This window comes from Neofelis nebulosa, chromosome 1, assembly GCF_028018385.1.
Source record: "Neofelis nebulosa isolate mNeoNeb1 chromosome 1, mNeoNeb1.pri, whole genome shotgun sequence".
NCBI lineage: Eukaryota > Metazoa > Chordata > Mammalia > Carnivora > Felidae > Neofelis > Neofelis nebulosa.
The window spans coordinates 81,189,563-81,766,278 of NC_080782.1; the positions used below are offsets into that span (position 1 = coordinate 81,189,563).

Consider the following 576,716-nt stretch of genomic DNA (forward strand, 5'->3'; position numbering starts at 1 on the left):
CTCCTATGTGGCGTGTTTAATTAATCATACTCTGTGACTTCACCTGTAAGTTTTCAACGTGCAGGCAGCTACAAGCCCTCTCCCTTTTATTGAACTGTGGTGTAATCGAAACCCTGATTTAGAAGTCTATCTTGAAACACTCTCCTTGTTCTCGCCGGGCTACCCTGAGCAACTCAGACAAGGAAGCATTCTCACAACGTAGGCTGAGGTGAGCCAAGCTCATTTATTGCTAATTAGAACTTAAGGGAAACCTGGAGTGAAACTGAAACAGGCAATTAACTTCCGGCCTCTTGTCATTCACTTGGAACACCCTCAGGAATGAATACCTGTGTGGTTCCTCAGTGCGAATCAAGTGTCTTTGGTTCCCAATCAGTGACATGAGGCGGGACGTGTGGGCACTCATGCAGCATCTGGGGAGAGGCCTCCGTTTTTCACATTGCACCACACACCCACAGGAGCGGAGGGGGAATTCTGGCTGGGGAGCCAGTGTCCCCACCCCCATCCCCACCCCCTTCCACTCCAGGCGCTTGCTGTTTCTGAGGTGGCTGCAGAACTACCTACATCGTAGCTTAAAACCTCCCAGGGGACACCCTTCACTTCTGTTCCTCATGAACCCAACTGCCCTCAACTATTTACCACCCACCACGCAGCCAGTGTTTATAAAGTCCAGGTGGCATTCTCCCAGCTGCAGCCAGCTGCTCACATTAGAGTCAGGCATCATGTACCCACCTAGCACAAGGCCTGGTGCATAGTGGATGATTACAAATATTTATTGAGTGAATGGGCCATAAAAAACATTTGAGAAACATGGCCTGGCTTCCTTCTTCTACCGGTTCAACTTATGGCTGCTTTCTCTCACCCAAAGTCAGGACGTGCTCAGATATTATAAGCCGATTTTCATATTAGCTTACAAAAACAGGAAGAAATTGGTTGCCAGTCAAAAGAGAGAGATAAAGTTTCTTTTTATGAGAACAATGTGCTTGTTTGAAATAAAGAGTTGATAAGCTGCTTTGAGTGAGGGATAAGATTCCAAGGAGTATGTCCAAATAGCAAAAAGCCGTCTGTACGGGTCCACTAAATCAAGGGACCAGCTGCTAACTGCAGGCCATTAGTTTCCTTGAGCTCCTGACACACTTGGCCATGTGCATCTGGGTGAGGCGGCCAAAGTGCAATGCCACGGAGGAGAGACATTTCAAGTTCAAGGAGATGTCTAGGAGTAAGAGTGAGCAGTCAGCAAGGTGCACGTGTGTGTATCTGTGTGGCTGTGTGCATGCATGTTTTGGATGATTACAGGAAGTGAAAAGATCCCACAGAAACAACAGGGTAAAGGAGAGGCTCTGGAGAAGAGAAATATCAAGTGATGATGAAGCTGTTTGTTGTGGCATGTGAGAGATTCACCCCTATAGAATCCTAGGGAAAATCTGCATTGTTCAGTAATGCTTTGGCTATAGTGAGTTTGTGGGAAGGAATCTTAAAGAGGTATTAGGTTCTAAGCCCAGGTTTGCTCAAGGCAGAAAAGAGACCATGGGCATGGATGCAGGGCAGAAGAAGGTCAACTGACATCCAGGTTATTTCCCCCTACCCAATTCCCAATAAAGACTAAATATGTCAAATGGATGGTTTTAAAACTGTGTTTTAATATTGTCTCTTCCCACGACTGTAAACTTCCTTAAGTTCCTGACCTTCTGGCAACAGGGAGTCTGTAGAAACATAAGAAAGACAGCAGTCAGCACCCACAGTCAAGGATTCTACAGCCCACTCAAGGACAAAAGGCCCATCTCAGGCTGACTTCAAACTACTTTAGGAAAATGGTTCATCCTCATCTTCTACCTGTAGTTGGTGAAGCTATCAACCATTACAGCACTTGGCACCTCATCACTGTTTTAACCACCCCTTCCTCTTCCCTGATATTTCCCTTGGCGGGGAGAGAAGTCTTTCTGAACCTCCCTGACATTAGCATCTTCCACCCGAGAGAGGTTACTTTCTTGTACCCACTTAGTTCAAACAGACAAAAAAGGGCATATGATAATATACCATATATCTACTCTTTCGAAATCATGGTAGATTGTTCACATTATTGAGTTTAAAGTTAAAATATCAGGATAGTTTTAGCTCCACACTCTATGTTAAAATGAAACATCTCTTTCAACAGTAAATTCTAATATTCTTATTTCCAAGGAAATAGTATCCTGTAGGCATTTGCACATCCTTTGTCTCAAAGGTGACACAAACTTTTTCTAATACAAACACATATACAACATATATTTAACACATAATTACACATATTTAACATATAATGTTATATTTGGGGGTCATAGCTAAGGCAGAGCTTCTGAGTTCCTTTACATTATCAGTAAAATTAGGGAATTAGACTTTATCATATGGAAAGTTCTTTCTAGCACTAACAGAGATCTTAACACATTTGGCCAATTTCTCTGCCATGCCCAAAGTTGTACACAATATTTTCTAGGTAGAATGGACACTCGTACATGCTTGATTGTTTTGCATACTGAAGGCAAATAAATTATTGAAAGGAAAAAAAGGAGTATTTACGAGCATATATGAAGTACCAGATCTATTTCCTATATACCTGTACCTGATGTTATTACTGCAAAATAGGTGTCATTACCACCATTGCATTAGGCAATAATCAAGATTTTATTTCATACTTATTTATAATTAACCAAATTCAGTGAAATCTATATAACTTCATGCTTTTCTAATGTACTACAATAACTCTCAAATTAAATCTGCATATTTAAGGCTTAAATTTACAAAGAGGATTAGACTGAAAGTATTTCCCTAATTTCCTAACTGGCAAGTTATATAACCATATTCAATTAAAAAACTCATTTCCATCTGTAACTGATGGTGTTAACATCCATACACCCCAGAAAACAGCAGGCAGTTTTAACAATGGCAGTGGTATTTACCATGTCACTGTGATATTTACAGGCATTGTACTAGGTAATTCATAGATATTTTATTTATTTATTTTTTTAAGTTTATTTATTTATTTATTTTGAGAGAGAGAAATCACAAGCAAGGAAGGGGCAGAGAGAGAGAGAGAGAGAGAGAGAGAGAGAGAGAATCTCTCAGCACGGACCGTGACACAGGGCTCGAACTCCAGAACTATAAGGTCGTGACCTGAGCCAAAACCAAGAGTTGGACGCTTAACCCACTGAGCCACCGGGACACCCTATAGATATTTTATTTAATGCTAACAACTTCACAAGGTAGGCAGTATCTCTGTTTTATTAATGGAGACAACTGAGGCTAATAGGAATTAAGAGACAAGTGGAAAATCACTGTACCAGGAACCAGTTCCAGTCCTGATTGATGCCAGTCTATGTTCCACAGCATTTCAAATATTTAAATTTCTAGAAATCATTGCCTTTTGCTACCATGTAAAAATACTAACATTCCAAGAATTTGGTCAAGTTAAAAATCACAAAAGGCTAGGAGGCAAAGTAAATGAAGATATACTCAGCCATAAATACCAGGGCAGCCAATGTACAATCCTGATGAAGCAACCAAGGATCACATGGGCTATGTTCACATAGATGAGCAGCATGAGAAAACATGGAACAAAAGGGCTTCTTGTTTCCCACACTTGGCTTCTATACAAATGGCATGTGAATAAGCAACACGCCGAGTCCCCTTTATAAATAAGCCTTTCCTAAGCTGACATGGCTTCTTGTCTGTCCCTGACTTCTTTGAATCTATTGCCTCCTGGTGCGGCCTGCTCAACAGTTCAACTATGGCAACGTCATCTACTTTAACCACTCTATTTGGTTATTTTACTATGTTACATTACATTCTTCCCTCAAAAAAAATGAGCGGCATAGTAAGAATAAAAGTTTTTAGATGTATAAGCAAAAGTCCTGATTATAATTCAGCTCACCCAACAATAGAAATCACAATCACATAATCGATTGGATGGCCATCCATAAGAAAAGTAGTAAAAATGAACAAGCAGGAAGCATTGGAAACATATCACTAATTATTGACTATAGAAGGTAGGCTGTGATGATGATTTTAAAGTATGTTTTTGCTCTCTGGTAATAACACTCCTGTATAGAATGTAAGTCAAATGTTCAACTCACAAGTTTTAGGAAGCACTAGATGCTTGAGTGTGTGTGTGTGTGTGTGTGTGTGTGTGTGTGTGTGTGTGTGTTGCAGGAGGTGTGTAGGGCTTTATGGTATGAATTGAAGTAAAGCAAAAAGAAAATATAATCAAATCAAACTCTCCTGTGCATGGATTCTAAAAATGATTTTGAAAAATAATTTTTTTTTTAATGTGTATTTATTTTTGAGAGAGAAAGAGAGTGAGTGGGCGAGGGGCAGAGAGAGAGGGAGACAGAGAATCCGAAGCAGTCTCCAGGCTCTGAGTTCTTAGCACAGAGCCCAACACAGGACCCAATTCCACAAACAGCAAGATCATGATCTAAACCAAAGTCAGACGCTCAACCGACTGAGCCACTCAGTCGCCCCTCTTCTCTACATTTATAATGGGTTTTAGTTCAACTGTTTACTACAGATATCCATGAATAAAAAAGTATAAAAAATGTAACCAGAAGATTTTGATCAAAATCAAAATTCCTAAGCACATTACCCCAGTACATTACTATTACCTATTGAAGTTTAGTTGACAACACAATACTACATTAGTTTCTGGTGTACAACATAGTGATTGAACCGCTCCATACATATGCTCACAAGTTTAGCTACCACCTGTCACCCTACAACATTATTACAATACCATTTACTGTATTCTTTATGCTATATCGCTCACCCCCATGACTTATTCATTCTGTAACTGAAAACCTGTACTTCCCACTCCTCTTCACCCATTTTGCCCATGCCCCTACCTCTCTCCCCTCTGGCAACCACCAACCAGTTTGTTCTCTGTGTTTATGGGTGTGTTTTTGCTTTGTTTTCTAGACTCCACCTATAAGCAAAATCACATGGTATTTCTCAGTCTTATTTCACTTAGCACAATAACCTCTAGGTTATTGTGTTACAAATGGCAAGATCTCATTCTTTTTTTATGCCTGAATAACATTCATACCACAGCTTTATCCATTCATCTATCAAAGGGATACTTTGGTTCCTTCCATGTCTTGGCTGTTGCAAATAATGCTGCAATAGAGATAGGGATGTGTATATCTTTTCAAATTAGTGTTTTCATTGTCTTTGGATAAATATCCAGTAGTGGAATTGCTGGATCATACGGTAATTCTATTTTTCATTTTGTGAGGAACCTCCATACTGTTTTCCATAGTGGCTGTATTAATTTACATCCCCAACAGTGCATGAGGGTTCCTTTTTCTCCACATCCTTGTCAACGCTTGGTATTTCCTGTTTTTTTTGATATTAGCCATTCTGACAGGTGTAAGGTGATATCTCATTGTGGTTTTTATTTGCATTTCTCTGATGATGAGTGACGTTGATCATCTTTTCATGTATCTGTTGGCTAGCTATCGGGTCTTCTTTAGAAAAACGTCTATTCAGGTCTCCTGCCCATTTTAATCAGATTATTTGGTTTTCTAGTGTAGAGTTGTAGAAGTTATTCATATATTTTGGATATTAACCTCTAAACAGATCACTTGCAAATATCTTCTCCATTCAGTGGGTTGCCTTCACTTTGTTGATTCTCCAATATATTAATGATCACCATAGGAGATTGTAAGAAGGTATGGCTTCAAGGTTTCTTTGTGTCCCCAGAAACAGGTTTTTGGGTAAAGGGATTAAGAGACACTGTATTTGCTCTAAAATGCCCAACTTTAAGCCCTAACAATTACTGGAAGAGAATATTGGTTCTAGTTCTCATATCTGGAAGCCTAAGAAATTCTCAATTCTCAAGATTACTCATGGGGTTAGAACAGAGAAACTCCTTTTGTAGACATGACCAGGAACATAACTATCGCAGTGTCCCTTGATAACAGCTGTGCACTCCCACTCCAATTACATGCGAATCAAAGCAAGGGGTGTCCTTTGATAACATTTAGTGTCCTTTCACCTTCAGATAGTAAGTGTTCCTTGGTTTCACTGGCATAAGTAGTTACATGTCTCATTCTGATTTAGGAACTGAATTATTACTGTATCAACTGGTACTGGGTGTTTATAGGAAGCAATTCAGTCTAAAAAGTAAATAATTGCCCTACAGTTCATATAACTATTACTGAGCCCCCTTCTCCATGCATCCACTGAAAGTTTTAATCCCCACCCCACCCCATCACAGGAGAAATTTGGCAATGTCTTAAGACATTTTTCGTTGTCACACTGGGGGTGGGGGAAGTTCCATTAGCCCATATTTGCTACTTGCATTAGAGGCCAAGGATGCTGCTAGTCATCACAGAATGCACGGGAGAGCCCCAGATATCAAACAGTGTGAGCCTGAGAAACCTTGAGTTACAGGCAGTAGAGATACTGGGGTACTAGTGGGGTAAAAAACAAATAATGCAATACAGTGAATACAGTCATTACCCTTGTAGAGTATATAATCTGAGAAGATGTACCACTTTATATATACAATTTATTTATCCAAATAGTCCACACAGTATTTATATTTAAATACTTTATTTTCATTTCACAAAAAAGAAAAAGCAACAGTGTTTGCAATTACACATGCCTTTCAGTCAGTGCTGGTCATATGCAAAACAAGTTATCAGAAGTATAAAGAAAAATAAGCCTTTTCCCTTTACAAGTGACACAACACAATTTGCATATATATTATATTACACATACTGTTTTCAAAATTTTCCACAAAAGACAGGTTATGATACAAATTTAGAATTCCACCCACAAGCTCAGATTCAAAGAAGTGAAGATCCGTATAGGTGTCTAAATACAAAAACGTAATAGTTTTACAAGTTTCCAAATAATTACTTTTCAAAGTGTTTGAAAGAGACTACTACTCTTCATAGCAACGTGGAACACTTGGGTTTAATCAAGACGGCTAGGAGACTAAGTTTGTCTCAGCGTGAGTTTGCTCATTAATGCAAATGCTCCAATTATGCTGTAATTCTCATTTCATATATATATATATATATATATATATATATATATATATGCACACACACACACATACATACATACACAAGTGTATTATTGTACTGATGGTTTATACAGCGCAACTTCTGGAGCATTTCATTCAGCTAATCCATGACCTTTACTTCTTTGAAGTATTTCAAATTAAGAACTGCTCAGAGATATCACTAATGACTACCATGACTAATTTCAAAAAGGTGTCCCTTTCTCTCTTATTTATGATCATAATTACATGTGTCATGAACAAACTTTTGTTTTTTCTACAGCAGCAGGTATAAATAAGCAAAGTACAGGCTAATATTTCAATACTAGGACCTGAGAGTTTGATATGGTAAATGACATCTCTTCGCAAATGTTCTAGGAGTCCTATCTAGTAACGTTTCTAAAATATATATATAATAGAACAAAATAATATAGCAAACCTTCAGCATTAGAAACAAAGATTGCTCAGAAGCTTGAAGGAAAAAAAACAAGGAGGAAAGAAAGAGAGGTAGGGAGGGAGTGAGGGATTTTACACATGCATTTTCTTTGATACAGACAAATGTGGAGTCCTAACATTTACCATGTGGTGGATGAAGAGTCAATATGATTCAAGAAAGCGAACACACACATCTGGATATATGAAATGCATGCAAAAACATAGAGCTGATGAGGTAACACTGGCTTACATGTTTAAGTGTACTTGAGTATAACATCTAATACTGCAGGTGAAGAAGAAGAAGAAAGAAGAAAGAAGAAAGAAGAAAGAAGAAAGAAGAAAGAAGAAGAAGAAGAAGAAGAAGAAGAAGAAGAAGAAGAAGAAGAAGAAAGAAGAAAGAAGAAAGAAGAAAGAAGAAAGAAGAAAGAAGAAAGAAGAAAGAAGAAAGAAGAAAGAAGAAAGAAGAAGAAGAAGAAGAAGAAGAAGAATGGTCCAGCTAATGGAGAATGGAAGGGAGAGATGCAGCCACACAGAAGAGCTCTGGGTAAGAAAGGACCAACTTGCCCTCCCATAGATGGGTGTTGAAAGACAGGAGGGCTAGCCCCCCAATTCTTAAGGGAATGATTTTTGGGCCCATGTTGTTATTCACTAGAACCATGGCAATAACTCAAAAAGTTCATTCCAAAAGTCAAAATAATTTTTATTGGCTACACGAGAATATGCTATCTATAGAACTGCAAGAGACTTATGTAGATAAATCAGAATTCCAGCCCCCAAAAGAAGCTACTCTCAAGGGTCTTCAAATGAGTTCTAGGCAGCACTTTTACTGGCTTACCAGTTACTAAAAGATTAATCAGCAATGAACGTTAAACACACTTTTTACTTAGTATGATCCTCTTGCCTTTCTGGAATTTCCACAGTACAGGTCCCATCTCACTCTTTCCTTCAGTTTGAATCAATGTAAGAAATGCTGACCCTGATTAGCTTTCACAACTCAACCATGTCCAAGTGTCTGCTCCCATCTTATTTGCTGTACATTTGTTAGCCATTAGTTACACCACCCCAATGCCTCTCAAGTCACAGGACAGGGATCTGGTGGGACTTTATTTTTGTTAGATCCATGCACAGCCCTGCAAGGGACTAAGTATTAACAAAAAATAATGAAAAAAAAAAGAGGGAAGCAGATTAGATATGCGCATAAATATATTTATACTTTTAAAGGCATATTTCCTAGAGAATAAAACAAAATAAGCACAGAACAACAACTATAGTAGTCACTGATAAATGAGGAAATATGTGGGGAAGGAAGAAGTGAACTGTCAATTTATGAAACTCAATTTCCTTTAGGTCCCTACATAGATAGCCATGCGAAGAACTAAATACAAAATGAAAGGAAATATATTCATATGTATTAAGAATATTCCCCTACCAAAAATAGAAACCCCTCCAAAAAAAAAAAAAAAGCCAAGTAAATAAACAATACACAACTATTCTACTCACTATTGCCAACACAGGCAATAAGGGAAAGGGGAGAAGGGGAGATTTGTCATACACTGATCCTCGATTTTCATTCAGTACCTATACATCCATGCTAAGAGTAGGTACAAAATCAATTAATACAAAAACATTTATATACATTTTTTAAAAGTTTGTACGCTATCCTTATCCTTTCCCCACTACCCACCCAAATTATCTCTCCCCCTAAAAAAAAACACCCCAAATTATAAAACTATTGCCAATGCAGGCAGTGAGGGAAGGGAAGCAGAGGAGATTTATCATACGTATGGACCTCCGTGTTTCATTATGTACTTACAAGTCCCAGCAAAGGACTGGTTACTAAGTGAAATAACACAAAAAATGTAGCAAACATTTATATACATTAAAAAATTCACACACACACACACACACACACACACACACACACACACACACACACTTCCCCCACCCCCCACCCCTCCAAAAAAAAGAAACGAAACATCTATTCTTCTACCACTGCCCACCAGGCAATGAGGGAAGGGGAGTAGGGGAGATTGTTCATAGAATCAATCGCAACTTTCATGAAGTACCTAAATAGTCATGAGAAGCACTAGATTCAAAACGAAATGAACACCAAAAAGAGGCAGAAACATTTATATACATTTAAAAAAACCACCTATCTTATCTAATAAGTCCATTTCCCATTAATAACCTCTAAAACAAAAAACAGAAACCAAGTCCTACAATTGTGCACAGGCTATAAGGGAAGGGAGAAAAGGTTTATCATGTCTCCGGATCTGGGCCTCTGCACTACATTTGAGATCTACAAATCCAAACAAACAAACAAACAAACCAACAAACAAACCTGGTTGAAGTAAAACAGCAAGCCACAAAAACAAAAAAGCAAACAAAAAACGTGCAGCAGACATTTATATACATTTTTAAAACCGTAAACCCAGAAATCCCCCACCACCCTGCCAAAAAAAAAAAAAAACCATCTAAACAACTACACCACTAGTCATTGCCCAGATAGGCAACAAGGGAAGGGGCCAAGAGGAGATTTTCTTCATAGAATGAACCTTAATTTTCATCATGTACCTAAATATCCATGGAGACCTAGGTACAAAATGAAGTAACAGAAAAAAGGAACAAAAACATTCATATACATTGAAAAGAGTATATATCCCCACCCTCTCAAGGGAGGGAGCGGTAGAGTAAAAAATTAATCTAAAACTACTCTAAACTATTGCCCACAGAGGCAATAAGGAAAGGGGACAAGAGGAGATTTTCATACAACCGGACCTCCACGTCTCATTAGGTACCCACACGTCCAAGTAAGGGACGCGGTACAAAATGGAATAACAGAATATAGTAACAAACACTGTATATACAGTTTTCAAAAGTATATATTCTGCCCTTTGTCCCTTCCCACACACCAAAACTTCAAAAAAACCGAACTACTTTAAAATTATTGCCTATGTAGATAAAAAGGGACAGGGAGAAGAGGAGATTGCTATCCATCTAGAACTCCACGGTTCATTAGGAACCTACGGGTCCAAGTGAAGGACTGGGTACCCAGTGAAATACCGTAATAAGGAAGTAAAAATGTGTGTGTGTGTGCACACACACACATATATATATATATACATGTATATATATATTTAAAAGTATTTACCCCCGAGCCCACAAAAGAACCCCTGAAACTAACTACTCTACTAGCCATTGCCCATGCAGGCAATAAGGGAAGGGGAGAAGAGGAGATTGTTATACATCCGGACCTCCATGGTTCATTGGGTACCTTCCAGTGTGGGCACCCAATGAAATAATACAACTTGGTAGTAAAAACAGGTATATACAACATGTACACATCCCTGTCCCCACCCCCACCCTCCCCCCAAACCCCACTCCAACAACTATTCTACTAGCTATTGCCCACATGGGCAATAAGGGAAGGGTATAAGAGGAGATTGTCATACATCCGGACCTCCACGTCTCATTAGGTACTTTAATGTCCTCTGAGAAGGGCAAAGTACGAAATGAATTAAGTAATACAAAGTAGTAGCAAACTTATTTATATACATTAAGTACATACCCTACTTCCCATCCCCCCTCAAAAACAAAACAAAACAAAACAAAGTATTAGCTACTGCCCAAGGAGGCAATAAGGAAAAGAGAAAAGAGGAAATCTGTCATACTCTGAACTTCAATTTTCATTAAGTATATATGCATACATGCAAAGGGACATATAAAAATGAAATGTAAAAAAGTAGCATAACATATACACACACACACACGCACACACCTGAAAGAACGATATACAAGCCCGAGCCCCCAAGACTAGATCAAGACAAGAGCACCCACAGCTACTCTATTAGCTACTGTCCATGCAGGCAATATGGAGAGGGGTAAGTGGGACATGTGTCCTACTTCTGGACCTCCACAGTTCATTAGATATTTACATATCCATGGGAAAGATGAATTAAGTGCAAAATGAAATGACACCCACAAGATAGCAGCAAAAACATCTTGTACACATTTTTAAAAAGAACATACTCTGCTCTCCCCTCAATATCACCATCAACTTCCAAAAAAGAAACATCACATAACTACTCTGTACCTATTGCCCACACAGGCAATTATGGGCAGGTGGAAGAGATTTTTCACAGGACAGAATTTCACTATCAGAAAAAGTTTACAAAGTGAAAGAAAATAAAAACATCAAAACCACATATGGGGGCACCTGGGTGGCGCAGTCGGTTAAGCGTCCGACTTCAGCCAGGTCACGATCTCGCGGTCCGTGAGTTCGAGCCCCGCGTCAGGCTCTGGGCTGATGGCTCGGAGCCTGGAGCCTGTTTCTGATTCTGTGTCTCCCTCTCTCTCTGCCCCTCCCCGTTCATGCTCTGTCTCTCTCTGTCCCAAAAATAAATAAAAAACGTTGAAAAAAAAATTAAAAAAAAAAAAAAAAAACAACCACATATGCACATTAAAAAAAAAAGTATATACCCCCAAAAAGCCACTCAAAGAAATCAATCAACTATTTTATTAGCTATTGAACATGTAGGCAATAAGGAAAGGGAGAAGAAGAACCTTATCATACTTTTGGACTGCCACTTTTAATTTAGTACTTACTAATGCAGAGAATGAAGTGCAAAATAAAAGAATGCAAAAAAAAAAAAAGACAAAGAACCCAAAAAATAAAAAACAAAACAGTACAAATGGGAGTGTCAGAGGGGGGAGAGAAGAAGCTCTTTACAAAAGAGTTAATTCCAATAAAAACAAAATGACAAAGGCAAAGGGGAGAAAAAGAGTTGCATCTTATGTATGAAATTCAGATTTGCAGAGAATTTGAAATTCTTGTTTTGCAGACTCAGCTGAGAAAATGCTGTCCTCGGTGATGGTATGTGTCCTGAGCTGCACAATCCCATGAAACGAATCGGGGTTACGTGAATTCAGCAGTCCAACTGCAGATTATGGGTCCAGGTGCTTTAGTTTGCATAGACTCTTAAAATACAACTCAGTAACAGGCTACCAATAATCCAACAAACTCAGCACGTAACTTTCATTCCTTATTTTGCTATGCTCAGAAGGGACTCTGCTCTGTACCCAGTGAGACTGATGCAGCACAATATCCTCTATGTACCCAGAACTCTGCTGACAGCTCTTGTTCAATGAAATGAAAACATGAATGGCAAAGAGTATTAACATTTAAGTGGAAGCTGTGCTGGTAAGAAGTTCACAAATAACAGCAACACTTAACTTAAAGAGATCTCTATGTAAAACAAGAAGATGCAGGAAGGCACAAGCCTGGGGTGGAAGCTGACCCCACCTGTAGTTTAATGTATCCAATCTCTTGCTATTAAGGGAACAAACTAGACTCCTTGGATTTCTATTTCCAGATCTCCAAAGCATACGTTTTTCTTCTACAATTCCAGATTTCCAATTTTACCTTTCCTAATAACCTAGTATGATGTGCCCCTTCCATTACATTCATGTAGATCGTCTCTCTGCAATGAACATAATACTTGAAAACCAGCACTTAACTGTCATGGATCTATGTGCTTACATAAACAAGCGTGCTGTGACTGCTGTGCGTCCATCTATTTGAGCTCTACAAGATGCAGGGGCAAAGATAAGGTTTGGGGTGATACAATCTTCAAAAGCTAGTTATACTTACTATGTAACATGTTCTACTGGTTACTTAACCTTATATTCCTGACTTAGAGATAGTTTTTAGAAGTGCCATACAGAGATGGGTTAGCTTAACATTACAAATTATGGAATCCTGTGGGAAAATGTGAGGGGAGGGCTGCTAAAACTACAAACAACTGAGGTGAGGCCTATAAATAACACTACAACCAGTATAGATCCAGTATCATGGGAATGAACAGCTTTTGAATACAAAGATAGCAATGGATTACAAGTTACCTCTTTTTTAGCTCATGTTTTGATAAGTATTTAAACATCACCCTCTTCCTTCACACACACACACACACACACACACACACACACACACACACACACACACACGCACGCACTCAGGAAAGATGCTATAATTCGATACAGGATTTGCCATATGCAGAGTTAACATACATTACAGTAGCCATGTAAAGATGGGCAGGTAAAACTGAAAAGTCTTAACTGATTTTGAGAAGTAGCAAAATTTAAATTCTGTATCAAAGTGGAATTTAGTAATATAACATATGGTAAAAAACCAGCAACCAAAAAACCCCTCAAAGTTTAGTATGTTTCCCCACTCTAAAAATATAAAAACACACCAACTTCCCATATCAACTAAACTATCATTCATTTCCGGAAGCACAAGACAAATAAAAACCTACAATCACCCCAGTTTCAATAAGACATCTTTAGAGGATTCTGTGATTCTCAGGATATAAGATTTTGTATTCTAAACCAGAGGTAAATGTTTAGAAAAGACTAAATTGGGGGAAAACACACTAGGATTAAAGAAAGCTAGCTTTTAGCTTGCTAGCATTTTAAATCTTGTTATATAAAAATATTTTCATAAAGTAAAATATAATTTTATACACAATCCCACATATTTTTTGCTTTATACCTGCTAAAATAAAAAAAAAGGTGTCCTTTCCCATTGATTCTGTGGAGTGTTTTAAGTGCTTGAAAATGGGTATCCACTCTTTTTACGTACATACAAGATGTTTTCAAACAAAATATAAAGTACTCAAAAATTATTAGGAAGAAAGTCTTTCCCGTAAGAATCAAAGAAACTCCACAATCTAAGTATGAAGTCTGCATAGCTCAAAAAATTCAAGTACAGTATTTCTCCTTTGCAAGGAGTGAAAATACCACACAGCTGTGGACATCTTCCCTTTTCTTTCTTTCTTTTCTCAGCCGTTCCTTTTAATCAGTTAGTATGGCCATGATAAAGACAAAACAAAACAAAACCACTGATTTTTCAACTAAAAAAAGGTACTGTTTTTGACAGTAGAAAAAATTCAAAGCCCACCATATTAAATCTGAATCAAATTACTCCTATCCCACATTCTCTTTATTCCTTTAAGGTACTATGGTGAACTTCAAATAAAAATGCTCAATTTCTCAAAGGCCCTATTTTAAAATATGCTTCTACTATGCTTCTAATATACCCTACCATATAACATGAAAATCTACATGAGTATGATTCACAGAGAAAGTGTCTATGATCAGGTAATGTCAAAGGTAACTTAAACAAATTATTTTTAGTAATAGTGATAAAGTCAGGATAAAAGACACCAGTATTAACAAAATGCTTGCCATGTATGTAGACATACTTATTTATAACATAAGGTATATCTATGGCAGGGAGTGGTAAAGGTGTACAGATTTGGAGAATTCATAAATAAAATAATTATAATTAAAGCTAACTCAGTTTGAAACATTTTCCTAAAAGATGAAAAAATAATTATTAAATATTTGGAAATTTTAATCTTTTGCCCTTATTACTTAGTTTTTCAATACAACAAAAATTTAAAAATTCTGTAGCACCTGGCTGTTCTGCAGAAAAAAAAATATAAGTTATAGATCTTATTTAAACTTTTTTTCAGAAAATAAAGAGTTAATCAAAACCTCAAATCAAAGTAGGTCTGCACACCTGAGATCAGTTTTCTAACAGTTATATGATTCATCGACTTCATTACCATAGTATTTGAAGCCAAGTGTTGTACCACATTCAAGTAACATCTATCAATAAGAAGCAACAAATGGCTGACAAACCAGCAGCCTGCAAAGATGATGGCTCCCATGGTAGATCTTTGCTTGTTTCACCATGTCAGTATTTTCCGGATACTGAGAAACAGAACAGAAGGCCAAAACAGATTTTTCCCCCCTATTTCTTTATCTTCAAAGTAGAAAAATTACTTACTGTTTTTGTAGATGTTGGTGCATGTAGGCGAATATAATTTTATAATAAATAACTACATACTTCCCAAAGACAATTCGAAAAAGACAGATGAAAAGTACAGACGGGCCCTGAGCTAACTAGAACTCCTAAGAGTGCAAACAACTTGGCAGCGGTTCTGGCTTCACCTTGGCTTTTTGCAAAAGCAGCGGAGCCCAAGTTAACAAGCTCTCTGAATGGGCAACAAGATGAGGTGCAGGTGTGCATGCTACAGCCACCACGTCAGAGTTTTAAGGTTCTTCTCCATCCATCGGATATTCAACTGAATGACTTCCAAGGCCTCCTGGACACAACGAAGCTGAAAGGTTGCCTCTGACTGATTTTCGAAGAACGCCTGGACCTGTAAGTTGCATGCAGAAGTATTTCAAAAGAAGAAAAGAAGAGTAAATAGTAAATCAGAGGTAACTCTGAATATCCTTTTCAAATAAGCTTTAACTTAGTCATGGCTATACTGATGTCTTGAAAGGAGTAGAAACAAAAAGTACTTTAATATTCAAAGTATTTACACCAAGTTTCTGATCAAGTATGGTGAAATCTGAAGTAATGTTAGAAATGAATTCCTCTTACTCCCACAAGGATGAATTTTTCCAATTCAAAATAGGGGAAAAAAAAGCCAAGTAATAGTAAATGAAGTAGTCTAAAGTTGGAATTAATGTCCAGTTTTACCCTTGTAATGAAATTTTTTAAAACAATTTTATTACCACTTAAAAAGAAACTTTGTATATGCTGGTTAATTAAAAAAAAATTATTTGTGGGGTGCCTGAGTAGCTCAGTCAGTTAAGCGTCTAACTCGGTTTCGGCTCAGGTCATGACCTCATGGTTGGTGAGACTGAGCCCTGCTTCCGGCTGGGCGCTGACAATGTGGAGCCTGCTTGGTATTCTCTCTCTCCTCTCTCTGCTCCTCCCTTGCTCGTGCACTCTCTCTTTCTCTCAAAATAAATTAAAAAAAAACTTTATAAAAATTATAAACAATTATTTGTATCAGGAAGAGAAGGGAATATTGTTGAGAATGGAATCCAAATTCTTTCTCATCAGAATTTTTCCTCATTGTTGAATATTCACCTTTTGAAAGTAATCCCAATGCAGAATCACGAGCACTGACCACAGTAGACAAAGAGGAGGGACAGGAATTGGCATGAGAAGGTACCACCTAACTTAAACCAAGTAGCCTAAGAGGAAAGGATTACCCAATCTCCCTAACATTTTATACAACCAACCTCAGACAAATGTGCCTTTGTTGAAAACAGGTGTGTTGACCCGGCAACAATACTTTGTATGGTATAGGACCCCAGATGAAACCTGAAGAAACACAAATACAAGAGCAAAAAGAGAGAAAAAAAAATGAGGCAGCTGTTGGGAAACAAAGTTCTTGAGTGCAAAGGAAATACTTTACTATAAATTACACAGGCCAAAGGCAAAGTGAAATCCTGCTCCAGGGTAATGAAGCTCAGTGTATTAGGAGTAATCCTACATACACTCAATGTCAGTAGGAGGAAAAGCTGGGCAGAAAAAGGCAGGAGTTAAGGATACCCAGATAAATTATTAATCCATTTAATCTATTATTACTTTAAAAGAAATTAAATGCTCCATGTGCTACTGAGGTGGGTGTGAATTCTTAACTGATTCTTTGGCAATGAAGTGGTACTTTTCAAAACACATAACCCAAGAGCTATTCTCAAATAGTCCGTGGCCATGTGAAGCTAAGTGACATAAGTGTCAAGCCTGGTTGGGCTTAATTAGCATTCGAATGGAGCACCACCGTTAATGCCTCACATTATGGAATGACATTTACAAGGGTGGAAATTTCTGGGTGCTTCAGTTCAACTGTCAGTGAAGCATTTTTCCTCTCACAGCAAATCTTAAATCTTGTGAATCAATACAACACTGAGAACATTTTTAAATGCAGAACTGGAGAATACTAAAAATTAGTAGTTATCTGAGACACTTACTTCTGCACAAGCTTATTCCAGTTCTCTTTGACAAAATCCCATGCCAGCAAGTGCCCAGGAAAATGTCGGCCAGCTGTTCTAATGATAAATGACAGCTTCTGCGTTCGGATGATATCTCCACTGAGGCTCTTTTTCATTAACCTGGAGAGCAAAGCAGATTTGGTTTCCAAAATAATTATTCATCATGAAGTGATCACTGAACTTAAAATTAGTACCATTCTCCTAATGAAGGTTCTGAAGCAGTTTAAAGGATGTAAGTTTTGGGTCAGTCTAAGGTTGATCAATAGACTGAAAATTTGTCATTTTTTTTAAATAAAGGGAGAACTCACCAATGAGATAAGGACTTAAATATACTGTCACATAATAATAAACAGTTCTTGATGTAGTAAGCTCATTTATGAAATAAATTCAAATAGAATTTATTACAACTCTGAAGATTGGATTTTTTTCTGTTAAAAACCTTATTTGATATGAGTAGATAGGTATATTACTACTTTTTTAAAGTTTATTTTTTGAGAGAGAGAGAGATTGAGAGCACAAGTGGGAAAGGGGAAGAAAGAGAGTGAAAATATCCCAAGCAGGCTCCACACTGTCAGTGCAGAGCCTAATGTGGGACTCAGACTCATGAACCGTAAGATCATGACATGAGCCAAAATCAAGAGTTGGGCGCTTAACCAACTAAGCCACCCAGGCACCTACTCTTAAAAAATTGGGCTGTTTGATGTAAAAAGCAAGATACATTGCAGAATACACCCTTAATATTAATAGCTAACATTTATTGATACTCTATAAGTACTATATTATGTTCTAAATACTTGACACAAGGCTTGAAATAGGTAATTATTACCTATCTCCATTTTATAGTAAGAAACTGAGGTTATGTAAAATTGTCATAGTACCGTAGCTAATAAATTCTAAAGCTTGGTACTTAAATGAATGCAGTTCTCATGTATCATGCTGTAATACCTGCTTATAGTGGGAAAACACATACTCCCAAGAGAATGCATAATGATTACTTTTTGAATTTTTTTAAATGTTTATTTAGTTTTGAGAGAGAGAGAGAGAGAGAGAGAGAGAGAGAGAGAGAGACGAGAGACAGAGAGAGAGAAAGTGCGAGCTGGGGAGGGGCAGAGAGAGAGGAAGACACAGAATCCGAAGCAGGCTCTAGGCTCTGAGCTGTCAGAAAAGAGCCCGACACGGGGCTCGAACTCACGAACTGTGAGATCATGACCTGAGCCAAAGTCGGACCCTTAACTGACTAAGCTACCCAGGTGCCCCTGCAGAATTATTTTTAATAGGAGGAAAAACCCAAATGCCCCTCAACATGTGATGGATTAAATACATTATGACAGAGCCATACTATTGAATACCGTGTAGTCATAAAAACAAATGAAATAAACTTTATGAACTCACATGGCAAATCTCAAAGACTGTCAAAGAATTAAAAAGAATGTTACAGAGCACTGGGTATAGTATAAACCTATGTTTAAATATGTAAATACCCAGACCAGGACTGACACTGTTAACAGAGAAGAGAGAATAAGGATGTAAGCGAAGGGTCAGATGAGAGACACTTTCACATTTTATTCCATGTTCTTAAGTATTGTTTAAATACTTTATAATGGAAATTTATTAGTAAAACACTACTATTTTAAAACAAAATTACTAATTTATACACAACTTTTCTCTGCTTTCTTGAGTCAGAGGCTGGCTACTACTTTAAAGAAAATGATTATTTACAGTGTATCCTATGGAAAGTGGATCTGGGCAGCTGCTAAGAATATCTCTGGAACACTATTAGGATTTCTCTGAGCAAAGTTATACAAGAGAAGCAATGAGACCCACATGCTTTTCCTTTCCTTCCTGCTGATGACTTTCAAGATACCTTCCTGTTTCTCTCAGTTATTTACAGTGCCTCTACCCTGACACTGATTGCTCTTCCTCCCAGGAAGCCCTACTTATTGCCCTTCTTTCCCCCACGTGAAACAACCATCGCTAGCTTTTCATCAGCTGAATGTTAAAAAGGAAAGGTCTGACAAATCCACATGAATGTATAACCTATAAGCTTTCACATGTCACCTTTTACTGAAGTGTCTGCATTTTCAAAATGATGGCTTGGACAGAGCAATGCCTTGACAAAAAATAATAATAATAATAAAATAAATAAATAAAAAGAAGCACTAATTGTGGAATCAAAGACAACATGTCAGGCAGATCAAAAAGTTTTTAAGCAGAAAGCAGAAGGGGACTGTGATTTCTGGCATCTCCCAATCTCTTTCAGGCGAAGCACTTTCTATCCATCTGTACAGGTCCAATCCCTGAGATGAAGCCCAACACACGCGGGCTCCTCCCCACACCTTCTAAGTCAGGTCTGGCCCACAAGTAAAGGTAGAAAACGGGAGATCCCAGAGAAAATGAGCTCCTCAACCTAGAAGCACAATGCTTTTATGCTTTTAGTTTCTATATATCATATTCCTTGGGTGGTTTCATACCAGTAAAGTTTCCGTACATCCTCGGAGCTGGCAAGAGCCTCAAGTATTTTATTCTTTTCTGCTTCAGAGCCTATAGAGACATACTTGCTTAGTAGGAATGACCAGCCTTTCTCAGTTTGTGCTCCGACCTTGAACACAGTAGTCATGACATCAGTAGGTAGGCTGTAAGAGAGGTACATAAATATGAAAAAAACAAGAGGAAAAAATCCTGAATACAAAGGCAAGGAATTGACTAGTGGTGCTTTTGGAGTCAGAGCAGGTAAAAGAAGAGTCTTTACAACTAATAGTCAAGAAAATATTTAATTCAGTTGGCTGCTACTTTCCTGGCAGTGTGATTATAGGGAATATCAATCTAATTTAATGCAATAATTATTCACTAAGCATCCACAAAAACCAGGCAGGCAACTGGCTGGATACTGGGGACGGGAAGAAGAATGAGACCCACTCTCTGCCCTGCAGCAACACAGGGACTATTGCAACGTACAGAATGAATAAATGTATTGCGATATAGTGTGGTAAGTTCCATGGTGGAAATACAGCAGCAAGTGTGGGAAGAGTGGTGAGAAGAGGGGAAGAAACACAGTTTTCTGCCTTTATTAAGATCTCAGAGCTGGAAAGGTCATCTAAATCCCCCACCCCAACTTTCATCTGATGCTTGAATCTATTTCCATAGTGCAAAATAAGGAACATGGAGAAAACCAGTCATCATCAAAAACGTTTCTTCTGTTATGTTATATTCCTAAATTAAAACAGACTTGTTTGACAGCTCACACCTATTTGGATGGGTGCTATCAAAAAACAGAAAACAAGTGTTGGTGAGGTTGTGAACAAATTGGAACTCTTATGCCCTATTTGTGGGAATGTAAACTGGAGTAACCACTATGGAAAACAATACAGCAGTATCTCAAAAAACTAAAAATAGAACTACCATATGATGTAGCAACATCACTTCTAGGTATACATCTCAAAGGACTAAAAGAGTCTTAAAGAGGTATTTATATACCTATGATCATAGCAGCATTATTTGTAAAAGCCAAAAGGTGGAAGCAACTCATGTGTCTATCAATGGAGGAAACAAAATGTGGTATATACACATAAAGGATTACTCAGCCTTAAAAAAGAAGGAAATTCTAACATGTGCTACAACATAGATGAAACTTGAGGGCATCATGTTAAGTGAAACAAGCCAGTCACAAAAAGACAAATACTGTACATTTCACTTACATAAGGTATTTACAAGAGAAAATAGAATGGTGGCTGCCAGGGATTGGGGGTTGGAGAAAATGGAGATTTGTTTTGGTAAAGAGTTCTATTTTGCAAGATGAAAAGTTCTGGAGATTCACTGCTCAGCAATGTGAATATACTTACACTACGGAACTGCACACTTAGAATATGTTGATAGTAAATGGTATGTTTTATGTATTTTAATACAATTTGAAAAAAAAATTTTGTTTGACAATACAAGTGCATAGAAATCACCTACATTAACACTTGGTTTTATAACATTTATACTTCAGGATGAAAAGATCCTGGTTTCAGTCTATGATATTAAGAAAGAGTAGAGAGTTCATTGGAGTAGAAGCACATGTCACCTTTGAGTTCCATTAGATGCCACCCAATCATCAAAGAGCTTCATGGCAACAGTGCTGCAGTTCTCTAGGCCGTGGGTGCAAGCAAATTCTAACAGGACTGACCGAAGTTCTCGAGTAGATGGGGTGCCTTCATCAGTCCAAGTTTGCTGTTGGATTTGACTTTGAAGTAACTTAAATACCCTGGCCTAGAGAGAAAAAATGTTAATAATAATTAGGACAACCAGAAAAAATCAGGACAGCAAGATCTTTTTTCCCCAACATTTACCCAAGGAGAAAAAGGGGGGCATAGTTATTACCCAATAAATATCAAATGACACATGAAGCCTAAGTACAACTGGGGCAAAACCATTCAATAAGAAAGGCTATTCATAGGCTGCTATAGCCAACGGGGACTCTTAATTATATAACATTAAAAAAAAAAAAAAAAGAATTACTTCTATGCAGTAAGGAGAATTTCTTCTGTGTGTACTCAGTGAGATTTTTCCTGCCAAAAAGTATCACCTATAGCCACTGCTAGAAGCCAGTTGAAACTTTCTGACCTCGTGACTTTAAATCCATAAACCCATAAAGCAATGTGAGAAAAATGTGCTTCTTTACTGATAGGTACATGTCTAAATGCTTCTGAATCCAATATTAAAGGAATACTTAAAATATCAACTAGCTTGATGATCTAACAAATTAATCTAAACAAAGAGGCAAGAAAATGAGGCCTGCAGGAAAGAAGAGTTGTTTATAGTTATTTCCCCAACCCCCCTCAACTTTTTCTTTAAAAAATTTTCAGAGCTATAGTAAAGCAACAAGAATAGTATGGTGAACACCTGGTATGTTAGATTCATTGGTTTTTAACACTCTTACAGCCCAGAAAATAAGTTCAAGTTCTTCACAGAGCATCATATTCTTCCAGAGTACCAGTGTTAATACCTAAAATGAATCCTACTTGGAGAGTTTTAAACTGCTGAGGCCATTTTCTTAGCAGACCTTCCATAAGTAAGTCTCTTGTGGAGCTATGAGAATGAAAAGAAGAATCTGTGCAAGAAGGACTCCACATTTGTGATAACATGTCAACTTACTTTTGCTTGCTTCAAAAGCAATGAAATAGAGAACAGACACCTTGTGGAATGTGTGAGTAACAAAGCCTGTGAATCATTGCGAGGACATGAAGTGGAAAAATACTTGCCATGCTGACTGATAATCCAAGGAACATAAAAGCAACGCAGGAGATCCTATTGTATACACATGGCTGCATTGGACATGCTGTCTCCCAGTGGCCTTTCTCAATGGCTTGATAGCAAACCATCCCAAATGAATAAAGAATACAAGAAAATTAAAAACTGCTCCTAACTGTCAAGTAGATACAAAGGAAGAATCAGAGGGGGGAAAAAAAGTTACATGCTTGAAATACTATTAAAAAAACTCAGTGGAGAAAAATGTCAATGTTAATAAGAGTTTACTAAAACATAAAGAAACCAGTAGGGGAAAAAAGGTACTTTAAAGCACTGGAAGCAAGGGAACCCTGACTCTAGAAGATGCTAAGGCCAGTTCCTAAGCAGTTACTCCACTGGAATTATAGGGTACAATTTTACTAATTATTTCTGATACCAAATAGTTAAGATGAATTTCTCAAATAGTTGACTTTACATATATTTCAAATGATAACATAATAGAGCAAAAGATTTTATTTTAGAAATAATTCTGTGTTCAGAAAATTCCTGCTGTTTTAGTTTTATAAGTAATCCAGGTTATATTTTTAATATTAATAAACCATATCGCAAGTACTTCAAACCTAGAATCTGTTTTTCCATGGTTCTAAATTATCTTTTTTTTAATTTAAACTCATTAAACAATAGAATCCAATCCCCTGATTTCATAAAATGAAAATGGCAAGTGGGAAGAGAACAAACCAGATGGGTTAGACAAGCTACAAACACAGAGTATGCAATAAAATGCAAGAACAGTAACACAAAATGATTTTAAAAATAAAAAAGACAGGAAAGATGGCGGCGGCCCTTATACTATGTATTACATTGTGATTTACTGCTTTAATTTTATACTGATATGCCCAGGGAGTTCTTTCTTGGGTCAAGTGAGCTTCTTAAATGTGAAGTGTCAGCTTTTATTGCAAAAGGTTTATCCCAACAATCCCTCATATGTAAAAGAATGACAGACTTGTAAGCGATGAAACAGGAATATGGCTGGGATCATATGTTAACATCAGATGTGAACAATTTGACACAATTGAAAAGTGCCTCCAGACTCTATGCACCACCATACCACAGCATACATCACTAAATGTGATTCAGAGGTGTGTGTTATGTAGGCATGTGCAGTCTAAATAACAAAATGACCAATATATTTATACAATGCTCTGCTGACAACATAAAAAATTAATTAGACACCAGTATTAATTACAAATACTATCTGAGGATTGGATCCAAGAACTCAGAAATGCCCGCCATTCTAATCTCCAACTATAGTGTCAGATTTCATATTTTGAGAGTGTTGATGGCATCAGAATGTCCTAAGAATGGAATAACAATTTCAGAGACAGTTTCTCCCTCTTGATGACCTAAAGCTAACCTGACCTTTAATTAACAGTCAAGTGTACGAGACCTACAGCAGTAAAAGGGCCCACAGGCTCACACATATACACTAAGGCTGCTCTTGCCCTCTAAGCATCAGTCCTCTGGACCCCACCCTGAAGTATGTTCTTCATAAACACACGCCTGCCCAGCAAACAGGAAACTATCATCTAGGATGAAGACGCAGAGTTACTCAAGCATGACAGTAAGAAAATATTCAAAATGTCTAACTTCTTAGATTGAGTTTAGCACCTATGTTCACAGCATAGAGATAGCTTGAGGTAAGTATCAAGTGCTTTCTGACACTAGGCTCTCAACAGAGTGACTGGAGAGAGGCAGGTGTAAGAATGGCTTCTGCCAACATGAAATTTAACTAGCTGGGCAGCTTCAAGAATATTCTGCTAACTCTTATGGTATATTCACTACCAAACACTATCTTTTAATAGTAAAAAAAAAAAAAAAAAACAACAAAAAACACGAGTGGTATGTAGTTATTTATTGCTACCTATAGTGGGTTGAATAGTGTGCCCTCCCCCGCCCCCCAAAATTCAGGTCTGCCTAGAATCTTTGAATGTAAACTTATCTGGGAATAGGTTTTTGCAGACTTAGCCAATTTAAGGTAAGGTCATACTGAATTATGGTAGGCTTTAATCTAATGACTGGTGCCCTTATAAGAACAGGGAAATTTGGACCCGGAAACAAAGGGAGAATGCCATGTAAAGACAGAGGCGGAAATTACAGTGATGCATCTATAAGCTAAAGAGTGCCAAGGATTGCTGGCAACCACCTGAAGCTAGGAGACAGGCATGGAAGAGATTCTCCCTCAGAAGGAACCAATCTGCTCTCCCAGCACCTCAATTTTAGCCTTCTAGCTTCCAGAACTGTGGGAGAATATGTTTTTATTGTTTTAAGACAACAGGTTTTACTAATTTATTATGGCAGCCCTAGGAAACTAAAAAAAACTACCCCAAATGGTGTTGATTTGATATGGCACTAATAACCTCAAAAGTAGTTATAAAAACTCAATAAGAGAAAAATCTCTGTATACAGTGAAGCACACTGGTGCTGGACCAACTGGATAGCTGTATCAAAAACATGAATCTTTGTGTCTCATTCACAGCATACACGAAAATCAATTCCAGGTGGATCATAGATCTAAATGTGTAAGGTAAAATAATAAAGTCTCCAGAAGAGAACAAAGGAGAATATCCTTGGGTTGGCAGATTTCATACACTAAAATTAAGAATTTACGCTAATCAAAAAGCATAATTAAGAGATTGAAAAAGCAAGCCAGAGGGGGAGAAGATACTTGTAAATGTACAAGAGCAACAAAGGACTCATCTCTTGAATATATAAAGAGCTGTACAAATGGATCAGAAAAAGACAGAATATCCAATGGAAAAAACATCAGAGACTTGGGCATTTAACAAAAGTGTACCTCCAATGGTCATTAAACAAATCAAAAGGAATTCATCTTCACTAGTCATTAGGGAAATACAAACTAAAGCCAAAATTGCAATACCACTATGCTCCCAACCAAATGGCTAAAGGGAGTAAGATTTACTATTAATACGAAGTGTTGGCAAGGATATAGAGCCAGAACAGAACTCAAATTCTCATGCATTGCTGACGGAGCACAAAGTGCTATAATGTCGAACAACGATTTGATAGTACAGTATTAACTACGAATATGTTATGACTCAGCAATTTCACTTCCAGACACAGCCCATAGAAATGCATACAGATATTCACAACAGATATGTATAAGAATATTCATAGTATTGTGATTCATAATAGCTGCAAACTGTGAACAATGCACATGTCCAGCTATGGTTGCTGAAGTGGCTAACAAACGGCCAATTTCTTTGATACACTAACAGGAGAAAGTTGGTGTTGGAGCCCTAAAGAGATCAATATGTTATTTGCATACTTCTTGAAAATTCGTACAAATACTATTAAAAAAGTCATTAACATTTTGCATATAAAAGAAATCTCAAATAGTAAGTTGACAACTTTATTTTCAAGGAACTAGATGTAAGTCCGTCATTTTAAACCTTAAACACATGGTCTACAAGTTTTTCAAACTGTTTTAATTTAAAATCTCAATTAAAAAAATGATAGGAAAGAAACAGCGTTGATCTTTCCAACAAAAAGGTATCTTTTGAAAGAGACATTGCTAGAATACAAATTAATTTAAAATACAGCAATATAATACAAATGGTGGGTTTGAGAGTGGAACTAATCTGGGTTTGAAGCTCAGCTTTAAAATTTACTTGGTAAATGACTTTGGGGAAGTTAAGTAGTCTCCTCATCCGTATAACAGGGGTAGAAATATCTATCTGGCAGGGTGCCTGGGTGGTTCAGTCAGTTAAGCGTCCAACTTCAGCTCAGGTCATGATCTCGTGGCTCATGAGTTCGAGCCCAGCGTCAGGCTCTGTGCTGACAGCTTGGACCCTGGAGCCTGCTTGGGATTCTGTGTCTCCCTCTCTCTCTCTGCCCCTCCCCCATTCATGCTGTCTCTCTCAAAAATAAACATTAAAAAATAAAAGAAGTATCTATCTGGCATTGTGTGAAGATTATACAAGGTTATCTACATTAAGCACTAAGCATGGTGTGCAGAATAAAACAAGCACTGAAATGTACCAGTTTCTGGTGTATTTCACTCATTTGCTCAGTATTTATTGAGTAACACTATGAGCTGAGTCACATTCTGAAGACTCTGGTTTTTATTAACGATGGTGATAGATAGCCTTATGATATAGAAGAATGATAAAAATCCTAACAGTTTGAAAAAACCTCAGAAATCATCTAACTTACATATTACAGTTATGGGTAAGGATAGTCATGGCTCTTGTAGGGTCAGATCAGAGACTTGGGAAGAAGGGTACTTTTCAAGCTCCATATGGCCCACCAGCCATGTACTGCCTCCCGTCACTGTGATGAGAGAACTCATAACAGGGGAAGTGCAGAACGGTAAGAGGCAGAAAGGAGGTTGTTTCTTTTTTAATAATAAAAAAAAAAAAAAGAGAGAGAGAAAAATAGAAAGAGACAGAGACACAGAGAGAGAGAGAGATGTAATCTAACCCATTCCTTTGACCAGTAAGAACATCAAAACCCTAAAAGAAATTCTCATTTCTATTCTAATACTTTCTTCCTTTTTCTGAGAGATTCCTTTTGTCTGGGCCCTGGCAAACCTGACTGATTCATAAAGCAAACCTTATTGTCAGAATGTGCTGATTCAGAGAGCAAGATGAAACAAAGAATTCATCTCTCCTTCCCAAGCTTTTAAAGACTCTGTCAACAGTTTAATATTTAAAGTGTCTAAACTAACAACTGTTAAGATCAAGAAACTAGTTTTAAAAAAGTAAAGCAGTCACCACTACCAAGATTCCTTTAGTGCTCTGCAGATAAATCTATCCACCAGCATCATCATCCATAAGACAGTTATCAGTAAGGACTCCTAAAACAGAATATTCTTCAATACAAACATAACTGTCATTTCATAATGACCACTAGGAAATCAGTGGGGAACACCACATTGCAAAAGGACCCATTTTGAGCATTTATTATATAGAAATAAACTGAGATTTGAAGAGAGTTTTCTTTTCATGTGATCTCATTTTGGCAGCAGTGTCAGAAGGCTGTATTTTGATAGTCAAACAATACCATGTCACGCTAAGCCTTTATCAATTCTTCCTGGTAAGCAATGCCATTTTGATTCAAAGTAAAGATTTCACCACTAGTAGAGTGAAGAAAAGGGAACGTGACCGGCTGCCTTTACAGCCTAGAACTGTGAATGACACATTAAAGGCAAGCAACAAAGACAAGTTGGCAATAAGGTAGACTCACCACTACTCTTGAGGCCAGATCCATGTGTCCCAGCTTTTCAAGGAGGTTATAGATGAGGCCTGTCTGGAACAGAGCTTCAGTGATGGGGGCGGTATAGGTCTCATTTCCAAGGTAATCAATCAAATCAAAGGCCCTTTGAAGAGACACCTTGCCTAGGCTAAAGGGTAAAAGAACAGAAAAGTCAATATGCTGAGAGAAGCAGATGAACTTTATACACATGCTGAGAAACTTCAGGAATAGATGGTGAGTCTTCAAGAACTAAAATGTAAGCTTAAAGTGGCATTCTGTAAAGTTAGACTAAATATTATTATCTTTGATTAAGTTCATGTGTGTGACCCAAGGTTAAAGATACATTTCATGAGAAAGATAAACAATAGCTCAGGTTTTATTCCCTAAGTTACCTATAAATTGCTACTGAGTCATGCTACTGAGACATAAGTCAGTGTCTTAGATGAGAAAAGATGAAGAGTACTAATTTTATTTAATTAATTAATTAATTTATTTATTTATTTCATATATTTACCAGGTGAGAGCAAGTGGCATAAAGAGGATCTGAATCAAAAAGAAAATATTTTGTTATTTGTATGGAAATTTGTCAAACTCGTTAAGTCAAGGTCCACTGTGAATTTATGGTGAGTGCATTTTAAAAATTAACCACATAAGAGAAATCATAACAATGATGGCTGAGATGATATATAGTTACTTCATAAAAAACGAACCAAAAGAAGGTCAAGAGCAGTCCAAAATAATACTTTTGAATATTCTGTGTGTCTCTAGACCCATTAACCACCTAAGCTGGTACTCTTATTATCTGGAGGATATCTAACACATACGGTCACGACCACACTTGGTTTTGGGATTCTGTAATGCACAGAGTAGTTGGGAGGCAAGCTGTAACCAAATAAGAAGGCCCCAACTCTCAGAGACATCACTCAAACCAGTGGATAAGAACTAACCAAGCTGCTTGAAAAGAATTCTCTCATGAAATAAAGCAAATCCTGAACTCCTAGATCAATATATTCAGCAAACATGTGTCCTGGTTGTTAATATTGTAATCTTAACTGTTACTTAACTGTTCGATATGTTTGTAGCTGACATTTCTATACAGATTGTAACACCAATGAAGGCAAGGATTGTATTTTATATCTTCCCAATCATCCAAAATGAATTATACCTAACAGGCAATATATGCCAGTTCTTTTGAACTGTTTTTCTAAAGTTTTTTTTTCCCCCCACAATAACACTTGTTTAAAAATGAACAAACCCAAACCAAGCACACTCTACCCTGCAAGTTCAAAGATGTTGTTGATGAGGTTGGCTCGGTCTTTGTCACTCAGGACATAAGGATTTGTTTTCAACTGTTTGATTAGCGCTTCCCAGTCATCATCTGCATAGTGTACAATGTAATAGCCATTCATGTTTGTATTGACTTTGATCCACTGCACTTCTTCTGTAAGATTGATGACACCTAATACAGACCAAAGAATGAGAGAGAGAGAGAGAGAGAGAGAGAGAGAGAGAGAGAGAGAGAACAGGGGAAGAAAAAGTATTAAATGGACATTTTGTTTGTTTCAAAGTTAATATAGGATGTTTTTACATTTAATTATTCTACTAAGAAACTAAATGTCTGCCTCCCAGTGCAGTTATTTTAATGTTAGCAAAGATCACCATTCATTAACAATTATTTATTTAATGATGAACTGGACAGATATATCCCTTCTGTCAAAAATCTTACAATTTAATATAGTCAGGCAAGTAGAATATCATATAAATGTTACTGCTAGAAAAAGAAAATATGGTGATATGCACTTTTGGGGCCCCTACCATTACATATATAAATGTTGAGAGAATTCATAGAAATTTATATAGAATGATTTCAATTAATAAGGAGCTATAAAATACAAGATGACAAAAATATATTACTATAAAACCTGACTACAAAATCTATGTAGGAATTTTTAACATCCTTTAAGTTACTAATCAAGAAATGTCCTTTAAAGTTGGCAACAAGGCTTGGATTTAATATAATAGTTAAGGGTATGCTTCTAAGCATCTTAAGATTTACTATTTATTAGAATATAGGTCCATTACCTTACCATTCTGTTTAATGCTAATCCCTCAGTGCCCAGAACACTGCTCTTAGCAGGTACTCAAAAAATACTTGGTGAGTTACTAAATAAGTGAACAAGATAACTATGCCATGGCAAATGCTTTCAAAAGAAATCTACATAGGGTTTGAAAGATGTTTATAAGTTTTCCTTCCAATGTTTTTAAAATTTTATTTAAAGCCAAATTAGTTACCATGTAGGCTAATAATGGTTTCAGGAGTAGTCCTCTTAAAGTAAAGAGTATTAGGGGTGCCTGGGTGGCTCAGCTTGTTGAGCGTCTGACTCTTGATTTCAGCTTAGGTCATGATCCCAGGGGTTGTGGATTTGAGCCCTACATGAGACTCTGTGCTGAGCTCATAGCCTGCTTAAGATTCTCTCTCTGTCCCTCTGCTCCTCCCACCACCTGCATGGTCTCTCTCAAATAAATAAATGAGTACTAATTTTTAAAAATTATATAAGAGGAGTAGAGATAAGGAAAATAATCTACAGTCTGCCAGTGATAGCATTGTGGGGTATATTTCCTGCCAAGACCTTTCCTATACACATCTTAAATGATGTAATATTTCATATAGTGGATAGATGTGCATTTATTTTTGTACTGCTTTTTTACCTACCAGATTTCAACCACAGCCATTTTTCCATTATCTTCATAAGCAATATTCAAATAACTTCATAAAATTCCATTTAAAAAACCTACCACAGTTTAACCAACCTCCTCTTCGGAAATATTTAGGCTGTCTTAAAATTTTTACTGTCAAAACAACTCTGTATGATGGTTTTTGCACATAAAATGCTTTAGAAATACATTTAAACCCTTTGGTACCTGAAGTCTCAGGGTTTATCAACTTCAAAAGCAAGAATTATTAAAATTTATCAAATTCTCTTAATATTTTAGTACTCCAATTCTACTGAAACTACAAAGGATGTTTATGATGGAAAAGACTTACATTCTGATCATGTATTAATATGAAATATCAGATAATCAGTCTTGTTCACTAAAAAATTTCCCATATTGCTGACACAGCAGCAGATGGGAAAGATAGATTACGTTAATAGGATTGATTCCTTTTTGTGGAGCAGAAGGAAGTTCTAAGGAATAATTGTGATGACAAAGTAGCTGCTCCAGGTTGGAGCTATTTTAACAAAATGATGACTAATGAAATTAACTTTATCATTAAGTATGGCAAAAATATTGACATTCTCCAGGTTATAAACACAATTTCCTGTCGAGCTTTTATCAAGAAAGGCCCTTGGGAAGAAGGACTAAAGAGCTCCAAATCTCCCTTTCCCAAAAAATGGAGGCAAGAAATGATAAATATGGCAATTCTTCCACTGGATGGATGTAGGACAATACTGAAATACAGTGTATTTTGGCTGATAAGCAATTTGCCATGTTATAAACTTAGCCAACTCCAGACAGTAGAGAGGAGAGGGGCAGCTAGGAGTGTACTTGAAATTGTTACTGTCATCTCGATGACAGAATATAAAGCAGTGCAGCCAACAGCATGGAGAGATGAGCTATCATTTAAAGAATCAACATACTAGTCTCTTTCAGGACTTCTGAATGATCCAGAATGAAGGACCTTAAAACCACAGGTATCAAAAAATAATAGCTTTGCACACAAGGGAGGTAACTACATCCTGCAGCTCAAAAGTGGATGAGGCTACCCTCATATGTTTTTAATTCATTATAATCATTAACAGATTAAGAGTTCAATTTTCACAGTCCACTGAGTATTAAAAAAGAGTAACTCCAATCTTATATGGCAGAAGCAGATGAAGTAATTTAGTAGTGATTTTAAAAACCATTTGTCAATGAGTTTTGAAAATCAACTACTGTTTTAAACAGAAACATTGAAGCACAGAAACAGAAAACAAGCTTTTACAACAAAGTTGAAAATTTTCCTGTGTAGCTTGCTCCAGAGGGTTAGCATGATACATGCATTTAAACTGCATCCTCTCTTGTTCAAAAGCATTCCTTTCTCCAATACCCTTTTATTCTCCTTTATTTTACTAGGGGGAAACAGGCAAGCTCAAAGGATGGCACATGATAAATACCTTAATTATATGCCCTTCCTTATTATTTTTTTTTTTTCCAAATGCCTTTCATTCAAAGACAATGGCATGTCTTTTAGTTTCAGATAAACATTTCTGGCACAGTGATATCATGTTTCAAGTTAGATGTAATATAAAGATTTCCTATAGTTAAAGAGCTTAGGTCTGAGTAAGATATGGATGAGGGAGGGGATAGAGAGGGAAAAGGGGAGAGGGAAAAAGGAAGGGAAGGGAGAAAAAGACACTATTTTAGTGTAATTTCCTCAATATGTGGCGTGAAAAAATGGCCCCTTTCAGACTTTCTTATGCACAACAACTGTTAATCATTCCAAATTCATGTATGTGGGGAAGAGTGACAAAAATCTTGATTAAATATAAATTCCTATATTTGACTGAATGCTTTGTACTAAGCCAGCAACCCTGGCCTTACAACACATGGAAATATACTACAGATTTAACAAACCATCACGTTAACACAATGTACTAAAGTCAAAAAATTAGCCTCTATAGTCACTGTCTCTGCTACATTTCTTTTGAGAATAGAAAACAATTAAGATGCAATTAAAATAAGAGTGCTTCTCACTTGAGCATTAAGAACCAAGAAGACTCAACTGTCCTCAGGGTCAACACAATTTTTTGTGAGGACAGAACATTTTCAGTGTGGACACTCAAAACTGGAACTGCCAGGAATTAAAACAGCAGCAGCAAGGGAAGTAACAGTTGAGAAGAGAAAGTAACAGACACTGCTTTCATCATCTATTGGCTCAGTTCCAGCTCCAGATTAAACCAATTATAGTACATTTTGTATATTCCCCTTTATTAAGAATATTTCCAAATGAAGGGAAAAGAAGATATCATTTCATCAGGCTCTAAATGTTCTTTTCCTAAAACTTTTTACAGTGAGATTTGATATTGAGTGACTTAATTACAAACTAAAATTTATTCATTCAAAAAAATTTTGTGTGCCTATTGGGTGCTAAAGTCACAAAAGTGATTCATATAGCCATGATCTCTGCCTTTCTGGAGCTTCCTGGAGCAAGCAATGGGCACATTGAGACCTGAAGGATGAATAGCAATAAATCGAGGAGGTGGAAAGGCAAGAGTGTTCTTCCAGTCAAGAAAACAGCATCTGCAAAGGCCCAGAGACAAGAGGCAGTATAGCACGTTTGACTTGCCGAAACCACTTTTGGACAGCAGAAGCACAGAGTGCCAGGTACAGGCTTAGGGAGAAAAGGCTATAGCATGAAAACATGAGCTAGGCTTTGGGGTGTGAATCTCAAAAAGAATTTAAGAAACACACACAAACTGAGCTAAAAATTATGGGCACATAAAAGCAGATTTCTCATTGTCCTATTATTTCTAATACTACCAAAAAACTTATATACTACTGGGAGGTTTGAAAATTTTCCTTATCGGTCCAAAAATGGAGATGGGATTATTTGTTGTCTCTTAAGTCAGGGTCTATCCTTCCAAGGCCACTTGGAAGTTTTGTTTTCATCAAAGAAGGCTGCCCTTCCTTACACTTCTGGCTGTGATATTAATCAAAGATACAACATTATGAAATGTTCTTAGCATTTCAAATAATGAGACTGTTTTAACACTCCACTCTAGTGAAAATGCAGTTCAACTGGCACGCACCTGTATTTCAACTGGCATTACAAATTATTACCACATAACTGAAGGGCAATTTAGAAATGTGTACTAAATCATAAAAGATAACAGTCTTCATTTCTGAGAAGCATTCTTATGAAGAAGTTCATACAATAACAAAACATTTAAGACCCTAAATTTCTACTGAGACATTTTTTTTAAGAGACAAATGGTGAGTCAAGAGTCTAGCAGTAAAGATCAAGTCAAATATCATATGTGTTAAGTTTTTTGTTTTAAAAAAAGGCAAGATATAAAAATCACTTATACACAATGGTATCAACTAAGTAAAAAATATTTTAAAAATGACTCAAAAGAGGGGCGCCTGGGTGGCTCAGTCGGTTAAGCATCCAACTTCAGCTCAGGTCACGATCTCACGGTCTGTGAGTTCGAGCCCCACGTCGGGCTCTGGGCTGATGGCTCAGAGCCTGGAGCCTGCTTCCAATTCTGTGTCTCCCTCTCTCTCTGCCCCTCCCCCGTTCATGCTCTGTCTCTCTCTGTCTCAAAAATAAAATAAACGTTAAAAAAAAAATTAAAAAAAAAAAATGACTCAAAAGAAGTAATCATGATAATAGTTGTGGCAAGGTGATTTGTTCTCCATTTTCTAGATTTCATGTAATATGGATAATACTGTGTGTGAAGATTTTCTTTTCAATAATAACAATAACAAAATGCCAGACATTATTCTAGGTACTTCACATAAATTAACCCCATCCTCACGATAACACTATAAGTACGATCACTGTCTCCACTCAGTAGCTGAGGGAATGAGGCTCAGGAAGTCACATGACCACCTACAATCATACCAGTGCACCAGATAACCTGGCTCCAAAGTATAGCCCGTTAACTACTAGGCTACATTCCTCCCTCAAAAACAGAGGCTTGACCACCAGATACAAATTCAAACAAGAAATTTTCCCTTTCCATAAATCTAGAGTATCACTAATGGTTCCTGCAGAGCCCAAGGTCTTCATATTGTTTCAGGACATGGATTAAGAGGACACATGGTGTGGGATTCATAGTGGTATTTAACAAATGGTCAGAAACTACATTTCAATTGTTTTTTATAGGCTCCTTGTGGGTCAACATACATCATCTTTACATTTTCCTATCTGCTTCCTTACAAACATAATTTCTTGCCCATTTTCTTACTACCAAAAATGTGTATTATGTTCACAGGACATTTTGTAATGCTTACTTACTATAAATCTGGATCATGATCAACCTTTATTATGCGCAAGAATCATCTACGATGCTTGTGTAATGCAGTTGCCCAAGCTCACCCCTAAAGAGTGAACAGCAGAGCATATACTTCAAGAGACTGCTCTACCCGTACTACTTCTTTGTAACAACAAATATTTATCTAGGATATAAAAACACAGTGCAACTTTTTGTACTTTATTTCACATGAATAAGAATGACTGACTTGATACGTGAGACATGGAATCAGTGTCACTTTAGTCACATCTTGTATAGATGACTCATAAAACCAGTTCAAAGAGTATGCACTTTGCAAAGTAAAATCTCCTTCTGCTGCTTGGTCAGATTTCTAAAAAATATACTGTTTTCAATTTCTTCTCAGAAAAGAGTTAATTATAGTCAAACCTGATTTCTTGTCCAGTAAAAATACCAATGGATATTTTGAGTAATTTCTTCCCTCAGTGACATAGGATAGTGGAATATGCCAGAGATAGCTGTAAAAAGAAAATATTGGAAGATTAATCTTTCCAGTAGTTCAGTCAGTGCTCAGTCATTTACACATAATTTGTTGGGTCTTCCCCCCCCCCCCCCCGGCTTTGGCAGGAAGGAGAATTTTTCAAGCTATTTCCAGAAAAAGATAATCTTCTTAGGTTTCTTAAGAGATTGTTATTACAAAATACTTTAACCCAAGGATACAAAAGAGATAGATAACAGGAAGAAAAAGCAGGAACACACCTTGCATCTGAAGGCTGAATTTCAGGCTTCACATTTAAAAAGTATCTTTCTTGTTGTACATGAAGTTCCTTTCCTTTTCTTTGGACAGTCACTAAAGGAAATCCTTTTTGCAGGGTCCAGGTTTTCATCATTTTCTTTACATCTAGTGTTTTGTTTGTGACCTATATGTGTGTGTATACATATATATATATATATATATATATATATATATATATATATATATAAAGGAATTATTTTTGCTTAAAAACAAAACCTTTCCCTCTCTGCCTACCACATTCTATGAAGACTACATGTAATGTTAACATAAAAACAGAAGCATGAATATGGAGTTAAACTTTTGTAAATGTTGACATTCACCTTTGGAAGAACTAATTCTGTGCGAGTGCCAGAAAGCAGCAGCAGAATAAGATATAAACACATCAGCTGCCTCAACTTTAAGTTTCTCCAGAGAACAGTGGTTAACTGTTTTGACAGTCACAGACCCTTTCTCCCAGAAATTACATCAACTTATCTGCAAAATCTAGAATCCAGTGTCGGGTTCATAGACCCTCTAAAGCCCACCATCCCCTAAAGACATCTGGTATCAATGATTAAGAAGACATTTTAGAAAAACTATCTCTTTAAAGCAGGTGAGGTAACCTTATCATTCAAATCATTCTTCTAGACTACATATGGATGTGAATTGCAAGCAACTAAAATCATTAAGTACTTTGTTTGGTAACAGTACCACTCTACTATGGCAGCCTTAACCTCAGTCTCCATATGCCCATTTATTTAAAGCAGAAAAGGATGGATCAAATATATCCAAACTCATTGCAATATTAATATTACATTTCTCATGGCTCTAATCTATTCATTTCTGGATAAGGGACTGGGAAGAAAACAAGCTTTCCCAAAAGCAAGGCACCTTTGGGTCTTCAAAACAGAACAGAAATGAAGAGGCCAGTGCATATGATGTGGAGGCTGACAAACCTGAGGATAATGTTAAGAACGAGGTTGGGATAGGAAAACACTATGGGTGCAGAAGCTGAAGTCAGTCAGAAAGGAAGAAATATATTCTAAATGTCAGGAGATAATATGGGTATAAAGTAAATAATGTGGCTTTCAACTGAAATGTTACCATACGATAAGAGAAAAAAACAACAGTGATTTGGAAGCAACTCTTTTTTTTTAAATTTTTTTTTCAACGTTTTTTATTTATTTTTGGGACAGAGAGAGACAGAGCATGAACGGGGGAGGGGCAGAGAGAGAGGGAGACACAGAATCGGAAACAGGCTCCAGGCTCCGAGCCATCAGCCCAGAGCCTGACGCGGGGCTCGAACTCACGGACCGCGAGATCGTGACCTGGCTGATGTCGGACGCTTAACCGACTGCGCCACCCAGGCGCCCCTAGAAGCAACTCTTAAGTATCAAGGAATAATCCACCTTTTCAAAGAGAGAAGGAAAGGTGTATCTTCTGAGCACCAGGGTTAGCGGCTAGAAAACACAAGGTTTGAGATAAGACAAGGAAGGAGAAAGGGTATATGGAAAAGATTTAGAGTAGGAGTTCTTAATTTCAGAGCCCCTAAAACTTTGAAACTTTGTGTGATATTGTGAATATGTGGTTTTACTGGGGAATATGTCCAGAATTTTTATCACGGTTTCAAATATGTCTATGATCTTCCAAAACATTAAGAACCATTGATCTGGATCAGGGAAACGACAAACCTAAACGCTTGTAAGGACTATGCCGTCGGCATACATGCACCATGGAGGATGGGTTCACGCACTGCTCTAAAGCCTAACTGGCACCTAATTACACTGCTTGTTAGAACATTTGCAGGCACAACAAAATCCAAACAGCAAAATGATCCAAGGGCAATATTCAGCTCATGGCAGCCAGCTTGTGATAGATTCTCTACAAACATGGGCTTCTAGGAAAGAGTATGGCCACAAATGAGAGGAGGCTTTATAGGGCAGAGTGTAGGGAAAAAATCATGAATGGGAGGAAAATGCAAAAGCCTGAGAAAAGGAAAATAGATTTTTGAAAAAAATCAAATAATGAATATAGTAATATATATTAATTCAGAAAAGACAACTTTCCTACTAAATAGGAATGGAGACTAAGGTATAGAACAAAAATGGTTATACAAGGCTACACACAATAATTTCAAGGCTAGTATTTCCGTTTCTTGACCTTTAATTCTGTGTTCCATCCGCCTCTGTCTTAAATATCCTTGGTACTATAGCTTATTTATATACTTGATAAGAATATAAATAGAAGAACTCTTCTCTTTCTTAAGAACTAAATAAAATATCCAGGTCACTTACCTCATTAAAACTATCCCACAGATCATCACTTTTAATGGATGCATAGCTATGACTATGCAGGTAAAAGACAACAGCATTTTGGAATACATCCTCACTAAGATAAGTTTTCAGCATCAACAAGAGAGAGGCTCCCTGTTTAATTAAAAAAAAAATAGTGAGAAGGGGGTGGAAAATAATGGACTACAATCGGTTTATAGAATTGACAATCTAAAATTCAAAATACAATCATGCTAAGTATAAACTTGCACTGTAGAACATAGTTATAATACACTGTTATTTAGTGTCATATAATCTGATGTGAACTATGTTCAAATTGTCTTTAAAAATTATTTTAAAGGATTTGACAAAAGAATAATGGAGCAGATTCCCATGTGCACTAATTCTACTATGAGCCATTTTTATGTGGTTTATCAGTTACTGTTTCAGTGTTATGTTAAAAAGCTAAGTGTTTGGGAATATATCTTTAATAGAAAAACATGCCAAATTTTCTGTTGAATCCCTATCCCTGTCCCCAATGCTTAAAGTACCAGTTGAAGGGAATTAAAAGCAAAAATGAATTACTGGGACCTTATGAAGATAAAAAGCTTCTGCACAGCAAAGGAAACAACCAACAAAACTAAAAGGCAACCAACGGAATGGGAAAAGATATTTGCAAATGATATATCGGACAAAGGGCTAGTATCCAAAATCTATAAAGAGCTCACCAAACTCCACACCCGAAAAACAAATAACCCAGTGAAGAAATGGGCAGAAAATATGAATAGACACTTCTCTAAAGAAGACATCCGGATGGCCAACAGGCACATGAAAAGATGCTCAATGTCGCTCCTCATCAGGGAAATACAAATCAAAACCACACTCAGATATCACCTCACGCCAGTCAGAGTGGCGAAAATGAACAAATCAGGAGACTATAGATGCTGGAGAGGATGTGGAGAAACGGGAACCCTCTTGCACTGTTGGTGGGAATGCAAATTGGTGCAGCCACTCTGGAAAACAGTGTGGAGGTTCCTCAGAAAATTAAAAATAGACCTACCCTATGACCCAGCAATAGCGCTGCTAGGAATTTACCCAAGGGATACAGGAGTGCTGACGCATAGGGACACTTGTACCCCAATGTTTATAGCAGCACTCTCAACAATAGCCAAATTATGGAAAGAGCCTAAATGTCCATCAACTGATGAATGGATAAAGAAATTATGGTTTATATACACAATGGAGTACTACAGGGCAATGAGAAAGAACGAAATATGGCCCTTTGTAGCAACGTGGATGGAACTGGAGAGTGTGATGCTAAGTGAAATAAGCCATACAGAGAAAGACAGATACTATATGTTTTCACTCTTATGTGGATCCTGAGAAACTTAACAGAAACCCATGGGGGAGGGGAAGGAAAAAAAAAAAAAAGAGGTTAGAGTGGGAGAGAGCCAAAGCATAAGAGACTCTTAAAAACTGAGAACAAACTGAGGGTTGATGGGGGGTTGGGAGGGAGGGGAGGGTGGGTGATGGGTATTGAGGAGGGCACCTTTTGGGATGAGCACTGGGTGTTGTATGGAAACCAATTTGACAATAAATTTCATATATTGAAAAAAAAAAAAGTACCAGTTGAATTCATGGGTTCACTGCAGGAGACAATAAACAAGCAGAACTCTCAAAAGCCTCTCTACTTGGGAGTGCATCAATTTCCAATTTTAATATATCATGTTGCTAAAATAACCAAGATCTCTCTTCTTCCTGCAGAGTTACTTCAAATATGTTTGGAACTAATGAATGTATAGGGCAATAAGCATACACTAATAATTCAGAATCCAGCATACAACTATTAAGGCCATGCTATATAGTCATTGAAGTGCATGCCATCATTTCCAAAAACACCTTTGTGAAGCCTTTCCTGATTTAAGATAGAAATATTTCTCCATCTTCAAGGGCAATTTGTATCACTTCCTTCATCTGCTACAGATATATATTTAATATATATTTAGATAGATATATCTTTATTTCCTCTTCTAGAGTGTATGATAATTGAGGGCAACACTGCAAAGCTCAATTTCAGTGACTAAAACAACACCTAGTACACAAAAGGAATTCAAATAGTCTTTGAATTTCACTTCTGGTAAAAATGTAGCAATATTAGGTCAAGATTATCAGATACACGTAACTGAATTTAATAGCTATTACTCTCTTATTTCTGTATCATGCTTCATGGTGTTACTTGTTCTATAAATTTAAGTACTCATTCTTGTTCCCAACAGATCCCTTTCACTCCTGCATGACCAACTTTCCCTACTATTACATTCCCATTAACAAAATTATGCAACATTCATTCCTCCTTTAAAACAAATAAAAGATGGCCTTCCTTTTATTAACTCCATGTCTCTTCTAGTTATCACCCTATTTCTTATTTCCCTCTTTGTAGTAAACTCCTCAAAGAGCTGTCTGCAGCTGCCATCTCCATTTTCTCTAAGGCAATCTTCCAACCATCACTCTGCTAGAAGTGGTTTTTTTTTAAATTTTTTAATGTTTTATTTTATTTTTGAGACACAGAGAGACAGAGCATGAACGGGGGAGGGTCAGAGAGAGAGGGAGACACAGAATCTGAAACAGGCTCCAGGCTCTGAGCTGTCAGCACAGAGCCCGACGCGGGGCTGGAACTCACGGACTGCGAGATCATGACCTGAGCCGAAGTCGGCCGCTTAACCGACTGAGCCACTCAGGTGCCCCCAGAAGTGGTTTTATCAAGGTCACTGATGAACTTCATGCTGTCTTGAAACCAACATCAATTCCCAGGCTCATCTTAACCTGCTAGTGGCATATGAATGACTGATCACTCACTCATCCTTTGAAGTCTTTCTGCACTGAGCCTTGGGAGGCACTCTTCATCCTCCCCCTATTCACTGGCCATCACTCTCACTCTCTCCCTGGATCCTCATCTTGCACGGAGCCACCTCATTTTGGTGGCCCCTGGCATTTACATTTCAGACCTTTTTTTTTTTTTCCTTTTCTTTCTAAGTTTACTTCCTACTTGATCTCCTCAAGAGACAATCTACATGAGAATTAGGCTTGGAGATTAAAAAACCCAAATAGAATATATCTGTCAAACACATTTCCGTAGTGACACTTGTTCTTGTACATAACATTGGTAAAATATCCTACTTTTCTCAGTTATGTGGGGTATTTGCCAGATTTCCAATCATGAAATAAGTAGTTACCATATTGACAGGGGTTAGGTATGCTGTGGAGACCACATGATAAGACAATGAATTTGGGGTTTAGGGGATGGCGGTCAGAGGATGACAGAGCTCTGTAAGAACAAATCTCGAAGCGACAGTTCTGTATAAGAACAGAACCACAAGTTTTAAAATTTTATCGACAGATCCCATATAGGCTTTAAAAATCATAGCAGTATCTCCAACTGGAATATATTTAATACAGCTAATTAAACTCCTTATTTCTTATTTGTTAACAGTACTACCATTTTCCATGTCAGTCAGGTGTGAACCTGGAAAACATGTCTCCCTTTCTTTTTTTTTTTTTTTTTTTCATGTCTCCCTTTCTTTACCTGTCTTACCCTATCACTAAATCCTTCAAGAACTTCCCTCCAGCCCATGTTTTTTTACACTCATCATTTTTCTTCCACTTTCACTACCACTCCTAATTTCATCCTTTACCACGTCATGCTTGGACGTTAGCAGCAATTTCCTGACTTTAGTTCTCTCTCCACTTAAATCTACAAGCTGGAACAAATTAGTTTTCATAAATAGTAACTTTAATCAAGTAATTCCTCTGAAAAATCTTCTAAAGCTTCCCAATGCTTACAGAAAAAGTCCAGATTCCTGATGGTGTTTAGAACCTTCTACAACTGCCCCAAGCTCCTTTTCTATCTTTCCCCTACTCCATTTATGGCTTCCACCACAATCAAGCATTTATTCCCTAAAAAAAAATGTCCTGCCCATCAGTATTCCTGAACTGTCTCTTTGTAGACCTTATTGTCCCATTCCTGCCATACTCAACACTTACCATTCCTCTTTATCCATATCTTTTTATTATTTAATTCCCTTCCATTTCCATTTTCCTACAAAAAAGTTCTCTTCATAAACCTAGGTAAAAAAAATCTGGGGGCGCCTGGGTGGCGCAGTCGGTTAGGCGTCCGACTTCAGCCAGGTCACGATCTCGCGGTCTGTGAGTTCGAGCCCCGCGTCAGGCTCTGGGCTGATGGCTCGGAGCCTGGAGCCTGTTTCCGATTCTGTGTCTCCCTCTCTCTCTGCCCCTCCCCCGTTCATGCTCTGTCTCTCTCTGTCCCAAAAATAAATTAAAAACGTTGAAAAAAAAAAAAAAAAAAAAATCTGTACCATTCATTCAGCACATATCATCTCTTAGTGCTTCACAAGTACCTACCACCTAAACTTTGAGTTTCTTGAAGATATGGTTTGTATCTCAGGTGTTTTGTGTGTTTTCTCTGTCCAGTGGAGGAATTCATTTATTAATCAATTAATTTGGCAGCCAGAGTAAGGAGGTAAGTAAGTCCTAACATTCACACCTCCCACCACAACTGTGAGAGGCATTGTTCTGTTCTCTGACCTATGGCAATCCTAATCAGGTTTCCAGTTTTCTGTTTTTGCTTCACTCCCAAACCTGGAGTCTGTGCTTCTGATCCTGCAATCTAGTTCTCAATTCTTAAATACTCTTTTTGTTTTTGAGTTTTGGCAACTGTGACTTTGAACATCTTTCAATCCTCAATAACACAGCTAAGGGCTTGCTTAGGACCTTCCCTGGACATATTCTACCTATAGATCCAGAGACTGAACCAACTTTAAAAGATATGTTGCTATATTATCTGATTACCCACTCACTACACCAGTCAGAAGAACTTAAATCAGAGAAAGAAAGACCCATAAAAAGTTAAAACCAAGATTTAAATAGAAGCAAACATCTTACAGTTTAAACGTATACCTGAAAATAATCTTAAAGTAATCTCTAATCTTTAAAATAATCTAGTTTTAATGCTTAAAATAATTTAAATCATGAAGCTTGCTCACATATGAAATTAATTTGAAACCCACTCCAGGTAGTTGATGTGTAGAGTGGTACCTTAAAATAGGAAAGAGAATCAAACATTTCTTCGATCTGTTCTGAAGACTGAACAGATGATGATGATATTGGATGAGATGAATTCAAGGAATCTTTCTTCATGGTTTTAAATCGAGCATCTAAGAAATCTTCATACTAGCAAAAACATCAAACAGATTATGAAACCATGAACATTATCAAAGGCAAAGGAAAATATAGTAATTATTTATATGAATTAGACTAATTACCTGTTTAAGGTCATTATTAAAAAATACCCATCTTTACTAAACTTCAGAAAATAGGCTTTTGAAAGTGTAAGAATAGAGAGACTTTCATTCATATTCCTTAAATTTAAAAATAAAATGATAACATCCTGACCATATGAAAAACATTATTATTTCCTAACCCACAGCATAAGGATTAATTAAGAATCTACTATTAAAGCGACCAAATGTGCCAAATCCAGGTATTCGAAGTAAATATTCTAAGATGGTTAGTGTGTACTTTTAAAATAACATTTACAATTAAAAAGCAAAAATAAAAACTGGTCCTTAAGCTCATTTCTCATATGTAGTCCAGGTTTCTATTAAGATAATATACATTTCCCTTCACTGAGGTTCATTTGAAGTAAAATATAATACTTAAATAGAATTCTTCGATAGCTCAGCAGATGAGCTCCCCCAGAATATACATTAGAAGGTTTTAAACATTCTGGGCACCACCCAGTGGTGAAACTGTGTATCTGGTTGCTTAATTAAGTCACATACATAGATTTAGAATACTTTGCTTAGTATTCTAGCTAAAAATAAGTTCCTTCTACTTACCTGAAGTTTTTGAACTGGACTTACACAAAAATTTCAAATTGAAAGCTCTTAAGAGTATCCCTGTTTTGAAGCAGTCTTGGATCGTATATTCAGGAAGTTTAATAGAATGTCACAGGATTTTAAGGGTGAATGGGATCTTTATACTTTCCCACCTATTGCTTGGATTATTTGGCAACACCTGTCATACCATTGCCTTTCCCCAGGAAGTCTAGGAACACAGTAACAACAGTATTACACTCCCTATGACAGAACGATGTCCCAAGTCATTGAAAAGGGCACAAATATGGTTGGTACCTTAACAGGGCAAATTATTTGTCTGTATGAACGTATGTTATCACTGTTACAAGAATGATCACAGTGATAACAGGGAGAGAGTATTGCTACAAAATGTCTTATTTTTTTTCTATCTTTATACAAAGGATAAAAAGTTTTGTTTTGCTAAAAAGGCTTTTCAACTTAATTTAAATTCCTTCAAGAAGAGCCACATCTATTGGAAATAAAATGTAGTAAAGCGATTTTAAATGTTCATCTTAACAAAGTGTGAAATAATTGCACATAATTTCAGCTTTCAATGAAATATATCAATAAGTAAAAGCTTAATTTTCACTGTCAAATCTCAAGAGGTATAAGCTATCAGTAACAAGTGTCAATTTTATTGTATCTTTCTAGAAACATTTTCAGCACTCTAAATGACTATAAAATACGGGGCAAATATGATTTATAGCACGTCTAATAAACGGTATACTTACACTAGAAAGCTCTTTGAATATTTTTTCCAAGGAGAAATACTCCATGAAAGTAGCAAACCCTTCATTTAGCCATAGATCGTTCCACCACTCCATTGTTACTAGATTACCAAACCACTGTGGGGAAAACAAAGCAAAAAATCCTACTAACCAACACAATATTTATACTGTCAAGAATTTTCTAATAATTAAATTGTCAGCTTCATCCCCTTTAGCCAGATTATAATTACTTAAAAATGCAGTTATTAGGTAAAACAAACTATATTCAAATTAAAGACTTACAAAAAATTTGTGTAAATTAACTCTAAAATGAAAATTTTAACATTTTACCTTGTTGAATGGGAAAACAAGCAAAAACCACAATTAGTTAGTATATTTATCAAATTAACATACAAACCGTGTTTACTAGGTAAACAAAAACAGTTTTTTGCTACTTCATTAAAAGTGGTATTTCCTAGATAATGAAATTCTTCTACCTACTACTATCAAGTTGGTAAGATTATTTCTATTCTATATCTTCAGCCATCCATTACAACTTAAAAATAAATTTCTGAGAGATTTTCCTACAGAGAGCCTATATTTCATGTTTCTCCTCAGTTACCCAAGTTGAGGACAGTATTTACATGATTGAAAAGAGAATTCAAACAATATTCTTTAAGAAAGCTGGCATGCATATAAATAAATGAAATAAGAAATATCATTAAATGTCTTCATCTATAAAATAATAATAAGAAGGAAAACAATGAAAGGAGACTCTCCAAAAAAAAAAATGTATCTCAAAAATCTCTGCAATGGAGAGTGGTAGGTTATAGGGTGTGCGATTTAGTGACATCTGGGGCTCATCTCAAATCAGCAGCAAAATAATAAGGTTACTGGGTATGGAAACAAAACACTTTTGAGAATTACAATAACATGTTTTTCAAAGATATTATTTTAAGACCTGCTTCCGAGGAATATACGTCTTAAAGAAGAAGTAACTGAGAAGTGGTGATGGGGAGGCCCCAGAAATAACAGACCTAGAGAAGATCCCCTAAAGGACAACTTGTCTACATGCCTAAAATCATAATTATCACTAAGTATGTGCTTCATATGCAAGCCCATTACGAAGTCTTCACAAGACCTCTAGAATCTCACACATATAGGCGTTTGAGACAGGGACCAAACTGACCAGAGTGCATGATACTCTTCTTCCACGTTGTCCCTCAATCATGATGCCCCCAAACTACACCCAACACTGCTATGCACCTCATCAAGGGACAAAAGAAAGACAAGGTGTTGAGAAAGAAAGAGGGGGGTCCACGTACCCATATAATTTTCTTTCTTTTTCTCCTTGTCATACAAAGAGTACCCTCCCTCTCTCAAATTAACAAAGAACCCAGTTTGAGCAAGAGAAGAAAATATAAATCTAGTCTTGACAACTACAGTCCAAGAGATGCCAGAATAGAATGCAATTTAGGGGAAGGGTTTCTCTGCCACAAAGTTATACTGAGGGGCTGGCAATTGTCAGAGGTGAAACAGCTGTGTATTATTGGGGGCAAAAAAGGAGAAACATCTTGAGGAGACAGTGGTTCTTCAAGGGCCAGTGCTGCTAATTATTAGCTCTGTGACTTTGGGTAAGTCATTTACTTACACTCTCAATTTCCACATCTATAAAATGGGATCATCACCTACCTCACAGCCGTTATGAAAAGTAAATGAGATATGGATGTGAAAATGCTTTATAAACTGTAAAATCCTATACAAACATTAGATAGCAATTTCTTTTAAGTATGTATGTATGTATGTATGTATGTATGTATGTATGTATTTACGTATTTGAGTAATCTCTGCACACCATGTGGAGCTCGAACTCATGACCCTGAGATCAAGAATTGCGTACTCCTCCAAATGAGCCAGCCAGGCACCCCTAGATAGCATTTTCACTTGATGATCATGTTTGTGTTAAAAAAAACCAAAAAACAAAAAACAAAAACAAACGAAAAAACCCACCATTTTATTATGAAAGGCAATACTACAATAAAAGGCCGAATTTCTTATTAGCTTATTCCAATTTCTTATCCTAAAATTCTTACTTATTTTCTTATTCTAAAATACTATAAGTATTAAATATAATAGTCATGGCTATTAATACCTGATGGGAGAGCTCATGAGCAATGATTTTAGTCACCAGTTTTCTATCCGCCACTGAAGAAGTATTATTGTCATACAGAAGTGTCTCTTCACGGAAGGTGAGCAAACCCCAATTTTCCATTGCTCCCGCTTCAAAGTCAGGAATAGCCACCAAATCTGAACATGTGAAGAAAGAAGTGATCAAATTTCGCTCATCTAAGGCACTCCCCCCAAAAAATATTTTACCCATTGGTTTATCACTGTGAATCAAAAGACAGGGAGTTCATTTTATATTCTTGGCAAATCGAACCTTACTCTAGTCTTGTATGTTCCCCACCTATCGGTCAGTTGAGAAAGACCTGACCAATTCCTGTGGAATCACCATTGCTCTGTCCCTTGACAAAGAAAGAGATATATAATTCTTTCACAATGAATCAACTTCCTAGAGCAAGAAAGACAAAGTACAGGCCCAACGTTCTTCTATCCAGGACCAGCTCTTGCTTTCCTCAGCATCTATTACTCAGTTTTCCTCCTGTGAAACAGAATTTCTTAGGAAGTTAGAGTCTGACTGCAGACAAAGCCCTAAGCAAATTGCCACTTACACAGAACCTGTATAAGCCCTTGGAACAGCTCCATAAACTTCTAAATGTTTTAAGCTCCACATTCAGCTACTTTTAGGGAATGTAAATAATCTTAACAAATGTAAACAATTTTTAAAGCTTTAGGTGTTTATTAGTTTTCTCTTTAAATAATTTTAAAAAAGTGCTTTCTACAAAACATTTGCCAAATGAATCTAGGTTATAATGCTAATGAAAACCAGAGGCACTGTTTGATTCTTACCCAATTTCTTAAGTGGGTATTGAATTTCAAAGTAGTTTTGATAGAATTCAAGAAGCTTCACAGTTGTTTCCAAGGCATGGTGAACTTGACCAATCTTTTCTGGTACAGCATATATAGAAACCTAAAAGAAAACATACATAAATGTATATATATCATATAACATAAAGACAGGTACAACTAAAATGGTATGATATTTAGATAAATACCATGACACATATATGAGAACTGCAAAGAGCTTTATGAGATTTTACAGGACAGGAACTCTTGCTTCTAATTCTTTTCTCCCCTGGAGAATTTAGCTAGTTACTTCCACACATAGAACAATGTTCAAAAACTTACTGGTTTTGTTTTTTATTTGTTTAGGTTAACAGAACATTCTCAACAGAACATTCTCAAACTATTAATTTTATACTTATCTTCTCCATTACCTCATGTTGTCCTTCCTTACCTATGAGCCATCAGACCAAATTATTTGAAGGACAAAACAAATTCTCATCTTTCTAGCACCTATTACAGAACCTGGCATCAAACAGACACCCATACAAAGGAGTCACATAAAGGAGTTAGTTCTAAAGTAAACACACAAGGCAGAAATTGCGCATTTGTTGAAATTACCCTGGAAAAAACCTATTACAGACCAATGCATTCTCTTTTAGTAAGTATGACACAGCCAGATTTTCTTCCAACCTTGGGACTGCTTCCTTTTTTCCAGTTGTTGGCTTGTTTTCATGGATCATGTTGTATAAAAAAAATAATCATACCCACAGAATCATTCAGTGAGTGGTACACAGTAACTAAAACCAACTTAGGGATAATAGATTCATATTCACATTGCCCATTCATTCCAGGATACATGCTCACTAAAGGGGAAGGCAGAGACAATCCCCAACATTATTTAAATTTTTATTCTTGCTTTCCTTTTCTGACTAAATGCATGTTAAACACATAAGCTGCAACTAACTGTAAACATCTTGTTCAGTAAGTATCAAAAGGCAAAATTTAAGCAATTATGTTAAAAGCAATGGGTTTTAAAAAGCAATATATATTGTTTTTCGATTGAAAAAATCTCCATACTCACCTGGGAATATGATATATGGACAAGACATAGCAGAAAATAAAAATTTCAAAAAAAAATCTGAAAAGGTGGGAAATGGAGACTTACTGAACAATTCATCACTTGGACAAAAATGCACTGATGAACTCTAACTCCAAATTAAATTTACTTCTTTCATTAAAGGACTGAAAAAATGTCAATAATTCTAAAAGGTGAACTAGATATCAATCATAATTGTCTTAATGTAGGGCTTTAGTCTATAGAACATATCATTAATCACAAAAACATGAAGGAGCGCCTGGGTGGCGCAGTCGGTTGGGCGTCCGACTTCAGCCAGGTCACGATCTCGCGGTCCGTGAGTTCGAGCCCCGTGTCAGGCTCTGGGCTGATGGCTCGGAGCCTGGAGCCTGTTTCCGATTCTGTGTCTCCCTCTCTCTCTGCCCCTCCCCCGTTCATGCTCTGTCTCTCTCTGTCCCAAAAACAAAAAACGTTGAAAAAAAAAAATTTAAAAAACATGGAGGTAACATGGCATAAAAATTAAATGTAACACAAAAAATTTTTTAAGTAAACAAAAAACAAAATTAAGGGTAAAGGCTCTGTAGTTAGAGTGCTGGGTTCAAATCTCTGCTAGTTGTGTTACCTTGAGCAGGTTGGTTAACCTCAATTTCCTTATCTGTAAAAAGGTAATAAAAGTAGCTCCTTACCCTCCCTGGGTTCATGTGAAAATTAAATGAGCTAAATAATATAAAGAACTTAGACTAGTGCATGGCATGATATAAATGTTCAGTACATGCTAATTACTATCAGTCTTGGGGTGCCTGGGTATCTCAGTTGATCAAGCGTCTGCCTCTTGATTTCAGCTCAGGTCATAATCTCACAGATCATGAGTTCGAGCCCCATATTGGGCTCTGTACTGACAGTGCAGAGCCTGCTTGGGACTCTCTCTCTTTCCCTCTCTCTCTGCATTTCTCCTGCACATGCTCTCTCTCTCAATAATAAATAAATTTAAAAAAAAGTATATATATATATATATATATATATATATATATATATATTTTTTTTTTTTTTTTTTTTTTTTTGCCCAAAAGAAATTGGGCAAAATACGTGTGAGTAGAGCATTTGTGGCAATAGTTACTAGAAGATAAAGCATCTAGGACTGAAGTTAGTAAATTAAAACTATGTTGCTTTCTAAGTAACTATGAAGAAATTTAATTCTCCCATATCATGAGGCCACCATACCACCTGCATCCCTTGGCCTGCCAAAGGAACTACCAGCTTCTCCTGGTGATGTGGGTACTTCCTGCATCTTTCCCCCTCTGAAGTTAATGTTACAGGGCAGGGGGAGGGGAGGAAGCCTGACATATTCTTTTTATACTCTCTACCACTGTAAATAACTATACCAAGATCACTAGGAATTTGAGACAAATCCTTATTATCTCTGCCATTCTTTCCAAACATATGTATTTTTATGTTATAGTTAATTCAAACACCTAGGAGATGCTATCCCAATAGAAACACCACTCATAATCCCCCAGATTCCCTCCTTCAACATCTTTCTGCCATATATACCATTTGGCCACTCCCAAATGTGTGTGAAAGCACCTTCCCTTAGAGGAAAAGTAAAGAAAGAGCAAAAGTTCACATGAAAATGGAACCTGACCTATGGATTCCATTTCTGGAATACAATGACTAGGAAAAAAGTCATTGTATTTGCTCTTTCCTTCTACTTCTTCTTCTTCCCTCCACCCCTCAAAAGAAGACATACTATGAGTTCTCACTAGAGATAAATAATCTGGTCATTATAATTATTGTCCAGCTTGTTGTAAGAGCAACAGAAGCATTAAGAAACAGAGAAAACAACCTAGTTCAACAAAAAATCAAGTGTATTGACCAGTATTCTGGGCTTGATAAGAGAACCCTAAACACTGTTAAATAGAAGTCAACTGGCACTCAGACTGTAACACTTACAAGTTAAAACTTTCCTTGCAAGATTTCTTGCTAAGACCTTTGGGAGATTTCTAAAAGACACAACTGTAAAGATTCTTGACCAAATATCAAAGAAAAGGGTTAAGACTGAAGATTTATTAAGTTTAACTTAATCTATTTCTTAATTTAGTAAAAAGAAAAACCTAGATAAAAGAAGAAAATAGAATAAAACCTCACCCCCAAAAAAGGACAACATGGCCTGCAAGACTTATAAATACAGAAAATACTAGAATTTTGATATTAAGCTTCCTGAAAAAATGAGCTTTCCTAAACAGAAAGCTTCACACACAAAAGTATAAATTCCTAAAAGAAAACAAAATGAAATAAAACAAAACAAAAACACAAAAAAACCCACACACACATACCAGTCTCAAGTCTATTCAGAATAAATAATGAGATGGGACTTTAGGAGAATAATGTGAATTACATACAACGTCCTTGCCTGGTGAAGAGATACTTGAGGTAGATGTTGTTCGTGGTGACTCATAACTAGGTCATGTTCCTGACTGAATATGAATAAATCGAAATTGTAACTTCACCTGGATAATACCATTGAAGGTTCTGTTTGAATGATAGGCATGGTATCCACATCCAACTAACCACCACTACACTCTGATTCTACAGATTAGACCTGTCTATGGTGAAAAACAACATCAGGCAATGGCAAAAACAAAAAAACCTCAAGATAAACAAAGCAGTGTCTTTTAAAACCAGCCTAGAAATTTTTAGGTAATTCTGGCATTACTGAACACAGCGGGTAAGGAACACTGAAGAATAGACATAAATGATAAAAACAAATGTTCCTCTTTTTTGAAAAAACTTCAACAACATAGTAGTCTTTATCACTAAAGAGGGCATGTTTAATAATCTACAGTCAACTGTGACATTTTTAGTTGTTTGGTGAGACGGACATTAGTAAAGCCCTACTGCCTTATTCCTGAATCTTGTGAAATAGGCCTTGTGAATCTTATGAAATGTCAAATACTACAAAACAGCATCCATCCTAAAGATTACAACATTTTAGTGTGACACAAATCTTGTGTTAGATTTCAAGCCTAAATTTCTGGTCACCATGTATACAGAAGTTATTTATGTCATTTGGTGTGAGCAACAGCATATTGCAGTGGACAGTACAATCCTGACTATCACTTACTACGTAATCTTGGGCCAATTACTTAACCTCTCTGACACACTATTTCTTCATCAACAATATGGGATTAACGCATATATTAACGCATAGCTCCATGCATGTTAGATTCTTCCCTCATCCTAATAAAGAGAAAATTAATAAAACGATTGTTTATTTGTATAACATTAATTTTTCCAAAATGCATTTTGAAATATGTGGGTGTTGGGTAGCATTAAAAGTTATATTTTAGGGGCGCCTGGGTGGCTCAGACAGTTAAGCGTCCAACTTCAGCTCAGGTCATGATCTCGCGGTTTGTGAGTCCGAGTCCCGAGTTGGGCTCTGTGCTGACAGCTTGGAGCCTGGAGCCTGCTTCGGATTCTGTGTCTCCCTCTCTCTCTGCCCCTCCCCCACTTGTGCTCTGCCTCTATCAAAAATAAATAAAATGTAAAAAAAAAATTTTTTTTAGGTTATATTTTATATTTACAGACATGAAAGAAAGTTCACAATATGTTTGCAAATGGATAAAAAAGAGTGTAATTTGTATGTGTATGTGTGTGTGTGTGTGTGTGTGTGTGTGTATTACTATCTACCAGGTACTAAATGCTTTACAAAAAGTTTACAATTGAATCCTTGAGAGGGCAGGCTAATATAGGCGAGACAGTACTAGATTTGTAGAAGGTAAGGTTTAGACAGGATTACAGAGTAATCTGCCCAAGAGTACATTCTAGTAAGCTGTAGAAGTGGGACTCCAGAGTCCATGTTTAACCATGCTGCTTCCTAATACATGTAAATTAAAAGAAAAAGAAAAAAACAGCCACCCCAAATTCCTCTCTCTCAATCTCAGTCTCAATCAATCTCTTTCCCTCTCTCTCCCTTTTCCCCATCCTCCTCTCTCTATGTGAGAATAAGTTATAAACCTGAGCATTTGAGCAGTGAATAATTCAGCTTGGCTATCTGGAAGAATCCATACTGGAGCAATTAGAAATACAGATGGATTTATAAGGGCATCCCGAATATCACACTGATGAACTTGAATGTAATCCTATAGGCAGGAAGAAGGAGGGAGAGCGGGAGGGACACAGGGGAAAGAAAAAGCCAAGACTGCATACATTTTGGGATACAATAAAAAGTGCTGGGGGTTTTATATCAAAGAGTGTGATAACTACAACAGAGATGTAATTCAAGTGCTATGAAAGATCACAGAGGGAATGATTAATCCCAGCTGGGGAAAGAATGAGCTGCTTCAAGGAGAGGACGGTAGTCAGCTGGGTCTTGAAGCAAATCTGACTCTCCTAGATTGAGCCTTTTAGATTTATCCAGGCTGCAACATGTGAATCAATGCCTAAATCTGTGGTGCAACACTTGAAGAAAATTAATTGAATTTTATCAGATTTAAACCACTCTCAATATCCTTTTCAACTGACTCTGAAAAATTTTTTGGTTTAGACCTGAAAAAAACCTCTTTCAAGCCAAAGGTAAGTAAATTATTTGAGCACTTAGTCACTATGTAGACTACACTTACCCTTGGACATTTAAACCTCGTCAATAGTTGTCCATTCTTTACTGTTGGGCATAATGGCATATAGTATTATTGTTGGTGAAAAGCCAGATAATCCTTATCTCTGCCTTTGCCTCTAAGCATTATGGAGGAGACATGATAATCTTTTGTAACAAAATGAGTATAGCCTTTTTAATTAGCAATATCTAAATATACCGTGATCAAAATAAAGCTCTTCAGTCTAGAAAGGTAAACCAAATCCTACTGAACCTGTTCAATGGGTATAAAATATTCCCTGGGGTGATCGAAATAAGGAAAAATAAATAATTCTATTTCTATCGTGAAGAATAATCCCTTTTAGCTTCTTGAAAAAGACTCTTTTCTCCTTCTATATTGTTCACTATATGAAAATATTTGCTAACTAGGTCTTTATTGTGAAATCCAAGCATAAAATCTAAACAAATAATCACTTATATACATGGACTAATGACAAAGAAAAGCAGAGGAGCATAATTAGAATAAATTTTTATGAATTACAGATACACAAGACCCTTAAACAATCTCACTCAATAAGATGAAGAAAACTCAATCTAGACTTGCTTTTTAAAAAAGGAAGACTAAATTAATTCTAAAACATGGAATTTTTCTTCTAACTACATTTTTACACTATCTCTTTAGTATTCATAATGTTTTAGATTTAGTGTGGCCCAATAAAATTTTCTGAATTGATGGGAATATTCAGTATCTGTAAAATCCAATATGGTAACCACTAGCTGTAAGAACACCAAAAATGGTTACTGGGACTGAGAAAGTGAATTTAAATTTGAATTAATTTTTTTGCAGCTTTAATAATATAATTAATGTAACACTGTGAAAGTTTAGGGTGTGCAATGTGTTGCTTTGATACATTTATATGTTGTGAAATGATTACCACAGTAATATTAGTTAACACATCTATCATCTCACATAACTATCATTTCTTTTTTGTAGTGAGAACTTCCAAGATCCAGTCTTTTAGCAGCTTTCAAACATATAATACAGTATTATTAACTACAATCACCATGCTATCCACCAGATTCCCAAACTTCTCTTAAAATTCCAAGTTTACACCCTTTGACCAACATTTCCCTATTTCCCCCAACCCTCAGATCCTGGCAACCACCATTCTAGTGTCTAAGAGTTCAGCTTTCTTAGATTCCTCATCTAAGTGAGATAATATATATAGTCTTTGTCTTTCTCTGACTTAGTCATTTCACATAATGCCCTCAAGGTCCATCCATGTTGTTGCAAGTGGCAGGATTTCCTTCTTTCTCATGGCTGAATAATAATCCACAGTAATTTATACCACACCTTCTTTATCCATTCATCTTCAGACAGACACTTAGGCTGTTTCCATGTTTTGACTATTATGAATAATCCTACAACTGACATGGGAGTCAGATATCTCTTTGAGATCTGGATTACACTTCCTTCAGCTATATATCTATAAGTGGGATTGCTGGATCATATGGTAGTTCTATTTTTATTTTTTTGAGGAAACTTCATACTGTTTTCCACAGTGGCTTTATCAGTTTACATCCCACCAAGAGTGCACAAGGTTCCCTTTTCTCCACATCTTCACCAACACTTGTTAACTCTAGCCTTTTTAATGACAGTCATTCTAACAGGTGTAGGATATCTCATTGAGGTTTTTATTTTTATTTTTATTTCCCTTGTGATTGGTGATGTTGAGTACCTTTTCACGTACTTGTATAGCCACTTGTATGTCTTCTTTGGGGAAATGTCTGTTCAGTTCCTCTATTTTTAAATCAGACTGCTTATATATCTTTTTGCTAATGAGTCATATGAGTTCCTTATATATATTGTGGATATTAATCCCTTAATAGATATATGATTTGCAAATACTTGCTCCCATTCTTTAGGTTGCCTTTGCATTTTTTGATTTTTTTCTGTGCAGAAGCTCTTTAGTTTGATGTAGTCCCACTAACTAATTTTTGCATTTGTTGCTTGTACTTTTGGTGTCATATACAAGAAATCATTACCAAGACCAATGTCAAGGAGCTCCTTTCCTATCTTTTCTTCTTGGAGCCTTACAGTTTCAGAACTTACATTAAAGTGTTTAAAATGTTTAGTTAATTTTTGTGAGTGGTGTAAGATAAGCGTCCAATTTATTCTTATACATATGATTATCCAATTTTCCCAGCACCATTATAATGAAGATAATCCTTTCTCCACCACATATTCCTGGCTATCTTGTCAAATATTAGTTGCCTATTCATGCATTTTTTTCCTCTGGGCTCATAATTCTGTTCCTTGGTCTAGTGTCTATTTTTATTCTAGCATCATACTCTCTTAATTAGTATACATACTGTTTTGATTACTATAGCTTTGTAGTACAGTTTGAAATTTGGAAATGTCATATCTCTAGCTTTGTTGTTTCTCAAGATTGCTCTGGTTATTCAATGTCTTCTGTAGTTCCACACAAATTTTAGTAATTTTTTTTTCTGTTTCTGTGAAAAATACCATTGAAATTTTTATAGGAATAGCATTGAATCTACAAATGGCTTTTAGTATGGACATTTTAATAATATTAATATTTCTGATCCATGAACATCAGATACCTTTCCATTTATGTGTGTCTTCTTCAATTTTGTTCATCAAAATCTTACAGTTTTTACTATACGGATCTTTCACCTCCTTGGTTAAATTTATTCCTAAGCATTTTATTGTTTTTGATGCTATTGAGAATGAGATAACTTTATTTCTTTTTCAGATATTTCATTGTTAGTGCATAGTAATGCAACTGGCTTCTGTATGCTGATTTTGTATCCTGCAACTTTACTAAATTCACTGATTAGTTTTAAAAGTTTTTTGGTGGAGTCTTTAGGATTTTGTATACATAAGATCATATCATTTGCAAACAAAGACAATTTCACTTCTTCCATTCCGATTTGGATGTCTTCTATTTCTTTTTACTTGCCTAAGTGCACAAGCTGAGATTTCAAGTACTATTTTAATTAAGAGTGGTGAAAGTAGGCCCCTTTTCTTGTTCCTGATCTTAAGAGAAAGGCTTTCAATCTTTCACTGTTGAGTATGATGTTAACTGTGGACTTGTCATATATGACCTTTATTTTGTTGAAGTATGCCCTTCTATACCTAATTTGTTAGAGGGTTTTTTTTTTTATGTTTATTCATTTGGTGGGGGGGGGGGAGAGGGGAGGGAGGAAGACAGAGAGAGAGAGAGAGAGAGAGAGAGAATATGAATCCTAAACAGGCTCTGAGCTGTCAGTCAGCACAGAACACAATGTGGGGCTCAAATTCATGACCCATGAGATAATGACCTGAGCCAAAGTCAGACGCTTAATTGACTGAACCACCTAGGGGCCCCTGTTTACAGTTTTTATCAGGAAAGTAAGTTATACTTTGTCAAATGCTTTTTTCTGTAGCTATTGAGATGATCATGTGCTATTTATCTTTCATTCTATTAATATGATGTATCACATTTACTGATTTGCATATGTTGAACCATCTTTGTATCCCAGTGATAAAGCCCTCTTGATCATGGTGTATGATCTTTTTAATGTGCTGTTGAATTCAACTTGTTAACATTTTTTAAAGGATTTTATGCAGAGACATCTACTGCATCTATATTCATCAGGGACACTGGCCTATAGTTTTCTTTTCTGGTAATGTCCTTATCTGGCTTTAATAGGAGGGGAATGTGAACCTCATAAAACAAATCTGGCAGTATTCCCTCCTTTTCAATTTTTCAGAGTGCTTGAGGATTGGAATTAATTTTTCTTTAATGTTTGGTAGAATTCACCAGAGAAATCAGCTGATCCTGGGCTTTCTTTGTTGGGAGGTTTTTGATTACTGATTCAATCTCTTTACTCAATATTGATCAGATTTTTTAATGTCTTCATGATTCATTCTTGCTAGGTTGTATGTTTCTAGGAATTTATCAATTTCTTCTAGGTTACCCAATTTGTTGGCCTATAATTGTTCATAGTAGTCTCTTGTGTTCCTTTATATTTCTGTGCAACAGAATTGTCTCTTTCATTTCTGATTTGACTCTTACTTTTTCTTAGTCCAGCTAAAGGTCTGTTATCGTTGTTTATCTTTCAAAACAAAACAAAACCCAGCTCTAGTTTCATTGATATTTTCTATTGTTTTTCCTGGTATCTTTTATTTTTTTTTAAATTTTTCAAGTTTATTTTGGAGAGAGGGGGGCACGAATGAAGGCGGGGTAGAGAGGGAGAGAGAATTCCAAGCAGAATCTGAGCTGTCAGTGCAGTACCCAGCACGGGCTCAAACTCAAAAACTATGACCTCATGACTTGAAATAAAACCAAGAGTTGGAGGCTTAACTCACTGAGCCACCCAGGCGTTCCTCTCTTTTACTTATTTCTGCTCTCATCTTTGTTATTTCCTTCCTTCTGCTAACTTTGGGTTTAGTTTGTTCTTTTTTGATTTCCTTGAGGTATAAGGTCGGGTTGTTTATTTGAGATCTTTCTTTTTTCTTAATATAGGCATTTACTGCTTTAAACATCACTCTTGGAACTGCTTTTTATGCATTCTACAGGATGCATACACCACCATATTAGAGTATTAAGAGTATTCTGAATTTGGCTATATACTTACCTTTACCACTGTGTTGTGTATTTTCACATATTTCATATTACTAATTAGTGTCCTTTCATTTCACCTGGAAGCACTCGTTTCAGCATTTTTTAAGGGGGTAAAGAACTCCCTCAACTTTTGTCTAGGAAAGTCTTTATCTCTCCTTCATTTCTGTAGGAAAACCTTGTCAGGCAAGAGTATTTTTTGATTGGCAGTTGTTTCTTTCAGCACTTTAATTCATCTGACTCCCTTCTGGTTGCTAAGGTTTCTGCTGAGGAATCCACAGACAGACTTATCCCTTGTAAGTTACAATCTTCTTTCCTTTTGCTGCTTTGAAGATTCTCTGATTTTTGACAGTTTTACTATAACATGTCTCAGAAGAAACCTCTGCAAGCCGTTTGTTCAGTAACTTGTGAGTTTCATGAACTTGATTATTCAAATTTCTCCCCACATTTGGGTAGCTGTCAGCCATTACTTCTTTGAATAAGCTTTCTGCCCCCTTCTTCCTCTGTTCTTCTTCTGGAACTCCAGTAATTCACAAATTGTTTCTTTAATGGTGTCCCATAAATCACATAGGCTTGCTTCATTCTTTTCTTACATTTTTATTTGTTCTCTGGATGGATAATACCAACTTTCCTGTCTTCTAACTCACAAATTCTTCGTCTGCTTGATCCATTCTGATGTTAATGTTCTTTAGTGCTCTTTTTTTTTCATTCCATTCATTGTATTTTTCAGCCCCTGAATTTCTTTAGTTTCTTTTTATGATTTCTTTGTTAAAACTTCTCATTTTGTTCATGTATTGCTTCTTGATTCCACTGAATTGTCTTTTTGTGTTTTCTTGTAGTTCATTAAGTTTCCTTAAAACAGTTATTTTGAGTTCTTTAATGGGAATATTGCAGATCTCCATGTCTTTGAGATTGTTTACTGGAAGATGTTTGTGATCCTTTGGTGTTGTCATATTTTCTGGACTTTTCATGTTCTTTGAAGTTTTGTGTTAATGTCTTCACATTTGACATGGCAGTCACCTCCTCCAGTCTTATCTAACTGCCCTCACCAATGCATCCAAACTTGTATTTCTTTTTTTCTCCAACGGAGTGCTGAACTTTTTGGCTAGAAATGTGGACTTCCACAAAGGCTATTTTCTCCAGGTGTTACTGTCTAAGACAGTATTTTCAGGTGCTCCCACACCATAGCCAAGAGGGCTAAGAGATGTTTCACAGGGCCCACAGCCAGGACCAAGGTCTGTATGCCTAGTACCTGATGCATAGGTGCAAAAGAGGCCTCCCAGGTCATTTGGCATTCAGTGCTGGATCCCACAGCTTCCACAAAGGCATTTTTGTCCATTGGCTGGATGTCAAATTATTGTTGCTGGCATGGGAGGACATGAATAAGGGATACCTTATTCAACCATGATGCTGTCATCTAATTTTAATTAATTTAAATGTTAAAAACCACATAAAGCCAATAACCACCATATTGTACAGCACAGTTATAGAATCTTTGTTATACATATATTGTCTTACTGGAATTCTCTTTTAGAAACATAATTAAAGAAAACTTGAATATTATTGACTTTTAGGTATTCAATTAACAAAACTAAATATAAGCAAAAAGTAACATTTCTGGCATAAAATGTCAGAGTTGTGATCCAAAAGCTTGTTTTCCATTTCCAGAAATCATCAAAGAATTCCTTTTAACCTCTTGTGAAACAGGCTTTTGAGACAATTACCAGAACAACATACCAGGGTTCCATTTACATCCTGACTCAGGTTCTTCATCTCCCCAACAATGAATGCAACCAGGTAAGTGCTCATTTTCACACTCTCAGAAAACTCATCCTGAACAAGTCCATCTTCCATAATGATTGATGAATTCTACAAGCAATGGGAAATGATAACAGTTCTGTAATTATGGTAATAAATGACTTAATAAACTAAGAAATTAAAAATTCAAATACGAAATGAGTAGTGAAGATGTTGACATATTTTAATTTCTCAGCATAAGAGAACATGACTCTTTCTCCAAACAGAGAATGACCCTTCCTCTCATTCTGTTCTGTCATCGCTTATCATGAAAATATACTGAGTAGGGGTGCCTGGGTAGTTCAGTTGGTTGAGCATCCAACTCTTGATCTCACCTCAGGTCATGACCTTAGGGTTGTGGGATAGAGCCCTGTGTCAGGCTTGGCAGTAAGCGTGGAGCCTGCTTAAGATTCTCTCTCTCCCTCTCTCTCTCCCTCCCTCTCTCTGGCTCTCTCCCCTGCTTGCTCTCTCTCTCTCTCTAAAAGAAAAAAGAAAAAATACACTGAATACAGTGAAAATCTTTAAGGAATTTTTAGTTTCAAAAGACGGTTTTAAATAAACATAACTTAGAGAAGGTAAATAACAGTGGTTCTGTTTCTTCCTTTTAAAATACCATCAAAACCAAAATCCTTCCTTATGACATAGGAGCGTTCCACTCTACTGCTACAAACACAGAAGAAGGAGCTACAGTTAGAATATTCCTCTGAAAGATCTGAAACAGCTTTTAAAGTACCATGTTGGGGTGCCCTGGGTGGCTCAGTCGGTTAAGCGTCCAACTTTGGCTCAGGTCATGATCTCACGGTTTGTGAGATCATGACCTGATTGGGATCTGTGCTGGCGGCTCAGAGACTGGAGCCTGCTTCGGATTCTGTGTCTCCCTCTCTCTCTCTGCCCCTCCCCCACTCATGCTCTGTCTCTGTCTCAAAAATAAACATTAAAAAAAAAAATTAAAGTACCATGGTGATGACCCCAAGAAGGCTTAGTGGGATCAAAGGTGGTAAGTCACTATGCAGTATGTAGTAGACACAAGATTAGAGAAGCCTTCCAAGATTTTCTGACCATGAATTAAGATATGTTTGGGGATACTAGGCAAGTAGGCATCTCACCTCTTTTAGAGGAAGATTAAGGTGAAGAGTAGGGCTAGGACTGGAGCTGCTGAAGTGATGTCCCTATTGAAGGACAGATCACATCCTCGCCTGCCTACAAAGGTTGACTCCACAGTCTGTTAGACGTGGCTACTCCTCTCCCCTAGCCACATGGGTTCTGAGAGGCTCCCATCAGATTCCACATGGCCACTCAGGTGTCATGAAAAAAAAAAAACAACCCTAAGTTCTGTCTAGCATAAAAACAATTCTGCTTGGTTTTGTCCCCATTGCCTCCCACACAGAATTTACATCCAAGAAAGAGGTTCACGTTCTTGTTAAGCCTTCACATTAGAATACTGATTTTTCAATAACCAATAAAACACCAAGGTCAATCATGATTCAACATTATCATGCACCACTATTTAGAATAGCAAATTCATCAAGTCTCAGAAAACATCACTGTGATTTTTAGTACTAGTTCATATAGTATTAGTATTTGCATACCTTTCATATACAGCACATACTTCATATTTCCTGCCCACATATTGCATATTGAGCAGGCCTTACTCTTTCTTCAAGTGCTCCTTGAGCTGACTTCTCAATTAATTCTAACATATATTTTAACTTCTATTTAAGTATTTTAAGAAAGGATAAGAATATACATGATTTTACTCATTCTCAACAGTATCACAAAGAGGAATTCAAATATTTATAACAAAGAAAGAGACCCACTCAAGGATTTTACATTAAGGAACAGAACAGTACCTTAGGCATATTTGATAAAGCAGTATATTGCTCATCCCTTATGATCCTGATGATAAATGTGGCTTTAAATCCTGGTTCATCAAAACAAGGAAAAGCAGATCTTGCTGCCAGGGGTTCAAACTGAGTTGCTGCAAAGTACCTAAAACAAATGCAAATTCATCCAATAGTTATTGAGCACCTACTATTCAAGGTATCCTGCCAAGTACTAGTGATACTAAGATAAACATGGTATAATCCCAGTCATCAAAGGATCTGCAATCAACTGGGAGAGACCTAGGTTATATGATGAACAGAAACCTGCAGGCTGCAAATCATGTCATTAATATTGAAAACAAAGCAGTGGAAATAAAGGATAGGAAACAAATTCTGACTGGCAGTTGAGATACTATATGGAAACTGGTGAAAACTTTTGAAGAGAATTTTAAAAAATGAAGAATATTTGAAAAGGTAAAGGGAAGAAAGTATACTCTAGAAAGAGTGGAAAGCACAAGGAAAGACAGTGATGGATACTCAGGGACAGGAGGTGGCTGTCCAAGATGGCTGGAGATGAAGCCACAAAGGTAGCCTACAACTGGTCTTAAAAAGGTTTCAGATGGATGATCACTATGAAGGGTGGTCATTAATTGCCATTAATCACCTGTACAGACCCTGGCTTCACAACATTAAACCTTAAACTTACTACTTAAACTTTCATGAAGACTAAAAAAACTAGCTACTCTATAGTATGTTTGTTTCCCTCAAGCTTTTCAGAAATGAATAAAAAAAACTTCCTCCCTCTCCTACAAAACAGCAATAACATTCGAGAATTTAACTCATATGGAAGTCTTACATTAAAAGTTGGGAGAGGGGGGCGCCTGGGTGGCGCAGTCGGTTAAGCGTCCGACTTCAGCCAGGTCACGATCTCGCGGTCCGTGAGTTCGAGCCCCGCATCAGGCTCTGGGCCGATGGCTTGGAGCCTGGAGCCTTTTTCCGATTCTGTGTCTCCCTCTCTCTCTGCCCTTCCCCCGTTCATGCTCTGTCTCTCTCTGTCCCAAAAAAATAAATAAAAAACGTTGGAAAAAAAAATTTAAAAAAATAAATAAATAAATAAAAGTTGGGAGAGGGTGCCTGGGTGGCTCAGTCAGGTAAGCGTCTGACTCTTGATTTAGGCTCAGGTCATAATCTCACTGTTAGTGAACTTGAGTCCCACATCTGGCTCTGCGCTGAAAGTGCAGAGTCTGCTTGGGATTCTCTCTCTCCCTCTCTCTCTGCCCCTACCCCACTTACACATGCTCTCTTTCTCTCTCAAAATAAATACACAAATAAACTTTTTAAAAAACTGAGAGAAAAGCATAAAAAAAGAGGAGAAAATCAGATTTCTAATTAAACAGAGGAATAAAACAGATCTGCATTGGGGAAATCATCCAAACATGGCCATAGAATAATCAGGGCAAGTGTGGCCCTGTTGTGCATATTTCAGGTACTGGTCAATATGGCACATATACAACCACCACCCTGGACAAGATGGCCTAGCTTGCTTAGGGCTTAGTTTCCACTTTTAAAAGACAGATAGAAAAGAGTGTGGGATTTGAAGTAAGAAGACCCAAATCCTGCACTTTACCAGCCATAGGAGTTCAGGCAAATCAGTAATACACACCTCAATTTCCTTATTTAAAAAAAATATTTTTGACATTTAGTCATTTCTGAGAGACAGAGACAGAGTGTGAGTGAGGGAGGGAGGGAGAGAGAGAGGGAGACACAGAATCCAAAGCAGGCTCCAGGCTCTGAGCTGTCAGCACAGAGCCCGATGGAAGGCTCAAACTCACAGACCGCAAGATCATGATGACCTGAGCTGAAGTTGGACCCTTAACCTACTAAGCCACCCCGCGCCCTCCTTATTTATTAAATTAGGACTGAGTAGGATCCTCTGCCAAACACCTAGGGGTCTTGTTAGAATCAAATAAGACTATTCAAAATAAAAACTACTTGTATGCCACAATTGCCAACATAGATGTTTATTATAAATGCTAGACAGTCATAACTCCTCATCCACACTCAATATTGTGTTTTCCTGATAAGAATTTGCCAAAATAACTGTTTCTATCGAGTAAACTACATGAAAGATAGCAATCAACATATATGAAACAATTTAAACATGCTATGTTGCTAATATTCAATTTCTTCACTCCATTCCCCAATTCTTACCTAGTTAATAGAAAATTGTGAAAGAGGGCCACAAGGGACCAGGGGATAAAGTTTAATGATATCTATACCATTCATATAAAAAGTCTATTTAGACGATCACTTTGGATAAAAACTGGATCATAATGTTCTGAGGCAAAGACAATCTTAAGTTATTGAAAGAGATGCACTATTAACTATTTTACATAAGTCTCTTTGAGAAGGCTGCTGCTTGAGGATACTTATAATCTATCTTATCTATGCTGAATACCTTGAAGCTTATTCTTTCATTAGTGACTTCCTTTGCTTTCAGAAATATTAGCTGCAGTTTGAGCACTACCTCCAGTAGTGCTGAAGACAATCATGAATTAGCCAGGCTTCACATAAGAGAATTCTAACCACTGGGAATAACAATAGGTAAATAAATGAACAATGGGTAGTGTGAACTAGGGAGGCAGTACATCATAGTGGGGTTAAGAATGGGGTTAAAATGAGTTTGAGTTTGAGTTCCCCCCTCCTACCTGATAACCATATTATTTATGCTCTGCTTTTTTATCTGTAAAATGAATAAAATATTAATATCCACCTCTTAATGGGTTTGACAGGATAAAAGATTAAACATATAAAATGCTTCAAACAGTTTCTAGCACTTGAGTTCTCAGTAAATATGGGCTATTATTATCACTGGAATTCAGGAAAGTGCACATGAAGCTTATTGTAGCAGGTGAGGGCTATGAGATAAAACAAGGGCCAGAGCTGGAAGAATCTTGAACTAAATCTTATCAGAAAAGAGGAAGTGTGAAGGCTCTCAAACCAAAGACCAATATGGTTAGATCTGTACTCTAGAAGTATGAGTCTAGCAGCAGTGTGGAAGATGGTGGCAAGAGGAGGGGAAAGCAGTGACAAGATTAGAAGCCAGTTAAGAAGATGCTTGAAGTGTTCAAAAAAAGGCATTGAGAGACTGAAGGACAAAGAAAACACATCCCTATCCTAAATTGTTTACTAGTTCTTTCAGCATCAGTTTATTATCTAGAATCTTAAGTATATCATCAACAACTTCTAGACTAAACTCCAAGGTCACTGGCCATTTCCCCTCTTAAATAACGTAGGTAAAGTTCCCTTACCACAAATGCATGGTTGATATTTACATATACTCTGATTTCCCTATCAATAAGGAATATATCCCTAATTCTTTTATCTACTTATTTAATTATTCTTATTATACTTGGTGGAGGGGGTACAAAAAATTTCTCTAACAGAACTATGCAAAACTATGCAAAATTTGGAGAAAGGCAAAAAATTGTTTTGAATTCAAGTTTTCAGACACCTTGAAAGGCATAAATAATCTTCTCAAGTTTATCTTCCATGAAGATATATAATTATGTGGGACACTCATTTGGCTGAAGCAGTCAGGTTAACAGATTTATATACTTTCTGTAACAGCAGAGTTTTACAAACTAATTTGTTTTAATAGATTTAAAAACACTTGCTGGGGCACCTGGGTGGCTCCGTCAGTTAAGTATCCAACTCTTGATTTCAGCTCTGGTCATGATCTCATGGTTTGTGAGACAGAGTCCCATGTCGGGCTCTACAATGACAGTGTGGGGCATGTTTGGGATTCTCTCTCTCCCTCTCTCTGCCCCTCCCCAGCTCACACTTTCTCTCTCTCTCCTCTGTCTCAAAAATAAATAAATAAACATTTTAAAAACACTTGTTAAAAGCATTCTATTTTTTATTTTTAAGGGACTGTCTTCTCTATTTTTCTAGCATTTTCCACAACTCAATCTAGCCCATGGCAAGAGTCAACAAGTGACCATACCCAAAATCAGCTTTCTTTGTGATACATTTATTCCTTCCATTATACAGTAGGAGTAGACTCAAGGGACTCCAAGAGCAATAATGATTCAAAGAGGTGACTACTGGATTTGTCTTAAAGGTGTGTTTGCATTGTTTTTACGTATATCCTCTAATTCTTAGAGCTGATGAAGATTATAAAAGGAGAAGTAAAGCCAAGAAGCCATGGGCTGCCAGTATAATTACAAATTTGCTTTTAACGTTAGATCTCATGCAAGAGCCAGCATGCCATTTTTTAAGTAAAGGCAAAGAGAAAAAAATTATTATTTTTTAAAATTTGTTTTTAATGTTTATTTTTGTTTTTTAGACACAGAGAGAGAGCATGAACAGGGGAGGGTCAGAGAGAGAGGGAGACACAGAATCCGAAGCAGGCTCCAGGCTCTGAGCTGTCAGCACAGAGCCCAATGCAGGGCTCAAACTCACGAACTGTGAGATCATGACCTGAGCTGAAGTCGGTCACTTAACCGACTGAGCCACCCAGGCACCCTGAGAAAAAAATTATTTATCTGAATAGCTGTACAGATCTTGTTTTTTCTTTCTTCATTTAAGAAGGATCAAACAAGTTCCTTTAGATTTAAAATATTCATTTCTATTTTTCTCAATACATAAACATACATTTGCCAAATGGCCAGCTTCAGTAATTCACAAACTGGTATACAAAGTAATATGAGGGAATGCGCCAGCAAAATTAAGCACATCTATTAAGGACTTTGTGTACACCAGAGAAATGGTATTATTGCTACTTATGAATAACCTGTATACAGTGCGCACTGCATCTTTCCAGAAACTCAAATTCCAGAAACATTCTATGAATACTAAGATTAAAGTGTAAAATACACAAATAGCGAGAATACTTTTAAGTCACTTTTTTTAAACTAAATTAAGTCTGTCCTAGATTTTTTTAAATTCCATCAGAAATCCAAAATAGAGTGACTTTTTTTAATGAACAGCAAATATTAAGGACACTAAAAATGATATATGTAAGCATACAACAGTTCTTCCTGCCCTCTTTCTCCATCTCAATAAGCACCCCCTAAAAGTTCTGCACATTAGGAAAATAGATCTTAAAGAATTATCCATATTCTTCTTTTCTTCTTTGATTCCCATTGAGATATTGTTAAGGGACTGAAAACTACATTCATCTAAGATACGAAAAGCTCAAAATAACTTAAGTTGTGGTGATAGAGAATGTAACTGATAAAAATCTTTATCAATTTCCTTCCATCAGCATATCCCACTCCTAACATAATATATGACATATATGAGCATGATAGGTGCTCAAGGCTTTGACTAAAAAAGAAATAGTAGATGCTTCCAAATCACCATTCTATTTTGCACATAACCTCCTAAATTAAAAAAAAAAATTCCAGTTAACATATCTGGTACGGGCAAAGGAATCCACATTAAAGAAGTCTTCACAGAGCAAAGAAGTAGAACCATTTAAGAGGGCTACATACTTTTTCTCATTACTTTCATCTGTATAGGAGATTCCATAGAACCCACAGTAAGAAGTAGATATATTTGCCGAATACTCTATCTTCAAGGTATAATTGTGTCCTTCAAGAAGAGCTTCAGGGGCAACAATTGCAATTTGTTCATGAAATGGGTATTCCAAGACCTCAACTTGTTTTTCTTGGCTTGAAACTGCTGACATAAAGGTCACTCTTGAAATATTATGGCCTGTACTGTGAAGAACGATATTCCACGTGGCCTGAAGAGCCTGAAGTGAAATTGTCACAGAACCCCTGAATGTCATCGAGGTTAGGTTTGGGTGTAGGTTAAGTTCATAGCGTAGTGGCATAATGGTGGTGGGAAGCCTGACTTGTGCCCACGGAAACAACTTTCCATTTGTCGCAACTGGCTGAATTAGTCCCATTGATTGGTTTTTTTTATGGCAGCCTTCTTTGGTAAAAGTACATCTGGGTAGTAAATAAATCACCATGATTATAGAAACGGCAACCACAATAAGAAAAACACAGATCGCCATGGTCCTCGCAGAGGGTACCGAACAAGTCCCATCTGGGCTCGGCCTGTAGCCAGTTGCACTGTTCCGAAGGCCTGAGCTTCTGTTCATGAAGGACATGCCCAGCAGTTTTGCAGATGACTCATAATCCTCTTCGTCCTCATCCATCTCATGCTCACCAAGACCCCGCACCAGCAGTCTTGAACCCCGGGGCTCATATTCCACCTCATCAGGCTCTAGAGGATGTAAACAGGGCTCTTTGGCTAAATCCACCACATCTGGTTCTTCCTCAAACATGCTGTTTTCAATCATATTCCTGGGGAGCTGAAGCAGATCTAAACAACCAAAACACAAGGACAAGGCAGAGTTAGAAAAAAAAAAATCTCATAATAAAATGCCTACAAGCAAAACCACATTTAATCTAAGAATTCTTTTAACACTAAGGCTTATTTCCATCATGGAGCTACTGAATTAAATAAGATGCTTATAATTTTCTTTTATCATCCATTAGAAACTTAAAGGCAAGCATAAATAAAAGTATACCACAGTCATGAAATAAGAAAGCTAAATAAGCAGGCTAGTAACAAAAAGAGGCAGCTGAGACTAAATACTAATTTCCCGGGGCACCTGGGTGGGTCAGTTGGTTAAGCGCCTAACTCTTGATTTCAGCTCATGGTCCCTGAGGTCAAGTCCTATGTCCAGCTGTGTGCTGACAGTGTGGAGCCACTTGGGATTCCCACACCCCCCCCGCCCCCCCCCCCCCCGCCCCTCTCTCTGCCCCTGCCCCATTCACGCCCATGCTCTCTCTCTCAAAATAAATAAACTTTAAAAAAAATTTTCTTTGAATAAAACTTTTGGTTACATTCTAGGTGTGGGTTTAGCAAGCTGCCATTTTTCCACCTCCTGTGAATGACCTAGAAATGGAAGAAGAGTGATTATATAACATACCGCTTTAGGAATTTAATCTCTTAAACGTCAGATAGTGCCCCTACTTCTCATGACAAAGTTTTGTTTTGTTCTGATGGTTGTGTTTGGGCGTCATCTACTTCATTATCAGAGCAAATATTGCTATAATTGAACTTAATTCTTTTTAACTCTTAATGAACTCGTAATGGTTAGAAATTTTCTGTGGTAGTTTTTAGTCCTGGCATATGCTGAAGAGTAGTTGCTTAATTTGTTTTTTCAAGATGTCTAAAAGGCTTTTACTTTTTTTTTTTTTTAACCTCATAAGAGAAAAGTATGTTGTCTTAACATTTGCCCATGTGTTTTGTTCTGTGTGAGATGTGATGTAGACAACAACGAGGTCTGCACAGTATGGTTTTATTTAATGAATTTCTAAACTAATTCTAGGTATAATCTCAGTTATATTTAGAGCACACCCATTCCTGAATCCATACCCCCTTAGGACTTTGTTTTTTATGTGTTTTGATTCCTCAGCAAAGCCTTGTTTAAAGCCCAGGGGTATTCTACTGTGTAACCATTTTAGCATCTCCTGTTTGCATTTCATTTACTTCAAATCTTTTGATAGGGATTGTCAGACATCTGCCAAATCCAAATAAGTTACTTTTATTATTTATCACCCATGAAGATTAATACTTGTGTAGAATTTTAATCTTTTAGAAATGGAATACATCACCTCCTCTGGTATAATTTACTGCACATTGGTGGCAGACTTTTGCATATGTGTACAGGATCAAGTTAAATACACCAAACCAGGGGAAATCACTCTTGTTAATAGGTAACCCATGAAGATTGTACTTCAAGCCCATTTAAGAAAATGTTGCTTTGGATTCTTTCCTCAGTACTTCGATCTTAACCTTAAATTGTATACAATGTAACATGATTACTCATTGCTCTAATGGGATGTTATTTGTATAGGAAGAAGGAATCCTATAGAAACAGGAAATTTTCTAAAACCTCTTAAATCCACATATACTTGCTATCTATAAGCAAAAAACAAAGAATGTCCTAGTTGAAATTTTTCAGTTTTAAACAATGTAGGCCCATGTGGTAATAATCTAAGAAAACTGAAGACATTTCTTTTCATTAGATACCATGAACTGGTGCTCTCCTATGTTGTCTGTGAATCAGTGTCAATCCACAAACTGTTATCTACCTGTGACAGGATACATGTGGACAACTAATATTTAAAAAGTTTTATAGCAATCTGGGGCGCCTGGGTCGTTCAGTCGGTTGAGCGTCCGACTTTGGCTCAGGTCATGATCTTGTGGTTTGTGAGTTCAAGCCCCGTGTCGGGCTCTGTGCTGACAGCTCAGAGCCTGGAGCCTACTTCAGATTTTGTGTCTCCCTCTCTCTCTGCCCCTCCCCTCCCTCTCCTCTCCTCCTCTGTCTCTCTATATCAAAAATAAATAAATGTTAAAAAAAAAAGTTTTATAGCAATCTGTCAATAATTTTATGTCTGCCAAATTTAATCATTTAAAAAATGAAGCTTATAATTTGCATGTCTTTTTTAATGATGTCTTTCATCATTAAAAAATGATTCATTTTTTAAATGCTACAAAATTTATGCTACAGGCTAAAAATTAAAAAACAACCTTGATTCTTCGGCTCACATAACTTGGGAAGCAATGGCTTGACAATGGGAAGCAATGTAACTGTAATAGCAATCCAGGTCGATATGAAGTTCTCAATTATGACAGCAGCAGAAGTAAAAAGGAGGGAATGATTACAAGTCATGTTAAAAAAAAAGAGAATACCAAGGAATTGATGCTCCCTTGGGCCAGACAGTTGTGTAAGATGGACTGACAGGAGGAAGTCTATGTCAATTCCCAATATACATTCTGGCTTGGATAACTGGAAAAAAGAATGCCATTCACGGAGATTGATAATATAGGTTTCCAAATTCTCTCTCTTGGTGTTCTTTTTTTTGGGGGGGGGGTGGGGGGCGGTGTAGTGAGAACAGTTATAGGATGGCATTTGGTATGGGATACGATGTATTTAATACATCTGTCAGCCGGGTGGAGATGTTTGATTAATGGCATATTATAAACACCTAATTTTAGAAAGAACTTCAAGTCCTGCCTCTTCCACTGACTGCTTGATCTCAAATGGGTTACAAATATCCCTTAGCTTCAATTTCCTCACCCATAAATGTGAAAAACATTACTATTTTCTAGGCCTGTTTTGAGGACTATGTTATATGGATCTGGTCTCAAAACAGGGATTTATGGGGCAGATTCAGATTTCAGAATCACCTCCGTATACATAATGAAAACCGTGCAGATGAGTGAGACTACTGAGAGGGAGGGAGGTAAGAGTCAGAGAGTATGAGCATTGAAGAGGTGGGCAGAGGAAGAGGGGCAAAAGAGGAGAGTAAGAAGGAATTTACTAGAGGTAAGAAAATTAGGACAGTATCCCAAAAAACAAAGGAAGTTTTCATGAAGGAAGTGGTCAGCATTAACTGTCTTTGAAACATCAAGTAAAATGAGGCCTAGAGAGGTTATGAGATTTGGCAACTAGGGAACCAGTGACTTTCATAAAGCACCTTCAATGGAATAGTGGACATGGAAGCCTAACAGCCCAAAGAATGGAAAATCTACACGGGAAGGCAAGGGCTGCAGACTATTCTTTCAAGGTACACAGTTGTGTATCAAGAAAAAAAACATAGGGTCAAACTAAAAAGGAGAAAAGTCCTTTTGTTTTTTTGTTTGTTCGTTTGTCTGTGTTTAAGATGGGAATAACTTAAGCATGAAGGAAAAGTAAAGAATGACAAAACGTGCAGGTGGAGGAGTAGATGAGAGGAAATGTTAGAATAACATCCCACAGGGATGGGAAGATACCACAAAAACTCCGGGAGAGAGATTAACCTGGGTGAGAACTAGGCACTTCTCCTCTGAACCTGGGAGACAGAAGGTGAAGACAGAGAAGAAGCATGTACAAAAGCATGGAAAACTGAGGATGTGAACAGCAGAGAGCCTCCATGTTCTCTGTGACAGAAGAATCAAGGCCATCTGCCCGAAGGCAGTTGTGGGGAAGGATAGGTGGCTTACGGAGGAAAATAAAGTACAAAAGCTTAGGCAGAGGACCAGGGAAAGTTGACCCAAGGACAAGCTATGGCTGAGAAGGTCAGTAAGTACAGTAGAACTTCTCATACTACCAGTCTCCATAAATGCCTTTTAGCAGTACTCACCAGCCCAAGTCGAAAAGAAAAGAAAAAAAAAAAAAATGTATGTGTATTTTACCACAGTTTAAAATGGAAAATATAAATGGAAAATATTTTTAAAGAGTAGAGACAGCAGATGGGTTAATCCAGGGTTAAATATGTAGAGAGGATGTGGTAAGAAGCTACAAGGAAAATGCATAGAAGGTGCTGGCAAGAGAGAAAATGATTAAATGAGGGGTTCAATTTAGAAAACACCAGAAAAAGTAAAGCTATGGCAAACAACATGGTGAGCAACTTGAATTAAAACAAGAAAACTTCCCACAAACTTTAATCCCTTTAAACTACCATCACATTTTCTGAGAAAATGAAATGAAATGGGGTATATTTTGAAATCAACAAGCCAAAACAAATTTAAAAGAATAGGCCTAATTTCAATAAGGCTTTTTGGGAAGATGCAAGATTGCTATATTCAATTAGGTATTATAGCAACTTGCTATATTCAAGTTGGGCCTTAACAATAAAGAATTATGCTTCTTCTGAGGCCTCTCAGACATATTTAAACAGAGCTGAAAGCTCCAAGCATGAGACAACATTTATATTTTCTAGATCACTTCCAAAGGGAAACGTCATTAAATTTCTGAAGTGACGACTAATTATCAAATAACATAACTATTTCCCCAATAAGCAATCCTCGACTATCAAAAAGATATTTTATTTTTTTAAAGTTTAATACTAAAAAGGCAAGAAAACAACTAGAATTCAGAACAAGAACAGTGATTTTTCTGTATGGATCTAATCTGACAAAACATTACCTAATCCCCTGACCCCCGCCACAGATGCACTCAAAGAAAACTTCTTCCTATTAATCACAATGCTCATGTTAAGTTACAAATCTAGATATATCATCTTCTCACCAGAATCTGAAGAGTAGACACTAAGAGACAAATTTTAAAGATGTTCTCAGTAGCTCCTTTCCCTGATACATCCTGTTTGCTTACACTTCAATGTATGAGCAGTGTCATAAAATATTAACAGAGAAAGTCCTATATGCATTTCTACTTTTACATAGTACTGCTTCAAAACCACATTTAATTTTCCATTTGACAGGCCCAAGGTCACAACCTAGGACGCATAGTCTATGTAAGGTCTTTCTTCTGTTCCCCTCTCCCTCCTTGTGTCTCTTGTGAATAGAGAAGACAGCAGTGACTGGGAGACTAGGGGTGGGAGGCAGAAAGATCAGAGAGAAATGGTCAGTTCATAAGCAACATAAGCTCACTTTATTTAGTTCTAAGAGAGACTAAGATTTAATTTTCCCTTTCAAGCTATCTCTAAAGTTCATTTTAACACATATAAAAATGCTGTGGGAGATTTCCACTTCCAATATGACACAGTAATTGGTACCAGACTTTTCTTCCTCTCATAAATGACTATTAAACTGGACAAAATAATGCAACTATTTTTAGCTACTGGATAAATGAGCAATACTGCGAGGCTACATTTGCTTGGCTCTCTGCCTTGGGACAATTTTCTAATTGTAGTATAGTGAGCTGGAGTCCAAGCAGAGCAGGGCTAGTGGCAGAGACAGGACACTAGAGAGGATAGAAATGCACAGAGTGAGGACCACAGAAGTTTGTACAGGGGTTCCCTGAGAATCCTCAACCAATGCTGAGTGTAAGTAACTACATAAGGCTTACAAAAGAGTATCTGTAATGAGGTTAATATGGAATAGAAATACTAGAGGTCAAGCAGCATAGGCAAACATGGCCAGTTTAACCCAACCTGAAGAAAGAGAACTCATTAACATTCTGCACATCAATTTGAAATGCCAGAAAGGCTTCACTTTAAGGGGAAAAGCACACCATAGAATAAGACCAACTCTAGATCCACATTAAAACAGTCTAAAACCAAGCCCTAAAGACCTAATAAAAACCATGAGGAAAAAACAATCTGGGGGAAGAGTTGTGCTAACTTAGAGGGGCCTGAGAAAAAAAACTTGAAAAAAAAGCTTTCCACAGATCTTCCCTAGCAAACCTATACAAGGTGATCAGCCAGCAACTAAACTGCCACTAAAACAAACAACACTGCAGAGAAATTAAAAAGAAAAAAAAAATTCAACATCTCTACAATGTATCAATCCTGTCCAATACATAATAAAAACATTTCTAGGCATTCAACAAAAATGTGACCCATAAGAAAAAATAAGTCATTAGAGACTGACTTTAAGTTGGCCCAAATACTGCATTTAGTAAAAACTTCAGAGCTGTTGTTTGAAAAATCTCTTAAATAAAGGAAAATATTTTTGAACAATAACAACAACAACAACAACAACAAGGGAGAATATATGAACAGATGAGAATCTCAGCAGAGAAACTAAAACTGCAAAAAAGGATCAATCGGAGAAAAAAAGGAAATTCTAGGACTAGAACTTTCAAAAATTAAAATGAAAAACTCACTGAATGGACTTAATAGTAGATTGGAGATAGCAGAAAAAAGAATTCATGAACTTGACAGATTACTAACAATTACCAATTTGATAAACAAAGGAAAAAAAGACAAGAAAAATGAACACAACATCAGAAATTTGTGGGACAATATCAGATTGTCTAACATATGTAATAGGAGTCCCAGAAGACTCTGAAAATAAAGCAGAAAAAACATTTGAAGACATAATAGTTAACATTTTATTACGTTTGGTGAAAAACACTATTTACCAGGTCAGAAAAGCTCATCAAACTCCAAAGACAATAAATACAAAGAAAATCATATCTAGCTACATCATGGTCAAACTGCTAAAAAGCAAAGATCAAATCTTTAAAGAAGCCTAAAAACAATATGTTACATACAAGAGAAAAATAAGAGTACTAACTTTTCACCAAAATAATGGAGGCCAGAAGATGTGAGAATGTTTTTAAGGGGCTGAAAGGCGGAAAAAAAAAAAAAAAAAAAAAAAAAAAGTTGCCAATTCAGATTTCTATATCCAGAGAAAATATCTCTCAAAAATAAGACAAAGATCTTTCAAATAAATTAAAGCTGATAAAATTAATCTCAAGCAGATGTGCACTACAAGATACTATAAAGCTTTGAGGGAAGTGATACCAGACAGAAACTCAGATCTGCAGGAAGAAAAGAATACCAGAAAAGATGAGTAAGTTGTTAAAAATAAAAAAATTATATATTTTATTCTTCTTCAAATTTCCTTAAAACACTATATATTAAAACTATTTGCTTAAATCAATAATATGTGGGAAGTTTTTAATATATATAAAAATAAAAAAATATGACAACAAGAGCACAAAGAAGAGAAGGGGTGAATAAAAGGAATTATATTAAATTATATTTGTGAATTGAGAAGGGGAAATGCTAAGTGTCCAGTGAAAAGTAGGAAGTATAAAGTAAGAAGAGAGAATGGTCAGGTGTAAAATGTTAGATGGATATTTTTTTAATATTAAATTTATTGTCAAATTGGTTTCCATACAACACTCAGTGCTCATCCCAACAGATGCCCTCCTCAATGCCCATCACCCACCATCCCCTCCCTCCCACTCCCCATCAACCCTAAGTTTATTCTCAGTTTTTAAGAGTCTCTTATGATTTCAACAATAGCCAAATTATGGAAAAAGCCTAAATGTGCATCAACCGATGAATAGATAAATGACATAATTTTGACAATAAACACACTTTAATAAGTTAAGGATGCATTTATTAGCCCTAGAATAATCAATAAAAAAGTAATTTAAAAGATGTATAGCTAAAAAGCCAATGAGGAAAATAAAATAAAATATTAAAAAATACCCAATTAACCCAAAAGGGGGCATCAAAAAAGACACAAAAACAATAATAAAAGGGACAAATAAAAATGATGGCAAAATCATAGATTTAAACACAACCGCATAAAAAATTTCATTAACTGTAAGTGGATTAAACATTTCAACTAAAGGACAGAGATTGTCACAATGGATTAAAAAAAGCAAGACTCCACTACACACTGTCTATAAAAGACACCTTTTAAATTTAAGGATACTATTAGGTTAACAAAGCAGAACAAAATTTTATAATGATAAAAGGAGAAATTCATCAGGATAAGATACCAAGCTTAAATATGTATGTATCTAATAAGAGAGCTTTAAAATTCAAAACAGAAAATGGCAAAACTCAAGAAACAGAAATATCCACAACCATAATTGGAGATTCTGTCATGTCTCTCTTTGTAATTGACAGAACAAGTAGACAACAAGTAGGTCCATAGACTATCTAAATACTACCAACTGATTTGGCCTAAAAGACATTTGTAGAATATTACACCAAACAACTGCAGAATACATATGTAACATTTACTAAGGTAGACCATACACTGAGCCATAAAATAAATCTCAATAAACTTTAAAAGACTGAGTTTTTTTGAGACTGTGTTCTCTGACCACAGTAGAAATAATTTGAAAACCCAAAAATAATGAATTAGACAATGTGTAGATATTTGGAAAACAGAAAATGAACTTCTAAATAATTCAAAAATCAAAGAATAAACAATAACAGATTTAGAAAATACTTAAATAATTTTTTTAATGAGAGAAATTTACTGCTTTAAATGCCTATATTAGAAAGACGTCTAAAATCAATGATATAAGTTTTCACCCTAAGAAACTAAAAAGAATAGTATAGTAAACCTAAGCAGAAAAAATAATAAAGAGCAGAAACCAATAAAGTAGAAAACAGAAAAGAAAATTAATAAAGCAAAAAATGCTGGAGGGCAGAAAAATAGTATTACTGGCTGTTAATCATATTTTCCTAGAAATTGGTCTTATTTTTTTTTTTTTTTTTTTTAATTTTTTTTTTTTTCAACGTTTTTTATTTATTTTTGGGACAGAGAGAGACATAGCATGAACGGGGGAGGGGCAGAGAGAGAGGGAGACACAGAATCGGAAACAGGCTCCAGGCTCTGAGCCATCAGCCCAGAGCCTGACGCGGGGCTCGAACTCACGGACCGCGAGATCGTGACCTGGCTGAAGTCGGACGCTTAACCGACTGCGCCACCCAGGCGCCCCTGAAATTGGTCTTAAAATCAACATTATATCAGGTCCTCGTAGATCTCCAAGACCCATTTTTCACTTCTCAAAAGTCTGGTTAGGTTAATGTAACAAAGGAATCAGAATTGGGTCCTGGACTACAGACAGAGATCCTCTTTCACAAGCCCCATCGCCTTGTATCTGTCCCTCCTCCAAGAGTATCTGGTTAAAAAAAAAAAAAAAAAATCATTTAGCCAGTGTTAATGCTAGCTCTACCCAAATTTAGAAAAATCCATGTTCTCCCCCTCTTCTTTAAAATAAAAAGCTAGATTTTTTTTGTAAATCCAAGTATTTAAAAGGAATTGGAGAGCTATTATATTTTTAATTTTTTTTAATGTTTATTTATTTTGATAGAGAGAGAAAGAGAGTGCAAATGGGAGAGTGGCAGAGAGAGAGGGAGACACAGAATCCCAAGCAGGTTCCAGGCTCTGAATTGTCTGCACAGAGGACACGGGGCTCAAAGTCAGACACTTAACCAACTGAGCCACCCAGGAGCCCCAGGAGCTATTATTTAAAGGACACTTCTTAGAATCTCTTCAAAGTAGAAAGTATTCTTTTACAAAAAAAAAAAAAAAAAAAAAAAATCAAAAACAAACAAGAAAAACTGTGCTTAACTCATCTATTTCTGTATTTAGATTTTTGTATATTTTTTCTTAAAAAGAAAAATCAGTCCTCTTCTAAACCCTTTAAGAGAAATTATACATTTAAAAGCAGAGTTAAGATCACATGTGTAAACAAATTAATATAAAAGGATAAACTCTTACTTTATGCAGCTCCTACACCAACAATATTCAAATTAAAATTCAAGGGCAGGAAAAGGCTGCAAAGCTTCCACCGTTTTTAACACCACGTTCACTAGTTTCCAAAAGTGAATTGGCAACACAAAGGCTACCAGAAAAATCTCTTTTTAAGTGTCCATTTGAAATTTAACTGAAATTAACTCAATAAGAAAAAGAAAAAGCAAAAAAAAGGGGGGGGGGAGGGTCTCATTTTTAAGCATTTGCTTTCAAGTGCTTACTTTATTTAGAGTAAATCACAACTCAGGTTCATTCTGCAGAAATACAACCATCCCTACAGGGTCCTGAAACCAATCTCCATAGCCTTTGTTCTGAAACTCAGGAACCCAAGGGCCAAACCTATATTTAAACTAACTAAATCATTCCTCAGCTCTCAGCCATGCTTCAACAAATCCCTAAGCACATACAAACATGCACAGTGCCTGCTCTGTCTCAGACGAGTATGTGAGACCACACACGTGTAACATGCGTCTCAGTTTCTCTCAAACTTGCATGGCTGTTGTGGCCACTTCCCTTTTGTATTCTTAGCGCACCCTCTTCACTCTCCTCAGCTCACGGGTCTCTCTTTTCCTGCTCTTTATTACACTACTCCAATGTAATCTTTCCAAATCCCTAGTTTCTTTCACCTTTTAAAAATCAATTCAACTATTACTAGAACAAATGTCCTCCTGTGACCCATTCCCCTACTCTCCCTAAAATAGTACACCATAAAAATTAAAATGCCTAGCTGTTCTCTTAGGATGAAAAGGTTAGAAAGACTGCAATAAAGAAATGCTTAAAATGAGCCCTTAAAAAAATAACCCAGCGAGACTTTCACAGATAATACTTTTTTTCCCCTATGGTAGCTCCTGAGACAATCTAGGAAAAGCAAGTTGATTTATAGTAAACTTGACATTATCTAGTCATCATTCTAAAGTAATCCTGCCAACTTGATTGTTTATCCAGGACGTGCTTTCTTCTTTAGTAGCCACTGTCCACAGAGTTGTGTTTATAATTAGACTGTGCGGTGTTAATTATGCTGGCCGCCCTGCCAATGTTCTACAGCAACTACAGGGAGAGATCAAAACAATCATTCCAAATCATGAGTCACCTCACTCTTTCCATACTACAAACCCCTGGCAGTCTCTCAAACTTGGAAAATGGAAGTTGTGCACACTATATGCTTATACGGCCTTTCACATTTAGGATGAAATACTAAGTTCCAAAACCTGCTCCATACTTTTTTCTAGAATAACATACATTTTAATCCTGTAACTTTTTGCTTATTACAGAATTACAGGTTGAAGATGAGAAGGTTTAGAAAAATTTCAAGGCTTAGTTTACCCTACAGAGAAGGGAATTTCTGCAGAAGTAAACTATAATTATAGATTTTGCTTCACATTTAAACAGTTCCTCCAAGGGAGGGGCTCTTATCTCATTCATCTTTATATCCCTGGAGCCCTGCAGGAAAAAAAGCCTGTAATAAATGTTGAAATGAAAGTACCAACACTCAACACATTAAAATTAAGTATTAATTAACAAAAATTACCTCCAAGGCCACTCATAAATTCTCTGAAGGCTGAACCGAAGCTTGGAATAAGACAGAATTAATATGTTAGCCACGAGGTTAAGAAGGTCCTCTAACACCTGCTGTGGGGCTGGGTCCTAAGTCAGCAGGGCCTAGTACTACTTCAGTGATTATGGGCTCTGAGTCACTGCCTTTCTTTTCTACTAGACCCGGATTCTTCAGACTTATTACATTTTCTCCTCTTTCTTCAAAGCTAGGACATAATTTAAATCAATTATGGTTTAGGAGACATAAAGTGTAATGCTGAGGAACCTGTGGATTCTAGTTCTGGCTCCAGAACTTAGTTGGGATCTCAGTGTTCTTATCTGGTAAAACGGAGATAACTGCCCTGTCTACTTAGACTATCATAGGGATTACATGAAATAAGTGGGTCATAACACTCTGCAAACTATGAAGAGCCACATTCATAGTTTGTTGCTACTATATTAAATAGCCACAGTAGGAACTTCAAAATCTCAAGCCAGTAAACACATCCTTTTTTAGCCAAGCACTCTAGCATTTCTCTTTAAGATGCATCAGTACAATTTTCCCCCTCACACCTTTTACTATACAAGATGATTCTTAAATGCCACTCACAGCACATGTCATTAGATAAATTCATAAAATAAGTAAAGTCCAGAAACTCCATTTTGTCTTACTTCCATAAATACCAAATGATAACATAAGCAACAATTCTGGCCTCTTGACGTCTTGTAAGATCAGCATCAGCAATATCTATAGAGGCTTTCAGCCAGTGTAAAACAGGATAACTTGAGATAATTCTGTATCACAGAGATTTTAGTACACAGGTTTTATGTTTTAAGTCATTTGACTTCTAATATATTTGCAAATGGCTGTCTTGATTGTAAAGACACTACAACCTTTCCCAAAATATCCCTAGGGATTAAGTGCATCTAAAGGCCATGCTCATTTACTGTAATTACATTTACACAATAAAACTCAGATAACCAATGACAGCTACAATTTATAAGAAGGCAATTTAAATCATGTAATGGTCACATTGTGACTGAAATAACCAAAAGGGCATTACACAGACATGAATTTCACTTTACCAAACTAAAACACTCAGTCAATAAATTTATCACCATCTTCAAATTGTACACCACATTATATTTATTCAGTCTAATCACAGCTGTTACTTTCTGTGCAGTTGTGTAGTCCTATAAGCAAAAATCAACACTTCAGTGCAGGATGGCAGCAACAAAGAAGATGAGTTTGCTAGTTTAATGTTGCAGCTACGAAGCACATTATTTTAAATATCTATCAAGTAGGGTGCCCGGGTGGCTCAATCAGTTAAACAAACATCGAACTTCAGCTCAGGTCATGATCTCGCCATTCCAGAGTTTCAGCCCCCCATGTCGGGCTTTGTGCTGACAGCTCAGAACCTGAAGCCTGTTTCAGATTCTGTGTCTTCCTCTCTCTCTGCCCCTTCTCTTCTCATGCTCTATCTCTGTCTCTGTCTCTCTCTCTCACACACAAAAATAAACATTAAAAAAAAAACCTTTAAATATCTATCAAGGAGAACACTGAACATGAAAAGGAGGCATTCTACTAGAGAATGCCAAAGACCAAAAAGTATCAAATACAAACATGAGCTATAGCACATAAAGAATCCTGCCACAAAATGCTTCAGATACAGGATTCAATGTAAAGGATCAAGGAGAGGGACAAATAAACACCTGTAGTTTAATTCAAACCTTAACTGTAAAACAAGAATTAAGAAGAGTAATTTCCTTCAGTAAATAAAGAAAATTTTCTTTTTTTTTTTTTTTTTTTTTAATTTTTTTTTTTCAACGTTTTTTATTTATTTTTGGGACAGAGAGAGACAGAGCATGAACGGGGGAGGGGCAGAGAGAGAGGGAGACACAGAATCGGAAACAGGCTCCAGGCTCCGAGCCATCAGCCCAGAGCCTGACGCGGGGCTCGAACTCACGGACCGCGAGATCGTGACCTGGCTGAAGTCGGACGCTTAACCGACTGCGCCACCCAGGCGCCCCAATAAAGAAAATTTTCTACCTCAACAAAGTAGATGTTCTTTTAACTTATGTCCACTTAAACCTCCACATTAACAAATGCTGTTCATTCCCCCCTGAAAGACATTTTCTGATGCCAAGTGTCCACTGAATGTCTAAAGGGCTACTCTCTAGAAGATTCAAGCACTTATGTCCCCACCAGGGCAGTTGTATTCTTGCCAAGAATTAGTTGTTCTCCAATCAATTTATGCTAGTTAAAATTATAACTGTAGTTATGTAAATAAGTACTGCATTAAAGGAAAAAAAAAGAATGAAAACTGCTTCTACGAAAGCTGAGTATGCAGCAGAAAGACCCCACAAAAATGAGTCCCCAAAATAACACAGCTGCCAGATTAGGTATTAGCAAGTAAAACAAAAAGATTAGGGGAGGAGGGCCCTACAGAAGAATTTTGCTCCCAGCCTTCAAAGTGTCTTAAGTTCTCAAACCAGTTTTAAAATAATGAAGACCTATAAATTACAGTTGCGTCACAAACAGCACATATCATATACAAGATGAAATATTGTAGAACTCTAATCAGTGGACCTGTATGCAAAATAAAAGCTTTAGTCAATAAGATAATACTAGTAACTAAATTAACACATTTTGATTTGAAATGCTAAAGCAATGTTATTTTTTTATGATTGCCATTTTCATCTAGGTTTTCAAAGTTATTCATTATATTTGAGATCATGTTAAAGGGAAAGTGATCTAAATTTAAGGTTCACCCTAACAGTTCATCCCAACAATCCCCACACACACATCTAAGTTCCCCCAAACACAAATCATAATGGGTACATACACTTGTGAATGTCTAAAGAATAATCTTTCTATAACACCTAAGAACTTTGCTCTGCAGTTATACTTACTGATAAGTTTAAACTATAGAATGTTTAAAATCATGTCTCATCAATACATGTCAAAACCTAAAATAAGTTACTTGACCAAATAACTCTATAAGAGAAATGCATCCTAAGAGTAACTGCAGAAAAATATATGTGTAAGAATGTTTACAGCAGTCTTGTTTACAGAGCAACAGAAAGGAAATAATCGAAGTATGTGACAACGGTATATTCATACCTAATAAAGTATTATACAGACATAAAAATTATTTACATCATAAAACTTATTTACATCTATTTTAAACATGGAAAGGTATTCAAAATATAGTATTAAGAGGCAGGTTATGGAATTTTAAATAAATAAATATTCATCCAGTTGGAAACACTGTAAATAAAAATGTAAATACTGGTTATTTCTGGGAGTTATGAGTATGTTGGGTGTTTTTAGTATCTATATTTTCTACTTTTTAAATGTATAAAAATAGGAGAACCCCCTTGAACATGTACAGATCATGTTTTAATCTATGAAGATTTAAAGTTAATAAAATGATGAAAAATTATCAACACTGTTGAGGTGTCTTAAAAATGGCCCTGGGGGCACCTGGGTGGCTCAGGTGGTTAAGCGTCTGACTTTGGCTCAGGTCATGATCTCGTGGTTCATGGGTTCAAGCCCCACATCCGGTTCTGTACTGGTAGTGCAGAGCTTACTTGGGATTCTCTCTCTCCCTCTCTCTCTCAAAATAAATAAATAAACTTAGAAATGGCCCTGGATGGTGAAATCAGGAAACCTGGACACCAGGTAGAATGTACCATTAATCTCTGATGGAACCTCCTATTCAGAGGTGGAGTCTGCATCCACCTTGAATCTAATGGCCTTATAACTTGTTTCAATCAATGGAATGCAGACGTGACACTGTACAATTTCCAATCCTAGTTTTAAAGGGCCTTGTTGCTTTCATTATTTCTCTTTTGCTGACCTGAGAGCCCCATGAGAATAAATCTGAGCTAATGTCCTTATGGATGAGGAACCACATGGAAAGACAAGTCCAGCCAACAGGCAGCACCAACTGCCAGATATGCCAGTTAAGCTATTTTAAATCTTCCAGTTCCAAATTAAGCTGCCAAATGATGGCTGCTACAAGTGACCCCAGGCAAGATCAGTGGAAGAAACATCCAGCTGAGCCCAGTACAAATTGTTGACCTACAAAATAGTGGGCAAATAAAATTGGTTATTATTTTAAGCCATTAAGTATTGTCATTTGTTACACAGCAACAGATGAATGATTTATCCATCCTCTACACAATATACTATTAATATTGTGGTGTACATTTCTTACACAATCCCCTAAGATCACACTACACATACTAGTTCTACGATTCTGTGACATCTTGGAAATGGGAACAGAAGCAGGGCCTCATGGTTAGACTCCAACTCAGACACATAAGAATAGAACATCCGGTATTCAGAACACTCAGCATTCTTTATACAAAACTGTGTGCAACTGTGAGCTTTCCCTCCAAGGGCTTTGAGGAAAACTTGAAGTACATGACTTCATTGTTTCTTACTGCCTTATCAATAGATGTGGGGATGCTATGCCTGGGGCCCTAGTACAGGACCAGGGCAAACAATGAAAAAAGTAAGACCAAGTTCGTTATCAAAACCATCATCTTAACACCACCACAAATAGTGATAAAAACCAACATTCACTAAGGGCTTTAGCATGTGCTAACAATGCACTGGGCACAGCAGAGTAGTTAGGAATGTCTCTGAAACTACACTGCTATGTCATTCCCGTGTAACCTTGATTGAGCAAGTTAGTTCATCTTTCCAAGTTCAGTTTGCTCATTTGTAAGATGGAGATAATAACAGTACCTATCTCACTGAGTTTTGAGAATTAAATGAGATATGTATAAAACATTTAGAACAGAGCCTAGCACATATTAAAATGCTAAATAATTATTAGCTTTCGGTATTATTAATCAGGATTTTACATATGTCAACTCATTTAATTTAATCCCCACAACATTTTATAGATGAAGAAGTGGGAATTGGAGAGTTAGATAACTTGCTAGTGAGTGGCATGGCCAAATTTCAAACCCATATTTTTCTATGGTAGCTAAACCCTTCAAGACCATGTGCCATGACTTAAAATAGGCCAGGAAAGTCAAACCAGGTCCCATGTACAGAGAAATGCCTCATGTCTTAGCAGCCTCTGGATCTGGGCTGGGTGGTCACAGAGCCATCCCCACATCAGAGCTGAAGAGCTGCGAAGAGGGTTAGGATGGTGTCAGAGATCCACAAAACTACTGCCATGTGTCAAACAACGGCACTATAGTTTCTACAACTCTTTCAGCCAGGCATTTAGTGGGTACTGAAAAAGTACTGCTTGATTTTGCCCAATTTACATTCCCTGTTACAACTCCATCCTGGGCAGTAAATCGAACTTGATCCCTCTTTCATTAGGATTCTGAAATTATCCAAATACAACACAGTTACCCATTTCACTGAAACTTTATTTTTTGCTAGTTCACAAAACTAGAAGCTTTTTATGAGACACTCTAAGCCCGTTATATTTTACAGATTATTAACTTTTGTTCAAAATTATTCAGCTACTTAGTTAAAACGAATGAAAACAAGATTTTTTGAATTTTTAGATTTTAATTTTTCTACAAGGAAGATGGAAGTGAAACAACGACTGAGTTTAACCCACACAACTGCACAGCTAAGTTTAGATCAACCCAAGTTCAGCTCAATGATTTTGAAAACAACCACTTTCTCAGACTTACAGGAAATGGTTAAGCAACCACAGAGAAGTCATTTGTTCTTGCACCACAGCAGACACATTTTTTTTTAATGAGTCCTTTTCAGATAATAGAACTTTATAACATTGTACAAGCACTCATCAACCTAAAGAGCAAGTCTACAAGATGCTACGGTTATTACTTTATTCTAGATACTCCATTTCCTTTGAAAAGAGCAAAGAACTATGAAATGCTTTTTTTAAATGAGTTTTTACATTTCATAATAAAATGAATTCTCAAGACTTTAAGACCAAACCAGAAAAATAAAAATCATTGCAGGGGAACAGACAAGCTGACATTTCAAGACTGAGCAACATGGTTCCATGCTGTTCTCAGACAAAACAGAGGCTAGATATGATAGAAAAAAATTATATTCCTAGAGAAATTTCTCATGTTCTACTATAGAACATTTTTTGAGAAAATCTATTTGCTGTCTCCTTTTACCCTATAGTACTAGTTGAATCATGATACAGGAAAATGTGACACTTGGGATGACGGAATCTGCATAATTGTAAATAAAGTAGTTTTCTGGCTAAAAGATAAAGCCTGACTAATTTTTAAAATTTGTGGGTTTTTAAGAAAATTTTTAATGTTTGTTTATTTTTGAGAAAGAGAAAGAGAGACACAGCATGAGCTCAGGAGAGGGAGGCACAGAATCTCAAGTAGGCTCCAGGCTCAGAGCTGTCAGCACAGAGCCCAACATGAACTGTGAGGTCATAACCTGAGCCAAAGTCAGACACTTAACCTATTGAGCCACCTCGGTGCCCCTTAAAATTTGTTTTTTAATGCAAATATTTCTAACACATTTTATTATTTTCCTATCTTCTTACAAAGACTGATCTCAACATATAGTCATCATTGGGAAAAAATAACTGCAATGCTATTTGTTGGGACACAGAACTCACTGTCCCAACTGATAAAAGAATACTAATATAGGAAATGATGCTCCCATACCCCAAACACCAAAGTGGCCAATTTGTTTAAAAATACATTTCAATTAGCAACTTAAAATTTTACAGCAAATTTGGGACACCTGGATGGCTCAGTAAGTGTCCCACTTTTGATTTCGGCTCTGGTCATGATCTCAACGGTTTGTGAGATTAGACCCGTTGTCAGTCTCTGTGCTGACAGTATAGAGCCTGCTTGGGATTCTCTTTCCCTCCCTCTCTGTTCTCCCCTGCTCGCTTGCTCATTCTCTCAAAAATAAACTTAAAAAAAAGTTTACAGCCGATCATATCGTGTGAGATTTTTTTTTTTTTAATTATACTTTAGATTGTATTCACTGAACCAAGTTTCACTGCAGCTCTTTCTTTACCGCAGTTATTTTTCAGGGGATTTATAAGCGAAACTGAAGATCAATTTTGATTATGATTCACATACCAGACAGTAAATATTTCTTGAAGACAAATTACTCTGTTTGAAGAACCCGGAGAAAAGAAAGATTGAGAAAAAAAAAAAAATGAGCAGTGCCACAGGGATCTGTAAGAAGGTATCAAAAGGACTAACATATATGTAATTGGGAGTCCCAAAATGACAGGATAAAAACATTGAGACAGAAAAATTATTAAGAAATAATGGCCCCAAACTTTGCAAATATAGTGAAAGACACACATTTATAAATTCAAGAAGTTCAATGAACCTTAAAAATAAAAGGACCAAAGACAACCAAACCAAGACACAATCAAACTTCTAAAAACCAAAAGTAAAAAAAAAAAAAAAAAAAAAAAAAAAACACACTTGCAACTAAATGGGAAAAGAGTGATATGTTACATATAGGGTAACACCGGTACAAATACCATGAGTTTTTTGCTTTTGTTTTTGTTTTTTTTAGGTAAACTCTACCCCAATGTGGGGCTCAAACTCACAACCCAGAGATCAAAAGTCGCATGCTCCACAGACTAAGCCAGCCAGGTACCCCTCCGTGAGTTTCTTAACAGAAAACCATGAAAGCCAGAAAATGATAGAGCAACATCTTTATTGCTTTTACATATATGGAACTGTTATTATATATGTTTGTGTAATATACATAATACATGTTCTATATTACACAGATATATTTATACCTTTGTGTAAACATGTCTCCAGAATACATAAACAACTTCTATAATCCCTAACCAACTCTTGAACAGCCATTTCACAAAAAAAAAAAAAAAAAAACAAAGATGAACTACCGCCAAAAAAAAAAAAAATACATTCAATATCAGTAGTCATCAGGGAAATGCTATTAAAACCACACTGCGATACACACACTGGATTGGCTAACATTTTTAAAATTAATCATAACAAATTTTGGTAAGGATGTAGAGAATAAGCACTCTCAAACACCACTGATGGAAATGTAAAATGGTAAAACCCATTTGGAAAACAGTTGCCAGTTTCTTAAGTTAAAACAAACAGCTCCTAGGTAATCCAACCAATCAACTCCAAGGCATTTACCTAGAAGAAACTAAAACAAATGTCTACACAAAGACTTGTATTTGAGTCTTCACAACAGTTTTATCTGTAATAACTCAAAGCTGGAACCAAATGCCCAGTAAAAGGTAAATGGATAAACAAAGAATGGCATATCAATACAATAGAATACTATTCAGCAATTTAAAAAGAAAAAAGAGAAAAAGGAACTACTGATAGAACATGGATATTTCAAAATAAATTATGCTAACTGTAAGAAGCCAGGCGAAAAAAGACAGTCTATGATTCCATTTATACAAAATCTATATAATTCCATTTATATAAAATTCTACAGAATTAGAAAGTAAACCAATCTATGGTAACAGAAAGCAGGTCAGTGATTGCCTAAGAATGGGAATGGAGGGAGGAATAAATTATAAAGCTTTCTGGTTTTGCTTTGACTTTAAATTTTAAAAAGGTAACACCAAGAATAAGGAATATGCAACACTTCAGTACTCTGATTTTAATTATAAAAAGGCCAATCTGAGAGGTTTATTTGAACAATAACTACTCATTGGCAGACACCAGACTTTAGACCTTTGTTCCAAAATGGCTTTTTTTCCGCTCACAAAAAAGGAAGCATAAAAAGTCTCCTGTTTAAACGTATTCCTGACACTTAAACACCAAGAGACATAAGGCTAATTCTCTATAATAAGTATTTCAAAGTACTTCGAATGACTGCATTAGGATGAGTGGGTATATCACCTATTTTTGTAGAATTCTCACTCAGTTGGCTGAACTTATGTGTACATGGCAGGGTGTACATGTTTATACTTAATCAGTTTACCATATGTCTTAATTTGGGGGCAAGACAGTTTTAAGCAGATCAGTCCTAGTTCTTAATGGCCCCAAAGAGCCCCAAGAAAAAAAAAAAAAGACAGTTGATTCTAGTTCTCTTAAAGATCCAGATCATTCCATGGCAGGGCAAGTATGGGACAAAGGGTTTTATAACATTCTGGACAAGCAGAAAACAAAAATAACTGAACTTTGTAGACCTTTAATTCATTATAATTAAGATAAGTCTAAGACATCACTCAAGGGCTGAGAAGTTAAATGATGCATCCATATTAAGTGTTATGTTGGAGGGAGGGGGTATTGGGAAAGAGGGGCAGCTTGTTGAAATCCCTTCAAATATAAACAGAATATAGATAAAAATCCATTTTATAAAGGACAATTGAATACTTTTTTTAAAATCTGTGTCCTCCCTAGAACTATCCAGGGCTGAAATGAAATGACAGTAGAGTCTTCAATTAACCAAGGCGTCTGAGGTGTGGCTTGTCAGATATTCCTGGTTAGTACATTTCCTTCTATGACCTAGATCTATCTTAAACTCGCTGCCCAATTCCATCAGCTCCACTTTCTACCCATTGTAGACTCCTAAGGTGTTCGTCTCCAGCCCCTGTAAAAGGCAAGTTTAATGCTTAGAGTGACTGTTCTCAAAGTGCAGTATGGGTACCCTGGAATCCCTCATATTTTTTTAGCGGTCTTCAAGGCCAAAACTGTCTTCACGCTGAGATGTTATCTGCCATTTTCACTCCCATTCTCTCGTAGGTATAGGGGAGTTCTCCATAGGCTACACGCACGACATGAGATACAACAGACTGAATGCAAATCTGAAAATCCAGTTGTGTTCTATTAAGCCAGACATTAAAGAGACTTGCAACAATGTAAGATAATTCCTCCCCTAATTTGTTTTGGAGGATAGCTATTTTTCATTTAAAAATGTCATTTTTTTATTGTCACTATGAAATTTACTAATTTTTATTTTTAAAAAAATTTTCAGTGCTAATTTCTAGTACAGTAAATATCTAGACATATAAACAAAATCTCCTAGAGATTCACAATAATTTGTAAGAGTATAAAAGGGGTCCTGAGACCAAAATACTTAAGAAGCATAACTCTTGCTTTTAAAGATAAATAAAAAATTCCCAAACTCTCCAGATACCATAATTCAAGCACTGAAGTTTCATTATACTGTTTGAAAAAGCATATAGAGTAAATACATGAAGAAAAATAAATACAGATGGTCTGTATAACTTTATACAAGGGCACAAGGGGTTTTGAATCATCCTGGATTCCTGAGTTCAGAAAAAAAGAACTGAACCATTTGTGTTTCTTTCAGCATCCTTAGGAAGAAGGAATGTAGACTCCAACCATTTGTTCCTATGGAAAAATATAATCTTCTTTACCTTGAGATAAACAAACGGTCCAAAATATGGCTGCCTATGTTCCCGAAAATTCACGTGCTGAAATGCATGTGTAACCCCAATGCAACTGTATTTGGAGACAGGGCCTTTAAAGAGATAATTAAGGTTAAATGAAGTCATGGGGGTGGAGCTGGTAAGACGGGTGTTCCTGTAAGAAGAGGAAGAGCCTCAAGAGCTCTGTGCAGAGGAAAAGCCATGTGAGGACACAGCAAGAAGGTGGCCATCTGCAAGCCAGGAAGGGGACTTTCACCAGAAACCAACCATGCTGTCACCTTTACCTTGGACTCCCAACCTCCATAACTGTAAGAAAATAACATTTCTTTGGTTTAAGCCACCCAATCCTGTAGTATTTTGTTATGGTAGCCTGAGCTAATACACTGCCTATACCATTTCTGTATAACTCCATAAATATACTGAGATGGGGAGGGATATTTTTAAAAGGGAAGGAGATGTTGAATAAATATCTTCACAGTTTACATATCATAATTTATGTTACTTGGCCACTAAGGAGTTGTTTCAGGTTTTTTCTCAAAATGTCATTTAATTTTTATCCTTTGATTAACCTCGGGACAGAAACCCACATTTTCTTCCTCCTGGTTAGTGTCATGTCTAATATTCACACTTTCATATCTCAGCTCATGCTGTAATACACTTCGACCATTAGTTATTCTTTTGTGTCGACTAATAACCCCTGCCTCTCAATGGTTTTGCCTGATTGACAGCCATGACGTAGTTTCACCTACTCTATTCTACCCATAAGGCCACACGAATGCTTATACATGGCCAATTCATGCCTTCTTCCCAATTCTGGGATAGTAGGAAATTCCTTTTTAAAAGTCTCATTTAATTGGCTTGGGATTTGTCTTTGTGGCTCACTAATGAAGGGCAAAGTCCCCAAGAGTAGGCCAGCCAGAAGGCCCCACAGGACTGCAGGAAAAGAAACTGATTTAACTGCATCACTTTGGTCTCAAATGCAAACCTGCTAACTTTCATCTTGCTTCCCCTCAAACACTACGACCATTTCTTATTTAGCACTATCTTCCCAGTACAAAGCACAGGGTCTGAAAAAGCAGGTGCTGGAAAGGCGTTTCAGTGGAAAAGAAAGCTGAATGAGCACTGATAAGAATATTCAAAAAAAACTGATTTGGAATTACTCTACTTGTCTTAGAGAAATTTAAAGAAAAATGAAAAGAGCACTGAAATTCAACTTTACTTGGGAAAAAAAAATTGAAAAAGTAAAAATGAAACACAACTGTTACTTAAAGTTTGTTCTGGAGTTGCATGAAGTAATATTAGTCTCAGATAACATTTAATGAGCATCTAATATGTGTATCTAATGTGTGGAGCACTATGTTGGGCACCAACTCTATTAGGAACTAAATATAGGACAACTGTGTGCTTTCTGTCATATGTAATTGATGGTTCCTGGCTGAACAAGCATGTACATTTATACAGAACAGGAAATGTGGTTTTCACCATTCAGAAAATGGAGTCCTAAACAAATGGTACCTCTGCTTTCATAATATACCATTTATGCCTCTTTGAACATTCTTGGGAAGAAACATGAACTCCAATAACTTATTCCTGTGAGAAAACACTATTTTCTGAACACTGAGGCTTCCTAGGAAAAATTGTGTCTCAAGGAGAGGAATGCCTCTACTATGTTCCCATGCAACCCAGCCATACAGCCACTTAAAGGATTATTTCTTACTTCCTTCACCTTGCTGTTGTTCAAAATCACTACCTTATATGATTCAGAAGTTCAGGATATTATCTTAGCGAGGAAAAAAAAACAACAACAACAGGCAACAGGCCTAGAGACTTCTGGCAGGGTGGATGGAGGTAGGGAGGTAAATTGCCATAAATCACAACAGATTCTCAGAGCCAAAGAGGGGCTGCCAAGTTACATTCCTTTAGCAAAAATAATAACAAAATACAGTGTCACAGGTACTAGCACAACTATGAATTCACTAGTAAAACTAGTTTCTTATTAAGCTTCTGTGAGGACACAAACAAAACAGGTAAGAATTTAAACACATTATATTAGAGACATGTTTGTTTGCATTCCCGACGTCTGAAATACAGGCCTTGTTACCAGTTAAAGAAGTACCTTTATTCTATACCTTCATGTTAACACTACCCCTTTTAGTCTTGAATTCCTGTTTCAACCCCACCCAAGAGACAAAATATATTTAATACCTGATTTAACACCGAAACAAGTTCTACTTGTATGAAGTGTGTATGAAGCGAGGTGTGCTTATTCCATTTGCTTGACAGAAAAAGAACTAAACTGGATGTAGAAATGAATAGTTCCTCTACTCTTAGGCAACACTTCCCTCCAAGTGTTACAAATGCATAATTGTTAATAAATATGAAATGGAAAGAATCCTATACTGACCTAAAGCCTTTAGTAAACAAGATACAAGAAATATCATTTGTGGCCCAACTTTCAAAATCTCACTATGGCAGGAATGTGTCATATCACCATGTCTCCTAGACCTCAGTGATATCAGAAAAAGTTTTGAGCTTCTGTGCACATTTTAGTTTTTTAACTAAACATATTAAAACATCTTGATATTATCTTTTTTTAAATTTTTTAATGTTTATTAATTTTGAGACAGAGACAGAGTGTGAGCAGGGGAGAGGCAGAGAGCGAGAGGGAGACACAGAAACTGAAACAGGCTCCAGACTCTGAACTGTCAGCACAGAGCCCGACGCCAGGCTCGAACCCACGAACTGGGAGATCATGACCTGAGCCAAAGTCAGATTCTTAACCGACTGAGCACCCAGGCGCACTGATATTATCTTTAAATAAGAGTCACAGAGCCAGTGAGTAAGGAGCCAGGATTTGAAGGCCGGCAGTATGAATTACTTTGCACTATTATGCTACACGATAGTAGTCTTACAAAAGGAGGTAGATTCATGGGTAGATCTCCAAATGAAAAAATAAAAGTATAAAACCAAAACTATTTAAGGAAAGCAGTGTGGGATAGGACCAGTGCTCCTCCAAACCTGACCGTTTTCAAAGAGAGGATACTAAATTGTGTGTTCATATACCTTTCTTCAAAATTTATTCTGCTGGATGTAAGCTTTCCAAGGACAAACAGAGACAATACTGCACTCTTACTTGACTCCAGCTTTAAGAATAAAGCTTAGGGGGCACCTGGGTGGTTCAGTCGGTTAAGCATGCAACTTCAGCTCAGGTTATGTTCTTGTGGTTCATGGGTTTGATCCCCTTGTCGGGCTCTGTGCTGACAGCTCAGAACCTGGAACCTGCTTCGGATTCTGTGTCTCCCTCTATCTGCCCCTTCCCCACTTGCACTCTTTCTGTCTCTCAAAAATGAATAAACGTTAAAAAAAATTTTAAATTAAAAAAAAAAGAATAAAGCTTGGAACAAGTTAGCACATAGTGAAGGTATATTTTAATATATTTATTTGAGAAAGGTATCTTTTTAAAAACTATTATTTTTTTAAAAGAAGAGATAAGTAAGGACCTGTCAAAAACAAATTTAAAAAATACTTGTTAACTGATGCAGTTTAAAATGGTATGCAAGAAGAATCTGTATTAAAATAATCCCTCTGGGCTTCTTCTCTGACCCCCAGTGCTGATTCCCCAAAAGAAGAATGGACCAAGGAGACATGGAACACTAATTTTGGTTTGTAATATTTTTAGTCTTGATAAAAATAAGAAATGAAGAAAAGCATTAGCAAGATGTAAAAAGGAAGAAATTCAAAATGAAAAAAGCAAATAAAGAACAACAAAAATACATTTGAATCCCGGTATTACCTGGTTTCTATAAAATAGACTTAAGACCAAGCATTCATCTAAAAAAATTTTTCTACAAAAAATTCTGTGTGTGTGTGTGTGTGTGTGTGTGTATTCATTTCTGTATTTATTTTCTCCAGTTGTTATAATGGAATAAAGAACCAAGAAAATATAAAATTTACAATAATGTACAAAGTCCTAGCTATAACCATTTAATTCTATTGAACAACCACCATTCAAAAACACTGTCAATTCCACAGAGGAAATACTCTACTTAAAATTCTGGCCAGAGGGCACCTAAAACACATCAATTTAACAAGTGCAACAAGATATCCCATGGACTAAAGAATACAGACAAACAGTACAGAGTATTGTCATAAGGATCAGAATTCACAAAAAGACATGCCATTTTATTCACTTAAAAGTTAGCTAATATTCTTATGGGGAAAAATTAAAATTATTGTAGCTTAGTTTTCAATTTTCTTTTCTTTTCTAGGCTACATTATTTACCATAATGTTTATATTTATATTGAACTTATCCTCCAATCAAATTTATAATCTTTATCACATATAGTAATTTTTAAAATATTTCCTTATAACATAAGTCCCACAGTCCTTGACAATCCTCAGGGCACCTCTGAGAAAGATTTAGCCATAAAAAGTAATTGAAATTGTCAATGCATCCTAAATACTTATGCTCATCAATCTTTCAGGTAAATCTGCATAACTACAAATACTTTGTAAAGATTTAAAGCTAAAAGGTTTATTTTTAATTCCATCAAATATTTGGATATAGTTCCAAAAGAATCTTAACATATTCATATACATATAACGTATTCATTATATAAAATGAAAAATGGCATTAGGCATAAAAAATACCTGTGAGTGATTTAAAGAGAAAGCCTATCACCGAATGAGATCTGCAAAGAAAATTTATGAGGACTCTTCAGTGTATGCAGAATGCTTTTGAGCTAGAAAATACTTCAATTGGTGAATAAATTTGCTAGACCTGATGTCAGAGGGATTTGAAAAAGAACTATTTTGCTGATAATTCTGAAATACTTTTCCATCTGACTCATCAGACTGATAAAATTCAAGGTAAATGATAATCTTAAATCTTCATAGTAAAAACTTTGCCATCAATTTACAACTTGCTGAGGGTTAATTTGACTATCATTAACCCATTGAAAAATATAGTGGTGATTATCCAAAAGTCTGGGATTATAACTACATTTTTGTCCACCAATAGTCACTGTCATTTCATTATCTGCCAAGAAAAGCTTCTATGTGTGAATTCAAGTTTTTATCTCAACAATGTTTCCTGAATTGGCAGTTAATTAAACTACAACCATGTACCGAACTGCAATGAACTGCACTAGAGCAAAGTTAGCCACACTGTAGTGAACATGTGCTTATTTCTACCTACTTCAAAACACTATCATCTAATCCCCAAGTCAGACTGGACCCTCCTTCTACGTTCAAGTATTTTTCTGTGTGCTTCCTCCAAATGAAAACTTACAAGCTTCTCACAGTAACCTGTACTAAGGAAGATGGATGTGAGGCTGCTGTTGTAAACAGCAAAGCATTTCTTATTCCTACTAATACTCACTACATCCATGCTGAGTTGGTTTCTTAATCTAGCCAGCCAATCTAGATACTGAAACGACAATGTCAGTGGCCCAAAGGGCTTAGGTACTTGGCACTTAGTTTAAAGGGCAGAGAAAATACTGCTAATAAGTATAAAAAGGAAGCAGCCCAAGCTGATGGACATTATTTTGATAAATCTTGGACATACTCATTCCTTCCACCAGGCTCTAAGGTCCACAGCAGCCCCCCTAAATCACTGAGGGCATTCTGACAATTATGGAACAAGAAGAAACCAGACAAGGATCAAACAACTTCTGCCTTCGAATCCCACTACCAATACCAAGTTAAAGAAAGATCTTTAAAACAGTTAGCTCTCTTCAATCACTCCCACTAATCACCATGCATTTTTCCTCTGAAGAAAACCCTGGAGTGGTGCAATGCTGTTGAGATGATGACTGTTCTAACAGCTATTTTAAATCTTAGGAAATAAGTTTCAGCTGTGAGAAATACCATAACACCCCCCCCCCCAACCCCGCAAAGCTTCCCTGCCCACCTGAAAGTTGGTCTAGGACAGTGAATGCCTAAGACAGTTGTTTACGAAACACTACCACAGAGCCCTGGCCATTATTTGCTGCTGCAAGATCTAGGAAGGAAAGGAGCACACCCAACCCACAAAAATACCCATTCTCTCACTGTAGTTGTCATTCTCCTTTAGCCCAGTTTATGAAATTCTCCCCAGAGAAGCATAAAGAAGCCTTTAACTCCCTTCATCCCAGATCACTGGTTTGGCCTCCCTGACAGCACCAGGGGGCTAGAGAAAACTCTGGTCTGTCCAATCCCCAATCCACAAAAGTCCAGACAACTGGCTTAAATTTTGTTTTGGTGACTGCATTCTTGACATATGTGGAAGGAATGCCCAGGAGACCTTCATTAAGCAGTAATACACACTAAAGGAAAAGACTTCAAAGAGCCTTGTACAACTGAACTTACTTCTCCATTGTTTTTTCAAACTCCCTTAGAAGCCTGAATTTTCTTTATTTGGTCAATGAACTGGTTTCCTCCAAGTTTAGATGCAAGGGTTGAAATTTTTAAAAAATAAATTGGTTCATAGGGCACCTGGGTGGCTCAGTGGGTTAAGCATCCGACTTCGGCTCAGGTCATGATCTCACAGTTCATGGGTTTGTGTCCCGGATCCAGCCCTGTGCTGACAGCTCAGTTCAGAATCTGTCTCCCTCTCTGCCCCTCCCCCACTAGCACTCACTTTCTCTCAAAAATAAATAAACATTAAAAAAGACTTTAAAAAAGTAGGGGCGCCTGGGTGGCTCAGTCGGTTAAGCATCCGACTTCAGCTCAGGTCACGATCTCGCAGTCCGTGAGTTCGAGCCCCGCGTCGGGCTCTGGGCTGATGGCTCAGAGCCTGGAGCCTGCTTCCGATTCTGTGTCTTCCTCTCTCTCTGCCCCTCCCCTGTTCATGCTCTGTCTCTCTCTGTCCCAAAAATAAATAAACGTTAAAAAAAAAAAAAGTAAAAAAAAAAAAAAGTAGGGGCGCCTGGGTGGCTCAGTCGGTTAAGCATCTGACTTCAGCTTAGGTCATGATCTCACAGTCTGTGAGTTCAAGCCCTGCATCGGGCTCTGTGCTGACAGCTCAGAGCCTGGAGCCTGCTTCGGATTCTGTATCTCCGTATCTCTCTGCCCCTCCCCTGCTCATGCTCTGTCTCTCTCTGTCTCAAAAGTAAATAAAAATATTAAAAAAAATTTTAAAAATATAAATTGGTTCATTGTTCACTCATAAGCATCTGTACAAAAGTGGAGCAAAAACAGGTAATAAAAAACAGTGACTACTATCATGATAGTCCTACAGAGTCAATGGCTCTAGGGGCACGTGGGTGGCTCAGTAGGTTAAACATCTGACTCTTGATTTCAGCTGAGGTCATGATCTCACGGTTCATGAGACTGAGCCCCACCTCAGGCTCCATGCTGATAGTGTGGAGCCTGCTTGGGATTCTCTCTCATGCCCGTCTCTCTTTTTCTCTCAAAATAAATAAATAAACTTTAAAAAAAGAAGTCAATGGCTCTATATTCTTCACATTCAGTAGAGAGAACAGTCTTAACTCACAAGTGACTGCATTTTTCTGACTATGATAGAGAGAGATATGTAGCATGATTAAACTTGTGTCAAATGTTTTCTATCTCCTTCCAAGGTTTCCAAATGCCATTCTTAACTCACTCATCCCCTTACTCCTCAATTCCTTTTGTCTAATCAGTCTTTTTGTCTACTTGCCCCTTCCAAACCCAACTCCTCCATCTTTTGACCTCATACATCAGTGTCCTGCTCCCCAAACTAAACTAACCTCTCAAAGATTTGCAAGGCTCAAGGTATGACCATTTTGGAAATCTCTGCCTTATCAGTTTCCCCCTTTACCTTAAATCTCTACATTTCTCTCATCTTCATCACTAATTCTCTTAAGTCTCAATTTTCCCTAAAGATCTTTGGTTTCAAAGTCCTACAGGTGCTACCAGGACAATCACGAATGGATTACAACAACAAATAAGGCTGCAAGGGAATCCTGACCATCCTTCCATAGATTCAGGAACAAGAACTATTTTGTTTCTGTCATATTTACTGCACAGAAACACCAGGGCAATGAGCAGCTTTTTTCACAAAGGCCACCAGATATACAAGGAGCTGAACCACCACAAAGCCTCCAAAATTTCCCTCCATTCTCATTCCTGGTTTCCTGTGAATGCTCAGAAAAGGTATATAGCTAGAGACTCAAATTAAAAAAGAAAAAAAAAGAAAAGAAAGGAAAGAAAAGAAAAAAGAAAAGAGAAAGGAAAAGAAAAGAAAAAAGAAAAGAAAAGAAAAGAAAAGAAAAGAAAAGAAAAGAAAAGAAAAGAAAAGAAAAGAAAAAAGACATTCTCTGGTTGCTCCAATAATATTATGGAAAGATCTACTGGTATTATTAGCTCCAGCTCCGACTTCCTACAGTTTTCAAGACATGAGGTAACTACCTGACAGAACATGGCTACACTGTCCTCATCTCTACTGCCAAAAGCCATGGGCCCAATGTAGCTCCATCACAACTTCAAGGGTAACCTTGGATAAATTCCTTCATATCTCAATTTCCTAACGCTTTCACAGAAAGCGTTGAAAATGTTTTCATTCCTTAACAGGAGTATCATACCGCATCATTAGAAATGTGAACTTATTGGTGGCAAATGTTCTATGAACAGGTTTTAATACAATTCTGTACATTTATTTCATAATTAGAAAACTATCTTAACATTTTATTGTTTTGTTTGTTTCTTCTAGATTTCTTAGTTTTATATTAGCATGAAAGCAAAACTAGATTCTTCCATTTCATTTCTCTCATTGAGGTCAGCATTACCTGATAACAGGTTTGTGGGTTTCTTGCAACTGTGCCCAGCAGAAAATCTACTTGTAAGTGGGTGTTCAAAAAACAGTGTTTGAATGAACTCCTGAAGAGGAAATCACCCCTGGCTTATTTTCTATATGGTAATTTCCTTATAACCAATCTCTCTAGTTATATATCTTTCAATTCTCAAGTATCATCTGTAGACAAGCTTATTTTAATTGCTCCTAAAATATGCTGTTTGTCTCAAGACACTCCTTTTTTGGAAATTGTTACAAAGCAAAAGACTATGCCCCCGCCTCCACTGTTTTCCTTAAAAACTGGATAGTTTCTAGTTATAGCCTCAACCCTAGAATATTAAATCATGTTAATACTTGATTCCTATACAGTCTTATTTCACTTAAATGAAACAGAACATTCAAGACAGAGGATAAAAACATATTTTAACTTCAATCACATAGAGAAACTATGATCTTCCATTTTTTAAGGATTTTCTTTCAACATGGTTATTTATCACAAAAGAAATAGTGTGTGTGCATATATATATATATATATATATATATATATATGCACATACATATGGTAAGCTCATATTTTTGACAGATGATGCTAATTTTTTTTAAAGAAATGCATAACTATAGGACAAGTGTTATTTGTAAGATAAAAAGATGGGGGTGTCTGGGTGGTTCAGTCCTTTAAGCGGCCAACTTTGGCTCAGGTCATGATCCAACTTCCTTTGGCTCAGGTCATGATCTCATGGTTCATGGGTTCGAGCCCCTCATTGCGCTCTCTGATGTCAGCGTGGAACCCGCTTCAGATCCTCTGTCCCCCCCCGCCCTCTCTGCCCCTCCCCATTCACGCTCTCTCTCAAAAATAAACATTTTAAAAAAAGATGAAATCACAATTTTATACTACAACCTATGAATATCTTTTTTTTTTAAATTTTTTTTTTTAACATTTATTTATTTTTGAGAGAGAGAGAGACAGACCATGAACGGGGGAGGGTCAGAGAGAGAGGGAGGTACAGAATCTGAAACAGGCTCCAGGCTCTGAGCAGCCAGCACAGAGCCCGACGCGGGGCTCGAACTCACATACTGCGAGATCGTGACCTGAGCCCAAGTCGGACGCTCAACCGACTGAGCCACCCAGGTGCCCCTTACAACCTATGAATATCTAATTTGTTGTCCAACTTCTCATTTTGGAAGTTGGGTAATATTTTTGATTGGATGCCAATCTAAAAACAAAAACAAAACCATTTCTAAGACAGGTAAATCCCCCTTGTTTGATCATATACCAGGTTGTAGTACCAAAGTGATTCCTTGGGGCTTTGTTCATAAGAAAAAAAGACAAACTGTTTAACTTATGTTTTCAGTTCTGGGACTTCAAAATATCAATGCTTCTCCATCCTCTAGATACCACAAACTAGAAAGCAAAGGGGAAAAATATATAAATACATATACACAAAAACATATACATATATGTGTATGTTTATATATATGTTTATATATAAACATGTGTGTGTGTGTATGTATATATATATATATGTATATATATATATATATATATATATATATACATATATATATATATATGGCAGGAAAAGAAGTCCTTTTCGATCAGTACACATCTAAATCCTGAATTTGCCTACCTAATAAAGTTCTCAAAAGCTCCCTTCTGGTGAATATTTCTAGTATCCTCAAAATTAAGTTGTACATTTCTAGGCCCAACCTCAGACCTCCTTAATCATATTCTAAGAGTGAGCTTTGGCATTTACATTCCTTAACATGAATTTAAATTATTTTGAAATACCCAAATCCTACATGTAAATGAGAATAAAGAAATAAAGAGAAATAAAGCTACACAGTCACCAAATAATCACTTGCCCTAATCTAGTACATCTATCAAAAGACCTAGAGAATTGCCAGCAATTTTTTGTTTTGTTTTTGGTAATATATAAATTACTACTTCTTAAGAGTTTCACCTCTAACTGCCTAACAGGACATAATAGCTACTGCCAAATAATCTTTAGTACTGGTCCAGTGCATCTTTCTCCCCATAAAAAGTCACCAAAAATCCAAAACCAAACTGGATATCCAGTCTTCAATGTAATTGTCAGCAGTCCCTTCCGAGGGCAAGATCAAAAATATCTCCTGAGTCTAATGGCACTAGGATTCCTTCTTATAAGCCCTTTCTGTAGGTAAGCATATTAAATAGATTACAGCAGTATGTTAGCTGGACAGGTTAACATAGGATACTCATCAAATGAACCCATTATCAGCAGGCAGAGAGCAGTGCCCAAGAAAAATGAACCACACACACAGCAAGTTTTGACAGAAAACTGGGAAAGCAGAGAAAGTCGTATTGGAATCGATGCGTACTGACAGTCAAAATGACAAAACAAACTAAATGTGCCTCCTTTACAAATTTCTAGGTCAGAGGGTGAAACCATTGACAAGATTTTAATTGGAAGCTATGTGGTTCTGAACTGCTGAAAATGGTTTTGTTAAGCTCTCACACCTCTCTATATATGTAGGGATATATCAAAAAGTGGTGAAGATTTTATTAAAAGAGGATGAATGTGCAATAAAAGCCAGTATCAAGCTCAGTAAATCCTGTGATTATAAATTCAATGGATAATGAAATACTCTACACCAAGACACCCAGACCTAGGGGAGAAGAATTAGATGTACCTATCCTTTGTACTCAACAGGATTAAGTACAAAGATAAACATACTTTCCACTATACCAAGTCCTGTTTAAAGACACTAGAAAATTGTACAGCTATCCTTCAAAAGTTCTGAAATAAATAACCAGTCCAGTGCTTAAACCTGAAAAGCACTTTAAATTGCTAGGAGCTAATTTTTTTTACTTTAGATATTGTAGTTTCTATTTCTTTGTAAAGGACACTAGATAAGCTTCCAAGGAGTGATTAACATATTAAAATGATGCACTGTCAAACTGTCTCCAACAGATTCTGGAAATCTGGAAGACTGATAGGAAAAGGATTAAAAATCCAATTTCCTACATAAAAGTTAAAGCACTGCTTCCTTTTTGTTCTTCTCTCTGGGACTTTCCATTCACCTCTCAAATGTGACAATTGGCAAATATTCACATCTAGAGGAACATGTTTTAAGAGGAGAAAAGGCCCTAGTTCAAAGACTTGAGAATGTACTTTAATTCTGGAGGCACAGGTCCACCACATCAGCTAGCAATAATCTTAACCAAATGGGTGACTCAGCCTTGTTGTGGGGAATTTTTTTAAGTGAAAGTTCACATTTAAAATCCTACAAACATGAACGCTCCAAGTATTCTAACCAGGACAAAGAAAAATCCTTGGAATAGTCATTTGAAAGGATTTAATGATTTGTATCAAACATATTTTACACTAAAATACTAGATGGTCTCAAAGTTTACTTTTAGCTCAAATTTTCCTTAATTCTTGGTAACTTTACCCGACTATTTTTAGAGCAATAGTAATAACAAATAGAACCTGAACGAGAAAAAAAATTCAGAAATAAAGTTGTCATCTTTAAGCCTAATTAGTACAGACAGGAAGATGGCAGTAGAATAAAGCATTCTGAATTAAGGACAAGGAGAAAAGAACGAATAATTCGAGTAATTCGCAGTCCCATGAATGAAGCACAGCACACGACAAAGTCTGGCTAGGGTTTGGGATATAGTGGACAATGTCTCTGTCTCTTGAGTGGCAAGTGACCCACCTAAACAGGAGTAGATATTGGCTTCTATTAATGCGACAAACTGTCTACCTTAAGTAACCAACCACCCGCAAGAAAACACATGTCAACTAGGGACTAAATCGTCTAGTTTCACTGTGAATTCTCCCTTACTGGCAGTATTCCTACTCTCTGCCCCAAAAGGGAATCCATATACTCAACGCCACAAAATGGTAACGCATCTCACCCTTATATTGTGACTCTGGCACTTCTGGTCCAAACAAAAGCCATCGGTTTTAACTAGGGTGGGATTTATTCTGTCCATTCAGTACAGAGCTGTGGCTGTTTGCAGGGCATCCTGCAGGCTCCTGCTTTGACTCTCCCCTCAAGTCACATTGTGATATCACCATGACGGACCCCTGATATTTCATGAGCCTTAGACTGAAACACTGGTATTATCAGAAACCCGTGAAGGGAAGCTTGAACGCCCTGCGGAGTGCCTCAGCAACAGCGGAGAGGGTGCCAATGCGGGCGGGCACCTATTGGGCACAGAACAGGACTATGCAAGCCTTTCCGCAAGTTTCCCTTCCTTCCACTAAATTAACCTGCAAAGCCCCCACCCCCCACCCCGCCCCATTAGGAAAAGTCACGCCGGCAACTCGAGGAAGGACAGGGGAGACCTCTCTCCTTGCACCACAGAAGTTTGGTTTGGCAGTGACCGAGGCTTAACCCTTCCTGCCAAAGAGCCGAGGCCGACACCCGTCTTCTCCAGGGGCAAACCCTGGCGGCCAACTTTCCCCTCCTCTGCGCAAAGCAACCCAAACTTTGCTGTTCGCCCACCTGGCCGCGCAGCGGGTCAGGCGGCACCCGACGCCTCCTGACCCTCTGCAGGCGATGGCACTGACCTTCACGCCAGCCCCTAGTCCCGCGCCGGCCTCTGCCCGCTCGCCCACCCACCCCAGCCTCTAGCTGCCTTCCCCAGTCGGCTTCCACCTCCCCTAAACCCTCGTGGGAAGAAGCCCACGGAGGAGAGCGACTGCAGCCCGACCGACCCCGCGTGTCACGACAGCCAATGTCCCTCTGCTCCCCAGAGAGTCCCGGCCCCGACGCCTCTGGCTGCCTACTCACCATTAGTAAAGGGATCCATTTTCCCCCCGCCGCGGCTCCTTACAGCCTAAGCGCCCAAGCTTCCTACTCCAAGAACTGAAGCGGCCCTGTCGACTGAGCATGCCCAGCGCGGCCGCGGAGGGCTGTCGGGGAGGTGCAGCGAGGGGCGGCGCCGCTCCGCCGCTCTGAGGTTCCGCTGCTCCGGGTTTTGCAACAGCTGCAGAAACAGCGAGGGAGGCCCGAGGGAAAAACACCGCACCGCCCGAGGCCACCTCTCGAGAGAGGAAGGGGAGGAGCAGGTTAGAGCTGGAGGCAGCCTCGTGGGCGGGGCCCGATGAGGCCCCGCCCCTCCAGGAAGTGGGGCTGCTAGAGCTCTTCAGTGCTGGGGGACAGTAGTCAATCATTTAGCAAATGTGACGGTCTACTGCGTGCCGGCCCGGCCAAGTCTTAGGCGCCGGAGCCGGACACTGCGCCCAAAAAACAACGACCATTGCCCCGTGTAGTGGACATTGCACAGACAGACAATAAACAGACACAGAAGGCACACAAGACTAAAAGATTTGTCCCGCTGAGTATTAAAGGGTGATGTGATGGAGAGTGAGTGGAGAGCTAATTAAGACGGCGTGGTGAAAAGAGGCCTTGCTGACAGGTGCCACTGAGACAGCGATCTGAAGGCCGAGCTCGCGCCTGCGGGCGCAGGTCGCTCCCCGGAATGCGAAGCTTCGGTTTCCCTGGGGAGACTGGTTCCAGATTGCTCACTTCGCCAAGGCCCGAGGGAGTAGGGGCTGTGGGTCATGCCCACAACAGAGTGGTCCCTTGCGGTCTTTGGCCAGCCAACTGAAGCGAGGGCGAGGACCCCCGCAGGGTCCGAAATGCCCGGGTTCAAGTCCTCCGGCCACAGGTTCCGGGCGCGGCCTCTACATGCAGGCAGATCACAAAACCTGGCTCTGGATTCCCCCGGGCTGCGGGCGCCGCAGTTTGTGAGCAGAAGGCCTGCCGGAGCCTAGCTTTGAATCAACACCTGCGGCTCCCTTGGGTGCAGCTGCTGGGGCCCACGGACAGGCCTGGCGGAGCAAGGTTGGAGAAACGGAAGCTCTCTTAGCCTGTCCCGCGTCTCCTACTCGCGCCATTGCCTCCAATCCCGAGACAGCATTGTTTTCAATGTCAAATCCAGGCATACCCGACGAACCTTCGGAATGGAAGAACCAGGGGCCCAGTGAGCCCCGAGTTCGTGGGGACCTGCCTCCTTATCCCTTGTTCGAAATGGCATCGCCGCCACGCTTGCAGCGAAAGCCTCGGCCCTCCCAGCGCGCAGCCACAGCCTCCTTCCCCTCCTCCACTCTCGCAGCCCTGGCCCCTGCAGCGACTTGGCTCTGGCTGTGCCTCCCTGCGCCTGCCAACTGTCACACACTCCTCCGTGGCTGTCAAAAGCAGGACGTCGGGTGCAAACAACCCGCCGACGAGCGCAAACAGCCTGGGCGAACAGGGACGCCTGGGGTGCCGTTTAACCCTCACGGAATTAGAAATTAGGTTTTAGAGAAGTGAAATATATGTGCAATATTGTATTTTTGAATGTCAGTTGTACTAAATCACCCACTTTCCACTCACGCTTTAAAACCTCCAATGGATACAATAAAAGTGAAACTCCTGGTCTAACTCTGGAACCTCATCTACACTTGCTAACGATGTTTTGGCCACAAAGGCCTTCTTTCAGTCCCTGGAAGTCCCCAAATTCTACCCGGCATTGTTAACTATTCCTCTTGCATGTTCCTTGCGCAAGAAGGATCCCTTCTGCCTGGTACTTCGCCTGCTGGTATCTTCTTGTCATTTAGGTCTCAGCTCAAATGTCACCTCTGCAGAGAGCCTTTACCTGACCACAGTGGAAAATAGCCACATAGTGTCTTCTCTAAAGACTGGGCCCTCTTCTCTTTTCTTCACAGCACTCATCACTCTCTGAAACAATGTTTCTGTTTGTTGTTTCATTATTCTCAAACTCCCTCTCAAGAATGTAAGCTCCATGACTGCAGGGTCATTACCTTTTAAGGGCTGTATCCTACCGAAGATAAGTATGCCATAAATAATTTATGAATGAATTTGTGAACAGATGCGATGGTAGTTAGAGTTCTAGTTCACTTGGAATGTTGAAAACTCTGCCAGAGAACACCTCTGTATTGAGTGCTGTCTTTGTGATCAGTCCAGAGAAGATGTCAATCTTAGGATACCTCAAAGCTGCTCTCTCCCTACTGTGTTAAAGATAATCAGAGGCCTTAGGCTGCCTCTGCCCCCAGGCACTTCAGAAGCCCAAACAGGAAGTGAACCACATGATTGGTGCCATCTGTGCTCAGATATTATATAGTATTCGCAGTGCTCAGATATTATATAGTATACGCAGGGCCAGATTTTGTTAAAAGAACTCTGCATCTTATATTGCTCAGAAAAATAGACTCATCCTTATACTTTAGGTCATGACATGTTCTTTTGGAGTTATTTTTGCAGTCAAAGCACTTAATATCAGAGATATTTAAAACTCCCCAGAGTGTCAAATCACCTCATCTCACCTTACCTGTAAGCTAGAGTCTATCATGCTTTTAAGTGTGAAACACGTTATCTTGTGTTTTGTCTTAAATACTTTAATTCTGCAGAGACTTGTGGTAAAAATGCTTCACCACTGCAGTAGCAAATATAGGTGGGTCATGTCTACCTGAGATTTCTTTGAAATAGAGATAAATAATTTCTTTGTCCTCTTTGCCAACCTCTTGCCTCCCATCCCTCCCATTCCTACATACACACACACACACACACACACACACACACACACACACTCATACACACAGACATTAAGGACATTTAAAACTTGTGGCTTTGTAATGGAGGTAAAAGAAGTGAACAACTAAAATATTTCAGAATCCTGCCTACCCTCAAAAGAATAATAATAAATTTTGTTTTGCTGTATTCTGGGATTTCTTTGTGGGTATTTTTATTTATTTGGATACCATTTTACATTCGACTTCGTAAAGACTTTTTGAGGGAACACAGTTTCACAAATTTGCTATTGATTATGTGTTAGTCTTTAACTTCCTCTTCTCCTCCTACCCAGAGTTGCTTCTTTAAGGATATAATACTTTAAATTATAATGAAGTTATTATTCATTATCAGAGGAGATAGTGTGACATTATCTTCTATACCCATTTACTATTTTCAAAATTCTTGCTGCCTACCATTTAATATTTGAAAACCAAAAATTTGGAGGACTAAATACAATATATAATAAATAACATGAAAGGAAAAAATATAAGCTCCCTGAATAACAAATAGCATGTATTTATAAAAAGGCAGCAAATTTGCTAATCAATGGATATAGAAACATTTTTTTAAATCAAAATAAAGAATTTGGTCTGCCATGGATCAACTAATCGAAGTCTCAATTTAATGGATAAGATGAATTCTGGAGAGGCTGGAGGATTTATTCACAGTCCCATAGCAGACAGAGACTAGAAGTCAGGTGATCTGTGTTCTAAAGCAATGCTCGGGAGTTTGTGGTTGCTTTCCAATTCTCACAGGAAACTTAGGGTCATTGGCAATAATACACAAAAGGGATATGTAGTCAACAGAAATATAGCTAGCTTCATCCTACTAGAATATGGTTCCATTAATTATTTAATTGATATTCCTATTTAATTTGCTAATATTCCATGTGACCGTTATGTTTAGCATTATTAAATATCTTTTCTAATTACTCTGAAATAAGCCAAACAATACCTTAATTTGGTGAAAAAATCTGAAAATGATATTTATTCAGCACTCTTTTTTTAATTTTTGTTAATGTTTATTTATTTTTGACAGAGAGAGAGAGAGAGAGACAGACAGAGCATGAGCAGGGGCAGAGGGAGAGGGAGACACAGAATCTGAGGCAGGCTCTAGGCTCTGAGCTGTCAGCACAGAGGCTGACACAGGGCTCGAACTCACAGATGGTGTGATCGTGACTTGAGCTGAAGTCAGACACTCAACGGAGTGAGCCACCCAGGCGCCCCTATTCAGCACTCTTGAATACACAGAGGATGATGCTTGTTTCCAGGACAAAGGTGACCACCATGAGGTTTCCAGTGACTCCAGACTCTACCCAGTCAACTTAAGGACCAGAGGAATCAGTGTCTCATTACATCCGTAGCCTATTTGCAACACACATGCTCTGCATCATTTAGTGATGTTTGAAGCTATAACAAGTTAAGAAATGTTTAGAGCCCTAAGGAAAGCAGAACAATTATGCAACAGAGTTCTTGTAGAGCTTAAACATTAGCAAAAAGATTCAGTTAAATAAACTAGAAGGTTATGAGAAAGGAACAGTTATATAGTAAGTCAGATGCTTTGAACTACAAGAATCAATATGCTGAATCAAACTAGCACGGACATCAAGGAAATTTTTCATCTCATGTTAAGTGCAGAGATAGAACAGTGTCTGGTCACAGCTCCCAACCTCACCGAGAACCCAGCTTCTCATTCTGTCTACTCTGTGAACAATTTTCCGAAAGACTGAGTGTCATGTGGACAAAAAGGGGTTGCATCAGAGAAGGCAGAAGGAATATTTTCTTTGGTGTGTCTTCCTCAAGAGCAAGGAAACTTTTCTCAAAAATCCCCCATTAAGATTCTCCCTAGGTTTCAATTGTCAAAACTCCATTTTGTACATTTCCAAACCAATCACTAGAAATAAAAACAGGGTTACTATGAGTGGTTCCTTACACAAAGTAGAGTTTAGGAATGCTGAGTTAGGATTACTTCCCTGTTTCATATGGGAGAGGTGGGGGGACTTGGGCAAAATCATTTTTATTATTCAGAAGGGTGAAGGGAGGGTTAAGCAACCAAAATATCAAGCAGGCAGTCTAAATGTCAACTGAAGGTTATGAACACTGATATATTTTAATAATATTTTGATAATTTCTTTAAACCCTAAGACATTTGTCACAGGAAAAGTAAAGACAGAGCCCAATTCAATGTAATTTTGCATATAATTTATCAGTGTAATCAGGATTCCAAACCAAGAAACGGTATATTATTAAACTTCAAATTCTGATCTGGAAGTAACTACTAAAATAGAAAAATAAATTGGACATTTATATTTGTTTGTGAAGGCTGTTGTAAAAGTTATCACAATCTAGGTAGCTTAAGCAACAGAAATGTATTGTCTCATAGTTCTGGAGGTTAGAAACCTAAGATCAAGGAGTCAGCAGGGCCATGTTCTCTCTGAAGGCACCAGGGAAAGATACGTTCCAGGACTCTATCCTAGCTTCCTTGGCTGGTGGCAGTGTAACTTCAGTCTTCAGGTGGCATTCTCCCTGTGTGCACACCTGAGTCCATATTTTCCCTTTTTTTTTTTTAAATTTTTTTTTTCAACTTTTTTTTTTTTATTTACTTTTGGGACAGAGAGAGACAGAGCATGAACGGGGGAGGGGCAGAGAGAGAGGGAGACACAGAATCGGAAACAGGCTCCAGGCTCCGAGCCATCGGCCCAGAGCCCGACGCGGGGCTCGAACTCACAGACCGCGAGATCGTGACCTGGCTGAAGTCGGACGCTTAACCGACTGCGCCACCCAGGCGCCCCGCATATTTTCCCTTTTAATAAGGGAAACTAGTCATACTGGATCAGGCGCCCACCCTTCAACAGTATGACCTCATCTTAACTAATTAAATCTACAAAGATCTTATTTCCAAGGAAAGTCACATTCTGAGGTAATGAGGGCTATGACTTCAACATGTGAATTTGGGAGGAGAGGGCGGTGCACAATTCAACTCATTATAGCAGTATCTTTCTAACAAAGTTGAAGATAAGTATCAAGAAAGATTTGACTTCAAAGGATATCATCAGGAAGTAAAAAGACAACACACAAAATGGGAGAAAATATTTGCAAATCATATACCTCACAAGGGACTTGTATCAAGAATATATAAAGAACTCTTGCAACTCAAGAATAAAAGACAAGTCAATTAAAAATGAGCAGAAGATCTGAATAGACATTTCTCCAGTGAAGACATACACATGACCAATAAACACATGAAAGGAGGGTCAATATCATTAGCCATTAAGCAAATGCAAATCAAAACCCCAATGAGATGCCACTTCACATTATGGCTAGGCACAGGCATAGGATGGCTAGAATCAAAAAGGCAGACATAATAAATGTTGGCCAAGATGTAGAGAAATTAGAACCTTTACACGCTGCTGGTGGGAATATAAAATGGTACAGCTGTGTTGGAAAATAGTCTGGCTGTTCTTCCAAAAGCTAAACATAGAGTTAACAAATGACCCAACAATTCCACTGCAGGTATAAAGCCAAAATAATTGAAAATGTGTATCTATACAAACACTTGTACATTAATGTTCATAGTGGCATTGTTCATAATAGCCGAAAAGTATAAACGACATAAATGTTCATCAAAGAAGCCAGTTACAGAAGACCATATATTACATTATTCCATTTATATGAAAAGTTCACAGTAGGCAAATGGGTAGAGAAAGTAGGTTAGTGGTTGCCTAAGACTGTAGGGACAGAGGAATGGGAAGTGAGTGTTCATAAATATAGGGCATGTTATTGGGTGAAAAAAAATGTTCTAGAATTGACCATGTTGATATGCACTCTGAGAATGTCCTAAAAACCATTGTCCCTGTGACTGTAGCAAGTTGCTTAACCCCCTGGGCTTTATTTTCTCCTTTGTAAACTGAGGAGACAGCTACCACCCTCTTAGGGTTACTGTGAGAAAAAGATGAATTAACACACCAAACGTGCTTTGGACAGAAACCGGTACAAAAAAGCACTAAGGATGTATTTGCTATTACTATTAGATGTGAACTGTGAAACTTTAATACCATGTGTATTGCATGCAAAAAAAAAGTTTATACTTGCAAAGTGTAATGCGAAATCAAAAAATTTGTACAATGCTGATATATTCCAATCTGATAATTAAAAATAATGATGTCCTGAGTTTTTGATATCGGTATCTAAGTCCTGCATCAGCTGGGGCGTAGCCAGGCTAGGAAGTGTCAGAGATGGTGGGCCCTGCTCCAGGCTATGAAAACCAATCATAGATCCTCTTCTATAAAAGTCAGAAGATACAAAAGGTATTTTTAGAAATTATCTCTAGCTGGAATTTTTGACTGACCTCTTTCTAGGGAGATGTCTACACTCCTGAAGATTCTGTTTCAGTTTTCCTTCTCCTTTCTTTATTTCTAACAGCTATGCTAAAACAGAGCCTGTCTAAGGTTCATTCCCATTAAATGTGTCCTTCAGGTTTTTGTTTGTTTTTGAACATGAGAAGGTACTGTAATATTTATGCAGAAAATTACACTTTACTGTGATTCTTGGCTGACTCTGGGATGACTCAGATGCTTATTTCCTCCCTCTGGCTGAGAGCTGCCAGCACAGGCTGTCAGTTAGCAACATTTGTGGAGTGCCCATGGTGCACAGAACACCAAAGAGAACTAAAAACAGAACCGGAGCTAGTTTCACTTTTAAGGTGCTTACAATACATTGAGCCAGTCAGGACAAGCACACAGAATATATACATAATGCATAACAAATGACACAGAAGTATACATATGCACTAGCAGGCCCAGTCTGGGGCAAAATTGATGAGTAGGTGTCTCTGAGTTCTACCAGGTTCTATTTTCTATTTTCCTTCAGCACTTCTAGGTGCTGCTTCACACAGTCAACAAATATTTATCAGATGCTATCTGTATACCACACCCTTGAGTAAGTGACAGATACTGCCTTCCAGAGCTTCCTACCAAACCAGTATTTTCTGGAGTATTGCCCTTATTCCCGAACCCACCCACGCCAATCTCTCTCCCAGGTTCAGGTTTCTCTCTCTCTCTCTCCTTAGAGCTCTTTTCTCAGCTAGCTATAAAGAACTAAGTATTAATTTAAAAAAATTAAAAAGTCACACTTAAGCATGACTAATGAGTTACAATGTAATACTTTAACTTTCATTAGGCCAAAGGAATGGATCTGTAATGGTGAAATTACAGAAGGAAAGGCAACTGGGTAAGAGAAGATGTATTTTGAAAAAAAAGTCTAAGAGGTTTCCTTTTTTAGACAGCATTTTTTAGATTTGGATTTGCAAGGCCAACACTGCAGGTGTTATTTCTACCTAGGTCCTCAGTGAGATGGAGGAGACAATAGTATATTCCCCATGGCCTTAATATCCAAACAGCTAGGCTACCCAGAGAAATAGTTATCTGAAACTAGAAGAATAATACGCTTTTCCTACCAGGTGGTGGTTTTCCTGGACTATAGAACATTATTTTTAAAACAATGCTTTGAAAAAGAAAAAAATAAAATAAAACAGTGCTTTTAATTAGTAGTGTCATAACAGTTGCCTTATAGATAAGGAACAAGGTAGAATAAGAATTTAAAAAATACAAACCTTTTTTTTTTAATTTTTTTTTAACATTTTTATTTATTTTTGAGACAGGGAGAGACAGAGCATGAACAGGGGAGGGTCAGCGAGAGGGGGACACAGAATCTGAAACAGGCTCCAGGCTCTGAGAGGTCAGCACAGAGACCGACGCGGGGCTCGAACTCACGGACGGCGAGATCATGACCTGAGCCGAAGTTGGCCGCTCAACCAACTGAGCCACCCAGGCGCCCCCAAACCTTTAAATGCTATCCAGCCTCTCTCTCAACCAACAACTTTTTCATTGTTGTTTAAATAACCCTAATTTAGTCCCTGAGTGTAAGTTGAATTAATTTGCGCAGGACATAGAGTCTGACTCCTGTGGGCTCTGTCTGGTTCACATGAATTGTGCATAGTTGTTTCAGACCAGATCTTTTCTTTGATCTTTATCAGCTTGAATATCTGTACCTGTTTACCCCTTGCCAGCTTAAAAAGCTCTGTTTGTCCTTCTAAAATTCCTACCTAAGTCTTCAGGCCTACATCTGGAGCATGAATAGACAGGAAATAAAAGCATATGCTAATAGCCTTGTGCCATGAAGAGAGTGTTTCTCTTTTAGAAAAAGTTCCCCAAACCTCATTCCTGCCTCTTTCCATGTTTGAGGGTTACAGTGTTCTACCTGGAGCCTGCTTCAGATTTGTGTCTCCCTCTCTCTCTGCCCCTCCCCTGCGTGTGCCCTGTCTCTGTGTCTGTCTCTCTCTCTCAAAAATAAACAAACAACAAAAGAATTTCTAAGCTCAGTTTGCTAGAAAACAGTTTTTAATGAGAAATACGGTTTTAAAACCAAGAAATAATATTCTTTGTATCCCTTAAGTCTTTTCATAGACAATTCACTCTGCCTACCTTAAAACGGGGTTTGGGGGCACCTGGGTGGCTTAGTCGGTTGGGCAGCTGACTTCAACTCAGGTCATTATCTCATGGTTCATGAGTTTGAACCTGGTCAGGCTCTGTTGGGACAGTTCAGAGCCTGGAGCCTGCTTTGAATTCTGTGTCTCTCTCTTTGCCCTTCCCCCGTCATTCTGTCTCTGTCTCTGTTAAAAATAAATAAACATTAAAAAAAATGTTTTTAATAAAATAAAATGGGGTTTGTAGGGGTGCCTGTGTGGCTCAGTAGGTTAAGCATTTGACTCTTGGTTTCAGTTCAGGTCATGATCTCACTGTTCATGAGTTGGAGCCCCATGTCAGGCTCAGCACTGCGGGTGCAGAGCCTGCTTGGTATTCTTTCTCTCTCCCTCTCCCTCTGCCCCTCCCCTGCTCTCTCTCTCTAAATAAATAAATAAACTTTGAAAAAAAAATAAAATGGGGTTTGTATTGTAACTGAGGTATTGTTTAGATGACTACAGGGACATGTCAGGTGGTATTAGCACGGGAATCTCCTACACTGAAGCATGAACCTGAAATGAGGTATTGAAAGAAAGAAATATGGTATAATTCTACAGAGGGAGGCATGAACTTTCAAGTGTGGGAAATCATATGTGTAAATACCTAAAAGTTCGAGATTAATCATGTGCCAAGAGTAGAGAACTGGCTTCCTGACTTTACCTGGGAACATGGTAGAAGATGAAAACTTTTGGATAAAGAGAAAAAAGTAGCAAAAGATATTGGAGTTATGGATGCAGAGTAAAGTTTGTGTAAGTGACTGAAACATAGACACTTTTTTTTTTACCTTGCTAGTTAAGTTTACATTTCTCAGACTTTCCAGCCATTTCTCCCTATGAATATTGGAAGATTTTCCTGATTTAAATCCTGAACAAAGTAGTTTATACTACTACCTTCCTGATACAATGTTAGGCATCCCACAATTTTATTTATGAGAAATCAATACTATGAAGTCAATATTGCAAACCAATTTCCATCCTAAGGAGCCTCTTATGTAAAAGTGTTAGGCATTTGCACATGAGAAAATAAATTATTATAGCTTCTGGGAATATGCTAGACCAGGTACCTTGACCGACCTTCTTACTAAGAATAATTAAAAATGTAGACTAAAATGTATTTTTTAATTGTTTGAATGTATGGATGACTTGGAAAGCCAGTGAGAAATAGTCATGGATCAAAAACTAATTGAAGGCAGGAACCCTGAGGGGTAAGCAGAAGGCTGAAGTCAGTATTCACCTCGAGGGCATCTGAAGCTTCAGTTTTTATGCCTTTGAGAGTGGAAAGGACAGATGGGAAAGCCTGAGCTTGCCCAAGATGGGAAACATAATAGGAAACAAAATTCAAGTATAGCATGTTTACAAAAGACCCATCTGAAATTAAATATAGAAAAATTCAAGGTAACAGGGTACAGAAAGATGTATCAAGTAAGTAACAATCAAAGGAGACTAGTGGCATAGTTATGTAAATATCTGGGGAAGCTGTACTTTACTGGGAAAGTGTTACTAGATGTAAAAGATTAACACTTGGTACTGACAAGCACAGGATACAGGGGTAAAAAGAAAGTGAATTAACATCCCCTTTCAGGAAGATAATCTGGCACTGTCACAGTATTAGATTACATAAAACATACATGTGCTTCAACCCAGCCAACCTACTTCTTTCATAATATATTTCACCATTTCTTCCTTATGATTTGGAAACTCGACTTTAATGAGATCAAGATTTCAGGAAGCAGACAATATAACAGATAAATGATTTAAAGCCTGTAAATACAAAAGTTGTAAACCATTACACGCTGAAATAAAAGACAGTGGCACATGGTTAAATGGAAGAAAGAAGGCCAGTAATAAATCTAAGTAAAGGATGTTGCGAAGTAAAAATGTGGCCATTTTATTTTTTAAATTTTTTTTTCAACGTTTTTTATTTATTTTTGGGACAGAGAGAGACAGAGCATGAACGGGGGAGGGGCAGAGAGAGAGGGAGACATAGAATCGGAAACAGGCTCCAGGCTCCGAGCCATCAGCCCAGAGCCTGACACGGGGCTTGAACTCATGGAGCGCGAGATCGTGACCTGGCTGAAGTCGGACGCTTAACCGACTGCGCCACCCAGGCGCCCCAAAATGTGGCCATTTTAAATGACCTTGTGTTTGGTAGACACAATGCTCAACTGGAAAACTAGCTTCCGTGTCTCTTTGGAGATCCTTCTTGTAGTTAGGATGGAATGAACTCCGTCCCCACTCAAAACAAAACAAAACAAAACAAAAACCTAAGAACTTCCTTCAGATAATCAGATCTCTGCTTGTTTCTCTGGAACCTCAAATAGACCCAATGACACAGCAAGGAATGAATTGCAGAACTATATACATGAGGTAGCACAAGAAATTCCTATCATGGTGGCAAGCTGGACTCTTGCGGGCTCAAGTCCCTCCTACACAAAGCCTAAAAGGAAGCAAGACATTGGTTCTGGGCGCCTATGATCTGAGAGATTTCTCATTCTGAGTGGGGTTCAGACACCACAAAATTCTCCCAAGGGTCTGCTGGCATTCAGCGAGGTATGGAGTTGTATATGCTCTCTCCATCATCTATTCATGATCTTGTCTATAGTTTTTTGTTTTTTTTTGTCTGCAACTTGTTTGTTCATTTGGGGTGAAAGGAAGTAAAACTAACTTTAGCCAAGTCTTAGTTTGTGTTGGGGGTTTGTCATCTACCATAAAGATTTTGAAATACCACACTAAGTACAATATACTTCTTGAAAAAAAAAAAAACTCCTTATTTGTTAAAACATTATTGGCACAGTGATTCTCATGTTCATTCTCAACAAATAATAAAACTGGTAATTCTATTGCTACACCTACTTCTGTACTCAATTGTTAAGGACCTGAGAAGTTACACATGCATATAAATAAGGAACTACAAGGAAGAGAATAAAAACTTGGAAACCTATGGTAGATAACTTACTATACAAAGGAAAGGACTTTACTTTTATGGAAATAAATACGACAGCACAAATCTACCAAAACTCATACACACTTGCTGCTTAATTTACATATTACTGGGGGGGAACAATTCTTTACTTTTCAGTTTCTTTATTTAAAAGTACACATAATTCTAGAGTGACATCACATACTATACACATGGTAGGACCATGACTGAGTCAAATCTAGAGTCAAAGATGCTTCAAAGATTCCAAGAAATGATTTGAAAACAAACTTAACAAAATGTATATTGGGTCATGCCCATGGACCATCCCAACTGTATCCTGTCTCTGCCTGTGGAACCAGAGAAAGATCTTAAAGCTTCAAGCTACCACTCCAAAATGGATAACACCCTCCCCACACAAGCCCAGGCTCAATAGTCCAGCTTCCCTTAATTGACCAAATTAGTCAATCATCTGTATACTGATTCAAATCTTTCCAGAATGTGTTTATATCTTCATATTGATTCATACGTGGGAACATTAATTTATTAAATGTACTACCTGTATTTAGAGTGTTATTTCTTTTTTCATTCCAAATACCTTATTAACACAATTAAAAGAAGGATCCAGAAAAGCACTTCAGAGATCAAGAGTTTCTCTTAAAATATGAAGAAACACTAAAACTGGGTTATACAATATGATGATTCATCGAAATATTTACATTAAACCATGAGTTAACCAGAAATATACACAGTACAGTCTAATTTTGCAATTTTCCAAAGATGTATTAACAATACATTAGTGTATGGGTTAAAGCAGTGAGGCATCATTTTTCTCTCCTGCACCTTTGTGACTGCAGATTTTATTGCCTATGGAGATGACCTCAAAAGGCTGTCTCTGAGGTTCTTTAGGAGTGTGAGGTTCAAGTCAAGCAGCCCTCCCAGCTTCACTGATAAACGCTGACATCTAGTTTCTAATAATCTGACATCTGATGACAAATTCTCTGTGTTCCTGATCCTTAAACTTCATAATTTGATTCTGATTTTCCATGAATAGTAAAAATCAAATGAACTATTCAGTCTGAGATGAAGGAAGAAGAAGGCAACGAGATGAAGAAATGCAAATGAAAAATTTTAAAAAAAGAATTGACTATGTTTCCTTGAAGATAAAACTGAGCAAACTCCAGTTTGCATAACAAGATTAGAAAAAGCATCAAAGAAGCAAAGAATGTCATGATTTAAGGCAATGTAGGTAGTCTGTGGTGCGGCTAATCTATTACAGCTATGTCTATACATCTATATCTCCATCTCCACATATCTCCATTATTCAGGAAGTTTACATTTAAATAGCCTACTGAACTGGCCTTCCCCTACCTCAATCATACATCTGTCAGCTAGAAACAACAGCTGAGAGCAGGCATCTGTGCTGGTTGATTTGTTGAGGCTTCTTACTGTTTTAGACAAAATATCCAGGACTTTGACCTGAGCTTTGCTGACTTCATGCCCACATCTGATGTGCTCTTCCTATTGATCATTTAAATACTAACCAGTAACCAAGTCCTCGGAGTGGGAAGATTCTTCTTCAGCCACTTGATATTTTTGGATATGGCTTCCAGAATAATTTGAAAAGTACCTAGATATGGTCCTTGGGCCTTAAGAGATTCAAAGAACAGTTTCACCTGAAAAATAAGCAAGAAAAAAATTACTGGCATAGTTCGTTAAAACTTGCTCTTGCAAAGGGGTTCGAAATAGCTTGCAAATTATACAAACACTGGAATAATTTCTCTGCCAACCTCTAGATGGTTGTTTTATTCCTCTCTTTTTGTGTATAATTATTATTTCACTTTATCTTCAAATAGGTAATGTAAGACAGGAATGATAAATCCTCATCTTACAAGTGAGCACACTGGATAAAAACTTTAAGTGATCAAACCAAGTCATAGAGTAAGTCATGAGCCAGGATTTAAATTCTGTAATTCTTAGTTTCTTTAAAGAATAAACAATTCAATATTTATTTTGGAAATATGTAAAACATTAGAATGATTTTAAAAAGAAGTAGAATTGCCACCAACAGTAGTTTTGTTACAATACCTTTAAGTATTCTTCCAAACTTCAACATAGTCCCTTCAGTGATGTTGTAATATGCAAGAAATAATATGAAAGGACTCATGTCTCACGGGTAATTTTTATTTTGAATGCTGTAAACACCTGTATTTTAAGAAGTTCTAGACCTGTCCCCTCCAATTACTTGCTACATGACATTGGACAAACTACTTTTTTCTTTTAATAAAATGAGACTTTAAACCAAATTATATCTAAATTTGTACTCAGTTTTATAACTTGGAATATTTATTTATTTATTTATTTATTTATTTATTTATTTGAGAGAGAAAAAGAGCATGCATGCAAGTTGTGGAAGGGGAGAGGGAAAAGAAGAGAGAAAACCCCAAGCAAACTCTGTGCTGTCAGCACAGAGCCCAATGTGGGGCTTGAACCCACAAACCAAGCCCACAAACTATATCCACAAACTGTGAGATGTGACCTGAGCCGAAATCAAGAGTCCAACACTTAACTGACTGAGCCACCCAGGAGCCCCTGAACACTTATTTTTAAATTGTTAGCAATAGGGAATCACAAACCTCTTGTAACTCCTTGGAAGAGGAGTGAAATGTTGTTCCAGAGATGATCACTCTCATGGCAAATGAGCCTAGTCAAATTTGAAGACAAAAAGGAAACCCACAAATTTAATAGAAATACCAGCCTTGTGTTTATTATGTCATTTGTTTTTAAAATATGTAGCATTCATGGGGCACCTGGGTGACTCAGTCGGTTGGGCGTCCAACTTCAGCTCAGGTCATGGTCCCACAGTTTGTGAGTTTGAGCCCCATGTCAGGTTCTGCACTGACAGCACAGAGCCTGGAGTCTGCTATGGATCCTGTGTCTCCCTCTCTCTGTCTCTCCCCTGCTCGTGCTCTGTCTCTCTCTCTCAAGAATGAATAAACATTAAAAAAATTTTTAAACAGATATGTGGCACTGTATGATGTTTGTACATTATCATATACACTATTAATTATTATAAGAATAACCTATTTATCCAGTAAAATCCCAAAGTTATGAAATGTAACAAATTTGACCATAAGATAAAAATGTAGATAAAGCCTTTTTTAGGAACTGTGACTATCTTTGTCAGCAATGTTTATGTTTAAATTGATGTTTATGCTGAAAGCAGCATTGTCTATATTTTTTTATTATGTACTCCATTGGTAAAGAATTTTTTCTAAGAACTTCGCAATATACATATTTTTATTTATCAATTAGGTTGTAGGTTAAAAAGAAAATTTAATAGTGTTAGAACTAGTATATACAGTAATACGTTCTTCTTGCACTCTAATATACTACTTATTGTCTTACACACTTCCCCATCCCATTTTGGAAATCCACTGCATTTATACACTGTGTTTTGGGGGGCAATGTTATTTTGTAGAACTGTCATTTGCAGCCACAGACTCTATCCTTCACCCTGGTGTCTTATATAGAGAATTTGTACCATACGTCAAAGGGATTCATGCTGAAAAGCAGAGCACAGATACATCCCAGAAATGAGTCCAAGTCTAGGCTGTGCACATGGTCAGGCAGGAGGATCATTTCTAGTGACAAAGGAAATCTATGGCATTGCAGAAAAAATCTGATCATTTCAAGAGGGAACTGACAGTCACACAAACACCCCAACCAATGATTCCTGCAGAGTTTTTAAGGAAACACACACACACACACACACACACACACACACACATTTTATATTATATATATAAATTATATATATGGAGTTTCTCTTTGGTCCCATGTGAATGTCAATCCCTTAAAGGCCTGGGAGAGGGGTGAAAATGCTCTTTTTGCTTACACAAAGCTTTATGGAGGACTCTGAATCCTTCATGGCTAACAAATGGGAGGGAAGAGGAACTGGGGAGGACTAGAATCAAAGACACAAACTGACATTAAGATGAACAGAACAAACTGCACAGCTCTTGGATTGAGGGTATTTTCCATATAGTTTGTAAGAGACATTTTGTATTTGAATGAGGAATGGCTGAGTGCCTTAGCAGGGGTTTTTGTGAGAGGAAGCAAAGCCATCCTGTACTTTCCAATGAAACTGAATCATTATTGGTTCATTCTGGGGGATATTTTAGGCCTAGGCACATGCTGGAGTGAGCTCTGATTCTCTGAAAAGTTGAAACTCCAGAAAAGACTCAGAGCCAATGGAGTTTTGAAGGGGGGCTCCCCAAACACTTCCAGTCAGCCCCTCTAAGTTCTCCACTGTACCACTTCCCCAGGGGAACTGAGAGAGGGGATTAGCTCTCATCAAAATTCCTGAAATTTAGGGGCACCTGGGTGGCTCAGTCGGTTGAACGTCCGACTTCAGCTCAGGTCATGATCTCACAGTTTGTGAGTTCAAGCCCCGCGTCAGGCTCTGTGCTGACATCTCGGAGCCTGGAGCCTTCTACAAATTCTGTGTCTCCCTCTCTCTCTGCCCCTCCCCCACTTGTGCTCTGTCTCTCTCTATCAAAAATAAATAAAATATAAGGCTGATGCCAATTTAAAAAAAATTCCTGAAATTTCCCCCTAGAACAAACTATATTAACAAACCAAGTCAAATGTGTTTAATGCACTATATATGGCTTCACTTCACTATATATGGGTTCTTCTGAGCTGGTGAGGAAGCTAGGAGGAGTGTGATACAGGGGCTGATGACTGGACTTAATTCAGCTCACATTTGCTCCCAGCTGAGTGCAAGAAATCTATTTCCCATTCACTTCTCATTCCTCTCCCTCACACCTCGACAGAATAATTTGGACTATAAAGTTTTCAAACTAACAGAGTTCATCAAACTATTTGGGAAGAAATAGGATCATTCACATTCATATGCACATCATTATACTTGGTTTCAGGCGACCGAAATATGTGGTTTCAGGCACATCTAGGTGGAAGAACACACGTTGGATATAAATGAATACCAACTTTTCAAGGAGATGGGCCCAATTTTCTCTTAAAAATTTCCAGGCTAATTGCTGTCCCTTTGGATTTCTGGAGATTGCATGAGGAAGAGGCACCAACTCCTGTGTCTTGATGACCTTTCCACCCATTCTTAGTTCAATTAATCTGAAGAAATAAAGAGCATTTGACTTCTCATAGTGTGTGTTATGTAATAGAGGCTAACTCGGGCTACCAATATCTTAAGAGAATAGAAGAAAGAAATGCATGATAAAATTATAATTTACCATAAACAGTAATAAATTCTTTACTGGCTAACATTTTTAATGTTCCAGTTGAACTTTTAATTTTTTTTTTTCTGGCAGTAATTTTATTTACCTATTATTTCAAATAACTTTAAATTAAAAAAATATTTTTAATGTTTATTTTTTAGAAAGAGAGAGAGACAGAGCATGAGTGGGCAAGGAGAACAAAGAGAGGAAGACACAGAATCCAAAGCAGGCTCTAGGCTCTGAGGCTCTGAGCTGAGAGCACAGACCCCGACCCTGGGCTCAACTCATGAACCATGAGATCATGACCTGAGCTGAAGTCAGACGCTTAACTCACTGAGCCACCCAGGCACCCCTCAAAGAACTTTGATTAGCATCTTGTACAACATCTTATATATAAGAATGTAATTTTGTGGTAATTTTTCTCCAAGGTTTTAAAAGTAAAACATGGGCATTTGTCTAGTATCAGTCACTTGATTAATAACTAGGGAATATCTGTTTTCACTATTTGCATTTTGTCAGTATATATTTTGGGGAGGTAAAGTCAAACCAAATCAAATCCTGATTCAATTGTTTTATGCCTTTGGAATTAGTGGCCAATATTTTAGTGACTTCATTGAATTTATATCAGTTTATTTTTAACAATTTAAATTAGTGCACTTATTTCATTAACTTTTCCTGATGTTTGCTGGTTGACAATGCACACAGAATTTTGGTTTTTTCAGCACCTGAAAGTGACAATCCATATTTTGCTCTAAAAGGTAATTCCATCCTACTGCCGTTTGAGCACCCACGGAATATACGATCTTTAAAACATCTGTTAGAATGCTGTAATAAGAAGAACAGAAGTGGAAAAAAAGTCCTATGAAACAAAAAACTCTTGTTTTCTTATTATAATTTTAAATTGCTATAACAGAATCACCCATGAGTTATTTTCAGTACCTAATGTGTTAAACCTTTTTTTCTGTCAGACTTTTATAAAATTATTTTATGTAACTTTACTTTCCAAATTATTTGTGTTTTTTTCTACTGATGATAAAATATTAGCAAGGAGAATAATCATAAAATTTTAACTTGCTCAGAGATGAAAATAGAAACTTTATGGAATCCATATATACAAGAGATGATTTCTGACATATAAAAGCAGTGGTTTATACAGAATTCTAGAATTGAGTAATCTGTATTAGTGCTATGTGATCTTTTTTAAAAAAACATGATTACTTGCCACTTTAATTCCCACATTAAGACTATTTTCTAACAAGACTATCTGAAAGTCATCTGATTCTCTAGGTCTAGAAAATTGTAATTTAGCAAAATTGATTAGGTTCAGTCATTTTATAATTTGTAAAACTAATAAGATATAATAATTTTTTTCTGTCCACATAAAGAAGAAACCACAATTTTGAGGTTTTATTGCCCTATAGAATATTAAAGCAGTTTTGATTCTAATTTTGCTTATGGTTTTTAATTCCAAATATCATTAGATAAATAATAACTGATACTCATTTTGATAGCTCAGAAAAAACACAACAGAGAAGTAGGGATGGGGCAGGAAATTTGCATTTATCATACAGTGACCATATGGTAGAGATTGTACTAGTCTCTGTACATCATATTTAACTGTCAAAGCTACCTAGTGAGATTGTTATTATCCTGATTTTTAAAAAGTGGAAATAAAGCTTGGAAAGGTTAAGCAACTGGTGCAAGGTGACATAACTAGCCATTTTGAAGATGAGATTTAAACCCATGATCCTGATTTTGTGTTGTTTCCACTATATATGCTTAAGTATCCCAAGTACCAGTTGAATCACAAAACAAAGATTAGGCAATTAAATTTTGATCTACATTGTTTTGATTTTGGTATATTTACTGTACAAATGTATGAAAATTGATAACAAATACATTGTAAGTTCCTTGAAGGTAGGACACATCATTGGTTTTTTTACTACTTTATCCTTGGTACCTACAAGCACTGCGGGTTCACAGGCAACATGCAAAAATTTTTCAATACATGAATGAAGTATTTTTCAATACATGAATGAAGTAATTAATCTATATAAGAAAATTCTTTATTATGGCTTAATACTAGCAGTCTTGATGTTTAAGAAAACAAAACCTATAATATTTAATTATGTATTATTGATTACAAGCATAAATAAGGTTTACCCACAATATTTTCCTAAGTATTGCATCGGAGTAAACATGTTGAGCTACCATATCTAACCCATAGGTGGGTTGCTGCAGGTAAGATCATCCCTCTTCTAACAAGTATAGAGATGGAATAATATCTCTTTATGTTATAGGACAGCAGGATGTTTACATTTTAGCCTCACTCATACAACCCATTCAAACATTAACAAAAAGAAGAGAAAACTAGAGCTAAAAGATCCTTTTTCCTTAAACTGATTTTTGAGTTTAATCACAATGACCGGAAAAGCACTAAAAGAAGAAGACTGGAATTAATGTTTTCAAAAAGAAGAATTCAAGATAGGATTTCAAGAAGCTCACTGAGATTTAGTTATATGGAAAGAAATTATGATAGCCTACCAGCAATGTGGCACAGGAAAAATGGACACCATCACATTACACTCTGCTAAAATAATGAAATTTTTCTTCAGTTTTAAGGAATGAATTTTCCTTAATTCACATACAAATTAGATTTCTCAAAACATCCAACTCTAGAATGAGAGTTTTAACAATAACTATATAAAATCTTGTATTGAAAAGAAATCAAAGCCTACATTGAAAAGATTGTGGCATGTGTTAGTATCTGTGGGTTGCAAACTGCTAAACTGAATGGCAACATAATCCATATGATCACTGAGCACCTTTCTGATTATAATAACCACCGTAATCCATTTTGCCATTGTATACATACACACTTTTCATGGCCCAAATCATCAGTTTCCCATCAAAGATGAGATCTGAGGTCAAAATTCGGTCTGTGGTATTGATTAATGAAGAAGTAAATATGTATTTTTTAAAAGGTATCCTCCCTTTTTTACAAAAAAAAAGTTTTAACAAATGATCACTGGTGTTTTGACTGCATGTACATTTCACATTGCTTTTTATCTTTAAAAGACATTACTTTTGAAGCTTGGGCACCCCCCTGCTTCTACCCTCTGGCTATCTTTCTGTTACTATGCCACTGCATTTTAGCTCTCCCTCTCAAAGGACCTAAACCTCACTTCTCACAAAATCTATTGAGCACTTACTATATGGGAGCACGAGACACAGATATGTAATTCCCAGCATGGCTTTCTCCCTCTTGTCCTCACTGAAAGGTTTTAGATCTAATGTCTTGCTTGATCAAAGACTTTTACATCAAAGTGAAAGGAACAAAGAACAGGACAGATGTCTAGATTTACTTTAATTTTCCACTGAATTCCATCCACTGAGAGAAGAGTTCAGTTGCCTTCTGGATGCAGGAAGCATGGTTCAGGTAAGAGGCCTGTTTTAAGATGGTCAAGGCAAGCAACCTGTCCCAGACTGAGCCCTCCTTGCTCCAGCTTTGCATGTCAATCACCGGCTTAAAATATCAAAGAAGGTAATGCTGCAGAAAGCACAGGCTGATTTACAGAGAGGCTAAATTTAGTAATCACACAGCTCCTACCCACCAAACGGGGTCAACTCTAAACTGTCTGCATGAATCTTCCCCAAACACAGAACTATTTATCTTTGTACTTTCCTTCTCTCTTTCTGGGCCCCACCTACCATATTTAAACAGAGTTTCTCCTTTAAAAATATGATTTAATTTCCCATCTGAGGAGGGAATATCAATCGAAAAAAGATAAAATCACATTTAAGAGGAATATTTTGCTCACAATCCTGATAGGATCCTCTTGGGATGGTGATGACAAGGAACAAGAGATTTCCAGCCAGTTATATGCCTTCTCTGCATTTTCCTTTAATGAGAAGAACAAACAACAAAACTGCTATTGTGAATACCAAAACATTAGGGTCTCTGCCATAGAGGAAATAAACCAACATATAGTCATTTTTGCAAAGTGATTCTCTCTTGTGTTTCTGAGAGGATTGTGTCTGCACATGGTCTGTAAACTATTCATGCCAGCATCAGACTCCCAGATTAAGCATAATAGCTTGATATGGAAACAGATTCCAGAAAGAAGAATGTCTCTGTTGAATTTTTCATTAACATAATGCCTTACCTCTTTGGGGTTTTTAAATTTTAATTCTTATCTAAAAAGAGGGAATTGAAACTAGAAAGAAGGGAAATGAAAAAGAACCAACTTTTGTTGTGACTTGACTCTTCTTAATCTCAATGATTTCCTGCTTTAAAACAGACTTATGGAAAAATTTCCAAAATTTTTGTCCAAAGACAGAGGGCTGGACCATATGAACTATGATCCTATGGTTTGCTATATTTTTAAAAACACAAATCTACCAAATGTCACTATTTCTTCCTACATGTGTAATACCATAATGTATGGTGCAGCTGATACCTTAGAGGATCAGCAAGAGGGAAACTAGGTCTAATATTCCAGGGTCACAATTTAATAAAGAATACTGAACACAAAAATTACTTCATATTAATCCTGTTGTTCCTGTTTGGTACAGCATAATTTGTTTCTTACTAAAACAAACACCATTATTTACTTTTATACCTACCTACTTCTTAAAAAATTAACCTTAATATTCATTAAGAGGGCTTCTTTTCTTCTTATATAATTATTGTTTAATAAAAATCCAGCTCCTCACCACCAATCATTGCACAAAATGTTATCTGAATGTTTGTTCATCTTAAAAACTAAACACACATATAAGTGTATACTTTAACCCAACAGGAGAAATCTATATTTTGTTAGTATACAGTTATATACTTATTACTATACAGTTTTAGTTAAGTGATACTTTTGTGAAATAAAACCAAATTCCCGAGGAAGCAATTTGGGTCTTCTTTTTATCGTGTGGGACTAAAAGAAAAAAATAGTTTTTCTGTAAGGAAATTAAAGTTGTCATTTTAATCCCAGTCAACTCAGATGAGATCCAAGTGTTAAATTATATTTAGTAAGTGTAAAAAAACAATTAAAACAAATATCTATTCTTTGGTCAAATTCTGTCTTCAAACTAAATATGATCATTGATTACTTCTTTTAACTCTTAAATAGGTATTTGAAAAAGCAGACAAGAACAAGATAAATATTACTGAGGGAAGGCAGTAAGTAAAAATATTTTTTGCAAGTAAAAATATTATGAGAGTTTTAAATTGCTTCCATATTGAATTAATTTTATTATAAAATTAATATAAGAAAATTATGAGACAGTTGTGAGTTAGAGAGGAGAGGAACAAGACTCATAGTTTCACTACCCTACACATTCACTAATAGCACTTTGGAATATTCCCTCCCCACCCCCCCCCCCACTTTTTAGCTACTACTTTTTCTATGTAGTTGCAAACATAATAATACATAAATTTACATTCTGCTGTTTTCCACCTTTGCATTATTTGCAATGCATTTCTGTGTTCTCACTTCTTCTTATTCAACAAATGATCTTTGAAACAATTTACATTAGATAATACTAATATTGCTAACATTAACAGTTACTCAGCAGGTACTGCGTTTTGTGCTTTATTGGCGTTATTTTATGCAATCCTTAAAGCAACACTTTCTATTAGATATTATTACTTAAAATTGGAATTTTAAAATACTAGAGAAGTTTTAAAAACTAAAAAACGTAGTCTTAAAAAGTTTAGATAATTTGCCTAAGGTCAAACAATAATTAAAGAGGTAGTACTTGAACCCATCCATTTTAACCCAAAATTTGTACTCTTAATTAACTTCATTAATCTGTCACCCAAATCTTATTATTGTTTTTCCACTGATTGTTTTCCACTGATAACTGTAGGGTTCCTTTTGCTAAATTTAGACAACGCATACATGTATAGGCTAGAAACAGCAAAGAAGACTTGGCAATTACTTGAAAAATTGGCTTTCATTGACTAAACTATCGATATTCTTCAGTCTTCCTATTCTTAAATTTTTAATCTACTCTGCCATCTAGTCAGAGTTTCTCCTTTGAGCAGATAAACCTCCTTCAGTGAATCATAGCCTACTTCTCATCTAGTCTACCCTGTATCTGCTTAGATGTGGAATGCTGTTTTTCCCAATCCTGGCCTCCAATGCGCCCTGCAACCACTATGTTCCTAAAACCTGTGGGGTTGAGGATTAGGCTCTCAATCTCTCTGTTTCTCCTAACTAGAAATTCTGCTGTATGGAGAAGCTTCTCCTGAGAGGTATCCTGCTGGTTACTCTCACTCACTTTGACCTAAATAAACATCTGAAAGGAAATAATATGTCACACTGAATAAACTGAGTATAGTAATTCTCAGAACAGGAAAAGCTTACAATGCACAATACTCCAATTTTTTTCCTCATTGGTGGTTTTATGACCTGGTTTATTCTATTATTCTGCTGATGATAAATGGGAAAAGAAAGAAAATACTTTGTCTTTCCAGGAAAGTCTGAAGAGGAATAAACACAAGTAGCCAATTCCTCCTTCACTTCCCTTTCAATTTCATATTGATTTCTTCAATGTGAGAAGTGATGAATGGATTTGTACTAGATTTAACTTTTAAAATCATAAAAGTAAAGACTATATTATACTTTTTGTTCAACAGATTACATAGGTATTTTGTGAAACAGCAAGCTACTCACATAAACAAATTTTAAATCTAGAGTCAAAAGCTTAAATGCTTAGAGGGTCCACCCTAAGTGAGTGAAACAGGCCACTTGTGTACAGTTTGGGACCTTGGTGCATGGGACAGTGAAGGCCTGGCTTCCGGAAGGATGTGTCCACTGCACCTTCCTCTTTGTAGGAATGAAGGTCCACAGTTACCAAATCTTTTCACTTATAAAAGAGACTTCAGAAGTCAGGATTTGTATGTAAATTTCCCCACATTTTAAAATGTTGGATTAGGGGCGTCTGGGTGGGTCAGTTGGTTAAGCGTCAGATTTTAGCTCAGGTTATGATCTCACAGCTCATGAGTTCAAGCCCTGCATCAGGCTCTGTGCTGACAGCTCAGAGCCTGGAGCCCACTTCAGATTCTGTGTCTCTGTCTCTCTCTGCCTCTCTCTCTGTCTCTCTCAAAAACAAACATTAAAAAAATTTAAAAATAAATAAATAAATAAATAAATAAATAAAATGTTGTGTTATATTTTTAAACACTGTATGGGTCAAAACACCTTATCAGTAGGTAGGCTTTGGCCAAGTATTTGACCTTCAGATCTATCTCATATGAATGACCAACACTGAATATTTGATTTTGAAATCTAGCATATTTGATTATGAATCAGTTACTTGCTATGAAATCATATGAAATTTTGCTGAAATTTACCAGCTGAAATGCATCATGAATCAGACCTACTCTGTCCTTAGGTTTGCGAAGCGTGTGGTTCTGATGCAGTTTAGAGTTGGTTCCATGAGTTGGTCCCATCCATGCCCCTCATAGTGAACAATGTAGTAGCCATTTGAGTCCACACTGAATTTCACCTAACTGGTAGTTTCAGATAAATCCAGAGTATCTAGGAGGAGGAAATTGGCATTAGCCATTTTATTAACAACATACGTACCAGGAACATCTCCAAAATTGTTAGTTCTCATGCTATTACTAATTAATCAGTGGGAAGACAAAGTTTTGGAAAAGTCATGGTGATGTTCATTTTCATAGTCTACTGGATGGTTTTGTGTGTGTGTGAATTATAGTCTTATTAAATTAATAAATAAGTTCATTCATAGGAAAAAGACTGCTAAATTTGTTCTCAAAAGCAGTCTATGCAGGTCTAAGAGGCCCAGTTAACTGTATGATAAACATGATTGGAATTTGACTTGATTTATTTGTGGCCTTGTCTCAGAGTTTAGTTATCGGTCATTGAAATATGTATATGTAAGTAGGTGATCCATTTGTCCAGTCCTTATTTTGGGTGAAATAAGGATTCCAGGTTGAACAAGACATAATGATGGAAACCCTCTCACATTTCAGTAAGGTGTTCAAAAGAGAAATTAAAATTATGTTATGGGGCACCTGCATGGCCCAGTTAGTTGAGCACCTAACTCTTGATTTCAGCTCAGGTCACGATTTTGCGGTTAGTGGGTTCAAGCCCCACATCAGGGTCTGTGTTGACAGTGCAGAGCCTGCTTGGGATTCTTTCTCACTCTCTCTGCCCTCCCCAACTTGCGTGAGCATGTACACTCTCTCTCAAAATAAATAAACTTAAAAATTTTTTATTATGTATTTTTAATATGACAGACATTATACTACATGTGAAATAACATTATCATATTCTCTCAATAGTTTTGTGGGACCTGGTCCTTGTTCAAAATAAGATGAGAAAATTGAAGCTCAGAACAAGTAAAGAAATTTTTTGAAGGTCACACATCTAATAAGTGATGGAGTGAGGATTTGAATCCAGGGCCAATTTGTTCTAAAGTGCATGCTTTGTTTTCATACATATTTTTGTGTTGTGGCATAAGAGCTTAATTAGTAGCTACTAAGAGATATAAGATAGAAAGCCATTATTTCTTGATATAAATACAAACTTATCTCTAAATGCTAAAAGTATAAGAATTCCCACTGAATAGAAAATTCAAACTTTCTAGCTAAAGAGTTCTTTTAGCAACTTATATGGATAAATGAAAATTTCTCCAAACATATATCTTTTATTATTAGATTTACTTACAGTATCTTTCCTCCAAATAGCTGAGAACATGTTTAATTTCAGAACGGAAACACCTATTTGGCTAATTAGTTCATTACCTGTCCTTGATTTTAGAATGTGTCCATGAATCGCATTAGAGGAATTGTGGAGTAGGTCAATGGAATATGCCAAAGATACCTAGAAAATAAAGACTGCTACAGACTAAATGAATGGCCATTTTAATTTTCACATTGTCAGACTCAGATTGGCTGTAAAAGTCACCTAATGGCCCATCTTTCACACTATCAGTGGCCTTATACATTTTATAGGCTAAGACTTGTGGATCCTTGGGTATGTAAAAATTCTTCCATATGATTATAAAGGTGCAGCAATATACACCTAGTTGAGCTCTGTCACATTTACTTGTGCTATTTGCTATCCAAATCTCATATCATAAGTTCTGTTGACTGCTTACTTCTAAGGAAGAGAAAAAAAATCCAATCTTCCTTCACATTTCCAAAAACTCTGACAGCCTGTTATTAATTCAAATAACTGAAGAAAAGCTTCAGGAAAAGCCTAAGAGATAAAGATCTGACTTTGTATGATTTCCATATCCTTTTGTTCAACAGAGCTACCCACACCCAACTCCTCCACTGCCAAGTGACTGTTCGTGGTCAGCAATGCCACAATCTAGGATCTGCTGATTAGCCAGGTCCAAAGGACAGAAAAACAGAATGGATTAGAAGAAAAAGCCTCAGTTACTTTTCAATGGTCCCACTATGGCAAATAACAGAAATCAGCATTTTTTTCTGGCTCTCTAGCAGGTTTTAAAATTCATTTCCTCTATCACATCAAGCCATATTAGTTAGCTATAGTATTCTTACACATGTAAAATCTTGTGCTTGGAAATATTGACAGGTATAAAACAAGAAGAATAATTGAAGACATGCCTATTAATCTTCAGAAAAATATAAAACAATGAAACAAATGACATACACAGACTTTATCTAGTAAAGGATCAGAAGGGATAATCTACCTGCTAACCCACAAAGTACCAATAATTAACAAAGCAATAAAAAAATTTACACAAAAAAGTAAAAGTAGACACACAGATATTGCCAAGCCTTAATAGAATGATCTGGATTGATCTTGGCTCCAGAAGGAAAGGGAGTTGGGGCGCCTGGGTGGCGCAGTCGGTTAAGCGTCCGACTTCAGCCAGGTCACGATCTCGCGGTCCGTGAGTTCGAGCCCCGCGTCAGGCTCTGGGCTGATGGCTCGGAGCCTGGAGCCTGTTTCCGATTCTGTGTCTCCCTCTCTCTCTGCCCCTCCCCCGTTCATGCTCTGTCTCTCTCTGTCCCAAAAAAAAATAAATAAATAAAAAAAAAAAAGAAGGAAAGGGAGTTTTTTCAGATAAAACTATCTGGGAGTGAAAAAGAGGAGAGTAGCATTTCATGAGTTTGGATAGGCATGAATTGGAGGGTAATAATTTTATAAGAGTAATCTGAATACTACCTCAAATGGAGGAAAAATACAGATCATTGTTGTAGATATTTGTTATTCTGGGCCATCTGCATTATTGAAGTCTCTTGTGACATTTTGATAAGTTACAGGAGTGTGAATCCTGCTTTCCCAATAATGAATCAAACATTAAATTTCGCAGGCTACGTTGTCAAGCTAGAAATTGTTTAAGCTCTCTGAGGTTCAGACTTCAGAAGGACATATAGAAAAATGAAATGATGTATACATAGAGAAGTGACATAAAAGTTGCTGTTGGATTGGAAACAGGCAACAGACAAAACAAAAGGGAAAACATTATATTCTATGTGTTAAACACCTTGAATTTGCTTCTGATTCTGAGAAAAATTCTAGAATTGTTATTAGACAAATACATCCTTAGAAAGAAGAACAATCGTAAGAGCCAGTACAGAGCCACTTATATTATTTCATTTAAAATTAACCTCATTCATCTTAAGGATAGAACTAATAGATCAGAGAAATGTGGCCAGTGTTGTATTTCTTGATTTTAGTAAAGCCTTTACCAAGGTTTCTCAAGATTGGCTGGTGAGCAAGATGATAGTATGGTTAATTGAATTTACTTTCATTATTACTGAGAACATCATGTTTTAAGACATCCTGTTTATAGTCAATTACCAAAAAACAAAAGGCCACAGGAGGTTTAATTCACAAGATTCACAGGAATCTAATTCATTGCATAGGGAAGATATTTTCTCTTCTGAGGAGATGTATAGCTTTCCTCACACTTCCTAGGTTTGGGCTAGTCACCAAATGATTAGGCCCCAGAAATCTAGTACTGAAAGAGTAAGACATATTATAACAAATATAACTGACCACCCTCTGCATCAGAACTGAGTGGCTGCTGCAGAATTACTAGGAACACAGCTGCACAACAACACAGACTGGGTCACACCCCAAGCTCTTTAAATCTGTTATCAAGGTTAGTCCAGGCCTCTGATTCTGGGGTAGAAATAGCATCCACAAAGTTGCCACAGAAACTGAAAGAAAGCTAATGAAACAAGGAGCAAACTGAGAGGAGGTGAACTAGACCACTAGAAGAAAAGCAGACACCTTTCCTGTAGGGCCCTCCATTCTGGGTCATCTTTGAAAACCCTGCTCAGAAAACCTATCTATTGGAGCCTGAGTGAACGTCCTTTTTGTCCAATCACAATGAGGGGAATTCCTCTCTGCAGAGTCCACGTAGTCATCATCTCCTTGACCTCCATATCTTCCCCCAGAAAGGCAAGCTGAAATGACAAGTGACTTTGGTAATGGAGGAGAGAAATCAAAGAGATCAGAAATGCAGATTTCCTTGGCTGCCAGAAACAAGGCTTATGGAGGAGGAGGGGAGACCTCAGGCTGCAGTCTCACGGCGGGAACTGGATCAGGGCTGCCTACCCCAGGCCTGCTCTCTGCAAGTGAACTGAAGGAGATAGATATGTGGGAGAAGGTTGACATCTGGTAGCAAAGTCCCACAGGAACTTGAGACTGGAGCCTCTCTCCTGCTCCATTTCAACCCCCCACCCCCAAAAAAAAACAACAGAAAAAAAACCCACCTCTCCATTTTAATAACGGTATAATGGGGATGTTTAGGAAAGAAATGTCTATCTTTAGGGGAGCTTTAAATATTCCAAAAGAACAATACTACAAAAATAGATATCTATTGAATGGAGAACAAAACCTCCAGTTTCCTAGCTTCTCATAAGGGTTTCTGATCTCTGGATTATGCTGAATCCTCCTTTAAAAACTACAATTTATGGGATTACCATGACTCATTTAAAAAAGAGTTCTCCTTTTTTTTTCATGGTTACTTTTCTTTCTGCTCTACTACAGTGTTCCAATAACTTCCCAGAAGTAAACAAAAAGAGCCTCAAGAAAACCGCTGACTATATTTCCAAACCTAACATATTTGGTTTGGCATTTTTCTGAGCCTAGAGGATGCCAATGTGGCACTAACCATGCAGAGGAATTCTGAGCTGAGATATTTTTAGCTAGCAGTGGGGTTGTGGGAAAGCTGAATTATAACAACAAAAATAGAGTAGTAATAGCATCATCCCCCTAAATGGCCTGAACATTATTTTTTCAGTCAGCTTTGTTTCAAGGAAAATTGTGGAGTCTCTCTTCCTTTCCAGTTATTTAAAGGGACAGTTGGGCTACTCCACACACTCACTTCGGGTCACGTGATGCAGGTCTCTTCTCTGTAAGCTTCTATATACTTACTGTGCAGCTTGTCATCTTGGAACCAGAATAACAAAATCCACCAGATGTAAAATTACCTAAACAACTCTATAAAACAAGAATGAAAGAGCATGGTCATGTGGGTACTGATAGTCCCAAGTAACAAAAGTTACTTACATACATAAAACAAAAAGAGTAATTCTTGCAGATTTCCTATGGTCACTGTGAAGATGCTTTTTTAAAAAATTTTCATGAATTGCTATGTTCCTTACCATGTCTATCTAGGCCAATGAAATATATATAAAACTTTATGTTTATGTATACATAAAGTTATATGTAAACTTTATGTTTATGTATACATATATATAAGTTTTAAATATATATATGTATTTTAAGTTTTCTAAAGAAGTACACTGTAGGAGTGCCTGGGAGGCTCAGTCAGTTGAGCATCCAACTTCAGCTCAGGTCATGATCTCACAGTCAGTGAGTTGAGTTTGAGCCCCCCATCGGGCTCTGTGCTGACAGCTTGGAGCCTGGAGCCTGCTTCAGATTCTGTGTCTCTCTTTCTCTCTCTGCCCCTCCTCTGCCCACTCTCTGTCTCTTTCTCTCTCAAAAGTAAATAAATACTAAAACAAAAATTTTAACTAAAAAAAGAAGTACAATGTAATAGAATAACTTTTAGGAAGGAATTAGTTTGTTGAATTTTTCTTTCATTTCTTCTTTTCCCCCTCGGGAGGCCCTACTTAATTCTTTTATTGTGCATGCTACTCATGCCCCTATTTAGCATTTTGGCAACTGAGTCTAGTATTAACCTTCTCCTATCATATCACAAATTCCTTGACTGAGGAGGAGGAATGCCTTTGTTTACCTGAGCATTCCCAATGACTACCACAGTAGCATATAGAGAATGCATATTAATTTTGAATTCCAAATTAAAATGAGACCCAAGGAAATCAACAACTTGTCAATCAACCTTTAAATAACCAGGAGTTAGTGCTTAAAAGGAACTATAAATGGAAAAATCATGCACACACACACACACACACACACACAGTGAGGCTATCAAATGCCATTAAACAATTTTATGAAAAATAACAACAAAGGATGCCTCTAACTCCCAAGTTGCTATGACATGTATTAGAATTGATGTTATGTGACACAAAGCTAAGTAAGATATTTTCAGGAATTTTTCAGTTTCATACCACAGTTTCATTTGGCATGAGAAAGTGGTCAACTAGAACTGAGGACATTTAGGGGAAGGTTAAAAGCGAGACGTTCCTGATAACTGGGAAGGAGCTGTGTTGTAATTGAGAGGATGAATACTGGACTTAGAGTGGGAAGACAGATGTTAAATACTGACTCCATCATTGCTTGGTGTATATGTGACCTGGCACCAATTTCTCCCTTAGTATTACTTTTCCAACCTGTAAAAATGGGATAAGAAAGCCTACCTTACCTTCTTGAGATGGCTGATAAGCATGATATGACAAAAATTAACATAGACATATTCACAGTTGGCCTAAAAGAATCCTGAAATTGTTGGCCAAATTTCTCCTTTAATCTCCCTCCTACCCTCCTACACCCTTATGCACCCAAAGAGAGATTGTTTGTTGTTGAAAAAAGACAAGGTTTATGTCTACACACACACACACACTGCAAAGGAAAGGAAGGAGGAAAAAGATGGGAGAGAAAAGCAATGTGTGGCTGGTTGAGAAGTTTAGGAGGAACTGTGGAGAGAGCATCTAGATTATCAGCAGGAGGTGGTGTAAATGGATAAAGAGCATTGTTACAGGTACTAGTAAGGACTGTGTATTTTGGTCCCTTTTATAATTTTCAAGAAATGTGAGTAAAAGCTTTGAGCTACTTTGAAAAAATGTTTAATGACTTGACTTTGTTCCTTTGACCACACACATAAATCATTGGACCATGAGGGTCCAGACTTTATAAGAGCATAAAAAATATTAAGTGAGATTATGTATTTGAAATATCTCTTTAAACTGTTAAGTGCTATGCAAATACTTAACAGTATATTACTGTCCCCGGGACATAAGTGTTTATAAGGAAGAGAGGACCTCTTCTGTCTACAATGGCTTAGAGTTTTTCGACCTGTATCCATGAGCTCTGCCAGTACAATACTTCTATTAAAGATTATTTTACTTACAGTTGAACATTTAAGAATACTTTAATAATTATTAGAATCATCTGAGTTGACTGCATGTTTTATTTTTTGTCTTGCCTATTATACTACATGAATCTCAATGACAGACACCAAGATTTCTTGAATCAATGATCAACTTTTTATTAATCACTAATGCATGGCATTAAAAAATAGATACAATTCTTGCTCTTAAGCAATTATTATTATTATTATCATTGTTATATTTAAGCCATTATAAACTAATAAAAGAGAATGTCACTTTACGGAACAGATTCATAAACGTACTTCTAGGTATTTAGGAGAAAGGCAAAGCAATGAGGGCTGGAGTAGTCTATAAGGAGGAGGTAAAATCTCAGCTAGAACTCACAAGACGGATGGCATTTGAATTCTTGGAAAGAAGAAAGTGCAGTTCAGGTAGCAAGGGCACTAGAAACGAAGACATGATAACATAGGGATTAAGCAGGCTTTCTTCTTATGAGGGAGAAAATGTGTCTCGCTCAATGGAGAATGCATACTGGACAATAAAGTTGAGCAAGCAGAGTTCAACCTTAAAACTTGGGCAGAGAAGATTAAGTATTTATGGTAGGAATTAAAAAGTCAGAGGTGCCTGGGTGACTCAGTCAGTTGAGCATTCAACTCTTAGCTTCGGCTCAGGTCATGATCTCACAGTTGTGAGATCAATCCCTGAGTCAGGATCTGCACTGACAGCACGGATTCTCTCTCTCCCTTTCTCTCTGCCCCTCCCTGACTCATTCTCTCTCTCTCTCTCTCAAAATAAATAATAAAAAATGGAATTACAAAGTCATTAAAGAATTTTCATAGAAGGGAACCACAGAGAAGGAGGCCAAATATCAAATACTGTGACTAACCCAGTGTAACACCCTAGTTTAGTGTGGTGCCAGAGGAACAAGGAAGGTGCTGCTTTCTATTGACCTAGACAATGTGGAAAGTGGAATAAATATTGGTTGACTGATAATGTAACTATTTATAAACGTTCATAATTAGCCTGTTACATTTTAGGCTTAACAACAGTCTGCTGTTACTCAGTATATGACTTACATTTGACAAACTGCTCCACAAATCATCATTTTTGGCATTTCCATAACTGAACTTCTTTAAGTAGTGAATAATTCCTTCCTGGAATTTCTCCTTACTCAGGAGATCCTTGAGAATATTTGAAATACAAGCTCCCTGAAAGAAAGAAAGAAAGAAAGAAAGAAAGAAAGAAAGAAAAGAAAGAAAGGAAGGAAAGGAAGGAAAGAAGGAAGGAAGGAAAGAAAGGAGGGAGGGAGGAAGGAAGGGAGGAAAACAAAACAAGAAGATAAAGAAAAAAAGTAGTATGATGTATTTTTAAAGAAAGCTTAAATTTTATGGAACATGTGTAATGTCTGAAAAATGAACATCAAATAAAAGAAAAGTGTAACTAGTGGCAGTAACCTGGAAGCAGTAATTTCAACTGCTGGTTTCACGACTCTCATTATATTTCTCCTAAAAGCAGAGCTTCCACTTGCCCACAGCAATTACTACATTCTCATAGGAAACTGCATTAAACATTTCCTGTATTTAAATAGGAGTTTCTGCCTGATTGGAGATAGGAAAGGATGAATTTCATGAATCTTGTTCAATCACTCCAAAACAAACATCCAAAAAAGCATCATTCTAAATAGGGAAGAAAATTTTGTCACTTTCAATTTGAAACTTTCAAAGCAACAGAAAACACAATAGGCTTAGTACGATATTCTTAGAAGTATTCGATCAATATTCCTTATGATTGATTTTAAGTTTCTTTCCCCTTACATATCCCCCTTTTACCGGTTCTCTACTTCATAAAAGTGTAAATATAACACTCCTTCAGACATTATTTGAACGTTTACCATGTACCAAACCTTTGGATACAAAAATAAAATGGTTCCTATTTAGTGAAACACTTGCTATATGTCAGGACCTTACATTCATCATTTGTGATCCTTTCAACACCCTGCAAAGTAGATGCATTACGTGTGTTTTACAAGTGAGAATATATGAATATTTGGGATTTCACCAAGGATTCAAAACATAGCAGATAAGAAGATACTCTGAATCCATATTTGTCTATACTATACTGGGCCAAATGCCTATCCCAAAGAGCTAATTAACCATCACAAACCAACTTGATATGTAGTGTTTAGACTTCTTATGCCTAAGGAAAAAGGCATGTCTGAAAACAATCTTTTCCTAAATTTTGGGGAAGTGAATAGGCCTTTTGAAAATTCTGGAGGAGTGTGCCCAAATTATGCTTAATTTTCAGGTTATATGTCAAGAACTCTGCACAGGCTCTGTAGCCATGGGCACTCTCTTGTACTATATCATTGGATATGGACAGTGATATTCTTTCCTCTTACCCCACATACTCAGCTGTATATTTGTGCTATTTCAGTTTTCTGTCCATAGATTTTTGGGTGAGGGATTTATGTTATGGGCTGAACTGTATGTAAGGTATGACATACAAAATTGTAAACTTACAAATTATAGCTTTGGATATGTAGCATTAAGTGAGATGAGTTCCATGTATGTTGCAAAACCTTCATTGAACCAAATATCATTCCATCATTTCATTGTAACCAGGTTGCCAAACCACTAGGAGGCAAAGACTCAATGTTATTAGAAATTAAACAAATATAAATATTACTAACTGTAGCAAAAAATGCAATGGGTGGTAACTTACTTCTTTCAGTAGTTAAGGCCTTTCCTCTCTGTTACTTTTCACTCTGTACAGCTTCCTTGTACTGATTTCTGTGCCTTCTCTTCTCACCACCACATTTTTGCTTCTTGCTTCACTTTTCTTTCTTTTGTGTCCTTATTGCCACCAACTCTCCAGCTTCCATTTTATGCTCCCAACATTTCCTGGCTATTAGATTTAATATTAAGGAAGAAAATAAAACATTTTGTGGGGTAGTTTTTATTTCTTACACACTTATTACAATCTCACCTCATCCTTGATTTATGGGCTTTGGGGAAATATAAGCCAAAATATCTTTGGCAAAGTCACCTCATTACATTAAGTAGCAGGTACTTAAGAATCATAAGATTTTGTTTAGGACTCTCAGATTGTTACACAGTATTACTGATGAGGACATTTAGTTGTTAACTTTTGCTCTGACTTCCCTCCAGGGATTAACTTGGACACTAAAGTGAATAAAGTTCTGAGATTTTAAATATATATAAATAAAATTAAAAGGATGCCATAAAGAAATCTAAATAGAAATTTACCCTTGACCTATATTTGATCTGTAACACCAGTTTTAAGTGTTACTACTTTTTCATGTACTTTTATATTTTATTTAGCCTATATGCACAATACTGTCCATGTAGTTTATCTGTTTTAGAATTGCAATCTCCAGAAGGATAGGAAATTAAACAAAAGGATTCCAAGATTCAGAAGAGCCTTCTTAAAATTATAGAACAGAATGTAGCTTCTAGAAACTGTTTAAGTTCTATTTCTTTTCTAATAACTCTCAGATCATTTTACAAGTGGGCACTGATCTTCCTGAAGCCATCTGTGAGAATGGATGGGAGGTGTTTTCTTAATTTGAGAATTGATGAGTAAGAGAAATACAAGTTGAGCTGATTATGGTAAATTTACCAGTTAATAAGAGTGGTTTATTCATTCACTCATTCAATAAATATCTTTAGAGAACCTACTACATTATTTGGCAACATGCCATATGTTAGAAATATAAAGATGTATGTAATATATCTTCTGCCTCAATACAAATGATGGAGGTCAATGGTTAGACAGATAAATGCAATCAAGCATTATGGCGCTATGATCAGTGTCTGTACAAGGGATAGAGAAGATTCCAGGAGTTAAAACTCAGTTCTGCTGGGAGAGTGTGTAAGTTAGTTAGGAAATGACTCATTTCCTGAGTCTTGCAAGGGGTCTTCAGGTATGTTGCAAGTAATGTGTACTCTAGGCAGATCAAGTAGCAGAAGAAAAAGCATAAAGGATCAACACAACCTAGCATGTTTAGGAAACGGCAGGTAGTCTGGGATGGCTAACACTTAGGGTATTGACAAGAGATGAGGCTGGAAAGGTGGAGAAGGGCTTCATCTTGGGGGCTTTATATGCCATGCTATGGACCCCTGACTCATTCAGTTGGCATTGGGAGTCTTTGTCAGAGTAAATGATCATATGGAGATCAACTGGGATACAAAATAGTCAAGACAAAAATTCCAATGCTGTCTGGTGCTTCAGCCCTAGAATCTGTGTCTCCATGAAACAGAAGTTATTAAAGGAAGGCCTAGGGGAGCCTCAGAGATAGAGTTCTCCAACCACTCCTCTATGAACATCCAGTAGAAAAATTAGAAATCCCCAGATTCAGTCAAGTGCTTTAGAGCTACCAGTGATTACTGATCAAAACCCCTACGATGGGCCAGTGGGGAAATTCTAAACCAGAATAAGCCGCACATATGTTCTTAAAGTACAATGCTGAGCACGGCTCCTATGTAATTGGATTTTTAGTTTACTGTTTAAATAAAATCCAACTTATCATTATAATAATGATAAAGGATAAAGTTAAAAATTAATAAGATATTACTAGCTTCTATAATAAAATGATATTTGTCTACTTGGTGAGAGAGAATTTGGGGGCCCTTAATAATTCACTGTGCTACTAGGGACTTTCAGAAATGAATAGAGTAGAAATAGTCTCTGATATCTATATAGCTAGTTTTATAGTTTCGTATTTTTATCTCATACAGTGTTGATAGATGGGCCTTAGAAAGCTTAGCCTGCAAGAAATTGTAGCAGTAGCAGAGATCACTGTTGTCATCATTAATAACTAACACTGACTGATGGTCTGCTATATGGCAGGTACAGACACTTACCTGTAATTCTTAACAACAGTTCCAAGAAGCAGGAACTACTATTAATTTAATTTTATAGATGAAGACACTGAAATTTAGAGAGTTAAGTAATGTCTAGGGTAGTGTCTAGGGTCAGCACCCTATGAGTACTTGGATGTGAAGTACTTCTTTGTGGCCATACAATGACATGTTCAAACTGAGGGGGTTTGATTTTGCCCTAGATTGGAATGCCATGGTACTAAGGAGAAATATTTTTAATAGAAATTTCTATTTGTAGAATTTCTAATTCTGTGCCCCATATATCGGCTTAGTCCCTACCTTCTTTAGTAAAAGATATTTGAAGGCTTTGTCATGAAGAGTTTTAGAGGACACAGTGGCCACTTCTCTTGTGACAACACTCCTTTGTGAGTCTCACAGTCTAGAGATTGAGAACTTTGCTACTTGACATATATGTTTGGTTTGAGAGTCTTCAAGGTTCCCTCTAAAGGTAAAATGATATAATTTTATGTTGTTTCAGGATGACAGCTGGTGTCTGAAACAATGCTTTTTTTGGACTGATAGTAAAAGAAAGTCATGAGTGGCAGGTACCTGGTGTGCTAGTTCATGGGCTATGACTTTGGTGACCCACAGTCTATCAGAAGTAGAAGAGGTCTTGGGATCAAAGAGCAGTGATGTTTTTTGATACGTGATGAGGCCCCAATTTTCCATGGCTCCAGATTCAAAGTCAGGAATGGCAACTAGATCTAAGAAATAAGAACAACCATATTTGATCATTATGGCTTCTGCACCAGAAATGGAATTTGCTTCCTCCTCAAATACATTGTGATCCTTTCATGTATAAGCAGACTTTCTGAAAACTTTAAGACCATCTTAACATTGACATGGTATCTTGTAGTTGCACTGAAAATAATCAGTACCCATTATTAAGCAGCATTAATTCTATCAATATGGTTTTGGTTGTAGCTGAAGTAACCTATTGACATGTGCTAAATTCTGAAAATACCTTGGGCGCATTACTGCTAAGAAAATGATTTATTTAAAAACATTCATATTGTATTTTATATTAAGACTAGTCAAAAATTTTGAAAGGTATCAAATAATTTCCAATATTTTTTTTAATTTTTTTTTAACATTTATTTATTTTTGAGACAGAGAGAGACAGAGCATGAACAGGGGAGGGGCAGAGAGAGAGGGAGACACAGAAACTGAAACAGGCTCCAGGCTCTGAGCTGTCAGCACAGAGCCCGATGGGGCTCAAACTCACGGACCGTGAGATCATGACCTGAGCCGAAGTCGGACGCTTAACCAACCAAGCCACCCAGGCGCCCCTCCAATATGTTTGAGATTCATCAAGACATATAATGAACTCATTTCTATAAAAGAGATATAGGATTGTAATTTTAGGAAAATGTGTTTTAAAAGCAATCTCTATGGTCAGTATTTTAATTAGTATTTCAAGAACATATAGCCTCTATTAAGAACAAATGTCTTTCCAAGGCAGTAGAGGAAAAAAGCTGTGGATATCAATTATTTCTGACCTCAATTTCCTTTTCAACATTGATATTTCCTCTACTTTTTTTTTAAGTTTATTTTTTATTTATTTTAAGAGAGAGAGAACACGCGTGCCAGCGGGGAAGGGGCAGAGAGCGAGGGAGAGACAGAAGTGTAGAGCTTGAACTAACGAATTGCAAGATCATGATCTGAGCCAAAATCAAGAGTTGAACACTTAACCAACTGAGCCACCCAGGTATCCTGATGTTTCCTGTACTTCTTAACAAAGTCTTGAGGAAATAAAGTCAAATTTAATCATCTTTAAGCAACTCAGGTACAATGTATATTAATTTATATTGTATCTGTGTATGTGTACATGTATATCATTTGGCATCAATTTCATGTAGGTCAGAAAAAGTACTGTTTGATTAAAAAGAAAGGTACTTTTTTTAAAGTTTGAAATAAACCAAGTCACTTGGCTTGTAATTATATTGTCTGGAATTAATACAGGTTAATACTAGTGGATGGAAACAAATATTTCTAAGACAATGAAAAACAAATCAGCACCAGTAAAGATTAGTATTCATTAGCACTTCAAATGTGGAATAATTCCTTTTGTAAATTGCACTGATGATTTTACATTGGATTACTTCCCGTAGTCATTAGAGATCCTTATATCTAGTTTGATTTTTCCTAAACTACATGCTTCTTTTCAGTTATTTTTTAAATGCATTTCATATAATTTTCAAGGCTACATTTTTCAAGAACAGTGTAAGATTGTTGATGGTTGTTATCAGATCTTTCCTGGACTTTTGATATAAGGACAGTAATAGATTACAGGTAAATTTAGTGTATCTGTATATAGCACCTGCACTGTAATAATGCAGTGAGACTCAGGAACTAGAGGAATAAACTCTTGGAGGTGGCTTTTTATGGTCCCTTTTACCTCCTCTAAGAAAAACTGCACAGGGGCGCCTGGGTGGCTCAGTCAGTTAAGCATCTGACTTCGGCTCAGGTCATGATCTCACAGTTCTTGAGTTCAAGCCCCGCATCAGGCTCTGTGCTGACAACTCAGAGCCTGGAGCCTGCTTTGGATTCTGTGTCTCCCTCTCTCTCTCTGCCCCTCCCTCACTCATGCTCTGTCTGTCTTCCTCTCTCTCAAAAATAAATAAACTTAAAAAAAAAGAAAAGAAAAAACTGCACAGAGTTTGGAGTAAAAGGGAGCAAAGACATGGTAAGGAGTATGCTTTAATGTCCCCAAGGGAAAAAGAAAAAGTTTTGTCACTGTCAGAAATTCTAAAAACTGATCTACATATGTTATAAAACTTAAGTCATGGTTTGGTATGTTCTGCAACATTATTAAAATCATAACTTCTATTTTTTAAGATAGAAAATTAATCCAAGATAGACTATGTGTATCTTCCTATATAAAGATCTACTACTAGCACATTCAAATTATCTATTTCCTCCAAGTGTTTTTTTTTTTTTAAACCTGTGTCACATTCTTATCTTCTAAACTCAAATGCACTATAAACAGCTGGAGAGACAATTTTCAGCAGTTTACATAAATCTTTGGCAACTCTGAAGAAGGTTACTGGTGGGGACGCCTGAGTGGCTCAGTCAGTTGAGCATCTGACTTCGGCTCAGGTCATGATCTCATACTCAGGAGTTCGAGCTCCACATGGGGCTCTGTGCTGGTAGCTCAGAGTCTGGAGCCTGCTTTGGATTCTGTCTCTCTTTCTCTCTGCCCCTCTCCCACTTGTGCTCTCTCTCTCTCTCTCAAAATAAATAAACATAGTAAAAAATGTTTAAAAATGTTACTGGTGTTATACAAATATGGTACAGAAAAAAGTTGTGTGCTCTGAAAAATTCATCCAGTTATTATTTTTTATGTTTATTTATTTGTTTGTTTACTTATTTATTTATGTATGTATTTTTGAGAAAGAGAGAGAGTAAGCTGGGAGGGGCAGTGAGAGAGGGAGAGAGAAATCCCAAGCAGGCACCGCGCTGTCAGCACAGTGCCCGTCATGGGGCTCCATCTCACCAATGAACCATGAGATCATGACCTGAGACAAAACCAAGGTAGTCTGCTTAACCAGCTGAGCCACCTAGGTGCCCCTGGAAAATTCATCCAGTTAAATCTAATATGCAATGCAGCTATTTTAATTTTTTTTAATGTTTATTTATTTTTGAGAGAGAGCACAAGTGGGAGAGGGCCAGAGAGAGAGGGAGACACAGAATCCAAAGCAGGCTCCAGGCTCTGAGCTGTCACCACAGACCCTGATGTGGGGCTCAAACTATGAACAGTGAGATCATGACTTGAGCCTAAGTTGGATGCCTAACTGAGTGAGCCCCTCAGACACCCCCAATGCAGCTATTTTAACAGGAACCTGTTAAAAGAATAAAAATGATTCACACTAGTTGAACCTCTCATAAATACTTTATTTTCTAGAGTCAAGAACCATCTTTGAGGTACAAATTATTGCTTCCTGGGCTAACCGAACCCCTTCAGTAACTCATTTAAATCATATATACAGAAAGAAATCAAAGCAAGGTCTATAAGCAAAAGTAAAGACAATGACATGGAATTTGAACCTACCCAGTTTGGGGAGTGGATAGTTGATACCAAAGTAATGTTCATAAAAATCAAGGAGCTTTAATGATGCTTCCAAGGCATAATGTTTTTTACTCCATTTGCCCGCGGATGTGTACACAGACACCTGGAATTGTTGATCAGAAGTAGTTTTTGAATGTCACAAATCCTTAGCACGATTCCATTCCTAACAGCCCTCACTCAAAGAAAGGTTGGCTGCATTTTTTGTTTGTTTGTTTTTATTATTCCAGTGCCTGAATATTTTATTTTTTTCTTTTTCTTTATTTAATTTATTTTTTAAATTTACATCCAAGTTAGTTAGCATATAGTGCAACAATGATTTCAGGAGTAGATTCCTTAATGCCCCTTACCCATTTAGTCCATCCTTCTTCCCTCAACCCCTCCAGCAACCCTCTGTTTGTTCTCCATATTTAAGAGTCTCTTATGTTTTGTCCCCCTCCCTGTTTTTATATTATTTTTGTTTCCCTTCCCTTATGTTCATCTGTTTTGTATCTTAAAGTCCTCATATGAGTGTAGTCATATATTTGTCTTTCTCTGATTGACTTACCGTCTAGCTCCAACCACATAGTTGCAAATGGCAAGATTTCATTCTTTTTGGTTGCCGAGTAATACTCCATTGTATATATATACCACATCTTCTTTATTCATTCATCGATTGATTGACATTTGGGCTCTTTCCACATTAGGCTATTGTGGATAGTGCTACTATAAACATTGGGGTGCATGTGCCCCTTTGAAACAGCGTGTGTATCCCTTGGATAAATACCTAGGAGAGCAATTGCTGGGTCATAGGGTAGTTCTATTTTTAATTTTTCGAGGAACCTCCATACTGTCTTCCAGAGTGGCTGCACCAGTTTGTTCTCACCAGCATTGCAATAGAGACCCTCTTTTTCTGCATCCTGGCCAACATCTGTTGTTGCCTGAGTTGTTAATGTTAGCCATTCTGACAGGTGTGAGGTGGTATTTCATGGTGGTTTGGATTTGTATTCCCCTAATGATGAGTGACATTGAGCATTTTTTCATGTGTCGGTTGGCCATCTGGATGGTAGACTGCATTTTAAAGAAATTATTGTGATACAATTAAGCATGCTATTAATAGGCGATAAGATGTTCCATAAAGTGTTACAGCAAAAGTCGGTCTTAAAAATAATAAACAACCTTGTGTCTCCTGTTATAATCCATTCCCTAGGTGCTTATCTTTAAATTTCAAGCTTTATTGACGAATCATATCATGAGATCCCACTTTAGCTCATCACTATCACGCATTCCAGTACTTCAGTGCTAGCCTTCCAGAGTTATGACTACCAGCACAAGTCAAATAAAATATAGGTCTATAAGGTGGAAAGCCTTCAAGAAGTTACTGGATCCACCTCCCCATCTAGTTTACTTTAAACTCAAAAATGCCCAAATATGTTCATTGACTCCCCCAAAGTAAATAGTCATTAAGTGGAAAAAATAAAATTATATTCCACTTTTATTGGGTTTCAAGTATGGCACCCCTTTCATTTCATGATCTGCTTTCACGCTCTGAATTACCTAAAGTCCCTTGGAACTTTTATAGGAAGGATGTATTTATAGTTACCATTTTTTGGTGCCTTATCAGACACAGTGCTAAATGTGTACACGTGAAATCTAATTTAATCCTCTCAGCAACCTTATGAAAAGATGGAAACACATGGAAATTAAATAACTTGCTCCAAGTTACCCATGTAGAAAATTGTAGAGCTGGGATGTGAAACCTAGGAAGCTGAATGGAACTTGCCCTCTTGAAGTAAACTGCCATCTGAACTCTCATATATCTATATCTATGCACACCTGTAGCTGTGTGCAGAGACGCTGTGTTATGTATGGAGATGCATCGCTCATAATATACATCAACAAATCTGTAGTTATAATATGTGTATAAATTGAAATAGCCATTTTATAGATGTTTTTCATAGGCATATTTCATGGTTCTTTGAATGTTTTTATGTCTACATTTGGTGCCTCAGGGTAAGGAGATGATGATGATGATGATGGCAATGATGATGATGGTGATCATGATGGCTCTACCGATATTTGCAAAACTCTTTAAGATAATCATTGGATATTATAAATTTGTGAAAATAATGAAGACTGTAAAAAGTATGAATTCTTCCTCTCATTAAGGAAAAAAGTTATAGAAAACAATTTAAAATAGTGTGAAAGTCTTAAAATAAGATGCTGATTAAAATTTTTTTGGTACTTCCATGCAGTATAATACTAAGTAATTATTAATATAATATTATAGAAAAATATTTAATAGCATTCAATTGTTATGGCATACTAAGGTGAAAATGGAGTTAAATAATCTTAAACATTATTTTGTAAATCATAGGTATATTCAACTACTGTATACACTCTTGTATACTGGCATACACACAGAAAATATTTGGAAGGCTTACACTAATATTAACAGTAATTATATCTTGATCATGGGATTATGAGTAACTTATTTATTTTTTTCCTATCTCTATTTTGTGAAACAAGCATAATATTTTGATAATAAGGGAGAAAGCTTAAGAAAGTAAAGAAAAACTCATTGCTGTCAGGACTGTGTATAAAATTAGAACTCAGTCTTACCTTGACCCCTGACGAGGTTGTGCCACTCACAGAGTTGAAATCACAAACTATGTAGGCTATAAGATATGTCCTCATTTTTACCGTAGTTTCAAAATGATCTTCTTTTTTTTAAATTTTTTTTTTCAACGTTTTTTATTTATTTTTGGGACAGAGAGAGACAGAGCATGAACGGGGGAGGGTCAGAGAGAGAGGGAGACACAGAATCGGAAACAGGCTCCAGGCTCCGAGCCATCAGCCCAGAGCCTGACGCGGGGCTCGAACTCACGGACCGCGAGATCGTGACCTGGCTGAAGTCGGACGCTTAACCGACTGCGCCACCCAGGCGCCCCTCAAGATGATCTTCTAAGAGGCCTCCTTTAGTTCAATCATCTTAACTTACATGAAGGGGAAAAAAATAGTATTTGTAAACCAGAGTATTTTACAATGTCTATGACTTAAGCCAAGTAACTTAGAGGAAGGTCCTGATGCTTTGAAGGATACTTGATGCCATTATAGATCAATGGGCCATCATACTATTCTCTGACCACTCTTCCCTTTATTTCTTTTATCGTTGGACTTCCTTGAAGTCACAATGTACACTTTTGGGATCCGAAAATAATGCCAAATCTTACTTTGTTGCTTGACAAAATAAAAACATTTTTGATGTTTCTACTTCCTTGAAAGGCAGTAATCTCCAACACCGGCATAAATTCAAGTTCTGCACTGCTAAGCAAAAATATCAAAGAATGTCTCCTTGCCCTTTGTTTGTTGTATGATAAGTAAATCTCTGTTGCAGAAGGAAATGGGAAACAAAACTGAGTGACATACTTTTCATTATCTTTTAATCCTCTTATTATTTATGTGTGAGGTAGGTGTTATTTCACAGGTGAGGAAACAGAGTCTCCAAAATGTTAACCGAATTGCCCAAGATCACAACGGCTAGTTCCACAGCAAGACCAAGATGTGGATGTGACCGTGTGACTCCGAAGACATTGCTCATTCTTTCACTCGCTGTGTGACAGCTTGAGTCATAGTCTTATTTTATCTTTGCTTCATTGATTCAGCAATGAAAGCAGGCAGGCCAAGGAGGTCATTAGTAATTTAAGCTTCTGCCTATCTACAGAGGAAGTAAGAAGTTTTAAGCCTACAGACTGGTCAGCCACATCTATCAAATTCACTGAGTAATTACCAAATTCTATCTTTATTTTCTCCGGATGGCTTGTCCCAGAGATGGTCTCCACCATGGTACAATGACCCAAAATATGGAATCGATACAGGTCCAGTAATCTGAAAATTCTATTTTCTTTAAATTGGTAACAACTCTGACCAGCTTTCCCCTCCTAACACCCCTTTCAAGGCATCTGGCTTTTGACAGCACTAACCAGGGCTTGTTAAGCATGTTTTATCTGTTTGGATAAGATTGCAGTTTGCTTTGGCGAGACAAAATAGCTTGAAGTATTACCAGAAACTGCCTAGCCTGCTTAAAAGAAAAATGTTTGTGCTATTTAATTCTACAGAATTCTATTTTAAAAAATGAGTCCTTCAGTTTTAATAAAGCATATGACATTGGCCAAGCACTCTAAGGAAGGTAGCAGTATATACAGGACTGTAATTTTTGCTTCTACCCTACAAGTTAATTTTGCAGAACAACGATCTCTTTTTTAAGGAGTCTGATTCAACCAGAATTCTATGAGCACATACTTCTAACAGAGGTTAGGATCATGGTAGGGGCTGGGGAAAGGGCATTATGACTGTAGTCTTATGACCAAACTCAGTAAAAAAATCATTCAGTGAAGTGTGCTAGAGCCAGGAGAGGAGAGGGAGGCAAGGCTGTAGGACTATGAGGGAGTGAAAGTCTGTGACACTAGACACTGGTGGTACAAATGGCTAAGAGACAGATGGGCATTCCCTCTGATTTCTCCCCCCAGATGAAAATGTGGCCCATGAAGGCTGTTTTGTTCACAAACCTGGAAGAACCCATGTAGATTAACATTGCCTTAAATGGAAGTGTATGGGGTATGAGTGTAAGTTCTTCCAGGACTGGTGATGTAAGTTCCAAGTACAGAACACTTGTTGCTAGACAAGAATTTAGCTGCTCTCTCAATTTTGGCAGAACTTTTCCTGCATAGCAAGTGTCACCAGCAAGTGTGTGTTCCTTTAAGGAATGAAGGGGACAAAGAAATGCCCAAAAGATACGCTGCCTCTACCAGTGCTCAGCTGGTCAGCTACCAGTGGTCAGCTATGTCATTTCCCTTGAATCTTATATTCTTAACTAAACAGATTGAGAATTTAGCATGTGTTGCTTCTTCCTAGAACCCACTTAATTGCTGCAGTTATTATGCAGATAGTAAGATTGTAGCATTAATTCAGTTGTCCTTTTTTGGTCAACCATGAAAGTCTGGGTTGGACATGTAAGAGAGAAGCAGAAAGTTAAGCCAGTATTTTCTGGGAAAGTCATGATCCAGACAACTGCACAAGTCACTTGAGGCAATGCAGATATTCAAGGATTGCATAAAATATTTTCGAAACATTGACTTATGTGTCTTAAAAATGAGAAGTTGGTGGAGGTTTCTAAGTATAAAAAAAATTAATTCTAATAGAATGAAATGGCAATTATACTTGCATCGCATGTTAATTAAAAGGCTTTAATAACTATATTTTTACTTTACCCTCCATGATTATTCATATGAAAAATGACCTTAATCAAAAGCTGCCAGGAAAGAGACTGACCTGGCCTTAAGTGAACATTCAGTTAGAAAACACACTTGAAGTTCAAGCAGAGGATCATTTTTAAGTGGAAATGAGTAGGCTAATTAAATTGCTGTCTGTGTGATCAGGGAAAAACTAGGATATGTGTCACGCGGAGTGTAGTCACTTGTCCCCCTCGATCTGCTCTGCCAGTATTTCAAAGCAAATATTTTTACCAGCATTAAGCAGAAATCTAGGGAATTTCAGTGTCTGGTGTTACGGAACCATTTCTCCTCTTCAGCCATAGAGGCCGGTCACTGTGGAGGACAGAGAGAAAAACAGAGTAGGGCTCCTGGCTAGCCTGTGATGGCCTGGCTCCTTCTGGGCTGCTCATTTTGCTGAAGCACTGTCAGAAGGACCTCTATTTTTGTCTCACTTTCCAAGCAGCCATTGGGAAAGATTTTATATTTTGCTCAACAACACAAATGGCAAGCACATCATTAGTGAGGAAATTTAAATAAGGCTCAGGGTCGGCCGTTATCTTTCAGAGTCTCTGAATTTTGGTGCAAATGAAGTGTTCAAACGTCTCTTTCAACTAAATACAAATGACTACAATAAGTAATACAATTATACATATTGTATAACTACAGTAAATAATTTTCATACATATTTGTGAGAACTACCTACAACTTAAAAAAAAAAAAAAAAAAGGATTTCTAAGTTTCATCACAGACCATTAGAGCAGAATTTCTAGGGTAGGGTCCAGGCAGCGTTCTCTAGATCCTTCTGACTCAGGATGTGATGCCTGGACCAGCAGCAGTGGCCTCACCTGGAAGCTTGTTAAAAAGGCAGAATGTTGAGCCTCACCTCAAAAGCCGAATCAGAATCTAAATTTTAACAAGATCCTCAAATGATTCATTGGAGCATTAAAGTTTGAGAAGTGCTGCTCTAGGTGATTCTGAATGTCATCATTGGCCAAGTAACACAGATTTAAAAAGAACGCTGTTTTCATATGAATACAAATAAAATATAAATCACTTTGGTTTTTTTTTTTGTTTTTCTTTTTTTAAAAAGGCTTCTGGTATAACAACATCCTAAAGAGAATGATGTTAAATTCTAGACGGATTGGGGTTATTATATAATATGTCGACAGATAAAACAAATTGATGGCTTACATCTTGAAACAAGAAATATTAAAAAAAAAAAAGGCAACAAAGACCAAGTTTCAGTTTAAGAATGATTCTCCCAAAGTTTCCGAAAGTGGCAATACCTTTGGCATATGTGTCCTCTTTCTCTTCTTATCGTGATTGAAAAGTTGGCTTTATTTTTTTAATTTAATTTTTTAATGTAATTTATTGTCAAGTTGGCTAACATACAGTATATACAGTATGCTGTTAGTTTTGGGGGTAGATTCCCATGACTTATCACTTACATACATCACCTAGTGCTCCTCCTCAATGTCTGTCACCCATTTCCCCCTCTTCCCGCCCCTCCACCAAGAACCCTCAGTTTGTTCTCTGTATTTAAGAGTCTGTTATGGTTTGCCTTCCATCTTCTCTGTTACTATTTTTTCCCCTTCCCTTCCCCCATGGTCTTCCGTTAAATTTCTCAAGTTCCACATATGAGTGAAAACACATGATATCTGTCTTTCCCTGAACTGACTTATTTCACTTAGCTTAATACCCTCCAGTTCCATCCATGTCCCTGAAAATGGCATGGTTTCATTCTTTCTCATTGCCAAGTAGTATTCAATTGTATGTATAAACCTTATCTTTTTTATCCATTCATCACTTGATGTACATTTAGGCTCTTTCCATAGTTTGGCTATTGTTGAAAGTGCTGCTATAAACATTGGGGTACATGTGCCCCTATGCATCAGCCCTCCTGTATCTTTTGGATAAATTCCTAACAGTGCTATTGCTGGGTCGTAGGGTAGTTCTATTTTTCATTTTTTGAGGAACCTCCACTCTGTTTTCCAGAGTGGCTGCACTAGTTTGCATTCCCACCAACAGTGCAAAAGGCTTCCCATTTCTCCTCATCCTCACCAGCATCTGTTGTTTCCGGAGTTGTTAATTTTAGCTGACTGGTGTGAGGTGGTATCTCAGTGTGGTTTTGATTTGTATTTCCCTGATGAGGAGTGATGTTGAGCATCTCACCATGTGTCTGTTGGCAATCTGGATGTCTTCTTTGGAAAAGTATCTATTCATGTCTTCTGCCCATTTCTTCACTGGACTATTTGAGAAAAGTTGGCTTTAAACAGTGGTTCATCCACATAGACCAATGGAATACAATAGAGACTTCAGAATTAGACCCACAAAAGTATGGCCAACTAATCTTTGACAAAGCAGGAAAGAATATCCAATGGAAAAAAGACAGTCTCTTTAACAGATGGTGCTGGGGGAACTGGACAGCAACATGTAGAAGAATTAAACTAGACCACTTTCTTACACCATTCACAAAAATAAACTCAAAATAGATGAAGAACCTGAATGTGAGACAGGAAACCATCAAAACCCTAAAGGAGAAAGCCGGGAAAAACCTCTTTGACCTCAGCCGCAGCAATTTCTTACTTGACACATCTCCAAAGACAAGGGAATTAAAAGCAAAAATGAACTATTGGGACCTCATCAAGATAAAAAGCTTCTGCACTGCAAAGGAAATAGCCAAGAAAACTAAAAGGTAACAGAGAGACTAGGAAAAGATATTTGCAAATTACATATCGGATAAAAGGCTAATATCCAAAATCTATAAAGAACTCACCAAACTCCACACCCAAAAAACAAATTATCCAGTGAAGAAATGAAGAAGGGAAGAGTACATGAATAGACACTTTTCTAAAGAAGACATCCAGATGGCCAATAGGCACATGAAAAGATGCTCAACGTCACTCCTCATCAGGGAAATACAAATCAAAACCACACTAAGATACCACCTCATGCCAGTCAGAGTGGCTAAAATGAACAAATCAGGAGACTATAGATGTCGGAGAAGATGTGGAGAAATGGGAACCCTCTTGCACTGTTGGTGGGAATGCAAACTGGTGCAGCCACTCTGGAAAACAGAGTGGAGGTTCCTCAAAAAATTAAATATAGATCTACCCAATGACCCAGCAATAGCACTGCTAGAAATTTACCCAAGGGATACAGGAGTGCTGATACATAGGGGCACTTGTACCCCAATGTTTATAGCAGCACTCTCAACAATACCCAAATTATGGAAAGAGCCTAAATGTCCATCAACTGACAAATGGATAAAGACAATGTGGTTTATATATACAATGGAATACTACTTGGCAATGAGAAATGTTGAAATCTGGCCATTTGTAGCAACGTGGATGGAACTGGAGAGTATTATGCTAAGTGAAATAAGTCAGGCAGAGAAAAGACAGATACCATATGTTTTCACTCATATGTGGCTCCTGAGAAACTTAACAGAAGACCAGGGGGGGAGGGAAGGAGGAAAAAAGAGTTACAGAGAGGGAAGGAGGCACACCATAAGAGACTCTTAAATACTGAGAACAAACTGAGGGTTGCAACTGAGGGCGGTGGGGGAGAGGGGAAAGTGGGTGATGAGCATTGAGGAGGGCACCTGTTGGGATGAGCACTGGGTGTTGTATGGAAGCCAATTGGACAATAAATTATATATATATATATATATATACATACATATATAAATATGTATGTATATATATATATGTATATGTATATATGTATGTATATATGTACATACATACAGTGGTTCATGAAAGCAAGGAAAACCAATCCGTGAATGGGTTGGCTCAAAATCCATTACTGCAATTATTCTGTGAAATGAAGAAGACACCAGCCAGATTATACAAGTGAAACCAAGAAAATAATGAACTATACCTTCAGAACACAGCTTATCAAAGCTGGAGGTGATATATTTGACTTCTAAAACTTCCCAAACTATAATTTTAGTGAATCTAGGCTGTCTTTTTAAATAAAACGGGGGTAAAATTTTATTTAGTAGCTGCCAATCATGAATAATGAACAGTGCTGGGCATTCTACTTACATGGTTTCCTTCATACTCATAGTAGACAAGGATATTGAGGCTCAGAGAATTTGAATGACCCTACCAGGATCCTTAGCCACTAAACAACTGACATGGGCATGCCCAATCAATTTGACACCGAAACTAAGATATTAGTAGTTCAACACTGTCTTTAAACCTAAGGGGCCCTTAATCAGAGATTTGAATACTTGTGAATATGAGTGATGTCTTAGGTTGTGTCCTCAGAAAGCGGACCCTGATTTATTAAAAACACGCTTCCAGAAAACCAGTATGGAGTGAAGGAAGCAGGACAGGGTAGGGGAAAAAGCCAGGTTGGGTCCAGCTTCAGCCTGATCTCTGGAGAAGCTCTGGAATGGAAACTATACCTTTTTAAGTTTTCCCCTACTGAAGGCAAGGAGCTGAGTTTTCATACTTTGTACCATTTGTACCCCACGGGGGACCTAACTCCCAGAAATGTCTAGCTCTCTCTGCTTGCCGGCAAAGTAGTTCCAGTTCTCAGACTATAATAGGTACATAGATATTCTGACAAATCTCTATACCTCATCACCTTGATAATACTTGAAATTGAATTATAGGTTTATTCTTTGAACTTTAAACTTCCATTAAGAAACAAACTGGCAGAGCAGATTTTTATTGGAGAAGGAGGGAAGAATTAAAAAATCTCTAGGGTTAGATAAAGAGTAAGAAGGACTCGGAGGGAAAAAAGAGGGGCTGTCAGGATAATTGTGAGTCAATTTATTTTGTATCTACAATACAGATTGGAAAGATGAGGCTGACGATCTAAACGATTTGCTTGGAACTTGGGGCCTTATTTGGATTTGGTAGCAGCTACCACGTGTAAAGGAATTCCACACGCCTAGAATAATTTTCACTATTGTGAAATTTTGTTTATAGTAAGCCTACATGGGGAAAGCAAAAAATCCAATATTTTTTCTGCTATTTGCACCATTAGTTTTAGCTCTGCATATGAAGTAGTGATTTATTGCTTCTCAAAGAATGATTGTTGACTAGATTATTTTTATATTTTAGGTTAAGTTGTACTTGTGTGTGTGAGACAGACAGTGAGAGAGAGAGAGAGAGAAAGGTATCCATAAGAGTCTGTTGACATTGTCCTGCAAAACCATCCTACATGTTAGACCTACTAGGGGACTGAGTATGAAGAGAACCAATTAATCATAAGAAGAGTCAGAAATAGCCTAAAGTTAGTTATGTGAGACATGTTGAAAAGTCCTCCACCTTTACTCAAAAAAATCTCCCCTCCAGTTTCCCACATCTCCCAAAATGATATTCTTAAAAACTATTTCCTTTGGGTGGACTCTGTCACTTGAAAAAATGGAAAACAAACAAACAAACAAACAAACAAACAAACAAACCATTACTGGTCACATGTTACTTTAGGGAGAAGAAATTGATGATAAAGTTCCTACCCAATACTATGTTGGCCTGAGAACAGACCCATGAGAGTTGAGGCTGCAATGAAGAATCCCCAGGGGGAGGGGCAAAGACCTGGGCCTGGGGAAGGACCATCCGAAGTGCACTGAGGGCGGGTTTGAAGTGGGGGTGGGGGGTGGTCACAGGAGTCCTCAGAGGGTAGTGAGCACCTAAGGTGGGAAAGAAGTGATATGTAGCAGACATTGCTAAAGTCACCTACTCACTTTCCTTTTTCACTTCCAATGGAATTCTGATTTTACTCAGGAAGATAGTGAGTCCAGATAAAAGAACCACCTCTTCACATTCCCTTGCAACTTGGTGGGGCAGTATGACTCATTCTGGCTTGGTCAGTATTTGGGTGAGAAAACTTTGTAAAAGGAATTACACTCAGTTGGAATGTTTCTTTTTGCCCTTTTCTCCCCCTTTCCTTCCCCCTTCTTCCCACCTACAATGTGGACTTGATGCCTAGAGGTGCAGAAATAATTCTGTATTAGGAGGAAGGCCACATGCCAAGGGTGCTGAGCAGAGAGGTAGAAGAAGCTTGGGTCCTGGACAACACTGAAGACTGCTGTAACATACCTGAGCTGTCCTGTTTCTGGACTTCTTGTTGCAAGAGGAAAATGATCCTCTGTGTGGTTAAGCCATTGTATTTAGGTTTTTCTAACTGGCAATTGGATGTCCCTGATAAAAGGTGGGAAAGCACTGAAACTAGACTCCTCTTCCTTCCCAGATGGACCCTGGCCCTGGACAACCAAATCGTCCACTATGAAGCACCACTGATTCCTCTTTTTTTCTAATCTCACATAACCAATATATCACCAAATTCTGTCTGTTTCACCCTCTAAAACAAATGCCAAGTTCCATCACTTCACTCCAGAAGCATGGTCACTAGCCTGGCTTAAGCTACCCGTATTTCTTGGTTCTACCACTGCAGTGACCTCCTAAATGATTATTGTCCTCTACGTCCCCCTCTCTATAATGTATTCTTAATATACACTTGAGCTTTATGGAGCATACATCGGATCAGAACCTCCTGATGAATCCCCATGGCACTGGAGTAAAAGTCTAAACTCCTTGCAAGAGGCTCAAAGTCTTTTATGATCTGACCCCTCTCTACTCTACTTCTATCCATTGTCACTGTCCTCAAGCCATGCTGGTCAATCAGTCAAACCTCAGACCCTTTGTACTTCTTGCTCCCTTTTCTGGGAATACTCTACCCAAAGATGTCCTCATGATTTTTTCCTTTTTTTAAAAAACACTATTCTCAGTTTAAATGCAACTCCTTGGCAGGGACTTTCCTGACCACTTAGATAAATTAGTTCCAATCCCCAGCTACCCTTTCTTTCTATTTTAGCACCGTATTTTATTTCCTTCATAGCATTTATCATTTACCTTGTCCGTTTAATTTATTTTCTTGTCCTGGTTGTCCCTTCCCACATATCTCACCACTACACATTCCATGCCTAGAACAGTGCCTGGCATATAGCATGTAGTGTTCAATAACCATGAACTGATCAAATTGACTATATTTGTCAATTCTCCAGACTTGTTCCTGCCTCCTGGATTTGAGTCATGCCATTTCTTGGGCAATGTACACACACTCTCCTTCTTCTCTCTCAACCTAAATCTCATTTGCACTTCTGTCTAGTCCCATATCAAGACTCACCTCCTTTGAGAAGCCTGCCCTATTTCACCTTTCTGTGCCATCCATCACCATCCTCCCCCCAGCACATAAACACGTTTACCTTATTACGGTCACATACTGGTGTCTCCTTCTAGTGATTCTCCCTCTAGCCGTTTATGCTTCTGCACTCTGTGTTCCCATCTTTACCGAGATTTCCTTAAGAAATGATGGAGCTGCTTCTTCTTCCAAGTTTTTCACAGTTTACTGAGCTTTCCATAAATGACTGCTGAAATGTGTTTCTGGCAAAAAGATGTAACCCATTAGGAAAGTAATCACAAGAGACCTAACAGCTAGAGCAATGTCCTACCTTGTTTTACCACGACAAGCTCTGTATGTGCTTTTATAAAGCCCTTCGAAACCACCGGCTGACTTGGCCTAGAGGTCAATGGCCACAGGTTAACTCAAATCAGCCATGAGTTTCTCTAGAGCCAGAAGTGCAATTTGTTGATGAGCAGCAAAACTCAAAACGTTCAGCTTTTTTCCTGGTTTCCTGTGTCTCAAATCTTCCTCTGATCGAAGGATGATATTCATGATTTCAAGATCTTTGCTGTGCAAGATGATATATAGTGCGGCATCTCTGACCAATCTTCTCAGATGTGATAAAGCCCAGGGAGGTAAGATTTGGATGGACCAATCATAGTGAAGGGTAATGACCATGCTGGGGAACCTTAGCTCATTCCAAAGAAATGGTTCCCCGTTGGTGACTACTAAGCCCCAGGGCCCTTATTGAACTGATCAATAGATGGCATTGAAAAATGAGAACAAATGCATATTTTGGGTATGATTGTTGGACAGTAAAATCCCATATAAATATTAAATATTAGTTTTCTGCATGATTTGGCCATTTCAGAAATCTATTTTCCAGAAGACAGATTAATATCCAGGCTAAATCTCACAATATTCTCCAGCACTGCACTAGCTCTAGTTACGTCACACTGATCAATGTGTGGATTTGATCTAGAAGGAAAAAAACAAAAAACAAAAACATTTATAGAATGTAAAAAAAGAATCCAATTAATAAACAAAACTTAAAAAAAATAAAAGTGGATATGTGAATGGAGAAAACCTGCACTCTGTCAGAACCAAGCCAATAACCACACAATAAAGTAGAAATTGAGCTATCAGTTGGTTATTACAAATAAAAATCATTTAGAGTTCATATGAAGGGACTCTGCCTCAAAATTGCATGTATAGAATTCCCTCTATATTCCTATGCAAAGAACATAAGGCAGGTATGCAAATTCACTGCATGTTAAATGCTTTTAACATTTGTCTACATCATTCTAAGAGTATTCTGGACACCTGAGAATAAACTGCACAGTTGGTCTCTATTTTGTCTTAATGAGTCACAAAGAAACTCTATATTTTTTGGATGCCAGATATTATTATTAATAGCATTGAACTTTATCTCTTTCAATAAATAACATCTTCTGAATGGCCTTATTCTATAGCCATGGGTGGAAAAGTTGCTGGTCAAGTTAGGTTTTTAACTTTGGCATAATTCCAATATATCAAAAACTATAGAATAAAATTTTGAGTTTATAATATTCTTAGTGAAAATATTTAAAAAATTGTTTTGGTGCTTGTCATCTTAGGCTACCTTTGAAAATGAAATTATATCAAACTGAATTCACTGCCTCTAAATAGAATTAAGATTATTTCTTCTTATCCAAAGCATAAAAATATAAAAAATATAAAATTAGGACAAACAATACGGTTAGTTTACATAATTCATCTCTGACTCCCATCCTGCCAGCTGCCTCTACTTACTTCCAGCTCCAACTCAATCCATGAATGGTTTCCTTTCCTTTTCTTTTTTTATCATTAACAAGTTCTTTAGAATTAATTATCCAGTTATTTTAATTTTCTAATTTGTAATATTAATGTAGACAAACAGATATTGTTAAAGGAACCAGAACAACAAAAACAAAAAGAAGAATAGACTAATGGTCAAATGATGACACTTCTTATTCACTAAAGCCAAGATATGGAAGCAAGCTAGTGTCCAACAATGGATCAACAAGTAAAGGTGATGTGGTATGTATTTCTGCAATGGGATGTTATTCAGCCATGAGAAAGAAGGAAATACTGCCATCTGCAATAAAATGGATGGAACTTGAGGACATTGTGCTAAGTGAAATAAATCAAACAGAGAAAGGCAAATAAGTACTATACACCAAGTATGTTTGGAATCTTAAAAAGCTGAACTCAGAGAAATAGAGAGTAGCATGGTGGTTACCAGGAGTTGTGTAGTGGGGGAAATGGGTACAAACTTATAGTTAAAAGATTTAACAACTTCTAGGGATCTATTGTACAGCATGATGATTATAGGTAATAATACTGTATCTTATACTTGAATGTTGAATAGATTCTCAATGTACCTTCAAAAGAGTAGATCCGTAATGTCCTCACCACAAAAAAGAAATGGTAATTATGTAATGGGATGGGGGTGTTAGCTAATGCTATGGTGGTAATCATTTTGCAATACATTATTGTATCAAATCAACACTCTGTACACTTTAAACTTACATAATGTTATATGTTCATTATGTCTCAATAAAGCTGGGGAATTTTTTTTATTAAAAAAAAAGACACTTTTCTCTTTTTTAGATAAGCGTTGAATCATGGCTACCAAACATCAGTGTTCCAAGAACCTCTGATACACAAAACCATCATTGGTTTATTAGCTTAAATTTCTGATTGCTTAAAAAATGAAACTGCTTATTTGATAGGTCATGAGCTTGGGAATCAGAGTGTTTAGATTCCAATACTAGTTTCAGCACACTTACCTGTATGATTTTTGGGCAAATTTTCTTATTTTTTTGAGCGTAAGTTTCCTCACCTTAAAAAAACAGTGTAATAATCATACCATCCTTACTTTAGGAGAATTAAATGAAATAATTCATATGAAGAATTTGGCATAGCACTGAAATTAGCATATACAAAGCACATAATGAAGGTAAGATATTAAATTATTATAACTTGGAATCTCTGGCCTAAATTTAAGATTAGTTTTTTCCCCTACTTGTAATGGACATACTCCTGGAAAGCTGTATTTTATTGGTGAGACTGAAGAGAAAGGCATTTCTATTTACTCATATGGCCTTTAATGTTAGATCTGATAGGGACTTAGGCCAGCGAGTGTAAGTCTTTGGCATCCAGATAAAGAAGCTGAGAAGTGACTTTCCCAAAATCACATGGGGAATTTGAAGCAAAATTGGGACTAAAATACAGTCCTTTGATCTTTAGTCTAGGGAACTTTCCTTTATATTATTGACCACCTTCAGTAGCATTGCAGTGAACAAAACATCGAAGACACAGGAATTGCAGCCAGTGTTTGGGAAAGGCTAAATTTAGATCTCCAAAAAAGAGTTGAGTCGTTACAACAGAAGGATTCTTGAATCAATTCCCAACCTTAAGTTCACATATTTTTCAAGGCAGTAATACCAGATTCATCCCCTTTCTCCAGAGCCTCAGATTAGATTACAAGATCTCAATACAGCAGTTTTACACCCTAAGTTCAGGTCATCGTCACTGAAAAATTCTGAGTTTTAAGAAAAATTAGAGAAATGTTGATGTGTTACCTTAATCCACGCTGTTGGAGATTTGAATGAAGCAGAATTTACTTTTAATTTCACTTTCTGTTTAGACTCAGAACTTGGCGTACTTCCTAGGGCGCCTAGGTGGCTCAGTTGGCTCGGGTCATGATCTTTCAGTTCATGGGTTTGACTCCACATGGACTCTGGCTGACAGCTCAAAGCCTGGAGCTGTTTCAGATTCTTTGTCTCCCTTTCTCTCTGTCTCTCTCTCTCTCTCTCTCTCTCTCTCCCTCTCAAAAATAAATAAACGTTACAAAAAATTTAAAAAAAAAGAATTTTGCATACTTCCTGATTATAGCACCGGCTGGTTCATTTTTGTATATTCGAATGGGGCTTAGGACAAGAACTTTAGTTCAGAAAGCACCATATTTCCTCCTTGCTTCAAACCCTCCTCCATTATCAGTGATTAGACCATATAATCATTTTGATTCTGCCCCTCTCCACTATGTTACCAAGTCATTTTGATTCCTCATTTTCAATCTCTTTTTAGTCAACTTTTAAAATATTCCCACAGTCATTAAAGCAATCTAGGTCCTCAATACTCCTCACAAACAGGTCTCCCTAGTTCCTCAAGCCCTGGTCCGGAAGTTTACTAGTATGATGCCAGCTAGCAGATTCATCCTGTATACTATTGCTTGATCACGCCACCCCCTGCTTAAAACCTTTCCATGGTTTCCTCCCGTTTACACACAGATGCAGCTCTCCATATTGAGACGATGGGGGGCCAACTGACAGCCTATGTGCCACATGGATTCTTTCATGTTCTGCCTGGTTGTTTTGTTTAGATCCTAGGGCATTGAAGGGTGATAGAGCCATACAAGTGTTATTCTCAAGTGAAATATAACAAGCTTGGCTCTCATTGTCTCACAGACCTTCTACATATACTGGTATTCATGCCTTGTCCTGGTGTGCATTTGAGTTTGCAGCCTGTGCTTTGGCTCAACATTCAACACTGCTATGAGTAGATCCTAGTTAACTCTCAAGTCTTATTTCTTTTTCTCCTACTATATTTTATCATTTCATTCTGGACAAACAATTTGATAAAGCAGAATGAGCAAAAGTCAAGGAGGTGGCCTATACCTAGGGTTGAATGGGGTTTTTCAGAGTGGCACTTAGTGTAGTTAGGGGGGCACCATGGGGAGGCGAGGTTGGCTGGAAACAGGTGAGTGGGGGAAAGGGCACATAGAACAAGAGGCACCACTGGTCATCTCTTGGATATCTATTTCTACAGCAGAGAGGGCAGGGTTGAAGGATCTGTAGGAAGCTGAGGGTAATTTGATGACACTCCTTGCCACAGGGTTGAGCTCAGTTGTGTGTGTTTTCTCAGAACTCTGCCCTGCCCATGAGAACAGAAGTGATGAGGGAGGATGAGGAAACAAGGTTCTGGGATTAATCTGCAAAATCTTGTAAGACAAAGTTCATTAAGGTCCAGGTGACCTCAGAGCTAATTACTTAGAACTATTTCTCACCAAAAAGGGTTTCTAATTTTTTTTTTTTTTTTTTCTGGTAAGAGAATAAGCTTGGGGATGTTTGTGACTTAGGGAATTTATATATCTCACTCTTTCACTTTGTTCTGGTCTCCTGAACTCTCTGTCACTCAGACTTTTCTTAGTGGCTCTCTCTAAAACAGGACTCCTACCTGAATGCACCCCTATTTGCTACAACCCAGGGTTTATCACCTCAGCCTGCTTTATTTTTTCTTTCTTACCATTTATCAATTCCTGATACTTCATGATGTATTGATTTGTTTGTTTTATCTACCTCTCTGCTAGAACATAAGCTTCTTGAAGGCGGGAAGTTCGTCTACTTTGCTCACTGATGAATGCCCAGAGCGTAGAGCAGAGCCTGACTTCTCAGTTCATACCTGGTGAATGAGTGAATGCGTTTTCAATATTTTTAGTTTTTTTTCCCCTTTTTTCTTTTCAGATTGCCCTGTATTCACTCCATGCTTCAGGCAGGCAAGGGAACTTTGCATTTATGGATGTGCCCAGCATTTCCTCCTCTTATTAAAGATGCACTCTATGTGCAATACATCTCTCTCAGTGTCCTCTGTGTAAACCTACTCATCACAAGGCAAATGCCACCTTGGAAGTGACACATGCTCCCTTCCAGTCCCTAACTAACTATAAGGACTTGTTTAGTTAGTGCTAGTCCACCTTACCTTCTGCTAACAGGTTTGTGCTTCATATTCTTCCTTAAATGATCATTTCCTGAATGGTAGGGACCAAACACCACACCTCTACCTTTTTCTGGCACAGGGTGTTATTACCTCATAGGCCCTCACCAAAGTGAGAATGAATGAGTTAAAAGTAACTTTCCCAAGAGTTGAAGCATACATGTCAAAATGTTCAAAGATTTTTGCTAATTTTTAATGGAAAATTTATCAAGCATATTATCAATGTTTCCATCCCCTTCAAGTGTTCTCACAGATTTAAACTTTAATGACTCAAGTTTTTTTACTATAAACTGGACCTAGAATCAAGACAATTGAACATGTCACCTTCTTAAACTAAGTCACTTCCTTATTTCCAAGTTAGAGACAATAGTGCTTTCCATGATTGTTACAGAGGATTACTGTCATTGTCAGAATCAGTTTGAGATAATATGTGAAAAAGCTTCTAAATGTTTTATAAACTTTAAAATTGTTTACATGCATGTCACGTTTAAAGTAATAATCAGTGATTATGCTGTGTTGTGATAAAATGCTGTCCTCAAGGGGCGCCTGGGTGGTTCAGTCGGTTAAACATCATTTGGCTCAGTCATGATCTCACGGTTTGTGAGTTTGAGCCCTGCTCCAGGTTCTCTGCGGTCAGCACAGAATCTGCTTCAGATTCTCTGTCCCCCTCTAGCTCTCTGCCTCTCCCCTACCCCCTGTCCAAGCATTTTCTCTCTCAAAAATAAACATTAAAAAAATGCTGCCCTCAAGGCAAAAGAGATGTAATAAATAACCCCGTGTTGCTATATCTTTTTCAATTCCTGTGAGTACTCTACAAAGTTTATTTCAGTTCCTCCATTATTATCAAATTTGTATTTACTTCCTATGGCTACCTTCAGCTATCCCCAACCTCCACCACCCTAGATCTGTGTTAAGGTTGTTCTTTGTAACATGCTGCAAGCTGAAAAATGAACAAATAAAGCCAGTTGGACATTCTTTCAGGCACTCAGATGCCTTAAAAATTATTTCCAAATGCTGCCTGTGTTGCAGGTGGTGAGATTTCAGGATAAACAGACTGACAAATAGCCTCCTGACAGAGGACATGTTACTGAAACTCCTTCTCCCATTTGGCTAGTGTGGCTGTTGAATCTCCTCCCCTTGACATAGATAGGTACCTTTGCCTCTGCTTGATGCTATCACTCTGAACACCCAGCCAACTTACAGTTTTGAAAACTACTTCCTCTTTTCTGCCTTGCATCTCTTTTCCAAAGGATCTCTAAAAACCCGCTGAAAGCTCTTCACATAATTATTGTTATGTCCCTGTTTATTTTCTAATAAAGAGAAGAGTCTGTAATATGCTTTTGACAGTTTTAATTAAAAAAAAAAAGAAAGTTTCTGATACTACAGAGACCCAGGGCCTATGCACAATATGGAAGGGGTGGGGAGAGGTGAGGGTGGGGAGATGACGTTCAGCCAATAAACACATTCTGTGGCTTCTTTAAGCTCATTCAGTTTCAGCAGAGAAGGAGAACAGCTAATGTCATAATTTTGAATCCGTAACTGACAGGAAGATGGTTTTCCAAAAGCTGGTATCTTTACTATGCCTTCCACAACATTTATTAAAAACAAAAACAGAAGAATGCAACACTAAAAATCTTACATTGCTAAAACAGAACAGAATATGAAGCAAAGCTGACAGACAACTGAAATTGTACCACATTAAAATTTTTTTATTTAATTGCCAAATGAAGAATGGTGGTGTTTCTGTTGTTTTCTAAATAAATATTGTCTAAAAAACTGATGACACATTTTCAAACAGGAAAATGGTTGCAAATAACCAGAGTGGTTCTGATATTCTTAAATACTTTATTTTAAAGGAAATTTTAATGCTTCCAAATGATAAAACCAACTGATTGAAACAAAACATATCGCTTGGCTTCCTATTATTTAAAGATTTAGCTTAAATGTCTACAAGAACTTCCACTCTGGCCAAGATAGAGTAAGGACTGGGATTTATCCTCTCACTTAAACACAGTTTGCAAGGCAAAGAATATCCGGTAACTGGAGGCAGTGGTCAATCCCAGAAGAGAAGGAAACAAATGAGTTCAGCCCTGTGATTGTCCCAGTTTACTGCCCTGTGGGATTCCACACAGCTGTGCATGGAGGGAGAAACACCCCCCGCCCCAGGGCAAAGCCGAGCCAATGTTTTATCTTGAGGATATGCAGCTGAGAATCTGGGAAAGCAAGGAAACTCCAGTTCATAGGAAAAATACTGAGAGGACAGAGCTACACACACATGCGAAGAGAGAGAGAAGGTGCTTCAGAGATCTGCTGAAGGTTCTCCTTGAATATTCAGCTGATCAACAATCAGCACATGCGCATGCAGAAAATACATAAGTCAGAGATGGAACCACTGGAAAGGATTAGAGGTAATGGTACCCGACTCCCACACAAAGGCAGAAAACAGTGCCTGCATCCATCAGTCTGATTGGAAAACCTCAAGATCAACAAGCCAACAAATAGAACACCCAGAGGGGCCTTGCCTCAGTAGGAAGGAGCAATAAGCCGTACATAAAGCATGGCTTCAGGCCTGTCTCACAAATCTTCAAAGATGCAAAAGGATCAAATTGTTTTCAAGTAAGTTAACTGGGTTCTAGCACAAAGCTCAAGAATATTACAGTGATAAAAATAGCCACTGCCCAACTAGGTAAAAAGGTGAGTAGTGATTTTTTAAATAAGCTGAGTTTTTTTTTTTTTTTTTTTTTTTATTTATTTTTGGGACAGAGAGAGAGACAGAGCATGAACGGGGGAGGGGCAGAGAGAGAGGGAGACACAGAATCGGAAACAGGCTCCAGGCTCCGAGCCATCAGCCCAGAGCCCGACGCGGGGCTCGAACTCACGGAACGCGAGATCGTGACCTGGCTGAAGTCGGACGCTTAACCGACTGCGCCACCCAGGCGCCCCATAAATAAGCTGAGTTTTTACTCATTGCAGCAAGGGGGAACACCCACCATGGAGAAACATGGGCGTCTCAGAAGGAAAATGTTGGAAAGGACCTATTAAAGGATGTATCAGGTGATTGAGGAAGGCTTAATGAAGCCGGGCTCTGTTTGGTTTAGATGTTCTCAAGGGTGGTGGTAATTCTGTAACTGGGTATCTTAACAAGGAGGGGAGATTAGATCAAGGCTAAGGCTGTAATTTGTAAAGAAACAGCAGTCACTCCTATTGGTCAGTGTATGGAGGTGTTTGGTAATTTTTGTGGTGACAATGTTTATGTTTTGCCTGTGTTCAAACGTGATTATGAAGTTAGCCTTTTTTGGTCTTCAACCATCATAGCCATGGAGTGGGTATGTCTGATGATGGTCTGTGAAATTGTTTGTGTTTAACAGGTCAACACCCAGTCCTGGCTTTGAGTACCAGGACAGCAGGGACTGCTTTTCTCTTTCTCATTATGCTCAGCAGATCTTGGACTCAGATTTTGCCTCCCTTGGTCCTGTGAGGCTGTCAAAATCTTAGCTCAGCCTCTCAGTTTCTTTTTTTCCAAACCTGTAAATGCCTCTGGTGAAAAAGAATCCTTAAATGCCTCTTGGATTCCTCTAGAATCTTGGTTCGGTAACTCTTAGTCTTTGAGGCTTTAAAGAGGATGTTTTTGTATTTTGTCAGTGTTTACAGTTGTATTCACTGTGAGCACTGGTCCAGTTACATCGTGTACCATTATTGCAATTAGAGGACCCTCTCATCTACCCTAGTTCTCCCCCCCTCCTACCCCCTCCCCCATTGACTTCCTTAAGCTTCAGAAAGGGTCTTACTAGAGCTTTTGCCTGGACACCGTCCTCATTTACCAGAACTGTTTCAATCCAGCTAAGATATCTGATCCCCTTACAGTAGCTGCACAAAGCTGATGGTCAGAAGACTGAGCAGTTATAATTCTGCTCATGGTTAGTCTTCTCTAACCCAACACTCACCACCCCCTTCTCCTTGAACAATCCAAAGAATCACCTGGTCATGTTCTTTATATAAAAATGTAGCTACTAACAAGCCCCACCCTCACCTCCTTCCTCCTGCTAGATTGTTGTTCCTGTGACTCTCATCTGTGGAAATCCTGGATCTACCTGTTACCCACTAATAAATCTATAAACTATGTAAAAACGGGGGGGCTCATGGTTATACTTGTAAAAATGTGTTTAGTAAGCTACTTCGCAATTTTTATCTTAGAAGAAATAGAGGTTTTTCTTTCCATGGATGTCCTATGTTTGTACCTCCCTCAAGCCAACAATTGGTGCAAAAGTCAGTGCGCAGCAGGCGATGACAGGTATGTTTTAAAAATAAACAGTTACCAACTAAAGAAGTCATGGATTATAGTTTTAAGGGTATTTATGAGTACTTTAACACTTAGCTCTCTGAATTTTATTGAAATTATCAAAATAGATGGGTCACCTTTTCCTCAAAGCAAGGAAACTTAGAGTAAGCCTAGGATTTAAAATTCCACCTCATTGTCATCTAGTAGCCAATGATTTCTCTCGAGACAAGAGAGCAAAAGCAGTGGTAGCCTCATCTAGTGGTGACACATGTAACTGCAGAAAATCATTTGTCCTACCGCTGACCCTTTATGCAGACATACTTCTTGTGGTAAATTAACACAATCCAAAAAGCAATTAGACTAATGCACTAACCAGACTTAAGATAATCAGATTTATATATATATTTGGATTTCTGATATGTTAAGTTGAGGACTAGGGGTCAAAACTCATACGATTCCAATAAATCAAATTTGGATACTTGGATAACTATGCTTTGGAGGTATTTAGCTTTCATTGTATCAGTGGGAATATTAGAAATTGACTAGTTAGACTCCCGTCTAAACCCGTACTGGTTGGTGCTTTAAAGTTAATCACATTTTTATTTTTTTTAATTTATTTTATTTTTTACTTTTTTTTAACGTTTATTCATTTTTTAAGAGACAGAGACAGAGTGTGAGTGGGGGAAGGGCAGAGAGAGAGGGAGACACAGCATCTAAAGCACGCTCCAGGCCCTGAGCTGTCAGCACAAAGCCTTATGCGGAGCTTGAACCCAGGGACCCCGACATCATGACCTGAGGTAAAGTCGGATGCTTAACTCACTGAGCCACCCAGGCGTCCCTAATCACATTTTTTAAACAGAAAATTTTCAACGAGATGCAGACCTTGAGTGCTTTTCCTCTGTTTATAAGAATATTCAGAGGGGCACCTGGGTGGCTCAGTCAGTTAAATGTCCGACTTTGGCTCAGGACATGATCTCTCAGTTCTTGAGTTGGAGCCCCGCATCGTGCTCCGTGCTGACAGCTTGGAGCCTGCTTCAGATTCTGTGTCTTTCTCTCTTTCTCAAAAATAAATAAACATTGAAAGAAATTTTTTTAAATATTCAGAAGCCTTTCCCATTATTTGGATAAGCATTCCACTCATATAGAAGATACAAGGAGGATCAAAGAGGTCACGTATCAATTGAAGGGGAAAGAAGTCAGTGTCCTGTCAGGGACCAGATCCTCATAGAGCCAGTAGTATTATTCACACCTGTTAATTATTGACTAAAAAACCTTAGAAATGTCTAGAAAGAGAGCACAGAAGGTAAACTAAAATAAAATACTAGCTTTAATTCAGGATTTGTTCTTTTTCTTCCCCAGAGGGATATTTTTTATTTTTAGCTCCAAAGTATTTTTTTGTCATTAAAAAAATTAGCCAAAGAAAAGATATTTCAGTTTTCTCCCCCCTTTCCTCCTTTTTTTCTTTACTGTGCAACCAGCTTTATCAAATGGACATCAGTCAATGAGGGTTGAGATACGGAACAGCTCTGTGCACCTCCCCCTCCCCCCTTCATTTTCAACCTCCTTTATTTTTTCTGGATCTTTTCTAGGATCAGTGCCAGAGGTAGGCATTTGGGAGGAATGGGGCAAAATCCTTTTGGTTCTCTGATACTGCCTATCTGCCTCTGTCTTGGTCCTTGGCACTGTGTGACATGCTTACATGTTTGTCTCTTGCACATTTGTTCTTAATGTTTTTAGCTCTCTGCTCACTTCCCAGGTGTCTTTCAAATTACAAGCTTAGATTTCAATATATCAAGAAGTTTCCTACTGAATACATGCAATTCTACAAATTTCTAAGAAGATAATTTTATAGTTTTAACCTATATCTAAGTCACTTAAAAAAAAAAACCTCATATTGTTCCCTTGTTCAACCTATCAAATCTTTCCAATATTCTAAGGGAATTATGTTTGAATTTTCATCTTCAAGAAATCCAAATCCAAACTATTGGGCATAGTAGAGTTGACTGAGAGGGAGAATTCCTTTTCAAAGCATTGTATGCCTCCAAGGGTTTACACAAGTCTCATTTATAATTGATTTATCTCTAAATTTTGGTTTAAAATTTTATTTTGTGAAAAGTATTTTATGTTGTGAAAAATAACCTTAGACTCTTCTACCACAGCTGAAATATGATTTCTGTTTATTATGTGATAGAATATTTCTGTGCAATTTATACCAACCTGGTGGATACAAAGAGAAGGAAAGTAAATATGAGCCTTTCCCACTATCGTTTCTTCTGTACTAAGAAAAACGTCATTTTCGGGGCGCCTGGGTGGCGCAGTCGGTTAAGCGTCCGACTTCAGCCAGGTCACGATCTTGCGGTCCGTGAGTTCGAGCCCCGCGTCAGGCTCTGGGCTGATGGCTCGGAGCCTGGAGCCTGTTTCCGATTCTGTGTCTCCCTCTCTCTCTCTGCCCCTCCCCCGTTCATGCTCTCTCTCTGTCCCAAAAATAAATAAAAAACGTTGAAAAAAAAAAAAAGAAAAAGAAAAACGTCATTTTCAATGGACATTCACTTCCCTTGAAGTGGTTCATTGGAGTGGTTTTCTTGAGTGTTATGTTTAGTGAAGAAGGAAGCACCTGTTTCCTAATCTAAAGGAAAATTAGAAATAAAGACACATGGGTTTGACATATTTAGCATAAGTTCAATAACTTTCAGCTCAGCTACTCTGCTAACAGTAAGGCAGTCTTATTGTTTTGGAAGGTAGCAGTGAGTGAGGCAGCATTATTTGTTTAACAGATGTTTATCATGTGTACATTTTTGGCAGAGTGCCATGTTAGGTGCTACCAGGGAGTGAAACAACTCTTGCCCTTGTTTGAAGCATCTTGTGTCCATGTAAATGCAAATACACATATGGGTATGCATGTTTATGTCTTATAAAAATCACAATAATATATGATGAGTAAAAAATCAAATACTAGAAAAATTACAGTGAAAAGCAACAGAACCTCTTTCTACTCCTTGCTACTTCCAGTCACACTTCCCAGAAGCAATCATTTGTAAGCTTTTCTCTTTTAATTACTGATGGTTATTTCCCTAATTCTAAATAATATTTGGGGCCACTATATCTTAAAATAAGGTCTTTTGACTCCCTGGTTTGAAATTTGAAGATTTGGTTCATTTCTACTTTCCCCATTTTCCCCTCCTCCTCCAAGTTTTATTATTTTTAGTTCCTCTGTTATCTTTATATTTTTATGCAATACACATAAACCTTGGTTTCTGATTCTATCAACTTCAGACATTGTCTCTTTATGCTCAAATTTGTAAGATAGCAATGACCAAAATCTACTGGATATTTACTCTGTGCCAGACACTGTTCTAAGTGTATCGCATGAATTATCTTATTTAATCCTTATAGCACCCCTATGAGGTATCATTACTAATTTACAAATAAGAAAAGTAAAACAGAGGGGGTAGGGGATGCCTTGCTTAAGGTCACAAGGCCAGTAAGGTAGCAGAGGGACTAGGCAGTCTGAATCCAAACCCATGAAGACCCATTGCCTTCCACATGAGAGTATTGCATCCCAAGCATCCCCCCTTCTCTGCTCCCTACTTCCACTGTTTATCAACTAGATCTTCACTTTTACAGCATTAAGACATATAACATTGATAGTTTATCATATACTTATATTTAAATCTTCTGCTTTTTCCTTATAGGTCAGTTCCAAAGGGTTGAAAATCAATCAGTACACTTACATATTGTGACTCTGCAAATATTTTCAGCAGAAGAAGTATGCCAAGATTACATTTTCTTCTCTATCTGTGCAAATATTTGAAGTCCTTCCTTCCTTCATTTCAAAAACATTATTGAAAGTTTAGTAAGCGTTGGAATTTGGGGAGAGGAGGTAGAGATGAATACAATGAGAAATGCTGTGTTATCGAAACAATGGCCTCTGCCCTTAGGGATTTATAGTATAGAATTTACAGTATACCTGTGGTCAAGGCAGTCTTTAGGAGGAGATAGAATATAAATGGGGTCTTAAAGAATTATGAAAATTTGGAAAGGAGGTAGAGGGTACATGAAGAAGTGATATTAAATGTGCAAAGTGATAGGATTTTTTTAAGAGGTGAGATTTCTAAGTTGCCTGCTTAGAATCAGGGGTTTGCACTAGAGAGGCATGGCAGGTGTGATGGAAGCTTAGTTATATGTGGCTTTAAGACTGGTAAGGATTTCCACATATAAATCAGTGGGTGTTAGAAGTGTGAACAGGAATACATGAAAAATTCAGAATTGGAAGTCATAAAAAGTGACAAAGTCAGGGCTCCTGGGCGGCTCAGTGGGTTAAGCGTCTGATTCTGATTTCAGCTCAGGTCTTGTTCTCAAGGTTGTGAGTTCAAGTTCTATACTGGGCTCTGAGCTGGGTGTGGAAGCTACTTAAAAAAAATGTTAAAGTCATTACAGTGGATGTGTCTGCTAAGAGAAAAATACAGATCAGGAAGAAGAAGGGACATTTGGAGGACAAGGAAAGTAAAAGAGAACTGGAGAGGTCAGGGACAAGGGAAGATCCCAAGAACATGACACAGAAGTCAAAAAAGGAGAGACACATTGGATTGCTTAGGTGACTTAGATTACACTGTTCAGAGATGGCTTAGCTTCAGGAGAAGGTAAAGGCTGAAACTGTGCTACAAAGAGCAAAGAGAGTATCTATGTGGTTAATGGGGGGAAAACAGCTACTGGAGTATGTAGACCGTCCTTTAAAAAGAAAAAGAGAGACAGGGAGGGGAAAGAAGTTAAAGAAGAGCTTTTGTTATAGTAGAAGACACTTGAAATGCTGTTGAACAAGGGAAAAATGAGGAAATGACAGAGGAGTGAGATGCTGAAGGAGGCACAAGGAAACTGTGGAAGTTTGGCTTTGGGGAGGAGTCCACAAAATATTCCTTGCAGGGTTTTTTCTTAAGTACATTGGAAAACCACTGGAGGGAGGGTACTGAGCAAGGACATGACATCATCCAATTCACAGTTTGAGAACATGATTCTGACTGCCATGTGGATGGATTGGAGCAGGACAAGATTTGATGCTTATCTTTAATATACACAGACAACACTGGTGTTGGAAATGTGGTCAATGAACTTTTCAGTGCATTCCACAGTGGTGAGCAGGTTGGGAGAATCGTAATTTGAATCCTGAAGTTCAAGAATTCTATTCCACATTTCCTAAATTCTACAATACTGTATGGAATTGGCTTATATAGGTGCTAAGGTAGAGTGGCACCTAATAGAGTGAACTTTGGCATCAAACAGCTTTAGATACAAATTTTAGTCCTACCATTTACGATCTATGTGATGTGAATTACCTCTCTTGGCCTCAAATTCCTTCTCTGGAAACTGTAGATAACAACTGTCCACGCTTTAAAAACAAAAAACAAACAAACAAGCAAACAAACAAACAAAAAACCACACCAAAAAACCCTGTCCACCTTATTATATTTTTATGAGTACTAATGAAATAGGCTTAGTATCTCAACAATAATCATGCAAGGACCCTCTTTATTGTTTTTCCACATTCTTTGACTGCCTGAACTATTACTTACTTAATATTTTCTTCATCATGCCTCACTTTTTAAATTTTTTTTTCAACGTTTTTAATTTATTTTTGGGACAGAGAGAGACAGAGCATGAACGGGGGAGGGGCAGAGAGAGAGGGAGACACAGAATCGGAAACAGGCTCCAGGCTCCGAGCCATCAGCCCAGAGCCCGACGCGGGGCTCGAACTCACGGACCGCGAGATCGTGACCTGGCTGAAGTCGGAGGCTTAACCGACTGCGCCACCCAGGCGCCCCAATCATGCCTCACTTTTTAAAACTGAAATAGATGCATTTAAGAAAGAGACAAATTAAAAAAAAAAAAAAGATAAGTGCAAAAGGTAGAGAATTCCATGACTCCAAAGAGAAAGACTCACAGAAAAAAAAAAGACCTTAGAAATGCAAGATCAAGACAGAGATAAGGATGTGGGGCTGGGGGGCAGGTCCCAGGAAGAGGAGGACAACAGCAGAAGGACAGCACCAGAGGTGAGGCCAGAGGGGCCCTGGGTATCTGGTGGCACAGGGCAATGAACTGTGAAGAGGCTGGTAGTGGTTGAAGGGAAAAGAGTGGGTCCTTTGAATGGGCAGTGGCTGTAGTATAGAGGATCTGGGACTGACAAAGCATGACTGGGTGAGGGTGTGTGGATGGTGAGATCTGCCTGGGGAAACCCTGGTGACTCAGGAGAGGAGCCTGAGGAAGGCATGTAGTGAATAAGAAGGTAGAAGCAAAATTAAGGCAAAATGGTGGACTTAGAGAACAGAGACTTGTGGTCATAGTGCAGGTGGGTCTTGAAAAAAGAAATATTTATGTAAAAAAATTAAGTGAATCCCAAGGTTGCAAGGAGTGTGAGTTAATGTGGCATTTGTGCTTGACCGGATACAGGGGAGGGTAAGAGAGGCAGCTCTGAAATGTCCAAGGCAGTTTGGGACAGGAGGCAGGGAGATAGGAAGGGTCAAAATGAAACTCTTTCTTGCGCATGGGCCTGGAGAGTCACTCAGGGACAGTCTCGTGAGGAGAATTCTTATTTAATATCTCGTTTGCTTCAGGTCCTTCTTAGAATGAGGTTGGACATGAAGTTAATATGTGGTGGCTTCAGAGAAGGTGGCCCTATTGCCATCAGGAAAAGACTAGCTTAAAATGAAACAAAAGAATTCTTTAGAATTCATTAGCTACTAAAAAGTCAACCATTCACCAGATTATGATGGAGTCTTTTGATGTCCCTTGTTCATATCAAGTTAAATTTCAGGGGATTTCTGTTAACAGTTTCAAATCCTATGGTTGCATGTCATACACTAAGATACTTGCTAATAGCTGCCTTTTGATTGTCTGTGTGCTTGGTTTAGCCTGATTCCCAGGGCACCTTGACTCTGACCAGCAGCCTCAATTACCTTAATTAGAAGGCAAGTTTATTTGTTTACTTATTTTAAGGGTTTACTTTTTATTGAGACACAGCATTTGTATGACAATGTCTTGTTAACTATAGAACTTCATAGTACTGAGTACCTTTTATAAAGATTGATATAGTTCCATATTTATGGGAATAATTTTTTTGTTCAAGCCAAGAATTACACTGTATGTAAGTCCACAGATCATACAAGTTATTTTAGAACAAAAAAGATATTGGGAGGCTTTAAACTGCAAGTGTATCTTGATCACAGGAAGTACTGAGCAAAATGACTGCTGGGTACATGCGAAAGAATTTCCAAAAGGACATTTCCTCTCCACTACTATCTTAGTAGAGTGCTGAGCACATGGGCTTTGGAGTCATACAGCCTGCGTTCATATGCTGGGTCATGCACTTACTTCAGTCCGTTGCTCAGTTTCTGTTGTCTCAGTTTGTAAGATGGGGATAATTAAAGTACCTCCCCTGAAGGGTTGTAGCTAGGATCAAGTGTGATAAGGCCTGGCATATAATAAGTATTCAACATGTATGAGTCATTTCTATTAATGATAGTGACCATGTTAGTAGCAGGATAAGAGGGAACATTGCCAAACCTGATTAAGGCTTTTGGAAACATTTTCCAGTATCTTTGGAGCTGCTTATGGACTTTAAGGGTGTCACCATGAATTTTTTAAATGAGAATCAGCAAGCATCAGTCAAAAGCCACTTAGATTTTTGCCTAATGTGCATTCAGATCCATTGGGGATACTACTCTCCAGAAATTCTTCCTATGAGAGTTCTTTGTTTTGCCTGAGTGTTAGTTGCAGATTGCCTTGCTGAAGTGTTCGTGTGTTTGTTATCTTGTGACATCAAGATGTCAGCAAAGAAAACTCACACTGATGCCACCCACTTTTGGATGCTGCAATTAAGACTGGTAGGTCTCATGGTCCTGGGCCCTTTCTCATACCTGTTTTGCTGTGAAATGATTAGATGCATTATTTATAGAATTTGTTAAAGGATTTTTGACAGTTCAAATAATTTTTAGGAGAGCTGTAGAAATAGATTTATAAACTTAGGGGAGGACAACACCTACAATCTAACCACAGTATCACATCAGCTTCATGACCTTACAATGATTGCTCTGTTCCATAAATAGGCAGCTATCTCTGTCTACACTATTAAAAAAAAAATCTACATGAAGTCTGGTTACCTGTCCTGCTCACTTCTGAATCAAAGTCCTATATTAGTGCATTATATTAGCACAGCAACCTAGCTGTAAGGGAGGCTGGGAATTTGAGTCTGTCTTCTTTGGGGCAGTGAGGCTGAAAATGTGAGATAATTATTACAAAGACAATAAATAGCCACCAAATGACACAGGTCCCATAGACTCTTCCACCTGCCCCTATAATTCCACCTCTCCCCTTTAGTCTACCTCTCTGGATTCCATACATGGAACATGGAAGCCTTCCATGAACTGACTTTTACTGGAGGAATCTCCCTTGATGCCCTAGACTAGAGTGGCTTGCCATATAGTAATGTCATCAGGGTGGGGACTGTGTCTGTTTTGCTCAATGCTGTAGTCTCAGTATCTAACGTAATGTGCGTGGCACTCAGTAGTTACTCAATAAGTTGGTTGAATGACTATGTATCTGTTTCTTCTCTTCTGTAGATCCACCCTAATACCACTGCAACTACCAATTCAGTGTTACATTATAATTAGGAAATATGAAATGTTGTCATATTTATAGATAATATATATTTTGGAGCTGTTATATATCTCAATATGATGGTAAATCACACACATGGAATGCCATTCTTTGTCAAGGTACTGAACTGCTCAGGGCAGGCAATATGTTGGTCATGCTTTTACACCATTTGGACTGTATTTCAAAGTTCACATGTGAAAACCCTCTCAAACAATAACACAGCCCTCTTAACCTCACTGACTTTATGAGGCTGAGATCATTAGGTCAGAGTCAAAGAAACCAGCAAAAAAAAAAATTGAAAATATCAAAAATACCACCAATAATACCACTTATATTTATTAGGTTTGCTTTATAGTTGAGAAATCACTTTTATATATATTATGCCATTGATCCTCAGAACAATTCCATGCATAAATCAGGGCATGTGTTATTTCATTTTGCAGACGGGAAGATTAAAGCTCAATGAGGTTAAGTGACTTAATGGTGACTACTGGAAAGATCATGGTGGGGATCTAGCCTTCCAGCTCTGTGTAGGGCATTTGACATGTTGCCATGTAGCCAGAGTGACATTGAGACATAGGATGTGTCCATTCTCAAAAGATATGAGTAGGGAACACTGTACCCACAGAGGAGAAGATCCCTTTTGATTCAGCCAATTTAGTATTCCAGAACAAACAGTATGGAAGCTTGAGGCAGCAGTCTATCCAACTGAACTGTTCCCTGGACTCAACATGCACTTGCAGAAGAGCATCTTGTTGGAATGTGAAGCTGGAGGGTGGCCCGGTGTGCTCATGCTCTGTGTCTCTGAGGAGCTTTTAGCCCATGTGGAACAGAGTCTGAGTAGAGCCTACAAGGGACAGGAAGAATGCTCCTGTGTGGCCCACAGATCCGATTTAGCAAACATCTGATGTCTAATAAGCCAGGTCCTGTGTTAATCACTGCAGGGGAAAGAGATGACTAAAACATGTCTGCTGCCCATGGTGCACGTTTGTGTGGATGAGGGCAGCAGGTATGGCACTGGTCTAACATGGGTTTCACCTTTATCACTGGTTTTATTTTTTAACGTTTATGTATTTATTTTGAGAGAGAGAGTGAGCAGGGGAGGGGCAGAGAAAGAGGGAGAGAGAGACTATCCGAGCAGGCTCCATACTCCAGCCTGACTGGAACCACGAGATCATGACCTGAGCCGAAATCAAGAGTTGGACGCTTAACGGAATGAGTCACCTAGGTGCCCTCACCTTTTTCATTTGTAAGTGTAGCAGCTAGTAATGTATTTTGAAGGAGCAACCTTCAGAGAGGCTTCTTAGAATTCTTTTATGATGGATTCTGTTTGATTTCTGTGTGCCTATGAACCAAGGACAAAGGGAAGTTTTAAGATGATGAGAGTATCGCTTCTCAGCCTTTTGGCTAAGATCAAGTGTAAGATGATGTGGGCATATTGCTGGAATTCCAAGTTGGCATTCTTTGTTTTCTCACTTTGATTTCCTTGCTTATCTTCTTTCTGTTCTGGGCATGAAATATTAGCTATATCGAACATTTACTTATATACCATGATTAAATTAGGAGATTCTCCGGGCTTTTTTAAGGCAGCACATCTAACAGGTAAAATGCTGGCATGGGGGAAAATTTTCATACAGTATAAACCTAGTTAACTCTGTCACTGAAGGCAAATACTGTCACCCAAATTTAAGCTTCAGAGATATCTGAGAAACACTCAATATTCTTTGGCATAAATCTACAAGTCAAATGACTGTCACTGATCATCAAGTTATTAGTTCAAGTTTATTAGGTGCAATTAAGCAAAGAAAAGATTTACAATTGCACAAGTGGCTCAATGTTTGTTGTACAAAAATGATTAGATACCACTTATCTCCCAATGTGGCATAACAGCAAAAACGTGTTAGTAGAATCTAGACTTCAGTCTCTTTTCCCTTCCAACCTGCTGTTCCTTGCTCTTGCTCTCTCAGATTCCTACCCCCATCCTTGCCATCAGACCCATATTTAATACATTGTGGGTACCTAATCTTGACTCAATGCTTTGGACATGAATTTTGTTTTTTCCCTCTGGCCCCACTTATTTTCTGTCATCCTCCCTATTCTTCTCCCTAGGGACCGGCCATCTAGGCCGGGACATGAATTACGTGTATTCAGTCAGCATTAAAATGAAGTGAGTATATAACATGTTTTCTCAATCATATGTGGCTTTTAAATTTAAGGTTATTTTGTAATGACGGCAAATGATACTGTATTATTGCTGTGATTCTACCTCTCATTCAAAAGCAAGGGCATAGAGTATGCAGTTGCAATTATATAATCCCTAGAGCCAGCCTACCTGGATTTGCAAATCACATCTAAATTCCTTGACTATGTAACTTTGGGAAAGTCACTTAATTTCTCTGTGCTGTTTTCTCATCTGTAAAATAGGAATGATGGGGATAAAACTGCTTTTCAGGGTTGCATTAGAAGTATTTCCCATTGGGGCACCTGGGTGGCCCAGTCAATTGAGTGTCTGACTTCAGCTCAGGTCATGATCTCATTGCTCATGGGTTCGAGCCCCACATCAGGCTCCACGCTGGCAATGTGGAGGCTGCTTGGGATTCTCTTTCTCTCTCCCTCTCTCTCTCAAAAATAAATTAATTAATTAAGTAAATAAATACAATAATAAAAAATAAACATTTTAAATCAGTATTACCTATTTTTTATTGACATATAATTAACACTCAATGTTACATTAGTTTCAGGTGTACCGCATGGTGATTCCACATGTCTGTATATTATGCTGTGCTCACCACAAGTGTAGCTAGCATCAATCACCATATGACATTATTACAGGAAGTATTACCTATTTTTATTACGCTTGTCGTTGCAACTCATTACACTAAAATTTACTGAGAGTTTTTTATGTGCCAGGCACTGTGCTAGATGTCGAGGATAAAATGATCACAAGATGCAGTTTCTTCTCTCAAAGTACTCACTTCCAGCCAGGAAAACGGTCAAACAAAACGATGACAATACACAAAGTGATAAATTTACCAGGAGTAAGACAGGATGCTTTGAGACCACATGGGAGGCAAACCTCCTGGAATTTGCATGGGAGAAACTCGGGAGACCAGGATGGTGGTCTAGAGACTTGTGGATCCAGGGAGATTATATGGAAGTATTTCAACATTTTAATGACTGGAACAACTATAATGTGTATACCTGTTAACTATCAGGCCTATGACCTAGAAAACTACTGAGTTCTCCCATTCTTGAACCCAGATCTGCACTTCATGGTGGTAACAGATGTGGAGGGACAGAAAGGCAGATAGATAGATAGTCCACATGTGATATGTTGGGTTTATACTTGAGAAGGAAAACACATATCCATCAACCCACGTGTGCACATATGTCCATAGGTATGTTTGCACTAATTATCAGAGAACTGAAAATTACCTTCTTCTGCATCTTTTTATTCCTTTCTATTCCTATAAGGACAAGAAGGGAATGTCTTGGGCCTCAAATTCACTGGACTATAAAAACAGATCTAAGTGTGGCTCAAGCAGTTGAGTAAGTGATAGAGAGGTAGAAATGATCTAAGGGCAGCCAAAGTTTGGTTGCAATATTCTTAGACTGGAGGTGAACCAAGGTTTAAAAAATGTCATCATACCTTTTTTTTTTTTTTTTTTGAACAGAATGTGTGGTTGCTGTGAGTTATGTCCTTACCCTGAAATCAGAAGTTGCTGTGCAATTCACTAGGGAAGCCCCACCAGGGGCATTGATCTGGTCATACCCATTTGGGTTGACTTTTCCTCCAAAGCCTTCTTGATACACTATTGTTTCAAGAGTGAGAGATGCAAGGTATGCTGTGAAAGTATTTTGACATAATTACTGTTTATATTCTTGCAGTTCCACTTCATTGGATATTTATTCAATTTCCCTCATCATTGACTGAAAGTATTTTTCTACAGGCAAGAAGGAATAATGGTGAGTACCATCATTATTACATTTGTTATCATAATCGTGATGATGCAAACATATAGTCTCTTCTCCTCCAGTGTGTTTTTCTTTAATACTAATTTACACGTATGTGTTAAAAGATAAACCAAGGCATATTAAACATTTTAAGCATTTATTTGAGCAACACTCAATCTGAATCAGGCAGCATCAAACTGCAAGTAGTCAGGAATGTTCCATTGACAGAATCTAGAGGAAACACTTTTAGAGAGAAGAGGTGGAAGCAAAGCAAGAAAATTATTTGGCTATATAGCTTATGCAGTTACATTATTTGGGAAAGTGTAATTGGCTTGTGATTGGCTTGTGATTGATTTGTCCTTACGTTTGTGATTGGCTTGTCATTGGTCATTAGGATTGTCCTTAGGTTTCCATTTCTTAACCTTGAGGCATTTACAGGTTTAGGTTTGGGATTGCCTACATAGGCTGCTAAGGTATTAGAGTCACCTCAGTCTAATGGCCTCCTGGTTTAATTAATTTCACATACATGATATACGAATTGGAGAATGAGGTCAGTGTATTGGGGAAGTTGTGTGTAAGTTGTGTGAAGTCCACTCTTGGATTGTATTTTAAATTTTGGTCAAACTGATTTCTGTGGAAGTGCCTGTCTTCAGGGACATGTATTTCAAAAGAGGAAGTAAGCATGACTCCAGGGTAAAAGGTCACAAAGGTTGGAACGACTGAGATTCTTTGGCAAATGCCCATGGAAATTTACCCATTCTAGTATAACTTCTTATTAGGATTTTAATTAGTTCTGTTTAGGGCATTGGTTTCAAACTTTCATTGGTTTGGAGTATTCTGCTGTTAATGCTATTTTTCCCTACAGACCCTGTTATTTTTAGTGTACAATTTTTGCAAAATGCAAAGTTGTTCAGGAACACATAATGGTGTTATTATTGTAAATGCCTCTATTTGTCGCTTGAACATAAAAGATGAAAATAAAAACCAAGAGTTCACAGTTTTGGGTTTTTTTTACAACATTGGTCATTGATTTGAGTGCATAAATCTGCTTAATCCAATTTGTTTATAGATCCAAGTAAAATTATGGGCCATAGACCACTTTATCAACGTCTGTTTACATCTTTCAGTGTCAATTGAATTAAAAACATAGCACTAATTTGTGTCAATGACTGCAATCTTTTATTGATATTTGCTACCTTCTAGATGGTCACTATGCTAAATGTGTTGCATGATCATCTCATTTGTTCTCACAACAGATTTAGGAGGTTGATACTATTACTCCCGTTTTATAGATGAGAAAAGAAACTTTAAGAAAATTAAGTAAGTAGGGGCGTCTGGGTGGCTCAGTTGGTTAAGTGTCCCACTTCTGCTCAGGTCATGATCTCGTGGTTTGTGAGTTTGAGCCCTGCACCAGGCTCTGTGCTGACAGCTCAGAGCCTGGAACCTGCTTTGGATTCTGTGTCTCCCTCTCTCTCTGCCCCTCCCCTGCTCATGCTTTGTCTGCCTCTCAATAATAAATAAATGTTAATTTTTTTTTAAAGAAAAGTAAGTAGCTCAGGTAACACAGCTGTATGTGTGTGTATTCAAGACTGCTCAGGAATAAGAGAGCAGGATTATTGAACTCAAGATAGGGTAAAAATGGCGGTGACTACAGATTTTCTCCAATGAGGTAATGTCCTTCAAAAACCCATCCTTTACTGTTCTGTTTGTTTGTTTGTTTTTTGTTTTGTTTTCTGAGAGAGTGTGCAAGTGAGGAGAGGGGCACAGGAAAAGAGACTCTGAACCCCATCGGGAGGTGTGGGGCTCAATCCCACGACTCTGGGATCATGACCTGAGCTGAAATCAAGAGTCAGACACTCAACTCCTCAACCAACTGAGCCACCCAGTTGCCCCTATTGTTCTTTTTTTAAGTGAATACTTCCTCTCTTTGGGCACAAATGCAATTCCTACCACTATTAAGAGTCTGCACCACTTTGCTTACCTTTCTAAGGTACAGGAAAATTATCTTTTCTTAGTCCTTTTAAGTACTTTGAGGTTGATTGGACTACAAATTTGAAACACTATTTCCTGTTACCTTAGGCACTCTGCTCACAAAACAAATGTTGAAACTCTGCGTGGGGAAAACAATCTTCCCAAAGCCACATTTCACTGTGAGTTCCAAATTTACATCTGTCACTGGCCTGTGTGGGAAAGGAAATTTGCCTTAACAGGTTTGTTCCCTAGTTTACAGTGTGAATGAATACAACTCAGATTATCCAATCCCTTGATGGAAGAAAATGGGTCCACTGGGCTAAACTGAGTTGATAACAGTTGCCCTTCTTACCTAACGGGCGCCTTTATATCTTCCAGTTCTTGACATTTGCCTATCTGTACACACTTCTAACTAGAGATAAGAATACAAAGCATTGGTACTGACTTTTGGAATAATTTTTCTGAACTTAATAGTGTACATATTCTCAATATGTGTGAGGTTAAAGCAATTGTAGCCTTTCTGTGTTAGATGACATCATCAGATTTACCTGCAGCTTTCCAATCTATTTCTGCTACAATCTAGATTCTGTTCTCCCCTACCTTCTGTCCACAGTTTGTTTCAAACCAGAGAGAGAGCAAACAATATCTCCCCTGGAATCATTGGCACCAGTCCTGTCTTTAGAGAATACAGCTTGGCCCTTCCTTCCTCAGTATCTTCTAGACTTGAAGACTGATTTGCTCTTCTTTGTGTTAGCAGCTTTCTGGCCTCAATCCTTTATCTGCTTAACTCTGTATTTGTTGAATGAATGAACAAGTGCACATACTACCAGCTCAGTCCAGTCTCCCAACTCTGCCCATAAAATGAATCAAGGGGCATTATTTTTAGCCACGTAAGAGAAATGTTTTAATAAAATATTTCTAGACAATCAAATTTAAAGTAATCTAACATCTACTACATATTATTCTGTCTTATTGTGAGTACAGTGCATTCATATTTCAAGGTAGATGAATCATAAGATAATTTAAAGCAGTTTAGCCATGAAAATCCCTGCAGCATGTGAAGAACTAAGATTAAATTTAAGGCAATAATAATTTCTTGTCAGAAGAAAATGAATATATTCATCAAGGTACTTATTTGAAAAGTAATTGAGTTACCGTTTCTATTCACATTACCATCTGAACGTTGTAAAACTAAATTTAAAACTATGGGATTGTAATATGGTTTTTTGAAAAATCTATTTTAATTGTCAGACTTGAATATAAGACTCTGCATCTAAAATAAGTTATTTTTTCAAAAGTAGGAGAGCACTAAATTATATTTATGGGAACATAATATCATTTTTTGGTTGTTAAATAGAGTTCCTATAACCTGTCATAAAATTTTAACTAGAAAATTCTAAGAATGAGGTTTTTTTCAATATTTACTTCAAAACAAATTTGAAAACATACGTCTCTTGAGCCACAAATCTAGATATGCAAAAATTGTATTTTTTGTCTATAGGTGATTTGAACTGACTGAACTATCTTGAGACCCAAATCCACCCAATTTAGAAACTCAGGAGTCAGATCATGGTTTTCCTAGTGAATTCTGCGATTGTGTCTTTCTCATTCAGGGTTTTTATTTTCTACTTGGAGGTCAGGGATGGGCCTTATGGTTCACACAGATCGGGGAGGTTAGAGATAGCAGTCTTGTCTTCAGTCAGCATTCATCCTTACTGTCACTCCCTTTTCATAAAAATAATGTTGTTCATCTACATTATCTGTGTCAGACATGATGCTCCTGAGTATATAAGGCCAGAAAAATGTACTCACCCTCTCTTTGTTGTAGTAAATCAGGGAATCTAAGAGCCTTGATCCATGGTAATAGAAGTGGGAATCTGGAAAAAAGTCAAGTGAAGGATTCCCACAGAGAGAACGTACTGTTGGATGCATGAAATGAACAAATGAATGAACAATGAATGAACAAATAAATGCGTAAATAAGTGAATGTTTTCATTGAGGCCTAGGAGGCTGTTTGCTCCTCTTTTCACATAATACAACCACTCTAAGTTGATTGCTTTTTCTCTTCTCCGCTGTCAGAGGACTTGCTGCTTGCCTTCTGTACCACGATTATTATCTGTGCTGTCCTTGCGATTGGTCTCCTTTACACTTCCTGTTTTTTTCTTCTTTGGTATTTCCTCTGGCTCTTGTCCTCTTTCCTGTGTCTCAGCTTTCCTGAGAAAAGGTTAATGCTTCATTGCCACTTTCAGTGAGAGCAATCAGGCACTGCTGGCCCCAGCATACGATGCACTGTTGTGTTCTTTGGCTCCTCTGCTGCTTCCGTGCTAGAGAGGCCTGTCATTGTAACTGCTCCCATTCCAGGGCTCGAGAGGAGGCTTGCCAGAAAACAGATATTGTACTTATTGTCCTAGATTGAAAACATAAAGTGAAATCAGAATCTGGGTGTAGGTCTGCTTCATCATGCCTGTAGATTGCATGGACAAAAACCCACAGGACCTACACTGAAAAAAGAAAGAAACCAAAGAAAAGCAGCATCAAAAAAATGTTTGACATTATCGATCAATCAAGCAGTTCAGTTTAACTGTGGTGGTAGCCCATGCCAACACTGCTCTGTGTCCCGAGTATACAGAGGGCTCTAGACTTTTGTTTTTCCTTGGTGTTTTGTTTATAATCTAATTCACTTGTAGATTCTGGTATCCCTGCTCATTCTTTATCAGTAAAAGGAGACACACCATATAAGTCACCATGCAGTCTGATGAAGTTCACCCACTTCTCAAATTCGTGCTTCAACAGAGACAGAATTATTGCTTAGAAAATTACTTTCAGATAATCAAATCTCAAAGTCATGCCTTCAGTTAGAGAAAAGTTTAATTACTATAAAGCGTTAATTAAATATAGACCATAACTTAATTATCACAGGCTTTTAATTACCTGAAAGCCTTTCTTATCAGAAATGATTTTCATGGATGCTGTTTATATATTAAAATAGATGTTTTTGAGGGAGTAGAAAGCAAAAGAAACTGAACATGCCAAAATGTTTTCTGACACCCTCAGCTGTATTATCAGGTCTGTGATTCTAAAGCAGCATTCTACAAAGTGGGCACCATAGGATACTAATGTGTGGTGCTGGGGTGGGGGCAGGTGGACCATGGGGAGGTTTCTACGGACTAATAGGTTAGGAAAGCAGTGGGAGAGTTGAGGAGTTTAATTTATTATTTTTATTTTGTACAACAAGCTTTAGTAACAGACCCTTTAGTAGCATGCCAATAATGCAGTATAAATCTCCAAGAGAAAGAAATACATGCAGCATTTCCTGGTTTTATTTCAACAGAATGGTAGAAGATCTATGTCCTGGTGTTCTATGGAGCATGTTTTGGTATATCTACACTGTAAATTAATAAAAGTAATTACCAGGATACATATAAATATGGTGTTTACATATAAAGGACATATCAAAGTTAAAAATTGACAACAGAAGCATGGCATAAAGAGCTATGACTGGAGCAAGTGTGCTTGGAAATATTTCACAGAATTCATTTGTACATGTATCAGTCTTGCCAGTGTTAGTAGGTTGCTAAATAAATACATGACATTGAAGTATACATTCCGCAGAAAATCAGATGAGTTATTTTGAAAATCAGCAAGACTTAATGGAAATCAATCTTATTTAGTTGCTTATTATTGTTCAATCAAGTGAAGGTTTATTTCAATAGATTGAGGGAACTTCTATTTCAGTGTTACAATATATAGTAATCACAAAATTAAGCTTAAAGCATTCATAGGAGCCTTTGCTCCAAATTCAAGTTCTTTATTACAATATGAAGGTATCATCAGGAAAAGTTTTTCATAAGCAATATTTTAGCATCCATTTATTTCTCTCAACTCTTGTTACTTACAAATATTGGCTTTCAGATTATCTTTGTCTAGCACATTTTAAAAAAGATTTATTTCATGTCGACTTAACTTTTTTTTAAAAAAATTTAATGTTTTTGTTTATTTTTGAGAGACAGAGAGAGACAGAGCATGAGTGGGGAGGGGCAGAGAGAGAGGGAGACACAGAATCCAAAGGAGGCTTCAGGCTCTGAGCTGTCAGCACAGAGCCTAATGCAAGACTAGAACTCATGAACCGCAAGGTCATGACCTGAGCTGAAGTCGGACGCTTAACCGACTGAGTCACCCAGGCACCCCTTGACTTAACTTTTACATGGCATTTTCCTGGACAGTCATCATGCCATTTCAATGACCATCTGATTATGGCATGCAAATAGGACCTTAAATTCATCATTTGTTCCATTTTTAAACTTATTTACATCAGCAGAAGCAGTCTCCAAGTCAACTAATTCTTTTACCATTGCTTCTCTATTTCTGAATTCTGAATTTTGATTCATTTTCTGATTGTCTGGATAGGGGAGAAGATGCAGGGGGTTGGGAAAGAGAACAAAATATAAAACTGTCATCCATGACTTTACTACTCACTGTGTGATCCCGGACTAGCAGCAGCAGCAACAGCATCTCTTGGGAGTTTGTTAGAAATGAAGAAATTCATGCCCATCCCAGACCTACTGAATCAGAATCTGCATATTAACAAGATGCCTAGGAAATTCATATGCATATTAAAGTTTAAGAACTGGTAGAGGACATCAGTTCTCAAACTGGGCAGTATATTGCAATCACCTTGGGAGTTTAAAAAGGTACTGATGTCTAGCTTCATGTGGAAATTCTGATTCAGTTGGTATAGAGTCTGGCCTCAGTATCAATTTTTTTTTTAATTTTAATTCCAGTATAATTAACATATAGTGTTTTGTTGGTTTTGGGTGTACAATGTAGTGATTCAACAATTCTATACATTACTTAGTGCTCATCAAGATAAGTGTACTCTTAATTCCCTTCATCTGTTTCACTTTGCCCATCTCTCCTCTGGCAACCATCAGTTCATTCTCTATAATTAAAAGTCTGTTTTTTTGGTTTGTCTCTTTTTTCCTTGGTCCTTTGTTTTTTAAACTCCACATATGAGTGAAATCACATTTGGCTTTTCCTGACTGGCTTATTGCTCTTAGCATTATACCCTCTAGTTGTTACAAATGGCAAGATTTTATTCTTTTTTATGATTAATAGTCGTGTGTGTGTGTGTGTGTGTGTGTGTGTGTGTGTGTGTGTGTTTACCACATCTTTACCATTTTTCTGTTGATGGACCTTGGGTTGCTTCCACAATTTGGCAATTGTAAATAATGCTGCCACAAACACAGGGGTGAATACATCTTTTCAAATTTGTGTTTTTGTATTCTTGGGCAAATACCCGATAGTGGGATTAACAGATCATATGGTAATTCCATTTCTAATTTTTTGAGAAATTTCTGGACTTGTTTCCAAGGTGGCTACACCAGTTTGCATTCCTACCAACAGTGCAAGAGGGTTCCTTTTCCTCCATATCCTTGTCAACACTTGTTGTTTCTTGTGTTTTTTATTTTAGCCATTCTGTCAGGTGTGAGGTGATCTCTTATTGTAGTTTTTGTTTGAGTTTCCCTAATAACGAGTGATCTTGAGCACCTTTTCATATGTCTCTTGACCATCTGGATGTCTTCAGAGAAATGTCTGCTAATGTCTTCTATTTTTTTTTTTTAAATTTTTTTTTCAACATTTTTTATTTATTTTTGGGACAGAGAGAGACAGAGCATGAACGGGGGAGGGGCAGAGAGAGAGGGAGACACAGAATCGGAAACAGGCTCCAGGCTCCGAGCCATCAGCCCAGAGTCTGACGCGGGGCTGGAACTCACGGACCGCGAGATGGTGACCTGGCTGAAGTCGGAGGCTTAACCGACTGCGCCACCCAGGCGCCCCTGTCTTCTATTTTTTTTAAGTTTATTTATTTATTTTGAGAGAGACAGAGACTGTGCAAGTGGGGAGGGGCAGTGTGTGTGTGTGTGTGTGTGTGTGTGTGTGTGTGTGAGTGAGAGAGAGAGAGACAGACAGAGAGAGAATCCCAAGCAGATTCTGTGCTGCCAGCACAGAGCCCCATGCAGTGCTCAAACCCATAAAACCGTGAGAGCATGACCTGAGCCAAAACTAAGAGTCAGATGCTCAACTGACTGAGGTACACAGGCGTCCATGTCTTCTGTCCATTTTTAAATTGGATCATTTGTTTTTGGGGATGGAGTTGTATAAGTTCTTTATATATTTTAAAAACTAACCCTTTATCAGATATGTCATTTGCAAATATCTACTCCCATTTCGTAGGTTGCCTTTTAGTTTTCTTAAGTGTTTCCTTCCCTGTGCAGAAGTTTTTTATTTTGATGAAATCCCAAAGTTTATTTTTGCTTTTGTTTCCCTTGCCTTAGATGACGTATCTAGTATCTAGTAAGAAGTTGCTGCAGCCAGTGTCAAAGAGGTTACTGTCTGTTTTCTGCTTTAGGATTTTAATGGTTCCAGGTCTAACAATTAGGGTCTTAATCCATTTTGAGTTTATTTCTGTGTATGGTATAACAAAGTGGTCCAGTTTCATTCTTTTGTATGTAGCTGTCCGGTTTTCCCAAAACCATTTGCTGAAGAGACTATCTTTTCCCCATTGCATATTTTTTTCCTCCTTTGTCAAAGATTAATTAACCATATAATCATGGGTTTATTTTTGGGCTTTCTATTCTTTTCTAAAGATCTATATGTCTATTTTTGTACCGGTACCGTATTATTTTGATTACTATAGAGTTGTAGTATATCTTGTAATCTGGGATTGTAAGACCGTCAGTTTTTATCTTTTCAAGATTTCTTTGGCTATTCAGAGTCTTTTGTGTTTCCATACAAATTTTAGAATTATTTGGACTAGTTCTGTGAAAAAATGTTGTTGGCATTTTGATAGGGATTGCGTCCAATTTGTAGAGTACTTGGGAGTAGTATGGACATTTTAACAATATTTGTTCCTCTAATCCATGAGCGTGGAATTTCTTTCCAATTGTTTGTGTCATCTTCAATTTCTTTCACCAGTGTTTTATAATTTTCAGAGTACAGGTCTTTCACCTCCTTGATTAAATTTATTCCTGAGTATTTTATTATTTTTGGTGCAATTGTAAATGGGACTGTTTTCTTTTTTTTTTTTTTTTTTCAACGTTTTTTATTTATTTTTGGACAGAGAGAGACACAGCATGAACGGGGGAGGGGCAGAGAGAGAGGGAGACACAGAATCGGAAACAGGCTCCAGGCTCCGAGCCATCAGCCCAGAGCCTGACGCGGGGCTCGAACTCACGGACCGCGAGATTGTGACCTGAGTTGAAGTCGGACGCTTAACCGACTGAGCCACCCAGGCGCCCCCTTTTTTTTTTTTTTTTTTAATGAATGTGGCTAAAGGTTTATCAGTTTTGTTGATCTTTTCAAAGAACTAGCTCCTGGCTTCATTGATCTGTTCTGCTGTTTTGTTTGTTTGTTGGGTCGGTTGGTTTTGTTTTTAGTTTCTATATCATTTATTTCTGTTCTAACCTTAATTATATCCTTGTTTTTGCTGTTATGGGTTTTGTTTGTTCTTTTTCTAGCTCCTTTAGGTGTAAGGTTAGGTTGTTTATTTGAGATTTTTCTTGCTTCTTGAAGTAGGCCTGTATTGCCATAAACTCCCTCTTAGAATAGCTTTTGCTGCATCCCAAAAATTTAAAAAAAAATTAATGTTTATTTATTTTTGAGAGAGAGAGAGACAGACAGAGCATGAATGGGGGAGGGGCAGAGAGAAAGAGAGACACACACACACACACACACAGAGAATCTGAATCAGGCTCCAGGCTCTGAGCTGTCAGCACAGAGCCCGATGCAAGGCTTACATGAGGTATGAGATCATGACCTGAGCCGAAGTCAGATGCTTAGCTGACTGAGCCACTTAGGTGCCCCTACTTCCCCCAAATTTTAAACCATTGTATTTTCATTTGTCTCCAAGGAGTTTTTTATTTCTTTTTTATTTCTTTATTGATCATTCATTTTTTTTTTTTTAGTAGCATGTTATTTAACTTCTATACATTTGTGTTCTTTCCAAATTTTTTCTTGTGGTTGATTTCTAGTTCCATGGCATTATGGTCAGAAAACAGGCATGGTATTACTTCTATCTTTCTGAATTTGTTGAGACTTATTTTGTGGTCTAATATGTGATCTACTCTGGAGAATGTTCCATGTGCTCCTGAAAATAATGTATATTTCATTGTTTTAGGATGGAATATTCTGAATACATCTGTTATATCTATCTGGTCCAATGTGTCATTCAAAGCCTCTGTTTCCTTGTTGAATTTCTGTTTGGATTATCTATCCATTGATTTAAGTGAGGTGTTAAAGTCCTCTACAATTATTTATTACTATCTGTTACTTCCTTTATGTTTGTTATTAGCTGCTTTATGTATTTGGTTTCTCTCATGTTGAGTGCATAAATATTTATAATTGTTATATCTTCTTGTTGGATTATTCCCTTTATGATTATTATATAGTGTCCTTCTTTGGCTCCTGTTACAGTATGTTTTAAAGTCTATTTTATCCAATATAAGCATTGCTACCTCAGCTTTCATTTCACTTCCATTGGCATGAAAATGCTTTTCCATCCCCTTACTTCCATCTGTGTGTGTCTTTAGGTCTAAAATGTGTCTTTTGTAGACAGCATACAGATGAGTCTTCCTTTTATTTCATTCTGTCACCCTATGTCTTTGATTAGAACATTTAGTCTATTTATGTTCAAAGTAATTTTTGATAGTTATGTATTTATTGCCATTTTGTTACTTGTTTTATGGTTGTTTTTGTAGTTCCTCTCTGTTACTTTCTTCTCTTGCTCTCTTCTCTCACAGTTTAGTGATTATTTGGATTCTTTCTCTTGATTTTTTGCCTATTACTGGTTTTGATTTTCAGTTATTATCAGATTTATATATATCATCTTAATCATGTAGCAGTCTATGTTAAGTTAATGATCACTTAAGTTTGAACCCCTTCTAAAAGCACTAAATTTTTATCTCTCTCCCCTCCAAGTTTTAGGTATATGGTGTCATATTTTACATTTTTTTATTCAGTGAGTACTTTAACTGATTTCTTTAGGATACACTTAATTTTATTGCTTTTGTGCTTCTTACTTTTCTTACTCCTTCATATGGTCTTTCTTTTCTACTCAAGGAGTCCCCTTTAACATTTCTTTCCTTATTATTTTTTAATTTTTTCAATGTTTGTTTATTATTGAGAGGAGAGACAGCATGAGTGGGGAGGGGCAGAAAGAGAAGGAGACACGGAATCTGAAGCAGGCTGCAGACTTTAAGCTGTCAGCACAGAGCCTGTTCCAGGACTTGAACCCACAAACTATGAGATCATGACCTCAGCCAAAGTGGAGGCTTAACTGACTGAGCCACCCAGGGGCCCCACTTTTATTATTATTATTTTTTTAACATTTCTTATAAGCTGGTTTAGTGGTGATGAATTCCTTTAACTTTTGTTTGGGAAACCTTTTATCTCTCCTATTCTGAATGCTAGTCTTACTGGATAGAGTATTCTTGGTTGCAGGTTTTTCCTCTTTCGGCACTTTGAATATATCATGCCACTCTCTTCTGGCCTGCAAAGTTTCTGCTGTGAAACTAAGGAAACTTAGTTTCCTTAATCTATTTTCATTTTTTATTTTTCTTTTCTCTCTCTCCTGTTCAGCTCAATTGCTTTCCATTACTTTGTCCTCCAGGTTGCTAATTCATTCTTCTGTTTCCTCTAGTCTACTATTTATTCACTGTAATGGGTTTTTAATTTCAGTTATTGAGTTCTTCATCCTTGATTGGTTGTTTTTATGTTTTCTAACTCTTTGTTAAGTGTTTCACTGAGGTCCACCACTCTTCTCAAGTCCAGTGAGTGTCTTTATGGTCATTATTTTATTTATTTTTTTAAATTTTTAAATGTTTATTTATTTTGAGAAGGAGAGAGAGAGAGAGAGAGAGAGAGAGAGAGAGAGAGAGAGAGAGAGAAAATGAGCAGGGAAGGGGCAGAGAGAAAGGGAGACACAGAATCCAAAGCAGGCTCCAGGCTCTGTGCTGTCACACAGAACCTAATATGGGGCTTGAACCTATGAACCATGAGATCATGACCTGAGCTGAAGTTGGATGCTCAACCTACTGAGCCACCCAGGTGCGCCCCTATAGTCATTACTTTAAATTCTCTATCAAACATATTACTTATCTCTGTTTCATTTAGCTCTATTGCTGTAATTTTGTCCTGTTATTTCATTTGGGATATATTCCTCTGTCTTCTCATTTTGTCTAAGTCTCTGTGTCTGTTTCTATGTGTTAAGAAAGTCAGCTATGTTTCCTGGTCTTAAAAGTAATGGTCTTGTGAAGAAGAGGTCTTGTAGTGCCCTACAGTGCAATATCCCCTGTTTATCAGAAACTGATGTCTCCAATGTGTATTGTGTGTGCCCTACTGTTGTGACTAAAGTGTATTTACCTTTAGTCCAGTCATCTTCAATGGCTCTCTTTGCCTGTTGTGAGCAGTGTTTGGTCCCTGTGTTGTTGTTAGATGGCCAGTTTGGGGCTGCCTGGGGCTGCCTGGGGCTGCCTAGGACTTGAGTTTAGTCAAAACTTGAGTTTTAATGCCAAAACTGTAGTAGAACCAAACAGAACACTATTTCTATGTTGTCCCTATGTTCTATGGGTGGGTCCTGCAGTCAGACCAGATGTCAGCCCCCAGCCCACTGCTGGTGCCACTGTCTGACTGGTGTGTGTGGTTATCTTCACTTTGTAGTAGTGCTGGCCCTTGTTGGGGCTGCTTGCACACTGCTAGGCTTATGGTACTCCTTTCTATGCATTCCTGCCACAGGCTTGTTAGAGGGGGTGGGTCCATAGGAGAACGTGGTGGCAGGCTGGGTACCTGATGCATCAAGGTCTGCACAGGTTCGCTGTGGGAGGGGACTCACAGCTACACAGGAGAACATCTGCTGAAATTAGGATGGAGAGGGCATTTCCACAGGAGAATGCAGGGGAAGGACATTGCTGTTAGCAGGGGAGGTAGAGAGTGTTCAGCTGCACTCATTTTTGTATATGTAGTCTGGGGGTGGGGGGACAGATGAGAAAAATGGCACCTGCAGCTCTTTTGTTTTTGGGGAAGTATCTCAAAGATCCATGCCTCTGCAGCCAGCATACACTCTGAGATTAGTAAATAAATCTTCCCCAGATGTTTTCCAAACTGTTGCTTCTATGCTATATCTCAGCAGAGATTTTTTTATGCTATCTCTTTAAGGACAGTTTCCTATTGCCCCTCTAGCTCTCCTGGAGTTGAGCCTACTGGCTTTCAAAGTTTCATGTGTTATGCTCACTGATTGTAAGAACTCGCAAAGTTAGGCCCCTCTGTTTTACAAAGCCACATGTTATGGGGATTGGTCTTCCTAGTGGGGCTCCTCTGTGCCTTGGGTGCCTCTCCCTTCTTTAAGCCTGTGGTGTCTCTCACTCCTGTGGACAGTCCCGTGGGTCACTTTGACTCCTGACTGTGTCTCTGCCCTTCCTACCCTCTTTGATATGGCCTCTTCTCTACAGTTCGCTTTGAAGAGTCTTTTCTGCCAGTTTTTGGGTCATTTTCTGGGTTGTGTACACTGATGTGAGTGTTATCTAGGTGTAGCTGTGTGATGAGGTGAGGCTAGGATCCTCCTATTTCACCACCTTCCCCAGAAGTCTAGGTGTCAGGATATTTAAAAGTGGCCCAGGTCATTTCAATGTGCAGGAAACTTTAAGAACCACTGGTCAAGGACAGCGGAAGGCCAAATAGGTCAGAGCAGTGGATCTCAACCTTTGGTGTATATCACTACCAAATCAAGTAATACAAAGGGTCAGGCTGCTAACGTAGGACAGATCCTGAGCTTTTGTATATGCCTCTTTTCCCAGTTAACAAACACCAATATCTAAGAACCACTGCACCAGGAAAGTATAATGTAATTACAGGGCAGCTTTAAGGACCTCTTTGAAGTTCCTGGAGATCTTCCTTTGGTTCTGTTTTTTATGACCAAATTAGAACATTGATAAAAGCTTCTCTGTAAGCATCTCTGTTACCATTCTACTACCTTTCTGTTTTACATTCTAATATGTATCAAGAATGGATTCTTCCAGGGGTTAATTTATACCCTGATTGTTGGTGAGACTATTATTACCAAGAGCATTTTAAAATATGAGAACTTCAAGGGAAAAAATCAGGTTTTCTTTTCTTTTCTTTTTCTTTTCTTTTTTCTTTTCTTTTCTTTTCTTGTAGAATATCTCCATTGGGAGACTCCTCTCATTTCATTCTAAATATTCAGAAAATTAGAATCATTGTCTTCCCTCCTGAATGAGAAAATCAGAAGATTTTAAATGATGTAGTAACATAATTTCTTTCTCTCTGAACAATATATGAAACTTTTCATGTCCAAATATATTTAGATTCATGGACTCTTACAGCTACAGTGGGTCTTAGGCATGATCTAATGTAATTGTTATTTTCAGTTGAGGAAAAGGAAGACTGGAAGGAGTCAGTGAATACCCAAGGTCACACAGAGAATGTCAGAATATGAGCAACAGTTCTGATCATTTTTATTCTTTTATTTATTTTTTTTTTGTTTTATTTTATATTTGAGAGAGACAGAGACAGAGAGCAAGCAGGGGAGGGGCAGAGAGATGGAGACAGAATCTGAAGCAGGCTCCAGGCTCTGAACTGTTAGCTCAGAGCCCAACGCGGGGCTGGAACTCACGAGCAGTGAGATCATGACCTGAGCCAAAGTTGGATGCTGAACTAACTGAACCACCCAGGTGCCCCAGTTCTGATATTTTTTTTTAAAGTTTGAGTACACAAAACTGCCACATCAGCCTGAAGTATGTGGGCTAAGTATTATAAGGATAAATTAGTCAAATAAAAGAACCAAGTTTATAGGTAATATACTTACTGATGTGCATATAATTAATGCTTTGCAACATAATGAAGCCTGAATGGTAAGGAGTTTGAATAAATGACTATACTTAGTGTTACTTCACACTGACATCCTTATTATTCTATTCCCAGTTTAATTCTCTATTCTACATTAGCAGCATTAGAGCTTCATTTTTTCCCCACTAACATAAGGATTGTCATAGTCAATATATATGCCATTCTGCAGACAAGTTTATAAACTTTGAGGAATAGAATGCCTTAACACCCCAGCGTATTTGGGAAGAGATTCAGACATAATTGTCTTTACCCTATTTGTTATTTCTGATTTCCCTGCCTCTCTTCCCTACTCCTCAAAGGTATAGTATCTCAGCTTCTTTCGTGAGATTGAAGATGAATACTTGTAAATAAACAACCCTAGCTTCCATAATGCTTGAGTCAATAGCCCTTTTAAAATGTTTGATAAATTCTCTCTAAAGGAGGTAGACAGTGCCAGAAGCCATGCTGGGCAGAATTCTGAAAATAAGCTCTGTTTTTAGCACTCTCCCATCTTTCACTCCACCTGTGACCCTCTCTTTTAAAAAAAAAAAACTTAATGTTTATTAATTTTTGAGAGAGAGAGACAGAGACAGAGACAGAGTGCGAGCTGGGGAGGGTGACCCTCTTAGTGTCTCCCGACAAGCACACAGATTCTGCCTGCTACCAGCTGCTTGCTCAGCCTTCCTTCCCTGGAATCCTTCTACCATGCCTGGCCTGTTTCCTACTTCTCTCAGGAACTAGGACATCTGATAAACCTACTCAAACTGAAGTGTTAATATCCTAAAGAGTGACCCCCATTATTTTAGGGTCTTTTTACTGCATGTAGGAAAGGCTGGTTGTAAATAGCTTAAGCCAAAAAAAAAAGTGTTTACTGGAAGGAAGATGAATGAGAGGAATGTCTCCGAGAATTTCAGAGTTGCATCACTTATCTCTGGAAAATTCAGGGAACAGGGTAGGAAGTATATTTGAATCTTATCTGAGGGGCAGACATTAAAATGACAGCTCTATCGATGTGTTGGAGCTGGCTCATCACAACTGGGGAGAACCACTTGTTATATTTTCAGAAGTTTTGCAAACCAAATAGTATTACATTAATAGCTTGAAATTGACCACGATGTTTTAACACCAAGGAAATCATCAAAAGCTGCAAAAAGCATTTCTAGCATATTGTTATTCATCTCTAACTTTGTTCCAAGATTCAAATTTGAAAGAGAGATTGTTGGAATAACACGGTTGTAGTGTCCATTTCTCACGTATGGCCAGGAATACAGGGTTATAATATACAAACATAGCAAACTTGGTGTATCAATGGTGTCCTCAGAGAAGGGAATTTTTATGAATTGGGCACTCACCCAAGACCTTTCTGCACAGTTACTATCTCTTTCTCAGGTAATATATTTGCATCCCAACCAGGGTTAAGCAATTAGGAAATTAGGAAATGTGACATGGGTTCTTGATGGGAGCAAATTTATGTACCTACCCATGACCAAGATGAACACTGTAGCTACTCCTGTGGGTTACAACTGACTGCACATTACAATAACCTGGGACTTTAAAAATAGACCCACGCCTGGGCTGCATCAGAGATTCTGCTTTAACTGAGTATCAGTTGGTTTAAAAGCACCCCAACGAGGTGAGTAGTTAACAGTACTGTCTTTGTATGTTTGAAAGTGGCTAAGAGAGTAGATCTTAAAAATTGCTCATCACAAGAAAAAAATTGTAATTATATGTGGTGATGGAGGTTAACTAATCTTATGGTGGTAATCATTTTACAATATGTACATGTATCAAATCATTATGTTATATAACTAATATAATCCAATGTTATAGGTCAATTATATCTCAACTTTTAAAAAGGCACCCTATATAATTCCAGTATGCAACCAGGATTGAGAAAAACTAAGATTATGGGTTAACATCATGAAGGGTCTTACATGAATTCTTAAGTGAAATCTTTACATATTTGTCCCTTGTTGCTAAGTCAGAACTATTATCTATAGACTTTTATACTATAATATATGACAGACTTAAATTTTATATTATGTTACAGACTGTAAAGTGGACTCTGATTCATCATGGAAAAGGAAGAAAGAGTGGTAATAAAGCAGTTGATGTGTCCAGGGTCAGGGACAGCCTTGCTCTCTGGAGAATGAGAATGTAATTTGGGGCTGATAACTGAACCGAGATGGCTCCAATAACTTGGCAGTGATGTGTCAGGCACCCTGTTGGGGTTAATAAGTCAAAGTGAAAAGTTTTGAGACAGATGGTGCAGATTAGGGGGTTTTCATTACTGGAAAGAGAGGAGTTCTTAAGAATGCTTACAAGCAGCATTTACTCATTTATTGATTCCATTCTTTCTTTCGGGCAGCAATTATCTATTGAGCAAGTATTATATGTAAGGTACTGTGCTAAGTCCTGGTAACATAGTACACGGTCTTATTAAATTTCCATTTTAGCAGAGGAGACAAGAAATAAACAAATCATTACAGATTTAAGCATTTACAAGATTTAAGATTTATAAATGTAAATAGTGCTATGAAAGAGAGGCTCAGATTTTCTGAAGCCAAACAATAGGAAGACTTGAGACCTATTCTGGGAAGTCAGGTGAGGTCGGGGGAGACTTCTGGAAGTATATTAGAATATTTGTGGGACTTATTAAAGAACGTTGAAGATAGAGATTGTTTCAGGAAGCTGAAATATCATGTGGCAAGGGCTGTTTTGCTGGAAGGTGGCAAATGTATTTGAGAAACTGAAAGAAACCCAGGGTATCTGTTGGGCAGGGAATGATGGAGAATACAAGACTGATAAAGAAGGCTGAAAAATGACCATGCAGGGCCCTCTAGACTATTGTGGCATATATCCTAAAGGTAATGAAAACAATGAAAGCATTTTAAGAATAATATTGTATAATAAATAATTTGGCCAGTCTTTGTCCCTGGTTCCTGAGAGATAACCTCTAAATCCTTGGAATTTCTTGGGGCGACTGGGTGGCTCAGTCAGTTAAGTGTCCAACTCTAAGTTTCAGCTCAGGTCATGATCTCATGGTTTTGTGAGTTCAAGCCCCACATTGGGCTCTGTGCTGACAGTGCAGAGCCTGCTTGGGATTCTCTCTCTCTCCCTCTCTCTCTCCTTCTCCCCCACTCACTCTGTTTCTCTCAAAATAAATAAATAAACTTTGAAAAAAAACAACAAAAAAAGAAAATCCTCTAAATTCTTGGAATTTCTTGAGCAATAGGACTGTTTGTTTTTCATAGTGACCCCCTTGACCACACCCGAGTTAAGGCTGATGAGATGACTCAGGATAGGGGCTGCTTGCAACAGAAAAAACAACCATGTCCTTAGAGACTTGGGGTGTAAAGCCATGTGGTGTCAGCCTGACCTCTGAGGAGAAGAGTGAGCCTGGAGATTGACTTCTGTCACTTAGCCAGTGATTTACTGATGCCTCAGTAATAAAACTCCAGTAAAAACTCTAGATGTAGAGGAGTGTATCTGGTCAATGATACACATCCATGTGCCATGATAGTGAAATGTCCTGAGGACACAGATGTTTCATGTTGGGACCCTCTCAAACCTCGTCCATATGTTTCTTCATTTTGGTTGCTCCTGATTTTCATCCTTTATAGTAAAGCTATAATTTTAAGTATAAGATATGCCTGAGTTCCATGAGTTATTTTTAGCAAATTATCAAACTTAAGAATGGTGTGGGAACCCCTGAATGTATAGCCAATTGGTTAGAAATGTGGGTGATGGGGAATCCCCAAACTTGTGATTGATGTGTAAAGTGAGGGCAGTTCTGTGGGAAGCTATGCCCTTAACCTGTGAATTCTGTACAAATTCCAGATAGTTGATGTAAGAATTGCAATGCAAATAGGTGTGTGTGTGCATACATGCATGTGCATGTATGTGCCTGCACATGTGCGTGTATGTGCCTGCACATGTGCATGAATGTGCATGAGTGTGTGTGCATACGTGTGTGTGTTATAGCAAGTGATTTGCTCTCATGTTACAGTTTTAGGCTCAAACTTAGATCTCTCACTTCCTCTTAGAAACCTTTCCAACTCTTCAAGGCAGAGTTTGTAGCTTATTACTTGGGTTCCCAAAGGCTTTCATTCTTTTCTCTGTTCTGATGTCTACCCAATGTAATAAAATTATTTGTTCACGTGGCTGAATCACTCACTTGACTGATCGCTCCTTGAGGACAAAGAGCTTGTCTGATTCTTCTTCAGATCCTCAGGCCCCACCCTAGGCCTTGAAAGAAAGAATGAATGAATGAATGAATGTTCAGGTGGAGGGCAAGAGAACTGAAGCCCTGCTCACTGAACCTCAGCGGTTTTTATGGCTTCTTACATAGCTTCAAGCTGTTGTCATGGATGGCCTTTGGGAGGAAATAAATGGACAGCAGTAAGGAAGTAATACAGTAGGGCAAATCTGTCCCACAAATTCAAGAATTCAAATAGCAAGGTAGTAACTATTATATGCAAATAGATAAATCTATATATCTAAGTCACCATGTTTCTCAAAACTGGGAAGAAAGGAAGCCTAGATCAAAGTGTGTCTCTTCAATGGTAATCTTTGGACTACTGGTATGAGAATATTCCCAAGGGCTGCCTAATCCATCTCAGGAATGGGTCCACCTCAGACCTCCCAGCCTAAGCCTATGGCTGGGCTGGGACCTAACTTCTGCAGTTGTGGCAACCCATTTAACAATCTAGACATTTGCAGATTTGCAGATCCAAATACCTGCAGATATTTGCAGACTACTACTGGCCTACCAGTGGTCTCTGTTTTGCTGCCATGTCCTAAAAAATAATTTTTAAACACTATATATCTTCCTAACATTTAAAACATTTAAATCTAGGGGTGCCTGGGTGGTTCAGTCGGTTAAATATCTGACTCCGGCTCAGATCATGATCTCATGGTTTGAGTTTGAGCCTGGCAGCAGGCTCTTTGCTGTCTGGGAAAAGCCTGCTTCAGATTCTCTGTTCCCGCATCTCACTCTGCACCTCCCGTACTCATGCTCTTTCTCTCAAAAATAAACATTAAAAAATGTTTAACAAACATAATTCTTTGAAAAAAATTTTAATTAGAAAATAAAAAATTTATATCTACGTCTAAATTTTAAACATCTAAAACACTTGGATACTATTAATAGTTACAAATGATGTAAATTTTGGCATGTTGTAAGTATTGACATTTAAAACTCTTATCTTACATTTTAAAATATGTTCAGTGGAGTATGAATGCCATAAAAATTTGATATCTATCATATTTATACTAAAAAAGATAAACATGTTATTTTCAAACAGTTGTAAATTTCTCCTTCCTCAACACTTCACTTCCCCCCCAGAATTTTAACCTAATATAATATATTTTGTGATTGAAAATCTTTATCCGATTGTGATTTCCTGAAACAAAAATATGCATATAAATGGAAATATAAATGAAAATTTAATTTCCAGTGACCATACGGCTTAAGTATTTTAAGCATCTTCTGGTTTGCACTATCATTATAATCATAATCAGTACACCATTGATCAAAACAATGTAAATATGTTACAAATTCTGATGATTAAATTATTTAACATCATACATCTATTAAGGAAATGAATGAGTCTTATTTTTCAGTCAATGCATCTGTGCACAACTATTGCTAGAATGAGTCAGGATTCAGCATCAATTTTATTCCTATTTTGAATTATTTTTTATGTAAATGCTGAGGAACTTGGTTCACATAAGTAATATTAGTTGAGAACGTAATGAGCTTTGTTCTGGTAATGTCACACAATTCTTTGAGCTCCTTGCCATTTAGATGCCAAAAAAAATCACACAGCAATGTATCATTAAGAAATCTTTTTAGATAGGGGCACCTGGGTGGCTCAGTCGATTAAGAAATCTTTTTAGGGGCACCTGGGTGGCTCAGTAGGTTGAGCGTCCGACTTTGGCTCAGGTCATGATCTCACAGCTCGTGAGTTTGAGCCCCGCGTTGGGCTCTGTGCTGACAGCTCAGAGCCTGGAGCCTGCTTCGGATTCTGTGTCACCCTCTCACTCTGCCCCTAACCCACTCACACTCTATCTCTGTCTCTCTCAAAAATAAATAAACATTAAAAAAAAATTTTTTTTAAGAAGTATTTTTAATTATCTAGCAATGAGATTTTGCTTTAATTTTATTGAGAGGAAGGATTTGAAATCATTTTGAATAAAAAAGGATTTATTGCCCAATCATTAGAGGCATTCACTTTCTCAATATCAACAAAATATTTCACCTTTCTCTTTATTTGCATCATGGAGGTTTTTCAATCTTCAGGAATTGATGTATAGTAAGATTAGCCATGGAGAAGTTGTTGGGCTTTTTTTTTTTTTTTTTTTTTTTGTAAAGTGAAAGCAAAGGTGGAAAGGAGATCCTCTATCCCCTCTAACCCACAGGAGTGTTTTCAGACCATGTTTAGTTAGGGTGCATATGTAGCTGAAGCTCTGGAAACTGATCATCTGGGAGCCACCTGTTTTTCTGGGTGTCCGTTACGTAGTCCTTGTCTGTTCCCAGAGGCCTGATTACTCCTTTTGGAGACCTTGACCTACCTAATGATGTTTGTGGTAACTAACAATTAGGATGGGCCTTCCTTACTTGTAAGCCTTGCTACTGCTGGCTTTTGAAGGGTTTGTTCATGTTACTACAACTGAATTTAACTCTCAGTGCAATTTAAAACATGGTTATATAGAAAAAACACACTTTAAAATCTTAAACTTAGACTTTAAAATCATGCATAGAGATACCAAATAACAAAATAACCACTAATCTTTAAAACATCTTGTATTCCTTTACATGATTTCATACAAATAGATTTTCTATTTCTACTAGGAATATTCTATTTTATTGTTGTTGTTAAATGATATATGATGAGAAATCCGGACCACAGGATTGGTATTTGAGACCGGCATTTGAGCTTCTATCTGGCTTTCATTTATGTTTTTCAAGATCATGATTCATGCACTTAATAGGACAGTGTCCTGTCCTCCATGTCCTCAGGGCACTTGACAGGTCCCTGAGGACTCCATCATGTGATAAGAATCACTCAGTAAGTCTCAAAGCACCTCCAAATTGGCTTTCGTTATAAGCTACTTGGCAGCTCTAATTATCCTTGAACCTTCTGGGTCAGTCAACAGAAGGGCTTTACCTTTCTCAAGAGGCAATGTCTTAATTTTACTTCAAGCCACAGACAATGTCATAGTGATATCTTTTCCACTGATACCAAAACAAACTTCTCAACCACCATTATATTCCTAGAAGCCCTGTAGTACTCCTTATGATCTGAAAGGGTTCAACATATAGTAATTACTAAAATAAAAAGCCCTAGGGGCGCCTGTGTGAATTGGTCAGTTAAGCATTTGACTCTTGGTTTGGACTCAGTTGTTTATCTCATAGTTTGTGAGTTCAAGCCCCACGTTGGACTCTGCATTAACAACGAGGAATCTGCTTGGAATTCTCCCTCTCTCTCTCTGCCCCTTCCCTGCTCATACACACACACACACACACACACACACACACACACACACACACACACTCCCTCTCTCTCTCTCTCTCAAAATGAATAAATAAACTAAAAATAATAACAAAATAATAAACAGCCCTATTTCTGGTGGTTCTAAACTGGTTTTGTGCATAAGAATTATATGGGGTGCTTCTTTAAAATGTACATTTGGGCGCGCCTGGGTGGCTCAGTCGGTTGAGTGTCAGACTTCGGCTTAGGTCACCATCTCACAGTTTGTGGGTTTGAGCCCCAAGTCGGTCTCTGTGCTGGCAGCTCAGAGCCTGGGGCCTGCTTTGGATTCTGTGTCTCCCTCTCTGTCTGCCCCTCCCCTGCTCACTCTCTATCTCTGTCTCTCAAAAATAAATAAAAATGTTAAAAAAAATTTTTAAATATACATTTGTAGCCCCTGAATCAGATCTTGATTTAGTAGGTCTGAAATACTACCTATTACTAAGTAATTATTATCTTATATTTCTTGGGGTTATCAACATTTGTATCTCATAGCAAAAATTCAGATAGAAATGAATTTTCATAAGATGTTGTATACAGTATGGGTTAAGCACAACGTAGCAATGTTTTAGTAATAAGAGTGAAGTGAAAAAACTACTCCTTCACAACATTGAACACTTCCAGTGATCATTTCCCCAAGTCTGTTTCTATGCTCTTCATTAAAGAGTGTCAGCAAATTGTAGCTACCACTGATGTGGATTAATTTTATTTTGATTATGTTCCCAAATCTTTCTTTATTCTTCTTCTTCAGGTAATTCCTTTTACTGTTAACCAGGACAAATGTGAAAATTCTGGCTCAGTGGAAATGTCTGTTCATCAAACCCAGGACCCCATTTACCATGCCACAATTTAGCAATTAATTGAAAGTCCCTCATATTGGATATGGTCTGATAGCCATGTTGAAATGAAATAAGAAATCAACATTAGTGACACCTTCACTATGCACAGAACTCTTTTTGGTTGGCATGATTATTTCCATTTCACAGATTAGAAAATCCAGGCTAGAAAGCTGAATGAATTCTTTTTTTTTTTTTTTTTAATTTTTTTTTTTCAACGTTTATTTATTTTTGGGACAGAGAGAGACAGAGCATGAACGGGGGAAGGGGCAGAGAGAGAGGGAGACACAGAATCGGAAACAGCCTCCAGGCTCTGAGCCATCAGCCCAGAGCCCGACGCGGGGCTCGAACTCACGGACCCCGAGATCGTGACCTGGCTGAAGTCGGACGCTTAACCGACTGCGCCACCCAGGTGCCCCAAAAGCTGAATGAATTCTTAAAGATACAAAATGACAGAGCTGGAATAAGAACCCAGCCTGTTAACTGCAAAGCCATGCATTAAACATGTTGACAAACTACACATATATTCTAGCAAAAAGAAAATTAACTTACTAATACGTTTCTTGTGACAGTGAGGTTATTAAAAACAATTTTCTTTAATCAAATCTCACTTTAATTGTAGATGTAGTTGAATTACTGAGGAGCCAAAACTCCACTGATACTAACAATTTAGCACAACTGTTTATTCATTCTGTGAAGCTATATCTAAGATTTCAAGTTTTAGTTTTTCATATATAATTTTTACTTGGGGCTATCTCGTTAATAACTTTACTCTAAATGACATGCCTTTTTGCTACAATCAGCAAGTAATTATTATTACTACATTAATGTTGGGAGTGTCCTACTATAGTTACAAATACAGAGACAAAGATGTATGGATAGGAAACACAGAAGACACATAAAAGGTTGAAAGTGGAAAAAAGAAAATCCTGTAAATGAAGTTGTATGATGTTTTATTATGCAAGGTGAGGTCAGGAGCCATGTGACTAAATTCTTTTTATTTTGATGTCTTCTCAGTCCCTGAAGTAGTGATATATGAATAGTAGTACATCAGTGAATCAAAATTTTGAATTGACTTTATAATGGAGAACACATTTTTAAAAATATTTATGTATTTTACAAAATGGATGGTTTAGGGAAAGGAAAGCTCACAGTCCTTGAGAGAAAATGAGAGAATTGTAGAAGATTAGAAATGGAAGGGCCTTAGGTATTATCTAGAAGAGTAGTTTCATGCTTTTTTTCTTTTTTTTAATCTGGGAAACTCCCTTTCCACAATCCACCATTTTGATCCAGTAAACAAATCTACACTTCCAAAAACAACTTATTAAGGAATATTTATGTGATCAAAACACACAGGAATGAAAACATTGTACTTTTGAAGCTTAGGACCTCATTTTTTGGAGAAGTATCATGGATCATAAAGAGATAATCAATAGGACAAAAGCAATCGTAAAAATGTCATCATTCACAGATTGAATAATGCAATCAATACTTTTAGCTTCTGTCAAAATATTTACTGGTCCAGAAGCTTATTAGCCTAAAGGGATCATGAATTCAATTCAAGCAGTATTTCAAGAGCATTTATATGGAGAAACCTAAAACCTAAGATATTTGTAGCAACATTCTTCCCTTGTATGTAGAAAGTTATCTGTTACATAGAGCACATTTTTGGAGACTAAATGTATGTTATAAATCTTGTTTATTTTTGTAAAGATGACATAAATATTTTCATGTGTAAAAATCATAAAATGACACAGCTGGAAAGGACCTGGAAATAATTTCCTCAGATTCTTTGATTTTTATACATTGCTCAGTTAAGAGGAAGACTGAAGAGATATTTGTGAAAGAATCTAAACACAGCACCCTTGTATATTTTTACATTTCTCTCAGTCTTTTGCAGTTGTTGTATGCACACCCAATTCGATTCAACTTTATCAAGACTTTACAAAATAATCAGCATGGTCTTCATTGATGCAACAACAACTGCTTTTTACCACCCATTTGTTCCATAACATTTCGTTAACCTAAGTAACTATATTGACACAATTGGCGTCAACAGGTTGGGGACAAATACAAGTGACTGCTGGCCAGCATTTTCCTCAGGTGAGGGGACACAGTTCTCTGGCACATCAGGAGCTAAGTGTGCTGTGCTTTCTATCTGTCAGCATGTTTTCCAGGGGGAATAGAGAGCTTGGGTTAATCTACTGGATCAGTTTGTGTACCCAATTACTGTGAAATTGTTATGTTAGTTTGGACTCTTGTTTAAGCAAATTTACTCTTCATCCCCTTCCCCCCATATCTGAATGCTTGGACTCTGTAGAGCTAGCTCTTCCCCATCTCTTGGATAAAATCACAGACAGTCTCCATAGTTTACTCTGGTTATTCACAGACAAGAAAAAGTTCTAATTCCATCTCAAAATATTCTCATTGCAGTCATCATACAGGAAAGTTTACTGTAATAATAATTTTAAAAAACCTCAAACCTCATTTGAAGTGACAGCTCTCCTCAACCTCAGCTTGATCCCACTCTAGAAGACAAATCTGCAGTGGGAACAGAGGTGGGTATAGGCTAGCTTCTTCTCTTCTTCCTCTAGTCCAATTTGCCTATTCTTTCATTAACAGAAGTAGAAATTCCACACTTCCAACTGTACCAGCTAATGCCAATTTGCTGTTCAAAATGGTTTACATACTCACTAACAGGGAATAGCATTTCCACTGATGAGGGATATTGACTTTTCCCTGCATACCATTTTGTACTCTTGGCCTTTTGTGCTCTGAGTATATATTACTTATTCAAAAAATACATATAAAATTATTAAAAATAATAACAATGAATCATCATTAATTTGGAAGGCAGATGCCCTCAAGGAAACTAAGCCACATGTTGTAATTTCTTAACCCTACTTCCTAGTGTTTTCTTTAATTCAATATTGAGCTGATTATTATGTCAGCCAGAAAATTTTCTTATAGATGACTATGTCTATAGTCACAGAATCTAAAATGATTAGTTTCACTGGATTAGAATGGATCAAAAGATCACAGTGATGAGAAGAATTCAATCAGGAAGTCTTAATGTATATCAGAGAAATGACTAGTTCATTTGTTGCTATGGGGAAAGTGATGTTTTCAATTCCTTTCCCATTAAGGGCATTCTTGGGTTTAGTAAAATCCAAACAGGCCAGCATTCCAGGAGTACTACTAGCGCTGTAGCATGCAATGTTGTAAATAAACTCAGGTGAATTTTGGAAATCCACTGTATTTTATTTAGTGTATGAAAGAAACAAAGAACCGTTTATTAGGGTAATAATAATAAGTTATTTGGGATTGGACCCAAGGGGACTTCAGAGTTTGTTTAAATTCATGGATGTGCAAAATTGAAATCTCATGAAGAAGAAACTATTAATTATGATTGCCAGTGACTGAATGATTTCTTAAGATCTAGATTATTTTGAAATGTATTGGCCTTGTCTCCCTCCCCCAGGTGTCTAGAATTGCTGAACTCTAAAATATTAAAAACTAGGACAGATTCCCACTCATCTAGGATGATGTCAGGATGAGCTCTCTTCTCACACAGAAGGGTGGTTCTGAAAGTCTCTCACTCTCTCTTTACCCTGAGGATTCTGTAATTATCCAAATGCCTCCCCCAAAATGATAGGTGCATCACTATGTGGGTTGAAAGACAAAATTGCTCAATTAGAGGATCTGTCTGTAATAAACTTAAAAAAAAAAAAGCTACTAATGTCATCAATTCTCATTTATTTAATTTTTTTCTCTTAATACATATTTACCTAAGAAATATTTATAATTGAGAATTTAATATTAGAAGACTGACCTAATAAGTGCTCAATATGTGTTTGCATTATTATTATTATTACTAACATATTTTTATAATGAATCTACAGCCTTTTATATTCTTAGTAATATATTTACATTCAATAATTGGATTTTTAAAATGTATTAATCTTTACTTTGTGGTCGTAATTTACATGTAATGATCTTTAAAAGATTTATAAATCAGGTAATCTAAGTAGATGCAGAAAAAGCATTTGACAAAATACCACATCCTTTCTTTTTTTTTAATATGAAATTTATTGTCAAATTGGTTTCCATAACAACACCCAGTGCTCATCCCAACAGGTGCCTTCCTCAATGCCCATCATCCACTTTCCCCTCCCTCTCACCCCCCATCAAACCTCAGTTTATTCTCAGTTTTAAGAGTCTCTTATGGTTTGCCTCCTTCCCTGTCTGTAACTTTTTTTTTTCCCCTTCCCCTCTCCCATGGTCTTCTGTTAAGTTTCTCAGGATCCACATAAGAGTGAAAACATATGGTATCTGTCTTTCTCTGTATGACTTATTTCACTTAGCATAACATTCTCCAATTCCATCCATGTTGCTACAAAGGGCCATATTTCATTCTTTCTCATTGCCGAGTAGTATTCCATTATATATATAAACCACAACTTCTTTATCATTCATCAGTTGATGGACATTTAGGCTCTTTCCATAATTTGGCTATTGTTGACAGTGCTGCTATAAACATTGAGATACATGTGCCCCTATGCATTAGCACTCTGTATCTCTTGGGTAAATTCCTAGCAGTGCTATTGCTGGGTCATTGGGTAGATCTATTTTTAATTTTTTGAGGAATCTCCACACTGTTTTTCCAAAGTGGCTACACCAATTTGCATTCCCACCAACAGTGCAAGAGGGTTCCCGTTTCTCCACATCCTCTCCAGCATCTATAGTCTCCTGATTTGTTCATTTTAGCCACTCTGACTGGCATGAGGTGATATCTCAGTGTGGTTTTGATTTGTATTTCCCTGATGAGGAGTGACGTTGAGCATCTTTTCATGTGCCTATTGGCCATCTGGATGTCTTTTTTAGAGAAGTGCCTATTCATGCATCTGCCCATTTCTTCACTGGATTATTTGCTTTTCAGGTGTGGAGTTTGGTGAATTCTTTATAGAATTTGGATACTAGCCCTTTGTCCGATATGTCGTTTGGAAATATCTTTTCCCATTCTGTCGGTTGCCTTGTAGTTTTGTTGATTGTTTTCTTTGCAGTGCAGAAGCTTTTTATCTTGATGAGGTCCCAATAGTTCATTTTTGCTTTTAATTCCCTTGCCTTTGGAGATGTGTCAAGTAAGAAATTGCTGCGGCTGAGGTCAAAGAGGTTTTTCCCGGCTTTCTCCTTTAGGGTTTTGATGGTTTCCTGTCTCACATTCAGGTTCTTCATCCATTTTGAGTTTATTTTTGTGAATAGTGTAAGAAACTGGTTTAGTTTCATTCTTCTGCATGTTGCTGTCCAGTTCTCCCAGCACCATTTTTTAAAGAGACTGTCTTTTTCCATTGGATATTCTTTCCTGCTTTGTCAAAGATTAGTTGGCCATACTTTTGAGGTTCCAATTCTGGAGTCTTTATTCTATTCCATTGGTCTATGTGTCTGTTTTTGTGCCAATACCATGCTGTCTTGATGATTACAGCTTTGTAGTAGAGGCTGAAGTCTGGGATTGTGATGCTTGCTGCTTTGGTCTTCTTCAATCTTACTTTGGTTATTCAGGGTCTTTTGTATTTCCATACAAATTTTAGGATTGCTTGTTCTAGCTTCGAGAAGAATGCTGGTACAATTTTGATTGGGATTGCACTGAATGTGTAGATAGCTTTGGGTAGTATTGACATTTTAACAACATTTATTCTTCCAATCCATGAGCATGGAATGTTTTTCCATTTCCTTGTATCTTCTTCAATTTCCTTCATAAGCTTTCTATAGTTTTCAGCATACAGATCTTTTACATCTTTGGTTAGGTTTATTCCTAGGTATTTTATGCTTCTTGGTACAATTGTGAACGGGATCAGTTTTTTTATTTATCTTTCTGTTGCTTCATTATTAGTGTAGAAGAATGCAACTCACTTCTGCACATTAATTTTGTATCCTGTGACTTTGCTGAATTCATGTATCAGTTCTAGCAGACTTTTGGTGGAGTCTATCAAGTATTCCATGTATAATATCATGTCATCTGCAAAAAGTGAAAGCTTAACTTCATCTTTGCCAATTTTGGTGCCTTTGATTTCCTTTTGTTGTCTGATTGCTGATGCTAGAACTTCCAACTCTATGTTAAACAACAGCGGTGAGAGTGGACATCCCTGTCATGTTCCTGATCTCAGGGGGAAAGCTCTCAGTTTTTCCCCATTGAGGATGATATTAGCTGTGGGCTTTTCATAAATGGCTTTTATGATGTTTAAGTATGTTCCTTCTACCCTGACTTTCTTGAGGGTTTTTATTAATAGAGGATGCTGAATTTTGTCAAATGCTTTTTCTGCATCGATTGACAGGATCATATGGTTCTTATCTTTTCTTTTGTTAATGTGATGTATCACATTGATTGATTTGTGAATATTGAACCAGCCCTGCAGCCCAGGAATGAATCCCACCTGATCATGGTGAACAATTCTTTTTATATGCTGTTGAATTCGATTTGCTAGTATCTTGTTGAGAATTTTTGCATCCCTATTCATCAGGGATATTGGCCTGTAGTTCTCTTTTTTTTGCTGGGTCTCTGTCTGGTTTTGGAATCAAAGTCATGCTGGCTTCATAGAATGAGTCTGGAAGTTTTCCTTCCCTTTCTATTTTTTGGAATAGCTTGAGAAGGATAGGTAATATCTCTGCTTTAAATGTCTGGTAGAATTCCCCAGGGAAGCCATCTGATCCTGGACTCTTATTTGTTGGGAGATTTTCCATAACTGATTCAATTTCTTCACTGGTTATGGGTCTGTTCAAATTTTCTATTTCTTCCTGTTTGAGTTTTGGAAGTGTGTGGGTGCTTAGGAATTTGCCCATTTCTTCCAGGTTGTCCAGTTTGTTGGCATATAATTTTTCATAGTGTTCCCTGATAATTGCTTGTATTTCTGAGGGATTGGTTGTAATAATTCCATGTTCATTCATGATTTTATCTATTTGGGTCCGTCCCCATTTCTTTTTGAGAAGCCTGGCTAAAGATTTATCAATTTTGTTTATTTTTTCAAAAAAACAACTCTTGGTTTCATTCATCTGCTCTACTGTGTTTTTTATATTCTATATTGTTTATTCTGCTCTGATCTTTATTATTTCTCTTCTTCTGCTGGGTTTGGGGTGTCTTGGCTATTTTGCTTCTATTCCCTTTAGGTGTGTTGTTAGATTTCATATTTGGGATTTTTCATGTTTCTTGAGATAGGCCTGGATTGCAATGTATTTTACTCTCAGGACTGCCTTTGCTGCATCCCAAAGTTTTTGGATTGTTGTGTTTTCATTTTCATTTGTTTCCATATATTTTTAAATTTCTTCTCTAATTGCCTGGTTGACCCATTCACTCCTTAGTAAGGTGTTCTTTAACCTCCATGCTTTTGGAGGTTTTCCAGACTTTTTCCTGTGGTTGATTTCAAGTTTTATAGCATTGTAGTCTGAAAGTGTGCATAGTATGATCTCAATTCTTTTATATTTATGAAGGGTTGTTTTGTGACTCAGTATGTGATCTATCTTGGAGAATGTTCCATGTGCACTAGAGAAGAGAGTATATTCTGTTGCTTTGGGATGCAGAGTTCTAAATATGTCTGTCAAGTCCATCTGATACAATGTATCACTCAGGGCCCTTGTCTTTATTGATTCCGTGTCTAGATGATCTATCCATTTTTGTAAGTGGAGTATTAAAGTCCCTTGCAATTACCACATTCTTATCAATAAGGTTACTTACTTTTGTGATTAATTGCTTTATATATTTGGGGGCTCCGGTATTCGGCACATAGACATTTTTAACTTTTAGCTCTTCCTGATGGATAGATCCTGTAATTATTACATAATGCCCTTCTTCATCTCTTGTTACAGACTTCAATTTAAAGTCTAGTTTGTCTGATATAAGTATGGCTACTCCAGCTTTCTTTTGACTTCCAGTAGCATGATAGATAGTTCTCCATCCCCTCACTTTCAATCTGAAGGTGTCCTTAGGCCTAAAATGAGTCTTTTGTAGACAGAAAATAGATGGGTCTTCTTTTTTTATCCATTCTGATACCCTATGTCTTTTGGTTGGAACATTTAGTCCATTTACATTCTGTGTTATTATTGAAAGATACGGGTTTAGAGTCATTGTGATGTCTGTAGGTTTCGTGCCTGTAGTGATGTCTCTGGTACTTTGTGGTCCTTGCAACATTTCACTCACAGAGTTCCCCTTAGGATCTCTTGTAAGGCTGGTTTAGTGGTGATGAATTCCTTCAGTTTTTGTTTGTTTGGGAAAACCTTTATCTCTCCTTCTATTCTAAATGACAGACTTACTGGATAAAGGATTCTTGGCTGCATATTTTTTCTGTTCATCACATTCAAGATTTCCTGCCACTCCTTTCTGGCCTGCCAAGTTTCAGTAGATAGGTCTGTCACTAGTCTTATTGGTCTCCCTTTATATGTTAGAGCGTGTTTATCCCTAGCTGCTTTCTGAATTCTCTCTTTATCCTTGTGTTTTGCCAGTTTCACTATGATATGTCGTGCAGAAGATCAATTCAAGTTACACCTGAAGGAAGTTCTCTGTGCCTCCTGGATTTCAATGCGTGTTTCCTTCCCTAGATCAGGGAAGTTCTCAGCTATGATTTTTTCAAGTACACCTTCAGCTGCTTTCTCTCTCTCTTCTTCTGGAATTCCTATGATATGGATATTGTTCCGTTTGATTGCATCACTTAGTTCTATTAATTCTCCCCTCATACTCCTGGCTTTTTTAATCTTTTCCTCAGCTTCCTCTTTTTCCATAATTTTATCTTCTAATTCACCTATTCTCTCCTCTGCCTCTTCAATCCGTGCTATGGCTGCCTCCATTTTATTTTAAACCTCATTTATAGCATTTTTTAGTGCTTCACGACTATTTTTAGTCTCTAGATCTCTGTAGCAATAGATTCTCTGCTGTCCTCTATGCTTTTTTCAAGCCCAGAAATTAATTTTATGACTATTATTCTAAATTCTTGTTCAGTTATATTGCTTAAATTGTTTTTGATCATTAGCTGTCGCTGCTTCCTGGAGTTTCTTTTGAGGAGAATTCTTCCATTTCATAATTTTGGCTAGTTTTCTGTCCCTTATGTGTTTTAAAAGCTTGTGTGCTCTGCACCTGCAAACACTGCCATATTAAAGGAGGGTCATACACTTTCCAGGGCCTGGCCCTTCAGGAGCTGTTTTTCGGGGATTGTTACTTGCTCTCTGTTGTGACTTTGGTTATTTTATTACCCTACTCGTAGCAATATTTTGTACCCTCCACCAGGTGTGCTTTGATTTGTTCCTTGGAGTAGCCCACGGGGGCTCAGTCACAGGTCTGAGCTTGTACAACAAGTTGCAAACCTCAGGACAGATCAACACACATCATGTTAGCAAACAGCAAGAAGTTGGTGGACTTGCCAGGTTGTCCCGCCAGCTCCGAGTGGTCCTGCCACCTCCCATCTCCTTTCATTATGAAAAACCCTCAACAAACTAGATATATAAGGATATACTTCAACATAATAAAGGGCATATATAACACACTCACATTATACTCAACAATGGAAGGTTAAAAGCTTTTCCTTTAAGATCAGAAACAATACAAAGGTGTCCTCTCTCACCACTCTTATTCAATACAGTACTGCATGTCCTAGCTAGAGCAATCAGGCAAGCTAAATATCTGAAAAAGAAATTTTTTTTTTTTTTTTTTAAATTTTTTTTTTTTCAACGTTTTTTTATTTATTTTTGGGACAGACAGAGACAGAGCATGAACGGGGGAGGGGCAGAGAGAGAGGGAGACACAGAATCAGAAACAGGCTCCAGGCTCCGAGCCATCAGCCCAGAGCCTGACGCGGGGCTCGAACTCACGGACCGCGAGATCGTGACCTGGCTGAAGTCGGACGCTTAACCGACTGCGCCACCCAGGCGCCCCTGAAAAAGAAATTTTTTAAAAATTCCATTTGTAATAGTATCAAAAGAAATAAAATGCTTAGGAGAAAATTTAACCAAAGTGAAAGATTTGTAAACTGAAAACTATAAAATTTTGATGAAAGTACAAACAAACTGAAGCAGACACAAACAAATGGAAAGATACCCATTATCTTAATATTATTAGAATGTCCATACCATGCAAAACCATCTATAGTTTCAACACAATCCTTATCAAAATTTTGATAGCATTTTCCCAGAAATAGAAAAAAATTTCCTAAAATTTGTATGGAACCACAAAAGATCCAAAGTAGCTGAAGCAATCCTAAAAAAGGAGAACAAAAAGAGAGCAAAAAAGGAGAATTACACTTCTTGATTTCAAACTATATTATAAAGCTATAGTAATTCAAACAGTATAGTGCTGGCACAACAATAGACACATCAATGAAATAGAATCAAGAGCCGAGAAATAAACCCCTGCATAATCAGTCAGCTAATAATTGACAAGGAAGCCAAGAATGCTCAATGGGGAAAGGATAGTCTCTTTAATAAATCATGCTGGGAAAACTGGATGATCAGATGCAGAAAAATGAATTTGGGCCCCCATCTTACCCCACTCACAAAAATTAAATTAAAGAAATAGATTAAATAGATTAAAGACTTAAGCATAAGCATAAGACTGGAAACCATAAAACCCCCAGAAGAAAACATAGGGAAAAAGCTCATTGATTGGGTCTTGTCAATGATTTTTTGCATATGACACCAAAAGCACAACAACAAAAGCAAAAATCGATAAGCAGGGCTACATCAAAATAAAAAGCTCCTGCAGAACAAAAAATATTACTAAAATGAAAAGGCAAGGTACAGAATGGAGAAAATATTTGCAATACATGTATATGATAAGCGGTTAATATCCAAAATATATAAAGAACTCATTCAACTCAACAACAAAAACAGCAACAACAAAACTTGATTCAAAAATGAGCAGAGGGACTGAAAGAAGGCATACAGATGGCCAACTGGTACATGAAAAGATGCTCACATCACTAATCATCAGGGAAGTGCAGATTAAAATCATGAGATATCACCTCATAGCTGTTAGAATGGCTGACATCTTAAAGCCAAGTGTTGATGAGGATATGGAAAAAAAAGGGAACCCTTGTGCACTGTTGGTGGGAATATAAATTGGTACAGCCACTAGAGAAAACAGTATAAAATTTCCTTAAAATATTAAATATAGAACTACTATACAATCCAGCATTCCCACCTCTGGGTATATATCCAAAGAAAATGAAAACAGGATATTGGAAAGATATCTGCACTTTATGTGTATTTCAGCATTATTAACAATAGCCAAGATATGGAAACAATCTAAGTATCTGTCAATGGATGAATGGCTTAAAAAGTTGTGGTATATACACATAATGGAATATTCAGCCACGAGGAAGAAGGAAAGGCCATTTGTGATCATATGGATGGACTTCAAGGGCAGTATGTTAAATGAGATAAGTCAGAGAGAAAGACAAATACTGTATGATATCACTTATATGTGGAATCTAAAAAAAAAAAAAAAAAAAAAAAAAAAAAAAGAAAGAACCTGTAGATACAGAGAGTAGAATGGCGGTTACCAGGGGCTGGGGATGTAGAAACTGGGTACATGCTGGCCAACATACACAAATTTGTAGCTCCAAGATGAATAAGTTCTGGGGATCTAGTACACAGCATAATGATTATAGTTGGCATTACCATATTAGATACTTGAAAGTTGCTAAGAGACTACTAATCTTAAATGTTCTTACCACAAAAAAAAAAAAAAAAAAGAAATGATAATTACATGACATGATGGAGGTGTTAGCTAGTGGTACCATGGCAATATGCAATCTGTAAGTATATCAAATCATCATGTTGCACATCTTAAACCTACACAAATTTATATGTTAATTATATCTCCACAGTGAAGAAGACCTATCAATTAAAGGCTTGACTCTGTAATAGAAAATAAGAAGTAATTGGGGTTAGATACTACAAAACACAGCAGAGATGGTGTCTACATTTTCAGTGGTTCTGTTCTTTTTGCGCTTAGTAGAAAATGTTTACTTTTTTTTTTTTGAAAATGTTTACTTTTGTATAAATTCCAGGAAAATAGCAGGTTTAAAATTTTAAATAATTTATAAGATGAGTGTGGTTCATTTCTAATAGTCCTAACCTATCACTCTAGCTTTTTTTGTAATTTTTGAAAAATGTTTATTTATTTTTGAGAGAGAGAGAGAGAGAGAGAGATCACAAGTGGGGAGAAGGACAGAGTAAAAGGAGAGAGAGCATCCCAAGCAGACTCCATGCTGTCAGCTCAGAGCCCTCTGCAGGGCTAGAACTCATGAACCACGAGGTTATGACCTGAGCTGAAATCAAGAGGCTTAACTGAGTGAGTCATTCAGGTGCCCCTAATAGCTTTAAATAGGTTAGTCTGTGAATTAAAAAGTCTTACTTGGAAAATAATTATGAAACCTAATAAATTTGACTTTAAATTGGCCCAGTAGGAAAAATAATGGTCACTGTCTCAGGACTCACTACTCTTCTATTATACTCAGGGGGTTTCAGGCCATACAGGGGTCTCTGTGTTCTTCAAATCCGCATTTGGGAACTTTCTTTTTTTCAGGGAGGTGAGTGGCATGCCATGGGTAGAAGTCAGGGGAAAGGTGAAGTGGAGGGGAAAAGTAAAATGGGAACTACTATTACTACTTTAAGATTAAAAGCACCCAATTCCAGAAAACATGTTTGTATTTTTGCTTCATAAACAGAGGGAAATATTTCAGTGTTATTTTTAACTTCTTACTCAAGTATCTTCCACCTCCAACTGACTTAAAAAGGGAGATAGAAGGGAGATAAAAGACCATGTGTCCCTTGTGGTCATGAATTAAAGGGCTCACTAGTTCTCCAAGGGTCTGCACTTTTATCCGCCTCTACCCTCCTCTGCCTGTGCTGGACTAAACCCACGCCAGAACACAGGGAATATGTGTTTGGAAAGATGTGAACTAGAGCTGGGGTTACAAGGCGGGTCTCAGATCCCAGAATTGTTAATAAAATACTAAATGTTAATGTTTTAGCACTATTTGTTAATTCCATCCATCCCTTCCTTCTCAATACTGCCTCATAAATATCATGGGTATTTGAGTGTGGTAAAAAAAAAAAAAATACAGGGATTATTTTTATAGCTACACTCTGCACCAATAAATATATCTAATAAACATTTCTATAACCAGTTTCTTTCATCTTCAGGGAATAGTTTTCCTTACAGTTAGAGAACCTGACCCATCTCTAATGTCCAATTAATCTTAAAATGAAGGTAAGAAAATGAAGGGGACATGGTGAGGTGGAGGTCCTTCTGGAGAAGAAAAACCACACCTTCAAGGCAGGGGTCAACAATTCAGATACTTTGAAGGGTCCAGTGGGTAATAGGAATACAGTATATGAATCTACTGCAGTAAAATGGTTAGGAAATGATGTGCTGGCCAACTAGAGAATGCATAGCCAATTCACACATGTTTAAAACAAACAAACAAACAAACAAACAAAACAAAACACCAGGCTGGCTGAACCAAGAGGCTACTTTCATGCCACCAATATACCCATTGTGGATCATTCTTTTTAAAAAGTTTTAGGGGTACCTGGGTGGCTCAGTCGATTAAGTATCCTACTCTTGATTTTGGCTCAGGTCATGATGTCATAGTTTGTGAGTTCAAGCCCTGTGTCAGGCCCTGCATGGACAGTGCAGGAGCCTGCTTGGGATTCTCTCTCCCTCTCTCTGTGTTTCCCCTCGGCTTGTCCTCTTTCTCTCAAAATAAATAAATAAGCTTAAAAAAAAAGTCCTATGTAAAAGGCATATTTTACATATTATGCCTTTACATTATTTGACTAGGTTGAAGATCCCTGAGTTTCACTTATTTCTTTTTGTTTTCCCTAACCAGATATTAAAAATAGATAAAGCTGGGGTGCCTGGGTGGCTTGGTCGGTTAAGCATCCAACTTCGGCTCAGGTCATGATCTCACGGTCTGTGAGTTCGAGCCCCACATCGGGCTCTGTGCTGACAGCTCGGAGCCTGGAGCCTGTTTCAGATTCTGTGTCTCCCTCTCTCTCTGCCCCTCCCCTGTTCATGCTCTGTCTCTCTCTGTCTCAAAAATAAAACGTTAAAAAAAATTTTTTTTTAAAGAAAAAAAAAATAGATAAAGCTTAGAGAAAGGCCATCCCTGTGAATAAACAGGAATAATTAACAACTTATCTGAAGCTTCCCAAAGTTCTCCCCGCCCAAATTTTCTTTCCCACTGGTTTGCCACAGAGCCTACAACCTCACTGGCAACTGTCACCAGGCTGGAAGCAATGGCCTGGAGGGAGTGGGCAGAGCAGGGGAGGAGGTCACTTTCCCACAGTAGCTTCCAGAAGACACCTGTGAGTTCCGTAGATACTTAGCTGTCATGTAGCCAACAGCCTCCAGCAAAGTCATGAGAAAAGTGAAAAAGTGTCAGGTTTTTATGTAGACAATGCATTTCAAAAGAAATTAAAATCTCTGGTCAGCCAGGAACACTAACAGCTTTGGAGCACAAAAGGTAGGAGGCCAGGGAATGAAGGATAGCCAGGCGCCTGGTGGCGGGGAATGAGGGACACATCAAATATCTGAACTAATGTTATTGAGTGTCTATTCGATGCCATTTACTTTGGTGCTGGGGACACAAAGAGAAACAAGCTATGAATCCATCCATCAGGTAGGACAGAAATGTAGCTAGTTACAAGATTTTTATCAACTCCATGACTCAAGTTTTTTCATATTTAAACATCTCCAAAATTGATGGCATCTCACAATTTTTTTGGCAGTAGCTTTTGTTTGTTTGTTTTTGTTTGTTTTTGTTTTTGTTTTTTTTTACCCCTTCTACAGTGGTGCTTAAAATAATTGTGTTTGTTACAACAGAAGAAAGAGAGGAAACAGGTTGGGACATGTTACTATTGAACGGGAAGGACACTAGAGTTAAAATGTATTGTATAGATTATAGTGAACTGCTGAAAGCTTTGGATCAGGGGAGTAACATGTGAAATCTCTGTATCCATTCTTCCTCTTGCTTGATCCTTCTCCTCTTATTCAAGTACCTTTTGGAGCACATTCTATGGGTCATGTTCTCTGTTACATCCCAAGGATTCAATGGTGAAAAAGGGACATAGCCATTAATCAACTGGGTCTAATTGACATTTATAGAATACTTCATTTAATGGTAGCAGGGTACATATTCTCCAGCTCTCATGGAACATTTGCCAAGACAGACCACAGTCTGGACCATAAAACATGGTTTACCAAGTTTAAAAGAATAAATATCATATAAAGTATGCTTTCAGACTATAATGGGATTGAACTAAAAATTGATAATAGAAAGATAGCCAGAAATCCTAAAGTATCTGAAGACCAAATAACACACTTCTAAATAACACATAGGTCAAAGAAGTTATCTCAAAAGAAATTAAAATGGGGGGGAGCCTGGGTGGTTCAGTCAGTTAAGCATCTGATTTTGGCTCAGGTCATGATCTTATGGTTTGTGAGTTTGAGCCCCGTGTAGGGCTCTATGCTGACAGCTCAGAGTCTGGAGCCTGCTTTGGATTCTGTGTCTCCCTCTCTCTCTCTGCTCCTTCCCCACTCACACTCTGTCCCTCTTGGTCTCTTAAAAATGAATAAATGTTTAAAAAAATTTTTTTAAAGAAATTGAGAAGGAGGTGCCTGGTGGCTCAGTTGGGTAAGTGTCCAACTCTTGATTTCAGCTCAAGTCATGACCTCACGGTTCCGTAAGTTTGAGCCCCACATTGGGCTCCGTGCTGGCAGTGTGGAGCCTGCTTGGGATTCTCTATTTCTCTTTCTCTCTCTGCCCCTCCCCTGCTTGCTCTTGCTCTTTTTCTAAAATAAATAAATAAACTTATTAAAAAAATCTTAAAAATAAAAAAAAAGAAATTAAAAGGTATTTTGAACTGAATGAAAATGAAAATATAACCTATCAAAATTTGTGGGATCCAGTGAAAGCTATGCTTAGGTAAAAAGGAGACATAGGTTCTGGCCTCATGGAACTTATGAGCTAGCTGAGGAGACTGACCAAAGATCAAGAAAGCAAAAAATTTTTCAAAGGCATAGAGGCACCTGGGTGGCTCAATTGGTTAAGTGTCCAACTTCAGTTCAGGTCATGATCTCACGGCTCATGGGTTCAGGTCCTGCGTCAGGCTCTGTGCGGACAGCTTGGAGACTGGAGCCTGCTTCAGATTCTCTGTTTCCCTCTCATCTGCCCCTCCCCTGCTCATGCTCTGTGTCTCTCTCTCTCTCAAAAATAAGTAAACATTAAAAATATTAAAAAGGAGTAAAAAATTGTGATTACAGCTGTGTTAAATAATAAAGGATGTGCGACTACCTTTTGTTAAGGGAGTCAGAAAAGGTAGTGTTTAATTTGAAATCTCATGGTTGCCAGGAGGGAAAAGTTTTCCAGGGTAAGAGAATAGCATGTGTGAAGCAGAAAACTGCTCAGCATGTTTGTAGAAAGAAGATTAGCATGGTAGAAACCTAGCAAAGAGAAGAGATATAGAAGAAGATAAAAGATATTAGAGAAGAGGTATAATGATTTGGAAAGTTGGGATTTGATCACTGAGACTCTTAGACCTTCGGGTGTGTCAAGAGAAGCCATTAAGGTGTTTTAAGCAGGAAAATTAGGAATCAATTTACATATGGGGACAAAACTTCTAGGTGAGTAGAAGAGATATTTGGGTCCTGGTTCACGCCTGACCAAGAACTACAGCAGAGGCAGACACCTGGGCACCAAAACAGCCTGCCAGTAGAATGTCTGAGGAATCTAACTTCTGAGGTAATTTGTGTTGTCAAGTGAGTTTGACTAAATATTTGCACATCAGGCTTTGGGTATGAATACAGCATATTAATTCTTAAATTCACTCTAGCAAGATGACAAGATTATATCTGCAATTACATAGCCATGATGGGCAGTAGTACAGAAGATTCTGGCCCATTGATCTTTCCTATTTAGAACTTAAAACAGGTTTGGGCAGGAGAAAACTTTGGTGCCACATTCTGCTTTAAGCTCAGCTTGACTGCACTCAACACCCCTCTGAATCTCCACTTCAACTGTTCAGGCAAGGGAAACCAGCCCAGATGTGTCCATTTTAGTAACTCCAGCCATGGTCCTATTTCTTCAGAAAGAAAGAGACTTAGTAGGGGAACTGACTATTTCTGAGCCAGATTTTGGACTCCAGAATTGGAGAACCCTTCCATAGATTCCCAAAGAGCTGGCTGTGAAGTAAAGAGTTGCTCAGCACCCACCAAATCAGTCTATTAATATACTGTAGGAGCACATGGTAAGTAACTAACTTGGATAGGATACCAAAGCCACAGGAAGACTAGATATGGTACTGCTCAGAGTTAGAAGCAAAACAAATCCAAGACAGCCAGTAACAGAAGTGCTAGGGACTTGTGGGAAAGCCAAGACAGTCAATAATAGAAGTGCCAAAGGCTTGTGAGAAAAATGGAAATTTTGTTGTAGATGACACTCAGAGAGAACCCTTAGTGATTGAACTATATTCACAGTGTTTGATTGCTTTAGTTGGGTGCTGGGTCAAAGATATATTTCTTAAATATTTCATAGTATTTTTTTTCTTTAAAAAGTGGGAACTCACTCCTAGCAATGACAGAGCTAAGTAATTAATTACTTGATAGGGTACAGGGTGATCTTGGGAAATCAGAGACAGACCAGACAGTGGAACTCCTCTGGTTTCTCAAAGGGTTAGATATGGTTGGCACCTATGCCCTCTTGCCCTCTCAGAGAGATAAAGCAGAGACACCTGAGAATTGGGTGAATAAGAGTAGGTTAGGAGAAGCAGGGGCTAGGGAGATTCAGGTGGCTAGAATAGCATGTAGTAATGTCGTGAAGCTGGAAGAAGAACAGTGCACTAGAAAAACTAGAAGGCTAGTGTAGCTGAAGTGCAGAGGGGAAGGTGGGAAATGAGGCTCTTGAGGTATGGGTGGAGGAAAGGACAACAGACTTTAGGGAGTCTCATCTAACAGGGGTAAAAAGAAACAGGGAAAGGCCTTAGTCACTCACAGAGCAGCCACTCTCTGGCTTTCCTCCTTAATGTGGGCTATGTCCTAGTTTGACTGGGTGAGTTAATGTGGGGTGGTTCATGAGAGAAGGGCCCCGAGAATAGGTGACATTACTGGAGATTCAAATTGGAAGGCAGACCTCTATTTGTAGTCTCACCTGGTAAAGTTCCAGGTAAAGTTCCTCTGAGGCTTACTACCCTCAGAAAATAATGGGTCTGGGCCTAATGGCCTACATGAGATGGAGCCAATGCCAAGAAGGACTATTTCCAAGGGAATTGTCTCTAGGAAGTGGGTCTGCTAGAGTGAGAAATTCACCTGTGCCTACATTCATCTGCCTGCCTTGGGAGTTCAGGACTCTTGTCCTCCACAAGCAGGTGTCAATTTTTTAAGAGTTCCTGTCCAGGGCAAGATGCTTCAGAATAGAAACTTGAGTTCCATCCTCTTGGAGGAAGTTAGAAGGGGTGGGATTTTTCTCTCTGAATATGCAGATTTACTGATGGAAGATAGTAAAAGAAAAGTAATTAAAGTATTAATTTGTGTGTTTTTCTCCCCATATTGTTTAGTCCTCTATCTCAAGTAGATAACTGAGATAGTTTAATTTCCCTGTTGCAGGGTCATTTGTATACCCTAAGGCAGAACTTGCTTGAAAGCAACATCTAAGTTGATAAAATCTGAACATTTTGGTGAATCAGCTGGGGGCAGAGGAAAGGGAAAATAGCAAGAGAGATTTTTAAATTCCCAGCTTAGGTTAAGTTGAAGGTATGTACATTCCAAAGGTACACATGTATCACTAACTGACAGTGTTCCTGCAGAGATCTCAAGATCTCAAGATCTCAGATCCTTTAGGAAGGATAGACCCTAGGGCTGAAGCTCTCTCTGAACTGCCTGGAGGCAGCAGATCCCCTGGACTGGAAGCTGAGGAAGCATCTCCATGGTAACCAGTAGGAACCTAAGACTAGGCTGCTTACGACCCTGGGATATTTTGACAGTGCTTAAGACCTTGGGACAATGGTCGTGCTCTGGGGAAGTGTGGAATGAAGGCAGTAATAATTGAGATCAGATATCCCAACAATCTGCTGGGACGGAATCTTAGAATAGAATTTGTTACCTTAAATAAAATTTTAAAATGTGTTACTTTTGCACACTTGAGTGAGAGGCTAAGATTCTAATCCATTTTGTCCATTTTGCCTGCTTTGTGGAATGCCTTATAAGGAGGCAAGCATGAAAATGAGGGGAATTTGGAGGCTGTTGTAGTATCTAGGCAAGAAATAGTGTGGCCCTGGATTAGGGTAACGGGATTGGACGTTAGGAAAAGTGGAAAGGTAACAAGTGGTGTCAAGTTTTTTTGGTACCTGTGATGGATAGACTCCTAAGGTGGCCCCCAGACCCCTGCCTCCTGGTAGCCATGTCCCTGTGTGACCCCTGACCTGAGAGTGTGAGCAAGACCTGCCACTTGCTTCTAACTAAAAGGTGATGGGATGTAAATGGTTATGTGATTGTGTTATTTAAGTGTGTAAAGCTCACTTTGACTCAGTTGCTCCCTCCTTAGCTGGCTTTGAGAAGGCAGACAGCCATGCTGGGGGACCCCACACGGTAAAGAACTGCAGGTAGTCTCTGGGAGATGAGGGCAGACTTCAGTCAACAGCTCCAAGAAACTGATGTGCTCAGTCCTATAAACTAATGGAACTGAATTCTACCAACAGTGAAGTGAGCTTGGAAGGGGATCCTTCCTTAGTCAAGCCTTGGATGAGACCACAGTCTTGGATGTCGTCTTAATCGCTGCCTGTGAGACCCCCAGCAAAGGACTCAGATAGGTTGCACCTGTACTCCAGACCCACAGAAACAGTGAGGCAATAAATGTGTGTTGTTTCCGGGGGCTAAAGTTGTTACATAGCATAATAGAGCATAATAGCATGTTCTTAAGGGCACCCATCTCTTCCCACTCACAGGCATAATAAAGTCCTATATAAGAAATCATTATGTCTATTGGCACACTTTCTCAACTTGTTTTTCTGGCTGAATCTAGTTATAGCCTCTCTGCTTGAGAGCCAGTGTTTGGATTTCTGCTGGTTCTAGTTGAAATGGTACCTTCTCTGCACTTTATTTAGGTTTCTGACCCCAACTTTTCACTGGACAATCTTTCTGATTCTGCTTCCCTCCTCATCCACTTCCTGTACCTGTCCTCCTCTCCCCTCCCCCATCATAGTAGTTGTTCTCGTAATCCCTTCCTTGACAACTCTGGCTTCCTGGTTTAGATTTCTGGGCCCCACGCTTGTCTAGGATAGTGGTTTAGACAGATGACAGTATAGGAACCAGATTGAAGAAGAGGAAGTTAGAAGTTAAAGCACTAGTTAAGAGGATATTTACAAAAGCACAGGTGAGAGGACTGGAGGCAACAGGAATGAAGAGGAAGAGAAAGATTCAAGACACCTTTTAGAAGTAATATTGACAGGCCCTGGTAAGGTTGAGGGGTAAATGGACAAAGGCCCTAGATGATAATGTATGAATGGCTCATAGGTTGGGTGACTAGGCTGAGGGTAAGATCATAACCACACTTGGAAGCATCCACCCCTCACTGATCCCCTTTAAACTAAGATGTTACATAAGTAACCCTACACTAGGAGAGATTTGAAAAGCACAGAATCTGAAATAGGCTCTAGGCTCTGAGCTGTCAGCACAGAACCCGATGCAGGGCTCGAACCCATGAACCGCGAGATCATGACCTGAGCTAAAGTCGGACGCTTAACCGACTGAGCCACCCAGGTGCCCCTCACTGATCCCTTTTAAACTAAGATGTTACATAAGTAAACCTACACTAGGAGAGATGTGAAAAGCAGAAGCACATAATCTCTAGAATTCATCAGGGGTCCACCACTAACCTGGCTCCTGTCACTTCCTAGCCATATATCCCACAAGTTACTTACCTTACAGAGCCTCAGTTTTATTGATGGGAATGAAAATGGAACATACCCTAGAGTGTTGTTGTTAGAATTAAATGACACACTTCATAGCACTTAACACACATGAAATGTTCAAAATATGCCAGTTTTTATTACTGAGATGTGCTCCTTTTAAACACTCATGCTTTTACCAGGTTCAGATTTCCTACTGCTTTGAGATCTCCTTTCTGAACTATATGTTTCATCTCCTAGTTTTCACAGAGCTCCTAGTTTTGACTTTTTCTTGCTTTGACTTTGGTACTCATCTAGGTATAGGACATGACTGCCAGTACCTGGTAATAGATAAGGAATCCCTCTGCCCCTTTCTTCACCTTGTGTTTCAGCTGGGTCCATGGGACTAAAGGGCCAGCCCTGCTTTTCTTCTCAATCTGCCCACAGAGAAGTCTGTACAGGACTCTTGCAAGGCTTTTGCATGACTCCCAATTTTAAATACATTTGAGTACATATTTTCTCTTGGAAAATGGAGTAAGATGAATTTTTAAAATCTGTGACACCTTCAAGATCCTTAATGAAATTTTAGAAATGCAGCTTATTTTTTTTTAATGTTTATTCATTTATTTTGAGAGTAAGAGAGGGGCAGAAAAGAGAGAGAATGAGAGAATCCCAAGCAGGTGCTGCACTGCCAGCACAGAGCCTGACATGGGGCTCGATCCCACGAACTGTAAGATCATGACCTGAGCTGAAATCAAGAGTCAGACACTTAACTAAGTTACCCAGGTGCCCTGTTTGTTGTTTTGAGACTTTTATCACTTCAGGAATTGACTGCACCTGTGATGATGAATGGAGAACAACAGGATTGGATTGGGGTATGGATTCTGCATGGTTGGACAGGTCCACTCAAGGGTCAAGTGGCTCCTTCTCTGGCATTAGTTCATTATAATTCTAATTCACATCTTAGTGAAATTACCAACTATTCAAGTTCTAGACATTCAAGTCACCCCCAAATAGTCAAAACTGTTAATATTAAATCCATAGCTAATGAAAGTCTATATGCTCAGTTTTTTGGTGATGTCATGGAAGGCAACAATATCATTCACAAAATATTAGAATATTGTGCTGAATGCACACAGTATTTAGAAAAAGGTGGATGTCAATACTCAGCACTCATTCCTTATTTATTTATAATTTTTTAAAGTTTATTTATTTATTCTTAAGAGACAGAGACAGAGAGAACAAGCAGGGGAGGGGCAGAGAGAGAGGGAGAGAGAGAGAATGCCAAGCAGGCTCCTGTCAGCACAGAGCCCAATGCTCCATGAGACAGTGAGATAGTGACCTGAGGTGAAACCAAGAGTTGGACTCTTAACTGAGTCACCCAGGTGCCCCCATCCCTAATTTAAACCATTTTTGAGAGTGATTATTTCATGTGCCGTATTTCTTTTTTTATGTTTATTTATTTATTTTTGAGAGAGAGAGAGAGTACGAGCAGGGGAGGGGCAGAGAGAGAGGAGACACAGAATCTGAAGCAGGCTCTATGCTGTCAGTGCAGAGCCGGACATGGGGCTTGAACTCACAAACTGTGAGATCATGACCTGAGCCGAAATCAGATGCTTAACTGATTGAGCCACCCAGGTGTTCCTCATATGCCATATTTCTAAATGCTGATCTGATCTGGTCTTGTAGTGTCTGAAAAGACAGATTCTGGGGCAGGTTTTTGGTCATTCAAACTTACAGTATAACCGACCTTTGAGGAAGCTTAAAGGCAAGTAATACGTGAGTGTTATTGGTAGGAAAAGTTTTGATTCCATTTTTTCCCCTCTCTCTGTCACATATACACACTCCAAAACTTACAAAGCCTGACCCATGGAGCCATAGGCTCTTCTCCCTTCCTGGGGTCACAGTACTTTTCCTTTGGCTGCTTCCCATTGCCAGGGAAATTTCCGGGGCTCTCCAGACTACACAGCAAGCAATCGTAGAGTAAAGACTGGGCGATTGTGCTGTCCCAGCTTTATCAATGAGTCTTTGAAAAAAATGGAGTTGTTCTTAGAGGATGCTTATCTGAAATTGAGTGACATTCTCAAAATTACTTACATCAAGTTGGTTGATTAGAAATGTAGTTCAGGTTTAGGCTTCATTGGAATTTGGATTAATCAACTTCAAACAATGTATGGGAAGCAAAGAAAAAAAAAATCTCACGTTTCCCACAGAACACAAAAGACACTACACTACCTTCCTTCAAGTGAGTAGTGGAGTTAGTGGGTTATAAAATTGAGACTATGATTTGTTTGCTGTCTTAAAATTGCATGCAGCTGATACCCAATTCAACCAACCTTAATTCAAAACGGCTGCTTTATTGGAAAGATGCGGGATGGCCCACAAAACTGAAGAACTAGCCTCAGGAAGGAGGTAGTTTCATGCCAAGAGGGTGAAATCAGAAAATCTGCACAACAAAGGAATCTCTCAAACTCTGCCTCTAATTTCTTCTTTCCCTCTTTTGTGTGGGTTTCATATTCATAGGCAATGCCCCACAGTGGGAATTTGGCCAGGAACTCTAAGGCCATATTCTTACAGCATTGGGCTCACAAAGAAAAAGGGAAAAAAAAAGAGGCTTCTCGGCTAGCATCAGCCAGAATAATGCTGGGCAAAGCCTCTGAATGTCCTGGCTTTTGTCATGTGCCAATCCTTGTGAGACAGGGAAACTGTAGGGACTCCATGAAGAACTGCTGTTTTTGCTCCTTTTCCTGCTTCTTTTCTTCCTGCACCCCCACCTTACACATGCCTTATAGTTAAGTACAGTGTATCTCCTGCTTGTAAGGGTCAAGGAGTTAATGATTTTTTTTTTTTTTTTTGGAGTCTTCCAGCACAATAGATAGCATCTAAGGAGTGACTAGGTGAGGTCATCATTTATGTTTTCCAGACACCTTGACGCCAAGACCCTTGGCTCCAGGGGGTAAATGATTCGTGTAGGACACTTGAGCACTTGCCACCTTGTTTTGACCAGTTCCTAGGTGCCTGAGAGGACACCTACACCAGACCACAATTCTCAATAAAAACCCTAGACCTCAAGCAAAGACGAGACTCACTCTTCTTTCCTTTCTGAATCTTCAAAATGCTCTGTCTGTATCTATACCCTCTCCATATCCTCAGTAAACTCTGCTCTCACTTCCTCCTGGCTTGCATTTGATTTCTATTCTGCATGAAGACAAGGACTCTGTTGGCTCGTCCTGTGGGATGCCCTCTGGGTTCTCAGACCCAGCCAGATTCGGTCACTTGGACCAGTCACTGTGGCCAGAGAATGGGGTTGCTATGTTCATCCTTGACTAAGACTGAGTCATGTGACTATGAATTTACCAGAAGGAGGAAAAGAATGGGTGCTGAACAGACAAAAGTGGGAAAGAAAAGCCCCTAGAGACATTTCAAAGGTAGCAAAGTGTAACACTTGATGCTTGGCAAAGTGTTTGTCACAGAGGCAAACATACATCATACTTCCAAGTGCTCCATGCCTCTTATAAGTTAGATTTACAATCAATTTTACAATTATTTTTTGTCCATAAAATATTCAAAATTACTTGAGGCTTCCTCATAATTATTTTTTTATTTGCTCAGCCTCAATACAGTTTAATATTTGTGGTGAATATTGTGATTGGCTTACTCAGTACATCTTCCAACCTTGTTTCAGAATTCCTCACTCCATTGCAATCTGGAAAGCAAATACTTCTTTGCCCAGATCTTCTTGCTCCAGAGCTCTGGGTGTGCATTAGGCTCTGCCAAACAGAAGCACTGGCAGGAGAGTAGAATTTGAAACTGAGTTTTAAGTGGAAAGAGAGGCCAGGCTTGAGAGGTTGATTTTGCTGGGCAGACTGTAACATCATGACATGATTCTGAAGCCAGCGGCTGGGCTAACAACTGCCCAGTTTAGCAGATGGCTTCTGAGTCGTGACAAGAGAACCAGTTTCAATGGTGGCCAGGTTCTACATTGTGGTTTTGGAATTTGTTCTTGGAAGCTCCTCCTAGTGTGTGTTCTTTAAGCCTTCCCACTGATTAGGTGCCTCATGTAAAAGCCTGCAACAAATCCTTTTTAAATTAAATACCTTGAATGGATTCTCTTCTCTGTGATTGAACCCTGATACAACATACAAATTAGTCTTTAAAATGTCACTGGTCATTTTGGTTATTTTTCCTTTCTGCCTTTTTAATTACGTGCATACAAAACACAAAATGAGGTTGGCATTATTTGTTGCTTTCAATGAATAGGTGAATTGGGAAGTGATCACAGTCCCTAATGAGACAAGGTTTCCTAGATTCCTAGGGAACACCTGCTATTATTCAAAATGCCTGGTGGGAGATCTTCCATTTGCCTCTCCTGATCCACAAAGCATGCATGAGTTTACTGGACAGTTCTCATGTGAGCAAACTGGATCACTCACTGACATCTGGAGGCCTTGGAGGCTATAGCTATCCGCTCACATTGCCACCACAGCTGCAGATGAAAAACATCACCTGATCCCAAAGCCCATTTCTGGTTGAATTGTAATGAAAAAACTTCCCTTGATCTCACCTTGTTTGGGGCTTGGGACAGGATGTTAATTTTGTATCACAAAATACCCTTGACTGGAGACACTATGCAGAACAAAATCTATTCTGTTATTTTTCTAAAGGAAGAAAAAATTGAGAAACAAAGGTTGAGAAATTCTGTTTGAGTGTGGTACCCCAAATTCTCAAAGGGAAAGAGACTAAACCGAGAGGAGAAAGCCTGAGTATAGTAAAAAAAAAAAAAAAAAAAAAAAAAAAAAGGTCTCGGAGGGATTGGTCCACTCACTAACTTGTAGCATTTGGTGAGCATGAAAGCTTGCGTTTTCCTGTCTTATTATTTCATTTACCCTCGATTGTTTAAAGAGGGGTTTTCTCTTCCTTCCTTTCTTTCTTTCTCTCTCTCTTTCTTTCGACATTTCATCCAGTCTTAATATTCTAAAGGGAGTGTAGAAAATGGTCATTTGATTTGAAAAAGCAGAGGAAGCGTTTTAATATGGGGAACAGCAAATGGGGGGGGGGGGTCCGAGTAGCCCCCTTGGTAGTGGTGGGGAAGTTCCAGGGAGGTATCTAACCCCTTCTTCCTCTGAGGCATCTCCTAGCATAACTCCTGTCCATTAAAAGCCCAGAAGTTTCAGCATTTCACACAACAAAGAATTGTTCTGAGTTCATTTTTCTTTCGGAGGCGGGCCAAGAGCTCCCAGTCCATTTGCAGAGACGAGATGATGGACACCAGTTGAGTCCAACCGGCGTCGAGCCCGTCCAGGCTCCGTAGAGAAGCAAGCTCGAGGCCCGCCGGGGTCACCTACGGCCACACCAGCCCTTTTTTAATGCGCTCAACCCTGGGAGCGCCAAAGGCTAACCACTGTTGGGGGGGGGGGGAGGGGAGAGCTTCAAAGACACACTCAGAGAAAATGATCTGCATTCATAAAGGGGTGCTCCTTCCCGCCCGATCTGCCCTGCGTTGCACCTCCTCTGTTTCCCTTACGTGCAGCACTCTTGCGAATTCCCGGCGGGGTTACGGCGGTCCCTCCGCACAGGTTTCCCTTTTCGCAACTCCCGCCTCAGCCGAGGGCTCTCCCGCGCCTGCCGGGAGAGCGCTGGCAGCTGCGCACCTCGCGCCCGCCTGCCTCTGCCCCGGCCCCGCTTTCACTTTCTGTTCCGGGGTAGGCGAGGCAGGCGGCAGCGGCGCTAGGGTGAGTTGGCTCGGTTGCGGACCACCAGGTACAGCGCGCCCGACCCCAGGACACCCCTCGGGGAGCGGGCTGCGGGGCTACAAAAGAGAAACCTCCGCGCGCCCGCCGGGGAGGCCCGAGGGCGCGGGGCGGAGGGCAGCGAGGCGCGTGGGAACGCGGGGCCGGGGGTTGTTGCGGGGCCCGGGCCCGAGTCCGCAGGGAGGGCGGCGGGCTCCGCGGCCTGCGGGGCCCGCTCGGGTCCTTCTGGGCCAGGAGAAGGCAGGGGGCGCAGGGCCGGTACTCCTACTCCGCGCGCTCTCGGCCCCCCCACTTCCTAGAAGGCGGGAGCCTTGTCGGTGCTCCGCCTCGCGGCTGGGTTCCTGCCAAACTCCAAGTCCACCCGGCTCCCAAGTAGGGCCGAGGGGAGGGGCGAGGTGGACTCGGGTTTGGCCGAGAGGGGTCCCCTGGGGATAGTTACCAGAGAAAAGAACGTGGCTTTGGGTTAACTGCTGGGTTGGGGTGTTGAAGGATCGGAGTGCATAAATGTCAAGAACAGTTTTTTCCCTGCTTGTCTTGTATTGGCTCCCAGCCACTGTCTTTCCTTCACTCTGGCTCTAGCCGAGTTGTATTCAGATAAAGCTGTCCTGTTTGAGCAAGTTAAAGTTGCCTGTCTGGGTACCTCACTCGCCAGGTGGACCTGCACGTTAATTTCACGGAAGGAGAAGAAAAGACATTTCCTTAGCGTTTTCTGGAAGGTTCTTTGTGCAGGCCAGGTTCAGAAGGAAATGCTTAGTTTTCTGGTGAATGCCCAGAGAATTTGCTCTCAACTCAGGATGTGGTCAACAATCAAAAACAAGAACAAAAACGTTAAAGAAAAAAAAAAAAGCCAGTGTTGTTTCTTTTCCCAAAGATTTGGAATTGTACGGATACACAGCACATTTTCAGGTGGGCCTAAACAGAAAAATTTTAATTGGTTAAAAAAAAATTCAAATTCATCATTTTTATTGTTACCAGCAGTGACCAACTGTTATCAATGCTTGTTAATTTAATTGTTCAGGACATTTTGGAAGAAAGTCCCATTGCCTCTTGATGATAGATTTCACATTGAGTGGTGTTCAATAAAGAGAAGGGTGTAATCGCCCAGGATCAGTTGTCCCTGACTTCTTTGTGAGTGGGAAAAGTCCTGATCAGCAAAGGGAACCTAAATAAGGTTTCTTTCTTTTCCTTTTTCTTTTCTTTTCTTTTCTTTTCTTTTCTTTTCTTTTCTTTTCTTTTCTTTTCTTTTCTTTTCTTTTCTTTTCTTTTCTTCCCTCTAAATAAGGTTTCTAAAGTAACTTCCTGGCGGTGAAGTAAAGTTAGGTACTCTGTTACTGTTGCACTTTCATCTACAGCATTGGCTGTTGAAACATGCTTTATTTAGTAAGATCAGATGCCAAAGGAAGATACTTTTTAAAACTTTAAAGAAATGCAGTCAAGTACAGGAAAGTCCTTGAAAACTTTTATCTCTGTGCTCTAAACCTGTGTGTTCATCTACCTGCTTGATGTTTTCCCTTGGATGTCTCAGAGACATCACAAATTAAACATTAAAAAGCGAACCCTTGGGGCGCCTGGGTGGCGCAGTCGGTTAAGCGTCCGACTTCAGCCAGGTCACGATCTCGCGGTCCGTGAGTTTGAGCCCCGTGTCAGGCTCTGGGCTGATGGCTCGGAGCCTGGAGCCTGTTTCCGATTCTGTGTCTCCCTCTCTCTCTGCCCCTTCCCCGTTCATGCTCTGTCTCTCTCTGTCCCAAAAATAAATTTAAAAAAAAATGTTGAAAAAAAAATTAAAAAAAAAAAAAAGCGAACCCTTCATCCCTCCTCCTTTGAAAACTGTTGCACCTCTGGTCTTCGTCATCTCAATAAATGGAATGTATGACTAACCAGATGTTCATTATAGAAACCTGGCACCATTCTGATGTGTTCTTTATGTCACCCCCCACTTCTGGTTCACCCCAAGTGTAGATGTTGAGTACATCCATCTCTCTGTCTCTCCCCTCCCTTCTGTCACTCCTTCCCATTTCTGGTGACACCACTAGAGTACAAGCCACTAGCTTACTTTATTGAGACTACTTTCTTTTCTTTTTTTTAAGTTTATTTATTTTGAGAGAGGGAGCACAAGCCAGGGGAGGAACAAAGAGAGAGAGAGAGAGAGAGAGAGAGAGAGAGAGAGAGAGAATCCCAAGCAGGTTCTGCACTGTCAGTGCAGAGCCCCATGTGGGACTTGAACTCACAAACCTTGGGATCATGACCTGAGCTGAAACCAAGAGCTGGAACCGTAATTGACTGAGCCACCCAGCCACCCCTGTTGAGACTACTATCTAACTGGTTCCTTGGCCTTTACTCATGCTCCTTTCTTGTTCCACGCAGCTTTTAAAAATGTGAACTGGATCCTAAGACCTTCTAGCTCAAAACCCAGTGGCTTCTTATCGTACTTAGGATAGGATCCCACATCTTTAACATGTCTACAGTCCACATGGTGGTCTGGTCCCATGTGGCCCTTTTCAGGTTCACTAGCCTTTATAACCAGCACTCTCTACTGTCTGAGAGCCTACAAATATGCTTGCTGTTTCCTCTCTGGAAAACTCTCCTTCTCCCTCTTTTCTTAGCTAGTTTGAATTTGTCCTTTGAATCTCAGCTAAAATATCCTCAGAGAGCCCCAATATAAATCGGTCTGCCCTGTTATTCTCTTTTTCGTATGTGTGGGTTTTTCCTACATAGCCCTAATCATGGGGAAAAATTCCTCCCATCCCAGTTCCATAAGCTCTTTGAGGAAGAGGATGCGTGCTATCTTACATTGCCAGTGTCCAGAAAAATCCTTGGCATATAATAAGTCCTCAATAAATATTTGTCAAATGAACGATTGAAAATATTTTAACACAGTCTAGGGGAGCCAGGGTGGTTCAGTGGGTTAAGTGTCCGACTTCAGCTCAGGTCATGATCTTGCAGTTGATGAGTTCAAGCCCCACATCGGGTTCTGTGCTGATAGCTCAGAGCCTGGAGCCTGTTTTGGAGTCTGTCTGTCTGTCTCTCTCTGCCCCTCCCCTGCTTGTGCTCTCTCTCTCTCTCTCAAAAATAAATAAACATTAAAAAAAAGAAGATATTTTAACTCAGTCTTTACAACAATGCTATGAGCGAGGTATTATTATCTCAACTTACACACAAACAAAACAAAACTGGGATTAAATAACCTGTCCAAGGTCATACAGTAAGTATGCGGCAGAGGAGGAACTCAAAGTCAGGTTTTCTTTTTCTTTACTATAAGTGTAATATATATCATTATCTTACTGTAAGTGTAATATATATTATCTGACAGTAAGCATTATATATTATTGATATAGCAGTAGTTAGAGATATGTACATCTGTATTCTCACATTTATGCTGTCTACATTATGTGTTCCATTTTGGTTTCCTGGCATTACATCCCCCTTTGAGACACAGCCATGTTCTCTTTGACCCCCTCCCCTCATCGACTCAACCTTGCAAAGCCTTTGATATGAGGTCTCCCTGCCAATTCCTTCAGCAGCCTGTAGACCTTGCTGTCAGCTCAGAACCAGTTGGAAATTTTAGATTTCCTCCTGGACTTTTAGAGACCACTTGGGGACTTTTGGAGTCTTCCCATGCCCAAACCTGACACCTTCAAGGCACTCTCTACCATCTTGGGGTACAGGTAACATCCACAGAGCTACTGCCATCAGAAATTCAAAATGGAAGCATCACACAAATTCCCTTTATTTCTGCTCTCCCAACTTCAAAAGGAATCCATCATTTTGCCCCTGCGCTGGAATTCTGCCTGAGGAAGTAGAAGTGGGAACTCTTGACCGCTTTGGTGTTAAACTTTACTCTTCTCCTTCAAATTGCTTCACTTCTCATTGGCTGGAAGCATCCTGTAGCTGGCTCCTACATGCACACACACACATAAAACAAGAAACGTGAACAAACAAAAAAACCTGTTCTTAGAATGGGCGTGAACCTTTGATCCTCTCTTCTCTTGTGCCTCTGTGAGTGATTGTCTCTGCTGTGTTGGTACCCTTTCTGTGGGGAAGGCAGATTTAGGCACCTTTAAATGTGTGTTTGGGAGGGGAGCAGGATGGACGATGAGGGCCTGGGGACAGTGCATCAGTTATTACCTTGAAGTTATATCCCTCTGTGTGGGGCTCAAGGGGTGAGACCAGGGTTTGCCAAGGATTATCTAGGAGGTTCTCAACTTGGCTCTCCAGGAGAATCTCTAGATGAAGGTTTTTAAAAATTCTGATGCCCTGACCTCATCACCATAGATTTCAGTTTGATTATTCTAGACAGGGATCCAGGCACCCGTCATTTTAAAAGCCTCCTAGGTGATGTTAATATGCAGCCGGAGTTGAGAACCGCTGATACAGAGGTAGAATCCCATGTACCACATTGTAGCATTACTACTTTTCTTATGTGATCTTTATATTCAGGAGCCAGAGGAGTTTGGGGGAATTAGGATCACTTACCTGGACTCATCTGGCAGGGATCCTTTCCTGGCAAACACCCATTAGAGAGGTGTCTCTGTCTAAGAGAAATATGCTCAGTTCTCAGGCATGCTTGCCTACTCTCTTAAAATTCACATTCCTTTTGTGTCCTATGACCTTTAAAATAAAGTACAAAATACAATCTGCAGAATGACTCCCAGCATGCTTTGAGCATCATTTGGAGTCACTTCCCTCCTTGCCTTGTGAATAATTATGCATGCAGTTCTCCTAGGGTTTCTTCTGTCCACATTGATTGCCCAGCCAGCCCTCCACTTTCTCCCTTTGTGCTTTAACTCCCGCCCTGGTTTCTTCTTCCTTCAGTGCCTTTAATGCCCTCCCTTCATTTTCAAATCCAACCCTTCCTTCCAAACCATGCTCCAATGCTGGTCTTGCAGGAAGGAATCCCAGAGTCACTGTGCAGCCAAAGTCACTCTCTCCCTTCTCCCCCAGCACTGTCTTTTATTATTATTCCTAAAATGCTCCACACTTTCTCTGTTGCATTTCATTGCGCATGAATGTTTCCTCCCTTTCCAGATTTTGAAGTCCTTGATTGTGGGATTTGTGTTGTGTATTATTTTATCCCACACAGTACTCAGCATATGGCCTTGTATGTAGCAGGCATTCAACATATATTTGTTAAATAATTGCAAGAGGGAATCCTGGGGATTGCTATGTTTATCACAGACTGTTGGTGTGAACTCTTTAAGTCATTCCTGGCTAAATTAATATTAGATTAACTTTTGGTACAACAATTTGACAAAGATGCTGACCGCTGTTATTGAAGGTTACTGTTAGGGATACTTGCCTCCCCACAGTCCTGGCCACTCGGCATCTGTGTCTCCTTCCTATGCTTCCTCTATGTTAGTAATTCTCTACTTTGTAAGCTTGGTGGGGAGCCAGACCTGTCCCTTCCTGCAGAAGCTGTGAAATCCGGATTTTTGCTTTTTCTGCTTCCCTGGCAGTGTGGATACCTGACCTCAGCTGAAAGAAGTGTTGCCAAATTGCAGGGGCAGCAGAGACCTCACATTGGCAGTGGCTGCAGCAGTGGCCAGCATCTGATCCCTAGGCAGAAGGGTGGCTTCCTCCAGTGTGGGTCCAGTGTGGGTCCAGTGTGGGTGGGAGTGGTCACCTGGCCAGTTTCTCTGATATGGTTCTGGTGTCCATCTTTGCCTATTTTATATATTTATTTAAAAAATTTTTTAAACATTGTTTCATTTTTGAGAGAGAGAGAGTGTGAGTGGGGAAGCGGCAGAGAGGAGACAGAATCTGAAGCAGGCTCCAGACTTCGAGCTGTCAGCACAGAGCCTGATGCAGGGCTTGAACCCACTGACCACGAGATCATGACCTGAGATGAAGTCAGATGCTCAACTGACTGAGCCACCCCGGCGCCCCAATCTTTGCTGTTTTATGGGGCTGGTTTCCCAAATGCCCTGACAACTCTGTGACACATTTGATGAACTACTTAGTGAGCTTATTCTTCAACCAAGAACCCTGAATGATAGAGTTCGTTTAAATTTGTAAAGCTAAATGATACTTTTTAAATAGATATTAAGATTGGTGCTAACCATAAACTTCTTTCTTCTATGAATCAGTAACATAGGGAAGGTAATTTTACTTTCGGGAAAAGACCTAAACCTTTTGAAAGTTTGTATCTGTATCTGTTAATCCTGGGTAGATACAATGTGAAATTATGCAATCTTGATAATATTTTAGTGACTCAATTTTTTTTTCCTTGGGGTGGGGGGCCTTTTATACATTTGTGCCACTAGGTAGTGTGAGCAAGAAGATGATATCTCTGTCCGTCAAATGGCCACTTGGAACCATGCTGCTTCTGCTGTCCTCGCTGTTGATTCTCTTAACTGTGTCAACTCCTTCCTGGTGTCAGAGCAGTGACACCTCGTCTCCAAAAGCTAGTAATGGGTCACCATTCCCTTGGGATAAAATTCGACTTCCTGAGCACATCAGCCCGGTTCATTATGATCTCATGATTCATGCAAATCTCACCACTCTGACTTTCGAGGGAACCACTCAGATAGAAATCACAGCCAGCCAGCCTACCACTACCATCATCCTGCATAGTCACCACCTGCAAATATCTAAGGCCACCCTCAGGAAGAGAGTTGGAGAGAGACTGACTGCAGAACCGTTGAGAGTCCTGGAATACCCGCTTCATGAGCAAATTGCACTTCTGGCTCCCGAGCCTCTGGTTGTTGGGCTCCTGTACACAGTTGTCATTGACTATGCTGGCACACTTTCTGAGCATTTAAATGGATTTTATAAAAGCACCTACAGAACCAAGGAAGGGGAAGTAAGGTACTTTTTTTCTATTTTTTTAAAAACTTCAAGTGCTGCCCCCATACTAGATTTATGATTTCATATGGATTATCTCTTAAAACTCCCTTGATCATTGAATGCTTTTCCTTGTTTTGATTTTACGTTTCATTTATACAGCTAAACATGGCCAGTAGATTCTTTTTTGTGTTTTTGGATGTCACGTTTCATTCTGTTTTAACCAGTTTTATTTCCTTCAGCTCTGTCAAAGTACTTGTTTGTTTATTAGTTAGATTTCTGGCATATAATAAATGTTTTTAATTCTCTCGGTCTATGTATTAGTTTTCTACAGCTGCTGTAACAATGTATCATAAACTGAGTGCCTTAACACAACAAAAATTTATTCTCTCACAGTTCTGGAGGCCAGAAATTCAAAATCCAGGGCTACACTCTCTACATCTCTGAGAAGAATCCTTCCCTCCCTCTCTCTAGTCTGTGGTGGCCCTCCTTTGTTGGCATTTCTTGGCTTGCAGCTACATCAGTCTGGACTTGGCCTCTGCTGTCACATAGCCATTCCCCCAGCTTCCCTCTTCTTGTAAGGACACTGGTCTTATTAGGGCCCAACCTGATGGCCTCATCTTAATTTGATTACATCTGCAAAGACCCTATTTCCAAATGAAATCACATTCACAGATACTAGGTATTAAGACTTCAACATATTTTTGGAGGATGTAATTCATCCCATACAGCCTATAAGAAAAGTTTTTTTTCTCAGTTAAAACTCTTTTTAGACATCCTCACCTGCCTTTCTATTGTTCTGTTTTTAAGAAGGTATAATCTATTTTGGGAGATCTTATGCTGAATTTTAAAATCAAATTTTATTTGCTAGTAGATTATAGTCACTTATTCTTCTGATTCCATATTATTCTTTTGAGGTTAAAAAAAGGTCAGATGCTACCAAAAAGAATGTTTTGAAAAGTCAATTTTATCCCTATTATGGCCCCTAGTGATAACCACTACTTTTATTTTGGGGATCATCCTTCTAGAACTTCTTTTTGGATATGGTTATACATTATGTGAGTGGAGCTATGTTATATTTTCTGTTGTATAAGGAATTTTATTTTAATATGTTGAGATGTTTCATATGAATGACTATTCCTATACATCATTTTAATGACTTTATTAAAATGTATGTTTTGCATTGATTTAACTAATCCACCATGATGGATGTTTCCACCTTTTCAGCAATAGCAGTATCTTTGAAAATCATTTCCTTGGAATAAATGCCTATAAACAAAATTGCTAAGTTAAAGGGTCTACAATCTTTTGATATTCCTTGCCACAATCCTCATCCCTAACCAATAATGTATCTGGGCAATCCTTTTAGAACCAAAAAGCCAACAGGTATGTCTCTTTAATTTACATTTCATTGGTTATTGAGGAAGCTGGGCAATTTTTGATATGTTTATTGACTATTTATAGGCCCTTTCTCAGTGAATTGCCTGTTTATGACCTGCCTGCTATTCCACATGGTTGTTGCATATACTCTTATTCATTTTTAAGTGTTCATTGTCTGTCAAGGCTATTAACCCTTTGTCAGATAACTTGCAATTAATTTTCCCAGATTTTTACTTGTCTTTTTACTTAGTTCTTGATAACTTTTGTTGAAACATTTGTTTTAGTAGTGAAATCAATAATTGTGTGGTATCTCTAGGAATTAAAAACCAAATATACATCTATTTTGGAGTCCCTGGTGCTTTATATTATATTTTGATTTCACTTGCCATAATTTTAGAGTACTTGCATCAACACATTTTGAACCTACTGCAGCCAGAATGGCCTTTCCCTGCTTTGATGAACCTTCCTTCAAAGCAAATTTTTCAGTCAAGATCAGAAGGGAGCCAAGGCACCTGTCCATCTCCAATATGCCACTGGTGAGTCTGAACTCCTGTATATCTACTCACAGGAAACGTCTATCGATAGGCTGTGCCTTGCATTTCCCCAGTGACAGTTATTAACATTCAGGTCACCTGTGTTATTTGGTTTATTGCTTGACTTTTCTTATTTCATTCCCAAGCTATCCTTTTGTTTCAAGCAACAATTTATTTGTAGCCAAAGAAGAAACTGTCCCTAAAACTAGGAAGATTTCAACACAAGTCTCATTCCAGGTCATTGATATTGACAGGAGGGAAACTGTGTAAGGAATCAGGGCAGGTTTAAATGAGAGTGCCCTTTAGGGGTGCCTGGGTGGCTCAGTCGGTTGAGCGGCCGGCTTCGGCTCAGGTCATGATCTCACGGTCCGTGAGTTCGAGCCCCGCTCCAGGCTCTGTGCTGATAGCTCAGAGCCTGGAGCCTGTTTCAGACTCTGTGTCTCCCTCTCTCTGACCCTCCCCCATTCATGCTCTTTCTCTCTCTGTCTCAAAAATAAATAAACATTAAAAAAAAATTTTTTTAAATAAATGAGAGTGCCCTTCCCAAAGCGCTTTTGCCTTCATTTTGTCTTATGACCTTTTGAAAGGACTTTAAAGGGAACACTTTGACAAATAAGGCCATATTTCTAGTATATAGTTATTTTCTATAATTTCTATATATGATAAACTAATACTAGCTATATAATTTGTAACTATATGCATAAAATTGGGCTGACAGAAAAAAAAAGTAATCTTTTTGGAATATCATGGTATAAAAGGTAAGTAGTGATAAAGATAGCTCAGTTCCCTTTAAGGAAACCATTATCCTTCAATACCAAAGCAAATATGGACAGGGTTCCGTCTGATTTTCAAAAGTGGTGAGAAAATGGCCATGCCAAATGAATAAAGCTACTCAAGTGCCCCTAACTCTAAGCTGATTCTGGCAGCTCAGAAAAACTCATCTGCAGGGCTATCATTCTGCAGCTGGTGCACATCAGCTCCTAGAGCACACGCAGGCTTTGTTCAGAGAGCTCACTGTGGATGACACTCAGGTGGAACTGACTTGGCCGAGAGTCTTCAAGGGTATACCAGCTCCTTCCTGTGCTGACCAAGGAGGCAAAATCTTAGCACATAGGGACCTGAGAGCCACAGCCAGCATCTAGGACAGTACCTTGCAACTCTAAAAACTCTGTAGAGCCCCTCCCCCCACTGAATACCATAAAAATCCCTTCCTCAAACAAGATTCTGACAGCCCCCCTCAGAGGGCTGTGCTCTGTTCTGTGAAGAGCACTCTTCTGCAAATTTCTGCCAGCTAAGAACTTCTGTCTACTCCACCCACATTTGTATATGAAAACACAGGAAACAATTGTGCTGTTTTTCTGATATAAATTTGAGATAGAGAACATGGTGGTTCCAATTAACATTCCATCCCTGGGATGGGAATGTGTTCTCTAATTACAGAATCACAGCTTTAAGAGAAAAAGCACAGAGATATGATGGAATCAAGGGGAATACTGATGACCAAAAAAGATTGGTGGAGAAACTTGTAGGTTTTCAGGGGGTAGGCTAGGAGCTCCAAAGGCTTCACAAAGATGCTGGAGCTAAATCCATAGGTATCTAAGACCTCTAGGAGAGGAAAATCTCTAATGTAATCTTGCCTCTTGGACAGGAAAGCCCTCCCATTGGCAGAAATCTTATAGGATCAGCCTGAACTCAGGCTGCGGACCTGGAGTTTGGGGGAAGGACAATGGGGTCTCAAAGGATCATTACAGTGGCTGGAAAAGCAAATATACCATTGGAATATTGAATTGTTTGGGCAGTGGGCAAGATTTAATCACACTTAAAGGTTAATTAACTTTAATTAATTAATTATTAAAATTTCCTCTGCAATTTCCTAGTAAATAGCACAACTTCAGGAATGAAAATTTTGACGAGGGCAGAAGGCATTTAAAAAGAAGAGGTAATTTGGAGTTTTTTCCAGAGTAAACCTGGGTCGACTATCAGAGTCAGGACTTAAGTGAGCAAAGAGTGGCCATCACACACACATAACTGGTGGTTGGTTGGTATTAAAAAGAAGCACAAGCTCCCTCTCTCTCTGCCCCTCCCCCGTTCATGCTCTCTCTCTGTCCCAAAAATAAATTAAAAAAACAAACAAACAAACAAAAAAAACGATAAAAAGAAGCACAAGGGCACCGAAATAGAGGTGGAAATAAGGTTTCAGGAAAAATGCATGTGCAAACATGGAATTTCCCAGGCTGGTTCTCCTCTTGTTCTCATTCTCCAAGCTCACACCCCAGTGCTGTGTGTTGCCTGAGGTATTACACTTCCCTTTTTGGAAGCAGACCTCTTAGACTATACCACCATCACCCCCACCCCACTGCAAGTCTTCTCCCTGATTGCACTGAAAGCTGATTCCAATGAAGCAAATCAGAGTTTGGAGGAAGCTTTGCCATGTCAGGCCCAAGCATGGGTTACTTTCAGTTTTTTACGAAAATAGAGGCTCTATTTAAGCTGTACATGGTTACATGTTTTCCCACAGGAAAAAAAAAAATTAGACATTGTATTTCTAGATAATTCTCAAACCTGTATTTATGGTCAGGTGGACTACCTCTTAGCGAAACCACAAATCTCAGGTTTGCTTTGTCCCATTCATATTATTAATCCTCATGTACCAGATATGAGTTAGTTTGCAACCATCTGGGGTATTGAAAAGAAACTTAGTGATGATAGTTGCACAACTGTAAATATAATAAAAAAACACTGAACTATATACTTCAAAATGGTGAATTTTATGATACGTGAATTATATCCCATTTAAAAAAATTGAGTAGAATGGTCTTAATATCTAAATTATAGTCAGGTATTAGAGAACTTTTAAAATAATTATGTAAATATTGTGCTATGTACTTTCACTTTTATGTCTGGTGGTAAGGAGATTTCTGTTTATAAACTGTTTTCAATGCATTGGATAATTGGATTATTTGCTGATTTTATTCTGATTTTAGGTTAAATCTGTGACTATTGCTGAAGGACTCATAGAAGACCATTTTGATGTCACTGTGAAGATGAGCACCTACCTGGTGGCTTTCATTATTTCAGATTTTAAGTCTGTTAGCAAGATGACCAAGAGTGGAATTAAGGTGAACCTGTGATTGTCACATAGGGTGGCCAGCTTGTCCTGATCTGACACTGTCCTGGTTTTAAAACTAGAAGTCCCACATTTTGGGCACATCCCTGAGTCTTGGCCAAACCAGGAAGGTTGGCATCCTATTGTTACAGATGCTCGTATTTATAATGAAGTTCTAACACAAAAACATGCAGAGAGGCTTGGCCTGGCCTACATCATGGTCCTGGCTCCACCTTTAGCAGGCATTCTGACCTTGACTCTGCTCCCTTTGGAACTTAGTTTATATTTCTTTAAAATGTGTAAGTTGGACCAGATCCTGCAGTGTTTTCTGAGGTTGCCTCTGGCTGTCGCTTCCTGCAGTTTAGAAGTAAATGTCACTGACTACCTGAGCAGAGGATTTCTGGCCTTGAGTAGGAAGTAAAATAGAGCAGTCTGCTTGGAGTATTAAATGACTCTGGGGAGAGCATTTATGCCAGCTAATACTGGAATACTGGAGAAAAGATCTTGTTTCAAGGAGTACTTGCCCCTTTTCTGGGTACCATTGCATAAGGAGCAACCTATTCAATTATATGTTGTTGGGCTCTGAATGCAAATAGGTTTTTTTTTGTTTTTTGTTTTTTTGTTTTTTTGTTTTTTTGTTTTGGAGAAGAGGAGCTTTAATTTGAAGATGCCTAATTTATTTATGCTGGTTTTCGCCGAGGCCTGAGTAGATAGGACTTCTGGGTTGGTGAAAGTGTGAAGATTTCAGCGAGAGTGGCTTGCCTAGAGATGGTATGGAAACTCTGTGCCTTTTCCTGTACCTTGCCCTGCACATCTCTTTCTCAGTTATGTCCTTTTATAATAAATAAAATATTCCTCTGAGTTTTGTGAGCTGCCCTAGCAAATTAATCGAACCTAAGGGGGAGGTCTTTGCAACCTCTAGTCTGTAGCCTGTGGGTCAGAAGCACAGATGGTAACCTGGACTTGTGAATATCATCTGAAGTGGGGGTGGGGACAACTTTGTAAGACTGAACCTTTACGTTGTGGAATCTGGTGTATCTCTGGGTAGTGTCAGAATCGAGGTGGAACTGTGGGACACTCAGGTGGTGTTGGAGAACTGCTTGGAGGTGTGGGCGTAACACCCCCCAACACACACACACACACATATATTGGAATTAGGTCCAAGAATTCTTTTTACATATTAGTATTTTTAGGCCTTTTATTTCTTTAAACACATTAAACGTTTTATATTCTAGTTAACTGTCCTATCTGAAGTCTTTACGTGTCTCATTCTGTGATTTGTTGTTTCTGCTGGTTATTGTTTTGTTCCTGTGTGTATATTGAACTTACACTACCTGAGTTGATGGTGGGTTCTTCCACAGAGAATTTGTTTGCTCCTGGCAGATGCCTGGGAGCCCTTACCAGCCCATGAACTGCTTTAAATCAAATTATTAGCTTCAGGTTTTTGAGCCACCTGGTTATTGTGAGTCCAGTTGCTAACCAGCATGAATATTAACTTGCTGATTCACTCAGGACTTCCCACAACCTCCCCCATATGGTACCAAGACTTGAAAAAGGCATTTTTCCCCTTTGCAGTCTCCTTGAGGAAGGGGATGGCTATTTTTAGTTTATCTTTACAGAAAGGGTATGGTCCTATAGGGTTCAACTTTATGCATGGTGCATATTCTGTTGGGCTTTCCCCCCTTGGATGGGCTCTGGACTTTGTCTTCTATCCCCTGAGACCTTCAATGCTGTGAAAACCAAAGCTCAAGTCCATCTGTGTTAGGTTAGTGTCATCAGGACAAAAGCTGGCTGCAGGGCTCTTCTGTCTAGGAGGGTCCTACTGTTAGTCATTTTTGGCATTTAAGTTTTCTTTACTTTTCCATTATTCCATAAGAACATTTTTAAAAAGACCTTTTTGTTTACGTTATCCAGGATGTTGTAGTTTTCAGAAGGGGACTTGGTCAGAAATAGGTGGCATTAATACAAGAAATCGAACTTCCAATTTTCTTCCTAAGTGGCAACCATATTCCACAAAATGGAACTGTTGATGTCCACCTTCCATACAATTGTGGAGATGTCATAGACTCTGGATCTGGAGTTCTCTCTTGTCCATCAAGAGAGCGGACACAGGATTAAAATGAGACAGAGACTAATATCCGGGAGGAGACAAGAACCCTGAGTAAGGGTCCTTGCTTCGTTTTTATTAGGATCAGAAGGCTTACAAGTGTGATGGCTGTGCACAAAGAGACAGTGAAACTGTGAACATTAACTCGTGTTGGTGAGAAAAGGTGATCTTGAAGATATGCAGTGTTAGGGGTTTGGGTCAATACAAAGCAAAGTCCTGGCACTGGGCAGATGGTTGTTTATGGCAGGCATGAGGCCCAAGTTATGTTAATATGTTGATTTACATAAATTTCACCATGGCTAACAGTATGAGTGAAGAAAGGCCTAGCTTCCAAAGATTAACAAGCCAGGTCCTTTTAATTTCCCTTTATGTGCAGAAATTATAGGGCCAGACAAGCCTCTGTCCTTCCAAAAAATGTTCTGTCTACTAGATTGGTCAAAGGATATGGTCTTATTTGAATATTTTGTTTCAAGATGTCCTCTAGGACCCCTGTGAATAATGGTCCAATTGCCCCAGTGAAGATTATGCTCAGTCTCTCCATAACAGGTTGTCCAAGGAATATTATTCCAGGGGTGGTCTGAATACTTGAGACTAGAGCAAGCTAGAACATTAGGAGTGTGAGATATGTTTGTTTTTTGAGGTATATCAAAGCTTGTGGCTGAGAAAAAGGTAAAATTGGCCTTTTAGAGATTTTGGTCTGTACATGTAAAAGCCAGTTGATTCTTACTTTGAGACAAGCAGATAGGTTGCTAAGTTTGGTAACACACATAGGAGGTGCTGGAATAAGCCACCATTGAGGTCTTGGCATATAAAGCCAATGCTCTTGTTCAGTTTGGAAGGGCAGGTTAAGATTAGCTCCTCCCATGAATTCAGTGTCATTATTGCTAACAGGAATATCCAGATCTAGGAGTGTTAAGCTGTCAAATATAGGTGGGTTAAGGAGATGAGCCCAATATGAATATTGAGCTTGGCCCGGACAAATGAGGACAAGGAGAAGAATCAGGGTTACCTGTATCGAATTCCTGTCAATGATGGAGATCATGGCCATCAGATGCGAGTCAGGGGTATATGCAATACCATTGTGTTGTAAGAGGATGCCGGCCTGGTTGGACAGGAGATTAAGGCTTCCTCATGTTATGTTGCGTTTGTGGAGTGGCTTCAGGATGAGGAGTCAATGAAGAGGCTTCTTCCATCTTGAAAAAGGGGGGCTGGTGGCTGCTCATTAAGAGTCATTCTCTGGAAGTACTGGTTCGTTGGAAGATATCCAGGGGTCTCCATGGTATGGCTTCACCAACCAACAGAGAGGGGATCCATAGAGGTCCAGAATCTGAAAGAACACAAACATATTCTCCTCAACCCCAGGTGAGAAGTTTAGTGGGTCCAGTCCATGTGGGCCCCCTTTCAGGGGTTTTGTATAGCACCATAGGATGAGAGGGTTTATCTGATTTTGAAGAATGTCACTCAGCTGCTGTTAGTCTTTGAGGATTAAGATTTAAAAAGTTAAGAGTAATCATAGCATGATCAAGAAGGAGCTGAGGTTGTAATGTAGATAGCCATGGGTATCTCTCCCTTTTTTGTTTTTTTAACATGTTTTTGAGCATACTATGTGCTCCTTTTACAATTTCTTGGCCTTGTGGATTATAAGGAATGGGTAATTCCAACCAAGGCTTAAGTAAAACAACTTAAAAAGGGCATGCTGTCCTGTCATTTTACCCTTTTTGTTAAAATTTTATTTATTACCTTTAACAAAAATGTATGCTCATTTTTTATATCTTTCTTACATATCTCTTACTTTTTTATATACTGAGTTACTTTCCTTATTTCCATTAGCCTTAATTATATTTAGCAGAATTTTAACTCTTAGAAACCTTAGTCTCCAGTGAAAACAAAGTAGCAACCAATTGTAAACCATCTGTTACAACAGAAATTTTTTAGGTGGCAGACTTATGGATCCATTAAGCATAAAGCATGCTTTTTAATAGATTTAAATGTCCTCAGTATTTTTGTCATAGAAACCAGAAGCACAAACCTACGGTTAGTAAGCAATGCTTTACCATTCCATTTGATTTGGAAGAGGCCTAAATGTTCAATAGATTTAATTTATCATTTAAGCAAAATGTTAAAGTTTCAGGTTACCAAAGACCCTGAAAGCTATTTTAACAATTACCCATGAAAACTATGAGACAAAGTTAACCATTACTTTAAGTCATCCTTTGGCTGACAAATTGGAAAAGAGATAACATGAATTTATTTGACCTTCAGTGAACCTTAGTAGAATAAAGTTTTATTATTTAATTTTGATAATTTAAAAGACATGTCTGTCTTAATTACATTTTATCTGTGTCCTCTTAAAAGTTTACCATTGTCAGTTTTTTCCCGTGGAACCAGTGAGGAATTCTGAAGTGGGTGGCCCTAGTCTAAGGGGGTATTTTTTGCTCTTAGGAGGAAGAGTTGATGCTGCCTGAGGCATTGAAGAGCCAGATATGCAGGTCGCATCCCAGTTGGTGCAGGACCCTGAGGAGTGGGAAGGGAAGGCCTAAAGGGTGAGGTGCCCACAGCTGGCCTGAAGGCAGATAAAGGCATAGAGGGTAGAGAAAGAGTTCTCGTGGTCCTAAAGCCTGTTAGCTCAGATAGATGAGCAGATACAGATTTTTGTTTTGTTTTCCACTTGTGGAATTAGGCAGTCTATGTCAGGCCAGAGAAGACAGAGAAGTTCCCCAAGACAAAAGGAGTTTTGGCAGTTGCTTGGGAATATTCCTTAAAACCTCCATCCTGAGGTAGACTAACCAGAGACAGTTGGCTCTGATTATCGTAGTCACTGACCAAGGAAATGAATGAGGGAGAAACCCCCACGTGTAGTTAGAGTAGCCAGAGTATATTGGGAGTAACAGTGAGAGAGAGAGAGAGAGTCCCCTTTAAAAGAGACGGCCTTGGGGCGCCTGGGTGGCGCAGTCGGTTAAGCGTCCGACTTCAGCCAGGTCACGATCTCGCGGTCCGTGAGTTCGAGCCCCGCGTCAGGCTCTGGGCTGATGGCTCGGATCCTGGAGCCTGTTTCCGATTCTGTGTCTCCCTCTGTCTCTGCCCCTCCCCCGTTCATGCTCTGTCTCTCTCTGTCCCAAAAAAAATAAATTAAAAATAAAATAAAAGAGACGGCCTGTGTAAAATAAGCCATACTATTTTAGTGCATTGTTTTGCTGACAATGATTGGAAGCTGAGCTTGTTGCCTTAGTTGGGAACATTGTCCTGTACTGGACAGTTGTTCAAAAGACGCTGGAATAGCAGCGTCAAAGTTTTGCATAGCATGAGTTACACAAGCGTCATGAAACTCTTGGGCATAGACAGCATACTGGGCTGGAGTCAAAATGATTTTTATAAGAGAGCCCCAGTCCTAGGCACACATGGAATAGTGCCACAAATAGTTTCTAAAATGCAGATCGTAAAAGGGCTGTGGAGCCATACAGCTGAACTGATTTCTGCAATTCCTTTACTATTTGAAAGAGCAGGCCTTCACGGACGTATTGCCCGTTTTGCCCGACAACGGGAAACACCTGGAATTCACCAGCCTTCTGGGCTTCTTAATGCACTTTTGCATTGGGGTGAGGACTTTATCAGAACCAGTCGGTGAGGTTTCTTGAGGCTCGATATCGTCCCACCCCTTTGGAGAGAGGGTGTGTATCTTCTGGCTGTAAAGGCAGTGAAGGCACAGGCTGACTATAAAAAAGCCTAGAGTTTTCCTCTTTTTTGGGTAATTCTTTATATGCATCGTCTGAACTCAATGGGAGAAGGGCAGTATGGACAATGGACCAAGTAAGGATTACCTCAGGGGAGGACATTAGCCACCTCGGAATGCTGAGATTTTAATGTTTTCCCTACTTGCTCCCAAATATCAAGATCATAAGTTCCTTGTTTTGGGAACCAAAGGCAGTGTTGCTGGGTAATCATAATTCAAGGAGTGCTTTCTGAGTGAAGATAGTGCCAGCCACCTTTCCCAATGATTGTAAAATATGAATGTACTCTTTCTGCTCTGGGGTTAGGGAGTCTCCCATAATAAATCTCTCCAAAGTTCCGCGGCAGCAAATCCTAATATAGTTTTGCTTTTCTCTTAGTTCATCAGGAAGAGATTGTAATCTGGTGCGTTTTTCTTGGAGCTCTTTAGTCGGTCCATGGCATTCCACAGTCCTTGAGTTGCACCGCCTTCTGGCCATGTCAGCCCTGGGTCACCATCTGTTGTAGACTTAGGGTCTGGAGTTCTCTCTTCTCCAGCAAGAAATCGGGATGCAGGATTAAAATGTGAGAGAGGCTAACGTTTGGGAGGAGACAAGAACCCTGAGTAAGGGTCCTTGCTGTGTTTTTATTAGAATCAGAAGGCTTAAAAGCGTGATGGATGTGCACAAAGAGGCGGTGAAACCATGAACATTAACTCACAGGTGTGAGGAAAAGGGGGTTTTGCAGATATGCAGTGTTAGGGGTTTTGGTCAACACAAAGCAAAGTCCTGGTGCTGGGCAGCTGGTTGTTTATGGCAGGCATGAGGGGCCTTGTCTGTTTATCTTAGCTTGCATAGGGGACAAGAGAGTGAGAGCATGCTACCTCAGGGACATCAAGGTACCTTTCTTTTGCTAATAAGCTCCCCTCTGGGCAACTTCGGCCTGTTGCGGTTGGGCAGCAGCCCTATATACCTGTTACCTAGGGCTGGGTAACAGCCCTATTTACCTGTTTACCTATTCTGGACCTTCCTTCCCATGAAAGCAGCTTTCTGATTCTGTAGTAAATTGGGGTGGTTTGGCCCTGAATATCTAATCTTGGTTACCAAATCTTGGGTGCTTTCATCCTGTGGCTTCCTATTTCTTTATGCCTTGTTAACCCATGGGTACAAGCTCAGAGAATTCCTAAGTTTATTCCCCACGTGGAGAGAAGCCACCATGGCATTTGAGTAACTAACTGTGCTTTCTCTTCAGGTTTCCATATATGCTGTGCCAGACAAGATACATCAGGCAGATTATGCACTGGATGCTGCAGTGACTCTTCTAGAGTTTTATGAGGATTATTTCAGCATTCCATATCCCTTACCCAAACAAGGTAGAAATTTTGCAAGATTATTTCAAATTGTGGCATTTAATGACCTCAGCTATGTATTATATCCCCGTAATTGGCATTCCCATGGTATCTCAGCAGCCCTTCAAGTCCTAGACCTCTGGCAGGAGAAGGTTGCTCCTTCTCACCCCTAATCTATACAGTAAATTTCTAATAATAGCAGGAGCAGATCTTGATAAGATTTCTGAGGCACATGTCATGGTGGTAATTTTACCTTCTGACCTTAAAGATAAACTCAGTTGTATTAGTGGGCAGACAGCAAAGGGCAGAAGCTGCATCTTTTTCATTATTTGCACATATTTGGTAGAAATAGAGAGAGGGTGCTCAATACATTTTTCTTAATGAACACATTTACACAGTGTAAGGAAAATCTGCAGTTTCCTTCTTAAATGGGCTTTTAAAACTATTATTCGTTTGAGATTTTAGGTGTATGGGAGTCGAGGGCATCCAAAGTCAAGTGTATAATTGAGGAAATTATTACTAAGAGTATCCAATCCCTGAATTCCTTGTCAGAAAGTTAGAAGAGGAGTCAGAAGGCCCGAGGCCCCAATCTGACTTTGTCAGGCAACAGCAGAGCAACCCTGAATCACTGAGCCTCTTTTTCTAGGTTGTGATAAGTTCTTTTCTTTTGATCCCTACACCCATCCATTCTGAAAGTTAGTGTGTTTGGACAATGTCTAGTTTAGGGACTGTTAATACATTTTTGTGTCCTTTCCAAGATCTTGCTGCTATTCCTGACTTTGAGAGTGGCGCTATGGAAAACTGGGGACTGACCACATACAGAGAATCTGTTCTATTGTTTGATTCTGAAAAGTCTTCTGCATCAAATAAGCTTGGCATTACTTTGACTGTGTCCCATGAACTCGCCCACCAGGTACACAAGATAAATGATGCTTTTAAAAATTGTGGTGAAACTACATCTATTTTGCTTTTATGGGACTTAAAAGACTATTCATATTGATACATGAAGTGTATCGATTCATCTTTACTTTGTCTTTTTTTCTATAGGAAAAATGATTTCTTTTAAAGCCCAAGGTCCCATGTTTTAAAATGAATGTCGAAAGGTTTTTCTTCTTATTTTGATAAAAAATTCTGTAAATGTTACTTATATGCTGACATTGCACATACGAAATCTTTCCTTCTGAATGCCTTATGTCTGTAACTGTGTAGATAATCCAGTCTCTGTAGAAATGTATGAATAATCTAGTACTTTCCTTTTAGTGGTTTGGGAATCTCGTGACTATGGAATGGTGGAATGATCTTTGGCTAAATGAGGGATTTGCGAAGTTTATGGAGTTTGTGTCTGTCACTGTGACTCATCCAGAACTGAAAGTTGTAAGAAGTATTTGCTTATTTTTACAAATTGATACTGCTGTTTTGTTCAGTGTTGCTGGTCTTTGATTATAGAATTCATGGAAATATTAATAACTCCCTGATAACTTAGATAAGAATCTGGTTTCTAAAATGCTAGTGAACTTGAAAGGTAACACAAATGCTTATTTCCTAACTGGGTTGCTTATTTCCAAATATGTGATTGTTAGGAAATTATGTTAAATCTTATCCTCCCTTATTATAAAAAAGCTAGAAGTAATGACAGCCTGTCTGTTGCATATCATTTCCTCAACCATTAGGTTCCTCTCTGAAGGATTATGTACAGATTGCTTTTATTTCAATAGTATCCTGCTTGTCAAATCAAATCCAATTCTACTTGTTTTAGGTAACTGCACACTTGTTTATTTATGAGCCTACACTTGGGAGTCCCAAACTTAATGCTTTGGAACCTTTAGATGTTTATTTTATTTTATTTTATTTATTTATTTATTTATTTATTTATTTATTTATTTAATTTTTTAAAATTTTGTTAATGTTTATTTATTTTTGAGACAGAGAGAGACAGAGTGTGAGCAGGGGAGGGGCAGAGAAAGAGGGAGACACAGAATCAGAAACAGGCTCTAGGCTCTGAGCTGTCAGCACAGAGCCCGACGCGGGGCTCGAACTCACAGACCGTGAGATCATGACCTGAGCTGAAGTTGGACGCCTAACCAACTGAGCCACCCGGGTGCCCCTACATGTTTATTTTAAAAATCAGGTGTTTAACTTGTGAAAATCGCATGTAGTAAAGCTAAAAAAGAAACTTACTTTAAAAACAAACAAAATCCCCCAAACAATCCTTTACCCCACTATAATTTTGACCTAGGCATATATTAACTTCTTATTTTCATCTTCCTGTACACATAATTTATAGTTGTAATGTCTATATAACTATTGTACTACAATGGGTCATAAATATTTTCCCATTTCCACATATGCCTTAATAATAAAAATGATGATGTGTGTATGTTATTCTGTTAAGTAATATGCCCTAAGAAATTAGATTATATTTGGAATTTGTCCTCCATTTTTTTTTTTTTTTTTTTTTTGACCACATAGTTTTAAATTTAAATTTCTATGGGGCGCCTGGGTGGCTTAGTCAGTTGAGCGTCCAACTTCAGCTCAGGTCATGATCTCACGGTCTGTGAGTTTGAGCCCCGTGTCAGGCTTTGTGCTGACAGCTCAGAGCCTGGAGCCTGCTTTGGATTCTGTGTCTCCCTCTCTCTCTGCCTCTCCCCTGCTCATGCTCTGTGTCTCTCTCTGTCAAAAATAAATAAACATTAAAAAAAAATTAAATTTCTTTGCCTTAAAATAAGATGATTGGAGATGTTGGAATCACTACACATTTTAGTTTGTTTTTTTGGCACTGTTTGACTATAGGAATGATAGTTCTATTTTTAAGTTAAGAGAAAATTGTCTTCTAAAGTGATAGGCATTTAAGATGAACAAAATCTAAAATGTTCACCTAAAATTGTTTCTAGGATGCTCTTTAGAAAACTGCAATTCTGTCTAGCCCAGATAAAACATGTGTCCTTTCATATTTTTTATCTAAAAATAAATCAAGTCTTTGTCTCAATAGGAGGATTATTTCTTTGGCAAGTGTTTTGATGTGATGGAGGTAGACGCATTAAATTCTTCACACCCTGTGTCGACAGCTGTAGAGAATCCTGCTCAGATTCGGGAAATGTTTGATGAAGTTTCTTATGAAAAGGTAAAAATGGATTATAAGGGTACATTTTAGACATCAAACTTATAAAGACTTTGGTGGAGAGATGACAGAGGGTTGTAGGGTGGCTTTCCATAAGGAACAACCCAGATGGAATGCTTTTTATGCTGTCCCATGCTGGCAGGGGCTTAACTTTAAGTTAAACTTAAACTTGACTCTTTAAGGCTTAACTTGAAGTTTGGTTTGTAATCCTAAAGATTATATTATAGTCAGTTTGTCATTTACTCTGTCATAAAGTGAAAATCCATGGTCTACAATAACTTTGTCTTTTATTTATCTTTCAACAAATAGGTCTTGATTGAGCATAACTGTTGTACCAGGCAAAAATCCATGCCCCATGTAGCTTGCCTTTCACTGCCTTCAAAAATGGTTTATATTGTTGAACTGCAAAATACTGTCCTATACAGTGTGTTTAATACAGAATTGGAAATGGTTGCTAACGTCTAGTGGGAAATTTTACATAAAAATCTTGATATCTGGCTTCTCTGGACAAGGAAAAAGAAAAAAAAAAAAGGATTCTTATGACACTGGTTACATGGAACCTGGGTAATTTCCCTTGGCAATGCAACCTGGAGATAAAGTCATAGTTCCTTCTTCATGAGATCAAGGATGCTTTTCCAATTCTCTTTCCATTTCCAACTGTTTCCATTGTTTTTAATGGGCAGAGAAGGTCATTATCATTGTACTAGGCTGTTTTATTTGTAGTAAACAGAACGGTATTCTTCAATATTTCCATAAGTAGTTCAGGGAGATAAAAACAACACACAAGTACATAACTTGGTGGAACAAATTAGAAAACCCAAAAACAAACCCACACATACGGTTATTATTATTTTTTTAATCTGTGAAAAAAGAGCCAAGAATATACAATGGGAAAAGGAGAGTCTCTTCAATTAATGGCTGTCCCACGGTTGTTGGACTGAGCCTTGTGTCTAGCTCTATGCTGGATGTGGTGTCTGCTTAAGATTCTATTTCTCTGCCTCCTCTCCTGCTCCCGCACTCTCTGCCTCTAAAAGAAAAACACACACACACACACACACATTATATATTTATAATAGAACTACACGTGTAGGGCAGCTCCATTGCTCTTTGTGCAGAATTAAAAAATAGAACTACCGTATGATTCAGCAATTCTGAGTGTTTAAAGAAAACAAAAACACGAATTCAAAGATAATACACACCTTCATACTCATTATAGCATTATTTACAATAACCAAGATAAGGAAGCAAGCTAGGTGCCCATCAATGAATGAATGGATGAAAAATGTGATATGTATATACAACAGAATATTATTCACCCACAAGAAAGAATGACATTTTGCCCTTTGGACAGTGTGGATGGACCTTGAGAGCATTATGCTAAGTGAAATAAGTCAAAGACAAATACCATATGATTTTGCTTATATGTGATATTCTTAAAAAACAAAAAACTTCACCTTTCACAGAACAGATTGGTGGTTGTCAGTAGGTGAAGGGGGTTAAAAGGGTACATATTTTTAGAAAACCTTTAAGTCGCTGGGATGTAATTTACAGCATGGTACTATATAGTTAATAATACTGTATTGCATATTGGGAAGTTGCTAAGAGTACATCTTAAAAGTCCACATCAAAAGAAAAATTGTAACTCTATGTGGTAACAGATGTTAACTAGACTTATTGTAGTAGTCACTTCACAGTATATACAAACATTTAATCGCTATACACCTGAAACTGTTACATGTAAATTATACCTCCATAAAAACTTCAAATATTTGTGTTTTTTAAAAGTTTATTTATTTATTTTGAGAGAATGAGCAGTGTGAGTGGGGAAGGGGCAGAGAAAGAGGGAGAGAGAGAATCCCAAGCAGGCTCTGTACTGATAGCCCCAACATGGGGCTCGAACTCAACAACCGTAAGATCATGATCTGAGCAGAAACCAAGAGTCAGAAGCTTATTAACTGATCCACCCAGGAGCCCCATCAATAAAAACTTTAAAAAGTATCCATTCTTTTGGCAGAGATATGCACTCCATGTCGATATTCAGGGGTCCTGACTTTGCCTGTTATCCTCACCATCCCCTAGAGCCACAGAAAAAGGGACAGTCTATGTCTTGAGAAGATACAAGAAATTCTCTCAGAAAAGGAGATTTTGTACTTCTTAAAGGGTGATTTCTTTCTAGGAAGAAAAGGAAGTAGGAAGGGCTTTCAGGGTCAGTGGAATCATTATTGCTTAGAAAAAAGATTTAAGAGAAGATAGTATATACAGGAAGTGAATTGAAGGGTCTGAGGGGAGAAGAAGGATGTTCTTGGGAATTAGAAAGTTACATTGAAAAAAAAGGTGGAGGGGAAGAAACAACCTAAACAGAAAATTTTTTTTTACCCTTGAACAAATTCCCTCATTTATGTCCCTTATCCATTAGAGGCATTTGAGTTTGTGATCTACAATCCACATGAATGGGGGTGGAGGGGAAAAGAGCTCTTAACCCAGGAACACAGGGTGTGTAGGAATTCTCTTTTCTCATTGTTACTCTTGCCTTCTATGCTCCAGCTGTCTGCGCTCCCCTCCCTTCCTTAACCGGTACCTCTGCTTCTACCTCTTGGACCTTCTGCCCCCACTGCTGCACTAGAGTGGCAGTGGGGAAGGCAGGTGGTGGTCCAGGGTTCAGTGTTGATGCTGCACCGTTTGCTGACCTGTGAGTAATGGGAATGGGCCATGATGTTAGTTCGTCCTGTGGGAGACTTGATTGCTTAGTGGACTGAGAAAGAACAAAAACAGTCCTGTTCAATCCCCTCCCTAGACAGGTTTAGGTTTAACCTACTTTCTTTAAAAAAAATTTTTTTAAAGTGTGATGGTGGGTTAGATGATTAAACTATAACCATGCTTGACATTGTCTTTTCAGGGAGCTTGTATTCTGAATATGCTAAGGGATTATCTCAGTGCTGATGCATTTAAAAGTGGTATTGTACAGTATCTCCAGAAGTATAGCTATAAAAACACAAAAAATGAGGACCTGTGGAATAGTCTGGCAAGTGTGAGTATGGTTTTATTTATCTATTCTCGGAATCCACAGGCTTATTATCATGTTTTGTTTTGTTTTTCCTATACCATATTAATCCATCTGAGCAGAATCATGAGTGTTTTCTACAGAACTGAGAATGATGTGTTTATTTTTGGTTTTCAGATTTGTCCTGCCGGTGACACACAAAGAATGGATGGCTTTTGCTCCAGGGGTGCACATTCATCCTCATCCTCAGTAAGTTGTTAGATCTCTACATGCTATCCCTAAGCCCATATTTTGAGTCCGCATTCTTTGAAGGAAACCTCTGTGCCAAACTCTTTGAGGCCCTTCGTTCTGTCATTCTTCTCTACAAAAGATTGTGTTTAAACTATACCAGACCGACAGTCTTTTATAATTTCTTGTGAGAACTATCTACACAAGGGAGTTGGATAGCATTCTTGGGTAACACATATCACTGGTACTAATTTGTTGAGCTTCATTCTCTGTAAAGCAGTGAATGTATGGCATGTTTCTATGGTAGACGGGGTCTGTATCAGTCAGGCTATATGGATCATTTCCATAGGTCTTCATTTGTGAAACAACAAATAAGGGCAGTGAACATTCTGGAGAGCTTACTATGTGTCAGGCAAGTGCTAATAAGCACTTAGGTACATTACCTCCTTTACTTTGCAGAATAAGACCATGAGTGGGGTACTTTTACTTCTATTTTAACAGATTGGGAATGTGGAATCCAAAAGCCTATGCTTAGTAAATTACAGAGTGGGGATCTGAATTTAGATTTAATTCACGTGTTTAACTGTTAACTGTAAAGAATTCCTAATATTTGAGTCACAAAACAATGTGAGTCTGTTTATCTGGACTTGTGGAATATTTTCCTAGGTGGTGGAGGTTAAATCCACAGATTCAACTAAACTTTATTCACCATATTTTAATTTTTTTGGCTTTTGGTTTTTAGAGATGGCTTTATTCAGTAATTTCTAGATTGTTATGTAGCATGTTTTGTCTTTTTTTACTAGCTCTTAAATATCTTTAGAAGCTTTTTTATTTTTTTTTATTTTTGAGTGTTATCTTTCTTTTCTTTTAATATAATTTATTGTCAAATTGGCTTACATACAACACCCAGTGCTCATCCCAACAAGTGCCCTCCTCATTGCCCATCACCCACTTTCCCCTCTCCCCAACCCCCCCATCCACCCTCAGTTTTTCCTCTGTATTTAAGAGTCTGTTGTGGTTTGCCTCCCTGCCTGTTTGTAACTATTTTTTCCCCTTCCTTTCCCCTATGGTCTTCTGTTAAGTTTCTCAAGTTCCACATATGAGTGAAAGCAGATGATATCTGTCCTTCTTTGGCTGACTTATTTCACTCAGCATAATACCTTCCAGTTCCATCCATGTTGCTGCAAATGGCATGATTTCATTTTTTCTCATTGCTAAGTACTATTCCATTGTATATATAAACCACATCTTCTTTATTCATTCATCAATTGATGGGCATTTAGGCTCTTTCCAGAAGCTTTTTTAGTATCAAAAATGTATTCTCCTTTGAATTTATGACTGTTGTGTGTGGACTATCTTGATGCTACCACTTAGGAAGTACAGGCTGTTGACTGATGATTTCTGCCTCCTCCCGCCCCGCGTTGCTTCTCTGGGAGCCAGTAATGATATATAGGTGTTGAATGCCTGGCCATTTTGTCTCCCTTCTCTGCCTTCATTCCCATGCCTGCTTTGTGCGGTGTGGCAAGCCCAAGGTATGCCTGGTAGAACCAGATACATGCTCTCAAGACATGACCTACACATGTAGATAGAGGAAGAGAATGAAAAGAAGTAATCAGTGCTCTAGTGGGAATGCTATGGCAGAAGGCAGTGTGGGGAAGGGAGGAAGGAGGACAGGGTCTGATGAGCCAAGGAAGGGATGAGGAAAAAGCCTCACAGAGGTTGTCAAAGGAAGTAAGCCCTGTGAGCGCAAGCTTGGGTTCTCTATTAGAGTTGGGCGAGTGGTCACATGTTGGTTTTTTTCTGTGTATAAATCAGCACTGGCGTCAGGAAGGCCTTGATGTGAAAACCATGATGAACACGTGGACGCTGCAAAAAGGCTTTCCCCTGATAACCATCACGGTGAGAGGGAGGAATGTACACATGAAGCAAGAGCACTACAGGAAAGGACCTGATGACGCCTCAGAAACTGGGTAACATTCATAGAGAAAAGCTCATTTTGTTGCCTAGGTACCACCTGCCTTGTACGATGAAACCTTATTTTTCAGAATGCTCTTAATAGATGCTGAAATATTTCGATGAAAGCTATGTATCCTATAAAGGTGATTACACAACACTGTCTTCCCAAAAGGATAACAGTGGCTTTAAACCTTGGTTCATCTCACTAAAGCTGATTATATGTAATTATTTTGACATTCTCACATTGTGTAGTTTGATAGGACGGTAATTTCCAGTTACTGACTTGAAGCAACCACTGCTAAATTACATTAGTGCCTGGCATTTGGGTTTTCACTGAGGGCATAAACATTTAGGTGACTTCTGGGGATTATGAGAGACTCAGATCTCTTTTGGAAGCCCAAGTTAGATCCTGGGACCTGTTTAGCTTTAACACTTCAGAGAGACATCAGTGGAAAGGAGATGTGGCAACTTGATTGACTCTTGATAGGCCGTATGTAAAAAAAATTATTTTGAAATAATTTCACACTTACAGAGAAGTTGCAAGAAGAACACAAAGATTCTTTACCCAGGTTAACATATATGTTAACTCTTAACCACATTTGCTTTATCATTCTTGTTCTCCTCCCTCCCCTTTCTCCTCTGTGTCTTTACAGTTATAACCCAAAGTATGTATATACAACCTAAGATAAAACCTTTCCATGTGTAATCCAAAATACCCAAGAGTTAAAAAAAATATACTCTCTATATCTTTTATATGGTCTCTAAATAACATGTATTATTGAAGTATAATTAATATCCTAGTAGTTTAGGTGTAAATCCTACTGATTCAATGTATTTTATGCATTACAAAATGATAACAATGATAAGTCCTGTTACCATCTGTCACTAAATAAAGGTATTACATTATTGACAATATGCTTTATGCTGTAAATTACATCCCATGACTTAACTTATTTTATAACTAGAAGTTTGTATCTTTTAATCTTCTTTACCTATTTCATCCCCTGTCTCCACCCCCTGCTTCCTTATTTATGAGTCTTTCTGTTTTGTTTGTTTTGTTTTTCAGATTACAATATAGGTGAAATCTAGTTGTATCTGTCTTTATCTGTAGTATGACTTACTTCACTTGACATAATATGTTCTAGGTCTATGTCTGTTAATTGCATATGGAAAGAGTTCATTCTTTTTTATGGTTAATACTCCACTGTGTGTGTGTATGTATATATGTGTATGTGTATACTATTGTATATGTAGAGACATACGCACACCACATCTTCTTCATCCATTTATCAATAGACACTTAGGTTGCTTCTGTATCTTGCTATGATTAAACAATACTGCAGTGAACAATACAGGCGCATTCATCTCTTCAGATGTATGTTTTCATTTTCTTTGAATAAATACCCAGGAGTGGAATTGCTGGATCCATATTGGAGTTCTATTTTTAATTTTGTGAGCAATCTACATACTGTTTATGATAGTGACTGCACCAATTTACATTCTCACCAATAGGAAAATGGAGCCTTCCATTTTCTCAACATTCTTGCCTACTCTTGTTATTTTTTTCTTTTCTTTTCTAATGGATCCTTCCATTTTCTCAACATTCTTGCCTACTCTTGTTATTTTTTTCTTTTCTTTTCTTTTCTTTTCTTTTCTTTTCTTTTCTTTTCTTTTCTTTTCTTTTCTTTTCTTTTCTTTTCTTTTCTTTTCTTTTCTTTTCTTTTCCTTTTCTTTTCATCATAGTAAGTGTACTCTTGATTCCCCATCACCTATTTCACCCATCCCCCCACCCATCTTCCATCTGGTAAACATCAGTTTGTTCTCTATAGCTAAGAGGCTACTTTGTGGTTTGTTTCTATCTTTTTTCTTTTCTTCATTTTTTGTTGTTGTTTCTTAAATTCCACATATGAGTGGGGCGCCTGGGTGGCGCAGTCGGTTAAGCGTCCGACTTCAACCAGGTCACGATCTTGCGGTCCATGAGTTCGAGCCCCGCGTCAGGCTCTGGGCTGATGGCTCGGAGCCTGGAGCCTGTTTCCGATTCTGTGTCTCCCTCTCTCTCTGCCCCTCCCCCGTTCATGCTCTTTCTCTGTCCCAAAAATAAATAAAAAACGTTGAAAAAAAAATTAAAAAAAAAAATTCCACATATGAGTGAAATCATATGGTATTTGTGTTTCTCTGACTGACTTACTACACTTAGCATTATACTCCCTAGCTCCATCCACATCTTTGGAAATGGCACAATTTCATTCTTTTTTATGGCTGAGTAATGTTCATACACACACACACACACACACACACACACACACACACACACACCACATCTGTATCCATTCATCTCTCTTTTTTTTTTTAACGTTTATTTATTTTTGAGACAGAGAGAGACAGAGCATGAATGGGGGAGGGTCAGAGAGAGAGGGAGACACAGAATCCGAAACAGGCTCCAGGCTCTGAGCGGTCAGCACAGAGCCCGACGCGGGGCTCGAACTCACGGACCGCGAGACCATGACCTGAGCTGAAGTTGGCTGCTTAACCGACTGAGCCACCTAGGCGCCTCATGTATCCATTCATCTCTTGATGGATACTTGGGCTGTTTCCCTAATTTGGCTATTGTAAATAATGCTGCTATAAACATTATGATTCGTGTGTCCCTTCAAATTAGTGTCTTCATATTCCTTCGGTAGATACCCACTACTGTGATTACTGGATCATAGGGTAGTTCTATTTTTAAGTTTTTGAGGAATCTCCATACTGCGTTCCACAGTGGCTGCACAAGTTTGCATTTTCACCAGTAGTGCACAAAGATTCCTTTTTCTCCACATCTTTGCCAACACTTGTTTCTTGGGTTTTTAATGCTAGCCCTTCTGACAGGTGTAAGGTGAAATCTCATTGTAGTTTTGAATTGCAATTCCCTGATATGTGATGTTGAGCATCTTTTCATGTGTCTGTTAGCCATCTGTATGTCTTGTTTGGAGAAATGTCTGTTCATGTCTTCTCATTTTTTAATTGGATCATTTTTTGGGCGTTGAGCTATAAGTTCTTTATATATTTTGGATACTAACCCTTCATTGGATATGTCATTGGCAAATATTTCCCATTCTGTAGGTTGCACTTTAGTTTTGTTGGTTGTTTCCTTCACCGTGAAGAACCTTTTTATTTTTATGTAGTCCCAATCATTTATTTTTGGTTTTATTTCCCTTGCCTCAGGAGACATCTAGAAAAATGTTGTTGTGGGCAACTGCCTGTGCTCTCTTCTAGGATTTTTATCGTTTCAGGTCTCACATTTACATCTTTAATCCATTTTGAGTTTATTATTGTGTATGGTGAAAGAAAGTGGCCCAGGTCATTCTTTTGCATGTAGCTGTCCAGTTTTCCCAACACTGTTTTATACCAGTACCATACTGCTTTAATTACTCCCATTTTGTAATATAACCTGAAATCTGGCATTGTGACACCTCCAGTTCTGTTTTTCTTTTTCAAGATTTTTTTTCAAGAGATCTTTTGTTTCATACAAATTTTAGGATTGTTTGTTCTAACTCTATGAAAAATGCAATTGGTATTTTAATTGGAATTGCATTAAATCCGTAGATTGCTTTGGGTGCTGTAGACATTTTAACAGTATTCTTCCATTCCATGAGCATGGAATGTCTTTCCATTTCTTTCCATTGTCTTGAATTTCTTTCAATAGTGTTTTATATTTTCAGAGTCCAGCTCTTTCACCTGTTTGTTTAAGTTTATTCCTAGATATTTTATTGTTTCTGGTGCAATTGTAAATAGATTGTTTTCTTAATTTCACTTTCTCCTATTTCATTATTAGTGTATAGAGGTGTAACATATCTCTGTCCATTGATTTATATCCTGTGACTTCACTGGATTCATTTATCACTTCTAGTAAGTAGTTTTTTTTTAGTCGCGTCTTCAGGGTTTTCTATGTATGGTATCATGTCATCTGAAAATAATGAGAGTTTTATTTCCTCCTTATCAATTTGGATGCCTTTTATTTCTTTATGTTTAATTGCTGTGGCCAGGACTTCCAGTACTATGTTGAATAAAACTGGTGAGAGTGGACATCCTTATCTTTTTCCTGACCTTAGAGAAAAAGCTCTCAGTTTTTTACCATTGAGTATGATGTTGGTTGTGGGTTTTGCACATAAGGCCTTTACTATATTGAGGCATGTTCCCTCTAGACCTACTTTGCAGATGGTTTTTTATCACGGATTGATGTACTTTGCTCAGTGTTTTTTTCCGTATCTATTGAAATGATCATAGGGTTTTTATCTTTTCTCTTATTAATGTGACATATGTTAATTTTTGTGTGAGTGTGTGAATATTGAACCACCTTTGCATCCTGGGAATAAATCTGGCTTGATGGTGGTATATGATTTTTTTTTAATGTATTGTTGGATTAGGTTTGCTAATATTTTATTGAGGATATTTGCATTTATATTCATTAGAGAGATTGGTAGAGATCTACCAATTAGAGAGATTGGTAGAGATTGGTAGAGATTGGAGAGATTGGTAGTTCTCTTTTTCTTATTTCTAATTATGGCCTTTTGTTTTTTTCTTAAAGAAGATTCCTTAACATTTCTTATAATGTTGGATAGTCTTCATGAACTCCTTTATCTTTTGCTTGTGCTAGAAACTCTTTCTGTCTCTTTCTATTCTGAATATTAACCTTGCTTGGTGGGTTATTTTGGCTTTAAGTTTTTCCCTTTCAGCACTTTAAATATATATTGTCACTCCCTTCTGGTCTGCAAAGTTTGTGCTGAAAAATCAGCTGATAGTCTTATGGGTTTCTCTTCTTTGTGACATTTTGTTTTTATATTGCTGCCTTTAATATTTTCTCTTTAACTGTTAACATTGTAATTATAGTATGTCTTGGTGTGAATCTCTTTGGATTCATCTTGTTTGGGAGTTTCTGTGCTTTTTGGACCTGGATGTTTATTTCCTTCCTCAGCATTGTGAAGTTTTAACCATTATTTGTTTAAATACGTTTTCTGCCCCTTTCTTTCCCTCTTCTCCTTCTGGGACCACTATAATGTGAATGTTTGTCAGTTGATGTTGCACCACAGGTCCCTTATATCCTATCCTCATTTTTAATTATTTTTTCTTTTTGCTATTCTGATTGGGTGATTTCCACTATTCTATTTTCCAGATTATTGATCTGCTCTGTATTGTCTAATCTGCTGCTGACTGTTTCTATTGTATTTTTCATTTAAGTTGTTATTCAGCTCTGTGACTTCTATCTGGTACTTTCTTACATTTTCTGAATATTTATTGAAGTTCTCACTGTGTTCTTCCATTCTTCTCCTTAGTTCAGTGAACCTCTCTATGACCATTACTTTGAACTCTTTATCAGGTAAATTATTTACCTGTATTTCATTAGAGTTTTTTTTCTGGAATTTTCTCATTTTCTTTTGTTGGAATTATAATCCTCTGTTTCTTTAGTTTGTTTCATTTCATATGTATATTTCTATGAGTTAGGTGGAAGAGCTACTTCTCCTGGTCTTTAATGGACTGGCCTTACACGAGAGCATCCCCTGTGTAGATTGTGTGTGCCTAGTGGTTTTGGCTGTCCAGCGGAAGCTGAAGTGGGATGGCGGGGAGTGTCCTAGGGCAAATTGCACCAAGGTTGTCTTGGTGGGATGGCTGGAGCTGGGTTGGGAATGGGCCCAGAGTTCCCAAACATTCTGTGCTGTGGCTGCCCTGGGGGAATAGCTGGAGCTGGAGTGTGCATGGGCTTGAGGTTCTGGAGCATTCTTTCCCTGGGCCACCCTGGAGAAACAGCTGGAGTTGGAGGGGATGCAGCCCTGGTGGAATGTGTAGACCTGGAGTGGGAACAGGTGCAGTCCATGGGGTCCTAGGCTACCCTGCCCTAAGGCTGCCAATGGCAAGATGGCTGGGGCTAGAGTGGGCATAAGCCAGGAGGGTCCCAGGGTACCGTTCTGGGGCCACCCTAGCAGGACATCTGGAGCTGGTGTGGGCTAGGGTCCTTAGACTTGCTGGGGTGTCTCTAGCCAGCTGGCTATAGTGACTGAACCCAGCTCCTGTCCACAATATCATGGTTTAGGGGGAATATAAACAGTGATGCTCAACAGAGCCTATGACTGCAGAGAGTTCTAGAAATTTCCCCACTCTTTGGTAGATTCTCTAGAATTAGTCACTGGATTTTCTTCACTTATAATCTAGTTGTCCTTTAGATTTCTATTTGTCATTTCCAAGGGCAAGCAAGTCTGCCTGTGGAGCCTTTGGTAATATCCTTCCCTCACTGTGTTAGGTTGGGGTTCCTTTTATTATCTTGTCTCTGTCTCTGCCTTCTTTGTGTGGTCCCTCTGTCATTTGTTGTGCAGAAGCTATTCAGGCAGCCCTCCGTTCTTTTTCAGGAGGAGTTGTTCTATATGTAGGCATAGTTTTTTTTTTTTAATATGAAATTTATTGTCAAATTGGTTTCCATACAACATCAGTGCTCATCCCAACAGGTGCCCTCCATACGTAGGTATAGATTTGGTGTATTCACAGGAGGAAGTGAGTTTGGTATCTTCCTATGCTGCCCTCCTGGATCCAGAGGAGCTTGTATTTTTTTCTTAGCTGAAGGTAGTTGTACCCTGAAATAGTTCAGTGTGATATTTTCATAAAAACAAGAATGTTGACTTGTGTAAGCACACTATAATTATCAAACTTATGAAATGAAATTGATATAATCCTTTTATCTGTAAAGTTGATTTCAGTTTTCCAGTTGTCATAATACTATATAGCAAAAGAAAAAAAATTCTCATTCAGGATTTAATATAGGATCACATTGTATTGTCACCCATATTCAGTTTTGTGTTTTTTTTTTCTTTGCTTCCTTAAACAGTTCCTCAACTTTTTTCTTTCTTGACCTTGGCATTTTTGAAGAGTACAGGCCACTTTTCTTAATAGAATGTCCTCCATTTTTTATTTTCTGTTGTTTTCATGATGAGATTCAGGTTGTGCATCATTGGCAGGAATTTTACAGAAGTGATGTTGTATTCTTAACAGATTATTTAGGGGCCACATGATGGCAATTTATTCCATTAATAGTGGTCAGAGTTTTTAAGGTAGGACCTCTGAGTTCCAGCCAGCCAACCACTGCAAAGGATGCCAGGGCTCCCTGGAGCTCAAATTCCTAGCTCTACTGAGAAGTCCAAGAAGAATGAACATTGCCCGAGCTGGCATCCCTTGCAAGGCAGGAAAACAGGCTGGTGTTGTTTTGACCTCTTGGCTGTAATAGTTTTGGTACCATCTTTTAAACTAGCCAGTGTCTGGCATATGATAGATGATTTAATAACTGTTGAAGTAAGTCAACAAATAATGCATCCTTTCTTGAAGGTACCTGTGGCATGTTCCATTGACATTCATTACGAGCAAATCAGACTTAGTCCAAAGATTTTTGCTGAAGACAAAAACAGGTAACTTCTTGTAGAAATAACCAGGATAAGTTAAGAAACTGGAAATGTGTAAGACTTAGGTACTCAGTTTGTTGTACCATTTATCTTGGTTAAAACTGAAAGACCAGGTCAACCTTTATTCAATATATTCAATATATTCAAAACCTTTATTGAAAGCAAATCTTTGGCTTTCAATTTTAGTGAAGATAGAAGGTTCAAAATATTCTCTTGTGTCAAAAAGCCAGTAATCTTGCCAGACCAAGATTAAAGCAGTTGAATTATGTAATGCTAAGTAGGAGGGCTTACTAGTGAAAATTCCCTATTATTTTGTTAACATTGCTGGATTATTTTGTATGTATGACCTGAAATGTGGCTGTATTCTTCCCCTAGATCTGTAAATCTGAAAAAAATGGTGTCTCAAGCTAGTATTGGCTTTTACCTATTGGAATGGGCTTTTATGGTTTCTAAAATAAATGTGTTCAATATGAAACTCATTTCAGTATTAAAATTGTTCAATATTAAACTTCCCTTTAGTTTCTTTGTCCAGTCTCTGATCAGAAGAGCTTTCATCAGTGAAGAGAGAAAATGGAACTATGATTTATTTTATTTGCTCTAGATGTGCTCATTCTCCCAGAAGAGGTAGAATGGATCAAATTTAATGTTGGAATGAATGGCTATTACATTGTGCATTATGAGGATGATGGATGGGATTCTTTGAGTGGTCTTTTAAGAGGAGCACATACAACAATCAGCAGCAATGATCGGGCCAGTCTCATTAACAATGCATTTCAGCTTGTCAGGTAATACAAACTCCTCAGGGTCTTGGTTTATTTCTGAAAGCAGCTGTTAGCATTTGAATGCTTGATTTCTGAAGATGAAAATGATTACTTGCTAATTAGAAGTTGAAAGGTGTCTTCCCCTAAGTTCTTCTTACAGTCCAAGGTTGCTTTTAGTCTCATGGTTAGCCATGTGTCTGTGTTTGCAGAGTAAGGTAAAGGAAGTGACCTGTATTTTAATCTTTTTTTTTTTTTTTAATGTTTTTATTTTATTTTTGAGAGACCATGAGAGAGGCAGAATGTAAGCAGGGGAAGGGGAAGGGCACAGAGAGGGAGACACCAAATCCAAAGCAGATTCCAGGCTCCGAGGTGTCAGCACAGAGCCTGACACGGGGCTTGAACTCATGAACTGCGAGATCGTGACCTGAGCTGAAGTCAGACACTTAGCTGACAGAGCCACCCAGGTGCCCCTGATGTTTTTCATTAACAACTCAGACTGATGCAAAAGGGTGTAGAAAATCAGGAGATCAACATTCTGGAGAAGCCCTTTGTCCTGCAGCTTTTCTGGCCCTGATATAATACGGGAGGTTTCTGCCCTGCTGGGTCCTTCACATTCTGGAAACCTTCTTAGAAGACCAAGTGGCTCAGTACCAAGTTTTTGCATTGTGACTCTTTTATTAAAAAATTTCTCCCCCCAACCCTCAAACTGGAAACCTGAACTTCACAGCAGCTGTATGGAACATGCTCATAAAATGTGGACTAACCAAATGATCTTTGAGTTGTTAAGGACAGTGTTCTCTCTAATTTTTTGCCTTATGACAATGGCTTTTAAGGAAATGGTTCCTAGGGCGCTCAGTCAGTTAAGTGCCCAACTCTTGGATTTTGGCTCAGGTCATGATCTCATGGTTCATTTTGTGAGATTGAGTCCTTTGTTGGGCTCTGTGCTGACAGCGAGGAGCCTCCTTAGGATTCCCTCTCTCCCTCTCTCCCTCTCCCTATCTCAAAATAAATACTTAAAAATAAATAAACTTAAAAAAAAAAAAAGGAAATGATTCCTAAACCTGAAACTCAAACTTCTCCAATATTTAGGCAGAACTGAAGTCCTAAGGGGAGTCACCCATGTGGGAAGGAATGATTCTATAGTTCTCATTTCCCATGTACCTTTGCTCTAAATGTTGAGTTCTTCATTTCTGACTTCTCAAGGTGGCAAAAAGCAATGACGATAAGGACAGAAGTTGTTTATCTAGCTGTTTCTGCGTTACTGAGACCATTTCCCTCTATAACATTATTGCTTAATTCTTAGAGGGTTTTGTGTTTACTTACCTAACCATATACCCTGCCACTGAGACTTTTAACCCCTGGCCTCCATAATGAAGGGTTTACATCTATATTCAGTTTCTTTTTGAAATGGAGATAAGAATGTGTTCAATCCAGACACTCAGACTTTTGACTGAGTGGCAATCTCTGCAACCAAGATTACTGATTTTGATGAAAACTGCCATCTTACTCTGGAAGTTGAACACACAATCCACTGTTCCACAGAGGGAGAGATGCTGACCTGTCTCCATTTTTTCTTAACCACAAGTTAGCCCTGGCCCTGTTATTCGAGAAACTTCCTCCACAATGGTAAATAAGCTAGTGTTATATGTGAAAGAAAAGATACTTATATAAAGGTCACTATTATTAAGGGGGCATTAATATCTGACTAATGTTTGGCTGGGAGATGAAAATATCTTTTGAAACAAAAAATTGATTTCCTGCATTTTTTTTTAAACTGCTAACCATGGTGTCTCTTGACCAGCAATGGAAAGCTATCAATTGAAAAAGCCTTGGATTTAACCCTATACTTGAAGCATGAAACTGAAATTATGCCCGTGTTCCAAGGTTTGAATGAGCTGATACCTATGTATAAACTGATGGAGAAAAGAGATATGAAGGAAGTGGAAAATCAGTTCAAGGTAGAAGCCTTAAATAAATTGAATAGTTACATAACTGATTTGCTTTTGTGTGGGTGTAGGAAAGCATCCTTACCATTGTTCATGTATGTATGTCCTCACATATATTAAGGAAAAGTAAATCAAAATTAACTCAGTGTTTAGACTAGCAAAAATTTGGGTCTTACTGGCACAGACGGTAAGAATCTGTACTCAATTTTTATGGATTTGTTACTCCTTTCTTTTTGCAAATACTTATTTCATTTTACTACTGCATTTTGATGGTTACTATTAAGATATGCTGAGTCTGGTACTTGAGGAAGAGGCACAAAAGCATTATTTTTGGCAAAATGTCATGAAGTCCTTTTGTATAATTTGCTCTCAAAATTTAGTGCTATCAACTCTCTTAGTTTGTTTCAAAAATGGCAGTTCATCCTGATTTTTAAATAGATGAAGGTATACTTATAAATGTTATGGAAATAGTAAAATCATTTTTTCTTGTTTTTGACCCTTTTGTAATTAAATATAAACAGAATTACATGATTTTAAAAATAAGAATTGGATTAAGCTTTAAAAATTAATCCCCATATCCCGAGGGTGTGTTGGTTTGTATAAAACATGAGATGGCCTGGGACCATTGTGGTGACACATGTGGCTTTCTCGCAGGCCTTTCTCATCAGGCTGCTGAGGGACCTCATTGATAATCAGACGTGGACAGATGAGGGCTCAGTCTCACAGCGAATACTGCGGAGCCAGCTCCTCCTCCTTGCCTGCATGTGCAAGTATCAGCCCTGTGTACAGAGGGCAGAAGCCTATTTCAGAGAGTGGAAGGAAGCTGGTGGAAATTTGAGGTCTGTGTTTACAGAACAACCCATTTGTTCATATGAAGGGTATCTTTTCTGTTTTTCATCATTGGTGCTAAATGTTGGGAGGAAAAAACAACAAGTATAGATAAGTCTCCTCTGCTGTACTTTTTGAGAAAATAAATTATTTTTTAAGATTTATCTATGTATCTCTCAACTTTCTCTTTTAAGAAATACTAGGAATTTATATATATAAAGATAAATACATATATCAAATATTTGCAGATAAATATAAATATATATGTTTCAAATATTTGCAGAGTTAAAATAGGATTAGAATAATTCCAATTTAATAGAGGCAAGGGTCAGAACGAAAACAGCTATCCTGGATAGGAACAGAGGCAGTGCCTGTCATAGAGGTAGCTCCTTTGGGCCTCCAAAGTCCCTGATGGGGTGTGTATAAACACTTGCTGACACTGTCTAAGCAAAGTAGGATCTTCCTGTATTTGGAATTGATTCTTGCTGTACTTAAGGACTGTTATATTTGGGGCTTAAATCTCTCCAGGAAATACTAAGCAAAGAAAAAGTATACATGCTTCCATTTAAAGAAATGCTTCCAAACAGTGCTCCGTTGGATTCCTGACCTTTGTTCATGGATTACTTCTTGAGTCTAGTTTGCATTTCTTTCTTTTGGTTTAAAAAGTGACCACCCGTCGAGTTACCAGCATCATTAACGTATGTTAGATATGTTGGTATTTATCAAAGTGGAATTTCACATAATGTTTTTGAGAACGGGACTTAAAACTGAATTTTAGATGCTTTCTTGTACTTCTTTCTTAAAATCTAACTGAAGGAAAGAGGTTATTTTTGTTGACATTTCCAGGCACATTTCTCTGATCACCAGGCCAGTTTATCAGCTTGTAATTGGTCACCATTATACATTCAAACACACTTCCTACATCTCAGACTCTCACTAGGTATGTTCTTTTCCGCAGCCTGCCCAGTGATGTAACCTTGGCGGTGTTCGCTGTGGGGGTCCAGAACTCTGAAGGATGGGATTTTCTTTATAGTAAATATCAGTCATCTTTGTCCAGTACCGAGAAAAACGAAATTGAATTTGCCCTCAGTATTAGCCAAAATGAGGGAAAGCTTCAGTGGTGAGTAATTCATTCGTGTTTACATGGCCATGAGGAATTAAATGACATCAGATGCTTCTGACGTTGTTTTTGTTCTCTTGGCCAGGAATTGCCTATTCTGCTGGGAACAGTTAAGTGGGCACACATCTAATGAGTATGGTAGTTAATTAGTGAGAAGCAGGTATTAGGAAAAATATTTAAAGGAATATATATTTGTATGTTTTTAAAAGAACATGTTTAGAAATACATACCTTTAGATATACCTTTCTTATTTATTTTCTCTTATGAACAAATGTGATTATATGAGAATGGGTGTTGTGAACACTATATAAGTGTGAATTTTTATTATGTACATCTAGCAGGTTTATTTGCACTCTAGTTACCTATTTGGTCTTTATTATTGACGGATTGGCTTTTTTTCTTTCACGCATTATTTTATTGAAATGACTTACAACTTTTCCAAGGACTATTCGTTGTTACCATTTCTTCTCTTATTCATTTTAGGCTACTAGATGAAAGTTTTAAGGGAGATAAAATAAAAATTCAAGAGTTTCCACATATCCTTAGAGCTGTTGGCAGGAACCCGGTGGGATATCCATTGGCCTGGCAGTTTCTGAGGGAAAATTGGGATAAACTTATACAAAAGTAAGTAGTGCCAAAAAATTGTGCCGTGACTAGAAAAGTCCATTAACCTGGCTGTGTTTTAGCTTTGTTTGTAAAACAACAGTGATGGTCTAAAGGGATTTTGTTTGTTTGTTTTTTTATTGCAGATAGCACATAGAGATACTTTAAAAATATTCTTAGAAAATGTAAAACTCAGAATTTAGTGCTAACTAATGAATCTGGGTAGTCCAATTTTCCATTCCAATCCCTTTCTGCATCTGCTGACCAATTAGCCTTCCTCGGCACAGTTCAACCCATGTCTTGCTTTAACACTTCTGCTTGTTTGCACCTGCACTTGCCTAGCTCTCATAGCACTTACTAAGCCTCTAGCACTTTCTTTAGGGTACTGCATCTTTTATTCAGCTGTTGGTGTATTTATATTTTACAGTGGTATGTTAACACATTGGAGGATGCGGATCACGTCAGATTTTTTTCCTGCCTAACCAGTTTTTAGTTAATTCTTGTAAAATCTATATGGCACTTAAAAACATGTTAAGTGAATAAATACTTTATGATACATCTTGACAACTTCAATTTGCAGGTTTGAACTTGGCTCATCTTCTTTAACAAATATGGTAATAGGAACAACAAATCAGTTCTCCACAAGAGCACGGCTTGAGGAGGTAAACAAAACTTTTAAATTTAAGTGACAATTAGCTAATAAATACAGGGTAGACAAAAGGGTATGAGGAGTTAGGAATGGATTTTGTCACTTAGTAGATGTTCTTTTCGGATGCTGTGGTGTTTTGGACACCAACCAAAATCAGTTACAATAAATTACTGAAAACTATGCCTCTTTGTCAACATGTTAAGAAGTCTTAGCTCTGCCATTAAAATTTTTAGGGCTTAAAAATTACTGGAAGCATTTAATCTCTGTTTATTCAGATGTTAAAAGTGATCATGAGAAATATAAATGCCCTATGTGATCATCTAGCTGTTAGGAAATCTGAAATCTTGGTTCTCCACTATCTAGATTCATGATTTTCTTGTTACTTATTTATATGCCATGTACTTGCAGGAAGAATTTTAGGCAACTTGTAATGTCCATATATAACAGAAATGTTAAATACCAGAAAGCTGCATGATTGACAGAAAGAGGTAACTGTATGAGGGATTTATGCTGAGGATAATTTATTGCAACTGTAAATGTATCACCACTTCCTAGCAGTCAAGACAAAAAATGAGAAAACCATAGGAGTTATTCCTATTGTCTGGTAAGAGAGAACCTGAAATGTAAAAGTTTTCCACCAAAGCAAACTTTTCTTCTGGCCTTAAACTTTGAGGAAGTGGATGTCTAGGTCATTGTGTGGTGTTCCTTCTCTAATAATGTTTTCTAAAGGTGTAGAACAAATTTTACATGGCTTTAAAAATAGGTTGCCTTTAGATAAAATCTGAGAGCCTAATATTATTTTTTTTTAGGAATACTTCCATTGTATAGTCTGGTTACACCATGATACAGCTTGATACAGGGAGAATGCTTTGAAAATCAAAAGAACTGTTGCATCCCTGATTTTCTCTAGTTTTCAGTAGTTTCATGCAGGCTTGTAAAATTGCACACAATTCAGGATTGAACTCTAGTGAGGTCTACAGCAGAGCTATTCTATGTGATGACTGAAGACCAGTCAGGGGCTGTTAGTAGCAAGACAGCTGTCCATAGACCAGATCTATAGCAACAAAACATTTCATTCATTCACTTGCTTTTTCAAGTCTTTTCTCGTTATTTCTTTAAAGACATTACATTTTTATTATAAGGCAAACATGGTTTTAGTTTCTGGGGCTATGATGACGAACAGAGTAGACAAAGTCTTGGCCCTCATAGAGCTTAAATTCTACTGGGGAATCAGTTACGGACAGATCAACCTATGTCAGGTGGTTACATGGTCTTAAGATGAATAAGGCAAGGTAAGGAGAGAGTGGGTACGGGATGGAGCTTTGTTCTATGGAATGATTAGGAGACCTTTGAGCAGAAACCGAAGGAAATGCAATTGTCATGTGCAAAAGAAACATCAGGTGCAAAGGCCCTGAGGTAGAGCATGGAAATGACATCTTGAATGTCATCAGAAGGGAGAGTGTCTTACTGACAGGTAAAATGTGGGAGTCAGTTTGAGCCCTTCTCGGTCCTGACATCCAACTCCTCCCTGAGTCTTGTTGGCTCGGCTTTCAGCATATATATTGTATCTGTGCACTTGTCTGCTTTTACTCCACCCCCAAGACTTTCTCATCTCTGGCCTGGCCTATGGCTATAGCCTCCTGAGTGTCTTCCCAATTTGCTAATACCAAGTCATTTTCCACATTTAATACTGAAAATCAACCCATGACTGACTCCTCCATGAACTCTTACCTATTCAGCTTGGAATAAATCCCAAGACTTTCCTTTGCATGTGCACAAGACCATGATGACTGGGCTCTTGCCCACCTTTCCAGCCCATTTTCACATGCTTTTCTGTGTCACCCTCATACAACAACACTTGAGTCACTCAGCCACTTCGTGTTCCAGGGCTACCAGGTGTTTATTTTGTCTCTAAGCTTCTAAACTTCTTTTTCAATGTTTATTTAATATTGAGAGAAAGCAAGAGAGCAGGGGAGGGGCAGAGAGAGGGAGACAGAGAATCTGAAGCCCAACATGGGGCTTGACCTCATGAACCATGAGATCATGACCTGAGCTGAAGTTGGACACTTAACTGAGCCACCCAGGTGCCCCAAGCCTCTAAACTTCTTACCTCTGCCTGGCTTGCTCTTTCCCTAGCTTGGATAAAGGAGCCAGTGGAAAGGCTCATTTTATCCTGTAGAGATCTCAGATCACATGTTACCTTCCCAGACTACTCTGTCTAAAGCAGGCCACCCCCTTCCCCAGTTACTGTCGTAACCTCAGTGTGTTTTGTCCACGGTGGTATATTTAAAGTAATCATAGTTTACCGCTTGTTGTTTTCCCAGCCAGAGTGTAAGCTCCCAGAGGACAGGCTGCTTGCCTGGTTCATTGCCTCCTCCTCAGTGTCTAGCACAGTAATTCAGCCAGAGGGATGAATAAGTGCCAGTCATGAAACAAGGGATGAGGTTGAGTCCCTGATACAAGCTGGGTTTTAAGGTCTGCACTTTACTCACATTATATAACTACATCCTCACCCGTGCTTTGCAAGGCAAAGAGCATCCTCTTGCTACCAAAGTGAAAACTGAGTCCCAGACAAGTTAAGTTGTTTACTAAGGATCAAACAAGTTAGTAGGATAAAACTGTGTCTTTCTGTCTCTATATCACACCACTTATTGCACAGAACATGTTCTCAAGGAGGCAGGTTTGAACCAAATGCTCAGTTGAGAGGATGCATTTCTCAAGGTAGATGAAGATAGGAGAGAGAATTTTGGGTCAAAAGAGTTGAAGGGCAAGGGTTAGCAGCTGGCTTCGTTTACAGGTCTTACAGTTTTTTGTTTTGTTTTTCTTAGTGGTACTATCATGAAGGGCTCCTTCAGGATTATTTTAAATAATTTGAAAACAGTTAAATAACTTATATTAAATAATTAGTAAAATTAATGATGTGATAGGACTGTTGTAAAGTGCCTGGAGTCATTCTTTTAACTGAGTATGAATCTTGAGTTCTGAAAGGATGTAACAGTAGGCTGAGCTCCAACTGAATGCAGGCCCATGAGGCATGCTAAGTGTTGTCTAGGTTGCTACAGCAGAGGGCAGGCCTTCAGCTCGTTGAAAAGTTGTATTGAGGTACCAATTTTAAAACAAACCTGAATCATTTAATATTGGAATTTGATCTTTCAAAAGCCTATTCTTATTCCCAAATTTATAATACGATATTACAGCACAGATTTTTTTTTAAATGTTTATTTTTGAGAGAGACATCTCAATCAGAGAGAGCGTGAGCAGAGGAGGGGCAGAGAAAGGGGGGCAGAGGATCTGAAGCAGGCTCTGCACTGACAGCAGCAAGTCCCATATGGGACTCAAACCCAGGAACCATAAAATCATGACCTGAGAGGAAGTTGGATACTCAACCAACTGCCACCCAGACGCCCCTACAACATGGATTTTTAAGAAAATAACTGTCTGGAATCCATGCTTAATAAATACTGCATCTTGACCTAGACTTACCTCCTGTCTACAGAGTCAAAAACTTACGGATTAATGCTGTGAAAACATAAAGGAAAACATAAAGGTGAAACAGAGTACTGCAATAGTCAATGCTGTTGCAAAGCCACACTGTTCCTCATGTGAGCTTAAAGGAGTCGATACCCAGCCATGAAACAGGGAAGGTATTTTTGAGGAGACAGCGGTGTCTTATCTGTTTAAAACCATGGACAACTTGGTGTGGATTTTATCTTGGAGGAACAATACATGAATTGTGGATTAGTGTAAAAAATTTGGCAGTTTGGGAGATTTCCACCATAACCTTCTTGTTTCTGTAATGACCTACAAGGCCAGGCCCAAGGAGAAAGACTGCACTTGTGGGGTTCAAATTGTTTTCCTTGGCAAAGAAGATACTCTGCACATTTAACTTTTTAGATATGTTAAAAAAAAAACCCAAAAAACAAAAACTAAGCTTGCATTGGTGTGTATATAACAATATATATTAAATAAACACACTCAAACCTTAATTATAAAACGGTATACAGTGAAGTCTTTTAGAATCTGGCAACTGGGAATAAATAAAACTGCAGAGAAAAATGCAGAATTTGACATCATGATGCATGAGCTCATTTCATAGAGCTTAAATTTCTGTGTACACAATTCTACCCAGACACGGGGCACTGCCTTCTATGTATAATTTGGGCAAATGCTGCAATTTTGGCTTGTTTTAACTAGCCTGAAAGTTTATTTGTGTAATACAATAAAACAGATTTTTAAAATTTGATTTTTCCTTACAAGGTAAAAGGATTCTTCAGCTCCTTGAAAGAAAACAGTTCTCAGCTCCGTTGTGTCCAGCAAACAATTGAAACCATTGAGGAAAACATACGTTGGATGGATAAGAATTTTGATAAAATCAGAGTGTGGCTCCAAAGCGAGAAGCTTGCACTGCTCTAACAGTTTGTTCCTTGGTGGTTCCTGTGGTAACATTATGCTAAAATTTTGTCAGATGTGATTATTTTCAAACCAGAGATGGCTCTTTTGGCTTCTGCTGAGGATCTTTTTCCATTTCCTTCTTACTCATTTGACTATTCCTGTGACAAGACGGGCTACTAAATTGTTCATCAATGGGTTACTGCTACAATGTATTTTATTGACAGGTGTCACCCTGCAATCTAAACCCAAGCGGTGGGTTCCTTACTGTAGAGGAGTAGCTTATTTCTACCGTTTTATGTCCTATACTTAAGCCTTGTGCTCTCCAGACCCTGCTCCCCATGTGTGTGTCATCCATAAGCTGTTTTGTCACTCTCCTTTAAAGACCTGTGCATAGTGAGGACTGCTGAACAGTGAACCCCTGGATCAGTGACTAAGCATGTTCCACCTTTCCCTTCCCTGCCACATGTCCAGGGGCTGACATGTAGGCACATGTCATCAGGCTTGTTTGCTGACTTCTGTCAGTCTCCCAGGAGGGCAGATGGGAGCTGGGGTAGGGGAGAATAGATGGGGGTGTTGTATTGCCCTGGTGCCCTTGCAGGTTGCCTCGGGTGGCCTCCACCAAAGCTTGGCTCCTGAGAAGCAGCCCTCTTTTTACCCAGCCTTCTCCACCTCTGCCTTCTAGTAACCATTCCTCCTCTCATCCCTCCAGGATGAGGGGAGGGTGAAGTGGGAGTCTGGCTTTTCATAGTCCTAGCAGTACTAGTGGGCTCCTTACATCCATCCCCATACCTTTGTTTAAAAAACCTTTTTAGAGAACTCTTCTCAATCCTAATTTGAGTGTGTGGTCTATTTCCTCAAGGACCTGAGTGATACAGTGTCCCTCTGAAAAAAGCAGAGTACATTCAGGTCTAGAGGAGAAAGCTTTCATTTGAAGTTGAACCTGGGAGCTGTTGATACTTAGGTAGGTGATGCTTCCTCTCTCTGCTCCATATTTGACCTAGTTTATAATTCCCCAAAACCTTGTTACTGGCACTGCCACTAAGTCATGGCAGAGTCTCCAATAAATAATGTGAAACTGAAATTATTTATATTAGCTTAAGTGTGGCAGTGAGTTGTCTTTGAAGGCCTTTATGAGTTTAACATACTATAAAATTTAAAAGAATATATGAAAAATGTCAATGTGTTCTAATATATTGTGGAATAGAGTGACATGAATGTGTTTACAATTCTCTTTTTATATGTATTGCATAGTCGAATGGTTTGAGAAATAAAACCAGGAATCACTGGTAATTTCCACCCCCAGGTATTAACCTTCTAAAAGACATACAAAGCCAAGATTTTAATGTAAAATACTTTTAATTGTTTTGTATTTTGACTTAATGAAACATGGAAATAGTGGTTTTCATTTTGGTCACCTGAGGAACCTGTGTTAATTTGCTTCTGGAGAAGTCCATTTTCTAAATAACAATACTGCTACAACAATGTGCAAATACCTTTTTGGGAATAAAAATTCTATTTACTTCTAAGCAGACATTTGCAATCATTTCCTCCTAATTAGGTAAAAGAAGACTCAGACTCTGTAGCTTAGTCTCATCATTAATTACCAGTAAACGCCCAAGTCTTGAAGACATTGCTAATGAACAAAAAGGCATATTCAGGGTACCTTTTAATGTTTACTTTTACAGGCGTTTCTTAAATCTCTGGATTTAAAAATATTTCTGTATATGCAGGGAAATTAGTAATACTGCAGCCATTTCCCTGCAAACACATCTGTCAATGTCAAAGATTTCATTTGGAAAAAAAAGGAAAACTTTATACTACCTAATTAAAAGACTTAGAAATACAGTTGAAATCCCACAGGAGCAGTATTCATTATTTTCTTGTCAGTGCTTTGAAAAGGTCTGTTTACTCTCCCTAGCACTGGCTTATATTTCCCAGATTTAGAGTAATAGAATAATGCCCGCATCTCTCATGGGATAGATACGCAGCATTTAAAGGGGGCTAAGCATGATATCCTATATATATGTGCATGACTTTTCATGAGAATTTTGGAAGAGTTAGCAATATCATTTTATGCCCCATTATAGGTACTGTTGTTGTTTTTCCTCCCCCCAGTTTCTGGACAGTATTGGTGATATTTCTCATTTTTAGAGAAGTCGGCTAAGTTCTAATAAGAACTTAAAACATATGCTAAGGAAGGCTGTGCTTTCTGAAATGAAGAATTCCAAATCAGTTTTATGACATGTACCTGATATCTCTTCCTGCATCCAGTACCAAGAAATAAAGATGAAATTATTTATCGAAATCCCCTCAAGGATATCAGTGCTATGTTCATAAACAATTCTTTCCAAAAGATCTGAGAAACCATTCAAAGTTGTATGACATCAGAACCTAGTTCTTGAATTGCTGTGGGAGAAAAGCAGGTTTTTAAATTTCAGATAGCTTTTTTTTTTTTTTTTTTTTTAAAGAAGTTTTTATCTTTGGTAAACCTACCTTCCTTAAAGCCAGATGGTACACAGTGCACAGACTAAAGTGGCAGTGGTCTAAGCAGATAATTGCTGCTCTGCTTATATGTAGCAAAATGGAAAGCATAGCTTAACACAGTAACCCAAGTGAGTTCAAGGCATATGAATATTCTAAGGATCATATTTTCTTATTTTTGGAGCTTGCTACGTGGTGACATATAGTCTGCATTTTGCTTTTCTGACTTGATTCTAAGTATGTTTTGTGCTGGCTCTAAGGTGTAGAAGTCCTAACCTCTGGCAAAAAAAGAGTACTGGGTGCAGCATGTCCTGGTCTGTCCAGGTTATTAATTTATTAGCAGCCCAAGAGGAGATATGTGCCCACTGTACAATATTTTATGTTTGACTTATAAACATTAACCCAAAGAAACATCAAATACAGTTCTAAAGCCCAAGAGGAGATGGGTAATGAGAAATCAGAACATTAAACACGTTCAAAGCATTGTTTTCCAAATGCTAACAATAAAAGAAGTGCAAATGGCAAATACTAATGAGATTTACAGGCACTGTGTGTAGAATGTGCAAAAGTCTGCAAAGGTTTTTCCTTTTATATGTTGTTTTAAGAAACTATCAAATATATCTCTTAGAAATATAGAGTTCCCGTCTCTCCCAACTGAAGGCAATTTTTAAAAATTCAAAGTTTATCAATACTCAGTACAGTTACACAGATGAACCAAATTCATTTTCTTTCTGGGAAAAGAATAACCAATGTTTAGGATGTCAACAGTCAACAAATAACACTGTCTAGAAACCACCCAGAAAAATTTTCTGTTGTTCAAAGCCTTTTGTCCTTCAAAAGTCACCATTCACCAGCTGAAGATTATATAGGCAGATACCTTGAAAAATTCAAAGAAAAGAAATCCAGTGAACAATACATAATTTTCTTGTTATAGGCATAGTAAATGTAACATTTACTAATAATGCTATGTAACAGATAGCAACAAGGAATCTCCTATGAGTAAACATGAGAATGATTTTAGAAAATTCTAGAATTTAGAAAATAGAAAACTTTAACTTGGGGAAAAATCTTTGGAACAGTTCTAATGAGTATACCTCCCTTGTTATCCAAAACAAAAGTAGACCGTGGTGAGAGAGAGTAACCCAATCTAACCTACATTTTTATTTTCTTTAGGATTTGGTCAGCCAGTGGTCATAAGCTTTAATGGCTTAGATTAACACCTATTCTTATATATAGGAAACATATAAGAAATATAAGGGCTCTCAAGGTACATCTCCTGATTGCCTTATCCAAACAAGTTCTTCAGTCACAATCAGAAGAAAGTACTTGACTTTTGCAAAACTAAGATGAACAAAAGTGGTCAATCATTTCCTTTGCTTTTGTTTCAAAAAAACCCTGTAGTTTCCTTTAGACATAAGAGGTACTTGTGTTCCCCTCACCATGTGTTGGTATTTTGGTAATATCAGTATCAGTAAGGACATTTCACTGTATGATGTAACAGGCTAACTGGGTAATCTGCAGTCACAAGCATCTGGGTTTCAAAGAGTCCACTAGACTTAGGTGGTCATTTTTAAGAGCCTAGTCTGATATATTAAAGAGCTCTTAATTATAAGATTACTGTTTTTAAACATTCCAGGAGCATATTATTCCATTTGTTGCTTTTCGGTGAATTAACCTATTGACAATGCTATGTGCATTTTATGCCAATAGTATGAAAAGAACATGAATAAGAAGTGGGTTTAGTTTCCCTTGCCTATAAACAGGTCTGTAACAAGGTACAGTTGTCTTCATTTACAACAAACCCTGAACTTACCAAATAGTGTGAACTTTAACTTGTATTTTTTTCATCAGCTTTTAGCTTAGAAGTTTCATCCTTTGTCTAAAAGGGAAAGCAGAACCATTAGTGAACCCCTCCTTTCCTGGATTAAGTATCAAAAAGCAGATCAATCATAAGATTCTTATGAGTAGATGGGCTTTTCAAAATTAAAGGGTCAAAAGATGACAAAGTGGAGGAAAATTAAATGGGCCTTTCTAAGGATTTTTCATTTAGCCCAAACTATGAACTGTTGACCTTCAAGTTTGTAAACTAAAAATAACCTTAGGTGATTTTAAATTTTTTACTCTCTTTTTTTTTTTTTTTTTTTTTTTTGGAAGGCTAGGGTTAATTGAAGAAGAACACAGGTATTATTGGATGGTATTCATTCATTTTACAGTGATTGATTCTCTCTTAATTGGGGCACTACTAAATATGGAGTTATTAAACTTCGTTTTGACCATGTACTTTGTATAACTGAAATTAAATATGTGTTTGCTTATTTAACCTATTTGAGATGTAAGTTCATGAGCAGTTAATCATCAATCTGGTTTCCTATATCTTTTATGGATTTCACTTTTTTTTGAGGTTATAAATTGACATATAAGCTGAATTTACACTTTAACATTATTCTAAATTTTACTATATATTTGCCTTTCCAGTGAGATTTGTACTTTCATAAGTTTTCCTGTTACTAATTAGCAACCTTTATTTTCAGCTTGAAGAAGTTGCTTTCACATTTCTTGTAAGGCTGGTTTAGTGCTGATGAACTCCTTTAGCTTTTCCTCATCTGGAAAACTTGCTCTCCTTTTATTCTGAATGACAGCTTTGTTAGGTAGAGCATTCTTCATTGAAGTTTTTTTATTTCAGCACTTTGAACAGGTCCTGCTACTCCCTCAGGCCTGCAAAGTTTCTGCTGAAAATCTGCTGATAGAGACCACTGGTTTTCTTTTGCTGTGTTGGAGATTCTCTCCTTGTCTTTCACTTGGGATTTTTAAATTACAATGTTACTTGGTGTAGGTGTCTTTAGATTCATCTTTTTGGGGGATCTTATGGGCTTCCTGGATCTGAATTTCTGTTTCCTTTCCCAGGTTAGGGAAGGTTTCAGCCATCATTTCAAGTAAGTCTGCTGCCCCTTTCTTTATCTTTTCTTCACCTGGGACCCCTATACTGTTAATGTTTGCCCATATGATGTTGTCCTATAAGTCCTTCAACCTATCTTCACTTTTTTTTCCATTCTTTTTTCTTTTTACTGTTATGATTGGATGAGTTCCACTGCTATGTCTTTATGTTCACTAATCCTTTCTTATGCTTCACCGACTGTTCAATTTTTCAGTTCACATATTGTATTCTTTGGCTCTGTGACTTCTCTTTGGTACTTTGTCATTACTCTCATCTTTAAGTTTTCACTGTGTTCATCCACTCCTCTCCCAAATTTTGTGACCATCTTTGTAATAACTATTATGTTGACTGCTTCATCAGGTAAATCATTTAGCTCCATTCTGTTAAGGGTGTTTTTTTGTTTTTCCTGAGGTTTGATCTTTTATTTGGAACCTATTCATCTATGCTTCATTTTCCTTACCTCTGTATTGGTTTCTATGCCTTAAATAGACACCTCTCCTAGTCTTGCACGAATGTCCCCATGTAGGAGATAAACCCTTTTGTTCAACCCTGCTGTAGCTCTTGGCTGTCTCTCAAACCTCTGTGATAGGCTGCTTGGACAATTTTATTTTTAGTGGCTCCTAGTATTTGAGGGTGTGCCAAGATCTGTCAAGGTCACAAAAGGGAGTATCTCTGTCAACACCTAGAATGAAGCTGATTAGAAGCCAATTCCTTACATAGAACTCTTTAAACAATGCACACATATACAGGCTGGTGAAACCACAAACTAAGTCCTGCTGACTGCCAGAGCCCAGTCATCTAGAGGGGTCCCTTGGGTGACAGTCACAAAAACCGGGTTTTCAGATGAGTGTATTAAACTGCTTTCCAGGAGATGCTGATGACCTGAAGTGAGGAAGAGGGAGACGGGAAAGATGGTGTCCACCAGCCTCTGTCCTAGAAAGTATTTAAGCAGGCCCCTAGGTGAGTGTTAAATAAGATGCCTTGATCCTCAGAGGCCAATGCATAACATAAGCCATTACACCTTTCACAGAAATTCTGGGTGCTTTTCAATTGGTTGGACTCTGGAGCAGGTGTGTCTGTGGTCTCAAGCCCTTTAAGAATAGTTCTCAGATCACTAAAGCCTTGTGGGTTTTGTGGACACAAGCCCTATTGGTTTTCAAAGCCAGATATTTGTGGGATTCTCTCTGATGCAGGTCTTAAAAGGTAGGATGCCAAATATGGGGTTTAAACTCTTTGCTCCTCAGGAAGAAGCTGTGGGTTTTGAGTTCCCTTTTGATTATGGGTCATGGTGCCTACAGTTGGGTTTACAGTGAGATTGTGTTCCTGTCCCCTCATTGCTTCCATTTGGGCTGCTCTCATCTGCTAGGTAAGTAAGAGTCACCCAGCTAGTTTTGGGTTTTTGTTTTGTTTTTTTCTCTCCACAGGGCATTGTTCCATATGCAGCTATAAATTTGGTGTGTCTGTGGGAGAAGGTGAGCTCAGGATCTTCCAAGGTCACCATCTTGATTCTTTGAGTTTTGCTATGCCTAGAGTATTATTTTTAAAGCCGTATCTTCAGTTTCTCATTACAGTCTGGGGATCACAGTAATAATCTTTAAATCATATGTTCTTGGAATGGGAAAAGTTCTAGAAATTGTCTAATCCAACTTGCATTCCTTCTGAGCACAATATGAATAATTTTGATAATAAGATCTCAATCATTTGTCTCCATTAATGCCCAGCTCTAAGAAGTGGGACCCTGTAACTTTTTTAAGATTTTATTTTTAAGTAATCATTACATCCAAGGTGGAGCTCAAACTCACAAACCCAAGATCAAGAGTCACATGCTTCACTGACTGAGGCAGCCAGGTGCCTCTGGACACTGTAACTTCTCTTCATTAGTCTTACTACATAATTTTTCAAGTTGCTCTAGAAAGCAGAACTAACAGTTCTCCCTCCAGGTGGCATCTAATGAAAATTATGGATATAAAAACCCTAAGGTCTTCTCCAATTTTGTATACTGCTTCTGTGTTCTAAAATTTATACAAACCACATTCCCTGGTGTTACCTTCCCCTCCCCCACCATGAATTTGCTATGACTTTTATAGTGAATCATATATCATAATAAGTTGTTGACTTTTTTTCTTCATGGTATATAAAGTAATTGTTTAGTTTATAACTGGCCGTTTAGATTTGGTGAAATACAGTATATGAATCTGTCTTGCCAATGTGTTATCCACAAGTAGAAAATGTGCAGTAGGCAATTTCAAGTAGTGGTATGAGTCTTTGGAGAGGAGAAGGTGTAAAAAAAATTCACCCTTCCCAATATTTGCTATAGATGTTTGAAGGTTGGTGAAGGGATGGAAGGAGTGGGACTATAGGCAGAAGGGCTTCTAAGTTTGAGAATTGCTTTTAAAATGGCAAAAGAACTGGAATGTGTTTACAATACAAAGGAAAAGTAGATTAAAAGGTTGAAGATACTAGAGAGAGGTGATTATTGACCCCTCAGAAAGAAGGGCCAAATCAGGGCAAGCGGGGGAGAGGATTTGTCTTTGGGTAGGTGGGAAGGGACCTTAGGGATTTTGTGCAAGGTGGCCTCATTTTCCTCTCTAAAGTTGAAGGCAAGGCTATCTGCAGACAGTGGTGGGAAGTGGCTGAAAGAGGGTTTTGGAAGGGGAGGGATCCTACACTGATTATCGGCTAGCACAGATGGCTGGTATCACAAACTGTACAATTATGGTGGGGTCTTCCATACTTTGTGTGATAAAGGGGGGAAATGCAAGAAACTTGAATTGTGTTAAGAATGATCATTTAGATTTCTAAAGTCCCACATACTTTTATAAAGTAAGTTCCTATTTTAATATCAACTTCTTTACCAAGATATGCTACAGGATCAATAGTGCTTAAACTATTATTTTATTCTAAATAGATTCCAGTTAGAAACTAAATTGACTAAAAGGATAAATGCCACTCCATGTAATTTCTAAGCTAATATGTAGTATATTTAGTGCTTTTTACCTTTGCAGAATCCTTTGCTTTACCCCCATTCTTGGGTGCTTTGGAGCTGGGAGCAGTTGTCTTGACTTTGTCCTAAAGCAAAGGAAACGCCATAAGGTTATTGTTATCATCAGTCCCTCTAACAGTTAACTCTGGGCTGCAATCAAATCAAGTGTAATTAAAAAATGGAAAACTTTGAATATACATAGAAGTGTTTAAGTTGGGAAGTAAAAACGCTTACAAATACAGTAGAAAATGTGGGTCACAGTGATGTTCTGCCAATTTCCATGAGGAATTTTGGTCATCAAAACAGAGCTTGCTTCTATCAGGACTGGGTTTTATGTGCCAATAGAGCAAGAATGAGATACTGTTTTCAGTGTTATGGAAAACAACTTTAACAATGAAATCATCAGAGAAAGTCCCATTCACCAAAAGGCATTATTTATCCAGGAATGAGAAATAGGATGCTGAGGTGGTCTAGAAATTAAATCACCCAATATGGGGAGGACTGACAATTCAGTGATTGGGAGAGGTGTTTAATAAGAGCAAAACAACAGCAAACAGATCTGCAGTTATCAATTCTTCTGAAAATAACAAGGAAGGGCATTAATTCTCTTTTCCTTCTATTTGACTTATATATGCCACACACATGTTGTACTACATATTTTCCTCATTCATCTTTAATCACATGTTTTGAGTACCTGCTGTATCCCAGGAATTTTGCTAATACTGACCACGGCTGCTTTGTAAAGTGCACAGCTCACTGGTACAAATACACAGGCAAAGACCTTCTCCCCCAGGTGCAGGAGAGCATGGAGGAGAGGCCCCTGACCTTGGCCTGGGAAGGGAGAAGCAATAAGAGCTGATGCTTGAACTGGGCCCAGAGGGAGGGAATCAGCCAGCTGGGCAGGGTAGAAAGGAGAGGGAATCCCAGAGGGCAACAGCCATGAGAAGGTACAGTGCAGGGAGGGACTGCTCTCATTTTAAATGAACATAGACAAACAAAAATAAATAAATAAACGAACACAGACAAAGCATTAGTGTCAAACTCATTAGTGTGGAAATCAAACATGGTGGCTATGGAGATTATAGAGCAACATAGAAAACATTTACGAAATAATATTGAGAATGTTTTACAAATGCACTTGAATTACTACTGTATTAAACCGATACATATGGAAAAAGATGGCATCATTGCCATTGATGCTATGGCATCATTGAATTCATTATGTAGCCTACAACTCTATGTATTCACACAAAGAAAGGCCATATTAAAGTAGCACAGTACCTTCTCTGCTGTCTTCTCTGAGGTTTCTGGGGGTGTAGGACAGCTGTCAAAATCACCTGAGAGGGCATCGATGGGGTCTTTGTCAGCTGCAGATTTCTGAGATATTAACAGAAATAACCATCAGTGAAGGAGCACAAGGCAAAAATACCATAAGGAACATTTTTCCACATCACTAAAAATATTACAAGAAAAAGGAAACCTTGCTGGCATTCTTTTCCTAAGAAACTAATGTACAATAAAGGAGATATTAAAACATGAAAATCCTTACAGATTTACTTTCTCCTCTTTTATACATGTTTGCTTAGTATTCTGAGCCTCAATTTTTCTATCTGAAACATGGAACTGTCTGAATACGCTCTTGTAAGGGCTAACCAAGAGAAATCACACACACCCGTTCATACATGTATGTCTTCACATCATTCCAAACACAGGGTAGCCATACAATAAATTTCAGATTTCTAAAATGTAAACTAAAGTTCAGCTAGAATGAAAAAAAAACCTTTCCTTATGGGAATATGCTGCTATGATATTTACCTTTGAGTCCTTGGGTTGCTGTGTAGGTGGCTTTACGGGTTTGCCCTTAAAAATAAGGCAGGTTATTGGTTAAACATAGATCTTAGTAAAAGTTTACTTAGGTGTAGCCAGTAACTGTAAAATCTATTGTCTAACGATCTGAGATACAACGGAGTATTGTTTTGCAGTAACTGATAAACCTCAAGAAAGAGTCTAGTTGTGGAAGAGAAGGGAAGGAAACAATTATTAAGGAACTTTCTGCCATCATATGTTAAATTGCTACTTAGAATATTATTAAAAATAACCTGTGTTTTTCTTTCTTATTTATAAAAGATTAAACTTTGGAATGATTTGAGGGGCTGGAATGGCATATAGAGATTTTTTTTTTTTTCCAGGATTACAAGTACAACTCAGCAGGGACTTTACCCATCTACAAAGGCAAGGGTTTTAAACAATACCTTTCCCACAAAATACAAGCAGGGTAAGGCAGTATTAGCAAGGCAGGGAGGCTTCTAGCACGATGCAGAATTGCTATCTTCGGGAATACTGAATGCAAGCAAGGAGAATGGATTTCTGTAATAAGAGACACTGAAGGTAACACTCTTCAAACCAGGGCATCCTCAAACCCACCAAATGAATCAGTATAGAAAGAGAAGGATGTAACCTGGCTTCCTTGTTTCTCTTTGAACAGGCCTGGAAAGGTTCTTCGTCATACAAGTGACTTGCAATGAGGAGCCAAAAGGGAAGGATACAGGCCCAGCTGACCTAAGAAAATCTGGCTTTATGTTAGAAACAGAAGGCCAGCGGCTTTTTTTTTTTTTTTTTATAATATCTATTTATTATTTTGAGAGAGAGACTGAGTGTAAGCAGGGGAGGGGCAGAGAGAGAGGGAGACACAGAATCCGAAGCAGGCTCCAGGCTCTGAGCTGTCAGCACAGAGCCCGATACGGGGCTGGAACCCATGGACCAAGAGATCATGACCTGAGCCACCCAGGCACCCCTAAAACTTGATAGAGCATATCTAGATATAGAAATAGGACTTGTGGTGAGGACTATAGTGTTGCCTGTCCTTACTCTGAATAGTGCTGGTGGAAGTGTAGAGGAAGACCCCAAGTCATGGAAGGGCCTTATTTATCTGCCCTATTAAATCAGTTCAGTACCAGCTGAAGTCAGACGCTCAACCGACTGAGCCACCCAGGCACCCCACAACTATCATTTTTATAGCCTTTTCTTGCAAAGAGAATTCATCTGTGTACTGCCCTGGAATCACTGTTCAGCACTGGTGAGTGACTGAACATTATTCATCTCTACGCCACAGCACCCAGCACAGTGAACATCATATGGTATTGGTTCAGATGAATATTCAACAGAATTCTAGACAACCTGTTCATCAGAAACACATTAAAAGCACTCAGTCATGTTACAATTTTATGCTATTGTTAAAGTGCACCTCCTATTCATTTCAACTGATATCTGAATTTAAGAAGCTTTGTGATATATATCCAACCTAGACATTTGCCTTCATTTACCTCATCATCATTATCCAGGAGGTGTCTATATTCAGGGGGGATGGTGTCATCTCTTTCTCCCAGCTTGTCTCTATGTTCAGCTTTGGCTTTTTCCTGCAAACATGGAATAGATACAATATTTTCTCCTTCAATTACACAACACTTGTAGCACTCAGTGTTTATTGTACTTTACTGAGGCAAAACAGAATTTTTATTTTCCAAGTAACAACAAAACGGATGACTTCAACAGACTTCAACAATAGTTGATGGAAAACAAAGTAAACTCAGGTGCTTCTCTAGGTCAATCCACACCTAGACTGTGTGAGTTTCTACCTTGTATTTTAAAATAAATGATGAAATATTTATCCTTAGAAACGATGAAAAGAGATAAAGCCCAATGGTATAAACTATCTTTTGTCTTTATGTGAATTTCACTTTTTAAATAAAAAGATCAAGTCTTCGGATCTTGATATTTAGAGGTAAAATACTTACAACTTGGACGTGCGTGAGCAAACCTTGAGGGGCCAGCACAAGCAGCAAATGGCATAGCAGGGAGTACCTTTAACCCTCCCCGCATCCTCACCTGACTGGGGCATGTCTGGAACTGGTTCAGTGACATTCACCCCCCACCACCCCCCAGCCACCAGTAGGAGAGAACAGGCTTTATTTTTCTGCCATCATTATCATTTCATTTTTCAAATACAGGTGAAGTTCACATCAATATTCCTGTAACACTGGTGGAATTAAGACTTCAGGATCCTTTGAAATGCCCTGGGACATTCTGGAACATGGATTTGGGTGGCTAGTTACTTCCAGGTTTCAAGGTGAAGGGGTCATTTAGTACCGTATATTGTTAGGCAGGAATAAGCATTTATTCTTGTTCTAGAAGGTGGGTGGGGCTAACAGTGTGTGCCTTGCTGACATGCCTCTCCACAGTGCTTACTCCTGGCTTAGTGCTTCATTTGGGGGTTTGCATGCAGTGTTAATGGTGGCTCAGGAGGCTGATAGGGAAAACTCTGGCAATTAGGGGACCTCTGCCCTTATATGGACCAAACAGGTCATCCTAAAAATGCCATACACCTGATATATGCTTATTACCAGATAAAACTAAGAAAAGTTAATGGGGAAGAGAATGAAATTAAAGTAGAGCGGCACTTCTCCATCATAACTAAGTGTGGTCTCGCTAATAGGACATGTGCCTGAACCTGTGCACTCGCATGGTCCTCACTGAGGAAATAAATACAACAGACTATAGAGAAGGAAAAAATGAGACTTAAGTCATTCAACTGTTCACTGAAATGCCAGATGTTTTTTTGTTTGTTTGTTTTTCCTTTTATGTGCAGTGTAGGATATTCTATGCTTTAAACTTTAAATTTCACTTATTAGTATATACATATTTTTTTTACCTTGACCTTATCCTCTATTGGTTTGTTCTCATCTGGATCAGGCTGCCTTTGTCCTAGACTGTCAGAAAGTTGATCCAAGGCATCGTCCAATTCCTTGTTGTCGCCCTGCTAAAAAGTCAATCTGAATTAGTCGCTGGCTAGCAAAATCAGGTCACCTACTGGAATGTGGGCCTGCCACGGCCAATAAGACCTCCATCAACTCATGAGACTTTAACCAAGGAGGTGGGTAGAGTCGTGGAAGGTGGCCCTTGGGTAGAGCTCCTTCTCCCTAAAATCTCCTTCTCCACACTTCCACTTGAATCCCAGATGACTTTCTTTTCTAAAAAAAAAAAAAAAAAAAAATAGGCTCCTCCAAAAAATAGGGGGTTCCTGGTCTGATTTGTTGGAAAATGTGCCTTATGATGTGTTCAGTGTATGCAACACAACTGGTGACAGTCTAATGTCCCTAGGGGAAAAAAAATACATGAATTATGGTAGCTTTTTTTCATTATTCACCTGTATTCATTTAAGTAAAGATAAAGATGTACACCTAGTTTGAGTGATATCTTTAGGTAAAACAGGAACTGAAATTAGACTTTCCAATGGGAAAAGTGATGGGAAAGGTGTTCTAAAACATACTTGTGAAAGGCATACAGGTTTTGGATTGCAGATGTTGACCAATCGCCTCACCCAAGGCAGAACCCCTCACCTCACGATTAGGAGCTGAAGCGTAACTGGCAGCCTGAATTAATAATGATTCTTCCTTTCTGTGCACAGGCACATTCATCATTGTGAACACACATACACACACATACACATACACACACACACAGCATTTTACTGGTTTTAAGTGATTCGTTGGAGTTCAGGATTATAGCTCTTAATGGAGGAGCTACCCACAGCTGAGTCTGGGCTTTGTCATTTGGGCTTCTGGATATTTTCAGATGATCCTGAGACTGACCCAACGGGATGAAAATTCATTCAGAATCTAAGACTACAGCACTAAGTAAGCTTTGATGCTACATCAAAAGGAAAGTAAGCATAGCTGACTTCACTAAAGCTACTTCCTCTCCATCTAGCAAATGAGGCACTTGTTCTCAACCAAAGGAGATGGGGATCTGGTTTAGGGCGATCTCTTTGATGTGCTGCGGTCTCCTCGCCTCGATAGTGTATAATTTCGTACTGCACAGAAAATTAATCAAGGAAGTCTGGGAAAGCTTTGGTCCCACAGCCTCGCCTCAGGACATGTAAATAATTAAAACAATATTGATGCTGAGGTTTTTGTATTGCTAACATGAAAACGACAATGTTTTACTGGTGTGAATGAACGGGAGGAAAACTGCTCTTCCATGACATGCTTGAATTTTGGGGAGAAGCGGCTCGAACACTGAGCAATTCCATAGAATAAACTTGAGGTTAAATAATAGGTAGTATTTATAGCATGTGTCAGGAAAAATCTAAAGGGAGGAGAAAATAATCAGGAAAGCTAAAGGATTTTTTTAAATCTAATAATTCAAATAAATGTGCAATGCACACTACTGCTCTTTCAATTCTAATAAAGTAGCAATAATATTAAGTTCCAGGAAAGTGTGTGAAATATTTCATAAACACTCTTTAATTTAATTATTTCAGATATACTGTCATCTCTCCAAATGGCCAGTCTACACCTCTTCTAAAACAGAAAGTGCTTTATCTTCTCAACAGTTTTGTTTATTTTCATTTACTCTAAGGCAAGGGTCCTATTGTCTTCCTTATTTTGTTGTTGCTGCTGCAAAAATATATTTCTATGTTGCTTACCACATGAGGGGGCGGGCCAGCAGAGTATGTGGTTGGAGCTGGGGTTTGGGAAACCACTTCAGAGATGGCAGCAGAAAGGTTAGCTTCTTCAAATTTCTTTAAAAAGAAAAAGAAAAAAAATTATTACATACAGTATATTACACAAAACTATGCCTGCAATGCCATCGCTTAAATACAGTTTTTAATACTTTATTACTGTTTATTCTCTTCATCCAAATGGATGCAAAGTAACACATAATCTTTTGGGGAAAAGAGACAGAATCTCAAGCAGGCTCCACATCCAGCACAGACCCACGATGAGATCATGACCTAAGCCAGAAATCAAGAGTCGGAAGCTTAACTCACTGAGCCACCCAGGTGCTCCTCAAAGTAACAAGTAATCTTAATTTGTATTCTATTTCCTCCTCCATAGTTGCAGTTTACACAATCTCCTGATTTCTATTCCTATCTATTATTCCAAATGTTCAAAAATCTCATAACGACTTAAGAGTTTCATGGTTTATTTACATGTTCCTTGGTGTACATTTAGGTTGTTTGCAATTTCTCAGCTTTCTTCTTTGTTAATTACTCTGTAGGAGTTCTACCAGTGGTTCTTTTTCTGGTGCTGCCTACATTCCACCAGACTGCTCCCTCCACAGTTGCTAGAAAGTCATAAAGCTAAAAGCAATGAATTAAGCATGCTTGTTTTCCATGGCCTTCCTTGCCCCAATTAGATATTTGTTACATATTTTTAATTTTGATATGAGATGGATAATGATGTACAAGTGTTGCTTTATACTTGTTATATGGTGTGAGGTTTGTTTTATTATTTTTTCTTAATGTTAAATAGCATATTATTCCAGAATCTTTGTGAGATTATGATTCATTCTCCTTTTAAAAATATACTAAATCTTTTATGTTCATTTCTTGATTTTTCCCATTGATCTACAGTTTTGTTTTCTGATTCAGAATTGAATTGATAATTATCATATAAATCAATCCCTGCATTTAGTTGGGTTAATCTTTCCTAGAAATATTGAAAAATGGTTTTCAGTATTTTTTCATGTTTTTATGTCTTTGCTTTTCAAACATATTTTAGAATAATTTTACTGGGCTATACAAAGTACCTTATTGCTATTTTAATTTAAAAATAACTTATAAGATGACTAGAAAGAATTGTCATGACTTTTCAGACACTGAGTCAGACTGTCTTAGATATTTTAATTTTTTCATATTCTAACTTTTCTGTTCATTTCTTGTATTGCTCTTTTCTTTACATGTCTGACATCTCATTTTAATTGTATTTTCTAATCTGTTACTGATGTACACAGCATACACAATGTTAACTACATATGTGCTCTCTACAACTAGGAATATCTGCAAATACACAAATGTTCCTTTTTAATACTTGTCATTTCTTTTTCATGTGTTGTTAATGATTGTTCATACAACATTAAGCAGAAAAGATAATAGAATTTTTTATACTGTGTTTTTAAAGGAAATGCTTCTAGTTTAACTCCAAATATTTGATTCTTGAAATTAAATAGATACTCTTTAATACATTAAGGGATTGTCTACTTTTTAAAGGTGACATTTGAAATACATCTTCTGTATGGATATAATTATTCTTATTTGATACACTACTATGCTATATAAATTCTAATATTAAATAAATATTTAATTTCTGACTGATACTTATTACTTTAATAATTGTATATTATCTTTGTTAAACATTATACATCTACAGATTTAAGTGACTTTAGTTAAAAATGCTATATTGATCAAGTTTTAAGATTAGGACCATCATTATTTGTAGAAGCAACTATGTAAGCCATATTTTTGAAGATATGGTTATGTCACATGAGACCAACTGCTGTTAAACACTTAAGAGTCAATTTTAAACTTCTCTTGGAAGCAAAGTTTGAAAACAGTTCTATTGTCTTCAGTTTTTCTTTTGCTTAGATTCTATGAATTGTGTTTTACATTTTGTTTTAAAAAACTATTGTACATATTGGTTTTTGATCATTTAAATTTAAAATTTTAATTTTACTGGTAACTTTTCTCTTATTTCTGCCAATGTTTTATAAAATGTTAGTCATTCATAAAAACCAACTGTTGGCTATAAATGATTAATTTGATTCTTACATTGATTTATGCTATTTTAATAAGATTTTTTTTTCTCTTTTACACTTGTTGGTATCTTAAAAAATTTTAGTTATTTCAAATCAAGCAACTATGAGCCATTTTAGTCTCAGGCTGCTATTTTCTTTTTTATTTAATTTTCAATTTATTTATTTAAATTCAAGTTAGTTAACATACACTTAACTGGTTTCAGGACTACAACCCAGTGACTCATCAGTTACGTATGTGTTCATCCCAACAATGGCCCTCCTTAATGCCTGTCACCCATTTAGCCCATCCCCCCCCCCCAACCTCACCTCCAGCAACCCTCAGTTTGTTCTCTGTGTTTAAGAATCACATATAGTTTGCCTACCTCTTTGTTTTTATCTTATTTTACTTTTCCTTCCCTTCCCCAATGTTCATCTGTTTTGTTTCTTAAATTCCACGTATGAGTGAAATCATATGATTTGCCTTTCTCTAATTTTGCTTAGCATAATACACTCTAGTTCCATCCATGTTGTTGCAAACAGCAAGATTTCATTCTTTCTGATGACTGAGTTGTATTCCATTGAATACATATACTACCTCTTCTTTATCCATTCATTAGTCAGTGGACATTTGTGCTCATTCCATAATTTGGCTATTGTTGATTGTCTTGCTATAAACACTGGGGTGCATGTGCCCCTCCAAATCATCATTTTTGTATCCTTTAAATAAATACCTACTAGTGGAACTCCTGGATTGTAGGGTAATTCTATTTTTAATTTTTTGAGGAACCTCTATGCTGTCTTCCAGAGTGGCTGCACCAGTTTGCATTCCCACCAACAGTGCAAGAGGGTTCCCCTTTCTCCACATCCTTGCCAACATCTGTTGTTTCTGGAGTTAATTTTAGCCATTCTGACAGATGTGAAATGGTATCTCACTGTGGTTTTGATTTGTATTTCTCTGTTGATGAGTGATGTTGGGTATCTTTTCATGTATCTGTTAGCCATCTGGATGTTTTCTTTGGAAAAATGTCTATTCATGTCTTCTGCCCATTTCTTTACTGGATTGTTTTGGGGGTGATAAGTTTGATAAGTTCTTTATAGACTTTCAATACTAACCCTTATCTGATATGTCATTTGCAAATATCTTCTCCCATTCCATCAGTTGCCTTTTAGTTTTGCTGATTGTTTCCTTCGCTGTGCAGAAGCTTTTTATCTTCATAAGGTCCCAGTAGTTCATTTTTGCTTTTGTTTTCCTTGCCTCTGTAGACATGTCTAGTAAGAAGCTGCTGCAGCTGAGGTCAAAGTGGTTGCTGTCTGTTTTCTCCTGTAGAATTTTGGTGGTTTCCTGTCTCACATTTAGGTCTTTTATCCATTTGGAATTTATTTTTGTGAGTGGTGTAAGAAAGTGGTCCAGTTTCATTCTTCTGCATGTCACTGTCCAGTTTTCCCAGCACCATTTGCTGAAGAGACATTTTTCCATTGGATACTCTTTCCTGCTTTGTCAAAGACTAGTTGGCTATACCTGTATGGGTCCATTTCTGGGTTCTCTATTCTGTTCCACTGATGTGTGTGTCTGTTTTTGTGCTAGTCCCATAGTGTCTTGATGATTACAGCTTTGTAATCAGGCTGCTATTTTCATCTCCTACTTAACCTGCTTGCTACTTTCTTTTGGGTGGTTAGTTTATAATATCTTATTTAAATGTAAAATAATAGCTTATTTATAATAATAGTTTTAAAATAGCTTAAATTTGAAATTTAAAATCCAATAAACATTTGGTTAATCAGATTTCTCTTCCTCTGTTATTAAGACATTTATGATAATAAATTTATCTCATGAATACTGCTTTGGTTGCTTATCAAATTTTTTTAAATATATTTATTTTAAATGTTGTATTCTCTTATGTGTATGAGAGTGGGAGAAAGGCAGAGAGAGGGAGAGAGAGAATTTTAAGCAGGCTCCTTGTTGTCAGCACAGAGACTGATGGGGGATGGGTGGACTCGATCTCACGAATCATGAGATCATGACGTGAGCACAAAATCAAGAGTCGGATGCTTAAAAATTGAGCTATCCAGGTGCCCTGCTTACCAAAGATTTTGATTTGCAAATGTCTTATCCTTGATTTTTCAAATAGTCTATTCTGAATTTACTCCTTGATCTCACTGATAGTAGTGGAATGTTTTTAAAATTCTCTTTTTAAGTAGAATTTCTACTTTATTGTGATCAAAGAACATGGTATGTACAGCAGGCACACCTTTATATTTGAAGATTAATTATCAGTCAGAATATGATGACTTTTCCTCCAAAGTTCTTGGGACTTTCCCCCAAATAATTTTCTACTTTGGCCATTTGACTTACTGTAATTGGTTATTTCTACTTTATTAACTACAGGCACTAACAATTTTTCTCTTTGTGAGATTAATTTTCTAAGCTGGAATTTTTTTTAAAAAATGGCTGTTTTGGGGCACCTAATGGCTCAGTCGGCTAAGCATCTGACTTTGGCTCTGGTAATGATCTTGCAGTTTGTGGGTTCGAGCCCCAAGTCAGGCTCGGTGCTAAAAGCTTAGAGCCTGGAGACTGCTTTAGATTCTGTGTCTCCCTCTCTCTGGCTCATTCTCTCTCTCTCTCAAAAAAAAAATAAACATAAAAAATGTTTATCTCTAGTCATGTCACTGCTATGCATCTTCTTGGGTGGGGATATAAAGTCACTGTTACATTTTCTTTGAATTTCTAAAAGAAAAAAACCCTATAATAATAATAATAATACAGAGAGTATAAGGAAGGGAATTAAGGCATTGGATCCCTCTAATTTGTTCTTATGTTCTGCATCATTGTAATGATAAGATGCCATATTCCGAGGATACTGCTCACTTTATATTCTTCCCTAAATTAGGACTCAAGAGCCTCTCTGTAATATAAGCTGTTTGTATGGAGGAGGAAGAGTGGAAGGTCATGGAATGGGGTGACTCAACTGTGTGGGCATGGTGTTTTTATAGGGGTATTATGAGGACTCTTTTACTAACTGGTTAGTAATACCTTCTTTGACGGGCTTATTGCTTCACAGAGTCCAAAAACTTTGAGCAACTCCAACGAATCATTATTTCTTCTAGTTGCTACTCATTCTGCTTCTCAACTAATGTATGTTCCATGACATTGTCCACATAAGAACCTTGTAAACAGATAACCCCAATCCCACACACACAAAAAAACGTCTGGAGTTATTTAAGTGTGGGCACTGCAACAGACTTATATTTGCATATAAATAAGCCATAAAAATCCTGTAGTAGAGAAACCTGCTTACCATTACCCAACATTTCCTAAAATTTCTAGTAATAGAATTCTCTTTGAGGAATTATCTATTCTACCCAGAGCTAAGGTTTCCTATGAGGTAATTATGGAAAATGATAAATTGTAAAAATATTAACAAGTTATTTGAGACATACCTTTGGATAAACTCAAATTTTAAATTCTCTTTTCATAGGTATACTTGATAGAGTATCTGCTCATTGGTTCAATTAGTTACATTGTTGCAAATGTCCACTGTGCTGGTACACTTTCAGGACACAACACATTTCTAATGGCTACCATGGGTTGAAAGCCTTTAATTTTATGATTATTTCCTCACCTCCAAAGTCAGATTCTAAGTCACTAGTTTCCATTTCTTTCTGCCGCCCTAAAAGCAAGGAAATAAAATCAGGAGTTTCAGACTTACAAGAGATGAAGAGTTTGGGGAACCAGCAAAGTCCTTAGACAAAGCATCAAGAAGGAAGTCGTCAGTCATGGGCTGCAAGAACCAAAAAATATATCAACAAACACCACCTCAACTGTTTCCTCATTATTCAAATGATGTCACTATTTACTGCCAATCGACTTATTAAAAAGAAAGCTATCCCATTCCAGAATTAACAATCAAGGCCAGATGCGAAAGATCTACTCAGAGAAAAGTGGCTTGCTTACTGGAAGTGATTCCTTGGGCTCTTTTGGCAGGAGGGGTTTTCCATTTTTATCCTATTCAGAAGAGAAAACCATGGCATTAAATCATTTCCCGTGATTTATCCTGTGGGATTTATCACAAGTATGAACGCTTTTAAACACTGTAAGGGGTCTACAGGTCATACCTGACATTGTGCATTATAAGTTAGATTCATCGTTTCAGGAAAAACATTCTCTCATCAGAGAATATGTTCTAATTAGTTCATTCCAACCAACAGCTCAGGCATTCCCTAGGCGTGGGAGCTAAAAAAATGAACTAGGCAAGGCTTGTGACCTCAGAAGCCTATGAACTAGTGCAGCAGAGAAACATGCAAATAGTTGAAGTAGTGTGGCACAAGGTTCTGTGACCCTTGTAAGGGCACTTACAGGACATGAAGGGAGCAAAGGGATGCACCCCTCACCTGTGTGGGGGATGGGCTTTGCAAATGTTGCCTGAAAAAAGCTGGCTAAACTTTACAGCCAATATATTCAACATTATCCATTGAGGAATACTACTTGGCAATGAGAAAGAATGAAATCTAGCCATCTGTAAGCAACGTGGATGGAACCGGAGAGTGTTATGCTAAGTGAAATAAGTCAGGCAGAGAAGGACAGATACCATATATTTTCACTCATATGTGGATCCTGAGAAACTTAACAGAAGACCAGTGGGGAGTGGAAGGGGGTGAAAGTTATAGACATGGAAGAAGGCAAACCATAAGAGACTCTTAAATACTGAAAACAAACTGAGGGTTGATGGGAGGTGGGAGGGAGGGAAAGTGGGTGATGGGCTTTGAGGAGGGCACCTGTTGGAATGAACACTAGGTGTTGTATGGAAACCAATTTGACAATAAATAATATAAAACAAAACAAAACAAACAAAACATTATCCATTGATTTGGTGCCACACCCTGCAGTAAGCACTTGGGAATAGCACAGAAAGTAGGACAGACAAAATTCCTGCCCCGGGAAGCTCATCCTTATGGCTCAGACAATGCCAAGTTTCAGATGACTCTAAGTGCCACTTCTGAGAAACAGGACAGAATCATTAAAGCATCTGAAGCTTTTTAGTAAAGAAAAATTTATAAATGAATGGTAAATCCCATTAATCCACATATACAAAAATAGGCGCAAGGCTACATATGTATGTAGCTGTATATAAATGCATATAAATGTATGTACGTTTAAGTGAATATTCTCTTGAGCAGTGGTATCTCATGAAGATGACTGACATTGGTTCTACTGTCCACGTGTGCCCCTGTTCAAGTGGTTGTACTTCAGTGACTCCCCTCCGTGTCACTAGCTGTGTTCAATCTCTACTTTCAAAATAAAGGAAACAGAACAACTATCCTTCTACTCAATGTTAAACAGGCTTTCTTACTTTTTCAATGTGTATCTAAGAGTTGGAAATCTTTCTTCACAGGAAATAGTTATTCCTCATTTTGGTTTTTCCTAGTTATATAAAGGCTTTGTAAGTTTTTCTTTGCTTCTGGTATTGTAACAAAGCAGCTATTACATGGGAAAAAATTAGGTAGCTAAGGCATTAGATTTTTTTCACTTAAGTTTTAAGGGAAAAACTATCACTTAAAAACAAAATCTTTATATTCTGGGCCTGTTTCCATGTCCCTTCTTTATGTTTATAAAATTCAGTAGTAACTAAAATAAAACAGAGAAACACTGTTCACCTTGACGTCTTCTAATCTATAATCAGGAGGAATTGTTTCTTCTTTTTCACCAAGTTTTTCACGATCCTCTTCTTTGGCTTTCTCCTGAATAAAAATTATACCATTCTCATTATTAATATATCCCCGCAAAGTGGATGTCTAAGTGCCTACATTTGAGGGAAATAACTCCAGTGTTAGATTAGAACATATGTATGGCCTTATGTGTAGAGTTCCTACAGCAACTCTACACATCTTTCACACCCTCCCCTACTTGAGCCGGCTCAGACACCACCACTATGCCCGCTGGGCTAAAAAGCAACAAAAAGGGGGGTGGACAGCTGCCTCTTCTCTCAGGACTCCTCGGCAGTGGAAATGCAAATGGCCCAGGTGAGATTCAGAGATTACGTGCATGTTCTCCATCCACTGCTATAGCAAAACACTGATGCTTTACTCAGGTTTAGATTGTCAAACAGGATATGCTCCATAAATAGATAAAGCCAGCTCGTCATGTGTTGTAGGAAATTAAAAAAAAAAAGATGACTAACTTGCTTGGGGAGTGAGGAACATCAATCACAGCTACTTTCAGGAAGTGACTGAGCTGCTATTACCTTGACTTTATCTTCCACAGGCTTTCCATCTTCTGGATCTGCTTCCTTTTTCCCCAGGCTACCAGCCAAGGCTTCTACAGCATCATCTGGCACCATGCCTTTCTAAAAGTGTATTTGTGGATATACTAAGAAGGCAGTTAATCACTCCTTTTAAAAAAGACTACAACAAACAATTCAGAAGGGCATATCCTTATTTCAGGCTTGGATAAGAAGCACAGTCATCTTTTAGTAATTTGAATTACCAACTGAATTGACTTGAACTGAATTGAAATCTATGTTTAGGGGCGCCTGGGTAGCTCCGTTGGTTAAGCTCCGACTGTTGATTTCATGAACTCACAGTTTGTGAGCTCGAGTCCCTCATCAGGCTTCGCGCTGATAGCGAGGAACCTGCTTGGGATTCTCTCTCTCTCCTCCTTTCTTTCTGCCCCTCCCCTGTGCTTGCTCTCTCTCAAAATAAATTAACTACACTTAAAAAACATCTTTAGAATATATGTTTGAAAAACCTAAAATGTTAAAAACTAGACCAAATTTCTTATATTAAGTGGGTACAACATATACTGACATGGAGAAACTTACATAATCTAACCTAGTTCTTGGTTTGGAAATAAGGAAGACAATGGGATGAATATACCTCAAACAAGTGGAAAGCCAGCAAAGAAGTGACCTGTACGGTAATCATTCTAGAGATGGTGCAGGAAAGATTTTCAGGCCTATCAGAGGACATTCCTCTCAAAGCTCTGTGAAATAAGCCTGGCCCATCCCAGAGGTGGTGGCTCGGGCAGAGCCTCGGCCAAGATGCAGAAGTTTGTGTTCTTTACCAGGCTTCTACTGGCCAAAGTGGATTCATGCTGATTCAGGTGACTGTGGCTGACTAACCTGAGTGGCACGATGGGAACTGTCTACCTGGGGTCCCAGTGTTCAAAAGGAAATGTGCTCCCTTGTGATATAGTGAGCTCTAGCCATGCTGGTTATTAAAATGAAACTGAGTGAAGACAACATGAATGATATAAAGGGAAAATAAAGGAGAAACTATGTTTGGGCTAAAAGGTAGGACTCAATTTGACTTTTTCCAAATCACAGGTCAAGATCCACACATTAGTGGTTCATAAAATCAAGAGTTCACAGGCAGGACTTTTTTTTTTTTCTTAATTTTTAATTTATTTTGAGAGAGACAGAGACAGTGTGGGTGGGGGAGAGGCAGAGAGAGAAGGAGACAGAGAATCCCAAGCAGCATCTACACCATCAGTGTAGAGGAGCCCAACATGGGTCTTGAACCCACGAAACTGTGAGATCATGACCTTAGCTGAAACCAAGAGTCAGATGCTTAACCAACTAAACAACCCAGGTGCCCCAGGACTTTTTTTTTAATGAAAGAATAGAAAATAGAATGCATCATACATAACAAGAATAAGTACTTCTAATTAAGCTGTTTTTTTCTATTATATAGATACTGGGTTGAAATATGAATTTCTTATTGCTGTTCTCGGTTAAAGTGTGAAAGCTTCTGAATTAAAAAGTCTCAAAGTTTATTCTTATAAAATTCTATGACCTCACATAGAATACATATCTGAATATTAGAGTAAAAATGTCTTTCTGTTTTATATGGCTTAACCAACAATGTAAGTAAGAAAAGTTTTTCTGCTAAGTTGCACTGCAAAAAGATCAATGAGGAAATGGAACCTGAGTGGAAGGTGACTTATCACCATCTGGTGGTTGGACACTGCATAGATTTTATTCCCAGGAGCTGCAAAACTCCCTGATGTATATCTAATTTGTTTGGGATTCTATCTAAAGTGCAAGAGTTGCAGTGACCAAAGTCTTAACCAAGCAATCAGAATTGGTAGCTGATCTAAGACATGTCCTCATACTTCACTTCTGTTTTCTCCTACTCTCTGCTGTAGAATCTATGGAAACTACTACTTCCTGTTAAGCCTGTTTCCCTTGGTTTAAGAATTAAACCAAAGAGAGCAAAGCTAGGATACACAGCAGTCTTAAGAGCAAAGGAATCAGGAAATAGGACTAGGGCCTGCAACTTCTATTTCTGTAGTATTTTATGTTGTCAAATTCACAACTAGTATTCAGGTTTCTGGATTTCCTTAACAAGCTTTATATGAACAAGAACTGTGCAGGGCACATATTAGGCTCCTTTTTCTGCTTGGTTTTCTTTTGCTCACTACTCTTCAAGCCCTTCTTGGGCCCTCTGACCTTTGTCACACTCCACAGCTATTCTTTGTGGCTCTCACGGGTATCCCAATTACAGAAATGCCAACTAACTTCACTGATGGTAATCTCAGCAACCATGGTCAGCGGAGCTGACGGAACAGAAGCCCAGAAAAGATCATCAGAGAATGGGAAACGCAGAGCCCTTTTCTGTGCACTAAACATCCAGTGCTCGACTCGCTATAGTCAGGGTAAAGTTGGAAAGGAATGAACCCTCAAAGGCCCTGGCAATCACCTGGAGCACAAGAGGCAGAGGATACATACATGTTTAGGTCACAGAGTTCTGCTCTGGAATGTTGGCTATTGTCTTTTATATTCCACTCACTGCCTCTGTTCTTCCTTCCTTCACTGTCTTGCCCCACATTCTCTCCTCCTTTCCAATTCCCTGTGGCTTAATTCCCATAATGTGAAAGCTCTAGAGTGTACCCAGAGACCTCAAAAAGAGGTTGAGTCCTGTGTAAGGCAGGAGGGAGACCCTGGACTTTGAGGGGATTTTCACTTGGCACCAAAAATGTCCCTGGCAGGAAGCAGCCATATCAGGGCACCCAGGACACACGTCCTACAACTTCTCCACCCTCTTTTTTCGAACAACTAAATGCACTAAACCCAAGCACACCAAGTCCTCTGGGCTGGCCTGTCCTTGGCTCACTGTTCTCCCTAGGAAAACAGTGCTGTTCCCACTTCCCAGTGTGATCTTGCCCTCCCTCTGTGAGTATTTCCTAATTCCTCTTGGGGGCGGGTCCCTTTGCCCATGTTCCCCCTGCCCTTTTGCCATATGAGAATAATCAAATTCTACTGTAAAGCTTGAGATCTGGCCATCTATCCATGCTAGATGCTACAGTGGCTAAGAGCAGAAGCCTTATCACTTATCTCACCCAGGCTCTGAAAAGTTAAATGGATTGCTCAAGGTCAACTCAAAGCTTCATTTCCCTCATCTATAATAGAGAGATGATCAGAACAGGGTTCATAATGTCCTTGTGAAACTTTAATAAGATATTGCAAAGCATCCAGAACAACTTAGCTATTCACTAGGTCTGTAGTAATAAAGCACAGTCCCATCAGCTGTTACTCTGAGTCAGATTCTACCTGCTAACAGAAACAAAACCCACTGAACTCAAAAAGATTCAACTACTTAATTACCATACTTCATACAAAAGTTAGAGAGAGCCAAGAAGAAAAGGGAAATGAACTGAGTTAACTTTCCTTCAGTTGGGAGTAGGGAGAAGTCATGATGATATTGGTGTAGATTATTCCTTTAGGAGAGCCACAAAAGGTACCATCAGGCTATCTGTGGAACTCCCAATAGGCTCAAAAGATACGGGAAAGTGAAAGAGCAAGATTATCCACCACAGCTGAGGAACCGGTAAGAATTTCAGAAGGTGAAAAAAAAAAAAAAAAGACAACACAGCCTGTAGAAGTTTAATGAAAAACTTAAATCTAGCTTAAATTTGGAGGATACCCTGAAGCCAAAAGAACAGTAGACCCCATAGCTCTAAAAGATTTTCTTTTTATCTTATCAGAATAAAGTGATGCGTTGGCAACACACAGTGGCAAGTGCACGGGAAAAAGAACTACCTTCCCAGGACACTGCTCAATGTCCAAGGGAACACTCACCAAGGGAACTGGCTTGGTCGGTGTGGACAGTATAGTACACATGGAAGCTCGAGGCACAGCCTCACTCACAGGAGTCAGGGCAGCAGCCTGAGATGCCTGTGGAGAGAGGCAAGTACAAGGAAGAGTTTTTAGAAATATCTGGTTGGTAAGACTGAACAATAAGGGACCAATGACACACTCTGCTATGTTATATGCTGTGAGCATGACTTTCTCAAATGCCTAAGGATTGCTAAATAGTGAATAAATCGCAGGTTCAAACTCTTCTACCATTATTTCAACTTGGTTTTACCGCTTACCTTAGGTAGGTTACTTAAACTCTGAGACTCAAAGTTTCACATCTGGAAAATGAGAACAATGACAGTACCTACATCTCAAGGGTCAACGTGAGGCTTTCAGTAAAATAAAACATGTCCAGTGCTCTGCATACTATCTAGGAACACAGCTCAATAATATCAGCAACTATTATTATTTATATTATTTTCGGAAAATATGTAACAATGATACACCAATTATAGAATGTAATGTTTTAATATAAATCCATAATTTTTATATATTTAATATTATCTTATCAATTGTAAACAGGTATGTTTACAAATGCAAGGTAGTAATACTATCCCAGAGGTTCCCAAAGTATGGTCCCTGGACCAGCAGCATCAGCCTTACCAGCCTTACCATTTGTTACAAATGCAAATTCTTAGGGCTCCACCCCAAATACTATAGAAATTCTGGAGGTGGAGCCCAGCAATCTGTTTTAACAAACCCTCAGGCAATCCTGGTACTAAAATTTGAGGACCACTGTGCTATCTTATTTTATCACAAGACTAAAATTTCAAATAAACTGGTTTTAATCCAGACATTTACGAAAAGTTATCCTACATGTAAGGTGCTCAGTAGATGGTCATTAGCAGGGCACGATCTCTTCCTTCAAGGAACTTACTATTTACTGAAAACTATGTATACACATCAGAGGTGGAGACCAAGACAGCTAAAAGCTTCCTTATAATAAAGATCTTAATAGATATACAAAGAACAATAGAGCCCCTGACATATTGTATTCTGCTTAGGTAGGTTTGGAAGGGTGGTAAGATTTGGGGAGGGAAAAGCAGGAGACAAAGGCCATACTTGAGCAAAACTTTAAAGGCCTGGCTAACATTTTAAATTTTTTTTTTTTTTTTTTAATTTTTTTGTGGCTAACATTTTAGATGATCTCGAATTAGGAGGGAAGTTTATTCTACATGGCAGGACCACATGGGAAAAGCCAAGAACACATACACTCAAACCCTTATTGTCATGGTTTAGTAATGGGAGGACACACCTTGGTAGGGAAGGAAGCCAGGGCCAGAACACGTTACCAGGGACTTTATTTTGTGGGGAACAGGGAGCTCCTGAGGGTTGGAGCATGGGAATGATGTGACTACCACCACGCTTGAGAAACAGTAACTCTGGCGGACATGTGGGAAGGACGGCAGTAAGACTGAAGACAGAGGCCACTGCCACCATAAGGTGAGTGGTGATGACAACTTTAGGTTACAGTAGGAGGAACAGAAAGGAAAGCACGGATGTGAAGGAATGATTATAGGACTTAAATTACAAGAACATCTGGGCCAGTGTGGGAAAAGAAACCCCATCTAGAAAAAGTCAAGATCAAAACTGCATGTAAAAAAAGATGGCATAATAGGTCTCCATCAACTACATCATGCTAAAATAGCTGGGCCTCAGATTTTTAAGATTATAGAAAAATATCTTTAAAAGCCCACAAAATAGAGACTTCTATTTTTAGAAACATACTTCTGTTTTTTTGGTTGTCTTAGATCGTTTTCCTTTACTTTTGGGCGGGTCAAAATCTTCTGAAAGTTCATCAATGAGTTCTGATTCACTCAGGGCCTGGAATATAAGAAAAACACTATATTACAAAGTGACTCTTTTTGGTTACAAGAAAGTTTTACATAGAGAATTTCCTGTTAACACGTATTAAGCCATATTTTAGGATCTAAATCCAAAATTTAATGTTTGGGGTATTTTTTTAATTTATCAATGTAAGATAAATGTCATGCAACAAGTAAGGAATACTAAACACCGGGGTACCACAAATATGTTCATGATTTAGTCCAAAGCTTTCCTGTTAATTCAGTTTCAGAAGAATTCTGTTCACATAAAACCACCTTTTCTTTCTAATGAAGATCTGTATAGTTTTTTCGTATGTGACTGTTTTTCACTATTTCCTAATGAGTGCCTTCTGAATAGCTCAGGAAACACAGATCATATACTCCTTCCCTAAGACTCTGAGGGATTTTGGCAACAAAGTTCTCCCATCCCTAGTTCCTTCAGATGAAATGGTATTATTCATTTGGAGCATGTGGAAATTTTGAGCAATACCAGTCATCTACAACAGAACGGCATGTCATCTAGAAGCTGTGCCTCTGTTGGTACAGTCTGAGTTTTGAGTCCTGGTCTTCCTAGTTTTTAGTTGTAAGATCTTGGGCTATTTACATGTCTCTGCCTCTGTTTCATCACATGTAAAATGGGAAAAATCACAGCACCCCCTTCATTCAGTGAGGACCTGACTGCTTTAGACCAAGTTAAGGCAGTGTAGAATCATTAAAATATCTGATGTCATGATTATAATCAAATTCTGAAGTGCCAACAATATAATTTGAGGCAATCTTGACATCAGCTCCTAATGTGCAATGAATGTCACCTACAAACTCCCAATATTCTAGTAATAATTCATGAAGAAAATAATCATAAAAGATACGAAAAGGAGTCAGAGGTATGAGCCAAGTGTTGCTACCACAAGTTCCCCTCTCTTTACAACTAGGTTGGCATTCAAAGTCTCCACAGAGAAATCCTGTCAAAATGATCTTCAATTTATACTTTACAGTTCTTTTGCTCTTTATCAGAAAGATCATTTCCTAACCTTGGATTTTTCTTCAGGCTCTGGCAAAAGTGGTTTTCCATCTTTATCCTGTAAACAAAATTGAAAATTCATTGAAAATTAAACAGAACATTTTCTTTTCATGGCTCATTAAGTTTCTTATAGGGAATTCCAGGATAGGAGGAGAATTTTTTTCCCCTTATATTTTAATGATCTGTTTTTGAGTGAATTTCTTATATTTGAGTGAATAAATATTCAGTATTTTTTAAATCAAGTATCAGAATAAACAGCTAAGCTCTCAAATAAATAAACTTAAAAAGTCTCTGTTCTCCAATCCAGGGTGAAGAGGTAGATTTCATTCCTGTAATCCTTTTTTTGTTTTTTGGAGATGACGTTTCACAATTTAGAGTATTTCTAAACTGAGGAACTTTCTATATTAGCACCTGTAAGGACAGTTTCCATATATAAGCACATAGAAGAATCAAAACATTTTCTATCATGTGTTTACGTTTAATTTTTGAAAGATAAATTACAGATATAATTACGGAACTCCACCATCCTCACATTAAACCCAAACCACCACCAACAAACCACCCTAAGGATACTGGCAAATAGCTACACATTTATGTCTACCCCTTCAAAGATCTATGGTGCTTTTATCCATACAACGGTTACAGAAAAATTTATTCCCAAATTGTTTCTTACGCTTCAAGGTTAAGGATCTATATCACGCATTGTTAATATCTGGAACACTTGGATCTGTGGGAATTTTAATGACCACACGGTTACTACTTAGGAAACAATCAACTAACTTTAAAGAACAGGAAAGAAAGCGTTCAGGGGGTTCAGTTAGTATATGAACTGGGATAGTCATGTTCTTGAGCATCATGGGAACAGTCCCAACAGAACATGATATGAAGAACAGCATATTCTGTTAGGTGCCATGGCTAACAGCATACCGTGGTTGGCTTTAATCTATACTCCGAAGGCACAGTTTCATCATCTTCACCACACTTTTTTAGTTTCTCTTCTTTAGCTTTTGCCTGATTAAAGTGGAGAGGGAAATAAAACACAAAACATGTGGGTAATGTAGGTAAAACAAGAGGATATCACTTTATGTACTTCATAAGTGTTGTAGAGAAAACCATATCAGATTCAAGTGTGTGTCTGTTCTTTGTAAACTACAGAGCACAAGACCATGGTAAGTGGTTGGCTGTGAGGAAGACAGAAAAAAACAACAGGGCGAGGAATCCTGGAGAGGTGTCCCCGCCATGCTCTCAGCTGCTCTATCACCTTGGGGAGCCACTTAGTCTTTCTTAAGCAGTAAAATGGGGCTACCAATAATTTTTACCTAGTCCACTGACTTGTAAGGATCACTAGAGAAAAGGAAATAAAATATCGAGACCATTATGCACAGTGCATAAGTTAGTTGTAATTATTTCAATAGCCTTCATCTCTTACTCAGTTATCTAGGGGGGAAAAAACCAACCAGTTCCCATGGTTAAATACAGTTCAGAAATGGGAGAAGCAGCTCATCACAAATCTTGGCTGATCCATGGATAATTGGTTTTACCTCTTTTAAAAGGACTCTTTTTAAATTTTTTTTTTTTAATTTCAGTATCGTTAACATAACAGGTTACGTAAGTTTCAGGCGTACACTATAGTGATTTAACAATTCTATACGTTACTCAGTGCTCATCATGGTAAATGTACTCTTAATCCCCTTTACCTATCTCATCCAACACCCCACCCACCTCCTCTCTGGTAACCATCAGTTTCTTCTCTAGAGTTAAAAGTCTGTTTCTTGGTTTGTGTCTCTTTCTACCTCTTTTTTTGTTTGTTTGCTTGTTTGTTTTATTATAGTCCACATGAGTGAAATCATATGGTGCTTGTCTTTCTCTGACTGGACTTATATCGTTTAGGTTTATATTTTTCTAGCTCCATCTATGTTATTGCAACTGACAAGATTTCATTCTTTTTTATGGCTGAATAGTATTTCATTGTATGTATATACCACATCCTTATCCATTCATCTACTGATGAACACTTGGGATGCTTCCATAATTTGGCTATTGTAGATTGCTGCAATAAAAAAGGTACTCCCTTCACTAAGAACTAGGACTTTATTGGATTACTGAACCATGAATAACCAACTGCATTCGAGATAAAAGTGCAGTTCTATAGATCACTGGCTTCTAGGATATAGCATTTGCATTTTAAACTACTGGTGACTTATGGGAAGTTCCATGATATGTAATAATTGGCACCTGTACCAAGGAATGGATTTAGATCACAGAACAAGGAGCTCCTGGGCACAAAGAGGAATATCACTTAGCAAATTCCAGCTCAACCTACTGCTCCATCTGTATTTCAACCTAAAATAGTAGTTCTCCATTGAATGAATGATTGATTTTAAAAATATTAAGCACTTTTAATGAGCCAAGCACTCTTCTAGGCTTTAGAATTACAGTTTTATTGTCCTGTAAATTAACAATTATCATTAAGGGATTAAAGTTGTGGTTTTTTTAAAAAAAATATTTCCAGTTATATTCTACTGCAACACATGGAGGAAGTCCTATTATGTAGTGGCACTCCCCCCATTCAGAGATTCGTGAGGTTTCTACCTATAAAACAGCCTTCGTGAAAGTCAGAAGTCACCTGTAGAAGACTGTCCTCTCCAGGCTTATGGACAGTGAGAATCATGTGCCCCGTTAAATCCTTTCTATTCCTGTTTGATCTTTACATTCTTTTTATTTTTTTTTTTAGTTTATTTACTTATTTTGAGAGAAAGAGAGGGAGTTTTGAGAGTTTGAGCAGGAAAGGTGCAGAGAGAAAGAATCCCAAGCAGTGACAGTGTGGAGCCCAATGGAGGGCTTCATCCCACAAACCGTGAGATCATGACCTGAGCTGAAACCAAGAGTCGGTTGTTTAACTGGCTGAGCCACCCAGGCGCCCCTGATCTTTATATTCTTTAAATGCCTGCACTGTAGGCACTGAAGACAAATGTCTACTCAACTGAAATAGCACCAGACCAGGTCACTACACACAGAAATGGGGAGGATTAAGAGGTATCATTGTAGAATACTTAGGTCATGATACATTATAAGAATAAGTAGGCATGGACATGTCTTCTCTGAAGCATGATGCAATTTCTCCATAGAGAGCTCTCTAGTATGGAATAAACTGAAGTGGTTTGGGACTCCTATAGAATATTAACCTTCATAAGGCTTATCAAAACATCAGAGTATCCAGAAAGTAATAAATTCACCATTAGGCACTAAAATTCAGCTTAAGAATCCAGAGGACTGGAAGATCTTAGGAAATATTTATACTATGAATATAATTAAAAAGGAAAACTACTTGGATGTAAGTAAGTAAATAAATAAATAAATAAACGGAAAACTAGTGGAAAATAGCGGAAGATAAAGTAGAAACTAATAGAAAGAATAGAAAAAACAGTCCTTTTAGTATTAGTTAGAATTTTAAAAGTTCACTGCTGTGGAGGTTTCCTAGAGGAAACATAAATACATTTATACATGTATCCCAAAACTAGTTACCCCAACTGCTTAAGAACTTATTTTTATGCAACACTTTTTACAACTACTGACCTGATTTGAGTCACCCTAAGACACTTTGCCCTGAGATTTATGTTTATACGTTTCCTCCCCAAATTACTGTCTTATTAAATCACACCATTCTCTGTAAAAAGTCTGAAATAAAGTGCAGTTGGTCCCCTGCCCTGCAGCTGTCTGGTGGTGGGACTGTAACCCAACTTGGTCTGCTCCCCCACCAAGACACACACACCCGCAGGGTCTTGCCAGGACCATCCTCTCCCTCAGACATTTGTCTATGTGGCTGCTTTAAATAACGTGTGCCTCGCACTGTCTTTATGACAATTTCCTTTCTTCTCAATACATTACTTGGTCTTGGAGGACGAGGACTGCTTCCCCTGCTCCCTTGTGTTCGCCTTCACAAAGCTTGTCATGCCACACTGCGCCTGGTAAGCCCTCAAAGAAAGCTGAAGATAGAAACTGGCCCATTTTGGACCAGAGCAATCCCAGACTCAGGCCAGAAGCCTGTGAGACTCACTTTCCTCAGTGATTCAGAACAGGAAGTGACAGCGGAGGCAGTGGCATTATGACAGTGACAGGCACATGCCAGCTCCCCTCCCTGAGCTGATAGGCTGATGCTTCTGAGGGTGCCCAGGCTGTATTTCCATGTCCCCCAACTACACTGCCTTGTCAACAATGCCCACAGGCCAACTCCCTCTTTTATCCCAAATAACTCAGCTGAAAAATTCTTTAAAAACTGTAGTGTCATGGTAAAACTCTCCTCCACCAAATATAAGCTTGTTATGGCTCAGAAGGCTTGCTAAGATGTTGAAGTGTAGTAGGCATGCAGGAACTGCAGTTACAGAGTTAGTCCTTGCTTGATATTATTCTAATTTGAGACAAGATTTTCAACATTTTTCTCCATAGTTATAAAAAGAAGGATCTTCCCACCCCATCTACCACATTCCCCCTCTCTGCTTATAAAAAGAAGCACCTGGAATCCTTTCGAAAACACAAATTTCCAATGTCCACAAGAGCAGACAAACCTCTCGCCAAGCCATTGCCTCCAGGTTATCTTGTTAGTCAGGTGTCATTTAAGCATTGGCAGAAGAGATTAGCATTCACTTTACATATTAAAACTCTAGATGGTTTAAAAGACAATACTCAACTATCCTTCTTGGTTGCTAACTATGCAAGAATGAAAATCTAAGTTAACTAGACTCTGAAAGTAAGGCAGAATGAAGAGTAATTTTTAATCTCCAAAAAAGAAAAGTTGGGGGCGCCTGGGTGGCGCAGTCGGTTAAGCGTCCGACTTCAGCCAGGTCACGATCTCGCGGTCCGTGAGTTCGAGCCCCGCGTCAGGCTCTGGGCTGATGGCTCGGAGCCTGGAGCCTGTTTCCGATTCTGTGTCTCTCTCTCTCTCTGCCCCTCCCCCGTTCATGCTCTGTCTCTCTCTGTCCCAAAAATAAATTAAAAAAAAAAAAAAAAAAAAAAAACGTTGAAAAAAAAAAAAGAAAAGTTGTGTAAGAACATTTAGTTTCATAACCCGCCGAACAACATGCTTTGTATATGAATCCAAGGTCAGTACCTCATCAACTTCTTTAATGGAGCTGAGGTCGAGCTCAGGTTCTGGCTTCCGAGTGCCCAGCGAAGCAGAAAGAGCCTCCAGTGCTTGATCACTCATCGTGTCCTGCTAAAAAAGGAAAAAATCTGTACATTAAAAAAGGAACATCTCTTCAGCCTGAACAACCTATCCACTTCTTTGTGAAATCCCAATTTTAAAATTCTAAAATGAGTTGCAGATTAGGGAAGGACTTTAGGAAGGCAATTTTATTGGAAACCTCGCAGAAAAGAGAAAGGAAAAAAAAAGAACTTACCAGTGAATGAAAATTGGGGCTAAGACACTTCCACAGTGTCTTATGCTGTTTATATCCTCGGGGGCACACTTCACCCCTTATTTCTCAAGCTATAATTATTACACAACACTCGTATCAAAATAAAAGCTTGAAGAAGTAAACTTTCACTTTTCTGTTGTTGTTGTTTTTTTTTAATGTGTCTTTAGAAATAATTTCTGACAACCCTGGTCTTAGCAAACTAGCAAAGTCCAGGAAGCTGGGGAGCTTGAAGTGGCCCCACAGTCTTCATGTCTGAATGCACAACGGCTGATGGCTGTGGGGACTCCCACTCTCAGGGTGTGGCTCTCACTGCTCCCCAGCCAGCCAGATAAAAATACACTGTCCCCTCCAGGAAAGGAGGGGCAGAGCAGACCCAACACAAACCGCTCCTTGCATTATCTGAACTATCTGCAGATGGAGAATGTCTTCTCAACCAGAAGATGAGCTGCAGGACCACCATTCAGGATTGGGGACAATTGATTATGGTTAATAGAAGGTACAGAAGCAGCTACAATCACATCCCATTAGTGATTTACAGGTCAAACTCCATTAGGAAATCATGGTGAATGGGGCACCTGGATGGCTCAGCTGGTTAAGTGTCTGAATGTTGGTTTTGGCCCAGGTTATGATCTCGCAGCTTTGCAGGTTACATCGAGCTCTGTGCTGGCAACGCGGAGCCTGCTTGGGATTCTCTTTCCCTCTCTGTACCCCTCCCTGACTCGCACTGTCTCGGTCTCTCTCAAAAATAAATAAATAAACTTAAAAAAAAAAAAAGAATCAAGGTGAAGATTTATGTTCTAAGAGTGCAACTGTTTTGGTGTCTTGTCTTTCTGTGTGTTGTAATGATGAGATACTCTTGTTTCACAACCAAGAAGGCTGTGTTCAAATCATGATTCGTATTTGCAGAAACAAAGAAGGCCTGTCTGGAGATAATGGATAGAACCCTGATTGGATTTACTAGTCCACACAGACCCCCGAGGGAAAAAAGATGTCCCTCATCATGCTGTACTGGGATTATCCTGAATCAACTAGATCAGGCTCAGGAAAGCAAGTGCTATCAGGTGGACCATGTTTATTTCCAAAGAAGTAATTATTTATACCTCCTCCACCTTTCTTTTTTTGTCTTGGGGTGAAGCAGCACTTTTGACTACCCTGGCTGGCTGAGCTTTAAGAACCTCTTCTGTAGATTTCTGAAAGACAAAATGCAAAAGATTAGACTTATAGTTAGAATAAATGTAACTTTAATAATCAGAACTAAAAAGAAATTGTTTTCAAGTTTTATATAGTTTCTAACAAGCTCCCCCTAATTATTTGGAAAACAGTACCTCTTCCTTAGGTTTCTTTCCACCAGCGGTAGGAGAACTGCAGGTGAAGTCAGATGACAAAGCATCTATGGCATCACTTGGCCCCATGGGTTTCTAAAGAAACAGGCACCACGATGGGTAACTCGTGAGAGTCATTCAAGTTACAGATCACAATACAAACTCAGCAAATGAAGAAAGATTTGACATTCCTTTACTACCAAATCAAGTATGTTATCACATAACTCAGATACATTCTTTGTTTGGAAGGAAATGAGTGCTCACTAATACTATTTTCCTGTTTTCCTCCTTTAAATGGATCACATATTAGGATATTCTCATTCTATTTTTATTAATATTTATTTTGCCCTAATACCTTCTTGGCTCCATTCTGCTTCCCCTCAAAAAAAAGAAAAAAATATATATATATATACACACACACACACACACGCATATATATACGTATGTATATATGTGTGTGTATATATATATATATATATACACACAAGTATATATATACATACGTATATATATACGTGTGTGTGTGTGTGTGTGTGTATATATATATATATATTAAGCCATGAGCACTGAAGCAACCCCATACCCATCTCCTTCCTCTGAATAGATGGAAACTTGATCTGATTTAGCGATTATTCATAGACACAATATAGAGAATTGATGCCCTATCCCCCAACTAAAGATTTAAAAAAAGGTTAACTTGTATCTTAGAAGACATTTATGTAAACTCACCGAAGAGTCTGGAGGAGGCCCTGTGATACCTTCTTTTTTCTGAAAAAAATATTAATTTGATCATGTTGAAAGTCCAAAATTAACTTTTACAGTTGGCAAAATGTACTGTTCAGTGAGTGTTATGGGTTAAATTGTGCCTTCCCACAACCTTTCAAGAGTTCCTAGTACTCCAGTGTGTGACTATATTTGGAGGTAGGGCCTTTCAAGAGGTAATTAAGGTTAAGTGAGGATATTAGGATGTGCCCTAACCCCATAAGACTGCTGTTCTTTTTTTTTTTTAATTTTTTTTATGTTTATTATTTTTGAGAGAGAGACAGAGAGCAAGTGGGGGAGGGGCAGTGAGAGAGAGAGAGAGAGACAGAGGGAGACACAGAATGTGAAGCAGGCTCCAGGCTCTGAGCTGCCAGCACAGAGCCCAACGTGGGGCTCAACCTCGTGAACCACAAGATCATGACCTGAGCTGAAGTTGGGCGCTTAACCGACTGAGCCACCCAGGCATCCCAAGACTGCTGCTCTTAGAGAAGTGGGGAATGTAGACAAAGAGATGTACACACAGGGAAGATGGCCACGTACAAACCAAGTAGAGAGGCCTCAAATCCATGCTTCACAACCCTCAGAAGGAACCCACGCTACCCATACCCAGATTCGTTTTCTGACCTCTAGACCTATGATACAAAATATTTCTGTTGTTCAAGCCACGCAGTCTATGGTACTTCGTTATGGCAGCCCTTGCAAATTGATACAGTGAGAGTCTTCATAACGACAACTTCACATGCCTCATTATACTTTCTAATTTTAAAAAATGTGAATATATTAATGGGATAAGATTATGTTCCAAAAAGTAAAATAAAAGTAAATGATTATTTAACTTACTGCCAAAAGTTCCCTGTATTTTGGAGGAATGGTGACTTCTCTTTTACCTAATTCCTCTATGTAGATGGAAGTCATTGGATCCTGGAATAAAGATCACACAGAGGGATATTATATAATTAATTTGCTGACAATGTTATATGCTATTATGCAACCAAAGTACTGTTGCCATTAGTAATTTATGGAGCTACTGAAATGAAATGCAATTAAAAAGCCAATACTTTATACAACTCTGAAATTGTAAGTTTATACAATACTTGCCCTTATTTAATTAGCTTAATTCATATGTAATACTAGAAAATATTCAACCTACTATATTAAATTTTATTCTTATACTAAAACACATTTTAAAACATTTTTCGTGGTCTCTTTCCAATATATATAAAAGTACAGTTAATAATCAATTTCTCTATAAGCTAACACCCAAGTCTTCCAGACCTGATTTCTAAGAAAAAAATATCAGCTAGAGTCACATCTACTGTCTAACCCTCTACTATCCCATTCCTTTTCCTTGTTAGCCAGCAATAGCCACCATCCTGAACTTTACTGTATCTACCCGCTTAAAATCGAGCAAATTTTAAAACAATTATTCCATATGTAGGTATCCACAAACAACATGCAGCATTACTTTGCATATTTTTTCTTTTTTTTTTTATTGAAAAGGTACAGAACGCTTTACGAATTGGTGTGTCATCCTTGCAGGGGCCACACTGATCTTCTCTGTATCCTTCCAATGTTAGCATATGTGCTGCCAAACTGAGCACTACTTTTACATATTTTCAAATGTTGTATTAATGGTATCATATTCTAGGTATCAAACTGTATTATTCTTATTCAAAATTATGTTTTTATAATGTATCCCTGTTGGTACATGAATAATTAATTTTAACCACAATAAAGCGTTCCCTTATATTAGCTTGTCTGCTGTTGACAAAAATCATGTCCAAATGTTTCACCTGTGCTTGTAACTCCTGGTGCACATGGGTAAGGCTTCCTCCAGGGAATCTCTCTACAGGTGGAATTGATAGTTGAAGGACAAGTACATCTTCAACATCCACAAGCTCCAGGTCAATTGTCAGACTTTTACACTTTTGCCACTCTGAGGAGTGTGTTCTCTCCATATTTTAGTATCATTTCTATAAATACTAGACAGACTTTCATTTTTATTTATTAGCCAAACAAGTTTTCTCCTATTTTTCTATTGGGCTGTCTTTTAAAAATTCTTCATAAATCCTAGAAACAGATCCTTTGTCATGTCTGCTTCAAGTATTTTCTTCCAGTCTTTTGCATGTCTTTCTATTTATCTTTTTAATATCAAGGAACATATAATTTTCTTGCTTTTTCTGGGTAAGGAATAGGGATGAGCTGAGGGTGGTAAATTTCTAGAAATCATAATAAGTTCAAGCCTAGTGGACTTAAATCTCAAGGACAGAAAAATGTTTGTGACCCAACAGGCTGTATTCCAGCACCAGTCACAACACAGACAATCGATAAATGTTTGCTGAATCACTGTAATAGGATAGCTACCATAGGACAAACCATTTCCATTTATAACACTAATGTTTAGTTGCCATTATTGATAGCGACACCATCCTGCTTCTCTCCAAGCAACAGAACACTAGGTATTCTTTTGTGCCTCATGACCACGACCTTATTTCCTTTCCTACCCATTAAGTATAAATCTTTACAGATACCAAGATCACATACTGAAACTTCAGGTCCAGTATATGTTGTGTTATCTTCTTCAGTTTCTTCAGGTCCTCCTAAAGTGTCTACTAAGTCATCCAAAGCGGCATCCAGGTCTGACTAGAAAAGAAAGAGAGCAGGTATTTAAATGCTATTTGTAATACATATTTCACTTCTGATTTTTTAACTACAAAAAAACCAAAAATTCTGTGCAGAAAAACACCAAACATCAAAAGTTCTTCAAACATTAAAATAGTTAAAATCTAGTCTCTAATAGACTTTATTATGTAAGGCCCCAGAGTACACATTTCAGGTTACAAAAAACAGAAAGCCATATTCAGGTAAGAATCACAACAACTTCAGTAAGTCTAATGGCAGTAACTACAGAACAAACGAATGGCTCATTAAAGTTCCCATTCCAATGTCCTCAGTTAAAAAAACAAAAACAAAGAATAACGATCATATAACTGTATGCAACAGGAGAAATTCTTTGTATTCATTCCTTATCAATAGTTTGCCAGAGTTACATATTTACAAAGAACTCCAACAAAATGTCTATATAGTACCTCTCCCAAATAGAATCTATTTCAAAGATGGATTGCCTGTGTTCCTTCATTCATTTGTGGTTTTTTGTTTACTTGCTTGCCTAAAGAAGTCTACAAAACAAATTACTTGAAAGGGATGTTAAGCTTATAAGACGTGACAATCTATTCTGTCAATATGGACTTTAATTAGTATAATGAAGGAGTGCCTCCATCCTATCTCTGAGGTTTAAAAAGACTCATTGTGAAGAATATGCTGAATTTAAAAGGGAAAACAAGAATTTGGGAAAAGACCCTTTATTTACTTAACTCAAGTTAAAAATGATTATTTAACTTTTTTTTTTTTTTTTTTTCAACAACCGTATTCCCACTACAATTTTAGGAACTCACCTGATCATGTAATACAACTTGGGACCTGTTAACTTTAGACCGATTCATTTGGGAATTTCAGAATGAAGAAGTGTCTTAAATTCTTTAGTCATACCTCTGGTTAAAGAAGGTATATTTGCAAGAGAGAAACTGTAATGTAAACTCCACCAGATGTAACTAGAGTTTTCAGAACAGAAGGTTAGAATATAAAATGTTACAGAGGTGCCTGGATGGCTCAGCTGGTTAAGCGTCTGACTCCTGGTTTTGGGTCTAGTCGTGGTCTTGTGGTTTCGTGAGTTCCGGCCCTGTGTCGGGCTCTGAGCTGACAGTACAGTCTGCCTGGGATTCTCTCTCTCTCTCAGTCTATCATACCCCTCCCCTGCTCATGCTGTCTCTATCTCCCAAAACAAATCAATAAACTTAAAAAAAATATTTTGAATGTTACAAACATACCTGAAAAAATTTCACAATTTTAGCTTATAGCAATAATTCATGAGAAGGGTCTTTAAGTTATCCTACCTCATACAGTTTGCCCTTAAAAAATCAGATCCGAATAAATTTAGAGGCTATAAATAAATAAATATCTCAAGTAGAAATGCACTGCTATCTTCATACCTTTCCAGATGGTTTACCCGGTTTGGATTCAACTGGTACAGCAGACGTTAATGATTTCTTTTCTTTTTTCTGGTGGATTTTAGAAAGAAATAAAAACTTTTTCACATATTTTTCTTCAATGATCTAACAAATTCAAATTACTAAGTAATTCAACAAGTTCAATGATATTACATATTTAAAAATGAGTCTAATATTAACAGCATAGATCATATATTGAACATCTGCCTCTGTGCCAGACATGTTGTATATGTCATATCCTTTTCCAGAACAGCATAATTTATTTCATTTAGTGATGTGGAGAGCAAGACTCAGAGATGTGATATAATTTTTCCTAGGTCACACAGTAAAGGAAAAACCAAGACTTGAATCCAGAACTGCCATCTCTTTCTTCTTTGCTCTTGGTTGCCTCTCCAAGGGCCCACAGTCAGCCCACAGCACCCAAGAATTTTTTCTCTAAGTGGCCACTTCTCACTGTTGCCCTTTCAACCTTTGCCTGCACACATTAAGACCTCTCACTCCCTGACTTAGCATTTCACTATCCACTCCTTTCTTCGTCTCCCTAAAATGTTTCAGTTCCTCTTTCAAACACTGCCGATAACTCTCCAATCTGCAATCTCCATGCTTGACCCACACATAATCGTTTCTGAAGTGTGATCTCAGTAAGCACCCCTAACCCAACACATCTCTCACAGCAGCCATGACTGAGCACCACCCTAGGGCTCCTCTGACATTTGTGCCATCATTCTCTGCCACTCCTGCTGCATTGCCCCCAGCCCTACACATTCCACGTTTCTGCCTCGCACTGGTGGCCCGAAGCAAAACCATTCTCTAGAGCCAGGGCCAAACACTTGCAGGGACTGAGAGGAAGTAGACAGGTAAAGATGCCAGGTTTAAGACAACAGAAAAGCGTCCCATGTGGAGGTCTCTGCAATGTGGGTGGCAGAGCATGAGGGGTGGAGAGCACACCAGCTCTTATGCACTGCCCACATGAGTCTTCAGGCAGGCCACCTCTTCTGTAGCTCAGTAATGTCATGTGTGACACAGGGACAGTAACTGCACCTCCCTCCGGGGGTTATGAGAATTAGATAAATTCATCTATCAAAGTGTGTTTGGTCTATCAAAGTGTGTTTGGTACATACTAAACACTATGTAGGTACTCGTTGGATGATTAAGTGCTAAATAAGTGACCACCGCTATTGTTAAAAACACCGCGGGGGTCACCAGGGTGAGAGCGTGTATCTGGGCAACCAAATCCACTCTGAGGATTCAACCACAACCTTATGCAGGTATGCATTCTTATTTGTTATCCCCTCCTTCCTTCCTCCTCCTCTCTGCCCCCTCTCTTCATTCTCCTGTCCTTCAGAACAACATTCCAATTGCCTTGCTACACATCTCTCTCCAACATTTCAATTCAGCCTATCGAAAATCAGGCCACTTTTGACCTCAACCAGTTCTCCTTCTGACCTGTCCACCATCAGTCGTAACCAGGGACCAGGTCACAATTTAGGGAGGCACTCTCTCTCATCAGAGCTGGCCCTGCACTTGCAGGAACCAGACAGTGCCCCCCTGGACTCACTTTAGGGTTACCAACCTAGCTCGTTCAGATCTGAAGCCCAAGGTTATCTCAGATACCTTTATGATACCTTTGCCCACTGCAGCCAATTCTTTTCTAAAACCTGAAGATTTCACTTCTGCAGTGCCTCTGGCATTTCTCCCCACTATCTCATTCTATCCCAGCTCTAATTTAGGCTCACTCAGGACTGTGGTCACTCAATCCCGCAACTCAGTGCACTGCCACCACTCTGTGTGTTCTCTAACCTCCAGTGTGTATCCTCTACTGGTTAAACAGCTACCACTCATCTCAGCACTATCCACAGCAGTGCCTGGACCTGTCTTTCTGGTCTTACAGTCCCACTGCTCATGCCCCATGTGCCCCACCCTCAGTGGAATTCACTTTGTACCCAGAACACATCTCACAATTTTCCACTCTGGTGCATCTGCAAGCCTGCAATCCTAGCTACCTACCCTTCATGCCAAACTCAAACTGGATCTACTCAAAGTGTGTGTAATCCTGCAAACAGACAGAAGCCCTCCATTCCCCACCAAAGAGCTTCTAGTGGGAGCTTGTCTTAATCCGCCTTGGAATGCAGTCCCAGGGATTCTGTCTTCTTCCCGCCCCTGGATGCGCTAGCCTGCTGCTAGGGTGTCCTGCAGTCACACGACAGTGCTTTAAACATGCTAAGTACCCCAGCCCCAATTGAAGATCTGATCAATCTCACTTCAGGGAGATGGATCAGACAAACAAAGTGAAATGCTTTGCCACAAGTTCAAGCACACCAGACTTCCACATATGCCTCTCCTGTTACTGGTTAGCTTTCACTTTTTCCCTGGCTACTTTATATCTAGCATAAAATTTCAAATTGATAACATTTTTAAATCTTTTTGAACAAATCTAATCTTCTGTCTTAAATCTAACCATTTTTCAAACGTTTTCATCTAAGTACCCCTCCTTGACAACAGAGAGTAACATTTATCCTTAGAGTGGGGAGGGGGTGGGAGTCTCAAGAAAATATACAAGAAAACACATTTTTTTTTTAATATGAGTATTTTCATTTAAAGGTTTATGTAAATTTTGCCATCACTCCATAGAATATCTGCATTAGTTTGCATACAAACTAATGTGTCTCTTCCTTTTCAAAATCTGAGAAAAACTGGTGTTTCAAGATGTGCCATACTTTTATCCTATGACTTTCCTTACCATCTAGCCTGAAGGGGGACACTTTTCCTATTTTGAAAATCAGGAAAATAGATAAATCAATACTACTTTTTAAAAAATTCATTTCTATCGTCTTAGTTTTGCTGCAATTACTTAATTGGGGCTTCCAGAGAAGTAAGTAGCATTTCTAGGGAGACATGGCCTGTAAACTGATTAGTAACTCTGCCTTGCTATGGGTAGAAACAGTAGACTACTTCTCATCTTACATTTCGAGGCTAGTATTTGAAATAGCTCTTCAAATGATCTAAAGAAGACTTGCCCATCATTAGTCAGAGGGGCATATATACTCTCTCCTGAGAGGGCTGGGATGTCTCCTTTGAAAACTTCCCCTATCAACTCATGTATATGTCATGACTGCTTGTTATTTACTCATATCTAGATAGATGCTCTCCAGGTTGAAAGCTGAGAGAAATGCTTATTCACATATGGCAATTTTATTTGCTTAATTTCAAAGCTATAAATATTGTTGAAAGCAGGGTCTGAGTCAACTCACATTTTAATTTTCTTGGTACTCATACCAGGCCTTACACATGGCAGGTGCTCAGTAAATATTTACTGAACACATGAATTCTCAAATCAGTTTTGGTATCTTGCTCACTCTGTATCTTTTAGATGCATCCTCTTCTTCACTAAATTTCACATAAAGAACAGTGCTGGGTTTTACCAAATACAGGTTATTTGAGCATGGTAGCACCAGATCCCTAAATGCTTACTGAGAACCAAACGAAAACCCAGGTTGTAATGGGTCTTCACCGAGCACGCATTTTTCATAAAAGAGACCCGACAGGCAGTGAGGCCCACATACACTTCATGTCTGCTTAGGTGTGCTTACCTTGTTATCTGGTTTGGCAGATGCTGCAGCTATATCAGCAACACCTTCTCTGCCAGCAGAAACTGCATCCTGTGATTTAGTCTAGAGGGGATAAAAAGATTAACAGAACTAAGTATCTTTGAATGACTGTTTTCAAGATCAAGCATTTCAAGTATCACTACTGAGCCAGTTATAACTATCATGGACACAGTGCTGAGGAAAAGGTTACTAGCTTCTACTACACATAGTACAACAGTGGGGACCACATAAGGCTGGACTCAAGAGCTACAGAGTGCACGCAGGTGTACAAATTTTGAAGGGGCCAGGTAGGGACTGTGATAAATTGTTATAAAGTTGTAGCCAATTGTTGCCACATAATCTGATGTTTCAAGAAGCTGGAAATTTGAATTTTATGTGAAACATTGTGACTTGAATTGTTGGCAATGCATTAAAAAATTTTTAGTAATACCGCAAGCCAAACAAAATAGAACTGAACAAAACACATAATGGCTGCCTTTAAGTGATGAGCCACATTTGTGTAACCACCTTTTATCAAGTCCCTTGTCAAGCAGGTCTACTAGATGTCTTCTAAGAGCTCTCAATGGAAAAGTTCTTCTCATAAGTGTTTATTCTTCAAAGAGTTGACCTCCATTAGCTGTGCATGGAATCTATTCCTGATTTTTTGGCTCTATAAATTCACCTCTTCTACAACGAAATTCTAAACACGTCTTTCAGAGTTCCATGTAAAGAGCAGATCATGCAGAGCATCTGTGCTCCTAACTCTGAGAAGAGGGCCCAGGTGGCAACCAGTACCCCAAGCTTCCTGTCCATGAGACACCAGAGTCTGCTGCCTTGTAGTCATGACTGGGCACTGCTGGGAAGTGGAAGAAGGCTGGACTGAACTTCCCCTCAACCAATCTGATGTATTTCTTGAGCTTTCCAGAGCCCCAAGTTTCCACAAGGTTATTTGCAAAACCAGTAAAATGATAGCACCAAATCCTTACAATACAAGGTATGTTCAGCATAGCTCCAGAGATTCAACTACACATGTCCATATAGATAGAGGACATGCATCTTATTCTCTAGTTGATGGTAGTGTTTTCCTATCAATCTGAGAGGTATACCTTTGGTTTTGTTGATTTCTCAGATGTCGACTGCTCACTTGATCTGGAAACTGCTTTTTCATTATGAACATGCTTGCTTTCTATATCTGATGCATGCTTGGGTAGGCTTTTTGGCTGAAACACACACACCACACTGTTAACAACACAACAAATATTGATGCTTTCCTCTATGAAGTGCGAGCGTTCATAGGACATTAATAAATTGCAAATCCTGCTACTGCCACATGGTGGTGCCATTTTAGCCAGAAAAACAAATAAATGAGAGTTCAGAATTTTATCCCTCACACACACAAAAGGCTTCACCTACCTATTGATAACAAGTCTTAATGATGATCGCTTACCTCTTTGTGTTCCCTTGGCTTTATTTCTTGGGTTTTTTTCTCAGGAACCACAGATGGCTGTTAATTTCAAAAGATAAAATCTCAGTTACATTACAGTCCTTTCTTTTATTACTTCCAAACAGGCTCAAGAACAGAACTCCAAATTAGACCCTTTTGCCTCTCTTGGGAAAGGCTCACTTAGAGGAATACACATGTGCTGCTTGTCAATAGTTATTCTACCAACAGCATGATAATGACAGTCATAAGAGTAATAAAAAATTAGCATTTCATTTAGAATGATTTTTCAAATAGGTATGTATCTCTAATTTATTGGCTGTTTTTCACAATTCATACAAATCATTGTAAACGCAAGTCTATTCACAGAGACGTCACATGATCACTGTGACCTTTGAGTTTGTTGATTGGGAATCCTACTCTAGATTCTTTCTTTTAAAAATCTCCCTTTGTAGGGAATGAACATGGTATTTCTGCAATTTAATGATTTATATAGTCTTTTCTGTGTTACAAGTCGAGAAGGAGATATCACCAGAAACCTAATTCTCTTGAGATTGTGTAAACAACCAAATGGAACAGCAGATGATTTCTACCTTGCAGCTCAATTCTTCCTCTATAGTGGACTATAAGATTATCATTCTGAGCGGTCAACCCAAAGGAGCTACATACAGTCAGATAAGTTCACCTTCCACCCAGATGACCTCCCCTTGCCTGCATTTAAAGGACATCTCTGTGCTTTCCCACAGGAAGCCTTGCAGTCTTATCTGAGTATTTGCTTAAGCATGCTTGAAAGAAGTAATGTGCACCATCGTATGTAGGATAAACATTTGCCTGCAGACACCCTGGGGTCCATCTTCACATGGATACAGATTGGCTTTCAGTCTAGACAGCCATGAGTCAGGGAAGCCACTCCCAAGGGAAAGTCAGAGTTGTCTCCTGAGAAACTGGAACTCATTCCACAAACTGAGATAAGACTGTTAAGATAAACCTAGGATCCTCTTAGCAAAGACTCTCATCTGTAAGTCATCTAGGTGCTGGGTTCAAAAGACATTTACTCTTGATGTCCCATTTTTAAAGTAACTGGATACTCATTACCCTTTGTCCTTTCTCCTTGGTTCCTACTGCTTTTTTTTAACAATGACTTCAACTATAACAAAAATCTAGACCTGAACAAAATGCCTTCTGAAATCTATTGTTTTCATTTACAAAATAAATTCATTTTAATGTATGGATTTAATGTTATAATTATTCACTTATGCCCTATAAAATGTTTAAAAGGGTAATCCAAAATTAATTAAATTAGCTGACAAAAAAATCCTTTTACCATTCAGTAGCACCAATGGAGTAAATTGGTTATTCATTATTATTGCTAAGAATCCAAACAACTCACTAGTTGACTTAAATTACTTACCTTAGTTGATTGTGACTTGTTTTCAGGTTCTGTTTTTGCAGCCTAAACTCAAAAAAATAAAGAAAAGAGGGAAGGAATTACAGAAGAAAGGAAAAAAAAGACATAGTTTATAAAGTTTAACATAGATTTTCTTCAACTAAGAAAGCTTTCCAAAGGAGATGATTTTGATCTAAATATAAGCTTTCTGAGTTAAGTTTACTATACTTTTCTTGGAATTTTAACTGTTTAGATAAACACGTTAAGTACACTAACACTCTGCTCTTACTTTTAGATAGCAATTTACATCTTATTTTTGTTATGTGTACCAAAGATATGTAAAAATTTATTACTACAAACACTGTAGCTAATATATAAGCAAAACAAAATAAAAATCTTCATCCTTCAAAGCCAATGATATGACTGATCTTTGTGTGAAATACCACAGGTTTTGGCTGTCGGTGTGAAACAATGGGATGGTGACAGAGCCAAGGAGAACAGAAAGCAGTGACATTTAGTTTTAGTGCCAGAATATGAGCGATAGGTCACCAAGCCTACCACAGAGTCCGTGATGGGTGAGTTACTGAAGATCTCGAACTGTAATTATTAGTGCATGCTGAGCAGATGAGGCGACCATTAGCAAACAGAAATTTCCCCTAGTACAATGAACCACATCACCTGTTTTTTGGGTCTTTTCTTGCTGGGGGAATGCTGTCCTTCCATCTGTTTGCTGATTGGAATAGCCTAATACAAGAGCACAGCCCCAGGTGTGATTTTATTTAATCTGACAGTCAAATAAGTATCATGTATCATTGGGCTAAATGTTTATATCGAGACTCGTTCTACTCCTCTACTGCATCTACTCCATGCGTATGTATGTAACTCCAAGAAGTGGTAGGCACTAAAATTCTAAAGCCTCAAGCAAATATTGCAATTTGGATTTACTTTTTTTTCTGTGATAAAAATCTATAAAATCGCCATTAGTAAAACTAACTTCTGACCCCTTTCCTTCAATTTCTCTGTGTACAGGCTGATTGGGCCATTTTCTTCCACCTATATTTATAATGCTTGGTTATGACCAAATCAATAGTCATAAGTACTGTCAAATTTTTTCTGAAATTTTATAACTATCCTGTAAATAGTACATAGATTAAAAAAAATTTTTTTTTTAACGTTTATTTATTTCTGAGACAGAGAGAGACAGAGCATGAACGGGGGAGGGGCAGAGAGAGAGGGAGACACAGAATTGGAAGCAGGCTCCAGGCTCCGAGCCATCAGCCCAGAGCCCAACGCGGGGCTTGAACTCACGGACCGCAAGATCGTGACCTGAGTTGAAGTCGGACGCTTAACCGACTGAGCCACCCAGGCGCCCCTAGATTTTTTATGCACAATATAATCTAAAGTTCTAAGAATGCTTCAGAAGGTCTCATTGTGACTTAAGTCCTTTACTGGAGTGTTTTACTCAGTTTTACCCAACCAAAGGTCATTTGTGCTGAAAAATACAATCCCTTAAGTACATACATGCATTCTTGGTATAGGCAAGATGTGAAAACTGGAATAAAACTGGATTAAACATTTTTGAACTTTTCAAAATGAAAGATGAAAAATTAGGCCTAATATTTCCTGTCATTTCTTTCCTTTTTATCTATTTGGTGGTGTTAACATAAACTCCTATTTTTTATCCTATTTGAAAAAGCCAACACCAAATACCCTCTTGATGTATCATGGCTTGTGCTTCAGCCATGAAAATACAAACATTCCTCCTATAACGAACGGACCCTCATTATACCAACATACATATTGTTTGAAAAGGAAACCAAGTTCATAACCACACAAATCTTTTTAAAGGAATTTTAATTTGGGATCCTTTCAATTAGGATCTTTGTTAATTAGTTTCTGTATTTGCTACTATGCTTTTTGAATTTATGCAAATGAAATTTATTAATGATTATTAAGGAAAACAAGCAGCTGGCATTGTAGTGGTTTAGATCTATGAACAGCTTCTACTTTGTAATTTGTCAATCAAGATGTTGCAAGGAAGAACTCTACAAAACAATTAAGAATTTATGCTCACACATGTAAGTAGTTTATAATGGAATATTTTTATTAGTAGTTGCTAATACATTTCCCAAATTTATTTTTGGTGAAGGTGGTGGTGCTTAACATAATAGTGATGACAATAATAACTAATGCTTATTGATTACCTCTTACTATCAAGGACTGCTCCAAACTTTACATATGCCAACTCAGTCCTCATAATAATTCTATGAGGGAGGTATCATCATCATCCTGTCATCATCATCTCCACTTCAGGGATGAGAAATTTAGGTACAAAGAAGTTAAATAACTTCCCAAGGATACCCATGGTAGAGCTGGGGTTTTGTGTTCTCAATCACCACACTGTACAACATTGTCTCTCCAGTGTTAGACAGCTCCTACTGGGCATCTGCTGTAGGACAGGCACTAATACCCTTAATGTTTGTTTTCTTACATAGGCTTGTGAAACATGTACTATTATCCAAACTGTACAGATAAGGAAACAAAAGCAAAGATGTGTTTCCGAATACCATGGCTGATATGAAATGAGATTCCACACCAGGCCATCTTTTTCCATTGTTCATGCTACATAGTCTTTCAGGGATTTTATCCTGATTAGAAATCTGACCTTCCATCCTAACTACAGCAATATGACCACTGATTCTAATGCACCAGGGGCAAGAGAGAAAGAACTTAGATCTAGACATATCCTTCCTCTTCAGAGGTATATGGACTTTTATTTGAAAGGTATGGAACACAGGATTCAGTATAGGTATTATCTTGAATTAACATCTTTTTTCTAAAAGCTCAAAATATTTGAAAAAATACACTCAAGTTCACATTCACAAAAATCTTCAAGAGAAGGCTAGTATGTTATGACACAAACATCACAAAAACATTGTAACTGAAATCCACCAAGAAAGGGAGTTGATGCCAAAAGTGGTCCTGACTCAGCCATTGGTGATATTTCATCACCAAGACACTTATTTTGGTCTCTCCCACTTTTTCCCTACTTTCCCCTCTCTCTCCTCCCCTCCTCTAGTTCTGTAGGACTTCCAGGAATTCTCGTGATTAATCCTTAGCAATGGTTGAAGGGTGTGTGGACACTTGAAATAAGCACTGGTTCTCGAAACGAAAGTCAGGGGCAATGGACCAGAGTCAGGCAATGGGTCAAATGAGAACCAAAATAATAAAAAAGAAATCCTAGATTTGTGGCTCTCCTTTCTTTAATTTTTCACAGACTCTGAACTCAATGATAATTTGTTATTGGTTGATGCTTTTCCGATAGTCTGAGATAAGTTTTTTTTAATATTCTAAGATTAAGCTTGGTCTTCGTAAACAGTGACAACTAATAGATGAATAGATCAGGTAATGTATATTTTGAAAACAATTTAAAAATTCATGTAAAATACTAAATAAAAACAATTTTAGATTAAATTTTTTTAAGTTAAAAGAAATGCTAGATAACATTTATAAGAGATTTGAATAGTATACTTCAAGATACTTACAATGTCCTTCAAAAATAGCTGAACATGAGGAGCACCTGGGAGGCTTAGTTGGTTAAGCATGAAACTTCAACTCAGGTCATGATCTTATGGTTCATGAGTTTGAGCCCCACATAAGACTCTACAATGACAGCTCGAATCCTGCAGCCTGCTTAGATTCTCCGTCTTCCTCTCTGCCCCTCCCCTGCTTGCATGCTATCTCTCAACAATATTTGAATTAAATATTTAAACATTTTAAATACTTAAAATCTAAATATTTAAAATAAATATTTAAAACAAACAAACAAACAGCTCAACAAGACACTATAAGATCTCCCAACAGCACTAAATTACAGTGCCAGTACTAAGTTTTGATATAGGATCCTACTGGGATAGCAAAGTAACATGGAAGACAGAAAGCAAAAAACATGTCAGTGATTTTAAACAAGAGCAACTTAACAATAATGGAGCTGGGTTAGCTTTTAAGGGCACTAAAGGATACTGGCTCATAAAAATTAGTTAAGAGCTTCTTGAAAACGTGCCCGCTTTAATTCTCCACCCCAATTGTCCAAGAAACACAGCTTGAGATACAGTAACTAAGGGAGAGGGTTAAGGCAGCTTTAGCCAACTCTTCAGAACTAGGCTTACTCTATGTGATAACTCCACTGTACAGCATTCTTTTTCTACTGAAATTCCAAGAAGTAATTATTAGAATAAATCCCAAATAGAGCTCAAAGTTTTATCAATAAGATGTTGTCCCATAGGACTAAAATTTCACAAACTTAAGGAAGTATCTAAAGTAACCAGTATTATGTCACTTGTTTCATGTTCACTTAGTATAAATTTTCTCATTTGTACACTAAGTTTTATTTTTTTTTTTTAATTTTTTTAATGTTTATTTATTTTTGAGAGAGAGACAGAGTATGAGTGGGGGAGGAAGAGAGAGAAATGGAGACAGAATCCAAAGCAGGCTCCAGGTTCTGAGCTCTCAGCACAGAGCCCAACGCAGGGCTTGAGCTCCCTAACCATGATCATGACCTGAGCTGAAGTTGGATGCTTAACCAACTGAGCCACCCAGGCGCCCCTGTACACTGAGTTTTAAATGGCTAGAATATTATAAAATAAGAATATTATTATTTTAATAAGAAGCATTCATATTCTTCACTATATCCAGAAAAATGTACTTAGTTCATTTTATAATTTAAAAACTCCATCAAGCCTAGAACAACAACAAAAAGTCTCTGGATTACCTCTCTTGTCTAGATATTCTAAAACAATGTAGAAGTGCACAGATGATACTTGAGGTAAATATTAAAAGGAAAGGTGGGTTTCCAAAGATCTCTATAAATTAGGAAGAAAATGTTTACTTCCATAACTTAAGCTTGTTAGGACATATAACACATTTGTCAGTCTACATTTGTTTGGCTTTATAAAATAATCACTTAAAGGCATTCACCAAAGTACACCCTTAAAGACTATTCATACCTTGCTGTCTGTGGGATTCATACTGGAAGACTTGCTGGTGGAAGCAGAAGAAGCTGACACCTAGAAAGTAAAGAAAGAGAAAGTCTGATTCTGGTTAACCTACAAACACTTTGTCTTTCAATTCCTCTTAACCATACTTGTTCTTAACTCTACCTTGGTTTTACCTCTTCTAGAGTACAACTCCCACAAAAGTCCAGTAGGTGGTCTTGCTCAGTGGGCAAAGCCTTTACAACCAGATCAAATGGGTGCAAATTTGGGGTGTACTACTTACTAAGTAATCTTGGGCAATTTTCTGATTTTTAGTTTCCTCTTTCTCAATTTTTCTTTAGTAGATAACTATCTTATAGGTTTATTACTACCTGGTGCATAAGTGCTCAGTAAATATTTTAATTATTGTCTGCCTTATTTTTAGGAAGAACACAGACTTTAAAACTTGACAGAATTTTGTTCAAATGTGAGCTCTGCCAATTACTAGCAGTCTTAGTTTCCTAGGTATATAAAATGAGGTCAATGTTGGCTCTTTTGCAGGGTTTTAGGTATTTGAGATAACTAAATGTCTGGCATATTGTAGGTGCTTATTAAATTACTAATGTATTAGTCCCAAGATATTATAAAAGACAGAAAGAGCAGGATGTAGCACTAGAAAAGACTCAGGAAGATCAGAATTGTCCTTTCAGTGTCACATAAGCAAGAGAAGGTGGGAATGGTATTGCAAAGGCAATACTGCTGTATTTTATGTCTCATCCAGGCTCCTCCCTGCAGGGCAAGAGGTGATGATGATAATTGAAGTTTCAAGATACACCATTCCTAGGGATGCAAGGGGATGGTGGAATTAGTCCCTGCAATCTAATCACCCAAGTAGCAGGGAGTGCATCTGGATACTTGCATGGTACTGACTACTAGGATAGTACTTAACTTGCATTACCATGGTGAATATTAAATCAACCCTAGTTTATTTGGGAATTCCAACCTAGGCTCATTTAAACCTCCATAACATTTAAGTCTGTTAGGTTTTAAAGCTTAGGGATTCCATCTGGCACTTCTTAAGTAACTTACTTCTTAAGTAACAGGCTGTCAGTAAACAGCTGCTGCCCTGCCAAGAATACCCAGAGCCTGTCTCTGATGTCTGGCTCTGAGCCATTTCTGAGGCTAAGTCCCAGGGCAGGAGGAGCCCATGCTTGTTGGTTTCTTCACTCTCGCCACCCCCACACACTACCACTCAAGGTGACTGTATGAACCTGCTATAACCCATGGACCGTGAACAAAATCACCTTCCCCACAGACCTCACTTACTGTAGAGTATGTTGGTGCTAATAGTAAATTACCACAATTTTCAGATAAAAGCCCAAAGTTTTAGTATACTGATTTTTCAAACAAACTATATGAACTTTATTCCTGAGCACTATTAGGCACCAATAAGGCACTCCCTCACCCCAAAATATACCACACTTGGTCACTGTAGCAGGCGTGGAGTAGTGTCTCTCACATTCTCTTTGGGATAAAGAGCTAGAAAATGTACCAAGGTAGATTTTCCCATCAAATTAAAGGACAAATACATAAATATTCATTTTTCCTTGAGATTTTTTTAATCTGTGAGAATTAATGAATCCATTTGCCACAGCCCATTCCTTCAATGATTTCCCTCAATCATATAAAATCAAAGACCAAACACTCTACATGAAAGTGCTTTTTACGCTGCAAATCCTTAGGTAAACATTATTTCTAAACCTCTATGTTTATTAAAACGTTCCTGAAATCACATAGCCTTGGAATATCCAATCTGCCTTAAGCAGATAATTAAGCAATAGCTGGATGTGATCCTCAAATCCTATAAAGAAGACTTTCAAAGCCCCCCCCCACCCCAGAACAGTAAAATCTACATGGATAACTATAAATATGCATGGAGCAGGTTATCACAGGAATTTAACTGAAGGCCTTGGCCACACCTGTTCTCAGCACAAATCCCTCCATGAAAGTTCTATCCCATCACAAAGGCACTAAACATTTTGAAAGTGAAATAGGACAGCTACTTCATGGGATCAGAAAATAAGGAAAATAATCCCACCCCACTGTGAATCCATTCAACTCCAGGGAACTGCGGTTTGTTTTATTTTCTTCTATTTGTGAAAACAATGAACTTTTAATATTTGTTATCTCTGGTGAGGGATTGAATACAGTTTCATTTTAATTCTGTACCATTTAAATTTCTGATCATGTATGTGAATAACTGATTGTTATTGAAGAGTTTATCCATAAAGCTCTGACTTGAAGAACTTTAAAGATAAACCTTAATATGTGGTTTTAAACAGGTGAAGAAAAAGATATCTCACAGAGGGTAAGTGCCTTGTCAAACATACCCCAGTTCACTGGCTCCATGTGTATTTACCCAGAGTAAGTTTGTGCCAGGTACTCTGTCAGGAGACAGGAACACGGTGGTGCAATTGCTAGACATGTTCCTGTCACTGCGGAACTTTCAGCCTCATCAGACAGGACATTAATAATCACTGCAATAATTACTTGTGATAAGTGCTATAAAGGAAAATCACAGGTTCCCATAAAAACATAGACTTGGCAACCAGAATTAGTTCAGAAGATGGTCAGGACAGGTGATGCTAAGGAAGTGACATCGTCATTAAAATATAAGGGGCATCACCCAGGCAAAGGTGGGGATTGTTGGGGGGGTGGTGGCTAGAGGGGCCCTTTGAGCTGTGTGTGCCAGGGTTGGGACCTAGGCCACCTGACTTCTAAGCCAGTGACTTTCTGCTGCAGGACTACCACAGCACAGTCCTGTTAACATCTAGGGACAGCCAATTTTAAAGCACAACCATCAGGGGCATAGTCAGTTAAGTGTTCAATTCTTGGTTTCAGCTCAGGTCATGATCTCACAGTTCGTGGGTTCCAGCCCCACACTAGGCTCAGTGCAGAGCCTGCTTGGGATTCTCTCTCTCTCTCCCCCTCCCTCTCTCTTTCAAAATAAATAAATAAGCTTAAAAAAAAAAGCACAATCATCAGCACTCATACATACCAAAATATCACTGTGGGATCAGTGCTGTCAGTCAGAGTAAAGTGTAGCGATTACAATACTCTCCATCTCAAATGACCGACACAAATCTCTTTACATCCAGAGTATTAGTGGTCATTTATAAACTTAAAGAATAAATCAGAGTAACAAAGAGCAGAGAAAAACTATCTTTTTATAATCATTCTCCATCTACCCATTCAACAATTGCTATTTGAAAAGGAATGAGCTAGGGGCTGAGTACATACAATGAGGAAGACACCATCTCAGCCTTCAGAGTCTAGAGTCCAGAAAGACAGACAGCAGGTTTTTGTTACAACTGAAGTGCTCTAACAGAAGCAGGAAAAGAGCCCTATGTGATAAAACAAATGTTTGGAGTTCTACATCAGCTTCAGGCCTGCCTCAAATAATCTTGCTGTATCATCAAGTTGCATTAAAACAAACCAATGCTGGTTAAGAGTAAATGCAACCTGGAAAAAAAAAATAATTCTGTACTTAATCAATATGGCAGGTGTTTTTTAGCATTATTCAACAAAATCTCTTTAAATCTGTTACTTGCTACAGTAACAAATTTGGAAGTTTACTGCAGTAAACAATTCCAGATAGGAAGGGAAGATGGTATGCTTTTAAGACCCTTGGAAAATAGAAACTTTCCTTTTTCACGTATATTTTGCAAAGGTCTCCCAGAGTCCAGATTTTTAGCTCTCTTACCCACTCTGGACAGATTAATCTTCCTACATGGCATTCTCACCTCTAAGTTTTCCATCCGAAGTAAATCAGTGGTGACTCCTGTTGCCCACTACCTCACACTGAAATCCGTTCTCTTGCCTTCAAAGACCACCATGCTCCAATCCCTCCCCATCTCCCAAAGCAGAAAAGCAGCTTCAGGCAGCCAGCCTATCCCTTCCTTCCTCAGTGCACACCTCACTCAACGCTCCCTTTATGTTTTATTCACACAAATGCTACTGGTTGGCATGCTTCTCTTCCTAAAATATCCAAACCCCACATGCCCTTCCTTTCAGGTGCATCTCACTAGCTCTCAGCCCCAGCATTATAACCTCCAGCATTACAACCACCACGAGCAGTCCTGATGGGCATCTTCCTTGTCTACTTCCAGAACTTTATATAATCAGGTAACCACATAACTACCTCAGGAATGGTCTCCTCCACTAGATGGGGTCTCTTTGTAAGAGCTGTCTGTTGGGTGCATGCACCTGCTGACCCCACTCTTAATCATGGCAGGTTTCTGGCCATACCTTTTCCTGGATTCTGCAGGGTTTCTGCTAAGTACCAATCTCAACCTTCGTGTGGCGCCTGAGTGACTGCCAAGCATTGTGAGCTCACCCAGACCCTGCTGAATGGCTGGTACTGGGCAAGTTAAGGGCTCCCTTAGGAGGGTGAGGTCCTAGAGGATTTGCTCATCCGTTCTGCTGCCATTAAATCTGGCTGATGAAAAATATTACTTCCTCAGCTCCTTAGTTCTCTATTACAAAACAGAGTCCCCTCCCTTGCTTGGGGGTGCCTGAAGACTTACAGTTCTTGGCAGGTGCTGCTAGCTGGCCTCCCCAGTTCCCCTCAGGTCATCTGGCCTCGCCTTACTCTCTCCCCAGGCCTGGCTGGCAGACAGCAGGCCAGCAGATGAGTCAACAGGTGCTCCTGAACTTGACCCATCTTCCTGTCCCCACCCCTCCCTGGCAAGAATCCCCCTTCCCACATCCACCTGCCTCTGCTGTGGAGTTACTAGAACACATGCCATACATATGCACATGCCTCGTCTACCTGCTGACACACCTGCAGATCCAGTCTGAATCCCTGACCATCCTCTCCTTCATGGCTGCTGTGCCAGAGCAATTCCACAGTCTCTCATCCCCACTATAATGTTTCCTTCTGGAAGCCTCTTCCACTTGCTCCACTCTTCTCTGGGTTTTCATCTTCAGTCACAAGCCCTCTGCCTTCTCTCTTACATTGTTGCTCCCTTGGAATGCTGATTTCTCCTTTGACTTTACCATTTATTATGTGAACAATTCTCTATACCTTTTCAGCAACCCTACTTTATCACCCAACTATCTTATTTTACCTTAAAATGAGGACACTGAGACAGATGAAGGCTCAGCTCCCTGTTCCAGCATTTACTAATCCACATTAACCTCCTGTAATCCCCATTCCCACAGCCTTAGAAATGGTAGTAATACCACCTGCCTGTGGAGTTGCTGTAAGTGCCAAATGATGTAATACAGGGAACTCATTTGGCCCCGAATCACCTGGGTTAAGGCCCAGTGCTGGTTCCAGTCCTTGTCATTTCTATTTCCACCCACACTCCCAGTCTAATCATGTACCTCCCACACCTGGATTACATCATGGCCCTTCTAATAGCTCCATACCCTGTTCTCCCACCCTCTGTTCTACCCCATTCTCTAGCTCCCAATTCTTTGTCTATGGCTCCCTAGTTTATCTGGAAGAAAAAAAAAAAAAAGTGTACCATGTTCTCATTGTGATGAATTCATAACTCTCAATGGCTTGCCACTGTGTCCTAGATAAAGTCTAATGTCTTCTGCCTAAACTTTAGACTCTCCATTTGGCCTAACCTACTTTTTCCACTATTTCTCTCACCATGACTCCTACCCACATCTCCCCTCCATCAAGAACGGTGTCTTTCCTGTCTCACAGGCACCTCAGCAGGCAGCATAATTCAGTGACTAAGAGTGTAAGAGGGGGCTCTGGGCTCAAGAATGTCTGGTGGAATTTCAGCTGGCATTGAATTCATGTGCAACCTCAAACAAGTTACTATGCCTCAGTGTCCTCATCTGTGAAATGTCAACAGTACCAATATTCACTCCATTCAGGTTAGTAATAAGTGAGTTAATGTACATGAACTAGTTATAACATTGCTTTGGCCAAGTGGTAAGCAATGGGCAAATGCTAGTTAGTATTATCACCATCATCACCATCATGCTCCTTTCCTCCTCCGGGAAGAGCAAGATGAGATTCCCAGATGCCTAGGAAGACTTTTCCCTGCTCAGGCCCCTATCCTTGAAGATTTAGCTCAAGGTACAACGCCTGAATCAGCTTTAGCTCATACTATCTCCTCAACCCCTATATCCGTTTGTACTTCTCACTTGGACACTCAATCACATGCTGTGTTAGAGGGTTACTGAGCTCATTTCTAAGTATATGTCACGTCTTATCAATGAAGCTATAAATTGATCATTTCTGCTCCCCACAGTGTCTACCATAGTGCCAAGTATATGGTATCAGACAAGATATAAAAAATAACTGTTGATTCCAATCTTTGTTTCCATCTTCTAATTAGCCATTAAAGTTTCATTCTAACACACACAGTTTTAATACCTCTTGTTTTTAAGCTTGAATCAAGAACATAATAAATTAGAAAAATTAAGTTTCAGTCCATTGGCTTCTCAGTGGCCATGACTCCACAAACAAGCACATTAAACCTGCTAAGCATCTAGCTTCCCACAACTGGAACACCATGCACCCTACAGAGTAATTGTGAGGGTCAAGTTAGATACCAAATATTAGGGCAATTTGGGTAAAACACAAAACAAATATTAAGCATTTTCTAAATTAAATAAGTAACCGATTTTTAACTTTTAATACTAGTTCTGTTAGATGCACAAGAGAAAACCAAATCATTTGTTACCGAACCACAATAAGATTATTTAATAACACATTTCAAATAATGAAAGAAAGAAAATCATGGATTTCTTATAAACAAGTTCTTTCCTCACAAAACTTATAAGACAGACCTGAACTTGAACTCCACAAGGTCAGGGGCCATGCCTGTCTCAGTTGCTGCACATCCCCAGAGCCTGGCAACAATAGTTGCCTAACAAGTATTTGTTAAATTATGAATTTGTGCATGAACAGACACAGGAGTATTATCTGATGGCTCAAATGCAATATTACCTAAGTTTTTACTCAATCATCAGAAATTTTATTCAAAGCACAAGTCAGAAAACTGGTTAGAGAAAACAAAATTTAAATATCTAGTCATTTCTAGCACCAATGTCTTCAACCAGGAGTTGTAAGACTTTAAAAAGCACATAAACACACAAAACCCTGAGCCACTTCCTGTAAAACACCTGGAACAAACAACGGCAGCTGAAGAGGAGCTTTCTAAGGAAAGCACTGATATTCTTCAGAAGTCCCATTTATGGACCCAGGTTACATTTTTCTTTCTGTAATGACACATTATTCACTTCAGGAAATAAATATTCAGAGGTTTAAATTAGTCTATTGTTTGCCATGCTGTCACATCATGACACACATTCTTGCAAAGTCTTTAATTATTTAGCATAATAATGGTGCTTTTAAGGAGGACTTCAAAACAGTCACCTAACAATAGTGTTTAATCAGGACACAAAACATGAATCCAATGAAACACAAACAATGGATTATCTATGAATGAAGTAGAGACTTCTCTTTGGGCGAGAACATGCAGATCTCCTTATGACACTAACTTATACCCCAGCATTTATGCAATACAAGATAAGATCCATTGCGATAGGATCTTAAGTACAACATGATGTAACAAGAGATCAGAAGAGGAAGACTATTTCTGAGATGTGTGTTTGGAAGACGGTTAGGAAAGGCTTCACAGAAGAGATTGAAACTATTATTTATTGTAGTGTGATCAACCAGCCAGGTGGGGACCACAGAATCTTCCATGTGTTAGGAAATGTGCCAGGAACTGTGACAGGTGCTTGTGTATCTGATTTCAGTATATTTTCATAAAATCCTAGGAAGTAACCATTATTATCCCCATTTTATAAATGAGAAAACTAAGGCTCAGAGAAGTTAGGTAACTTACCTAAGATTACACAGTTAAGTGGCAGGGCTTGGATTTGAGCACAAATATAATAGTAATGCCAATCAACTTTGCAATAATAAGTGGACTCTTTCTTCAAAAATTAAAATACTGTATTTGAATTTTCAACAACAACAACAACAACAAAAAAAAAAATGGAGATGGGGGCTGAGCCAGCACAGTCATTCCAAGTGAGCAAAACAGCTTGAGCAAGACTCAGAGGTGGGAAGAGCTATTCAGTCCAGAGTGTAATAGGCTAGATGAAGTAGAGTACTGAGAAATGAGGCAATGAATGTGAACACTATCTGGGGAAAATGAAATGATTCCATCTCAACTGAGTACACAGCACATTCACGAAATATATTAAAATGGACACACAGATTTAAGATAAAAATAGAAGCCTGAGCACTTCTTGCTCTGGGAAGTGAAGAGCCTCATGAAGTTTTGGCCTCTGATGCAACATGTGGGTAGATCTCAAAATAAACAGCCAAACGTTGCCTGGCAGCCAGGACAATAGCCACAGCTGATCTGTGAGCTAAATCCACACCAGAGTTTATAGAAGTTTTGGCCACACCCTGGAAGCACCTGATTATAAGCATTGACACTGGATCACCCCAAACACTCAAAAATAATCCACAAAAGGTATGAAGTTGAACTCCTGGTCCAAAGCAACTTTCACTGTTTTGCAAACTCCAACTTTCCCTTTTTTTTTGTTTTCTTTTTTTCTGGAGTGATAATTATTTTGTGGGCAAAGGAAATGGGCATGCCACGAAGCCTAGTTTAGTCATCAAAGAGTAGAAAAGGCAGCATTTTTTCCTGAATTTGGGTTCAGACTGACTGACCTTGACAAGCCGTGTGACCCTGAGCCTTAGCCTCCCTGGAACACAGTTTCCTCATCAGTAAAATGTCAGGCTTGAATGTTCTATAGTTCAGCAACTCTGATATTCTAGCTACAATGATGTGAAACTTATTGAGTAATATACCCAATGACAGATGTGCAAATAGGAAATACTGGTGGTTAGTCCCTGGAGTCCCATAGACCTGGGGTCTAATTCCAGCTGTGTAAATTCAAGCAAGCTGCTCAACTTTTAATTTGTTTAAATGGGTACAAAAACAGTGAGGATTAAATGATGGCATGTTTATAAAGTGCTTGGCTCAGTGCCTGGCACATAGTAAGGAATTCAAATCAGTGATTTTTAAAAATTTTATGAACACCAGCAGCCTCAAAAGTTTCTCTTTCTTCACTCTCACAATGGTAGAGCAATTCTGTGGTGACCACTGCTTGGAGAAGTTACACACAAATGTTATTTGCCTTAGGATAAAAAGAGTAATATTATTTTACATTATTGTATTTTCTTTGGATTCAAATGTATAGCCTGTTTAGATCTAAGTTCCAATCAGTCAAGGAAGAGGAATCTTGGTAGCAGGAACACAGATTTGTACAAATCATAAAAGATTATGAGCTCATTAATGCATATATGGTTAGTGAGGATATGATTTGTACAAAAAACAATTCTGAGCTCTGCTGAACAGCTGTCTCAGGGCCTTTTAGCCTGGCTTCCATCGGGCTTTCAAATTCATTCCTTAGGCATGGACCTAATGGAGAGTGAGAGAACTTGAGAACTTTTGTGAGTCCCTGTGTTACAAAACCAAGTACAAAACTCAGTATCTACAAGGATGATAGACTCTAACAGAAAACGAGAGGAAGTTTGTGAAGAAATACTGAGACCAAACCACACCACTCATGGGGGAACTGAAATACAGGCCTGTCACATGACCATCCAGCTTCCCAGTGAAGCACGTTCTTAATTAGAAGGCTTAAATAACAGGAGCATCTGAGAGGCTCAGTCAGTTAAGTGTGCACTTCGGCTCAGGTCATCATCTCATGGTTCTTGAGTTCAAACCCTGCTTCTGGCTCTCTGCTGTCAGTGAAGAGTCCGCCCCAATCGTCTGTCCACCTCTCTCTGCCATTCCCCACTCAGGTGCACTCACGCTCGCGCTCTCAAAAATAAATAAACATTTATTAAAAGGCTTAAATAGTAGGGATTATAACAAGGTTCCCTTGTCCAAGCTGATTTTCAAATAATCAAAATGAAAATGTGAAATGAAATCAAATGTCATTGTGGAAACCATACAAGCAAAACAATTTCACAAATGTCTGACAGCAACTTTAAACTTTTCAAATATTAAAGAGGTAGTGTTGTTTAGTGGTTAGGATAATGGCTCTGTAGCCAGACACCTGAGTATGAATTCTAGCTCTGCTACCAGTTGTGTGAAATGAGCAAATTCCTTAATTGCTCTTCACCTCAGTTTCCTTGTCTGTTAAATGAGAAAAATAACAACTGCATTTCACTGCATTTCATCCCACTTTCCCCTAAGGAAGAAAAAAAAAAATTAATGGACAGAAGCCATGAATAAACACTTTTCCCAAGAAGACATCCAGATGGCTTAACAGACACATGAAAAAATGCTCAACATCACTCATCATCAGGGAAATACAAATCAAAACAACAATGAGACACCACCTCACACCTGTCAGAGTGGCTAAAATGAACAACTCGGGAAACAAGAGATGTTGGCAAGGATGTGGAGAAAGGGGAACCCTCTTGTACTGTTGGTGGGAATGCAAACTGGTGCAGCCGCACTGGAAAACAGTGTGGAGGTTCCTCAAAAAGTTAAAAATAGAACTACCCTATGACCCAGCAATTGCACTACTAGAAATTTATCCAAAGTATACAAAAATGCTGATTCAAAGAGGGCACATGTACCTCAATGTTTACAGCAGCACTTTCAACAGTAGCCAAATTATGGAAAGAGCCCAAATGTCCATCAACTGACGAATGGATAAAGAAGATGTGGTGTATATATATATACAATGGGATATTACTCAGAAATGATAAAGAATGAAATCTTGCCATTTGCAACAACGTGGATGGAACTAGAGTATTATGCTAAGCAAAGTAAGTCAGAGGAAGACAAATATATGATTTCACTCATATGTGGAATTTGAGAAACTCAACAGATTAACATAGGGGAAGGGATAGAAAAATAAGATAAAAACAGAGAGGGGCAAACCATTAGAGACTTTTAAATTTAGACAACAAACTAAGGGTTGCTGGAGAGGGGTGGGGGCATTAGGTTAAGTGGGTGATGGGAGTTAAGGAAGGCACTTTTCGGGATGAGCACTGGATGTCATATGTAAAAGATGAATCACTGGGTTCTACTCCTGGAGACAAGACTACACTGTACATTAACTAACTTGAATTAAAAAAAAAGTTCATAAAAAAATCAACAGAATAGAAGAATACATTTTAAAGTAAGCTTCATTTGAAACTGATGTAAAAATATGAACACTGCAGCTTATCTAAGTAAAAAGTTCTATATTTCTTACATAAGGGACTTCTCAGTTATGTACTACTTAATCCTGTAATTTAATTTTCACCATTTTCAAAGATGGCTAATTTATCTCTTCTCTACTGCCCATTAGAAAGTCTCAAGAAACTCTGTCAACAGAACCATTATTTGCTAATTCCAGTCAGTGTACAATACTCTTTCACACAAACAGGAAACCTCATCCATTAGAGAATTTCAACTATGTTAAGAAATGGAGCATAACAATAAAGAACACAATATTGATTTCTAGTGCTTCTTTGTATTTAGATACACATTCCTCTCTGTTATTTAAACTGTTTTTTAGTAATCTCTGCAGTCAATGTGGGGCCTGAACTCATAACCCTGAAATCAAGAGTCATGTGGTCTTCTGACTGAGACGGCCAGGTGCCCCACAAAATATGCAACTCTTAATTAAGAGGATTAAATGAAACCCTATGTAAATCACCTAGCAAAGTAGTTATTCAATAAATTAATCAATGGTTGGTTCCTTTCTCTTCCCCTTTATTTTTAAATATCTAGATCCTAGAAAGCTTCCCCAAACTACATACATGCTACTGGACCTAACCCCTCCCCCAGAGCATTCTAGAATTATTTTCAGATTATCAGCACTAGCTTGAATGTTCTTTGTTAAGCTTTTATTTCCTATTGACTGTCTCTCCATTTTGAATGGCAAACAAACTTTCAGTTCACCAACTCATAGAAAACTGTAGAGAATGTAGTTATATATACACAGAGAAGATGTGCTTTACCACCAGTTCAATTGGAAATCACCTGGGGTATTATGCAAATATTTTAGTTGCAAATAAGTACATCACTGTTCATCACATTCAATGTTTGGAAATATTTGAAGGGGTGTAAGAATATGATTGTCAGAAGGACTAGAGAAGGAAACAATTTTAATTTCTAAGACTTGGAATCCTGTCTCACCACAAGAACATTATTTGAGAATAATTCAGCACCAATCACTGCAATCATTAAAAGATTCTTGGGAGAAAGGGAAGGCTCAAACTGAATGGCCAAAAGAAGGTAATCTTTCCTTTTTGATCTATGAATATTGAGCACGAGGGTACATCGTTTCTTGGTGATGTAGACACTTTTTGGCTAAAATCCCAAACAATGATTAATTACTCGATTGTTTAAAATTCAAGGTTAGAGTAAACTAGACTATAGAAAATAATTTAGTTTTATAATACTGCCAGGGAAAAAAGGATCAGTAATTCAAACCACTGAAACTTTATGCAAAATATACCAGAAGTCATAATTATTTAAACATTTTGTACCAGAAATGTGCATGTTTGTTGACAATCAATGTTATGTAAAACCACTGGGCAATATAATTGGCCAAGCTTTAACACCTTAGGTCACTGGTTCTTGGCCCAGGAAAGGTCGCTCAAAGACAGTATGGACAGAGGGAGTCAATGAACACCCAGAAACTTATGAAAGGGAAAGGTCAGGAAGAAGAGGGAGTAGAGATTGTACACTGAAAAGCTGTGATTCAGGTGATTCTGAACCTTCTTGACATTGAAAATCACTGCTTTAGATAGCTTAAAACAAGATGGCTTGATAGTGGGTTAATGAAATAACCACTGTTTTCTACCATCTACTATCTATTGGCACTTTCTTCCTGGTGACAAACTTAGTCTCTTCATACTTTCATTAGGTTAAAAGGAAGGAATCAGACTACATAAGATACTAGGATAGTTTTACAGAATTGTTTTGCAAAAGTACTTTCCAGCCAGTTTTTAAAAGAAGATTTTTGGTACTGATATTGCCAGCTCAGGTTAATGAAGAGCCTAGATGTTCCCTAAAAAGACAGCCTTGCCATACCTCAAGAATATTTGTCCTCTCCAATCTATGGTTTTAAAACCCAGGGACACTCGATACTTGTGATTATACCTCTAACACCTTTCTTATGCTATAAGACAAGAGTATGCGATAGACATCACTAATCCCAATACTGCTGTCATTTTAAAGGCAAATATTTTTGACCTATAGAGAAACTCCTAATGAAATACACATTCAGTATACAGCTCAGCTGTTAAGTATGTGCGTGTGCGCACACACACACATATATGTATACATGTAGATAATACAAGGATGCAATTTTCAAATGACTAATTGAATTTTCAGAAAATAATATTTGTCTTACTTTGTAGACTGGGGTCTAAAATTCAAAGGAAAATATGTGCCAGGTGTTGTGAATAAGTCTATCAGGTCAGCAGGAAGAGAGGGTAATGGGCTTTGTGACAAGGTAGAGCATGCATTCCCCATCTTTCAAACATTTGAAGTCTTTCAAACATTTAAAATACATTGTGCATGCCTAAAAAAATTAGTCTGAATATTGAAGGAAGAAACCCTTTCTATTCCAAATTGATAGACATAATGGATACATTTTAACATAAATTAAATAAAGACAGAGATAAATAGATGGTGAATACAAAAAGAGAAGAATCCTGGAAGATTAAAATTCTGGCTTCTCATTTCAATTTGCTGCTGTAGACCAAGTTCTCTGACACATCTCTGTAAATACAATATTATGAAAAGATGGATGTGTCAAAGCATTCAAGGTATATATTTTAGCAGGAAAATATTTATATTCCAGGATTCTAATGATGATTAGCCATACTAATGGAGTTATATAAAAAGATTTACCATGTTGATATAAAGACAATTTTCTATTTTCATGAGCACATATAAAAAGCACATAACTGAAACATGTACAAATTGTCTGACTTTCTACTTTCTCTGCCCACCCTGTTAGTATAGATAATAAAGGAACACTACACAGTAGACTGAGCCCCCGGTTTCTCTGTGGGAACAGTTCTCTGCCCCTCTACTAACAACTCTGTTCAGAGCAACTCCAGAGGCTCCAAGGTCTAACCTAGGTCTTTATACTTATGTCACTTGTGCAGAGAACCTCAACCCATTACAGAATCCAGAGTTTATGGAGTCCAAAGGGTACACTCGCATACTAAGCTGGCCTCCATCTCTTGGGGCAATTTTGAGTGAAATGGAATTGGTCTAGGCCCTTGCTTGTGCATCACAAATGTTAACCAGTTCAGTTCAGAGCCTCAGTATGATTCAGAAGTTGGAGCTCCTATGGATAGCTAGATTTTTTAGTAAATTCACTGAGATTTTACTGTACTGCTAAGGCCAGAAGAAGACAACTTATATAAAGGCTCTGTATAGTCCAACTTACTTCCTAGAATAGTGGTTATCAAACTTTACAGGTGTACAAATTTATCTAGAGAGCTCATTAAGCCATAGATTTCTCATTGATTCTGACTAGGTACATCTGAGATAGAGCCTGGGAAATTTCCATTTTTAACTAAGCATCCCAGGTGACTTTGATGCAAATGCTCTCCAGACTACACAGCATGAAACACTGTCTTAGAGAATTCAAAGGGGGTGCAGCACATCCCAGACAAGGATTGGGAGACCCCTACCGCTATGGATTAGTCTGAAATTACCCTATTGCCCTGCATTCTCTGTCTGAAGACCAATAACCTTCTCTTTAAAGTGCTTTAACAAATATCTGCAATTAGATTTCATCTAATTACTTAGATGGCAGTTACATTCTTCATTCCTTAGGAATCCATCGGCAATAAATGTTTAAGGTATCATTACTACTTAGTGGAACTACTTACTTTTTCCCAAATGTGAACTAATTGGTTGGTCTAGTTTAAATAAAAAACCCACAATCTATGCTCTTCTGTATACATATATATCTTTGTATCTTCTTTTACATTATAACTTGCAATACTTTCATCTGGGAGACTATATAAACCTGGAATATGTGTTTTTGCACCAATGTGTCTGACCTTATAAGAGAAATCCTATAGTTTTTCTGATATATTGAATTAATAATCTGCATACTGGGAAAGTACAATGGTTGTCACCAACAACTGCATTGCATGTTTTCTATTTGAATAACTTTTTAAATTTTTTTTTTAACTTTTTATTTTTGAGAGATAGTGTGTGAGTGGGGGAGGGGCACGGAGAGAGGGAGACACAGAATCGGAAGCAGAACCCAGGCTCTGAGCCATCAGCACTGAGCCCGACACAGGGCTTGAACCCACGGAACTGTGAGATCATAACCTGAGTCGAAGTGGGATGCTTAACTGACTGAGTCACCCAGGTGCCCCTATGTGAATAGCTTTTAACTTAAAAATGTCAGCTACCCAATGTTTCTCAACAGGGTACTATTGGCATTTGGGCTGACAATTCTATTTTGGGGGGGCTGACAATTCTTAAGTGAGCAGGACTGTCTTTCTCCCAGTGAATGCTAAAGCATCACCAAAAGCACTTTCACACATTTAAAAATACCCTTTCATTGGTTGCTACCTCCCCTGGTTAAGAACAAATGAGACACCCTATTTTTATGGAAAGCTGTAATTGCTCAGTCCCATTATTTCCAATTTCTAACGGTACTTTGCAATATCTCGTAGGACATACGGACTTCTGAGCTAGTCCATATACATGGACATTGGAGATCTGGACAGAGGCCATGCACAATCCTACTGTTCACAAGGTGATGTTGTTGGACTAGTGCTCTCCTGCCTACACTAGGCAATAATAAATTATTAGAAAGCGGCCATAATAGGTTTCAGAACAAGAACAGATCAGTAAATCTGTATAAGAACAGAATAGTAATAGTTACTGCTACATTTAGTGAAAATTACTATGTTCTAGACATGAGTTGAGCACCACATAATGTGATGATAATGTAGCAATGAGGTCGATCCTCATTTATTATGCCCATTTTACAGATTAAAAAAGTAAGAGCCTGACTTCTTAACTACCATGCTTTATAGTTTCTCAGGACATATTTAACACGTCTCTATAAAATATTTTCCAAAAATTGAGTTTCAGGCATGAAAAGTTATCACACAGTAAAGTCTCAATTGGTTACACTGTCTCATTTAGGTATATTTTTTTTTGTTCTTAGAATGCTAGCTCGTTCCTGTATTGTGAGCCACTTAAAGACAGGATCCACCTATCTGGACCCCCATAGCATCTACCACGGTCACTTCTACATAGTAAGTGCTCAATAAATATTTATTGAATTGAAAAATAAGATTGATTTTATCAAATAGAAAAGATCAACAGGAACCTTTCTTTGGCCAATTCAGAGAACAATCAAGGAACTAAATTAACCACTCATACTATAATCAACTCTTCTTGTGCACTAGGAATCTTTTTTTAAAGCATGTGAACTGAACCACAGCTAACATTTATACTTAGATGTGCTGCTTCATAAACACTGCCAGTGTAGTTTGCAAAATTCACTTGTTTATAATAGACATCAAGGGTCTTTGCTACACACGGATTCCCACTCCACCCTCATTGCTATTGGCCGCTTACCCTTTGTTCCATCAGTCAGCAGATGCAGCCTTTCCGACTTCAGCATGATTTTGCTAAATGTCACTACTTCGTTTTAATTCTATACTGTCTCCCGGAACCCCAATTATCACTCCCTCCCCACCACATTCCCAGTAACAATCATCCTTTTAAATACTAAAAACTCAGTGTGGAAAAGTTGAGGTCAGTACCCACAAACATCAGGAAGAGGCACTTGATATTTATTTACTAGAAAATAGTTTCCCCCTTTGGACAGCCGATGCCACTCCTTATTGACCTTCCCTGCAATGCAGAGGCGTTTGCTCCACAAAACATCTCAGCAGAAACTTTCCAGAGCTGCTGATGGAGCATTCTGGTTCTTCTGCTGTATAGGTGGGCTCCTAGAAGACTAGTCAGAGAACCCAAGGTCTTGCCCCTTAAGCAAGTTTCCTAAACCCTCTGCCTCGTTTTCTCAAGCTGTAAAATAGGAATAAAGAATTAGCCTCTCCCCATTTCTAACTGAGGAACACTAGGACCCTAACAGTACATAAGAGATTGTTAAACCTCTGTGAAAACACCTTGCATTCTTGAAAGACAGACACAAAGTACCCCTCACTGATGTTATCTGACCACAGTCTCAGGTTGTGTTCAAGGAAATAGAGAACTAAAACATGTTACAACACATGCCACGCCACACCCAGAATGTATCAGGTACATGGAAAGGTTATACAGAGTGAGCTCATTCTCTAAAACGGAGGTCAGCACAGTAAGTGAGGGCAGGGCTGACGGGGGAGGGGGGAGGGGGGACCTAACCATAGAAATAAAAATGCCAAACTAAATTAACATAGCTGCTGCTTTTCTTCTTTGCATTTTTTTTTTCCCCCGGGTCACACAAATCCCTGGTTTTGTAACCCAACCGCGCGTCCGGTCACCAGACACATTCCCGGCTGAAGAGACAGCAACGGTGTTACCTACAGGGAGGGAGGGGTGGCCAAATAACACAATTTAACTTAGAGCCCATGTGGAAAGAAACGCATCTTTAGGGTCAAAAGACGGTAAGAGCGCGGGTCCAAACCAGGGGAGCCAGCGGCAGGGTGCGAGTGTGGGGTCGCGCAGGGCCGGGCGCTCGCCTGGGAAGCAGACGCGCGGCCTTGGAGGCCAGCGGCCGAAATCAGTACTCACTCTGCGTCCGACCCCCCCGGGCCCAGAGACTTCAGCTGGGTTTTCAGGACGTTTGCATTCCAGGCTGGGCTCGGCCCCCGCGGTTTCTGCTGTGAGCCTCGGCCCACAGGCAGGCACGGGGTGGGGCGGGGCGAGGCGGGGCGGGCCCGGGACGCGACGCACGCTGCTCCCCGCCCACCTCCCCCGGTGGCACCGCCCCGGAGCTCCGGGCAGCTCAGCGGAGGAAGGCTCCCGCCCCGCCCACCCGTTTTGTGTAGGCATCCGGGAAGCCGGCTGCGTTAATAACGCCGAGGGTGATGCAGGCCACGCGCGGGGTGCACAGTTCCTGCTGATGGCAGAGATCTACCGCTCCCAAGCGTCACCCTGTGACTCCACCAAAATAAGCGAGCAAGCGAAGTGAGGTGCTCTCGCAAATACACGCTCCAAATATCTCTTTTTAAACTAGAAAGCAAATTAATGATGACCATCACCAGGGATTCGTAATACATTTCAAATAGTATAATGGATATTTTAAAAAGCAGTGTAACAGAATCAGAATTCTACTAAATTATCGTCCATTATTATACTTAAAAATATCAAAATAAGTAATAAGAAAAATGGATTTTAAGCCAATGAATAAAATAAGTCATGGGTCCGTATTACTATGAATGGAATGAATGAATGAATGAATGGAAAGGAAATGCTCTTTATTATAAAAGAATGGCAAGTAATAAATACAGAACGAATGATGGTGTTAATAGAAGAGTTATGAAATTTTAAAAGAAATACGGAAAGCCAACTTTTCTCAAAGTCACAAATCAGTCACAATAAAGACTCTGGACACTGAACTTGGAGTGTGACTGGAGGAGGAGAGCGTGGTCAGTGGTTGGAGAACAGAAACCTCAGGCCTAGATACTGACAGCTGAGCAGTGACTCAACGGTGCATCCAGCCAAGGCAGAGGGACTGCCAGCTGGCATGAAAAAGGCAGAGAGGTCATCTGCACAGCTTTATACCCACACCAAGAAGCCAGAGCAGGTGAGGTTCCTGACTTCCTCTGCAAGGTGTCCCTCACAGCCACCTTATTGATTTTCATTTTTCACTTACTTCTGTTAACTAAAGCTGGTGAAGTAAGCACCCTTCCAACTCTATTTTTTTTTTATTTATTTATTTTGAGAGATAGAGAGAGAACAAGTGGGGGAGGAGCAGAGAGGGAGGGAGAGAGAGAATCCTGAGCAGGCAGGCTCTGCACTGTCATCACTAAAACTGACATGGGGCTAAGACTCACAAACCGTGAGATCATGACCTGAGCCAAAATCAAGAGTCAGTCACTTAACCGAATGAGCCACCCAAGGTGCCCCCAACTCTAATATTTTATAATTCCCTCAACAGAAGACCCTGTTCTTAAAATTATTCCCAATGAAAATACAGCTTAAAAATTCCTTTTTTTATTATTAGTAATTTCTTTCCTTTAAAAAATTTTTAAACAAAACCTCAGCTCATCTAGGTTTCACTAACATTCATTTCCTCCTATGACAAAAACAGCACAGGATGACTTATTTCGGCCACACCCCAAAAGGGATGCATCCTGGGTAACATAGCCCCAGGGTTAGCACATCTCCCTCAACAGAGGTGAGGGATCTTGTACGACTGAAGAATGCAGATAAGTTATTACATGTTATGAGATAAATTTTTCAGAGAGTCTTATACTACAGTACATACAGAAAGAGGCTCCTTTTCTTAGAAATGAAGAGGGACATTATTTCCTGATGTGCTTTGGCTGCCCCAGTCCCTGAGATTCATCCTTTCTCCCAGTGTGGTCCTCAGATCCTTTGCATCTGAAACATCTGGGGGTAAGTATTAACTAAATAAAATCCTGGGCCTCCCCCTACCCCTTTGAATCAGAATTCTTGACTGGGAACCTGAGAATCTGTATTTAAACCAGATTCTCCAAGCAATGTTTATGTAATCTAAGGTACAGGCAGTCTAAACTGCCCACAATCAGAACAATTCAGCGTCCTCACTACTCAAAGTGTGGTTGCCAGACCAGCAGCAGCAGCAACTAGGAGCTTGTTAGAAAAACAGAATTTCAGCCTCACTGCAGACTTCTTGAATCAGAATCTCATTTCAATAAAAAACCCACTGATTCAATATGAATATTACAATATGACAATTACTCCTCTGAATCTTGTTTTCCAAATGGTTACTTGTGCATTGCCTATAATATTTGTAATTGGCTATATTATATTTACTTAATATTAAAAAAAATAGATTTACTTTTTTAACCTTTAGCCTGTCTTAATCAAAACTATCCTTGGGATCATGAGTTTGAAGTGCTAGTTTATCTTGTAGCACATTAAAATACATGCATAACTATTAAAATAAACATGTTTGCCTACTTATTAACACAGAGAGTCATCTCCCAAACTACATATGGTCCAAGGGTACTGTGGGGTGAGGCTGACACTGAATGCCAGAATACACATAGTTTTTCCAGTCTCTCACTAATCTTATGGATGAGAAAATTAGCAGCTGAGAAGAGGGCTATTTAATGCCAACACAGCTATTTATGGCAAAACCAGAAGCAAAATCACAAAAGAATTCTTTGATGGGTGTTTATTCCTTCACAAATCTATCCTGTAGCTGGAGTAAATGTTGTTTGTATCGTCATTTGACTGTTTTAGAGAGAGAGAGAGACAGAGAGCAGGGGAGAGGGGCAGAGAGAGAGAATATCCCAAGCAGGCTCCATGCACAGTTGTAGAGCCAGATGCAGGGCTCGATCCCACAACCCTGGGATTGTGATGTGAGCCAAAAACAAGAGTCGGGTGCTGAACTGACTGAGCCACCCAGGAGCCCCTTTTATGTTTTTTTTTTTTTTTCTCCCCTCTAATATAGCTGAACAACATATCATGGTTCAGTTCTCCTGTTTTCCTTTCTGTAGTAGATGTTTGTCAGTTGGCAGCTGGCCACACCTTTGAAAACCCTCACTACGTATTTATAAATTTCCCACCTACCTACTCAATATGCACCTTCCCAAACCAGAATCCAGAGCACTCACATCCCCAGGGTCCCTTGTAGCAGAGTTGAGGCACATGACTTACGCTGGTCAATCACATATGCCATAAAAGAATGAGGCTGGAAGTGAACAATGTGAAGAGACCACTGCCTACCAAGAAATCTGTGTATGACAAGGCCTATTAGTCTTCAAGATTGGCACTGGCAGAGTTTCTGGCATCTGGTCCTAAATGCAATAGGTGCTGAGCTGTGGTGGTAGCACAAGAAGCACCCAAGATGAGCCTGGGCATGGTTCTTGGCTGTGAAGATTTAGATTCCTTCTGCTGGAGTCCTTGGGATCTCTACGAGCTACCCGCCAATCCTTAAGAAATCCCTTTTTGGTTTGAAATAGAGTGGAGTCCAGTTGGAACTAATAACCTCAGCCAATATATCTTCTTAATAGCTGTAGTCTACTACAGACACATTCCTTTTTTTTTTTTTTTAATGTTTATTTATTTTTGAGAGAGAGACAGAGTATGAGCAGGGGAGGGGCAGAGAGAGGAGAGAGACACACACACAGAATCCAAAGCAGGCTCCAGGCTCTGAGCTGTCAGCACAGAGCTGGATCGGGGCTCAGACTCATGAACCACGAGATCATGACCTGAGTGGAAGTCAGACACTTAACCGACTGAGCCACCCAGGTGATCCTACTGCAGACACATTCCTAAAGCAAGTTTCTTCACCTGAACAAGGACATGGTTACTATCCATGCTGCCTGAGAACTCGTCCAGCAATAGTTGCATGACTGATAACAAATCACAACTATTTTCATACTGGCGTTACTAAGAGCATAAATAATTTCTGCAACTTCATTAGTCCTCATTATTAATTTACCAAAAATCGAATTTTAAGTGCTAAACTTCTTACAATATTATTTGGAGTTAGAAAGGTCTATGTCATTTAAGTGCTTTGGATCTTCCAAGCCCAGAACTGCATGGCAGTGATACTATTTGTGTACATAATTACTCATTTTGTAAGAACCCTCGTCAAATAGTTCTGCAATACATGGTATCCATTCTAGATCACACAGCTTATGATGAGTTTCAGATTAAATATTTAACTTTTAAGATGGGCTATAAAGTTTTCTTTATAATGGTGAAATTATCACTTATTTTAACTTTCAAGTTCAGTATATCAAGAATCAAGAAAACCAAAACTAATTCTCCCTGCCAATTATATCTACTATTTTGTCATCTCATCTGTCAGGGTAATACTATGTTGCCTGTGTGTGTTATTATAATTAATTTATAATAAAAGGCTTCAAGTGATCACAAATGCTATTATGCCAGCTTTTCTAAATGATACATGGGAATGAACTTTTTTTTAAAAAGTGATGATGCAGCTGAGTTAAAGCCCTTTCAATTGGGCATCAAAGCAAAATATATATATTTTCATATATATATATATGAAAATATATATATACATATATATGTATGTATATGTGTATATATATATACATATGTATATATATATATATATAATTTTCCAATAATCTATAAATGTTAAAGATATGAGAAAGAAAGGAGTGAAGAATAAAACTCTGGGGAAACTAATATTCAGGAAACTGCTGAAGCAAAGCAAGTCAGGAAAGTGCAACAGGAGAGAGGACAAAGAGGACAATGTCTTAGAAGCTAAGGAAAGAATGTCAAGTTTGACATTAAATAAACACTAAATATGTGGCTAAAATGCCTCCACCTCCCAGCTACACTCCCTCCCTCAACTTTCTGAGACACAGCAGGGTTTGGGGCAGATGCCAAAATTCTTTACAGAATTCTGAATGAGTGACTAGGTGTGAATTTCCACAATCTACTAAACACCTCCCCACCAAGAGTTTAGATAATCCCAAATTTTAGAAACCATCTCCACTTCATCCACCAAATCTCATAGGGGTGGGGTTTTCTACTGAGGCTTCTCATGTGTGGAGGCATAACTTAAGCAGAAGTTAAATAAAGGTTGCAATTCTATAAAAGACAGGACATATATGGCAAATCTTTATATATATATATATATCTATATATATCTATATATACATATATATATATATATATATGTATATATATGTATATATAGATATATATATATATATTTAAGTGTTTATTTATTTTGAGAGAGAGAGTGAGAGCAAGCAGGGGAGGGGCAGAGACCGAGGGAGAGAGAATCCCAAACAGAGAGAGAGGGACAATCTGCACACTCACAACTCGCAGCCAAACAAGGTGGTTGATTTCACCGAAGGTGAGACCATGACTTGAGCCAAAATCGAGAGTCAGACGCTTCACGTACCAAGCTTTCCAGGTGTCAGTGGCACATCTTTTTTAGTTTTAGACATTCAAACAAGAGTGTGAGGCTAACAGGAGTAGTCACAGCTGACATACATTTTCCCCAGCACCTACGAAATGCCAGGCTGAGGGCTATGTGTTTTAAATATTTTATTACATTGAAGCCTCTTGGCAGATCTGTCCAAAGAAGTCCTATCCCCATTTTATACATGAAGAAACTGAAGCTCACTGGAGATAGGTAAACTTGCTAAGAGTAAGTGGCAAAGAGGCAACTTGGGTTTGTTTTGCTGTGCAGAAGTCCTCTTACCCATAGTTAGCACTGAGACTGTGCTCCTGAATCTGTTCAACTCTGTGGCCAGCTTCTTCTCATATCTCAGCTGGATTTTGTTTTGGGCACCTTTTAAGGGCCTGGAGAGCAGCTGGGGCTCCAAAAAGCATTTAAAACATTAACTCTTAACCGAGCCAAGTAACCTATATGAGAAAGTATTCAGACCTCCATAGAAAAGAGACTAGTTTTAAAGGAAAAATGCTTATTTAAAATAGTTGTGTAGGGGCACCTGGGTGGCTCAGGAGGTTGAGTATCTGACTCTTGATTTAGGCTTCAGGTCATGATCCCATGGTCGTGGGATGGAGCCCTGTGTCAGGCTCCATCCTGAGCATGAAGCCTGCTTGGGTTTCTCCCTCTCCCTCTCCCACTGCCCCTCCCTCTCAAAATAAATATATAAACATTTAAAAATAAATAAATAGTGGCGGCTGGGTGGCTCAGTTGGTTTAGCGTCCAACTTCGGCCTAGGTCATGATCTCGCAGTTTGTGGGTTCAAGCCCTGCCATCGGGCTCTGTGCTGACAGTTCAGAGCCTGGAGCCTGCTTCTGATTCTGTGTCCCCCCTCTGTCTCTCAAAAATAAACATTCAAAATAATTTTTTTAAAAAATAAGTAGTTGTATAGATAGCCCTGAAATAATGTTTTTGATGATCTCAGACATACTGGAAGATCACAAGTTGAAATGGGCTGAACAAACTATTTAAATGTTGAAAACTACTAATTAAAATTGTAGTTTTTTGCCTTTAAATGTGTTGTTTCAGTGATTTTTATAAGTTGCAAAGCTCTCAAGTGCTATATTACCAAAGAATGCTCCATTAGAGCTTCTGATGTCCAGCGGTGTCGAGGACCTTGTCTGAACAGGAAACCTGGGTTTGAACCCTTGTTCTATCCTAATGGCTTTGCAATCTTATCAAGGATGCTTAACCTCTCTGGGCCCTGACTCCCTCAGATATAAAGGAATAATAATTACAACATTAATAAAAGAATACATGAGGTATTTACACAGAGCATTTAGCAGAGAGCCTAGTGTGGCTAATGCTCATCAAGAGAATCTGAATTATTTTCTGAAGAAGTGGAAGTGCTATATTTATACTTACATTATGTGTAAAAGTCCAATATTATCTATAGATATTATGATAAGAATATTTACTGAACACTTATTATATGCCAAGAAAAATTGTAGAATCAATGATTTTACTAGGTTTTAAATTGTTCAAACCATTATTAAGAAATTACATTCTCCTCCCCACCCCCAGCATAGAAACGATACTTTGTTCAAAACTTACCATGATATACAAGTACTATTTGCCTTCTCTACAGACTCCACCCACTAATGATAGACCTGTTGTAGAGCAGGAGTCTTTTCATGCTCAGGAAATGACTGACCTTGGTGGCCCGGGCTGTTCCACCAGCATGGGTCCTGGAAGGCTGACTGCTCCCAAGGCTTGTTGCTTTTTTCTTAAAAATAAGAAAGTATATATTTTAGTTTCACTGGGGTAAACCATCCTAACAATGTAGACAAGTTAAATTTTCATATCAATACAAATATCTTCTTAAGCAAACTTCAGACTAATATACTAAGCACACAAAAATTAAACATGTTTAATGTTTTTAAATTGTTCATCTTTGTCTGAAGACTATATAAACACTGAAAAGGAAGAGGAAGCTGAATAAATCTCAATTATTCAATAGTCAATGATTCTGGAGAACTACAAAGATCCTCATGGGAAGTTGCCATTTCCACCATGAAGCGCTTCTGGAAACAACATCACTCGCTGTGGAGTGGGTGGCTTTCTTTCTTACAGCACTATAGACAGTGCATGCTAGCACAACCTCTACAGAGGGTGATTTAGCAATAAGTCGCAAAGACAGAATTCTACTTCTAAAAGTTTATCTTAGGGAAGTAAGAAGAGAAAGCAAAAGCCTTTTTTCTTCAAAGATATTCACAGTATTATTAGATCAAAAAGCTGAAAGCAATATAGGTAATAATAATGAATATTTATTGAGTACTTACCATGTGCCAGGCAATTATTCTATTAGAATAATAGAATTATAGATAAAAATAGAGTAATAATACTTCAGTAAGAGTATCTATTTAGAGCATTACTGTAAGTGCTCTAAGTGTTTTAAGTACCATGTGTCATAACCTACTTAATTTTCGCAGGAAATGGTATAATGCTGGTCCTATTTTTATCCTCATTTTGTGGGTGAGGAGACTGAGGAATGGGATGAACACATAACTCAGCGATGGTCACAGCTAGTCAGAAATAGGACGTCTACTTCAGACCCTGTTCTCTTACCTATCTGTACTGCCTCCCACAATAGAAGTCTGTTATAGACAGCTACAGGATGAAATATCATGCAGTTATTAAAAATCATGTTTAGAAGAACATTTCATTAAATGAAAACGTTATTCATATTTTATATAAAGAAAAGTCAGCTTATAACATAGTATGTACAGTATGATCACTGAAGTTCATATGAGGTTATTTTCTGATGGTGCAGTTAAGAGCAATTTTTTAAAATATTCTTCTTTGTGCTTTTTTGTATTTTCTTACAAAACTATACTATTTTAACTGAAAAAGAACGCTAAATGAAGGGGAGAAAAAAGGAAAGGTAAAATACACAGCTTCTTTCTCAACAAGGCCTTGATATATCTCTTACAAATATCCATATTTCAAAGAGGCAAGCTTGTAAACTATCCAGTTATATAATGTCAAATCGATTATCCTCCAACATCTATAAAATGTGAATAATGTACTATAAGCATTGAATATAGGAAGGGCAATAATGCTGATACATAATATATTAAAAAGTTGTATGTCTATATGGTAAAAATTTTAAAAACATATAATTGAGGGGAGCTTGGGTGGCTCAGTTGGTTAAACATCCAACTCTTGATTTTGCTTCAGGTCATGGTCTCATGGTTGGTGAGTTCAAGCCCCACATCAGGCTCTCTGCTGGCAGCATGAAGCCTGCTTGGGATTCTCTCTCCCTCTCTCTCTGCCCTTCCCCTGCTCTCTCTCCCTCTCTCTCAAAATAAATATGTAAATACATACATACATACATAGTTGAAAGCAATGTGTTTTAATTTGTTAACATTTAGCAAGATTCATACTGCTTACTTTTTTTTTTTAAATGCGTGTCACGGACTCTTGAGCTGAAGCCGCTTCTTCCTGCAGGTTAAATATTACCTTAGGAAGCAGAAAAGTCAAAACCTAGCTTGTTGTCCTCAAAGTATCATGCTTCTGAATCCACTGGCTGACCACACTCAAGCACTTCAGGAAAGTCACTGAGGCAACAGGGTGGACTTGTGTTCATGAAATGGCATCTGAGGGGTCTCACAGGCATTTGCAGGAGTCCCAGGCTCCCAGGCATGGCCTGCGGACTAAATAGTCTCTCCCAAGCACACATGCAGTACCATCGGCCAAGGGAAGAAAAGAATCTTAGATAAAAATGACAGAAATAAAAGAGGCTGCTAAAGAGCTAGTGTTGTGAGTGTGGTATGGGAGATGGTGAAAAGAGGGGATGGCCTCAATTGCAAGATTTTGCACTTGCAAAATCCAGGTTGCAAGTCTCTTCAAAATATAAAGTGTATTGACAAATAGCTTCTGATGGCCATAGTGTATTCATGGATTCAGTGTAAGGTACCAGACCTAAGAAATAAAGACAAGAATACAGCAATGGGGTATTGGTTTTAATCCCATTACTCATTTCAACCTCCTCACTTCCCAGTGAGGAGACTGAAGCCCAGAAAGATCAGGCCGCTGTCCTGTGGGCCATAGCTGCCCCGCACTCCAGCTATTAGCCTTTGGTCTCAACTATAATCAAGGAAGGTCATGTTCTAATCCTGCCCTAGCAACAGCTCCTATCCACTAAGTCAAAGCCCCCATCCATGCATGCCAGACCCTGCCTCATCTGTAAATGAATTCTACTTTAATGCATCAGCGAGAATTTGCCCAAGAGAATTAAAAAAAAAAACTTGGTTTTTGGCTGAGTTATAAAACTATTAAGTTAAAAAAAATAACTATTTAAACTTGATATATTTGCTGATTTCTGTTTTCCCTTCATATGAACTCAAGATTTACTTTTTATTTTCATTTATTAAATTCAATAACTTTTAACTCAAATGAGGATCTCTTGGCTTTCCTGTGGGTAGGACCTGTCACTCCAAAGCTTGCCTTACCTTCTGACCCTATATAACCTAATCTACAAAGGACTAAATCTAATATTTATTAAGCCCTTATATCAGTTTCTTAAAACACAATACAAAAGCTTAGAAATGTACACATAAACCAGATCAGACTCCTCATTCTCAGGTTAGTAACCAACATTTAATTACAGATGTTTTGGGCTGTATATAAGTCTTGGCAGTCTTTGTTCAATTGTGTCTGACTTCATGCATCCCTTCATTCATTCACTCATTGGACAGGCATTTACTGAACCCTGGCTATGAGCCTGTTCCTATTCTAAGCAGTGGAGATGTAATGACCAATTAAGCAGAAAAAAAAAAAAACTCCTGCTCTCATAGTGCTTACATTCCAGTAGGAGCAATCAGACTCTAAATAAGTCAACAAAAAACAAAATGATTTCAGTGAGTGATGCCTGCTATAAACACAGTAAAATAGGGTAATGTAACAGCAAATGACTGGCTGAGAATTGTTCCAGATGGGATACACAAAGAAATGACATTTGATTGAGATCTGACTACAAATAACCCAATCATGGAAATAAGGGATGTGGGAGAGGAGGCATTCTAGGTAGACAGAGTAGCATGTGCAAAGGCCCTAAGATAGGAATGGGCTTGGCAAGTTGGAGAAACTGAAAGAAGTTAGAGCAAATGGCAGGCACAGGCATATTTGGTATGAGATGAAATAGGATGTTGGATGAAGATACTTAAACTGAAGTGATAGAGATTTAGGATGACCCTAGAGTCAGGTATGTTTGAGATCATTGGTTTCTTCCAGCTTCAGCCTGCTTCCTGATCTTCTCTGGTAACCATCTAGCCCTCCTGAGTCCTCCCTTATCTCCAGCTGAAAAGTTCTCAAAGTCCTCTGGCTTCACCTCACCTTGTGCTTAGTTTTGCAGGTATCTTCTTTACCCTCACTTTCCCATCACCTTACCATCAGCACTGGTCCTTAGAAATCACACTCTGGCCTGAACACCTCTCCCACCTGGTTAGGTCTGCATATTCACTAACTGGTGATAGGGCAGGATCCACCCTCAGACAGAAGAGAATCCATCCACTCACGGAAAGCAGAAACTCTCTAAACAAGCTCACTTGGCTATGACTCTGCACTTGTCGTAACATACAGAAATGCTCTAGTCTTTAAAAGATTAAGACATTAAATGAGGATGCCAATACTATAGTAATTCAGATTTTGAGTTAATTTTTTTTCATTTCCATAAGCCCATAGACTAAAAGCCATCAGGCAGATTTCTCCTTGCCAACCAATCACACCCTTTGTAATATTTATGAGCACTTCTTTGTTTAACTTTAGTTTTATAGAAAGGAAATTGGCAGGAAGAGACTGCCCCTCATCCCTAATGTCAGGTCACAGGCCTGGCTGAGTCACTGGCCCCTTGCAGTCGAGCATGCCAGGCCCTCAGTCCTAATGATCAACAGGGACAGAAGTACGATACTCCGTGCCTTATTTTCCTCCACTAGACTCAAACTCCAGGACACCAAGTCTGCGGAATTTACAGAGAAAAGTGTGTGATCTCTCCTGCAGTCATGAACGCAGTCATGAGGCCCTGTTTCCATGGACTATGAATCCACACCGACTTTAAGCAGCCTCTCCTACCTCCAAAAGTCGGCCAGCTAGCCATGAGACCCATAAAAGAGGAACCCCATGCTTGAGCAGAGAAGTTCAGTGAAGAATACACAGATGAGAGCAATCCTATCTGCAGCTGCAGGAAGGTATGAAAAGAATGAATTATATACCTTTTTTTTTTGTACGTCTGTGGTAATTCCCAATAAAAAATTTTATTGAATGAATCAGAACTCAAGTCTTAAAAACTGTTTTCAAAGTAACAATGAAGTTCTAAGAGCCAAGCAAAGAGCTGTTATGTCACAATCTCCTAAAATCTCAGGAAAGGCCCTGAGTGAAGCCTCATGTTGCCCTGAGACTTTAGTGAGCACAAAGAAAGGTGCCACGTTCCCTAGAATAAAGGCTCTATCTTTTGATATGTATGGCAAGAATCCTGGCTCCACCAAATGCCCGTTGAGACTGTGGACAAATTCGTGAACATTTCTAAGCACTATTTTTCTCATCTGAAAAAAAGAATAACCATACCCATATCTAAGACAGAGATTGTGAGGATCAAAGGAGATGAAGAATGGTCTGAGGAGTTCCCCACAGGTTGCAAATCCCTGCTCTAGAGAGACTCAAAGTTCTTGATCAAGTCGCGGTGGAATAGGCTGATCTCCTCAAGGCAATACCACTGGACCTGGTTTTAACTCAGTGGCTGCTGTGAATTTTCTGTCAGCTTTTATCACTTATACAATCAGAAAAAACCATTTTTTTTTTCCATTGGATTAAAAAAAGTGGTTTTTTCTTAGGTCTAGCCATGATTCTAATAATGGACACAATTAAGTTATTTGGAAACACTTTGATCCTTTTCGGGTTTGCTTTTAAGCTTTGTTAGATTGGACAAAAGCAGCCTTCAAAGTAGGACTAATTTTTCTTTTTTTCCAAACAGAGATGACACCCTTCTGAGAGCTCTACCCAGTGACTCTGACTGGTGGGAATACATTGTATTCCTAGGCCTGGGTGAGCTCTGGGGATTACATGGAAGTATAAATGTGATGCCTCTAGCCCCTAGGCAGGCATACCAAGATTACTCAGTAAATGCTGGCTAAGAGGAGCCCAGGACTACTTAAAGGGGCTAATGCTAAAAAGCCTCCTTCTTAAAAACAAAACAAACAAAAACAAAACAAACACACACCTTTCCAGTAAATGAAGGAATTTCAGTTTGTAAGTTGGGCCACATCTCCTTTCAAGTATAAGTTTGTCTCCCTTTCATATTTATTAAGTTTGTACATAAGGAAATTTAGATTAAAAAATGTAAGGAAATTTAGATTCCAAGGTGAGGAGTGTTCTGACTTTGAACAACTAAAAAACTGCCAGAGAATTAAATGAAACAGTGGTCCTCAAACTCTGGACACCAGGCAGCATGATGTTCCCTGTATGGGAAACAAGAGAGGGAACCCTAGGGCTGTTCCAGCTTTCTGTCTGGAGAGTTCCCAGGCTGCCTGAACGTGGAACGTGGAATGTGGAACGTGGAAAAGGAACCTAGGCAGAAACCATCAGTCTCTACGGGTTCAGGAGGTAGAAGTGGGAGCTCCACAGACCAAGGGGGCTCAAGAGGTTCACAGGGAGAGCACCAGAAAGAGAGCTGCAAGAGAGAGCCCCAGAGATCTGCATGCACGTGCATGCCATGTGGGAACCTGAAGTCTGGGTAAAGAACACCCAGAAGGAGCAGAGGTATGATCCCTAGAGCTCGCACAGACCAGGAATAGAGTATGTCCCCAGCAGTCAGAATCATTGGCAGAGTCTGCAGAAGGATAAATTAGTCCTCTTCTAAACGCTGCTCTGGGCCAGCCAAACAGCTTAAAAGCAAACCTTAAGTTATTTCCAGGTAACTGAACTGTGTCCCAGAACACAGCTCAACAAACAAGCACCCAACAGGATGAAATTCACATCTATTTGGTATCTGATAAAAAATTACACGGCATGCATAGAAGCAGAAAAATACAACTTTATTTTCCATGGGTAGGAAAATATAATGTTCAAAAAGCATAGTATCTTGATTGCAGTGCTGGCTACCCAAATCCATACATGTAATAAAGTGGTATAGAACTTACATACACATGTTCCAATGTCAATTTCCTACTTTTGATATTATACTATAATTACGTAAGATGTAACCAATGTGAAAACTGTATGAAGGGTACAGGGGACCTCTCATACTATCTTCACAACTTCCTGAGAATCTATTTCAAAATAAAAAGCTTTTTAAAAGTAAGTTAAGGAGAGACATGAAAAGTATTTTCTTAAAAGCCACCCAAATCAAACTTCTAAACATATAAAATACAATGTCTGAAATGAAAAATATACTGGGATTAAGAACTGATGAGATATCACAAAAGAAACAATTAGTGAACATGGACAGATAGCAATAGAAACTACCCAAAACAAAACAGTGAGTAAAGACTAGAGGCTAGGGAAGAGAGGATCAGTGAGCTGTGGGACAACTTCAAGCAGCTAATATGTGTATAATTGCAGCCTCCAAAGAAGAGGAGAGAGATGGAGACAAACCAAAATATATGAAGAGATAATGACCAAATCATTTCCAAATGTGATGAACCCACCAATCCATGAAGCTTAACAAATCCAAGTAAGAATGATGAATAAATAGGGTATGAACAAAGGGGCAAGTTGGTTTTTAGATGCCCATCCCTCAAAGACTTCCAGTGATGACAAAATCTACATGTGGGGCAAGAGTTCTGTCTCCTGTCCCAGCTGACATGATGTCTTTCTCTTCCAGGGAGTTGGTTAGAGTTCCTGCAGCCACAAAACCAGTGATTCTCTTCTCCATCCAAAGAGCAAGAAAATGGAGCTAGCCTACCTTTCTACCAAAATAATGGCAAATATTCTTTGGGGAGCCCTTAAGAGTACAGCCTGTAAGAGTCAGACATTATAGGTCACAAAATTTTTGAGCACACAGATATACAAGAACTTTTGCATTAAACGAGTATTGAAATCCTCAAAGGTTCAATGTGGCTGCTGGCATGCTCAAATAATTTCTCAAGATATTTGTGAAACTCTTTGTTGAACTTTTTTCAGAAACTGCAACACATTATTTGATTATCCTTGGATGCAAAACAAATTTATGCTCTCAAAGGAGATTTAAGTTTTTGAACCTACCAAAAAACTAATCAGATTCATATATGGTAAATATGAGAAAGCTACTGAACTGGATTAACAAATGATTTTAGTGAAAAAAAATATTGATGGAAGATGAAATGCTTTTGTGTTCTGAATGTAAAAGTAGAATTAATATCAATATTATGTGAACAATGGAAAATAGCTTAACTATATAAATTTTCAGGTTACCACTGGATTTAATTTTATTGATAGGAAGTCACCATTTTCTTTCCTTTTCCATACCTCTTGCATACAGATGCTTCTTTTTTTTTATAATTTTTTTTAATGTTCATTTATTTTTAAGAGAGAGAGAGAGCGAGAGAGAGAGAGAGAGAGAGAGAGAGAGACAGACCATGAGCAGGAGGGGCAGAGAGAGAGGGAGGCACAAATCTGAAGCAGGCTTCAGGCTCCTAACTGTCAGCACAGAGCCCAATGCAGGGTTCAAACTCATGATATGTGAGATCATGACCTGAGCTGAAGTCAGATACATAACCAACTGAGCCACCCAGGTGCCCCCAGATGCTTCTTAAAAATAGTATAAGAGGGGAGGTGGGTGGGGACATGGGTGACATAGATAAAGGGATTAAGAGTACACTTATTGTGACGATCAATGAATAATGTATAAAATTATTGAATCATATTGTACACCTGAAACATAAAACACTGTACATTAATTATACTTCAATAAAAAAAATAAATACAGAAAATCTATGGTCAGAGATTAATTTACAGTTTTTCTTTTCTTTCTTAGCATTTTTCAATCAGTGCATTTTTAGATCAATGGTTTCTTAAGACTTTATGAAATGTAGTAGTTTTCAGGATAAAAACTCTCATTAAAATATATGTTTTGACATATTTGTTAACAAATCAGTTCCATTACTTAATAGTTACCCTATAAAATGACAAGAAATATTGTGTTTCCACATGAAAACACATGCTTTTTTTTTTTAACGTTTATTTCTGAGACAGAGAGAGGCAGAGCATGAGTGGGGGAGGGGCAGAAAGAGAGGGGGGACACAGAATCCAAAGCAGGCTCCAGGCTCTGAGCTGTCAGCACAGAGCCCGACATGGGGTTCAAACTCATAGACCGCGAGATCATGACCTGAGCCGAAGTCGGATGCTCAACCAACTGAGCCACCCAGGTGCCCCAAAAACACGTGCTTTATCAGAAAATAGTATCTAGAAAATAATTGTCTTTCAAAAGGGTAGGCATATCCCCCAACAGTACCAATTATAAAGCTTGACTGTTATCTACAAATGATCCTTTATACCATGGTTGTAAATAGTCTACAAATAAATACAAGTTGCCTTTATTACCAAAAGAAGTATAAATGTATGCTACCACAAATGCAATATAATACATAGGATATATTAGCCCCTGGGAAACAGTGATAAATAAGTCATAATGAATAAATCTTACCATTAACTCATTGCATAGAAATTCACTTACTGAGGGAAATGCCTCATGCACAATGGTCTTAATAACACAGACTATGGTAGCTGCACTTCATTGAGTGTGTTTATTTTCTAACCACTCAGTACCTACTCATCATCACCAAGTCAACTCAAGTCTTTCTAGTCCTGGGTGGCTGTCTTGCTAGGCAGCCCAAATGCTAGCCTTTTCCTGACTTTGTCTGCTGTGACCCAGCTTTCCTCCATGTTGCATTTCTGACCCTATGGAGAGAGAATGCACTTTCTTCATTTCAGATTCAAGGAAATAGGAATGATTTAATCTTCCTTTTTTAATTTATTTTTTTAGTAAAGTATAGTTGACACACAACGTTACATTAGTTTCACGTGTACAACATAGTGATTCAACAATTCCAAGTGTTATGTTGTGCTCATCACAAGTGCAACTACCATCTGTCATACACGCTATTACAGTATCATTGGCTATATTCCCTATGCTGTGCCTTTTATTCCTGTGGAATGACTTAATCTTACTTTATAAACTTCTTGAATGAAAAGAGGGTACAACACAAGGAGGAAAGAAGCAAAGATTTACAAAAATTGACAACAGTAGTAAGAAAGTCTATGGTGTTAGCCTTAGATAGAATTCTTCTTCTTTTTATTTTTTTCAAACTTTTTATTCAGTTTTGAGAGACAGAGCGTGTACAGGGGAGGGACAGAGAGAAAGGGAGACACAGAATCTGAAGCAGGCTCCAGGCTCTGAGCTGTCAGCTCAGAGCCCGATGTGGGGCTCCAGCTCACAAACGGTGAGATCATGACCTGAGCCAAAGTTGGGTGCTTAAATGACTGAGCCATCCAGGTGCCCCAAATAGACAGAATTCTTAAAATAGGTAATTTTATGAATATTATCAAGATAGTAGTTAAAAGCCCTGACTCTGTAAACTGAGTCAATTCCGGACTTCACTACCAAATACCTGTATAACCTTGGACAAGTTATTTAATCAAGCTTTCCCTCAATTTCCTCACCAGGAGAATGAGATTATTATAAGAGGGGTGCATGTATGTGTGTGTACAATGCCTATATTTGTGTTAGCTATTATTATCAAATGCTCTCTAGTTCTCAACTACCCTTACCAACCTTCTCTTGTCAAAATACTTCTCACTAAGGTGTTAATAATTGATATATTATCTCTCCTAGGAATACTCAGAATTTAAAAGAGGATCCAGGAGAAAGCAATGTTTAACTCAAAGGTTAAGTAAGTTGCTAATGGTGGAATTACAGACAACAAGCTAACTGGGAAATATTATTGGATGGTACCTCCTAAATATATCTACTCAACAAGATTGCCCCTTCAGGGCTGGGGATGGCGTGTACCTCTAAATGTCCTTAAACTGTATGTCACATTTTGGGAGTATGTTTTGTACACACATATGTATGTACTTTTCAGAGGAAAAGATCAGTTTTCATCAGATTCCATAGGGACTATGAACTGAAAATAATTGTGAATCCTTGCCCTCTAAGCTACCTAATTCTCTGTCCATATGTAAGAGAGACACTTCTAGTCAAACATGCACATTTGCTTGTCCCTGTACATAAACACACACACACACACACACACACACACACACACACACACACACACAGTAGTAGCAGCTGCTGGATCTCTAAGGGGTTCCAAAGAAATAAGGCTCACATCTAAAATACTTCTCTCTTTAATGTGTAAGCAGACATATGCACAGATTTAGTTCTGATCACTGTTAAAAATGCTTTCATTATTCTTTTATAACCTGATGATCTTTATTCTTTTCCTTCTGATTAAAAAAATACATTTAGAATAAAAAGTAGAAAAAAGAAATGTAAATTTCTCAAATTCCTGTCAATCAAAACAGCTACTTTCAGTTTTCTATTCTTGTGTAAATAAAAAAATATGCACAATGTTATAAATACAGTATATAAGTGAAATTGTAATTCCTTCGTCTTTTTTTTTTAACCTAACATAAACACTTTTCTTCACTAAATGTTCCTTGAAGCATGGTGTTCAAGATACCTCAGTTACTACATCTGTGTGGTAACTTCACCAATTCATTACTGCTGTATGTTTGTTTCTCTCCCAGTTTGTCATTATTATAAATACAGTGATGAAGATCCTTGTGCCATCATGTACACCTCTGATTATGCACTTGAAACAAATTCTCAGACTGGGAATTTCTAGATAAAAAAGGATGAATTGTTTTTCTTATTCAAGGCTCTCAGTTATTTTCCATTTTAAAACACCATTTATGTTTTTGTTAAAGGAAGAGTTTAATCATATAGATTTACAATTTCATAATTTTGAAGTTTTCAAATATTTGAAGAAAATTTATATAAGAAGTCAAAATCAAGCCTCCTTCTTAAAATACACACACAGACACCCCTAACATATGCTAATTTAGAAAGACAAAATCAACAATGTATCATCATTGCTAAAGCTAGAAATATTTTATTCCATCACTTTTTGAACATTACCATAGCAAAGTATTTCCTCCTTTTAACCACTGGGTGTCCCCTGAACTATGTTTTTAGCATTCAGGCCGATACCACCACACCTAACATGTATCTCTGCAAACTCTTGTCCCTATAGCTGGTCCTAAGAACCTTCATTATCTTCTAAATGCACTATTTTAAAATCCATTAGTCATTCAGCTTCCTATTTAGCTTTCATTATTCAGTGGAATAGATGCTTGGTTTCAGATTTTCCAGAGTCTACCCATCTTTTAAGAAAGCACAAAAAAAGCCAGTCACAAAATTACATTCAATGAAGCAATGGTTAACCCAAGTACTAGGTGAAACCAAAATTGGAATGTGAATATAAAAGTACTTGAACTATCAATTTCCTATAAAAGAAATGTTTTTCTTCAAAGTTGCATCTGCAGATTTCAGAGTGCTATATCTCTGGAATGTACTTAAGTCCAAAAATTCTGCTCTTGAGCTCCAATTAGACTATGTAGGAATGGACTGACTTGATTTACAAAAGAAAGAATCCAGGGATGCTAACCTTAATGTAAATAACCAACCAAAAAGCCTGATGTCCTAATGATTAAGATAAACATATGTTTAGAATTCACTCCTGAGTTCTTTCCAAATATTGTCTTTCTTACTTATACTACTCAATTAACAAGTGAATCTATTTACCTATAAACAACTGGCAAACAATCCAAGAAATCTGTAACATGTGATGCATCTAGGCCACACTTAACTCTTTTTGTATAAGTGAACACTGATTTCAACTTTTTTTGCTTTACTGATGTTCATTACATAAATCCATGTACATTGAAGAGTCATCAGTGCAGAATCTCCACTTACTCAGCACCCTCCCAATCATAAAAGAGACAGCTCCAACAATATCCCCATCTCCAATCCAGGGTCTTTCCACAGCCCCCATAATTCTGCAATTACCAGCCTAGACCCTTTTTCCAGTCTTCCCATTAATGACACTGCAACACCCAGGTCCCCCTACCTATTAATTGCTTTTTCTTTGACCTGTTCACTGATTTCTCCTTCCTACCCCCCTTCCCCCCCAACACAGGCATTTATCAACATCTGCTTTTGGTTTCTCTCCTCTTTCTCTGGACACTCTTTTCTTCAATGATTTCAAACAAGAATTTTGGCACTGAGGGTTAGAAAGGAAGATAAAATGGGAGCTTGAGCAATTTCAAAGGATATATTTTGAAACAGTTTATGATGAAGAAGACTGAACTAATATGTAATCTAAAGGAATCATTAAACAAAGAGGAAAAGAGAGAAGGAATAGCTCCCTAGACAAGGTCCTATGAAAATTAGAGAAAAACACGGTTAGTACTTGCTCCAACCAAAGGCACCCACATGATTCAATGACTCTTAGAAACTTCAGCACTCTTAATGTGCTTCAGTCACGCTATCTCCAGAACATGACAGAGAACAGTAGGTCCAAGGGCCAGGGTGGAAAGATTATCTACAAAGAAAAGAAAGAAAGAAAGAAAGAAAGAAAGAAAGAAAGAAAGAAAGGGAAGAAGGAAGGAAGGAAGGAAGGAAGGAAGAGAACAGAAAACAAGAAACAAATGCTTATGTGTGCCAAGCACTGTGTTATGCACTCTATAAGAATTATCTTGGGGCACCTGGGTGGCTCAGTTGGTTAAGCTCCTGACTCTTGATTTTGGCTCAGATTATGATCTCACAGGAGTGAGACTGAGCCCTGTGGTGGGCTCCCCACTAGGCGTGGAGCCTGCTTGGGATTCTCTCTCTCTCTTTCTCCCTCTGCCCCTCCCCTGCTTACACACTCACTCTCTCTTAAAAAAAAATAATAATAATAATTAAAAAAAAAAAAAGAATTATTTCAGTGTAACTCAAAATGTACTCAGAAGACCAGTGACATAAGAGTCACCTGAAGTAATTGGTAAAAACAAAACAAAAATTAGGAAGAGAGTTTTTAAAAATTTTTTATGATACTAACACACTGCTCTATACATTTACTAAGCATTCTGTAATAATGCTGACTGAAGCATAAAAGACTTGATGACATCAACTTTCCTTTAGGTTTTGCTTTCACAAATGAACTGTTTTTAAAATAATAAAATAAATATAAAATAAAATATAAAATAATAAAATATATAAAATATAATATATAATATATATTATTATATATAATATATATTACAAAATATAATATATAAAATTTAAAATAAAAAGCTATGATGCACATTTTTGTATGATAAAATGTTGCTGACTTTATGACAAGAATCATACATTTGCAACCCTCAGAAGAAACTGGTTATTTTGCTATGAGCATGATTTCAGGTTATTGTCCCTTTTCTTTTTTTTTTTAAATTTTTTTTCAACGTTTTTTATTTATTTTTGGGACAGAGAGAGACAGAGCATGAACGGGGGAGGGTCAGAGAGAGAGGGAGACACAGAATCGCAAACAGGCTCCAGGCTCCGAGCCATCAGCCCAGAGCCTGACGCGGGGCTCGAACTCACAGACCGCGAGATCGTGACCTGGCTGAAGTCGGACGCTTAACCGACTGCGCCACCCAGGCGCCCCTATTGTCCCTTTTCAATCAGTCATGCCATTATCTTTGAGAAGCTAATAAAATCTAAAGAGAAGAATGAAAACAAACATATAATTTAAAACAGTATATTTCAGGAATAATATTTAATCAATTGTCCATCAGGTTTCCAGGACTTATGATTTACTCTGAAGCCAGTAAATTTACCTTCCATTCAATTCCTTTGATATTTTGTTAACATTTGATTGCAATTCCATATGCTATAAGGTACAACTTTTCAGAGACAATTTTTGTGAGACCTAAGGTCTTCGATAATTAGGCTCATAAATTCAAAGCACAATAATGAAAGGCATACTATCACTATATGATACAATGTTGATACATTTATGTGCCCACTTATAAAGGCAAAGTACTTACTGTTTTTTACTAGCCTTTCCCTATCCAATGACATAACAATTTGTATATCACAGATGCTTGATTTAAAAGCACGTTATTTTCATATTATTTATTAAAAGTGTATCCTTAGCTTCTGATAAAACAATTCATTGAATGATGATGCATAAGGTCTCTACTTTATAGCTATTGGCATATGTTCTGGGTGCTACATATAGTATGGTGTTGTTTTTTAAACAAAACAGCTACTAAGCTTAATTAACTACCAAACTTTCTTCCTTTTTTAATGGGAAAGGCTCTGCAATATATAATAGACAAAAGATTTTGCATCCTGTCCCATCCCATAGTTAGAAATCAATAAGATAATGATTTTTATTGCCATGAGGGCTAAACCAAAATAAAAGCAATAATTAAATAAGACATTCCCAGGAAAAAAATTAATAAAGAGAAACAGATAAATACATACATCCTGGCAATTTTTTTTAAATTGTAAGGACAACAACAAAATTGTATATGCACTAAGACAGGAAAAACAGAATTTCTAAAAATAAGTTAAAATTAGGCTTCCCCACACATCTCTACAGCACAGAAAGCCAGACAATCTTGGAGCAACATGTATAGAATTTTGAGGGAACAGAATTGCTCACCAAGGATGTTGTACAATTTTGTATTTATTTCTTGTGTGAAGCCAGCACAAAAGCATGTTCAGAAAATCACCATTCGTGCTCCCTCCCTGAAAAAATTATGTTTAAAAATATTCCAGTCAATGAAGACATGAATTGAAATTTCGAACTAAAAACGAAAATGAGGAAACTGCAGTCCAAAAGAATTTCTGGAGCTTCCCTTAGAGAGTTTTTAACCTGCCAAATCAGCCACGCAGTTGGATTCTGGGCTGGCTGCTGGAGTATGGCTCTCCCACTGAGCCAGGTAGGATTGAGCTCGGGGCACTTTGACTTTGCCTCTTTCTTGGCAGTGGGACATGAGCTTGTGCAGCCACAGTCAACTCCCCACAATTATCATGGATTTTTTTGTCATGACCGATAATCCCTTAAAACAATATATGCTGTACTACTCTTCCAGAATTTGCTAACAACAGCTAAATCACTTGCTTGTGAGAACACTGTCCCCGAAGACTTTTTAAAGGTGTTGCTCCCTCAAAAACATAGCACTACATAAAGACTAGGTTAAATGCCCTAATAAAATGCCAAGATACCTGAATAATGATTTTCTTAAAACCTACACGATGACGACTCTTTTTAACTAGAAAAAATTGATCTCTCACAAAGCACATTATTTATCCTTTTCTAGGCCCTACTAATGATTTTCGTTGCTATCTCTGCTTAAACATAATATATACACAGAGAAAAATCATGTAGGGATATACGCCAAGATGGAAGTAGTGGCCATGTCTGTAGGTGCTAGAATGGTAGATGATGGTATTTTTTCTTTAAAGTCTTCACTATTTTCTTGGAGCATCTGGGTGGATTAGTCATTTAAGTGTCTGCTCTAGATCTCGGCTCAGGTCATAACCTCATGGTTTGTGAGTTTAAGCTCCACACTGGGGTCCATGCTCAAAGTGGGGAGGCTGTTTGGGGTTCTCTCTCCCTCCCTCTCTCTCTGTTCCTCCCCTGCTCATGTGCTCTTTCTCTTGGAATAAATAAACTTAAAAAAATCCTCTTCAGTATTTTCTCAATTTTCTTCAATGATTATGTTTTAGCTGTATTAAAAAGTTGCTAAAATCAGCAAATCATATATTAAGTATGAACATGCAACATTATCACATTAATTTAAGAATACACAGAAAATTTTATACCAATACTTATAAATAAGTGGTAGACTACGTAACGCTGTTTTTCACAAGTACACATTGTCTTTGTGATTAAAAAAAAGACTAATTTCATTAAGAGGAAAAGTGTAAAAAATGCTGGGAGTCATTTAATACTTTATGCATTTTAGAAGGAGGAAAGGTAAATACTGAGAAAAGAATCCCACATATCTTTTCCTCTAAGGCACGATTTCTATCCTGTTTATACCTCCCTTTGTACCCATAAAAATATATCTATTATTAAATTTGGGTTCTTATAATTGGCTCTAAAAGATTGTGCCCATCTTATGCTTTAAATTCCATTCCTCAGGCCTTCACTGACATATGTTGCACAAATGATCATACTCCTCCAGTGTGGCCAGATGTGTTAGTCAAATACTATACATAGATTTGACTGCAGGTTTGGAAAGGCTTCTTTGTTCCAGTGTTTTTAAAGGGGCTGATGTTAAGTTTTCCCATTTTTCCTTTTCCTGCTCTAGTCATTTTACCTTTGGTTAATTAATCCATTCAACTTTTAGTTTTGTAACTCCTTTACATTTGAGGAGCTCTTAGCCAGTTCATAATGACTGGTATAAAGAAGTAAGTGAATATGTTCTAGACACTTACTCTAGTCCAGTCTCAAGCATCTGTATTGGAAACACAACACGACAAATGATTTTTTGGTTGTAAGATTCTGTTAAAATTGCTGCCAACTTCTTAGGATAACTTAGTGGCTATGTAGGGGTCAAATTCCAACCAAGTAAAAACCATTTATGATTGCAGGAGAGAAAGAGCTCTAAAATTCACACAGAGCATTCATCCCTAGGTATTTTTACATATGACAATGTAACAGTGGTTCTTACCTAACCCTAATCATTTTGCTCCTGGTTATATCTTCCCAAAGTCCTCCTATGTACCCTTTTTCTTGCACCTCCAAATAAAATGCATCAAAGTGATAAAGGGAGAAGGAAAACAAATGCAGAGAAGTATCCTTAAGCATAGAAAGCACACTTTCAAACTGACTTTGTTTCAAAGGCCTGGGTTTGTCTGTAGAAGCCTAGCCTACATGTTTGCATATGCTTAGGGACATGTTGTTTAACCTTTGGAAGTATATACTAGTCTGAAAATGGATTACCAAAACCCAAACTAAGCTTCTGGATTTCACTTCTTGTTCAAAAGAGCAGTGGTAAGAAAATATTTGGGAGAAAGGATTAGTTTGAGGAAATCTTTCTCTGGTAATTTTGAGAAGGAAAGAGAATGGTAACCAATCATGGATGGTAGGCAGGATAGATAACATATCCAAATCGCACATGGTGTTATAACTGAATACAAAGGCTAAAATAATGCCTAATACTAGATAGTTTCCTTGAATTGTCTCCAGGCCCACAATATCTCACCAATGACTTATCTGTATGTAACATAAAGAATTAGAGATTCCCTGGAGACATATCCTATTGGAAATATATCTTGACTACCAAGTCATCCCAACTCACAGGTCTGTCTACCCTATCAAACAGATATGGACTGAATTTGGTGGGATAATAAACAATCTTCAGTCTCAGACCATATGAATTACTACAGTGATTTATGCCAAAGGAGCAAGGAAAAGCCTCCGTCCTCTCTTCAGTTCTCCTGGCGGGGACAGAGCACAACAGATCAGTATGTCCAGGCTCAGCACAAGAAGAGCTATAAACCTGAATTTCTCAGAAGTGTTTTGAAACAATGTCAGAATTCCTTGAATTGCTGATAAAGAGAAGAAAAATCCCTTCTTCCTTTTCTTGAGATAGAAGTTCAGCCTTTTGGTTTCGAATTTAAAGTATAGTCTGCCTCTGCTAACACAGAAATCACGAATTGTCCCCTGGCTACATTTTAAGAGGGCTCCTTATTAGTTTTCTCAAGCCCCTTATAAATATGGGAATAAGGTACTTTATAGTCAAGGTGTTACATATAAAACAACCCTAATACTGTGCTAGCAGATGTTGTCTAAACCAACAATGCCTGTACATTCAAGATGTAATATTTAAGCTCTCAAGTAATAACATATTTAGTGAGAATACTCCTATAAGACCTAGTCTACTATTCACTTGACCACATTAGAAAAGATTTCCCTTTTCAAGTAAATAGGTTACTCTTAATTAATAGAGAATAACATCCAAAATCATTATTTCCTAGTATGGAGAATAAAGAAGCACTACTGTTTTCAGATAGGAAATCATTTAATAGATATCTTACCTGGGAAGATACTTAAAAGGTAGGGTAGATAAGGGAACTTAATGACACTCTGTAGTAATTTTCATGCTAGTAAAGGGAGAAAATGTGGTTTTTCATAAGGGAATTTATTTTTTAACAATTTAACAAAGAAACAGGATAAAATCTAAATAAATGTTTACTCTTATTGTTTAATTTTAAAGAAACAGTTGCCCTCCATGGCAAACTTCATTACAAATCTGCTCATTAATAATCTAAATTATATTTTCAAGGATATTAGTAAGAAAATGACAGTAGAAAGTAGAGCGAACCTTAGTGCAGAATCCATAGCAGTTTCTATTCATAACAATCTCTTCCTATATTGGATATATTGAAACATATTAAATATTTCAAAACTGCAGGAAGAAGAGGAGCAAAATTTTTGAAACCATGTTGCTAACATAGAGAAAAATATAACGATCACTGTATGCTTTCTGGTTTTCCATGTACCATTTAGGACTTGGCTGTTTTACCAAATGGAAATGACAGTGACAATTCCTATCAAATGAAGATGAGCATATCTATTGAGATCTAAAATGTAAAAAGTAGCAAACGGGAGGCACATCCAGTGCCCTTTGGAAGGACAGCACATTCACAGGTCCCTTCTCCATGGAGAAGTTGACCAGTGTTGAAAGGCCACATAATGGTGTGTCATTCAGTGGAAGGAGAAATTCACAAGCTCAAAAACAACCATCTCAAAGTGGAAAGATTTGGTGTTACTAGTGTTTCCATACAATTGAGCCAAATAAAATAGACCTTCTCTTTTCCTTTTGTTTATGAACCTGAATAACAGATTAATCTAGGCTATCACTGTTCTTCTTTCATAGTGTATTCTCATGAAAAAAGATTTCCTTTTCCACTAGAGCATTTGGTTTCCTCCTCTAAATCTGCCATGTTCACCAACAAAACATTTAAGGTTCAGCAATTCCTATAGGGAAAATACCTTCAATAACTGGGTTCTAGTTCTAAATAGAAACAATTTCTAAAGATTCTTTTCCCAGGAAAAGAATTCTTATTAATTATTAATTCTTATTAATTTGTAATGATTTTCACTTACATTCTTGAATCAAATCTTAATTCAGATTAAATCTGCCAAAATTCCAGTAGGAACTCTTTGCAACCTCATTATCTGTGTCAAGATAGAATTCACAATTAAAAGCAAGGAAAAGCAAAGCCCAGTACTGCAGAAATTACCTCATCTGATCCTTTCTTTTCTCCTGACTTTGAAGGTGATCCACTGGTTTTTTCACCGGCATGCTATAAAAACATAAAAAGGAAGAAAGATAATGTTTAAAATAAGGAGGTGTTACAAGATAATGTAATAGTGACTTTATTCCTGAAGGGCTAAATATGTATACTGTACAAACAAGGACCCCTTTAATCTTCCTTCTGAAAATGTTGATAATTCCACACTGACATGGGTGGCTTTCAAAAATCAAGAGAAGCTACAGACATTCATTTGGGAGGTAGAAAGTCAGTCTATAATTAACCAGACATAGATCTGATGGTGATTCTAAGGCGGCATCTCGTCTCCTACAAAATGCCTCACTTAATTTTAAAGCCCAAATTGCCAGTGTGGGAGACATGTGGTTCCTCATGGAAATGTGATGTCTAAGGACCATGTTGAGTCTAAAACCATACTTAAGCCTCAGTTCAGCATGGGCTCGACGGACGACCATAGCTTCCAAATCTACCATCACTTCTGATGGTTCTTGGGAATTACCCAGAGTTCTTCTTTTTTTTTTTTTTTTTTTTTAATTTTTTTTTCAACGTTTTTTATTTTTATTTTTGGGACAGAGAGAGACATAGCATGAACGGGGGAGGGCCAGAGAGAGAGGGAGACACAGAATCGGAAACAGGCTCCAGGCTCTGAGCCATCAGCCCAGAGCCTGACGCGGGGCTCGAACTCACGGACCGCGAGATCGTGACCTGGCTGAAGTCGGACGCTTAACCGACTGCGCCACCCAGGCGCCCCACCCAGAGTTCTTCTATCTGAGTACTCACAAATGCAGGAAGATAAACCCTGAAGGGTAAAGACCACACCTACAACTTCTATTTATTATGGCTTTGGAATTTCATTATGTCCAGACACAGAATTATTTTTCTCACCAGGACAAATGAATGAAATGAATGAAATGAATTTCCTTTTTCTCACCAGAACAAATGAATGAAAAATAAGTATTTTTATGTGTTACATAAAACATTCAAGTAGCTTACAGCCTCATTTGTTTTGATAATAAGATAAAATAAGCCATAAAATTTATTGGATTTTTTTGAGAAATAAAAAACAAACAAACAAACATATGTTCCTGAAAAGGGTTACAAAGAATTGTTTCACTTCTTGTACATTGTGGGATACGCAAGAAAGTGGGGGAAAAGAACCTCACTAAATATAAGAAAATAAAAGCTTACCATTGGGTTCAATCCTGACCACCTTCAGTTAAACCAAAATATAAAACCCATGACAGTCCCTAGAGCAGAATCATAACCTGAATATGTAAGCCAATGAAATTATTTGAAGAAGAGTGGCAGCAACAGTAATATTAATGTTAATAATTTATATTATATTATGTATAATAATTAATAATTTATATTTTCTATTTTTTTTTAATTTTTTTTAACGTTTATTTATTTTTGAGACAGAGAGAGACAGAGCATGAATGGGGGAGGGTCAGAGAGAGAGGGAGACACAGAATCCGAAACAGGATCCAGGCTCTGAGCTGTCAGCACAGAGCCCAACGTGGGGCTCGAACTCACGGACCGCGAGATCATGACCTGAGCCGAAGTCGGCTGCTTAACCGACTGAGCCACCCAGGCGCCCCTATATTTTTTATTATCTACTTTAACACACACTCTTATTTCATACAAAATAGAAGCTCATGTGATTTTTGGTATACGAAAAACTAAGAATAAGAAGAATTCAGTGAGCTTTTCACAAGGACCCATAACCAGTAAATGGGAAAAGTTTGCAAAGCAGCTTTTCTGACTTATAATATATTGCTTGTCACTATACCATGCTAAATAGAATAAGGTAATATTTCCTTTAGTCATATCAACATATATTTTAATGTTTTAAAAAGCCCAAGAAATATCAGACACATGGAAGAAATCTTGCATTAAGTGTTCTCTGTACACAGGGCACCTGGGTGGCTCAGTCAGTTAAGCGCCCAACATCAGCTCAGGTCACTATCTCACAGTCTGTGATTTCAAGCCCTGTGTTGGGCTCTGTGCTGACAGCTTAGAGCCTGGAGCCTGCTTTGGATTCTGTGTCTCCCTCTCTCTTTGTCCTTCCCCCACTTGTTTTCTCTCTCTCTCTCTCTCTCTCTCTCTCTCTCTCTCAAAAATAAACATTAAAGAAAAGAGTTTTTGTATGAAAAACTAGGAGTAAATCGCTTTCTTGTGTGGAAAATTCTCCCCAAAATGTAGCACCATCATGGATCAGGGGGTGGAATCCACTGAAAAGCAGCCAGCCTGCAAGAGTTTGGTGAATGAAGCCCTGTTTCACCATGATGTCCTAGTCTAGTGTTTGTCTATCTACAGTTGAGGGTAATCAGTATTGAGTAGTTAATGAATCTTGGGAGAAAAAACATCTAAAAGCCCACATATATATCAATGCTAAATGGTAAATGACAAATTTTAGAAGATTTCTGAAGGCGTGACTAGAGGGAAGAATCATTCACCATTTGCAGATAGAATTTAAGAGGGATAGATCTATAATGACAGATTTACCCAATTTGTCTCCTTCCAGAATTGGTAAATCCAGTGTTTTACTGAACGTGCTGCATGCGTCATTTACTCTTCAAGAGGTATTAGTATTCTACTTTACAAACAAAAAAACTAAAAACTTAAAGAGTCAGTTGCTTTTGTCTGGTAGAAGTCTCCATGCTCTCCTCAAGGACCCCTCTGCTTCCTGCTCATGTGGCAAATATATATTATATGTTACCCTACAGAAAATGTTCAGATAGCCCTTTGTCTCTACATTTTAGGTATATAGATGTTTTTCCTTAAATTTTTTTTAAAGGGTCCCTGGCTGGCTCAGTCCATAGAGCATGTGATTCTTGATCTCAGGGTTATGAGTTCATTGGGCATAGAAATTACTTAAAAAAAAAAACAAAAAACAAACAAACAAAAAAAAGGGAATGCAAATAAGTAAATATAAGAAAAAGTTTAAAAAGTCATTTTCTGGGGGTGTTTCAAAATTTCATTCTTCTGGATTAATCAACACTATCAATCACTTGTTTCCATTTAAACACTCAAAATTCTACAAATTATGTAGGCTCCAAATAGTTTGGGAGTGGTATATGTTATGAATACTTTTTCAAGTGCTCAGTTATAAGGACAACTTACAAAAATTATGTTCTATAAGAACTGGTATTTCATGACTTCAAAAGAAGTATTTGCTGTCAGTAGGAAGCTTTTTTTTTTTTTTTTTTTTACAATACACAGAAGTATACTGACATAAAAAACAATCAAATGGCAATATTTTTAAGGAACTTTATGGATTATATTTTCCCACTTTCTTTGTTTTCTTTTTAACCCCACTTTTTAGTATATATTTTTTTCTTTTTTTTAAGTTGATTTATTTATTTTGAAAGAGACAGAGACAACATCAGTGTGGAGGAGCGAAGAGAGAGAAGGAGAGAAAGAATCCCAAGCAGGCTCCGTGCTGTCAGCATAAAGCGTGACATGGGGCTTGAACCCACGAAACTGGGAGATCATGACACTAGCCAAAACCGAGAGACGGATGCTTAATGGACTGAGCCACCCAGGCACCCCTATTGTAAATTTTTTCTAACACAAAGAAAAGTTAAAAGAATAATACAATGAGTGCCAATATTCTTACTACTAGATCTATGACTATTAACATTGTTCCTATAATTTGCAATATTTGCATATATTACAAACAGATCTATCTACCTGGATTTGTATATGTACCTGTATTTGAGAGTAAATTACGGATATCCTGAAACTTTATCCGTAAGCATTTCACTAAGCATCTCCTTAAACTGAAGAATTTTCCCCAAGTAACTCCAATATCATTGTTACTCCAAGAGAATTAACAAAAATTACCTAACATCATTTAATTTCTAGTAAATACCAACCTTATGAATGAACCATTTCTCTGATCATTCCTTGGGGCTTATTGAATATTCATCAGTCTATTAATGATGTAAAATCAGTTATATCTTTTCACTGTGAGATATTCAAAGTGCCTGATTTTTTATGTTTATTTTATTTTATTTTTTAATTTTAGAGAGGAAAGCAACAGTGGCGCAAAGAGATAGAGGAAGAGAGAGAGAAAATCTCAAGCAGTTTGCATGTTCAATGAAGACCCAATACAGGGGCGGATCCCAAGACCCTGGGATCATGGCCTAAGCCTGAACTCAAGAGTTGGACACTCAACAGACTGAGCCACCCAGGTGCCCCTAATTTTTTTTTTAACATGAACATAGTTAACACACAAAGTGCCTCATTATTTAATCCATGGCATAACTGAGCACTTCCTACACAACTGAGCTGGTAGAATGAAATATGTCAGATTCAATCCAGCATAGGAACCTACCTGCAGCAAGGTCTTTCTAAGAGGGAAGAGAGAAGGTTTTGTCCACTACCTCACGCAGTAGGTGGGGTGGGGAGAGGTGAAAGAAGCACGGAGAAGGGAAGTACTGACAGGTCTGGAATGAGAACTGAAACCACAAAACTGATAAATCCAGGGAGGACTTTTCTATATGAGGAGAAGGAAAAGAACATGTTCTAAGCACCTACTTACTCTGTGGCTAGCCCATTGCTAGCCATTTCCCCTAAGCGATCCCCTGCACTCCCCTCAGCAACTCCAGAGGTATACACTGTCACCTCATTTTATGGATAAAGAAATAGACAATCTGAAAGGTGAAGTCCTCCTCCATCATACCACATATCCAGATTATAGTCTATCGCCCAGAGACTGTGCTACTCTGGATCTAGTGAAAAGCTAGGTGAGATCTTAAGATCCACATCAACAAAGTCTCAATCCAATGCTCTGAAATGAAAACAACAAACCAAAACAGAACTTCCCTATTCTGAAAGTGGTTTGCTTTATAAAATGGATCAAACAGGCCAGTATGTAAATTCAGTCCTGTATTAGGAGCTGGAGGCCAAAGACAGGAAGAGCAGGATGCCAACTCTCATGCAGTAGAAATTCACTGGGAGAACAAAGCTGCAGAAGATAGGACACTCAGGGAGTTAGGATGAAAGAGATGGTATGTGCAGCAGGAGTTGAGAAGCAGGGAGAAAGCAGATAAGGGACTTCACTGTCTTCCCCCCAAAAGGAATAATTTTCCAAACTGTTTTCACCCCCATGGATCACTGCGTATTTGGCAAGTACAGCGGTCCTCTATCCTCATTGGAGGGTACAGCATTTATAGGCTTAAAATCTTCAGCCATAGCAAAGCCAAAACCTGTCCGGAAATCAACAAGATCCAGGAGCAGTAAGGCTGGCAGCCTGTGGGCTCACCCCAGTGAGGATGTGTGCTAGTGAGCATCTGGGCACCCTCCCTATGCTGCCCACATACACTCTGACAGACACAAAGTCAAGGGCATACATAATGGAGAAGAAAATAAGGGCAAACTTATACACATACATAAAGGAAGAAGGAAGATAGAAAAAATCGGAGCTTCTGCAAATGCAAACCCAGGTGAGAGTGCCCAATGCTAGTGTGCTTCTGAAATGTTTTTGCTTTAATTTAAAAAACAAAAAAACAAAACAAAAAAAGACAAAGTTTTCTTTTAGGGTGACAAAAACATTCTAAAATTAAATTGAAGTGATTCTTGTACCACTCTGTGAATATACTTAAAAATACTGAGTTGTAGGTTTTAATGGATGAATTTATGGTTTGTGAATTATACCTGAATAAAATTGTTTTAAAAAACAGTAAAGGTTATTTGAAAACAACTGGAAAGTTTGTCTTTTACTACTTGGAGGCAAGGCCATACAGATCAATATTTGCAGGTCCAGTGATAGCTGTAGACAAATCATGAAGCAATAAGAGGTTATCTTGATGCCCTCTGGACTTCCCTCCTACTCAGAGCTCAGCTCTCTCACTGCACTACCATTGCATATGGTAAGAAAAGCTTGTTTTCAGGCCCTTCAGAGAATCAGAAAGCCTTCATTTAGTAGTGGGTCTCATCCTTCAGTGTGGGTCACAAGTACCTGGGACACTTGGAAACATTCATGCCAGAGTGCAGGAAATTAATTTGTCTATAGTGGGGCCAGAGCACAGATATATTTCTCTAAAATTTCCTAGCTGATCTGAATATGCAGCTAGGATTCGAGACCACTGGTTTTGAGAGGAGATTTGTGGACACCATGACAGGAAGCAGACGGTTCTGCTCTTCAAATCACCTCACTGAGTTGGCACCCATGGGGAGCTTCCCCTGGTCACGAAGGTTGGGGCAGCTCTGGGGCTCTGATTGGTCAACGAAGGAGCGCAGTGCCCTGTGTTCACACCAGCCTTCCTGACTAATTCTGAGCCTTGCCCTGTTTATGGTACATTGTACCTTCGTATCTGCACATTAGTCTCTATTTTCTTAGTAAAACAAACAAATTAGCCCCTTATTTGATACTCTCTTGCTTACTGATTCCTTCATAAATGTCTATTTTGCCTTCCCAACCAGATGGTAAACTATATTCTTATTTTTCTGGTCCTGTGGTAGGGGTGTGACAAATAATTCTTGATTGAATGAATGTATTTCCAAAGAGCTCTAAATATTCCCTGAGAAGTATTTTTGCTCTGTTCAGATTAATAAACTAGACAAAAGAGAAAGAAGCCCCACCCCACCCCCCAAAAATAGCTTGAAAAATTAACAATGTATAAATTGATATTTCTTGCAAAATCCCTTAAGATCCATTCCTGTATGTATTCTGCTTGCTAAAACAAGCAGAAGGACCAAGATGTAAAGCTGGTTTTGCTTTAAAACCATCTCCCTGGAGCAATGCTAGACTTATTTGCCCTTAGGTGAATTCCTTGCCCAGAATTCCTTGCTCCCCCTGCTCCTGCTCTCCCTGCTACCTCTACCAGGGATATTTGGGATGAAAGACCTCAGGCTTGGGCGGCAGGGGTAGGAGACTGGAGGTGGTAAGTGGTATTTCCTCCTCCTTTCTGCCTCTGGGAGCCTCTGTAGTGTTTCCTGCAGAATCAGCCAGCTGCGGTTCCAGTTTGCCCAGGGCAATCCAGCTCCCCCCCAGTCTGCCCTGCCTAGAAATGATAGCAGCTTCCTGAAATTTCTAATCTCCAGGTGGCTTCACCCTCCCCAGTTGGCTTCCCAGACTCTTCTGTTACCTGGGTAACCAGTTCCCTGCATTCCATTCTCTGACAAACTCTGATGGGACAGAAGAAGTGTGAATGTGAAAGGCTCTGTGATCCTGGGCAAAATAATTTAACTTTTTGTTTTCTACTTATAAAATGAAGCTAATAGTACTTGGCCCACGGGCTGACATATTTCTCAAACAAGTTGATGTTAATGAGGAGCCTGGCCCATTGCCTAGTTCCTTTTAGAATACAGTAACAGTTATTCCACTCCCTTGTTTTTCTCTGGCAACAACCTGATTGTACTGAATTATGAAATAGTAAAATGAATAAGAGACATAAGCAAAGGTTTAAAGGTTTCATTTTCTAAGGCTGTAAATGTTAGAGCAGAGAATTTAGTCTTCTATTTTTCATAAGTATAAAGTAACCAGGTTCATCTGATATATTTATATTTAGTATTTTGTCTCTTATGGTTGTATATTAATCTCACATTTCTATATTATATCTATGGAAACAAAGTACACAGGGAATAGAGAATTCATTTTCCAAATAATCTACACCAAGTCAGTCACAGGCATGATACTTCAATGTGCAATTCCCCATGTTTTAAAATAGTTTGGAAGGAAGAGGTGTGTGTGTGTGTGTGTGTGTGTGTGTGTGTGTGTGTGTGTGTTTGGTGTGCTGGTGGGGCTGGGAGCTAAATAAAGGAAGAGTAGCACAATATTACAACTTTGATAATTACTGAAGATGAAGGGGTATATAAACAGTTGACTGTATTATCCTCTCTTATGTGATAAAAAGTTTTGAAGAAGTTAGAATCCTCTTATCTAAAGCATATGTATCTCCCTAGAGTCACCCAAAGGCATTTCACTGGGTTTTCATACTGAAAACTCCAAACTCAAAGAGTAATAGAATAGAGTTTATTTATTGAAAAAGAATCAGTGAGTAGCCACCATGTGCTAAGTGCTATAGGGAGAATAATTACTTAAGAAATATAAGTAAATAAAATGTCTGGCTTTTCATACATATATTCCTGCTCCTCTAAAAACATGTGCTATTAGCTTAATCTTCTTTGGGATTATCATATAAAAGACACATATTAAGGATGCATATTAAGTATGGCTAGAATTCTGAAATCTCAATGTTTCACTTAAATTCCATGTATGCTTTCCCCTACCATTTTAACATTATCATGGATATGCCAAGATGACACTGTTATGGCCACAGCTCTTTCTGTAGGGTTTTCAGAGGTAGCATGAATTTTGAATTTTCTCTAAATCAAAGAAGATGTCATGAAAATTTCAATAGTTACTTTGTTGCTTGTGTAGTAGTCATTAGGATGCACTTGTAATTTTTATCTACAAGAAATGCAAGAGAATTGAACTGAATACATACAATGCTATATATTCAAGTGGACATACTTAAGTTGAATGGGGATTTACTTATTTACTTACTTTTTTAAAGTTTATTTATTTATTTTTATAGAGAGAGCACACAAGCTGGGGAGGGGCAGAGAGAGAGGAAAAGAGAGAATTCCAAGCAGGCTCCATGTTGTCAGCACAGAGTCTGACACGGGGCTTGAACTAACCAACTGTGAGATCATGACCTGAGCCCAAATCAAGAGCCAACACTTAACCAAATGAGCCACCTAGGCACCCAGAATGGGGATTTATTTTTAATAGTGCTAGAGTTTTCCTTTTTCAAGATAAAAAGAGTTCTGGTGATGATGGTTGCACAAGAATGTAAGTGTACATGGGATGCCTCGCTGGCTCATTTGGGGGAGCATGCTACCTTATATCTCAGAGTTTGAATGCCATGTTGGACATAGAGATTAGTTAAATAAATAAAACCTTAAACAACATGAATGCACTTAATTCCACTTAACTTTACACTTACAAATGGTTAAGACGGTAAATTTTATGCTGTGTATGTTTCACCTTAAAAAAAAATTAAAAACACTCACAAAGAAAATAAACCTCAAGAAAAAGAATAGAATAAAGATGGGCTTGGGGTACCTGAGTGGCTCAGCCAGTTAAGTGTCTGACTCTTGATTTTGGCTCAGGTCATGATCTCATGGTTCATGAGATCAAGCCCTGCGTTGGTCTCTGCACTGACAGCACAGAGCCTGCTTGTGATTCTCTCTCTCTCTTTCTGCTCCTCCCCCACTCATGCACACACACATATGCACACACACACACACACACACACACACACTCTCTCTCTCTCTCTCTCTCAAAATAAATAAATAAACTTAAAAAAAAAAAAAAGAATAAGGATGGGCTGCTCTGAGAAGTCTTGTATTACACCAGACAACCTACTCAGAACTAAATGCCTACCTATTCACCTTAGAATCTCAAATGGCCACCCATATTTCCACCCTCAACAAGCTATAGTACCATTCTTTAAAAAGCACTTGGGGGATATAATTAACTTTCTGGGAAGTGCCAAAACTGATTAAAGAACAATATCATCAGATGTTAGTCCTAATTTAAAAGTCCTATCTGCAATGGGAAGCAAACCAATTTAGAAACTGTCAACCAAAAGAGCAAAGTTGTGTCTGATCTCCATTCTCCACAATACTCTAAAGCCTGTGGACTTTTTGCAGACTCTGTAATTTGCATTCCTTACACCTAAAAGTTATTGCAGTTATGTGGTCTGTCCTGCCATAGAAGGCTTGTGACAGTGTTCCCAGACTGGCCACAATGATGGGGCCTCCCAAATGACTGGGCTCCTTGATCATGCTTCCTTCCACTGGGCTCATGGGTCTAATTAGACTAAGAAACACCTTTAATTAGCATGGCCAAATTGAGTCAACTTATGACACAGAATGTGATTAGTGTCAACCAAATTTATTCTCCATGCTTCATCATTATGATGCTCATCAGATATTCTTCAGCTCTAGCTTTTTAAAGTTTTTTTGTTGTTATTGTTTTTGTTTTTTTATTACAACCACATAATTCTTCATAAAATAAGATCAATGATTTTGTTGGTATTTGGTGTGGAAATATACATTGTAATGTGTCACTGACTAGCTTAAAGGTGATACTTCCTTAAACAAACATCATAGATACATCTTTTAATTATTTTATCTTATTCTGCCTAAATTTTTAAAGTTAGATCATTCATGGGGTGCTTGGATGGCTCAGTCAGTTGAGCATCTGACTCCTGATTTCAGTTCAGGTCATGATCCCAGGGTCGTGGGATCAAGCCATGCATCAGGCTCCTTGCTGAGTGTGGAGCCTGCTTAAGATAGTCCCTCTCTCTGTCTTTCTGTCTCTCTCTCCCTCCCTCTGCCCTCTTCCCCACTTTCACTCTGTCTCTAAAATTAAAAAAAAAAAAAAAGGTCGCTCACAATCTTTTGAGTATTTAAAGGATTCTAGTAAAGATATTATTTATAGGATATTTATAGATATTATAGGATTTACCAGGAGAATGATATATATATATATATATATACACACACACACACACACACACACACATATGACATACCTGATAAAAGTACATATATACTATTATATAAAATATATAGTTATATAATATATAATTATTATATAATTATAATAGTATAATATAATATAATATATTATATTATATAGTATGTAATACTATAAAATTATGTTACGTATTATATTATTATATATTATAATTTTTATTGTATATATGTGAAATATATACATACATTATAAATTGGCTCTATGGACCTTTAGAGGATTTATGGTAAGCTTTTGTGTATTTGTGTGTGTATTTTGCTGAGGGAAAATGGTCTATAGCTTTTCTTTAATTCTCAAAATGGTCTCTGATCACTCCCTTTGTAACCATCAGACAAAATTGGTTAGGAAGCCATGTGTACAGCTATATAGTCCAATACGGTAGCCCTTAGCCACTCATGCCTATTGAGTACCTGAAAAAGTAGCAAGTATGAATTGAGATGTGCTATAAGTATAAAATGCACCCTAGATTTTGAAGAATTAATATAAAAAAGAAGATCTAAAATATCTCAATGATTTGTACATTGATTATATGTTGAAATAATGTTTGCAACACAGTGGGTTAAATAAAGTATATTATTAGCATTAATTTCACCTGTTTTTGCTTTTGCTAATGTAGCTACTTGGAAATTTTTAAATTACATTATGTGGCTCACACAACATTTCTATTAGATGGCACACTGCTTTGGTAAGAATCAAAGCTGATCACAGACAGTTTGCTTATTCTTTTTTTTTTTTTTTTTTTTTTTTTTTTTAAAATTTTTTTTAACATTTATTTATTTTTGAGACAGAGAGAGACAGAGCATGAACGGGGGAGGGTCAGAGAGAGAGAGACACAGAATCTGAAACAGGCTCCAGGCTCTGAGCTGTCAGCACAGAGCACGACGTGGGGCTCGAACTCACGGACCGTGAGATCATGACCTGAGCCGAAGTCGGCCGCTTAACCGACTGAGCCACCCAGGCGCCCCCAGTTTGCTTATTCTAAGAGACAAAAAAAATTTATAGTAGTTCCAAAATTGGATTATAAGAGATTTTAGCAAAATGTCAGACTATGTCTAAACATAACAGGGTTAAAAGTACTGACTTAAACTATGTCAAATATTCCAGCATAATTTCTTTTAGAGAACCATTAATTTGGAAAGAAAAGTCTGATGTTAACTCTGGAATACTGCCATCCATATTTGCAGATAATACACGTGCATTTTGGTAAGAACCTTAGGACCATGACAGAAGAGAGGATCCTGCAGTCCAGTTATACCACCCCACCCATTCTAGGGGTCCCGAGTGAACATTTTCCCCCTTTCATCCTTATCCTCATTTCACCCACCTCTCACCTTCCAACTTAGGCCAATAATGACTCAAAATAAACTTTTGCTTCAGCACATAAATGTTACATTTTAAGAGCCCAGAAAATGTAATGGGAAACATTTACAATGAAATATCTTCAGGGAAACTGTAATTCCCTACCACTAAAAGTAAATGTGTCTGGTACTTTGATCCATGAATCTAATTAGTCCTCACCAACCCTTATTTGGTGCCTATTACAGCCCTTATTTTATAGATGTGGAAAGAGGTTCAGAAAGGTTGACTTGTTGGTCTTCGAGAAACAGAACTACTGTCTTATTCTCTGCTGTGTACTTGGAGGCCAGTACTGGGGTTGGCATATAAATGCTCAATGAATGGCCATTTGGCTGATCAGTGACAGTTTACTGATTCCAATATAAGGTTTCTCTCTAAAGTGTGTCTGATTACAACCTTGCTTTTCCTAATAACACCACATGCTGAGAGGTGTACTAAATTTTTCAAATTTTCACATAAATTAATGGGATATAAATATTTCGATTCTCACCTATCAACACAACTTTTGTGTACTTTTTTGGGAATAAAATACAGAACACCTATCGCTCTCTCTGTGTCATTCTCCACAAGGGCCTTGATCTCCGTTGCTTTTGCTTCTTGGAGTTGGGGGTTTTCTCCTTGACCCCATCCTGGCTGCCTCTCCTCCTTTGTGTTGGAAAATGTATGTCCAAGAACGTTTCTCTAAAAGTTTCGAGCTTTGCTTACAGGTTAGAAACACTAGATCTAAGCTCTTGAGAGCTGAGTTCATCCAGGAATCCGCATCCAGGGGAGAAATTCTTGCAGCAAGAATTCCTGTCCCATTCAGCTTGTGAGCCGAGTTGAGCCTCGCGCAACTGCTCACATCCATTCGCACGCCCCGACGCGCTCGCGCATACCACAGTAGGGTGAGTCTCAGCCTCTCCCGGAGCCTAACCTAAGTCCTGAGAGGAGGTCCCACCTGGTCCCCACCCCTTCCCCAACAATACTTCGTCCGCAATCCCGGAAAGGCAAAGCAAACACAGTCCCTTCCCGTTCCTGCCCAGGCACGATCGCTCCTATTTACCGTCTTGTACCACCAGCTTGCGAACGCCATGGCGATAACCGGTTTGCTCAGAGCCGTGCGGCGGAGGGCCCGGCGGAGACGCGGTGTGCTGTAGGTGGAGGGTTCTCACTAAGCCTGCTTGGAGCGGACGGGCTCTGAGCTCGGCGAGCCCCGCAGCTGTCAGGGGGGAGGGCAACGGGGCGGTGCCCGATGCAGGCCCCGCCCCGGCCGGCTGGCCCCGCCCCGCCCGATTTGGCTCGAGGCTGGTTAGGAAGATGTGTTATTTCTCCAGGCAGCCACGCCCTGCAGCCTGGGCTTTAGACGGAAGAGAGGATCCCGCGGTCCAGTTAAACCACCCCACCCACTCTAGGGGTCCCGAGTGAACTTTTTCCTCCTTTCATCCCTATCCTCATTTCACCCACCTCTTACCATCCAACTTTTCCCGGCGCGGGCCAGCCCCTATTGAGTTCGTGCCACGCCCAGTGCACTTGGCCCCAGTCCGGGAATAACCTGCCACCACCAGCCACCTGCCCAGAGGCGGGCACTGAGCCCCGCGCCCTATTCCGGCCTGGGAGGGGGCGCACGGTGCTGGAGGCCAGACAGGTTACGCCCAGAAGAGGTGTCCCGCGGCTACGGGCCCTGGTCTCCCAGCGCCCAACCCTGTGGTTCCCGCAGGAGCGCCACTCACCTCCTGGGTTTGGCGGGCCGCTGCAGCGCGCCGGGGCCGCGGGGAGGCCGCGGGCTTCTGGCCCGGCTGAGACATAGCAAGGCCGCTGCAAACGCTGCCTTCGCGAGGGCGCAGCGGAGACTAGAAGGGAGGGCCAGGCGGGGAGCTCTGGGAGGGAGGAACGGAGCAGAGGGCCGGCGGGCGCGCCCGTGAGGCAGCTTTTCCGACCCAGCCCTGAGCCCGAGCGGGGGCTCCCCCTCGCACGGCTGGGTCCTCCCCTTCCTGCCCGCAGCTGGCGGCGGCCCCCGCTTTAGCGGTACAAGGCTCCGGGGCTGAAATTTAACACCCTCGGCCCCGTTAGTCTCACCCAGGGATCCTCCCCTCCTTCCAAGACTTTGCTGCTCCCGTGGGTTGCGGGAAGGAGGGGCTGGAGGTCTCAAGGTTCCTCCTTGGACTTGCCCAGACTTAGCTTGCAGTTGTGCAACGGGAGAGCGGGACCCGGGCGTGGCCAGTCTACGCCTCGACCCTTCTTGAAAATCTCCAGAATTAGACCCCTTTTCTGCTAACTGCCCTGGTTTAGTTTGGAGAAGAATTTACCGACTTAAATCCTGGACCGCCTAGACAAGGAAGCGGATCACAAAAACAAATTGGTCTGTGCGTGTGTTTGTGTAGATGTGTGTGTTTGTGTAGGTTGTGTGCGCACTCCTGTGCATGTTTTATGTCGTCTCTCTTTGGTGGCTTTTTTGGGCAGGGGGGCGCGATTTGAAAGTTTAGAAACGTTTAAGGGTAGGAAGCCCGAGGTTCCAATCCAAACCGAATAGTCCCCAATTTAAACCTCTATAGGCTTTCTGGATCCTGGCTGGGTTTTGTTACCGAGGCTGAAGTGGTTTTTTGTCTTTGGCTCATCTTAAACCGCACTTCCTGGTTTGGGCCTGTAAGTGAAATGTAACAAGCCTGTCTAGAAAATGCTCCTCTGCGGAGACTTTGGCCATCGGTTGCTGCGGATTTGTGCTCAGACCTGACAGAAAAAAACCTGTTTCCCAGCAGTGACAATGACACTTTGGGCCTGGGGGTGGCCTCTGTCTGCAGTGTTGTGTTTTAGACAGTTGGAGAGAGAGAAGCCAGATTGTAGGAAAAGATTTGTCATGCTACATTGAGCTTGGCAGGATGAATTCTTGTTTCCCTCTCCTCTCTCATTTTTAGGGATTTTGACTTCTTTTACTGGCTAGCAGCTTTCTTGATGCGGGGAGGAGAGAGGGGTGATTTAAATGGATTTCCTTTTAAACAGTTGTTTACTTATTACCATTTATACCTAGTAGTTCCAACACACAGGCTACCAGCTTAGAATTTATAGGTAAAAATGTAACAACTTCGACAAGGGGTCTATGATTGTCCATTCAAGGAAAATCAATTGATAGTATGAATTACATTCATAATTGGGGAAATATGTCATAAGCCTGAAAAAATGACTTGCAACTAAACACCTAAAGTAATTAAAAAAAACCAAAACACACACACACCAAAACTAACAGGAGCCAGGTATAGGCAGCCCCACCTGTGGTCCCAGGAACTGAAACATTTCCTTACTTCAGAGCCTAGAGAACCTAGGTTCAGGTTTTAAAATTTATTTATTTACTTTGAGAGAGAGGGAGAGAGGGAGAATCCCAAGCAGGCTCCATGCTGTCAGCACAAAGCCAGACGCGGGGCTCAATCTCACAAACTGTGAGGTCATGACCTGAGCTGAAACCAAGAGCTGGGATCTTAACTGACTGAGCCACCCAGGTGCTCCAAGGTTCAGGTTTTAGATCCGGATGAATAATGGTTGGTTGATTAAAATTTGAGGTATTTTTCTGACAGTATTTAAAATTGAACTTATACCAGTTAGTTTTACACCTCTTAAAAGTCTTCCTTGTAAAGAACTGTGAAAGAAATTGTAGAAGGAATGATATAAAGATGAAAATACACATTCCCTGCCCTCCAGGTACTTAGAGTTTTGCTGAAGTCATATGGCATTTGTAACGCATGATCATTTGGGTGACATTGAGAGACATACAGGTATGAATAAGTACAAATCTATTTTGGGAGTTTGGGGTTCTGTGGGTTTTGGTGATTATAGGAAGAGAAAGGAGGCTTGAGTGTACTGGCTGCATGGTGGGATGTGGACAGAAGAGGGATGGGGCAGTTCAGGAAATATAAAAGAGCCTACCTGCCTGGCTGGAGCTGCTGGTCCAAGTTTAGGAGTAATAAATCCATTTATCAACTTACTATTTACTGAGCAGCAACTGTAGTAGGTAGTATAATTGATATGAAAATCTACAAGAGATAATGACATTAGCCTTCAGGCTTTGCTTGAGAGTTGGAACTCACATAAGCAGAAACAATTTTGAGCTAAACTGTGCATTAATGACTATGAGTAAAGAAGAATTACAAATAAGTTGAAGGATGGTGTTTTCACTTGCTCTATGGTCCGTGAGAAATTTGAACTTTGATACCACGCCCAGCATTTGAGCATCTTAGGGAAGCTCATTTTAAGTATATATGGCAACTTGTGCTACATTTTTATTTGTACATATTTTAAGTACCTCATTCCTTTACTCAGTAACAGGATGACTGCAATGTGTCAGACTCTGGAGGTACCAAGGACCTCACGGTCTAGGGGGAAAGGCAAATAAATCCACCACTAAATGACCGTGGGATAAGGGAAAGGGCTGGCAAAGATATTCCGGCAGAACTATGGGACTTCTGGCTCTAATGCAAGGGTGGGCTGGCTGGGGAGGAAGGGAGCTCAGGGGCTGCTTCCTCTCCTGATGTTTGACTTGAGTGAGTTGGAAAGCTCCTCCAATCAGCCTTCACGTTGTATGTCCTCTTTATCCCCACTGCTGCTGGAGCTATTGAGGACCCCATCACTTTTCATCCAGAAGCATGTAAAATGAGAAAAACAAAGACGTGATGGAGTCCAGAGAAGAAGCCGTGGAACCTGAGAAGGAGCTAGAGTGAGGCAGAAGGAATCCAGTAAAGAAGTAAGCACCAGAGGCCAAGGAATGAGGGGTTTCTAAAAGGAAGGGCTGGTCCACAGCATGAAATTTCACTCAGTGGCACCTGGGTGGCTCAGTTGGTTAAGCCTCCGACTCTTGATTTCAGCTCAGGTAGTGATCTCACAGTTCCTGAGTTCCAGCCCTGTGTCAGGCTCTGCCCTGACAGTAGGGAGCCTGTTGGGGGTTCTCTCTCTCCTTCTCTCTCTCTGCCCTCCCCTATTTGTACTCTCTCTCTTTCTCTCTCTCTCCTCAAATAAATAAATAAACACTTAAAATTTCACTCAAAAGTTGCATCCGACAACGTATGAAGAGTGTCTATTAGATCTGACAACTGAGAGGGTTTTGGTAACCCAGCCAGGGGGTGAGATTGAGGAGGTATCAGAGTAGTTTTCTGAGGTACTCGCAGTTTGAATAGTCCCCTTCCTTTGGTTGATATTTCTTTCTACAACACCACATATTTCTGGAATGGAGGTTACCTCCAGAAAGCCTGTACCTTCTGGCTGATGTCCAAGTGCCTGCCAGTCCCACCAAAACTTACCTGTCCTGTCTGCCATCTTGACACTCTCAGCCAGGTTTGCTTCACTTTGTAGTGACATTTTCCTGAGTAAACCAGAGAAAAAAAAAGAAAAAGGAAAAAAGAAGCATCCTTGCAAATAACCAAAGACGTAGGAATAATATGCAAAGTTTCAGACCCTCCTTTCCCTTATAACATGTGTGTATCTAGGAACTTCATGATTCTGACTGTTGAATTATCCAGAAGAATGGCTTCAGTGGTGAAGTTCTGTGATAAAGGGGATGAAGAGGTGCTAGTCAGTGAGAGAATGTGTTTAGATCACAGGAGTTTGGCCATGTGCTATGGTCTGAATGTTGTTGTGCCCCCCAAATTCCCATAATAAAATCCAAATGCCCAATGTGGTGGCATTAGGAGGTGGGGCCTTTAAGAGATGATTAATTCACGAGGGTGGAGCTCTCATGGAGATTAATGCCCTTATAAAAGATGTCCCAGGAGAGCTCCTTTGCCCTTCCTGCCATGTGAGAATACAATGAAAAGTGTGCAGCTAGGAAAAGTCCCCTCGCTCAAACTTACTGGCACCCTGATCACAGACTTCCAGCCTCCAGAGCTGCGAGAAGAACATTTCTGTTATGTTGTGTAAGCTCTCCAGCCTGTAGTACTTTTTTTTTTTTTTTTTAGTTTTTTTAATTTATTTTGAAAGAGAATGAGAGAACGCTGAAGGGGCAGAGAGAGAGGGAGAGAGAGAGAATCCCAAGCAGGATCTGCACCATCAGTGCAGAGCCTGATGCAGGGCTTGAACTTACGAACCGTGAGATCATGATCAGAGCCAAAGTTGGACGCTTAACCAACTGAGCCACCCAGGCACCCCTTTTGTTATAGCAGCCTGAATGGATGAAGACACCTTGCTTCTCAGATCATGTTGGGCTTGTGTATGGGTGGCCGATGGGGTGGCAGGAGGGAGAAAGAATGGAGATGGAAGGATGGAGGGACAGAGGATGAAGAAAGCAAAGAGAATAAGCAGCAGATGAAGTCATCTTTAAAGTTTTCACTGTTACCAAACAGGAACTTGCATCACACACATACCCATAGCTAGTCCCTCATGTTTTATTTCTCATCCTTTAGTGCCTGCAGATAGTAAAACACCTGCAGAATACCTTCAGGTCTTGTTCTTCAGCCTATTTGTTGTCAGTGTGGACCGAAGAGGACTGAGATCATACCTCCTTTTCAGGGCTTTATTAGGGAGTACTCAAGGGATCAACATCTGTGGGAGGGAGGGAAGGATGGGTCAACACAGAAGTTGGGCTGGGGTGCAGATCCAGTAGAAGCCTCCCATAACAACCCTGCAGGGAATGACCACCAGGACAGGAAGCCCTTCAGAACGGTTGGGGGCTGGTGAGAGAGGGCTGAGTCCTTTCAAGCCTGCATCACTGTTCTTGGGTATGGCCAGGAGTGAGGGAGCATGGCTTCCAGGGAGGGAAGTGACTCCCTTAAGCTGTATAACCCCCAAAGGAGCTGAGAGATGAGGGCTGTCTGCTGGGGCACTCCTAGGAGCTGGAATAAGGGCTTTTGTATTCCTGAAGGGGATTTGGATAGCTTATCACACACATTACAGTCCTCAGTGCAATAGAACACCGTAAAACTTGGCAAATAGTATTGAGGAAGGAATTGATATTACCAAAGTACGCTGTCACGTTGCTATGCAACTAAACATTAGGTCTGATGATATTACCCATTTAATTAAATTTCTCCCCCTTTTACGATGACATTTGCCTTCCAGAGGGGTCACTGAAGAACAATTTATTTCACAGAGCAGCCATGCCGTGAATACTGCCATCTAGATACATGGAAACGACAATTTTAAAATTTGACTGCAAAGAATGGTTAGAAATAAAGGGAAAATAAAATTTTTATTTTCTAGTTTTGTTTAGTTGTTTTAAAGCAAAAAGCAAAAAAAAAAAAAAAAAAAAAAGATTGCTCTATAGGTCTGGCAGCAGACAAGGAAGTAGGTATAAGACACCCCTATTTGCTAGTAAGCTATAAGCCTTCAGCTGTCTTCCACCTTCCTTACTAATTCCCTTAGGTCTGTGTCTCTGCATCCTCGGGGGTATGGGTCCCTGAAAACAGTTCAGTTTTGAGTCCGTATACTCTTGGGGCCAACAACTGACTAGTGCTGTATGAATCATCTCTCTTCCTTGTTTACAGTCCTTGATGGTTCCTTCTTGCCAACAGAATGAAGTTTAGATCCCTTTACATGGCCTCCCACGGCCTGCAAGGTCTGGCTTGTGCCTTCATGGGGCTGTGCTCCAGGCATGCCCTTCTGCTTTCAGATCCTGGAACATTCTTGGCTCTTCCCAGTTCTGCCTTTGCTCATTTCCCACCCCCCTGGAGCACTCCTCCCTTCCCTTTTCCAAAGCACTAACTTTTGGCAACCGTGCATTACATTGTAGCTGTCTATTGTCCATATCAAGTCAAAGATTCTGACAGCCTAATCCTAAATGCAGCTTATATTTAAATAAAAAGTGGTCCAGTGGTCCAAAAGTAACTAAAAGCATTTTCATCTTTACTGCAATCCTTTTACCGCAATAGAAAATTCCCGAGTGGGCCCACAATCTGAACACTCAGCAAAACATCTTTAAAAATCCTTTTCCTTTTTTATTTTTATTTTTTAGTTTATTTTAATTTTTAAAATATTTGTTTTTTGAGAGAGAGAGAGAGAGAGACAGAGAGAGAGAGAGAGAGAGAGAGAACATGTATGTGCATACATGCAAGCAAGCAGAAGAGCAGAGAGAATCTTAAGCAGGCTCCACATCCAGCCAGAACCTGATGCATGGCTTGATCTCAAGACCACAAGACCATGATCTGAGCCAAAATCAAGGGTCAGATGCTTAATCAACTGAGCCACTCAGATGTCCCCCCAAATCCTTTCTCTTTCTATCTTAGTTCCATTATTTCCTCCATGCTCCAAAACTTTTTCTATAAACCCTCCAAATCGAACCAGAAGATGTTCCTTCCTTGTTTCCTTCTGTGATGATATAATTCTTACTAGAATGCCCAATGGAGGTGAAATCTTTGTGCATATTAATATGTTCTTTGATCCCAGTCATACTGTGTATTTGTACCTACTACTAGACCTTGTGATGAAAAGGGTCATTTCACATAGGCGCATAGCCAGGTTACTTTTAATTTTTCTCTCCCTTTTTTCTCTTTCTCCTTAGGGAGGGGACCCTACCACACTAGACTTTGTGATGAAAAGGGTCATTTCAGTCTTATTCCTAGAACTTGAGACTATGCCTGGCACATAATATGTCCTCCCTAAACACTTATGGAATGAGTAAGAACATATTGTTTTGTTTTGTTTTTTCCCCCAGGCTAAACTTCTTTCTTCAAAAGATAAAAGACATAGACTGGGGAATTTAGGAAGATACTTGAAGTAGAAAATCTGATCATATAAGATTAGAAGGTCAAGAGAACTGTCTAAACACTTGGTGGTACTAATGGTACTGAATGGCTCTCACAGTTGATACCGTAAATACGTAGAAAACATATAGTATTTACTATATATTAGAAACTTTTTAAAAAATTTAAATCCAAGTTGGTTAACATATAGTATAATAATGATTTCAGGACTAGAATTTAGTGATTCATCACTTACATATAACACCCAGTGCTCCTCTCAACAAGTGCCCTCCCTAATGCCCATCACCCATTTACCCCATCCCCTACCCACCTCCCCTCCAGCAACCCTCAGTTTGTTCTCTGTATATAAGAGTCTCTTATGGTTTGTCTCCCTCTCTGTTTTTATCTTATCTTTGCTTCCCTTCCTCTAGGTTCATCTGTTTTGTTTCTTAAATTCCACATATAAGTGACATCATATGATATTTGTCTTTCTCTGACTTACTTCACTTAGCATGATACACTCTAGTTCCATCCACATAGTTGCAAATGGCAAGATTTTCTTCAAGTTTTTAAGGACTTTCCATAAATTTGCATATATTCATTCATTGCACCCTTAGGAAGTAGGAAACATGCTATAGAAGAGGAAACTAAGGCCCAGAGAGGTTGAATTTGCCCTGGGTTACACAGCTGCTAAGTGACTCTGTTAGCATTTGAATCAAGTGGTCTAGCTCTCTAGCTGGTACTCCTCATCACTTCTCTGTATTTATTCTTTGCTATATATACAAAATAAAACTTGTCATGGAATTTGAAATGGAATGTTTATATATGGATGGGATGTATAATGCCTTGGGATGGGGATTATATTTTTAAAAAAATTATATTAAAAAAATTTTTTTAGTGTTTATTTATTTTTGAGACAGAGACACAGCGTGAACAGGGGAGGGAAGAGAGAGAGGGAGACACAGAATCTGAAACAGGCTCCAGGCTCTGAGCGGTCAGCACAGAGCCCGATGCGGGGCTTAAACCCACCAACTGTGAGATCATGACCTGAGCCGAAGTCAGACACTCAACCAACTGGGCCACCCGGGCACCCCCGAGATTATATTTTTAAATGAGTGGCTTAATACCTGGAGTGATAAAAGTTAATTTTTCTAAGGTACTTTAGCTATCTGTTCTTCAGAGTGTATCTGGAGAATATAAAAATAATACTAGCCAGTTACAAAAGGTTATATATCATTCATTTATATGAAATGTCAGAATAGGCCAATCTATAGAGACAGAAAGTAGATTAGTAGTTGTTTAGGGTTGGAGGGGGGGCACTGGTTGTGAGGACAGGAGGGTGATAGCTAAAGGGTTTGGGGTTTCTTTTTGAGGTAATGAAAATGTCCCAAAATTGACTGCTGATTTACATGTCTATTAAGATACTAAAAAACACTGAAATTTATAGTTAAAACAGGTAAATTGTATAGTATATAAATCATATTTCAATTAAGCTGTTATTAAAAAAAAAAAAACTCTTTCTTATAAACCTTGTCCTTAACATGAGGACTATGTGTGAATTTCAAAAGGACACTTTAAGATCCTCCTACAAGGATGGTCACTTACTCTTCTCCATACTCACTGACATTTGCAATTTCTCCAAGACATTTTAAAAAGGTACTCATAGCAAAAGTAATTTTGTTACTTGGCAGATTCACATTTCATGTTGATCAACCACTTCAGGCAGGAATGAACTGTAGGAAAATTATCTTTAGGACTTAAAAATGGTCATTTCAAATGAAATTTTATTTCAAATATTTTAGGGGTGTTTATTCTCAGAATATTCTTGTTAAATATCAAATTAATTTTATTTTTTTTTTAACATTTACTTTTGAGAGAGACAGAGCACAAGTTGGGGAGGGGCAGAGAGAGAGAGAGGGAGACACAGAATCTGAAGCAGGCTCTAGGCTCCAAGCTGTCAGCACAGAGCTTGATGTAGGGCTCAACTCACAAACCAAATCAGACGCTTAACTGAGTGAGCCACCCAGGCACCCCTGAAATTACTTTTCTATTAAAATTTTGTTTTGGAATAATTTGGGGCAAGGGGGAGAGAGAGAGAGAGAGAGAGAGAGAGAGAGAGAGAATCCCAAGCAGACTCCATACTCAGCACAGAGCCTGACACAGTGCTCGATCTCATGACCCTAGGATCATGACCTGAGCTTAAGAGTGGGACGCTTAACCAACTGAGCCACCCAGGTGCCCCTGGAGTAATTTTAGATATACAAGAAAGTTGCAAAGATTATCTTTCCAAAGTAGAGCATTCCCAGTTTCTGTTTCCCCTAATGTCACCATCTTACATCAACATGATACATTTGTCAAAATTATGAAACCAACACTGGTACATTGCTATTAACTAAACTGCAGACTTCATGTGGATTTCACCAGTTATTTCATTAAGGTCCTTGTTCTGCTTGAGATTCTGGTCTAGGATATCACACTGCAGTCATGTCTCCTTAGTCTCCTCTGTGGTCTGTGACAGTTTTTCAGGCTTTCCTTGTTTTACACAACCTTGGCAATTTTGAATTTGTGAATAGTGGTCAGATGTTTTGTAGAATTTTCCTCAATTTGAAAACAAATCTGATGTTTCTCTCATGATTAGGCTAAGACTTGCAGTTTGGAGGAATACTATACTAGTAACTGGCCTTCTTATCACATTGTATGGAGGATCCATGATATCCATGTGATTTATCAGTGATGATGTCAACCTCCATCACTGGGGTAAGGTCATGTTTGCCAGGTTTCTCCACTGAGAAGTTAACATCTCTCCCTTTCCATACTCTGTTCTTTGGAAGTAAGTCACTAAGTACACCCTACCTACCCAAATTATTCTTTTTTAAATTTTTTTAACATTTATTTATTTTTGAGAGACAGAGAAAGACAGAGCACACGTGGGGGAGGAGCAGGGGGAGACACAGAGTCTGAAGCAGGCTCCAGGCTCCGAGCTGTCAGCACACAGCCTGATGTGGGGCTTGAACCCATAAACCGTGAGATCATGACCTGAGCCAAAGTCAGATGCTTAACTAACTGAGCCACCCAGAAGCCCCCCAAATTATTCTTAAATGTAAAAATTATTCCTATTTTATATGTTTCAAATGTAATTCCACTTGTAAGATTTTCAAAGATTATTACAATTGACAAGGATTCTCTTTTTCTTAATCTCTCAATCTAAACTTTAAATTTTTAAGATTCTAGTGCTTTGGAAAAGTAGATATTCTAAATTAAATGTATAAGATAGTGTGACTGCTGCTTTCCAAGAGGTGAAATGTGAGTTTGTATAGTTCTTTCTAAATAATTATCTTTTTAAAGATGTCAGTGAGCGAGAAAACACTGTAAAAGCATCTCAAATTTTGTGTCAGAGGACAATATTTTTTACAATCTTACATTAGAAAGCTCTTTCTAAAATATGACTGTGGCTCAGTCAGTTAAGTGTCTGAACCTTGATTTCAGCTCAGATCATGATCTCACCATTAGTGAGCTCGAGCCCCACATCAGGCTCTGCACTGACAGATACTGCTTGGGATTCTCTCTCTCTCTCCCTCTTTCTCTCTCTCTCTCTCTCTCTTTCTCTCTCTCTCTCTCTCTCAAAAATAAATTTAAAAATTAGGAAACAAAATAAAATATGACACAAAACCTAGAAGCCTTAAAGGAAAAGATTAAGAAAAGATTAAAAGATTAACAAAAAGGTAAAGAAAAGACTATATTAAAATTTTTAAATTCCTCATAGAAAATAAATGTGTAAATAAAGACAATCTACACATGACTATAAGCCAATAGTAGAATCAACAATTCAATAGAAACACTGCAAAGGATACAAATAGAGAATTCAGAGATAAAGGAATATAAATGTCTTATTACCATGTGGAAAGATGCTCCAATCCGATTCAAAATAAAACAAATACATATTAAAACCACAATCTGACCCCATTCTTATCCTATTAGATTGGGAAAAGCACAAAAGATTAATAATACATGGCACTGGCAATGTGATAGAGAAATAGGTCCCATCTCACATTGTTAATGGGAATATAAATTGATCCAACAATTTTTGGTTGGCAATTTGGCAAACATCTGTCAAAAATGTAAATGTGTATATCTTTTCACTAGTGATTCCATTTTTAGGAGTTTCTCTAACAAATACACTTGTATATACATATGTATAAAGACACACACAAAAAAACTGTTCTTTACAGCATTGTTCATAATAGTGAGAAACTAGAAACCAGCTAAATGTTTACCAGTAGGGAACAGCTAAATATAGTGTAAAACAACCACATAATAGGACATTATGCAGCCATTTAAAAAAGAGATTTCTGTGAGTTGATATGGACTCTTTTTATAAGATGTATTAGATGTATTAATAACTGAAAGAGGCAGTGTGAAGAATGGCATACATGGTATTCATAGTATATAAAATAATAAAAAAGAGGTATATATTTTATGAACTTTCTATAGAACCACATATGTATTCCTTGTGCTGGAATGTATTCCTTATGCATCTGGAATGATACATAACAAACTATAAATAATCGTTGCCTTTGGGGAGGAAATTGGGAGATTAGGGAGGTGAAGTGGGAAGGAGAGTTGCCTTTCACTGTCTTTTTTAAAATATTCAACTTATTTTTAAAAAATGTTTAATGTTCATTTTTGAGAGAGACAGAACACGAGTGGGGGAGGGGCAGAGAGAGAGGGAGACACACAATACTAAGCAGGCTCTAGGCTTGGAGCTGTCAGCACAGAGCTCTACATGGGGCTCAAACCCACAGACCCATGAGATCATGACCTGAGCCGAAGTTGGGTGCTTAACCAACTGAGCCACCCAGGTGCCCCTCAACATATTTTTTTTTAAACATATACAGTATTTTTCTTTGTCATTTGAAGTTCTAGATAACCAATAAATAAATATTACATATTAAGTGTATGTATAACATAGATTAAACTTTATCACTTAGAATTTCCAAAATTTTTAACTTTGTTTTCTTGAAATAAATTATGCTTCTGGAAATCACTTTCCAGAACTACGGGAGGGGATGGGAAAGCTTAACTGATGCCCAAACTCTCTGTTGTGAACTAGCAAAGGAAAAGTTGTAATAAATATACTAACCCCTCTGCTACCATTTTCTGGAACAATTCTGAGCCCTGGATTATTTTTGTTTCTGTGAGTTGCTTGGCTTTTCCACTAGGGGCAACAGTTATGTTTGTGATGGGTTAGGTGGAGGGGACACTTGAGTGGTTTGCTGTCTTAATGACAAATACAGAAGGAAAATCAACAACTCTCTTAACAGCTCAGTTCTCCATACTGCAGGCTCAACAGTACCCTTCTGGTTTCATTATACTGTGTTTGTTAATTAGATCCAGTTTAGCTCCAAAGGCATTGGTTGTTATTCAAATCCATATAACACTTCTGTGGTGAAAAACAGCCTCCTTGCAAAGAGGCTTCTTGGCTTTGTAAAACTGTTTTGCTTTAGTAGGATTTTCACTTATATAAATTTTGGATTATTTCCTAAGAGGTATCACTTTGCTATACTGGCCAAAATCACTTTTTATGATTAGGCCAGTTTCCTTTTTCTCAGTGTAATGGGGTGAATTGTGTCCCTCCAAAAAAGATATTAACCCCATAGTTCAGAATACAGCTTTATATGAAAATAAGACTTTCCAGAAATAATCAAGTTAAAGTGAGGTTGCCTCAAACAGATCCTCCCCCAGCATCTTCAGAAGGGGCCTGGCCCTGCTGACACTGCATTTGGACGGCTAGGCTCCAGAAATGTGACACAATAAGTTTCTGTTATTCTAAGCCAGCTTTAACTCAGTTTATGGCTGTCCTGGCAAACCAATACACTCAGAATGGGGACTATTAGGACACAAGTAAAAAAGCCCCAGTTCAAAATGGGCTGTGGCCTTCTCCAGTTTTTTCCTATACTAGGAAATGCCCCCGGGTGAATGTGAATTCTGAGTGTAGCATTTAGTCTGGAAAGAGTAAACTACATTTTCAATTCAGGTTGTGTTTCCACAACATTCCTAGGAAGAAAGGCTAAAAATATCACTTTTCTCTGGGAAGACTAATCTACCTTTTAGTTACATTTCCCAGGAGGGTTTGAACCTTCTTATGCAAGTTGTTTCTTCTTCCCCTCTTTCAAAACTCACTTTCAGAACTTGTCTGAAAACTCACTTTCAGAACTTGTCTGAAAACTCACTTCCGCATTGGTCCTTCCAGTCTAACTCTTTCAGAATACAGTCACTTGGCAACACTCATGAATGCTCTATGTTAAGTTTAGCCTCCTGACCTAACAAACCTATTTCTCACTGGGCATTGAAGCATTAGCACTTAAATTAGAATATTTGTATATTATTTTTCTTTAAATGATAAAGTCTTTGAAGGAGGGTTCTTTCAGTAAGTGCTAATAAACATAATGGTTAAAGTGTATAGAGTACTTACTCTGCCTGTGAACCTGGGAAAGAATACACACACACACACACACACACACACACACACACACACACTTCTTCATTAAGAACACAGAGCCAGGAATTCATCACAGGTTGTACTGACTCTATAGTCCCAGCTCTGGGAATCATACTCAATAAAGATGGCCTGTTAAGCCACATCTGACTAATCTAGCAGTGAGTTCATCTGTCTTGCTCACTGATTTATCCCCAGAGTCTAGAAGAGTGTCAGCACACGGCAGGTACACTATTCATACTTTTGTTGCAGGAGTTGTTGGTACCTCCACACAAGTATAGCTATGCTATAGAAATAGAGGCAATCATACGGAAAGAAACCTCTCTACTCCTATTAGTAGGCTGAACTGTCTAAAATTGCCTATATTCAGAATTTTCAACCTACAGAGGTGGCAGTTTCATACAGTTTAATATCATACAATTGCTAAAAGGACTTAAAGTTGATAAAAGGCTCAGCTTTTTGCTGCTTGATTTGTTTTTAAAAAAGATTTGTTTGCTTCATGTCAGAAAGCCTCAGATTCCTGCTGTAGCCCTTGGTTTCTGCCCAGGACGGTGCATTACTGTGTTTCTTTCACTATGTTTTCCTGGCCTGAGTGGCTGTCTGATGTTGCAATACTTTGTTTCAGTAGGCATGATTAAAGTTCTTTTTCCATGAAAGGCCACTGATGCTTGGGACTGGAGGTGTAGCTTCCCCCAGAATCCATTATTTACCATGTCTCAAAAATTTGAAGTCCAGGAACCAGATTTCTAAGTCCTTCTCCCTCAGTGATCTGCTTTGTGGCCTAGATCAAGCCACCTTTGCAATCTCGGTTTCTGTCTTGATAAAGTGTGTCTGAGGCAGTGCACATGTCTGTCCAAAGAGTCCTGAGAGCCATATTATTTGATCCTATCTCCACTCTGTGGCATGTCCTGAATTGATCCTCTAATTTTCTTATCCCCTCTTCAGTGTCCTCTTTGTGAATTTCCCAACTCATTTGAGCTCGGAAAGGTATAGTTACCTTGCTGTGTGAGGTGGAAGAAACGGCCTGAGTCACTAACTGCCATCTATGGTTTTCACCCATCTCCCTCTGTTCAGCCATGTCCTACCTTTAAACCCTCAACCTACAAAGTGACATTCCACCTCACTTGCTTGTCAGTAGATTCTCTGCAGGCTCGCAGGATGTCACTCTCCAATCTGTAAAAGTCACTTTCCACCATTTCACTTCCACTTGCCTTTTTCTCCAAATGTGTTGGTCTCATATCTGTTCCATTGTCTCCTGTTCCATTCTCTTCAGCCTCGTGGGTTTATAATCTGCCTATTTGTTTTAAATTCATTTACTCTCCTTTTAGTGGGGCTTCAGGAGAGAGAAGAAATAAAGACATGTGTTCAATCTGTGCATAGATCAAAAGTCATTGAAACATATTTTTTAAAATAATAGCCCTGCAAGGTATGGATTAGTAGGCTTGTTTTACAGATAAAGACACCAAGACTCAGACAGATTCAGTAAATTGCCTGAGAGCTCACAGCTAAGTACCAGAGCTGTGATTCATACCTATGTTTAATTGAGTCTAAAGCCCGTGCGTGCCCTTTAGCAGCACAGAATCCTACCTGCCATAGTTACCTGAAGAGAAGTCAGATGACCACTATTAGGGCCAGTCCTAAGAAGACACATGATTCAAGTCATGCAAGATCTAGACCACCCTGAAGTGCCTTCCAACTCTGGTTGTATTGTTTCCTTTTGCTTTGATAATCAAAGCAAATGGGTGACAGAGATATTTTTAAGCAAAGATAATTGACTTAATATCATTTTAGCTGGAACATTAAATAGTGCTCAATTAAAATCCTGGGAGAGAGACATAAGGAAGAAAACTGAACTGAGTAATGCATAGTACCTAATTATAAATCTGTCTACAGATACAATTAGCCCATGGTCATATACAAGGAAGAAAATGTATGTTTAGATGACTCCATGGTGAAGCCTTTACTTAAGTGCCCTGTGTCATAAAGCATGCTGATAGCACTCAGCCAAAACCACTGAAGGAATGAATTATATACCATTTGTTTATATTTTAAGATTCACAGTTGACAAGCATTATTGCACATGTGATCATCTTGCTTATATTAAAATGATGCAATGGAAAATATAAGATGTAATACTTGAAGTGTCCCAGAGGAAAAAAAGCTGGGGGCAGAAATGGTGGTCACAGGGACTCCAATAATGAAAAGCTGAATGCTGTATCTTTCAGGAGTACACATACATAATATAAGCTCTTATATGACTTTACTCAGATGTTAATAAGAATAAGTTAATCAGTTAACAACTTATTGTTATATCACAATTAAGGGACAAGAAAAATGAAGAGTAAGAAAAAACAAGAAAGTATGATATGAATCTTCAAGTATATTGCAATATGTTTGAGGCTAACCAAAAAAGAGGCTAATCTCAGTAAATGAGAAGAGAACAATTCAAGAGTCTATAGGTTTGTTCTAACTTTTGGGAAGACTCAAATTTATACAAGTCCTTAAAAGTCAGATCCAGGAACTTAGACTTTTCCTCTAATTAATTTTATTATACATTTTTTATTGTAAAAATAATTAAGAAAACATAAACCAGGGGGTACTTGGGTGGCTCAATCAGTTAAGTGTTTGACTCTTGCTTTTGGCTCAGGTCATGATCTCATGGTTCATGGCTTCAAGTTCCTTGTCAGCCTCTGCCCTGGCAGCAAGGAGCCTGCTTGGGATTTTCTCTCTCCCTCTCTCTCTGCCCCTCCCCACTCATGCTGCCTCTGTCTCTCTCAAAATAAATAAATAAACTTTAAAAATTAAAAAAAAGCATAAACAAGGAAAATAAAACTAAAAAAAATTACCCCCAAATCCCAACACAGTTAATTTAGTGATATATAGCTTTATTGATAGCTCTGTAATGTACATGTGATTTTGTAAACACATTTTCCATATAACGTAGGATCTTGAGCATTTTTCTATGTCAGTATGTATGTAGTGGAAATCTTTCAAAGAGATAAGAAAAGGAAGAGAAAAATGTGGGGAAGTGATTGGCTAGGTCTCACAGTATGGGGGGTTATGCTGGGCCTGAAGAGTGTGCAGGATTTAGACAGACAGAGGATGACACTTTCCAGAGAGAACACCAATGTGAAAAACTTCAGGGAAGGGGATGGAACATGGCTCATGCATGGCCCACTGGGGAGACCTGCCCTGGGAGATAGCTGGCATCCTCTGTAGAAGGGTGGGTGAGGCTAGAAGAAGGCAGGCTGGCAAAGGGAAGTTTTAGGACAACTTTGCTTCCTCCTCTCTGAGCATCAAACAGGGAGGAATGGATTTGAATCAGCCAAATGGGAATACCTTTCCTAAAAAAGAGAATTGTTGAAAGTGATGTGCAGTGGTGAGAGGAGGGGTTTTCTAGTTAATCTATTACATTCTCAAGACTCTTCCGTTGTTCAGCAACAGAAAAAACCCAGGGCACTAGCTAAAACAAAAAGATGGGCAGGTCAGTTCCCAAAATATAAGAGACCTTCCAGGACTAGAGCTGGAATGCAACTGGACCTCACTTGAGCTGGCAACTCATAGCTAGAGGGCTACAGACAAGCTGGCCTTCCTCTATCTCCATCTCACCTCCCTGCTTTCCTTGTGGATCTGCCAGATTTTCCTCTGCAGGTTGGACTGCTGGAATGTCAGTTGCCACAGTGAATCCTAGGTCTATAAGCTCCATGTCCCAGTTATACTACTTAGAATTTTTTTTTTTTTTTTTGCTGTCTCCTTCTTAATTTCTTTGTCTGGTCCCACCTCCCAATGAGGAAAGCAAACCTGTTTGGGTCAGTTCAGGTCAGGTCTACCCTTGATCCAGTCAACTGTGAGAGGGAGGAAGGGACTGAGTAATGGGGCCCTATTAGCCCCTGGGGTGCTATTCCAGAGGAGGAAGAACTGGAACAGGCTGATAGGATTCTCCAAATGTCCTTGGTATGTACTCTCAGCTCTCTCCTCTCCAGAAATTAGTGGATCTCTCTGCCTCTCTCTCTTTTTTAATTTAATATTTATTGATCTATTTATTTACTTAGAGAGAGAGAGAGCATACACATGTACTCTCAGGGGAGGGGCAGAGAGAGAGAGGGATAGAGAGAATCCCAAGCAGCCTCTACATTGTCAGCAGAAATCTTGAGATCATGACCTGAGCCCAAATCAAGAGTCTACTGCTTAACCAATTGAGCCACCCAGGCACCCCTTGAAATTAGTAGATCACTTATGTTTTGGGTTTTTAATAATCAAGATTATGCAAGTGCCCAAAATGACTTTGAGTATTAAAACCAAAGACATAATGTTCCTCAACCAAAGGAAAGGAAATATGGACACATGATGAGCTCACAGGCCATTGAAGAGCTTCTTAGAAAGAACACATTGTCCTGATATGACAATCGGAGTCTGAAACAACAGAAATATAGAGAAAAAACAAAAATAAAACTAAATCCAACACCATTAACTATGTAATGTGAAGTGATTTGCACCAGGTAGATCACAAAAGATGACCAAAGAGAGATGGTTTTAGGTATATGTTGTCACACAAAATCTTGCTCGGCACGATGGCTTTACTTGCTTGGTTAAATCTTACCCAAGTATTTGTCCTATCGTGTGGTTTGGGTGTGGTTGTAAAAGTCTGGGTGAGTCATGCTGATGACCAATTGTGGCTTTTTTTCCCACTACAGTGAAGAAATATGGCCTGCTCAGCGTATCAGCCCAATCTAAATACCTTCAGAATATGCTATCGGAGAGTTATTAATGGGTAAAAGACATGCTGAGAGAAGAAATGAGGGCAAGGCCCAAGGAAAATTCAGATGACTACTTTTTGAGTAGGAGGGGTAGATTGGGATATACAGATAGAATAAGATCATTTGAAAATCTTCTATATCATAAGAATGTAATAACTCTTATAAATAAAATTTGATTCCCATGAACCACTTGGTAAATCAGAAAGAAACAACACATTAAAGGATTGGTCTAGCTTTGCTAAGCATTTGAAGTGAGCTGTTTGCTGTGCAGAGAACTGGGCTGGTAAAATTTCTATGTAGATATGTAGATATTTCTATGTAGATATGTAGGTAAATTTCTATGTAGATAATTAACTCAGTAAAGTGGTATTTATGAGTGGGAGAAGAATGGAAGAGAAAAGCAGATTTTAAGGTATAACTTGATTTTCAGAGATACACTTGCCAGGCAGAATATGAAATTGTATGACTCAGTTTCCTGTGTGGCATCCAGGTCTCAGGGGCCATAAAAAAAAAATGTCACTATCCTAGGATGAGAACAACTATAGGACTATGGGTCTGGTATATTTATTATCATGAATACATCATCCCAAACTCATTTTCTTTGTTGCCTAGCAAAAGCTGGAATTATTTCAAATAACCTGCCTTTCTTTCAGAACAAACACAAATGAAACAAGTATTTCAATTAGATTCATATCCTAAGGAAATAATGAAAGAACCCATTCTTGGGAGTGAAAACATTAGGGTGAATTCTGGCTTCCCACTAAGTCAAAGTTGTGGGTCTGGATCAGGCCTTTCCTAGAGGACTGCTCAGCTATGAATGACACTATTGTCTGGTGAATGTCTAGAATGCTGGCTAAATGGGAATAGATCTAAAACATGTATCAAATGGATAGGACTGAGATTCAGCCAAAAATGATTTGTGCCTTCCAGAGGATACTCTGGGGTTAATTTTTTTTTTTTTAATTTTTTAAAAGTAATCTCAACAACCACCATGGGGCTCAAACTCACAACCTCAAGATCAAGAGTCACATACTCCACTAACTGAACCAGCCAAGAGCCCTTGGGATTTAGTTATTAAATTAATAACAACAAAAATGCAACATAATAATTGCAACCAACACAATTATCATACAGGAAGCACCATGCTACATGCTTTAATACGTCACTATATTCAGCCTCCAGAATAACCCTAGGAAGTACATAGTCAGTTTTATTATCCACAGGTAACAGATAAGGGAACTGAGTTTCAGGGTAATTGAATAACTTGCTCAAGTTACAGAGTCAATAAGTGGCAGAGTTGGGATTTGAACCCAGCTGTGTGGATCTAAAGCTTGAATGCTTACCCATTATGCTGCTGTATTGCCAAAATATAATGGCCTCCAGCAAATGGAAGTGACATTCACTTTGGTGTTTACTTGGTTCTTTTCTTTACTTCTCTATAGGAATTCTGATTCAAGTATATATTTATAAAAAAATATCTACTTCTAATTCTTTTCTTAAATGAATTTTAAATTTTAGAATAGTTTTAAATTTACATGAAAGTTGCAAAGATACCATAGAGTTCTCATTAGTCTGCTCTAGTTTCTCCTGTTGTTAACATTGTATATTGCCTTGGTACATCTGTCACACCTAATGAACCAATGCTGGTATGTTACTATTGACTACACTCCATACTTTATTGAACTTAGTTTTCCTTTGATGTCTCTTTTCTGTTGCAGGATCCCATCCAGGACACCTTATTGCATATGGTCATCATGTCTCATTAGGCTCCTCTGTGCTGTGACAGCTTCTCAAACTTTTCTCATTTCTGATGACCTTGATGCTTTTATTTATTTATTTATTTAATCAATTTATTTATTTTGAGAGAGACATCGACAGCATGAATGGGGGAGGGGGAGAGAGAAAATCCCAAGTAGGCTCCACACTGCTGTTTTTTTTTTTTATTAACTTGTTTTATTTTTTATTTTTTAAAATTTACATCCAAATTAGTTAGCATATAGGGAAACAATGATTTCAGGAGTAGATTCCTTAGTGCCCCTTACCCATTTAGCCCATCCCCCCTCCCACAACCCCTCCAGCAACCCTCAGTTTGTTCTCCATATTTATGAGTCTCCTCTGTTTTGTCCCCCTCCCTGTTTTTTATTATTTTTGTTTCCCTTCCCTTATGTTCATCTGTTTTTGTGTCTCAAAGTCCTCATATGAGTGAAGTCATATGATTTTTGTCTTTCTCTGAATGACTAATTTCACTTAGCATAATACCCTCCAGTTTCATCCACATAGTTGCAGATGGCAAGATTTCATTCTTTTTGATTGCCGAGTAATACTCCATTGTCTATATATAAACCACATCTTCTTTATCCATTCATCCATCGATGGACATTTGGGCTCTTTCCATACTTTGGCTATTGTTGATAGTGTTGCTATAAACATGGGGGTTCATGTGTCCCTTCGAAATAGCACACCTGTATCCCTTGGATAAATGCCTAGTAGTGCAATTGCTGGGTGGTAGCGTAGTTCTATTTTTAGTTTTTTGAGGAACCTCCATACTGTTTTCTAGAGTGGCCGCACCAGCTTGCAGTGCCACCAACAATGCAAAAGAGATCCTCTTTCTCCGCATCCTCACCAACATCTGTTGTTGCCTGCGTTGTTAATGTTAGCCATTCTGACCTTGATGCTTTTAAAGAATATTGCTCAGATTTTGTAGAATGTCATTCATTTTGGGTTTGTCTGATGATGTTTTTCTAGTTGGGGGTTATGGATTTGGGAGAAGGGCCATAAAGGTAAAGGATCATTCTTATAACATCATATCAAGGGTATATATTATCAACAAGATTTATCACGGATAATGTTAATCTTGTTCATCCAGCGATTGTAGTATTAGTTTCCTCCACTGTAAAGTTACTTTTTTATACTTTTCCATGTTCTTTGGAAGCAAGACACTAGATAAGCCCACACTCAAAGGGGTAAAGAGTTCAGCTCCACTTCCTTGAGGAGGGACTATATATAAATTAGTTGGAGTTCTTTTGTATGGGCTGTTTGCCTTTTCTCTCTTATTTACTTATTCAATCAGATATTTATATCAGTATGGAATTGTAGATTTTTATGTTATACTTTTTGTTATAATCTAATACTGCATTATTTATTTTGTTCCTCTAATTTTTCCAGCTTTGGCCATTGGGAAGTCCTTCAGGTCAGCTCCTGTTTCCCTTTGACTTGCTTTTGTTTTTGAACACTCCCTTACTTTCTGGCACTACAAAATGCTCCAGGCTCAGCTTGTGTATACCTTGCCCCTATGGTAGAGTTAGCCATTTCTTCAAGGAATTCTGATTCCTTGGAAATTCTGATTATTGGAAAATGGCATTAGAAACCAAGATCTGGGTGCTGGGTGTGATCATCGCTATGGGAATATCAGTGCTTCTGGGACAGAGATCCAAGGATAGAGCTGGGAAATATATGTATGTAAACAAACCCATGTTTACACACATGTCTATAATCATTACTGTATCTATCCATCTGTATTTTAAGTTTAATATGAGTTCATACTGATGTCTCCAACTCTAATACATACCACAGATTCATTCTAGACTTCTCCTTTGCTCATTTGTAATTTTCTACTCCAAAAGTGAGAAAACTGGACCCAATCAAATGCTACTATTTATTTATTTGTTCAAGCCCAGCTTATACATAGAGTAGTTTCAGAATTCTTAATTTTTACTACTGTCTTTACCACCAAAACAACTTTATCAACCGTACAGAGTTTATGTAAAGTTCCCTTTCTGTCTTTAGTCTTATAGTCTCTAGTCAAAATGCTGTTCTCCAAAGTTACTTAATTCTTTTTAAAAATTATTTTTTGTTATGAAAACAATATAGTTTTATTGTTGAATATTTGGAAAATAGAACAAAATTTAAAGAATCTTCCATAATCCTATGTTAACCACTGTTAAATTTTTGGTTCATCTTTCTCCTCTTTCACTGTGGATATGTATATATGGACATCAATACAATTATATATCTATAATAATAATTATATATAAAATAATATAAAATAATTACATATATATATATATATATATATAAATCTACCTACTTGTAGTGCTTTCTATATAAATGTATATCTTTATAAGTATCAGAGGAGCAATGTAGTGACTATACAGCAGATTTAGAGATGATTCTATCACCAATTCTTAAGCTGAAACTTGGTGAATAGAAAATAATTCTATATTTCAGGGGAGCTAAAATATTTCTAACATATTTCTGTCTGGTGATATAATTTTCTTTGATAATAGAACTTATGTTCTTTAAGTTGTCTAGACATCGGACTAACCTCATGTATCTTTGATAGGGCCTGGATATCAATCATATCAAGACTAATCTGTCTAGAGAATGCTTCAAGGGCAACTATCCTGCTTTTATTGACCAAAAAGGATCTCTGAGCTGGAGATACCCAAGTGTCAGGCACTTGGGTCTCCTGGTATGTGCTTGCTTATAGGTGAAGACAATTCACTAACCCAAAAAGGTGAATGGCAGAGGAAACTCCAAGAAAAATTAACTTTTTTTTTTCTCTCAAATGTGGTTTCATATGTCCTTAGAAACATGGATGAATGTTTGGTTGAGATTTTACATCTCTATTACATAAAGTACAGAAGTCACTGTGGCCTCTATAATTTTAGGGATAGATCCTAGTGCTTAACTACTTTGATCACAAGTATGGGTCCAGAAACTTCATGCTAAATCCTTCACTTTTCATATGACCTCATTGACTTAGAGTGATTTTCATTTTTCTCAGATGAATAGGATGAACAGGTCTAGAAATAGAAGCTGTATAATGTTAGCATTGATCTATTGATGCTGGACATGAAGCAGGACCAAGAGCCAAGACATGGATTGAAAATAAAAAGGTGAAAAAGCTGTCAAGAAGGCATGAGCCACCTCCCTGGCCCAGCATGTCTAGTGGATGGCTGTTGATTTTTGGCAATAATTTCAGTAGGTGCTATAGTAGAGAGAAAGATATGAAGAGGAAAAGGGATTTAAAAATGCTGTAGTGGTAAAAGGCTTGTCTTCACCTTATGTATGGTTTATTTGGAAAGAAACTCTTGGAATTAGATGGACCTGGTATGAAATATTGAGACCCATGAAGGTCTCATGGGCCAAGAGGCCCATGGAAGGTGACAGACTCCTTAGCATTGTTGATAATGGCCATAAATAGTTCCTATTGGCAGGTATAAGTGTCCTTATTGTGTTCTTATTGGGTATACCAGAATAGAGTGGTTTGAGCTCGTTGATCAAAAGATAAAGGCAGGAGGAAACTTAAGCTGCCTTGCATGACCCCAACCTGATGCACTCTGACACAAAATACCCAAGGCATTTAGGAAGATCTCCAGGGTCTTCTGAAGGGTGTCAAAAGTTTTTCTAAAAAAAGAGAAGTAGTTGAGGTGAATGGCCCAGGAAGGCCACTGCTTACAGTTGTCCATTTTGTACAGTGCATAAAAATACCCAAATGAGGAGCCCTACCTCTTCCTTCAAATCGTTTTTCAACTTAGTCTCAAGAGAATTTTTCCTGTAAGAAAATTACCCAAAGAAAATGAATAAACACATTGAAATCCTGTTAAAAAATAAGAAAGAAAAAATTTTTGAAGCTTATTTATTTCTTTAGAGAGAGTAAGTGTGAGCGAGGGACAGGGAGAGAGAAAGGGAGAGAAAGAGAATCATAAGCAGGCTCCATGCACTGTCAGTACAGAGCCCTATGTAGGGCTTGATCCCATGAACCGTGAGATCATGACCTGAGCTCTTAAATCAAGAGTCTGCAGCTTAACTGACTAAGCCACTCAGGCACCCTTAAAGATTTTTTTAAAAGTAATCTCTACATGAAACGTGGGGCTCAAACCCAGAACCCTGAGGTCAAGAGTCACATGCTCCACTGACTAAGCCAGCCAGGTGCCTCTATTGGGTTTATTTTTAAAGTTATTCTTCTGGGGAGATACCTTTGCCCTAACTCTCAAATGTTCATGAAGCCAGGCCAGTCTTCATCCGCTTAACGTTACTTTACGGTCCTGAATTCCTCTGGTTACTGATCCTACAACAGTTCACCTGGAGAAGTTATTTGCAAATGTCTCAAGAAGCTGAATTCATTGACTCAGGGACCAGGATCATTTAAATGCAACACTGGAATGCTGGAAAGCCACATTCCAGAAAGGTAATATAAATTTGTGGTTATATAGGACACTGTGGAGTTAAAAAATCCCCCAAATAGCTGTGTGAATGTACCTGCTGAGTTGACTGGGGCAAACTATCCAGCCTCCCTGTGCCTCAGTTTCTCATTTGTGAAATGGAACTTACCTTATATGATTGCTACAAAAATTAACTGAGAAAAGAAATATAAAATATTTAGGCTTGCACCCAGCACACAGGAAACATAATAAAACTACGTTAATCTTAGCACAACTTATGTTGGGCTGACTTAAGACATAATTGACCAAGCATTCAGCTTTATTTATTTACGTTTTTATTTATTTATTTTGAGAGAGAGGGGCACCTGGGTGGCTCAGTTGGTTAAGTGTCCAAAACTTGATTTTGGCTCAGGTCATGCTCTTGTGGTTTCATGGGTTCAAGTCCTACATCGAGCTCTGCACTGACTCTGTGGAGCCTGCTTGAGATTCTCTCTCTCTGTCCCTCTCCAACTTGCATTCTCTGTATCCTCTCAAAATAAATAAATTAAAAAAATTATTTTGAGAGAGAGAAAGAGAGGGCATGAGTAGGGGAGGGGCAGATAGAGATGGAGAGAATCCCAAGCAGGCTCTGTGCTCAGCACCAAGCCCCATGTAGGGCTCTCATGACTGAGACCATGACCTGAGCCAAATGAAGAGTCAGACACTCAATTGGCTGAGCCACCCAGGCACCCCACATTCATCTCCTTCTAAAGATTACTTTGTTCACTTCTGTAAAACTGCATCATTTGCATAAAGAAAGATGCTCATCTTTATATTGGGGAGAAAGGGCATTAATTTACTTTATTAAACTGTAATATAATTTTGTGGGTTTTTTTGTAACTTTGCATTTTGATTCTCATTAACTGAAAGTTTATAAAAAACATAGTATGAACAATTCCTAACATATGAAAAGATGGCTCATTTTCTTTTATTAAGAGAAATGCAAATTAAAATTATACTTCATTACTATTTTTCTACCTCTCAGAACTGGTAAAGGTTAAAAAAAATATGAATCCTACATAATTCATGAGGTGAAAAAACAGACATTCAAATTATTATCAATATCTATCAAAATTGCTAATGTACCTACCCTTTAACCCAGCAAAAACTCCAAACATGTATATGACAGACATATTTGCACGTATACAAAATGGTCCATGAGCAAGGCCATTGTTTTTCACTGAAGTATTGTTTTTAATAAGAACATTTGGAAACAACCTAAATTTCTATTAATAGGGTATTCATCAAATAAATTTTGGTACATACAGTCAGAAAATAAGAATAAGAATGCTCTTTCTGTATTACTATGTAATGTTCTTCGTGGTATATTCAGTAAAAAAGCTAAGTGCAGAGCAACATGAAAAAAAAAGCTATTTGGCTAAAAGGGGATGAAAAAGAAATGCATATGCTTGAATATGTATCAAATTCCTATGGAAGATGCACAGGAAACCACTCACATTAGTTGTCTTTTAGATGAGGAACAGGTGGCTGGAGGACAGGATGAGAGGAAATTTTGCTGTATTTACCTTTTTAAAATCTTTAATATGTAAATGAATTACATATTTAAAAATTAAATAATTTAAAATATACCTCATTGGTCAAGAGAAGATCCTTACTTACCCCCAATTTTGGTGGTAGTTTTAAACTTAGGCTTTGATGTAATAATAAAAAAAAATCTGTTTCCTAAGGTTTAAGATTTTAGATAGAAATTATTTCACAATGAACTTTTTCAGTATGACATGAAACTAAAATTTTCTTACTATTTAAAACATTCTTCATGATAATTGTCATTGGCATTTGAGCAGCCTTTCCACATTGAAAAGGAAAAATAAATAAGTGTATTCCATATACATAATGTTTAAAAATAGTAGGAGTCAAAGACTATTCATGAAATTGATGTCAGTAATTGCAAATTTCTCTACCCACCAAGAATCAGGTATCCTCTAGGGTTCAGGATGGAGAGTGATACCACTCCCTCTGAAATGCTATTTTCTGTCCTAATCTGAGCCTGCAACACTTTTATATTCATAGTTCCAGCCTTGCACACACAGAGAGGCAACAGACTGGAAAAACCCCAGGAGGATTCTGATCTATTCCAGTACTGCCCCCTCCCAAGATGCAGCTGAAGCTGAGCCTTCTAAGAGTGACCTGTTGTTGGGTATGGCGGCTCCAGAGCGGAGAACTTGTCATCCTCCACACTTGTGCAAATATCTTATGGGGATGCCAGCAGTCATATTTGACCCCTTTTTCCCGCTGGTCACAACCACCACTGATTCAAAGTGGTACATAAAACTCTTCCTTATAAATTTACATTTGAAAGTATTTCCAAATGTTGTCCAGTCTTTCATTCATTCAACATTTCTCTTCCATATTTTCCTTTTTTCATAGTTTTATGTTTTCATTTCCTTCATCTCAAATCCAACAAATCATTTTAATACTAGATCAGCATCAATAATCTAAATATATCTGAAGAATTCTATTTTATTTTTTAATTTTTGCCAAACAAAAACAAATTGCTGGGCATATTGAGGAATTAGAGAAAGCTTAAGAGAAAAATGGGAAATGCCTATATTTCAATAGGTTTTTAAGCCTAAATTCAGAATCATATCCTTCAATACAATGTCAGAATGGACAAGCCTTTGTGAACACTTGATTTTTTCCTGTTATTAATAATGCTGTTCATTCACTGAGTGGCACTATGTGCCAAGAGCTTAACATGGTTTACTGTATTCAACTTTACACCAACCTACAAGATACATCTTCTACTCATTATCAGATGAGGAAACAGGCTCAGGAAGGTTAAGTCACAGAGCTTATTTATGATGGGGTTGAGACTTTAAATAGTGAGTAATAACTATCATAGAGTGCTTACTAAGCATCAGTCTCTGGGGAGAGTACTTTCCATAATTTGTACATAGCAAACCTAACAAGGTTGGTACTATTATTATCCTTTTGCAGATAAGGAGACCTGAGTCATAAAGAGATCAAGTTAGAAATCGAAGCCTGTTTGACTCTCAAACTCCTGCTCCTTCCAGACAGCTATATACCTGAACCAAATGGAAATTAACATTTCTAAGAGTAAAGATTAGTTATTGAGAGAAACTACAGTTTTAGGAGACAGTAGTGAGATGAGATGGAATTGATGATAGGGAAAAGTAGAAGAAATTAAGCCATCTAAATTGATCTATTATGTGCCAAGTTGAAGAATCTTTAAAATTACCTGAAGCAGAAGCAATTTCTAACTAAGTACACAAGAGAGTCCTTTAATGTTTGAAAGAGGCATCTCAATGGCAGTAGCCTAGTCTTGGAGTAGCTGGAGAAATTGGTGGTGAGCATCTGTTCCTGATTTCCACTAGGTCAGAACAAATGCATGGAACTTAAGTCACAATGAGAGATACTTCAGTGCACTATAGGAAAGATTTTCTGATGTGAAGGTTGCTTTGGAATTGAAAGTTACTAAGGAGATTATAAACTCTGTATCTAGAAACTTTAAAATATAGCTTTAAATCAGTCTAGGATGGCTTGCACCTTATCCTGCCTCAGCCTAGAGAGCTGGGTTCTAACCAATCAAAATCCTGTCCAACCTCCTAATTCTATATATAGTCTCCAAATCCCATTCAATTCTGAGAGTGACTGTATCTAAGCTTTCCTTCAATATATGCATGGCAACATTTACTCCTTCCAGGCTTTCTCATCCCTCCCCCTCAAACTTTGGAATTGGAAACAAAGAGAAAAGCAAAGTCCATGTAATTTGCTCCTACCTCCTATTATTTCTCTTTATACATATATTTCCCCATAACATCTCAACACAATGCTTCTCTCAGGTCAAGAAGTTTTAAACATCCTCTCCCTGTAGAATATCAAGACTCCTTTCTAAGTACGTTGTCTGCTCAATTCCTCCATCTATGGTATCAGAGCCTACTCAGATTACAAGGTGTTGCTCTAGTCATAAAGTCTCTGAAGATCATCCTCTGTTCAGAATTTCTATGGTACTCAAAGTCTGAATCACAAAGTTCAGTGCTGAGTCACACTGTGATTCTCTGGCATTATGCAATATCTACCTTTCCAACTAGATTATGAGTTCTTTAAGAAACCTTGCCTAATGCTTTGTTGATTCTTCAATATTGCTGAACAGTCTGAACGCAAATATTTGTTTTTAACCACCCATAATTTTGTGGGCTTATTTTCACCCTTGTGGTCTTTTGAGCTTAGGAATATCAAATAGATTAAAAATGTTGGCCCAGTAGTGTATATCAGACATTGGTCAAAAAATGTAAACTATGTTGGGCACAAAATATTTCATTTCAGAGGGAGCACTACTCAATGTTTTTACTGATGGGATTTGGAATAGAGGCGCCATTGACACTCAGGAAATGAGGCCACCTACATTCTCTCCAACTCCAGATCTCTGGGCCCCTATTCCAATATAAGAATCTATTGTGCTTGACTCCATTTATCTGAAATTTATGTTGGAAAGTGTGCCAAATACTGAAGAAGAAGGAAGAGAAGGAGAACTAACATGTTGAACAACTATTTGTCAGGGAATTTAAGTTCACACTTTCACATAATCATCACAACAGCTCTTATTGTAGATACTGAATTTCATGGAAACTAGATAATGTGCACAGGTAAATGAATAAAACAACAAAAAATTAAACCCCTCCTGTCTCTGATCCCTATGATAAAGGTTAAACTGATCTTAAAGCACAGTAAAGAGCAAAATGGAATATGCACACTCTGCTAAAGAAATTTGCACATTCTTATAACATCAAAATATTTCTTTGTGCCCTTATAAAAGATTATTAAGTACATAATGTAGTCAGTTAACACAATCATAGTATACACAGTATAAAATTTGATTTGCTCAAGGAATTTATACTACCAGGCCAGCCTGAACTCAGAAACATATTAAGAAAATAAAGAAATAATTTCTCCCCATTTGCAAAGCTGTTTGGGGGAATTAGGAGCAGTCATAAGTTGTTCTAAATGGTTGGAAAATGAGACAAGAGATGTACACTGGCTGCGATTAAAAGGAAAGGAATAGATTTTAAGAGAGGGAAAACTGAGATGCTCTCTCCCAGGATGACCAGTGGAGAGTGTGCTTCTGAGTGAAGTTGAGCTTTTCCCTAAGATTTCCAAGAAGACATCAAACATTCATCTCCAGCTCCATTCCTAGACTTTGCTACTTCCATCCATGTTCTTGGGCTCAAAAAACTGAAACATTATCACCATGGACTTTTTCCCCTTCTTCAAATTTAACCAGCCACTATGTCCCAAGAGTTTTGAATTTCTAACACCTCTCACATCGTTTCCTTCCTTCCCATTTCCACATCTATTAACCTACATCGGATTCATTTCCTCACAACCATACTGCAGCAAGTTCCTGTCTTGGCCTACACCTCCCCAATCCAAATCAGTTATCGATCTTCTTCCAACATTGGTGGAACCATCCTCATGGTGACACTCCTCTTTGTGTGGGGAGTGAAATACCAGCTCCAGTCTCTGCTCCACCTGTATCTTCAGCCTCATTCCCCACTCCTCCCTCTCTCTAGAATTCCTAAATGGTATTTTCAGTCTTACTGAAAACCCTCAGTGGTGGCAATTATTTCTTCCTTTCTCTGTTCTGTAAACATTTACTGGGTCTCAATTCTCTTCCATTGGTGCATATTTCTATCTGTATGCCAGTGCCCCTAAGTAAGTCTTAGGGACAAAAAAAGGTAAACAGAACACAGTCTCTGTCCACATGCAAGGGAAATTGACATTATTCAAATTTGGGCCTTTTGGTATATTGTGGTGGGTATTAATAATACAAGTCTATGCCCAGCAGAGAGAAAACACTGAATGAAGAATTATCAGTTCTCACTTGGGGGAAGTGAAGTTCAGGGAAAGTTTTACATAGGAGAAAATGCTTACTCCGAAAATCAAGAAAACAATTCCATTTACAATAGCATCAAAAGAAAAAGAAACACTTAAGAAAAAATTTAAGGAATTACAAAGGGGCACCTGGGTGGCTCAGCTAGTTGAGTGCCCAACTTCAGCTCAGGTCATGATCTCACGAGTTCGCGCCCTGTGTCGGGCTCTGTGCTGACAGCTCAGAGCCTGGAGCCTGCTTTGGGTTCTGTGTCTCCTTTCTCTCCACTCCTCCCTCGCTTCTGCTCTGTCTCTCTGTCTCTCAAAAATAAATAAACATTAAAAAAATTTAAAAAAAGAACTACAAAGCTCATATACTGAAAACTACAAAATAGTCTTAAAAGAAATTAAAGATCTAAAAGAATGAAAAGATATCCTGTGCTCATATATTGGAAGATTTACTATTTTTTTTTGGAAGATCTACTAGTATGGATAGGGCAATACTACTGAAACTGATCTACAGGTTCAAAGCAATCCTGCTTAAATTTCCAATTGCAAGGGACACAGAATAGTCAAAACAATCTTGAAAAATAAGACCACAATTGGAGGACTCACATTTCCCAATTTCAAAACTTTAAGTCCACAGTAATCAAGAAAATGTGGCACTGGCATACAGATAGAAATATACACCAATGGAAGAGAATTGAGAGTCCAGAAATAAGCCCATACATTTATGATCAACTGCATTTTGATGAGAACGCCAAGAAGATTCAGTGGGGGAAAGAATAGTCTTTTTTACAAATGGTCAGGAACATAAATGCATATGTACTTCTTTCTCACACTATAGACCAAAGCTAATACCAGATGGATCAAAGACCTAATATAAGAGTTAAAACTATAAAACTCTTAGAAGAAAAAATAACTAAGTAAAACTCTTAGAAGAAACACAATACCTACAAGACCTGATGTTAGTCAGTGGGTTTTTAGATAGCAGTAAAATGGGGTTTTAGATATGAATAACAAAAACAGAGGCGTCTGGGTGGCTCAGTCGGTTAAGTATCTGACTTTGGCTCAGCTCATGATCTCATGCTTTGTGAATTCGAGCCCCACATCGGGCTCTGTGCTGACAGCTCAGAGCCTGGAGCCTGGTTCGGATTCTGTGTGTCCCTCTCTCTCTGACCCTCCCCTGTTTGCCCTCTGTGTCTCTGCTTCTCAAAAATAAATAAATATTTTTAAAAAATAGGTGAATTTTTACTTCCAACCCACTAGAATGTCTATAATAATACTTAAAAAAAAAAGGGCACTAGCAAGTATTGGCAAGGATGTGGGGACATTGAAATACTCATATGTTGCTAGTGGGGATGTAAAATGGTGAAGTTTCTGTGGAAAACATCTTGGCAGTTCCTCAAAATTGTAAATATAGAATTATCATATGACACAGCAGTTCTGCTCCTAAATATATACCTGAGGGAATGAAAACAGGTATTCACAGAAAAACTTGCATACAAATGTTCATAGCAGCATTATTCACAATAGCCAAAAAGTAGAAACAATCCAAATGTCTATCAGCTGATGAATAGATAAACAAAATTTGGTATATATACACAGTGGAATATTATTTGGCCACAAAGAAAAGTAAAGTATGGATCCATGCTACAACATACGTGAACTTTGAAAACCTTATGTTAAATGAAAGAAGCCAGACACAAAAAGCCACAGACTGTATGATTCTAATCATTGCATGATTCTAATATGCAGTGTCCAGAATAGGCAAATCCATGGAGACAGAGGTAAACGAGTGGTCACCAGGGCATGGGAGTAGAGGAAAATTGAAACTAAGTGGTAACAGTTAATAGAGTTCTTTTTGAGGTAGTGAAAATGTTCTGGAATTAGATCATGGCAATGTTTAGTATGTTCAAAACATAGTGAATAAACTAAAAATCACTAAAGTATACAGCTTAAAATGGTGAATTTTATGTCATCTGAAGTTAATCTCATTTTTTTTTTTTAAATTTTTTTTTCAACGTTTTTTATTTATTTTTGGGACAGAGAGAGACAGAGCATGAACGGGGGAGGGTCAGAGAGAGAGGGAGACACAGAATCAGAAACAGGCTCCAGGCTCCGAGCCATCGGCCCAGAGCCCGACGCGGGGCTCGAACTCACGGACCGCGAGATCGTGACCTGGCTGAAGTCGGACGCTTAACCGACTGCGCCACCCAGGCGCCCCAACATTTTTTAAAATGCTATTTAAAAAAGAGTAGTTGCTTAAAGTGAATCTTGAAGAATAAGCAAGGAAAGGCCCTAAGAGTGGACAGTGGAGAAATAAATCCCAGGAAGAGGATATCAAATGCACAACAGCAGAAGCAATATATTAAGTTCAGGACTCCACAAATCATTACAAAAACAAACAGACAAACAAACAAACAGACAAACCCAACCCATAAGCATCAGTTGTAGGCTAAAACAAACAAAACTTTTAAAGCATTTCTTTGTAAGTCAATACAATACTTCATTTCTTGTGTGATTAGAAGATGATTTTCTTCCCTACTGCATTTTTACCCCACTTTAATTTTTTTTTTACATTTGAGAGAGAGAGAGAGAGGGGCAGAGCACAAGTGGGGGAGGGGCAGAGAGAGAGGGACACACAGAATCTGAAGCAGGCTGCAGGCTCTCAGCTGTCAGCACAGGGCCCGACGCGCGGCTTGAACTCACAAACCATGAATTCATGACCTGAGCCAAAGTCAGACACTTAACCGACTGAGCCACCCAGGTGCCCCATTTCCGCCCCCCCCCCCCCCCAACTTTAGAAGTAACTTCATTGATCAATAAATAAAGGATGATTGTGTATCATCCCTCTGCCTGGAATGCTTTTCCACGGACTCTCCAGGCCTTTCTTATTTTCATATTTCTTATTCTTCAGGCCCAACCTAAGTGTCTTTTTCTGGAGAGGACTTTCCTAACCCCACCATTTAAGTGGATCCTACTTCTCACTTTTATTTTCCATCACTGCATTCTCTTAGTATCCTGCACAGGCAATTACGTTTACGTGCAGGTTTATTGATTTTAAATTTTTATTTCCCTCCCTAGACAGTAAGCTCTGAGGAAGGGAACATGACTGTTTTATTCAGTGATATGTCTCCAGTGCTAGGACATTGCTCTGTAAATATGAGTCAAAGGCAGGAAGCCTTGATAAGTAGATCAAACCCACCAGGTTACAGGCCTAGAGTCATCTGGCATTGCCTTGTTCTGGAGCTGACACTGTCGAGCCCAGTCCACAATATCCCAGGGTTAGCTGGTCTAGGGCTTGGCTATGGTTTAACTCTGTGCAAAATTTATAGCAATTGATAGCAAAGAAATTCACCCCTGCCAGAGTCAACACCAATAAATGCTGTGACTCATGGCTCAGTTGCATTAGTCAAGGTTGGGCAGAATGAGACTGGGAGGACATTTCTCTAAGGCAGCAGAGGATTGGGTTTTGAAGATGAGAAGCGAGCAAACCCATGCTGCTTGAGTGAAAGGCTTGTGGGAGAGGAGTTGGGGGACGAGGTTGGAGTGCAAGGTTGAAGTATAAGAGCGTGAATTCAAACTCTTGTAACAGCCCTCTGATTTAACTCTGTGTGAACTGCCTGACAGAAAGTGTGCAAAGTGTCAACCTACCCTTCTTAGGAAAGTATGATGCATTTAGTTGCAGGTCTGGTTCTCTGAATGAGATGCTGAGACAGAGTTTGTGGTACACATTATTTATAAGGAGTGACACTTGGGGATGGAAGACAGATTGACTACTGGTAGACACTGGACTGCAGTGGAGGTTTGGCAAAGCCTTGGCCGACCCAGGGCGAACTCTTGGAAGAGAAATGTCAGACAAGGTTGCCACACATCTTGCCAAATGGCAGGCCCTTTTTACACCCCTTACCCCCATTCAGTGGCCATATGTAAACTGCTAAAATAGGGCATGACCTCAGTCAATGCAGTTCTCTGCAGCTGAGTCCCCCTGGGTGGATCTGACAGCTGGAGACTGCTGAGCACATTCTCTGCAGGTGGGACCAAGTCCTTGCTTGAAGGGATCCACTCAACATACCACTGCCTCTACCATACAAGCCCACCTCAGTGTTGGTAGACATGTGGAACAGGGCTTCTCTCTTTCTTTGCTTTCTTTCACTGTAGACATTGTCCATAGGCTAGTTTTCCCTCATATCTTAGCCCTCAGAAATATTACCAAATTTCTTCCTCATGAAACAATAAGTAGCCAGAAGCAGGACTACTTTATCTTAACTCATGCTAAGGGTGTCACACCAGAGATTACATTTCGCTACCCTGAACTTTGGCTTGATTTTTGAGCTTTTTGATTATTGGTTTTTTGGTTTTTGGTTTTTGATTATTAAAATCACTTAGCCTTTCAAAACCATCAACTGATAAAGAGAGGCTAATGTTTCTCCATGCGTCTGGAAGCTGTTTAATTCTACCTTTCATGTTATTATCTTCAAGGAAAGAGAAATAAAAAAGAAAGGGGGAAATGAACTTCATTGAAGCCCCATGTCCAGTTATTTGAGGTGACTTTTCCATATTGTATGTCATTCAATTAGAAGGAACTGCCTTTCAAAGATTGGTGCTTTCAAGGAATCAGTGACATTGTCTATCTCTTATGCCTAGGGACAAGGCATTAGTTGTGTGGATGTTAAATTCTTCTAGATACTTCAGTAGGAGATATGCAGTACAGAATTCAAGTTCATCAGGAACCTCCTTCCTCAGTGATACCCTGGGCATCCTAGGGCTAAGAAGGGCCAGCACATATAAAAAGCAGTTGTGTAATCATCTGACAGTTTCATTCAGTGACAGAGTCTTTGTTAATTGCTTATGTTCTGAATGTGCTAGAAACAGTATCCATACTTACTTCTAACCTGGGCTCTGAAGGTTAAACTAATTTGACAACTTTGAGAACAGAACTTCGCAGGTCTCTGTGACTTATATTATCTCAGAATATTATTATCCTCACTTTACGAATGAGGAAGCAGAGTGATGAGCGAAGAATGACATCCTAAGGTTTCACCAATGGCAGGTTCAACCTTGGGGCAGATCTGTATGCCTGGCTCTAAACCTATACACTTGTAATAACATCACCCAATTTCCTACAAAGTGGTTGGGTGTATGATTTCTTTAAAAAAAAAATGTTTATTTATCTATTTTGAGAGAGAGAAAGAGGGAGAGAGAGAATCCCAAGCAGGCCCTGTGCTGTCACCACAGAGCCTTATGTGGGGCTCGATCTCAGGAACCATGAGATCACGACTTAAGCTGAAATCAGGAGTCAGACACTTAACTGAGCTACCCAGGTGTTCCTGATTTCTATATTTCTTTTCATTTTTACTGTTTCATGTGCATACTTATCAAACATGCTTATCCAGGGCATACTTATCAAACAGAAATAGAAACCTTATTCAGTTTATATACACAGTATTAATGTTGTGTCTTTATAGAAAGGTTAAAACTGATTCTTGCCATCTTTGAAGATATTTCCTCTGAGCAGCAAGATATTGGGTGACACCCTCTGAATTTCAAACATTTTAGCCATGGGAGACTGTTAGATCTGCTAAAGCAATTTATTAACTTCCTTCTTTACAGAACATTTTTTAAAATAAGGTAAACTGCCACAACTATTTAGTGCATCCTATTACAAATGGGGCCTTTGTTTGGTGAAGGATAAAAGGATAATTAAGTGAAGAGAAGTTTTTATTCACTGAAATGGCCACTTTGAAAGGATGGTTTAAAAAATCAACATTGCTTAAAAGGATTTATTTCCTTTCTAAATGTTTGGATGAGAAAGGGTAACATTATTTCTACTTTCAACTGGGATTCTGCTCCCACAACAGTCTTGAATGGCAATCAACCGAGCAACTGATCTTTCCTGTTCACCTTGTAAGAGAAGCCACACTCCAAGCGAAATGAAAATGAAAGTATGGCAAAAAGGTAAGTCTCAACTTCATCTTTTACTTTATGAACAGGAAACTTGGGCGTCTGAGGCATAGTACTTGAAGAGGATCCAAACACCTCCTAGTGGTATCAAGGGGCAAATCATCTAGTTGAGTCCCTGGCTTCCTCTCCTCTTCTTCCCAGGAACCACAAGATCCAGGAGACAGTGAGGACATTTACATTTCTGGGCACTGAGCAGAACCTACCCTTCAGACAGTTTCCTCAGTCGGTTAAGCGTTGGACTTCAGCGCAGGTCCTGATCTCGCAGTTCATGAGTTCCAGTTCCAGCTCTATGCTTACAGCTCGGAGCCTGGAGCCTGATTCAGATTCTATGTCTCTGTGTGTGTCTCTCTCTCTCTCTGTCCCTGCCCTGCTCATACTCTGTCTCTCTCTCTCTCTCAAGAGTAAATAAACATTAAAAAAAAAAAAAAAACCCAGTAACACCTCATTTTTTTTTTTTTACACTTCTGTAGCTTTCCAAGCATTTTCACGTAGTGGATCACAAATTTTGGGGTTTCACAGACTAGTAAAATTACCACCCCCCAAGTTAACACCCCCCCAATCTAATAACAATATAGATCGTCCAACTTTGTATTTTTTTCAAATAGTGATATCTGAGAGAAAAAAAAAAAAACTTGCAAATTCCATCACCACCACTGATGAAAGAAAGAACATGATCTTAGCAAAAGAGCAAGGAGGTCATTATATATATATATATATATATATATATATATATATATATATATACCTTTAAATAGCCTAAAATGGAGTTTTTGGAAAACTCACTATACCATCTTGAAGTTTCTCCTTCTTCTACAGGGCAGTAAAAACTTTGCCTCAGATTTTCACAACCAATTTCTGAAGGAGGTGAAGCAGGTATTATGTTCCTCTTACCTGTTGAGAAATGTGTGTTAAGAGATGTGAAGTCAGAAGGTCTGGTGATGCTTACATGGCTTGTCTCTAAACCTTACTTGGGGCATCAAGGCCCTAGACCTGGGCTAGAATCTTGGTTTAGACACTTAGCAGCTAGGAAAGCTTGGGACATTTTAGTAACACCTGAAGGCCCTGGAAATAGATTGAAATCAACTTGCCCCGAGGGCCTGCTTTTTTTTTTTTTTTTCAACGTTTTTTATTTATTTTTGGGACAGAGAGAGACAGAGCATGAACGGGGGAGGGGCAGAGAGAGAGGGAGACACAGAATCAGAAACAGGCTCCAGGCTCCAAGCCATCAGCCCAGAGCCTGATGCGGGGCTCGAACTCACAGACCACGAGATCGTGACCTGGCTGAAGTCGGACGCTTAACCGACTGCGCCACCCAGGCCTGAGGGCCTGCTTTTAATATAGAGCCAAAGGGTAGATGAGGTTTGGTTGGTTCAATTACCCTTTCTTGGCTCACCTGCAGATTAGAGTGGACTCCTCAAGGCCAAGGCTGCTCAGTGCTTTTCCTGGATTTCCCAGATTACAACCATGGACTGGGTTGCTCAGCCAGCAGAATCCAATTTGTATCTCTTACTTTCCCTGTGGCTTTGAGGTTGCTGAGAAACACTTAGAATGTGAGTAGGTATTGCTCTTCAGAGACTGGCCCTCTTGGAAAGTCTATGAGCTCCCTAGTATTTCTTTAATGACTTCTTTTTCTTCTTAAAAAAATACTAGGGAAAATAAAAGAAGAATAGACAGGGATGTTCTTTCTTCTGAAAATCTAAAACTGCATCCCTGTATGTCTGGGTAGACTTGGGATACAAATTTAATGGGCATTAGGTAAGCCAGCTTCTACCTTCCCCAACTGTGTGGATTTTTTTTTTTTTGGCTGGGAATACATTGCTTGAACCTAATGTAAACAATAACCTGAAAATTCTTGGGAGGTTCATGTGTGTGCTTGGCCAAAAAGAACGTAATCTCTTTCATTCTTTCTTTACTTTTATGACCACTGATTGTATGGAGGAAAAAGGAGCAGAGGTTGTAGTAGAGTGGGGATAGTGACAACACTAATTTTCTCTTCTCAGTTTTTCCCTCTTCTCTCAAACTGGTTTTCCTTCCTTTTATTAGTTTAGATGATTTTACTGATGAGAAAATGGATGCACAGAGAGAATAGGGAAATTGCCCAAGATTACAGAGATTATGGTAAAATGTGATCTGAATTCTGGCTTCTAGCTTTCTATACAATTTTGTTGCCAGTTTTAAGGATTTACCAGAAAAAGGTTATAAGGAGAGAATACTGGAAAATATTTCCTTTGAGTAAAGATTAAGAGAAAATTCCTTTCCTACTTTCTGTGTGAGTGAGTGGGCGTGCCTAGAACCTTAACTAGGAAAACCATCATTGTTACATACTACACTAACTAGTAACCCTAAAAAGAACTTTTTTGTGACCTTTTAAGAGGGAATTGTCATGAAAAATGAGATGTTTTCAGAGTACCGGTACTCTTTATTGCTGCTCACAGATTTATCGATATTAATGAGTTCTGAGAACCAAAACTGTGTCTCACTTCTGCTTCAGAGATTTACAACAAACGAGGCAGTCTCACAGGGAATTAAACTTAGAGGGACGCGTGTCCACAGCACATAGCAAAGACACCAAGAACTCTTCCTTGAATCTATGTGTTGCCATGGAAATAGAGAACCAGACTGATGCCCTGATTTCTTATCTCTAGACACAATCCTTGCACACAGGGCATGCAAACACAAAGCCATACAAAGGGATGAGCATATTTTCTTATTAAATGATACTGGTTCATATTGATTAAGTCCATGAAAAATCTTTTGGCTTTGACATTTTTTGCGACTAGTTTATCTTTCCAGCTAATGAAAAAGTGGCAAAGAGGTATCAAAGATCTTTATTATTAATGATGTTGATAAATAATAGGTGCAATATTAAGAGGCCTCCTGCTATATGGCTGTGCCTCTAGCCACTTATTGCATGATTTGAGAATTCTCCTGCCCAAACTATTACTTTGGGGGAGTATTATATTAGCAATATTCCTTCATTTTAGGAAATTTTGAAAACCCCCAAAAGAGAAAAGAAAACCACTTGGAATCCTACCATTCAGAACTCTATTACTATAGTTCTGGTATAGTTTTTTTTCCAGTTTTCATTACATGCATATATTATGAAATAAACTAGACACATGCGTGTGTATGTTTATGATTGGAATCACACTATATTTCCCCAACTCCTCTAAACTTGTTCAATGCCATATGCTTGGTTGAAATACTCTACTAAGAATAGTTGCCTCTTTCCCGAAGAAGGATGTGCTTAGAAAACACACAAAGAGGGTGGGTATCAGAATACTCTTCCCTTGAAACAGTTCTGGCTATTTTCTCATTATATCTATAAACATTTGTGGGGAGCCCCAATTCAGTACATGGATAAAAGACAGGCCCAATTATAACCTAGAAAAAACACAGAAAACTTTGTGTGCTACTTAGATCTGACTGAAATAATATGGCTTATATTTTATTGAAAAATTACCAAATTATTGTGATATAAAAAAAAACTCTAACATTTCTTTCTTTTTTATTCTAATAAGGTGTGTTAAAATGATGTCAGAGGAGAGAAGAATTTGAATCCTCATGAGGATTCAACCAAATGTAGGAGAAAATGGCATGGAATTTGATTCAGACGGACCCAGATTTAAATAACCACACTACCACTTGATATCACTGAGACCTTGAATCTTACTTTCCTGTTCTCAAAAATGAGGATATAAATACCCCGTTAGAGTGTTGTTGGGAGAATTAAATGAGATTATGTATGTAAAGCTATTAGTAAAGTGTCTAGCTCCAATGGGGCACTCCATGTTGACAGTTGCTATGATTATTTTTTAAACATTTTTTTAACATTTATTCATTTTTGAGAGCCAGAGAAAGACAGAGCACAAGTGGGGGAAGGGCAAAGAAAGAAAGGGAGATAACAGGATCTAAAGCAGGCCCCAGTCTCTGAGCTGCCCCATGCGGAGCTCAAACTCACGAACCATGAGATCATGACCTGAGCCGAGGTCAGTTGCTTAACTGACTGAGCCACCCAGGTGCCCTGACAGTTGCTATTATTATTATTATTATTATTATTATTATTGAGTTGTGAAAGCATTAACACAAATGTTTCATGCTCAAGCCCATGTACTATGCTATGAATTTAGCAGTATCCATTAACTTTAATATTCCCTTCATGGCTTGTTTTGAAACTAATAAAAACAAATGCTATTACTGTGTATAAGAGTCGATGAACTGTCACTAAGACTAACACACAATCACAGAAGAAGAGCATCAGGTTATAAAAATTATTGAGGTACATTGGGTCTGATGCAATTTATGAAATACCACAGATACAACCATTTTGTGGAGGAAATATGATTTACATTCCTTGTGTAATGAGGCATTTCACTAAGAGACACAACTAGACATGACTGACTGCTTTGACTTCAGAAGGCAGTCTGTGCTAAGCCCTCCTCCATCAGGACTAATATACCCTACCTGCTAATGTTGCTGCTGGCAATCATCTCCTTCTAGAGGGTTCCACAAAGGATGAGTCTGCACATGGCTTGTACATTTCACACTTGATCTTAACCAAAAGGCCGAGAATCAATGGCTTGTACATTTCAAATGTTGCTTTTCTCTCTTGAGAAAAGGGAGTGTCCATTTTCATTTTTTCAGTTTAAAATGAATATACTCCGTTTTCCTTTGTTTTCAATGTTTTCCCTAAACAGGTAGATGGTCTCCAGGGCACTTAATGTTTCCTACTCTCCTGATTGGTCAGACTCACATATCTAATGGTGCTTCCACCATATATCATAGCTGTCATATTTGTGCGGTCAACTCCAGCACGTTTTTCTCATTGCTATTTTAGCTGAAAGGGTGATTTAGTTTATGACCTGCACTCCTGAAATTAAGCCTGAATGTTATAGAGAACCACATGTCCATAGAAAAAGAATCAGGAGAATATACTGGACATTAGGTTCAGTACTGTGTGCATTATATCCATCCAATGTCTTTAGTACTATAAGCTGAGAAATCCTAGCTACAGTCTGCAAGCAGCAACTAAGTTAAAATGATTTATTCTTTTGGTGACAGGCAAGAAATTGTCCCATCAGATTAATTTTTTCCTCAACAATCAGCCACCACTATGTTACCAACTCTAAGTCATGAGCTGAATGCTCATTGGCCATTACACATTTTGGATGTGAGGCATGATCAATAAATGGTAGAAAAGAAATAGCCTTTGTTCATAAGAGTTTCTGGCTGCTTTCAGAATTTAATTTCATAACCCAATTGAGGAACAACCAGAAAGTTATAAATAGAATCCTAAGGGAATGTAACAATCCTTAAACCCACAGATCAGCGAAAAGTATACTGTGGTTTTTAAAATCCTCAGACAGAACATCCCTTGGAAATCTGACCTAGTAACTAGCAACTAAATGTAACCCCCTCCATTATTAGTACAATTCCCTTCATTCTTTCTTTCATTGGTCACCGAGGGGTGCCTAAATTTGGTCTGGTCACCAGAACTGGGGAACAGAGGGGCTTGAAGCTATGGTGATTCTGATCAACCAGCCACCAGGGAAAACAAGGACAGAAGCTTTTACCAGTGCAGTCTCCCCATTTGCTGCCTTTTCTGTAAGTGCATTTTCCTTTTCTTCCTTAGTATCTGAACCTTACTTTTTGTGAAGATGCAATCTACCCAAAGGAGTGGCTATTTCCCAATATCTTTTGTAACTAATAGTGACCATGTGATTAAGCTCTGACCAATGAGATGCTACTATAAGTGTTGCCTGGGACTTTTTGGAAGACCGTTTACTTGGAATGGACTTGGTCAGCAGGTATCTCTTCTGCCCTTTTACCTTTCCTATTTCTTATGCCCTTAAGTGATCAATAATGATTGGTGCTTCAACTGCCTTCTGGATCTAGGAAGCAACCTTCAGATTGGAAGCCAGCACTTGGGTAGAGGGAGGGACAGCATGAAGATGCCTTGGCCCATGATGGGCTATGAAACTGCCTCACCAGACCTTTTATGTGAGAAAGGAACAACTTCCATCTTGCTTAAACTAATCTTGTGTTTTCTCGTATGGGCAGTTGAATCTAGCCTAATATAGCCATAAAAGGGTCAGACACTCTGGTGTATGAACTCCCTTTAAGAGGAGAACAGAGCCTTTTTTATTTTTTATTATGTTTTCTATTTTATGAGACAAGAGATTTAAATGCCAACACTTTCTGGAGTTCCTTTTAAATCATTTAAAGTACAATGACTATTAGCAATTCCTTACCTGAGGTCAGATTTTGAGGTGGAACCCAGGGAGTTTGAGATGCCTGTGGGGAGTGTGAAGAGGAAGAACGGGCAGGAAGAACAGAAAATGACTTGCAAAGGGGGTTGAAGATGTTTTGCCTCTGTCACATTTTCATCTTGTACAGTCCTCCTGACTCCTGACAGATCTGGGGCCTCATACCTTGCCCTGCAGACCCTAGAGGACATGGAAGAGGGAAGTGCATGCATCTGAGTAGCCCTGAGGCACCCTGAAAGCCTGGCCTTCCAGGCAGCAATAGCAGCAGTGGTAAAAGACTGCCATTCTGCTTATTGCCTACCTGCCAAATACTGGGCATTTACCTGCATTGTTCCATGAACCTCTCCAACGTAGGGTATTAGCCTTATTTTGCAGATGTGCAAACTGAGGCTCAGGGAGATTAAGCATCTTGCCCAGGGTCATTATCTGAGACTCCAGTAAAGGGAACAACTGTCTCAGTCTTCCCAGAACTGAGGGGTTTCCTGAGATGAAAGACTTTCAGGAGAGGACCAGGCAACTGGGACAGTTGGTCACTCTGGCCCATCTGACTGCAAAGCTGTTTTATACCATCTGTAAGCCCCAACAAAGCACACACCTCAGATTTCCTCAAAAGCTGGTTCTAGCATCCTAAAATGCTCAACTTTGACCTCTGGCTTGGGAATGTGCTCCCCTTTCTGAAAGTAGGCCCTGCAGTGGACCTCGTAGGACTGTGTGATGGAACTGAAGTGTCCTCTGTGCTGTCTTACCATTCCAGGCAAGGAACACCAACTCCACACACCCAGTAGCTAACACCTGATAGAGCCCTGTGTTGTACAAGGAGCAGAGCCCTGTCCTGCATGGGGCAGAGCCCAGGTCCTTGTCCTACTGTGTTGAAATGTTCTCCAAATCCTTCGCCCTCCTTGTCCTCCAGATGTAACTGTTTAAAAAACTATTACAGTACCTTTACATTTTTCCTATTAAAATACTTTTTCCAGAGTTTTAAAAGCACTATTATTTGTCTGCCTGAAGATGCAAAAGCTACAAATTTAAGATGAGTAACTGCCAGGTTCTATCCCTTTCTATTTAAGCTTATCTCTTACTAAATGACACCAATGGGATTCTGTGTGTCTCAACTTAACTAAACCCAAATAATGGCCATCTAGGGTAAGGGTTCCTGGCTTGGGGTTTCTGGACAGAATTCAGGGATACATGAACCTCCCTGAAATTCTGTGCCCTCGTGTGTGTGTGTGTGTGTGTGTGTGTGTGCGCGCACATGTACTTTTTTATAGGGTGGAGGGTCTGCAGCTTTCACCATATCCTCAGGGGAGTCTGTGAACAATAGCTGAGAAGCAGTGGTGAATTAACTTGGAAGAATTTTTACCCTTTGTAAAAGGTGTCTTTGTTTTATGAAATGATTCACAGTAGCAACTAATCCCAGTGTTAGCCTATGATTCAGGCTATGGCCTTGATGCATCAAAGGAAGAAGGCAGAGAGCCATAAAGAAGGAGTGGTCAAGGCTGTGGCAGGGAAGTGAGGCTAAAAGCTCCATCAATTTGGTACCACTCCCGTGGCAACAGAACCAGAATCCTCAGACCCAGAGGAAAGAGCCATGGGGCCCCTGGGGTCCAGAGCCAACTGCCAAAGACTTTTTTTACTTTCTTTGCCACTAACATAGCTGTAGATGGTTGGTTTCTTATTTTTGGTGCTTTCTTTTATATTTTTGCTTGTTTGCTTTTTGAAAAGTGTAACTTCTCTCATAAATACATGAATTCAGCAAACATCTATTGAGTATTGTAGTCCAGTGTCTGAAAGCCCATACAGTGGAGCTTCGACCTCAGTCTTGGGTTTGTCACCCAGCTCCATACTTCATAGCTATGTGACTCTGGGGAAGTGGCATGGCCTCAGTGGCATGGACCCTGTTCTCTGTCCCTCTCTTTCCCAGTAAATTCTGGAAGCAGCGACCTTTAAATAATAGGGCCACTGATAATCTGGTTGTCTCCTCATGACCACAGTCCTTCGGCCAGCCTTCCCAGGCTCCCTGCCCTACCTGCCTGGCATCCTGAATAATGCAGGGTCCATCAGTGCGAGGATCACCTAGCACAGCCTCACACTACCCTTTCCTGTTTGTTTCATTTTCCACAATGCCCATTTGCCCCACTGGTGAGGCAATCTGTGTAGCGTTCACTGTAAGATGAGTGCTGTCTACATCAATAGGAGAGACGGTTATTGCAGAATAAGGAGAGATGAAGAGGTGGGAACTTCTGAAGGACTATGGATGACATTGGTTGCTTCAGCCTGCTCCAAGTACGCTGAAGGCCACTGCTGGGGCCTCCCCAGTGCACAGGCTTATGCTTGTGAGTTTTTTTTTTTTTTTTTTTTTTTTTTTTTTAACTAAAAATCAAAAGCCAAGCCTGTGATCCTTCTTAATGAGGGTGAGGTATTTTCACCTCACAAGCTCAGGGTGGAACATTAGGAGCTGATCGTTTCCTTTTCATGGTTAAAACATATATATATATTTTTTTTTTCCTTTTTTTTTTTTCAGGTTCAGAAGAAAAAAAAGAACTGAGTAAGAGGGATGGCCTGAGGCCCATTGGCACAAGATGGGCCTGTGGCTAATAGTCTGACATGAGGCTAATGGTCCACGGGCATACTGTTTGGATTTTCCCAGAATCTTTGGACTCAGATTCAGATTTATCTGCCTGAACAGTTTCCCCTTCCCCCACAGAGAATGAATCATTTCCTCCTCTCATATCCTGCCAGACATTTCAAACCATGCCTCCTATTCTTGGTTAAGTGCCCAAACTGAACACACGGTGATGAAAAAGCAACTGATGGAAAACAGTTTTTCATTCTCATTTACAAGCCTCTTGAAATAAGCTTTTTGGAAGAAGCTTGCGGGCATGATACCCTGTCCCAGCTGGATGCTCTTGGTGAAAACTCATTGTCAATGCTGCACCGCTGCAGCAGGTTGTACATCACAGAGCCTCAGGAGACAAGGGAACCCGATTCATTTCCCTGAAACAGTCTGAGAAGGTGGGCCTCTGCCAATGTCAGATACTTCATCCAGAGGAAAGTGAAAAATCACTCAAGATAAAATGATGAGCTTCTGCTGCCATCTGGTGGAGTTCTCACCTTTAATAATTGTTCATTAAAGAGTCCCTTGACAGAGGCGACTAAATAGGGCAGTGGTTCTCAAAGTGAGTTCCTTGGACTAGCCGTCCTGGTCTTACCTACCATTTACTATCAAGGAATTTGGTGAGTTACTTAACCTTTCCAAACCTAGCTTCCTTGGTGATAAAATCTCTAACTCAGAGCACTGTGAGGATTAATACAGAAAGGTAGATAACGTGAGCAGTAATAATCAAAATATAAGGTAGCTAGCATTAAATTTAAGGATGTCTGGTTATGAAAAATGTAAAACCTTTCTTTGAAAGACCTTTGTGAATCCCTAAATAAAAGAGTTGGTTGGAAAAACAGAATCTCAGACTCTACTCTAGACCGACCGATTGAGATGGACATTCTGACAGGAGCTCCAGATCATTTGTATAGACATTAAAGTTTGAAAAGCACTGCTTTTCAAGTTTTCCCCGGAGAGATTAATGATTATTCTTATTTTATTCCTACTTTGTGCCTGTAAACATCCTTACATTATTTCCTTAAAAAAAAAAAGCTGTCATCACAGACACCCAGCACAAGAAACATCATAAAGCGGATGTTAAGAGCACTGGACTTGGGGTCGGACAGCACTTATTTTATATTCCATCTCTACTACTAAAGACATATGGTGAACCTTTTTGAGCCTTGGTTTTCTTAGTTGTGAAATAATCATGAAAATATCTAACTCACAGCACTGTGAGGATTTAAACAGAAAATGTACAGTAGTAATAAAAAAATATAAGGTGCCTACTATTAAAACTAACAAAAGATGTGCATTTATGAAAAAAAGTATAAAATTTCATTGAAAGACATTCAAGAATACTTAAAGAGAAAGATGAAACCATGTTCAAGGATAGGAAGACTCAATAATGTAAAGCTGTCAGACCTCTTCAAATTAATCTCTACTAATGCAATTCAAATTACAACCTCAACTGGGCTCTTTGTTGAACTTGACAGGCTGACTCTAAAATTCATGCAAAAAAAAAAGGACTAAAAATAGCTAGACAACCTGAAAGAGAAGAATCAGATGAGAGAGTCACTGTACCACATATCAAGATTTAATATAAAACTAACAGTGAAAGCAGTATGGTGTGACACATGGATAGATGTTAACTAGCCTTAGTTTGGTAATCATTTATCAATATATACAAATCATTATGTTGTACATCTAACACCAATATAATGTTACATGTCACTTATACCCCAATAAAACAATTTTTTTTAAAAAGGAATAATGAGAATAAAATAATCATATTTTACAACAATCAGCTTGAGTGTTATGATACCAACTGAAGAACCCAGTAGGGACTCTCCTTTATTTTCAGTGTGGATGAAAACCAGCCAAGAACCCATGGAGGACAACTGGCATAACCCTATAAAGTTAAAAGCATGACCTTATAAAGCCACCAATCCCATTCCTATGCATTTGTCCTGGAAATGATTTAGAACAAGTGCCCAAGGAGACATTTCCAAGAACTTTATGAAGCTCTCCTTGTAAAAGCAAAAGTGTGGAAACAACCAGAAGTACACTAACACAGGAGGATAAATGAATACATTTTCTCATGGTACTGAATGCCATATAGCAGTTAAAACAAATGGATTAGAGCTGCAAATGATAGCACACACCTCGGAAACACAATGTTAGGCAAATAATAAAAAGAAAGCAAAGCAATTGTCAAATATATGAACCATATGTTATTTATAAAATTTTCAAACCTGCAAAATATTAGTAAATTGTTTCTGTATCTGTTCATAGGAACTAAGAAACAATATAGGCATCTTAATAAATATCAAATTTAGGCTCATAGCTCCTCCTGTAAAGGGAGAGATGATGGCATTCCAATAAGGACCCAAGGTTTCAATAGGATCTGTAATGTTTAATAATACAAGGTCAGTGGTAGATATATATATATATATATATATATATATATATATATACATATATATATATATATATATATATATATATATATACATATATTTCTGGAATTCTTACATGCATGAAACAATTCAGAAAGGAAGATAATGTACAAAAGGGAGTGGCTAATATTAACATATGGCTGTGATTATAATAAAAAATTTTTTTTAAAGTTTATTTACTCTTGAGAGAGAGTAAGAGAGAGACAGAACATGAGAAGGTGAGGGGCAAAGGGAGAGAGAGACACAGCATCTGAAGCAGGCTCCAGTCTCTGAGCTGTCAGCACAGAGCCTAATGCCAGCTCAAACCCATGACCCACGAGATCATGACCCGAGACTAAGTCAGATGCTCAACCGACTGAGCCACCCAGGCACCCCCATATGGCTGTGATTACTAGAGAGGAGTGAAATCCTTCCAAATAAATGATTCTGATATTAACTATTTATCTCTGGGAGGAAAATTCTTAAAATACTGCACTTTGAAAGATTTCCTACATCAGCTTAAATCTATTTTTTTTAATCAACATGTCTACAGAGTAAATTAAACATCTAGTAACTTTTTTGGGGGGCACATATCAGTAGACTGGCCAGCAAGCTACTGTGTATGTGTGTGTGTGTGTGTGTGTGTGTGTGTGTGTGTGTGTGTGTATGACACAAAGGGGAAAATACATAGCCTTTAAAATACTTGAAATAAGGAAGAAAAAGGGGAAAGAGAAAGAGGAAGACAAAGAACAGGAGGATGAGGGAAAAAAAGATTATTATTCCAGGCTGGATAGAGATAACATGCATAATATGATAATATTGCTATTTTTATTTTTTTTTGTATTTATTTGAGTACACTTTATACATAATGTTACATTAGTTTCAGGTGTACAACATAGTGATTCAAGATGTGTGCATGAATAAACACACAGGAATATTATGCAGCCACAAAAAAGGATGACATTGTGGCCTTTGAGACAACGTGGATGAACCTAGGGAGCATATGCCAAGTGAAAAGAGTGATACTTCTATTTTAACAAGCACACCATTTCAAACATAAAAATGAAGGCTATCCCTTTCACAGTAGCCCCCAATGACTTTTAACATTTATCCTGGAAATGCCACCAATTAGAATATTTTTGGAACTTCTTTTACAATTACCTCTAGATTATATAGCACTCTAGTTTGAGTTTCTATAAATAGAATGCTATTTTGGAGGAAAATTTGTTTTGGGAGAAGAGCCAAGAATAGTGGCCAAATCAGATGATATGACTTTTGGTCAATAACTAGATACGAGCATATAGTAGTACTTCTCTTTGTTTTTCATACCACAAAATGGTATTTGAATGGCACACTGGCATAAAGTGGACATGGCTGTTTATGACCAGTGTGGGTAACCTGGCGGGGTGGGGGTTGGTCCTCTTAGCTGCCATAATCTCTGTCCAGCCACCCTGGGAACTGAAGGAATTAGCATCTCTACATACTTATAACTAATGATCGCATACAACTTTGCCGCAGACACTGACTGAAAAGCTTTCTAACACAGGGCAACTGATCTTCCTCACATCCTGCTCCATGACTCCGTGTGGAGTCACTCCACCCATACTATTTCCTCTAGCTAGGCATATAAATTTGCTAGATCCTCAAAGTTAGCTTGGGGTCACTTGATTGGATTTTGGCCAGTGACATATGGAAGCCCCTTCCGGTCCTGATCACAGATCTCCTGGACAGTTGTCCATGCTCTTCTTAGCCCATAACCAAGCATTCCAAGATGGCAGATTCACACAATGGAAAGGGCCTTAATTCCTGGATCACTATTTGGAGCAGAGTCTGCATGAAAGCTCCCTGACTTACACTGGAATATGATGAGTGAAAAATAAGCTTTTGTAACATTAAGCTAATAAGATTTTGGAATATTTTGGTCACGCAACATAGCCTAATGCATTGTGACTAATGCAGAGGCAATTCTAAAGAACAAATTCCAAAACTTTTCTAAGCAATGGAACCAGTGTCATAAACATTGATTGTCAAGTATATTAGTGCTGGAAGTTTTACTTAAAATGTGGTATTATCATTTCAGAGTCACACGATGCAGTGTTGCATTGTAAAGTATGCATGTTCTGAGAGCTACATTTCTTCTGAAAGAGCTGGACCTTGAGGTCAGGTTACAATTTGGGTAAGAAAGACAAGGGAAGGCATTCCACATAGAAGGGAAGTGAAAGCACATGAAGAAAAGTATCTGAGTGAGTGCAGGGGAGACAGAAGCAGCTCATTAAAAAGAGGAAAAAATACTCCCCTACACAAAACAATTAAAAACAGATCATGTAATCATCTCCTGGTTTTGATGAATATAGATTCCGGTACATGTCCATGTACTCCAAAATTCTGAAAGTATTTCAAACTGTTAATCAAAGCAAAGAGGGTTCTGGAAGTCACAATACCAAGAGCTAATGTTTACTAACTATTTATCATGTTCCAGGATGTAAGCTCAGTGCTTTAAACTGGGACACATTTCATTAGTATTCCCTGGGAGCTTGTTGGAAATGCCAAATGTCAGACCCTGCCTCAGACATACTGGATCAGTCTCCGAATTCTAACAAGGTCCTTGGGTGATTTCTATACATGTTCAGGGTTTTTTTTTAAACTTTTTAAAAAATGTTTACTTATTTTTGACAGAGAGAGAATGAGTGAGGGAGGGGGAGAGAGAGAGGGAGGCACAGAATCCAAAGCAGGCTCCAGGCTCTGAGTTCTCAGCACAGAGCCCGATGCGGGGCTCGAACTCAAAGACCATGAGATCATGACCTGAGCCAAAGTCAGACGCTCAACCGACAGAGCCACCCAGGAGCCCACATGTTCAGGTTTGAAAGCACTGCTTTTAATGCTTTGTTACAAAACCTGCAAAAAGGTTGATTCCATTCATCCTACTTCAAATATCTGCAAGTATTTCACACCATAATTAAAAGCAAAGTACTTCTAGAAGTCATAATACCAGAAGGTAGTATTTTTTAAGTATTTTACATGTTCCTCAAAAAGTCTATGAGGCAAGCACAGGTGTTTTTCAGTAAATAGGAAATAAGGATTTCAGAGATTGTCATTTACTCCCAAATACAAGCTAGCGTAATATTATACATGGGGATGGCATTAAGCCTATGCCCAGCTAACTCCAGAATCTAAGCGTTTACATCCTATACTAGTGGTCTCTTCTTGTGCTGTGAAGAGCATCGTGGCCAGAAATTAGGTTCATCAGTGACCACAAGCCTGACATGAAGAACATACTTAATTGGGAAGCATGGCAGAATAACCTGAGACATCTGGAAAAGCAAATGTGAAAGGAAATCTTTGCAAAGTGAACAAATGGATAAATACACATTTGCTCATATGAAACAACACACATTCAGATACAGGCAGATATACCAGTACTGATATGTAAAAATGTAATTTTAAGTGTTGTCTGAGAGCTTAAGCAAGTAAAGTCTAAAGGATAATTTTGTATTTCTTTCTGAGGGAGAATTCAGTTATTTGGATATCTCCTCATTTAGTAAATTTATTAAGCCAGGAGATTAGAATTAGGAGTTGATTTAACATGACCCAATAGTGAATGGAATGAAAAGTACTGTGGTCTTACTTATTGCTAACCATTTTTGTTGCTGAGGGCACCTGCTATAGTACTTTAATACAGTGCTTCTCAGATTTTAGGTTGCATCAGAACCACCTGAGAACCTTATAAAACAAGTTGCTGGGCCCCATCCCCAAAGTCAGATTCAGTAGATCTGGGGAGGGGCCCCAAGGGTTTGCATTTTTAATTTTTTTAAGTTTATTTATTTATTTTGAGAGAGACAGAGAAAGCATGAGCAGGGGAAGAGAGAGAGGGAAGCAGAGAGAGAGAGGGAAGGAAAGAGAATCCCAAACAGCTTCCACACTGCCAGGGCAAAATAGGACACAGGGCTCAAACTCACAAACCTGTGAGATCATGACCTGAGCTGAAGCCGGAAGTCCAACAATTAACCAACTGAGCCACCCAGGTGCCCCAGGTTTTGCATATCTAATAAATCTCCATGGGATACTGCTGCTGTTGATCTGGATCAACTTGAGGAACACTAGGTAGTATAATGTTCTAGAGTAAGCATCAGACCCCAAGAGCTAGATTTCAGGTTGTGCACAGGTGGTATATACCTTCCCTTGGTCAAAGAAAATAAAGAAGGGTGATTGGGAGTATTCAGTTTTCTCACATTGTAGACCTTCCTCAGGGTAAAATTTCTCATTCTCTCTAAGCCAACCTTTTGCTTTTAGCTGGATTTCAAGAAAAATATGAGAAACACAAAGCTTTATAAGGTTAAGGCAGGCCTAACTTGGCTTTGTAGGGCTCTCTCCTGCCTCTCTTCTCAGCTCTGGCTTCTCTTCTTCCTCCAGGTCCTCCCTCTGTCTTAGCCCTCATCCTGGCTCTCAGCCATTCCACGAACATTTATTGCAACGGACACCAGGCACTCATGGAGGCATCTTATCTCCAGTAACTCAAAAAGTAGGTGTTATTCTTACTGTACATATGGAAAAACTGAACCCCAGAGAAGTCAAATAATTTTCCAAAAATGATGAAGCCAGTATATAGTGGAGTAAGATTCAAATTCAGGTTTACATGCTTCCAAAGCTCATTTTCCTTCTCTGCACTGCTCACATAGAGACAGTGGCAGTCCGTGTCAGCTGCCTATTAGGATCATACTGATGCCTGGCCCTGGGTGGTGGTGGTTTTAAAAGCTCCAAGGTTATTCAAATGTGTTGCCAGTATTGAGACTCACTGCTTTATGAGTATTGGTGTGATACTAATGGTTTATTAGGTATGTGTGTTTGTGTGTGTGTGTGTGTGTGTGTGTGTGTGTATGTATATGTATACATATACAGCAAAACCTTGGATTGCGAGTAACTTGTTCTGTGAGTTTTCCGCAAGATGAGCAAACATTTCTAATAAATTTTAACTTGATAAATGAGTGATGTCTTGCAATATGAGTAGTATGTGATGCTGAATGTCACATGATCACAACTGAGCCCATGGTTCTTCTGTCTCTCTCTCTCTCTCACATGTATGTGCTGCAGGATTGAGGGTGATCATATCCCATTTTTAGTTCAAAGGTCCACCTGAATGTTTTCCTGGAATTCCATACTCAGTGTATTGGAAACATGAATTTACCTTTCTCTTCATTGTTCTGTCTCAATGTGTGGTATCACCATCACCTGACCCCCTCAATAGTGAGAGAGTTTGAAGTCAACCTCAGTGCCTCCTGCCTTTTTCATGCCCTCTGCCCATCACAGAAGTGTTGTCAGTTCTCTGTCTCCTAGGCCTCTTAAACCCATCTTCTGGTTCCACAGGCACCAACATAAGTTTTCACCTTCTTTTACTTGGACAGGCAGCAAGGCAGCAGCTAAGGGATACTTTTTCTCTAGCCTTCTTTGCCTTTTGCTTACTGAGCCCAACCTATGAGCTGCTGACAAAGATATTCTTTTTTTTTTGGTCACACATCTTTTAAAAAAATTTTTATGTTTATCGATTTTTGAGAAAGACAGAGCACAAGTGGGGAAAGGGCAGAGAGAGAGGGAGACACAATCTGAAGCAGGCTCCAGGCTCTGAGCTGTCAGCACAGTGCCCAATGCAGGGGCTCGAACTCATGAGCTGTGAGATCATGACCTGAACCGAAGTCCAACACTTGACTGACTAAGCCACCCAGGTGCCCTTTATCACACATCTTTGATGGATTGCCATTGCTACAGAATAAAATCTAAACCCCATGCATGGAAATTGAGTAGCCTACAATCTGCCTTCTATTACTTTTAGCCTAATTTCCCATCAATCCCCATTCCATGTCCTACAGCCATCCAAATACACTTAATGATTCAGTCCTAAAAAATGAGTCCATATTCTTTCAAGGGACCCTTTAGTATTCTTCTCCACTCCTTTTACATACTTAGAAATTTTTTCCTTCTTCAAATATTCAACACATTCAAGTCCTACAAAGGTCAGTTCCATTACTATGAACTTGATATCTTTTCCCCACAAATTTCCAATCACAATGAATCATTCCATCCTCAATAACATCTCTGTCACATTGTTTAACAATTGCCATATAGTGTCTAGCATGAACATTATCTGCACATGTTTATTTTTTCCAGTTCCAAATTTCTAAAGGATTTTGAAGACCAAGACCTAGGGTTAATTGTCATCTTATTCCAGACATGATGGAGTCCATATAATATTGGGATCCCAGAACTGGAATTCTGTCTGCCTTATTCACCCTTGTATCCACAGTGCATAGCACAATGTAAGTGTTCAAAAAACATTAGTTGAGTCAGTGAGTAAATAAATGGGGGAACAAGTCAGAAACTCTATACAATCTAGATGGTATTTACTATTTTCATTTGATTTTTATTGTCATTCCTAATTTTGTACAACATTGAATCTGTCTTCAGCAGAGCTAATGTTACTTTTTATGTCAAAAGCAATAGAATATAAAACCTTCTTCAAAAATTGGAATGCTGGTCATGCTGAAGATAAGGCAGCTAAGATCCAGAGGGATATACACACACACACACAGAGCTGAGCTGTGGTATCCTACAAATTGAAGAAGCTATTTTCCTATAACAAGTGATGAGCAGGAGAGCATTTTGTAAAACCCTTTAGAGAGAAGTTTTCTTAGCAAAAGAGATGGGAAATTTTATGTGAACTAACAGTGAGAAGTGACACAGAGATTTAGATTTTCCTGTTGACAATATTGCAAGGAAGAAAAATCTCAAGTGAACTGGTGTAGGACATAGAAGCACATGAACAGAACGTGAATCATGAAAGAAGAAAAAAAAATCTCTTTCGTAAATAACTAAAACTATCCCTGGCTATGCTAAAGGTTCTTAAGTTCCTCATTGAGGACCTACTTTAAATTAATATCAGAAATTTGATAATGTCAAATTAAAATGGGATGGGCCCAAGAGGGGTCAGCTCAGAGATACTGGCTAGCTCAACAATATACCTTACCATGGGAACCATTGTCTAAGACTTCCTCTCCCTCACAAAGCACTTAGTGAGAATCACCAAGGCTCATCTCATTGACTTTTCTCTTTTTGTATTTTAATGGCTGACCAAGTCTCCTTCAGAAGACATATTTTTTCTTTGGATAGTATTAATGCCCTTCAATAGTTTGTTTTTCCTGTTTCTTTTTAACCTAAAGAAACATCTTACTGGCATGTTAGCCTTAATCCAATTTAGTGTACCTTTTTTTCTCATCTCTGATAGACACAGTAGAGTGACATTGATATCCCAGGGGCCGTATCTGTGCTACCACATATTTCCCCTCCATTTGTAGTAACTGACATGACCATGATGGGCACATGATGCCAGCTAGGTGGGTCATAGTTCCTCACTTCCCTTGCTACAACAATTGGTTGTAGGAGTGAGCATAAAGGGCAATCAGAGTCCTTTCTTGGGCTTTTCAGACTGAGGTAGGAGGTAAAAAGTTCTAGATCAGGATGCTGTATGTCAGGTCAGAGCTACCAGCATCCACGGTCCTAGTGGTAAGAGAGACTGAATTCAACATTCAAAGATAAGCAGACAAACAGGAGCCAGTAACAGAGTCTGTAGTTCCAGAATCCCCAGATATACCTGTGTCCTTTCTGATTATGAAAACTACTAAATTCCTCTCCCTCTCCCACAATAAAACTTTTTTCCTCTTAATTTGGTTTCATTTAAAGAGTCCCAATAAATATATGATCCATTATGCATTGATTTCAAAATTTAAATCTCATAGAAAAATTTTATTCTTTTTATGCCCCCAGTCAGCAATGTTTAGAATCAAACACAACTTAACCTCATTCATTACATTGCAACTGCATTGTCCTTCAGTCTGGCCCTCAGACACACCAGACCTCTTTCTTCTCCCAGGCCTTTACGCTTGCTGATCACTCGAATGACTTTCCCCAGCTACTTTTAGACCTGGTATATTCTCAGTATTTGAGTCTCATTCAGTGCCACTTTCTCAGAAATGCCTTCCCTGACTACCTTTAACAAAGCCATCTTCTCCAATAAGCTTATTTCATGACACTGCTTATTTCCTTGATAATATATATCGTGATGAGTATTAATCTTGTTTGTTATCCTTCTTGCTCCATAGAACACAAGCTTTATGACAGCAGGGCCTCTCTCTAATACTCACTGCCTCATTCCCAGTGCCTGGCATGGTGCCCAGCTCATAGTAGACACTTAAACATTTGTGAAATATTAAATTAAAATGTCATTTCAATTGCTACATAGAACTATTGTTAACAGTATGACATTTGTATACTGTATACTGTATACTGACAGCTGTATACACTTTATATGCTTTTTATTCCATGGTACGCTTCAGCAATTCTCAACCATACTTTGCTCTCCTGTAAGGTTCTGAGTCAGACCATTCCTTTGGATATTCTTCCATATAGACCAGAGGGACCCTACCCGACTGTGACAGGTGGAATTCTGCTGTTCAAAATGGAGAAGACAGATCAGTAGTATTTTATCGAGAAAACTGCCTGCCATCAAGAAGAGCTTGAAGCTAAGTTCAAAGAGGATTTCAGAGGCAGCCCAAAAGACCTTGTCTAAGTGGATCATTACTGCAGTTTTTTATTAAGACACTAGGTGGCAGGTGACTATGCTCTTGGATACAAACAGGAGTAATTGGCAGGGTAATGCTCACCAAATGCTGGATAACTTTCTCTGTTGACACTAAATGTCAACAGGGATTTTAATCATTTGACAAAAGGGTGAGAATAGTGATAAGGGCTTTGGACTTGGTCTATGAAGCGTGAGACGTATTTTGAAACTTGACTTTCAGACTCACAAAGGATATGTGCAACGTGGGAACATTAAAAAACTAATCTAGTAGAAAAAATTAACATCAGCTCCAGAGCACCACCAAGAGTGATAACTGCTATGCAATGAAACTAAAATCACTATTTTCACTGCAATAACAGCTGTGTACATTTTGGATTAATAATCTAATTTAGTAAATAATTGATTATATACTTTTTTTTCTTTTCAGCTTAAACACCAGGCAGATTTAAAAACATTTTTTTACAACTAGAAAGTGACCAGAGAATCTATTGTCTCCTTGGTAACCTTCTATGCAGAGTCCTGGGTTTGGACAGCCTTTATTTTCTGCCAAGGCCATAGAATATTGGAGAAAACAATCAACTGAGGGACACATGCAAAGCAGATTGTTTAGGTATTCCCTTTTGTTTAATAAATGTCACCTGCTATTAAATAAAGAAAATAGAACATGAGATGTGATAAGCACAATAAATTCTAATGAATATATTTCTTTTCTATCTTGTGGTCTTTAACATATGGTAGTAAGGAAAGTAATAAAAGGAGGATGGGAGGAGAGGCAACCAGATAAGGAAAAAGGGGGAAAAAGATGAGTAAGGGAATAAGATATTGAAGGGGAATGGAAGAGAGACATTCACACAGAAGGGAGAGACCAAGGAAAGAGAAGAAACAGAGAGAAATCAAGGGAGAATCAAGATAATTATGCTACCATAATCCAAGATAAATGGTAGCAGGGGAGACGGGAAGTGAGTACACAAAAAGAAAAGCAGAAGGAACACAGACCAAAATCTAGAGGAAGAGGAGCAGACAGAGAGGGTTAGTAGTTTAAGATGTTTTCATTGGTGGCTATTTATCTGGGACTGCTTAATCTTCAAACTTCAGAATAAAAGTCTGTTATTTGCTGCCCTTTGAAATGTTTATTAATCTGTGAGTCATAGTTGACTGTTCTTTAAATGATCTAATCTTAAACCTTAGAAGGCTCTTTTCAAATAAATGTGAGTGAGCCTCTTTTAGGTCACCAGGACCAGAGAGTGGCTCAGGTTTGTTCAGAAAATTAGATTAGATTGTGTGGAAAAGATTCTCAGAGAAAGAAGGAAAACAGGAACAATATATAGCCAGGCCTTTCAAAAAAATAGGAACTGGAAGATATTTTAGGTGACAACCCAGCCCTAGCCACCAGGTGTCCTGTCACTAGGTCAGCTCCAGAAATCTACTGTTCTTCCTTTGTTTTCTTTTTTTTTTTTTTTTTCCATTGCTGTCACTTTACCTTTCATCTCTGCTTCTGCTGATCTTCCAATTATCAATGATTTTCTTCTGTCTCTAAACTCACACTTGGTAACGCAGAGGATCCATGCTTGGTCAATCATCATTTCTTCCCTTACAGGGGAGAGCTCTTGCTTGAGGCCATGTGAGTGACTGGCTAACCTTGAGTTAGTTGCCTACCCATGGTTCAAAGTCTGATCAGGAGTACAATGTGTATATGAGAGATCTTTCCTTTTTAGACCATATATATGGCAGGTATCTAGAAAAAGAGAATAAAACTGAAAGGAACAAAGGTTGGTGGGACCAATGCATTGCACCCTGACCCATTAGGCATATCACACCTTTTCTTCTTGGACATATGCTTCGGTTATAGCCACACAACCTAGTTAAATTACTGCATGTATACTCACTTGCCCAAGGTCAAATTTAGTCACTACATCCAGAAGAAATATCAATTACTTCATATTTGCAGTCTGAAGTCAGTGGCCTTTGAGATTCTTTTTTTCTTTTGTTTTTGTTTTCTTATTTTTTGTTTGTTTTTAAACCCAAGCCCAATAAAGCACTAATGCACCATGTTTGGGGTAGAGAGGAAGGGGAAATGAAGGAAATGGGTAAGCTCTATGAGGGAAAGGAAAGAAGGAAAAGGGGAGGCAAAAATATTTCCCTGTGTTGAGAAAGGGAGAGAGGTTTGTGGGGAGTAGGTATACCCACACCCAACTCTGTATGGGTGGCAATATATCAAAGAAATGATTGTGAGGCACCTAAGGAAGGGGTTTTCAGCCTCTGCAGAACATTTATGTTCCTCCCATGTTACCTGACTTAAAGTTATCAGACTTCAGGGGACTACTGTGGGCTTAGGCAATGTCAGCGGTGTCCATGACGGATTGAAGAATGGAGAGCCAGAAAGGCAGATGGAGGACAGAGATGTTCCCTGGACATATTGTAAGACTTCCAGGTTCTTATCAGACCTCAACAAGGAGTTCCAATATTACCTCAGATGAATTTCCCAATAATGTGGTTAGATGTATGCTTGAATTTATATTTCATCTGAGTTACAGAAACAGATACTGCTTAAACCTTGAATTTACAGACTGGAAATCATACACTTGCACTGATTTCAGCACTGGAGACAGCAGTGAATGCAGTCAGCCTGAAGGCATATTGGGACTGTAACCACCCGATCCCCCTTTTCTTCAACCTCATAAATTTTGTTTCCTGCAGTGCTTAGATGGGAGGAATGTGACTGTCCTTCTTGGTCCTGGTCATAGTAGAGGCTAGGTGCAGGGAACCAGCCAGTCTGTGGACAGATTTGGGGCCCTATTCCAACTTGGATGGAGAGAAGTCTATGAAAAAAAAAAGGCTTAAAAAGTATCTTTTCATGCATTTGGGATGAAAGGAAATCAACAGCAGAGATAGATGATGTTTTCCTTCGGGGTGACTGTAAGCTCTCATTAGGCATAGGAGCCAGAGCTTATTTATGGAATTATACTACAGTTTTGCTGTCTGGACAGCAAGTTCAACCAATTCTAATCAAGCAGGTTATACAAGTTCCTATTACAATAAATTCCCATAAAATTAGTCTCTGGGTATAGAGCCTCTGGGGCATATGAAAGGCCATGTTGATCCTGAGGGATGGCAGATGTGAGGCTCATCTGACTTTACTACTCCTATCCCCCACTCCTGAAGATTTCTCCCCTTTCTCCTTCCCCCATCCCTCTTTCCTGTTTTCCTTCCCCTTCCCTCTGGATGCCCACTGTGATGATTCAATACTGGTGCCAAACCACATAACTGCTTTGATACTCACTTTACCCACTTATGGAGGGATGATGTCTACTTAGCAGAATCATAATGAGGCCTGAATAAAACAGCATATATGAATATCCTTGCATGACAGAGACACTGAATAATTATCTGGTAGGAATTAGAGAAAGAAGAAAGAAGGCAGTGGTTTAAGTGCCACCCAGTACATGGAAAGATAAATCACTCAATGGAAGGTTTATTGGGTGGGAGACAGTGAGGAGGGTGAGTCAGAGCAGACTAATGAAGAAGTGTGATGTTGGAAGGTGCAGACTGTCGCTGCTGCTGCTGCTGCTGACGTTTATCTGAAAGAGATAGAAGACTAAATCTCTAGTTGGTGGTAATTAGAGGAGCTCCCTAGGCACTTTATGTGGCTGGGATGGTAACCTTCGTGTCTTGCTTGAGACCAAATCCACTTTGTATAATTATATCCTGACAGCAGGCACCCAGCTACATGTTTTTTTTTTTTTTTTTTGCAAAAAGATAATATTAAATTCATTGTACTTTCTGTAATTAGCATTTCACATAGGTGAATGAGGAAAAGATGACAATGTGCAACCTGGTTTCCTTCTCTTTCTTTGGGCAGATGGGCAAATTTCTGGGCAGATTGTGACATTAGGAAAATCTTGAAAATGCATGAAAATTAAAAGGTGTTCTGGAAGTACTTTCATAATGCTTCCTGATATAGTCTTCATAACATGATAAATATGAGGTCACAGACCCTAAAGTTAAAAGATGGTGCATTCCTAATTGTCATCATCTGGTTTGGACTCAATTGAGTCCTCTCCAAATTCATATGTTGAAGCCTTAACTCCTAATGTGACTGTATTTGGAAATAGTTCTTTAAGGAGGTAATTTGAGTTCAATGATATCATAAGAGTGGTACCCTGATCCAATAGGACTGGTGTCCATATAAGAAGTGGAAGAGATCTCAGAGATCTCTCTCTTCATGTGCACACATAGCGGAAAGGTGAGGACATAATGATAAGAGAGCTGTCTTGTGAGGATACAGTGACAAGGCAGCTATCTCCAAGCCAGGAAGAGAGGCCTCATCCAAAACTTGCCAGCACCTTTATCTTGGCATCTGAGGGCTCTCGACACAGTGTGGTGGGCTGCTTTGGGCCTCCACTCTCCAAAGCTTATTTTTGAGGCACCCCACTGTGATGCATGTGGAGCACAGAAGACGGCGTCATGCATCGAGTTCTATCATTTGCTTGGCTACATCTGTTTTTTACTGACACATCCACAGTGGCCACAAATAGCTTTGCAGCTTAGACCATGTTTCCTAGTGCCTCTACAGGTTTCCTACTGCCGCTGCAACAAACCACAACACACCTAGTGGCCTCAAATAACAATTTTAACTCTCACACTTTTAGAGGTCAGAAGTCCAAAATCTTTCTGACTGGGCTTAAGTCAAGATGTTGATAGGGAGGTTTCCGCAGGGAGGCTCTGAGAAGGAAATCTGTTTCCTTGCCTTTTCCCGTTTTCATGGTTGCTCATATTCCTTGCCTCAGGGTGGCTTCCTCCATCCGCAGACCACGTCACTGCAGTCCCCGCTTCCATTGTCATGTCACCTCTTCTACTGATTCTGACTCTTCCTGCATCTTTTTTTGCAAGGGCCACTGGGATTATAATGGGCCCACCAGGATAATCCAGGATGTGCTCCACACCTCAGTAATTTGCTCTCATCTGCAATTCCTTTTGCTATATAAGGTAACATGCACAGGTTCTGGGGAGTAGGACATGGACATATTTTGGGGGGCATTATTCTATCACATCGTTCTGCCTACACACCACATTCCCAGGCACAGACTTCTTATGGAGCCCATTCCCATCTGCAGTATTCTGTAGGCTCATTATTATGACACAAAGTATCTCCTTCTTGAACATCCAGGTCTTATGCCATTTTGTCCAGGAATCCTTTTCACATTTCTCCAACCCACTATGACTCCACATATTACTTAAAATATGAGCTCCATTATTTGTCTCTTGTATGTCAGGCTAAATTTAGTTCTATTTTGTTTCACAAGTATTTGTCTTGTGACAAAAACTTACAAATTTCCTAAGTTTTGTGTATCTTCCTCTCATTCCTCTGAAATAATTTCTTTGGCTGTGTAGGTCATATTCTTATCTGGACTCACTGATGCCCATGGGGTCTGTGTCACTCCCCAACCAAGTGATTGAGCAGATTGATGTCACTGCTTGTTTGTACCCACTCACCCTTGGCCTTGGTTGTGGGTCAGCCTCCTGCTCTCATCCTTGCTGCGGGCTTTTTTTGGAAACTTCTTTTATGCTAATGCCCTCTAGGACTGGGCTCCTTTCCTGGGGCCTGGAGTTCTGCTTCTGATTCCTACTTCACTAATGAGCAGGGCCTAGGTCCATGCACATAAATTCTCCAGATAAGACCTATTTGATAGGAATCTGGTGACCTAGGCCACCTCCTGGCCTTAGGACCTTCCTACCTCACCTTGAGCCATTGGGGTTGTTCATGCAGGAATTTTGCTTTTGCTATCTAGATAAACCTCCAGTTTGGTATCTGTCACAACTCTTCCAGCCCCTGTTATGTCTCAATGCACATGTCTTCTGTGAGCATGAACCATCTTTACCTTCTATCCCGTGTTTCTGTGAGTAAGCAGTCATATCTCACAAATCACTCCAAGATATAATCCCTGTGAATTTCCCACAAAGCCTACTACAGACCTAGCAGGTATTTAAAACCAGTACCAATTGATTGGAGAATTGGTTTTATTCTCCTTACTCCATATTGGCACATTCAAGGCAAATATACTTTGTTAAGGACACAATCTGGAGAGAGAACTGCTTCTTTTGTCTCCCTTTTCTGGAAATATGGAAGTCAGCTGCAATTGCCATGTGACATTTATCTTTTGCGAGCCTGCTATATGGGAACAGTAGGGATACAGAGATAAAAAACAAAGTCCCTACCTTTAAGAAACTCCTAATCTAATATGGTATACAGAGAAGTAAAACAAATTATAACTGGAGTGAACCACAAATATGCAGTCTATTGCAAAATGAAAATGTGGAGCCTCTTGTTAAAAAAAATCAGGAAAAAAGTACCATTAGCAGTGCAAAAATTTTAAACTTTTTTTCTTCCACAAGCTCTCTTGATTTGGCATACTATTTTTTAATGTGATGTTTAATATCATTCTAAGTAAAGGAAAATTACAAATTTAAATTGTTAGCATAAATTTTGTTATCCATCTTTATATGGTGCAGTGCCAGCTTCAAAAAATCCAAATATGAAAGCATTTGACTCACAGGCAGAATCACTGAAATTACATAATTGTAGTATCTTGTTTTTACCGGGACAGTAGAAACGTTGCACAAAACTAACTCAACTATTTTCATTTCACTTCTTGATATGCATGCATTCTACCACCACTTGCCACCTATAGGCTACTAATGAATAAGGAAGAACTAGAATTAAAGTGACTATGATTACTCTATCTTTCCCTTTTTTGTGTGTTATAATTTTCCATGTAAGGGTTTGGCTAACATGGGGAAATAATAAGAATAGGAAAGGATGTTAGGGTTCGTTGCTCATTTTTAGAACATTACTGTTCTTTAAGAACATTACTGTCTTCTTCTTGTGTTCCAAGCAAGCTCCAGTTGGAATAGAGAGCATGTTCTTTGGGGTTGTAAATGTTGCTTCCTACTTAGCAGTAGATGTAACATGCTTATCTTGTACTTGTTTTCAATCTTCTGGAAATCTCATGCATTGTGGGTCTACTGGAATTCTGTGATCTTGGGGCATTGCAACTGTTTTATGTGAAGGGGGCAGTCAAAAATGGCTGACACCATTACTGAAAGTATCTCCTCTGCTCAAGTGCATGCTCTGCTGTCCCAGGTGACTTGATTTGCAAAACCCAAATTCAAAGATAAAATTAAGAATTTCAAGATGGTGACAGCAGAATATTAAATAAAGTGTGGGGCCCTTCAGAGCAGAGCTCTATGCAACTGTACTGGTAATGCATCCATGAATCTGGTCCCGATGACAATACTCAGTGAGAAATTCCATGATAGAGACAACATGGGGTTCCCTGGGAATACATTACTAGAAGGGGGGGAGAGAGGACTTTCTACAGGAGCTGACACTGGAGCTGAAGCTTCAGGAATGAGAAAGGTGTTGCCAAGTCAACAAGGAAGGAAAAGAGCATGATAGCAGGAGAAATAGCAGGTGCAGACAGAGACGTTATAAAGCACTGCATGTTTGGGAAACTACAGCTGTATGATATAGTTGCAATGCAGTTGGGTCTGGAATAGCAAAGGAAGTTGACTCAAGAAGTCCTAAGGGAATGTGAATGACAAATGAAGGAATTTGCTCCGAATGCCATTGGAGCAGTATAAGCAAAAAAGTGACATAAAAGGATTTGTATTCTCAAGGGGTCTCTCAGATAATTATGTGAATAATAGGTTTGAAAGAGGGAAACTAGCAAGAGAAACCAATTTGAAGCCATTGCAGTGCTACAAGAGAGAAGCTAAGACAGTGGGATTCTTTAATTTTGACCTTTAAAAAATGTTCATTGAGAAAGACAGACCCATATTAAGTAATAAGAATTAAAATATTAAGTGAAAAATTAACTAAATAAAAGCCCATGCATAACAATAACAATTGCTATAGATTTGGCTTCTTATATCAGCTTCTAAGCCACTCTCTTCAAAGCACTGGACAAATGCTTCAACAAATGTGGATAAGAGAAATGTTTTTTTTTTTTCCTAGTTTGGTCTATGTTCCATTATTATTCAGTGATTCTTCTGTTGCCATTGCCAAGGGCTTACTGCTAAACAATTCTGTGCATGTTTTAGGCTACGCTGGTTTATATTAAAGCAAAAACTAAGAAAAAGAAACCTTGCCAGCCAGGAACTATTCTTCCAACATTGCTTGGTTGTTGTATAAACTCTACTTATGTAACTTTGCAAGGAGTTAGGGAACTGAAGCAAATATCCAAGCTTATTCTGACTTCCTCACTTTTGATTTGTCTGCATTCAAGAGCTTTGATTTCCCCTTTCTATTTACCTTCTCTCTTTAATCCTTCCCATCAAAATATACCATTAAATGTAATTCATCAGAGCAGTGCATTGCTACCTTTTTTCATGTAGCAGCCCACATAGAAAATGATGATGTGGATATGGCACACTGGGGTTAATGGATAAGACCACCTGCAACTGTAGCGACTGCTCTGGGGGTTCTGGCTGAGTCAGCCTCCACCCACCTGCTCTGAGGGCTGAGGGCTTGAGTGCACCTGTGATCCATTTCCAGCACAGCAGTCTACATCTGCATACAGACCCACAAACTGTCATGATGAGGCTTTGGCCCTTGCAAGAAGCAATGTTAACTAGTTCAGTGTTTCTTAAACCTTTATATGCTTCTGCAACACCTGGGGATCTCATTGAAAATGAATATTCCGCATCAGGTCTGACATTCAGTATTTCCAACATGACCCCAGACCAATGTCAGTGTGGTTCATGGACCATACTTTGTGTAGCAAGGAACTGGGTGATTCAATAATTTAACTTGCCCTGGAAAAATTACAAAATTCTTCAAAATTAACATAATTTTAAAAAATTATAAAACTCACAAATTTCCTGACTTTTAATATTGGTTACCAGAACACCAGAAACAGTATTAAACAGCCTCTTTCAAATTCCAGGAAAAGTCTGCCATTCTTATTTGACTAAACCTATCTTGTTTCAGTTTTACACATCCGATATATTAGAAGCTTCAAATTGTTGTTCTTGGTAACCCTCTAACACCTATTTTGAAGTGATTATAACTGACAGTTCCTCTTATAAGAAACACGTGCTTGGAGTACAGAGCACTACTAAATTTGGTTTTCTTGTAATCAAAGACAGACCCTTGTAAATAGAGGTGAGAGCTGATGATTTAGCAAGACTTTTGCTCTAGATGGAACATACTCAAGGAAAAGCCATAGTTATGTTAAAAGTTATTATATTCTCCTGGTACTTGAGAAGAGAAGTTATGCTATTAGAATAATTTCTTTGTAGAAGCGCCTGGGTGGCTCAGTCTGTTAGGGGTTAAGCATCCAACTTGCTTTAGGGTCAGGTCATGATCTCAGGGTCATGAGATGGAGCCCCCCACCCCACCCTCCTCTCCACATTGAGGCTCTGTGCTGGGCCTGCTTGGGATTCATTTTCCCTCTCTCTCTGCCCCTTCTTCCCCTCAAAATGAAAAAAAATAAAAGAATCACTTAACCTTAAACTAAATATTTTTTTTCCTCTCAGATTGTGACTAAAACTTTTTGCTCTTGAAATTGTTACTGTTTTTTTTTCCAGTTGTCAGTATTGCAGACTCAGAGACAATAGGTGTTATGTCCCACTTCTAAGTAGAAAAAAAAATTTAAAGGCAAATGTAAAAATGACTTTCACATAAAGCTGAAAGTGGTATTTAAAATAATCTCAGTGACATTAAACTTCTTGGAAAGAGAAGGTGAATCTTCAAGATTCAAAACATTTTGAAAATAAAAATTTAAGCTTTCTATTTTTACGTATACCAGTTTTTGAATAAGAGAAACCACAGACAAGATGTGAGATTGATAATGGAACATAGCTCTATTCAGATTATGAAAATTTTGGACATGTTTACACAAATATTTATTTCTATAAGATCGAAACACTTTTATTCAAACTGTTTGAAAATCTTACGTTCAGTAAGATTTTAGTCTAATTCTTGTAACAAGCATCAACGAGACATTTGAATGTAATGTAGATTAGTAGGGAGTGAATTTGGAATTATTTAGAAATCTACTATCTTTAAAGTAATGTAAATGAAATCATTCTTTTCTGAATGAAAATGACATTGGAAGAAAGGGTAATTGCAGTAATAAGCTTGAAAATCGGGAAAGTTGTCTAACTTTATAACCCAGGGAAGAAAACAAGATATGTGGAAAGACAAATTCATGGTTCTGGAGGCCTAAAAAATTAGTAGGCATTGGAAGGAAATAAATTATGACACGAACTGCAGAATTCCAATAATAATTTATGGAGGTCTCTTTTCCAAGCAGAGTTTAAAAAGGTGGGCAGGGATTCTCTATATGGAGTCAATAGTTGATTAATTTCATATCAATCCTTTCTTTGAAGATTGCATAGAGAAATCATGGAGCAAAATGCTTTGACTATGGATGAGTAGTTTTATGGCCAATAAATTGTAGTACATGGTGTTTTACATTAGAGAAAAGGGCAATCAGATTTCATGCTTCAGAGTGTAAATTGATTACTCTCTTGGGATCAGAACATAAATCATTTTTCTGGCTATCTTACTGTAATTTCATTCAGCTGGTAAAAAGCACCTTTTTTTTTCTTCTTATCAGCATGAAAAGGATTAGACTTAGACCATGATAGTTAACAAGTGACAAAGCCTGGTGAACTGATATCTTATTTTTTTTGAAGAAAATATGAATTTAGCATGGGTTATCACATCTACTTTAATTGTATAGATTTTGGTTAATGAAAGAAACAACAATACCCCAGAAGTTATTATTCCCTCTGAAGTGATTACAGTTCAGGTAATAGCACCTAAATGGAGGCTGGATCACGGAACAAGTCTGAACAGCTAGAGTTCCAATAAGGAAAAACAACAGCTGAGCAACACCTATGGCAGGCACAGTGCAACGCATTTCATATCTATGATCTCATACGAATGATTATCTGTAATAAAGACTATTTTTCATAAAAATAGCCCATCTGAAACAGCTAAGCAGAGCTTCCAGAAATATTCCTTATTTCAATATTATACACAATTAGAACAAAAATGAAGAATGCTCTCACCTTAGTAGTATTGGGAATTTATCGTCAATGTTTCTCAATCAGCTATTTTCTCCTGACTTGAACATAATTTTTTCTTGAAGTTAAATCTCTTGGACTATGTACACAGAGCTGAAATTGAATTTATAATTTATTATGATTAATTATGTTCAAAATTCTTATTTGTTACCCATTTTCTATCCATATTTCTGCTTAAGACACAAATGCCTTTTAGAAATAGAAGAAACCACCATTTTCTTTCTGGGTCCCAACAATTCTTTCCTCACACAGATGGCACTCAGAATATTAATCTACTTACATGAGTAGCAACCAATCAAAAAATAATATTTCTTATTGTTTTCTTCCCTCTATACTTAACAGAATGACTATCCTTTCGCTAAGTCTTTATCTGTTTTCTCCAGTGAATCACTTTTAATTCTAGCCCTTTACCTGTTGAACAATGAATAATGAATGCATTATTATGATATATGGGATTTGCAAACTCTAGGCACCAGCTATAGACCCTTCTGAGCTCCAGGAGTCAAAACCTCTGGCAGCTGTAATGGGTTACCGTTAAGCCAGGTCAATTTTGCTTTTCATACCTATTTTATATACCTTTCTAGCTGATGTGGTGAACTGAGAATGAGTCTTATTTTCTGAAGACAAAACTCTACTGCTTAAATAACCAGAGCACTTCTAGAAACAAATAAGACTCTATGTTCAGTAATAGCTGAATAATCTTCATGAGGTAGAAAGATCACAGGCTTAAACTCTAACCTAAAGTCTAAGCTTGACGGGTTTCATCACCTCGGTAATCGTAAGCATGTTACGTGGTCTAATGTAGTTCTATTGCCTCATCCGTAATACGGAGATAACGCTTCAGGGTGTTCTCTTGTGGTTTACATGGCATAATTTATAGACAGTGTTTAACGGAGTCACTGGCTAATACCTAGTAGGTGTCTGATGAATAGTAATATTGTTACTCCTCTATTCCACCTTTTCTGAACTAACCCCTGATTAACTCTAGTCAGTACGTAATTTATACTGGAATTACTACTATGGATTTGCAGTCCTTTGTCCTTTACTTTGGTCCTAGTTGCAGGGTCAGAGCTATCACTGACATGGCTGTCTTTAGGAAATGGTTGCTTTTATAAATTATAGTCTTCTTTCAAGTGGTTACTAGATTCCCAATTTCTCAGATAAGCTGCCTTCCTCATCACACTGTTAGTGCATCAAGATCTTGTGTGTGTTTCCCCTAAGTACCTGGATTCTAATTGACGTTGAACTCCCAGGTTAGGAAATGTGACTTTCTCTTCTACACTGTGGATAACTGTTTCTTGTTTAATCAGAGAACATTTTTGGGGCGCCTGGGTGGCGCAGTCGGTTAAGCGTCCGACTTCAGCCAGGTCACGATGTCGCGGTCCGTGAGTTCGAGCCCCGCGTCGGGCTCTGGGCTGATGGCTCGGAGCCTGGAGCCTGTTTCCGATTCTGTGTCTCCCTCTCTCTCTGCCTCTCCCCCGTTCATGCTCTGTCTCTCTCTGTCCCAAAAATAAATAAAAAACGTTGAAAAAAAAAAAAGAACATTTTTGACTTATATTATAATGATTAAAAAATTTTTAATGTTTATTTTTGAGAGAGAGAGAGAGAGAGAATTTGAGGCTGGCCCCAGGCTCTGAGCTGACAGCATAGATCCCAGCCCAACATGGGGCTCAAACTCATAGACTGTGAGATCATGACTTGAGCTGAAGTCTGACACTTAACCAACTGAGTCACCCAGATGCCCCTTATATTACAATAATTCTTGTCAGCCACTCAATTTAAAAGTCCCCTGCCATTGTTATATTACGGTATGACACAACCCATTGAAAATATTATTTTCTCAGACCTTAAAAAAGCCATTTAAAGAAAAAAAAATTAAACCAGACATAAAAAATCATTTCTAGACACAGGGAAAAACAAAAGGTACTTCTCAAGAAGTTATGGACCTGCCTTCTTATTGGCTTTTACAGGGTTAGTGGTATTACCACCTGGTAGCTGTGTGAACTTGGGCAAGAAAATTAACCTCATAGTGCCACAAATTTCTCATCTGTCAAATGGGATAATAAAAGTGTCTACAGGGAGCTAGTGAGATATATCTGTTAAAACTGGGGTGATTTTGTTTTGTTTTCCTAACTGATCTCTCTTTGTAAAATCCTTTCTTCTTCTGCTTTGCACAGTGTAGGCATTGCCAATGGTCTTACATGTTTATACAAAATAAATATTAGAGGAGTGAATGAATGTCAAGTGCTATCAGAATTCCATATCTACCAAAAATAATGAAGAGAAAAAAAAATCAGCCACCCATTTAACTTTCACAGCTCTGTCTTGCAGCTATGAAAGAAGGCATACCATAGAAGAAAGGGTACCAGATTTGGATTAAAGATGTTAGACCTAGAATTTGAAACTAGGCAGTCAAACTCTGAATCCTGTGCTAGAAAGTTTCCAAGCTTATTTAATTTCTGAAAACCTGTTTGCAATAGAAGAAGAATTGAGTGTTATAAGAACTCTCTCCCTTGAATAGAAACTATCATTCAAGTCATCACATTAACCCTTATCATCAGCATTCAACTCAACTGTAGTCAGTTCCCAGTACTCACTTGTTCTCCCCACAAAATGACAAAAAAAAAAAAAAAAAAAAAAGAGGGAAGATGAGCCTGAGATTCTGAAAAGATAAAAATAAATTCAAATGTTTTAAAGTAGAATAAAGAGTTTTGTGTTTAAGGTGGGAAGTTTGAAAGGAGGTGAGGACCAGTTAAAGATTTGAGAAATACACTAAAACCTTGGTTTGTGAGCATAATTTGTTCTGGAAATGTGCTTTGTCATTCAATGCACTTGTATATCAAGCAAATTTCCCTATAATAAATAATGGAAACTCAGATGAGTCATTCCACAACCCCCAAATATTCATATAAAAATGATTAGAATACTGTAATATAAGACAAAATAATAAAGAAAATTAAAAATATAAGAAAAATAAACAAATTAACCTGCACTTACCTTTGAAAACCTTTGTGGTTGGTGTGAGGGAGATGAGAGAGGAGGGTCATTGTGTAGGACAACTTTCATTATCACTATTGGAATTCACTGCTATCTATTGGCTCAAGGGAATCTTTTTCTGAATGGGGGCCATTTTATATGCTCTCACGGATGTTGACTACAATACAGTATTAATAAACTCTTGTCATATACTGTATTTAATGTAACTGGCAGTAAGGCATCAGAAGAAAGGGTCTATATCTGCAGGCAGCCTGACCTAGAATAAGGCAAAGAATTCCTAAGCTTACTCTTGTACGGAAAAGCAAAGTACTGTCCATAGGTGCTTTGAAGTGACAAAAAATACATAAGTGCCAGTTCTGAGCACCTGGAGCTCTGAAAAATCACTGATGGTTGCCAAACACCATGGCCTGAGACCGAGCATCCAAGCATAGGAGATGATCACCCACAGTCCCTCAGCAAGAGAGAGAGAGAAAACCATTGGCTCAGTTGTGATCATGTGACATTCGGCATCACGTACAATTATATTGCAAGACATTAGTCAATTATCAAGTTAAAATTTATTATAAATATTTTCTTGTCTTGTGGAAAACTCACAGAACAAGTTACTCACAATCCAAGGTTTTACTATATATGAATGAGCCATTCTAATAGTAATTTCTCAGGCTTTACCACTCTACATTTACTTTTCTATCTTCGTTAACTTGTGATCTGAGGCAGTGACTATCAAAAATTTTAGCAGTTTAAGTTCCTATTTTCCAATTGAAATATTATATTGCACTGTAAGACAAGCAAAAATATTTTTATACAAACCTATACACTGACATTTGTAATATTTACTTATTAAACAGACAATGATAATGTACATTAATATTTTGGTGATTTCCAGTGTGTTAAAATTTTGGCATATATCATTTTAATATGTTTGCTAGTTCAGTTTTTAATTACAATTTTAAAAATAACTATTTAAACATATTTTAAGCACTTGTAACAAGTGCTTGCTGGGCCCTAGAAGCACCTCTGAGGAAGTGTCACAGTTTGCAAACCACTGATGTAGGGAAATGCAGGCATCCAGCCGCTCACCCCCATCCCAATACATAATAAGATGCTGTTCTCCTGTCCCTAAGTGGATTTATGCTGGTCCACGCTCCTGGCAAAGAAGCAGGCATCAGGCTCCATTGATTTTAGACACACAGAGAGTCACTTATCCATATGCTCAGGGTGTTTGACGCTGTGTTCTTGCCCAGTCACATATTAGTCACTTTCCGTTAGTGACTATGAATATAAAGGAGGAATTTTCTGAAATATGGATCTTGTTTCAATAACTAGGGATAGAGAACCCAATAACCATTTTTTTCTTGATTTATTATGTATTCAAACAAATAACTTCAGTTGCTGGCCTCTATACATGCGAATGAAATACTCCACCTCTTAAACCAGCTGCCAAAGTCCCAATTGTAAACTGAGGAAAGCAGATAAAAATAGGATAGGAAACTTGCCTCCCTTCCTCTTCTTCCTTTCTTTTATTGAGGTTCACTGTACCCAATTTATAGAATCACAGAGTTTTAGAGTCAGAAGGAAACTCAGAAATCATACAGATTGTTGTCTCACCTCTACAAAAATTACACTAATAGTATTTCTGGTGGCCTATGATTGAACATTCTAGTGCAAGGAGCTTACTACCTCATCAGTCCACCCTTGGAAGGTAGGAATTTATAGAAAATTCTCCCTTATGTTGCATATGCCACAATTTGGTCAGTCACTAGTTGAGGACATTCAGGTAGTTTCCAAGCGTTTTCCCACAACAACATTGCAGTTAAATATCTTTGTAAGTATATCCATAATTTTGGATTTATTTCATTAGTGAACATACCCACAAGTGGAAATGCTAAGTCAAAATATATTCACATTCTTTAGTTTAGTAAATAATGCTGGATTACTTTTCAAAAAGCTTTTGGTAATTTATATTCCATCAGCGATGTATGACAAACCCTATTTTCCCTCTGGACTACATCAAGCTTTTAAATTTTTGTCTACACTAGCTGAAAAAAAATGGTATCTCATCGTTGTTTTATTTTGCACGCCATAATCATTGCTGAGGCCAAACATCTTTTCAAATGTTAATTGGTTATCCGTGTTTGGTCTTGTGAGATTTTTGTTGTTACTGTTAAATTGTTTGCCTGTTTCTGTGGATGGTTTATATTCTCAATGTGAAAGAGCTCTTACCTGATTAAGGGTTGACCTTTCTACTGTTACTCATGAACCTTAGTATCTAACTTCAAACTATCCTGCCTTATCTTCTCTAAGCAAATTTATTCTCAGATTCTCTTAAGATGTGCTGCTTGCCTATAAATTAATATCTCACCCTAGAAATGATCTGCATAGTATAGGGCCTTGCTCCTCAAAGTGTGGTCCACTGACTGACAGAACCAGCAGCACCTGGGGATGGTTAGATCATAGACTCTCAAGCCCTACTCCTGATCTGCTAAATCAGAATCTTCAGTTTTACAAGATACCCAGGTAATCTGCATGCACATTAAAATTGGAGCAATACTACAAAAGAGCTTGAAGGGATTTTAACTCTTGCTCCTGGCTCTGATTATATATATATATATATATATATATATATATATATATATATATATATATATTTAATGTTTATTTATTTTTGAGAGAGAGTGAGAGAGAGAGCATGAGTAGGGCAGAGGGGTGGGGGGACAGAGGCTCCAAAGTGGGCTCTGTGCTGAGAGCAGAGAGCCCGATGCAGGGCTCGAACTCAAGAACTGTGAGATCATGACCTGAGCCAATGGCTCAGTGAGGTTAAGTGAGGCACTTAACCAACAGCCATCCAGGTAACTCTGGTTCTGATATTTATATTATGATTACAATAGCTTTTCAGGTCACAGTAAGTGAGTCCTTTATTCTGCTTTCAAATAAACTGTTGTTGAACTGTTTCCCCATCTACGTATTTATTAATGACCATTTTGTACCTAAGTAAAAGGTTTTATCCTTATTCCCAATAAATTTCATCATATTCATTTCAACCCATGGTTTTGATTTATGGTTTGCTCTTTGAGTACCAAATCTGCATTTTAATAGAGAGGCTCTCACTATTCAGTTTTGGAGGAAATTAATCTAAAACTTTAAATAAAGAGGTATGGTAAGACCCCATATAAGTCCCTTCAAAGTTGCTTTCTTTTGTCTTATGGAAATATTAAATCCAGTTAAGATTCATTTTTAGATAAGCTTTAAGGGGAAAGAGAAGGAAGGAGATTTCATAATATGCAACATTTAACTGAAGATAATTATGCATGTGGTGGTACTTGAGTGACTTTAAAAAGTGACCTTTTTAAAAAACAATCTCCTGTTGACTGATTATCCTTACCAGTTGTTTCTCTGACAGATTCAGGCATCAAGTCCCAGAAGAAACTTGAGAGTTGTGCCACTGCCTCAGAGCAGCAATGCCTGGGAACTATTCTGCAATGATGACTTTTGCCCCTAGAATGACTAAGTTTCTAAACACACAAAGTAGACATTTGAGAACCAAACACAATTCCTCTGTTAAGAGTATACATAACTTCCAGTCTGGAAAAAATGGTGTAGACCTATTTCTCCTTGCTCATCCCCAGAAAGTGCAACTGTAAGTCCTGGAAATAACTCAAGAGACAGCCAAAGGATATTCAGAAAGGTGATAAGAAGAAGGCAAACTGACTTGAGAGAAACAGCACAGTGGCAGGGTATTTTGCAGGCCCTACCCAACAGAAGAAGGTGACCCAGACTTGGTATGTCCTGGATACCAGCTTAGCAATAGAAGGGAGCCCTGGTCAGCTCATTTACTCCACTAGACTGAAAGAAAGTCCCTCTGAAAACATCCTTCTGAAACCAACCCAACTTCATCACAGAAGGAATAGAGCTAGAGGTAACTGCTAGCACTAAGTGTCCAACAAGTGCTCTCTCTCCTTACCAGACTGGAGACCGCATATGCCCCCCTTCCACCTACCGATATCAAAGCTAGTGGGAGGAACTGGCAAGAAGGACCCCACCAAAACATGTGGCCCAACCAGGAAGCTTCTTTGCTCCTGCCCAGAGACTCTGGGGGGGTATCTGTAGGGAGATTCTGTCACAAGTGCCTGACTAAGAAACTCTCCACCTTCACATATCATAGACTTCTCTTCCCCACTGGAAGACAGTGGGGCAGTTATCAAAATCAGGAATGAAACAGGGTATCACTATAAATCTTGGAATTATTAAAAAGATAATGGAACACTCTGAACAACATTATGGTCATAAATTGACAACTTAGGAAAAATTAATTAATCTCCTGAAAAACCACAAATTATCAAAATTCAACTAAGATGAAACAGAAAATCCAAATAGTCCTATAATAATTAAAGAAATTGAGTTCATAATGTAATAGTTTATAAAAAAGAAATCTCCAGACTCAGATGGTTTACCTGGAGAATTCCAGTGAACACTTAAAGAAAAATTAACATCAATTTTATACAACCTTTTTTTTCTGAAAATAGAAGGCACACTTTCCAACTCATTTTATTGGGATAGTATTATCCTAATACCAAAACCAGACAAAGACAGCACAAACAGGGAGACTTCAGACTAATATTTCTCACGACTTTACACAAAACAACAACATAAACAAAACTCCCAACAAAATCCTAGCACATCAAATCTAAAAATTATTTAAAAGAATTACATACTATGGTCAAGTGGATTTATCCTGAGTGTGCAAGGCTGATTCATTACTCCAACATCAATCAAAGTAATCCATCATATCAACAAGGTTGATAAAAATCAAGAAAACTCATATAATCATATCATTTGACACAGAATAAAACATTTGACAAAATCTAACACCCACTCATGATAAAACCTTTCACTAAGTTAAGGTACTACCTCCCCACAGTAAGTAGCATCTATAAAAACCTTACATCACAGTTAATGTTGAAGGACTGAATGCTTTTTCCCTAAGATCAGAAACAAGGCAAGTATGTTCACTCTAGCCACTTCTAGCCACTCGCTGGATACTGGAACTTCTAGCCACTGCTATAAGTTGAGAAAACGAAATAAAACATACAAATTAGGAATAAAGGAAACTATTTTTGCTTGCATATGAAATGATTGTCTATGTCAAAAGTCCCAAGAAATCCACCAAAGAACCTTCCTAGAACTAATAAGTGAGGTCACAGCATACATGGTCAACATACAAAAATCAATCTTATTTTTACATACTAACAATAGCATGTGAAACTGCATACAATACTATTATAATTACTCCAAAAAATAAAATACTTAAGTGTATACTTAACAAAACATGTATAGGATCTATATGCTGAAAATTACAACTTCTGTGAAAGAAATTTTTAAAAAAGACCTAAATAAATGGAGAGATATACCATGTTTTCATATTGGAAGACTCAACAGAGTAAAGATTCCACTTCTCCCCGAAGAGATCTATAGGCTTAATGAAATTTCTGTAAAACTTCCAGCAAGTTTGGCTGGTTATCCCTCTCTCTCTCTCTCTCTCCCCCTCTTATCTATTATGTATGTATGTATGTATGTATCTATCTATCTATCTAACAAGTTTATTCTACCATTTGGAAAGGCACAGGCAGAGTATAGACACATGTATCAATAGAACATAAGAGAGAACCCAGAAATAGACCTACACAAATATGCTGACCTAGTTTTTGACAAATGTGCAAAAACAATTTAATGGAGGAAGTACAGCCTTTTTAACAAATGATGTCAGAGCAATTGGACATCCACAGGCAAAGGGACAAATCTTGACCTAACCTTCACACCTTATACAAAAATCCACCAAAAATGGACCATGGATATAAATCTAAAATGTAAAATTATAAAAGTTTTAGAAAAAAACAGGAGAAAATTTTGGGAATCTGGGGCTAGGCAGAGTTCCTAGGCTTGACACAGGAAGTACAATCCACACCATGAAAAACGGGTATGTTGGGCCTCATCAAAATGAACACTATTGCTATGTGGAAGCCCTTGTTTAAAAGATGAAAAGATAAGCTACGTAATGGGAGAAAAATTTTGCAAACCCTGTATTCAATAATTGATGAGATAAATTCAACAAATTCTAGTACCTAGAATGTATAAAGAACTAACAAAACCCAACAGGACAAAACCAATCAACCCAATTAGAAAATGGGCAAATATCTTAGACAAAACAACTTGGTCAGGGCCTGGGGCCTACTTCAGATTCTGTGTCTCCCTGTCTCTCTGCCCCTCCCCTACTCGCACTCTTGTGTCTGTCTCTCAAAAATGAATAAATGTTAAAACATAAAATAAAAAAAAGAAGCCAGAAACAGAGTACATAATAGGGGCACAAGGGAACTTTCTAAGCTGGTGTCAATATTTTCTAACCTGTTTGCGGTGTGGGTTACATGGGTATGCACCTTTGTCGACATTCATCAGATTGTGCATTTATGATCTGTGCTTGTTATTTTATGTAAATTATACCTCATTAAGAAGCATAAAAAGACAAAAAAACAGAAAGAATTAAAATTTCAAGGCAACTGAAGATGTCTTAAAGTTCAAATTTTTGTCTTTCTGGGGACTCCCATAAAGATATAGTAGAAAACCATCTGGCTCTTACCAGTTGAGTCATCACATCCAGTGCACAGCTCAAGGGCATAAACCAGAAAAAGTTAAAAAAGAAAAAAGCACCTGATGGGATAGACTCAGCAACCACAGCAGTTACCCACATCACGTGTTGCTCCACCCTGTCCTTCAGGATCACAGCTTTTGTCCTTCTTCCCAATTAGTCATCAGGTAACCTCTTCTTGTCACCACTCAACTCCCTACCTGGTTTATTTCTATTTTGTCCTGAATACACTTGTTATTCATTTAATCCTTCTTCCTGTTGTCTCACCAAGTCCCAGTAGGCTGTGCACGGTGCTGTGAGCTATGGCCCCAAGGTTTGCAGACACTTGGTAGACAAATACAGAACTCCCCTCAGCTCTTGACAGGCTCACAGCTGTTCTTCTGGCTGGCACACAGTGAGGAAAGAATAAAACTGTCCAAGGAGCAGAGACTAGCAGCAGGTAAGCTTTATTTTCAGCCAATGTACCCATGCAAGTCTTTTTTTTTTTAATTTTTTTTTCAACGTTTTTTAATTTATTTTTGGGACAGAGAGAGACAGAGCATGAACAGGGGAGGGTCAGAGAGAGAGGGAGACACAGAATCGGAAACAGGCTCCAGGCTCCGAGCCATCAGCCCAGAGCCTGACGTGGGGCTCGAACTCACGGACCGCGAGATCGTGACCTGGCTGAAGTGGGACGCTTAACCGACTGTGCCACCCAGGCGCCCCTGCAAGTCTTGTTTTGATACCCAAGTCAAATGTAGCTGAGGTGATAGGGAAAGAGAAGACCAGATGATAATCCCAAACTCAACACAAAAGTGTTACTGAATGGTCTCCCTTAAAAACCCTTTCCACAGTTGTATCTTTCAAGGCTGTGAAGCTACCTGACCTATAGCTTTTGAACAAAGTGAAATGTTGTAAAAAAAAAAAAAAAATGTCACAAGTTGTGTAATCAGGAAGAACCAGGTTAAAATCTTGGGTCTGCAGTTTACTTGTGCATGTCTTTTGGGCAAATTATTTAACCTCTCTGAGCCTCAGTTGCCACATGTCAAATCTACAAAAGCAACATTTACCTGACAGGGTTGACCTTGGATTTAAGTGTTAAATATTTTATAAAGCATCTAGCTACAATTGCTGGCACAAGGTAAGTGTCTATTAATTAATTAATTAATTAACTAACTAACTAATTGCATTCAACAATTCATTTACTAACTGATCCTATATTAATATATTCAAAATACAAATTAAGCGCTGAATATATGTTAGGCACTGTTTTAGGATGCATCAGTAAAGATAAAAATTTCTTGCCCTTATGTAATTTACATTCCATTTGGATAGGCAGACAATAAACAAGTAAGTGAACAAGAATATAATATGAAAGGGAGGAACAAGAGCTGTGAAGGAAAGTAAATGAGGGTAAGGGTATAGAAGCTGGAACAATGCGCTATCTTTTACCAACATCAATCTCTACCACACTAATCTAGGCCACAGCTCCGTGATCAGTGAAGAACACTGCCTTCCTCACCAGCTAGTGTGATGGGAAAAACTGTGACTACACGAGTGGTATTATGTTATTGGTCTTGAAATTCATTTAGTAAACTTTTTTGAAGGCCTACTCTGTTTAGCATAGGACATTCAGTGGTGAACAAAACAAAAGCCCTTTTTGCAAGGATGTTAAGGATCTCACAGTCTTGTGAGGCAGATGGACAAGTTTATAAACTTGAGGTTCTCGTCCACAGTACTGTTCAACATTCACAAAGGAGCTACTGATTTTAGATCAAGCTATAAATTCATCTTTGTTATATCTGAGGAGACAACCTGTCACTGTGATGTCAGTCAGATGGAATTAGACTTAGAAAGTCTCAGACTAAGAAATATGATTGCGAGCCAGGTGCCACCTGCTTCAGGCGAACAAAACAGGTGAGGTGTAATGTCAAGCCAGGGCCATAATCAGACGTCCAGTTCACCGGCTCATAGGAGAAATTTGTTCTGTGCACATATAAGAGGGTAGGCAGGCAGTAAACAGTTCTATCCAAATAGTAAAACAGTGCTGAGGGCTGTCCAAATGAAGACTGCACTAACTGTAAGTACTTTTATGGATCCTATGGGATATTGTTCCTCTATCCTCAAATGGCTGACCCAGAATTTGCACAGAGCACATCTCACTTCCAAGCATGAATGCTTGTCACTCGAACAAGAACTGTCTTCCTGATTGCCACATACGTCACATGTTTTGTGGCAGAAACAGATCCATGAGTGAGAAGTTCTCTCATTGTGCTATTTCTTTTGGGAGCAAGAGGGGCAGGCACGTTATTTAAACATCTGTTTCTATAAAATAAAGTTTATTTCTATTGTTTGGTACCTAGGAACCCTCAGGGAGTTTCTCCCACTCATTATCCTAAAATGTGTAACAAAAACAGCTGAGGAGGTGGCAGCCAGAGGTCTGTGTTCCCGGTGCGTGGTGTCCAGAGAAGACATGGTCTGCACAGAGCGTAGCTGCTGCTTTGTAGCAGAGCACTCTTCTATTTTTGGCTCTGACACAACATCAAAGGCTGTGCTGATTTCCTGTGCTAATTACTCCTACATATATTATTCTCTTTCCATACAATTTCCACTGTCCCTTCTGCTTGGTTTTGGTTAATGATATTCTCCATAGGTATCGATTTAGTTATCATACATGTTGACAGGCATCCATTTTAGTTTCTTCTCCAGTCCTTTCAAATACCTCCTTGTGTGGCAAAGTAAAGAACCCCATGAAAACAAAGGAAATATGCACAGAAAGAAGAGTGAAGAAGGAAGTACCTTACTTTGGGGTGAATGAGGGCAAAATACAATGCCAGAATACTCCCAAACCCTCTTAGTATTAAAGGGATTAATCAACCACCTTTACTTTCTGCCTCTTACTAGCAAACGAATAGTGATAGCACATCTGTCAAAGATGCACGGTGGTGTGAGAGCCTCTAGAGGACTAAGGATCCCTAACTTCCTGGTGTGGATTCAGTCTCTACTCAGAGGCAGAACCTGCTTGTCCCTTTCCATTTAACAATATTAACTGCTCTCCATTACCCAGAAAAGAGGTTTCCAAACTAAGCTCAGTCAAAAAGAGCCCTTTCTTCAGAATTTTTAACCCAAACAGTGAGAAATCTAAATCCATAGAGTGGAGGAAAGCAAAACTGCTATGGTTAAATCAGGAAAAAAAAAGTCACCCACCACCTTGCTGTCCCCTCCCCTCCATGGGACTCCAAAACTCTGCCAAAGCAGGGTTTAATATAAATTACAAAATCCTTAGATGACTCTAAAACATCTGTATCAGCTGGGTCCTAACAATCTGTCTGCATCAACCCCTGTCTGTATGCCTGACACTGCATACTCTAAATGTCTACAGAAATTGCCTACAGGTCATTAGCTCTCCCACGGCCTAATGTTCATGGACGTTTATCGAATTAATGCATTATGGCATGACTGACTGTAAATGAATGGAGTATGTACATGAAATAAAGACACAATATAAAGCCTGCTCTCAAAGGGCAGGCAAGCAATTTAGTCAATAGAAAAAATAAGCACATGTTAAGAAAATGGTGAGCAGTCAACTGAGTGAAAGCCCTGATTTACAAAAGCAAAAGCCAGTAAGAGGATATCCTTATGGAGGAAGTAGCATTTACAGTTTCTCAAAGGATGTGTTAGGATTGGATGTGCAAGGGGAAGACTATGGAGATGAGAACTGGTAATGCCGTTTTGTGGTCAAGGGGTGCAGAGTCTGGCAGGAAGGAAGGGCTAGCACTGGTAGGAATAGGAAATATGTGTGGATAGAAATGCTGGGGCAAAACTGTAGAGGGCATTGCAAATCAGGGAGCATAATTAGGTGTGATTCCATTTCCAGTGGGGAACCATCATCTATAAGAGCTAGGAGAGAGTGACATTGTAAAAGTGGTAAATTAAGGTCTCGAGGAGAGGAATAACATAATTCAAGTCATAGGCTAAGAAAATTAGTTTAGCAGTGTTATGCTGATGAAAGACTAGCTAGAAGGCTGCTTTAATAATGAATGAGCTCTCCTCTTTCCTGCTGATAAAGAAATGTATATGCCTACACTCAAATTCAGAAACTCCCACATAATTTGCAGCAAATGCTGACACCAGTTCTCTTGGCCCTTCTTGTGCAGATGAAAGCAACTCAATGTTGGGTTTAAAACAGGTTCATATGTTTGCAAACAAGTACATGTGGAAAAAAATACATAAATAAAACATTCTCACTGTTTTACAAACCCAATGACAGTGTCTTGATTCATTTTATTTTTAAACTCCATTTGTATACTCAAAGTTATGGCAGTTGTACATTTTATCAATTTTAAGTTTTCAAACTTGCAAATACAAACACGCTGGTTTCTGTACCAGGTTTTGGGCAGTAGTAGGGGCCATGTGTAGTCTATATACTTTTTAAGTTACTAACCCTTTCCACCCCTCCTTTAGCTTTAAACTTTAAATGACTTGAGGATATCCTTTGTAACACCCCGTGGTGCCTAGCTCAGTGCTCTGAATATAGTGACTAGTAAGAGAATATGGATCACGAAACTCTCAGACCATATTTCCAGAAGATCCTGTCTTTGCAGAGGATGCCAGCTTTTTCGCTTAAATGCCTGTGGTTCATCCTGTTTGAAGAAGGAGCAGAAGCTAGTAGCCATAGTTGTGGCGAACATAGCATAACCAGAGAGTTGTTGAGTAACTCTTATATACCTGAAACTAGTGTAACATTGTGTGTCAACAATACTTCAATTAAAAAAAAAAAAGAAAAAGAAAGGATAAGTACAGGAAAAAAAAAAAAAGAAGGGGCTTCTGGTTGTTTTCTCCAATTTCGTGTCATCAGTGATGGATTAGCACCACCCTGTCATGTCTTCTCACTAATTTTTGCCCTTCCTGTTTTGCTTTTGGGGCTCATCTGCTTCATTACCATGTTAATTTGAAAGAGAAGGGATTACATTAAAGGAACAATGGAATCAACAAGTCTAATATATGTATCAGACAAATTCCTAAAGTGCTTTTCTCTAAGGCAGAATTCACACACAGAAATTCACATTCATTAGGCTAAAGGCAGAGCGTGTCAAACCAGTTGCAGGTTTAATAGAGAGGTCAGACCCTTTCCACTCTGTCATTCCTACTGAAGACATCATTAGAGCTACAGTAAAATAAGAGAATGTCACAGAATGTCAGCCTAGTCATAGTGCAACTGTTCTTTTTTCATTAGTGACTCAGCTGGTTGCTATGGCAACGCCACTCTAGATTCAAGGATACTAAGGCTGATGCTTTCTGCCTCTATTTTCAGTTAGGATAAATTGTGCTCCCACCTCATGGGCTCCTGCCATGATATTTATATTTGGGTCATGATAATAAAGCCAGTTGGAAATATGTCTGTTGAAATTCTAGCCAGGCAGAGAGGCTTCTCACTAAAAGGGAGTGAATATAGGATTTCTAGGTTTGATTTGAGCACCAATTATCCGGTAGGTGGGTAGGTATTCCCTTTTGCCCTGTCTGTCTCATGGGGAGATTACAGACCTCTCATGTACTTGTTCTGTGCATTCTCTAGGTTGGCTCCAGAAAAATTCGGCAGTCTATTTTCAATGTCCCTTCCTGACACCCCCCAGGGTTCATCTATTTAAATGCTTTTTTTCTGAGAGGGCTCAGTACCACTTCATTTATTCACTCATTTATCAATTACAGAGTAATTCTAATGGATCAAGTATTGTGTTAACCAGTAACATTTAGCTGCTGTTTTACTCTAGCTATTCATAATAGCTAGACATGGGTCAGAGAGACAAGCAAATTTTATAAAGAAATGCCTATAACCTCATTTGATGCATATTTTAGTCAAGGTATGGGCATGTTTTGAAAGTTTAGAGGAAGGAGAGAATAACTCTGCCTGGGTAAATTGGTAGATACTTCACAGAAAAGGTGATGTTTAGGTTGGAGTCTTAATGAATGTGTTCTCTAGATGAATGCCTCAGTAATTCAGAGCTGAGTTTAGCCTGAAGGATTTTTGTTATGGCAAAGTGTTATTTGGTTTAATGTCTGCTTGCTCTTAAAAAAATGAAAGTCTGCTTGCTCTTTAAATCTATCTTAAAACTCTTGAACACAAAATATTTTCTGGCAACCAGGATGGGGTTCTGTTTAAAATAGAAAAAAAGTCTGGAAAACCAAGCAAGCTTCAGAAAACAGTCTTTGGAATCAGAACAGACCCAAGTGAAAAAGTCGATTTGAAGATCTTGTTGTCAGCTAACCTTTTCCCTGGAATTGATACATTGTGAGAGATATCCATTATATCTCCTGAGCAAACAAACAAAAAGATGCTGAACAAAAGTGTCCTATGCTCCTTATAGTTGGAGAGGCATAAAAGGAGACCTCACTGAACCTATTTCCTGTAAAACTAAGGCATTTGGTGACCCTGTGTGATTAATAAAAGCATATTTCTCTCTTGCATATTAACCATTGTTCAGACGTAGAGGTGACAGCCTAATGAAGTCATTATGTAGAAGACAGCATTCTTTATGAAATGTATCATGAGACAAAGCCCCTTGATGGAACCAAACTGATATTTATAATGGTCTGGGAAAGTCCTTTCCTATTGAGACCACATCACACTACATAGCTCAGAAATTTAAGTAGCACCTCCTATGATGAATACTCTCCACAACCTGCTGACAGCAAAGAGTGCTGCCAACATGGTCAGTGAAATACAAGAGACATACATCTCCATATATGCAGATCAGATCAGGACACAGGTCTGTGTAAGCTCAAGAGGTCTCACCAATGCCCCTCTGCCCAGACCCTTGAATAGGGAGGGCAGGTTTGGTACAGGGAGGAGGCTCCTGGACAAAATGTGTTCTTTAAAATCCAATTAACAGTGGGATACAGTAATTGCCTTAGTGAGCATCACTAGTATATTTAATTTTAAAAAGATTATATGGGTTGCCTGTCTGGTTCAGTTGGTAGAGACTCTTGATCTCAGGATTGTGACTTCAAGCCCCACATTGGGCATAGAGCTTACTTAAAACAAAAATTTAAGAAATAAAACATATTTACACTTTTGTGTAGGTAATACATTTAATATGGTACAAAATTCAAAAGTATCTAAATGTAACATAATAACAAATATGTCTCACTCCCACTTCCAACAGTTCAACGGTTCACTTTCTTGGAGAAAACCACCATTACCAATTTCTTTTGTCACTTTCCAGGGAACCCCATGTTCACACATACATATAAATATTTGCAAAAAAGTATAAAGCTATACAAATGGTCTGCACCTTAATCTTTTTCACTTAAAAATATTTCTTGGACATAATTTCATACCCCAAATGACCTTATTATTTTTTTTAATGAGCCAAATGAATGGAGGTGGCATAAGCGTTTAACCAATTCCATTGTAATGGATATTGCCTTAGTCCATTAGGGCTACTATAACAAAATACCACAGACTGGGTAGCTTATGAGTAACAGAAATTTATTTCTCACATTTCTGGGAGCTGAAAGTCCAAGGTCACGATGACCATGAAAGTGGAGAATCATAGCCTCTCACTCATATATTTTTTTCTTTTTTAATGTTTATTTTTGAGAGAGAGAGAGAGAGAGAGGGAGGGAGGGAGGGAAAGAGAGATACAAAGCATGAGCAGGGGAGGGGCAGAGAGAGGAAGACACAGAATCATAAGCAGTCTCCAGGTTCCAGCTGTCAGCACAGAGCCCAATGCGTAGCTCGAACTCATGAACCGTGAGATCATTACCTGAGCAGAAGTCAAACACTTAACTGACTGAGCCATCTAGGCACCCCTCACTCATTTCTGATCTATGTTAATTCATAAACCCCAAAGCTCTTCATTGGAGGGGAGGATGGGTCTCATCTTATCAAATATTGGAAATACAGAATGTAAATCTTTCTCCAAGACTTTGCCAAAGGCCTTAAAATTATTGTACATTGGGTAAAAGGAAATACCCAGATTTGGGAGGAGTACTAGACATTGGCTCTGAACTGACTAATCCCCGGGATACCAAAATACTATTGTGACCAATGTAAAGTGGGGCTATGGTTGCAGGTATTAGATGGAATTTTAGCTCAAGTTTACTAACACTGTACCAAGTTGGCCCAAGGACCTTCCCTTGTGTTTATTTACTCAGGTCTTGAGTGTACAATGGGAACAGACATACTGGCCAACTAGTAGAATCCCCACATTGAATCTCAGACCCTAGAATTTCCTTCCACTTCCTACCAAGATAGTGAACCAAAACCACTATGGCATCCTCAGGGAAATTATTAACATTAAGACCATTGAAGATTTGAAAGAAGTAGGGTGGTAACCTATTATAACCCCATTTGATTCGTCTCTTTTGCTTGTGAAGTCAGATGGATCTTGGAGAATAGCTATAGACCATTATAAACTTAATCAGGGAGTGACTCCAATTACAATTGCTGTCCCAGATATATCTTCACTAATAAGATCAATATGGTCTGTGGCACTTGCTTTCTGGCTTCAATCTGGAAAATCTCCTTTTCCCCATAGTAATTTGCAAGGACTTCATGAAGCACTTTCCTTTTATATGGTATGGCATAGTTCACTTTCATAGCCTTGCCTTAGAGCTATGTCAGTTCTCCTGTTCCTTGCTATATAATACAGCCCATAGAGATCTTGATTAAATTGACATTTCACAAAACACACTGGTCTACTATATTGGTGACATTATGCTAACTGGATCTGATAAGCAGATAATAGCAAACATTTCAGATGATTTAGGAAGACATATGCAAACTAGAGAGTGGGCAATAAACCCCTCAACAATTCGGGAGCCCACTACTTGAGTGAAATTTCTGAGCTCAGTGATCTTGGGAATGTTGGGATATCTATTCCAAGATGAAATACAAGTTGCTGAATCTTATATCCCTGCCACTAAAAAGAGGTTACAATACTTTATAGTCTTTTTTTTTTTTTTGGATTTTGGAGACAATATATGTTGCTTTGGTCAATCTGGAATCACCTATAAGGCTTCCAGTTTCAAGAAGGCAATCTCCTCTGCCACTTAAGCCATATTATCTATTAGATCCAATAATACTTATAGTGTGTGCAGCAAATAGAGATGCCATATGGACCTTTGAGCAAGCCCTAGTAATAGAGAATCACAATGAAGACTCCTAAGATTTTATTGATTGAATGATTGATTGATTGATTTATGTACTGCATCATGTACACACAGGCAGGGGCAGAGGGAGAGGGAAAATCTTAAGCAGGCTTCATGCTCTGCATGGACACAGGGCTCAATTCCATCAGTGTGAGATCATGTCCTGAGCTGAAATCAAAAGTTGGATGCTTAACCAACTGAGCCACCCAGGAGCCCTGAGGCTCCTAAGATTTTAGAGCAATTTTTGCAGATAACTATTTTCATTTTGAGAAACAACTTCTAACTTTCTTAATAAGCCTTGATAGAGAGATTGAATTCCTGACCATGTGATATCAGAAGAACATGTGTCCTGAGCTTTCCATCATGATATGGGTGTTTCTGATCCACCCAACCATAAATTTGAGTGTGTACCGAAGCAATATATCATCAAATAGAAATGGAATATGAGACCAAGCTTGGGAAGATCCAAGTAAGCTAAACAGGTGGCTCAGAAAACTTTAACAATGTTGCATGGTTTCCTCTCTCTCAAATTCATGACTTTGGTCATGTAGGATATTCTTAATGACCAACTAACTGAGGAAGCAAAAGAAAAAAAAAAACCCTGGGTTTACAGATGAGTCTGCACATTATGTTGATATGACCCCAAATGGACAGCTGCAGCACCATAGTCACTCTTAGGAATAGAGTTGCAGGACAGTAGTGAAGGAAAATCAGTAACGGTGGGCAGAACTATAAGCAGTAAATTTAGTTGTACAGTTTGCCATTAGTAAGAGATGGCCAGAAAAATGGATGTATTAATTGGCAGTAGCTATTTGGCCCATTATAGGCAACTTGGAAGGAATAAGACTGGCAGATTGGTGACACAGAAGTCTGCGGAGGAGATATGTGGCTGAACTAAAAATAGTGATGGGCCCAAACAGTGAAGATATAATGTCCCAACTAAATGGTTATCAAAGGAGGCTCTTAATGATCAGCTGAAGAAAATGATGCACTTTGCATGCCAGTCAGCCTCTTTCCCCAGCCACTTCAGTGCTTGCTCAATGGGCCTATGAGGTAAATGGTGGAGTGGCATGGGTACAGGTTATGCACAGACTTAACAACATCAACTTTTTCTTACTAAGGCTGTTCTGGTGAACACTATTGTGTTAATATATAGTTGGCAAGTAAGTATGTAAAAAGATGCCTCGACATCATTTGTCATTAGGGAATTGAAAATGAAAACCACTACACAACTATTAGGATGGCTAGAATTCCAAAACTGGCAACATGAAATACTGATGATGATATGCAGCAACAAGAACTCTCATTCATTGCTGGTGGAATACAAAATGCAGCCCACTTTGGAAGACAGTTTAACAGTTTATTGCAAGACTAAGCGTAGTCTTGTCTTAACAGAGTATCCATCAATTACACTCCTAGGTATTTACCCAGTTGAGTTTAAAGCATGTCCACCCATGAATGTCTATAGCAACTGTATTCATAATTACCTGAAACCAGAAGCAATCAAGATGTTGTTCAACAGATAAATGGGTAAGCTTTGGTATATCTATACATTGGAATATTATTCTATAATATAATTGAAAAAATAACCTACCAAGCCACAAAAGACGTGGAAGAATCATAAATAATATTGCCAAGTGAAAGAAATCAGTCTGAAATGGCCATATACTCTATGATTCCAATTATATGACATTCTGGAAAGATAAAACTATACAGACAATAAAATAATTCACTGCCTGCTAAGGGTTTGTAGGAGTAGAGAGGATTGAATAGGTGAAATGTAGGGGATCTTTAGGGCAGTGAAATTATTCTTTATAATGCTGTTATAGTGGATCTGTGGCATTATGTGTTTGTTATATCAAATAGAAGTTTACAACATAAAGAAAAAAATCTTAATTTATAAAGGAAAAAAATCATTTAGGAAGTCAGGGGATTCCAAGATAGAATGCAGATTGTATGTGACAAGAGGATGTAGATACATTGCAAATGTATGAAACAACCTCCAAGGAAGGATTGAAGGAAAATGTGCTGACCTAAGAAACGTTGGAAATGAATGGTGTTTTAAAGACTAAAGGCAAAAAGAACTATACATAACTCATAACTGACTTGTGTCAACAAAATTTTCTTCATGGGGGTATGGATTAGCAATTCTGTTACTGCTATATGTGTGTACTGGAATTAAAGAATAAGTAAATGGATGGCAGATGGTGGGGTCCAGGCTTTTCACTGTTGGACTAGAAATATACAGGTCAACAAGAGGAATAGGCTAGAATAATCCATTTGGTAATGGAAATATCAGTAAGAACTTTGTTTAATTTAATACAGACACAGATTATTACATATATTTATAGATATGTGTATATACACATGTTAGTATATACACATAATTTCGTTGCTCTGTCAGCTGAAAGGATATAAATGAAATGACATCCCATTAACATGAGTACACCTAGCACCCAGATCTTGATTTCCAATGCTATTCTCCAATAAAAGGAAGCAGGGCTTTTGGGAAAAAGGCTGTTTCTAGGACTGGGGTACAGAGTATACAAGATGAGCTTAGAGCAGCTTGGCATCTTACAGTGCCAGAAATAAGGAACTACTCAAAATCAATCACATCAATATATGGTAAAGGGGCACAAGAGCCAAATGAAAGAGCACCTAGTAGTCAAAGCTGGAACAATTCAAGCTATAAAATAAATAAAGTACTACTGAATTATAACCCAAAATATTAAACAGGTATTAATGAGCCCATACTGATACAAATAGATGATTAAACAAATGAGAGAGAAGAGACGAATCTCTCATATAGAGAAATTCCAGATAAATTATGTAGATACTGCTTTCTAAAGCACATGGAGCAGTAGAACTCCCAATCTTTATGTGTGTTTTCTACATTGTGACTTCCTCCCAAAGAGTACAGTGTGGAAAGGGGACAAAAAGAGTAACTTTACAATGGAGAAACCTGACAAACACTACTTCAGCCAGGTGATCAAAGACAATGTCATCAGTGATGAATAATATTGATAATGTACAACTTTGGTATAATATGATGAAAATGTCAGTTACCTTTGTGCTCTTTTTCCCCAAAATGCATAACCCCAGTCTAATCATGAGAAAAATATCGGACAATTTCCAATAGAGGAGCATCCAACAATATACATGGCCAGTACTCTTCAAAACTGTCAAGTTCATAAAAAAAAAATAAGGACAGTTTGAGAAAGTCACTAAACTGAGAGGCACCTAAGGAAACCTGAGAACTACAAGTTATGTATTACCTTGGATGAGATCCTGAAATAGGATAAGGACATTAGGCAAAAACTCAGGAAAGCTGAATAAACCATGGATTTTAGTTAATAATGACATATCAGTATGTTTTAATTAATTGTAACAAATGCCCCATAAGATTATAAGAGGTCAATAATAGGGGAAACTGAGTAGGGGGAGATATATGAGAACTTTCTGTAGTATTTGCTTATTTTTTGTAAATCAAAAACAGTTTAAAACCTAAAGTCTATTAAAAAATACTGGGAGAAAAAATAGTTTTTGAGACTTACAAAATCTGAATGAATCCAACATCAGACATGTGCTACAAAAAAATGCCAAAGATCTTTCAGGCAGAAGGAGAATGATAGCAGATGCAAATTCAGATCTATATAAAGAAATGAAAAGCAACAAAAATGGTAACTCATGTGGGTTGAATTGTTCCTTATTATTTAAATATCTTTTAAAAATAATTGACCGTTTGAAACAAAAATAAAAACAATATATTGTGAAGTTTACAACATACGTATAAATTTTATGCCAACAACAGCATAAAGGCCAGAAGGGGAGAAATGAGATTGAACTATTTTAAGACTTTTATTCTATACATATTTAAAAGTGTACTGTTATAAGATAAAGATGCATACTATAAATCCTAAAACAACTATTAAAATAACAAGGGTTATGTCTAATGAACCAAAAAAGAAATTAAATAATAAAAATATTCATTTAATCCATGAAGATGAAGGAAAAAAAGAGAAAAAAGAACATAGTATGGATGAGTCAAAATAGAAAACAAAGTGGCAGATTTAAATCTAATGATATCAATATTCACACTAAATGTAAATGGTGTAAATACACCAATTAAAGGCAAAGACTCTCAGATTGTATAGAAAGGAAGTCCAAACTTTTAATATAAAAACATAGCCAGGTTTGGGGCTCCTGGGTGGCTCAGTCAGTTTTAAACGTTCAACTCCTGGTTTTTGGCTCAGGTCATGATCTCAGAGTTCATGGGTTCAAGCCTCACATTGGGCTCTATGCTGATAGCACAGGGCCTGTTTGAGGTTCTCTCTCTCCGTCTGTGTCTCTGCCCCTCCCCTGCTCATGCTCTCTCTGACTCTCTAAAAATAAGTAGATAAATAATAAAAAATTCATAAACAGGTTAAAAGTAAAAAGGTGGAAATGATATGACATGTTAACATAATCAAAAGAAAGCTGGAATGGCTATATTAACATCAAGGTAGGTTTCAGAGCAAGGACTATCACTCAGGAAAAAGAATATCACTTCATAATGATAAGGGGGTCAATTAATCAACAATATACACAATTCCTAACATTAAGAACTATATAACAGAATATAAGCTATCACCATCCCACTTTTTCATTTTCAAACAATGAGCATGATATAAGGATTTCATTGTCCATTCAAATAGGCATGTATGTTGTCCCAAGACTTTGACTTTCAAGTTTTGCCAGTTTCCTCAGCCATTCCATATATTTTACTTAGTTTTGAACACCATGAGTCATACTGCTGAATTTTAAAAGGGTGATATTTTGACATTTGCTGTGATTGTCTTCATGCATATTTTATGAGAAAATACAAATAAGAGAGAACAGAGTCTACATTTACTTTAACTGAAAATGTTAGTGGCTAATGGGACCAATCTAGCAGAATCATTATAATGAAAGTTCTGTGGTCTTTTTAATATAAAATTCAAAATGATGTGGTGTCACTGTATTGACCAAATAAGAAGAGCTTCCTCTTAGGGTGACATGACAGCAGCAGAACCGTTAAAAACGGTGCCTCTATGAGTCACTTAATATTGATTTTTCATCTTCACTTCCTGAGGATCGTTTAAGGCCCTAGATTTCCAGAGTGCAGTAACCTAATATTTCTGTCCAATGTGGGAAACAGAGACAATATCTCAAAGGTTATTCGATTTCTGACCAGAAGACCATATAGCTGAAGGAGGTATGGGAGGTCTTATATGTGACTGATGATGTAGTAATTCAATACTACCTTTTTTGTTCCTTTTGATTTCAAAATACCCATGTTGCAAAATTTCAGGTTGAAGTTAGTTTAGGATCATTTAGCTATTTGAACACCTTCTGGTTTGCCCATTGATTTTGATCATGTTATCAATCCAGAAATACAAGAGTTGTTCCAAAGTTTAATAATATTTCCCAATGTTTTTTAGGCTATTGGTCATATACTTTGATGGCCCTGTGTTTGCTATTATTAATCTATATGCCTTTAAGTGAGTTCCAAAGCAGTAGGTTTCCAAAAGCCTTTTCAACCATTATCTTTTCTGACAGATGAATATAGAAGAATAATTCTCCTTCTATAAATAGGCATAATAAAAGGACCACATCCATATATCCTTATATAATTTTATGTTTGTATGAATTGTTATTCACTGACCTAACTTTCCTAAACACTTCAAATCAACTGGCAATTATATCCCTTCAAAAAGTCAAAGTATCCATCCCTAGAACCTGACACCACTCTTCCTAACCTCTGTGGTTGAAAGGAAACTACTCACTGGAAGGTTTGAAGGACACCAGGTGACCCTAGTTTGTCTAACGAAACATTCTTCTTTGGCTGGCTGTTGTTTAATCAATTCTTGCCTTGTGTGTAAGTTACATGATCTGGGTGGGCCTTGCAGAGGGCTGAGGGGGAGGACAGAGAGAGCGGCTTGCTAGAGGCATTAAGAAGAGAGAGGTCAAATAGGAGATAGGGCTGGAAGAATGAAAGATGCTACAGGAAGATATCTTAGAGGAAGAGCTGAGATGATCGGTGTGGACATAAAGGAAGCTCAGAGACAATCAGATTATTCCTGGAAGTGGCACCTCCAGAATAAAGGAAGAGAAAGTCATCTACCTGTTGCTGCTATTTTTTCATTTCCCTACTGCTTCCAAGATGGCAGAATCTATAGGTAACATGGAATAAAGAGAAATGAGAAGAAATTAACCTCTTTGGAGAGTAAATAATGAGTCATTTGCTATGAGAGTTGAAAAGGAATTTTTTTTTATTTTTCTCCTATTGCTCACAGAAATAAAATAATCAAAGTGTTTTAATTAGTTGTCATCTCAAGGCCATCAATGGATCATCATACATATATGTGACTCCAGTAGTAAAAATTAGATGGCTTTTTAAAACCATAGTACAGTTGAAGGGTAACAGAGAGTATTTAGAAAGTCTAAATGGGGGGGAGGATGGCTTGCATATTGTTTTAATTAGAGAAAAATGTGTTTAGACATTTTTAGGCAATCTGTTGAAAAGAGACAGGTTGGTTTTATGTCCTTTTGTAGCAACATGGATGGAACTGGAGAGTGTTATGCTAAGTGAAATAAGTCATACAGAGAAAGACACATACCATATGTTTTCACTCTTATGTGGATCCTGAGAAACTTAACAGAGGACCATGGGGGAGGGGAAGGAAGAAAAAAGGTTAGAGAGGGAGGGAGCCAAAACATAAGAGACTCTTAAAAACTGAGAACAAAGTGAGGGTTGACGGGGGGTGGGAGAGAGGGAAGGGTGGGTGATGGGTATTGAGGAGGGCACCTGTTGGGATGAGCACTGGGTGTTGTATGGAAACCAATTTGACAATAAATTTCATATTAAAAAAAAAGGAATCCACTTCAAATCCAGTTCTGAGAGGGGATTTTGGGGGAAGCGAAGCACAGTGACTGAGTTGGGTTAAGAGTATGTGGAACAGAGCTCAGCAAGGGTAGGTTTCAATATGACATGAAGCCAATAAACCAGTTGGTAGTTAGGGGAAGCTTGATTATTCTAGCCACCGTATTGAAACCTTCTCTTGCTTGGAAGCAGTCTCCATGTCTCAGTCATACTTCTATTTCCCTAAGACCTTTTATATGTTATGTGCTAAATTCAAGCAATGGGTAGGTTTAAATTATCTGAGAGACTTCCAGTTCTAATGGAAGAAGGTAGGCTGATTTAGTAACTTTAATCAATGAGAAAGGGATTATAAGTTCCCATTCCAGCCCCATATCTGACTTAAGTATATAGTAAATCACTGTATTTTTACTCATTTCCCCCTTTTTTATAAGGAATGTTCACATTGTTACAAACATCCCTCCACCAGAAGGTCAGACCCTTACTTACCCTGATATTTGGGGAATTTCCTGTGCAATTATCCCAAATTATTGTTATAATTTCATATTCTTCTAATGTTGCACAGATTTGATATGACAGCTCAAAAAAGCATTACTTTGAGATGTGTGATATGCAGAAAGAAAAATGTAACAACTCTCCTGTAATCCATGAACTTTTGTCAAATCTCATACCTGTGCCTTACTTTGCTCTTTTATAATTACCACTCCTTAATTCATGTATTAATCCACAACAGTCCACTTCCAGCTCCATCACTCCACTAAATCTCTTCTTGTCAAAAATACCATTGCTCTCTACATGGGGCCATATATAATAGACATGTCTACAACTTCATGTATTCAATTTTCACTGGCACCGGACACCGTTGGTCCATCCTCTTCTTCCTCCTCTGCCTCCTTCTCTTTTCAATATATGGATATTTAACATATGGCTAAAATATTTAAACATGAAAAAGCCCATCATTAAAAACAAAAACCAAAAGACAAAAACAGTGTATATGGTTGTTAGATTTAATAAATACAAATACTGGACATCCAGTTACACAAGAGTTTCAGAAAAACAATGCATACTTTTTTAGTGTAGGTATATCCCATGAACTATTGAGGACATATTTTTATTAAAAAGTATTTTTGGGGGTGCCTGGGTGGCTTAGTTGGTTAAGTGTCTGACTTTTGATTTTGGCTCAGGTCATGATCTCACCGTTCGTGAGTTTGAGCCCCATGTTGGGCTCTGTGCTGACAGTGTGGAACCTACTTGGGATTCTCTCTCTCTCTCTCTCTCTCTCTCTCTCTCTCTCTCTCTCTGCCTCTCCCCTGCTCACTCATGCTCTCTCCTTCTCTCTCTCTCCAAATAAATAAATTAAGAGAAACTAGAAAAGTATTTTTGTTATTTATCTGAAATTCAGATTTAACTGAGTATCCTGTACTTTATCTGGCAACCTATGCCACCATATCCCATGCCTTGCCCTGCTCCCCAGAGGCAACAGATTCTAATTTTAAAAAGCTGTTTCTCATGGTAGTTAGCTCATTCCTAAATGACATTTTAAAATTTCTTGATTTTCTCATTACTTTTGTGATAATAAATGAGAATTTACTTCCCTTGCATTATTCCCATTCCTCCCTCTACCATTCTTTCAATAGAATTATATTTGCTATGGTAATTGTCATTTTCTTACATGGGTTAGTAAAATCCAACACTTTCAAATTCTTATTCCATCAACTATTGGTAGCATCTTTTGATACTCTGTAAGGTAAGGAAATTAGTGTTTCTGACCTATTCTTTATCTCTCCTTCCTACTTCTACCTTTCACTTTCTGCCTTCTGCACTTACTCTGTTGAATTGACAAGGCTAATACTATTTACCACTAGTTTTGTAACAATAATTAAGCCAATAAGTTGATTCTAAAAATTGCAAATCAATAAAATGTTTACATTACTGTGACTTTGTAAATGTTTGTTCACTTGAAGAACTAATAAGTCCCAATGAGAATATTTTCTTTCATATTTCACCAAAAAGGGCAAATAACATTTCTTAAAAGTTAATTATAATATGGATCTGACATCACACAACTGAAGTTTTTGCACTCTAGTATCTATTGATATATCTATACTTCAAAGAGTTCTTTTACTCATGTATGATGTTATAATATGCATTGTTTAGAAAATGCTGATTCAATGAATTATGAAGATCTTCCAAATGTTGAAACATTTTATATTATAATATCAACAATAACATTTGTTAATATCATCATTGATCTCATCAGGAAAGTTTGGGAATTTGTCAGGTTCACAGTAGTAGATAAAAGTTTGCCAAAATCTCATTTCTCCTTGGAAGTTTGTAATTTATCAGTGGCAATACAAAGTTTCTATTGTTTTTTTTGAAGTAATGGTCTCATTTCACTTATTTTAGGAAATGTCTGCCAAAACATTAAGTTCAAATAACCATAGTTCGTCTATCAGTTGTTCAGTCAAGTAGAAATGGTGTTCTATGGTAAAAGCATCTAACTCAGCTCCCAAGTGAAACAGGTGTACAAGTGCTTATCACTAAGAACATCTTCATACTGGGGGAGACAGGATTATACACCCTTATTTGATGCAGGGAATATTAAAAAGACATGTACTCAAGGGTCAAGATGAATAAAATAATTTTTACTACTTCATCAATGACATCCTTAAATAAAAGTTGGCTTTTTTTCCTCTTTATAACCAAAGTTCAGGGCAGAGAAGAATTTAGTGCCTCGCAGGTGCCAAGTACTGCTTGGTACCACTGCATTGATCTATGGCAAAAGTGTCAGCACTTTTAACCACCATTGCTTATGCGTAATCAATGCAAATGTCAAAGACATGCAAAAGGCTTATTATATCTTAGTACCATTATGAAAACAGCCCTGCGTTCCTCAGGGCTTGGTGCAGCCAATTTGAGAGTCATTAATCTAGTCTGGTCCTGGAGACTTTCCTCTGAGGACCCTTGTACTTAATTCTCTCTGGGCAAAAATCCTGAGACTTCTTTTCACAGTTGTGGGTTAGAGCTCCTGGTTTATGGATCCTCTATTATCTTTTGGTGTTGTTTACCCCTTGTTTTGTTACAATATAAAATAGTTATATGGGAGGTAAATTTTTTTCTGAGTCCTTGCACATATAAAGTGCCTTAATTCTACTTTTACACATGATGGTTTAGCTAGATAGAAAGTTATAGTTTAAAAATTCATTTTCCCTCAAAATTTCATGTTGTTCCATTATCTTCTAGTAATTAGTGTTGCTACTGCAAAGTCTGATGAGGTGATTCTTCTGTGTGTGTGTGTGTGTGTGTGTGTTTTGAATAAGTTGTTTCCTCTACACCTCCAATGTAAGAACATTTCAGATCATGTTTGTATCCTTGGTGTTTCTAAATTTTAGCAAGATGTACCTAGGTCTGGATCCCTTTTTTTTTTCCATTCATCATACTAAGCGCTTAGTAGACTTTTAAAATCTGTCATATCCCTCAGTCATATTTGAAATATCCTTGCATTATTTCTTTGATAATTTATTATCTACCATTTGTTTTCTAGGACTTAGATTAGTCAGTTGTGAAAATACCTTGATAGATTCTTTAGTTTTACTTTTACATTTCTAATTTAATTTGCCACACCTTAGACATTTTGTTCTAATTTCTATTTCTCCCATTTTGATTTGTTATCCTTCTGTTGAATCTTTTTATTTTGGTAGTCCTATTTATTTATTCAAGACATCTTTTCTATGTTTTGATTGTTTCTTTTTTCATAGCAAACTTTTCTTGTGTTGACATGTAATGTTTTCTCAAATCTCTCTGATATGAAATAAAACCTTTTGGAGATTTGTTCTATCTCATACATATTAAATTTTTACTTCCTCCAGTGTCATTTTTACCTTTGATTCATCTTGATCTCTTTTTTTTTTCATGTTAGAGACTTTCTTTAAAAAAATCTAACTTTAACAGTCTATTCATATTTAAGAATGGGTCAATAAAATGTTAATTGGATGCTCTGGATACATGGACAGGCCTTATTAGCTCACATATTTAGATTTAGATTAAGTTTAAGATACTTATTAGGAAGGTAGATGTTATCTATGTAGGTAATTTCTAGAAGCTGGAGAATGTAGGCCTTCAATTTCTATAGAGGTGATTTTTTTTTTCCTTTAGAGATTCAGAATTCAGCAGTGAGTGTGGTGGCATAGCAACAACTATGTATACTTCCTTTCAGTTACTCTGTGTTGAGGCCCTCATCTCAGTCCAATTTTCTGTCATCCCTGACATATCCTGGGCTATTCCAGAATCTGGAGGGCAGAATGGGTCTGTCCTTAACCCTTCTCCCCTACATATTCTCTGTGCTCTGGCTTCCTCTTGCCACATTCCATTACTCCTCCATCTGCCTTCATTCTCAAGAAATTATTGAAATCAAGCCAGCTATGGCTCTTCCTCGTTTCTTTGTTGTTGTGGGTTTATGGTTTAAAATAAATTAAGTTTCCATCATTTCTGAAAGTCTTGGTATAGAAAGGGAAAAAGGCATGTGTTCATCATTCCACCATCCTTAACCAGTAACTCCCTCTTTTCTTTTGGCTTCTATGAGATCATTCTACTTTCTCAGTTTTCCTGCTGGGCTCTTTTGCCGGCTCCTTTTCCGTACTGACAACACAATATTAGAATTTCTCTTTACTCTGTACATTCTTTTTAGGCAATCTTATACACTGTATCATTTAAAAATGTTTATCTGCATGCTTATAGTTCCCTAATTTGTATTTCCCTCCCTGATCTAACTCTAGACTCCAGGCTCTTTATTCAATTTCCTGCTCGAATTCTCTAATTTGTCACAGATACTTCAAATGTTGGTTTCCAGTATCCCTCCTCTCCAATTTCTTTCCCCTACTCAGTCTTCCCTTTCTTGGTTAAGGGCTCTTTCCATCTGCAGGACTGTTCTCTCTATCTGCATGGCTAGTTTCTTCTCATCCTTAGACCTTTCTTTACATGTCTCCTAGAGAAGCCTTTGGTAGTTACCCTGCATAAAATTGCTCCCTCCTTCCCACATTGATATTCTGTCTCTAGGTATTCTATTACCAGTCCTCATGGAATTTTTCAAATTTGACATTATTATGTTTTTTTTTAATTTTATTTTTTATGTTTCTTACTAGATGGTGAGGCCCACAGTGGTAGGAACTGTGTTGTATATTTATCACTGCTTTCCAGTGCTAAATACTCCTTGATGCATAGGAGGAACTGAATAAATGTGTGTAGAGTGGATAGATACAGTTTCAAGTGAAAACTAAAATCTCAAAAAGTTTTTCTTATTTATAATCATCTAGAGATTACCTTAAAAGATCTCAAAAATACTCTAGCAACTCCTCATTGCTTGTTTTTCAAACTTCATTGAAACCTAAAAATGTAGTTCAATTAAAGCATATGACTCTAATACTTATGAACATAGTTTAGTCCAGAAAACAATATGAGTGCCTTTCAACTGGCATATATCATTTCCTGAAAGACTCTTAATCATCTATAGGCTTACTATTCCAAATAAATTTTCTTTCCATCTTCTCCTTTTATCCTTACTTGACCCAACTTTATGAAATTAACATGGCTTTTTCAATATAGGCCATGAATGTTCAGTTGAAAATGAATTATAAATCGTGACACAACCTGAGAACACAGGAATAATAAAGAGGTAAGACTCCCTGCTAAACCTAGACAGCTTTCTATATTTTGCTCTTTTAAACCTGCCAAATAAAATGTCACGAAATAGATCAGACAGATCTAGAAGATCTTACTGTCAGGAAGAGCTGTATTCATCAGGTGTATATCAATTGTCCTGCTACAGATTCTTGGCTTGATTCCCAACACCCATTTTTTCAGAGAAGAAACAGAAACACAGAACTGGTTATTCAGAGAACTAAGCCCTGAGAACTGACATATAGAATAAGATATTATTAATGACTATGGATGCGATATTTTTCCTGGTCTAGTCATCACCACAAGAGCCTTCTATTATCTCTTGGTACTAGAAATAATCATTCGGACTAGCCTTACATATGCTATTAGCTCTCATAGGAGAAGAATATCTTAATAAGCTATAATTCTTGGTTTTAATGGAAGAATTCTTAGAAATAATCATTTTACCCATTTTTTAAAAGTAAAGTACTTACTTGGTGTAGTAATTCCTCTGGTCTCAAGGGAGGTGTAAAGGGAAGTAGGAAGGCCCAGCACAGGGGGTCAATGGTTGCCAGGAGAGGTGACTAGCACAGAACCACAAATGGGGAGGAAGCTGCACTAATTAACTGGATCTGGCTCTATAGCTTCATTGGTCTCTGAAGCCCAGGATGACACCTGCCTCCCTTAGTGTAATCTGGCTAAGCTTAGAATTGCTTCCTAATGAGGAGAATGAACCAGTTTGAGCTTTGAAGTCCAACCACCTAGATTCAAATACCACCTCTGCTACTTCCCGGCTATGTGACTTTAACAAGTCACTTAGCCTCTGTGAGTTTCCATTTTCTCATCTGAAAATGTGCATAAAATTGGAACTTCTCTCTGTGGATTTCTTTTAAGGATTAAATGAAAATGTTCTTAGAATTATAATGATATGAAATGAGTGCTCAGTAAATGATTACTGTTAGTTGCTGAGGCCATTGCAGCTAAATCAATAGTTCATCCCCTTCTCTCAGAAACTACCTTATCTTGTTTGGGTTTGTATGTCCACTCCTGCAAGCCCCAGGTATTTCGGGTGAAGCTCTACACACCTCTGGATCAATATCCCTCTGGCTCTAGATGTAGGGCTCCTGGCTCAGGCCTAAACTAATCAGCATTGCCCCACCTCCTGGCCATGGTTTCTGGTTCTAAGGTAGGTTTGTGATCTAATTCAATCCAGTGAGACTTGAGATGATCACTGGGACTTCTAGGAAAAGAAGCTTCCTTGCTTTCATGATAGAGGTTTCAGAAAGGAACTGGCATCATCATCATCACCATCATTGCTATTACTATTATTATCATTGTGAATTATAATTCTAGGTTTTCTGAAAGGTCCTGACATTGGCCTTTTATCACCTGTGAGCCTGCTATGGAGGGAGGAGTCAGCACTTTACACAAAACAGACCAAAGGGATTTACTGCACTTTTCCATGAGCATAGGGAGCAGGGACAAGGTTAGAATATCCATAGGATTCCTCACAGGTTAGACCCTCTGTGATCAGGGTCAAAGAGCTAAGAAACTTGGGATCTAGTGTGGTGTCTCAAGAGCCTTTGAAAATGCCTCATGAATTTTTTATTGCAAGAAGGCAGAAAGTTATGTGATATCAACAATCCTGACAAAGTGAAGTCCCTGTCTTATATCCAATAACATAGAACAAGGAAATATTTTAATAGATTTTTTCAAATTTCTAGTAGCAAAAGCAATGGCATTTTGGAGAATACTGCAGTTGCGGAACTTAACTACTTGAAGCCCAGTTATGAAGTACTAATGCAGACACCAGCAGTCTATGGCTTGTGAGCCAATTATGACGCACAGTTTTCATGGTCGGGGGAATCACTTACCACTTTCTCCCTCTTTACCCTGGAACCAAAGTTACCTCTGGTTGAGAGAACTACTATAGGGAATTAAACACAGTAGGTGACAAATGTCATCAGCCTCATGTTAACAGTTATGTTTATCTACCTTTGGGAGACAACCCTGGCATGCAAATTTTCAATGCTTGCCAACTTTTATAGCAAAACATAGTAAAACCAACTGACATTATATTTTGTTTTACCACTTGGTTCCCTGTAATGCTTATATTTTTCTTTAGCTTAACCAAGTGGTACCCAGGCCCAATGTTTGTTCTTGATTAAGCAAGCAGAGACATCAAATTATAATTCATTGGCAGAAATGAAGACCTCAAAAAAGGCATTTAATCATATAGATAACAAGAAAGGGAAGGGAAAGAATGTAACTAAGCTTGATTCTAAACAGCCTTTTGAAATGCTTCATGAATTTTTAACTGCAAGAGGGCAGGAGCTTGTCTTTATGACTCAGCTGAAGGATGGTTCCTCATAATCCACTGGTTTCATTGGAAATTCAGAAAAAAGAATGTTACCTACTAAATCATCAATAGCACTGGTTATAACACCTTGAGTCTCTCTTGGAGACTTGGCTCTGGCATATAAATCTGTAACAAGCCCCAGATTCAGGGAAAGAACCACGTTAAATACCAGTAGAAAGTACCCCCAACCAGCACCACTCACAGCTTTGTCAAGGGGAGGGCCCTCCATGGGTCTGATTTCTGAGCGATACAGCTCAAATAAAATAATCCTGGCTCATTTATTTCTATAGCCAGGGTGATCTGACAAAAGGTGGATCAAATGACAGGATGTGTGGGCAAAGTAACATATATGTAGTCTATCATAGAATAGATTGAATACTTACCTCCAAGGAGTTTATAGCCTAAATACTATGTATGATTAAATCAGTGTGGGAACACATAGCACACTGATGAGCCAAGAAAGCCAGATGAGGAATCAGGATGAATCATTCTTCAGTGATCAATATCATTCCAACTTACTTCTAAACTTGGCCCTCAGAGACAGCTAAGCTACACAAGAATACTGCAAGGTTAATGCCCAGGAGGGCTGAATTCTACTTCCACCTCTACATTTTGTAGCAGGAATAAATATTAATAATACGTAGGTTTAAAAAATACTATGTTGGAAAATAAGAAGCATCTCCCCAAGCTTAATTCTACTTGTGATGGTGGCAAATTCATCCTTGATCTCATTTGGGGGAGATGCCTCTACCTTGCTAGGGTTAGATTATGGTCTCGGTTAACTTGTAAATTCAGAATATAGGGGAAGGATACTATTGGGTTCACCTTGGCCATGTTCTCTGGGAAATGCACAGCATGAGCATAGGGAACGTTTCCAAGGTTGTGAGGTGCTTCAAGACCCATATCTGGTTTCCTGAGACACAACACATAGTCAATCTAAGGTAGGATGTATGTGTGTCCCAGAGAGCTATGAATGAGCATGGCACTAGTCCCCACTCCCTGTGGAATGGCCAAAGTACTGACCCCTTCAGCTCTAAGGACATTGTAATGCCTCTCTCCTCCTCAAATTGATCCAATTTTGCTTTCCATACACTTTGGAACCATCTTACTCCTTCAGATACTTTGCTGCCATTGTTTCCATGAGTTTACACATGAAGACTGAGTTTACCTGCCAGGCACCTAGAAACTTCTGCTTTTGGTTCTACAACACAAGAGTCTGTTAGTCATGTAGACAAAAGACTGAGCCAACTTTTCAGGATAGGAAAGGAAAATGTATCAACAACAACGAGAATGAAACATGAATTAAGTTATCTATAGGTGGTCGTGCCACACATTGATGTGGGTGGCACAAGAAATTCAATGATCTGTTCCGCTTCCATGTACCACTTTTAAATCCACAAAAAGAGGAGACAAAAGAAACCCATATCTTTCTTGCAGAGAGTCCAAGCTATCCCCAAATATATATTCTTGACTCCTTCCTTGGTAACACTACTGCTGATTTAGCTGAAGACTTGGATACTTATAATAAAGATCACATTTCCCAGCTTCTTTTGCAGCTAAATGTGTCATTGTGGCCAACTTCTGGCCCATGGAAGGTAAGTGGAAATGTCTGGCTGGAATGCAATCACAGTGTCTGAGGCTCCCATAGCAATCTGGGGTCCTGTGGTGTGCTGTGTGTATTGAGGATGGAGGAGCTGAAAGATGGGTGCTGGTGACCTTACAAAGCTTCATCACTAGCCCTTAACTGCCTACCTACGGACTTCTTCCACTCTACAAGGACGTAACTTCATGTCTTAAAAAACATAACTTTATCTTGAGCTATCCCAATGGATACTCCTCAAGGTAAATGAAGTAATGCCAGCTTTTACCTTTTCAGAATAATTCCACACCACCAGCAATTTCATAATACCAGAGAAAAATAGAGAAACTTCAGAGTACCAGAGAAAACATGTAAGTTTTGAGTTTTTTCTGATATTTTCAATAAGAACAAGTATGTATGTATGTATGTACGTATGAATTGAAGATAGCTTGAGTGTCTGTGATGCAACCATAGGCTGGCTTAGCATGTGTATGTGTATAAGTAGCTATGGAATTTCTGGGAGTGAGACAGTCCTAAGCAAAGAATGAGTCAGGTGCACAAGATGGGTATGGTCACTAGATTAGAGGGGTAAGTATGAGGATACTGAAAATATGAAACTCAACTCACTTGCAAAATATAACTTGTTTGGATTTATACTCAAGTAATAAGAAGGGTCTGAAAGTTAAAACTGAGAGAACTATGGCCCTTAAAATATTGGTGAGATTGGGAACCCATTCCACACAGCCTTGGGGCCTGTAGAACACAACAACAGGTGTCAAGAAGAAGCAGTAATAGTGGTGGCAAGAGGTGGTGATAGGTGGTGGCAGGTGTTGGTAGATCCTCATAGGTGGTGATACTAGGAGATGGCAGGCGGTTGTAGGTGGTGGCACATAGTGGCAGGTGGTGATAGGTGGTAGTAGGTGGTAACCAGCAGTGGTAAGTGATAGTAGGTGGTGGTAGTTGGCGGTAGCAGCACCTGGGGCAGCAATGGTGCAGTACATAAGCAGACAAGGCATGACACCAATAACTCTTACAAAAGGAGGATGGTTTCAAAGGCAGCCGGAGGCAGTGCCACAGGTTAGGAGTTGGCCAGTGGCATCAGGAACCATGGAAGGTGTCAGAGTTGCCCTTTGATTAACAACTTGGACAATAGGAGCCAGGCAACAGCAGCAGCAGCAACTTGCAGAAAGTGAGAGAAGAGGCCAGAAGAAGCATGGTGGATACCACATGGATGCCGAGAGGACTCACTGTTTTGAAACATTTGAAATATTTCTTAGGGCCCCTCAAAATATCTAAGGATGGAAGAGAAAGTTTTGCAAAAAGTTGGAGATCCTATAATACTAAGTGGGGGTCAAAGCAGAGCAACACTTTTTATTACTATTAATATGACCCCATTTTACCCTGAGGTTCATGTGGCCTGGGGAAAACATAGGTTACATTTCTTAAAAGGCTTTTTACAGCTATGGCTGTTTTTCACTGAAAACATCCTGTTTACCAATATATAGGCTTGAGACAGGCTAAAATGGTCCTTTCCAACGACTAGCTAAAGGTATTTTAAATTGGATAAGGGAGATTTGCCTTCAAGAAACTAATATTGTCTTGTATATGGAATGTATAAGAAGTAATAAGCAGGTGGCAGTACTGATTTACTATTCTTCTAGAAACGGGACAAAACACTCCAAAGACAAAAATCTTTTATATTTGAAAACTAAGAAAAATAGAGAATAAGTTATCAGTCAATAAAGCATTTGAATCTAAAGCTTTTGAATTTGGTTTGAGAATAAGACCTTGAGTTCTACCTTCTGCAGAAACATTGGATAACTTGAGGTTTGGTCCTTCTCCAGTTGTCCTACACAGAGGAGTGAAGGATACACAAGCCTATCCATTCATTAAATCCTTCAATCAAACATTACCTTATTAGCCCATATATTTTAGGAGCTGAGATATGTTTCATATGAATTTATAGAGAATTCAAAGTTTAATAAAGTATAATTAATAAAATAGAATTCTTGCCCTTGAAGAACCCAAAGCCCATGGAATAAGTGTGTGTGTATGTGGGGGAGATAGACATACATAAATAGATCATTACAGTACAATGGGATAAATAAAACTATGTGACTATGTGGATATAGGAGTGACAAGTCCTAGGGGTGAATATGTAACACATGTGGATGTGTGATCTTTGAGCTGGTCATGAAGGACAAATGAAACTTTATGAAAGGTTGACAAGTCAGGTAGAGCATTTCATATTAGCACTTGAGAAATTATAGAGAACATTATTTTGGGAGCATGAGCAATAGTTTGGTGTGGCTAGAGCAATAGGAACATGACTGGGGAAGTTGAGGCCAGAAGGAAAGGTTGGGGCCAGCCTGCAAAGCATTGCCAGGCTAAGGAATTTGGACTTAAGCCTTTATAGTGGTAACTCATCAAAGGGTTTTAAGGAGCAGAATGACAAGATCAAATTTGGTTAGTTTGGCGGTTGTTTCATTAACACTTAACTGAGTTTTTATTAGGTGCCCAACACTGTTCAGGGGATAAACGGAAGGGTCCGCTCAGGGACCTTACAGTCCCATAGCAGAGGCAACCACAGAAACATGCTTGGGCAATTGTCCATGCAGAACTTACTGGGCTGAGCTCAGCCTGGGTGATTCAGAAGAAGGTCCAAGAGGATGGAAGTTGAATCTTGAAGAAGTCATCTGGATGTGTGTCTCCGACTAGAAAGGAATCTCACAGACTTTTTGAAGTGATCCTTGCACACAGTGTTATAGAAGTGTTTGTTAAATTAAATACATTTTAAAAGCAATGGCAAAGACTAATTTGTTCAGTGTCTGGAACAGTGCCTTTACACAGTATGTGCATCACAAGATATTTTTTGAAGAATGAAAGAAGGCAGGAAGGAAGGATGAGCTGAGGTGAGGAAGAGTGTTCTAAGTAGAATGAGCAATACACACAAAAATATGGAGGTACGAAAGAACAGAAGATGTGTAGCTGAGTATGAACTTTTAATATTGAGGAGCAGTGAGTACAGAGGCAAATGAGGTACTGTGTGGTACTATGCTAAAGGAGGTACTGTATAAAGGGTTGAGATTTATCCTGTCAGGAACTGGAAGCCAGAAGGATTTTTAGAAAGGTGATGCCCTTTAGGTATCTCATTTTGGATCCAGTTTGGAGAATGGACTGAAGGAATAAAACCAGATTTTATCATGCTACAGCAATAAAAAGATGTCAAGGAATGTATGGATATGTGTATTCACGATGTGGAGTAACTAGAGGTTTGGACATTTATTGTGTAATAAGGATGAGAGAGGGAGTAGAGCAAGGATACAATGCATTTTCTTTCTCGGTTATTCAGGGAACGCACACATAGGCATGCATGTGTACATAGTGTGTGCCAGCATGCATTCACATGCATAGAAGCTGGTTGAGGTAAAGTGTTTATTTCGGACATTGTGAGTAGAGCCTTCTGTAGCGCATCTGAGTGTGCATGTTCAGAGGAGTATTGGCAATGCAGATTTGGAATGAAGAAGAGAATAGGGGCCACCATGGGAAGACGGCACACTGAGCACATGCTGCATCTTCCCTTTCTAACCTCTAGAAATAGCAGAAAAAACAGAAAGTAAAATAAATCCAAATCAGTGCTGGGAAATAGAATGGGATATTCTAAGGGACTAGAAATCATTCGAAATCTCTGAGAGATAAAAGCAGATGGATGACAGTGAAGAAAAGATTCCACAGCCAGTCTAAAATATGGGCCAAGTGAGAATGGTTTTGAGGGGCTACAAGGACAGAGCCTTCAAAGAAGGGCACCAGAAGGGCCTTCTGGAGCCATGTAAGAATGACTGGGGTATATCGGATGGCAAAGTGGTTTTAACACTTTTTTTTTTCCAAAAATGGATTTAAGTACAAAAAGATGCATATAGTATAGTGAGATAAGATACAAATAGTTTTAAAAAGGGAAGAAGAGAAAATAACGATTAAAAAGCAAGATGAAGCGTGGTGTATAGTGTATCAAAACTCATGCTATGAAATCCTATCTATTTGCTAAATAGAGTTGGGTCACATATTTGACTACAAACTTTGAATCAATGAGGAAAGAGGAATGGTTTCTTTACATAACTGACAACATACAAAGGGTTAAAAACAAATTACCTACTTCTAATCTGACTTACACAAGTCTAGCCCATAATTTGTTCATGTTTGCAGGAACCATTGGGTTAGATGTGTTGGAGGAAGTGAACTACTAGTTGTAGCACATCTTCTTGGTGCCAGGAACTACCCCATATGTTTAAATTTCATAATCACAACAACTTTGCTCTGTCTTAGTCCAAATTCATTGCGCTTTTCATTGTCCTTTGCTTCCTGTTAGGAAAAGGTCCCATATATTTTGCTCTCTGCTGAGTACTTATCTGTGCAAAATAAAGGCTAATTCTCATGGTGTGTATCAATAATTTGTAAATAAATATTTCACAGGATTTGAGTCAAAGGACTTTATCCAAGATTATTGACATAGCTGTCCTTTAAGATTACAATGAATTCTGTTGATCCTTGCTATCAGGCAAACCTCAAAATCTTTCTCAGGGATGGTTGATTGGCCCAACACAAAGCTTCCTGGGATCACTAGAAATTCCTGTTCCAAAGCTTTGTAACTGTTAGAATGCCTTGGCCATGGAATGATGCCCACAAGTGTTCTGTGAAGAATTAGAGCTTATAGAGATGAGCCAGTGTTAATCCAACTGAGTGCAACCCTTGAGTCAATCCACCTGCAAGCTTAAATGAACATTTTAAGGTAAATTTGATTTAACTGCCTAATAATACTGTGCATAGCAAAGGAAACTACAAAACTAAAAGGCAACCTACAGAATGGGAGAAGATATTTGAAATGACATATCTGATAAAGGGTTAGTATCCAAAATATATAAAGAACTTATAAAACCCAACACCCCCAAGACAAATAATGCAATTAAAAATGGGCAGAAGGTGTGAATAGACATTTTTCCAAAGAAGACCTACAGTTGGCCAACAGACACCTGAAAAGAGGCTCAAGATCATTCACCATCAGAGAAATACAAATAAAAACTACAATGAGAGATCACTTCACATCTGTCAGATTGGTGAAAATCAACAACATAAGAAACAACAGGTGTTAGCGAGGGTGTGGAGAAAGGGAAACCCTCTTGCACTGTTGGTGGGAATGCAAACGGGTGCAGCCACTCTGGAAAACATATGGAGTTTCCTTAGAAAGTTAAAAATAGAACCACACCATGATCCAGCAATTGCACTGCTAGGTATTTTCCCAAAGAATACAAAAATGCTAATTCAAAAGGATACATGTGCCCCTATGTTTATAGCAGCATTATTTAAAATAACCAAATTACAGAAACAGATCAAGTGTCCATCGACTGATGAATAGATGAAGATGTGGTATACGTGTATGTATATACAATGGAATACTATTCAGCCATAAAAAGAATGAAATCTTGCCATCTGCAATGATGTGGATGGAGCTAGAGAGTATTATGCTAAGTGAAATAAGCCAGTCATAAAAAGACAAATACCATATGATTTCACTCATATATGGAATTTTAAAAACTAAACAAATGAGCAAAGGGGAAAAAAAAGAGAGAAAGGGGCAAACCAAGAAACAGACTCAACTACAGAGAGCAAATTGATGGGTTACCAGAGGGGAGGTGGGTGGGATAATGGGGATAAAGGAGTGCGCTTGTCATAACGAGCACAGGGTGATGTATGGAAGTATTCAATCACTATATTGTACATCTGAAACCAATATTACATTGTATGTTAATTAATGGGAATTTAAATAAAAACTTAAAACAAAAGTAAAAAAACCCCAAAACCCTAGTAACCCTGAAATAGGAAGATGGAATAATTTGGGTGCTATAGCTTTCAAGTATGACTCTCTGACCCTCCCAGATATCCCATGAGTAAATGGATACACTTTATATATCCTTTTTCTCTTTTAGCTAGCTAATGTGGATTCTGTTTTTGCAACTAAGAACCCAGTGACATAATAACTGCAGAGTAAAAAAAGGAAAAGTAGTAAGATTTATGTTGGACATTACCCTGTAATTAAATAATTACTAAAATGTGTATAAGTACTGGAAATCCATATTATTGCCCTAGTGATATTCTTTATTACTATGTTTACTTCCTTATTTAGATTTAAAGTGTCTCATAGACAAGGACATTATCTTCTCATCAGACAAGTACTTAGGAATATAGGCTCTGTTACCAGACTGCCTCATATGAATCCGTTCTACCCCATTTTTTAACTGTATGACCTTCTCTGTGCTTCAGTTTCCTCATTGGTAAAATGAGAATAATATTTTCATTTCCTTATAAATGTTCAAATTCAATGTGATAATAATCATAAAAGGCTTATTGCAGTCCCACCAATGTGGTAAGACTTAATAAAGACTAGCTGTCATTATTATCACATCACAGTACAGAACTAGTTATAATGACAGTGATAGCCAGTGTGAACAAAGGAGTGGAGGAATGGATGGAAATCACCTCCAATTCTTTTTTTTTTTTTTTTTTTAAATTTTTTTTTTTCAACATTTTTTATTTATTTTTGGGACAGAGAGAGACAGAGCATGAACGGGGGAGGGGCAGAGAGAGAGGGAGACACAGAATCGGAAACAGGCTCCAGGCTCCGAGCCATCGGCCCAGAGCCTGACGCGGGGCTCGAACTCACGGACCGCGAGATCGTGACCTGGCTGAAGTCGGACGCTTAACCGACTGCGCCACCCAGGCGCCCCTCCAATTCTTTATTTTAAGATTTGGGGATCTTCCCTCAAGTTTTTTTCTTGTTCACTGGTGGAGCAGTGGTGAGCGTAGAAACATTTCAAACTGTCAACTTACTTTAGCATCCCCCCAGGCTTCTTACACAACTCATTCTGGCTGTACTTACTGCCAGCTCCATTTATATATCCTCCTTCCCAAATCTCTTCTATATCTCATTCCCCATGGAAATCATTACAGGCAGTGTTTATGCAAGTCTCCATGGTGACAATCCATTCTCTGGTCTCCACGGTGACACTTGCAAACACTTATAACCTCTCAAATTCATTTTGTTTGTTTACTTGAAATGTCTACTGATTTGATTTATCAGCTTAAGCCATGCATAACAACATAAATCTACATCTTTCTAGGAATAAAAAGAGAGACAGGAGAGAGAAGGAAGTGAAATGATATTTAGGGCATGTTTCATATGGGAATAATCCTTTAAAAGCTGTATGGGGAAACCAAAACCAAAATTTTTATCTCAGTCCTTAAATATATAAGGAATGCAAAATTAGCACGTAAACTTATTTGCAGATTGTCCTTAATGTTAGATCAACTAGAATATCAGTAAATACAAAGATGTGTGATACAAACATCACTGAGTCGATAATCAGAAGACCTGAAATCTAGTCCTAATATTAGGATGACCAACCATCTCAGAACTGAGGGGTTTCCTGGCACATGGGACTCTCAGTGCTAAAGTCAGGACAGCCTCTGGTGCCCTAATTTTCTTCGTGTTATTGAGGGACTGGAAAGATGCAATGTTGTGGTAACTTCCAGATTGGATGTTTTATGGTTCTACAAAGCAGAGCTTGTTGTTTTCCCCAGGAGCATCCAAGTTCACCATGAGGATTGTATATCATGCTTCATTTCCCACTTATAAATGCATATGGGAAGTAAAAGCACATTTTTGTTAGAGCTGAGTATTCTTAGATGTGATAGCCAAGCAGCTGGTCAAGTCATAAACTCTAGCCCAATGACTTAAGTCATACGTATTCTTCTTTTGTGGGTTTTTCCCACATAACATTTTCACCAAATAAGGAAATCTGTTTTGGAAAGTAGGCAAAAGTGAGTTACATTTATTTTTCAAAGCAACTGTGTTGTTTAGGGGTCACTGTCCTACTATTGCAAAATACCTCTAACCCTCAATATGAAATTTGTGGGTGTGCAGATTTATACATTTTCCCCATCCTGCCTAAGAAAAGATAATAAAATATGCCAGGCCAACATATTTCTTTGCTTCATATCAAGAGAACAAACAACATGCCAAAAATACAAAGAATTATTCAGAACAAATCTCATTTTTTAATTTTTGCATAAGTGGAAGATTTCATCATGTTATTCAGGAATGTGGGAGATTGGGGTGCTAGGCAGAGATGTTTTGAACAAAAGTAATGTATTGGTATTTCCATTTAATAGCACTTGCATGCCCCTTGCAACAATTTCTGTGTGAAGAAATATAATTGCTTTTGCAGAAAGAATATGTACAAGATTACTTTTCCCTCTAAAATGCACATTCACCATGTTAGGAGAGGTTTCTTTCTTCATAGATAATTCTTTTGCAACTTGATGACTTTTTTTTAATGTTTATGTATTTATTTTTGAGAGAGAGAGCATGAACAGGTGAGGGGCAGAGAGAGAGGGAGAGAGAGAATCCAAAGCAGCCTCCATGCTGTCAGCACAGAGCCCAGTGCTGGGCTCAATCTCATGAACCATGAGATCACAACCTGGGCTGAAATCAAGATTCAGATGCTTAATTGACTATGCCAACCAGGTGCCCCTGCAGGTGAGGACTCTTATGTGAACCATTTCTCACTAGCACAGTCTCATCATTGATAGGCTTGAGTGTATATTGCAGGTTTATCTTTGTTTATCTTGAAGAATATTATATATGAGACAGTGGTTATATAGAGAATGATTACAGAAAAAAAGACCCCTAATTATAAAGATCTTTCCTAGAAGTCCTTTGGACTTACTCATCTCAGCTTATTCCGATTCAATTTTCCCTAAAACTTTTTCAAAATTAACTTTACTGATTTTTCTTCATTATTATAAATTTAGCCCATTGATTATTCTTTTCTGTACCACGATGATATCTTCTGTCACCCATTCTTGCCCTTGAAGGGGAGGGGATGTCTTCTAGAGCATAAAGACACTAAAATTATGTTATGAGAAGTGATTGATATTAGCAAACAGAGTTTTGTTTGCTTTATCTAAGTGCTACACGCTGAAGAATTTAAGGATCTATCTTTGTTTTCTTGGGCTAGAAACAGGGACAGATCTTGCTGTCCTGATCACAAGAGGCAACAAAGATATCCCGAGGACAGGACAGAGAGTACAAAAGGAAAAAGAACTTTCCACTCTAAATGGCTGGTTAATTCTGTATGGTCTGAAAGGTAACTTCCATGACAAGAATAAATGAATATTTGGACCATCCTCTGAACCCTTTGTATGTTTGTGATCATCTATGAATAAAATTGGATTCATTCTTGTGATGGGTTACATCTTACAGATACGGGAGGGGGTGGCATTGTTATACTACAATATAGGAACTGGCCATCTAAATGAAATAACCCCAGACCACTATACTACTGAAGATAAATTATATGCAGACCCAGTCTGAGCTGTCGGTGTACTTGGCAAATCCTCTCATGAAGAGGAACAACAAGGGGTGGGTGTGATCAAGCACTGAAATTTGCAGCATGGGGCTATAAGACAAGATTACAGATAATGTCTCAATAAAAATCTGGAACTATAATGTGAAGGCTTATAAGTATGATTCTACAGATTTCCTACAGAAGATAGAAGAAAGGGTGGTATGGACCCCTATGTTATACAATGCAGAATTTAAAGAAGGATGAATTAGTTCTTTGCAGGAAAGAAAGTGTACAAGTGAAATGCTAGAATTGGTGAAAGAACCCATCGCCAGCAAATCTGACCTACCACCTCCAGCACACATGTTCCAGGATCCTGGTATGAGAAGTAGGAAAGCAATGAAGCTTGTGCTCCAGAGTATCAGGTCCCAGAGAGCACAAGCTGATGACGTTTGTGGACACTGTGGATCAAGTGCCAGAGAAAGATTTTGAACTGTTGACTGAACACATTTAGGAAATGCTCTAGGGATAGATTATCTCAAAGAGCAGAAAATGGGAAGATTGTGGTGAGATCAGAGGGTCCCATCCTCCACTTAGTCCATGTGGCAAAAGCTGAGAAGGATGCACATTAGATTGTTGGCTCACTCCAAGGCAAGTCTTTGACAGAGATGTGATTGCCAAGGGCATATGCTAAGACCTGGCCAGCAAAGAGCAGATGAGATGCTTTTCAGTTTTATTTCTTAAGTTGGTTCTGAAAACTCATGGAAGGTTGAAATCTGGCTATCAGGAGCCATAAACACCCAGGATCTGGTGGCCTGACTAGGATATTGAAAGGTTTTTAGCGCTTTCTTTCTGCTATCTCCATGTATTCTGAAGGGTGATACAGCAGTTGGACAGTGTGTTTATCTGAGAGAAGCAAAGATTCTCTCCCTCCTGCAAAGTTGAGTGGCTATATCATTTAGGATCCACTCAGAAAACAGAAAGCAGTCTACATATTTCAAAAAGAGGGCATTTTATACAGGAATTTATTATACAGATGATGAAAGATCTGGGAAGTCAACGGGATTCAGCGAGGAAACCTGTGGATTAGCAACTGGAGAGAGCCCCTACCACTGCCAAATGAGGAGACAAAGGGAGGACATGGTGATCCTGGATCCCAGGGGCTGGGACAACTTGGCAGAAAGAGGAGGTTTCTCTGTGGAGAGAAGGTTGTCTGATGAAAGTTAGCTACTCACTGACTGACAGAGTCTCTCTTGAAGCAGAGAGAAAGGAGGAGAAATACTCTGGCTTTTCCCCTCCTTTTGTCCTCTGGTATTCAACCAGAGCGTCTATGGGCTGACTCACTCTGAAAAGTGGAAGGAGAAGGAGCCTGGGAAATGTCATTCCCTGGAATATAGAGCAGAAATGAAAAGGGAGGGAGTGGGTTTAGGCTAAAACAGAAATATTACCTCCTGCACTAGAATTTAAAGGAGGGTTTGGTTTTCTTCTCACAGAAAGGAAGGAAGGAAGCTGTCCGATGCTGGTATAGTGGCTCAAGATATTAGCAGGAAGTCACACTGCTTCTTTTGCTCCACCATTCTTAGTGTGTAGCTTTCATTGTCAATGTCACTTTAGACCCTGAATGACTGCTGTTACTACAGTTATAATATTCGCTTTTCAAGAAGGATGGTTGGACATGACATAAAGAGGTTTTCAGAAGTCTTGCCCCAAGACTGCCACTTACATCTATTTAGCTATTCCTGTTGGCTAACTAGGCTTTAAATTGTTGTTTTCCAGTTGAGCAAATTTTCCATAGCATTCTGCCTTTAAGGAAAGGGAAATTTGGATATTGGGGAAATCACGGGCAATTTCTGTCACAGAAAAGGAAAAGCTGGCATTTAATAATGAGTAAAAAACACATAGGATAGCTGGGAAGTATCTCAGACACAAGTGCAAGTCTTATGATGCAGAGAAATCCAAGGCAGAGGAAGGAGGGGGAGAGGGCTGGGGTAAAAGTGGGAGTTACTATTTTATACAGCTCTGTTCAAATTTGAGTAGAAACCCACAGAAAGTATTGAACATTCAGTATAGTTTTGACCAACTGTGTTCTCTCTCTGGTAATAGAATAACTTTCTAGATATTTGGGTACATAAAATAAACATCACCGTTCATTCATTCATTCACTTATTATTTTAGGAACTACTTGGGCAGAGACCACACTATATTTCAAGTTTATAGTCCTTTTGGTAGGCTCCTCAATCTCTGGCCCAGAGTTCATAAATAAATAACACGTGAGCTACGTATATGATTTATTTGCCCTACAGAGTGCTAATGCAGTATTTTCTTTAAAAGCATACCAACTGCATACTAACACTAACCCCTAACTGATAACTGTTAGGAGTTAAATTGTGTCCCCCCTGCAAAATATATGTTGCAGGCTAAACCCCCAATACCTTAGAATGTGACCTTATTTGGAAAAGGGGTTATTGCAAATGTAGTTAATTAGGAGGAAGTCAACTGGTAGCATGGGGCCTTAATTCAGTACTGCTGGTGTCCTTATAAGAAGAGCTACAGACATGCAAAAGGGGAGTACCTGTGACAACGGAGGCTCAGACTGGAGTGATGTGGCTCCAAGCCAAGGAATGGTAAGGATTGTTGGCCATTACCAGAAGCTAAGAAGAGGCAAGAGAGGATGCTATCCAGTCTCAGAGAAAGCATGGCCCTGCTGTTATCTTGATTTGGACTTCTGGCCTGTAGAATTGTGTTAGAATAAACTTCTGTTTTTTAAAGTCACTGGTTTGTGGCACTTTGTTATGGCAGCCCTAGGAAACGAATGTAATAATTAACCCTTAAAAAAAAAACAGGATATTTTACATAAAAATTCAGATTTCCAGTTTCTCTTGGAAGAGAGCATATCTGTCAACACTGGACCCAGATCTTACATGACAGCAACGGTGGAGCTGAGTAACCACTATATTCTCCATTTACATCAATTGACTGGTTCACTTTTCCATGGGTCTTACAGGAATTTGTGTCTGTACCACACTGTCTCTAGCTTTATTTTATGCTTCTGGCCACAGCCTTACTTGATCACTGAATTCTGTGTTGTCAAGGGGCAATAGGCCTTTACCCAAATCTCAGTGGAGATTTCTCTGCCCATCCTATTTAATTTACTACACCCACACACTATTCCCTGCTTAATTGTTCTCCATAGCATTTTATCTATGTATCCATCAATCTACCTACCTATCTACCATCTATCTATCGACCTACCTATCAATCTACCTACCTACCTACCTACCTATCTATTTATTTTAGCTTTCTTTACTTTTTATTATCCGTTGCCTCTGGCCAGAGTACAAGTTCTCTAAGAGCAGATATTTGTTTTGTTCACTATGGTAATTCCAATGTTTAAATCAGTGCCTTGTGTTTGAACTAAGAAAATGGAAAAATATTCCATGCTCCTGGATAGGAAGAACAAATATTGTTAAAGTGTCAATACTACCCAGAGCAATCTACATATTCAATGCCATCGCTATCAAAATAACACAAGCATTCTTCACAGAGCTAGAACAAACAGTCATAAAATATGTATGGAACCAGAAAAGACACTGAAAAGCCAAAGCAATTTGAAAAATAAAAACAAAGTAGGAGACATCACAACCCCAGACATCAAGCTGTATTACAAAGCTGTAATCATCAAGACAGTATGGTACTGGCACAAGAACAGACACTCAGATAAATGGAACAGAACAGAAAATACAGAAATGGACCCACAAACATATGGCCAACTAATCTTTGACAAAGCAGGAAAGAATATCCAATGGAATAAAGACAGTCTCTTCAGCAAGTGGTGCTGGGAAAATTGCACAGAGACATGCAGAAGAATACACCTGGACCATTTTCTTACACCATACACAAAAATAAACTCAAAATGGATGAAAGACCTAAATGTAAGACAGGAAGCCATACAAATCCTAGAGGAGAAAGCAGACAAAAACTCTTTGATCTTGGCTGCAGCAATATCTTACTCAACATGTCTCCAGAAGCAGGGGAAACAAAAACAAATAGGAACTATTGGGACCTCATCAAAATAAAATCTTCTGCACAGTGAAGGAAACAATCAGCAAAACTAAAAAGCAACCAACATAATGGGAGAAGACATTTGCAAATGACATCAGATAAAGGGTCAGTATCCAAAATCTATAAAGAACTTGTCAAACTCAACACCCAAAAAGCAAATAATCCAGTGAAGAAATAGGCAAAAGGCATGAATAGACAATTCTCCAGAGAAGACATCCAGATGGCCAACTGACACATGAAAAAATGCTCAACATCACACATTATCAGGGAAATACAAATCAAAGCCACAATGAGATACCACCTCACACCTGCCAGAATGGCTAACATTAAAAACTCAGGCAATGACATGTTGGTGAGGATGCAGAGAAGGAAGCTGTCTTTTGCACTGTTGGTGGAATGCAAACTGGTGCAGCTACCCTGGAAAAGAGTATAGAGTTTCCTCAAAAAATTAAAAATAGAACTACCCTATGACTCAACAATTGCACTACTAGGCATTTATCCACAGGATACAGGTGTGCTGTTTCGAAGGGATACATGCACCCCATGTTTATAGCAGCACTATCAACAATAGCCAAAGTATGGAAAGAGCCCAAACTTCCATCGATGGATGAATGGATAAAGAAGATGTGGTACATATATACAATGGAGTATTAGTCAGCAATCAAGAAGAATGAAATCTTGCCATTTTCAACTATGTGGATGGAACTAGAGGGTATTATGCTAAGTAAAATTAGTCAGTCAGAGAAAGACAAATATCATATGACTTCACTCATATGAAGACTGTAAGAGAAAGAACAGATGAACACAAGGGAAGGGAAGCAAAAATAATATAAAAACATGGAGGGGGACAAAACATAAGAGACTCTTAAATATGGAGAACAAACAGAGGGTTACTGGAGGGGTTGTGGGAGGGGGAATGGGCTAAATGGTTAAGGGGCATCAAGGAATCTACTCCTGAAATCATTGTTGCACTATATGCTAACTTGGATGTAAATTAAAAAATAATAAATAAATAAACTAAAAAAAGAGAAAAATTTTACAACAACAACAACAACAAGCTAATGGTGAGATGTAAAAGCTGGGAAAAAAGCCCCAGAAATCATCGAATTGAATCCCCACTCTTTTTTGAACCCCTACCTTTTTTAGTACTGAAGGAAACTAACCAGGCAAAGAGAAGGGATATGATTTGACAAAGGTCATAAAATTGACTAGTAGCTGAGTGAAGTCAGAATCAGTACCCAGGTTTTCTGCCCCCCCAGTCCAACGATTGTTCTGTGGTTTGGCTTCCTCCCTGCTCACATAGATATAGCGTTTGAATCTTAAGTACAGACGTATCAAAATGATAATAGAAAAATGATAGCTTTTATGTATTCCATCTAATTTATTTACCTGCTAAATGCTTTCAGAACAAAATTAAAAAAAAATCTTAGTTTCTGTTCCTGATACCTGAGAAGGTGACACGAGATTTATTGCCTCTTTCATAATAATTAATACCAGTGATTTAATTGTTATGGTTTAGCAAATGCTTTTTCAAAAAATAATTCAGTTTTAGAAGAGAATGCAACTAAATTTGGGGCGCCTGGGTGGCTCCTTCAGCTCAGGTCGTGATCACATGGTTGTGGTCATGAGATGGGGCCCCACGTGGGGCATGGAGCCTATTTGAGATTCTCTCCCTCTCCTTGTGCCCCTCAGCCTGTGTGTGTGCACGTGCATGTGCACTTTCCCTCTCTCTCTCTTTAAAAAAAAAAACAAAAACACACACACCAAAAAACAGAAGACAACGCAACAAATTTTTTTTTCACTGAAGTGTTACTGACATACAATATTCTATTAGTTTCATGTGTACAACATAGTGTTTCAACATTTGTATGTATCGCAAACTGATCACCACGATAAGTGTAGTCACCATTTGTCACCATACAAAGTTAATACAATGCTATTGACAGTATTCCCTGTGCTGTACATCACCATGAATTATTATTTTATAAATGAAAGTTTGTCCCTCTTGATCCTCTTCATCCATTTTGCACATCCCCTATTCCCCTTCCCTTCTGGCAACTACCACTCTGTTTTCTGTATCTATGACTGAGTTTGGTCTAGTTTTGTTTGTTTGTTTGTTTGTTTGTTTGTTTAGATTCCATTTGTAAGTGAAATCCTACAGTGTTTCTCTTTCTCTGTCTGACTTATTCTACATAGCATAATACCCTCAAGGTCCATCCATGTTGTCCTGCTGTCAAGGCAAGATTTCATTCCTTTATATGGCTCAGTAGCATTCCATTGTGTATGTGTGTGTGTGTGTGTGCGTGTGTGTGTGTATGTGTGTATTCCATATTTTCTTTATTCTTTTATCAATTTCTGGATACTTAGGTTATTTACATATTTGGCTAATGTTGTGATAAACATATTGGTGCATATATCTTTTTTAATTAGTGTTTTTGCTTTCTTTGGATATATACCCATAAGTGGAATTGATAGTTCATATGGTAGTTCTATTTTTAATTTTTTAAAGGAACCCCCATTTGCACTAATTGCACATTCTCACCAATAGTCCAATAGGGTCCATTTTTTTCTCAACTTCCTCACAAAGATTTGTTATTTCTTGTATTTCTGATAACAGCATTCTGACAAGGATGAGGTGATAGCTCATTGTGGTTATGATTTACATTTCCCTGGTGATTAGTGATGTTGAGCGTCTTTTCTTGTGTCTGTTGACCATCTGTATGTCTTCTTTGTACAAATGTCTATTCAGATCCTCTGTTCATTTTTAAATTGGAGTGTTAATTTTTTTTTTTTTTGCTATTCATTGGTATGAGTTCTTTATGTATTTTGGATATCAGTTCCTTGTCAGATACATGATTTGCAAATATCTTCTTACATTCAGTACGTTGCCTTTTTGTTTTGTTCATGGTTTCCTTAGCTGGGCAGAAGCTCTTTACTTTCATGTTGTCCCATTTGTTTATATTAGCTTTTGTTGTCCTTGCCTTTGGAATCAGATACAAAAAATACTGCTAAGATAATGTCGAGGAGATTATATTTATGTTTTCTTCTAGGAGTTTTATGGTTTTAGGTCTTGCATTCAAGTCTTTAATCTACTTTGAGTAAATTTTTGTTAATGGTGTGAGAGAGTGATCAAATTTTATTCTTTGCATGTAGCTGTCCAGTGTTCCCAATGCCACTTATTGAAGAGACTATCTTTTCTTCATTGTACATTCTTGGCTCCTTGGTTAGAAATTAATATGCATAGGTTTTTAGTGGGCACTCTATTCTGTTCTATTGATTTGTATATTTTAATTTTTTTTAATGTTTATTTTTGAGAGAGACAGAGACATAATGCAAGTGGGTTAGGGGCAGAGAGAGAGGGAGACACAGAATCCAAATCGGGCTCCGGGCTCTGAGCTGTCAGCACAGAGCCCAACATGGGCTCAAACTCATAAGCTGGGAGATCATGACCTGAGCTGAAGTCAGACGCTCAACTGACTGAGCCACCCAGATGCCCCTCTATTGATCTGTTTTTATGCCAATAGCAATACATGCCTGATTTCTTGATACTTATATTCTGTGTGCCTTGTTAATGAAGTACTAAGACACACACAGACACACAGATACACACACACACATACATACACACACACACACACACACACAACTACATTCCCACCCATAAGGTTTGAAATATAGTATTCTAGAAAGTCAAATGATGGCTTTTCATTAATTAACCCATCTAACCTTTATAGAAAAATTCAGTCTCCTTGTTGAAAAGAGAATATCAAGTCACAAAGAGGCTTGCATGTATTCACCACTACCTGTTATTCATTCATTCAGCAACAATGTAATGAGGTTCCACTATGTGCCAGATCTCTCCAATGACTAAAACCAGATAAGGTGCTTGCCTTGTAGGGCTTAAGTTCTAGAGTTATGTTTGCCAAAGGTCCCTAATGGGAGCAATCTCCTTGGGGGTGGGAAGCACTTGCAATAATGCAGATTCCTAATCTGCACCCTAGACCTACAGAATCAGCATCTCAGGCAAAGAATTGGAAATCAAGTGTTTACCAAGCACTGAAGTTCATTTTTATCAGGCAATTTTCATAAACAGTTTTAGAGGGAGATACTGACATTAATAAAGTATTTACACTAATAGATGTGTAGTTTGCAAAGTAAGTGCTATAGAGAACTGTATACAGTGATTATTCATCGACTATTTATCCAGTATGTATTTATTGAGCACCTAATGTGTGCCAAACACAGCTTTAGGTGCTAGGGATATAGCAGTAAACAAGTTATAAGATCCCTGTTCTCATGAATTTTCATTTTAGTGAGGGAAACAGACAATGAGAAAATACTCAAATGAGTATTTCCCTTTGGGAAGTCTTTCTGTGACAGGTAACCAGGCTAGGAGGATGGGAAGAAAGGAAGAAAGGGGCAAGAGGAAGGTGCTGAACTGTGTAGTGCTTCCCTGCCACATTGTGAGCCAAGCCTCAGGGTATAGACAAGGACTCAGATAAGTCTGGGTTGATTTCAGAACAAAGGTCTTGATTTGTCCTTCTCTAGACCCATTCTGGAAAAAATGCATGCTTCTCAGAGAAACCCAGAGGTTAGCACTATCCACTATATCCAACCAGACACTAGGAGAAGATTAAAATTGGTGGAGTAAAGTGCTTAAAAGACTGTATGGGATGTCCTTTCTACTCCACTGATTCTCTATGGCTTTCCCCTGGGGTGTAGGGGAATCTAGAAGTTTCTACATGTCTGGGCGTGATGGGTGACATGTGGAAATAATTAAAGGTATCAGTTGGTAAACTCACCAGACAAGAGGGGTCTCTGTGGAAGAGACAATATGGCTCTGTAACTGAGAGCTAGAGCATGGATTACCCAAACCATTGGGAATCACAACCAGGGGTCTACTGGGAATCACAACCAGGCCTCAAAGCATCAGTATCACCTCCAAAAGCATAAATGAGAAATGAATGCGCAAGAGGAAACCATAGGGCTTCATCTATGCTGGGCTCAAATACTCTTCAGGGATAGACCCAATGAGGATCCAGGGATCTCATCCATGAAGATGAGATACTGTACCACCATTTACTCTAAGAGGTTAGACTGTCATCTTTACAAGATGGAAAAGAGGAGGGAGAGACTGTTTTAGGTTACAAGGTTGTTGTTTTTTTTTTAATTATGAATATTTTCAAACATATGTAAGAATAGAATAGTGTAATGAACCTGCACATATCTATCACTCATATTGTGGAATTTTTTGTCACTTTTCCCCCTCTATAATCAATCCTCTTTTTTGAAAGAGTAAATTTTATAGCAAATCCCAGATAGAATGTCATTTTGTTTCTATGGACTTCAGTAGGCATGTCAAGAAATACAGGCAATTTCTACAGTGCTACAGACATTACCACAGTGCTATTATCACATCTTAAGCAATTAACAATCATTTCAGGGAAAGTCTAATATGCAGTCCATTATAAATGTTTTTGTTTCAAATTGCCATTTTTAGTTGGCTTGTTTGAATTGGGGTTTAATCAAGGGTGATATGATGTATTTGGTTGTTGTTTCTCTTAAAAGTCTCTTAATCTAGAGCAGCTCCTCCCCACCCCAATCATCCAGGGTAGGAATTTAAGAACAAAACAAGATCATCTGAAAAAAAATAAATCAAGTTATCTGATTTTGTTCATGTGAGTCTGAGGGTGACCTCATTGTGCCAATAAGATGCATTAATAGTCATAGAGAATTTCATCCAACTGTAAGGTAACTTTAGGAAATCTTCCTGGATAAAGTGTATTTACTGAAAAGCAGGTAGAATCTACTGGAGCAAAGCCTCTTATTCAGAAAATATTTTAATGCACTATTTCCACATGCTATTGGACAGACGTTCCCCTCAATTTCCTACTTGTCATCCAATAAATCCTGCAAGATTCATTGTTAGCAGCACCTATTCTGACTCATAGACTATTAAAGTTTATTAAGAAATAACTTGGACTTCCCAGAAGACTAATTTCTTATTTAATTCAGCAAGCAAAAGGATAGTCATAACCATAAATTTTAGACCTATCCATGAGTACAGCCTGTTTAAAAAAATTCGGTAGTATTTTGTTACTTTCAACCCAAAGAAGACTTAGATTTCTTTTTCTTTTTCTTTTTTTAATTTTTTTAAATGTTTATTTATTTTTGACAGAGAGAGAGACAGAGCCTGAGCAGGAGAGGGGCAGAGAGAGAGGGAGACACAGAATCCGAAGCAGGATCCAGGCTCTGAGCTGTCAGCACAGAGCCCGATGTGGGGCTTGAACCCACAGACTGCGAGATCATGACCTGAGCCGAAGTCAGATGCTCAACTGACTGAGCCACCCAGGTGCCCCTCTTTTTCTTTTTTAATAATTCACAATGTCTTAAAAGCTATCCAACTTTATTGATGTTCCTTTACTGCTACTATGCAGGGTAACATCATGTAAATTATAGCTGAAGGACCAAAGTTCATTGTTAGCTTCCCTTCATTCTGTTTTATAGGTTGTTGGGAAACCAGAGAATAAATATTCTGAATGAAAACAACACAATTTAGATAATGGTACAAATAAGTATAGAGAAAGCCCTCACATGAAAAAGCATTATCAGTCTTCATTTGTGTAAATTCCCATTTTTAGAAATTGAATTCATTCCCTTTTATTGGTTTATTGGTTAATTGCTACAAAAGTGCCTCTGGGAATGACTCCTAAAAATGGTGATTAAAACAATCTCCTGATATGCATACTCTCCCCATGGCCAACCCAGCTAATTCCTTTCCATTCTCACATTAATATTTCTCTAGCTTGTGGTTCTGGCCAAAGATGGATTATTTATAGCAGAAACACCAGAGCTCAAAGCATCCCGCTTACCTTTTGTTGTCAAGGTAACAACTTAGATTTTTCCCCTTCCGTTGAAAGGTCAGATTTCTTATGATATGAGTCATGAAGCTCAGGGGGATTTTAAAAATTGAGACAGCACTTTTTTAAAGACAAATTAAAAACTAAGATTTTATAAAAACCCATACAATTTAAAATGGAATTTAAACCACCAGGTGGTTTACAATAATTAACCCTGGTGCCTCCACGGTTGTGCTTTGAGGAAGTGAGGCTCGATCACTGCTCCTGGGCTGGCAACCAGCACAGACCTCCTCCACAGATGGCAGCCCTTTCGTCCCCTTACTGAATCTGTGCTTCATCAACCAGAATTGTTATTTCTACTTTGTGTGAGGTGTGAGTTTCCTTAAAACATTTTTTCTTTAAATTTCCTACAAACCTCCAAAATGACAATGGGGAAGAGTGTTTTGAGATCGACTTTGAAGGGAAATTTTAGACCAATGATAATGATAGCATTTACCTGTGGCTATCATTATGTGTAGTTAATAAGCACATCTATTAACTAACTTAATTCTCAAAACAATAGTTTAATGTAGAAAATATTGTCATATCAAATCCCTTTTTAGCAACAAGGAGGGTAAGACACACATACCCCAGGTCACAGGACAAATAAAGGCAGAGTTTGATTCAGTTTAATAAGTAAGTCTGAACTCATAACACCTCTGCCAGGATTCCTTTTTATACGTGCAGGCATCTACCTGAGAGAAGGAAATCTGTAAGGCAACATTCTTCCCAGGAGCGGTGCTACTTCCTTTCCTTGGATCCACCAACTCCCCAAAAACCCTTGGTGCTGTTACCCCACCCCCCCACCCCCTGCATGGGCCAACAAAGCCATCCATAGACCTTCGAGTGAATTTCTCTTTTCCAAACTGCATTTTCCTAATCACACACCTGGAGAAAGAAAAAACGTTGATAAATTTCCAGAAACTCATCTCCTGGTTTCACTAAAATTCAACTTGATGTTGCAAATTTGAAAGGGTGCAGAATTCCATATGCTTTGAGTCCCAGCCATGGCAAGAGCAACTGACTTTACTGATAATAATAGCTACCATTTATTAAGCACATACTACATGCCAGGGACTCTAAACAAATTATCTTTTATCTTTACAACATCCCAGTGAAAGGTTGTGAATGCAATTGTGAAGAAACTAAGGGCCAAGGTCCCAAGGAAGTTGCCCACCTGAAGTCATGCAACTGAGAGGAGGTAGAGTCAGAATTAAAACTCATGTCTGCCTCACTCCTAAGTCTAGTCTCCTTTCACAGCATAATATCCTTATTTTAATAAATAACAAATCAGGGATATAAATAGCTCAGTGCTTCAATCCAATCTTATTCAAATACATCCTAAAAACAAAATAAAAAAAATAGGTACGTAAAGTTAGGGTTTTGTGAAATGGATTGGCTCCTTTGAACTGACCGTAAACAATAATCATGAAAGGGAGTGGATTTTTTTTAGAAAGATAACTAATCTTGGACAAAAACAAAATTTATAATAACTGGTAGTGGCTTTTCACTATATGTAGATGGCCTTTCACAATTACCAAAAGGCCCAGCTCATTTTTGACAATGCACTTTGTGTCAGAGACTTACAAAGGACAGACTCGTGAGTATAGGGAACCCTCCAGAGTCCTCTGGAAAATAACCACAGACCCATCTCTCCTGCCTAAAGTCAAAAGTAACCATTGTTTTCTGTAGCACCTCCAGTCTCTAGTATTCAAAGAAGGAGCAAGATCACCAAGGAATTTTAGCTAAACCTATTCTTTTGGTTCTTTCCATAAAGCTACACAATGGAGGTTCATCCAAATTTATCTGAGACTTTGTAGATACTAGAACATCTGACTCATGTGTGTTTGAGATCTGTATTACCACAGATAGATTTTACTGGATGCGCCAATTTTGTATATCAAAGAAAAAAATTGTTATAAACTGGTGGGCTGTACAGTTTTGAATGAGGCCCAGCAGAAGTCTCATGTAACCCCTCAAGCATAACCGCAATAATTAGTTAAAGCTGATGCAACAAAAGGGGGAACGAATGGATATTTATTTAGCTTGTGTGCTTGACCTCTCCCAATTCCTCTCCCTGCCCTCAGTTTGGCTGGCTCCTTCTCATCCTCAGTTCTCAGCTCAGATAGCACCTCTGAGGGGGCTAGATTGAGCACTCAGGCTAAGGTAGGGACATCTTGCTCTTCTCCCTCCCTGGACTCTGGATTCTCCACCCCTAACACATACACACAGCAGGGCCCTCGTCATAATCCGTCAATTGTATATTATTTGTTTACCTGCTTACAGTGTGCCTACTCAACAGTCTGCATGCTTTTGTGAGGACAAAGACCATATCCACTCTAATAGCAACTTTGGGGAGATTGGCTCCTGGCCCAAAACCTGTGTGTGCTTTTTCATGCCCAACCATAGACATTTACAAAGGCTTTACCTGGCAGGCCTGATAGAGAAAAGCTGTCCTCCCCACATTAGTCTTGGTGCACAGCCACTTACTGCAGTCTCTGAAGGGAGTGCAGTCTAGGACACAGGCCCCCTGGCTGGTCACGCTCTTACACACATCTCTATTCCTAGCCAGGAGACTACATTTGCAGGCCTCTTTATCAGTGAAGCCCTCAGGTAGAGGCCTTCTCAAAGGCCTCTGCAGGGACCTCCCAAGGAGAGGAGGGGAGACAAAACTTGAAGACTACTTTTCTCTACTCTACTCAGTACTCAGTACTTTTTCACTTCTAGCTCTTTCCCCTCTGCCTTCCCGCCCTCCCACCCCCATGGCTATCAGGTCCATAAGATGGCAGGAGTCTTTTGACCAGGACTCTCCTGATAGTGAGATAATACTTCATGTCTGTGCCAACCCACCTAACCCTCAATGATGTCATTCTTTGGGGGAAAATGGAACAGTGAGGAAATTGATGTTTTCTCCAGTGTAACTTCTTGTGTGTTTTATCACAGTAAGTGATTAAAGTTTCACTGTTTCATTTCGACTTGTCTTAATCAGCTACTTTGATATTTGGTGGCTCAGCTTAGCTTTTGACAAACATGTAGTAGGTGCTCAATAAATATTAAACAGAAGATTGAATGAGTAAATAAATGAATAATCTCTCCAGGTATTATGCTAAGTACTTTAGTCATTCTGTAAATGTTTACTGAACACCTACTATGCATCTGGCACTGCTCTAGGCTCCAGGGATCCATATAAAGATTCCCTGCCATCAAAGAGCTTATATGAATCACATTCTATAATTATCTTAGTTAATTCTTACAGCAACCCTTTGAGATAAAAACTGAAAATTATAAAAGTTAATAATTTGCTTAAGGTCAAAAAACTTGTAAGTGGCAGAATTGGAACTGAAAATTGTCTTACTTGTCTGAGGCTGTGGCTTTATCATCCCAAACTGCCAGGGTAGAGTCTAGCCTCACCTCTGCTCCCAGGGATCCAGAATCCACAGTTACCACAAGATCAGGGACATCCTGGCCTATCACTTTGCATGCATTCAAGAGCCCCAGAAAGCCCCTAGGTGCTCTGTTGATGAAGCACTTTCTAGCAGCTTCCATCATGCTAGTGGCTATAGGATTGGCAAGATCTGTGCATCCAGGATCCTCTGTTTCTGTCCCTTCAGAATACTCAACTGAGTTCTCTAGCTAAAGAAGTCTGAAAATGGCACCTTCAGCTGTAGCCCTTGGAGGTGGGGCAAGGGAAGGAGAGATAAAAGGACTAATAGTCAATGGTGATACTGTACTTTTTTTGTTGTTGTTGGCAGAGTTCTAAAGAAGGCCTCTTGGCTAAAGACAGAGTAGGAATGGAACAGGATTTAAGAATATTCCCTTTCCTTAGTTCTGTTACTTTTTTTAAGTTTACTTATTTATTTAGAGAGAGAGAGAAACAGTGTGGGAGGGAGAGAGGGAGAGAGAGAGAGAGAGGGAGGGAGGGAGGGAGGGAGGGAGGGAGAGAGAGAGAGAGAGAGAGAGAGAGAGAGAATCCCAAGGAGGTTCCACACTGTGACCACAGAGTCTGATGTGGGGCTTGAACTCACGAACCATGAGATCATGACCTGAGCCGAAATCAAGAGTTGGATGCTTAACCTGCTAAGCCACCTGGGCGCCCCTAGTTCTTACTTTTATTGCCCAGGATCCCATTTTTAATAACTTTGGCAAAGAATTCTCGGAGTTTTTATTTACTTATTTTTTAGGTTGGGTAATTTCATGGCAAATACAACCTTGAAAATGACAAGTAAATATTTTTCTTAAGAATTTGTTTGAAGGTTGGCAGTATTTTGTTTCTCATTTTTATTTTTTCAATGTTTATTATTTATTTTTGAGAGAGAGAGAGAGACAGAACATGAACAGGAGAAGGTCAGAGAGAGAGGGAGACACAGAATCTGCAGCAGGCTCCAGGCTCTGAGTTGTCAGCACAGAGCCCGACAAAGGGCTCGAACCCATGAATTGTGAAATCATGACCTGAGCTGAAGTGAGATGCTTAACTGACTGAGCTGCCCAGATGCCCGGGCAGTGAGTGTTTTAGGGAGTTAAACATATACTTACCATATCATATGATCCAGAAGTTCTACAACTTGCAGTTTACCCAAGAGAAATGAAAACATACGTCCACAAAATGACTCCTATGCAAATGTTCACAGTGGAGACACCATAGTCAAAAACCTGACACAACCCAAATGTCCATCAGCTGGTAGATGGGTAAAGAAAATGTGCTATATCCACACAGTGGAGCACTATCCAACCATAGAAAAAGAACAAAGTACTGAGACACACAACAGTGTGGATGAATCTCAAAAACATTTTGCTAAGTCGGAGAAGCTAGACACAAAGGACTATATATTATGTGATTCCATTTACATGAAATTTCTAAAAAAGACAGACTATAGAGACAGGAAGCAGGTCAGTTGTTGCCTGGGCTGGAAGTAAGAGCAGGAGCTGACTGCCAGAAGAAAGACAGGAGTTCTGAGGTGACTCAACTGCTCTAACACCAGGTTGTGGGGACAGCTGCCCAACTGCATACGTTTGCCCAGACTCTGCAAATTGTACACTTAAAATGGGTGCATTGTATGGATAACTTATCCCTCAATAAAGGTCTTACAGGAGGGAAAGAAAGAAACCGTTTAGGGAGTGATCTTCCCTTAAGATTAAAAACAACAACAACAACAACAACAACAACAACACGTATTTGATTCAAGAAAAAGTTTCCTAAAGACAAACTATATTCTTAGGATATGATTTAAATTTAAAATCTGCTCCTGGAGAAATTAATATTTGCTCAAACACAGCTACCATCCGACATTTCCAGCTGGTCTGTGTGTGGGTGGAAATATGCACGCACATCCGTGTCATCCTCTCGGGGGAGTCTCGGGAGGACTTGGTGACAGGATCGGAGGATGAACTGCCACCACGCATGGGAAATGAGAGGAGACAAACAGTCACTGTGCTGCACTGGATGTGCCGCGAAGGCTTTTTAAGAGAAGCCAGAGGGCCAGACGAAGTGGGGGAGAGGAGGGAGAGGTGGGCTGGGGGCTGGCGGCGCGCCTTTAATCTCCTCCCCACAACTGAGGGTGCTTGGGGACAAAAAGCAGCGGAGCAGGGGTCATGGGTCCTGCGTTTGAACGATAGTCAACCAGCCCTCAAAAAAAGCAGGCGCTGGTCAAGGTGGCATTTTCATAAAGGCGGACAGCTGCCTCCTGCCCTGAGTGTCAGCCCCCCTGCAGCCTTAAGTCTCTCTCTCTCTCCCTCTCTCTCTCTCTCTCTCTCTCTCTCTCTCTCTCTCTCTCTCTCTCTCTCAGAAAGCCTGCTACAGCCATATCAGCTGGCAAGATGAGGTTTCTTTTCCATTTGTTTCCTACTTTTGAAAAACCAGCTTGAAGCTGTTAGGAATGTGCGTGAGGCACTCTTATGAAATATGAAAGTGGGGTGCAGGGCTGGGGAAGAAAAGCTAAGTATTGCGGAAGTGTTCGAAAGGGTGAGATAAAAGCATGGTTACAGGAGGCCGAGAGCCAGGTCGTTTGGCTGCTACCCTTGGGGCTTCTATTCCCTCAAGTGAGACTATCAGAAGGAGTCCACGGTTTTCAACAGAGCAGCATGACATTGAGCGGATGGTTCCTGAACATTGGCACTCCAGACTGCCGGGTCTCTGCAGGTGGGTTTTATGCCCTGCTCTTTGGTTGCTGGAATAGAAATCCCACATGAATTGTGCAGCCGCAGCAGGCTTCACGGATAGCAAAGAGGATTATGTGATGTGGGAAAGTGCCTTCCTCCTCCTTTCTTTTTCCTTTCTTTCTTTCTTTTTTAATGGAAGCATTCAACTTCTCAAAGAGATGGACCCGTGTCTTCATAGCCAAAGTGAAAGGGAGGCTTGAGGCAAAACTCTATTAATACAGACCAAAGGGGACTTGTGCGGGCCACCCCTCCGCTTCCATTTCACATAGAAGAAAATATTGCCGGTAAGTATTTTTTAAGACAAAAATAGAAAAATGGGCAAAGAATATAAACAGACAACTCACAGACAAGGACATATAAATTACAGTTAATATATAAAAAGGCTGCACACCCCTGTTAACTATGGAAATGTGAACAATGACATACCAGTTTTCACATTTCAGATTGTCAAAAATTAAAATGTCTGATAGTACTCCAAAGGCAGAGAGCAAGCCCTTCAATGTATTATTAGTGGGAATGTAAATGACAACAGCCCTTTAGTAAGGCAATGAAAAACTCTTATTTTATTTTATTTACTTGGTAAGTTTATTTATTTATTTTGAAGGAGAGAGAGAGAGAATGAGAACGAGCAGGGGAAGAGCAGAGAGAGAGGGGGACAGAGGGTCTGAAGCAGGCCCTGTGCTGAGAGCAGAGAGCCTGATGTGGGGCTCACACTTAGAAACTGGGAGATCGTGACCTGAGCCGAAGTTAGACACTTTAACCGACTGAACCACCCAGGTGCCCTGAAAAACTCTTTTAAAGAAAAACAAAAAGACCCCTGAATTCCCACTACCCTACAGAAATAAAAAGCACCAGCATCTTGGGTGGCAGAAAAACTGGAAACAACACAAAACCATCAATAAAGGAGGAATGAAGAATTATGCTACATCTATATTGTAAAGTATCATGCAGATATTAAAAGGAATTAGTTGAAGCCATATTTATTAATCTGGACAAAAATTTCCATGGTCTGTTAAGTGTGTAAAAGTTTCTAAGTAATGTATAGTAGATCAAATATTTAGTAATAAATATAAACTCCCATCCTTTCTCACCAAAAATATATGAGTAAATAAGTTTGGATAGACAGAGAGACATAACTAGGTCATCTTGACTACCTTAAGGGAGAGAGTAGGAAAGGATTAAATTTTCTTTGGATTATTCACCTGTAACAATGACTATCATTACTTTTTAATTAAAACAAAGAAATTTAATCTTAATTTAAATAAATGGATTTAATTAAAATGAAAGAAATTCTTCAAATTAAATGTCTTTAGTTAAAAAAAAATGAAATCAGTCCTCAGCTGAGATCTTGCTAAATTTAGAACCATATTTCTTCCATCAATCAATTTACAACCTAGTCCAAATAATACGAATGAAGAGGAACACAACCAGAGAAAAATAAATGAAAATACATGTCAAGATACTCCATCCCTTTGGAGGCTAGACAGCAATGTGAGTCAAGGCAAGAATGTAGAATTATGTGTTGTTTTTCTGGGTTGGGACAGGGATAGAGTAAGGGATTTGAAGAACAGGATTTGGGTTATGGGTACTGTGGTAAAGAAAAGGTTAAATTACATGATGGGATTATTGGATCAATCTAGCTAATTGTGTTTTTCTAAATCTTCTAAGTCCTTACTGATGGCTTTGCCTTAAAAAATTACTGTAAGATTGTATTAACACTTCCATTCTGATGGTGGATTTATTCATTTCTTTTTTTTGTTCATTTGTTCATTTTGTTCATTTGTTTATTTAACCTGTAGAGAAAACAAATTTTCTTCTGGAATATTTTTGCAGTTTTATGGCTATTGTTAAGTATTTTTATATCTTTCTGGTGAATTAAACCTATTATGATTATGTGATTACTGTTTTTATTCATGGTAATGCTTTTATGCCTTAAAATAAATTGTCAGATATTGATCTTGTTACACAAGTGTTCTTTTGTGTTTTTTTTTTCTTTCTTTCTCCAGCTTTGTTGAGCTATAATTGACATATAGCATTGTGTAAGTCTAAGGTGCGCAATGTGATGATGTGATACACATATATCGCCAAATGATTACAATAAGATTAGCTAGCATATGCGTCACCTCAAATAGTTACCCTATTTGTAACTATGTGTGTGTTGTGTGTGTGTGTATGTGTGGCGAGAATATTTAAGATCTACTCGCTTAGTAACTTTCAAGTATACAACACAGTACAGTTAACTATAGTCACTATAATGTTGCACATTATACCCCCAGAATTTATTCATCTTACACCTGGAAGCTTATACTCTGGGACGAACATTTCACTTCCCCCCACCCCTCAGCACCTGGCAACCACCAATCTATTCTGTTTTTATGAGTTCTGTCTTTTTAGCTTTCCTATGTGAGCTCATACAATATTTGTGTTCCTCTGACTTACTTCACTTCGTGTAATGTCATCAAGGTCCATCTGTGTTGTCACAAATGGCAGGGTTTCCTCTTTTTCTAATGGCTGAATAATATTCCTTCGTGTATAAATAATACATTTTCTTTATCCATTCATCTGTCAATGGACACTTAGGTCCATGTCTTGGCTATTGTGAATAATGCTGCAGTGAACAAGGGGGTATAGATATCTCTTATATAGAGATATATATCTATCTATATCTATATCTATATCTATATATATCTCTTATATATCTATATCTATATATATCTCATATAGATATATATCTATATATATCTCATATAGATATATATCTATATATATAGATATATATCTATGTATATCTCTTATATAGATATCTCTTATATAGATATATATCCTTAAGATATATATCCTAAAGTAAAATTCCTGGATCATACAGTAGTTCTATTTTCAATTTTTTGCACTGGTGTTCTTTTGATTGGTATTAAAGTGGTGTGACAAGTTTATGCCTTCATACCTACCATTTAGGCTTGTCTCTGGTTAATTGTTCATAGGTAAGATTTTTTTAAATTTACAATTCTAATATTTGTTTGTTTGTTTTTTTTCTTGGAGGAGGGAGTCCACTACTTTTTATTTTTTTTTAACATAATTTATTGTCAAGTTGGCTAATGTACAGTATATACAGTGTAGTCTCGGTTTTGGGGATAGATTCACGTGATTCATCGCTTACATACAACGCCCAGTGCTCATCCCCACAAGTGCCCTCTGCAATGCCCATCACCCATTTTCCCCCTCTCCCCTGCCCCCCATCAACCCTCAGTGTGTTCTTTGTATTTAAGAGTCTAATATTTGTCTTTTAAATGAAGAGTTTTTCCCTGTAAATTTACTGTGCTTACTGAGTTACTTAAGTTTGTTTTTTACTGTATTATTTTGTGCTGTATATTTTCCCCAGGCCTTTACATTCAGTAGTCTCTTTCTCTGCCTGATACCTCTGGTATCTGAGTTATGGCTTTTATATGGATCTAGGATCTCTGCCTAAGTTTTTAGGTTGACAGTTCAGTTAGGTATTTTACCTGACTTTATCTTAGTTATGACTTTGTTTAGTTTTTGTTTACACTTGGTACACCCAAAGGCTCATTCCATTCCTTTCCATGTTGCCTGCTACCTCACTGGGCTCAGGTCAGATCCAGTACCTGAGACCACTGTTTCTCTGGGAAGACCTTTAGGTACTTGTTGTCCTCTGGGCTCTAGTTATTGGATTCATCTTAATTTCTGCCTTTTGCAGACAACAAACTATGACCATTTTTCCTTTAAAATCTATTTCTCAGGGCGACTGGGTGGCTCAGTCAGCTAAGCGTCCAACTTCAGCTCAGGTCATGATATGGCAGTTTGTGGGTTTGAGCCTCGCATCAGGCTCTGTGCTGACAGCTCAGAGCCTGAAGCCTGCTTGGGTTCTGTGTCTCCCTCTCTTTCTGCCCCTCTCCAGCTCACACTCTGGCTCTCAAAAATAAATAAACATTACAATTTTATTAAATAAATAAATAAAATCTATTTCTCTTCCATCCTCTATTTCCAAAACCACTACCACAATTGATCTTGGCCAAAAGGCCAAGAAGCAATACCATAACCACCATCACATCCTAAGTGTAGGTTATAGTGCTTCACAGTTACACATTTAATAGCTATTATAGTGGCTCTTCTAGACACAGTACTTTTTTTTCTCATGTCCCTGCCATCATGTTTTTCTTTCAACAGAGGATACGGTCATGACATGACTATACTCAAAAATTCCCATAGGCTCTCCAAATAAGTTAAAGTTACCTTCAGAGCAGCATTCCAAAGCAACCTAATCTACTACTTCAACTTTACCTAATTATTCTCTAATTTGCTAGCATTGATCCTACCCTCCACCTCGACTATAAGCTTTCTCATAATAGTGAATTCTGTCATGTGCATTTTTTTATTTGTTGCTTCTTATCACCTTGATTTCTTGGTGATCTTCAACATCCTAATTATACCCCAACACTCTATTAGATGGTGAATTCACTGAGGGTTGACTGACCTTATCATTGTACTTTATTATGACAAGAACATAATAGCTACTCAGAAAAGATTTAATTACATACTACTATATATTGGTTGCTACACTATGGGAAACAGGACTGTCATTATCATAGACAATGTTTATATATATCTAGTTTCAATATCTGTAATAATACCTGGTGTTTTTTTTTTAATTAATGTTTATTTATTTTTCAGAGAGAGAGAGAGAGAAAGAGAGAGAGCAAGGATAAGCAGGGGAGGAACAGAGAGGGAGACAAAGAATTCAAAACAGGCTCCAGGCTCTGAGCTGTCAGAACATAGCCCTACACAAGGCTCAAACTCACAAACTGCAAGATCATGACCTGAGCTGAAATCAGATGCCTAATGCACTCAGCCATTCCAGCGCCCCCCTGGTAGGTTTCCTAATACAGAAATTTATGGATTGAGGCAGGAGGTATTTATTGCCATTTCAAAATCTGATCTTCCCTTTATTTATGTTAATAAAACCCTAGGTTTATCTAGATATTAAGAGGCATGGCACATAAGGAAAGTGGCTCAGCACCAAGGACAAATTGTGATTAGTTTACACCACAATTCTAATCCCATTCTCCTTGCCAACACTTAGACATATGCCTTTGTTCTGACCAATGAGATATGGCAAGGTCTTTGAGAGATTCTTAGAAAAAATTTCTAAATAAAAGAGACACCTGAGGACAAACTGGCCATCCTATTTTGGGATATAATTGGATACAGAAGTGATGCCTGAGACTGACATCACCATCCTGTGACCCTAAGGGGACAAACTTGAAGAAGAAAATTGATATGCTGGGGGGGGGGGGAACACAAAGGTGGAGAGAAACTAGGTTATTGATGACATCAGTCCTGGAACCAGCAACACCTAGATCCTGTTCTTGCTGCCAATTATAGACAAGAATTCTTCCACCTGCAGGCTAAAACCAAGGAGCTCAGAATGTGTAAGCACTCACTGTAGATTATTTGTGAATGTGTTATTATACAGTTAAAGTACTAATATAAAGAAAATAATAATATCTATAAAAGAGTTGATGTTCATTTTGACACTGATTTCATTCAATTCTTCCACACTAAGGGATTGGTTAAAAAGGTTTAGCAGGTGTGGTTAAGAAGACTGTTTCTGGCTTGATTCTGTTCTTGCTGTTCCATGCTTTCCTGGTCATTGTGTTCTTACATTAGGAGTCTTACTACTTTCAGAAAAAAGATAAATCTCAACCCCAACTCATGTGAATGATTACTTGTATTTTATTTTAATTTCTGTATATTATCCAAGTGTGGATAAGGATCAGTCAATATATGCTGAAAACTACCCAGCACAAGTCACCATTACCCTTGGATTGTACTGCTACAAGGGAGCTCAGTATCCTCAAAGAAAACCTGAGGCTCCTTTCTCATTCTCTTGGCAATGGTTCAGCCTCTTTGCTTGCCCTTGCTGTTCTTGGACTGCCCAATTCTGCTCTCTCCTGTAACTCTATGCCATGAGTGGTTAGCAGAAGCCCAGACACTGCTGAAAGAGGAAGGGAAGACATGTTTTATATTTTGACTTTTTTCTTGGTTAACTTCAATGAATTTTCTCATTGCAGAGTAACACGGATTCTTTGCTATTTCCTACTTCCTACTTCTGCTACAACATCAATAAACCTTTGCCCTGCCATATTTCAAACCCTGTGGCGCATAGTAAGGGTAGCATGAGGCTTGGAGTTTGTGGGGATACACAGTTTAGAATTTCCAAGGTACTGAGCTACATTTGAACGTTTATTTTTTGCTGTTTGCCCAACTCCCAACAGTGGAGTTTTGATTTACTTAGTGAGGAAATTAACCCTACTTTCCCTTATTCTTTCTCTGGTAGAAAGGCAAGAGAGGGAGTACAATTATATTGCAAGACGAAAACTTCACTTTATTTCATACCTGGGAAGGCACAGTACTTCCTCCAGGCTGAAGAGGAGAAAAACTGAACAGAGGTTCAACGCTGAAGATAACTAAAATGGTATAAAAACGGTATGGTATATAAAAATGTTAATTTCAAACTAGAACTAAATCAGTTAGGTATTTTTATATATAGGGGTGTGTAACTTCTTGAATGGTGACTATTTTCTCTATAGGTTTTAAAAATAAATCAGTTTTTGTAAAGCTCTTGTTTCTACCCCCTAATTTAGGCAGAATATTTTGGTATACAGAAAATAAAATCATCTGTAGCTTTTATGTATATCTTTATTGACCTTTGAAAGCATTCGTAAATTTTTTTTTTGATAAAAATAGGGCCATGTGTATGTGACATACACATTTAAAAATATATCTTTCCCACTCCTGAATCAATTGGCCTGTTATCTTGTTCTCTAAACCTATGTCATTCCACTTCACTGAACTGCTTGGGGGCATCTCTACTGCTACACTCCCATAATTAATCATTTCCTTTTTGGCTGGTTTGGCTGAGGGCCTCTCATTAGCCTGACATCTAGTCTCCTCTTCTCGGCTCAATAGCCTTTAGTTTTATCAACTTCCCTATGTGCTCTGCATTGAAGTTTATATTTGTCTTTTAACCATTCATTAGATGGTGACACTAGAATGGAAAAGAATGTAATTGACTGGTGGGCATCTTGACAAGAGAAAATAGTAACATCTTTATTTTCAAGGAGAGAAAAACAGAATACCCAAGAGAGAACTCTTCAAAGATTCAAGTAACCAGGAGGAGAGCTTTCCTGCATGAGCAAAAAGCTCTGGTGACAATGTTTCCATAGGGGATTAACATATTAGAGTAGGAAGAGATTTGCAGTCGTTGCTGATTTGATTTGGATGCAAGTCAGGATTTATATTCCATTGATTTTTAGAAAAAAATCGCATTTATTATGGAAAATTTAAAACACATACAAGATTAGAATAATATAATGAAGTCACATGTATCTATGACCCAACTTAAACAATTATCACTCCAGGGATCTCTTTAGTTTTTTTTCTTTTAAATAGGGTTTCCCTACAGCTTCCTTGGGCTGAGCTTTAAGAGAGTAGGGGCCTCCCTCAAACAAGAGTAGGTAGCAACTTTGAAGATTCCTTCCCAAGTCAAATTTTTAAAAAGTGAATTATTTTATCCAAACATTATATACATAAAGAAAAGTACACAAATCAAATGTATAGCTCAGTGACTTTTTATAAACTGGATACACCTGTGTAGCCAACAGCCAGTCAAGGCACAGAATATTACCAGCCTCTCAGACACCTCTGTGCCTACTTTGAGTTACTAACCCCCGAGGCGGTATTACCTGCACTCAGTCCTAATACCTTAGTTTTGCCTGTTTTGGAACTTTATGTAAGAGATCGCATTGTATAATATGTACTATTCTGTGTCTGGCTTCTTTCTCTCAATTTTGTGAGGTTCATTCACTTCGTTTTATGTAGTTTCAGTTTATTCATCTTTGTTGTGTATCTTGTTCCACTGTATGATTAGAACACTATTTATTTATCCACTGTATTATTGGTAGGTATTTGGGTTGTTTTTAATTTGCAATTATTACAAAATGGCGTAGCTGTGAATATTCCTACACATATTTCCAATATGTTTATTCCTGTTGAGTATAGATCTAAGAATGGAATTACAATGTCATAGGTCTTACATATAATCATTTTAAATTGAAATACTTAAATATTGCCAAACAGTTCTCAACCTGGTTATTTCTATCTACATTCTCACCTCCAATACATAAAAGTTCAAGTTGTGCCACATTATCACCAGGATTTGGTATTGTCAGTCTTTTTAATTTTAGCCATTCTGGTAAGTGTGTATAGACATCACACTGTAATTTTAATTCACATGTGTCTGATGACTATTAAGCTTGAGTACCTTTCCATGTTTCCATATTCTCTTTTTAAAGTGTCTCTGGGGGCACCTGGGTAGCTCAGTCAGTGGAGTGACCATCTGACTCTTGATTTCTGCTCAAGTCACTATCCCAGGCTCATGGGATTGAGCCCACATTGGACTCCCCCATGAGCGTGGAGCCTGCTTAAGATTCTCACTCCCTCTGTCCCTCTCCCTGATTTGTGCACTCTCCCTAAATAAACAAACAAAAAAGTGTCTCTGGATCTCTTACTCATTTTTCAATTGTTTTGTTTATCTTTTACTCATTGAATTATGGGAGTCATATATTGTTGATACATATGCGTCTTTTGTTAGACATTTGTACTGCAAATATTTCCCACTGAGTGGTTTACCTTTTCAGTACCTTATTGGTGTTCTTTGATAAACAGAAATGTTTCGGTTTTGTTTTTAATATCAGGCACTTTTTGTATCCTATTTAAGAAATTTTTGTTTACCCCAAAATAATCTCCCATAGTTTTCCTCTAAAAATTTTTATTGTTTCTCACTTTGTATTCAGATCTACAATTCCTCTGGAATTGATTTTTGCATATAGTTTGAGGTAGGGATTCAGGTACATTTTTTTCCTATATGGGCAAGCAACTAATTTAGCAACAACTTGTGTAATGACTATCTTTTCACCACTGCCATGCAGCATGATTTTTGTCGTGTGTGTGTGTGTGTGTGTGTGTGTGTGTGTTTCTAGACTCCCTTTTTCTGTTCCATTAGCCAATTTGTTTATGATTATGCCAGTACCACACTGTTGCTATCATTTTTTAATATGTTCTGATAATGGGTAGAACACCTCCTCCAGCTTTACTGTTCTTTTTAAAGACTGACTCCGACTTGCTATTTCTGGTCTTTTACAATTTACATGAAATTTGGATCAGCATGTCAATTTGTCAATTTATACATGTACAAGTGCACACGTGCACACACACATACACACATGAGCCCTTTTGCTAAAATTTTGGTTGAGAATTATTTGGATAGTGACCTGTTACAATCTCTATGTATAGCAGGTGGGAGGTTGGGAAGATAGCAGGCCAGAGAAATAAATGGGCCTAGGTAAGAGCCCAGAGCATAATAGATCATGTTAGATATTTTGAGCTTTGTTCCAAGAGCAATGGAAAGTCATTGCAGGGGAGCTAATAATCCTTTGGTGACACTCACCAGGCCCTCACCAGTGGTAGGTTCTGTGAGGACTCAGCTCTGTTTTGTGGCTGTCTAAAGCACCAGAGAGCACATGTGTTCAGATGTCATATCTTATGAAGCCTGATCTACAGCTGCATTTTCTTCTTCATTACTGTCTGAAGTGACATAGAAGGACCTCTGGAAGTCATCAAGTCCATCTCAAAGAAGTAGATTCTTTCTTATTGAGAGCATCAAAACCATTGTTCCTGAACTAAGTGGCACTAACAAGCCACAGTCAGTTTAATTGCCTCTGTCTCTATGTGATAGAAATGTCACCTCAAATCCCAGCTGTGTGAAAAGAGGGGGGCATCCCCTATAGGCTGTTGGGGCCTGTCAGTAAACAAGAGGGGCCACATTCCCTAGACACTGTTGTTATTGATAGTCTTGGGGAAGGGGATCAGGCTGGAAGGGCAGGAAAGGAGAAGGGAAGTATGCAAATAAAATCTTATGTCTGATTTCCCACTACCAGCCATAACTCATATGTGACTATGTTGACCTAACACATGGGGCATCTAGGACAGCCAGAAGAAATTATTACTCCTTTTCTTACTGTAGATTTCTGTGATGTGTGTGCATATATGCATGTAAAATATTATATAATAATGGAAATGTAGTGAATTATATGCAATCTGCACCATCAACAGAACAGTTTCCTTTGTAATCAATGAAGACATTATTCTCTGTGATTTTGTACTACCCAATCTGCACATATGTAAATGGCAACCCTGGTGCCATTATGAGTTTCTTTATTCATCAAAGAAGACGGGCTTGACCTTAGTAAAACAGAACCCAAGTTACTCCTTATTCACCCTTAGATCTACTTCAATCTGGCTTAAAAACAGAACAGAAATTTTTGCACCTATGAGTCTCTGTTGAAACCTAGATCAGTGTTTGCTAATGCAAGACAACTGTTTGTAATTATCCTCTCAAAATTTGTCATTCCCTTACTTGATCGAAACAAAGGGCTTTGGATAGCTGAGCATTTGCCATATAAACTAAATGGGTTCTCCAGGAGTTTTGTGAATCCAATCATTGGGCCCAATTAAGTTCTTCTGAGGTCAAGTTTGTACAAAGGTGGTCATGTCTGATATTGATTCCAGGTCACCTATCACGCCCCCTTCTTTCAAGCCACGCTGCTCTTTCGGGTCCTTGGTGTCTTTTCCTACCTGAAAAATCCATTTTGCCATTTCCATTCATTGTAGAAGTTCAAAGAAAGTTAAACTTCAAAAGGAGAATTTAGGGTCTTGTTCTTATTTCTCCCCAAAGGCACATTATTCTCTAAGTAAATATACTAAAGTTTTTCTAGTGCCAAGGATAGAGATAAAGCCTTTGTCAGGTCACAGAAGGTTCTGCTGCATCCTTCTTCCAAGAAAATGGTTACCATTCACCGCTGTAAATTTGCATAACTTCAAAAATCTAGGAAACAGAGCCTTTTCCAACAAAAATCTGCTCTAAGGGGCCTGCTACCTCTATCTGGAAACACCTGTATGCAGGCTTCTCTGGATTAAAATAGCTATTACATCTCACCAGGCACTCTGTAATATGTAAAACGTTTGGTCAAAGTGCCATGTTCATATACACCACTCAAAAAATGGCAGTTATTATTAAGCTGTTATTTTTGGGTCTTGCATTTTTTTCACATTGGAAAAATATTGTAAGATGTGTAACAAAAGTAAGAAAATGGGAGAAGTATGGTTCTTCAGTGTGTATTTTGCAAATACTCAGTTCTTTGAATGTTGCTTTTTAATTCTGGATATCATTAAACGCTGGTAATGACTTCTTACCATTCAGGAAGAAATACCTAAGTTTATTTATCAGAGAACACTGAATTCCCAGGAAAAGGGACTAAAATTCCCCAAATCTTTTACATTCACTTCAACCCTGGGTAAGACTATTGAATTAAGGACAATCCTTCCCATAACACACTGAATTAGCAAACAAATAACTTTTCTCAAAGAGCTTGCTTTTTCTAATCCCACTTGGTTCAGTTCTGAAGCATAAAGTTGCCTTTATAATTACAGTAACAGGTGATATTTTTAGCCATGTGTCCAATTTTATTAAAATTTTATGAGTTAGTCATATTGTATAAAATTCTCATTAGTTACATAAAAGCAAAAAGGAGATTATTAGTGGTTAGTAGAATGCTAGAGAAAAATCTTACATAAAAGTGTTTGCATTTTTGTTCCTAACGTATAATGTCATACACCTCAATCTTCTGTTTAACATTTTGTGGTCAGTGCCATATTCTGATGCCATCCTGATTCATAGCAATGACAGAATATACATTGAGTTTCGTTCATATGCTTTTAAAATTCATACTCCAGAATTAAATTTTGAATTTGCTCCTTGGCTAAGTATTTCCTTCAAGAGAATTATTTATACTATAGTTTAAAAGGAGGTTCATATTAAGGCAGAGATGTTATCAGGCTACCCAGAGTACCCTAAAATGGCTTAAACTTTGTGAGTTACCCGTGATATAGAGTCCTTTGTTCTACAGTCTCTAAGTCCTGATAATATTAGTGTCTGAGAAGAGATCTGTCTCAAGGACCAATTCACATTAACTCAAGTTCATGATATACCAAAATCTAAGAACCAGATAGCTAATGTATTAATTTGCAGTAAGACAATAACTGATGTTGGAAATGGAACAATCCATATGGGCTTCCAGATGATACTGAGAAAATATGAAATTAGGAAATGGTGATTTAATTTTAAGTTTAATATTCTTATGCTTTGACAGCATGATGTATCCATTTATATGAAAGGCAAATATCCATCTTCTCTAATCTCTAGGAATACTAGGAGCATTCCTGTGATTTTGCTATGTTGGAGAGCAGGCCATGGTTCTGCAATGTTTTTGAATAACTATTTTACTGGCATTCTGGTGAGGAGGTACAACCTCATTATATAGAACTGTCCCACATTTTACAAAAGTTTAACATTTCTGGCCCCTAGTAAGGATTACAATGATACTCTACAATTATTATTACAGCCCCCAAACAGCCTCATATACTTTCCAATGCCCCAGTGGAGGAAGAGGTCCTCTCCTGGTTGAGATCTACAGGTTGGCCTTCAATGGAAAGGGTCAAGAAGTAAAAAACTACCTTCTGTACAGTATGCTTACTTTTTGATTGGCTAATTTCTGATATTTTATGGTCTTATGCTTTTCTTTCCCAAGGTAATCTTTTAGAGGTCCATGTCATAGCTAGAAGATACCAAGAGATATTCACTGGACGCCACCTGGGGACCAGGGTAGAGTCCATAGGGAAGAATCCAAGGAGCAGACTCTAAGGGTCAACTTTATCAATGCCAATGAGGTTTTTACACTTTTTAGCGACCAAATCTGTCCCCAAGAGATCCTACATAGAACCCAGTGTAATATACAAATGGAAGTGAATACTCTAGTGGGAATTTGATGAGGTACGAGGGGGAAGATCCACCTATTCAACTTTCTAATGCTCCCTGAGGCAGCCCATGAGATAACTTTATGAAACTCGAGAGATGTAAGGAATGTAACTTCAAGAATTCTGTTTGTCTAGGCCTTTGCATGGTTTGGTTATACTCATTGAGGTAGATAATGACACACGGATTTGAACCAAAATCCCATCTTATAATGTAGTATGTTTCTCCCCAGAATGTGCTCTCAGGAGTCTACAATAGCAGATGACAGCTGTTCCTTCAACTGGGAATTCAGAGTGTTGGCTGCCTTTTTCTCAGGAGCATGGATTACTAGTGATCCTGCCTTCCTGAGATGGTAATTCTGGGCCATATATCACCACTACAAGACCCTGAATTCCCACTGGCACTCAGCTCCCATCTTTCCTTGACTTTGGCAGAAGATATGATGGCATCTTTACTTATCTCTCTCCTATCTTTGGAGATGTTGTCTATCTTTATGATGGCCTTTTAGGCTCTGCCTTGATCTAGTATATATTTTTCTTGTTAATTTTATAAATATTATTTATGTTAGACTTCTCTAGGAGTCTAGAGGTGCTCTGCAGTGGTCCTAGAAACCACCTATATAACTTCTGCAACTGTCTCCAAGTAAAACTAAAGGAAAAAAATGCAAGACAATTCAAGAGATCAAAAGGAAATCCTAAGTTTTAGTCATAGTGTGCTCTTTGTTTATCCCCAGTGATTAGTAAGATGGGTAGTTCATAAATGAGGATGCTTCTGTCAGTCCTCTGTCTTCTATTTCAAATACAGAAAGGAAAACCTTTGAGTTGGAACTGAGAGAAGATGGACTCTCTCTGGGCTCATTCCCTGCCTCCATGAAACAAGTTCACTGTTACACAGCTAGTAAGATGATTATTAAGAAGATTTTGTTACACCTTATCTGACTTCTAAGGCCAGCCCAAAGCAAAACATGTTCCTCTTCAATGATTCTAGTGTTGAACTATTTACATTTGGGTATCTCTTCTCCCCTACTCTCCCTGTACTCCCACTCTTGGTGCCCATTTTTTTCCCATGTTCTCTTCTTCAGGCCACCAAATGAGCTTTGATAATTTTAAAATTATATTTCATTAGCTATAAAAATATCTAAAATAAAATGTTTAACAGATTATATTAGTAGCATTCTAGGCATTATGGAATTAAGTAAGAATTATGGATGTGGCACTAACTTTCTAGAACTCTGGATATCACTCCATGTGATTACATCCATGTAGTGGGTTACCATCTTTTCTTTCTACACAAATTGTACCCCTTCCTAGATTCTTTCCCATTTCCAAGGGAAGAGGGTTGATGATTTGATTGGTCAACTTGGGCAGCATTAACATGAGAGTGTTTGTTCTGTCCATGTATATCACCAGTTTAGCTCTCACCCTTCCATCCATGAGACTAGGTAAGAGGACCCATGGGCTATCTTCAGTGACCCTGTGACCATTTCTCTCAAGATGAGGCAGAAAATCCACAGAACTAGAAAACTCTCCTTTCTTCCCTTGTTTTCCTTATGCCATGCATGTAGCTGAAGATTTCAATTTCAGAAGAGGTAGAAGTCCCATTTACTTGTAGACTTAACTCTAACTTGTTTACTTCACCCCTGCCTTTGTAGAGAGATATATTTGGATATTGGACATTTATTAAGCTTTTAACAAAAGTGTACTTATTACCGTTTGGCTGCTTTCCTTTGCGATGAGTTCCCCCAAGGAATTTAGTTGACAGTACAGAATAGGAGGAGGCACAAGGGGGAGGGAAGAGGGTAGCATTAATTAACAGAGCAGGGATAGAAAAATCCTAGATCTGTGGCCATAAAAACAATGATGAATCTCTTAGTTCTACCATAATATCATGAGCTCATTGGAGTTCATTATTCAACACCAGGGTATCTTGAGGGCTTGAGATATTCTCTGATCAAAGGGAAAAATTCTCCTCTTATCCTCTTAAAACCATATGGATTAGTAAGAGGAATTTAGAAAACTGAGTTAAACCAAAATGGTAAACTTATCAATAGAAAACGAGAATTAGGAATGGTGGAAAAGTTCAGGCTTATCATTATTTCATACCAATTTACCATCTGTTCCAGATTGAATAACCCATCTGGTGTCTGCTGCCAACAACTATCAACACATCTTCCAGATGCCTCTGCTGTACGTAATTATTAAAGTTTTTACTTGATTTAAAAACATGTAGAAGAGCAAAGTATGTATGTTTCATCCCAAATGAAATTGCAATGGCTTTCACTTTTCTGACGACTGCAATCTATTCACACTAAATCATTAGCTGGGCTGAAGTTCTGCTTGAGAATAACAACTGGTATGTGTCGAGCAAACTTAACAATTATGATGGCGAACACAGCTATGGGTAATGGTAACCAAAGGCCTACAAGAGGAAAAGATTCAGAGAAATTCCAGCCTCTTATAAGAACCAGAGAGTGCTAGAAATGTAAAAAGACTGACGAGAGTTCTCACAATCACATGTACTGACTTATTAAACATATATGTATGCAGGTGTAACTCCAGCTGCTGAAGTTTGGAGCTTAAGAAGATGGATGCCACACTAAGAGAATTAATTGTCAGTAAAAGTTGAGTCTGCCTAAAATAAAGCCAGGCATTGACTTCAAGTAGGCAGCCGAGAGGCTGCATGGTGCAGACAGAACTTAGTACTGAACTTGAAATCATATGATTTGGGTATGAGCCTTGAGTCTGCTAGTTGTCTGACTTGTGCAAATCACTTAATCTCTCTGGCCTTGTCTGCTCATTTTTCAAGTGTCACCAGAAGCATCCTGATAAAGCTCCTTGTAAACTATAAATCAAAATAGAGCTATTTTACACCCTTTTAGAATAAATCAAGATACAAATGGATTTTAATAATCAGTCAGTAAAAACAAGTTTATTACGTAAAGTATCCAAAGTATGTTTTTTATCCAGAGTAAAATAATGAAATATAAAATTTAAGTCAGACACATACACCCAAACTGATTCACAAAGACTGAAAAAACTTCATGAGGGACAAAGTTGGAATAATTCTTTTACAAATCCTCAAATTAATCTTTGTTAATTCAAACTTTTCCCTACTTACCCTCACTTTTATGAAGTGACCAGCTTAATACAGTGTGAATTTAATTCAATAGATATTAATTGAGTGTTTACTATGTGCAAAGGTTAATGTCAGACTCTAGAGACAAGTACAGAATTGCTAATCACCTGGCAACTGACACAGCTATCTTTCTTGTCTATACTCAACACCCTTTCTTATTGGTTGATACTTATTCTGCACTGACTATTAAAGATTTGAAGATCACCTCTGGATACATATATCAATAAAACACAGTTTCTCCTAGCCTTTGCCCATGCCTGAGCTTCATCTCAGTTTTCCAAATGCACAGTTAGTATAGGACACTAATTAAAGCATGGAGAGTTAAAGCACCAGTTAGTTTTATTGACTAAAGTGTACTAATTGATTCATTTGGTTGACATTAGGAGTTTGGCCATTAGAATCTAACTTAAGTTTACATTTTCCTGGGGAATCTGTGGCTTCCTATCTTGACCCACAATTTCTTTAGTGATATTTTTATTTTCCTGTCTGTTGATAATAGCTTCTCCTGATAAACTAAAGTTATCTCTATTATCCTGACAAGTCTATAAAATCAATACTGTTGTCACTTGATAGGTTGAGCTAGGATCTCAGATGTGTCTAGTGTATTTCCTAGGCAGTGGTGACTAGGTAGTAAAGAAGTTGACTCCAGATCTGTCTGATCTCAAATGCAGTGCTGTTTTTTTGTTTTTTTTGGGTTTTTTTTGGCTATTCTCTACTGAATGATTAGCAGGACTTCATCCTCATCATGGGCCCCATTTTATCTTGAGTCATACCCTACTTCTCTCCAGTATTTCTATTCCTTATCCATCAGATTATATTTCAAATAGGAAACCCACATTCCCATGGTGAAAAGGGGAAAATTTCCTCTCTCACCACAGCAATGAAGATAAATAACATTTATCCTATGACCAGGCAGGAATATCTCAATCATCACAACTGAGTGGGTAGTGAACTCCTGGTACCATTAATAAAAAGGGACATTTTCTTCATTGCAAAATCTTCTGCTACAGAATGCACAGAATTCTAGGGGTTATGGGACAAGAAGGCTTACCATGAATTTCTATAAATGAAGACTCTCAAGACTCTAAGTGTCATCCAAAACAAAATAGGCACAAGGGTAATTCCCAGAAGAGGGGTGGGGGAATGGTAGGCAATTCTCCCTTATCATGCTTTTATTATATGTGGGCACCAGATCAGTGGCTTGCATCCACTGCTTCATGTAGTTAGGTGGATTATCCGCCTTAGAGAAAACTTGTGACTTTGGTTTCATCACAACTATGTGCTAAGCTTTGTAGGTTCTGGTTTTTCTCATTTCCTTTCTCTTCTTCTCCAGTACTATCAGGATTGTACTTGAAAGATCACATTGACAGATTGCTTCCATGGGATATTTTTAGTGTTGTGGATAAGAAAATCTCCAGCAAAGGTCAGATCTTTCACTGTTTTAATTAAATTGCAGTGGAAGGAGATTATATCATAAGGGTGGCCAGCCAGCTAACTCTGCTGCAATATACACAAAGCCATCATAAGTCTCTTTTGTTACCATGTGTGCGTAAGAGTGACGTGGGGCAACAGGGCCAGGTTTTAATTTAAAATGAGTCTTGATAATTACTTCGATTTTTTTTTTCAAATTGTTGTCAAGGGATATTAAATAAGGTTTTGTAGATTCACAGTGACTCTGATTATTACTTTTTATTAGTATGATATTTTATTACTTCCCCTTCAGACATAAGCGGGCAATTTTTAGCCATCAGTTATTTGATACCACCAGCTTAAATCCTTTCCATCGCTTGTAGAAGATATATGCCTCCCCTGGAAGTTTTCAAAAAGTTTTTCCCCCATTTATTTACCTTCTTGTGTATTCTCCCAATGAGAAAATTGAGTTCATTTCTAAAACAAGTATCTTACACATATCTCTCCAAAGGATTCTTTGTTCTAAGGGAAAGAGAATGTTAAGGGCTGTTTCTGAAGTGCTCTATGATGAGGTTGAAATATTGCTGCTTTGGAAATGAATACAGACAGTTTCACTTATAATATATATGCTTCTTACTGGACTCCAAGAAAGCAATAACCAGCTCCACAGACGATTCAGCTCAACATCCCTTTTAGTCTAAGTGAGTGGGCAATGAAGAATTTTAAATTGACTTTCTTGGGTTACAAATCAGGTATCAGCATATTTATTTAAAATTCTAGAAAATATCCTGAAAACTACTTTTAAAGGATATAAAAGAAAGCTCTTATCTCAATTAGAACTACCTATCACTTGGCTCTGTGGGTTTTATAGATTCACAATAAGTTTGATTTATTAAGCAAAGAGAAAAGCCATTGTGCAGAATGTAACAAATGAGAACTGGTTATCAAGACTATGAAAACACGATAGTGCTATGGTACATGACTATTACTGAATATCTCTTATGATGAGTTCCTTTTTTGGAAGACTAGAGAAGCTTCTTACATGCAATATATAGGGATAGAAAGGCTCAAGGGAGAGGTAGAGGACAGAAAGAGATGGGGCACTAATCAAAATGTATCTCTATTTGACTTTTTCTGCTTATAAAAAAATGATGTGAAGGATCCCAACATCCTTCCTCTGCTTCTTCCATACACATTCCTTTTTTAAGATTGATAGCTTTCTCTCCACCTGCCAATTTAGCTGTAGTATCTCTCCTGAGAAGACTATGAAAATTATCCATTAGATCCAATGAATTCAACTTCAGTGGCATTCTTGTTCTTTGGGTAGCTATTTGTGATCTAAAATCTGGTCCCACCCTAACTACTGCCCTAATTAATTTTTCCCCTTCATGGCCAAAGCTCTTAAGAGAGGTATTCCCACAACTTCCATTTGCTCCACACCCTCTCTAATCTGCTCTCTTTTAATTTGACTTATTGCCTGTTCCATTTCACCCAAAGTGCTTTCAAAAGGTCAATGATAACTTCTCTGTGAAACTTGAAAGTTTAGTCCACCCTGTCCTTTCTAAAATACCCTCTTCTCTTGGTTTCCATGGCACCACAATATTTGTTTTTCTTCCTACCTCTTTAATTACTTCTTTGTCTTCTTTGTGAAGTTCTTCACCTTTGCTCATTTCATACATGTAATTATTGCTCAAAGTTCATTCCCAGGATATTCTCTCACTTTCTCTGGGTGATCTCATCCATCTACATGACTTTCATTCTCATTAAATGTCAATAATTTCATATTTTTATCTCCAGTTAAGCCTACTTGCTGAAGTGCCAGATCCATTGGTACAATGGTCTAGAGCACATATTACCCTAGATGTATTGGAGGCACTAAAAAGACAACTTTGTCCAGAATTGAATTCATCTTCTTTCTTCTAACCTCAACCACTCCAAACAGATTCTTCCCATGCTCTGTATGCATAATGATTTAAAACAGTTTACTAGGATTCAACCTGGATTTCTCCTTACCTGGTTTCTAGATTCAATTCCCTTCTTCCCATTTCCATTGTACTACCTCAGTCCAGGCCAGCAAATTTCTCTGGATGGACTCCCCATGAGTTTCCTAGTTGTTCTAACTCCTGTCTTAATTCCCTACAACCCACACTCTGCCCTGCAGACAGAGTCAACTTTCTTTCCTACAAGTCTGATCATGTTACCTTGCACACTTAAAACCATTATTGTCTTTCAAAAGCCCTTAGGACAAAACGCAAACTCTATAATATAACTTACAATTGGCTGCTTGTTTTAGTGGCTTCTTAATTTTCCAGCCTCTTCTAATAACTCCAACACCCACTGACCACCCTCTCCAGAGTTTTCCCCCAGCTCTCCCTCACCTTGGACGAACTGTACATGCTTCTCCTGCTGCCTGGAGTACACTTGCCTTCTTCTTTGCCTGGTAAGCTATTATTCTTCCTTTAGGCCTCTGCTGTATTTTACCTCCTATATTTTATTATAATTTTCCTCTACCTCCACAGGATGTAAGGGTGTCTGGCAAATGGTAGTTACTCACCAAATCTTTCCTTTTTTCTTTTTTAATATTTATTTATATTTGAAAGTGAGAGAGAGAGAATGAGCGCCAGTGGATGAGGGGCAGAGAGAGCTGGTGACAGAATCTGAAGCAGGCTCCAGGCTTTGAGCTGTAAGCACAGAGCCCAACATGGGGCTGGAACTCATGAGCCATGAGAGCATGATCTGAGCTCAAGTTGGACACTTAATAGACTAAGCCACCTGGGCACCCCTCTTTTTTTTTTTCTTTCTTTATTTAATTTGAGAGAGACAGGGACAGCACGTGTGGGGGAGGGGCAGAGAGAGAGAGGGAGAGAGAGAGAATGCCAAGCAGGCTCCATACTTCTAGCACAGAGCCCAACGCAGGGCTTGAACCCACGAAATTGTGAAATCATGACCTAAGCCAAAACCAAGAGTTGGACACTTAACTGACTGAGCCACCCAGGCATCCCAAATCTTTCAATAATTAAATTTCAAAGGCTAACTTCACAGCTACTTTCTCCAAAAATATCTTCACTCATATGTGGAATTTAAGAAACAAAACTAATAGGGGCACCTGGGTGGCTCAGTTGATTAAGCATCCGACTTCAGCTCAGGTCATGAGAACAGTGAGAACTGTTCGTGGGCTCGAGCCCCATATTGGGTTCTGTGCTGACATCTCAGAGCCTGAAGCCTGCTTCGGATTCTGTGTCTCCCTCTCTCTCTGCCCTTCCCCCTCTTGCACTCTGTCTCTCTCTCAAAATAAATATACATTAAAAAAAGAAACAAAACAAATAAACAAAGCGGGGGGAAGAGAGAGAGAGAGACAAACCAAGAAATAGACTCTTAACTGTAGAGAACAAACTGATGGTTACCGGAGGGGAGGTAGGTGGAGGGGATGGGTGAAATAGGTGATGGGGATTAAAGCGTACACTTATCATGATAAGCATTGAACAATGTATAGAATTGTTGCATTACCATACTGTACACCTGAAACTAATAGAATGTTAACAATACTGGAATTAAAATAAAAAACTTAACAAAATAAAAAAGAATAATGCTAGGTGAAATAAATCAGAAAAAAAGCTATCCTCACTATGCATACTTACTTTCAAGGACTTCTGTTGAACTAGTGTAGATAAGTTGACTGCCTGGTGATTTAATAAAGTAGACAATCAAATCCAGAAGCAGCCGCCAACAATATGAGTTCTTTTGTCAGCAATGACCCCTGAGCTTTCAGTCTACTAAAGAGATGAGGTCTCCAAGACACCAGGAGGAGATTACAATAGGCAGATGTCTGTATGTAGGCTTCTAAATGCAGTCTTCCCCCAGGTGGCTTGAGAACTCGGCTTGGGTTCCATAGACGGATATCCTACACCATGTGGATCCTTCCCAGTGCTCACTTCTTACTATGATTTCTACTATTCTCCTGTTCCCACAGTTACACCCAATTAGCATTTTATTTCCCTTCTTACCTCCTTTATTATTATCACCAATCATGCTTTATGTATTACTTCATGTGTTCAGTTGGTTCTATCAACAATCCCATGAGGTAATCTTTACTCCCCCTGTTTAATAGGGAAGAAACTGAAGCCTATCTATGGTCATCTAGCTATTCAGTAGCCAACTTGGGCTTTAACTCAAATGTCAGTATTTATTTTATGATTTCTGGAGTGTGAAACCCTTCTTAATACATCATTGTCACCTGTCATGCTCAATGGCATGTGTTAATTATTCAGTGAGTACATTCTTATTGGATAAATGTTTTAAATAAATTAAGATGTTGGAAATAAGACAGAAAATTCTTTCCACTTGATGTTAGTCTGTTTTACTGTAGTTTCTTAATGACTATGTGTAGGTATATTAAGCACAATATGCAACACACTCAAATAATTAACCAACTAAAACAGCAAAGAGTAAAAGGATGTGAAGGTTTGCCTTGGCCAATAGTAGGAACCACTCACTTTCCAGAAAAGAGATAACACAGAAAACCAAGTGAGCGTGACAAGAAGACTAGAAACAAATAACTGGGTAATTTTCATTTTGTACCTCAATCCTACAATTTGGCCAATGTGTATTTTACATCAAATATGCTTCATTTCAATTGATGTGTAATTTTAAGATACATAAATTTAGTAAAGTAAAATGAGGCACAAAATATACTTATTTTTTATTAGTTTTTCACATTAGTTTTTTATTTTATGTTACTGGAGATAATATATATTGAAGTCTAGCTGGGATCTCTGGAAATCTCTCTCTCTATATATATACATATATAGAGATATATATGATATTTATATTATTAGTTCCTATCCTTATGTTTCTAGGATAGATAACATACTCATTTATTTAGAGATAAGGAGGTGAGGGGGGAATTAAGGACTTTATTTTGATAAGGCAAATTACAGTAAAAGTCATAAAAATGTGAGATTTTAGACAATATTAATGATTTAACTCTATTAAGAAAAAAGTGAAATATTTGACTGCCTAAAGTAATCAATGATCTGGAAAATACACTTGTATCATTGCTTAAAAAGAAATGCTAAATTAGCACTGCGGATCAGGGGCATGGAAATAGGTATTTAAACATTTGGTTTGTGACTCTGGGGAGTACAAATTCTTTGGATCCCACTGTCTTCTAGCCTAGTTATTAACTCCAACTTCTTGTCTGAAAGTGCCATCTTACAAGCCTTGCTTGATGAGAAAAATCAACAAGCCTTTCTACCCTCCCACTATCACATCCTCTCTGATGCCCTTTATAGAACCCTTTTTAGAACCCTTGATTATATGTTCCAATCCAGTACTTGCAACCTGGATAATTGAATCAAATTGGTGAGAAAAAATGAATATTCTCACCTGCAAAAGAAATGATCGGATAATGATGACTAGGGTAAAAGGACATGCAGATTTTTGTGCTAACATCTCTAAAAATAGCCCAGAAGTTGCACGGAGAGCGTATACATCCTGTACCACCAGCCTAGGAACACTAAACACCATCATTGGATGTTGAAACACTATGGATCAAAATATAATGGTGGCTATTGTGGGAGTAATTGCTGATAATAATGTCTGTGAAAGCAAATTGTGAAGATGGTTGCTGACTTATCCCAAGAAATAACTATTTTATAAAAAGACACTACTTAACCTGGGTTGATGAATCAATTAAGAAAGTAAAAAGAAGAAATGAATGGGCTACACACACAGTGGAGTCTAGAGATCCTCACATTGTGTCTCTGTGTGCATAGCTCTATCTTTATCTCTATCTCTATCTCTTTCTACCTCTACATCTCTATCAACTGATAGATGATAAAAAAAATCTCATTGAACTGATAAAATAAGTAACCTATTTAGATTAAATGAGTCCTACAAATTATCAGCAGACTTTGTACAAGCTTGCCTTATGAAACACAAAAAGTAGTCTTTTGCATTTGCTAAGACTGAAAACTTTCGGGTTTTGGACACATTGATCTTTCAGTTACTAGATTAACAACTGTGAAGGAAATAGAGAATTAAAGTCTAGCTGGGATCTCGACATAATTAAAAGGCCCTGAGAAGAGACTTCTTTTCAGCTGTCCACATCACGACTGACATTAAAAAACGTTTCTTTCTACACTAAGACAAGTGCTGTCCAATTATTTTGAGGCAACTATGAAGTGTATATGCAGGAAGATGTGTTATCAGAGTGTGTGCATGCATTTGCATGCTTGAGAGCATAAGAAAGGAAAGAAAGGTATAAAACTGCATAATTATCTTCTTGTCTATTGCAAGTTGGACTAATTTGCCATGGATATAAGATTGTCTCAAGGGATACCCACATGGGCAGTCTTTCAGAGTAAGTATAGAAAAGGGGCTATTCAAAGAAATGATATTTTTGAAATGTGTTTATAATTTTCCGTGGAGCTTTCATTTAAAAATGTTTCAAGTGCTTGGGAACAATGTAAAGAATAAGAAATGGGGAAGTAAAGAGTGATACTGTTCTATCTCTGGCTTTAGAAACTCTGGACCATGGCTCTGACTAAAATATCTTTCTGGATAATTGCTAACATTACTTCAGAAGTGTTGCTAGGAGTGATGATAACTGGTCAACTTGGCATCATGTAACTATGATACTTTCTCAAGTTAACATTGTTAAGAGATAATCAAGTCACACAAACAAGCATAAACATGGGGGGAAATAAATTTGGTGCCATCTATAAATAAAAGCAAAAAGCCCTAGACATGAAATCAATCAACAAAAATAATTTTTAATGCAAAATGTGTTTATATCTAAAATTTACTCACTCTAACCTTAAATGTGCACCAAAAACGCAGTTTCTTTATTTCCTATGGCTGACCTGATTTTCCTTATGAGGTTCTCACCACCTGAGAAAGGACTTGCTAGTCATTAGTATTTTAGCTCCCTGTAGTTTAAAAGGCCTCTTTTCTTAATGTTCAACTGCAGGAAGAAGGGTTTAAAAAATGGCCGCTTCTGGATGACTCATTTTTCTTGCCCAAGATGAAGCAATGGTGTTCTGTATATGAAGGGAAGCTACCTGTGTCCCTAATGCATGAGTAGCCAGAGTCTTAGATCCACTGACTGTCCACTGGATCCTCACTTCCCTCTGCTATAGCTCCTGTTCTGCTCTTTACCTACACCGGTGACCCCTGTGCTGCATGCAACTGGTTCAGTTTGGCCAGTCAAGAAGGTGAGCTCCCAATTACTTGTGGAGTTATAGTCCTAGGCACATGCCTCTTGTTTTACACTCTGTTTTGCAGCAGCATCTTATTTTATTCCCAAATCTTTACCAATCCATATCACCTCCCTGGAAGGTGCAGGGACTGCCAGGACCCCTGCTTGTCATACAGGACCCAAGTGAATATGTCAAGGTATTCTGTATGGTCAATAGGGTGACCTCCTGACCTCTTCTGCAGGTGCTCCTCCACCTAGCAACCCTGGAGCACTTGGCCCTTTTAACCTTCTTTACAGGTTAACAGGTTTACTGTTTAACAAGAAAATCTGCCGGACCTGAAAGCTGCTAAAAAAGGTATTATCCAGGTTACTTTCTTAAGATTTGGTGTGAGATGGAAAGGAGAATATCTAGAGATTTTCATTATTTATGTCTTCCTGCAACTAGAGCTGGGGCTTAATCTTAGTGGGATTTAGAGACTTCAGTTCCTTAGGGGCAGAGGGAGCAAAGTGCCATGGTAATAAATCCCCATGAACTCATGTGAGATGCAGATGATGCTATGAGAGATAAAGCCCGGGAAGTGTGATCCAGGTTATGTCCCCAGCTACTCAGTCCTGGTGCTTCGTTTCCCCACAGACCAGTTGTATTTAAGACAACTTTGGGGACAAGGACAGAGATGGAGTACTGAGCATTTGTCCTGCCATGGGGAGTAAATGTCTGCTGCTTTTGGCCCAGTAGCACCAGCCAAAGGGCAGAGAGCAGGTGAGGGCTTACCTCCTGGTCTCTTCTCACCCAACAACACAGATTTTCTTCTGTTTTTTTAATCAGGCACAGAAAGAATAAATATCATAGCTATTTGTCTCGTTCCACAAGGCAGTCTGGCGTGATCCAGACCATCCAGTTTCTGGTCTCCTTTATAACACCATCTCCTATTCAAAGTCATTGCCTGAGAACAAGACCCTAGCTATACCTCAAAACTAGTTCCTCGTCTTAAATTCAAATGTCCCCCTTTTTGACCACAGTCTTCTTCCTTTCTCTCACATACTCCCTGCACTTTCTGTTATTTCATAGAATCCCTTGGCCATTTTGGTTGCCCAACACATGAAGCTTCTTCCTACATTTGGGGGAGTATCTTGGGGAGAGAAAGAGGCACTTCTTGTGTCAGAAATAAAACATGCCAAATATTTAGCTTCCTTGCAAGCTAGAATTTAGACACATGACAGCCTGAACCTCAAGACCTCCTTCAAAAAATTTGAGTTGGGAGATGACACAGCTGTGGATAGTAAAGAAGTTCCAGGTGGGGGGAATTTTCAGGGCCCAGAAGCAGGGGTTTTGGTGACAGTATCCTGTGTCCACTGGGGTTGATGCTTAGCAGTGGTGGCAGTGGCAGCATCAATGATCACTTTTGCATCACAATTTGGACTTTCTTCCTGACAGTGCAGCACTACATGGTCCTTCAGGTCTGGAAAGTTCTGTGAGCTACCCAAGAACATTTTAATGCTTTCATTTTCTGCTTAAAGCTTCTGCCAAAGCTGGTTTTGAATTGTATCCAAGAGCCCTACATGATACATATGGCTTACAGGAACTTTTAGGATTTGACCATGACTTTCCTCCCTAGATTCATCTCTTAGTGTGACTTCCCACCTTGTTTCCTGCAGTTCAGACATAATTAAAGTCTTTCATCTTTTCTTTCTCGGCTCTATCTCACTTCCAGACCTGTATAAATATTCTACCCTCTGTCTGGAGAACCCCTCCCAGCTTTCAGGCCTGGGAGACCCTTATTTATACTTTGAGTCTCCATTTTGGCATTTCTCTATCATAGGGACAGGTTTTGTTTTGTTTTGTTTTGTTTTTTCAAAATCTACTCACTTGTACATCACTAACAAAACTCCAATTTTGCAAAGACCAGTGTGTTCCCAGTTAGTGCTAGTCACCTCCTTAGACTCTCTGAAACTATGAATGGCTATGTGATTCAGTCCTGGCCAAAGAATTATAAGTAGAAGTCTCCCGGTGGGGCCTCCAGAATATAAACGGTCAGTCTCAGTTCACAAATGCTTCTTTCCCTTCTCCTTCCCTTTTTACCTGTAATGAAGACCTGACATCTGGCATTGAAGCAGACATTATGTAGCCATGAGAACAAGAGCCACCCTGGAAGAGAAAGAAACCAGAGTGAATCTGGGTTCTCAATGACTTCATGAGCAGTTGCACCAGATGTGAATTGCCTACTTCTGATGTCTTATATAATATGAATAAATCTCTATTTAGTTAAGCCACTGCTGTCATATTTCTGTTATGTGCTATTGAGTGCAATTTGGAGCACCTTAGGCAATTTGGCCTTTTGCTTCCTTTATGAAAACACATCATCTAGTTGTAATTTTCTATCTACTTATCTGTATCTTTACTCTTAGTTGTAAGCTCCAAGAAGACAGTGACTAGAGTGGGTTGAATTGTGTTCCTAAAAAGTCATGTTCTAATCATGACCCCTGGTACCTGTGAATGTGACCTTATTTGGAAATAGGATTTTTGTAGATATAATCAAGTTAAGATTTGGGCAGGCCCTAAATCCAATGACTAGTGACTGTATAAGAGAATGGAGAGGGAGACTTGGACACAAAGACACAGGCAGGGAAGGAGGCCTGTGATGATGGGAGCAGAGATTGGAGTTATGCTGTTACGAGCCAAGGGATACCTGGTGCCTCCAAAAGCTGAAAGAAGCAAGCAAACATTCTCTACTAAAGCCTTCAGAGATAGTATGTTACTGCAGACATCTTGATTTCAGATATATAGTCTCCAGATATGAGATAGTATACACTTCTATTGTTTTAGGCCAGATGCATTTGGTGGTAATTTATTATGGCAGTCTCAGGAATGCAACATAGTAACCAGATCTGAGTTGTTTATATTTGCAACATGCCCTCTTATATTAGAATCACCAACCTTAGTATTTCTCTAGAGTCATCATGTGGGGTAGATAAGAACCAGAAGAGATACTAGAGATATCTGCTTTGTGAGCTAGCAATTTGCTGATTCCATATTCTGGGTCCTGGCATACAAACACAGTATGCAAGAATCCAGAATCCAAGGATAGTAAATAGATTTTATCTTGACTGTCTAGAGTGTTGTGTTGCATAAAATTCTGAAGCTGCATCTGAGTCATTCATTCCATTTATTCAACACTTATTTATAGAATTTATATTATGTGAATACATCAGGTAATATTCTGGGTCCTAGAAATCCACCACACACAAAAGAGCAAAATCAATCAATCAATCAATCCCTGTCTCCATAGAGCTGGCAATGCAAAGAAAGCTGTGATGGATTAAAGATGTCTTCTGTACACAGGGGAGGGAAGAATTGAGGCAGGTTCCCTTATATCTGCTATCCTTCTAGATTGGATCTAGTCATAATATTGAATTTTCTGGCAGTTCTTCAGATATGTGTATCTCTTCTTTAGAACTCATATAAACAACTCATTCCACTTATTGGCAGCTCTTTCTTCTTTCCATGTTGAAAGAACATACTAGTGGCAGACCCTTTTGGTAAGGGGGGCTGTGTAAGCTTCATTGGTAGACCTAACAGACTGCTAAAACCAGGGGAAGAGTTAAAGACATTCTCCTGCCTTAATCAGAGACTCTAAAAATTCTGAGTGCACATCAATGAAGCAAAGGATTTTATTCTCCATTAGAGGTTGGAAGGTATTGCAGACAAGTAAAATAATAGCTGAGGATAGTTTATCGAGAATAAAGCTGGTATAGGGTTGAACGTGTCCTTAGCTAAACTTCTGAGAAACAGTAGAAAAAAAGTAAGCTAAATTTAAAGACTTAACCACTCTAATATGCAAATACAAATTACACACGCACACTCAATTTGAAAGGTTAACTTAAAGTGCTCCCTTGATCTCAATCAAGCCAGCTCTAAAATTTGGTGAGATTCAGGAATTTACTGGAAACAGATGCTGTGTAGCCAATCTGTTTTCCAGATTAATAAAATTTCATTGCCTGTGACAATCCTAAATTCTCCAGTCTATGTAGAGCAGGCATTTTTATATCAACATGTCAGACACCTCAGTTCCTGTTATACCAGCTCCTCTGGCCATATCTGAGGTCTCTTTTCAGCCACTTAAAGCAAGATTATTTTCTGTATGGTAACTCATTTGCAAAAACAGGAAATAGATCACAATTTTGGCTGGAGACTGAGGAAATCTGGGATATTATGGCAATCTCACCTTAGGTTTAAAGTGAGGTGTGGTTTCAGTGTGAATTTCCTGCTAAATATTTTGGCAAATATTCCATTCTCCGTCAGCTGATATCTGAGGAATATCTGGGAATTACTGATTTGGTATTTGGAAGTGACAGAATGGTGCCAATTTGACCTGTCTTCAATTCGGCTGTGACATCAGTCAAGTCACTTAGAGTTACTGTAACTGTAGGGTCCTAATACAATTACAAAGACCTCCGAGTGTGTTTAATCCAGCTGCAGGGTTATTGGAAGGAAAATTCTCTCTAGATGACCCAAAAGCCCTTCTCAAATTCATAATGTTTTTTTGTATGAAAAGGCCCTGAGGTCAGCCTACCCAGTGATACTGGGCACTGAATCTAAGATCTTACAGTGTAAAACTGTCTAGACAAACAATTTGTGACATATGCATGCATTAATTTATGGCTATTTTAAAAAGTATGCAGTTTTCCTGTGGGCATGTAACCAATGGCTCTTAAAGTAAGCTCCAAGGACATAGGCTACCAATATACTTCACAACTCTCTCAAAATGCAAGACCCTTCTTGGTTCTTATATGAAGGGAAATGCAAATCCAAAGACTCTTATTTTCACTTAGGACTTAAAGCTATTTATGATTAAATTAGTGGTGAGCTATTAGAGTTATTTAAGTTTGATACTTGCAAAATGAATTTGTGTTAAGAGAGCATACTGGGCACTTAAATTTGGTATCCTACTCTGAAGACCATGTGACACATTATGCTACAAAATGTGGTAGATTTTGACTATTTCATTTATATACATAATTTGAATGCCAGAACTCAGATATTGATATAATATTGTGTTAAAGTAGACTTCATTTTTATATGTTGCTCATTTGGTCTTTCCATTCTATCTTATTATTATTTTAGCTACCTTATTATCTATTTATTGTGGTAGTGTGGTAAAAGCCATATATAGTGCATGGTAATGTGTATGGGCATGAACACTATTTTTGACCTATGACCCATAATTTCTGTAAGGACTAGACTGTACATGTCTATTTATGTGGTTTCAGTATGATTTTACCATTTCTAAAATCAGAGTGCCCCTCTCTCTATCTGTGTGTCTGTGATGTGCATGTGTGTGTGCGTGTATATGTGTATTTACTTATATGATAATACTTCCTTCTCTTCACCTACTTTTTTTCTCCTTTGGGAAGTGGGATATGGGTGGAATGCTGGACATGGTATGGAATTTGGGGTCCTGCCAAAGAAGGCCATGCTAAAGAAGCCTGAGATATAATGAGACAGACTTGGATATAATGAAATAGAACAAGAAGATAGATTCATAAAAGACTGATACTTGTGTTTTTCATTTTAATTCACACCTTTTTTTTTTAATAATGTTAAAGTTACTTAAACATTATCTTCCTTGGAAAATTTCTACAATCATAAAATACATATATTTGTTTACCCTCGTCTCCCTTTCTATCATGTGAGATATGATCCTTCACAGAGATATTTTTCAAGAGAGTACAATATGATTGCCAAAGTAGAAAATAGGACCTGATGTAAATCATATGTATATACATACGTGTGTATTATTTGTATGGTTTTTTTCTTTTTTGGTTTTGCTTTGTTTTGTTTTGTGTAGAAAGAACCCTAAGAGGATTTCTACTTTATTTTTTTTAACATTAAATTTATTGTCAAATTGGTTTCCTGTATGGTATTTTCAAACCATTATATTTGCTCCATTAGAATGAGATAGGGAGGTTCTCATCTCAATTTACATTTGAATCCTCAAAATCACCTATATCAGAAATCATCCAACTGGAATAAAATGACCAAGTTTTCTAAATATGCAAAGTTGGTACCTAACCTTTAAAAATTATTTGATAATAGAAAAAAATCACTTTGGCAGTTGAATTCTTATTGGAAGAAGGAGGCCACTTCATATTTTACTTTTCAGTCAAGAGACTCAGCTTGTCACACATCATCCCACCACACAAAACATAATCATGTACAATGTACTGTGACAGGTGTTTTTGAACATCTAGACTCTCAAATTAGAGTTGTACAGGCTACATGATGATATTGAGAACAAACACTTGTTCTTGTGGGAGTGCATTTAATCACGCTGATGTACTTTACCATCTATTTAGAAATCTGAAATCACTCAGTGGTTGAGCTGCCACAAAAATTACTTTTAGACACGATACTCGTAAATGAATCACAGCTATGGTCTCTCTGTCATCCGCTGCATATATCAGTATTGGAGTAAGAGACATAGAGACAGCATTCTTCTGTAATGGGTTCTAAACAGTAAATGTGCTTTTAGCATCAATCTCTTTATTGAATTAAGTAGCTGGGGAGAGATTTTCTGGAATAAAATTTAAGTTCATGTGTAAGTCAAGCCCATTATTGTTATTATTATTATTATTATTGTTGTTGTTGTTGTTACTATCATGTGTAAGTCAAGCATATTATTTTTAGCATAGCTGGAACTAAAAAAAGGCATCTGCTCTAGAAGAGATCCTCTTTATCTTTTATTTTCTCTAATTAGCTTTGAAATGCCAATACAAAAATACATCTTTCTCCTCCATGTTGTCAGATTCTAAAGGAGGATGTTTCGATATGGACAGCATACTAACATACCAAGAGTCACTAAACACACAACACAATTGCCTGCTTTATATCTGCATTCCTAATTTTCTTCAAGATCTGTCTCAAAAATTAAGTGAACTAAAATCAATTCTAATCACACTTTTACTTTTGAAATCTTCAGTATTCTTATCACAGAAAAATTGCTCTGTAACTGATTTAAAATAGTTTTATGAATATAGGGATTTATTAACCTAGCTGGTGGATAATGTTGCATATTTGTAATCACCACCATGGGAATGGATGGGATAGACACACCCCTCAGGCTAATGCTTCTCAGAATTTGGTCTCAAAATCTGGGTATAATGCGGACTGGATATAATGCAGGTTCCTAAGCCATACCAGACCCACTGAATTAGAATATCTAAAGGACAGGGCCAACTAATGTGCATTTTGGCCAGCATTCCAGGTGATTTTTATGAATATTACTATTTGAAAATTGCTGCTCTAGACAGATGCAGGTTTCATCTAGATACTCTAAGTCAACAGATAGTAATTGTTTAATAGGAAGGGAAATAGCATTTATTAAGTGCCCACCAGAGTGTATAGGTTACATCATTTAAATTGTATACCAGGATTTGAAAGAGAGATTATCTACGTTTTACTAAAGAGGACACAGAGCCTCAGACACTAATGCATTTAGAAAGATGGACTTATAAATAAATGGTGCTGAGAAAATCAGCAATGATTTGGAAAAATGTAAAATTTGATCCACACACAGGAGTGTACTCTAGGAAAATGAAAGACCTAATGTAAAAAAATGAATCTATACAAATACTAGAAGAAAAATATGAATGAATCTCCCTTTAATCTCATTGTAAGAGAAGTATTTCTAACTATATCTTAATATCTAGAGGGAATAAAAGAAGTGATTAATAAATTTGAAAACAACAACAAATACTTGTGTGAGGCAAAAAAAAAAATCTACTCACCATAATCAAAGTTAAAAGAGAAACGATACATGAAATGAAAATATTTTCTTTTTTTAATGTTTATTTATTTTGAGAGAGAGTATGCAAGTTCACGTGCCTGCGAGAGGCAGAGAGAGAGAGAGAGATCGAGAATCTTAAGTGGGATGTACACAGTCAGAGCAGAGCCCAACATGGAGCTTGATCTCACTAAATGTGACATCATGACCTGATCTGAAATCAAGAGTCAGACACTTAACCAACTAATCAACTGAGCCACCCAGACATCCCTAAGAGAAAATATTTTCAACATATATCACAAACCAAAGACTAAAGTCCCTAATACACCAAGAATTCTTAAAATGTGAAGGATAAAAAATTTAAAAAAAAACAATAGGAAAATGGGAAAACAACATAAAAGACAGTTTACAGAAAATAAAAGAATGTAAAACAGTCCTGAAGCATATCAAAAGATGTTCAAAATTATTAACAATTAGATAAATACAAATTAAAACACTGAGGTAATATCTCTTACCTATCAGATCAGCAACTATTAGAATGTATGACAACACACTGGATCAGCAAGGCTATAGGGAAACTGTCTTATACATTGCTGATGCAAATGTAAACTGGTACAACCATTCTAGAAGAAGCTAGCAATTTCTAACAAAACTATATATGCATTTACCTTTGACCAAGTGATCCTACATTAGGAATTTTCAGCTCTAACCACACAAAAGCACACATGTACAAGGCTAGTCATTGTCACAATGTTTGCACTGAAGAATATTAGAGACATTATAAATCTCTATAAAAAGTAGAGTGGTTAAATAAATCATGGAGTACTATGCAGCAGTAATAAAAAGAGTGAGAAAGTTATTTATGAACTGATAAGGAATGATTTCTAGGATATGACACTGAATGTAAAAAAGCAAAATGCAAGAGTATCTATACTATGCTATCTTGTAAGAGAAATGGGATAGAAGATAAAATATCCTTATCTGTTCATCTATCCAAAAAAATATAGGAAGGGCAAAACAAAAAATAATGAGATAGGTTACCTAAAAAGGGTGCATGGGAATGGTATGGAAAGACAGGAGAATTGCAACAGCAAAGAGGGATGATCAGAATGACATTGCTCTGAGTGTACCCTTTCATAAAGTTCTGACTTTTGAACCATGGTAATATTTCACAACTATTAATTTATTTTAATTTAATTTAAAAATAAAATAAAATTCATCTACATTGTGAAAGCAACTCCAAGTGGAATATACAAACAGTAAAAAATATATCCAACTGCAAAACAAATCAACAACATAGTCACAATGAAATGGGGTGGGAGAAAAGGGACCTAAGAAACTGTAAAACAATATTTTCATAATAATTCTAAGGCTAAAGACTATACAAATATAGTACTCTAGTTAAAAAATTTGTTTTTCTCAGGATTATGGTTTAGAACTGAAAGTATATGTATTTTAGGACTGAGAAATACATAAATATATTCTGTATAATGAGATCTAGGTTTCTCTTATTGGAGAAAGGAATTGTAAAGTAGGGAAATGGGAAGGCTAGGATAAACCTTGTGGTGTTGGATTGGAATTGGAGGAGGTATCAGTTATAAACTCACAGGCGTGCACGCACGCACACACACACACACACACACACACACACAAGTGGATATTGAGATACAGATACATGTATATGTATGTTTGTATCCATATTTTCTAGCACTGTTAACTAACAAGTTCTAAAAGTAATGAGATTCCAGTAACATTGAGTACCTAGACCTTGACAAAATTCAATATCCATCATGATTAAAAGACAAAATCCCTTAGCAAACTGAGGAAAAAAGAAAATGTCCTTAATTGGACAAAGATTATCTATAAATGCTTATAACATATGTTATGCTTAATGGTAAAGATATTGGAAGTTTCTCTTTCAAGACAGGATGTCCGGCATTGAGACTTCTATTTCACATTGCACTGGAAGTCCTAGATGGTGTTGTATGTTAAGAAAAGTATTATAAGAATTAAAAAGGAAGAACAAAGATTATTATTTATAAATATATGGTTTTGTAAATTAAAGAAGTCTAAAGCAATTAACAGACATAAAGGGAGAAACTGACAGTTAATACAGTAACAGGAGATTTTAACACCCCACTTACATCAATGAATAAATCATCCAGACAGAAAACCAACAAGGAAACAGTGGCTTTGAATGACACATTAGACCAGATGGACCTAACAGATATATACAGAACATTCCATTCAAAACCAACAGAATACACATTCTTTTCAAGTGCACATGAAACACTCTCCAAGATAAATCACATTAGGGCACAAAACAAGTCTCGATAAATTTAAGAAGATTAAAATTATACCAAGCATCTTTTCTCACCACAATGGTATGAAACTAGAAATCAACGAAAACAAACAAACAAACATACAAAAACCAACTAAAGGAATCTATTGTTACATTCTTAGAACTAAAAAGACAGATGAACAAGTTTGCAGGATAGAAAATCAATACATACAAATCAATTTTCTTTCTAAATGACAAGATATAAAAAGAGTAAAATTTAAATAGAGAAAGCATTTATAATATTATAAAATATCAAATACCTAGGCAAAAACATCCCTTAAAGTATGCCCAAAACTTCAGCACATATATTTATAAAATTTTATGAGATAATCTTTATAAGATCGAGTACCTAGAAATAAATCTGCCAAAGCATATGCCAGACTTCTGCAGAGACCATCATAAAACTTTATGAAAAAAATTAAGACCTAAAGAAATAGTTGATAAATATATTTTGTTCTCCATATGAATCTATAAGTACAATGCAATCCTCATGAAAATCCCAGCAGGAGTTTTCTAGGATGTGTAAATCTCTTTCTAAATGTAAGTGCAGCAAAAATAGGTGAATAACTAAGCCCTTTCTGAAGAACAAGCTGGGAAGACTCACTCTAATGGATGTTGTCTTAGATCATTTGGGGTGTTGTAATGGAATACCACAGACAGGAGAGCTTATAAACAACAAATCTATTTCCTACAATTCTGGGGACTCAAGTCAGAGATGAATGTGCCAACATGGTTGGGTGAGGGCCCTCTTCTGGGTTGTGGACTACTTGTATCCTCATAGAAGGGAAGGGGGGGCTGGGGACTTCTGTGGTATCTTTCATAAGAACACTAATCTATTCATGAGAGCTCCACTCTCATGACCTAATCACCTCCCAAAGGGTCCACCTAGTAATACCATCACCTTTGGGGATTAGAACATGAACAGGAGTTGGAAGACACAAATGTTCAGACATATCAAATGTCAAAATTCCTATAAATCTATACTTGGCAATGTTTCGTTTCTTAACCTATGTAATGACTACATGAGGGCTTACAATATACATTAACCTATTCATTTAGGTTTATTCACTTTATTTTGGAATAATTTCTACTGAGTTACATTTCACATTAAAAGGGATATTTGAACAGGGGATTAAAAAAAGGTTCCCACATTCTGTCATTCTGTAATTCCAACCAAGGTTTATTCATGGGTATTAAGTATTTGGATTGCAAATGGCTCAAAGCCATGTAATATGTGATTTGCTCAGTGGCATTTTGGCTAAATGCTCCTTGACCTTTGTGGAATTAGCTACAGAAAACTTCAGTGTAGTGAAATTATCTTGTAAGAATAAACTATGTAAAAATTAGGACTTTTGCTAAAATCTCACTTTTATGTACAGATGATAAAATTTTTTAAAAAGAGGCAAGTGGTTTGGAAAAAGAAAAAGTGATGGAGATGAAATAAAAGTCAAAAGATTGTACAAGGTCAAACCAAGAAAGATAAAAGAGAAGAGACATGGAGAGTTTAGTCTTAGGTAGAGAAGATGGAATAAGAAGTAGAAACACAAAGATAGTTTGAGGGGAGTTAAATTTACCCACGGGATTTGACTGGGGTATGAATCATCTATACTTCATTAATCCAAATATGACTGACAAAGCCAATTAGATAGTCCGTTAACATAAATCAATAGTGGTATAAATGGATTGAATCTGAGTAATAGCCATTTTCCCTAAATAGAGGTTTATTATTTTCAAGAAAATATTTTCGGAAGAGTAGGAATTAATATTGCATTTTCCTCCTGGATAATATTAGGAATTCAGGTTTGGAGTTACAGAACATAGTCAGAAAACCAGTTAGGGCTAGTGTATTTTCTATAATGTAGTTCCCCAGAGAAGCAGAATACTCGTAAAGTTACTGTGAAAATTTGAAATGGTCCATGATTACGACCTTTTCTAAATCAAAAAGCAACAACCCACAGGATTTGATTTCACCACAAAGGACACTTGACATTTTCTGAAACTTTCCTAAACCCACCTTAATATTTCACTGTACATCATCAATGTACAAGAGAAAAATAAAGCTGAGTTTCAAACCACAAATGCTGTGGAGAAAAACAACAGTTGTCATATGTAATTTTGTCTCCATAAATGAAATCAGGAATTTTTATTGTTATCAAGGTCCTACATACACATGTCAACACCATATCACCTGCTCCAGAAATGGAATATTCATAAGCACCATGCATATGGATTATCATACTAGCAAATGTCTTATAAGAATATTGGAAATGGGAGGCATTTTATTTTATTTTATTTTTTTTATTTTTTTTTATTTTTTAATATATGAAATTTACTGTCAAATTGGTTTCCATACAACACCCAGTGCTCATCCCAAAAGGTGCCCTCCTCAATACCCATCACCCACCCTGCCCTCCCTCCCACCCCCCATCAACCCTCAGTTTGTTCTCAGTTTTTAACAGTCTCTTATGCTTTGGCTCTCTCCCACTCTAACCTCTTTTTTTTTTTTTTCCTTCCCCTCCCCCATGGGTTTCTGTTACCTTTCTCAGGATCCACATAAGAGTGAAACCATATGGTATCTGTCTTTCTCTGTATGGCTTATTTCACTTAGCATCACACTCTCCAGTTTCATCCACGTTGCTACAAAAGGCCATATTTCATTCTTTCTCATTGCCACGTAGTATTCCATTGTGTATATAAACCACAATTTCTTTATCCATTCATCAGTTGATGGACATTTAGGCTCTTTCCATAATTTGGCTATTGTTGAGAGTGCTGCTATAAACATTGGGGTACAAGTGCCCCTATGCATCAGTACTCCTGTATCCCTTGGATAAATTCCTAGCAGTGCTATTGCTGGGTCATAGGGTAGGTCTATTTTTAATTTTCTGAGGAACCTCCACACTGCTTTCCAGAGCGGCTGCACCAATTTGCATTCCCACCAACAGTGCAAGAGGGTTCCTGTTTCTCCACATCCTCTCCAGCATCTATAGTCTCCTGATTTCTTCATTTTGGCCACTCTGACTGGTGTGAGGTGGTATCTGAGTGTGGTTTTGATTTGTATTTCCCTGATAAGGAGCGACGTTGAACATCTTTTCATGTGCCTGTTGGCCATCCGGATGTCTTCTTTAGAGAAGTGTCTATTCATGTTTTCTGCCCATTTCTTCACTGGGTTATTTGTTTTTCAGGTGTGGAGTTTGATGAGCTCTTTATAGATTTTGGATACTAGCCCTTTGTCCGATGTGTCATTTGCAAATATCTTTTCCCATTCCGTTGGTTGCCTTTTAGTTTTGTTGGTTGTTTCCTTTGCTGTGCAGAAGCTTTTTATCTTCATAAGGTCCCAGTAATTCACTTTTGCTTTTAATTCCCTTGCCTTTGGGGATGTGCCGAGTAAGAGATTGCTACGGCTGAGGTCAGAGAGGTCTTTTCCTGCTTTCTCCTCTAAGGTTTTGATGGTTTCCTGTCTCACATTCAGGTCCTTTATCCATTTTGAGTTTATTTTTGTGAATGGTGTGAGAAAGTGGTCTAGTTTCAACCTTCTGCATGTTGCTGTCCAGTTCTCCCAGCACCATTTGTTAAAGAGACTGTTTTTTTTTCCATTGGATGTTCTTTCCTGCTTTGTCAAAGATGAGTTGGCCATACGTTTGTGGGTCTAGTTCTGGGGTTTCTATTCTATTCCATTGGTCTATGTGTCTGTTTTTATGCCAATACCATGCTGTCTTGATGATGACAGCTTTGTAATAGAGGCTAAAGTCTGGGATTGTGATGCCGGAAATGGGAGGCATTTTAATGAGATGTTTATTCAGGCCTTTTTTTTTAAGTTTATTTATTTATTTTTGAGAGAGGCAGAGAAGGTGCACACAGGGGTGGGACAGAGAGAGAGGGAGAATCTCAAGTAGGCTATGCGCTATCAGCACAGAGCCTGACGTGGGGCTTGAACACACCAACCATGAGATCATGACCTGAGCTGAAATCAAGAGTCAGACACTTAACCACCTGAGCGGTTTCTAATTTTCTAATTTTCATTGAGAAAATGGTAGTGGAGACTGAAAATCAAAATAATGATAGTGAAGCATATTTAATAATTGATTATTGTGTGCCAACTGAAGTTTAGACACCAACTGAAGTGTCTAAACTTATATTTAATTTAATCCTCATAAAAACACAACGAGGTACATACTACTAATACCCCCAATTTCTATTTGACAAATAAGAACATTTAATCTCTAAAGGGAGGTACCATTTAGGTAAATAACACTTGATATTAATGTTAAGTTGAAGCTGTAGTTCGTCGACGTGTACGAGATCTTCATGATATTTAATAACCAGTCACTTCATGTCAAGCACTGGGATAAAGCAGTGACAATGAAATGGAAGACAAACCAGAAGGGATTCCTCGACCTCACAGGGCTTACAGATGAGAGACCAAAAGCAGTCAGTTAAGGAAGCAATAATGTAAAAACTTTTAAGTGCACTCTGTATAAGTACAGGGAGACTATAGTAAGCAAAGAGACGTCATATCCAACCTGGTAGGAAAGAGTCAGTGCTGGGGAACAAGATTGGGTACAGTTCATTACAGAACTGAAATCCAAATCCCTTGATTGCTAGGCCAGACCTCTTTTCAATACCTCATACTGTACTGCCTCAATGTACCTCCATTAGGAAAAAGCCTAGGCAGCCATTACTAGAGTTGTGTACCTGTGCTATTCTGTTTGGTTAACAAGCAGTTACAGCCAATCAGGTCCCTGCAAACAGAGTGCTCATCTACTTCAATGTGGGTATCAGCTTAATCACTTGGTTTACATCAGTACTTAACCCAAAACTTGACTTTGTGAATAAACCATAAGAGACTCTTGACTACAGAGAACAAACTGAGGGCTGCTGCAGGGGTGTTGGGTGGAGAGATGTGCTAAGTGGACAATAGGCATTAAGAAGGGCATTTGTTGGGATGAGCACTGGGTGTTATATATGTGATGAATCACTAATTCTACTCCTGAAATCATTATTACACTACATGTTAATTCAATTGGATTTAAATAAAATTTAAAAAAAAAATTAAGAAGCACACATATATTATGCCCATGACAATTATTAAAACATGACCCACATTAAGTGATACCCACTGACAGGGTAAAATCAGCCCTAAATTAGAATCAAATGTACATTCTTAATTTAATTAATTTGGTCTACAATTCTAAAATAATATGAATCAGATGGTAAACCAGATGAAATACCCAGCCCCATTTCACCTGTGGTAGTTTGGAGTCCTACTCAGAATCATCACAACTGACCACTTAGTAAGAAGGCTATAACCAAAAAGGTGGATAATAACAAGCATTGGAGAGGATACAAAGAAATTGAAACCCTCATTCCCTGGAGGGAATGGAAAATCAGGCAGTTGTTTTGGAAAACAAATCCTGGTAGTTTATCAAAAAGTTAAACATACAGTGACCACATGATCCAACAATTCCACTCCTACATACCCAAGATAATTGAAAATGTACATCCATACAAAAGCTTGCACACAAGTGTTCATGGTAGCATTATTCATAATTTCCAAAAATGGAAACAATCCAAATGTCTATCAACTGATGAATAAACAAAATGTGAGATACCCATACAGTGGGATATTATTTAGGCATAAGGAGTGAAGTAATGTTATATGCTACTACACAGACAAATTTTGAAAACATCCTACTAAGTAAAAGAAGCTACACACAAAAAGCCACATATTCTATGATTCCATGTGTATGCAATGTCCACCACAGGCAAAGCCAGAGAGACAGAGAGCTGATTAGGACTTGAAGAGTCTGGAGGAGGGGAAACTGCTAATGGGCATAGACTTTTTGAGGGGAGCTGTGATGGAATCTTCTAAAACTAGGTAGTAGTGATAGGTGCACAACTCTGGTAATATACAAAAAGAGCCCCACTATATTGTACGCTTAAAAAGGGTAAATTTTACAGTATGTAAATTATACCTCAGTAAAACTAGTATCTAACACATTATGTCTAAACACTTAATTTATGCACAAGTCATGAATATTGTTAATATTTTCCTATATTTCTGTCCATCCAAAACAAAGCATAAAATTGAAGAAAATGAGAGATAATTCAAGCCTAAAATACTCTTTCACAAATATCAACCTACTTCTTGTGAGCATGACTTTTTCCATTCCATTGCCCCTGTTCTCCACGTCATTTCCATTCATATGTATAAACAAAGCTAATGAATGTCACTTTTTATTCTGACCTGGTTTTTTGGACTTTGGAATCTCCTCAATCCATATTCTCCTTGCAATTCTTTTCTCTGTCTCTATGTTCTCCATGTCCTCAACTCTTTCTGTTCTTTTGTGACTATCAGAACATCCTTCTTCTGGGCTGGTTCATAAACACACCTATCAGGGTGCAGCTAATATGCATAATACTGAAACTCCACACACTTGAGGCATATCCTGCCACTGGATCAGAGCCTCTTCTACTTCGATGACAATGGGACTACTTGTCAGCATTTATCACTGTCTGGCTGTTGACCTGCATATTTTCCACTGTTTTTGGTTGGATGGGTCTCGAGTTGTAAACCAAATAAAAACCTGGTTGCTAAGCCTGGAAAGACCCAAGCTGTTCACCAACTGCTTCCTGTTTGCCCTGCATGGTGTGGGCAGAGAGTAGGGCAAGACCTCATTCTGCTTACGTCTGCTTGTACAGAAGAGCAGGAGGGCTTTTTGGGTCTTGCTTACCCAGACACACTCACTCAGAACTGCTTTCAGGATCCATCTGTGGTGAAATCTGAAAATGCTCTATGCACAATTACACAAGCAAACACAATGTCCCAAGGCAAATATGCCCTATTAGAAAGCAAGCCAGAATTGAAGTAAAAACAGGTGTTTCCTATATTGGATCTGATTGCCTACATGTGTGGCTACTATGAAATTATTTCTTAATTACTTTGAAGGGTTAGCTCCAGCTGAGAGGCAGTGAGAAAACTCCACAGGAGTCCTAGGGGCTTGTTGGTCCTATGCTGAATCAAAGCTCAAGCAGCTGAATCCTGTAATTACTTAATTTTTTTTAAGAGCCATTATGGTCCATTTTTTTCTCTAAAGCAAGCAAATTATATATTTCAGCTACTATATTAAGTTTCCTCTTAATATTATTTCTAGATGATCACAGGTTTTTAAAGTCAGGTACCCATTCTAATAGGGACCTTACTTGACTTTGTGCCACATGGATAAAAGGCAAAATGCTCTTGAACTTGTGATCTATATCATATTATATATGACTATAAGAGAAATGAATTATACAAAAAGAGATTATAAAGAGGCATTCTGTCATGTTTGTATTGCCAACACTGGACCATCCTAATTAGCTCTGGAAATCAACTATTTATTTCTGAAAGGTAGAAAAGACTAATGATTTTGTTTTTCAGACTCAGTATTTTCTGTGCATAAGGCAGAAGATACAATGTGGGAGCCAGGAGAACTCTCTATCCAGGGGACTAATTCTATATAGTACAGGAACCCTAACTATATTAGTATCACATTAGATGCTAAAACGGTAAAAAAAAAAAAAAAAAAAAGTACAAATTGTAGTCTCCATCTCCAAGGGTATTAAAACTAATTTGGTACTTGGGATGCATAAATAAAGGTGATGAATAATAAAAGACAAAAAACAGATGCATTCCCATATAACAGTCATTCTTAGTAGGGTGAGATCCAGGAGTGTGAGCTGGGTAAAGAAAAAAATGGGAAAATGGGATAACCTAGGACTTGTTGGTTTATTTAAAATAATACAAAAAAAAAAAAAAAAGGATCAATCTGAAAATTTTCATGACATGTAAAGTGGACCCTATATTCAAACTAGTTAGGTTTAACTCTAAAGCCCCACGCTTTTTTTTTTTTCAACATATGAAGTTTATTGTCAAATTGGTTTCCATACAACACCCAGTGCTCATCCCAAAAGGTGCCCTCCTCAATACCCATCACCCTCCCTCCCCTCCCTCCCACCCCCATCAACCCTCAGTTTGTACTCAGTTTTTAAGAGTCTCTTATGCTTTGGCTCTCTCCCACTCTAACTTCTTTTTTTTTTTTCCTTCCCCTCTCGCATGGGTTTCTGTTAAGTTTCTCAGGATCCACATAAGAGTGAAACCATATGGTATCTGTCAAGACCCATGCTTTTAAGCATACAATATTCCCTTTATTCTGAGAATATGTCCATTATTATTTCTTTCTGCTATAATATACCTTCTTTTATTAAATTCTGGTGATGACAACATTTGTTTAAGGGTCTTTATTGGCAGTACACTAAAAGTTGGCAGCTCTGTGTTTGTTTACTCTCTTCTCTACCTCTTTAATTTTACTGGCCCATGAAATCCCGAAGTCTAGTAATTACTTCTCTAGATCTAAATTTCTGTAAAGGGCCAACACTAAATATCTTAGGCTTTGTATACCATACGGTATATTTTGCAACTGTTCAACTCTGTTATTATTGTACAAAAGCAGCCATAGACAGCACAATGAAAAACGAGTGTGGCTGCATTCCAATAAAATTTTATTTATGGTCACTAAAATTTGAATTTCATAAAATTTTTGTGTGTCACAAAATATTATTATTCTTTGAATGCTTCAACTATTTAAAAATGTAATGACCATTCTTAGCTCTCAAGCTGTATAAAAATAGGTGACTGAGCAGATTTGGCCCTTGGACCATAGTACACTGACAACAGACTGCACAAGCCATAAACCCCATGAAAATAAGGAACAAGACTTATCCTGACAACATCCTTTCGTGTAAATCAATTTTAAATCAATTTTCAAGAGCAAAATCAGTAATATAAAAAGGATAAAATGTAATAAGTTTTAAAATGCAACTGTAAGGGACGCCTGGGTGGCTCAGTTGGTTAAGCAGCCAACTTTGGCTCAGCTCATGATCTCATGGCTCATGGTTCGAGTCCCACATCAGGCTCTCAGCCAACAGCTCAGACCCTGGAGCCTGCTTCAGATTCTCTGTCTCCCTCTCTCTCTGCCCCCACCCCTGTGCATGCTCTCTCCATCTCTCTCTCTCTGAAAAATAAACATTAAAAAAATAAAAATAAATACAATACAACTGTAAGCTGCACAAGTAAGTTATAACCTAGCAAAGAGAAAAATTATAGCTGCCCATCTAGGCACTCAAGTTTCTAATGACTGAGTTAGGTATATGAAAGAAATATTTTGTAACTAACATGAATTCAGAACTCAGAACAATGGTCTTGATTGTCTTGGAAAAGTTGAATTTTAAACCACTTAGATTTCCAAGTGATGGGAGTGAGTTTTAGGGAGTTATTAGGGATCACTGCATACTTGTAAGAGATTTTGCCTGTAGGAAACCTACAAAGGGAATGACAATTTTTGTGAGAATAGCGGTTCAACAGGTATGTTTAGCTCACTAGAAACTGGCCCTTATAAAGTTTTAAAGTTTCCGATTCAGTTGCCAGCATTGATTTTGGTAGAATTCAGGGGAGCCTGGGTGGCTCAGTTGGCTAATCTTCCATCCAACTCTTGATTTTGGCTCAGGTCATGATCTCATGGTCATGGGACCAAGTCCAGCATTGAGCTCCAAGCTGGCAGCACAGAGCCTTCTTGGGGTTCTCTCTCTCCTTCTGTCTCTGCCCCCCTCTCTTTCAAAATAAACTTTAAAAATTAATATAATTCACTTGAAATGTTATATTTCTAGCTCCTCTTGAAAAAAAATCGAGTTCTGGCTTTATTAGCCTCTTATACTCTCATGGCAAATATTGGGTTAGCTAAGTCCCATCCATCATCTTTAGTGAGATGAAGTCACCTTTTTCCAAGTCATCAGCTTTCTCACTACTTCATGGTATCCTCCAAACACTTAGAATGAGGGGAAATTCCTTTCTGTAATCATATTCCTGCTGTCTTCACTCATTTGCGCTATTTTGGACCCAGAGGGAATTTTTATTGTCAACTGGATCTTCAGAGTGAGCTCTTTCTCTATATTCAGTGTTTTCCCCACAAAACCTCCCTTTCCTCAGCCTTCAGGAGCCCAGTGGCCCATCCTTTCATCCATTAACATTTGTTTACAGCCTACTATGCCAAATAATGGAGTTATGATGGTCTCTAAATAGATAATTTGCTATCACAGACCTTTAAGTATAAAGGAAAAGAGAGAAAAAAAAATAACAAATAAATAATTACAACTATGGTAAGAGCTATGAAGTAAATGAATTTTCAGCAAGAGAGGATATATGGAAGGAACATATGTATTTATGTATTTAATTTATTTATTTACGAGAGAGTGAGTGTGCATGTATGTACCCACACATACCCGCAAGTGAGGGAAGGGCAAAGAGAGAATCTCAAGCAGGCTCCATGCTAAATACAGAGCCTGATGCAGGGCTCAGTCTCATGACAGTGAGATCATGACCTGAGCCCAAATCAAGAGTTGGGCACTTAACTGACTGAGTCACCCAGGTGCTCCCAAGGAGATCCAATTTAAATAAGATATTCAAAAGAGGCTCCTCTGAAGAGGTGACAACCTAGTAATGTGAAAAGCCAGGGAGCAGATGTCCGTGAGCTAAGGGAACATCAAGACTGAGGTGCAAAGGAATTTGGCTCTTTTGAGGCACTAATAAAAGGAGGCCAAGAGGCCTGGGAGATTCTGAACCAGAGGAGAGAGCATGAGAAGATTAGAAGAGAAGCAGCCAGTTGAATCTTGCAGGATGTCATGGGTTATGGGAAGAGTTTTTGTTTTATTTTCAGTGCCATGTGAAGGGCCACTTGACATGTAATACGTCCATAAAAATGATCAAACCTTGCTTTCAGGAAAGGATTTGGAATGTTTTGGATTAGGCTAAACTCACTGATAGGATTTAACATGCTCCCTTTTTTGGTGAACATGGATTTTTATTTTAATAAGAATCAAAACTTTTAATTGAAAGAATTAACTATGACAAAATGAAATGAATTAGCAGAACTCATGGAGATTAGAACATGAAGACCCCATTATCCCTGAAATGATGTATTTGGGTAAAAGAGATTCTACCTTAGAAAATAACTTGACTGAGGATTAAATTCAAATTGTGAAAAATGAATGAATTTTAAATATTATTAGGCTGTATTTATTTATTATTTACACCAGCACCCCCACTTATTTAGAGGTTATTTATCTGGAAACTCCTACTAGACTGCTCACTTGGAATACAAAGGTAAAGAAAATGCCTCTCAGCAGCTAAAATAGATATCACAAAGCCTCTGTATTAAGCTCATGTAGCACCCCACTAATCATATAGGAAAGGTTCCAGGGCACCCAGGTGGCTCAGTCGGTTGAGCATCCTACTCTTGAATTTTGGCCCACATCATGATCTCATGGTTCATGAGTTCGAGTTCAAGCCCTGAATAGGGTTTCTCACTGAGAGAGCATAGCCTGCTTGGGATTCTGTCACTTTCTCCCTCTGCCCCTCCTCTGCTCTCTCTTGCTCTCTCTCAGCATAAATAAATAAACTTTAAAAAAAAGAAAGGAAATCTTCCTTCTGCCTCTCCAGAGCACTCAATTCCAACCAGGGAAAAAATATATATATACATTTACATATACTTGTATGTATATATACATATCTCTGAATGATAAGCCTGATGATATAGAAGCAGCCATCCCAGAATTTTTTAAGGAAGCTGCTAAAATCAGGTACTTTGACAATGAACATAATGATCATTGACAGTCTTGCAACAATGGGAGAGAAAGGAAAATGGAAAAAGTAGTGGCAAGAGTTTGGAAGGTTTATCAACCGGGGGCCATTCGGTACAGGGAAACAGCTTTGTGAGGCTCACTATTATCCAAGGAGGTCAGCGTGCTTTATAACTATTCTTTTTGTATTTATTTTCCATAGTGACACCTCTGACACATGGAGGTTAATGTTGAGCCATGCTATAGAGAAAGCGGGGAACAGTGAAAAACAGTACAGAAGGATTTCTTTCTGGAATGATTACATAAAATGCAGAGCTTAAATGACAGTCTTCATTAATTCAATCAGCAAATGTGCAGGACTACTTACCACATGTTTCAGCACAGAAACAAAAACCCCATCCTCACAAAGCAGACATAGGAGTGTTAGCACATAGAGGATGTTTAAAGCCAGATAATGGGATGAAATCACTAAGCTTTGGATGTGGGATGTTTGCTTTATGTGGAGTATGTATTCTTGGCTGATGTTGGGCAGGAAGGCAATCATTAAGTTGCCTGTATTTGCATCCTAAGGAGAAGGTTTGTATAGAAGGCAAGATGCTCTTTAGTTGCCGTAACTAAGTAGCAGATAATAGTACGTGCTTATTCTGGTTATATTTCTGCAAATGAAACTCTTTTAATTGCTAGAACCCATGATATCAAGGTTTGTTATCTGTATCTTTTTACAAACAACTTGATCTTATTTCCAGAGATTATTTATAGTTTGCCTACAATGAAAGTGACTTACTGGTCACTCTATTTGTGATAGCACCTAATTACTGAGAATGAGGCTCAAATGAGTACTTTTATTTTTATAGCATATATTTATTTTTGAGAGACAGAGAGAGAGACAGAGCATGAGCAGGGGAGAGGCAGAGAGAGAGGGAGACACAGAATCTGAAGCAGGCTCCAGGCTCTGAGCTGGCAGCACAGATCTTGACGTGAGGCTCGAACTCACAAACTGTGAGATCATGACCTGAGCTGAAGTCAGAGGCTTAACTGACTGAGCCACCCAGGCACCCCATGAGTACTTGTTAAATGTACAACTTTTCTTCTATAAGAAGGAATTTTCCACTTCTGTTTTTTACAGACATTTTTACAGAATTTTCTGTAATTCTTTACAGAAGGAGTTGGAGACAGTTTTTCCCTGCAATTGAGCTGAGGCAGAGCCTAGTCCATGGCATGCTACAAAATGACCTGCCCAAGACCCTGCCTCTTCTCTTTAGATTTTTTCAGGGTTAGCTTTCTTGCCATATCCTGGTATTATTGCTTAACATGTATTGTTGCCATATGTCTGTATTATTAGATTTTTTAATTAACTTTATTTCAGTGACTCACTTTTTAGCCTAAATTTATTTAGAAAGGGCAGTTTATATCACTTTATAAACAGAAAGTTAGCATCAGTTTTCATAAATAGAGGATACCAATAAAATAAATGGTCTCTTGCTTGCCAAAGCCTCTGAGCCAAATACCTACTTTGACTTCATTGACAAAAGAGATTAGCAGGAATTTTAAAAGCATACTAGCACCAAACTGAGCCATTCTTCTTGATGGTTATTGAAGGATAGAAAAAGGAATACATCTCTCTTCGAAATTCAGTATTACCTAATTCAGGGTAACCACCTAAAATCATTTCAATGGCCACTGGTGAAATGCTTGAGAAGTAGGAAAAATTTTCTTTTTATTTTAATTTAAAAAAATTTTTATGTTTACTTATTTTTGAGAGACAGGGAGAGACAGAGTGTGAGCAGGGGAGGGGCAGAGAGAGAGGGAGACACAGAATCCAAAACAGGCTCCATCCAGGCTCTGAGCTGTCAGCACAGAGCCTGACGCGGGGCTCGAACTCACAAACCGCGAGATCATGACCTGAGCTGAAGTTGGATGCTCAGCCGACTGAGCCACCCAGGGGCCCCAGGAAAAATTTTCATAGAAACAATGTCTGTTTAGTTTATCAGAGAAGGAGACTGGATCTTCCAGTGTTTTGTGGGTCCATTAAGCTCAGCACAGAGCTGAGTTCAACACAGACACTTCATAATTGGCAACTTGATGTCTACAACAACAACTGTATCCCTGCCTTTGGCAGACAACTGCAAAATTGTTTCTTTTGATTACAAAGATTCAGGCACAGTGGGATGGCAGAACTCCTAGACAATAAACTCATGGCATTGGGTCTACTAACAGTGAATGACCAACATCTCTTCCGTGCTATACATAAGGACATAAAAGTAGCAATACAGCATTTTTAAAGGGGAACTAACTTTAATAAATCTAGTTTCAAATCTAAGCTCAGGAACTCACTAGATTCAGACCTTGGCAAGGTTATTTCATTTCTCTGACTCTGGTTTCCTTGTCTGTAATGTGGGTCTAATAAATACCTTTCTCCTGGGAATGTTCTCAGGATTAATGAGGTTATGTATACAATAAGGCCATCACATAGCAGGGTCTCAGTAATTTGGAGCTATTTTTGAAGGCAACACATAAATAGGCTACCTGAGGCCTTATGCCATATTACAGTTGAGAAATTAAAAAAATTGCGTATGGAGAATTAGACAAAGTCAAAAAATTATTTGTATGGATACCGATTAGAGAAAAATGTTGAGGAAATTATGCAGGCATTCCAGATTTAAAAACCTACTCATTAGAACTAACCAGGGCCAGTTTGTATTGGCTTGTTTTTGTCTTGATTCATCTGAATAATTTCTGAAATTCTCTTTTCTTTTGCAGCATAGATACAGCTCTATTGTGGAGCAATAGAAACACCACTTGCTCATCCTTATTTCAGGGATATTTCTGCATATTGAAGAATTATTTTTAGATTCAAGGTTTTCACTTGATGCCAAAACATTTCTTCTGATTATGTCAATATGCCAAAACTTTTTATTGAGTCAGGCTACCTGAAAGATCAATGAATCATACCCCATGTACACTTTGGAAACAATTACATGTGCAGACCTCAGCTAAATATTGCTCAGACTATCATGGTCAATAGAAAACACACACTTGGATCTCACCCAACAGTGCTTTGTGGTGATGTTCAAAATATCTCCTGTAGCTACACTGATACATTATTATGATATACCCAGGATCATTTTCCTTTTTACATTGTTCTATTCTTCATTTTATAAAGAAATTTTATTCCCTGACATAGAAATGAAATTCACAGTTTCCTTTACTGACAATCCTCTTTAGAAGTACTCTGGTAAGTTTCACCACATACAAATAGTGGCAAAATAAAGTTAACCTGGAAAATAATCTTGTCGACTAATTATTAATCTTATTGCCTATAAATTTTCCTTAAGTACAATTAATAACTGAGTCAATGCCAATCGGATTCAAAATTGGATTAATATATATACATTGCAGCAAAAATTAACAGAAAAAAAAGTACTCAGCTGGCTTTTTAAAAGAGCTGTTTCTGCTGTGTTTTAAGATTCAGAAACAGTGTCTTTGAGGATCTATTTTTCATCATACCTTATGGTCCTATTTTTCTGTATTCACCCTTCCTTAGCTGAAATAAACAGCTTATACCTGTTTGTTTGTTTTTTTCCATTATACCATTGAGGGTCATGTTGTTCATTGGAACATGAACTTAGCTATTTGGAGTTTCTGTGACACGACTTTTAAGAAGATGTCAACTTCCTTACTTTCTTTTATTTATTCATTCATTCAAGCAAACATTTATTAAGAACCCGGTAGTGGTAGGCACTGGTTTAGATTATTGGAGATAATATGTGGGTGGTAGGTAGTACACAAAGATGCTTAAGACCAATTTCCTACCTTCCAGGGGTTTACAATCTAAAATTACATAGAATTCATATAAGCAATTAAATATATGCCAAAGAGGCAGGTGATAGATGCATTAGAGCACTGCAGGGAAAGAGTGGAAGAATCCGAGGAAAGGAGACAGGTCAGATTTTAGAGAATGGACAGAATGTCAGTAAGTAGATATGGTATAGAAGGAGGGAATCCCATGTGGACAGAATTTTCTTAATATAAACTCACTCAATTTAGTCTGATTCAACATTATTGACCGAGCAACTGCTAAAGATAAAATATCTGGGACTCAGAGAGATAAAAATATAAATATGAGGTGGGTGGAGGGATGGAAAAAATAGATAAAGGGGATTAAGAATACACTTGTGATGAGCCTGAGTAATGTATAGAATTGTCAAACCATATTGTGCCCCTGAAACTAACATAACCCTGTACGTTAACAATAGTTTAATAAAAAATAAAGATTAAATCATTTTAAAAAGAACTTAATTTAAAGCAGTTCTAAGTTGCTATTTCTATTTGATCTCTTGCAGAAAAAAAATATGAATATGAAATAACCCCTGCCCATAAGAATGACCAAGCCAGGAGGTCCAGATATCTAAATAAAAGAAGTTCCAGAAAAGAGAACAAATAATATCAATGGCAAGGAAATGAGTTTCTGGTCTGTCCTTCAGATTTCCTGAAGGACAAGAGTTTCCAGATTGAAAGACATACTAAATGTCCAGCACAATGAGTGAAAATAGACCTGCACTGAGGTACATCACAGTGAAATTTTAGAACACTGGGGATAATTAAAATAATAATAATAAGGGTTCCAGAAAAAAAATAAAGAAAATAGGAATCATGATAACTTTGAACTTCTCAGAAAGACTTGTGGCAGCTGAAAGACATTGAAAAAGTTTATAATATTCCAAGAAAAATTATTTTTCCTAAAGTTAATTATATATGGAACTAAATTCCCAAATGTGAGGGTAGATTTAAGGTATATTCAGATATGTGCCCTTTTTAAAGTCTCTACTTTAAAAAGTGCTCTATAAAGACCAGAGAAAATACCAAGAGGGCAGAAGATACAGGATCCAGAAAAGTGGTTCCAGCTCAAGAGGGTGGTGAAGAGAATCTGTGATGATGATAAAGGTACCCAAAAGTGCTCCAAGTATGAAGGACAAAATCCTGTCCAGACAGGTGAGGCTAGAAGGCTCTGGGAGAATGTCCCCAGGGAGATAAGATTGATGGATTCAATGGAGTATGGAACTTAGAGATCATAGTGGATAATATGCCTCAGGGGTAAATAAACTTTACGTAGTCTAACCATGCAAACTAATCATGAGTATATGTTAGATAGGATTGTTACATAATTATATGGAAAGATGGAAGTTACTGTGTATGGCTAGAGTGTAATGGTGGTTAGAGAGCTAGATGTTTTTAGGCCACATAATGCTTAAAACTGAAAAAAAAAACATTAATAAAAAAGAAAATATTATTTAGAGATACGGAAACAAAATGAAGGTAAAATACTAAAAGCTAAGAAAGTAGAAAGGGTTGTCCTGGAGGACATGGAAATGGTATATAGACTGAGGAGGGAAAAGGACTGTTGCTTTTCATGATAAGCAAAGCAGAAGTAGTTGATCTAACTATGTATATAACTTGATACAAATAAGACATGAGATATTTTTAAAGGTACCATTTTTCTTCACAATTTATCTAAAGAGTCTAGGTCTGGGGAATAGTTGCATTTTTTTAAGTGGCATATGATCCAAATAAGCAATAAGTAGAAAGCTTCTGAAGGTCTCTCCTGGCCTACCGTTTCTTATCAATGATATGATCTTTGTGTTCCTGTGTCTTAGACCAGAGTCCTCCTTCATGTGAATGTAATAACTGGAGCAAGCTCTAGATATTGAGACTTTCTGGGTTGATCCTGCTGGATGGGACCAAATCCATCAAGAACTTCAAGAGTTTGAGCACTGACAGAAACACATCCAAACATTCATAGCTTATTCTGATCTGAAAAGGCATCAAGAAGCAGAAGGATCTATGGTTCCAAGAATTCATGTAAAGATGTAACAGTCAATACAGGACATGGAAACAATTTCCATACCAGCTAGAGTAGTTCTTGGCACTTGATTAAAGCATAATAAACATTCGTTGAAGAATGAATGAATGAATGAATGAATGAGTAAAATATAGCCAGTTGCTTTTTGGACAGGTGGCAGGATGGTCTGCATAGGCCAGAGTAAACTATCTAGTTACTTGCTTTCACTTCTCCTTTAAATCCAGTAAAGCTAGGACTTAGATAAAGTCAAAAGCCCAAGGGAAATAATTAGAAACATTTTGTGCACAAATTTCCTGTTCCATTTGAAGTTAAACGGACGACTTTAAGATTTATAGCCCATACACCAGTTAATATATTTTCTGTAACACATCCAGTGTGGCAATAAGTAGAGCAGTAGTTTTCAAAATGGCTTTCTCTATAAAGGCACTCTGATTCCATGAAAATATTCGAGATAGATGCCCTGAGCTGATTCCTTGTCCCTCATCTCTACATAGTCAGAAAGGTCCCAGTTCCTTTTTAATCTTTTTTTTTTTTTTTGATGTAAGAGTGCCATCTAAAATAACATCTCTACCGCTTAAAATGTTTGAAAACCACTGATGTAGGAATGTGTTGCTCTAGTAGAACAGGGCTCCACTTCTTGCTGAATATTTTTGGAGAGCTTGGAAAGGGTATGGGATCTCACCACACAATGGACAGCATTTAATTAGAATCTCAAAGGACAGGGGCCCTCAGCTGCTTAGAGTCCACTGGTGTTTTCAGCCACTTCCAAGCCCCCTTGGGCTGCACACTTTCAGCTGTCACCATATTAATGGAAATCTGAGAGAAACTCAAACAGGTATCTCATGTTTTCTAATGCCTTGGTTCATTTTATTTTATTCCTCCTTTGCCACTGTCCTGTGAAACACATATGCAAGGTTGCTACCACCCTGAATTCTCAAATGGGAATCAGGCATTATTCCAGGTAATATCCAGGTCTGTCCAGGTCTCTGTCCAGGTCTGTTACTCAGTCAACATGCACCAGAATGACCATAAACTTTGCTTGTTAATTCTGTACAATAGGCTATGGCCAGACCTGTTTATGGAGAGCCACTAAATGCATATAAATAGAAGATTCCCATAATTTAGGTGTAAAGTAAATCACATAAGTGTTTCACAAAAAACATCTTTGGGTCCAGAACCTAGACAAAACCAGACATTAGGACTGCTAAATTGTAGAATTTTCATCCTACATGATAGAATAATATGTTTCTGGGCAATGAAACAGCCTGAAAAGTAGAATAGAAAATAAGCCTGACTACTCTTTGCCTTGAGCCTCTTGGACTTGTCAGATTTCTCACCTTCTCAAGCCACTGACCACTGCCTTGTCAATGGGGGAAGGAGAAGAACACCAGAGGCTATGTTTGGTCAGAGGCATCCTTGTCAATATTGTTCTCCTATTGTTTTGACGCTTGATATAAGCTTGTGAATAGAACTCATTGGTGCCTGTAAACTCTGTTTCTGTCATTTTTGAACTCAGTTATAGTCTCTTCAAATATGTGCCAAAGACATTGTGACCATGAGGAAATTTCTTAATCTCTCTGAGCCTCAGTTTCCTCATCTATAAATGGATAAAAATAGTAGCTTCCTTATAGAATTTTGTGTGTGAAAGAGAGAGATTACATGGAGAGCTCCATTAGAATATTTTAGCAGAATGGCGAGGACAGAGAAAGTGCTTTGTTAGCTACTATTATTAATGTTATTAACCTGTCACTTTCCATATGGAAACCAATATGTTTTCATGTCAGTAAGTACTCAATTGCATAGTTGTTTTTTTTTTTTAATTTTTTTTTTATTTATTTTTGGGACAGAGAGAGACAGAGCATGAACGGGGGAGGGGCAGAGAGAGAGGGAGACACAGAATCGGAAACAGGCTCCAGGCTCCGAGCCATCAGCCCAGAGCCTGACGCGGGGCTCGAACTCACGGACTGCGAGATCGTGACCTGGCTGAAGTCGGACGCTTAACCGACTGCGCCACCCAGGCGCCCCTCAATTGCATAGTTTTTGATGATTGAAAAGTTTTCTATTATATGAGTGCCCTATGGTTTATTTAATCAAATATTGGGGGTCATTTAGACTGTGCCTACTTGTTTGACTATTATACCCCCAAGTAAAATTTAGCTGACTAAATATATGTGCTTACACTTACTTCCTCCCAAAACTTCTCAAAAACTACAGTGAAAGGATTTCTTTACAGCATAAACTCATGAAATGGTGAGAACAGCATTAGAAGCAGTAACAAGAAAATTGTGGAAGCAGAAAAGCAAATAGTTTAGCAGACCTAAGAAAATGGAACTTTTTTTTAAAAGAACAACTTTAAAAGAAAGCCAGTTCCTGCTAACAAGGGAAAAGCTATGTAAATGAAGAGCCCAACAGACACGTCAGGTTGCAGAGAGAAGACACAGCCAGCCTGGGTGCTGAAATTACCTCAGACTCAAGGAACCACACATTGACTGAACCTTTATTGTTCCACTTGCTTCACCTCCATATTCACCTCAGATCTCTGATCCAGTCGTTGTGAATGTAACTATTCCATGTTTATTTGACGACACTTGTTTTATATAGTCGCAATAGTGGATAAGCCAGGCTCTTTTTCTCACTTTTTATTCAAGATGGATATATATGTGTTCTTACACAACAGAGAATCCATTGCTTTCACACATGACAAACATTCAGTGTAAGATGCTCTTTGTTTTGTTTTGTTTTATTGCTCAGCAATGCAGCAAATTTATTTATTTATTTTTCCTTTTTACCTTTTGACCCCTCTCACCCATTTCTCCCACCCTCCACCCCTACCTCTGCCAACCACCAATTTGTTTTCTGTATCTATGAATTTGCTTTTTGTTGCTGTTTGCTTTGTTTTTAGATTCCACATATAAGAGAGGTCATACTGTATTTGTCTTTCTCTGATTTTTTTTTTCTCTTAGTACAATGCCCTCAAGATCCATCCATGTGGTCACAAATGGCAAGATTTAATTCCTTTTTATGGCTAAATAATATTCTACTTTATATATACCACAATTTCTTTATCCATTCATCCACTGTTGGGCACTTAGACTATTTCCATATCTTGGCTACTGCAAATAATGCTACAACAAGCACGGGTGTATATATATATTTTTTCAAGTTAGCATTTTAATTTTCCTTGCATAAATATCCAGAAGTGGAAATGCTAGATCATATGGTTCCATATTTAATTTTTTAATGAAATTTCCATAGTGGCTGCACCTATTTACATTCCAATGAACAGTGCATGAGGGTTCCCTTTTTTCCACATTCTTGCCAACACTTGTTATTTCTTGTCTGTTTGATAATAGCCATCCTAACAGGTGTAAGGTGATCTCTCATTGAAGTTTTAATTTATATTTCCCTAATGATTAATGATGCTGAGCAACCTTCATATACCTGTTGGCCATCTGTATATCTTCTTTGGAAAAATCTTTTTTAATTTTTTTTAAATTTAAATTTTAGTTAATATATAGTGCAGTATTGGTTTCAGGAGTAGAATTCAGTGATTCATCACTTACATTCAACACCCAGTGCTCATCACAAATGCCCTCCTCAACACCCATCACCCATCTAGCCCATCTGCCACTGACCTCCCTCTGTATGTTCAAGTCATCTTTGACAAAGAAGGATAGATTATCCAATGGAAAAAAAGTCTCTTCAACAAATGGTGTTGGGAAAACTGGACAGTGACATGCAGAAGAATGAAACAGGACCACTTTCTTACACTATACACAAAAATAAATTCAAAAGGGATGAAAGGTCTAAATGTGAGACAGGGAACCATCAGAATCCTAGAAGAAAACAGAGGCAACAACCTCTTTGACCTTGGCTAGAGCAACTTCTTTCTAGACATGTTGCTGAAGGCAAGGGAAACAAAAGCAAACATGAACTATTGGGATTTCATCAAGATAAAAAAAAAAACTTCTGCACAGTGAAGGAAACAATCAACAAAATTGAAAGGTAGCCTACAGAATAGGAAAATATATTTGTAAACAACATATTGGATAAAGGGTTAGCATCCAAAATGTATAAAGAACTCACAAACTCAACACCCAAAAAATAATACAATTAAGAAATGGGAGGAAGACATGAATAGACTTTTCCAAAGAAGACATCTAGATGGATAGCAGACACATGAAAAGATGCTCAACATCACTCATCATCACCAAAATACAGATCAAAACTATGATGAGATACCTCCTCACACAGGTTGGAAAAGTGTCTTTTTAGATCTTTTGCCCATTTTTTAAATCAGATTGTTTTTCGTTGTTGTGCTGTTTGTTTTTGCTATTGAATTAGTTCTTTATATATTTTGGATATTAGCTCATGATCAGATATACGATTTGCAAATATCTTCTCTCATTCTGTAGGTTACCTTTTCATTCTGTTAATGGTTTCCTTTGTTATACACAAGATTTTTAGTTAGACACAGTCTCGCTTATTTATTTTTGTTTATGTTGCTTTTGTTTTTGGTGTCAGATTCAAAAAATCTTCACCAAGACCTATGTTAATGAGCTTATTGCCTATGTTTTTGTCTAGAAATTTTAGGGTTTCAGGTTTCAAGTCTTTAATCCTTTTTTTTTTTTTAAGATTGTATTGGCTTTATCCAGTGATTCATGAATTGAGTAGCATTCCATCTAATAGAGAGAAAAGAGTTCTTAGGAACTGTACAGAATGAAAAAAACTTTATAGGCAGAAGGGAGAATTCTGTAATCCATTCTGAACTAATTTTTGTGTATGGTATAAGACAGTGGCCAAGTGTCATTCTTTTGCTTGTGGCTGTTCAGTTTTTCCAACGCCATTTATTAAAGAGACTATCCTTCCACTGTATATTCTTGAGTTGTAAATTATATCCGGAGTTGTAAATTAATTGACCCTGTATGTATGGGTTTATTCCTGTACTCTCTATTCTGTTTCATTAATCTATGAATAACCCTCTGGATAAAGGGTTAGTATCCAGTATAAAGAATCTGCTTTATTTCAATACCATACTGTTTTAACCACTATAGCTTTGTAATATAGTGTGAAATCAGGATGTGTGATGTTTTCAACTTTTTCTTTCTTAAGATTCCTATGACTATTTGGATTTTTTTATTGTTGCATAAAAATTTTAGGATTATTCAATTTCTTTGAAAAATTGCATTGGAAATTTGATAGGGATTGCACTGAATCTGTTGATTGCTTTGGATAGTATGAACATTTCAACAATATTGATTCTTTCAATCCATGAGCATGGAATATCTTTCCATGTATTAGGTCTTCTTCAGTTTCTTTCATTGATGTCTTGTAGTTTTCAATACACAGTTCTTTCACCTTCTTGCTTAAATTTATTCTCAAGTATTTTATTCTTTTTGATGCAAATGTAAGTGGAATTGTTTTCTTTATTTCTCCTTCCAATAGTTTATTATTGGTCTACAGAAATGCAACAGATTTTTGTGTATTGATTTGGTATCAACTTTACTGAATTCATTAGTCCTAAGAGTTTTTATATGGAGTCTTTAGGATTTTCTATTGCAATTATTATTATTATTATTATTATTATTATTATTATTTTCTGCATCTAGAATTTTTTTTCCCTCACATAATTGCTCTGGCTAGGACTTTAAATACCATGTTGAATAAAAGTGATGAGAGTGGCTATTCTTGTGTTCCTGATCTTAGAAGAAATGCTTTCAGCTTTTCTTCATTAAGAAGGATGTTAGCTGTGGGTTTGTCATATATGGCTTTTTAAAAATTTTATGTTGAGGTGACTTCTCTATATACACACTTTGTTGAGAGATTGTATCATAAATGGATGCTGAATTTTGTCAAATGCCTTTTCTGCATGTTGAGATGATCATATGATGTTTATCCTTGATGTTGTTAATATGGTATAACACGTTGACTGATTTTCAAAAGTTGTATCACTGGAATAAATCTCGCTTGATCATTATGTATAATAATTTTATTATTAAATTTTGTTTGCTAATATTTTGTGGAGGATTTTTATATCTATTCAGCATGGATATTCACCAGTAATTTTCTTTTTTAATGATGTCCTTGTCTGGTTTTGGTACCAAGATAATACTGTCCTCATAAAATGAGTTTGAAAGAATTCCCTCCTATTCTAATTCTATTTTTTTGGAAGAATACAAGTAATATTGATATTAATTATTCTTTGAATGTGTTATAGAATTCATCAGTGAAGTCATCTGGTCCTGGACTTTTTTTCTTACGAGGTCTTTGATTACTGATTCAATCTCCTTATCAGTAATCAGTCTGTTCAGATTTTCTATTTCATTGATTTAGTCTTAGAAGTGTATATGTTTTCAGGAATTTATCTATTGGAGTCATTTTTTTTTGATGGATCTGATTAAAGATTTTTCAATTTTATTTATCTTTTCAACAAACCAGCTCTTAGTTTCATTGATTTCTTCTATATTTTTTAGTCTCCATTTGTTTCTACCCTGACTTATTTATTTCTTTCCCCCTACTAATTTTGAACTTTGTTTTTTTTTCCTTTTTCTTGTTCCTTTAGGTATAAAGTTAAGTTGTTTTTTTTTGAGATGTTTACTGTCTCTTAAGGTGGGCTTTTATTGCTACAAACTTGCGCCTTAGAACTACCTTTAGCTGCATCGCACAAATTTTCGTATGTTCTATTTCTATTTTTATACTTCCATAAAGGTATTTTTTACTTCTCTTATGGTTTCTTCTTTGACCCACTGTTTTTTTTAGTAACATGCTGTTTAATCTCCACATATTTGTGAATTTTCCAGTTTTGTTCATGTAATTAATTTCTAATTTCATACAGTTATGGTCAGAAAAGATGATTGATAGGATTTCAATCCTCTTAAAATTATTAAGATTTGTTTTGTGCCCTTTCCTGTTTTGTGATCTATCCTGAAAAATGCTCCATGTGCACTTGAGAAGAATGTTCTGTTGCTTTTGGGTGTAATGTTCTGCATATATCTATTAAGTCCATCTGGTCTAGAGTGTCATTTAAGGCTGATGTTTCCTTGTTGATTATCTGTCTGGATAATGTATCTATTGATGTCAGTGGGATATTAAAATCCTCTATTATTGTATTTCTGTTTTTATTTCTCCCTCTAAATCTGTGAATATTTCTTTATATATTTAGGTGTTCCTATGTTGGATGCATGAATATTTACACATGTTATAGCCTCCTGTTGGACTGACCCCTTTATCATTATGTAACACCCATCTTTGTCTCTTATTACTGTCTTTGTTTTAAAGTCTATTTTATCTGATGTAAGTATAGCCACTTCAGCTTTCTTTTGGTTTCCACTTGCATGGAATATCTTTTTTCTTCCCTTTACGTTCAGTCTGTATGTGTCCTTACATCTGAAGTTTGTAGGCAGCATAGAGATAGATCTTTTTAAAAAATCCATTCAGCCACTGTATACCTTTAAATTGGCTAATTTAGTCCCATTTACACTTAAAGCAATTTATGATAGATATGTACTTATTGCCATTTTGTTAATTGTTTACTGGCTGTTTTTGCAGTTCCTCTGTTTCTTTCTTTTTCTCTTGTTCTCTTCCTTTATGCTTTGATGACTTTCTTTAATGGTATATTTATGTTCCTTTTTCCTTATATTTTGTGTGTTTACCATAGGTTTTTGCTTTGTGGTGACATAGGTTATACATAAAAACTTACATCTATAACAGTTTAACTTAAGTTGGAAGCTGGAACAAAAAGAGATGCTAAAATGAAAAGGATTACTTGAAAGTCTGTTTTATAAGCAACCAGACCCCTGGTTCACTGCCAGGAAACCACTTATTTGCAACCCTAGCCAAAGACAGAAGGTTTCTTCCCCATGTAGAGTAAAACAGATTTACCAGGGACACAGGCACAGTTAAAGATGGAGGTTTCATATGAAACTAAGTTAGGCATAATGAATGCTGAGTTTTCCAGGGTTCTTTTTCCTCTGACAGGCAAACCTTCTCCCTCCACACTGAAGGTTAGCAAGGGTTTTCTGTAGGATCTGACTGACCCAAGAGGAAAAACTTAAAGATTCTGACATTCAAATTTTCTCTACTTAAGTATTAGGCTACACCATCCTACATCAAATCTTGCCAACGTCAGTCCTTATTGAAATAATCACTTCTAATTAGCCTTTCCTTGCCTTATTCTTAAACAAGGTTGAGCAACCAAGAATCACCAGAGATCAGAGGAATGATAGATGGAGCTGAAATCAAAAAGAAAAAAAAATAACTTGGTGGGCTACAGAGAGAGAGGAAAACTTAAAAACAAACAAAAAACACCCAAAAACCTGGTGTGAATATTCCCAAAGACATGAAGAAAACTGGAACCATAAGAGAATGACAGGGACAAATAAAAACAAATATTCCTAAAACAAAAAAGATCTCTTGGAAATGAACAATGTGATGGCAAAAATGAAAATAAAAGTCAGTGGGAGGAAGGGAATATAAATTAAGAAAAGTTTCCCGGAAGTGACAGCAAAAAGAAAAAGGAATATAAATAAGAGATAATGATTTGGTGAAAATACAGAAAGAAAAAAAATGTTAATTATATAAACCAGCAGATTTTGCATCATGAGATAAAATCACGAAAGAATGTAGTTTATAAAAGGTCTTTAAAAATATGGAAAAGCAAGTACCAGAACTCTATTAGAGATCTTTCTCTGTTTCTTTCATGTTTATTATTGAGAGAGAGAGCAAGAGAGAGACAGAGCATGAGCAGGGGAGGGGCAGAGAGAGAGGGAGACACAGAATCTGAAGCAGGCTTCAGGCTCTGAGCTGTCAGGACAGAGCCCCATGTGGGGCTCAAACCCATGAACCATGAGATCATGACCTGAGCCGAAGTCGGACACTCAATCCACTGGGCCACCCAGGCACCCCAAGATATCTTTCTAAATTACATAAACTTTATGCCTGGCAACAACAATGAAAACTATGTTATATAAGGCTTACAGACAAATCATGATCTCAATGCACCTATTTTTGATGAGAACTTAAAAGGACAAAACCAGAAATACAGACAAGGGCAAAACATACCTTCTTTATATAAATCTCCCTCGCTAATCTTTACAAGCTCCAAAAAGGGTGAGGTGGGGTGAATAAACTCTCAACTCCTGTGACTTCTCCTATGACTACTGTGATTCAGCCAAGAGAAATTATTAACCAACAGACTTCATATTTTTTTTTACCTTCATTCCTTATATTGCTTAGATTAATTTGGAATATTTGTGAGGTTCTATGTGTTATTAGGTGCTAAGAGTATTTTGACAAGATTGAGCATATTCTAGCAAAATAAAATGGAGAACTGAGACAACCAGGAAGAAATTCTAGACCTAATATTTCACTTTCCCTAAAATATGCAGGAACTGAGACTAAAATGTTCTCAAAATTCTCTGCTTTATTTTACTTCTAGTTTTTATCAATGTCTAAACCTTGCAGAGGAGTGCAGAGAGCAGGCAATTTTCAAGTAAATCTGATTATATATATTCACAGTCATGCCTTGGTGCTCAGTAGAATCACCTAGCATGCTCTGTGCCACACCAATTGAATATTAATCTTAGGGTGTGGCATCAGTGCTGTTTAAAAGCTACTCAAATGATACTAATGTGCATTAAGAATTGACAACCATCATTGATAATCAAATCTATAATTCAGGCTAAAAAAACACTTTGAAGCCTGTGCTTTGGATTGTCTATTTATATTTCTTCAAAAGCCAGTTATTGCCAGGTATCTACATTTTTTTTGAAACCATAGATATAACGCCCAAATAGGTGATCATACTTTCTTAGTTTAAGTGGTTTCACATTTGGCAGTTGTCTCTCTTCACTAGTTTCCCAGCGCTTAGCTACAATAAGGTGGGGGTTTGGGTGGGAAGTGGGAACTAATGTTTTTCTTGGAGTCACTGGTTGTCTTCAAGCAAAAGATTAATATATGTAAGTTTTCTGTTGGGTTGTATGAATAATGATCTTCATCTAGTTATGCATCTTTACAGGGAAGACTTTGAAAGTCATTGTCAGGGCAGACCAAATTTGGGTCTAACATTAATAAGCCCTGGAAACAAACATGGGCTATTTTCCTCCTTGTAGGGTTAGAAACCTATAGTGATGTGTGAGCAAATGATCACTTCAACCTAATGACTGTCTTTCTAATTGGTTCCAGGGAATTTATACATATATTTTTTTCTTTGAGTAATTACTCTGTATTTTTCCCCCAGGTTCAGTGGCATTTTCTCTAAAGAGATAATAATAGAGCTATCCTAATAGTGGAAAATAACCTCAGGCAGTCTATTTGAAATGCTAAGAATGGAAGAAAGGAAGGAAGGAAGGAAGAAAGGAAGGAAGGAAGGAAGGAAGGAAGGAAGGAAGGAAGGAAGGAGAAGCAAAGAGAAGAAAAAAAAAGAAAAAAAAAAGAAAAGAGGTTATGATGACATGCCAATTACAAAGAAAAAAGGAGGAGTCGGTTGTGACGGTATGTATGGGCCAACTCCAGGTAAGGGTCTTTCACATGTGTCTCATGACCTTTCAGGATACGTTTGTTAAAGTCTGCAGATTCCTAGGCTCCACAGTGTCTCAAAATCATAATGGAAGGAGGGATGCTTAGGAATTTGCATTTTAAACACGCTGCCCAGGTGAATTTAATGCATTATAAACTGTTTGAAAATTATTATCCAACAATAGACTGGGTACTAATGCCAAGGAAGCTATTAAGCT

At 38.1% G+C, this 576,716-nt stretch overlaps 4 protein-coding genes, 2 long non-coding RNA genes and 2 other non-coding genes across 25 annotated transcripts; 2 read left to right on the forward strand and 6 right to left on the reverse strand.

The window, feature by feature from the left end:
* Nucleotides 1-11,961: 11,961 nt before the first annotated feature.
* On the reverse strand, nt 11,962-104,082 carry LNPEP (leucyl and cystinyl aminopeptidase). Of its 3 annotated transcripts, none has more exons than XM_058726422.1 (18): nt 102,768-104,082; nt 66,871-67,711; nt 61,400-61,538; nt 59,490-59,621; nt 47,462-47,582; nt 46,644-46,798; nt 44,516-44,629; nt 42,964-43,098; nt 37,876-38,007; nt 35,566-35,726; nt 35,236-35,324; nt 29,105-29,288; nt 27,821-27,977; nt 21,393-21,577; nt 19,801-19,962; nt 17,309-17,449; nt 16,577-16,658; nt 11,962-15,699 (listed from the first exon to the last, which is right to left on the reverse strand). In XM_058726422.1, exons 1-18 carry the CDS (start codon nt 102,784-102,786, stop codon nt 15,568-15,570), a joined length of 3,081 nt encoding a protein of 1,026 aa, XP_058582405.1. In that variant the 5' UTR covers nt 102,787-104,082; the 3' UTR covers nt 11,962-15,567. The 3 variants fall into 3 exon arrangements, with proteins under 3 accessions (XP_058582405.1, XP_058582416.1, XP_058582395.1); XM_058726433.1 differs by lacking the exon at nt 102,768-104,082 and adding an exon at nt 101,887-102,169; XM_058726412.1 differs by lacking the exon at nt 102,768-104,082 and adding an exon at nt 99,273-99,379.
* On the reverse strand, nt 77,318-77,452 carry LOC131489974 (small nucleolar RNA SNORA13). Its single transcript, XR_009250868.1, has one exon. It is a non-coding gene; the product is annotated as a small nucleolar RNA SNORA13 (small nucleolar RNA).
* Nucleotides 104,083-115,591: 11,509 nt separating the features above from the next.
* ERAP2 (endoplasmic reticulum aminopeptidase 2) lies at nt 115,592-157,183 on the reverse strand. Its single transcript, XM_058738962.1, is given in 25 exon segments — nt 115,592-116,663; nt 117,624-117,700; nt 119,999-120,141; nt 120,886-120,989; nt 120,992-121,070; nt 123,611-123,795; nt 126,060-126,151; nt 127,563-127,674; nt 127,677-127,786; nt 129,019-129,063; nt 129,066-129,097; nt 131,486-131,661; nt 132,635-132,700; nt 135,810-135,941; nt 136,278-136,409; nt 137,253-137,366; nt 140,184-140,338; nt 143,686-143,806; nt 146,302-146,459; nt 150,243-150,287; nt 152,694-152,770; nt 156,424-156,702; nt 156,704-156,749; nt 156,752-156,826; nt 156,829-157,183. Coding segments are annotated over 25 exon segments (2,832 nt in total). The 5' UTR covers nt 156,962-157,183; the 3' UTR covers nt 115,592-116,519.
* ERAP1 (endoplasmic reticulum aminopeptidase 1) lies at nt 147,447-275,192 on the forward strand. Of its 5 annotated transcripts, XM_058726489.1 has the most exons (20): nt 147,447-147,557; nt 178,705-178,782; nt 234,945-235,488; nt 237,242-237,380; nt 240,362-240,496; nt 247,547-247,667; nt 248,402-248,556; nt 248,904-249,017; nt 250,633-250,764; nt 253,658-253,789; nt 253,940-254,011; nt 255,806-255,960; nt 263,294-263,373; nt 263,969-264,152; nt 265,930-266,086; nt 266,729-266,913; nt 267,861-268,022; nt 268,506-268,646; nt 269,206-269,287; nt 273,532-275,192. In XM_058726489.1, exons 3-20 carry the CDS (start codon nt 234,962-234,964, stop codon nt 273,685-273,687), a joined length of 2,829 nt encoding a protein of 942 aa, XP_058582472.1. In that variant the 5' UTR covers nt 147,447-147,557; nt 178,705-178,782; nt 234,945-234,961; the 3' UTR covers nt 273,688-275,192. The 5 variants fall into 5 exon arrangements, with proteins under 5 accessions (XP_058582472.1, XP_058582457.1, XP_058582463.1 ...); XM_058726474.1 differs by lacking the exons at nt 147,447-147,557; nt 178,705-178,782 and adding an exon at nt 228,438-228,694; XM_058726480.1 differs by lacking the exons at nt 147,447-147,557; nt 178,705-178,782 and adding an exon at nt 228,560-228,666.
* Nucleotides 275,193-276,447: 1,255 nt separating this feature from the next.
* CAST (calpastatin) lies at nt 276,448-384,848 on the reverse strand. Of its 12 annotated transcripts, none has more exons than XM_058726623.1 (32): nt 384,645-384,848; nt 370,995-371,057; nt 351,381-351,452; nt 326,606-326,665; nt 322,278-322,343; nt 321,624-321,665; nt 320,219-320,275; nt 319,878-319,991; nt 318,775-318,855; nt 315,167-315,235; nt 313,662-313,760; nt 311,958-312,038; nt 311,085-311,123; nt 310,359-310,451; nt 310,134-310,223; nt 308,727-308,828; nt 304,547-304,630; nt 303,630-303,677; nt 302,501-302,596; nt 300,713-300,808; nt 296,879-296,980; nt 296,292-296,375; nt 294,592-294,642; nt 294,347-294,418; nt 288,550-288,645; nt 286,774-286,881; nt 285,389-285,481; nt 283,881-283,925; nt 283,347-283,442; nt 282,080-282,151; nt 277,961-278,026; nt 276,448-277,024 (listed from the first exon to the last, which is right to left on the reverse strand). In XM_058726623.1, exons 1-31 carry the CDS (start codon nt 384,717-384,719, stop codon nt 277,976-277,978), a joined length of 2,397 nt encoding a protein of 798 aa, XP_058582606.1. In that variant the 5' UTR covers nt 384,720-384,848; the 3' UTR covers nt 276,448-277,024; nt 277,961-277,975. The 12 variants fall into 12 exon arrangements, with proteins under 12 accessions (XP_058582606.1, XP_058582543.1, XP_058582575.1 ...); XM_058726560.1 differs by having other exon boundaries at nt 308,727-308,831; nt 384,645-384,847; XM_058726592.1 differs by lacking the exon at nt 384,645-384,848 and adding an exon at nt 383,978-384,118 and having other exon boundaries at nt 308,727-308,831.
* LOC131489520 (U6 spliceosomal RNA) lies at nt 312,614-312,718 on the reverse strand. Its single transcript, XR_009250632.1, has one exon. It is a non-coding gene; the product is annotated as a U6 spliceosomal RNA (small nuclear RNA).
* Nucleotides 384,849-387,058: 2,210 nt separating the features above from the next.
* LOC131510050 (uncharacterized) lies at nt 387,059-451,959 on the reverse strand. The gene is made up of 2 exons (XR_009260877.1): nt 451,850-451,959; nt 387,059-388,258 (listed from the first exon to the last, which is right to left on the reverse strand). It is a non-coding gene; the product is annotated as an uncharacterized LOC131510050 (long non-coding RNA).
* Nucleotides 451,960-519,995: 68,036 nt separating this feature from the next.
* Nucleotides 519,996-528,779, forward strand: LOC131511005 (uncharacterized). Its single transcript, XR_009261309.1, has 2 exons — nt 519,996-520,140; nt 528,708-528,779. It is a non-coding gene; the product is annotated as an uncharacterized LOC131511005 (long non-coding RNA).
* The last annotated feature ends 47,937 nt before the right edge of the window (nt 528,780-576,716 follow it).

Bases quoted from the DNA above. Each gene is read 5' to 3' on its own strand.
- CAST (XM_058726560.1), bottom strand. From the start codon at position 384,719: ATGTCTCAGCCGGGCCAGAAGCCCGCGGCCTCCCCGCGGCCCCGGCGC. The intron at 313,761-315,166 runs GTATGAAGATAG...TTTCTTTTCTAG, and splicing joins CGGGTAAACCATCTGGAAAG to TCAGACCTGGATGCCGCTTT. The intron at 310,224-310,358 runs GTACTGTTTTCC...TTTGTCTTTCAG, and splicing joins GAAAGAAACCTAAGGAAGAG to AAATCTACAGAAGAGGTTCT.
- LNPEP (XM_058726412.1), bottom strand. From the start codon at position 99,300: ATGAACAAAGCCCCAAGGAATCACTTTG. The intron at 35,325-35,565 runs GTGTGTTCCTGC...TTCTTTTTACAG, and splicing joins ATTCAGCCTTCAGATGCAAG to CTATCTCTGGCATATTCCAC. The intron at 21,578-27,820 runs GTGAGTCTACCT...TTTTCTCTCTAG, and splicing joins ATCTGGCCTCAAGAGTAGTG to GCCAGGGTATTTAAGTTACT.
- ERAP1 (XM_058726489.1), top strand. From the start codon at position 234,962: ATGATATCTCTGTCCGTCAAATGGCCACTTGGAACCATGCTGCTTCTG. The intron at 247,668-248,401 runs GTAGAAATTTTG...GTCCTTTCCAAG, and splicing joins ATATCCCTTACCCAAACAAG to ATCTTGCTGCTATTCCTGAC. The intron at 266,914-267,860 runs GTCTGTGTTTAC...TCTTTTCCGCAG, and splicing joins GAAGCTGGTGGAAATTTGAG to CCTGCCCAGTGATGTAACCT.